Source organism: Lagenorhynchus albirostris, chromosome 1 (genome assembly GCF_949774975.1).
Source record: "Lagenorhynchus albirostris chromosome 1, mLagAlb1.1, whole genome shotgun sequence".
Lineage (NCBI taxonomy): Eukaryota > Metazoa > Chordata > Mammalia > Artiodactyla > Delphinidae > Lagenorhynchus > Lagenorhynchus albirostris.
In genome coordinates, this window is record NC_083095.1 from 116,141,060 (window position 1) to 116,666,316 (window position 525,257).

A 525,257-nucleotide genomic window follows, 5' to 3' on the forward strand; every position below is an offset into this window, starting at 1 on the left:
ACATCTACTCATTGTTCCTTGTTCTAACCTTTGGAGCCACACAGAGCAAGTTTAATCCCCTTTTCACATGACAGCCCTTCTGGTATTTACATTTGATGACAGTTTATCCTGTTTTTAGCCCTCTTCCCCTCCTCCTGTACCCAGTGCCTTGTCTTAGCTTCTTGGTCCTGAAATCATCCTGGCCTTTTTTTTTTTTTTTTGCCGGACGCGGGCCTCTCACTGTTGTGGCCTCTCCCGTTGCGGAGCACAGGCTCCGGACGCGCAGGCTCAGCGGCCATGGCTCACGGGCCCAGCCGCTCCGCGGCATGTTGGATCTTCCCGGACCGGGGCACGAACCCGTGTCCCCTGCATCGGCAGGCAGACTCTCAACCACTGCACCACCAGGGAAGCTCTGGCCACGCTTTACTTAAAGTAGGTTCTTGCTGATCAGCCCCAAGCAGAGGGAGCTTCCTGAATCACCAGGGAGGGGTGTCGGATGACACCCCTCAGCTGGGTTCATTTGGCTATAGAGCCACTGCTGGGCTTGCGGCCTGTTTGTCCTCAGGACTCCCTGCATATTCCCCCAAGGCTCTGTGCTTGGATGAAAAGACACACTTCTGAAATAGTGAGGGGAGTTGTTCTTGAGTTCAGGGGTGTCTCCAGTATGGTTAGCTGCCCTGCCCTCCTGAGTCTGGATATGTAATTTTCAGAGGTCATGGTGGTCTTTGACAGTCATGTCACAATGAACTTGCTCTCAACTATGATCCCCAAGTCTTTTTTTTTTTTTCTTTAAACAACAAGGTTTGCTTCTGTGCCTCACCCATCCTGTCGTCAAATAGTCGGTTTCTTCAGGGCCTTCAGTTCTCCCTATTGAACTTCATTTGTTAGGCTTGACCCACGTCGCTCCAGTCTGCTGGTCTGCTCGGCTCCGTAACGCTCCCACAGTTCACTGTGCTTCCTGGGCTCGTGGGGCTCCTGTGGTTCAGGGCACAGGCCCTAGGGTGAGAGAGACATGGGTGTAATTGGGGCAAGAGCATAGTGAAGAATCTTCTGCGGCAGTTGACAGAGCAGATGAGTGGTGTCTCAAGGAATCCAAGGGCAGGAGGCAGCAGAGGAAAGCAGAACTGGGGAAGCTGAAAAAACAAACAAAAAACTCCTCTCATCCCTGCTTTTCTCTGAATATTAATTTTTTTTTTTCTTTTCTGGGGCTTGACTTTCCCTGTCCACTTATGTGGTAGGCAGAATAATGCCCACCCACCCCTCCCCACCAAAATATGTCCACATCCTAATTCTGGAACCTGTGAATGTGTCGCCTTACACGGAGAATGGAGGGTGACTAAGGACCTTGAGACGGAGATTCTCCTGGATCATCCAGGTGGGCCCAGTGATATCCCAGGGTCCTTCTAAGGGAAAGAGTAGGAAACAGAGAAGGAGGTGTGATGATGGGAACAAAGTCAGAAGATGCTACCCTGCTGGCTTTGAAGATGAAGTAAGGGGCCGAGAGCTAAGAAATGCAGGCAGCCTCTCACTGGAAAAGCCAAGGGAAGGGATTTTTCCTTAAAGCCTCCAGGAAGGAATGCAGCCCTGTTGACACCTTGATTTTAGCCCAGTGAGATTTACCTCCATTACAGTAAACATAAATATGTGTTTTAAGCCAGGAGGGTCCATGTGCCTCTTTGACGTCACGTCTTCTCCGGGCCACCCCCTCTCTTGCGGTAACCAGCTTGCCAGCACCTCTCGAGCCCCACCCTGGAAGCAGCGTGGCTTGTTCCTGCCTTCCCATTGCCCTCATCTCTTGTCTGTCTCAGGGCCCAGCATGGGCCCTCCATGGGGGGTGGTCTCGGAAATGTCTGTGGAACCAAAGATCCCGGGAGAAACCTGATGGTGCCTTTCAGAAATCCAGCTGTGTGACTGTAGTTCCTTGGCCTCCCAGCTTAGCAGCCCTGCCAGAAAAGGGATAAGGCCAGTGCCTCATGGTTTTTTCCCAGTGAACCCTGAGCAGGCTTAGAGGTGGCTTCCTCTGTCCTAAATGTTCTTCCACCACGCTTGGAATCTGCTCTAGAGCCTCTGTGTGGTGAATCCCCCTGCTTTCAGAGACTGAACTATTGCTGTTTTTATAATCTTCAAGAGGTTGGATGAAAAAAGAAACCCACAGAAATATGGTTTTGATGCTTTCTACTTCTTTATTGTACTGCATTTGAAAAAGTGCTTCCATGTTCACGGTCTCAGTGAAGCCTCATGGTGGCCCCATGAAGTGGCCAACTTCTTTTCAGTTTAAGCTTTTTTTTTTCTTTTTTTTTTGGTGAGGGTGCAGAGTGGTGGCATCCAGACTCTTTACATTGTTGAGCTGGAAACCCACCATCCCTTTTTATGGGTCAGAGTTCAGGTTGGTGACATGCCCAGTCTCTCTGCATATGTGGGCAGAAGATGTTTCTGGTTTCTACTTCCAGGGCTGTTGGAACCACAGCTCACCACCTCTTTGTAGTCGTCAAGAACATTCTCGTTTTCTCCTTAGAAATCTGCTCTCTCTTCTCACTAAGCCAGCACCCTCACCTGACTTCCTCTGTCCCTCCTCTCTACATGGCCTCCTTGCCACCTGGGCCTGTTGGCCAGCCATCTTTTTTCTGGCTTGAATTGGAGATCAGCACCTGCTCTCAGAGGCACCTGCTATCAGGGTGTTCTAGGACCTTGTCTCATGTCTGTGGCCCAGGCGCCCACGGAGATGCTCTGTCACAGCCTGCTGGGTGCTGTCCTGGCAGCCGCATCCTCAGCCTTCTTTCTCCTCATAATCCTCTGCGGGTGGTCTCCAACCTACAAACCGCATGATTTCCAAAAGTTTATTTTGCAATTAGTTAATTGTTTGGAGCTAGCATGTATCTACCTGGGCATCCAGTGTCATAAATGGTGGCTAGGTCCCAGGCCCCCACCTGACATCTGTTGCATACCACCATTTCTATGCGTAAACTGATTCCAAGGTCAAACTCTGCACTAGTCACTCGGAATTGAAGTGTCCTTTTCTCCTGGTGGTCTCAGGTTGTTTGCGGGAGGGGTGGAGAGGGGAGTCTCCATCCGTTCATTCATTCATTTATTTCATAAACATTTACACTATGTCAGGCATGCTGTGGGGCACTGGGGGCAAAATGGTGAGAAAACCAGTACAGCCCCTGTTCTCATGGATCTTACAGTCTGAGGAAGACACACGTTAATCAAAAATTTTTAAAAATCATAGAAATGTGGAAATAGAGCTGCTGTGAGGGAGTGGTGCCTGGGAGGGTCTGCGGGGGTGTCTCCCGGGTATTTGGTGGGCCTGGGGGTTGGATGGATGTCCTTGGGTGGCACACACTGTCTTCAGCTGGGTGGCTTGGGACCTTGGCAGCACTAGGTTCAGATCAAAGCAGGGGTGGTGATAGCCTGGGCCCCAGCAGGCTGCAGTCCAGGGTGTCTGTGACGTCCGGGACACTGTTGGGGTCACGAGCATCTGTAAGAGAAGAGTAGCTGGGGAGCGAAGGAGACTTCTGGCTCTCGGGTCAGGGAGCTGGGTTCTTAGGTGGTGCTTATTAAGGAATGTTTGAAGTGGAGCTTTAATTTGGTCTCTTCTTATATTCAACCCAAATAACACCCCAGTCCACGCTTCCTGTCACTGTGGTTTCCTATGGCCAAGCAAGTTTAATTAATACCTTTCTCCCTATAATTGCTTCCATCTCATCTTGTATTTTTCACTACTCCTTTCTTGCTCTCAACCCCTTTGTAATTCCCTTTTATCCTCATGTTTGGTTTTTCCCGTTCTGCTCTGCGACTAAATCAGCTCTTCTGTTTTTCATCCAATTGACGTTTCTCTCTTGGAGAATGATATTCTCTGAGACGGAGGAGGGAAGGGGCAGAGCTGGGTCTTACATAAGCAGCATTGGTATACATGTTCTGTTTAACGCTCCCACTTCAGCTCTGCTCAGAGGTTATCTTCTCTGGGGAAGGTACATCTTCCGTGTGTGCCCAGCTTGCCAGTTGTTCCTTCTTCCTTACACAACACATGGTCTGCACGTTTGTTAGTCATTTAGCTCTTCTCTAGCTTGTGGGAAACTGTCCGCAGCTCAAAAATTTTCACCACGTAAATCACATTCACAGCCCAGCTGGTGCAGGACTCTGAGGTCAGGAACTTGCTGGATGCCTCTTCGGGTGACGTGGTGCTCTGCGTTCACTGGGTCCTGGAAGATTGTTTGCCCTGTTTTTCTGGCAGGGGGGTGATCCAGGAGGGGTATGTTGAGAGCTAACCAGGATGGTGTGCCCGGTGACCTGTTGAAGGACCTGAGTATCTCCATTCTGGGCACCCAGCAGGCCAGAGGTGGAGGGCAAGTCAGGAATCACAAGTGCTGGCTCTGGAGTGACCACACCAACCACAGCCATGTGTATGACTGGTGGTTTAAAAAAAAAAAATTACTTAAACTTTTTATCTTAGAGTAGTTTTAGATTTATGAGAAAATTATAAAGATAGTACAGAGAGTTTCCATATACTCCCCACCCAGTTTCTTCTGTTAACCTCATACATTTGGTTTGTCACAATTAAAGAACAGATATTGATGAATTATTATTAACTAGAGTTCATACTGTATTCAGATTTGCTTAGTTTTTATCTAATGTCCTTTTCTTGTTCCAGGATCCCACCCAAGATACCATACTGCATTCAGTTGTCATGTCTTCTTAGGCTATGACACTTTCTGAGACTTTCCTTGTTTTCGATGACTTTGACAGTTTTGAGGAGTACTTGTCAGGTGTTTTATAGGATGTTACTCTATTAGAATTTGTCTTATGTTGTTTTCATGATTACACTGGGGTTAGGGGTTTTGGAAGACCACAGAGGTTCAGGGCCGTTTCCATCACTGTACATACTGTCAATGCAAATTATCACTTTTTTTTTAATGTATATTTATTTTTGGCTGCGTTGGGTCTTCGTTTCTGTGCAAGGGCTTTCTCTAGTTGTTGAAAGTGGGGGCCACTCCTCGTCGCGGTGCGCGGGCCTCTCACTATCGTGGCGTCTCTTGTTGTGGAGCACAGGCTCCAGACGCGCAGGCTCAGCGGCCATGGCTCACGCGCCCAGCTGCTCCGCGGCATGTGGGATCTTCCCAGACCAGGGCTGGAACCCGTGTCCCCTGCATCGGCAGGCGGACTCTCAACCACTGCGCCACCCGGGAAGCCCCAAATTATCACTATTGATGTTGATCTTGATAAAGTGTGGACCTGGCTGTGGTCATGGTTATCAAGTTTCTGCACTGTAAAATTATTCTTTTTTCTCCTTTCCATACTGTTCTCTTTGGAAGGAAGTTACTATGTGTAACCTACACAAAGGGAGTAAGGAGTTATGTTCCCCTTCCTTTAGGGCAGAATATCTAAATCAGTTATTTGGAATTCTGCGTGGGAGATCTGGTCTTCCCCATTAATGTATTTATTCCATCATTTGCTTGTATCAGTATGTGCTCAAGGATATCAATTTTTATACTTTGATTTTTTTTTTTTTTTTAAATTGTGGCCATGCCTTGCGGCTTGTGGGATCTCAGTTCCCCGATCAGGGATTGAACCCGGGTCACGGCAGTGAAGTGCCGAATCTAACCATTAGACCACCAGGGAACTCCCTAATGTTTTTACTTTGGATTTTAATCCAATACTACTTTATTTTGTTGCTCAGCGTGTTCCAGCTTTGGCCACTGGGAGCTCCATGTCTCTCTGACATTCCTCCATCATTGTTTTTGTTTTTGTTTTTGTTAAAGTACTTCCTTACTTTTTGACACCACAAGATGCTCTAGGCTCATCTTATATATTTCCTGCCCCAGTCCTAGAATCAGCCATTTCTCCAAGGCATTCTAGTTCCTTTTTGGGGAGAATTTATTGGTATCAGAAACCAAGATGTGGGCCCTAGGTGTACTTAGTGTAACTGGGATGTTACTGCTCCTAAGCCCTCTTGGCTGACAGAGCAAGGAAAAACGTATATATTGTGTATAAACATACTTATAAATATGTAACCTTCTGTCTCTAAGCTAAACATGAGTTTATCCTGATATCTCCAGTTCTTATCTCTTATCACCTGGATCATTCTAGCCTTCTCCCCTTGCATATCTATACCCCACCCCCCCAAAATGAGAAACAAGGCTCCCACCATTTGCCATCCATTTACTTGTTCAATTCTGGTCTATATGTTTAGTGGTTTTAGAATTGTTAACCCATCCCTCTGTGGGAAGCAACTTTATCGACAACAGTAAAATACGTATGGTTCCTTTTGCTTTTGGTCTTGCTTTTGGTCTCCACTCATTTTCAGAGTTTCTTTTTTTTTTTCCCTCACACACTTCAGTGAGGTGGTTTCATATATTTGTAATACAGTTAGATTCTTTTAATCTAATGGCTCTTTAAAAGAGAGAACTGGGAAGATGAAGACTCAGGGACCTGAATAAGAAAAAGCTCATGAACAATTCATCTTCTTAAATCTATCAAATATTTGGTGGCTCCATGCCGCTGGATGACAGGGTTCTTGTAATCTTTTCTCCCTCTGCTTGCTTTTATTCCTACCCACTTGGTATGGACTGAATGTTTATGACCCCACCAAAATCAAATGTTAAAGTCCTAACCCTTAACGTGATGATATTTGGAGATGGGGCTTCTGGGAGATAATTAGGATTAGATGAGGTCATGAGGGTGGGGTCCTCATTATGGGATTAGTGGCTTTAAGAGAAGAGGAAGAGAGAGAGATCTCTCTCTCCTCTCTCTCTCTCTCTCTCTCTCTCTCTCTCTCTCTCTCTCACACACACACACACACACACACACACACACACACACACACACACACACACACACACACACACACACACGCTGAGGTAACACCGTATGAGGACCTAGTGAGAAGTCCTCCTACTGTAAGTCAGGAAGAAAGCTCTCACCAGGAATTGAATTGGCCAGCACCTTGATCTTGGACTTTCCAACCTCCAAAACTGGGAGAAATTTCTGCTAAGCCCACTAGTCTACGTTTTTTTGTTATGGCAGCCTGAGTAGACCAACACGCCATTATATGTAGAAACAGAATAGGCATCCCCGGGCTCTTGAGGGGCTCTTTCTTTCTTTTTTTTTCCTTTTGGCCGAACTGTGTGGCATGTGGGATCTTAGTTCCCTGACTAGGGATTGAACCCGTGCCCCCTGCAGTGGAAGCTCAGAGTCTTAACCACTGGACCGCCAAGGAAGTCCCCTGAGGGGCTCTTTCTTAAATGAAGTTCCCCCGATTCCCTTTCTACCTTTAAACAGCAAAGGAACCCCTCTTTCTTCCAGTGCATCTGGGGTCAGAGATGGGTCCAGGTAATGTTCTTAATGGTGCATTTAGATGTGAGGGCTCCAGGGTAAGGCCTGTCTGTTGGAGTTGTCTGAGGATATCTGATGGGACACTTTTGGCAAGAACAAGCATTAGGATCAAAGGAATGCTTCTCGGGAAAGATTATAATCACCTACTTGGAGGAAAGCATAACCCCTTTTCCCAAACATACTGAGCCCATGTGAGAGGAGGGCCTGGTTTTAAAAGCAGGAAGCACACTGAGAAGGGTCTTAGTATGCACTCATGGATGGTTCAGAGCTGGAATCCAATCCCAGCTGTCCAGCGCCGTTGGCTCTACTGCATCGTGTGCTCCTTTGGAGACTAGGGCCACTAGCAGGTCCTGCCTGAGATCGTGAATGTGGAAGCACTTTGTTCATAACATTGCAGTGAGTGATTGTTGAAATTTCTAAGTTAAAAGCTTCAGCTTGCTTGAGGCAGATTTTTCCCTGGGATGCTAAATGTGGGTTTTTAGCTCTTTTAGACAGGTCATTGTATCTTTGCCCTAGAACTCTCTAATCACTTCATACAAATAGAGAAGTCATAGGAACTGTCACTAGCATAGGACACAGAAAGAATCCTGAAGCTCGGGAGAAACGTATGATCCTCTGTTTTTTATTTTATTTATTTTTTTGCGGTACGCGGGCCTCCCACTGTTGCGGCCTCTCCCTCTGCGGAGCACAGGCTCCGGATGCGCAGCCCCAGTGGCCACGTCCCATGGGCCCAGCCGCTCCGTGTCACGTGGGATCCTCCCGGACTGGGGCACGAACCCGTGTTCCCCGCGTCGGCAGGCGGACTCCCAACCACTGCGCCACCCGGGAAGCCCGCCCCTCTATTTTTTAAAAAACACCCTTAACTTCCAGGGAGGGACTTCCTTCCATTGTCTCCCGGTTGTGTTTCTTCCTTTTCATTTTTTCCTCTTTTTTTTGTAGTGCTTTATTTTTTCCCCCATGTCCAGGATTAAAAAAACAATTACTGTCATTGCCTGTTTTGTTTCACAACTTGGCACCTACAGGCTCCGGATGCGCAGGCTCAGCGGCCATGGCTCACGGGCCCACCTGCTCCACGGCATGTGGGATCTTCCTGGACTGGGGCACGAACCCATGTTCCCTGCATTGGCAGGCGGACTCTCAACCACTGCGCCACCAGGGAAGCCCTGGCACCTGTTTTGATACGAGTGTCTGCTTCCTGCCACCCTCAGGACAGTTAAAGGGTAGGGGGTAAATTTATCTAGGGCTTGACACCATGATTTCCACTGCTGTGACCCAGAGAGGCTCCCATTGGAGAGATCAAATTACACTTTGGTTTTTAATACAAAACCATTCTAAATTGAGCCCCTTTGGAGAAAACTAAGATGTTTAAATACTTTCTCTTTTTGCTCTTTTTTTCTGTGTGATCATCAGTTAACCACCCAAATTAAAGTGTACGTGTTAATGTTCTACATTTAGGCTAATGTCTGGAGGTTAGTTTTGGACATGACCATTCAGAGTAGGTTCATGTTCGATATACAAGCATTTAGAAGAGTACTTGGTAAATAGTCTGAGTATTTATATATATATATTTTAATCTAAAAGTTTTTTGGCTGTGTCGCGTGGCATGGGGGATCTTAGTTCCCTGACCAGGGATTGAATCTGTGCCCCCTGCATTGGAAGCACCGAGTCCTAACCACTGGACTGCCAGGGAAGTCCCCATAGTCTGAGTATTTAAGAGTTAATTACATCATCATTAAAGAACTGCTCCATGGGCTGGGCTTCCCTGGAGGCGCAGTGGTTGAGAGTCCGCCTGCCGATGCAGGGGACACGGATTCGTGCCCCGGTCCGAGAGGATCCCACATGCAGCGGAGCGGCTGGGCCCGTGAGCCATGGCCGCTGAGCCTGCGCGTCCGGAACCTGTGCTCCGCAACGGGAGAGGCCACAGCAGTGAGAGGCCTGCGTACCGCCAAAAAAAAAAAAGAAAAGAAAAGAACTGCTCCATGTTGCATGTTGTGGGGCAGTAAGACGAAGAAGGGGCTTTGGGACCTAACATCAGTATTGGGTGTAGGTGGAGGAAAGTAAGCTGGAGTTGCTGCTGTGTGTTACTGGCTTGGGAGAAGTGATGATGGACATGGGAAAGATCCCTGAGCAGAGATTTGGGTCTAAAAGTTTGGAGCTAGGGAGCTTTGAAAGTGGCTCATCCAATGGAAGTTAGGGGTATGTTAAATGGTCTCTGAAAGCCTCTCTACCTTTAGAATGTGATTCTGTGTAGCTTCCCCCCTACCTGGAGTAGAAGTAGGATGGGCTGGGGGTGAGCTTTGATAGCTTAAGGGGTTGTGTAGAGGAGAGGGAAAAGTAGTGACTTTGTTTTTCTGTGTTGGTTTCTTTTCTCAATGTCTTTTCTGGCATTCTCAGGGCGAGAGGAATTTCCATATGCTTCTGCATTTGGTGTTCATTAAACGCAGACCATACCTCTTTAGCTGCTCTTGGCACACCCTTAGAGGTTCAGCTGCAACTCAGGATAATAGGCGACTGCCAGAGGGAGGGAAAAAAGTCACATTCCATAAAATTAGGTAAGGTCTGGCTTAGAATTCTTTGAGCATAAATGCCAGGTTATGCGTTTTTTATTTGCACCCCTGCCTCCTGCCCCGGCTGCAAACACATCCTTGGGGAGATGAAATCAACACAGCAGAGATTTCATCCTGGGGTGAAAGGGAGAGTTGCGGGGGGGGGGGGGAGCAAGGGAGGCATTTCCGTTTTCCATGACTGCCTTTTATTTTTGTATTTTAATTTCTGTGGTAATTAACACTCCTTGAAAGAGTTGTCCTTACTCCATTCTCTAGTTAGCCCACTCTGGTTGGGCTCCCGTGCCTTCCACTCCAAAGTTCTTGTCGAGGTCATCTTTGATCTCCATCGGGGTCGCCCTCTGCTTGTTAGCAGTGTTCGGCTTATCTGAGCACTCCTTGCTTCTTTAAACACCAGCCTCTCTTGGCTCCCAGGCCACCACACTCTCCTGGTCTCTCTCCTCCGTTTTCTTTGCCTGCTCCTTCCCTTCTTCTTGACTTCTGCCAGGGCCTAGACCCTCCTGTGGATCTTGTTAAGTGCAGATGATGATTCAACGGGTCTGGGGTGGGGCCTGAGATTTTGCATTTCTAACAAGCTCCCAGGTGATGCTGTTACTGCTGGTCCACAGGGCGCGCTGTGCAGCCAGGCTCTGAGCTCTGTCCCCGTCTTCTCTACCTGCGTTACTTCCTAGCTGAGCTCAACCAGCCCCTGGCTTTGAATTATGTCTTGAGTCTTACTGGTGACTTCTCACCCACTTGGGTTAAGACCCAGAGTCTTACTGAGGCCCACAGATCCCCAAGGTTTAGCTCCTGCTGACTGCTCTGCCCTCCCCTCCCTCCCCTGCATGTCTCCACCTGTGTTCTGGCCAAGATGGCGTTCGTGCTGATTCTCGCACGAGCCCGGCACATCCCTTCCTCCGTGGCTCTGACTTGCCGTTCTCTTTGCCTGGCTGTCACGTGACTTACAGGGATCTCTTCCTCTCTTTCAAATCAAATGTTCCCTTCTCAGAGAGGCCTTCCTTGGCCACTGTATCTCAGATGGACCTTCACCACCACCACCTTGCCCTCTCCTCATCCTGCTCCGTTTTCTTTGTGGCACGCATCACTGTGAATTACTTGCTATCTCTCTCCCCCCACAGAGTGTAGGTCTGTGGGGGGACTTTGTCTCTTCACGGAACTGCTGTAGGAGAGGGTCTAGCATAGCAGTAGGCTCTCAGTAGGAACTCATTAGTGATTAAATAAAATATTAGTATCAGCATATCCTGAATGGGCTGGATGACCACTGGTCACTACCACCCATTCCAATGCCATGTTTATAATGGTTTAGGTTTCAGGTCATATTATAGTATTTTAAATGTCATGAGCTCTTGGAGTGGACACATAAGTGAGGCCATCATACCACGCGAAGAGCCGGTGTTTTGGGGGCAGCCTGCACAAAGGAAGGTTTCTGCCCTGCAGTGGAGGCTGTCTTCCTGTTCACAGTGCATATGGTGATTTTAGTTTCGGCAAAATTTATATGATCCTGCATTTTAAATTCATGTTGTGAAGTTGAATTGTACTGGTTTTTTAAATCGTATTTGTATTTAAGGTGCAGATTTGTTTTGATTTTATGGTATCATAAGAACTATAATAGTTGTATATATATAATAATTTTATATTTGTTCACATTTAGTGAACAAAAAGGTTCTTTCAGCACTTTTTTCTTTAAAGGCACCTTGCTGCCCACTGAGGAGAATTCTGGGGAGGCAGATTACACTGGGGAACAAAATCCCTGGTGTCATCAAACTTTGGGATAATAACTGTCTTGAACAACAGACAACCTGAATTGACATGTGGGAATCTGCTAGGTTTCTATTTTAGAAGGCTTATTTTAATTTTATTTTTTAATATTTTGGACGACTACACAGTATCATCTTTTTTTTTTTTTTTTTTGTTGCGGTATGCGGGCCTCTCACTGCTGTGGACTCTCCCGTTGCGGAGCACAGGCTCCGGACGCGCAGGCTCAGTGGCCATGGCTCACGGGCCCAGCTGCTCCGCGGCATGTGGGATCTTCCCGGACCGGGGCACGAACCCGTGTCCCCTGCATCGGCAGGCGGACTCTCAGCCACTGCGCCACCAGGGAAGCCCTCATCTTCTTTTAATTTTAATAGTCACACTATATGATATTCAGTAGGTGTCTCTGGACAATTCCAGGTGTCTGTCATTTACATCGTAGTCTTTCTGGGTCTCATGGAAACAACTGACTGATATATTTATGAGATTGGGTGGTTTGTGAATTGATGCCCTCAGGGACGCCTGGGACCCCTCCCAGGGACTCTGGATCTTGTAATCATTTGGCCAGGTTTGCTCATGATGCCAACTCCCTCAGTCTCTTCCCTGATGAGGACAAACATGGACAGATTTTCCTAGTTTGATCATTTTTCGAGTGACCAAGAAGAGATACCTTGCAGAGGGTGTAACATATCTTCCAGGGGAGGATGTTTAGCTTTGGAATTCACTTTGCAGAAATCCTCTTTGAGGAGGTTCCAGGAATGGGGCTTGTCACAGCTGTCATTGTTGGAATTCCACAGTGTTCCTTTACTCCCCTTAGGAGATGCTTGATAACCCCAGGACCTATTTTCTACTTTTGGAACACACACATCCTGTGAACGTGGCCGCTGGCGGTGGGAAGAAAAGCCCCAGTGATGCTGACAATCAGAGTCTAGTGTTTTAAACAGTGATACATATTCCAGTTGGAGGTAGTAGGCATGCTAGAAGGATGGGCATGGGGATTTGTTATGGAAACCCTTGACTGTTTTGTTTTAATTGTTCAAATTTTAAAAAGGGATTCCGAACCACGTGCATCGCGCATGGTTTTATTAGTGCATCCATTCATTTACGTACTCAGCGCCTGCTACATGTGGGACGCTGTTCCGGGTGCTGGGAATGTGGCGAAGAGGAAGACCTCTCTGAGGAGTGACCCGTCTGCTGCGCTCTGACAGACAGGGGGCTGTTTTGCTAGCGTGCCAGTGCAGCGGGACATGGTGACGTGTTTTGGTCCATAGCCATCCAGTGACCACATCAGGATAAGTACCAGATACTGTGGGCGGGCAGGAACGTGAAATGTGGTCCCTGCTCAAGAAAGAGCTCAGGTCTCCGGGACGGAAGGTCTGGGGCTAAATCCCGATGCTGCCCCCGAGCCAGGTGTTGAGACCGTGGGGGCAATCTTTCACCTCTCTAACCGGGAGCAAGTAGACTCCCTCACAGGTGGGGCTGCAAGGATCCAACCGGACAAGATGATACAAGGCAAGCACCCTGCACTTGCCTGGCACCGTGCGGGGGTGATGTGCATGCCTGACTCAGAACTGGCTGAAAAAACTTGAGACGTCGTTTTGGGGACAAAACCCCTCTACAAAAGAGCTGGCATTGGCGAGCCTTGCTGAGCTGCACAGCGCTGACTGTGTGCCGGAGGCGTTAGAAACTTCTGGAGTGGGTGAGCCTGCAAGAAAGACAGGCTCTTTAGCTGAAGGGAGATAGTTTTTTACTGATGGAAAGAAATTGAAAATGAAGGTGGTAAAAACAAAAAACAAACAAAAAGAACAGTGTGAGGACAGAAGCTTCTTTTGGCCGGGTGCCTGCAAAAATGTGCCCTTCTTCTTGGTGGCCTGAGAGCATTGTGTTCATGTGAGTAATGTGAACCTGAGCTTAAGGTATGTGTTTGAAGAGCTTGTCAGTGCTCAGAGTTGACTGTAGTTTAATGAGTGACAGGACTGAGAAGTCAGAGAACTACCCCGGAGTTTTGGAGGCGATTTAGTTCTTAGACATTTGGGCTTCAGTGTAGGTGGGTTTAGGTGAGTATCAGAGCATATGTCAGGGATGGCAAATGGATTTATATTGTGTCTACACTGATCGATGGGCAGTGACTGCACAGGTGTGGTGTTGAGGAGGCTTCTGAAGTTAGATTTGGACATAAAAATGCAGTGAAGACCCTGCGTTGATACGTTTTAGGCTCAGGCTCCATATGGAAACTATAGCACAAACGTCATGGATCTGTTGTGTCTGGTTAAGAACTTTTCTGTGGACCTGGCAACGTAAAGACATTCATTTACTCAGTCAACAACTATTTATCAAATTTCCACTCTGGACACAGCTCTGTATTTTAGATTCTCAGCCCTCTGGTTTCTTAATTAGTTAATAAATTATTTCAGGATGCTGGTGCTTAATGCTGTTTGGTTAACCAATGGGGTTTTTAGCCTCTGCCTCAGAAGTATTTAAAAACATTTTATGATCAAAGTCAGATTTCTTGTGGCCATAAATGCCACATGGCATTTTTTTTCACACATTTAGCGTACGAACTATAATTTAATTTTCCCAAGCACCTTATGAAGTCATCATTAATAATCTGACTTTAGAGATAGGAAAACTCTCAGAGAAGTTAAGCCAGAGCTGGAATTTGATCCGAGTGCAGCATTAGACACGTTTCTGGCCCGTGTACCTGGGTGTTCTCTCCATTACTGGTCTTCAGAATTGCAAACTTTTGTGTCTTAGCTCTGCATTGGTGGGAGAACTTTTAGAAATCATTTCAGGGTCAAGAGGTGAAGGCCGAATAACATTTCTGAAACATTTTTTGGACATGAATTCTAATTTTTTTTTTTTTAGAGACCTTGTGGCATACGAAATATCAATCACTGAAATTTAAAGGTAAAGCGGGGAATATAAAAGAGGAGTGGGATCAAAACTGACAGAAGTGGAGCAGAGACTGACGTGGTAGGAGACCATCCATGGGGACAGGAGAGGGACACACTTGAAAGACGGGGTGAGGATCCCAGGGAGGCCAGCTTGGTGCCTGCACTCCAATCTGAGCATAGTCAGGGTCCTTAGTCCCCGGCCCCGTGACCCCCTGATCCTCAAACTCCTGGTTGATTCTCCAAGGTCTCCAACCCTAGTATAAAAGGAACTTTCCTGCTGGCTTTTCTTTTCTCTTTGCCACCCTCCTTTTTGTGCAAGGTTTTGGACAAGTTTTGGGAGTTTTGGGAGAAGCTACACCACTCAATATTACAAATTTAACTTTTTTCCCCCCAAGTAGGAAAGTTTTGGTCATCATGCTCATTTAAAGAGATTCAAACCATACTGAACCGTGTAAAGTAGACAGCAACTCTGCTGTCATTTTCAGGCCTCAAAGTTTATCTTTGCAATTGTTTTCCCAGGGAATTCTGAAGGCCTGGCTGTATGTGAGACATTTCCTTTGAAATCTTAAAACTTGGGTCAGTTTCCTTTTTTTTTTTTCCCCTACAGAATGGATGGATGGATAGATAGGAGCAAAGAAATAGGAAGAAAATAAAGCTCAGTTTAGGTAACGCTGCCTCTTTCAGTCATGTTTGGGAATACGTTGAAAAATCAGTACACATTTTGCTGGTGTTGTATGTTCCACACTCTGATTTTTCACTTTTATGTAGTTGAGGGTCTAATGCGGATATTCCAGCACAAAATTCATGCCTTCCCACTAGTCCTACAAGCAAGTCCTTTAGGAGTGAACGTTTTGTTCACTCTTCAGAGGTGTCGTATGTATCATCGTTCCCTCTGAACGAGGTAGTCACCATACCCCACCCAGGGGAAATTACTTTTTGGTTTGTGGCTCACTTCTTATTTCCTGGAATCAAGCTCAGGACTACACCAAGCCTCATCAGCTCCCCATCCCTGCTTTAGATGCTCTCTTAAATGACTTGTGTGATCAAATAGAATTATTCATTCCAAGCAAACGTCCATACACAGAGTCCCTGCCCCATGCCAGGGGCTGTGCTGGGTGCTTGGGCCTGGCCGGTGGGGACTGCTGTCTCCAGTAAGAAGGACAAAGCATGGTGGGAAGGTTTCTCATTGTCTGGCTGCATGTCATGCATTCTCTGGTGGCGCAGTGGTTGAGAGTCCGCCTGCCGATGCAGGGGACACGGGTTCGTGCCCCGGTCCGGGAAGATCCCACATGCCGCAGGAGCTATGAGGGCCTCTGGAATGGCTGGTGAATATGCTTTCAGGGCTGGAGGTGCCACTGGGAATTAGAGTGGTGAGGTGGGAGGTGTGGCCTGGCATTGTGACTAATCTCCAGACTCAGCTGATAACATGTGATGGCCCAGAGAGGAAATGTTTCTATCTGGCATATGTTCATAGTTCTTACAAGTGCTAAGCTCTTTGTCCTCATGCACAAACACACTCATTGATCTCGCTAACTAAAGCAATTATCATCATTTAGCAGTCTTTCCCAAAAGCATTATTTCCACTCCAAAACACCTCTTTTATTTGCCAAGTGCCACAATGTTACATCCTGGCAATTGGTCAGCATTTACTGCCAAATTATGTAAGACCTCGGTTGGGCTTAGTCCCCGATTGAACAAGTGTGCCCGTGGAGTGCATTAGGATGGTGCCGTGGCCTGGTGGCTGAAGACAGAGAACAGCTGTCCTTAAATCCATTCATTAGTTCAGTGTTTACACTGTGACTGGGAAGGAAACCCACATTTGCTTATGACACCAGCGCTCAGCTGAGAAATGTCATTCCGTGAAAATACTGGATTGAGGTTCGTTGTCAAGGAAATGTAAACTGTGGACATTTCATGAAATTCACATATGTGGATTAATTTGCAAACAGGGAGCTAAGAATGTAATAAACCAAGGTGGCCTTACTGAATGATTGAAATGTAATTAGTGTTGACTGTAGTAGCAGCAACTAATGAAAAGGACTATAAAACCCTAGAGAAGAATTTTATTAATAAATATTAGGAGAAATATTTTCATAGAAAAGTCAGCGTCAGTGTAAGAGATTATGGGTGAGTAAAATGACCTCATTTACTAAATATCATTTAAAAAAAAGCATCACAGTGAATAAATTTGTACAGAAGCTCTTCTGTTAAAAATGATATTTATGGGCTTCCCTGGTGGCGCAGTGGTTGAGAGTCCGCCTGCCGATGCAGGGGAGATGGGTTCGCGCCCCAGTCCGGGAAGATCCCACATGCCGCGGAGCGGCTGGGCCCCGTGAGCCATGGCCGTTGAGCCTGCGCGTCCGGAGCCTGTGCTCCGCAACGGGAGAGGCCACAGCAGTGAGAGGCCCGCGTACCGCAAAAAAAAAGATATTTGTTATAAATTTTAATGCGTACGGACTCTGCTAGAGATGCAGAATAAAACATGCCAGTGCTGCTTGCAAACGAGGGATCAAGACACACCCGGACGTTGTGGTCTTGAAGGCCTTTATATGTTGTTTCGTCTAAGGCACGTTTGCTGTTCTTATTCTAGGATTGAAGTGTTTTATAAATATTATTAGTCTTGTCCAACTAGAGAAACTAGGTATCTCCTTTTCAAAAATCCCACTCAGAAGACAGTAGAGGAATAAAAATTAAATCTCCAAAGACAAAGAACGGCAGTGGAGACTTAGCGGAGGAGAGCGCTGAAGCAGATGTAGTGGTAATAAGCGGGGTGAGAGATGCTTCAACCTGAGGTGCTTGCAGTATACAAGTGACGTGATTTTCCTGCAGAGCTGCTGAGCAGCTCAGAAGTGGGAAGGCATCAGTTACTGTGGAAGTCAGGGTGAGGGGCCAACTTCTAGGGAATTATTTAGGTGCCTTGAGAACTGGAGTAGTTAGACCTCCAGCGTCTCCTCTGTGCCCTGGATATCTGGACACCTACCTGCCCCTGCCCTCTCCCCACCCAGCAGCAGACTGGAGTTCTCTTCTCTGGGGAAACGGAACTGGAATGATGTTGGAAGCAGGTGTGGGTGACTGAAAACATGGACTGAATTTGAGTTGCGACCTCCCTTCTCTTCCCCTGCCCCGTCCCGTAGACCAGCAGCCAGCCCCACAGCAGCCTCAGTAGTGGATTGGAGGATTCTTTTCTTGGGAAATCAAACAGCTCTAGAGAAGAATGCTCCCAGACACTGAAATGTGCGGGTCCCTCAGTGGAAAGCTTGGCACTCTTCGCCCCACATAACTTGAAGCTTACCAGCTAATAACTCCTTTCCATAGATACAGAGCCTCCAATCTGCTTTTACTACTTCCCTCTTAAATAGGATCAGGCAGCCAAAGATCCAAGTCATATTAGGAAGGTTTTCAACATGAAAGACAGGGACCCAAACAAACCAGAAAAGAGAAACCTTGCGGAAGATGGAGATGTTGCGGACAGCAGAGAAATTGCATTTTTCTGAAAAAAAGTTATAGTATAATATCCTCAGATAGAGAAGCTGTTTTCATGTCCAAAATAGAACTTAAAAAGAAAAACAATTAGAGAAGAATAAAGGAGAAGTAGAAATTAAAAATTAAATACATCCTCAAATTTTTAAAATTCAAGTATCTCTCAAAAATTAGAACAAAAACAATGGAGTTGAGGTAGTAGATGAGAAGAGAAATATGAAAAATTGAAATTCAGTCTAGAAGATTCAACATTACTAATATGTTAGATGCAAACACCAAGAACAAAATAAAATGGTTTTCTAAACATTATCACAGAAGTAATGCAAGGACATTTCATAGAACTAAAGGGAATTTCCAAATTGAAGGAATATATTAAGTGCTCATGTTTTATAAAAGTGGCCAATTTAATAAAATCCTCACTGGGAAATGTCATCGTGAAATTTCAGAACACCAAGGACAAGGAAAAGGTCCTAAAAACTTTCAGAGAAAAATAAACAGGGCGTACACAGAGGACAGGATATCATAATAGCACCAGAATTCTTAATAGCATCCCTGGAAGTTAGAAGATAACAGAGTAATACTTTAAATTCTGAGGGAAAGTTACTTCTAACCTGGATGCTAAATACAGCTAGACTATCATTCAAAAGTAAGCGTAGAATGAAGACATTTTTCAAAATACAAGGACTCAAAATTTTTCTCCCTCGGACCTTTTCTTTAAAAGTTATTGGACCCGTGTTCCCTCAGACCAATTGGGTATATTAAGAAAGAGGAAGACACCAAACTTGGGGAAACAATATAGCACAAAGGGAAGACAGCAACCAGACCCTAATATAGGGCTGGAGGGTGGAAGTTTGCAAGGGAGGTCACCACGGGAAAAGACCACCAGATTACCTGATATTTTGATCATCTGGAAATAAATACTGGTAAGCGTCTAACAGATGTCGTATAGCTGATGAAGAGATTTAAGGGTAGGTATATAGAAAGCAAGACAAGCTAAAAATAGCAGTTACTGCCTCTAGAAAAGTTAAAGTTATGGAAGAGAGGAAAGATGGCCAGAGTCTACAGTCTAGCACTTCAGTGAACAGTATTTATATATTCACAATAATGTAAACACAGCTGGCTCTTGATTTTATTCTTGGGAAGCTAGCAGAATGAGAAATTCATATGTATGTGTGCGTCATGTACCACAGGTAAAAATGATAAATTGCAGCTCGGCATATCACTCAGCAGCATGGAGGTAAGTACTAGAAGAAACAGCTGCAATTTGCAGTTGGTTTCCTCTGAGGCATGTGATCAGGATTGGGGATGGGAAGCTGGAGAGTACAGGTTTTCACCTTATCTTGTTTTATTCTGATTAAAAGTTAAATTATTTTAAAATGTTAGTATAATGCTGATGCAAGTGAAAGTAGACATGATGAAATCAGTCACTGGAATCCGTGAGATGATGAATATTGCAGATGACTATCTCTCCGAGTTGTTCCTATCTGTAAAATGGGAGGTGATGATGTCTAACATGATTTACATTTAAAAGAATAGTCACCAAGCAAACTGATAGCACCAAGCTAGTAGTAGGAGATGAATGTATCCAGGAAGGCCCAAGACAAATTAGACAAAATAAGTGAGGATGTGCTATAACTGAACTAAATAATCGGTAAGGGCATATTAATGGATGTATTTTGAATGCCATCCCTTAAAGCAGAAACTACATCCAGCACCCATTAAACATGGACAAAAATTATCTGTATATTTGCCCACAACAGAAACCTCAATACATTGAAAAAGAAAGAAATAACAGTGACTTCATTTCTTTCTTTCTCTCTCTTTTTTTTGGGCCGCACCACGCAGCTTGCGGGATCTTAGTTCCCTGACCAGGGATTGAACCCATGCCCTCAGCAGTGAAAGTGCAGAGTCCTAACCACTGGACCGCCAGGGAATTCCTGTGACTTCATTTTCTGAGCATAATACAATGCAAATAGAAATTAACAACATACAGAAATAAAGACCCTCCAAGCCAAAACAGCATAGCAAACATACCGGATATGCAAAAACTTTCTCAAAAACAACTCTTGAGTCAAAGAAATCAAAACCACATATTGAAACGATCTAGAAAATAATAATAGAAACATTTCTGTGGTGGAAACTACTGGCTGCCTTCCCAATGTCCATTCTCTTCTCTCTTTTTACAAACAGAACATTGATTTTGAGTGTCAATGACCAGCTCAAAAAAACCCGTTATTTCCCAACCCTTTCTTGTAGGTGGGGGCGGCCATAAGATTAAGTTCTCACCAATAAGATGCAAGGGATTATTGGTGGGTGGGGCTTCCAAGAAAGCTCCTTAAAAAGAAGGTTGCCCCATGTGGTATATGTGATGCTGGATCAGCTATCTTGTAATCATAAGGTGTCTATTACATGCTAAAAGTAGATGAGTAGAAAGATAAAAGAGGTGTTCCTCAAAAATATCCTGGCATCCATTCCAGCTCTGGACTTCCTATCTCTGGGGGAAAAATACCCTAACTCTTAAATTGCTATTTTGGGTCTGTTTGTTAGGAACTAACGCAATTCCTAACTGAGAGTCACATATCACAATTTATGGACTGTAATAAAAGAATGAAAATAAACAAATGAAGCATGCAAGAAATTGGAAACATGACATGGATGGACCTACAGACTGTCATACCAAGTGAAGTAAGTCAGAAAGAGAAAAACAAATATAGTATATTAACGCATATATGTGGAATCTAGAAAAAGGTATGGATGTAACCGGTTTGCAAGGCAGAAATAGAGACACAGATGTAGAAAAAAACGTATGGACACCAAGGGGGAAAGTGTGTGTAGGGGGTGGTGGGATGAACTGGGAGATTGGGATTGACATATATACACTAATATGTATAAAATAGATAACTAATAAGAAACTGGTGTATAAAAATTCTTTTAAAAATTCAAAAATTCAAAAAAAAGAAATTGGAAACAGAATAAAGGGAAGCAGAAGGAAATAATCAAACTAGACCTCAATAAATTAGAAAATTTAAAAAAAAGATAAATCTAAGAGCTAGTTCTTTAGGGGAACAACAATTTAAAAACATATGTAGACATATTTTACCTGCATAACCAAGAAATAGGTGAAGAAAGCACAGATAAAACTAGATAATGAGAAATAGAAATAGAGGAGATGAAATGATGTGTACGTTGCAAAATTCTGTGCAAATAAATCTGAAAATGTGGATCAAATAGATGATTTTCTTGGAAAATACGCTACCAGATTGACTCCAGAATAGAAGGGAAACTCAAGAAGTCTGCTAAGAGTGAAAGAAATGAGACAGCTGTTTTCTGTGACCAGTTGTTTCTGTTCTTCCTGCACCTCTGTGGCTATTGGAGCTTTTCACAGTGACAGAAGTGAATTTCTGCTGAGAGAACCTCGGGGTGTGGGGTGGCCTGGACAGCCTGCTTGGTGATATGTATGCAATCTCTGACAGGGTGGCCACACACCAGAACGGGTGAAGGCAGTGATTCTTGGTATTAGGACCCATCACAAAATAAACAGCCCCGAGTCTTCAGGTTTTTCATAAAAATTTTCAGGTCCTTATGTTACTTGAACTGTTTTTTTTTTTTATGATTTTTTTTTCAATTTAAAAAAAATTATTTATTTTTGTCTGTGTTGAGTCTTAGTTGCAGCGCGGCTTTCTCTAGTTGCGGTGAGCATGGGCTACTGTTCATTGCGGTGCATGTGCTTCTCACTGCGGTGGCTTCTTTTGTTGCGGAGCACGGGCTCTAGGCGTGCGGGCTTCAGTAGTTGTGGCGGGTGGGCTCAGTAGTTGTGGCTCGCGGGCTCTAGAGCACAGGCTCAGTAGTTGTGGTGCCCGGGCTTAGTTACTCCACGGCATGTGGGATCTTCCCTGACCAGGGATCGAACCCGTGTCCCCTGCCTTGGCAGGTGGATTCTTAACCACTGCGCCACCAGGGAAGTCCCAACTTGAAGTTTTTGGTTAAAAAAAAAATTGAAAACTATTTTTAATCACTTACTCTCATTGTCAGTCTCACAAACAACTGCTTCCTTAAAGTAAAAATGTTTTAAACACCGTAGCCAAATAAATAATGATAAAGATTTCAAAGCAGTGTTGTGCATAAAGAAGCTTGAAAGGGTTTTGACAAGAAAATTAACAGTTTAGAAAAAAAGAAAAATGGTGAGCATCAGAACGCCTTAGCTCTTAATTAGTTTCTTGGAAAAGTACCTTGTTCTCAAATGCTGGTATACTGGAACATCCTATTGGTTAAAAATAAATAGCATAAAGTGTGAGGAAATGAACTAAGGAGAAAACATGGCAACCAGCACAGCCCGTCAGCTAGAAACAGAATAATTAAGCTCTACCAAAGGCATCAGGTCATTTGGCCAGTCATCTACCCTAAGGCCAGGGTTCAAGCTCAGTGTTGACAAGCACCACGGTCACGTGGGCCCACAGGCATCCAGAAAGGCCTGTTTGGACGAGCATTTGGTTCTGAAGTGTCCTTGCTCTTTAAAGTGTTTGGTTTTCCCTGAACTTTGAAGTCTACCCTCATAATCTTCATTGAAACAGATATAATTTTAACTTAATGTCCTCTTTTTACCCCAATTTTCCCTGGTAGTGAACAACGGGGAGCCATGGAGCTGTATTTCGGTGAATATCAACACGTGCAGCAGGAATACGGTGTACATCTGAGACTCGCAAGTGACGAAACCAAAAAATCAAGGAATTCCCAGCCCGCTAAGGCAGGCTCCTACGGTGTCAGTATTCGGGTCCAGGGGATCGATGGCCACCCCTACATAGTCCTCAATAACACAGAGCGGTGTCTGGCAGGCACGTCTTTTTCTGAAAATGGGCCATCATTTCCGTCTCCAGTGACAAGTAACCTGCCTCTCCATTCCAGCAATGGATCTGTGCTCGAGGAGAACAGTGCAGAAGAACTGCAGCTGCCCGAAAACCCATATGCCCCACCTGGCCCAGGAAGAAACCTGAAACAGCCCTCTCTCTTCGAGGGCAAGAATGGCGTTCTAGATCACACAGGGGAAGCGATGAAGCCGTCCCCCGTGCTGAACTTCCAGAGGCATCCAGAGCTTTTACAGTCCTATGATCCCGAAAAGAACGAGTTGAACTTACAAAATCACCAGCCTCCTGCGAGTAATTGGCTAAAAGCTTTCGCAGAAGAAGGGGCCAACAATAAGAAGGCTTGGACTTGCTCGTCCAAACCTAGCCATTCCCAGCCGCCCAGACCCCCCTCGGAAGACCCGGCCAGATCCAGTGTGACGGCCATTCGACTGTGCAGCTCCGTGGTCATCGATGACCCCAAGAAGCAGACCTCGGTGTGCGTGAATGTTCAGAGCTGCAGCAAGGAGGGGCTGGCGGAGGAGGCCCTTGCCCCTAGCGGGAGGCCCCTACCCACCCACAGCGCGCACACGCACCCGGAAGCCAAGAAAACCAGGCCCGACGTGCTTCCCTTCCGGCGCCAGGACTCAGCCGGGCCCGTGCTGGACGGAGCCCGGTCCCGGAGGTCATCCTCATCGTCCACAACTCCCACTTCGGCCAACTCTTTGTACAGATTTTTACTCGATGACCAAGAATGTGCCATCCATGCCGACAATGTCAATCGTCATGAGAACAGAAGGTATATCCCCTTCTTGCCCGGAACTGGACGGGATATTGATACGGGGTCGATTCCTGGCGTGGATCAGTTAATTGAAAAATTTGACCAAAAACCTGGGCTGCAGAGAAGAGGCAGGTCTGGGAAGCGAAACAGGATCAACCCAGAAGACAGGAAAAGGTCCCGAAGCGTGGATAGTGCATTTCCTTTCGGTCTCCAAGGGAACTCGGAGTACCTGACCGAATTCAGCAGAAACCTGGGCAAGTCCAGCGAACACCTGCTGCGGCCGTCGCAGGTGTGCCCGCAGAGGGCACAGGCGCAGGAGCACGGGGGGAGGCAGGGCGGAGGGCGCGCCTTCGCCAGGCTGCAGGGAGCCCAGCCCAGGCCGCCCCCGCAGAACAAAGATGGGAAAGTTCCAGAAAACAAAGGGGGTCAGGAAAGTCCGACTGGGCGCACATCCTCCCTCCCGGCACAGACTAAGAAGGGGGAGGAAATCAAAACAGCCACCGCTACGCTGATGTTACAGAATCGGGCGCTAGCAACTTCCCCGGACTCAGGTACCAAGAGGATTTCTGTGAAGACATTTACTTCCACCTCAAATACTCAGGTAATACTGGTGGGAGTCTTTTTGTTCCTTCTCAGTGGTCTATCAATACATCCTGGCTGGAGGAATACATATCTTCCATCCTGAGTCAGTAATTGCACCATCTTGAATCAGTAATATTTTTTTAGAGTTTTCCCCCTAGCAGTAGGTTATGACCTGCTGCTAATCGCTTGGTTTTCTAAGTAAATTGAAGTACCACTAGATTCCTGTTGTATTCTTGTTTGTAAAGTAACTTGTCAAACACTATAGAGAGGCTCGATTTTTCTTTTCGTGTATGTGTAAAATCTGAAAGTATGCAGAATTTGTTTCCAAAGCAAGAGGCTCCGTACTTACGTTTATTTAGATGTATTAATTTTCCTCATGACATTGAGTGACTGGATTAATCTCTGTCCTGAGAAATTAGGTTAATCCTAATTTAGGTTTATCCTGAAGTGATGGAATTTATTTATGTGGTCCAGTTAGTGTTTTGGTAGTAACAGTAAAAAAATAATGGTAATGATAAAAATGATACTAAGGTTGGTAAGTGCCAGGCACTCTGTTATGTATTATAGGATCGCACCAACCTTATGAAGGTAGGTACTATTAACTTCTATTTACAGGTGAGAAAATTGAGGTGAGAAAAAGTTAAGTAACTTGCCCAAGCTACTAAGTGGTGGAACCAGTTGTAATGAGCATCCTTACCCGAGGAATCCTTTCTGGGAGGCAGGAATGTGTTTGGAAGCTTCTGCTGTGGGGTTTTGCCTTCTTCTTGGAAGCAGCATCCTGTGATCTAATAACAAACATTGTGTTCCAGGCCACACCGGATCTGTTAAAAGGCCAGCAAGAACTCACTCAGCAAACCAATGAGGAGACGGCCAAGCAGATACTTTACAATTACCTCAAAGAAGGGTTAGTGATTTTCCTTCAAGGAACAAAGTATTGTCCTTCCTGGTGGGCGTCTTAATTTTCTTTTCTGAGACCTTGTGTTTTACCCTCCCTTCCTGCCCTGTGTGAGCCATTTCGGGGTGCAGACTCCATGGCTGGAGTTGTCATAACAGCATTTAAGTCTTGGGTGGAGGAGGGTGAAGAGCAGGGGAAGGAAGTGTGGGGAAGAACATCCTACTTTAAAAGTTAAAAATGAATATGTTTTAAAAATGATTGTTTACTGTTTCAGAAACAAATTCAAAGGTAGGAGGAGTGTCTACTATTCAGTTTTAAACTCAGTGTTGTCGCCTTGAGTTTGTATGCACACAGGGGTAATCAGTCGTCCCTTATTAGAAGTTACAAATAAAAACACCTCCTCCCCTCCCCAGAGTTGACGTTGGCCAGGAGCCCCTGCTTCCATTATTTTTAAAGCATGTATGAGTCATTTAAAAGCAGTGCTTTCCACTTACTTATCTGGGGGGATGAGTTTGAATAATCTGGTTCTCAGTCCTTACTTAGATACCAACTGAGCTGGAATTCTAGGCCAGGAATTTGAAGTTTCTGTTTCAGTTCTCTCATCAGATATGATTAAAAAGAAGAAAAGCTTTATAGTCTGACATGACTGAAAGTCACTTGGCAAATACTCATTGGTATCAGAACACTTCACAGTTTTATATTGTGCCTTACAATTTTCTGTCAGTAATATAGAGCTGACAGAATCATTCAAAATATAAGATAGGGGCTCTTCTGAAAAAAGAAAAAGTAAAGAGATTCTTCTAGCTAAGAACTTTTATTAGTGTCTTTCTGTGAAGGGTTTTACCATGAAAAGATTAAGGTAGGAGAACTTCTAACATTTAAAATTCTTTCTCTACATTCTTTTATTTTTTTGGCCCATGATTTATTGAGAGACTGGTGGGACAGACTTTAGCGGGAGGCATCTTTTTAAGGAAACTTAAAAATTTTTTTCCCTGCGCTTCCTGGTGGTGCCAGTGGTTAAGAATCCTCCTGCCAATGCAGGGGACACGGGTTCGAGTCCTGGTCCGGGAAGATCCCACATGCTGTGGAGCAACTAAGCCCGAGCGCCACAACTACTGAGCCTGCGCTCTAGAGCCCGTGAGCCACAACTACTGAGCCCATGTGCCACAACTACTGAAGCCCGTGCGCCTAAGAGCCCGTGCTTCGCAACAAGAGAAGCCACCGCAATGAGAAGCCGGCGCTCCAAAACGAAGAGGAGCCCCCGCTCACTGCAGCTAGAGAAAGCCCGTGCGCAGCAGCAAAGATCCAACGCAGCCAAAAATAAATAAATAAATAAAATAAATTTTAAAAAAAAGAAAGAAAATAAGGGGAGAGATCCCCCTCCGTTTAAAAAAATTTTTTTTTCTCTAAGTGCCAGGTATGTGTGATGGAAGGTAGTCCTTAATAGAACTTTATCTGGCCGTTACCTATGAAAGTCTAGACAAAGGGCAGCTGTGTTAACAACCTTGGCTTGGGGGATTATTTTTTTAAACAAAGGCTAAAACAAGTTAAGATCACGGTGGATCATTCCTAGTGTGACACACATACAGGAGAGATTCCTTGTTGGAGTGAATATATGTCATTTGAATCAGGCAAGCAACAAATGACTAAATTTTTATTGGATGTTATCTCCAAGCTTATGTAGAATGTGCTTGTGTCTCTTTCACATGTTTGGAAATGGGAACCCCTCTCCCAAATCGGGTGGTAACATTGAACAATTTGGAGAAAAATACACCATCTATCCTGCTCTCCTCACATTGGTTGTGTCTGCAGCCTTAATTAATTCACGCCTCTTGTGATTTATCTTCTTAAAGGGCTTGCTGCTTGTGTGTCGTGGCACATAAAAGAGTCTGAGGCCAACGGGTGTGCCCTCATTGTGTTTTTTTCCAGAAGCACCGATAATGATGATGCTACTAAGAGGAAGGTCAACCTGGTCTTTGAGAAGATCCAGACTTTGAAGTCTCGAGCAGCAGGGAGCACACAAGGAAATAATCAAGTAAGGCGAAGCGTTGTATTTTGTAGCAGGCATTTCACATGGAACCTGGCAAACAAATGGCTTTCTTCAGTCTGTACTTTTGGTTACAGTAGTTAGTGGGAAGTCTCCTGAGTAGTAAGCAGTACCGAAGGTGGAACAGCATGTTTTAAATATTGCTAATTTGCACCCGGCCTTTTTTCTAGAAAGTTTTTTTTTTTTTTTTTCTTTTTGCGGTACGCGGGCCTCTCACTACTGTGGCCTCTCCCACTGCGGAGCCCAGGCTCCGGACGCGCAGGCCCAGCGGCCACGGCCCACGGGCGCAGCCGCCCTGCGGCATGTGGGATCCCCCCGGACCGGGGCACGAACCCGCGTCCCCTGCATCGGCAGGCGGACTCTCGACTACTGCGCCACCAGGGAAGCCCTTCTTTATTATTATTATTTTTTAGAAAGTTTTTAAGAAATTTTATTTTTAAAAAATCTATAGAATATAACAGGATGAAACAATAGGTAGTAAAATTTAGAAAGGGAAAAGAAGAATAGGACGAATGAAATGAAGCATGGGATGGAGAACCCTAGTGCTATCGTAGGCAGGTTTGAAAAGTATGAACGGGCTTGGACCCAGGTTCTCAAACTTCAGAGAATAAGAAATAAGAGAATCAAACTAGAGAATACGGAAGAGAGACTGGTGGGCTGACCAGCATGGGCCGAAGGGAAAGGAAGGAGTGGAGTGGGGCTAAATTCTTTTTAAAAAAACTGCCTGTTTCATTTATTGTACTGAATTTTAGTTAGGACTTGGAGATTTTTTTTTAAAGGAGGACTCATCCCCTATTTGATGAACGTGTACTATATGGTAGACATACCTTGTGCCATGAAAGGAAGCAGCATTTAAGAGGGACGACTAAAATCTTGTCTCTCAATTCTATGCCACCTTGAATGCCGCATTTCTTGCTTGGGCATCTTTCCTTTTCCCTTTTGGGGGGAATTCTGCACTGGAAGGAAAGAAGATACCCAGAGGCAGGTAACAGGGAGTTGGTCTATATCTTCTTTTTTAACTTTGGAAACGTATGAATAAAGGATATTTATAGGCATCAACTACCCTTTTTTCTCTACTGTTCCGTATTCCCCTTGCACTCAGTTAACCCATGACTCCTGCTCTGGCATCAAATAAAAACATTTTTCAATTTATCCGTAGAAATAATATTTAAAATATATCAACATATTTTATTAGATATCTTTTTATAGAGATGTATTTTATTATATATTATGTATTGATATTATAAATATATAAAATATTTTTATGTATGCACACACACATAGTTCCCACTGGAGAACCTTTAAATTATACACCTTGCTTATAGGCAGGTTTCAGGAACTCTACACAGTTTTTTAAATTGGGTTAGGATTTTTTTGCTAAAGGTCTTAAATCCAAATCATCACCATTGCTGTTGCTTTGCATTAACCTGCATATTCTCCTGGAGAATGCATCCTTTGGTCTTGATGTTAATATTGTCATTGCGGTTCCATACTAGGGTATCCAGCCTAAACTGGGGAAGTTGGGGTAGCCCTTCTGGAGTCGATAACACTAACGATGTCTCAAAAGATCATAGAATTCTCCCAGAGAGGGGAAGCAGGGCGTTCTAGGTAGAGGGAACAGAACAAAAAACATAAAATATGAAGAGGTGTGTGCTTCCCGTATTTAGGAGACTAGAGGTAATTTAGTGTAGCTGGAGAAGAGAGCTAGGATATGGGGACCACGCACCAGGTAGGCAGGACCTTGTAGATCATGTCAATTTTCATTTCAGGCCCAAGGTGATAGGCTTCCCTTGATAGACTTTAAACAGCAATGAGGAGTGTCGTATTTATAAAAATTCATTTCTTTGTAGTTTTTGGAGAGAGGTAAGATTAGAGGACGGGAGACCAGTTAAGCAGCTGCTGCTTCTTAATCAAGCCAGAGATAATGAGACGATGAACTTAGGTTCTTAAGACTTGTGGCTGTGATCACAGTGCCGTGACTGCTTAATTGCCCACATTTTTCCACTCCCCTTCTCTCTCACTTTATGAATCTGATTATTTGCTGGTAAAGGTTTTGGAGTTTTATATTTTGGTGTCAGTTAAATGATTTCGTGCAAGAGAACCCTCTCCCTTAATGGGCTAAGACCACATTGGAAAGCCACGAAGCAGGCAGTTTTTGTTTGGCAAAGAACAATCTACAATTTCCCTCCTTGGGTTAGATTTACATTTCTAAGATAGATTGTTCTCATTTTGCCTAAGAAAATTGGAAGTGCTGTGTTTCTGTTGACGGTTGGTTTCTGGTCTTCTTCATAGGAGTAGATGAGGAAGTACCTCCTTCTAAGTTCATGCGTGACTCACACCTGGATTCAGGTGCATGAGAGCCAAGACACTGCCTTTTCTGGTTTTGATTTCTGCTTTACCTTTTCCCCTCCCTTTTAGTTGGAGTTTTCTAACCACTTTGCTGTAGGATTTTAGCCGAATCCTTTTGAGAGTGTCATCCTGTTGTTAATGTTCATGCAAGAAAAAAATAAAGCATCTTGAACACTTAACTTAGGATATTTTTGCAATTAATTGTAGGCTTCTAATTCTTCATCTGAAGTCAAAGATCTCTTGGAACAGAAAAACAAGTTGACCACAGAAGTGGCTGAACTTCAGAGACAGCTTCAACTAGAAGTCAAGGTATCTGATTTATCTTGATGCTGTTTTATTCTGTTCCGTCTTGATTGATAAAGAATATTTTAAGTACCTTGGGTTGCCCAAGTGAAGTGAAAACAAATTTTTTCCCCAAAAGAAACATTCTTCCCATCGCTGAGCAAATTCCTGTATATTTAGTTCCTGCTGCCCAAAGAACTTTTTTTTTAAGTAAACAAAGGACATAGAGAATGTTGGCTTTGACAGAGTAATAGAAATGCTGTTGGATTCAGACAGGCATATTGGAAACTAAATGTATATAAAACATCTGGACTAAGTAATAGAAAGAGCAGAATGTGATTTGGCTGTGTTTGTGTTTCTCTTTTAGAAGTATTACAATTCATTAAGTGTTTAGTGTTCTTTCTAGTTGCGAACTCCCATGCCTTTATTACATAGTTCTATCAAGTTGTTTAATAATCTAAGTGCAGAGACATGGAGTCCATCAGAGATTAGAAGGAGGCTTCCGTGGGATGACATTAATGTACGGTGGAGGTACTTTAACATCACATGTTCTTATTAGAATCAGCAGAACATCAAAGAAGAGAGAGACAGAGTGAAAGCAAACTTAGAAGCACTCCAAAGTCAACATGAAAGCAAGGTAGAAGAGAATGCCGAGCTGCAGCGGCGGCTGGAGGGAAGTGAAGGGGAGCTCCGGAGACACCTGGAGGAGTAAGTTCTGGCCCAGAGCCTGTGCCCTTCCTGGTTTCCTGCACCAATGGAGCCAGACACTTTTTTTTTAATTAATTAATTAATTTTTGGCTGGATTGGGTCTTCATTGCTGCGCGCGGGCTTTCTCTAGTTGCGGCGTGCGGGCTTCTCATTGCGGTGGCTTCTCTTGTTGTGGAGCACAGGCTCTAGGTGCGCGGGCTTCAGTAGTTGAGGCTCGCAGGCTCTAGAGCTCAGGCTCAGTAGTTATGGTGCATGGGCTTATTTGCTCCGAGGCGTGTGTGATCTTGCTGGACCAGGGCTCGAACCCGTGTCCCCTGCATTGGCAGGTGGATTCTTAAGCACTGCGCCACCAGGGAAGCCCAAGCCATATCCTTTCTGTCCGTTTAATTCTGCCTAACCTTACAAATCTTTATAGGGCTGCTGACCCTTCCTTTTCTCCCTCTTATTCTTATAAAATTATAAAACTGGTGACGTGTAGACTGGTAAGCAGAATGAATTTAATAATTTAAAAATTCTTTGTGTACCTCAAAGGATATTTGTAAAGTTTCAGCCGTTAGAGTAGATCTCAGAGCAGTCAAGTGAGAAGCAAGGAATGCTGAGTGGTGATATCTAAGGACAGATCTCAAAGAGCCTGGGCCCAGCCTCTAAAAAGCATGTGTCACATGACCTCCACAGTCTCCCACGTTCTGAATTTTGTCCTGGATGGTGCTGACCAATTTTTTTTTTTTTTTTGGCGGTACGTGGGCCTCTCACTGCTACGGCCTCTCCCGTTGCGGAGCACAGGCTCCGGATGCGCAGGCTCAGCGGCCATGGCTCACGGGCCCAGCCGCTCCGCGGCACGCGGGATCCTCCCAGACCGGGGCACGAACCCAGGTCCCCTGCATCGGCAGGCGGACTCCCAACCACTGCGCCACCAGGGAAGCCCAGTGCTGACCAATTTTGTGACCAGTGCTTATATACTTCTTTTGGGTCTTCAGAGAAGGAAAGACAAGCCCAAGATGGCCCTGCCGTCATGTTGTGTTAAAATCTGTGACAAGAGGATTTGAAACGAAGGTGTGAAAATGGATGGTGCCATGAAGCCCACTGGCTTCATGACAGAAGCCTTAAGTGAGAGGTTAAGCAGGAGTGAAATCTAGAGGGAAATTCAAGAAAAACAGGACATTATATCATAAAAGCATTTGATTACCTTTGCCATTTTTATGGTGTAGTGTTTGCTTTTGAAACATTCTTAGAGGTTAATTTCAGAAAAGAGGTTGGTAAGAAAAAAATCAAAATTTAGAGTGTAGTAAAGACTTTACAAAATAAAAGGTAGAATAGTTGTGAGTTCCATTTAGAGCAGAGGTTGGCAAACTTTTTCTGTCAGATAGTAAATGCTTTAGGGTTTATGGGCCATATGGTCTTTGTTGGAACTGTTCAATTCTACCATTGTATTGTGCAAATGACCATATACAATACATAAATGAATGAGCATGGCTGTGTTCCAGTAAAACTTTATTTACAAAAGCAGGCAGTGGGCCAGATTGGCTCATGGGCCATAATTTGCTAACTCTTCTGGTCTAGAGTACTGGGGATGGGGTGGAGTAGGCTGGTAGGGAGTGGGGTGGCTTTAATGAAAACATTTATCATAAAAGTTGTGCTCTTTTTCCTGATTCCTTATCTTCTATGTCCAAATTCTAGTACCCCGTGATCTCCTTCTGGGGAGGAAATGTCACTGTATAACCTTTCCCATTACATTGGTTTGAGTTCTCACTTGTCTTCTTGTTGGGCAAATTAGACTGTAGACATGAGTTCTTACCGGTGCCTTTCTGGTTTGTGATTTTCTGTTCAGTGCAGAACAGAAAATGGGAGGCTCCTTGGGGATTTAGGTGACTCTGCTTGATGAACTGAAGCTCTGAAAGCAGACTGGATGAAAATAAGCAGAGGCCAGGAGAAACTCTCTCATGGGCTTCCTTTCCTGCCAGGCTGTTCCAGGTGAAGATGGAACGAGAACAGCACCAGACTGAGATCAGGGATCTCCAGGACCAGCTCTCAGAAATGCATGATGAATTGGACAGTGCTAAACAATCCGAGGACAGGGAGAAGGGGGCTCTGATTGAGGTAAGCGGGGCTGGGGTCAGGTGACAAGAGAGGCCCCGTCTGCCTGGACAGTATGGGATGGGTGGGGGAACTGGGAGCCATACTCTGTTGTGTGTTTGTTCTCCCTGTCCCTGTGTTCCCTTCTGTGAGAGCATCATATGCAATAGTTTGTCTTAGGAAAATTTTCAGCTGTACAGAAAAATAGAATAATGTGTTAACTGCCGTAGAGTCCCAGTCCAAATCCAACAGTTATCAACATGTTGCCCTATTTACTTCACTTTTTTCTTTTCCCCATCCATTCATTTTTCTTTTTTTTCATTCATCTATCTATTCATCTTTTTTTTAAAGTTAATTTTCATTGGAGTATCGTTGCTTTATGTCTATTCATCTTTGCTGAACCATTTCAGAGTAATTTATAGATAAAACCACGTCTCACCCCTAAATTTTTCAGCATGCATTTGAATAATTAGGGAATTTTCTTATAACCACAATACTATTATCACATCTGCAAAGTTAATTCCTGTGTTGTATTATATACAATATATGGTCTTTATTCATCATTTGCCAGCTGTCCCTCAAGAGTATTTGCTAGTTGTTTTTCCCCCAAGCCAGAATCCAGTCAGGAAGCCCACACTGCTTTCATTATTCTCTCTCTCAGAGTTCACTTTTCTTGGTATAGCCTCTGTTGTCCCTGCATCCCCTACTCCTTGCTCTTTTTCTCCCATCCCACTTCTGTTTTTTTGTTTGTTTGTTTGTTTGTTTTTGCGGTACGCGGGCCTCTCACTGCGGTGGCCTCTCCCGTTGCGGAGCACAGGCTCCAGACGCGCAGGCTCAGCGGCCATGGCTCATGGGCCCAGCCGCTCCGCGGTATGTGGGATCTTCCCGGACTGGGGCACGAACCTGTGTCCCCTGCGTTGGCAGGCGGACTCTCAACCATTGCACCACCAGGGAAGCCCTCCCATCCCACTTCTGAAGAGCCCAGACAAGTGCTCCCCATTCTGGATTTTCTGATTGTTTCCTTATGATGTCCATTAACTTGATCCACCCTCCCCTGTGTTTCTAGTAAATTTGAGTTTAGATCTAAACACCAATTAAATTTTGAGCAAAGATACTTTGTAAGTAATGCTATTATGAAAAAACATTTAAAAGACATTAGTATTATATTAATGCCCACACACCACTTATCACAGGTTAAGTTTTTATTTGTTTAAACCCCCCATAAGACTGTAAGTTCCAAGAGGGCAGAGTTGGTGATGGTTGGCTTAGCACTATATCCTCAGCAGTTATTCCAGTGGCTAGGACATATAGTGCTCAGGAAATATTTGGTGGACAGCTGGATGGATGCATTTTGAATGAGTGAGTGAGTGAGTAAATGAATGAATCTACTTGCTCTATACACAGGCCGCCAATCTGGCTTCTGCCCATATCAGTCTATCCCCTATTGATATTATCAATCTGTGAGCCAGTGAATAAGGTTGATTCCTTCTTCTGCTTCCATTTGTTAATTATTACGGTTTTTTTCAGAGACAATTATTATCTCTTCTCTGAATTAGATTACCATCCTGTTGAGGTGTTAGATACACATGTGTGAAATGATTAGAGAGTAAGAATAGGTTTTGAACGTCTACATTTTTTTCTGGGGAATGAATCTAATTGAGGATCAGAAGAAGAGCTGTGCTGTGTAGATATTTTGATATTTGCTATAGCTTTTTTTTCTTAACATCTTTATTGGAGTATAATTGCTTTACAATGTTGTGTTAGTTTCTGCTGTATAACAAAGTGAATCTTTGCTATAACTTTAGCATCACCTGTGTCTTTGGCTTAGTTTTGAAGTTTAGTTCAGTTTAGCTAGCTTATAAAAGCTTTGGTTTGTAGGAACAGCCCAACAAGTAAATGATACACAATTTAGAACAAAGCCAGAACAAACAAACACAAAACCCATGAGAAAATAAAGGTAACTTGTTAGTATTTAACTTTCACTCTCTACTGCTTTTCCCCTAAGGGCTTGGATCTCATCTTGGTCCTTTTCTTGGGGTTAAAAGCTGCTGTCTCGTAATTCCTTGTAGCTTCCTCTGTCTCAGCTGTCCATTGTTTTTAATTTTATTTAATTTTATTTATTTTATTTTTACATCTTTCTTGGGGTATAATTGCTTTACAGTGGTGTGTTAGTTTTCTGCTTTATAACAAAGTGAATCAGTTATACATATACATATGTTCCCATATCTCTTCTCTCTTGCGTCTTCCTCCCTCCCACCCTCCCTATCCCACCCCTCTAGGTGGTCACAGAGCACTGACCTGATCTCCCTGTGCTATGTGGCTGCTTCCCACTAGCTATCTACCTTACATTTGGTAGTGTATATATGTCCATGCCTCTCTCGCGCTTTGTCACAGCTTACCCTTCCCCCTCCCCATATCCTCAAGTCCATTCTCTAGTAGGTCTGTGTCCTTATTCCTGTCTTACCCCTAATCATTGTTTTTTCTCACCCTCTTCCATGTTTACTTTTGAAGTCCTTGCCCTGGAGGCATTGTTGTTCCTGATCTTTAGGATTTAGCATCTCTCTTCCCCTGGACTTGGCAGGAGTGGAGAGGAGAGTGGAGCGTTTGTGGCCGCAGGGCAGAGGCCTTCTCATGAATTCATTTTCATGTGGGCAGGAGGGGGTCATTTTCTCTCCCCTCCCATGTGACTATCTCTTTGTCTCTGTTGAGACCACTTTCTCCTGAGAAAGCCTCAGGCCTGCTCCTTACCACCTGGTATTTCTTTTCATCCAAAGATTCCTTAAAAACCACTGCAGTTGTGGTAATCTTCTGCTTCTCCTGGCTCTGTCTTCTTCTCAGGGCTCAGGGTTACCAAGACAAGGTACATTAGGATGGGGCTTTGAAGATACGTGTATCTATCACTGAAGTGTTAAGAAAATCACATAAGATGAAATTTTAAAATGGGGGGTGAGCGGCTTCCCTGGTGGTCCAGTGGTTAAGACTTCACCTTCCAAAGCAGGGGGTGCAGGTTCGATCCCTGGTCGGGGAGCTAAGATCCCCCATGCCTTTCGGGCAAAAAACCAGAACATAAAACAGAAGCAATATTGTAACAAATTCAATAAAGATTTTAAAAAAAATTGGGGGGGGCGGAAATGCACATATTTTCCTAATACCTTAACAAATGTTTTTTTCCTACATTTTTTTTTTTCTTTTTTTTTTTTGCGGTACGCGGGCCGCTCACTGCCGTGGCCTCTCCTGTTGCGGAGCACAGGTCCTGGATGCGCAGGCTCAGCGGCCATGGCTCATGGGTCCAGCCGCTCCGTGGCATGTGGGATCTTCCCGGACCAGGGCACGAACCCGTGTCCCCTGCATCGGCAGGCGGACTCTCAACCACTGCGCCACCAGGGAAGCCCTTTTTTCCTACATTTTTATTTGTTTCCCTATTCATTGACAGATTTCATCTAAAATGTAGGAACAAATATAGCGTGTCTACAGTTTTGATACCTGCTTTTAAAAGTTAATATGTCAGAAATATTTTTCTTTATGATACTTTATAGTCTTCATATTTCATTTTTAAGAAGATACCCCACAATATGCTTAACCATCCTCCAATATTTAAGTTGTTTCTTTTTTTTTAAAATTATGAGAAAATATGTTGAATTTTTTATATGTATCCTTTTACTTCTTTAGAAAAATTTCCTAAGGAGAGAAATGTCACTGAACAGGTTATGACTTTTGATAAAAATGTAGCTTCAGGGCTTCCCTGGTGGTGCAGTGGTTGAGAGTCTGCCTGCCGATGCGGGGGACACGGGTTCGTGCCCCGGTCCGGGAGGATCCCACATGCCGCGGAGCGGCTGGGCCCGTGAGCCATGGCCGCTGAGCCTGTGCGTCCGGAGCCTGTGCTCCGCAACGGGAGAGGCCACAACAGTGAGAGGCCCACGTACCGGAAAAAAAAAAAAAAAGTAACTTCAGAAACATTTAAATAGAAGGTAAGACTTTCCCATAGTCTATGATTCCTTGTGTGGACACCTCACTGATTCTAAAAGGGAAAGATATTATCTTAACTATCAGGAAGTCTCTTAAGTTCTGAATTTTCCTGGTAACTAAAACCTAAAATTGTTAGTTGTCCTTTCCCCAGGTATTTTCTGTCCTTTTAGATTCTCTGTTTTAGTGCATTTGAGCTTGCTCTGATTTGCTATTTCTTTTACTAGCCAGCTCATTGAAGAGCATATCATCTTTGCTTCTTCCCACATTTCATGCCTAGCATAGTGCCAGGCAACAGAGCAAATGAATAAATAAATTTCAATATTTAAATTAATTTTAGGGACTTCCCTGGTAGTCCAGAGGTTAAGACTCTGTGCTTCCAATGCAAGGGGCACAGGTTCGATCCCTAGTCGGGGAACTAAGATCCCACATGCTGTGCAGTGTGGCCAAAGGAGAAAAGAAAAAAAAAAAGATAAATTATTTTTAAAATGCCACCACTAAAAAAAAAAGGGAATAATTCTGAAATGAACTGTAGCTTCTTTGCCTCTTTGAACACAGTATAGTGAGCATATATTAACTGAACATAACTAGCTTTTTGACTTATAGTGGTAACTGGGATATGAGCTTCAGCTTTGGTGATGTGTTTTCAGGCAGAGGCTAATAATGAGAGACTCAGGAAAGGGAAACAGCGTACATCTTTTCTTAAAAATGTTCCTGGTGTTGCCGGTTTTCTGGTTATTTGCCTCTTTCCTGTAATGGAAGCTATATCATCTATTGCTGCCTTTTGGCAAGAAAAGTTAGGACACAATTAGCTTCTCTATGCCAAAGTGGGTTTCTCTCCCTCTGGAAAATTGTCCTCACTCTTTTTATCAGTTTGCTTTGACGTGTCAGCAACATTTAAAAAACGATCTGTGGTTTCTATATCACTAATAAAATAAACCCCATCTCCTCGTCACTTTCAGTTTATTCTTCATATCTTAATAAAAAGTGGCCTGGGGGAATCTGATAACAGATTATAGTTGTAGCCAAGTTTTCCATGGCACTTGGCTTAGAACAGACTCTTAAACACAATGAACATTAAACACTTCTGCTTTTTAATGTTTGCAAAAGCTTGAAGGCCCTAAATTTTGTGAGGCCTGCATAATGCATAAGATTTCTCATGAAATATCTTTTAATACTTCACATTCTGTTCAATAACATTGGGCCCCTATATGGAGTCAGTAAAGTAACATTAAGAGAGAATAAAATCATTAAAAAAAAAAGAAAGAAGGAAGGAAAAAAGGAAGAAATAGTAGAAAATATCCTGTGTTTTTAGGAGAAGCCAAATAATTGAACACGAATAGGATGACTGTTATTTCTTAGTTAAACAACTGATGGTTCCGAATTTCTTTTTTAACTCAATATACAAAAATAATTATAGGTCAAGTTTTCAGTCACTTCTTTGTCCATAAATACGTTTCCCTCTGTTCTTGGAGTGATGGGTAAACATGCGACATCTCTCTAAGCCTCATGATGGTGGGTTTTTCTAATTACCAAAGATTGTCTTTGATGGGAGCCTGTAGTGTTGACAGATGGGCCAACAGAATCTCGTGGTGTTTTATCCCTGACATTTACCAAGATACAAGTACTTAGATCAGTAAACTATTCTGGTTTTAAAATCCTATTGGTCTGGGGATAGGCTGTGCTCAGAAATGACATCTCTAGAATAATTATAAGCTTATTGTGTTGTGATGTTACTGAACATTATACACATTTTACTAAAGAAGCAACAGAAAAAATCATGTTTCTCATCAACTGTGTTACACTTTTTAGGCCATCCTTCTGGGGAAAAAAATAATTCTTTGGCAGCTATAGTTTTGATAAAAGACCTTTACTTTTCCTTTCAATGAGTGTGGGCCAGAGATAGGGACTCTGTAGAACTTCTGGGAAGCTTTTATGCAAAAGAGAGTCTAGATCAGTTTTGTTTTCTCATTTTGACATGGAATACCTGTGAGTAGGTGGTGTGTGAAGTGAAACTTTCTGTGGGTAGATGAGCTGCTACTCGGGACATTCTGGTCTGTGTCTTTTGGTGCCCCTGCTGTCAGGACAGCCACTGGCTGCTGCTAGTAACAGCTGGGGCCCAGAGCATGCTTCCTTTTCTTCTCAACTTTCCTTCTTGTCTTTTCAGGTTCTGGGCAGGTTTCTTTGCTCCTGTTTAAAAAGGTGGACCTCCTTACAAGCACTTGAGCAGAACTCAATACACCGTTCATTTGCATCTGAGAGACTGAGTAACTGCCCGCTCCTCAGACTTTCTTGAGTGTGTAGTTTTGTCATCAGGCCTGCAGAGGCTGTGTAGTGAAGAGAACGGGCATTGGTATCCAATCTGGGTCCCAGTCTTCGCTCTGCGTGACTTAGGCATCTTAGCGTCTCGGAGCTCCAGTTTTTTGTTTTTTAAATAATAATATTCATCTCCTATGATTTTTTTTTTTTTTCCCCCGGTACACGGGCCTCTCACTGTTGTGGCCTCTCCTGTTGCGGAGCACAGGCTCCCGACGCGCAGGCTCAGTGGCCATGGCTCACAGGCCCAGCTGCTCTGCAGCATGTGGGATCTTCTCGGACCGGGGCACGAACCCGTGTCCCCTGTATCGGCAGGCGGACTCTCAACCACTGCGCCACCAGGGACGCCCTCTCCTATGATTTTTAGAAATGCTTAGCGTAATTCTTATTATGTAGTAAGTACCAAACACAGTCAATTTTTTTAGCCTACCCTGTACCCACCCCCAAATACACATCCATACTAGGTCTGTATCTCTTGTACTTTCATGTGTGCAGCTAGCCTGGATGTGTATAGGTTTTGAAAGTACTGATTCTGAGTGCCCAGAGTTTTCCTTTGTTTGCTTTGATTGGAGTCTACAGAGAGGCATGTGCATCTCTAATAGACGTTCACGTGTATTTTATATGTTTTCTCTCACTTCTTTGGCTTGATATAATTGGCAGTGAAGCCACCGAGGTGATGAAGTGAAGTTTTTGAAATCTCCCGTCCCTTTCAGTCTCTACCCTGGAAAGCTTCAAGTGCTACTCAGTGATACGGTGAGGTATAATCTGATTGGATTTGTGCAACAGAGTCCACTTAAGCAACAGCCCCAGACACAGATAACAGCATGTTGGTGTAGAATGGACCATAAAAACAGGTTCTTGACATGCATTGGTGGCAGTACACAAAAGGCAACACAAAACACAGATATATCCTGGAAAAGATAAGTGTGGGAAGAGGAACTGACTTATTGTTAAAACAATTGAGAAATGTGTGAAAATAAGAGCAGGAAACGGGGGTAGGCTCGCAAGGGCAATTGTGAAGAAGCTGGCAGGAGGCTCCGGGAAGGCCTAGAGGGATAGCCAATAGCAACAGTGATGGAGGGGGGGGGTTTGCGGGTGTTTCTAATATCCCTAAGGAGGGACTGGACAGTGGGAAGCACAGGGCATCTCCTTTGACAAATATCAGGACGGGGGTATATTTTCATAAAATTTACTTATGTGTTCTGTGTTTGGTGCTTTGGAAGAGCCAGAGTTGCTCTAGTTGCCTAGACGAGTCTCTGTAAGTTTCTTCTAAGCTTCTTAGTGCTTGCTGGCTAGATTCTTGAAGGACTAATTCTTAGTCTGTGCAATGCAGCTCTGTCCTGGGATTGCAGAGGCTCCCCTGGTTTAATGGATGTGCATGCCTAGAGTAAAGGAAAGAGATTCCATTGTCAGTTATTCTTAACTTGTTACAGGTAGTTTCATCCGCTCATCAGTGACCCACTTCTTAAATGGAAAGTAGTGTATCATCTCTGAGGCCTCGGGTCCCAGGTGGCAACCATGCCTTCAGTTTGCCAGGAGCTCCAAGAGGACAGGAGGCGTATTTACTTAGAAGCTGCCAGTGAAAGAATAGACGAGTTTAGAATTCTGACATCTCCAGACTCCTGCTGTACTGCCCATGTTAATTTATTTATGTCCAGAACAGGCCCACTCCCAATATCATTGATCCATGCATCAGAAATATAAATCAGATCTATGTCCTTTTTTCAAGGAGCTGATAATCTAGCAAGAGAGATAGGAAAATAAAATCTAGATACAAGGACTGCATGGTAAAAGTATTAAGTGCTATGAGAAGCACAGCCTAAGTGCGGTGGGTATTCACGAAGGGGATTCAAGGAAGACTTCTTGGAGGAGGTCATACAGTATCTGAGTCTTGAGAGGTTTTCCGAAAGGCAGAGAGACATGGAACCGAGAGGGACGAAGGACATCCCAGACAGGATGCTGTGTGGGTGATGGCATAGAGGCTACAGGTGAGAAACTGGAGCTTGGGAGCCGTTGGGCAGCTCTTGCAAACCACCTGGGCTGGAGTTGATGAGAGCCTCAACCAGAGAGGTGAGGGAAAGGGTCTAAGATGTTACAGAACTAACTTTTTGGTTGTGAGGGACAAGGACGAGAGAGATCAAAGTCGCTGCCAGGCTCCTGAGCAGGCACTGCCGTTCCAAAGAAGAGGAGAGGAAGGGACTTGAAAAATTCATTGAGAGGGCTTCCCTGGTGGCGCAGTGGTTGAGAGTCCACCTGCCGATGCAGGGGACACGGGTTCATGCCCCGGTCCGGGAAGATCCCACATGCTGCGGAGCGGCTAGGCCTGTGAGCCATGGCCGCTGAGCCTGCGCTCCGCAACGGGAGAGGCCACAACAGTGAGAGGCCCGCGTACCGCAAAAAAAAAACCAAAAAAAAAAAAAAGCACTGAGAAACATAAGCCTCCGGAATCATAGGTGCCCAAGGGACATCCAGATGGATGAGTCTCGCAGGTCTGGACTCAGATAAGGGTTGGAGGTAAAGGTTTGGGGGGTTATTTATATAGAATTTAAAATTGAGGGGAAAAAAAAACCTAGATGAGCTTGCCAAAAAAGAATGAAGAATGCAAAGGCACATTCTTGGGGATCATTTTAGCTTTTTAATAAGAGGGAGAGAAAAACCAGAAAAGATTGTCTCAGAAAAAGTGGCCTGAGGGAAGAAAACAGGAGCATGCAGTGTCTTTGAACTGCAAGGCAGAAGAGAATTCTAAGGGGACAGGTGAAGAGGATCAAAGAGGGATTGAGAAAAGTGAGGACTGAGAAAAGGCCATTGGATGTGGAGATTAAGAGGTCAGTACAACCTTGGAGGGGACAGGCTTAGCAGACTAGGAACAAAAGCCATTTGCAAGAGAGTAAGGAGTGACAGGGTGGTCAAGGAGTAGAGGCAGTGAGCAGAAATTATACTTTCAAAAGTTTGGTGGAGGGCTTCCCTGGTGGCGCAGTGGTTGAGAGTCCGCCTGCCGATGCAGGGGACGTGGGTTCATGCCTCGGTCCGGGAAGATCCCACATGCCGCGGAGTGGCTGGGCCCGTGAGCCATGGCCGCTGAGCCTGCGCGTCTGGAGCCTGTGCTCCGCAACGGGAGAGGCCACAACAGTGAGAGGCCTGCGTACCACAAAAAAAAAAAAAAAAAAGTTTGGTGGAAAACGTTGTTTTTTCGTTTGTTTGTTTTTGCCCTTGACTCAGGATCCTTGTGCCTTGAGGAAAAGGACATAGATTGAAGGAAACAGAAAGGAGCAAAATGACAGGAAAAAAAGACAGCTGATGAGTAGAGACTTGGAGCAGGGTGGCAGGGGAGAAAGCTTGTTGTCTGTGAAGTGGCTTTGGGTGGGGAGGAACCCTGGCATCCAGAGAGGAGCTGGGTGGTCAAGCCCAAGTCCTGGCTGAGTACAAAGTAGGGGTGTCCGCCGGGGAGGGTGAGCCTCAGCTTGAGGGGAGCTGAGCAGGTCTGACTAGAGATGGTGACCTGGAGGGAGTGCCCAGCCTTGGCAGGACACCCTTGGCTTTAGGTGATGCGATTCATAGCGGAACTTGCTGCCCCGGTTTTGTGACTTTGCTCGTGAACAGTGAGGTTATGAGGCAGTGAAGGCGGAGAACGTGTGAATATCGTGCCTGCTCAGCATGGGGCAGGGGCATCCCCAGGACTCGGGTTGTGGCTTAAGGGTTTGAGTACACGCGGGCTTCTGGGGGTGAAGTAAGCGAGGCCAGCAAGTCAGCATTCCCCCCACGAAGCAATGGCTCCTGAAGGCCGCCAGCAAGGGCTACAGACCATCGCACCGAAGGGACGTGAGACGGAAAAAGCAGACCTGGCCCCTCAGAGCATCGAAAATGAAATCAGTTTCCCTTTTGTCCCTCAAATTAAATCTCAGAAAAGCTAAGACAGTCGAATCGAGGGGAATGGTGGACTCTGAGGAAGGGAAGGGGAGAGGAGGAGAGGGGCTAAAGCAGCGTGTAGTGTACAGGAGGAGAGAGTGCGGAGGACAAGCAAGGAAGGGTAGGGCCGTGTGTGCCGGTGACCGAGGGGGAGGTGCAGGGTGGCTCGCATCCTCACCTCCCCGCCTGCGTTTCCTCCCTCCAGGAGCTTCTGCAGGCAAAGCAGGACCTTCAGCATCTACTCATCGCCAAAGAGGAGCAGGAAGACCTCTTGAGAAAGCGGGAGCGCGAACTCACCGCCCTGAAGGGAGCCCTGAAAGAAGAGGTTTCCAGTCACGACCAGGAGATGGACAGGCTGAAGGAGCAGTACGACGCCGAGCTGCGGGCCCTGCGGGAGAGCGTAGAGGAGGCCACCAAGGTGGGTCCCGGCCAGAGTGCGGAGGGGGTGTCCGTTGCTTGCCTTCCTTTTCGTGACAGGGTGAAACTCAGTTTCATCAGATGATTGATCCAGACCTTGTTCACAGACGATAAACTCAGCAGTTCTGTTGGTCACCGTTTTAAGTTTGTAAACTTAAAAATTGTTAAGGACCCTGCTTAGAAGCTCTTACATGCAGTGAGGTTTAGAAAGCCCAGGAGTGAACCCCTCCAGGGTTCCTAAAGGTCGCTGGCCTAGGGCATTGCGTGACTTTGCTAATGGGGTAGGGTTGCAGACGGGACCCAGATTTCTGGAATCCTTCACCCCTGCCCCCGGCCTGTTCCTTCCAACTTGTGAAGCCTTTTGTTAGACAATTCAGGTTCTTTTCTCAGCAAAGTTACAAGAGGGTTAATGGGCTGAATTGCCCAAACCCTTGCAAGATAATTTTTCTCTTAATTGAATTCTTGGCTCCTGCAGATAGATTCTAAATTATGTTGAGGTCTCTGGTGCGGGCCTCACGTGGGCTGTTAAAGAAAAGGGGGAAATGAAGGGGAAAATGTTGTGAAATATCATGCCATCTTTAGGGAAAGAGGGGAATTACAGGGTATAAGTTGTTTAGAGTCTTTGCAATATACAGGTTAAAGATGATGAAGAAAGAACTCTTGATATTGTTTGTTTATTCTGTGACGATTACAGTGACAGCTCAGAGCTGGTAGGCCCTCTCTCCTGTGCTGCATAGTGACTCACTGATTTTCAGTTACAGCATGGTAATTGCAAATGACAAGTGAAAGATGGGTTTGTTGTCTAACAATAAAACATTTGGGAAATACTCTGCTTGGGGTTATTATAACAGACAGTTAAAAAAAAAAGTTGATTTGCCTATCTTAGTTTTTTTAAGGTTTGGTTTAGTTTGGGGGAGAAAAGCGAAACTGATTTAATTTTCGTTGCTTTACAGGGACATGTCTCTTTTTTCCGTCTGATTTCCTTTCTGTGCAGGAGCCTGGTGTCCTTTCTCTTGGCCTTTATGTGCTGTTGCTTCATGGGGGACATGCCAACAGGCTGCTGAGTAAAATAATTTTCCTTTGGACCCATCATGTCTTTATCATCTTCAGACCTTATGTGAAAGGTTGAGTTAACATGGTTTATTCTTTGAAGGGTAGTTGAGGATGGTGTTTGGCATGTTTATAGTAATTTGATGGTAAGGAAAATTAAACTTATGCCACACACGGGATGCAGGAGATTTTATTGGAAGTTTCTAGGTCCTCTGCTGTCACATGTTACAAGTGGGGAAGGGAATCATGGTAGGCGAAAGAGGATCTTTGTTGTATGGAAATGAGATAATCTGTGAAGACTTAGGCTACTGCATTTTTGTTGTTGTTTTTAAATTTTATTTATTTTTGGCTGCGTTGCATTTTCGTTGCTGCGCACAGGCTTTTCTCTAGTTGCGACGAGGGGGGCTACTCTTCATTGTGAGGTGTGGGCTTCTCATTGTGGTGGCTTCTCGTTGCAGAGCACGGGCTCTAGGCGCGTGGGCTTCAGTAGTTGTGGCATGCAGGCTCAGTAGTTTTGGCGCACGGGCTTAGTTGCTCCATGGCATGTGGGATCTTCCCGGACCAGGGCTCGAACCCGTGTGCCCTGCATTGGCAGGTGGTTTCTTAACCACTGTGCCACCTGCGAAGCTTGGCTAATGCATTTTGAGATCTCCTGACATTTATGCATTGCTTCAAATTAGACAAAAAAGAATCACATAGACCAGCGACAAGCCATTTGTAGTCGACAGTGTGTGCCCTTTGTCGCCTTGTGGCTGTCCCTAGCACAGTGTCTGACACAGTCACATCTGTGCCGCATCTGCTGAGTGCAAGTAAGCGGAGGATCAGTTCCCCTCTTAACTGGATTTTCAGTGCCTGGTGTGTGGTTCCTGTTGAATTTTCTCCAGTGATGACATGGGAGATCTTTTAGGAAACTCTATTTCTCTGCCTTGTTTTTGTTTTTTTTGTTTGTTTGTTTGTTTTTTGCGGTACACGGGCCTCTCACTGTTGTGGCCTCTCCCGTTGCAGAGCACAGGCTCCAGACGCGCAGGCCCAGCAGCCGTGGCTCACGGGCCCAGCCGCTCCGCGGCATGTGGGATCTTTCCGGACCGGGGCACGAACCCGTGTCCCCTGCATCGGCAGGTGGACTCAACCACTGCGCCACCAGGGAAGACCCTCTGCCTTGCTTTTGCATTTCCCTGCAGTTTCTTAAAGAGGATCCTGATTGTTTTTTTTTTATACCTTGTTAGCTTTTGCTTCTGAAGGTGTTTTCCAAACAAATGTGGCAGAATCATATTTAATGGAAAAAAATTATGTCAATGTAATGGACAGATGCTGCCTTTTTTTTTTTTTTTTTTCCGGTACGTGGGCCTCTCACTGTTGTGGCCTCTCCCGTTGCGGAGCACAGGCTCCGGACGCGCAGGCTCAACAGCCATGGCTCACGGGCCCAGCCGCTCCGTGGCATGTGGAATCTTCCCAGACCGGGGCACGAACCCGTGTCCTCTGCATCGGCAGGCAGACTCTCAACCACTGCACCACCAGGGAAGCCCTAAATATAATTTTTTAATTTAGTAAAGAGTTTCTTAAATTTTACACTGGCCTTTATTTTTTTTTAATTTTAAAAATTTTTTCATAAGAGATATATTTTCCAAAGTTCTTTTTTTAAAAAATTAATTAAATAATTTTTGGCTGCACTGGGTCTTCATTGCTACATGCGGGCTTTCTCTAGTTGTGGTGAGTGGGGGCTACTCTTCGTTGTGGTGCACGGGCTTCTCATTGCGGTGGCTTCTCGTTGTGGAGCACGGGCTCTAGGCACGGGGGCTTCAGTAGTTGTGGCAAACGGGCTCAGTAGTTGTGGTGCACGGGCTCAGTAGTTTTGGCGCACGGGCTCAGTAGTTGTGGCGCACGGGCTTAGTTGCTCTGTGGCATGTGAGATCTTCCCGGACCAGAGCTCGAACCCGTGTCCCCTGCACTGGCAGGCGGATTCTTAACCACTGCGCCACTAGGGAAGTCCTGTACACTGGCCTTTAGCCTTTTCCTGCCTCAGGGGAGGGACTCACCCACCACTGTGACTAAAAGCTGACATTTCTTTAAGGAACTGCTTTATATTAAAAAGTTTATTTAAAAAGTTTATTTCCTTGGTAAGTCTTTTGAGGCAGCCCAACCTCTTAGCATCAGTTTTTCTAATTTTTGCTACTGAATCAGGGCCAAAAATCCCTACAGTGCTATTTTATCATTGTCAAATAGCAAATATTTCATTCTGGCCTGAGCTTGAGCACTAAAAGTTTTAAATTACTAGAACATTTGGTGAAAACTGTCACATTATATTAAGAATGTTTTATAGGTATTCCAAACAGATACTCTGTAAAAGTGGTTTTCATAGACCCAGACAGCCACACCTTTTAAAGAACAGATTGATTGCTCAACAGAGGAGAATTCATGAGCGCCCTGATGGTGTGGGGTGTCCTCGTGCAGCAGAATGAACGTCACTTCCCCTCAGAGCGGTGGTAGTTCAGGGCATTAAGTGAGCTGCTTCAGTTCCCTCCCCACAGAAGGAGGGGTCTTTACATTGTTAGAAAGAGGATTCTGTCTATCCCACAGTCTTTGAAAAGACTGTGTGATAGATAGAACGTTGTTCCATAACATACTTTTTTTCTATGTTATGTTCTTTTATACTCTTTCCAGTTTTGAAAAGGAAATGTCCTCTTTCTCCTTGGGTCTGTGGCAGTGGCTGGGATCCACGTGCAGAAATGGACAGTCAGTGGGGATGTGCATGACTGTCATCTGGGAGTGAAATGAAGACCGTCCATAGCTGTTAGCGTCTTCTTTTCATCCCTACTCCTCCCTGTCCCCAGTTCTTGAGCAAGAGAGAAGTGTAGATGGTGGTCAGCATTTTCAGATTTCTCAGAGAGTAGGCCCAGCTCAAATTCCAGCTCCTCTAAGAGCTTGCTTCTTGGACTTGACAGTTTCCAGGGGCCTGGTATTGCTGATTACAGAGTAGGAAAGAGTAAATGCCCCAAGTGAAGCTATAGGAGATGGCTTGTGCTGGTGGAAACCAGGAAAGATTTCATGGAGGGAGCTGTGAGAGGTGAGTGGTATTTGGACATGTGAGCATGGAGGCTGAGGACAGTTGGGGTACCGAGTACAGCATAAGCAACACCTTGTTAGGTGGGAAGGTGAGATGTGTGTTTGGGCTGGAGCCTTATGGAGCAATAGAAGAGAGGAGAAGGCAGGCTTAGGATAGGGGGAAGAAGAGGAGGACACAGATGCAGAGACCTGAAGAGAAGCAGCCAGGATCAGTAACAGAAAAGCAAGGGGAAAAGCGTTGTATTTGGCCTAATTAGTGAAACATTTGAGAAACTTGTAAAAGCAGCCCGTTTTTATATTACATACTTATACGTTGAGTCTGTGTGGTTTTATATTGTTCTGCTCTTTATAGTGTAAATTCTTTCTCACGTTACAGCCACATTTTGTATTCTCTATAACCCTTAGAGAAATTTTATTCAAATTCAGTGATGTTGAAACTTTTCTTTTCCCCTCCAAAACTGTTCTTAGATTATGCCCTTATGTGTGTGTTTCACCTGATAATTTGGAAATGTCGCTCAGTCTTGTAAAAATGAATACGTGCTCTCGTGCTCCTTTCTCATAGCATCTGTAGATTGTTCCTTCCCTCTCGGCTACCAATCTGTGAACAATTTCTTTTCAAAGCATAAGGTCGGCAGAGGGTCAGATGGTAAAACCAGTGCTAATCTCAGGATCAATGGAATTGCCTTCCTTAAGAGAAGGCTAATTCAGTGTGAAATCTCATTTCTGTCTTCTCCGGTGGAGGCACGTTAGCCGGGGAAACTGTAAAAAAATCCTTATTTCCTCAGCTCTTTAACTTCACGTAATCAAGTTACTCTGAATGACAGCTGTTGAGAGCGGGGGAAGCGGCAGGTCTGTAATCCAGTGCCCATAGGAAAATGTCCCTTTTCTGCAGATTCGAGTGTGCCTAGAGTGGCTCAGATCCCTCCGTCGGCAAAAGTAACATGGGAAACATTCAAGGTTAAAAAAGTTCTACTTTTCATTTTTTTCTCCTCTCTAGTTTTTTCCCCCCAGAGCTGGCTCTTCATAATTACATCACTCTTCTGCATTCTGTACTAATTAAAATGTGCCTGAATAAAGAGGCCTGGTGTGGCATCCTAGGGTGTTCGTTTTGAACCTTCCCTCAAAGCCCCAGACATGCCCCATCCCTGCTGTGTCTCTGATCCCAGGTGCATGGGTCCTGGTAAATCTCTTATGGGCCTTGGTGAACAGTAAATGGGACATCCCAACAGTTCACTCCTGGTGTTTGATTGGAGCTGCCAAAGTCGCTTGCTGTGGGTGTAGAAGACGGAGTAAGAGTCCCTGACATGCCCCTTCATTTTCCATCAGACATTTGAGTGTGTTTTACCACTGCCAGTCACTGAGGATACAAGGCAGGCAAACCATGGTTTCTAGCTTGGAAGATCTTTTGTAGCCTTGTGGGGAGAAATGTGCAAATAAGATGAGAATGAAGTTCTAGGTGCTGTGGTTGAGGCACATGCAGGGCAGGAGATCAGGAAGGGCTTCTGGCGTCCGAGGGCAGCGTTCAGGAGAGAACCAGCACATCTGTTCTGTAACTCGACGCCCTACGTGTCTTTTGCGTACCAAATACTCGAGAATTAGACATGAAAATGATAATTCCTTTCCAAGACCTCTCTGAGAGTTTCTGAACATTATCCCATCTTGAACCTGCTGGCTTTGTACCCAACTCCTCTTAATAAACTCAGAGTTAACATCTAGAATTGCTAGAAAGTTTTAAATAGTCTAAATGCAAGACAAAGAAAGAACGTTGACCTGAGGGATGAGTTAAAGTAGACTTCATTTATTTAAAAAATCAATTAGGTCCCAGTTATAGGGAAGGTTTCTGGAGGGTAGGACCTCATGAAGTGAAGTATTTATGGGGAAGGCCTCTTTCCCGCTAGGATGACAGCCTCCAGGGAGCTCTCCTTCGGGTCTCTCGCCTAACTTCAAGGGAGCAGATTTAGCTGTGTGTGTGGAGTGTCACAGTGCAGGAGAAAGGATCCTCACACAGAGAGTCCAGCCTTCGGCAGGTTTGTTTTTTTTTTTAACGTCTTTATTGGAGTGTAATTGCTTTACAATGGTGTGTTAGTTTCTGCTTTATAACAAAGTGAATCAGTTATACATATACCTATGGTCCCATATCTCTTCCCTCTTGCGTCTCCCTCCCTCCCACCCTCCCTATCCCACCCCTCCAGGCGGTCACAAAGCACCGAGCTGATCTCCCTGTGCTATGCGGCTGCTTCCCACTAGCTGTCTACCTTACATTTGGTAGTGTATTTATGTCCATGCCTCTCTCTCGCTTTGTTTTAATGACACTCCCTTGAGGCCTCATAAGTGTCGGTTGAGTAGGAGGGCGTTTTCCTGTAGCTCCTGAGAGAGAGGAGGTGGCAGCACGGCTTTCAGGTTGCCCAAAGGCACTCGGATGACCCAGAAAATCACAGTGAATTCACATGCAGTGAGAAGAGAAAGTGTGGAAATTTGGTGGAGAAGGAGTACAAAAGCCTTGTCCTGGCCTCAGGAGGAATGGCAGAACAGCCTGGTCTGCGAGTCACACTGTCTGTGCCGCATCTGACATAGGCTTTAAGCCCGCCTGTGGGAGGGGGGACAGCTCTTGCCCGTTTCCCACCTGTATGAGGAATGCCCAGAGGACGAGGCATAAATAACGCAGAAGATTGGGCGACCACTAGTCAGCATCAACGCCTCACCGTTGGGAATGGATGGTTGATACAGTATTTGGACTCTCTGTCAATAAGTAGTTCATTCATAGTCATTCATTAATTGGGCAAGTATCCATTCCAGCATTTCATGTGGGCCAGGCACTGTGCTGGGTTGTGGGGATAAAATGGGCAAGAAGGGTGAGACGGACAGAGTTCAGCCAGTCATGTGTGTAAATGTGTAATTCAGTTGTGATAAGCGCTTTGAAATGGAGGGAGGGATGGGAAGCTTCCTCAAGCAAAATGAGGATGGAGATCTGAAGGATGAATGGGAATTAACTAGGGTTAAAAAAACTCACAGAATGTTCCAGGCAGAGGAAACAGCATGTGCACAGGGCTTGGTGGAAGGAGGGGTGCAGTCTGTTCAAGGTGTTGAATGAAGGCCAGTGAGGCTGGGCTGTGAAGGACAACGGGAAGTCTGGAGTGAGAGGAAGTGGAGAGCAGAGTAGGGACCAGCTCATGCAGCCTGTGTGCGTCTTAAGGATTTTGTTCTGTGTGTGTGTGTGTGTGTGTGTGTGTGTGTGTGTGTGTGTGTGTAACACAAACAGAGCAGATTCCTTCTGTGGCAAAGAGTCTGCTCTGATCTTTACAAGTAAGGACGTTGCCCTGGGATGACGTATTCATGCTGCCACTTTAGATGGAGGCATGCGCTCTCTGGGGTCTCTTCAGCAATCTATTTCCATTTTTAATGAGGCCTCTCTCTCTGCTGAAGGGCAGAGGGGAAGGGAGTTGGGGTCATGGAGGGTCCCATTTTCTTGAAAAAATTAAAAACTTTTTTATTGAAGTATAGTTGATTTACAATGTTGTGCTGATTTCTGCTGCACAGCAAAGTGACTCAGTTATACACATACATATATTCTTTTTTTATATTCTTTTCCATTATGGTTTATCCCAGGAGATTGGATATAGTTCCCTGTGCTATACAGTAGGACCTTATTGTTTATCCATTCTAAACGTAATAGTTTGCATCTACTAACCCCAAACTCCCAGTCCATCCCTTCCCTTCCCCCCTCCCCCTTGGCAGCCACAAGTCTGTTCTCTATGTCTGTGAGTCTGTTTCTGTTTCATACATAGGTTCATTTCTGCCATATTTTAGGTTCCACATATAGGTGATATCATATGGTATGTTGTCTTTCTCTGTCTGACTTACTTTACTTAGTATGATAATCTCTAGTTGCATCCATGTTGCTGCAAATGGCATTATTTTGTTCTTTTTTTATGGCTGAGGGGGGTCCCATTTTGTTTGTGACATTTTGCTCTTTGCTGATCATTGGTTCCCTGAATTAGTAAACTGTGTCTGTGAGTGAGTCGGTGAGGGGAGGGTGGATAGGGATCATGGATGAAGGGGAAAGCATGGTCTGTTGGTGGTGAGGTTTGTAGGAGGAAAGTTTTGTTTTCTAACAAGGCTGTTACAGTGTCTTAGTGCTAGAAATACCTTTAGACACTTATAGAAGTAGAGAGAATAACCTAGTAAGGTGCTTGCCTGTCTCCCCAAATAGAACAAATGTTCTGAGATCTCCGAACCATCCATGGACACCACCCACTGAGTGGTGTATAACTGAGTCCAAAAGTGTGAGCGAGGCAGGAGTGGTGGTCACTCACTGAGGGCCAGGAACCAGGTGCATTTCCAGGTGTGGATATGCCCACAGAACTGGGCAGTGTAAGCAGACGGGCTATTTTAAATAGCCAAGGATGATTGCAGTCACTCTAATATTGCAAATAGTTGAATCTTTAACGTGTGAAAGGAAAACTGCATGAATTTTGTTATCAGAAATCCTACTCAGTCTGTGTTGTATTTTTTCTGATCTGCTGTATTCTTTCTGACCCTCTGAATCCTGCCTGATGAATATTTTTCTAAAGACTTGCCAAGATCACTAAGTAGATTTCTACTTGGTGGGAAAACTTGGCAGTATTATTTGATCACTAAGTAGATTTCTACTTGGTGGGAAAACTTGGCAGTATTATTTGATCACTCTAAGCAGAAAATGGAGGATGTCATAAGCTCTAAGTCCGTTAGATAAGAAGTAGTGTGGAAACAGAAATATTTATAAGGTCAAAGTAAGTCAGGGCTTATAGGGCTTTTATGGTAGCCAGCCTCTGAGATGACCTGCTCCCCTGCCCAGTGATCTATGCTTCCTGGGAATCTTTCTCCTTTGTAGGCCCTTCCCAGGTTGGATAGGGCTGCTCTGTGTGACCAGTAGAGAATGGTGGAGTGTGACTTCCAAGGCTAGATAAAAGACATCATTTTAGCTTCTTCCTTGCTTCCTCTTCAATTGCTTGCTCTGGGGAAAGCCAACTGCCATGTTATGAGGGCCCTCAAGTAGCCTGTGGAAAGTCCCATGTGATGAAGGACTGAGGCCTCCTGTCAGTAGCCATTTGAATGCACCATCTCAGAAGTGGATCCTCCAGCCTCACTCAGGCCTTCAGATGACTGCAGCCTTGGCCAACATCTTGGGCCAATCTCATCAGAGACCCTGAGCCAGAACTACCAAAGTCACTTCTAGATTCCTTACCTTCAGAAACTCTGTGAGATAATAAATATTTACTATTACTTTTGGCTGCTGAGTTTTGGGGTAGTTTGTTATGCAGTAATAGCTGACTAATACAGCATTTTGACAAAGCCATCTCTCTTATGCCGCATTTCCTTATAGCCCCTGACTCCAGCAGAGCCATAGCATCCTGCCATACCCTTGGTCTAGTCCTTGTTTTGCTGGACTATACCTGTTAGGTGATATGTCATTCTCCCCATTTTGAAGGAGGGACCATCTTATCCTTTGTATCACCAGCACCTTGCAGAGTGCTCAGTAAGTGTTCTCTTTCTGCATGAATCAGAATGTGCAAAGGTTAAAAAGAACACAAACACAGTTTGAGAGGGAAGGGTTCTAAATTTGGCTTTGCTTTTATTGACTTCATAGAAGACTCCTAGTCCTTCCTGGTTTTTGTTTCCTTTGTTTTAAATGGATACTATTTTTATTATCAAAAACAAAGCAGAAATGAGGGCATATGCATATATGCTTGTGCATGTATAGACTATCTGAGGAGGGATGCAGAGCGATAGTGATTGCCTCTGGGGACAAGTAGGGGGAAGGGGTGAGAGGAAAACTTTTTAAAAACAGCGTATAAAACCTTTTATACTACCTCAATCTACCCCATGTACAGTGAAATAAGGGTACTGATCTGTGCCTTCCCTAGGCAGGCTCAGAGGAAACCATGAGTTCAGTGGTGCATGTTTACTTTTTGTCCTTGGGGGCCCCTATCTCAGCTTTGGCCTTCACCTTCCATCTGCTACCCAGGTCTGCGTGTCTGTGTCCATGGCATCACTTCCATCCTCAGATCTTTTTTCCCACGGCCGCCATCCTGGTTCAGCCCTCGTTATCTTCAGCTTGGATGGTTTCAGCAGCCGTCTCCCTGCTTCTTCTCCTGGTTTGGCCCCTTCAGACCATACCCGCCCTGTTGTGGGTTGGCTACCCTCTAGTCCGCCCCCCACTCCCAGCAAGTCCTGATGGCTTCCCTCCAGTTACAGTTACAGCCCTGCATGAGCTGCCTCCCACCTGCCTTTTCAGCTCTGGTCCTCACTGTTCATGATGACCCCAGTGTCAGCCACACAGCGCAGTTCCCCATTCCTTGGTAGAGATGTGTGCCCTGTCCCCACACGCTTGCCACCTCTGGGCCTTTGCTTTGTAGTCCCCTTCCATCGCGAGTCCAGTGTGGTACCGTAGACAGGGTAGAGGCTTGCGTCAGAAGATGTGGGCCTTGTCTCCACTGCGTACTGGCAGGGAGATCCTTTTGTGGGGTACTGTATTTCATTTTATGGAGTAATGCTGCACATAATTTTTTTTACAGTTGAATTTCTGGGGAGTTCCCTGGCTGTCCGGCGGTTAGGACTTTGCACTTCCACTGTAGGGGGCACGGGTTTGATCCCTGGTCAGGGAACTAGGATCCTGCATGCCGTGCAGTGCGGCAAAAAAAAAAAAAAAAAAAAAAAAAAATTGAATTTCTGTGCACCACTTGGCAAAATACCAGTTCTTCCTCTTCCTCCCAATTCCTGCAGCCCCCTTGTATGTTCTTTGGGAGACAATCTGCACTGGTGGTTGTCAGCCAGGAGTGATTCTGCCCACTGTCTTTGGGGAACCGGTGGTTGTCAGCCAGGAGTGATTCTGCCCACTGTCTCTGGGGGAACTGGCGGTGTCTGCAGACATTTTTGGTTGTTGTAACTGGGGGGATGCTACTGGCACGTAGTGGGTGGAGGCCAAGGGTGCTGCCACGTGTCCTACAATGCGCGGGACAGTTTCCCAGCCCCCGCCATGTATTTCTGTTGAGAAACTGGAATCTATGTATACAAGTGTGTGTATATGTTTATGTGTGTGTATTCTTTTCTTTTTATACAATGACTGCTGCATGACCTTAAGCATAGTTGGCAAGCAGAATATTGTTGGCAAACCTCATCTGTGATCCCCCATATCCTCTTCTCTCAGTTGGGAAAATAATACTAACAGCGCCTGTCTCCCAGGATTGTACATATTCTGGTCTCAGGCTGTGTCTTCTGACTTGCTGTCCTGTGTCCTCCTCCTAGACTTCTCCCTGTGTCCCCTGGGCAGTCCCTCTGCTTTCTTTCCTCTGTCTCTCTGCTCAGATTAGCTGTCTAATCTCTAAAGTCCTTCAGTACCCCCTGTGCCTTGGTCTCTGCGGTTAAAATCCTGCCTGTCCTTCAGGGCTGAGCTCACATGTCCTCTTCTTCGTGTGGTCCAGCAGCTGCTGTCCTTTCTCTTTGAGATCCCCAGAGCCTTTGCCCCTCCTGTAGCGTTTTTTGTGGTTTGCTTTGCCTATAGTTGTTGATTCACTCAGCTCATGCACATGGTACGAAGCCTGGGGCTTCAGAGATGGACAGGATGGTCTCTGCTGCTGTCCCGAGACAAAGTTGATGCCGCCAGTTTGGCACGTGAAACGATGGCATCCAGGTTTGGAGAGGCTTTTATACAGCATGTAAAGCAGAAATACACAAAGGAATGATTTTGTTCCAATTAGGCCAGGAAAAGTTCCTCAGAGGGAATGAGGCTTGAACTGAGTCTTGGGAGCAGTGAGAGTAGTGAGGTGATTTCGGGCATTCAGCTGGAGGGAATGTCATAAGCTGGAGCATGGGACCTTGGGATTGTTCTCTCCTGAGACTTTAGGGGTAGCCATTTTCCTTATTCATTTTTGTACCATCCATAGTTTTACCCTAGGCAGTTAATAGATTTGTTTGTGTGTTCATGTACCTATTCATTCAAATATTTTTGAGTGCTTTCCATATTTTAGGTACTGAATGGATACAATGGGTTTAGCATGTTAGTGGCAGATGCATTGCAGTGGAAACCGTTAGAGTAGTAGGTGGCCTCTGCAGATGTGGTTTAGTGAGTTTGGAGCTACAGATTAAGTCATGTGTTCGTGGTGAGCACATGTTAGGACTCTGGAAATGTGTGTAAGAACAGTCAGCGGCAGATGTAATGGAAAGCTCCTCCTGCCCCAGTGATCACTAGGGAATAGAACTTGTGTGAGCCAGCGTTATTAGGTTGGTTTCATGAAAGACAAAATAAAGGGCAAGGTGTTTGTTCTACAGGGTGATTGCAGCAGTTTTCACAGTAAAGGATAAAGCAGTGTTGTTTTGTCAGCAGTAAGTAGGAGTTGGGTGGGAGAGGGGACAAGGGAGAGGACTGTTCTTTTCCTAGGACATTCCAAAGTCATGGATGAATCTTGCCCTTGGGGACTTACAGACAAAGGGGAGAAGATGGCCAAGTGTGCATATTTCTCCTTTTAACACTTACCCTCTTTTTCTTTGTTAAATTTCTGCACATGTGTCTCAAGTGTGTGGTCCAGAGAGAAGAAATACTGGCTGTGTCTGGTTTTAGGGAAACTCTAAGTCCACTTACAGTTAGAAAAATGGGGTGGGCTGCATGTGCTTCAGAGACTTGCTGGAACAAGGCTGGGGATAAATAAATATAAATAAATATATAAATATATAAATAAATATAAATAAATGACAGAGCCCAGAAGAGGTGTCAGTAGAGAGGACATGAAAGTATCTGGGCAGATATGGCATAGGAGGATGTGAAAGCCTTGTCTTTTCCATCCCTGAATTGTCCAAGAACCTAAAGATGTCTGTTCTGCACCAGGGAAAATGTTGGCTAGATGACAACGTAGGGAAGACTTAGAAGCCTGCAAATTTAGTTGGAAAACCCTGAGTTCTTCATGGCTTTGGAGCAAGAGCTCTGCAAGAGCAATAAGCTCTGGAAAGTGGGCAGTGGGGTTGTTCTGGAGAGTCCACATGGAGAGGCTTTTGAGCCAGTTGGGTTTATACATATGACCCTGAACTTGAGTCCAGCGTGTGCCAAGCCCCAAGGAGGGGTATGGTGTTTGAATCCCTTGTGCTTTCTGATCTACAGGGTCCTCTCTGCCTGGTGAGGCATTTTTCTATCATGGCTCTAAGCCTGTGACCTTGTCTGAGAAGATTCCCACCGCTTCTTCCATACTTGGTTTCTGAGACCTCAGGAAGCCAAGCACCTACCCTGCCTGCTGGGCTTCCTTCTCCCATTCCTGTTGTGGACAGTCCCTTGGAGTGCCAACTCACTGCCATTTCCCATACCTGTCTTAGAGACCCTCAAGGCAGAAGCAGACGCCTGTGCTGTGTACCGTGAACTTCCTGCTGCTGAACTGGGGAGAAAACGTGGCTGGGAGGCGGTGAACTCTGCAGCTGACTCAGGCCCAGTGGAGAACCAGGGTTAATAATTTACTGTACCTCTCTGCAGCCACCGATGTTGACCTTGACAAAACTCTGGTAGAAATTAGTCAGAGCCTGGCGTGGCATTTAACTAACAGGATAATATGACAGGGAAATAACTTCTTGTTGAGAGGTTAGTCCTGTCTCTGAGTTTACAGTTGGCATTCGCGTGCATCCGGTCCTGTTTGCATCCGGAGTGGAGAACTGTTTGCTCACCGTATTCACAGTGTTCATGAGACAGACATGTCACCCAAGGTCAGGGGGCCTGGCCTTATGTGGAGCTGCTCAATGTGGCAGGAGGACAAAAGCCACATTGAGGGAGAAGGCCTGTAGGAGAGGCAGTAGAACAAATCTGGGCTTAGTGGGTGTGGCAGGTGAAGAGGGCTCCCTACCTCACCCCCAGGCCTTCTATCTTAAATTCATAGCCCCTTTTCTTGAGCAGTTCGGAATCTTTTACCTCTGGTGCTGGGAGAAGGTTAGACTGATTAAACTTCCTAGTGTAAAGTCAACAGCACTGCTGCTTCTAGAAGGTTCTTCAGTTTGGGGAAGTGGGGGCCTCTCCCTGTAGAATCTGTTCTCTCCCTTCCCTGAAATGAAACCAGCCTCAGGGAAATGGAGATAGCTAGATTAAAAGCCCTAGTTAACTATTGGATAAGCCTAGGCTGCTAAGAAATACGTGGTAACCCAAAGGTGGACTCTCCTTACGGGCGAGTTACCTAAATGCTGTGTTAGGTGTGCAGTGGGCTTGGGCTGTTGCTCTCGGAAGTGGGAACGCAGTCATTTCCCTGTCAAGAGCCGCAGAGTGCTGTGGACGTCTAGCTGCCGTCCTCCTCCCTCGGCCCTGTAGGAAAGTGCAGTGATTTCGTTAGAGATGGTTCCAGCAAAGGGTTTCTAGGTTTCTACTTTTCTAGTACATCGGCATTTTTATCCAGCCATCAAATACATGCTCTCTAAGTAGATGTGTACTTTTGGGGAAAACAGCTGGCCCAAGATGGGAGTGTGTGGGGAATGAGACCCAAAAGCAGAGCAAGCCAGCAAAAGGAGAGGTGGAAGAGGAAGGGCAAGAGCTAGAAGAGAGGGCTGGGGCTGGAGACCAGTGCCCAGCTGCAGAGGAAATCGGCATGAGAAGCAGGCAAGGAGGACAGTCGTAGTTGGAAGTGTGGCGGGCGTGGTGAGGTGCAGTGAAGGCGGGACAGAGAAAAGATGCACAGGTGGGGGGCGGTAGGATAGGAAGTGGGGAAGCTGGAAGCATCCAGAGATGAAAGACAGAGGAGTCTGGAGTTTGAGCCACAGATGCAGAGGGTAAGGGGAGGAAGGATGGTTCCGAGAGGCACAAGAGCGGGCCAGCAGAGGATGGAGGAGAAGCTGTGAGCTATGTGTTATGCCAGGTGGGAGTTCTGCTCCAGGGGTGTTGGCTCTCAGTTTTCCCAGATAAAGAGAAGCCAGTGTTGGTTTTATGGCGATATTAGAAATGCATGGTTACTAAATAAATGACTTTTTAAATAAAATATGAAGTGTGAGAAGCTAGAAGAGGATAGACAAACTTTTGTCACCTGAGATATGGCATCTTTATGCCTCCTGTTTCTAGGGACTCTCTGTCAATAGCATTGAGCATAGGTATGAAAATATGCATTGGATTTAATGTTTAAAAGAGCTGCAAATGTCATTTGTTAGTCTGTGGAAAGTAGGACCATAGTCCCATAAATTGTAGCTGTCTCTTCTGGTCTTTGGGCAGGAGTTTGAAGAGACTCTTGGAAAGATATCAAAAGAAGAATTTAAATGACTTAGGTCCCATCCATGAGAATGAAACCAGTACTCATTTAAAAACATTGTCTACTCTAGCTGAGAATTTATACAACCTTTTAAAGAGGAGACAGACACAGTCTAGGTTCCCAGTGACCCATCTGTGAGCTTGTGGCATGGCTTCTTGGGTCTAGGACCTTGTTGCTCCTACCAGCTGGCTTGGGGCCATCTTCCTCTTGAAACCAACTTTCTTTGATACGTCATTGGAGATTTCCTACTGTTCCCTCCAAATCACTCCTTGATGAACAGTACTTTAAAAGCCTTCTGTTTATATCGAGACATTGTCATATTGATCAATAGTATGTTATTAGTTCTAAAATAGTTTTTTGGTAGAGTCCTTGGGGTTTTCTACATAGACAGCCGTGTCATCTGCAAATAGGGATACTTTTATTTTTTTCCTTTTGGATCTATATGCATTTTACTTCTTTTTCCTGCCTGACTATGCTGGGTAGAACTGCCAGCACTATGTTGAATAGGAGTGGTGAGGGTGGGCATCTTTACCTTGCTCCCAATTTTAGGAGGCAAGCATTCACTCTTCTACCATTAATTATAATGTTAGTTATATAGTTGTAGATGATCTTTATCAAGTTGAGGATGTTTCCCTGTAGTCATAGTTTTCTGGGATTTTTGTTGTTGTTGTTTGTTTGATTTTGAATCATGAACAGGTGTTGAATTTTAGTAAATGCCTTTTTTCTGCCTCTGTTGATATGATCATGTGATTTTTCTTCTGATTTTCAAATATTGAACCAGCCTTGTATCCCTGAAATTAACTCCACTTGGTCCTAGAGTATAATTCTTTTTATATGTTGTTGAATTCGATTTGTTAATACTTCGTTAAGCATTTTTGTGTCTGTATTCAAGAGAGAGATTTGTTCTTTCTTTCTTTTTTGGTACTGTCTTTTCTGGTTTTGGTATCAGGGTGATATTCACTTCATCAAATGAACTGAGAGGTATTTCTTACTCTTCTGTTTTCTGGAAGAGATTGTGTAGAATTCATGTTTATTCTTCTGTAAACATTTGGTAGAATTCTCCAGTGAGACTATCAAGGCCTGGAAATTTCATTTTTGAGTTTTAAAATTTTGAATTCAGTTTCCTTAATAGTTATGAGACTATTCAAATTATCTATTTCATATTAGGTATGTTGTGGTAGTTTGCACTTTTTGAAGAATTGGTCCATTTCATCTAAGCATCAAATTTATGTGTGTAGAGTTGTTTGTAGTATTCCTTCATCATCTTATAGATGCTTGCAGGGGCTGTAGTGATAATCCTCTATTTCATTCTTGATATTGGTAATTTGTATTTTATCTTTTTTTCTTTGTCAGTTTTGCCAGAGGTTTGTCAATCTTATTGATCTTTTAAAAGAATCAGCTTTTTGTTTCATTGATTTTTTTCCCTATTGTTCTTATGTTTTCAATTTCATTGATTTGTTTTTACCTTTATTATTTTCTTCCTTTTGCTTGCTTTGAGTTTATAATACTCTTCCTTTTCCAGGTTTGATTGTTTTCTTTGTTTCTTTGGTTTTTTGGGGAACACTCCAGATTTATTTAGCGTGTCCTCATTTCCTGCATTGTACACGGGTTGGTTTTTTCCAGGTTCTTAAGGTGGCAGCTTATATTATTGAATTCAGACTTCTCCTCTTTTCTAATGTGACTGTTTACTGCTATGAAATTCTTTTGCAGCACTGATTTAGCTGTGTCCCAAGAATTTTGATACGTTGTATTTTAATTCTCATTCAGGTCAATGTATTCTTTTTTGTTTTCCTTGAGGCTTTTTTTGTTTTGTTTTTTTTTTGACCCATAGATTATATAGCAGTATGTTTAATTTCTAAGTGTTTGGATATTTCCTGTTATCTTTCTTTTATTGATTTCTAATTGGATTCCACTGTGGTCAGAGAACACACTCTATAATTTCAGTTCTTTTAAATATGTTGAGGTTTGTTTTATGGCTCAGAATATAGTTTGTCTTGGTAAATATTCCCTGAGTTCTTGAAAAGAATGTATATTTTATTAGAAGAGGATTTTAAAATGGTAAATACAGATCAATCTCATGGATAAAAATAAATGATTTTTTCTTGGGCAGTAGAAAGATTGTTCCTAGTTGGACAAGATATTTAACCATCCCCAACCTTAGCTATATCATCTACAAAATGAGAATGCATCCTTTTTAGTGGTTTACAAATCCAATTATATTTGCATGTTAAAAGTAAGTGGTTGAGGATAAGGGAAGTATCACATTATTTGCACTGAGGGTTTTGTCCCATTCAAATAGTAATTTTGTGGATTTCTTTTCCTGTTTTATGGTTGTTTTAGTAAAAAGAAGTGATAGAAAAGGCTTGCTTTAAAATAATTTGGACAACGCATAAGAGCATAAGGTAGGAGAAGATATAAATATATGTTTTGGAGCATAGTTTTGACAGCACATGTTTTTCCTCTCTCACGGTGTATTTGGAGCATCCTTTTAGGTGGATGTGTATAGGACATCCCCATATTCTTTAATGGCAGCAGCACAGCCCCCTGGACAATGGTTTAATAGAGGTTTAGCCACCTGCTCTCTCTTCTGGTGCCCCAGCCTCACTGAGCTCTCCTAAGAGTCTAGCATTCTCCTTCTAGAGAAATCAAAGGGCCTGCCAAGGTAACTTGGCAAACCAGGCCAGAGTCAGGAGAGCCCGGAATTCAAATTCATGAGCAGCTGAGTCAGGGGACTGGAATCAGAAGTGAGGGTGAGTCAGGACCAGGGCCCAGGCTACTTAGACAGGCCGAAGTGGTGACCTTGTTGAATCAGCTGCTTTCCTGATTCTCTGGGGTTGGGTTCGGCTCAACTGTGCTGAAGTCTGAAACTTTGTCTCCTACAGGACTTGGCCACCAGACATGGCCAAGGAAGTTGGCCTGGGTCAAGTTTCTCCACCTCTCCTGTACTAAGTTACCTGTCAGAAATATGTAAAGCAAACTGTAGAGTCCCATGACTCTGTTTCTCTCTGTGGAAATGGGAATGATACATTGCAAAGGGTCAGGGAGAAGGTAGTGAAGGGAGAGAAGAGGAAGGGGAATAACGAATAGTGATGAAGAGGGAGGCACAGTCTTGAAAAGCAAGACAGGCGTTGGGCTCTTCTGGAAGAAGTAAACTGTTCTTGTCACCACATCTAGTGGATCCTACCTCTCTAGTAAATCTGCCCACTCCTCTGTCCCACTGCTGCCATCTAAGTCCTTAAACTGGAGTCCCTGCTCACAGCCATGGTTTGATTGAATGGGTGAGAACAGGTTGTTAAGAGTGACCTTCAGATATTTACGCCAACTGATGGGATGAATATTGGAGGCATTGAGAGATCCAGAGGAGGTCCAGGTCTTGGCAGAGTGGTGAGTGGATGAGGACAATTTTATTTACATAAAATCTGACTGTCTTGGGCTTCCCTGGTGGCGCAGTGGTTGAGAGTCCACCTGCCGATGCAGGGGACACGGGTTCGTGCCCCGGTCCGGGAGGATCCCTGCATGCCGCAGAGCGGCTGGGCCCGTGAGCCATGGCCGCTGAGCCTGCGCGTCCGGAGCCTGTGCTCCACAGTGGGAGAGGCCACAACAGTGAGAGGCCCACGTACCGCAAATGAAAAAAAAAAAAAAATCTGACTGTGTTGCATTTGAGGGGTGTTTGTTATATCCAAGGAGAGGTCTCTGGCGCAAGAGAGAGGCTGGGCTGGAGCTACCAATTTTGGTTGACCCCAGTGGGCATTTGCAATAGTTAAATGATCCTAAGGAGGAGGCTATTTGAATTCTGCCCTAATTTTTTTTTAATTCTTAAAAAAATTATTTTTATTTTAAAAAAATTTTTAATTTTTTATTATTTAAATATTATTTATTATTTAAATATTTTTATTATTTAAATTTTTTATTATTATTTTATTTATTTTTTTTACAGTAGATCCTTGTTGGTTATCTATTTTAAGTATAGTACTGTGTACATGTCAGTCCCAAACTCCTAATCTGTCCCTTTCCCCTGCTAACCATAAGTTTATTCTCTAAGTTCATTCTGTGGATCTGTTTCTGTTTTGTAAATAAGTTCATTTATGTCATTTTTTTTTAAGATTCCACATATAAGTGATATCATATAATATTTGTCTTTCTGTGTCTGACTTACTTCACTTAATCTGATAATCTCCAGGTCCATCCATGTTGCTACAAATGGCATTATTTCATTCTTTTTTTATGGCTGAGTAATATTCCATTGTATATATGTACCACATCTTCTTTATCCATTCAGCTGTCGATGGACATTTAGGTTGCTTCCATGTCTTGACTATTGTAAATAGTGCTGCAATGAACATTGGGGTACATGTATCCTTTTTTATGTTCCCATTGAAAGGATGTGTTCTAGAACTTCTGACTGACATTACAGCAGTTGTAGGCCTGGCCCTGCCAGCCATGCTTGAGGTACTGTGGAGATAGCTCACTTCTTTGGTGTTATTTTTCCCAATCCAGTTCAACTTGCATTCCTGATCAACGCAGGCTTTTAGTGGAAGGAAGCTTTTTAGTGGGCACACAGGCTTAAAAGTCTTTCTATCAGCACATTCACACTAAATTCTAATTGCACAGCAGGTAGAAAAGACTAAGATCAGATACTCTACTGTATGTGTGTATTTTGGGGAAAAGGAGCTGACTTTGCAAATTCATATTTATTGTAAAGATCAAGACCACTTCTCCTTGGGGAATGAGTTTTTCCAAGATGGTAAATGGGTTCCAAAACGTCAACTTTTTTCCTTTCTCTTCCTGAGTTTATAACCTTCTTTGCTTGTTTTACCTCGAGCCAACATTACTTATTTTCAGGTATGCAGAGCCAAGAAAAAGTTATTAAAGAGGAGAGTTGGTTTATTTTTGTTTATCTGGGCAAAAGTGATAATGGGAACATGTGGACTACTGGGTTAGAATATATATTTTTTCCCACAGTATTTTTAGGAAATCTGAGCGTTTGGTGTTCTCTGATATTGGTAATAATGTGTCACTGGCTGTTACCAGATAAATCTATATACTTGGATTTTCTTTTCATTCACGTTGTTTTGTTTATTTATTTATTTATTTATTTATTTATTTTGCGGTACGCTGTCCTCTCAGTGCTGTGGCCTCTCCCGTTGCGGAGCACAGGCTCCGGACGCGCAGGCTCAGCAGCCATGGCTCACGGGCCCAGCCGCTCCGCGGCATGTGGGATCCTCCCGGACCGGGGCACGAACCCATGTCCCCTGCATCGGCAGGCGGACTTTCAACCACTGCGCCAACCAGGGAAGCCTACGTTGTTTTCTTTTTTCAAAAAGGACTGAGGTTGAGGCCGATATCTATATGGGACTGGATGATTAGAGCTGTCTTCAGTTGCTAGCTTTGTAGATAGTGCCGTTATTGAGAATCTTGCCTTTCCTGCCTCTTTACTTCTCATATAACGTGCAGATCTAGAATTAGAGGTCATGTCTTCTGCCCAGATGAAATAGAGTTGGGTACAAGTTCAGACACTACCAGGTATGCTAGGTGGGAGAAAAAAAAGCTTTAAGATAGCCTTTCTCAAAAAATGTCTCCAGTACTCTGTAATCTTTGGATGTAGCTTCAGAGCATATGAAATGAATAAGTTTGCTCTGGGCAGATGTTTTCATTTATTTAGGGTAGGATCTCTGCATCTTATAGTACTCTATGTTTAATTGTCTGAAGAATTGACAAACTCATTTTTAAGATGGTTGCACCACTTTACATTCCCACCAGCAATGTACATCCTCCTCATCACTTGTTGCTATTTATCTTCTTGAGTATAGCCATCCTAGTGGTGTGAAATGGTTTTTCCTGTGGTTTTGATTTGCATTTCCCTGATGGCTAATGATATTAAGCATCTTTTCATGTGCTTATTGGCCCTTTGTATATTTTCTTTGGAGAACTATCTATTCAGCTCCTTCGCTCATTTTTTAAATTGCGTTGTCTTTTGATTGTGTTGTAACAGTTTTTCATATAGTCTAGATACCAGTCTCTTATCACATATATATTTTGCAAAATGTTTCTCCCATTCTGTGGCTTGCCCTTTTGCTTTCTTGATGCTGTCCTTGGAAGCACGTGCTGTCCAGGAGTTTATGTATTTTTTTCGTTATGTGTGTCATATCTAAGAAACCATTGCCCAAACCAGCATTATGATGACTTATTTTTCTAAGAATTCAATAGTTTTAGTTTCATAGTTTTTATAGTTTTATCTGTTAAATTTAACTCTGTGATCCATTGTGAGTTAATTCTTGACTATGGTGTGAGGTAGAGGTCCAATGTCATTCTTTTGCATTTAGATAGCAGTTGTCCCAGGACCATTTCTTTTTTTTTTAATTAATTTTATTGATGTATTGTTGATTTACAATGTTGTGTTAATTTCTGCTGTACCGCAAAGGGAATCAGTATACACACATTGTTTTTCATATTCTTTTCCATTATGGTTTATCACAGAATATTGAATATAGTTCCCTGTGCTATACAGTAGGACCTTGTTGTTTATCCATTCTATATATAATAGTTTGCATCTGCTAATGCCAAACTCCAATCACCAGCACCATTTCTTGAAGAGACGTTTCTTGCCCCATTGAATGGTCTTAGCACTGTTCTGTCTCTGTTCAGGTGTGCTTTCCAAGCCCCTTACCATCCAAGTTCCCCAGACTTCAAGTTTGGTAGTGAGGCCTGGACATTAGGGAATTAGAATGCTTACCCTCAAGAGACGATTCAAAGCAGAAGGGACTGAGATACTGCTACCTGCGAAGTTCAAGTTAGGGTTACTGCTATCCCAAGTGGGTGAGAGATTGAGAGGAAAATGAGATTGGTTGCAGAAAATAAAGATGGTGTCATCTTCCCTGAATGTGTGGAGGTAGCATAAACACATTTTGACCCTGCTCTGCATGCAACCTTACTGAGGTCACTTGACCACCTGAAGAGATTTAGAGACTGGGCTTTCACACACGGGCAACAACAGATACTTGAATAGTGAGAAAAAGGAAATGAGTTTAAGCAATAGAAATCAGGGGTTCCTCATAATGGCTCTGTTACTGAAAAGCTATGTGACCTCAGGCACCCTCTTTCAACCACACCCTCAGCTGTCTCCTCCATCAAAGCAGGGCTGGATTAACAACCTCTCGGATCCTCTCTTACGTTAAAGTTCTGCGTTCTGTGATGCTTGTGTATTGAAGATGTTGTCAGCATGGTCAGACTTTGCTATTTAATAACCATGTTATAAAAATATACCTGGGGCTTCCCTGGTGGCGCAGTGGTTGAGAGTCCGCCTGCCGATGCAGGGGACACGGGTTTGTGCCCTGGTCCGGGAAGATCCCACATGCCGCGGAGTGGTTAGGCCCGTGAGCCATGGCCACTGAGCCTGCGTGTCTGGAGCCTGTGCTCCGCAATGGGAGAGGCCACAACAGTGAGAGGCCCGCGTACCAAAAAAAAAAAAAAAATATATATATATATATATATATATATATATATATATATATATATACACCTGGAAGTGCCAGAAAGTAAGGAAACACTCAAAAGAAATACACACATGCACACACATTGCAATTGAGAGAGCTTCCAGTGGCCAAAGCTGGAACAATTTGAGCAATAAAATAAAGGAGTATTGGATTAACCCGAAATATAAAATAAACAACTGTGGGTCCATACTGATACAAACAAATGATTGAATAAATAAACAAAAGGGAAGTATAGACAAGTCTCTCTTACAGAAGAATTCCAAATAATTGATAAAGGTAGTTTGCTTTCAAGGAGGTAGAATTTAACTCCCCAGTTTTTAAGTGTGGGCTGCACGCAGTGACTTCCTTCCACAGAGTACAGTTTGGAAAGAGGGGAAGAAATGAGTAACTGTTTTTGGGTCCATGGAGAAACCTGACAAACCCTACTTCAGCCAGGGGATCGAGGTCAGCATCGTCAGTGATTAATCACACGGATAGCATAGACCCTTGATATGACATCATGAGAAAGGCACATTACCTCTGTGGTCTTCTTCCCCAAAACCCACAGCCCCAGTCTAATCGTGAGGAAAAATATCAGAAAAACCCCAATAGAGGGACATTCAACAAAATGCCTGACAAGTTCTCTTCAACCTGTCAAGGTCTTCAAAACCAAGGAAAGTCACAGCCAAGAGGAACCTGAGGAGACAGGGTGACTAAATATAATGTGATATCCAAGCTGGGATTCTGGAACAGAAAAAGGGCATTAAAAACTAAGGAAAACTGGGGCTCCCCAGGTGGTGCAGTGGTTAAGAATCCGCCTGCCAAGGCAGGGGACACAGGTTCGAGCCCTGGTCCGGGAAGATCCCACATGCTGCAGAGCAACTAAGCCCGTGCGCCACAACTACTGAGCCTGCGCTCTAGAGCCCGTGCTCTGTAACGAGAGAAGCCACTGCAATGAGACACACGCACACCGCAACAAAGAGTAGCCCCCGCTCACCACAACTAGAGAAAGCCCGTGCACAGCAACGAAGACCCAACGCAGCTCAAAATAAATAAATAATAAATAAATTTAAAAAAATAAACTAAGGAAAACTAAATGACGTATGAACTTTTGTTAATAATGATGTATCAGTATTGGCTTTTTAATTATGACAAATCTACAATACTAATGTAGGATGCAATAAGAGAGGAAACTGAACGTGAAGTATATGGGAACTTTGTATTAGCTTAGCAAGTTTTCTATAATCTAAAATTGTTCTAAAATTTTATTTACAAAAAAACCTATCTGGTGAAATCTTCTGACACCCAATTCGGTACGTCTTCTGTGAAGTAAGTCATCTCCGTTCAACCTCCTTCCAATGCCACCACTTTCTCCACTGCACACCACATGCACCTCTGTTACATCAGTTGCATATCGCACTGCAAGTAATTTATTCTCTTGTCTGTCATACTAGATTGTGAGCTCCTCATTCATATTTATGCACAGCCTCTGGCTTGCAGGAGACACTGGCATGTTTGTTGACTGATAAAATGAAGGAATGAGCGTAGGAACAAGTATTTCATGAGTCTCCTGCATGCATGACCTTTTGTTATCATGGTCACTGTACTCAAAGATGCCCACATTGTGACTCAGAGGCTGGATAGGAACTGGATGATGATGCCATGATGCCGGAAGAGAAAGAAATGCCTTTCCTCTCTACTTTGGAGAACAGTATAAGGTTCACAGTGAAATTCTGTCAGTAAAAGTGCTCTAAAAATGTGTTTATCCCAAGTGGGATTCACATGGTACAGATGGGACCAACTTCCCCGCTCCCTACCCCTCCAGCTTCACTCCCAGGTATTTCTAGTAAGAGACCTTATTTCTTCACTGAAGCTTTTACTCTTTGAAATCCTCAGTTATAATGACTATTCTGCAGGAGCCCACTTTATCAGCTGAAGTCTTAGCTTTCTCAGACTGATGAATGTAGAACCTGGGAAAGCGGGCAGTAAGACAGGTACCTCTTTTCTAAATCTTTTAATACAATTTTTAAAGGTTTCTTTCCATGTATAGTTATTACAAAGCATTGGCTCTATTCCCCATATTATACAATACATCCTTGAGCCCATCTTACATCCAATAGTCTGTACCTCCCACTCGCCCACCCCTATATTCCCCTTCCCACCCTCCCCATTGGTAGCAATTAGTTTGTTGTCTATATCTGTGAGTCTGCTTCTTTTTTGCTGTATTCACTAGTTTGTTGTATTTTTTAGATTCCATATAGAAGTGATGTCATACAGTGTTTGTCTTAAAAGACAAGAGTCTGACAGAGTCTACTTATTTCACTCGGCATTATGCCCTCCAGGTTCATCCATGTTGCTGCAAATGGCAAAATTTCATTCTTTTTTCATGGCTGAGTAGTATTCCATTGTACCTCTTATCGTGGAAGTTAGAGGACCTGACCCTCTCAGTGGCCCCAGAAAGTGAGACTCAAAAGATGAGATGGGCCTAACTTGATTTACTCCCTTGGAGGCATCATATGCATTTCAGGATTATACTCCACTCCCACATGATAGCACAGGGCAAAGGTGAAGGGCTGCTAGGTTCTCATTTGGAGGGGAAATTTCCAGGTGCAGTAGGTGTGCAACTTTGTTTATACCTTGACATTTTTCACAGGATGAATCTGAGGTTGCTTACAAAAGCACATACAATAAAAAAAATATATATATAAGTATTTAAAAATCATGGGAAATATAAATTCAAGTAGAGTTAATATTGGGAGTAGCAGGGACAATAGACAGTGCAATCACATAGTCCAAAGATCATGAAAGCAAATTAAAAAGGTGGCCCTGAGATTTTTGGCTGTCAAAGTGAAAAAAGAAATGTGATTGGTGTCACAATATTTGTTGTCCATAAGGGGAAAAAAAACATTTCCTCAGAGGAAGTAAAGCTTCTTTTGACATATAATTTTGAAAATTACACCCAAGTTTCCTTCCTAGCTTCGGGATTATAGGGACTCAACTAGCAGAGAGAGGAGGTAGATGCTAAGATTCAGACATGCCCACATGTGTGCTTCCCTCAGGCTCACAGATGACTGAGAGAGCAACAGGTCATTGCCCTGGAGTCATTCATTCATTCATTTATTGCTGCATTGGGTCTTCGTTGTTGCGCGCGGGCTTTCTCTAGTTGCGGCGAGGGGGGCTACTCTTCGTTGTGGTGCGTGGGCTTCTCATTGCAGTGGCTTCTCTTGTTGCAGAGCATGGGCTCTAGGCGCACGGGCTTCAGTAGTTGTGGCTGGTGGGCTCTAGAGCACAGGCTCAGTAGTTGTGGCACACAGGCTTAGTTGCTCCGTGGTATGTGGGATCTTCCTGGACCAGGGCTCGAACCTGTGTCCCCTGCATTGGCAGGCAGATTCTTAACTGCTGCGCCACCAGAGAAGTCCCTGCCCTGGAGTCTTGAATAGCCCCTTGGGTATGGGCATTTCATTTCCAAATTTTACGTCCTTATTGAGAATTATGGGAGCACATATGTCCTCCTGCATTGGTGGGAAAAGGGGACTAGTCAAGCAGCCCTATATAGATAATGAGTATTTATGATTCTGAGGTCTGGTTTGACCTCAGGAATAAACAAGGTGAGGACAGTAAGTATATTGGTCTGGAACTAATGCTTTTAATGATGAGTTCATGGTTTTAAATTTGCAATGAATAAAATTTGCATGTGATAAAGTTCAGTCACATTGATTCTCTTGACCTTCTGTAGAAATATTAAAAGTTCAAATAAGAGCTGAAGAAAGAGATGGTCTCTGGAAGTCAGAAAAATCTCAGGATTTTTCAAATCACGCTTTCTTCCTTTTGACAGGGTTGCTAGGCTGGGAGACGGAGGTTACAGACAGATTTGGAAGGAGTTTTCCAGTGATGGATGGCAGGACTCTTGGCCCAGTCCTGTTAACTTGTTTTCCATGAAAAAGACACAGAAAACATACTTATCAAGTCTGTAGGTGACCCGCAGCAGGCAGGGAGAGCCCAAGTGCTAGATGATAGACCCCAAGATTCAACATGGTCCCAACAGGCAGGAACACTGGTTTAAAAATCAACTTGAGGGCTTCCCTGGTGGCGCAGTGGTTGAGAGTCCGCCTGCCGATGCAGGGGACACGGGTTCGTGCCCCGGTCTGGGAAGATCCCACATGCCGCGGAGCGGCTGGGCGCGTGAGCCATGGCTGCTGAGCCTGCGCGTCTAGAGCCTGTGCTCCGCAATGGGAGAGGCCACAACAGTGAGAGGCCCACGTACTGCAAAAAAAAAAAAAAAAGAAAAAAATCAACTTGATTCAACTGAAGAGAGATAAATGACATCTTTTTTCTTTTTCTTTCATATGTATGGAATGCAGAATCCAAGGCTTGGTGGGACTTTTTGATGACCCTAAAGTTCACAGATATACTCATGTACATAAGTCAAGATGCTGTCAAACTTTATTAAAAAAAATTTCTTTTACGTTGAAGTATAGTTGATTTACAATGTTGTGTTTCTGGTGTACAGCAGAGTGATTCAGTTATGCACATATATTGTTTTTCATATTCTTTTCCCGTATGGTTTGTTAGAAGGTATTGAATATAGTTCTCTGTGCTATACAGTAGGATCTTGTTGTTTATCTATTTTATATCTGCTAATCCCCAACTCCTAATTTATCCCTCCCCCACCCCTTTCCCCTTTGGTAACCATAAGTTTGTTTTCTATGACTGTGAGTCTGTTTCTGTTTTGTAAATCAGTCTGTTTGTGCCATATTTTAGATTCCACATATAAATGATATCATATGGTATTTGTCTTTCTCTTTCTGCTTACTTCACTTAGTATGATAATCTCCAGGTCCATCCATGTTGCCGCAAATGGTATTATTTCATTCTTTTGGCTGAGTAATATTCCATTGTATATAAGTACTACGTCTTCTTTATCCATTCATCTGTCAGTGGACATGCATGTTGCTTCCATGTCTTGGCTGTTATCAGTAGTGCTGCTTTGAACATTGGAGTAGCATGCTGTCAAACTTTAGAATCCTCTGAAGTACCATTTAATGGAGTCAGGGAGATTGCAAATTCTTAAATTCTATTCTTCTCATCTTCTGTGGTTATAATAGCCACTTTAACTTTCCCTACTCAGGGTTTTTCAACAAATAGCAAGTATTTATTGAGCTCCAACTGTATATATTGACACTGGTCAAGGTACTATAGCTAAGAAGGTAAATGAGACATGATCTTGATTCCAACAAACCCAGGCTTCTCTCCTAGTCATGTGAGGGTGCTGGATGAAGTCATATGCCACTGTTGTACTCCACAGTACTCAGAAAGACAAACAATAATCACCCAGAGAGATATGCCTGAACACTGATTGGGGATATCAACCTGGAAACACATAGAAAATCGGTCTTGCAAGGCAAGAAAATGTAGGGGCCAAAGACCACCATTTGTATATGCCTGTGCTCTTGCCATTTCAAAATGTTACATTTGTAGGCTCATCTAGTGACTCGTTTTACAGGCGTAGCCGTTCTGTGTTTTTTTGTAACTGGATAGTGTGCGAGTGAGTAGAAGGGGTTGGGAAGGACCTGTGTTCCAAATTGGAGGCCAGAAAGCTTTATCGATGATGGAAATACAGAGATTTCTCTTGCTTCTCCTCATCTCTAGCTCTCTGCTGTAGCTCTGTTGAAATCCAGGGCGTGAAAGAGCCCACCTCTGCCACTGGCCTGTCTCTTGGTTCTTTTTTCCCCTCTGCACCTGGATTCGGCACTTAACACCCTTCCCTTGTGAACAGCTTATAATAAACTGCTCATATACGATTAGGCCATTAAAAATAGAAAATGAAAAAGCATTAGGAAGGATGGATTTTATTTTGGGAAAGGACCCAATCCCATGAACTTTCTGTTCTTTCTGTTTGGGGGGGAATGGGCCTGATTCTTCATCTTAGACTAATTGCAAACTGGTGCATGTTACATTTTCCATCCCAGAACAACTGGATTGTGTCTTTCTCTGTTCATTCGTGAGCCTCATCCTCTTGTGAGAGTGCACAGTATTCAGCTGGTATCCCACCCAGCAGATTTCAGCCAAGGGTGTTCCCTGGAAGCTTGAGTGTCTGGGCATGAGCTCAGGCACTGGCAAGTTTGCCATCCCTCTAAATATCTCCATGTGCTCCTTGTATAATACTGACTGTAGAGCCAGAAGGTAGCTCCTCTTCTCTGGACGCAGTAGCTTTCTCTTTGCTCTTTTCTTAGGGGTTTATTGCCCATTCCTTGTCTGACAGGAGTTGTGAAGAGGGTTGTCATCACTGCAAAACTCCTCGAAGGCAAGGTCTTATTTTATTTTTCTTTATATTTTTCCAGGGGCTTTGTAGTCTAGAGGATCTGTTCATATGGCTTGGTGATACCCTGGGGGCCATTAAACTCTGGACTTTTCCTATAGTTTCTACAGGAAGTTTTTCCTTAGAGGTCACTGAAATAGCTTGCCTGTGTGACCCTGAAACAAGCTGTCAGCAACTGTTTAACACTATGTCATCAGTATTCTTCTTGCTTTCTCCGTCAGCTCATTAACCACCAAGCCTTCTTTGTGTTGGCCTCATTGCCAGCTTCCTCGTGGACTGTAAGATGCAGTGACTCTGAGACTTCTACCAGTTCTCAGACCTTGAGGATGCTTTGACCTGTCTTGATAGAAGGCCTCCCTTCTATGTCAAGAATTCCTCATGCCTATTACCTGGTGGTTTCTTGAAAATCAAACATCATAAAACATGAATTTCTGGTTTTATTACCTGTGGTGACTCTGAAAGACAGCCTTACTTTGCCCTTTTGACCTAGGAACACCACCAGGGAGAGAAGGAAAGGATGATGGTAAGCGTCAGCCCTAGAGACTATCAGCTTGTCTAAGAAAATACAGAGGTGTCCACCCTCCTGTTTTGGGGTTCTGTATATTAAATTATTGATAAACAATTTTTTTTTTTTTTTTTTGCGGTACACGGGCCTCTCACTGTTGTGGCCTCTCCCGTTGCGGAGCACAGGCTCCGGACGCGCAGGCTCAGCGGCCATGGCTCACGGGCCCAGCCGCTCCGCGGCACGTGGGATCCTCCCGGACCAGGGCATGAACCCGCGGCCCCTGCATCGGCAGGCGGACTCCCAACCACTGCGCCACCAGGGAAGCCCATTGATAAACAATTTTGAGGAATTGCTTATAAACACCAAATAAGAGAGTTAAGTGAATCCACATTCGCTTAACTCTTGGGAAGTGTTTAACGTGATTTGGCTCATGACTCGCGTTATTTTCCCTGGTGTAGATTGACTTTAATAAAGCATTAGTGTCCCAGTTCAATTTAACTTTGGTTGATGCCATGGGAAGGGTGAGGATATGAAGGCAGCTGTGTTCATATGGAGGCATAACTTTGGAAGCACATAAAGTGACTAGTTGACAAGAAAAATGAAAGCATATTTCTAGAAAGCCAAGAACGTCTTAGCAATCCAGATAAATGTTGCTTGTAAAAACAAAACTGATAACCAGGACTGACTGTGGAATGAAGCCTCATGAACTCTGGGGAGTGGAGATAAGATAAATGAGTCAAAGACAAGAGGAGGAAAGTGTGTGTTTTCACGGAAAATATTCACAGGGTTGTTCTGAAGTGCAGCTGGAAGTGCTCACGAAGGCAACAAATACATTAAATAAAAACAAACCCAGAGCACCGTGTTTCCTTCTTTGTGGGCTCTTAAAACCAAAATGTGACTGCTTCCAGCAGAACTGTTCTAGTTATCAAGAAGCTTGTCTACTGGCCAGATTGAGAGTTGTGCTCAACCTGATACTTGGGTTGTGTACAGCCTTCCACTCCCTAGCAGGTCTCTTTTGTGAAGGAATTATCAAGACCCGCAAGAAAGAGGTTGGCGGCCCGTGCTCCGGAGCTGGATAGACCCTCTTTGAAGCCGGGCCTGCGATTGGGGGCGTGGCACTTAAGGAGTCTGAGCCCCGGTTTCCCTGTCAGTAAAATGGGGACGATGACAGAGCTTTGGAGCCCCGGTGGGGGTGAGACGGGATGGCTGGCAGCACAGTCTCGGCACAGGGAGGAGAGAAGAGTGAGGAATCAGGCCGGAGGACCGCTCTGGGGGGACGGGATGCACCTTCTCTCCGCGAGCAGCATGGCAGCAGTCGCAACGGGGCTCAGATTAGCGCTCGCAGCCCGTCCTGTCGGGTTGAGTGTTGACGAGGGTGGCAGTGGAAACAGAAGGTCAGGGAGTGAGATTCCCGGCGGCCGCAGGTCCCCGTGGGTGCCTGGCACATCTGGTGACTTAAAACAAAGGGCGCCGATGACTGGTCAGGCCGACAGGAAAGAAGGTCTTGGGCAAGAGGCCTCTTTGTTTGCTCCTGTGTGCGCGAGCCTGGTCTGCCCCCGGCAGGTGGGCGGAGCTAGCTGTTCGTTTTGTGGAACAAAGAACAGGCCTGGTTAGATTGGGGGGTGGAAAGTGGAGGGACGTGGTGGCTCTGGACAGGATTCCTCTTGGTTAAAACAGACTCTCTGAGAAGTGTCTGGCGTGTGTCTCCCTGTTGCAGATGCCGAGTGGAATAAAGGCACACACAGACACACACACCACAGACACACACACACACGCACGCACGCACGCACGCGCGTGCGCGTGCGCGCGCGCTTCAGCTTTGGTCCAGCAAAGTCAAAGTCCCAGAAAAGGGTCCTGAGCGACCTGACCGTCTTCGTCGGGGCTCCTTATTTGGCATTCCTAGGAGTGTTGTTGAGGACAGTGGCTAACCACAGATTGGGTTTAACGAGAGGCCTGCGGTTTCCAGAAATTGGGCAGTTCTGCAGGAACGGAGGGTTAGGGTGTAGGCTAGGCACAGGGGCAGGCCCCACAGGATCTGGAAGTAGTGGCTTTCATCTCAAGGCCACGGTGAGCTGAGCCCTGAGGATCCCCTCCCGGAAGGCAGCAGAGCTGATATACAGGGAGGTGCTCACTTCTCCCACCAGCGGACACTTCTGTGCCCCTGGTGCACTACCTCTCGTGCTAGATATTCGCCCTTCCCTTGAGGATCGCAGATTGGGGTGGTCTAGAGGTAAAGCAGACCTCTAGATATACCTCTATAAAGGTATATCTCCATTGTGGAATATATTGTATTATACTTTCTTTTTTCACATAGGTTGCTCATACTTTAGGTTGATTGTTTCAACAGTGTGTGTATGTGTGTGTGTATTTGAGTATTTACTTTAGGCCAGGCACTGTCTTAAACCTAGTGAGCAAAAATGGACACATGCTCCTTGCCTTCCGAAAGCTTACAGTCTAGTGGAAGAGAATATAAGGGAAAAAGTCATATAAGTAAATACAAAGTGTACCAAGGCTCATGGAAGAGAGGGGCTGGGATTTAACTTAGTCTGCAAGGTCAGGGACCATTTCCTTGAGGAGGTGGTAATTGGGATGAGCAAGAGCTAATGATGTGGAGAGGCAGAGTCTTTCAGGCAGATGTGCAAAGGTCCTGGGGTAGAGGGAACATGATATAGGAGGAAACGTGGAAAGAAAAGGCCAGTGGAAGGATGGGTTGAGTGAGGCAAAGTGTGGTATGTGATGGGGTTGGGAAGGTAGGTAGACCATGTAAGCCCTGTGAACCGAGTTCAGAAGGTTTGTTGTTCGTTTTTGCCTTTATCCTCAAGAGCACAGGAAAGCCATAGAAATATTTAAGCAAGGGATGACATGACCCGATTTGGGATTCACAATACTCTCTGCTGCCCCATTGTGTGGGGAATGGTTTGGAGAGGGCAGAAGAGGGGATGTGGGGAGACCAGCGAGGAGGCTTTTGCTGTTGTCCAGGAAGAAATGATGGCAGCTTGGACGGCCGTGGTGACAGTGGAGATGGAGAATGGAGGGTAGATCTGAGATAAATTGGGAACTCGGGGTAAAGTTAAATGGCTTTTCCTATTATAGGACCTCTCAGAGCCTTTAATATGTGGGCCAAATGTAGATTATGATTCTCTAAGAAAAGACTCAACCGTAAGAATTGCTTAGAATTATATGAACACAACGTTATTTTTTTAAAAGATCTTCCACAGTACTTTTGTTTTCTAGAATACTTTCTGGGAAATGCTATATTATATAATTCTTTTTTGGAGGGTACTTTCCACAGAGGGTTCTGGATACTATACAAAGGCCTGTAATTGGAAATGAACATGACAGACGGTATAAAAAGAAAGCTGGGGCTTCCCTGGTGGCGCAGTGGTTGAGAGTCCGCCTCCCCATGCAGGGGACGCGGGTTCGTGCCCCGGTCCAGGAAGATCCCACATGCCGCGGAGCGGCTGGGCCCGTGAGCCATGGCTGCTGAGCCTGCACGTCCGGAGCCTGTGCTCCACAATGGGAGAGGCCACAACAGTGAGAGGCCCGCATACCGCAAAAAAAAAAAAAAAAAAAAAAAAAAAAAAGCTGTTGGCTGCAAACTTTGAAGACTTGGGCAAAATCAGATTGAATACTAGAGTGAAGTCAATTTAGAAAGGTTTTGGAGGCCGGGCTAGGAGTTTCAATTCAGTTTGCTATGTGTTGGGCGTCATTCTGGACTCTGAGCTGAGATGGGTCATGATGGAAGTGTCATCTTGGCAAGATCGTTCTGGAGGACATGCAGCGAATGAGTCTAGTGGTGAGGTGTGCATCAGAACTGGGTGTCCTCGTTTTCTAGAACTGAGTAGTAGTTGAGCCTCTGGACTTGGGTGGCGGAGCAGGAATGGGGAAATGCATCTTTCAGGTTGAGATGGAAATGTAAGATGTTTTTTTGTTTCACATCCTGTCCCCTTGGCAGGTGGCCACTGTCAGCAGTAGAAGGCTAAAAGAGAGTCTCTTCTGTGTTTTTCTGAGGCCTGATAAGCACAAGGTCTCCCTTGGAGCCTTTGGGTTCCCAGGCGGAGCTGGAAGAGATTGTGTGTGTTCAGAATTGCGTTGTCGTTGTCAGGGAGCAGGAGAGGTATTACTTAGGTTAATAGATAATGTCTAATGAGGTGGTTAACTTTAAGTCCGTCAAGTTCTCGCCACAGCTCAGATTCCACCGTGTGACTCTGAGCAAGTCCTTTAACCTCTCCAGGCCCTGGTTTGCTCATCTGGAAAATGCGTGGCTAGAACCTGTGTCAGGCTTCTCGTAAGCTAATAATTCCAGCTGTCTCAGGGAACTGAAAATTCATTAATTAGGACAACCATTTATCAGGTTAAGTAAGACCTTTTGCCTTCAGAGAACTAGAGTTTTGTGAAAAATTTGGATTGAAAATGGGGCCTTCGTAAAAAAAAAAAAAAAAATGTGAGGAGTGTCCAATTCACACATTCCTTCGAGATTCAGGCATCTTTTCTGAGGCAGAGATGCAGCAAAGTGAGGCAGACTTCAGGCAGGACAGACCTCTTAATAACGCAAAGGTAAACAGCACCCTAATGAGGGAATCTGCTAGCTGCGGACTCAATTTAGGAAAGGAGGGTGCTAAAAATGTATTTTTAGGTAGGGTGTTTGGAAGTTGAAAGAGCTTTCTCATGGAGACATTGTTATAAATTGAGGTTCGGTTCTCAGGCCAGATAACAAAAGTTGATCTAGCTCATGACAAAGTGGAAATCGTGTGTGCTGATGATAAAAAAGTATCAAGTAAATGTGCCATGGAAAGTGTGTGCATTTGGTGACTATCATGGGATATGTTCAAGTATATTTAGACACTTCAAAACGTATTGAGCCAATGAATTCACTAAACTTGAATTGTGAGTGTACTGTGTGCCGGGCACTGGCTGGGCTGGGGCCCAGAGTGAGGTGCAGGCCCTGCCTGTGAAGAGCCGACTGGCTGGTGGTCAGTCTGCTGGGCTCTCAAGTCAGGATGCCTGGGATTGTACCTGGCTCTGCTGCTTGCTGGCCCTGAGACCGAAGCAAGTTACTTAACTGCTTCGTGTCTCCTTTTCCTCACTTATAAACAAAGGGTTGAACAGAATCTCTCTTGGGAGGGATGGGGAGGGGGTAACTTAAGAACTGAGATGCCCATAGGGTGGGCACAATGCCAGGCCTAGAGCGAGCCACTCAGTAGATGTTATTATGCCTGCCTGGCCCAGAGCCTTGTCCTGTGGGATGCAACCGCAGCTCACCTGGTGCCAGTGGGGAATTGGGTCTAGTTCCCCAGGCGTAGCCCTGGAATGGGATTGGGCTATCATGGGAGAGAAGTGTGGGAGGAAAAAGGTGTGATCTTTTTTTCCCCAGAAGAGTTAAGGTACAGCTCACCAGCAGAAAGAATGGGGTTGAGGCAACAGGGTGAGCTCCAAATGCATGAGAGCCAGAGGGATGTTGGGGGTGCCCTGGTGGGCAGAAGTGGAAAGGGGCTGGCATCTGAAGAAAGGATGGGAACAGGAGGACCCCAGCAGTGACACCCTTCCTGTCATCATTGGTCCCTACAGTATCACTCACAGGGCGGGTCCTGAGAAGGGTCTGATGCATGTTGATCTCGAGGTGGCCAAAGTTTTCTTTAGCTTGTGGACTTGAGTTCAGGAACCAGGTTTCCTCTTGGGTCTCAATCCATCTGCGAGGGATCTATTTTATTTGCTGGGAGACTTTGTCTTGGGAGCCAGGGGTACTTGGTAATCAAGATGACAGCTGGCGAGGCTCTTCAGGGAGTATCGTTTCGGTTTGGGGCCCCACACTTTGAAAGAGTACTTGATACTGCACCCCAGTGGGTGAAGAAGGACCTTGGAAAGTTTAGCCTAAAGACCAAAAGACAAGGTAAGATGGTGTGAAGGAGGTATGAGGGCGTCAAGCGCTTGAGAGGCTGTCCTTTGCAGCAAGGACTGTGCCCTTCTTGGTTGGTCCCAGTGACATTGTAGGAATGCAGTTATCAGCTCAGCGTGAAGGAGACGTTTCCATGGCTGAGAGCTGAGAGAAAATGGAAAGGCTTGTTTTGAGAGGTAGTGGGTTTCCAGCCCCAGGAAGCGGAGGCTGGATGTCTGCTTATCTATCAAAGATATGGTGAGGGTGGAGAGAGATGGGGGGCGGGGATATTGGAGATTCAGATTGGGGTTTGAACCAGAGAAACTTGGTGTACCAAACAGCGCTGACATTCTACCACTTTATAAGATATGAATGAGTGAATGAATATACAGGTCTGTTTGAACTTATCTGGCGAAATAGAAACGTTGGTAGGCCAGAGAGAGAAAATAACCTTTATCTGCTGTGCGGGCGCCATATTCTCGATTATAGAGATGGGCCATTGGGCTCGTGACCCTTTCTTTAGGCCGTGATTACTGTTCATGTTTCAGTTGTGAACAGGTTTAACACTCTGGTGGGGATTCGAACTCTTCACGAATGGCTCTGTGCCTCGTTCAACTTGTGTATTTATTGAGTGTAGACAATTGATGCTGAGTGCTTAAATACAATTAATAAGTTAAGTTTATTTCCTTCTCCCCTGACATTGGATGGCTCAGAGAGGTTGTGACTTGCCTCAGGCCGAACAGTTAGTGAGGGGCTGCCCTGGAACTGGGTCACTTGCCCGTCCTACCTCCATCGTTCCTTCAGTGGGGGCCACTGTCAGTTGGGATGTCCCAATGCCAGTGATAGTATTTCATTAAGCTACCACCTAAGGACACACAGTTCAGGATGCTTTCAGTGTTTGGCCAGGGCCTGGGGCAAATGGCAGATTTCCCTAGATGTGAGGTGGATTAGTCCTCAGAGCCTCTCTGGAATGCGCTGTCAAAGCTGGGCTTGGGAGGAGCCTCCCGGCTCTCTGGATCCTCGATAGTAGGTCAGTAGGGGCCCTGGCGAGGACCTCCCCTCACTCCTGCAGAGCTGGCCCCAGGGATGGGCCAGATCTCTGCAAATAATATCCAGGGGGGCCTCGCAAACTGATGGATCACCCAGGCTGGTGTGCGTACCTCGGGGGTCAAGTTGGTGTGCTGAGTCGTCAGAGTCCCTGTGCAGAGCAGTGCTTGTGGTCCAGTAAATGGCAGCCTGTGACTTGGCTGGGGATGGGAGAGTAGGCTTCTGGTCAGATGGGGCGTGGAGGGCAGCCTGGAACCCAGGGTGGAGGGGCAGTCCCTCAGGACTGGGCCCTCCGTGTGCGTGGGCTTAGAGTAGGGGGGATGGTGGGTATCTCACTTCCTGAGCAGCATCGTGCTGGCGGCTCCCACAGACGCTCTCACAAGAGCCCTTGCAGCCACCCTGAGAGTGGGCACAGCATTACCTCCCCATTTGCAGAGTGGGAAGCAGAGGCTCTAGTTCCACAGCTGGTAAGCGACCAAAGCAGGGTGAAGATAATGGCGAAGGTCACTACAGTCACCGCTGTATCTTTAGCGCACACCATCTGCCTGGCCACGCGCTGCACACTTTACATCCACTACCTTTAACTCCCCCGGCCCGACCCCCCACCCATGTCTCTGCGTGGTGAGATAATTGCTATTTCAAAGTTGAGGGGATTGAAGCTCAGTAAAGGGTAATTGACCGCCTTGGAGTCATGCGGCTAGTAGGTGGCTGAGTCTAGATTTGAACCCAAGACTGCCTGACTCTGGAGGCCATGCTCTTTCCTTGTTATAGCCCCACTGGCTCTTTGGGATGAAGCAGTGGGAGGAGCGGATGGTGACACTAAGTGGCTCTCAGAGCTTGTACCTGGATATGACACATGTTACTTGCACTCACATTTCATTGGCCAAAGCGAGTCATATGGCCACACCTGACTTCAGGGAGACAGGCAAGCATAATCGTACATGTGCCTGGAGGGGAGAAGTACCAGTGACCACCATGGTGATTAATGGGGCCTCAATGACAGGTGCCCAAAATGGCCTTTTAAAAAAAAAAAACAATGGGACTTGGCCCTCGAGCAGTCCTGGGGTAGGTCTTTGATCAGACTTGGTGATTCCATCCTTCCCCTCTGTCTCTCCCAGCTCTTCTGAAAGGATAGGTGACATTCGTTTCTCCCTTTATTCAGAAACGGAGGGACTGAGTGAGAGTCCTGCCAGCAGCCGTGGTTGGGAAACCGTCCAAGGGGACGGAGGCCAAAGAGTCACCATGCCTCCTTCAGGGCCTCTGTCTAGAAGGAAATCTGCAATGTATGTTCTATAACTTCTGGGTGGTACCTACTAATTCCTTCTTGGACACCGTTTGCTGTTTATAGAGTGACTAGTGTTTTGACACTTGGCAGTATCATCCTTCATTTTTCTTGACCCATGCAGTGAATGGACGTAACACCACCCTTTTTTATTTTTTTTGCGGTACACGGGCCTCTCACTGTTGTGGCCTCTCCCGTTGCGGAGCACAGGCTCCGGACGCGCAGGCTTAGCGGCCATGGCTCACGGGCCCAGCCGCACCGCGGCATGTGGGATCCTCCCGGACCGGGGCACGAACCCGCGTCCCCTGCATCGGCAGGCGGACCCTCAACCACTGCACCACCAGGGAAGCCCTACCACCCCTGTTTTTAAAAAACCAAACTGTGATTCTGAGAAATTGTGACTTGGACATGACCTCAGAGTGTGCGGGTGACCATCCCTGGATTAGGACATTACTATTTCTGGCTCTGTTCCCTTTGCCTGGCAGTTAGAGCTAGCTGCTGACCCCAGCAGACTGGCCTGCAAGGAGGGGGCTGGAGACCATTCATGGGCTTTTGCAAGAGACCAGTCTGCTCAACTCTGTCCCAGGGAACAGCCTACATCTTTGAAGGAGGAAATAGATAAAGGTCACCCTTGTTGTATGTCTTAACCCTGGAGATGGTGGGAACCAGCCTTAAAAGCTTGGTGAGGGTATTGGTCCAGCCTCTTCCATCCCAAACATGAGGTCAGTCCAGATTTTCTTTCTCCAGCCCCGGTTATCATTGTTCCTGCAGCCATGGAGGCAGGGGGATGAAGGGAAAAGTTGACAATTTTCTGTATGGAAATTGGTCTCATTTGGGGGTGCAAAGGGGCGCTAATGGAAATGGTCATGAGATTAAGAGTTCTTGGTCTGAGAATTCCTCTTTAAATTTTTTAAATGGAATGATTTCTGCAACTTAGTGTTGATCGTTTCAGCATTTATGGAAATATGGTAGCAATAAAATGGGAAAGTTGAAGGATCAGCCTTTGTAAATAAGATTTCTGAGAAGGAAACAGCGGAGACGTGTGGACTCACTTAAGGCCTGTTGGCTTCCAGGTTGAGCCTTGGTTTATCTTGGAGGCATCCCCACAGCTCCCCAGTAGGCAGTGCTGTGGAGAACCTGCTTGTTTATCTTCTGTCTTCAGAAATCCTGTTCAACCTGTTGGACGTGTGTGTGCCGACAGCAAGCTGATTTTAACGGTTTGTGAAGTTGTTTGTTCTGTGTCCGACCCCTGCCTTTTTCCTGCCCCCTCCCCCCAGTATTTTTCTGGTGACGCAGAGCTCTGGACTCATGACATTGTCCGGGTGGTGTCCTTTCTGCCAGCCGGCGGCTCCTTGAAGGGCTGACTGCACCGTGGGGGGATGTCGGGTTCTATAAACAAAACTTTTACATGCTGGTCACAAGATTAGCATAGGCTATGGGCCCTCATGGTGAGGGAAATGGCATCTCACAGCTGTGATGTGAGGCTTTTTTAATCTCCTGGACACTGAGATGAGACCCAGGGACACGGGGGAAATTTTTGTAAGGATTTTTAAGGAATGGAGTAAAAAAATAAATAAGTAAAGGCAGAAGCATAAGTAAAAGTCTGTAACCCAGGGCTCTGTTTCAGAGAAGCTCTTGAAATGCTGTTTTCATGGTACAAGAGTGTGTATGCCCCCCCCCACCCCCGTTTAAATCTGGGTGAGTGTATGGACATAGCTGAAGCCTCTAGCTGGCAAGCGTGGAGCTTCCTTTTCCCTTCTCTGGCTGACTGTGGGAAGTCTCCCCTGAAGTTGCTGCCTCACTCAGAAGAAGCTGGTAGCAAGTAGCAGAGATCAGAGACAGGAGTTGGAGAGCTGGGTGCAAGTCCTGGTTTGTGACTTTGGGCTACATGACCTTATATGTAGCTGTCATCCATTGTCGTCATCTTATGGTGTGCCTGAAACATTGCTACGTGCTCAGCATAACGTCTCCATTCATTATTAGAACAATGGGGAAAACCAAGCTGTAGAGGCAAACAAGCAAGGCCAGTTCAGGTCGGCCAACTCTAAGGCCTGAACGCTTGTTTTGTTTTGTTTTGTTTTTAGAGATAATAGTCGCAGAATGTAAAATTCACTGTTTCCACCATTTTATAAAGTGTACAATTCACTGGTGTTTATATATTCTCAAGGTTGGGCAACCACCACCACTATCCAAGTTCAAAACATGTCCACCACCCCCAAACAAAGCCCCTTACAGCCAAACTCCCCCCTTTCCCATTCCCCTGGCAACCACGAGTCTACTTCCTTTCTCTGTGGCTCTGCCTATCGTAGGTGTTTCGTCACTGGAATCACCGTATGTTAAGGCCTGAACTATTACTGAGCGTGTTGCCTCTTGGGGAAATGGCTTGACCCATTTGTGTGCAGGGTATTTTTATTCCCATGTTGGGTATCTCTGTAGGTTTGTTGTGTGGCTTAAATGATAACCTTTGTCAAATGGATTCTGTGAGCAAGCGCGAGGCATTTTATTAGCACAGTTTTTATCTTGAACCTATGTGTGAATTACAGGCCACTCTGAGAGTAAATCTTTGCTGGTTTCTTAACCATTTAAAGGGAAATGTTTTGACTTACTTCACAAGGACATTGTGAAGAAACCAATGATATTTTTAGCCTATATATAATCACCCAGTTACTATAGGAAAAACTGGATAATTGAATATGATTAAAAGGGAGTATCTTTTAGGTGGTTTTGTAAGCCGGAAAATCACCACCAGGGCAATGAAAAAAACAGGATGTAAACAAAATCTTTATAAAGCATGATAACTTTCCAACTCGGTGAGTTCTGGCAAGTTGGTGACTGTGGAGAGAGAACGAACTAGTAAAGCCCTGCTCCGTGGCAGGAAGTTGGTCTTTAGATGTGGTCCTCCGCTCTAGATACCATGGCAGGGACACTGGTAAAAAACCATCTGAGTTTAGCTGACCGCATTTGAAAATGAAATTTAAGTATGATGTTATAGAGGTATAAAACCTCTGGAATTCTTAGTTTAATGGTTGCCTAATACTGCCCAGTTTCTTCAAGTTCATTCTCAATCCCAGACATCCCAGACTTCGGAGCTGGCAGGGACATTGAAATTAGCTAGACTGACCATTCCATGTTACAGAGGAGGAGACTGAGGACAGATGGAAGTTAAGTGACTTGCTTGAAGTCGTCACATAGTAACTTATTAGCAGAGTAGTCTAGTCCAGAATCCACATCTTCTAACAAAAGGAAATTGAATACATCCACTATTCTGGCTTTGGAATCAACTCTTCCTCGAAAATATTTAGGGTTTTGGTAATGAGTGGACTCTCCTTCTTTACTATTCCCTTTGCCACATCTATTCCCATCTTCCTCACACACTACTCCGTTGCCACAAACAAACAGCTTATCAGTGAGACAACTGCATGACCAGTTCAGTTCTGAACTACAGATATGTTGGGAAAAAATGGTGTTGGCATTTGGGAAATACAGTGAGAGAATTTTTGGAAACTCTGATGTAGCTCTTAGAGTAGGGATTTTAAAATGATGTTTTTCAATGGCTCAACCCCACTTTCACCAAAAAATGGTAAGTAGGCAGTCAAAAAACAGGAAGGAGAAACCCATTACTTTACATTATTACAGGCATCTCAGCTTTTTGAAACTCTCATATCTCTCTTGGGGTGGTGGTGGTTTCTGACCCATTTAGAGCAAGTAATACCTATTATGCTTTCTTTAAGGATGTGAATTGAGTTCAGAGGGGTCACGGGTTTGCATAGGTCATAGTGTGAGCTGACTGCACAGCCTGCAGCGGCACCCAAGCTGCCTGACACCCCATCCCAGGCACTGGAGTCATGTCAAGAAGCATAAGGGACTTGGAGAGTGGGGACCTGAGCTGTGAATGAATGTCTGCGGGAGGGCCCTGAGGTCGGAGCAGCCTCTCCTCAGTCTGGACCTCAGTCCTCACAGTGGGACCCACAGACCGGCGTCACTGGCACCAGCTGGGAGCTTGTTAGAAATACAGAGCCCCGGCCTTTCTTCTTCCTGAGTCAGAATGAGCATTTAAGAGATCCCCAGGTGAATCCTGTGCTCATTAAAATGTAAGAAGTCCTGGCTCAGAGGCCTCATGCCAGTGAAATTCCTAGTTAACTAGGGAAAGAGCAGTTTATGACTAAAATAGATGCTATTTCTTTTCCTCCATAGTTTACTGTTGCTCAAGTAAGGGGTAAGCTGAAACCGTAATACAGGGGACCTGGTTCTCCACACATTCAGAGTGAGAAAGGGACTCATCATCTGTGACCCCGGTCCTCACTGTGGGCAAGAAAGTGATGTCCGCAGCCATGCTGTGGAAAGGTGGTGACCTCCCAGCAGATGACCTGGCGTCGGGAACCCTTCGGGCACCCATCAGCTGAGCTCCTGCAGCCTCACTCGCTGGAGGGTGGGAGTAGCTGGTGACATGGAACCAACGAGCCAGCATTCCATTCTCTGGCCTCCTGGCCTCCACGCCTCAGCTGTTTTCCCTCACTCAGCAAAAAAGCGAGACAGAAAAGAAACAAAAACTGGCTGTGGAAAGAGGCCCTGTTAATTAGTAAAGCCTGATGTCTTATGTGTTGGGTCTGCATTAGGACAAGCCAGGAGGGCCTCGTCCTGTGCGGTTACTTTTCATCCGTCAGGAGTGAGCCTGTCCGAGGTGTGTGCTCTGTGCTCAGGGGAAGTGCATCAGTACCTTTGGGTGAGGAAAAACAACCTAGACGTGGCCATTTGTGGCGCTGTTGGGGAGTTGTGTGCTTATCATGGATAGAAGTTTCCCCTGGCCCCAGGCGACAGTGTGAACATTTCCAAGTGTGGACGTTAACGAATGAAAACGTGCCAGCTTGTAAGCAAGTCATTATTTGCAGTGAATGGTGGTACCAGGCGAAGACTGGGGTTTTGCTTTTTCTTTTGTGATAACAATTATGTATTCCTCCTCCAACCCCCCTTTTATATCAGTAATTGGAGCATATGGTTAAAAGTCAACTATTTCAGAAGTAGTGGAAATTTAGCAATTCAGCACGTTGAAACATGCTGTTTGTCTGTTTTGGAAGAATTTTCTTACTTGCCATCAGTTTGCCAGACCATCCTTGATTGGGAAATGAGGCTGAATTTTTAATGAATTAGCCAACCGAGAAACGTGACTTGCCCTTAAAATAAGGGGTCATGTAATTTGGACAGAACAGTTGCCCTGGAAAGACTGTTAAAGATCTTGTTTCTCTCCTTTGAGAAATCTAGGCTTGATATTGAGCTGGTAAAAATGAGCAACTTATAGTCTAAAGCCAGGTTTGAGGATTTAGAACCGTAGTAGGTAAGTCGGGCAAAGTCCTGACCTTGTGAGAACTACGCCTGGGTTTCCTTGGCTTGGTCATTAATAGCAATATCGGCCACGAGAGTCATGGCCTCGTTTAACTAGATATTTACAATGGGGTGGGTAGGTAACTTCTCCCCTCTTTTACAAATGAGCAAACCAAGGCTCTATGAGGCCAGGCCCAGTGAAAGGGCCCAGAAAGAGGCACAGCCTGGATCTGAGTCTAATCTGGTGGATTAACTGCAGCATCCTCTGCTCCTTCCTCTACACTCCTAGATGCACATTTTTAGAATTAAAACTGAGAATTCCATTCTTGAGGTGATTTATGTCTTTTGTCCAGGCTGAGATAATGTGTACATGTGCTGGGTGTGTGGGGAGGAGAGTGCTTGCCAAAGCTACAGGGTAGAAATGGCCCATCTTCCTGGAACACCAAGGACAGTATCTGGATATAAAAAGAGACATGGGGTGGAATGAAAGTTACAAGTGTCAACTGCAAAGCGTACATGCATTTTTGATGGAGAAACCCAAGCCTTGGAAGCAGTTCTTTGAGGTCACTTGCGTGTCTCTAACCACCCCGCATTGGACTTCTCTGCCTTTAAGGTTGCTTGGGTGGAAAATTTGGAGAAGCACTCATGTAAGTGCAAGTCCCGGGCCATCTGGGCCTTTTCCACCCTCCCAGCTGTATGTGGTGAAAAGGAATGTCTTAACTATGTAAACCAGCGTGGGAGAGTTGGTGCTCTGCTCTGTTTGTACAGCTGCTCCCCGGCTCCCGCTCTGCTATCTTTCATGGCCCAGAGGTATCCGTGAATATGCTGGGGAAGGGTTTCTGGAGCCCGGAGGAGGTGAGAACTGGGTAGGGGAGATGGTTGTCTTCCAAGTGCCTGTGCCCCTTGGTAGTCAGTCTTTTCAACAAAAATGTATATTTATTTAAACATTTTTAATACTTCTTGAATTTCATAGTTCACCGTTTAAATCCTCACAAGAGGGTTTGCAGTGGAATACCTCTCTCTGCTTCTTTCCATAGCCCCAATTCCCTTCTTCACAGCCAGCCAGTGTTACCACTTTCCTGTGTAACCAAGTAAATACAGGTGAAGAAATGATCTCAGGGCAATTTTAAGGGATGGTCCAATCTTGAAAAACAAGAGAATGTAGCACATCTGCTACTTTTGCCTTTGTGGTGATGACCTAGGGTAGTGTTTCCGACCTTTTGGAGTGGAATTTGGAATTGATCTTTGTTAACTATTTCTGACTGATTGTATGAATGAATAATAGGTAAGATATTAAAAGACACATCCACGTGATCTTTTTTACAAATAGATATTACATAGGGGGTATGATCTGGCTAAATGAATCGTTAGGAACTGTGTGCCCTTTGGTTTTTATTTATGATGGAACATCCTCCCTAGTCTTGCTGTGACGTACAGCACTTAAGATCAAAACATCACAGAAATGAAGTACCAGCAATTAATTAAGTGAGGGCAGCAGTGTTTGTCCCCAGTGACCTGTCAGAGTAGATCTTTACCAGCTCTGGTCCTCCTAGAGTTCTCCTGCTTCTGCCACAGTCATGAGATACAAACTTAAGCATTTGGAAAAGGTGGTGCATAGTTCAAAGTTCAGAGCTGGAAGAGTTTTGGAGTCCCGCTAGACCAGTTTTCTTTGCTGGCAAGTCATGGAGAAGAACTTGCCTTGAACAAAGGGATGTGATTTTTATTCTTTTAGGTTCCAGCACTGCTGCAAGTGAATCAGGTACGGTTTCAGGAAGAGCAAGGTTATCCTATGGGCTTTACCTGACATAGTAGACTGGGGACGTGGGATGTGGTGGTGACGGGAACAGGGGAGCCGCTCTGGAAAGGTTTGCCGATGGAGGCTTAAGTTAAATTTATTTGTAAACATAATGTGGTTTACCACACTATGAAGACACAGAGCAAATGTATTATCGTTTTACAAATAGTCAAAACAGGACTAAGTGTCTCAACACATACAAGCTCCCATAGAGGCACACTCAGCCTGTGAAATTGAGAGCTGGGATTGGAGCAGACCCTGCCACTGGCAGCTGAGTGGTAACCTGTGTGATCCATCCTCCTAAGACAGATGGACTCAGAATGTGCCCTGCAACTTCCAAACAGAGAAAATACCAAGTTCTAAACATCAAAACACAGCACAGCGTCCTTTATCTAGCATGTCAGGGTGCCAGGTAGGCCCACATCCAGCTTAAACCAGATCTGGTTTTCAGTATCCTTGCTCTTCCTGAGATTTCTGGGTGAATGAAAGATCACTGACTGCACGTGGAAGTGTTCTTCGCTTTACCAGAAGATTTAGGCAAATGTCTTTAGTCTCTTGTTCTCACCAGTACCTCGGTGGACCTCAGCTCCTCCATTCCCTCCGTCCGACTCAGCCTCTGGGTTTCCTTTGTTCCTCTTTTAAAAATCAGCTGTATTGAGATACTTAACATACAATTCAACTATTGAAAGTGCAAAACCAATGGTTTTTAGTATGTTCACAGAGTTCTTCAACCATCGCTACAGTTAATTTTAGAATATTTTCATCACCTCAAAAAGAAACCCTGTACTTTTTTTTCAAATTATGTATATAATTATATATATATATCAATGTTTATTTATAAAACAGGATCATACTCTTCATACTATTTAACTTTTTATGTATCACATCATGACTTTTAAAAAATTTTTGTTGAAATAGTTGATTTACAATGTTGTGTTAGTTTCAGGTATACAGCAAAGTGATTCTGTTATATTCTTTTCCAGATTCTTTTCCATTATAGGTTGTTAAGAGAGATTGGGTATAGTTCCCTGTGCTATACAGTAGGTCCTCGTTGGTTATCTGTTTTGTATATAGTAGTGTGTATATTTTAATGCCAAACCCTGAACCTTTAGCTGTCATCTCCCAACTTCTCATTCCCCTCAGCCCTACGCAACCACGAATCTATTTTCCATCTCTATATATTTGCCTATTGTAGACATTTTATATAAATGTCAATATGTGGCCTTTTATGAATGACTTCTATCACTTAGCATAATGTTTTCAAGCTTCATCCATGTTGTAGCATGTATCAGTACTTCATTCCTTTTTAGGGCCAAATAATAGTCCATTGTATGGACAGACCACATTTTGTTTACCCGTTCACCAGTTGATGAGCATTTGGGTTGTTTCCACTTTTTGGCTACCTTGAATAATACTGCTGTGGAGTTTTTGCACAAGTTTTTGTGTGGCCATATGTTTTCATTTCTCTTAGGTACATACTTAGGAGTGGAATTCCTGTCTTATGATAACTCTGTTTAAACTTTTGAGGAACTTTCAAAATGTTTTCCAAAGTGGCTGCACCATTTTGCATTCTCACCAGCAGTGTGTGAGGGTTCTGATTTCTCTACATCCTCCCCAACACTATTATCTGTCTTTTTGATTATAGCCGTCCTGGTGGGTGTGAAGTGGCTTGTTATGGTTTTGATTTGCATTTCCCTAATAACTAATGATGTTGAGCATCTTCTCATGTGCTTGTTGGACTTTTGTGTATCTTCTTTGAAAGATGTCTATTCAGATCCTTTGCCCATTAAAAAAACCTGGGTTATCTTTTTATTATTGAGTTGAAGAATTCTTTATATATTCTAGATATGAGTCCTTTATGAGATATATGATTTGTAAATATTTTCTCTCATTCTTTGGGTTGTCTTTTCACCTTGTTGGTATCAGGAGCACAAAAGTTCTTGATTTTGATGAAGTCTAATTTATCTATTTTTTCTTTTGTCACTTATGCTTTTGGTATTGTATCTAAGAAGCCTTGCGTAACTCAAGCTCACAATATTTGCTCCAGTGTTTTCTTTTAGAAGAGATTTATAGTTGTAGATCTTACATTTAGGTCTATGATCCATTTTGAGTTAATTTTTGTGTGTGATACAAAGAAAGGCTCTAATTTCATTCTTTTGCATTTGGATATCCAGTAGTCCCAGCACCATTTTGTTGAAGACTGTTCCTTTCCCCCTTGAATTATCTTGGCTCCCTTGTTGAGAATTAATTGACTGTAAATATTGGATTTATTTTTAGACACCCAGTTCTATGCCATTGAACTACGTGTGTATCCTTATTTGAGTACCACTTGATAACTATAGCTTTGTAGTCTCTTATCTCTTAATGGGAAAGTTAGGGCAGGAACGGACAATCTGGACTTTTCTCTTGCTTTCCCTGGTCTGACCAGTTACTGGATTCTTGAGATCCCTCCTCAGGTTTTCAACCACACTTCATATCTCCTCAGTCATCTTGCTGGTTTCGGTAGGAGATGATATGTCCAAACAGTAATAGAGAAATCCCAGCTGTTGGGCACCATAGTGTTCTCCTAGAAATGCCCGCCAACCTTGTTCTGACTCAGTAGCTTGACTCTGATGAGCTTTCCCAGATGGATAGAATTAACTGGAACATTTGGGTTGTGAAAAGATGCTCTGGTTTCTGAAACTCTCAGATTGGTTAAGTTCAGGATAACACAGCTTCCTGTACTATTACAAGATTTAAAGATCTTTCTGAAAGGCCATGCAAGCAAGTGATTTCGGCAGATAGCTCTCCCAAGTGGGCTGTGTCGTAGCCTTCGAAGCCAGATCTTGCCTTCCCTGGGCCTTCCTTTCCTTGAAGGCATCTGCAGCACTGTTTTGTGAGCGCTGGGTTTACTGGTTTTGACATCTTTGTCATAGTGGAGAAATAGAAGATGAGAGGTCTGCTGGGAGAGGTGGAATTCTGGACAAGGCCACTTACCATCACTTCTAATATGCCGAGTCAAAAATAAAACGCCTACGTGACATCTGGAGTTAACAATAATCATCCTGTAATTGTTCCCATTCCTTTCTCTTACGGATTGTGTGCCGCACATGCTCATTTTCAGATGGTAGTACCTAGAGCTCGCACCGTGAACTGTACCATAATTTAAGCAAATTTTAATTTCCATTTTGTGTTAGACATTAAAAAAAAAACCCTGTAAGCAGAAATTGCCCTTCATCAAGAGCTTCTACTAAGAGGCCCTGCACGTGGTGAGGGGTCAGGAAAGCGAACTCATCAGTGGTTATAAGAACAGGTTCTGGATTCGATCTGCCCGAATGCATTTTCTCCTACCTGAACTTGGACGAGTTCTTCAGTCTACCCAAGCGCCAGTTTCTTTGTCTTTAAAATGGTGATAAGGATAGTATCCACCTCCTAGAGTTGTTAAAAGGTTGAAATTTCATGTCAAGGACTTGACACAGGCAAGGGTCGGCACAACTTTTCTGTAAAGAGCCAGATAGCAAATGTTTTAGGCTTTGGCCACAAGTCCTGACACAGCTTTTGTAGCACAAAAGTGGCTGTGGACGGGGTGCCCCCGAATGGGCATGGCGGTGTTCCAGTAACACTTTATTTTTAGTAACAGGCTGTCGTGCGCTGATCCCTGCCTTAGCAGGATGCCCGGCACGTAGTGGGTTTTAATAAATGCCAGCCATCCACGAAGTTGGGAGCTGCGCCTTGACCCTGGTTCCCATGCTCACCTGTTCTGTGTCTTTAACAGAACATCGAGGTCCTGGCCAGTCGGAGCAGCACCGCAGAGCAAACCCAGGTCGGGCCTGAGATGCGCGCCAAGGCTCTGCAGGAAGAGAACGAGAAGCTGCGGGAAAGCATCCATGAGCTGGAGCGCACTGTCGCTCGGCTTCAGAGGCAGGTTGCTGACCTGCAAGGTGACGAGGCCAAAGCGAAGGAAATGCTCAAGAAGTACCAGGTGAGGCTCGCTGGACCCCGAGCCCAGGCTTGGCGGTGCCGGATCCTTCTTTCCTATGTGACGAAAAACACAGCGACTGGAGAAGCAGAAAGGGATTTATTATCATAATGGAGTAGGAAAGGTCAGGGCAAGCGTGATCATCTCCTCTCTGTAACCCATCGCTTCTGTTCCTCTCTGCATGGCCCTAATGGGAGATGGGCTTCTAGAGCGGCCTAGAACGGGGCTGACGGAGTCAGGGTGGGAGGTACAGGCACGGGAGTCCCCGTTTGCCCAGACATCAGACGTGCTCAACCTCTTGACACTGAGCAGAGGCCTCCGGACACCCAAAAAGGCCATCTGAACACTACCGTCGGGCCCATTCTCACTCGTGACTGTTTATTCTTTTTTTAACAGTTGGTTGACGGTTTCTGAAGTCACGCACGTCTTAACAAACCAATTACCTGGTTTACCAGATCTCTAGAAGTGGGAGGCTGTTAGCAAGAGACACGTACTGACGGCTGTGAGAGATGGCAGCTGACGATAAAAAGGGACAGGAGAAATGTAAAGGGGAGGTGTATTCTCACAGAGCTTCCCCAGATGGTCATCCATCAGTATCACCTGAAAGGCTTTTCTAAAACTGTGTGCTTGAGTCCATTGAACATCTGTTGTTTCTGAAGCTCCAGTGCTAAGGGCGGATATTTGTATTTTCCCAAAAATCATCTCAGATGATTGATGGGGTTGTTCACCTCTGGTTAAGTATGGAGCTGCAGACAGGCACACACATCTGTACGGCTGTTGTGTCCTGTCGTGGGCCCTTGACAGGTGCACTGTGACTGCAGCCTCTGCTGGCTGTGTCTGTGGATGTCCCCTGCATGCCTTTCACGCCACCAGGTCAGCTTCCTAGGCATAGCACACATCTGCGTGTACACTGACCCCGTGTTTCATTGTAGGGAGAAACTCGGCAATTAGAGGAGGCCCTCGTGCATGCAAGAAAAGAAGAAAAAGAAGCAGCGTCAGCCAGAAGGGCCCTGGAGAGTGAGCTGGAAGATGCTCAGGTAAACTCTGAGGGCTGTTGTCTTTAATCCCCCACAGAGGAAGTTCGAGAAGCAAACTCGGAGGGACATGTACAGATCGCCACTGGTCCTGTCCTTCCAGGCAGCTCCTTTCATAATAATAACCGTCCTGGACTTCAGACTGTCTATCTAGACCAGTGGTTCTTAACTGGGGGACATTTGGCCATGTCTGGAGATGGTTGATTGTCACAACTGGGGAGATCCTACTGGCGTCTAGCGGGTGGAGGCCAGGGATGCTGCTAAACCTGCTACAGTGCACAGGAGAGTCCCCACAGCAGTGAGTTACCCAAATGTCAGTAGTGCCAAGGTTGAGAGATCCTGCTCTAGACATTAAAGAGCCTGACAGCTTTCCAAAGATAAAACATGAATTGTGTGAGGAAGGCCGCCAGAATTGGTCCCCAAGGCAGTGTAGCGTCAGCTCTGCGGCAGAAGCCAATTTCCTTTCTCCTCTGAGCCAATAGACTCCTCAGAGTGCAGTCCTCCAAGATGGCTATTAAAAAGAGCAGGAGAAAGTCATTTCCTTGAAACTAGATAGCTGTCTCTATTCAAAATAGGCAGGTTCCTGGAAAATTAGGTTTTCCCATTTGAAGGTTAGAAAGCCTGAAGTACATCCTTTAAAAAAAAAGTCTGCACGGAGGTTCTAAATAGACTTTGCACAGTGACCTCAGCGTGATCCAGGTGTGTCCCTCCTTCTACCTGCTCTGGGGTTTTAAAGAACCAGCAGCATCAAGCATCCCTCAGGCGAGCTTACGAGGAGGTAAAAGCCGGTGCTTCTGAGCAGTTGTCCTAGAGGAGGCTGTTAAAGTTTTCCCTTAGGACTTGCTTGTCTGTAAGGATAGGTCGGGGAGGGGCATGTGGAAAGTGTCAGGAGATAGCTCAGGATTCATAGTTAAAAATGCCTAATTGCAGCTTTCCTTTCATATACAGCTTCAACTCCTTGGGGCTAGAGGAGGGGAACCTGCTTGCACTAGGGTTCACTCAGGTCAGCCGCGACTCAGGAGCTCTCACCCCCGAATCTGCACCTTCTCTCTTGCTTTGGACATAGACCTTGTTTTTGCATGCAGTAAAGCCCTGTCTTTTCCTCATTTTGGTGTCTGACTGTCCTCGCTTTGCATTTCTTTTTCTTTTTCTTTAAATCTAGGTCTTTGTTATTAACTCTTGTTTGGTTGATTTTGTGTGGATGGCAGTTTCACTGTGCTGCTGTTTAAGGCTTGTGATGGCTACAGCCGAGCAGCCAAAGTGCAGGGTTTAAATCTCCGAGCTAGTTGGGCACAGAAAGAGAGGAAAAAACATTTGTACTCTTCAGGGGCAAAAGCGTGCGCCTTTGTGTCACGTCCACACCAGGCACTGGGTGCAGCTATTACAGGCTCTGTCTTTATCATCTTTTGGTCAAACCAGAAAGTTTCACACAGAAGGAAGTGGTTCAGCAGCTGTGAATCTGCAACTCAAAGCTAATTCAGCGGAGACAACAGATGATGGCCTCAAGGTCTAAAGATCTTAATGTAATCGCCACCCACCCCCCATCTCTGGCTCACCATCCTTGCCTTGGAAATTATCCCTGACCTGTTACTTTTTGTTCAGGCCTGTTTTCCCAGCGGTGCTGAGATGGGGAGGGTGCTTCGTGCAGTGCGTAGCTGTGCTAGCCACTGGCAACATAATCCAGCAAGAATTTTAAGAGGCTCCAACAGTCTCACCATCATTATCTCAATTATCTGGTCTCAAAAGCAGTGCTATGAGGGACTTCCCTGGCGGTCCAGTGGTTAAGACTTCGCCTTCCAATGCAGGGAGTGTGGGTTTGATCCCCATTCGGGGAGCTAAGATCACACATGCCTTGCAGTCAAAAAACCAAAACATAGAACAGAAGCAGTGTTGCAACACATTCAATAAAGACTTTAAAAATGGTTCACATCAAAAAAAAATCTTCAAACAAAAAACAAAAAAAGTCGTGCTGTGAAAAGTGCACCATCACTGAAAAATACTTTGCTTTTTCTCCGTTTGGGAACCAGACGGTCATTCCTTTAGTTCGATAACTTTTTCTGCATGCTTCTCCCAAAGCTGGCAACCGAAGGGAGCTTAACCCTTAGAGTAAGAGGAGAGAGTAGCCGGGGTTTTTTCCCCCTCACATAAGCATTTTACATTTCAAAATCTTTGTGCCTTTAGCAATCTGTTGCATCTTCGTGGATGATAAATGTATTTCTTTACATAGTGGCTGAAGACCATGTGAACTTAGGTCTGATTTATTATGACTCAGACAGAGACAGAGGTTCTTAAAGGGGATGCCGTTCTTGGTTTGCTTCAGCCCTACCACTTGGTTGAGGATTGTGCACCGCTGTGTAGATCTACTTGAACTGCATTCATGGCAAAGACATCTCTGATTCCCTTGAGAACTGGCTTCTGCAGATGGGGAAGCCATAGTTCTTTCCTTCAGGGAGGGATAATGATATATTCCTCTGTATGCCTGCACCTCCCACCCTGTGTATTGAGGCGAGAGAAGAAGAAAGCCCCCATGCTTGTGTGGCACGGGCTCTGAGGAGACTGACTTCCTTCTGATCAAACCTCTCATTCCTTTCAGCACTTTGGCTCACCTGCCACTTGGTTATCGTTAATACCGGGACCTTGCTCAACCATATAGTGAAAGGCTTTGCATCCACTGAGATAATGGTCCCCAAGCTCAAGGGCACTCACTATACGTCCACCAACCTTGTGTTTTGGACTTTCCGACCTGATACATTTTCCTCAGATTTTTGTCCCAGTGTTAGTCAATGGCCTTGTCTGGCTGGTCTTGGAAATACGGTCACTGTAGCTATAGAGCATTTCACACCTAACTCCTAAATGCAAAGTTGCCAAGTTGGCTGCTTTTCCTGTGAATTTGGGACATACTTTCTCAGCGTGGACATATTGGAACATATTTCTTGAATCACTGAAGAGGCAGAGCATTGTTTAAACAGCATTTCTAAACTTTAGAGTATGTTAGAATTATCTGAGGAACTTTCAGATGCAAATGTGTGGGCTCCACTCTAAGAAAAATTGTGATTCCATCAGAACAGGCTAGATTTTGCATTTTATGTAAGCAGTCCACCACCCTTGCCCGGTGATTCTGATATAAGAAATCTTTAGATCACTTTTGGGGATAGGTGTTAATTCTCAACCACTGAGTTTTTATCATATGCCTAAGAGTGAATCTGGACTGTGAGGCATACTGAGATAGAAAATCTATTTCTTGCCTTTACAGATCTTACTACCCTGCAATAGAGGCGAGCATGCAAGAAATGTTTTAAAAATAATTTAGCGAAATTACTATTCTAGGCAAATGTGTATGTTGGGACAGGGGGTGTTGGCCAGGCCCCAGGCTCAGAGTGGAGGAGTCTGGGGTGTCTCCAGTGACACAGGAGAGCAGAGCCAGTGTGGAGGGGTGGTAGGGGAGCCCTCCCCGAGCCAAGGGTGAAACAGAAGTGCACTCACCACGTGGAGGTTGAATGGAGCCGAGGCTGGCTTGTCTGCTGGGCTGGGGCCCCTGGGATTGGGATCCAGAAGGAAGAAAAAGAGAGGCTGGGGGATCTGCAGGGGCAGGGGTTGAGCTGGATCCTGGCGGTTCTATGGGAAGGTGTTGATGTCCTTCTGTATTTGTTTTTGTTCAAGAATTGACATGTTGGGATACATGTTCCTGAGAGCTTTCTCCCACATGAAGGAACCAACCATACCTTGCTTACCTTACCCTGTGTGCTGCTTTTTGCCCCCAACACCACTAAATCAACCACAGACACAAGTCCCAGGGGTTGACCCTCCCTCTGGTGTGTGTCCGGCTGGACCATGGTGAGACTCACTCCTGCTAATTGCCCCCCCACTGAACTCCCGATTACCTTTCTTTTACCACCCTCTTTCCCCAGCTGCTTTTGTTGACATTGGGTCCCTGCAGCAATCAACTTCAGCAGCCCGGCTCTGCTGGCTGTTTCTTTGAGCGCAGCCCTCCACAGGTGGCTTTTTGGCCCCAGGCCATGTGGCTGGCCAGCAGAGCTGTTCCAAAGCTTTGCAAATCAGGAGTGCCTGAAGTGCTTTGTGAGTGTTTTCAAAACGCCTGAGTTACTGCACGTGACAGCAGCTTGTAAACTGTTAAGCACTGTACAAATACAACCATTGTCCTTATACAGCCTCTGCAGGGACACAAGACTGAGTAGGTCCTAAGCAGTACTTGTACTAACCCACATTCAGCCCTCAGTGCCTGATAACATTTTTCTTATGATCTAGCTCCTGTTTGGGTCATGCTCCCCCATTCTGAGCTGTGCCCCTTCATGATATCCTTATGCCAAAGGCCTTAACACTCAGCCGTTTAAAGAAGCCACTATAATCTTCCAAAGATATTTTAGGATTTTCTTTTTTTTTCTTTTTAGAGTTGCATGATTTTTACGTAAAGGACATCAGTCTGTATAATGTTGTGAGATGAGAGCCTCAGAGGAACCCAGGGGAAACATCGCACCCAAGATGGTACATTTTTTAAGAAGTACTAGTATTTGGTGCTGATTCACTAAATAACCACTCGTTTGTACTTTTCCTGACTAGTGTTTCTTCCGTTTAGTACCTTCTGTCCATCAGGTTCATCAGCTTGTGGACTGCCAAATTCCTTTCCTTCTATGTGTAGTCCAACCCCTGGATTCTGTTGATTATAACTCCCCCTACCCAAGTGGACTCTTGGCCCATGGGATAATGTTCTTTTTTCTTACAGATTCATTTTTAGCTCTTTTAATTGTGAGAATCATCTGCATAGCAGAGAAAATGCTCGAACATTAGGTGCAGTGCTATCTATCACAGGATGTCAATTGCCACATGGGTTTAAGTTTGTCTAATGTATAACTTTACCTCAGTTTTCAAGCATGAGTTCTGTCAGGTTTTTGGACACTATCCTGGATCACCACCTGCAGCAGCCTTGGCCGTTTTCTGTAATACATCCTTCGTCTGCCCTTCATTCCTGCGTATGTCTCTGGTTAAATCAACTTTGCGTCTTGGTCCCTGGATTGCAGAGCCGACAATGTCCTTGTGTCTCTGTGATGGCTTTATTTTGATTCTTTTTGTTATCACTGATGTAGCAGGTCTGATTGCTTTGTGGTGTGGCTGTGAAACTCCCTCTGCCACCTGTTTCTGTGGCTGACCTGGTAGGTAGGTGATAGCACTGTCCTTTCCCTGCCATCTGCAGAGAAATCTGAGTCAGGCCACCCAGGAGCAGAGGCAGTTGTCTGAGAAGCTAAAAGACGAGACGAAGCAGAAGGAGCAGTTAAGGAGACTGAAGGGTGAAATGGAGAACGAGAGATGGCACCTTGACAAGACCATCGAGAAACTGCAGAAGGAGGTGAGGGGTAGGAAGAGGGGAGGGAGAGGAGGAGGGAGAGGGCGTGTGACCCAGCCCCCCCTCCCGTAAGGGCCTGATAGAGCTGAGGAGACCTGCAGTGTGTCTCAGCACACATGTGTCAGGGATTTGCAGCTCCCGGGAAGCAGCTCTTCCGACTTGTTGATAATCCCAGTCACAGGGGAACTGGTTTAGAAAATGCCCTCTGGATCCTGGGCCCAGCTCCTCTCAACAGCTGCCCGAAGAAGCCTGGCACGTCACTGCAGACTTCACAGATGTTACCTGAATCAAAACCTCTGTCTTTGTGCGTCATCTGTGTACTTGCACGTCTCTTTCTTGTGCAGGAATATGAAAGGCAGTTTTGAAGCCCAGTAGTTGCTGCTCCTCTGCCCTAAAACACCCAGAAGGGAAAAGGCACAGAGCTGATGGAGCCACCCTGAGTAGCTGCCATTGTTTTGAGACCTACTGTGTGCCAGTCATTTACCAGCTATTTTTCTTTTTTCTTTTTTACATCTTTATTGGAGTATAACTGCTCTACAGTGGCGTGTTAGTTTCTGCTTTATAACAAAGTGAATCAGTTATACATACACATATGTTCCCATATCTCTTCCGTCTTGCATCTCCCTCCCTCCCACCCTCCCTATCCCACCCCTCTAGGTGGTCACAGAGCACCGAGCTGATCTCCCTGTGCCATGCGGCTGCTTCCCACTAGCTATCTACCTTACGTTTGGTAGTGTATATATGTCCATGCCTTTCTGTCACTTTGTCACAGCTTACCCTTCCCCCTCCCATATCCTCAAGTCCATTCTCTAGTAGGTCTGTGTCTTTATTCCTGTCTTACCCCTAGGTTCTTCATGACATTTTTTTCCCTTAAATTCCATATATATGCGTTAGCATACGGTATTTGTCTTTCTCTTTCTGACTTACTTCACTCTGTATGACAGACTCTAGGTCCATCCACCTCACTACAAATAACTCAATTTCATTTCTTTTTATGGCTGAGTAATATTCCATTGTATATATGTGCCACATCTTCTTTATCCATTCATCTGATGATGGACACTTAGGTTGCTTCCATCTGCTGGCTATTGTAAATAGAGCTGCAGTGAATATCGTGGTACATGACTCTTTTTGAATTATGGTTTTCTCAGGGTATATGCCCAGCAGTGTGATTGCTACCAGCTATTTTGTATCTAACTAGAATTCCGTCTCTATGTATCGTTTTAATCTTGACAACAGCCCTGCAAGGTAAAGATTATGGTTTCAGTATTTTTAAGGAGTACACTGCAGAGGCCCAGAGAGAGTAGGTAATGCCCCAGCCATGTAGCTGGTAAGCGGCAGAGCGAGGATGTGACCCAAGACCGTGGATCTAGCTCCAGAGGATGTGCTTGTTCACACCTCCATGTTGCTTCCAAGTTAGAGGAGACTAATCCTGGGCAGATCGCGACCAGGTGCTTTGCAGTCTTTGGGGTGGGGTGCTCCAGAAGAAAGCAGAGGAGACGTGTTGAGCTGGGACGCACACCTAGCTCCCTGGCCCCAGATGGAGCATTACAGGGTGGGCTCTCACCCATGTCACTTCTTCCAGATGGCTGACATTGTTGAGGTGTCCCGCGCATCAACGCTGGAGCTCCAGAACCAGCTGGATGAATACAAGGAGAAAAATCGCAGGGAACTTGCAGAAATGCAAAGGCAGTTGAAGGAGAAAACTCTAGAGGCAGAGAAGTCCCGTCTGACTGCCGTGAAAATGCAGGATGAGGTAATGCCTGGCCAGAGCAGTTCCTGGTTTACCCGTGTTCAGAATATCCTTCGAGACTGCTTTGAAACTCTTCTAGGAGAGGCTTGGGGTAGATCCTTAAGACAGCGTGTGTGCTTGCTTCTCGGGATGGTTACTTCGGGGCAGATGGCATTCCAAGACACAGAGGACCCAGGGCCTCTGAGGTTACGTGGACACAGCTTTAGTTGGACCATTTTCGTGATTAATCCAAGATCTGCCTAAAAAGCTTAGCTGCCGTTGGTGGAGCACCAGTAGTGTGCCCAGCTGTGTCTAAGTGATTTAGATGTATCATTGTTTTCATTTAATCTTAGAACAGGGATTATAATAACTAATTTTCCTTTTTTTGGCCATTCGTTTAAAATTATACATATAGAGACTTTCATTGCCGTGGGAGTGGTGGGTAAGAGTTTCAGAACAACGATAATGGGGACAAACAGAAATCTTCAGGAATTTATGAGTAGTGAAATTATTAAAACATATTCTTGGTTTTATATTTAAGAATAATAGGGCAGAGTAACCCAAATGTTAGCTTCCTTCAGTCTGGACTTCTGAAGAACTGGGTGTAATAAAGGGAATGTTTTTGATTATTTTAATGGAAAGCTGAAGACTCTAAAATGCAAGTACAGCGTAAGCTGATTTCTGCTCTGTCTCTTGCCAGCTGCATGACATTGAGCAAGTTACCCCAATTTTCTGAGCATCTGTTTCTCCCTCTTTAAAAGTATACAAAATAATAATGATTTAGTCATTAAATGAGGTAACGTGAGACTATATGGCAGAGGGTCTATATATCCTGGACACTGATATTAGTTTTTTGGTTTTTTTAATTCTAAAGCTTGCTTTTTTTTTCATAAGCAGTGCCAAGAGCACTAAGATTCCACAGGAAAACAAATTTTTCTTCAGAAAACAAACTTTTATTATCTTTGATGATCAAAGGAAGGTCGCCCATGAGTCAGCGCTGAAACTGTGTGAAAGAACAATGGATATTTATTACAGGCTTCTAGAATACTTCTGAAAGGACCCTGGTAACAGGTCCCCTCTGGTTTAGGGTCTTAGGATACAGGACTCCTAGTAAGAACTGAAACTAGCCTATCGACAGCACAGTTCTCTGGCCTTGAAGAAGAATCATTTCTACAGCAATTGGGTGGGAGGATCCTGATACTTGCCAGAATGCAAACGAACACCTGGTATCCTGTTTTGATTTCAGAAAATCAGTGTCACGGTGACCCCTGTAAAGTGCTTTCCCTTGGTTTTTGTGTAATTATTACTCTGCTAGAATCTTCGGGTAGGAAGGAACCTTAGAGACCCTCTAGTTAGATAAGGAAACTGAGATCCAGAGAGATTAGTTAAGGCCAGATAGAGACCAGTGTTGTTTGTAAAAGGGCAGTAATTCCAAAAAGGATTCCTTATGATGAAAACAGAGACGGCACTTCCTAGATTTTTCTCAGCGGTCTAGCCCTGTGAGGCACTATTTCCATTTGCATGGCAGAAACAGACACCTCATCAGTCTAGAAGGAAACTGCACTCAGACACCACCCTAAGTCAGGATGGTGAAGTCATGGAGTCATTTAAAACAAAAATGAATTAGTAAGCCAAGGTCACTTGGGATCCTTGAGAAACTCAAGCTCAACTCTGTTCACCACCCTCCACCACATTTTGGTTGAGCTGAGTTAAAGCTCTCAGTAAATAAAAATGCTGCAAGGGTCCATCCACCCTAAGTGCTGTAGTACTGCCTCCTTTGCTTTGAGAGAAATAGGCATTTTACCTATTCTGCCTTTGGCATAGAGCTAGAAAAGTTCTGATGAAGGTCATCGTTAGAGAATTAAGACTTAGAGTTCACTGTTCAGTTTATTTTCTAAATCCCACTTAGCAAAGAGCAGCTTCAACTACTTAAAGGTAGCACTAGTAGGTTCAGAAGTTATTTACTTACTCATGATTCCAGACGCTGTACTATTCTCTTGTGCATATCCTTAATGAATACTCTTGTATGATAGAGCCCTCGATAGATGTTAGGAGGGATCTACTGGGCATCGGAAGGTAGGAATGTGCTGGGCATTGGGGAAGGAAGGGTGAGCTGTACCATTACCTGTCAGTCTTTCTGACTCTAAAACCCATGTTCTTTTGGGGGTATTATCTCATTTGAGTCTCATGACAGCTTTTTAAGGTACGTTTTATATTTATCCCAATATTGCAAATCAGGAAACTGAAGCACAGAGAATTTTTTTTAAAGACTTTTTTTTGGAGAGATTTTTTTTCACGCTCTGGAGTACCTCTGTATCCAAAGAATGTCTCGTCATCCTTTTTCCATGGGATGATTTTCACTTTGTGCTTTCACTCAGTCACCACCAAAACCAGACTAGGTCTTTATCTGGAGATGTCTTCTTTAAGACTGCTGTTTTCATAGAAATTTCAGGTGTTCCTATCAGCCTCCAGAAGAGGAACACAGTTCCTAGTCTTCCCTCTGGGCTTCCTAAAGTAGCCTAACCTATTGGGTCCCCAAAAAGAGTATCTTTGAGACTCCCCCAACTTTTCCGTGAAGATCACCCCCAAAGGCTGGTACTCTTTCATGAAGTTTGCCACTTGCTATCATATACTCCCTGAAGGAAATTAACCCTTGGTGTATTCAATTCCTATGACTGTGCTTTCACCTGCTACCCTGTACCACCTCCAGGAGGGAAGGAAGTTGAGAACCAAACAGACAGCCTCAGGTTTCACCGAATCAGTCCACAGAGATGTTTAAGGAGTACCTTCTGTGTGCTGAGTTGCCTAGTTCCCTTGGGGAGATTCCAGAGGAGTGGAAAACACAGACAACCCCTTGCGAATCAAAGCTGTCGGTTGCACTTTCTTCAAACTATTAGTTCAGTGCCACCTTGTGGAGGAACAAAACACTGGAAAATTTGACAACATAACATATTCTTCTGGAGAGTAGTGGTTTTCACTTAATTTACATGTTTATACTAATAGATTTTGTGCCTGCAGGTTGCTTTGGGGTCATGATTTTAGCTTTTATCTCCCCCCAGCTTTAAACCTCTGTTGAGAGGAGCCTGATACGGGTGGGTGATAGATTACACTCTGGGAGGCTCTTACTTAGTTCAAGCGCTTTCGGGTATCTTCAGCCATGACCTACAACAATATTTGCTTGTACTACTCTGATACTTTTTTCTGTTATATTTAACACTGGCCAATATCTACTGAATTGAATTTATAACCCAATGGGTTGCTCTCTGTAGCTGGAAAAGCGACTTCTTTTTACAAAAGAGGAAACTGAGGCCCAGAAGAAGGTGGCGCTTGCTCACGGGCTTCTGAACCCCAGTGGAGTGTGGGGGCCGCCCAATCCTCTTCAGGGTCAGCCTGCACGTTGACGAGATCTCTGTGCTCCTGACTTGCCGGGATAAGCACCCTAGCCCCTCTTCATTCCAGACGCGTCTGTTGGAGGAAGAGTTACGGGACTACCAGAGAGCTCAGGAGGAAGCGCTCACGAAAAGGCAGCTTCTGGAGCAGACGCTTAAGGACCTGGAGTACGAGCTGGAAGCCAAGAGTCACCTCAAGGATGACCGAAGCCGACTCCTCAAGCAGTTGGAGGTTTGTGGGCGGCGCGGGTGTGGGACTCGAGGGAAGCAGACTTTCCGCTCACGCCTCAGCCTTTGGGCAGTCTTTGGCTTTTTTTCTCTTGAACAGCAAGACAGTAAAGTCATTTCTTGATTTGAGGAAGAAGGTAGTAGTTTGTAGACTCATAAGATGTCAGAGCTGGAAGGAATGATGGAAATAGACCGTGCTCAAGGCCAGGGGGAGAGAGCTGGAATTTAAAATCAGTGGAATTCCTGATTCAACTTCACAGATCAATAGAAATAACTTTTAAAACCTCCAGGGGACTTAGTAGCAGTTGATATCCAGGGAGTGATGTTTCAACCATTAAAGATTTTATTAGATGGGCCCTTTTAGAGGCTTAGAATTACCTGGTTAGGGTGTCATGCCCCCCCCCACCCACCCACCGCTAGATTGCCGTGTGTTTTGCTGATGTCCTGGTTCTAATCTCATTAGGGGAGGTCATTTTAAGTCAAGCTAAGGTCAACCCAGGTAACTAGGAAGTGATTATTCTAGGACCCAAACAATCTGGTTAAACACAAGCTAAAGCCTCGTCAGGCAGCGACGTGAGAACCTTTGGCGTAATGACCCTTGGCCTGACCCCCTGAAGTCTCCTGCTGGGTTCTGTACAGTACAGATTATAGGCAAGAAGAGAGCCCTGCGAAGAGGTGCTTTTAGGCACACGTTAGGTTGCCAGATCATCTCCTTCTAGAATATTCTGACTAAAAAGAACATTTCCTTTGACTAACTCAAGGTGTAGAAGCCATGGCATAGCTAAGCTTCATTTGCCCCTGTGCAGTATCTGAGCTATTTCTCCATTAATTATAAAATGAACAGCTCTCAAGACCCCACCCCTGTGCGGCACACCCGAGGGTGTTTCCTCCCTAAGAGGCGGCTGGCAGGACTGTCTTGTTGGGACTCATATCTTGCTTGTTCCTTTACTAACACTTAACAGATGAATTCTCAGACTCAGGAGCTCTCTCAATAAAGGCGATTGTCTGGAAACTTAGAAACTCAGGTGACTGTCGTATGTAAATGCGGTACTTGTGGATCTCTGGTGATTCTGAGTGACACTGGTCTTGGAGGGGTCAGCAACCACTGAACAAACAAGGAGGTTTGGTGCAGGACCCAGCTGTTTTGAGTTGGTTTTGGGGACTTTGGACTCCTGGGAGAGAGCTTTCTGGGTTCTCTGTAGATTTCACTCACAACAGGGAAGGCATTCACAGACATTTAGTCATTCACGAGTTCTGTTTTATTTTTGGTGCATACGGAGGCTTGTCAGCCAACTTTGACAATCGCAGAGACAATATTTATGTACAGATGCTGCAGGCTCACAGAGACTCGTAATGCTGATTGCTTTTAGTGTGTCTGGCTCATGGCTCTGACTTAATCCAGACATATGACACGTTGGCTGGTGGCAGGAGAAACACATGTACAAACCCCACAGGCCCCCAGTTCGAGGTGGGGTGGTTTGTGTTCAGAGCCTCTTTTTTTTTTTTTCCTTTGGTACACAAAGCTACTTTGAAGTACTTTCCTCTTAACACTCAGTGATGTTAAATTAGGAAGGCTGAGGAAGATAGAAGTTACTCTTCTTCTGTGAATATTCGGTTTAGCAGAATGGGCTGGCTGTCTTTATGTTACTCTGATGGGGATTTGGGAGTGCACGGTGCTAAGTATATGAGGTTCCCTAGCAGAAAAAGGCAGATGCAAAAGGTTGTTCTAGACTCTATTCCTGGGAGGGTCTTGGAAGCCCTGAGCAGGAGAGAGGAAGAACATTGTCCTGAGTTTAGAGTATTTAGAGGAGTGTGCCTTGGACGATATCTTGGTTTCCACATTGTTTTTTAACAGATACCTGTTAAGCTTAGGTAGATATTTGTAAAATTACTGATTCATAAGGAAAAAAAAAAGGCTTGAAGGAAACATGCTAAAATATCCTCAGTGCTTGTTAGGGTTTGGGGTAAATATTGTTTTCTCCTTTTATGTACTTTCTAGATGCACAATTATATTTTACATTATAAAACCAATAAAACCCAGTTTTAAAAAGATGTACTTTGCACAGTATGAGAAAAAGACACATCTTTCCTCCAAACTCTAATTCATGGTGTTCAGCTCTGATTTGCCCTTGGGGTTGTCCTTCCACAGCGCAGTCCTTGCTCCTAAAAACTTGGTCAGTGCAAGTTAAATAGGCTGTGTTTGTGACTTCTTTCTTAGGACAAGGTGTCTCAACTGGAGATGGAGCTGGAAGAAGAAAGAAACAACTCGGATTCGCTGTCTGAGAGGATCACTCGGGGCAGGGAACAGGTACTGTTCTGTAGTTGAGTGGTGAGTGGATCACCCTGCATGAAACAGGAAATGTGAGAGGTTAAGCCTGAGGATTCAGCTGGAGGAGGGAGAGAAAGTCCCTGGCTGATGGAAAGGATGGAAGGTGGGGTCAGTCACTAAGAGGGAGGTGTAATATATAACATGGAGCATATAGAGTGGAAGTTTCCAGAGTGGTTATGTATAACAATGTATTAGTCACAATAGGCAAAGTGCTTTTAGAGCTGAGGCTCTAAGAATCATTAGTTTAACAAGCAATCATGAAATTTGCTAGCTACCACTGTATTCGTGCCATGGGAAGTAAATGATATGATGCAGTCTTCTCCGTTAAGAACTTTGCCAGCAGGGCTTCCCTGGTGGCGCAGTGGTTGAGAGTCCGCCTGCCGATGCAGGGGACACGGGTTCGTGCCCCGGTCCGGGAAGATCCCACATGCCGCGGAGCGGCTGGGCCCGTGAGCCATGGCCGCTGAGCCTGCGTGTCCGGAGCCTGTGCTCCGCAACGGGAGAGGCCACAACAGTGAGAGGCCTGCGTACCGCAAAAAAAAAAGAACTTTGCCAGCAAATTAGCAATACATACACCTCTGAGGCATCCACAGTACAGTAACAGTACCTTGCAAGTGAGTGCTTTTCGCAGTTTTCAAATGACAGGAGTTTCACTTATATCTGATCCTTATAGGAACACTGGGAGGCAGCCAGGGATCGTTCACTGTCCTCACATTGTACGTAATGGAACTAATTTCCCAAACCACACTTGGGATAATCCCAAGGTTCTGAGGGTTTGTTTCCATGTTTTAATTAAAAAAAAAAAAGTTCAGAGTGCCTGAGTCATATCCTGGAGATGGGGTGTCACATCACTAGAAAGTGGTAGCACCATTAGCTGGTTACCGTGTCCCCATTGCATGCCCAAACCATCTGACAGATAAAAATGTGGAAATATTATGGGACAAGGATTCAGAACATTCAGTGGTGGTTTTACAGAGAGTTTGTAGTCACTAATCTGAGCCTTTTATTTACATGATACCTTTGGATACCTATAGAAACCTCTGATGGGATGTACTTTCAATGACAACTTATTTTTACGCCCAGCTCCTGAAAATGGTGCCAGTAAAACTGTACATTTAATAGACATTTACAAAGCTCTTCACCTTTTGATTTGCTTTGGGCACTTTCTTAAGTAAACAATGCAAACAAAACCTAAGAGCCTTGGATGGTACTGAGTATAATTTAGGAAATTATCTGTGTGAAGGATTTAAATAAAAAGTCTGAAATACAAATTAATACAAAATTACTATGGAATCTTCCCACTTTCCTCTGCTCACCCTTCTCCTTACTCATATGTGCCACCTTTCCCACACTTTGGGATGACCAAGAACTGGAGCTTCCAGCGCTTAGGGACAATGCCGTTCTAGGCTGGTAGCCCCTGTTCAAAGCTGAAGGTGAATCACTGGCTTCTCTTCCATCTGCCTTTGCTTCCCTATTGACAGCTTCTTTGCAAACAGGTCGGATTCTGGTGCTCCTTTGCTCCCGAGAGTGAAGGAAATTCCAAGCAGAGGCTCCATCCACCCTCCCACTGCACTTGGGTTCTGCCCACATATTTCAGTCCTGTTTATGGTGCTAGTATCATTCCTCTGGAGGGGTGGCAGCCCACCTGACCTGAGCTGCAAAAGTTTAGAGAAGGACCTTCATGGAAACCTGAAGTTCGGGTGGAGAGCCCAACCTTGACGTTTGAGACCTAATAGTTCTTAGTAAAGTCTGCATTTTCTAAGTTCTCCTGCTGGTATAGAAGCTGCTTTGTTAGGAATTCCTGCCGGCCTGGCTAAGGCGCCCCCTTACCACAGGGCTTTTCAGGATCTGCTAAGCGTTGGTGATGATGCGAGAAGTGGCCCTGAATTTGTTTTGCTAATGCTTCTTGCAACTTAGGCAAGGAGGAGTGGTGGGGAAGTATGTCATCCTATCCATAACCAGGCAGTTAAAACAGCCTTCCAGACCCGAAGCAAAACACAGACAAACTGAACCAGAGATGGTTGCCTCCGTTGAGTCTGCTGATGGCCCAACACAAAGGAGGCCCGTCACTTAGGTCTGTTTGCTTTGGGCCTCTTCTCTCTTCTCTCAGCAGGATTTGTGGGTAATAGAACTGCTCTCTGTGATCTGCTCAAGGTTGAAAATATTTTCACTGAGCTGAGAACCTAAAGTAAGCCCGGGGAGGAAGTAGTAGAGGGGACGTAGTTGTTCTCTGGAGAAGAATCCCTTGTCCAGCCTCCTGCACCGACCCCACGTAGCTCCAGGGAAGTCTCCACCCCTCTGAGCGCAGCCTCTAAGATCTATGCAAAGGAGGCTGTTTGTCCAGGAGATTTCTGAAGTCTTTTCTGAATTCTCACACTGAAATGCTGTGAGAAGGTCTTATAAAATTAAGTGTCTGAGTCGCCCTTTAACTCTGTCATTCCCTCCCTGTGTCTGAGTTTATGTGCCTGAAAAGATGGGTTTCACCAATGTCTCTAGCCTTTTTGCTCTATTTGTTCTATTTTCCTCGTCACTTTTCTTTGTTCTCACTGCACTCTCTGGGGTAGGGAGGGTAAAGCCTGGTGTCTGTTAAAAGTGGAGAAATTGAGCATCGTGTTCAAACTGAGGTAGGAATTACGAAAACAATAAAACAAAACAAACCGCTGAGATGAAGTGGGGTCTCCTGATGGAGTGCTCTCTTCTGGCATGAGGTGCCTTTGGATTTTTGAGCAAGGGTAGAGAAATGGGTTTGTCAAATATACCCACCTTACAGGAAAGCATTTACTTCTCACTCAAAGTCAAGGTCAATCGGAGACTCGCTTCTTGCCTCTTAAAGTAAAGGTTCAAGAAAGGGCTCTGAGTGTAGACAGGTGGGCCTTGATTCTGAAGTTGTTTCAGTTCATTTAGGTTAACTTCTAGGGATGTACCGGCTGCCTTCCTGCCCGAATCAGAGAAATGGGAAGCTTCTAAACCTAAGACCCCTTCTCCGCCCCCTCACATGCTGCCCTGTGACACCTCCTCACGGGAGATGTCTCTTAAGGAGCAGGAAATGGTGCCTGTCTGTCCTCTCCAACCTGATTTGTAGCATCCGGTCTGGATGTGCTGCAAACTGCTCTGAAGAGGGAAGGCATGGGGAACTTTATGTTTTGGATCTTGGTCTCTTTAAATTAAAAAGTCAAAGGTTGCAGCTCTTCTCTCTACTTAATCTCTGCATGCTCACAAGCTCCCTGTCTAAATCTTTTTTTTTTTTTGGCACCCTCTGAACATCTCCCATTCATTCTCCTAGTCTGAGTGACAGGGCTTAGGTGGGAAAACAGAGAAAGAGGTTTTCCGGTAATTTTAGTGAATGGCCTACACCATTTACAGAATCTTAGATGTGGCGAGGACCTCCAGGTTCATTTCCCCAGACCTTCTGTGCAGTGGATGAGAGAGCCGAGGCCCAGAATCACCTGTGATCCAGCCAGGGTGCACGGCTGACCAAGGCAGGCACTGTGGTTGGCTTGAGGAGCAGAGGCTTCCCTAAACAATGGATAACTATCAACAAAAAGCAGTGGGTACTAAATGCCAAGTGAAAGAGTCAGGCAGCTAAGGAGGGAAAGACCATGATAGCGAGGGTGACAGTGGGAGTTCTTAGGGGAAGGCTGGCCCGGAGCTGGCTTTGCAGAAAGGGTAAGATTTAGACAAAGTAAGGAATGGGAAGGGAATCCTAGATATGGTGGAGGGTGTGAACAGGGATTGGGAGGTAGGGTCTATTTAGCATTTTCCGGAGCAACGAATGGACTGCTGTGCTTGGTTAGGTTTCTGGTGTCCGTGAGGGAATAACGGGAGAGGCAGGTTAAGGGATTTTGAAAGGACTGTACCCTGAAGGCAGTGGGGAGCCTTGGAAGGTCGTCGAGCAGAACAGTGAAGCGTACACAGTGTTCTCGAAGGGGATGGGAGTAAGGGCAGGAGAAAGGGGGCCTGAGTGAAGCCTCAGCTGGGCTGTTTCCAGGGACAGAGGACAGGAGAGGCGGTTGTGAGATCAAACATTCTATCCTTTTCGTGTGTTCGTTTCCACTTTCTCGTGCTTAACATCTGATGCTCAGTAAATGCTGGCAACGTTCTTTGTAAGTTCCCAGCCCTTCTAAGGCCTTCCTTTTAGATACACGTTCAGGATATTCTTTTTTTTTTTTTGATTGATTTTTATTGGAGAAGAGTTGCTTTACAGTGTTGTGTTAGTTTCTGCTGTACAGCAAAGTGAACCAGCTCTATGTATACATATATCCCCTCTTTCTTGGACTTCCTTCCCATTTAGGTCACCACAGAGCCCTGAGTAGAGTTCCCTGTGCTGTACAGTAGGTTCTCATTCGTTATCTGTTTTGTACATAGTAGTGTGTATATGTCAATCCCAGTCACCCAATTCATCCCACCCCCCAGGATATTTTAAAGTTGAAGGAAATTTGAATGAAATAGTGGGTGCTATACTGGCTTTGGGTCTGTTTAAATCCGGAGAAATCCTTTTTCCTCTCCTTCCTCTAAAGCCCTGTTTCCCTTTACGATATTTGCCGTCCTTCCTGAGGGTTCTCCGGGTGCTGGGCGCTGTGCCCGTGCCTTGCATGCTTCCTCTTGTTGTTTTCAGGGCTCACGAGGCTAACTGGCTCCTTAGGGTCTCGAGGCTTGTAAGAAGTGTGGAGCCAAAGCCCATCACCTCCCACCTGTTCCCATCATCCCAGCGTCGGACAGTGAGGGTGGTAAAAACACCCCAAATGTTTGGGTCTCTGTGCCCAAGTTTAAAAATAATGCCACAGTGTCTCTTAATATGAGTGAGGGTTTATTTTCACCTGATCCTCTCCTGACCCTCGTCCTGAGTCCAGGATTCAGATGGCCCAGCTTGGTGTTGCAAATGTGTCCCACAGGCCGATGTTCTAGCTCCTTGGGCACTGCTGCGTGACTGCTGGTGGCTGAGTGCCTACAGTTAACAGTAGATCTGGGCCGAGATGGAGAGGTGTTCTCTTGGCCACGGAGGCCAGGATAACCCAGCCCAGTGGAAGGACCATTTGTTCAACCCAGGCAGCCAGCAGGCAAGAGGAGAGCTGCCCTGTTGCCTTGGCAACTGCAGGGTAAATCCCAGTGGATAAAGTTGCAGGCTTCTGCAGTCATTTTCAGGAGCTGCTCCCGAGTGGCTGGCTCACACCTGCTCCTCAGTCTGCACCAGGGGGATGCAACCACCAGAATACGGGCCTGGGAAATAAGGCTGCTTTGCAGCCAGCACGTGAAAGATCAGAAGGGGATTTCTTTCTTTCTTTTTGTTTTTTCTTCTTTAATTAAAATGATCCTGGTCTCAGAACTGCCTCCTATTGTAAAGACTACTCAAAAACCCAATGTGTACAGTGGGTTAATAATAATTTTCCTTTCTTGTGACTGAGTATCGCTTTTAGTACTAGCCAAGAGTGTGTGCTCACCAACCCCTTTACAGCCCCACGGTAAACACAGGTGATGGGGTTAAATATTATTATTAGCGATCATAAATATCTCTGGCTTTTCATTAACCCAGAAGGCAGCTGCTTCTAATCCCGAGAGCTGGCTCAGGTGACGGGTGCCTCTGACATAAACCCACTGGAATCTGATACTGTTATTTCCGATCAACGTGCTCAGGGTTTAGCATTCTTTCAATCCAGCTGTGATAACTGTTGCCTTCGGCTCCCCTTCTGTTTTTAATTCGACTGGAAAGTTTTTGTTTGGTCTACTTGGTATAGTTGAAGGGTAAACAGCAACGTAAAGCGCTAAGCTTACATAAAGAAATGTTTTCTCAGCCTCAGATTTACTTCCCTGGTCCAAAGGAGGAAGCTGGCTAAGCCAGAGGCCATTTCTCTCTCTCTCTCTTTTTTTTTTTTTTTGTCCCCAATGTGGGCTCAGGGTGAGAAAAGTCTGATGTGGGATATTCACGAGTCACGGGGCCATTCCTGGAGGTCACAGTATTGAGGAACTCGACGGAAACACGTGTGGTTTACGGTGAAACCCACCCTTGGGCGTATTGTCCGTAACACCACGTGGTATTCCTTGTGTACGGCTCCGCGTGGTGTTTTTTAAAAATTTGTTCATTTCACACTTAATTTATTTTTTAAGTTTTTATTGTATATTGGAGTAGAGTTGATTAACAGTGTTGTGTTAGTTTCAGGTGTACAGCTGGTGTATTTATTTTAGAATTCAGGGTCTGGCTCTCCTTTTTTGAAGACCTGAAGGAAGCCTATCATGTTTGCCAAAAAGACTGAGGGAAAATTGACTGTCCGGTGACAGTAACCGTTAAGTTTTATGGTCTCACATTTGTTCCTTCCTGTTCTTCACTCTGATTTATTTTACACTTGCATTTTAATAGCCATCTTTGGAGGGGATGTGGGGGGGTATAAATAATTACTGTTTTGCTTTGTTTTTCCTTTGGAGACTCGCATTTGCCTGGGGCGCTCCTGGGAGGTCTTGAACCTGCAGGGACCTCCGGGATGCTGTTTCCTGAGTGCCCCTCTGTACTGGGAGGCTCATTTCCTGGCAGGATCCACAATTTCCAGCCAGTAGCCCCGAGGGAGCAACACCTTGGCCGATGGCCGCTTCTTTAAGTTTGTCCTGAACCCCAGCCTGGGCCCAGTGCCGTGGACCCCTTGGCGATCTTTAAATCCCTCCACAGCGCTTCTCTGCCTCATGCCACTGGAGGTGCTTCTTCCTTTTAGGCTCCGAAGGTCCCCCCAGAACTCCTACTTCTCGGTTTTGCCCTTCACTGAGGGACCTGGGTGGTTGGCAGAGGAGGGAACGGCCGCCAGTCCTGAACCTCCCACCTGGGAGGTGGGGGTGGTAACGTCTGCCTCAGAGAGTCCTGGGAGAATTAACAGGCTCAGACGTGGACACTCATAGTCACTCCGCACCTGTCGCCAGGGGCTCTTGGTTCTCTGTTTCCCTCCTCCTTCCTCAGGCCTGGAGCACAGCTGTGGAAGTCACTGCCTGCCTCCTCACGCAGTTGCTGAACAGCTGCCAGAGCCCCTGGACTCTGCCCCCACGGCCTTTTATTGCCTTCTGGTGGATTTTGGCCTCACCACCCGCCCCCCCCTGCCACCAGCAACTAAACTTCTCTCTTTCTCTCTTCCTCTCTCTCGACAAGCCTCCAGGTCTTCCTTATCCCTTAACTTTTGGGGAAATAATCTCCCTTCCCTTCTCTTTCCCTTCCTGTTGCCTCCTGGGTCTCCGAGCTACAGGAGCCTTACCCCCACCCCCGAACCCTGGCTTACCGTCCCTCTCCTGGGCTCTCTCCCGCTCCCGTGCTGCCCCCAGCGTGGGCCTGCATCCCTCCCTGAACAGTCTCCTGTCACACTCCCGTACCGCTACAGTCCATCACCTGTAACTGTTTCCTCCTCAGTGATTCTCCCCCTCGGTCTGCTAACAGCTGTGGGCATCTGTCTTGCAAACCCCTTACTTGAGCTCTCCTCAGCCCTCGGCTCAGAGCTGTCATCTGTCACGCTACGGTTCTAGAGAAGAGGGGCTTCCCTGTCTCTCCCTTCTCTGCTGAGCCTCCCAGAGCCATCTTCCTGGCCAACCTAGACGCATCTTCCTCTGTCCTCGCCCTTCTGGGCCTTTGCAGCAGGTCAGTGTCCTGCTTTTCTCCATACCTCCCCTAACGAAGTGGAGCGGGGCGGCCTTCCCAGGGCACGGTTCTCCTCATTCTTCATGCACTTCTCCTCGGTGAGCTCATTTGTCCTGTGGCTTCAGCTGGCATCACCCAGTCTCCACACCTGTATCTGCAAACTCCCCTGGACTCTAGGGGTACCTAGGGATGTTAATAGTACCCACCTCATCAGGTGGTGGTGAGGATGAAATGAGATAACGCTCTAAAAATGCTGCAGACTTACTTTTGTTAAGTGCAATGCAGACGTTCGCTGTGGTTACAATATTGTAACGGGCCCTGTGTGACTGCTCCCTGTCTGCCTCGCCACCTGAGCTCTTAACCCGTCCCCTTGCCTCCCTGCGTGTCCACCTCAGTGCTCTTGATTCTTCCAGCGCTCCCTTCCTCTTTCGTAGCTCCTGCCTTTTCTCATTAGTGGTCCCTGGCTAGGAGAGCTGCACTTCCTCTCCCACCCCGTCCCCACCCTACCTGACTCTGACCTCCCTCTCAGCTCTCAGCTCTCAGCTCTCAGCTCTCAGCTCAGCGTCTCTTGCTCTGGAGAATTTCCTCGACCCTCCCAGTCTGGGCTGTGACCACTGCCGTGCACCCCATGCCAGCATGCTGTCCTTCCCCGTTGCAGTGACACTGGCCACAGGGACAGGGCTTGTTCATTTGTCCCCCACGAGCCTATAATGAGGTCAGGTACTGTCACGCTGTCCAGCCTAGGGCTGTGATAATACAGTCTGAACGAATGCATGGGCCCACCCCATCATTCCAAGACCACCCGTCCCCCGGCACTCAAACATACGTGTTCACAAACACACACTCGCTGTCACCCTGACCGAGTGGGTCTTTTCTGGGGACGCCCCTAAAGGTCTGGAGACGTGGAATGGCTACTGTAGCTGAAAGCTGGAGACCGGGGCCTTAGAAGGAGGGCTGCACAGCGCCGCACGGCAGGCGGGAGGCACCGAATGTGCTTTCACTGCGTTGTAGGCCAGCTCCAAGGGCCTACAGGCCGCCTTGTTCAGCTTCCTTGTTTAGAAACGAGGAGTCCACATCCCAGAGGTGAGGCGACCAAGGTCACATGCAGGTGGATGCAGAGCCAGGAAGAGAAGCTGGGCCATCGCTCCCTGTGTAATTGCTTCCCTTCGCGGTGAAAGTCTAGCCGTGTCCTCAGTGAGGTCCTGGCCTCTGCCCAGCGGGCGTGAACAGAACAGTTTCCCCCAAGAGGCACATCGTGGTCCCGTGGCCCAGCCGTGCTGACGACCTCTGTAGGGGTGTTGGCTGATTCACAGCCGTGCTCGGAGTGGGGCTGTGAGGCTGCATTCATTACCCGTGGACCTGGTGCTCCTAGAGCAGTTAGAGGAATTGTCCAGGGCCCTCTTTGCAGCATGTGATTCTCGAGGGCCCGGGGCCAGGCGGGGGCTTGGAGCCGAGGGAGGAGTTCTATGTGCTCTGCCTGCTGACCTGTGCACGGCTGGCATGTTTTCCCCTGCTGCGTACAAGGATGCCCTAAGGAGACCAGCTGCCTCCCGGATCTTGGTTTTTACGTGACAGCTGTACGTAGACCCTAAGTCTGTTCGAAGCCTTTTCACTGAGTTAGTCTAGAGAGCCAGAGCAGGTGAGGTAGTGGGCCATGAGTAGGCACGGCCTCTGTTCTGATCCTTCTTCCTCCCGAGATGTGGATAACTGCCCCGGACCTCAGTGTACTCTGCTGTAAACTTCGGAACCTCTGTGACTTAGAAGCCTGCCAGTCAGAAGTGCAAAAATGTGAACTTTTTTTTTGGGCCACACAGGTTCACCCTCCCCTGTGGGCAGGGTCTCGGCTTCCTCCTGTGGTACTGAGCTCTCCACGTCCCAGTCCTGCCCGTCGCCAGCCTCGTTCCTTACCACTCCTTGTCACCCACTCTGGGCCAGCCGCACCGCTCTGCTTGTCATTCCGTGCATACGCTGTGGTCGGGACAGTGGGAGACGCAAGCCTAGCCTGTCGTGGTGGTGGCGTCTCCTCTCATTATTCCTCAGGTCTTGCACTCCAGGTGGATGGCAGGGAAGGCGGGGTGAGCTTGTTTCACTCACGAGGGTGCTTGTACAGGACTTGGATTTGTGAAAATCAAAATCAAGGCTGGTCAGGGTGAGACTGTTACATGTGCTCCCCAGGCATCCAGGGACTCCAGTGTGCACACCTCTTACCTCTGTGGGACCCGGCCTTAAGAAGCAACAGGCAGTTTTATTTTCCTGGCTCACCTTCTTAGTTCTCTGGGCTTCTTCAGGTTGCCCTCTGCTGGACGGTCCTGGGAACAGGGTCTGGGGCCTCTGCCTCTGAAGCGCATTTCACTGTTGCTGCGGCCCCCTGGGGATGGGGAATGGAGACACCGATAGGCAGACGACAGGGTTTCTTTCCAGATGCCGCTCAGCTAGGCTCATTTCCTATGAATATAGAAGAAATCCTCGGTGAGGCTTAGCCTTTGGCAGGACACCTGGAGTGTTCTTGCTGACTTCTGTTTTTGGCATAAGAAGGGAGAAATCTAGCAGCATCTGAGATATGCTGACTGCAGAAGGCTTTGCTGAAGTTCGAACTTGTAATGCAGCAGCCAGCAGCTCCGGGGAATACTAGCTTCCCCTGTTGCTTCTTGTGTAGATCCCTGGCAAGTTGGGTGACTGACTCATCCCCGTTTGCCTGGGACTTCCTCAGTTTTAGCGTTCAGAGTCACATGGCCTGAGCACATCCTCAGTCCCGGGCAGGCCGGGATGGTTGGTCGTGGTCCAAGTTGATTAACTTCTCCAAGCCCTGATGTCCTCAGCAGAGATGATATTACCTGCGTCATAGGCTTGTTGTGGGGATGTCGTAGGATAGCACAGGCGGAGTGCTGAGCAGGTGTAGCAGTTCCCTAGGGCTGCTGTAACAAAGTATCAGTACCAGAAACTAGGTGGCCTAGAACAACAAAAATGTGTTGTCTCAAGCTCTGGAGGCCAAAAGCCTGAAAGCAAAGTGTCAGCAGGGTCGTGCTCCCTCCAGACCTGTAGGAGAATCCTTCCTCGCTTCTTCCTAGCTTCTGGTAGTTTGCCGGCAACCTTTGGTGCTCCTTCACTTGTAGATGCCTCACTCCAGTCCTCCGGCTTCACGTGGCATTCTCCCTGTGTCTCTGTCTTGCCTCTGTGCATGTCTGTCTCTGCATTCAAACTTCCCCTTTTTATAAAGACCCCCGTCATACTGGATTCAAGCCCTCCCTAATGACCTCAGTTTAACTTGATTACCTCTGTGAAGATCCTTTTTCCAGATAAGGTCACATCTGAGGTTCTAGGGGTTAGGACTTTAATATATCTTTTTGGAGGGGACAGGATTCGACCCATAACGGCAGGGTTAACTTTGACTATCACTGGTATTTGTATCATTATTGTTGCAATCATTGAGAACTCAAGAATATCTAAGGGACAGCTCCAGTATTCAAGAGGAGAAGGCAGGAGGCCCCCGTCATAAAGAGGAGCTGACTTGGTTGTTGGAATTCATACCTGCGAACCATTTCAGCACAAAGGCTATAGGAACACCCCCTCTAACCTCTGGGCTTTTGCACTGTGTGGTGTAGATGGAGCAGATGCGGAACGAGCTACTTCAGGAGCGAGCCGTGAAGCAAGACTTAGAGTGTGACAAGATTTCCCTGGAGAGACAGGTGAGGGCAGCTGGCCCCATGAACCGCCCCCCACCCCGCCCCACCGTGGCTTTGGACTCGAGCCCCTTAGTTGAGCCTTCTTTGCACAGCACCCCCAAGAACTCTGCAGAGTAACTCACCTGAGAGGTACAGGTGTTTCTAAGGCCTTTTCCAGAGAGGTTATTCCCACAATATTAAGTGTGCTTGTGAGTTTAGCAGCTGGGGAGAGGTAGAATTGCAAGTGTTGTTTCTAGATCCTAAAGAGGGCTAAATTCGAATGAAAGGAGAATAATAAAGAACCAGTGTCCTCAGATGCAGGAGTTGCTAACAAACCTTAACTTGAATCGCTATTTCTTTTACGTGCCATTCATGTTAGTTCTTCACTGAATATGATGTATGATATTGCTGAAGGAGCCTATTTCTCCTGTCCCGCCCCAGTAGGTTTATTTATTTATTTATTTTGGCCGTGCCGCACAGCACGTGGGATCTTAGTTCCCCGACCAGGGCTCAAACCCACACCCCCTGCAATGGAAGCGTAGAGTCTTAACCACTGGGCCTCCAGGGAAGTCCCCCGCCCCAATAGGTTTATAAAAGGCCAAGGTCAACCTCATTTGTCTGACATCCAGTAGTCTTAGGATATGCAAAGATTTCACTTAGGCTTATAAGCAATGTGATAGAATCTCTTCTTTTGGCTTGCCAGGACATGAGTGCAAAGCTTTTCCCTGGATACATCCCCAGGTCTCCTGGGGCCACACATCCTAAGGTGGAAAGCAGGCTTACCCCAGTCACCGACCAAACACTGCCCTGCCCTGTGTTCTGCTCTGCTCTGCACAGAGGGTGCGGCAGACACAGCCCCTCACGGCCTCCCTGTCTGATTCCAGAACAAGGACTTAAAGAGCCGGATTATCCACCTGGAAGGTTCCTACAGGTCCAGCAAAGAGGGGCTGGTGGTGCAGCTGGAGGCCAGGATCGCAGAGCTGGAGGACCGTCTGGAGAGCGAGGAGAGGTGAGCTGGGCCCAGCCGTGGTGCAGAGGCCCTGGTGGGCAGTGGGCATCACATTACAAAGTGCTTTCACACTTGTATTTCTTCCTATCCTCGAAAGCCTGTGAGGAAGGCAGAGCAAGTACAACCTTGCTGGAAAATTGTTCCCATTGTATAGATGAGAAAACTGAGACCCACCAAAGTAAATGACTTGAGGAAGGTAGCCTGGCAGAATATTGATGTAGCAGGACTAAAACTTGGGACTCCCCACTGCTCAGTTCTTAGCTGCTCCTTTCCCCATGCCTTAAATAGGACAGGCTGCCTTATAAGCTACTGAGTTTGAGCTGGAATAGAGGTAAGGTGGCTGTCTCTGCTCTGGGGGGCCAGGTATATTCAAGCAGAGACTGAGTGGCCAGCTGTCAGAGATGGGCATGTGGGTGGAAGGGACACAGGATCAGATGACTACATGTGATTCTCTACATCTTGTTCTCAGACCACAGCCTGAGGGCCAGTACCGGGTTAAGCTTGACCAGCCTCAGTTCTGTTCTGTTCTTTTCTTTTTTTTAATTTTTATTTTTGGCTGCATTGGGTCTCTGCTGCTGCGTGCGGGCTTTCTCTAATTGCGGCGAGCGGGGGCCGCTCGTCGCAGTGGCCTCTCTTATTGCGGAGCAGGGGCTCTAGGCACACGGGCTTCAGCAGTTGTGGCATGCAGGTTCGGTAGTCGTGGCTTGCGGGCTCTAGAGTGAGGGCTCAGTAGTTGTGGCTCATGGGCTCTAGAGCATGGGCTCAGTAGTTGTGGCTCACGGCTCCAGAGCACGGGCTCAGTAGTTGTGGTGCACGGGCTTAGCTGCTCCGTGGCATGTGGGATCCTCCCGGACCAGGGCTTGAACCCGCTTCACCTGCCTTGGCAGGCGGATTCTTAACCACTGCACCACCAGGGAGGTCCCCAGCTTCAGTTCTTACTCATGGCCCCTCACCTTCCTGGAAGCAGTGTGGGTGTGTGTGCATAGAGCACTTTACGTTATCCATTTTCAGTAAGACTTTTGGGACTGGGCCTTTTTGCTCCAGGGCAGCCTGGAGTAAACTCCAAATATTCACAGCCTGGCAGTCTGTGACCCACTGCCTTACCAAGTAAAGCCCAGGGCAGGTCTGGCTCCGGCTCAGCCTCTCGCTGGCTCCGCAGCCTTGGGCAAAGTCCCTCCCCCTCTCAGAGCCCCTGTTTCCTCATCTGTCCAACGAGCAGCGCTGTCCTGCTGTACACTTGTGAGTCTCTCTGACCCTGCGTCCACCAGACAGCCCTGGGCTGGCCTCCCGGGCGGCTGGGATGAGACGGTCCTCTGTTCTGCTTCCCCCACTCTTCCAGGGACCGGGCCAGCCTCCAGGTCAGCAACCGCCGGCTGGAGCGGAAGGTGAAAGAGCTAGTGATGCAGGTAGACGATGAGCACCTGTCGCTGACTGATCAGAAGGACCAGGTGCGGGACGCTCTGCGAGCACTTTTGAGATTTAATGTCTCGGGCTGGGGAAGCGAGAGGGAGGGGAGGCCTCAGCGGGCAGGCAAGGGGTGAAGTTGAGTGGACTGAGTCCGCCCTTTCCACTCCACCCCTTACGTCATGGAATGGGGCCTTTAGAGCCCACTTTAGTAGGGGATTTCAGCAAACTTCAGACCCTGAACTTGGCTTTTAAAAAGTAGAATTTTCGGTCTTAGAGCCTCATCTCCACTTTCCCGTGAGGCTGGTTGCCCCCTTTGCCGTACCTTGGTTGCTGGGAGAGAAGGGGGCTGGACCACTGGCCTCTCTGTGCTGGGCTGGGCGACCCGCCGGCTCACGGCCTGCCTTCCCCCTGCAGCTGAGCTTGCGCTTGAAAGCAATGAAGCGACAGGTGGAGGAGGCTGAGGAGGAAATAGACAGACTGGAAAGTTCTAAGAAGAAGCTGCAGAGGGAGCTGGAGGAACAGATGGACGTGAATGAGCATCTGCAGGGGCAGCTAAATTCCATGAAGAAGGACTTAAGGTGGGCAAGTGCGGCGACCCCCCCCGGGGCCGTGATGGCCCTGACGTTGGAGGGGAGCCTGATGCTTTCAGAGCGCTCCCACTCCTTTGTCTCAAGCTGATCCCTTGTTGTCACCTTTGGGGTCATCCCACCCTAGGGGTGAGAGCGGCTGTATCCACTCCGGTCGCCCCACGTGATCAGTAGGGTGTCACATGTGTCATCCTCATACCATTGCCCTGGTGTCGGCCGGGCAGGTATCGTCCCTGTCGTCCTGAGGCTCAGAGCAGGTCAGACTAGCTCACACCACCGTGTAGGGAGCAGCTCCTGGACCAGCCCTTAGGGACTCCTGGGTTAGGGAGAAATGAGGTAAAGTTGTGGCTTGTGTTCTCAGGAGGACGAGGATGTCCCAAACCTGGTCTCCGGAGAGAGCTGCTGTCTCGAGCTCCCCTGCCACGGCCCCAAGGATGGGGGATTAGGTGCGGGGTTGCTTTCCCTGCCTCAGGGTCACTGCCTGGGGTATTGGAGTGAGGGGGTGAGTTTAAGTTCACACCCATTCGTGGAGCTGGGCCTTTCTTGGAGGCCGACTGTGACCTGGGGCTTTTTGCTGGCTGCCCAGGTAGTTCTCTTATAAATGCCCAGAAGACTGGAGCCTGTTGAGAATCCTGTAAACAGGGCATGTCTATCGAGAACCCGGCCCCAGGCTGGCATTAGGGGGCACCAGAAATCTCAAGAATCAAGATGCAATATTAAAATAAAAATTAATGCAAACAACCCATGGTGAACAAGATGATAAAATTTTAAGTTAAGATGGGATTTATGGCAGCACCCTGCTGAGCCATGTTGGAGCTTGAGGCAGAAGGAAAGATCAGTGCTGTTGACCTTGCCCCAGCCCTGCCCAGCCCACCCTGTCAGCAGCAGCCTCCCGTGCTCTCAGGTGGGCAGTTTGCTCCCTGTTGCTGTAGGAACTGGCAGGTGCAGACGAGTTAAGTTCCTGTGCTTATATACCACTTGCTGGGGTGCAGAGACAGGCGTCTAGAGCCCCTTGGCCTCCAGATCGGAGGTGAGCCCCGGTCCAGGGCCAGGAAACACGCCACCTGTTGTTCTGCAGACTTAAGAAGCTGCCAAGCAAAGTGCTGGATGACGTGGACGGCGACGACGATGATGACGACCTCAGCACAGATGGGGGGAGCCTCTATGAGGCGCCGCTGAGCTACACCTTCGCCAAGGACGGCACCGCCGCCAGCCAGATCTGAGCCCACTTCCAGGGGCCTGCAGCCGCCCGCGGCGGGAGGAGAGGAAGGGAGCGCCATCACCTCCTCTTCGCGGACCAGATAATTCCTCCCTGTGACGTCATGTCCTCCTAGGATCTCTGTGGCAGCACAGCTCTGGTAGCTTAGACAGCAGCTACTGCAGGGTATGCGTTGAGACGCCTGCAGCCGCTTGGCAGGATGGAGCCCCCGTTCTGCACAGCTGTCTGCAGCACCATCTGCATGGCTGCCCTCCACCCCCACCATCAAGAAAAAGGGTCCAAATGCTAGTTCCTAGTTAGTAGCCATTGTGAAGGGGAGGGGAGGATATGGAGGCTGTACATATTTTAAATCAGACCTTCTCACAGACTGCTGCTGTCCCATTTTGGAATGTTGCAGAGGCTTCGTGGGGTGGCTTGTTTTGTAAAGTTCACACATCTCTATTGAGTATTATTTTTAAAAATACAAAGCGACTAGATTTTTAAGTATAACTGAGTCAGAGGCAAGAGGGAGAAAGTAAAGACCACTCTGGGCATCAGAGTTGGAAAAAGGAATTGTTGTGGTGAGAAGGTAGAGTTAAGCCTAAGAAGAGAAGTGCAGGTGGTCTTGGTAAAGAACTTGTTGACGGAGGGAGGGAAAGTCAGAGGTCACTTGTATCCGTGGTCCTTGGTTGCTTATTTTATCTAGAATTTTGTTAAAATTTTTGAACCATGCTGAGACCAATACCAGTCACCAGCTGCCATTTCTTTTGCACAGGTGGAGTGGGCAGACATGTACGTACGGTTTTTGACAAATGATGTTGGTTTCGGGGGCCGGGGGTGGAGCCCTCCTGTCGTGTCTTTTCGGTCCTTTCCTCCCGCCTCCAAACTACACTCTCTCCGTCCCTGGACGGGGTGGTTGCCAGGTGGGGACCGCGAGGGTTTGGGAGCAAGGTTCGTGGACTTAGGCTTGAGGAAGAGGCAGGTGATGTGTGCAGTAAGGTCACGGGGACGGGAAGAAGGGAGAGGAGATAAGCAGGCATGTGTGAGCGTGGGTGGGAAGGAGGAAGTGGAAGAGGAAGAAGTTCTTGAAAGCTGGGGGGATGTGTAGGCAAGAGGCAGATTGAACAGGATCTCAGGTTTATGTCAGGAAAGGGAGGAAGGAAGCAGCAGTCAGACAGAGGCATTTCTGTGCAAACTGGAAGAATCCTGACTTCTGGGACAGAGGGACAGTGGCTGGCACCAGGCAGGAGGTAACTGGGGCTGGGTGAGGTCTGGGCAAGGCCACGTTGCTGGGATGGAATTTCAGGGAGGCACTGGGAGGATGCTGGGTATCCCGGCACTTCCTCTTCGCCTTCCTGGTGTCCCCTCCACTGTGATGGTCCCTAGGCACGCACAGAGGCCAGGTCCAATCGCAGCTGGTCAGGGCCGTGGCCAGGGAGGGAACCCTTCGAGTTGTGTGCATGTGAGTGAGTGTTCAGCTGCCTCGCAGTGTCCCCACACATCCTGGTAGGTAAGAGGCCTGTGACCCCAGCGCTCCATGACAGTTGCCGCAGGGAGCAGGGAATCTCAGTGCCCTACCTGCCCCAGGTCACAGAGCGCACCCAGCAGGATTCAGAGCGATCAGCCCCATCTGTGGGTAGGTGTCGTTGCCCCCCCGCCACCGTGGGTGAAGCCCCCAGAGCAGAAGAGCCGACCCCTCTTCTACCTCTGCTGGGTGGAGTGCTGCTTGCCTCTGCTTACCTATCTGGAGTATGGAGAGATTCCTCCCTTTAGCCGTTCATTCATTTATCATATATTTATTGGACATCCATGATATCCCAGTCTTTGGCACTGGGGACACAGCAGTAAATAAAGTAGATCAAAATCCCTCCCTTCCTGGAGCACTGTTGGGGAGAGGGGGGGTGATAGACAACACACACCAATGAACACGGAGGCTGAGCCCCTTCAGACCCAGCCCCGGAGCCCCTCTGTCCTCTTGGGGAGGCAGCAAGCCTGTGATTGGTCGGCTGGCTCACTGGAACCCACAGGGGTTCTTCGACTCTCATATGCTGTTGAGTTCCCCGCTGCTTCCACCGCCATTAGGTATTTGCCAAGAAGCCTGCCCAGCAACGCGTCCGCCCGCTCATCACTACAGATCAGAGATGGGAAAAGTTGGGGGCCCAAGAACTTTGGGAGCGAGCCAGCACCTGTCTTGGTTTGTGAGAAAGTTTCTGCCTCTCGTTCTGGCCAGTTCCTTCTGGTAGCCATGAGGCAGGCTGCGAGAAACAAACTGCCTGTGAAACGAGAACAGAGCTCACCATTCAGAAGATCTGCATCTTTACCCTAAAATTGGGACGTTAAAAATGTCAACAAATGCACCCTCCTGCGCCGTAATGGGGCTGGCAGTGAACTGGATGCATGCGGTGCACCAGGATGGGAGGAACATGAGCCTGGGAGCTGAGAGGAGAGATGTTTTCAAGTCCCAGCTCATCTTACCGTGGTGACCTTGACAGGGGTGACCTTGAGAGGCCTGCATTCAGAGGGGCAGATGACGCGGAATGATTGAGGACCAGGGCTCAAGGTCCTTGCCAGCTCTGACACGCTGTCATTCTTTGATTTTATTATGTGCACATATATATTTTTTTCTGTTTGTCGCTTTAAGAACTAACCCTACTCGAGAGTATTTTCTTTAGCTAGTTTAAAAAGAAAAAAAGTATTTAATAAACAAGTATGTGGCCAAATGCAGTGCTGAAGAGACAATCATCATATAGCTTTATCATTTTTTTTCCTGCCTCTGAGTGTCATCCGACAATGCCGATTAGTCTTATTTTGTTGGGTTTCTGCTTTCGGGTATGGTTTGATCGCCTAGGTTCGTCGCCGGGAAGAGACATTCTTAGGCAGCTACCTCCATGTAAGTGAACTCCTGGAGAAAGCAAGTTTGCCTTTCAATAAACGGTATCACCCAGCAGGAATCTTGACTCCCGTTATTTCGACTCCCTTGTTTTCTCCAGAGCTTGGCTCCGTGTCTGCCAAGAAACAGCCCAGGTGAATGGCTGGAAGCTACCCAAGGTAGGGGAACTTGGGGCGTTCCAGGCTGGGATCCGTGTCTGAAATAGAAGGGTGGGGAGGGGGTGAGTGGGGCGCACTGAGAGGATTAATGCCCCTGCATGGTTGTGATGTTCTGAGAAATCCAGACTGCCCATTTCCAGAAAATGGCCAAAGGGGAAGTGTGTTGATAACTGAGAATAAACAGGCACCCCCTGTGTTCTCCTTGTTCCAAAACTGAAATGGGTTCTCTGGCAATCACGGTTAGCACATAATCTCACTTGATCTGCAGCAGGCTGACAGCAGGTACCCTGGTCCATTTTATGTGAAACAGGAGTCACTTCCATGTGGAAGGGACCTACGCTGTTCATGGTCTTCAGTGCCATTCTCTGCCCTGTCTTCTGGAGGCCGATCCCCAAAGGCCCTGGGTTCCCCCCATGACCGATGACGACTCTGGTCGGGGTCAGCTTGTGGGAGCAGGTGGAGGTCAGCATTTTTCTGTTGTCACCCCTCTTTTGTGCAGCGTTTCCAGCGGTGATGCAGCCGGACAGGACTGCACAGGATGCTCAGGACTTGGGCGACCATACCTCCTCCTTGTGTCTCTGGTTCTAAAGGTGGTCAGGGCGGCCTGCTGCTGTTCCTCTGCGCCCCTCGGCAACCCTGGTGGGTTCCCCCGACACTGCCGCCCTCCAGGGCATTTATTTCTTCATGAAGCCCTTTTGGCTGCCGCAGGTGGCTGCTGCTTCCTGCCCGTAGCTCTGACCACCTGCCCCCTCAACGCCCCCAGTGATGTAAACATCTGGACCATCCAGCTATCCTGCAGCCCTTGACTCCCTTTATTCTGACTAAACAGAGCCTCTCAAATGTAGATGAGATTTTCTAATTTTAATAAGTCCTCAAAGTCTTTGCATAAATTGTTTGCTTTTTTTTTTTTAAAAGAAAGGTCCGGATTTTTGGGGTGTAATTTTATCATTTGTAAGTAAAAGACACCCTTTTGGTCCTAGTTGCTTTTGAAACTGTATTTAAGCCTCTTTGGCCCCTGGGCCAGGGTCTTTGTGGTGAGCATAAGAGATCCTGAGAGGTGACCTGTCCCCTGCACCTGTGGGAGGGAAAGTGACTCAGGAGCTCAGAGCCAAAGGGAAAAAGTCCTTCCAGGCCCGCAGCTAGCTCCTTCCCCCACATTCTCGACACTCTTCCTTCTTTGAACTTGTGGATGGTTTCAGCGATCCTGTCTTTGTAGGAAGATAGTCATCAGTCAGAAAGTTCTCTGTTCTAAACTTTCAAATGACAGGAGAAAATGACTCGACAGCAAGTTCCTATCGGCAGCTGAACAGCCTCAAGTCCAGCAATTCCGGGCTTTGTGGAGGGATCAGCAGGACTTGGTCCTGCTCTCAGACCTGCACTGAAAGTCATCGTGGATGTTCACGTGTATGACCTGAGACCCAGCCTGTCTCCATCTGCAGAGCAAGATATGAGTGTGTGCCCCGTGCCGGGTTTGGTGAAGCTGGAAAGGGTGCGGTGCCCTTCCAAGAGACATTCAACAGTGACACCTATTCTGTGGCGGGAGCTCTGCAAGTTTCCTACCGTGAGGAATCTCACTTGGTCTCACAACAGTTGTCAACAACGCCCCAGGGATGGGGCACGTGATTCCAGAGATCTTCTGGGTAAACAAAATTAAACAGTTTTACAAGAAAGGCAGAAATGTTGGCAGGTAAGGAATCTGAGGCTTGGGGAGGCTGGGCATTTTCCCATAGGTCACATGTGGAGTAAGTAGCCAGCCCAAGAGCCTAACCTGCCAGCACGGGCCAGGTGCTGTTGCAGATACAAGGTTTAAGGCCCTGTCTAGGACCTTTATAAGCTTACAGTGTGATTACAAAAGTGATTATCAAGCTAAATTAGATACAAATATTAAATCTTTCGTATATTTGTGGCACACCAAATTTCTCTGCCCTTGGGCTTTGCTAACCCTCTGTCTATAGCCAGTGCCACAGGTTTCCCTTGGTTTTCCACGTACAATTCTATAGCTAAGTGTGTTGAGCACTTACTGCTGTATATTGGGCATTGTTGTAAACCCTCACTTGTATCTACTCACTTGATTCCTCTGACCACCCCCTGAGCAGGTGCTCGTGACAGAGGCAGAGGGAGTTACTAACCTTCCCCAGGGCACATGGCAGCCCATGGAAGAGCCAGGACTGGAGTCTGGGTCTGTGTCTGGAGTTCACACTCGGAGCTGAGGAGCTCTGCTGCCTCCCGCCACACCCACTGCCCCGGAGGACGACGGTCTTCCATTCGATCCTGTGTCAGGGCCTCCCAAGTCCTCCTGGTTCTTCGTCCTCCAGCTCTCCCCTTCGTTTGTGAGTGTCTGTGCAACCCAACAGCCTGCTGCTTGCCTCCACTCTGAGTGCTTTAATCAAAGGCACAGAGAAATCAAAGTTAACTTCTGAAGCCACAGACTTGAACTGCAAGGAGGTGCTGAGAGTTGCCAAGGTTTAGAAGGTATGGGGAACGGTCATACTGTGCTAGCTGAGACTGTGAGGGAATGGAAGCTGAATAACCAGAGGAAGCAGGGCAATAAAGAGAAGGGAAACTGAAAAGAGAAGCAGAGACACTGATAGAAAGAGTGGTTGAGTTTTAGAGCTTTCTTGTTTTCTGACAACTCTCAGTTGATCCATGAGTATCCTTTGGAATGTTTTCTTGAGTTAACTTGAGTAGATCTCTAGTCTTTTCAAGCATATAGGTATTTTGGGGGCCATATTATGAATTACTTTCGATGCTAGGGCAACACGTTTTTAATTCTCTAGGCCTGGGGTACCTAGTAACTATTTCTGAGATGGAGAATGGTGTCATTAGAAGTGTGTTAAATGAAGATTAATCTAGAAGGAGTATGTAGGAGAGATGGAGAACCGTTTGCTACTGTGATCTTTGGATCTCTCGTTTTGCCATTGATGCCACCTTGGTGCTGTGCTAACCTGACTTATCTGGGCCTGATCTCGTGGGGTGATCTTCGGGCCACCCCACCATCTCCCTGTGTGGAAGGTGGACTTGGGCAACATCAGCAAGTCCCTGGGTTTGGGTGAGTCTCAGGGAACATTTACCTTCCCAACCCCCAGGAGACTTTGGGATGAGAACCTTCTAGAATGGTATGTAACCATAATAATCTTCTTGTGTAATGCACCTTTCATATTAGTCTTACACTCAAAACTGCACTTGCACCCTGAAATCAGTAAGTTGTCCTCACTGGGACACCATTGACTGTGGTCACTAATAAAAGCCCTCACCCCAGAGTAGCTCGTTCAAGAGTAGGGGGTGGTCGGGCTGCAGTCTGGAGACCCTGGACAGCGGTGGGCTGCCTTGTGGAGGTGGCACGTGTTTCTGCTAAGCTGGGTGGGCCTGGGCTCTAGAGCCCTGCCAGTGGGCAGGGTCCGACCTTTGTGCAGGGAGGGAGAAGTTCTGCGGGGCAGAGCCAGCTTCAGGCCTGAGAGCTGTGTGCAGGTCATCTTGAAGGAAGGGGACCCCTCTGCCCAGCCAAGGCCCAGGAGTGGAAGGACTCAGCTGTGAAAGCTGGCTCCCCGCCTCCTTAACTTGGGGTGTCAGGGTGGGGTTATGTATGCCGGATGGGAGAGGTGATAGGTACCTGCCTCGCCATCCACGTACCAGACGGAGGGCATTCCTTCTGAGCCCTACCCAGGGACTGCATGAAGACCAGTAGGTTTTGCCCTGTGGATGGACCTTATCTGGGGGCAGTGGGAAAGATCCCTCAGCAGGGGAGCAGCTGCACTTGGGCAGACTCCTGTGCGCTAGGGATCTTTATCTGATTTCATCTGCATCCTGCGAGGTAGGTAGTGTTACCCCCTTTCACACGTTAGGGAACAGGTACAGAACGAGCCGTCATCTGTCTTAAGTCACCAGCTAGTCAACAGTGGGGCTGGGATGAAGTCCCCTGTCTGCTGCTCTTACAGTCAGTTTCCCCGTACCTTGGCCCTTCTCCCTTGCTGCCCCTCTAGAACAGCTCCCACTGACCCCCTCAGCTGAGGACGGTTAGGCGCTTGGGCTGAGAGGTTCGTCGGCGGTCACGGGCCTCTGGGTCACAAGTTTGCACTTGGACTCTGAGGCCTGCCAGGAGGGACGGCAGCCAGCCCGCCTGTTCCTCTCTGCAAGCCCCCTCCCGCTGGCTGCAGGCCGCCAGCCTAGCTAACCTTGTTCCAACTGCCTCTGGCCTCTGGCCCTTCCAGGACAGGCTTGTTTCCTGGAAGGGACTCGGAGAGTAAGATAAACCAGGTGTCTCTAGTTAAATGCCCTCCTGCCTTTGAAAGGGCCAGGCTGGTAAGCCTTCCAGTCCAGCTCCTTGATTTGCCTGGTCCATCTCTGGGATTGGCCGCCTTGCCTTTCATCAGGAGCCAGTCGTTCCCGGCCTGTCACTGGGAGTGAGTATGGCGTTCTTTGGAGATGGGCACAGTGCTCCCTACAGAGCTAGACAAGGAAACAGGATCTGAAAAAGATGGGTGACGGGGTCCCTCCGGGGCTCCTGGCACCTCCAGAAGGAGACAGTCCGTGTCCCTGTCCACTCTCTCTGGGCAGATGTATCCTGGCGTTTAGATAACGAAGAACTAGAACTAGATAACAAACTAGAACTAGAACTAGATAACGAAGAACTAGAACAGAACAGGCCTCCCCTCGACTTGCCTGCCGGCTTCTCCTGTGACCCAGGTATTGTTCCTGATTCACACATGGCTTCCTAAACCAGCTTCATTTTCTGAAACAATTCACTCTACCACCACCTCCCCTTCATGGAAATTAAAAACAAAATTTTTTTTTGGTCTGTGTCGTTGCTGCTGGATTCTAAAATCCTTCCAGTCTAGCCCCATGGAAAGGTTAGGTGTGCCCAGTATAACCAGGTTGGTCCACCCCTGTGATGGGCAGAGGCGTGCAGGCAGGAAGCATCGAGCTCTCCCTCCTGGTCATCACATGGTCTGCACGTCAGAGGACTGCCACTGTATGTCCAGAGCTGCTTCCCAGATGTTAAGAGGCCAGGTGTGGAGTTAGTCCCTGTGACTTTGCTACCAACCTCAGCAACAAAGATATTTAGGGAGCATCAAATATGGGGAGGCCAGAAATTGGCAAGGTAATGCAGCATGGCACTGGGTCTTAGAATTTCCATTTGAAGACTTCTGGTTCATTTTGTTGAGAAATTTGTGTTCCCACCACCAAGAATTAATAGTGGTTCATATTTGGTCATATCTGCTTCACATTTTTAAATAAGAGAAAGAAAAGTTTCCCCCTTTGTCTCTCCTTCCCTGCCTCATTCCCTTTTCTCCTTCCCAAAGGCAACCACTGTTCAGAGGATCCGCCGGTTTGTTGCATTAGCATCTGGGATAAATGAATGACTGGAGGTGAGACTATAAGAGAATTGTTTTAAATGCTCTACGGGAAGTCAGGACCTTAATTGCTGCACTGGGGAGGGATGAGACCCCACAAGGGGGACATGATTGCCTAATGGTTTGAAGACTAAGCTGTTTCTAAAGGTGAACCCAGACAGAGGCAGAGCCGTGGCTTGGCTGGGTTGGGATGTCCAGGCTTGGGTGCCCTGAGCTTACCTTCCCTCCACGGTGGAGAAGAGACCTTATGCTGCCACAGAGATATTCTTTCCCCTTCCTTACCCAGCATACTGCTGCCTTTTGTCCCTCAAATATGCTGAACAAATATTGAATAGTATTGATCTGAGGGAACACCTAGTTCTTTGCCTGTTTGGAAAGGGGCATTTTGAGTTGCCTGTGGTGCTCGCATATCTAACTCCAGGCTCACAAAGACCAGAGTCTCACTGGCTTCCTCCCTTGGAGAACAAAGAGCACAGCATCCTCCATCGTCTCTGGGAACGCCCAGCTCTGGCCTGGAATTGCCGTTGTTCCATGGCTGCTGCCTTTATGGGCCCTTGTGCTTGCAACCTGGATGGTCACATGGGTGAGGAGGGATGCTATGCACCTCATTCAGGGCCAGCTGGGTGCTAGTGGCCATGTTTGTTTAGCCATGTTCTATTTGGACCCTTGATGATCAAAATGTGAACATCATTTGGTAAACTTTCCTTTTTTTTTTTTTTTTCTTCTTTTTGGATTTTATTTTAAAAGAGTTCAGTGACATGGATCTTATTTCATGAGATGCAGTAAGGTACAAGTCATGGAAATTTTGAAGTTTGGGTAAACTTTCCTTTTACCTTCAACATTCCAGGAGCTGGAATCCTTACACACCAGGAGTAGCTCTTTGAACGTTTGTCAATAGAGGCGTGCCTTATGGTGTTTGTTCTTCCTTACGTATACATTTCCTAGCCAGAAGTGTCTAAAAATAGGATCATACCTCAGTTTGCCAAGAGGCCTCACCCATGCTCCTGCTTGGCAGGTAGAGGGATTGAAAGATGTCCCTTCTTTCTTTACATATTTATTTTTCCATATAAAATAGAGTAACCGTATTAACAAAAAATTGGAAAATAACCCCGCCAGCCTAATGCAGCCATCCTGAGCATTTTAGCACATTTCCTTCCAGTCTTTTTCCAATGCATTTTTTTATACTTTAAAAAAAATTTTATTCTATTTATTTTTGGCTGCATTGGGTCTTCATTGCTACGTGCGGGCTTTCTCTAGTTGCGGTGAGCAGGGGCTACTCTTCATTGCGATGCGTGGGCTTCTCATTGCAGTGGCTTCTCTTGTTGTGGAGCACGGGCTCTAGGCACGCAGGCTTCAGTAGTTGTGGCACGTGGGCTCAGTAGTTGTGGTTCAAGGGCTCTAGAGCACAGGCTCAGTAGTTGTGGCGCACGGGCTTAGTTGCTCCGTGGCATGTGAGATCTTCCCAGACCAGGGCCCGAACCCGTGTCCCCTGCATTAGCAGGAGGATTCTTAACCACTGCGCCAACAGGGAAGCCCCCTATGCATTTTTTGTTTTGAACATTAGGGTACGTGTATCTTCTTTTTTTAAAAATATATGTATATTTATTTATTTGGTTGCACCAGCTCTTAGTTGCAACAGGCAGCCTCCTTAGTTGCGGCACGTGTGCTCCTTAGTTGCAGCCAGTGGGCTCCTTAGTTGCGGCAGGTGGGCTCCTTAGTTGTGGCATGTGCACTCTTAGTTGTGGCATGTGCACTCTTAGTTGCGGCATGTGGGATCTACTTCCCTGACCAGGGATCGAACCCGGGCTCCCTGCATTGGGAGCACGAAGTTTTACCCACTAGACCACCAGGGAAGTCCCTCCTATGCTTTTGTTTAAGCATAACTATACCCACAGTATTGATGTGAGTTTATATATGCTTTGCTGTCACTTAACATTAGAATAAGCATTTTTTCTGATAATAGATAACCTTTATCTCTTTAAAAGTGCTGCATAACGACGAATTGCATGAATCGCATCAGTTAATTACCATCCCTGTATTATTGGATGTCTAGGATTCTAAATTTTGCCTTCCTACAGTGAATATTTTCTACCTGTAGTTTTTTCCGTATTCAAATTATTTGCTTTGGCTAGATAATCAGAACTGGAATTACTGGGGTATCAAGTGAAAAAGAAATCTTTATGTCTCTATAAATGTTGCCAAAGTGCTTTTCAGAAGGGTTTACCAATTTGCATAGACCAACAATATACAGATGTGGCCGTCCCTCCGGGTCCCCCACCCCTCACTTTTGCTAATTAACCTCTCTAAGTAATAGAATAACTTCTTTCATCAGGTTAGTCTCCTTTTGTATTGTCAATGGGTTTATTTTATAAGATGTCCTTCTGTGACTTGTCTATTCTTATCCTTTTAGTTGTCATCTATTAATTGTTTTTTAAGTGGCAGATGATAAAAATGAAAACAGTATAATAGAGTAAAACCGTGAAAAATAAGTAAAAAATAAGTAAAACAGTAAAAAATAAGTCCTCCATCCTTAACCCCAATCTCTCCACTCTCTACCCAGAGGCAAACACTCCTTCTTGTTTATTTTATTTCTTTCAAGTCAGCTTTTCAATGTTTCATCCAGAATTTATGTGTGTCCCACCGGACACATTCACAGAAAATTAAATGAAAGCAACTTGAGGGTATTTATAAAAGGCGATGAGGAGAGTGTGAGCCCTGGGAACACCCCTGCCCCAGGCTGACTCTTTCCCCCCAGTAAAGGAGACCTGCCTCTGGACTGCTCACCCAAGGGTTACATCCAGGATGTGGGACTCATGGGTCAGTGAGGTGATCCTGAAAGAAGGCTGCCCACCAAGTTGGGGGTTTTCTCAGTGACTCTAGTGTCAGATACATGAGGGAGCTTCAACATAAGAGGCCAAGGTCTGTCTGAAGAGGCCTAGGCATTCCAGAGGGAGCCAGGCACCCGAATCCCTATGCCTGCACACTCCTAGGACTTTACGCGCTCAAGCCCCAGGCCACGGCTGTGTCAGCCCCAGACTACTGCGTGGACTGTCCTTTCCCACTTGCCCGCTGAGGCCTCACTCTCTCCTCTTCTCTATTTTGGCGATCATCCTCTGCTTCTTACACGTTTCTCTCTGAGGATCCTGATTCCTTACCCTCTGACTGCCCCCCCGCCCCGGCTTTCAGGTCCTCTTCCAAGGGCACTCTCTGCCCCAGCTCGTGTCAGGCCCACTGGGTGTCTCTCCTCTAGCAGGTCCACATGGTCAACACCGTAAATATAGGAACTTATTGGGGAGGGCAGCGAGGATGGGGACCATTGGGCAAGTGGCCCAGGAGGAGAGAAATGACAGGGTCAACTCCATCTTCCTAAGATGGCAACAGGAGATGTGAACCAAAGGCTCAGGGTCTGCTGGAGGCTGGGTTCCCAATCAGGTATTAGTGGTGGCTGCTGCAGTGTAGTTTTCTCAGGGCTCCTGGGTTCTCAGGTGGGCTTCTTAAGGGGCTAAGAGGCTGATGGGATGGAAGGCTTCACGGGGCTACCTGCTGTGAGTCCCAGCAGGACCACCGTGGTGGCCAGCAGGGGGCCTTGGGGCAACTTCTGGCTGTGATGTGGCAGATTAGTGGGTGCTGGGTATCCAGGGCCCCGCCCACCAGTGGTGGAGTCCCAAAGAGGACTTTGGACAACAGCAATGTTTTGTCTTCCCAGCCTCGCCCAGGTCACCTGGTCAACTGGGGCTCCACAGTTACCTTTATGTCGCAATGTTTGCATCGTACTGATTTGAATTCCAGCATTTCTTGTGAGCTACTGTTTTGTGAGGGGCCAGAGTTTTTCACTTGCACCTTTCAAAGAGCGTTTGCCGGGCTTCCCTGGTGGCGCAGTGCTTGAGAGTCCGCCTGCCGATGCAGGGGACACGGGTTCGTGCCCCGGTCCTGGAAGATCCCACATGCCGCGGAGCGGCTGGGCCCGTGAGCCATGGCCGCTGAGCCTGCGCGTCCGGAGCCTGTGCTCCGCAACGGGAGAGGCCACAACAGTGAGAGGCCCGTGTACAGCAAAAAAAAAAAAAAAAGCGTTTGCCGTACACCTACTGTGTACTGGTCAACGTTAAGATAAGTAGGGCTCAGTCCCTGGACTTAAAGGAATAAAAAATGTCCACTAAGAACTAAAAAGCAGTAGGGTCTAAAGCACTAAAAAAGAGGTATAGATGAAGTGCGTTGGTGGTTCATGATGGGACAGGTCCTTACTGGCTGGGCTAATTAAGGAAGGCTTCATGGAGGAAATGGCATCTGAGAGTGCGTTAAAAATGGGTGCAATATTTTAGGGCATTTTTTAATAAGATTTTAATCTTACAGATGGACGTGTCTTTAGTGGAAAGAACAAAGTGAACACTTGGATGCAGGCAAGATTCAGAGAATCAGTCAGTTCATTAGAATCTAGGATAAATGAAGTGGAGGAGTGATTGGAGGTGAGGCTGGAAAAGAGGTCTGGGACCATATTTTTGGAGGACTTCAAATGCCACTCCCAGAAATAGGAAAGCAGTGGATGTTTATAATCAGATTTTGGACAGAGAACAGAGGAGTTGGGTTTTATGCCTCCTTGTCCTTTCTGAGTAGGACATGAATAATTTTTTTAAAGTGGCTGGTGAACCTTGTTCTTATAGAAGTTATGACACTTGATCATTAATAAGGAAAATTAGCTACTCCCATTGGAAAAAAATCTCTTTATTATCTGTTTCATGCGTCTCAGGGTGCAAATCACTACTTAGTCTAAGCCAGTGCTTCTCAAACTTAAGTGTGCATCAGAATCAACTGGAGGGGGGGCTTGTGAAAACACAGACTGCTGCCCTCACTCCCAGAATTTCCGGGACAGCCAAGAATTTGTTGCTGATGCTGCTGGTCCGGGGACCACACGGAGACCCTCCCGATTAAACTTCCTACCTGACCTTTCTCAATAGATCCACCGGGTGGCAGCAGAGAGCACCACAGTCCGCGCACCGGCCAAAGCTGGAGTCCTCAGGCCGGGGCTGCTCGGGGCTGCTTCCCTGAGCCATCGATGCAGGCCTTAGCTACTGAATAGCCACACAAAACAGCCGTGACACCCAGCTGTCCAACACGCAAGGACGCCTTGTAGAAGGGAGTGCTTGGTGACTTGGATCTCGTTCCTTCTCCAGGGTGTCCCCACCCCAAACACTCTCCTCCAGGCCCTCAGATCTCTCTTCAGCTAGTCCCTCCCTGAGGAGTGGAGTGTATGTGATAACGTTCAAAGTTGCTTCCACAAAGCTTCTGAGGATGAGGTGACCTAGAGCTTGGAAAGGGAACCGTGGGGTCCAGAATGGAGGGGTTAGGCTGCGGCCGCGGGGTCCACCTGATGTCCTCAAATCAGGGACGCGCGGCCCGCTGTGTCGGCAGAGAACAGCCCTGACCCAGACACAAGGCTGGAGGTAGCCAGGTGCCGTCCTGGGTGAGACGCGTTCCACCGCGCCTCCGGGTGTCTAATAAGTCTGCAGGTTTTTCGGTTAATCTGTGAATCACTGAGAAAGAATCCACCCTGTTCTGGTCAGAGGTGACAAATGGAGTGAACTGTAATCAACAAAGGGCAAAGGGTCAATTATGCCTTCTGCTAATGGCTCCTTAGTTTCCCTCTGAAGGTTTTCCTCTGGTTCTTTAGAGTCTAGTCTGCTTACGATATTTATTCTCCTTTGTTTTATACTTGCTAGCTAGCTATTTTTATCCTGGTTAATATACTTATTATCAATAGTATTCCATAATGTGTTAAAGCATTATTCTAGTGTTTTTGAACATTTTTGAACATCTAATGTTTTGAACATCATGAATATCTTTTAAAATCACTATATATTTTTCTATCATGTATAGAAAATACATTTTACTTAATTCTTGTAGGCATTATTTTCTTTGGTATTTGGCATTATTTTCTTGGAGTGATATCCCCAAACAGGACTTATTGTGTCAAATGCCTTTTTCGCATGCAAGTGGAATTTTTATTAACTTTTTCATTTATGCAAATAATTTATGCTCTTTATTTTAAAATACAGATAGGTAAGTGATAATAATATGAATATGAATGAGAAGGATGGGGGGGGAGAAGGAGAGTCACCCTTGGTTTCACTATCTAGAAATCACTTAATATTTTTGTGTATATTTGCCTAGGCCTTTTCTCTATATACAGGTTTATTTTTATAAAGTGTGGAATCATACTTTTTGTACTGTTATATAACCTGCTAGAGATATCATAAATGTATACAAATCAGTAGTCTGTTGTAGGACATTTAAGTTGCTTCTTTTTTGTTTGCTGTCATAGGTGATACTGCTATTAATTCATTAAACAAATATTCACTGAGCTCCCACATATGCCAGGTGTTTTGCTAGAAGCTGTGTCTACAGGGGTAAAATTGTCAGCAGAAGACAGGATTGGTGGGGAAGAGACCCAGCTGAAAGGCTCCTGTCATCAGGCTGGGTTTTCTCCATTCTGTTTCCTCACATGGCTGAGAGGGACTCAGCGCTATGACAGCAGCCACTGGCTGGGTGCGGTTCTGTCTCTTCCATCAGCGCCAGTGTTTCCTGGTTTCTCTTCCTGCCCACACACCTGCCAGGGTGGGGCCTCATGGAGTTGTCCTCCTTCCTTCCTGAAACAGCCAACCAAAGCCAGAGGGGTAGCCTGGGAGCTGGTCCCACACCTCCGATTCTGTTGTTCCTTCTATGCAGTATGTTCAATGATCATGAGAGTGACTAGACATATTCATTGTCAGTTATTAAAGAAAAATGACACTGGCTGCTTCACTGTGGAAAAGTCTCCCATGGAGGCTGCTCCATCCTGCTAGATCCCTACCCTTTCTTGCATGCTATTTGCTGATACATATTTGGTGTATTGGGAGGGAGGCTAAGACCTTTTTTTTTTTTTTGCGGTACGCGGGCCTCTCACTGTTGTGGCCTCTCCCGCTGCGGAGCACAGGCTCCGGACGCACAGGCTCAGCGGCCATGGCTCACGGGCCCAGCTGCTCCGCGGCATGTGGGATCCTCCCGGATCAGGGCACGAACCCGTGTCCCCTGCATCAGCAGGTGGACTCTCAACCACTGGGCCACCAGGGAAGCCCAAAAGGCCTTTTTAAGTTTACATTTTCATTACCCCTAAAAGAAGCCCCATACCTATTAGTAGTCACTCCTTGTCGGCCCTGGCAACCACTCATGAGCTTCCTGTTTCTGTGGATTTGCCTGTTTGGGACATTTTATATAAATGGAAGCATAGAGTATGTAGCGTTTTGTGTCTGATTCAGTTTAACATGGTGTATTCAAGGTTCGTCCACGTGGTAGCAAGTATCAGGACTTCATTCTTTTTTATGGCTGATACTATTCCATTGTGTGAATATACCACATTTTGTTTGTACACTGGTCAGTTGACTGGCATTTGAGTTGTGTCTGTTTGGCTATTATGAGTAATGCTGCTATGGACATTAGTGTATAGGTTTTGTTTGAACATAAGTTTTCAATTCTCTTTGGTGGAATTCTCTCTAGGAGTGGAATTCCTGGGTCATAACGTATCTCTGTGTTTAACCTTTTGAGGAACTGTCAAGCTGTTTGCCAGAGGCTGCGTAATTTTACAATCACACCAGCCTTGGAGGAGGGTTTCATGCGTTTTTCTTTGCAGTGACCATGACAATCTCTAAAATCCAGGCAAGTGACAAGCCACCTGGCCCAGTGGCTCCCCAGCTCACAATGCCACGTGCAGGAAGTTTTCAACTTGGCTGTGATCCTCTTATCTTTCTGCAAGACAGGTTGACGTGCGTCCTAGGTCTTCATGTGTCACGATTGCATATGTTCTTTAGACAGTTGTCTCTCGTGACTCATATTTTCCCTTCTGGTACCTGACTTTTGTTGGTGTTGGTAACCTATGAGGCCAGTGACTTCAGTGCAGAGGCTCTATCACACTTTAACCTAGAATTCCATTGCTTTGGACCAATAATAACACTTTCTTCATACAGTCCTTTGTAATTAACAAAGCCCTTTCCTTCAGGGCCTTGGGCTCTACTTTCAAAGGTGTTGGCCTTATTAAAGCACAGTAATCCCTGCTAAGGTGTGTTAATGGCCAGCAAGATGTTGACCTTTCATCGGGGACTCACTGTGTCCTCCTGTTTGTCCAGTACAAATGAGTCCGTAATGGTGAGAATAGAGTAGCTGTGGGGGCCCTTTCAAACCCAGCCCTGGAGGACTCCCCCTCTACGCGTGGGTTATAACCTTCGCATTGCTGTAGGAAGGTAGTGCCACGTTCAAGCCAAATTTTTCTAGATTTTTCCTCATACACAAAGATCCTTGATGAAAAAGCTAAGATGGGTGGCAGGATTTCAAGGAATTTTTCTTTCTGCTTATGTTATTTGAATTTTCCAAAACATTGAACATGTAATAACTGAAACTTTTAAAGAAAGCAAAAGAGGGGTGTGAGGCCCAGGGTCTGGATGCCTCTGGAGTTGACAGTTCTTCCACAAGGACAGTTCCTATTTATGAGCACTCCTTCCTTCCTGTCCATAAGCTGGACCTCCATGGCTGAGAACATTCTCACAGCCATGGTTTCTTTAAAAGGAGAGCTTTTGCAGAAGACTTGTCAAATATTTTTTCGTTAACTATAAATTACATACAACTCTTTTCCCCTAACAGCAGCACCAATGTACACGTTAATTCCCTCTGAAAATGGTCAGGCATGATTACTCCTCAGAAAGGCCACGTTTCTGTCTCTCTCACTCCCCAAAGTTTCTATATTCCCAAGTATTCTCAGTAGGAACTTTTCATTTTTTCACCTCACCCTGGATAAAAAAGATCGCAGATTCTATGGGTGAACCCCCTTCAAACAACTCCTATGACAGCTGTGTGTTTCCAAAGGCTGAGCAGTCTAGAATCCTAGTTCCTGAAGGCCCTGTGGGTAATCTAAAGGCTGGGTGTTCCTTGTTTCAATTCAAATTTATTTTCTAGCTTGAATGCAAATACACATTTGCAGTACTATCCTAACACCACTTACTAGTGCAGTCCATCTGTATGTTTCCTATCCTAGCATTATATCACTCAGAGAGTTCTAATATTCCAACAAGCTACCAGCCTGGAAATAAAGCAATTCAAATTCCCAGGAACGGTGGGCTGCCATATTACCATTGTTCTATTTCCCTGTGGTACTTATTCATCAGAGATTATTTTATAAGATGATCTCTTATAATTTCGGAGGTCATTTCATCCAGTTCTGTTTCCAAAAAGGACTGTATCTAAAATGACCCAGGATGTGGCTGTCTACCATATTCTTATATTATGAGTGTGGAAAGATGACATGTTTGACAAATAATTACTTCCAGGATCTAATTTTTATGAATTTAGGAAGTTGTACGTGATCTAACCTGAATATTTTTTTTGCTGTGTTGCATGCCATTTTCTCAGGGTGGATCTGGTAACTGAAAAGAGTAAACTCTATGCACTGAGTACATTTTATGTACCAGAAACCATACATCATGCTTTACAAACATTACCTTATTTTATTTTTAAAGCAGCTCCGTGAGGTATGTATTACTGGCAGCCTTTTCCAGATGAGGAAGAAGAGGCCTAGAAGCATGAAGCAGCTCGCCCAGGTGACCCAGTGAGACTTCTGGTTAAATGTGGCAGGTTGAATGCACTAGTTTACCACTACTCCTTCCTGAAATTCTGCTAAAACATCACATTCAAGAGATTTTTTTAATGGCTGTAGAACAACCGCAATAAGAAGAGGACAGTAAACAATAGCAATAAAATCTGCAGAGCTGAAACGAGATGGACATGTGTCAGTTTAACAGACCAGAGAATGGTATGTTGTAGCAGACAGTGAAAGAAGCTTGAAGTATGAAGAATCCTCTGAAAATGGTACAGATGGGGCTAATTATAGGATTTGTCGAAAATTTGCACAGATCCTCTTTCATCCTAGCAGAAGACTAGACATTGGTTCCCTGGAGCTGCTGGCTTTGGGCAGTTGCACAGCTGAGGAGAGGGCACTACGCTACACTGGGGATTGAGCTATAATCTATATGCTGAATGATGAGACCACCGGCCCCTCCACCACCCTGCTCCAAGAGCACTGGCAGCCAGGTTGATACCTTCCAGGCAGGAGGCTGTAGGATTCCTTTCTGGGGAAGATGACCAGCTCAGGACATAGAACTTAAAGATGCTGAGGGTTAAGAGTCCCCACTGGAAGTGCCCCATCAAAACAACAGGAGCTTGGGAAGAGACAGGCAGTCTAGCTAGCAGAAGGAAACAACCCTTGGGCAACAACATCAAGGTCCTATGATCAGTTGATCACCAGAGAATACATACTCAAGCACAGGAGTTTGTAATAAGGGAATATTCAGAAAACAGAAATAATCCTTGGACTTCAGAGTTTAAGAGCAGAAAGAAAAAGAGAAGATGAAGTTAAGGAAATCACCCAGAAAGTAGAACAATAACAACATACAAGAGATGGAAAATAGACATAATAAAATGATAGGATCCTTCCAGACAGTCTAACATCTGAATAATAGGAATTCCATAGAGATGGAGCAGAGATTATAGAGGGGAGAAAAGTGTCAAAGACATGATTTGAGAAATTTCCCCATATCTGAAAGACACGAATGTACAGACAGAAAAGGTCCACAGAGCACCAAGCACAATGCATGAATATAGATCCACACGAGGCATGTAGTGGTGAAATTTCAGACCACTAGGGGCAAAGAGGAGACCCTATAATCTTCCGGGGGGGGGGGAAGGGGATATTAGGAATGAGACTAGTGTCGGACTTCTTAAGAAAAACAAAATATAAACTAGAAAATCTGGACTAATGCCTTCAAAATTCAGAGAGAGAATTACTTCTCCATACCTAGAATTCTGTACATATCCAAAACACCAAGACAACTTCAGAAATGCCAGATCCTCAGAGGGCAGAAGCAGAAGCAAGAAGAACTACAATCCTGCAGCCTGTGGAACAAAAACCACATTCACAGAAAGGTAGACAGGATGAAAAGGCAGAGGGCTATGTACCAGATGAAGGAACAAGATAAAACCCCAGAAAAACAACTAAATGAAGTGGAGATAGGCAACCTTCCAGAAAAAGAATTCAGAATAATGATAGTGAAGATGATCCAGGACCTCGGAAAAAGAATGGAGGCAAAGATCAAGAAGATGCAAGAAATGTTTAACAAAGACCTAGAAGAATTAAAGAACAAACAAACAGAGGTGAACAGTACAATAACTGAAGTGAAAACTACACTAGAAGGAGTCAATAGCAGAATAACTGAGGCAGAAGAACGGATAAGTGACCTGGAAGACAGAATGGTGGAACTCAGTGTCATGGAACAGAATAAAGATAAAAGAAGGAAAAGAAATGAAGACAGACTAAGAGACCTCTGGGACAACATTGAACACAACAACATTCACGTTATAGGGGTCCCAGAAGGAGAAGAGAGAGAGAGAGGACCCAAGAAAATATTTGTAGAGATTATAGTCGAAAACTTCTCTAACATGGGAAAGGAAATAGCCACCCAAGTCCAGGAAGTGGAGAGAGTCCCAGGCAGGATAAACCCAAGGAGGAACACGCTGAGACACATAGTAATCAAATTGACAAAAATTAAAGACAAAGAAAAATTATTGAAAGCAACAAGGGAAAAACGACAAATAACATACAAGGGAACTCCCATAAGGTTAACAGCTGATTTCTCAGCAGAAACTCTACAAGCCAGAAGGGAGTGGCCTGTTGTATTTAAAGTGATGAAGAACCTACAACCAAGATTACTCTACCCAGCAAGGATCTCATTCAGACTCGATGAAGAAATCAAAAGCTTTAGAACTTCTCTAAGTGGGGAACACAAGAGAAGAAAAGGACCTACAAAAACAAACCCATAACAATTAAGAAAATGGTAATAGGAGCATACATATGGATAATTTCCTTAAACGTGAATGGATTCAACGCTCCAACCAAAAGACACAGGCTCGCTGAATGGATGCAAAAACAAGACCCATCTATATGCTGTCTACAAGAGACCTACTTCAGACCTAGGGACACAAACAGACTGAAAGTGAGGGGATGGAAAAAGATATTCCATGCAAATGGAAATCAAAAGAAAGCTGGAGTAGCAATACTCGTATCAGATAAAATAGCCTTTAAAATAAAGAATGTTACAAGAGACAAGGAAGTACGCTACATAATGATCAAGGGCTCAATCCAAGAAGAAGATATAACAGTTATATATGCACCCACCATAGGAGCACCTTAATACGTAAGGCAAATGCTAACAGCCATAAAAGAGGAAATCGACAGTAACACAATAATGGGGACTTCAACACCTCACTTATGCCAATGGACAGATCATCCAAACAGAAAATTAATAAGGAAACACAAGCTTTAAATAACACAAAAGACCAGATAGATTTAATTGATGTTCATAGGACATTCCATCCAAAAACAGCAGATTACACTTTCTTCTCAAGTGTGCACGGAACATTCTCCAGGATAGATCACATCTCGGGTCACAAATCAAGCCTTAGTAAATTTAAGAAAATTGAAATCATATCAAGCATCTTTTTTGGCCACAACACTATGAGATTAGAAATCAATTACAGGGAAAAAAACGTAAAAAACACAAACACATGGAGGCTAAACAATACGTTACTAAATAACCAAGAGATCACTGAAGAAATCAAAGAGGAAATCAAAAAATACCTATAGACAAATTACAATGAAAACATGATGATCCAAAACCTATGGGATACAGCAAAAGCAGTTCTAAGAGGGAAGGTTATAGCAATACAAGCCTACCTCAAAAAACAAGAAAAATCTCAAACAATCTAAAAAAAAAAAAAAGCCAAATCTTGAAAAATTTAATTCCTTTTTACCCTTGGTGTTTCCAAAATTGGAAGATTATCCTAGGAAGAGGAAGACTTAAAGTAAGCTGGTGATCCATCCCAGGAAACATACCTGGAGAATCGCCCAGGACAAAGGTAAGAGGAGACCCAGAGTGGCGCTGTGGGACTGGCCTGGAGAACCACCAGTCCAGGCAGGTGCAGGAGTATGGAGGGCTCTTCCAGGAAGTCGGGTGCGAGCTGTCTCCAGAAAAAGATGCCATTGGTACAGGACCAAATGAATTTTATCGTACTGAGAGACTGCTACTTTTGCAGGAAAGTTAGTGATGAGTTAGTAATAAGTACATAAAAAGTTAAATGAAGAAAAGTGGCAATTGTTAACTCCAGGAAAAACACAAAGTTGTCTAAGAAAGAAGGTATTACTATATATAGTGCACTTTATGGTCTAATAATCACATGGCCATAGGGTGTAAGCACTGAATATTGATTTAACCAAAATTATAATATGGCTCTATTTGGAGAGTGGAGGAGGGCAAGTGGGCAGGGAGACTGAAGAGACCAAAAGCTCTTTCCATTTGGAAAACCAATAGATCTAAAATTTAAACAGAATCTAGATATAGCCATGTAAGTGTCGTGTTTGAATATACAGAGATAAATATCAGAGTAAGTAGCTAAAAGCAGCTGTGTCTAGAGAGTGGGAATCAGGGTGTAGAAGATGGAGCAGGAGAATCCTCATTTTCGTTAAAAAGCTTGTAGAACCACTGGACTTTCAAAACCATGGATATGTATAACTTTAAATTCTTTTTAATGAAGTCAACAGCAAGTAGTTGCAGAATCACTATCTGAACCCGATTCTGTCTGAAGCCAATCCCAATTTTTCCTCTCAAGATAAATTCTTTGTACTTATTGGCCTCTGGACTTTGATTTTCTTTAGAGTTTGTTTGTACAATTGATCCAATAATCTACAAAATCCAGGAGCATATGGGCTGGGGTAATCCCACGGGGATTACCGTAAGTGACAAGGAGAACTTGTTTTGGGGTAGGAGGGATGTCTCACAGAGCCAGAGGGCAGGGAACTTGAAGCAGGAACTGGGGCACCACAGGGAACCCTGAAAGTTCTTTCTCTCCTTTGCTTCTATATGCTCCCCTGCCTGTGTCTGCTTTGTTTATCTGATTCCCAGTTCACAGGCGAGGAAATAGTCCCTCATAGCCTCTCAGTCTGCACCTGAGGGGAGCGCTTGGGAGGGGATGAGATAAACCCAATTTGAATGCCAAGTTCTGGAAAGTCAGAAGGGAGGCCCCAGTGGGAAATACATGCTCTTTTAGGAGCTTGAAAGGGGTCATCTAATGAATGGCGTTTAGGGCCCTGGACCCTGTCTGCCCCAAGCGGCCTGCTGGTCCTGGGATGTCCCTGCAGATCTCAGGCATCAGCAGGCAGCCATGCCCTGCATGGGTGGCTGGACTGGGGGAGCTGTAGGGATGTCTGCAGAGAAGTCATTTACTTGTGTTGGAACAAACACAGGGCTTAAGCAGCAGAAATGGCACTGACTTGGGGATGAGGAAGGCATCCCAATTCAAGCTCCTTCTTTGATTAGCTGTATAGCCACTAGCCCCAATGGGCTATTGAGAGCTTGAAGTGTAGCTAGTCTGAGAGCTTGAAATATGCTCTGAGTGTAAAATGCACACTGGAATTTGAAGACTTAGTATCCCCATAATACAAAATATCTCATTACTATTTTATTCTTATTAATGGTAATGTTAATATTAATGTTGAAATGGATAATATTTGGGGTATATTGGCTTCAATAAAATATATTATTAAAATGAATTTCACCTTCCTTTTACGTTTTAAAAATGTGACTCTTAGAAAAATTAAAAATTACTAAGATGGCTCACGTTATATTTCTATTGGACATCACCAATCTAGACTCTAGACCTAACACATTGCCTTTATTGAAAAGAACAAAATCACTCAGGCTTGGCATCACTCTAGAAAGCTGCGGAGAGGTGTTTGTGCAATCCTGATGCCTTAGCTTCCATTTAGTGTTAAACAGCACCTTGTTTTTCAGGGTCCCAAACCCTGGTAAAATCCACAGCTGTCCCCTCTCTACTCTGCCTGTGACAAACCAGCCCTAACCACAGGAGACAAGGTGAGGACAGTGTTCCTGACAGAAGACTCATGTACCCTTAGGGGCCTGCAGAAGTTCTCAGGGGACCTGAAGGCCATTCCACTACTCTGGAAAGCCTGACGGAAAGCAATTCTACAGCTTCCCAAGTACTGATGCCTTGGCCAAGGAGATCAGTGTTTCTTGGCTCGAGGCTTCTAGCAACCCAGCCAGGCAAGGTTGATGGTCTCAGCTATCAGAAGCTCCACCTGGCAATTAATTGTAAGTCTCTCTGACTTACGAAAATGCTGAAAAGTTAATTATTCATTAAGATGTAATGGGATAGACGAAGTTTTTCCAAATGTACTAAGAGAATGATACCCCTGGTGCCCCTGGTGATGGAAAGTTTAGGAAGCTCTGACAGAAGTCATTGTGTCCTTCAGGGTCCTGATTCTTGCATGTTTTGTTTCCACATTTGGTTGGTAAGTGATGGAATTTCCCTTAACTTTCCTCCAGGGATATGTCCTTGGCACGTACATCCCTCTGAAATTCATAGAATTTTGAGATTTGGGCGACTTCAGTTATTTCTCCATCTGGAATGATGAGCAACCTATCATCACTGTCAAAGCCCCACGACCAACCCCCATGATCAGCCCTCCTTACACCTCACCTTGGAATGTACCAAGCTTTAAATTATCTCATCACCAAGAACTAAGAGTGGTCACCACAAATTCCACAAATTCCTGCAGCTCTGCACGCCACTGGCATACCCACAGAACCAGTTCTCCATGCTCCTTGGGACCACGGGCACCTGGGCCCTCCCAGTGCGCTACCATCCCACTCTCCTCGACCTCCACCCTTGGGGAAGGCGGCATTGATCAGGAATTAAGTGCGTGTGCTCAGGGGCAGGCTGCCCGGGCTGTGTCTCCACACCTTCCTTACAGCTTGTGAAACTGGGGGTAAGTTATTTCATCTTTCCGGAACTCATTTCCTTATCTGTAAGCTAGGGTTTATGAGAGCACCTACCTCACTGGGAAGGATGTGATATTTAATTATGTACGTGCATCTAAGTACATGTATATGTGATGAGATAATGTGGGTAAAGCTCTCTGTAGTGCTTGGTTCATGGTTGCTCTCAGCAACCGTTAGCTCTGCTTAGTTGTTATCGGCTCTGTCTTTTCACCTGCTTTCTCCCCCGGCCACCTGGGCTGCTCAGAGAAAGCTTGAGAATCAGACTGCTTGTCTCTGCTACAGAGTCACTATACTCCCCCACTGGGCCTCCCCATGGCCTGGCCATCAGTGTGTGTGTGTGTAAAAGTTTTATCCACAAATATGTGTGTCAGTGTGTCCCTTTTGGTAACAGCTTTATTGAGATATGACTCGCATACCATATAATTTACCCCTTTGAAGTGTGCAATTCAATGATTTTTAGTATTGCTGCACACAAGCTTTCTCTAGTTGCGGCGAGCGGGGGCTACTCTTCATTGCGGTGCACGGGCTTCTCACTGCAGTGGCATCTCTTGCTGCGGAGCACGGGCTCTAGGTGCGCGGGCTTCAGTAGTTGTGGCTCGCGGGCTCTAGAGCGCAGGCTCAGTAGTTGTGGCGCACGGGCTTAGCTGCTCCATGGCATGTGGGATCTTCCCGGACCAGGGCTCGAACCCGTGTCCCCTGCATTGGCAGGTGGATTCTTAACCACTGTAGCACAAGGGAAGTCCCCACCTGACTTTTATAACTGGAAGGTTTGTACTTTTTGACCCTCTTCACCCATTTTGCCCATCCCCCCAACCTTTTCCTCTGGCAACCACCCATCTGTTCTCTGTATCTATGAGCTTGGTTTTTGTTTTATTAGATTTCACATATGAGCAAGATAATTTGTCCTTCTCTAACTTATTTCACTTAACATAATGCCCTCAAGGTCCATCCATGTTTTGCAAATGGCAAGATTTTATTCTTGTGGTTGAATAATATTCCGTTGTGTGTGTGCATATGTATATGTGTGTGTGTGTATATATGTATATATATATACACACACACACACACACACATATATATGTTTATGTCACATCTTCTTTATTCATCGGATGATAGACACTTAGGGTGTTTCCATGTCTTGGCTATTGTAAATAATACTGCTATGAACATGGGGGTGCATTTATCTTTTCTTTCTTTTTTCTAAAATTAATTTATTTAATTAATTTATCTCTTCAAGTTAGTGTTTTCATTTTCTTTGGATAAATACCCAGAAGTGGTATTGCTGGATCATATGGTAGTTCTTTTTAATTTCTTTTGAGGAACCTCCATACTGTTTTCCATAGTGGACACACCTTTTTTTCTCTTTAGATCTGCCTATTCTGAACATTTCATGTAAACGGGACCATACAATATGTGGTCCTTTGAGAAGAGGTTTTTTAAATCAGCATAATATTTCCAAGATTCATCCATGTTGTAGCATCTATTAGCACTTCATTTCTTTTTATGGCCAAATAGTATTCCATTGCATGACTATACCACATTGGGTTTATTCATTTATCAGTTGGTGGCCGTTTGAGTTGTTTCACTTTTTGGCTACTGTGAATAATGATGCTACGAGCATTTGTGCATACATCTGTGAATGGCTACAGTTTTCATTTCCCTTGTGTATGTACCTAGGAGTGGAATTGCTTGGTCTTATGTTAGGTCTCTGTTTAACTTTCTGAGGAGCTGCCAAACTGTTTTCTGAAGTGGTTGCACCATTTTACCATTCCTATCAGCAGTGTAGGAGTGTCCCAATTTCTCCATATCCTTGCCAACACTTGTTATTATCTGTCTGTTTGATTATAGCCGTCCTAGTATATGTGAAGTGGTATCTTATTATGGTTTTTATTTGCATTTCCTTGATGGCTAATGATGTTAAGTAGCCTGGCAATCATTTTAACCAATGTTTGCTTATTATCTCTTAGATTGTCATTGTGGGTGTTCCAATCACTTCCCAAACTTCACAAGGTCCTAATTCCTCTCATCTCTAGAGATTCCATCTCTTCTGCTATTCTCGAACATCTTCATGCACTGATTCATTCTCCAACAAATAGTTACAGTAAGTCCCCTACCTACGAATGAGTTCCATTTCGAGAGTGTGTTCGTAAGTCCACTCTGTTCTTAAGTCCAACAAAGTTAGCCTAGGTACCCAACTAACACAATCAGCTATATAACACTGTACTGTAGTAGGTTTATAATACTTTTCACACACATAATACATAAAAAACAAACAAAAATAAAGAAAACATTTTTAGTCTTATAGTACAATATCACTCACTCCTGACATTGATGGTACAGGTTCTAGTTCCTCGCTGGATTCAATTCTGTCTACCCTCTTGCTTCTGGACATCCTGGGCTTGAGAAACAGATACTGTATTACTGTACTCTATACAGTACTGTAAAGTACACAAAAGCACAACCTCTCGTAGAGGATGCATGCACGTGACAATGTACTCCAGGCCCGTGAACTAACTTACGTGATTGGACATGTGAACGCGTGTTCACGTCTTTGAAAGTTCGCAACTTGAAGGTTCATATGTAGGGGACTTACTGTGTTGAGCTTCTTTTATGTGGCACGTACCGATGGCTGGGGATATACAACTGAGGGGCCACTTACAGTCTGATGGCAACATGTCATCATGGAACTCCTCTGCTTAAAATGCTTCAGTGACATTTAAAAATTGGGGGTAAAATTTAATAGCAAAATTCGTGGCAACCAGGGTTCTGTGTATATATGAGTGTTAGGCCAGCCCAGCTACCCTCCCCGCCATTCTCGCTGCCTCACATCTTCTGCTACTGTCTTAGGCTCCAAATGAATAATACTTTCATGCAGCCTGGTCCCTGTTCTCCACTGCCCCTTCTAGACTGTAAGCTTCTGCAGGAGGGGATGATTCTAACGCATCCTTGCATTTCCCACAGCACTAGGACAATACTTGGCACCTTGAAAGTACTCAATACAATACCACACGATGTACTTGATACATTTATCATTGAATTATTAAATGAATAGACGGCTAAATAAGCGAATGAATGAAAATATGTGGTTCTGCTAGGTAGTACAATTTACTTTAGTTTTTAGTTGGCTGAAGTTGGGCTCTATTCTTCTTTTTTTCTTTTCTTTTTTTTCTTTTCTTTTTTCAGTACGCGGGCCTCTCACTGTTGTGGCCTCTCCCGTTGCGGAGCACAGGCTCCGGACGCGCAGGCTCAGCGGCCATGGCTCATGGGCCCAGCCGCTCCACGGCATGTGGGATCTTCCCGGACCGGGGCACGAACCCGTGTCCCCTTCATTGGCAGGCGGACCCTCAACCACTGCACCACCAGGGAAGCCCTGCACTCTATTCTAATCCTCATTTTAAACTAGCCTGAATGATATGCCAGGCCTGCTGAACTGAGGGCAGCTTTATTTTAGTCAAATATTTATAACAAATAGTGATGCTCTAAGGGGTTTTAAGTCATGGCGTGTTCAGATTTGTTTGTACCCTGTAGGGTTTTAAGAAAAATGAAATAAAATGACATAACACAAAATAAAATACCCACATTGCGAACATAAACAAGTTGAACAGAGTCACGTTTGGGGGCCTGTGTGGAAATTTGCAAGGAAAGCTGGAGAGTTAAAAGTGTCCAGGCACGGCGCACCTTCCCCTTCACCCTCATACAGGCAGGACAAAGGTCTCTCTTCTCTTAGGACAGGGACATGTTTCTTTCTTGGATGGTTTTGTTGAGGGAGAGGATGGAGGGGGAGGAAGTGGCCTTCTCCTGGGGTATCCAGCTGGGTCTAGCCCTGTGGGAGACAGGATGCGGGCCAGTCAGGCCCTCCAGCCCCCTCTGTCAGGCTGTTTCCTATTTTCAGAGGTCTATAGGGTGGCCCTTGTGAGGCAACAGTAATGAACACATTGTCCTGAAATGTAAACTGGGGAGGGAGGAAATGCCTGGCATTGGTGATATGTCTGTCTGCTTATTTGCCGAGAATGTTGTTTGGGGGAGATAACGTATACGGTGGAGACAGTGTTTTCAGAGATGTTTGTGAAGATGACGTCCTGATGAAGGACTAAGACGATGACATCTGAAGCAGGACGCATGTCTTGCAGCCCTCCTGAGCTTGCCCTGGGTCCTCCCTGCAGCTCCTTCCTCCATTTTCAGGGTCCTCCTAGTGGCCCGTGCTCTGACCACCACACCCCCCAGCTTCTGGCCTCGTTTCCCCCGCACACCTCCCCCAGGAGGCCCTCTCATGCTCACAGCTGCCTGCAGCTCCTCCTCTCCATTCCCTTCCTAAAACTGAATAATGAGACCTTTGCTAATAGGCAGTAGAAAAGGCTCCCGGAGACAGCCGTCTCTGCTCCTCTCCTTTATTAAGTACTTTCCATGTGCCAGTTGTTTTACTTATATCATTCATTTAATCCTAACCACCTAAAAGGCAGCGATAATGGCCATTTCTCCCAGTTTACAGGTTGGGAAACTGAGGCTCAGGGAAGGAAATTGATTACCCTCACAATGGGTAGCCCTGGGATTTGAGCTCATAGTCTGATGCAGAGACCTCACTCTTAGTCAATATATTCTGTTTCCTTCCAGCTCCCTGCCAGGCATCACGTGACTGTCTGGTGCAACAGAGGTGCATAAGGCAGCCGTAGCCTTGAGGAATAGGGCTGCAAAGAATGCTGAATCACTGGGAGAAGCACTGCAGCAGCAGTGATGGAGGGGCGAAGCTGGGGAGGTAAGGAAGGGGCGAGAGGAGCATGAGCAAAGGCACTGTGGTGGATGCTGCAGGCTGCTGAGCACCGCTCTCTCACTCCCCCAGCGGCCGGGAGCAATGGATGCTGATGGCTCAACGGCCTTGCCCTTGGCTGGAGCGAGCTGCCTTGCCCAATATTAGGCTCCCTCCCCAGGGGAAGCCTGAATCCAGGGATTGGTCATTAGGTGAGTACAAAGGGCCGGCCCCCTTGCCTCAGTTGAGCACAACACTGAAGGGCCAACCCAGCTGCAGAGGGTCAGCCCCACAGGCTCAGCTGAGGCCTCTCAGGTCAGCCCCTTCCTCTGCCATTCCTGGTCCCATCGCTCCAGGAGAGGTATGTACCCCCAAAACCCTTCTGCACAGAAGCCTTCCTCAGAGCGTGTGTCCCAGGGAGCCCAAGACATGTGGAGGCATGGAAGTGTAGAGGTACCTGCCGTGTTCCAGAAAGCATGGAAAGCCGTGTTCCAAGGCTGCTGGGCTCTAGGATGTGGAGGGTGTAGGACTCCTGTGCAGGCGTCTCCTCCTGCATTGTGATCTGAACATCCAGTGATGGACATGTATCTACCTTTTTTCAGGAATCTAGCCTGCAACTCTGCCCAGTGCCCCAGAGGCCTGACCCATTATAAGATTAAACTGCTTACAACTTTGGGGAAACGGCAGTTTAGAACCCCAATACGTAACAACAAAGAAGTGTTTGGGATCGTTTTATTGATGCTTTTGGAACGTCAAAGCTAAAAAGCAGCCTTAGAGCACATCCAGTCCCAAAACCCTCCATTATCACAGGGAAATGAAGCCCCAGAGAGGTGATGTGACTTCAGGTGAACGCAGATAGGGTCAGGGCCACCACCGGAACCCAGGTCTCTTGGCCTCCAGTCCATTGGTCTCTCCACCTCTCCTCGGGTAGGTCTATACCTCATACCTAATAAGAACTTAAACATGAGCCCTTGAAGACTCACTCAAGGGCTCTACTAACAGTGACTTGTCCATGGGAGGGCAAACTGCGCTTGAAGAAGACGGCCACCCAGCTTCCCCCAAGGGCCCCAGCAGTCCTTCCACAAGGCTCCCCACAGTGAGGCTGCGTTGCCGGTGCCAGGCCTGTCAAGGCTCGGTGTTGTTCCAGACCCTTCTGTACTTCCCTACTCCCTATCAGGTCAGATCCAGCTGCTTTTCTCCAACCATGGTCAAGGTAAACGTGGAAGCCGTAGAGCACCGTCGGGGGCGCTCTACCTATCAGGCACCTGCTCAGTGTTTAGTGCCGGCTTCTCTTCACCTCTTCACTCCTGGCGTTGGATGGGTCCCTCCCTTCTCCGGTGAAAGGGTTATTGGATAAGCTCACTTCCAGCTGGGGCACTTGTTACAGCGTTAACAGTCCTAAGCCTCAGGACATTAACCTCTGATGAATGGATGACTCCAGACCCAGCACCGTATTGGAGACAGCAGGGCTCAGCTTTCACTGTCCTGTCTTGAACGGTGACTTTGCCCTCCGACCTGCCTCTCGGGGCTGGACAATTATTTACCCATGTAATCGGGCTCTGTGTGAACTTGTCTTGCCAGATAAGGCAGCTTTCTGAAAAAGTTGCCTTAGATAGAGCAGGGTCTCTCCAGCTGAGTTTTGTGTTTTGCTAGTGTCCTGTGGGCTGCTTGTATTAGTTATGCCATGGGCAGGGAGCGTCCTGTGGTCAGTTAAGCTGGAGAAGCACTGCACAGTTAGTTATCTTTGGAAGATGCTCCAGCTACTTGAGGGCAATAAGTCCTATCTTAAATCTGCCTACTTTCATTTAACCTGTATCTGCCTGGTTTCCCTTGTCTGCAGAAACTTTTAAAAATGGTCAGTTAAGCTGGAGAAGCACTGCACAGTTAGTTATCAGTTAAGCTGGAGAAGCACTGCACAGTTAGTTATCTTTGGAAGATGCTGTGGTCAGTTAAGCTGGAGAAGCACTGCACAGTTAGTTATCTTTGGAAGATGCTCCAGCTACTTGAGGGCAATAAGTCCTATCTTAAATCTGCCTACTTTCATTTAACCTGTATCTGCCTGGTTTCCCTTGTCTGCAGAAACTTTTAAAAATGGAATACCTTTTAACCTCCTTGAGGGGACTCAATCTCACCTCTTTCTGAGCTCAGTTTCTCTCATCCATCCTGTGTTTTACAACTGGGTTTTCCTGTCTGGGTCATTCTTCTGGCGTCACTGTTGTGTATCTCCGCAATGTCCCTTCTGCACACTGGGGTGTGGCAGTGCTCCCTGTTTCTGGTCCTGGTTTGCCTGGGACTAATGGGGTTTCCTGAGACATGGGACTTCCAGTACTAAAGCCAAGAAAATCCCAGGCAAACTGGGACATGTTGGTCATCTGTACTGAGCTCTGCTTCTTGCCTGTAGCCCCGCAGCTCTCTGGCAGCCACCTTGGTCCCAGGCCTCTTCTGGGATTCCCTGTTGCTGGGCTCAGTCTACCTGGGGCTGCAACCACAAGTTGCTTACGTGCCTAGCCTCTCCTCTTTCAACTAAACCCAGTGTCCTCATCAGCGCCTACAGCCGGGGTAAGTTCCCTTGCTGCCCCTGTAGCAAACCCTGTCTGACCCCGTCTTATCCACCCTGAATGGACTTGAAAACCCACAGCACCATGATACTCACTCCCCAGGCTCCTGGCTCTGACCATCACAGGGGTAGCTGAGTGGCTCTCAGGAAGGGTCATGGTGATGTGACCCAGCTGAGAGAGCTGATGAGGTAGGGGCTGCCCTGACATTCTGTGTGGAAGGCAGAGAACCAGTGTGTCCGGGGGAGAGATGCTGCTGCCTCCCAGGCCCTCCGCTCCCCTCTGCTCCTCTGCCAGTTGCAGGGTTTCAGGGGGGCGGGGGTGTTGGCATTGTGTTCGTCTCTGGGCCACAGATGCCTGCTCTGATGAGTGAGTAGTCTCTGCCATGAGGGGCTCACTCACACTGGAGGAGAGTGACATGGGGACTAGTGAGTGCAAGCCAGTGTTAAGGTGTGTCACAGCATAACTGATGGAGTGATTAACTTCTCCCTTGTTTTTACTCCTGTAACTGTTTTTCCATGTCCCCCGGTCTTTCCCCAAGCCTTTCTACTGCCCTGCTGCAAGGCCTTTTGTGTAGGTCCAAATCAGGATTGCTTTTGTTCCTTAAAGTCCTGACGTACTGGAAGATTGGTGACATTTGCTCTTGAAGGGGAGGGGGAGGAGATGACTTGCAGGGGGCAGGCTGAAGTGTAACCACATCAGGGAAGGTTTGGACCCAGACGTAGATGTTCTTCCAGGTCTGTGAGCAGTGGATCCCAACAGCACCCCTCTCCAGAGGGGCTGGGATCTGGAATGGACTGATCTGAACATGCTGCAGCCCTGGGGACCATGGCAAAAAACCACTCGCTCACTGTAGAATGATCTACTGAATGTGTGCTCTGTGCCAGGCACTGTTGTAGACACTGGGATTAGAGGAATGAACAGAACAGGTGAAAACCCCTGCCCTCGTAGACCTTGGATCTTAGTTAGGGGAGGTAGACACAAACCGAGTGCTCAAGACTTGGGCTTTTATCTGAAGAGCTGTGAAGCCATTGGAAGGGTTTACCCAGAGGAGTGTGGGTTTAAAAGGATGACAGTGGCCTCCGTGTTGTGGATGGACTGACTAGAGGGGGGCGGAGGCGAAAGACCAGTTAGGAAGCTCTTTCAAGGATCCAGAGGAGAGGCAATAGTCGCTTAAATGTTGCTGATGAAAAGGGTTTAGGTTTTGGAGATGCTTTGACGGGAAAGCCAGATAGATAAAATGTAAGCTATGAGATGAAAAGGAGAAATCATAGATGACTCCAGGGATTTTGGCCTGAACACCTAGAAGAGCAGAGTCCTCATTAACTGAACTGGGGAGGGCTGTGGCCGGAATGGGGTTTTTGGGGGGAGGGACTTTGCACAGAAATAACCTGTGCCCCCTGATTCCAGGCAAGGCCACACCAGCCCATATGGCTGTGTGTAGATTAGAAATGGCATCCCTTCCTCTGGCAGACACAGCTCAGTGCTGGGGGCACAGCTTGTCAAGGGGACAGTCCCTCTTATAGCCTGAAGTCCTGTTGCCATGAACAATCTTCACAATCACATACAGATGCCCTGCCTGGAGTGACTAGTGGTGTATCAGAAAGACCCCCACCGGCAGGATGGGGACAGATGGGTACCTGGGGCAGTGTAAACTGAACTTAGAGAAGTAACTGTTCATATCCCTATGTCATGTTTTATAGTAAATTGTATACTTGCCTCAGCAGCTGCAGTGAGAGAAGGCCTGTTTGCATGAGTTCATTAGAGGTCTAAAGGCAGAAAATAATGTTAAGGACTATTGTTGGTCTTCTTAGGATTAAAAAATAATGAACGCTGTTTCGTTGTGAAGTTATATGGTCCTCTTTTGTTACATGCTAAGAGCAGATAAGTTCTCTATATCAATCTCTCTTAATAGAGCAAAGCAAATATAGGGAAAGAATCGCTTTTATTGTTTTCCAAATGTCTTACATTAGCAGTGGTATGGAACTCTCAACATACTAGCTTTGAAGAAGTTGTTCGAAATCTAAAGGAGGGTTCCGTCCTCTATACACTCAGCATTACCCCACACGTGACCGGGCAATCCATAGTTTTCTTCAGAAGGGACTTCACGACATACTGTAGTCATACCGTTTATATGTTATACTCTCATTCAAGCCTCATAATGACTCTAAGAGGTGGTACTATTATCTCCCGTTTCACAGGAGAGGAGGTTAAGCCTTGGAGAGTGGAGGTGACGCACCCAGGACCCGTCAGCTAACATGTGGCAGAGCCTGAACTCTTGTTAGTTTGGCTCCAGAGTCCCCCTATGTTAAACACTGTTCCTCAGACTGACTTCCCTGATGCAACACCTAGAATTCCACAATCCCAGGGCCACACGTTTCTCGAATTTGAAGGGACTAACTGCATCTACTCTATGCCCCCTTCCTTACCTGATGCCTGAGTTCTCGCTAGTCATCCTTGATGAGATGTCTTCACCCTGGTCCTTGCACAAATGCCGGCTGATGGCATAAGAAGAAGTTTGGGAAGCTTATTAGAATGTGAATTTCTGGGCATCGTCCCAGATCCACTAAATCAGAGTGTCAGGGCCCAGAAGTATATTGTTACCATGACCCCAGGTGGCTCTAGCGTGCAGCCGGGCTTGGGGAGCCCGCCAGAGCCACACTCTAGTGATGGGGAGTGCCCCGTCTGCCTCACAAGTTGGTCCTGCCCATCATTTCCACCCTTAGCAATTTCTTTCCTTGATCCCCTCTCCTTGGCTAGCTCTGGCTATTAAAGTATTTCTTAGATTGCATTGAACTCCATCTCCCTGTAGCTCTCACTGGGCCCCATTCTACGTTCTGGGTTACACAGAACAAGTTTAACCACTCTGCCACAGTGCCAGCCTTTCAAGAATTGAAGTCACCAAACAACCCTCCCCCCTAACCCCGACCGTAGTCTTTTCTTCTCTAGGGACAATATTCCCAGTTCTGCCACCTGAATCTCATTATTTAGTGTCAAGTTCTTCTATCATCTGTGTCGTGTTCTTCTGAAATCATCTGGATGGTCCTTGTTCCTTTAGGCCATGGCACCAGAGCTGAAGGCCACTTCCCAGGCATCGTCCAGCACCTCCCAGCGAGGACTTTTGCCTTTCTGGTTCCAGACCCTGCCTTCCTCCGAAGTCATCTTGAAATTAGAGGACACGTGCTGGGTCATAGAGAGGTGGGCTTCTGTGGAGCTACTGGCCCAGCTGAGTTCCACGGATAGCCTTAGTACTATCTGTGGATACTAAGCCTGGTCCCCTGTGTCCTCTGTTGGTGTTGCTGTTGATTTTGGATGCAAGGTAAGGACCGTAGATGTATTCTTGCTGCATTCCATCTTGTCAGATTCTGCTCCTTGCTCCAGCCTCTTGAATTTGGGGATCCTGCCTCTTGCATCCGTAGTTGGAGTGTTCCTTCCTCTGACCCTTTCAGACTCTCTGTACTCACAGTGTTTTGTACCAGACTCTCTGGGCCATACAGTGGTTTAAGGTTATTGCTGTTCCAGAGGTCTTTGCTCTGAGCAGTGATGTTATCGTCTACCCCTCGGTATCTGTATCCATATTTTATGTAGATATAGTGGACACAGCTGGTGCGCGCCCAAATATTCTCAGCCGTCTTTTACCAGCTGTGTGTGTCTGTTTCCCAGCTTGCGTGTAGCTTTTTGTGTGGTTTTGTTTGTTTACGGTACGCGGACCTCTCACTGTTGTGGCCTCTTCCGTTGCGGAGCACAGGCTCCGGATGCACAGGCTCAGCGGCCATGGCTCACGGGCGCAGCCGCTCCGTGGCATGTGGGATCTTCCGGGACCGGGGCACGAACCCGTGTCCCCTGCATCGGCAGGTGGACTCTCAACCACTGCGCCACCAGGGAAGCCCTGCGTGTAGCTCTGATGCTAATAGTCTGTGTTTATTAGGGACATAGAGGTTCTTTGCCCCTATGGAGTGCCACAGTGCCTGTGAGCTATATACTTCCTCTACCCCGTTCGAGAAAATGACAGACTAGTGTAGGAGTACGAAAGCCCAGCTCTTTTGTCTGGAGGCAGGACTCACTCTGAGGCGCAACTGACATTCCAGAGCTGCCGGTGGGATCAGGCTGGATCTGGAACTTTACCTAAGATGGTGCCCTTGCTGACTTCTTCCCCTTTCTGAGTTCCCACTCCCTTCCTGGTTTCTCCTGGGGGCACTTCCTCAATAATCCCCTGCACATGGATCCTTGGTTCAAAGTCTGCTTTTGGGAAAACTCATTCCCCACCCAAGATGGTGGTCATAGCATAAATAGATGTATCAGCCATTCTACATGAGTATACATAGAAACATTTCAGGGCTTTTTTTTTTTTTTTTTTTTTTTTTTTTTGCGGTACGCGGGCCTCTCACTGTTGTGGCCTCTCCCGTTGCGGAGCACAGGCTCCGGATGCGCAGGCTCAGCGGCCATGGCTTACGGGCCCAGCCGCTCCGCGGCATGTGGGATCTTCCGGGACCGGGGCACGAACCCGTGTCCCCTGCATCGGCAGGCGGACTCTCAACCACTGCGCCACCAGGGAAGCCCAGGGCTTTTTCATTTAAAAAAAAAAAAAAGGAAAAAAAATTCCTTTTTGTAGATTAGTGATTTTATTTTTGGTACAGATTCAAATGCAGGTATTACTTATATGTTAACAAAACGTAAGGGGTGACAAAAGGAGACGCTCTTTGTACCGTATGCTCAGGAAGGCCCCTAATTCCTTTAACATTTCTCACCTGACTTACTCTGTCCCTTCTGTGATTTTTTCTTTTTTTTGACATTGGGTGGAGCCTGCTTCCTCTTAAAGACAGTCACCAGGATGTCTTCCTGAAAAAATAAATACACAAGGTTTCCACCTCTGCATCTGCAAGTTTTCTACTACAAGCCCATTTGGCTACTTGGAAAAGCCAGGAGGCTGCCTTCCTCTGGGTGTCCAGACTTTTTGTGTAACTCACAACAAAGCCCCAGAGCTAAGAAAGGGAATCACTTATCCTTTATCCATCCATTTTCTTTACTGATTCTCCTCCCCTACGCACTAGGATAACGTACAATTCACAAAAATCCTCCAACTTTCGGTTGGTCACTCAGTTTTGTTGATTTTCTGCCTTTCGAATCCATCCCCTCCTTTCCTTTCCACCACCGCCGGCTCCTCTAGTTCAGAGCCTCTTTGTCTCTTATCAATACTTTTCCCACAGACCCCAAAGCACTCGCCCTGCGGTCTCTGCCTCCATCCATACTCTTCTCTCTGCTGCCCATCCTGTCACTGCCCTGCTCGCAAACCTTCACTAGCTCCCCATCACCTGCAGATCGATTCTCAACTTTCTTCAAGGCCCCAGCCTGCTTTGTCTCCAGCCATTCCGTCTTGTTCTGAGATTTAAGCTAGAGAGGCCAACACACGTTTCCCGGACCCTCTGACCTCACTGTTTCCTTTGACTCCCAGTCTAGAATGCCCTGACCTTTCCCTCCTCATTTTGTAGTGCCAGCTTCCATGCCGCCTTCCCAGAGGAGCCCTCCGTCTCTCTGCAGCTCAGCGCCTTGGATTCCCTTGTCCTCTGCCCACGAGAGTGCTTTGGACACACTTCAAGTCTGGCTCCTCTCCCAGTATAGGAGGTGAGCTGTCAAGGACACAGACTCTGGAGCCATCTTGACTCGGGGTGACGCTCAGCTCCACCACTTACCAGCGTTGGTATCATGAGCAAGTTACTTCACCTCCCTGCGATGTGATTTCGTCATCTGCAAAATAGGGGACATAATAGCACCTTCCTCACTGAGTTGCTGGAGAGGTTAAGTGAGATGATGTATTTTAAGCCTCTGAGCACAGTGCTGTATAAGTGTTTGCTAGCATTGTACTTTGCTAAGTTCACATCCCTCTTCCCAAACTGATGTTGAGCTCCCAGAAAGTAGGGTCTGTCTTACTCCTCTCTGTGTCCCCAGTGCCTTGTACGTAGTAGGTGCTTGGTACCTATTTGTTCAATGAATTGACTTATTATTAGCCTGCCAGTTGCACATTCATCCATGAGTTAACACAGTAAGCACAGGATCGTCTTCAACGAGTTGTATTCCCCAGAGTGGGTCAGCAGCAGCTTCCAGCCCCTGCGTCTAGACAGGTTTATAAATTCTGCGTATCTGGGTGACTTGGCTGGGGTATTGGGTTCCTCTCAGTCTGCTTTCCTTATCTCTAGGCCCTGTTCTCTGCTTCTCAGACACCCGGTGAATATGGGGTGTTTCTTGTTCTACTTTATCCAGAGGAGCTTTGTAATCCAATACCCTTGTCCTTGGGTTGGAACTGCGTCCTTTCTGTATTGTGAAAGTTTGGTCTCTGTTTGGCATTCAGAACGGGAATATGCCAGGACTTTGGGATGTTGTGACACCTGAATGGAAGGGGGAAAAAAAGAGAAGCCTCAGAGACATAAGAGTGCAGAGGGCAAAAATACCAGCAAGCCAGGCATCGCTTGGGCTCACTTCTTCTGTGTCCTGCTCAGTGATTCCATTCCTGATTGGTTCTGCCAAGAAATAAAGGTAGTCTTTGCCACTCAGGACTTTGCTGGAGAAATGGGTCCCATCATAAGCTCCTCAACGAAAGATGCCGATAGAGAGTCTGGAGAGGGTTTTGTAGAGAGTAACCCGGACCGTTCAGAAAGCAGAAGCTGGAACATGTGAGAAAGAAGTCCAGGCGCTGGGATGGGAGAAGGAGGTGCAATCTAGTGACTGCTTTCAAGAAAATGGAGGGTGTGGATACAGACATCTAGAATTTTCTACAGACCTGTGCTTCAGCAGAGAAATTTAGGACAGCTTTTAGGCATATGTGGCTATTACTGTGGATGGGAATGGGTGGCGGCTGAGAGTTCTAACATCTTTTCCCTCCAGCCTGGTGGCACTCCTCTGTCAGCAGTGCTCAGGGAGGGCCCAGAGTTGGCTGGGGCAGTGCTGAAAGGGAACAAGCAGGGAGGCTGTCCCTACCAGAGCCCCGTCCCTCTCCCCACTCCCCACCCCCCCACATCTGCCCTCTTCCTGTTCACAGTTCTAGACCAGGAGGACTTCTGGCGGGGGCAGAAGTGCTTGGCCTTTGACTCCTCTTTCAAAAAGGGTCAATCCTTCCTTTTGATCTCCTCCCAGAACCCTTCATAGAAGTCCTAGTTCCTAGACTGTGACTTCATTTTTTCCTTTCTCTGCCAGATCTACCTTTTCATTGGTTTTTCCATCCCTACTTGTCTTCCTATTTTCCTCCTTCTTCTCCTTTTCCACTTTCTGGGGGGCTCCCACTCCCCTCTCTCTTGCAGTTCCTTAGGTGTTGGCCTGGCATGGGGGGGGTGCGCTGTGTCATAAGCCAAAGCCTGGCATCTGCCCACATGCACCACCTGCAGCCCTTAGTGACAGCCTGCGTGGGGAACTTTCCTGGCTGGGACAGTCCTGGGGCTCAGCTGGCAAACTGCTTGGAGACCCCCGCCTACCTTAGAAGCTGGGTTAGCAAGGGTCTTAGTTTTAGTTTTGCTTGGCGGTGAGTGAGTTGAAGTATTGCTCTGTAATATCATTTCTTTTTTTTTCCCTTTCTTTCTTTATTTGGCCATGCTGTGTGTTTAGTGGGATCTTCGTTTCCCGGACCGAGGATTGAACCCGGGCCGTGGCAATGAAAGCGCCCAGTACTAATCACCGGACGGCCAGGGCACTCCCTGTAATATCATTTCTTCATTCATTCAACATTACTGTGCACTTGAAGCATGCCAATTACTCTGTAATATCATTTCTTCACTCATTCAGTATTTACTGTGCACTTACAACATGCCAATTACTGTTCTAGCCACTGGGCAGGCAGGAATGTAAACAAGATCCAGTTCCCACCAAGAGCTCACAAGCTAACGTGTAGTCTGCTGCTTTTGTAATGAAATGTAATAGAGTATAAAAAAGGATTAACAATATGAAAAACACTTGGATAATGGAGAAATGAATCCATGCCCCACCCTTCCTCTCAAATGCTGACTCCATCTTGAGTGATCACTTGGGTGTTTGCCGTAATATAAACAAACATCGATGATGCCAGGTTATTTTGACTCAGAACAGCAGCCCATTTCCTAGAAAGGAGAACCTCAAGGCAACATAACAGCAATAATCATTAGCCTCTTTCTCCTGAGGTAATCATGCAGGTATCTCTAACCCATATTGGCTTTCAGTAACTGTGTTTTGACAACTTTTTGTTTTTTATTTTTTATTGAAGTGCTGTACACTGAAACTAACACAACATTGACCACGTTTTATTGAAAGGCAGACCCATCTTTTAGTCACATAAAACCCTCCCAAGAAAAGGGGCCTTCATGGAAATAACGTGGGAGAAGACCTCTCATGAATGATCTCTTTTTAGAAGGGTGGGTGGATAGGAAGATGCAGGAGGATTATAGTTAAAAAAAAAAAAAGTAGACCTGGAGTTAGAAGATTAGAGGTCTAGTCCCAGCTGTTCACCAGTTAACCTAATGCCCTTAGGTCTCAGTTCCCTCATTTGTAAAATGGGATAATAACAGTATCCACGTTTTTGGTCATGGTGAGACTTTGATGAGAAAAGGCATATGAAGCAAGTATTATAGAATGCAGACATAGCTGGGATGATGATGATGACCGAGATGTTAAAACACAGGCTGTGTGACATTGGGAAAGTCACTTAGATACTCTGGCTTCAGTTTCCTCATCTTCAGAAGGAGCAAATCCCATAGGATCAGTTGGAATTCTGTTCAGCAACAGTTCTTACGTTTCTTGAGTATCTTCTGTGTTGGTGCCACACTGAGAATTCAGAGCAGGATGAGGCTGGGTCCTCACTCTCCAGAAGCTCACCATGGGGGAAGGGGACAGACACACACACTGATGACTCTTCTTTTGAGAAGACATGGTCTCAAAAAGCATAGAGGTTCATGGGTGTAAGTGTTCAGGGCAGGAGGGTCCTGGAGAGCTTGGTAGGGAGGGAGTGTTTGGGCTTTGAAGGGTGAGTACAGAGGGATTGTCTTCCCCTGTTGAGAAACATTTATCCTCAGGATAAAGGCCAAACTCTTCAGCTAAGCACAGCAGGTTCTTCATGATCTGGCCCAGCACCCTTCTGCTGCTTGTCTACCATTTGCCCCTTGCACTGTGGTATTTTCAGTTTCTAAAAAATCTACCAAACCTTCTCTTGCCTTCCACCATCTTTGCACTTGGCAGTTCTTTTGGCCTTCTCCCTCTGCTGGGGGGGCAGCAGAGTTGATGAGCAAGGCACTAGGGTCAGACTGTACGGTCCATCTTAGCTTTGCCACTTTTCAGACAGTGGGACCCCTGCCTTGTAACTTAATCTCTTGGTGAGTCAATGTCCTCTTCTGAAAAATGGGGATACAGGACAATAACAGTGCCTACCTCAGAGGGTGGTTGTGAGGATTAAATGAGGTAATAAATGGAAAGTACTTGCAGCCGGGGTCACAGGAACCATTACATAATTATGAGCAGTTGTGATGAATATTCAATGCCTGGATTGCTTCTACTTGTATTTGGTCTTAGGTTAGTCATCACCTCCTCTGGGAAGACTTTTCCCACACAGGCTAACCCCTAAGGCCACGTTTTGAGCTCCCAAGGGTATCACCTCTTCTACCAAAGCACCGACACCAGTCATCTTTCGGTATCCCCACCAGATTGCAAACTCCATAGGATAGGAGCCCGTGGATTGTGTTGGCTGCTGGAAGGGACGCCTGGTAGGCACTCAGTCCCGCCCCGGGACTGACCCTGGGAGGGCGCAGAGCCGTGGGGGAAGGTAGGTGACCAACACGGGCTGGGTCTGCGCCCTAGGGAGAAAATGCAGCTTGACGAGTCAGGCGAGTGCGGGACCCCGCCCCGGCTCCTCCCCCAGCCGGGCCTCAGCCCCGCCCCCGCGCTGCCCCTGCCGGCGCTACTGGCCTGCGCGGTCTCCACCCTCCCCGCCTCCAGCGGGGCGGGCCCCGGGCTTATTACACTTGCGAGAAGCACCGCGCCGAGCCCGCCACCAACGCCGCTGAGGGATGCTGCGCTCCACGTCCACAGTCACCCTGCTCTCGAGCAGCGGCTCCAGCGCTCCCGGGGCGCCCAACAGGAGGGTGAGTAGCTGCTGTCCCGCTTCCTGTCCAGGCCGCCCGGCTGTCTGGGGATGGAGACGCACGGAAACCGGTCCCTTGGCCCTGACACCCCACCTGGATTCAATTTTAGGTCCTGTCTCAGCTCTGAACGAGACCTTTCTTTTGTACGTGCCAGAGGCGCCGCACTGGCTCAAAGGGCTTAGGGGACTTTAGGGAATTCCCAGAGATTTCCTCCCCTTCCTGCCTCGCCTATCAAGCCAAGTGTATTGGCACCAGTTTAAAAAGCAAGAGAAACTTTCTGCATTGTCCCTATCTTGAGACTCAAAGGTAATGAATGTCTTTAACACCCAAACTTTCCTCCTTCCAGTGATGAAAAGAAAGGGCCACTTGTCCCCACTCGTGATAGAGTAACACTGATTTGGAGTGCGCTTAATCTAGGTAGGCTTCATTTTTACCCATACAAAGTAGAAATTAGCTGCTGGCCACCTAGGAGCCCAGTTGTGGGACTTGGGTTTATGCAAACTGCTTTCTTCTTTCTGATTTAAGTATTAGCACAGTGGGCACCATCTTCACCTAGGTTGCCCTTTGGAAGTGATGTTTCTTTGCCATCTTTGTTGCATCTTTTCTCATCTCTCCAGATGCTCTGTGAAAGAAATGCTAGCCACATCGTTCCCATTTCATATCTCTTCCAAGACTCGTACCTCAGAGCATACTGCCAGGGCTTTCGTTTGTGCCTTTTTGGTTCATCTGTTCATTATGATGTTCAGTGCTCATCATTTGGGTGAGTACTTTTCTGTGGTTGAGACTTCTCTCATCATATTTCCCCTAGGTTTAGCTAAACAAGTAGGCAAGTCCAAGCCAGGGCCCCCTTTGTGACTCCTGTTTTCTAGTCTTGTAGACGTGCTTGTTTGATTTTGTGTACCTCAACCAAGAGACTAGCAGTCGTCTTCAATGCTGTTTTTCTTTAGCTCTGGAAGAAAGACTCTGTGTTACTCCTGGGTCTGGGCCAGGTGATGGGTTCAGATATGTGCACGTGCACCACTTAGGGCTGAACTCTGGTTGTCCAATCATTAGCTTCATAAATAAAGATCCCCATTAGGTCCAAGTGGGTTTCCAACCACAGTCCCAGCCTTACACCAAGATGGGTGTTTGCCTTTTTTTTGGGAAATCCTTCTCAGTTGGAACATAATTATGACTGAGAAAGAATGAAGTCACTGAAAAGCTAGCCCTGAGCCTGGACAGCGTCATACATGGGACCAGATTGCATAAAATTCTCTAGGTCCCCCTCCAGAGTGGGTACTAGTTGGGTGGCTAGAGTGATAATGGGTGGATGAAATGTGACTAATATAGTAGGTAACTTTTCTGAAGATTTTTTTTCTCAAATATTTACTTTCAAGTATTTGTTTAGTTGTAAGTGCTGTGGTGTCTGGCACAATGAACACACTACTGAGAAGGCTTTGCTCTTTGAGTAAGACAACTGAAATACTTTGGTCTGAAGGGGTCTGCAACCTGAATCAGACCCTGTAGGGCTGCTCTTAGCACATGGGTAGGTTCTGCAAAGAAGATATCTAAAGTTTCTAGGGTCCCCTTTATGACTTCCAACTCTGCTCAGGATTTGCAAATGGCACAAGTACTGTGTGTATGTATGTGTAAACTATGATCTTTGATTAATTGATTTATTAAACAAGGTTTATAGATCTGTGTGATGCAGGGCTAGATATTGGGGTCCACTCCAACTGTGGGAGCAGACATTGTCACAGACTACCATATGCAAAGTGATGGTTGTAATAGTGGGGTAGAGTGTTGACAAGCTTGTGTAGAAGCTAAAAGAAAAGGTTCTTGAAGCATCTGAGGAAGGCCTCCCTCTGTAGGAGACGTGTGTTTAGTCTTGCAGGATGAGTGGGACTTTGTAAGGCAATTGACATCGTTGAGATACTGAAAAAAGGAAATATGATTCTTCTAAATGGAACTCTTGGCATATACCGTATAACAGTGGTGTATTGGACCTGCTTTAGGGCAAAACACTTATTTTTTTGGAAAAACAAGAACAGAATGCCTTGAAAATAAAATTGTAGACCAAACAAGTGAAAAGCAAAAAAGTGTTCCCTAAGTTGAAAGTTTTTCAATAAACTCTGTATCGTTCTGTCTTTCCTCTCAGATATTGGACAAATGATGGTCTTGAACAGTAACAAGTTAGCCATTAAAATAACATTTCTGTTTCATCCAAAGAGCTTACCAAATTAGGGACTGCAGGGGAACCAGGATGTGTTGATCCAGGCATTCAAGCCAACCAGAAATGGCGCTGACAGCTGACACTGAGCAGGGAGTTCTCTGAGTCAGCCACCAGGGTGGTATGGCCAGACCAGACTGTCACTAGTTATCCTTTGTTCAGTAGCTGCCACCTACAATTTGTACTTCCTTCTTATCTGAAATCTCTCAAGGGAAAAAAAAAAAAAAAAACAGGTGGGAGAGGAATTTCTGTCAGCTGATAAACAAAGCTCTGAGAGGCATTTATGGATGCCAACCAGCAGGGGTTATAAAATTAAAAAAAAAAATCTGCCTTCTAACCAGTTGTGCACTAAAAATAGTTTTATCTGTGGCAACAGCAGGAAGATAAATTGGCTGGAGGATAACCATAGACAGGTTGATGACCTTGGAGAATAAACGTTTTTTAAAATATTGACATCGCTTTGTGATTTGGAAAGGAATTTTGTAAATGCAGTTAATCCCACTGAAGGAGACTTTGCAGTGAAAGGTCAGTTGTGTGGCCAGGTTGCGTGCTTTGGGGGAAAGGCACGTGTTGCTTTGTGCAGCCAGCTGTATTTGGTTGAGCTGTTCAGCGAGGGTGGTGTGAGATGATAGACTTGTCAAGGGTTCCCCCAGCACCATGCTCTGTCGATAATAAGAGACTGTTGGCTACCGTTACTGGTATCGTGGTCCCTCAGTGGCACATAAAAAACAAAACCCAACCCAAGAAGGCCACAGGGATAGGACTGTCTCGTGGCCTGCTCTTGCCAGTATTTCTTTGTATTTGGCGAAGGCTTCCTCCGTTCAAAACTGGAATGGTCTGCTCAGTCATTACTTCCTCACTCTCCTGGGTCCCATTTCTGTCTGATAGGCTCAAAAGAAAGAATTCTCCTTAGCTGGCCGGTGAACAGGTCAGACAGGTGTTTACCTCACTTCCTTTTCCTTTCCCAGAAACATCTATGTGCATAACTTCTGTATCATCCTATGGGGCTCTGAGGAAGGGACACTGGGCATTGTGGGACCTCAGCGTCTGGTGGAAGGAAGCTGGCTGCAGCATCCCCCAGGGAGGGGATGGGCAGGGGGCCCGCTGTACTCAGAAAACAGTTGGCTGCTCCCCTGGGACCTCCTGAACCCAGTTGAGGGGTTTTAGCCAAAAAGCCTCTGCCACTAAGAATTGATAGTTGTAGGCTCGGGAAAAAAATGTCCCGACTTCTCTGCTTTGGTTCACCCATCTCGCTGTGTCAGATGTAGGATGAAGGGGACCCGAGTTCTGGGGATCCTTAAGGAAACCTGAGACCCGGAGGCTGGGTGTCACCACTGAGCTTCTGGTCACTTAGGAAACCGTTTCAGGTCAGCCTCAAAAATCGTAGAATTGAGTGCAGGGAGCTGTGGATCCCGGGCCAACTAACTAGAGACCAAGTTGAAATGTTTCGATCTAAAATATAATACTTTCAGTGATAACGTGTGTTACGGTCTTCTTGCTTCCTGCAGCCGTCTCTCTCAGCCGAAAACTGTCCTGATAGATATCCCCCAGCACACAGAATAGTAGCACAGAGGTATTTACCTCTTTCCCTCCTTAGAAGAGTGATATTTCCTAAATGTTAGTCACCCTGTTGACTGTTCTTTGTCTTTTAAGGCCAGAGTGATCCCTCTAAAATGCAGTTACCTAGCTCCTCTACTTCAAGACCCCCCTCAGTCTTGTACCCCCAGGAACAAGCACAAACCCCCTTAGTTTAGTACCCAGGGCCTTCTGATCTGGCCTTTGCCCTCCCCTTCCCCCTCCTCTTGCATACTCTTTGCAGATGTCCCAAATTACTTGCTCTTCCCCAAGCTTTTGATGCTGTTCCTCGCCTCTGACAAAGGGTCAGCTCCTGCAGGAAGTCTGCTCTGAACCCCCTCTTCCGTGTTCCCCTAGAGGCCTGTGCACCCCATCATTGCTCCTACCTATGATTAACTACTTGAGAAGGTTTCAGGACCCTGCCTCCCCAAGCCTGGTGTAATAGGTGCTTAAAAAGAAGAGTGTCACCAGGGTCCTCAAACAGCCACACTTAACTCTGAGCTGGCAAATGGGAAAACAGGAAGAGAAGCTTGGGATGAAGCCAGCCCGTGACCTCTGGCCCACCTGGGCAGGAAGCAGGTGCCCTGTGGATGGGAGTGTCGGCCCAGGTGAGGAGTTTGACAGCTCTGGGAAGGCCTCCAAATATTCCAGGTGCTTCATCCTGTTGTACTGTCAGAGTTTCATTCCTTTGGTTAAGTGAGTGGTTCTCTACTCTGGTAATGCATGGAATTCCGAGAAGCTTAGAATGCCTCTGCCCAGGCCCCAGCCCAGACCGTCTAAATGAGAACATTGGAAAGTAGAGAATAACATCAGCATTGTTTGGGCAGCTCCCCGGGTGATTCTAACGTGTGGCCGAGGATCCAGGGTTGCTCTCCCAGACAGCTTTCTTGGAAATGCAGACAGTCCTGGGCCTGTGTTCTGAAAAGTCCCTTTGCCCTGGTGGAAGGGCAAGGTGTGTGTGTGTGGGGGGGGGGGGTCAGGGGGGAGGAGTCATAACACGCCAGGTCACACTGGTGTCTGTGTGTGTTCGTACCTGTGTTTTTCTCTCTGGGTCTTGGCATTCGGGGCACATGGTGAGCCTGGTACAGATGAGCCAGTCAGAGCAGGAAGGAGAAGTCACCATCCTCCTACTTATGAATTTTGTCTGGAGTCAGCCCTGACACAGAAAAGGGGGTTCCAGGACACTTCATACCGCCTGGAAGAAGCGTCCAAGTATGTAGGTCAAGGGTTGGCAAGCTACAACCCCATAGTCAGATCCAGCCCTCGACCTGTTTTGTATACTCTGAGCTAGAAATGGTTGTTACAGGGCTTGCAGACCCTCAGTGTTTACTATCTGGCCCTTTACAGAACAAGTTTGCCCCATCCTGATGTAGATAATCAGGCCTGCAAGTTCAGGGCCAAAGCCTACTTCAAAGGAAGAGGCCTGCTTCAGACGGGGCAGGCCCTGTTCCACCTGTGTATTCCAGAGATTTTATGCTTGTGCTTAGCAGAGGGATTGTGGCGTCCGTCCTCCCAGCTACAACCTTAGTGGCCACACCTTCTGTTGTTAGGCGGAGCTGGGCAGGGACCCACCGTCACAAAGTGGACTAGGCCTGAGGGAAGTGTAAATGCACTTGGCTCATTTCCTTAGGGAAATCCATGTTTGTAAACTGATGAGCAAACCCGGCACCTCGCTAGGTCATCTTCACCCCTTTTTAATTGAGAGGGACAGTTTTCCCTCAGGTGAGCCCAGGTACTTGAAGCTGAGAGCATGATGGTACGTGGATCCCAGAATCCCCCCTCCATGGGGACCAGCTTTCTGCCTCCACAAAGGGGGTCAGAAACAAGTCCCCAGAGGCCCGGCTTTGCTCCTGGTTGCCCTGATTGCAGACAAGGGCTCGGTTGTGTATCTTCTTGTGGAAGAGGCTTGAATGCTCGCTGCCTCTGCCTTGCTATTCCTCCCATGGGGGTTGGTTTTTGAAGAAAGTGGAAGGCTCTCTGGGGAGTTTCAGGTGCATTCTCCTTACCGTGTTTTAGTTCAACCTAAAAAGAAACCCACACTGATATTTACTGAGCAGGGCCTATTACGTGTTGATACTATGCTGAGCGCTCTAAGGGCTACAGAAGCAATTAAGGTACAAAGCCTACATGGGAGCCCTGTTTCCCCCTCTCCAGTCCATGTTGTTGGGTGTGGAACATAATAGGAGGTACTCAATAATTGCTATTGAATCACTGAACCCTTCCTCCAGAAATTTAAATGGCTCCCCAATGTCTTCCATTAGAGGCCTTGCTTTGCCATCAGGCATTTGTAGCTTGTCAGAGTTTGGTCCCTACCTGTTTGTCCATTTTCCTCCCCCACTGTTGCTCAGGCTGCAGGCCCATTTACCATTTTCAGAACATGCCAATGTCTATGCCTTTGGCCAGCCTGGAATGAATGCCTTGCCTGGTAATTGTCTGTTGTTATTCTGATGATGGATTCTCCCAACCTCACTGACCCAAGCAGTCCTTTCTCTCCTTCTATACCCAGCTCAAATGTCATCTCTAGGAGCCTTCCGACGTACTCCCACCTCCAGTTAAGATGATTGTTCTCCTTCCTGTATTCCCAGGGTAAAAAAGACGACTTACAGAGTACTTGATATGTACCAGAAACTGTTCTAAGCCCTTTTCATTAGTTTCTTCATTAGTTTATTTAATCCTCGCCACAGGTTCAACAGAGTGGTTCTGCAGTATTGTTAGCTGTGTTTTACAACTAAAGTAACTGAAGCAATAAAGATTAAGTAGCTTTCCAAAGGTTTCGTAGCTAGTAGGTGTCAGAACCAAAATTGGAACCCAGAAGTGCAGTTGCATCGTGCCTTAACCACAAACTACCCTGTCTCTCCCGATATTATATTGGTTATACCAAGTGCTGTTGATTGCCCTTTGCGGCTGTGTTTCTGCATTATGAGCCTCTATGGGCATGGCTATTTCTTTTCCATATCAGTACCCTCATAGCCCTTAAAAGTATTTTACAAGTAGTGGGTGCTCAGTACTTGAAGTACACTAAGTCCATTTCCTGCTTTTGATGCACTGGAAGGGACCCTTTCTTGTAGGGATGGCTGGTCCAGCAGTAGTGTTCAAGGTAAGTAAGATTCAGCTCTCCTCGAAGTTCAGAACACAGGGCTGAGCCAGCTGCCGTGGGAACCCCTGGGAATAAACTACCTTACCTGCCTCTCAGGTACTGTCCAGCCTGGGCTGCTCTGGGTATTATGTACCTGAGTATCAGGAAACCATGAAGGTCAGCAACCTCAAATGCTCAGAGAGATAAGCACCACTGCCTTGCCCTTACTCAGTGGGACATTTTCCCACGGGGAGATTCCTGAGAGTGAATGACTAAAGGGAGGTAAACTACTGGGTCAACCCATCGGATGCATTCAGGGGTTACTTCGTGCTTCTGTAAAGAAATTCAGAGTACTTTTTAGACCTTTGGGATGTTCTCTTTGCTGCTCCTGAAGCAGTCCTGTGGGTCTAGGAAGGATTGATCTCTCTCTCTCTGTGTGTGTGTGTGTGTGTGTCTGATATAGTTGCTCTCAATCTTTATTATTGCTATGACTACTATGATTTTTAATTTAAAAACTTACACATACTTGGAACAGGTGTAGACATTGCAGAAATCCCACTTTCCAAAGATCACCACCACTACCACCAGCAGCAGCTGGCTGTGTTTCCTTAAAGACATTTTCCCCCCACAAATCTGTACAAATTATCAGATTGTATTTAAAAAACAAACATGGGGTTATTGTTAACATTTTTCCCCCAGCACCTTTCTTTTTTTCACATGACAGTACATTTGACCATCTTATTAGGAAGGGTCTGATCCTGTTCCAAGCTGGGTTGGAATTGCATCTGTATAGTCAGTCCATCTGTGGACTAGCACTGATTACAGAATGCAAGCACCACGTGGAATCCATGCCTTACTGCTTCCATAAAAGCACTTCTAATGACAAGAGTAAACACTCTGCACAAGGGCCTGGGTGTAGCCGCAAGCACCTGCTGCACCTGCTGCACCTGCCAGATAGCTTTGAAGTCAAATGTTTATCTTACATGTTCATTTTATTTTAATTCATTATCTATCACCAGGTAAAACTGATAGTTTAGAGACATGCATTCTCTTTATCCTGCGTCTTTGCGTACCGTAGGGTATACGTGGCTCGGGGAGACTTACAGGAAGTGTGTTGAGGAATATCAGAGTTCTGAGTAGACAAAGAATTGTCTCAGTCACGGGGAAGGGACTTCTCATTTTGAGTGATTGGACCCATGAGGTCCCTTCTGGGCCTTGTCTTTTCTTCAGGTTTTTGGTGTATTCTGAAAATTATTGCCATTAGGGATTACCCCTGTAGGGCAATCAGCCTAAAAAAAGGTATCACTTGCAGTACTAATACCCATTAGATCCGTTGACCAAATTGCTTAGTATTATAGAAAGCAGAGCCGGGAAGCCAGTTAAGCCTATATCATTTTGGAGCTTGTAGGATGATGATAATATCTAGATAATAATAAAAATATCTAACACTGATAGAGGCTTACTGTGTGCCAGGCATCTTCCTTTACCTGCTTTTTACCCTTGAGATTCAGAGAGATTAAATAGTTTGCTCATAATCAACACAGCCTAGTAGGTGTTGGAACCTGTGTATGTGCGTGTGCACCTGTGTAGGTATGTACATGTGTGCGCATACTGTGTGTGTGTGTGGGGGGGTGTGTGATGTGGTGCAGGAGAAGAGCCCTTCCTTTTCTCTGCAGAATTGTGCTGTGGCTCAGATCCTGCCTACCAGACAAGATTATTGAGCATCACAGACTTGGATTACCTGCCTGGTGTGGGTTACGCTCTGATGTGTGTGCAAATGCCAGCTGTTTTCAACCAGTCCAAGTGGCCTGCAGTCAAAGTGTTACCTTTCTCTGGAGGCCCTCGAATTCCCATCAGTGTCGTGGATGGTCAGCTAAGAGAGCTACGTGCCGGGACGGCTTGGTTCCTCGTTGGCCAGCATGACTGGCGATGAGCTTTGAAGGTTTATTGCAAAGTTGGCCATGTGTCAGGCCACGTCTCACCCTGGGGTCACTGGACTCAGAGCTTGCCCAGAGGAGAGTGAGGATGAAGAAGGATCTTGAAACCAAATCACATGGCTGAAAGAACTGGGGTGGTTCAGTGCAGAAGAAAGGAGGTTCAGGCCTGTGAAGAGTCAAAGGGAATTCTGTGGCAGTCCCCGAGGGCACCCTGGGTCCATTAGGTAGGAGTTCTGAGGAAGAACTTGTAAGTTCATTATCAGGAAGCTAGAGGTGTCAGGTAGCAAAATGGGGTACCTCAGAGGGAGGCAGTGGTGTGTGTGGAAGCGCTGATGTGTCCCAAATGTGCTCTCACCTGTACATGGAAAATGTCCTTCAGGCTGGGTGTCCCCCTGCCAGGAGCACTGTTGGGTTAGGGGGTTCCTTCATAGGCTGGCAGGTTGGCATTCAAAGGTCTTTTACAATCATATCCAACCCTGGGCTTCTTGGATGCAGGGTACTTTTGCCCAGAAGCTGCCCTGAGGACCAGTGCAGATCTGTGACCCTGCAAACCAGGTTGCGGGGTGTATTAGTTTGCTAAAGTTGCTGCAAAAAGGTACCACAAGCCAGGTGACTTAAGCAGCAGCAATGTATTGTCTCATGGTTGTGGAGACCGGAAGTCCAAAATCAAGGTGTCAGCAGGATTGGTTCCTTAGGGGGGCTGTGAGGGAAGGGTCTGTTCCAGGCCCTTCTCCTTCGCATGCTCACATGGTGTTCTTCTTGTATGCGTGTCTGTCTCCCAATTTCCCCGTTATATAAGGACACCAGTTATTTGGGATTAGGACACACCCTGATGACCTCATTTTAACTTCTGTAACCTCTATAAAAACTATTTGCAAATAAAGTCACGTTCTGAGGTGCTAGGGGTTAGGACTTCAACATAATACATTTTAGGGGGACACAATTCAACCCATAACAGGGACAAGCAGTGCTCTCACGAGTGCAGTTGGCTGTGGGCTGGGCACTCTGGGTGCTGCTTTGGCCCTCTGGGGTTTTGTTGTTGTTTTAATGGTAGGATCACTTCTCTCTGGAAAATGTCACAGTAGGACCAGACTGTGACAATAGGATGAAATAAACATCATGTGGCATTAAGTACACTGTCATTGTTGTGCAACCATCACCACCGTCCATCTCCAGAATCTTTTCATCTTTTGGAACTGAAACCCCATACCCATTAAAGGATAACTCAGCCCCTGGCAACCGCCATTCTGCTCTCTGTCTCTATGAATTTGACTACTCTAGGGACCTCATGTAAGTGGAAGCATATTGGATTTGTCCTTTTGTGCCTGCCTTATTTCACTGAGCATAACGTCCTCAAGTTTCCTCCATGTTGTAGCGTGTGTCAGATTTCTCTTCCTTTACAAGGCTGTATAATATTCTGTTCTATGTACGTACCACATTTTATTCATTCATGCATTGATGGACATTTGGGATGTTTCTACCTTTTGGCTGTTGTGAATAATGCTGCTGTGAACATGGGTATATCGACTTTTAAAAAAATGTTGTGATTGAACATGTACATGTCTGTTATAGGAAAAGCCAACACAGAGTCAAGTAGAAAGCACCCTCCTACCCCATCACCACTGTGTATAGTTTGGCCTCTATCCTTCTAGCTGTATTTTGGCCTATGGATGTGAAATCAGATCGTTCTGTACTGTCACGGAACATGAGCCATTTAAAAAAAATGTTTGAACTCTGCGAAACTATTCAGTAGTTTCCCAAACAAGGAAAACATAAAACATAAGCAGTGAGGTGATGAGTGCCTGTGATGGGCCAGGCAAAGGCTGGTCTTACCGCAGCGTCCCCTGTGAGATTGGTACCGTCATCACCATTGCTAAGTAGGGGAAAGAGGCTCTGAGAAGCCTCAGGTCATCTGGCTGCTGCAATTGCAAATGCAGGTTCGTAACAGGCCTCTTCTCTCGTCTCTCTTAGGCAAATGTCTGCAGACTACGGCTGACCGTACCTCCTGAGAGTCCAGTGTCTGAGTCAAGTGGAAAGAAGGTTGAAAGAAGAGAGAAGGTAAGCCATCTCTGAAGCGAAGCCCTGACTGGTTCCCATCTTTGTACTCTTTTTCATTTTAACCCCTTTTCCTGCCATCCTCCATCCAGGCTATTCACAGAGCCTGCATGTCAGCAGCTGTGTGATGAAAGGCCCTCTTGCACTTGCCCCCCATCTGCCATCTTCCCAGAAGTCAGGCTGCTTTGCTGCCTCCTGTCCGTGCTCTTGCTTCTTGGTGAATGTAGGCTCTGTGTGGCCTTGAGGCTCCAGGAGTGCTGGCCTTAGTGACGGGTGCTGTGGCTGGGAACATGTTTCTCCTGAAAGAGCCTCATCCCGTGGAGTCAAAGGGCCCATTGTGAGCTGCCCCTGAGCCTTTCTCTGTGGCTGGAGCTGGAGGCCCAGCTCACATGGTGGAGGGGTTGCCTGGAGAGGAGCAGCCCAGCAGCAGCTCTGCCGCGGCAAGGGCACCCGGCTGCAGGGAGGAGTTGCGCAGGCGTTTTTGAGCCAGCTGCTGTTGCTACATGCTGGGCCACAAAGATAGCTCTGACCTTGGCCTTGCTTTGAGAAACTCGTAGTTTTGCAGGTGAGACAGACGTGTAAGTAAACTAAGATGACGTGATCGTTCGAGTGTTAGGCTCCAGAAGTGTAAGCAGGGCTCTGGGAACATGGAGAGTTGGGCCATATCAAAGGACCCAGAAGCCTGTTTGAAAGGGCTCTCACTGGTTAAAATGGAAACATTTCAACATTAAAAAGAATGAATGACAGTGGTGAGCTGTGGCACATTGAATAATAAAAAAAACCTCATGGATTTATAGTAATAATCAGAGAGAGAGATTCAGAGAGAGATTATAAAAGGGAAAGCTGTTCTTTATATGACATCGGCTGATAAATTTAGAAAATCTCTGCTTTGTAACCCCCAGGTCAGGTCATCAATGAATGCAAATACTAATTGGTGGAAGATTACTGTGGAGCAGTATATTCACGTGAGCTCAAGAGTATTAGTACCTCACTGATCACTTACTGACTCTAAAGGTACAATATGCCACAAGGTGGTAGCCAGTAGCTCTACCAGGTGATCCGATTCAGCATTTCCAGTAGTGGGCAGCCTGGTATTATGTGACTTCTGATGTGATACAATTCAGAAGTAAACAATGTTACCAGTAATATTCATGCCAAACTTGTTTAATTGAATCTAGTAATAAGGACACAGAAAAATCCAAAATGTGGGACTGTCTACAAAAAATTAGCCAGGCTCCCTTAATAAATTCAGTGTTATTTAAGAAAAATGAGAATCTATTGGAGATAAAAGGGACTAGAGAGACTTAATATCATTATAACGAATTAAACCTTAATTAAATCCTGGATCCAAAAAAAAATCTATAAAAGATATATTGGGATAACTATACAGTTTTGAATATGAACCCGTATATTACATATTATTGAATGAATAGTACCTTTCTTACTTGTGGTAATGGTACATTGGTTACGTAGTTCATTCTTCCAACTTCTCTGTACCTTTGAGCATTCTCCAAAGAAAAAGCTTGCGGGTAAAATCTCATAACCAAAGAGAGCGGGAGTGGTCAGGCTTCGGTGGCCTGTGTTGCTGGGGGAAGGGGGTCCCCTTCTGCCCTCATCAATCCCCTCCCTGTCCTTCCTTTCAAAGCTGATAGATTGGTCAGAGAAGTGGCCCTGGGCTGTGCCTAGGGGTTCATGGGCAGCTTAGCACATGGGGAATCAGAACGAGTGCTGGCTGGAGAAAGGGGCCCAGGCTGGGGTGAGTGACAGGACAAGGGCCCCATAGGTATGGTAGACACAGTGGGAAATTTGGTCTTTGGGAGTTATACCCGAGCCGCACGCCTGAGGAGATGTTTGTGAGGGGCTTCTGGGCGCTGACATTGGGACAGTGGATGATGTGAGGCACCGGAGGGCATGTCCCTGCACAAGAATAGTCAGGTATTCCCGAAGAAAGAGGCAATGTGTTCTATGTCACAGGTGCATTGGTAACCACGTTGTGTACCGATTTGCCTATTGGTCTTGAACGGTGCTTTTCAAACTTTTAAAAGCAATTAGACCCTCCTTTTTTTTTCTTTGTTTTTTTTTTGATCAAAACGTCATCCTGAACCAGGATGTAATCCAGGTGAAAGTGGTGCTGGTGGGGGACAAAGTCCTTCCAGTCTCCCTGCACCCTACACCTTCCTGCCTGGGAACTCAAGGGGCGTGCGGAGAAATGCTGGGGGAGAGGATGCGCCAGGATGCTTCTTAGACTGGGGAGACCGGGTGTGCAGGCTGAGTGCCCATCTTTTCTCACTGCAGAAGAACTGGGGTAGAGAGGAGGAGGGTGCAGCTGGCTGTTACCCCAGAACAGAAGTCCTTGGGTGGTGGCCGCACTTGAAGGTCCTGGTGGTAACTGTGAGGCTGTTCTGGGTGATTTCGTCACCATGTCCTAGCCAGGTGCCTGGTCTTGAGTCATTGGGAGCCAGAGGCAGGCACCAGCAAGGAGGCCCTGGGCTGCCAGCTCCTCTGATGTGCCTTCGGTGTGGCTGCCCCTCTCTGTGACATCATACGTAGCCCACAAAACTGCAAGATGCCGGGAACACTGGTGAAGTGACTTTGGTTCCTTTGGAGGGGTCTGCGGCGTGCAAAGGCGGGGTTTGGAGCTCGCTCGGATGTAGAAGCTGTAAATGGCCCAGTGGGTTGCTGATAAAGTGAAACTTCTCAGAGGGTTTCCAGGGCCCTGTTAGAGCTTCAGCCGGCTGAGGGCGGGACTGGGCCTTGTTCTTTTTCACAGTCATGGAGGTTGCTTAGTGTCTTTTGAGGACCTAAGGATGCCATGGGGCAGCTGGCCACACACAGACACCACTGCCAGCTGGGCCATTCTGTCTACTGGCCCCAGATCATCAGGAAGAGGAATTACAGTGGAGCAGGGGGAAGGGTGTAGCAGGTGGTACAGGTTGCCCAGCTTCAGGAAGGGGTGTTTGGAGGCTTCTGGAGGTAATTACAACAGAGGCAGCGTCTCTCTCTGGAGTCATGGGTTCCTTGGGTGGATGTGGACGGCTTCCTGCTCCTAAGGCAGAGGCGCAGCTGCCTGCTTCTCTTTGTCTTTCTCTTAAGGAAGATCCCACCTGCCCCGAGACTGCTTTCCCCAGTCCACGGATGGCTCCCAGACACTTTGTTTCTCTGCTGTTAGTTTCCTCATCTTTCAAGTAGGCACATTGAAGTCTAGCTGCAGAGAGTAACTGAGCTAGTATATGCAAAGGTCCCACCACAGCGTCTGGCCTGTAACACTGATTAGAGAGGCGATGACTTAATGCCAAATTGCTTCCCCTTTTTTGTCAAACCCAGTGGCCCTGGTTCTTCGCTTTTCTCCCCTGTGCCCCGTGGAGAAGTCATTCTCCTTCCTGAAACTGCATCTCCTCCCGCCTTTTGGGCTGTGCCTGCTGCGTCTTTTCTGGCGTTATTATGTCCTCCTCTGAGCATCCCTCTGCCAGTACACCCGGGCCTTGCCTCCTCTCTCTGCACAAACCTTACCTCAGAGAACTCCTCCATACACAGGTTGGCCGCTTTCGGGAGGACGCACACCCTGTACATCAGCTTTGCTCTCCCGAGTCCTGTCCTGCTGGTGGCTGAGTTGGTGTTCATTGTTCTCTGCATGGTGTTACTTTTATGGACAGATATTTTATTGCTGTATGACCATCATTTTAGTATTTAACAGTATGAAATCTGGATCATTTATGAGTCTCTGCCCAGCCACACTCAGTTTATCCACGTCTCCTCACCCTTCAAGACCCTACTGAAGGCCCGCTTCCCCACGACCTTCCTGGACTGCCTGTGCTTGGGTGATTATCCGCTCTCTTGAGCTACAGGACACCCAGGCTACCCTCTCCCTTGGCACCTAGCCATCTGCTGCTAAGCACTCCACATATGTATACATACATATTCCTGCCACATCCGTGTACAACTTGTCCATATATACACACACTTAGAAATGTGCAGTCTTTTCATTTTGCCCATAGTTGGCGTTTAGCGCGTGACTGTGGATTATGGTGATTCAGTTTTGTGTTAGTTTCCTTGGGCTGCCATAAAAAAGTTGCCCAAACTGGGGGGCTTAAACAGCAGAAATTTATGGCGTCCCAGTCTTGGAGGCTGAAAGTCCGGGATCACGGTATCCGCAGGGCTCTGCTCTCTCTGAGGGCTCCAGGGAAGAATGCTTCCTTGCCTCTTTCAGCTTCTGGCGGCTGTTGGCAATCCCTGGCTGTGGCAGCATCACTCCAGCTTTACATGCTGTTCTCCTTGTGTGTGTTTGTCTCTGAATCCAATTTGTCCTCTTTTTGTAAGGACACTAGTCATATAGGATTAGGTCTTAACTCCAGTGACCCCTTCTTAACTTGACCCTGTCTCCAAATAAGGCCAAACTCTGAGGTACTGGGGAAGGGGGCTCCAACGTGCTCTCTATTTGCAGGACACTGTTCAACCCATGATAAGTTTCTTAGTGGAATATTATCACCTTAAATTGTATTAACAACTCGGGCAAATGAGCAATGGACTTTTATTTGTATATTAAACGTCATTAATTATATGGAAGAGGAAATGCTGATTAGTTTGTAGGCACAAATTTCGTGTTGAGGGATTGATGACATGTTTATTAAATTGTTGAACATTAAAATTAAAATTGGTAGTAGATAATTGTGGGTTTTCTTGCAATATGCGGGCCTCTCACTGTTGTGGCCTCTCCCGTTGCGGAGCACAGGCTCTGTACGTGCAGGCTCAGCGGCCATGGCTCACGGGCCCAGCCGCTCCGTGGCACGTGGGATCTTCCCGGACCGGGGCACGAACCCGCGTCCCCTGCATCGGCAGGCGGACTCCCAACCACTGCGCCACCAGGGAAGCCCGGTAGTAGATAATTTTGAAATTAAACCCCTATCATTTTCAAAGAACTTTGTGAATGTACGTATCCATATTCCTATCCAAATCTATGTGCAAATATTCTTATGCACACACAGATACACACATACACAGAGAAGTAAGAGATAGAACCAACACCAGTGTTGAATCAGGATCTCACTGCATAGTTGAATTTTAGAGAATACGATCTGAGCTCTGCCTATTCGGAGGCTGTGCGATGGTGAGGTGTTTCCAAAGTGACAGAGTAGCTTGAAGTGTATAATATTTTAATTAGCTATTAGCATTCTTCTGTCATAGATGTCCTTTAGTGACTTGTGTTTTTAAAGAAGTTGTTTCTCTCTCGATCTTGGAGAACCCTGAGTGAGAGAGAGCGGATATATGTGTACGTATGAAAAGTCGGGGGCTTTCCTAGCCCAGTAAAATGATTCAAAGGAAACCCTTGCCATTCGGTTTTATAGTCCTTGTTCCCTTAAAAGCCCCGGATGAATAAGCCTGCTGCGTTCTCATCCTTGGTGTGACTGTTTATACAGCATCACGGGCTGTTGCCAGATGAGGGAGTGTGCTGCTGTGATTCAGATGGGGCTGGAGCTGCCCTGGTGATAGCGTGTAGGACTCTATGTGCCTCTCAGAGATAGCAGCCCCTGGAGGGCAAAGAGGCCTGGGTTCTAGTGCTGGCTGCCTGATCACTCGAGGTCGTGGTCGGGCCACTCAAGTCATCTCCAGGGACCTCAAATTCCTCTTCTAGCAAATGGAAATGTTAGCCTGGAGCTAGCATTTCCCCACATTTCTTTAGTTCTGGAACTCTTTATTCAAATGAATATGTACGACACCACCATCTGTAGAACGGTGAAAAGTGCAGTGCCTGTGGTTTAACATAAGGTCAGGGCTGCGTCGGCTGCCCCAGCAGTGCTGCCGCCCCACAACCTCATTGGACACTGAGGAGGGGCCAGGCGATGGCGCACCAAGCTCTTGAATTTTCCTAGCAGAGAAACCAAGGCCAGTTCAGGGGTGAGCGTTTCACTGTCATAGTAAATCTGGTGACTGTGATGGGAATAGCAAAAGGATCCAAGAGGAGAGAGGTGGACAGACAGGCGGAAGCATCCAGACAGATGTGGAGAATTTAGTAGGAAATCAGATGCTCGGAAATGTCATGCCCCCACCGCTAACAGTAGAATCTGTCAGTTATCTGCTAGTGTGCCCAGCGGTGCACTAGATGATTTATGTATATTATTCCATGTATTCCTTAAAACAAGCTTCTGAAACTCGTGGTATTATCCCCCTTTTACTGTTCAGGACCCTGAAACAGTGAAGTTAAGTCACTTGCCCAGGGCCACACAGCTAGTAGTGGTAGTAGTTCTGTCTCGGATCTGTGCCCCGGCCGTGTCATCATGGTGATGTCAACTTGCACACTTCCTCCTCTCAGGAAAGTCTGTTGTATCAGTCGAGGTAACTTACCTAAGCTGTGTACTGTACCCCTGGGTTCCAGAAAAGAACTGATCCTCCCACCTCCCTGAAGATATTCTCCTCCTTCTCTTTTTCCTGGAGTGTTTAGGCCTAAGCAGCTATTGCCTGCTTAGAATGGAGTAATATCTTTACGATACTACTTAGAGATATCTTTACAGAGAGAGTATATCTTTAGAGTAATATAAAGAGTAATATCTCTAAGATATTAGTATAGAGTATAGAGTAATATCTTTAAGAGGTTACTCTTATAAGGATACTGTCATTAGAACTACATTCTCTCTTGTGGGATTTCTGCTTGGCTAGAATTTTTCTTTCCCTTCTCATTTTTTTTTTTTTCTGTACGCGGGCCTGTCACTGTTGTGGCCTCTCCCGTTGCGGAGCACAGGCTCCGGATGCGTAGGCTCAGCGGCCATGGCTCATGGGCCCAGCCGCTCCGCGGCATGTGGGATCTTCCCGGACTGGGGCACGAACCCGTGTCCCCTGCATCGGCAGGCAGACTCTCAACCACTGTGCCACCAGGGAAGCCCTCTTCTCATCTTTAAGCATTCAAAGTGATCCATCTTTTTCCAAGCATGAGTTTATGTAGGCAGTGGTCTCTATTCGATCTGTGAGAGAGTCAGAAATAACAAGTATCTCAATAAGCCAAAGGTCTCCATTTCTCTGAGGGGACAGGGCCGCCCATCCCCTCCCTATTTCCCTCCCAGGCTGTGGAAGAGCCCCTTAGGCTCAGCTGTAGTGTTCATTGTTGTCACAATCGGGCAAAACAAAGTCAAGCATGAGTAATGACCAGGAACCGTAATTTGCTATGATGGACACACAGGTTAGACAGGTCAGAGCACATTCCTGAAAGTCACCTCCTCTGCCTACAAGATGGATAGGATGCCCGGAGGCTCAGCACTTAGAGTCCCCAGGTCAGCTGCCACCTTCTGGCTGCAGGAAGAGGTCCCAAACAAAAAGTTTTGGAAATAACTTGGCTTATAGCTTTCAAGTCAGTCAATCCATGTTACGGTCCATCTACGTCATATTGGCAGCTGGACGTGTGACCAGCTGCCTGTCCTAGCCTCTGGGGTCAGGGGCTGACTGTGGCGTTCTACCACCATCAATTTGGATTTTTGGAAAATTGTGCTTTCTGGTATTATTCTCTAAGAACCCTTCTTGACCATGGGATTTTCTTCCTTTGCACAGATCAGTGTCTAGGATGACCACACACTCCAAATATTCTGGCCTAAGCACAGTTCCAAATATTCTCTCTCTCTTCTTGCCTTCAAAATGGACTTATCGAGCATCTATTTACACTAAGTGTCGGGGATATAGCGGTGACTACGGCAGATACAGTCACTGCCTCTATAGAGCTTATCTCATTGTAAGATCTTATATTCTGACTTAGGGTTTGGAAAATATGGTCATCTGTCACTGGATTCGTACCCCAGCTCTCCCTCAGCAGTAAAACCCTTGCAAGCAGGAGTTGAGGCTGGGTTACTTTTCTGTAGTTTTTCTTTTCTAAGGCACTTGCCACCAAGTGTGTCTTTAGGGAAAACAGCCGTAGCATGAGCCTGTAATGTAAGTAAGTATTAAGCTGTGCATACATCCCAGGGAACAGTTTCACAGAGACATTCTCTGTATAGTTGACTGATGGTGCCTGTTGTTAATTCTGCGGCATTGCACCGAGGGGTTTGGGATGCTCTTTCAGCTGATCGTTTCCTTTTCCCTTCTTCGGCGATAACTTTTTCATTCGGTGCATTTATTAGGGCTTTTGTTTGCAAGGCGATTTTACCTCCTGTTGTTTCATGCCCAGGAGGCTTTTCATAGGCCTAGTGTACATTTCTGAAAATGTGATTTTTATTATTACAGAGCAGCATTATAAAGAAGTGTTAAAAACTTTTAATTCTGGAGAATTTCAAACATAAACAAAAGGAGAATAATGGACCCTTCACCCAGCTGACGACCCTCAGCCCATAGTCAGTCCTGCCCCGTCTCCACCCCCGTCCACTTCCTCCACCCTGTATCCCAGATATCATAAATAGTTCAAGCATATTTCTCTAAAAGATAAAGATTATCTCTTAATATAATCACAATGCTATTATCATGCCTAAAAATTAACATTTATCTTATGGGGAGAGTAAAGGACACGAGAGCAGAAAAATTTAGCTACAAACACAGTGCCAAACATGTCAGCTCTTTTCATTTTCTTCTGGGTCCTCCAGTTTTTGACCAAAATCATACTGACCTTTCATAAAAATGATAGCAGTCTCAGCTCCTTTGCAATATTTTCTGGATATAGATTTTGATTGAGACAAATATCATCTCCCTGTCCCTCCATCTAAGAGGAACAAAGGATGTTCTCTTCAGGGGACCATATTTACATATTCTGGGTAATTCCCCAGAACCTCTTCCAGCTTCTAAAGCCCCCTATTCATTCAGCAAATATTCACTGGGAAACTCCTTAAGTGGTGATCACTGTTAGATGCCAGGGATTATGGTGGAAAAGACAAACAAGACTTTAGACTTTTGGGAACTTCCAGTTGGTAGGGGAGCAGGCCTCACATATAGTAACGATGCTGATAGTCACCCCGTTGCGACTGTGGGAAGTGTTGTGGCGCCCTGACGGTCTGAAGGGTCAGTGCAGATGACCTTGAGGGAAGGACGTTTCAGCCCAGCGGTGGGCTCTGCAGGCAGAGGGAATAGCCTGTGTAAATGCCTGAGGCAAGAAGGAGGTTGGCTGGGCTTCCCTGGTGGCGCAGTGGTTGGGAGTCCGCCTGCCGATGCAGGGGACGCGGGTTCGTGCCCCGGTCCGGGAAGATCCCACATGCCGCGGAGCGGCCGGGCCCGTGAGCCATGGCCGCTGAGCCTGCGCGTCCGGAGCCTGTGCTCCTCAATGGGAGAGGCCACAGCGGTGAGAGGCCCGCATACCGCCAAAAAAAAAAAAGAAGGAGGTTGGCTGATAAAGGAACAGAGAGGAGGTGGTGGGGGCCAGGGAGATGGATGCCAGGAGGCTGGAGAAGAGCCTCCCATCCCGGCCCGTCTCCTCCCAATGGCCCTGGACCTGAGGGCCCGGCTCTTGGCTCCCGTAGCCCTGAGGTCTATGGGCCGCAGGGACATGTGTGTTCCAATTCCTCTCCTCTTAGCTATCCTGAAGGCTTTCTGATTAAGGAAGGGGCCTAGATTTGGAAAGACATGCACAGGCACTTGAATGCTACCACCTTGGAAGAAAGAGTAATGTTTACACAGTAGGGTTACTGTGAGGATTAAATATTGTATAATAAAATGGCTAGGCAACAAATATTTTCCCCTTCTCTTTCTCCATAACCATCCGTTCCCTTTCCGCATCACAGCCCAGCAGCTCCTCATGCTGCCTCAGGAATCCTGTGCTTGTGGGACGGCCCACGCTGGTGGCCCTGCCTCTGAGCAGAGTCCTGTGCTGGGCCCTTCCCTGTGGGTCTGTCATTTAGACCCTGACCTTGTAATAAGTTTTTAGTTTTCATGTTTTGAAAATTAAAATAAAAATGATCAATTCAAATATAATGCCTGTTATTTCAAACTAGTTAAAATAGAATACAGAAGAGCATAAAGGGAAGAGTGAAATCCCCCTTTTCACTGAGGAAACTATCATTAACGGTGTGGAGTCCATCTTTCTAGGTGTTTTATATACTCAGACACACACTTCTAAAACAAAAAAATGGGAATATGAAATTTACTCTTTTTTACTTAACAGAACTTTGGTATCTTTCCATGTGCATAATTTTCAGATCCACGACCTCCAGGGTGGTGTTTCACAGACTGTGTTGTCCTTGGCATGTTTGTATTTGCCTCCGTCAGTGATGGACCTCATCTCCCAGCGTGGGCAGGGAGGCAGAGTCCTCTGTATCCGGCCACCTGAGCATTTTCCTGTAAGCCAGTCCACCTGCCGACATCAGCTTGTTTTTCAGGAACTGGGTGGAGTTGGTGACAGAAAGAGCATGCTTTTGTTTCCTGGTGTGTGGGCAGTTTCATTAGAGCTTTTCCTCTTCCTAATTAAATGTGTAGTAAAGCAGGGATATCTAATCCCAGCTTTGCACTCCACTGAGAGCCATTTAACCCCCCACTCACCTAAACTTAGATACCAACTTCAAGAGTTGCCTCAGTGCCCGTGGGACCCAGGTATGAGGGGCTCAAGTGGAAGCACTTTCCAGAAGCAAATGCAGAGTGTCCCACTCCTCATATTTTCTCTCTTAACAGGTTTGTACAGAAGAGTGGGAAGCAATGGCTGTTTTGTTTTCTTAATTTTTTTTAAAAAAGCTCACATTGTAAACAAACCATACACAAGGGTCTAAAGAAAAAATTGAAGTCATCCTCTCCTCCAGCATCCCTGCCCCTCCCCACTGTCCCCTCCTTAGAGGTCGTTAATGATTAATAATTTGTCTGGTAACTTTGCTTTACTTTTACAAACTTTGACTGAATGGGAATATAAAGTACTTACTATTCTGCTGCAAATGAATGATTTTAAAATGCAAATTATAGTTTTATATGTCAAAGATGTTTCGCAAGTGCATAGAAAGAATTTATGCAAAGGTGTTTTTTTTTTTTTTTTTTTTTTTTTTTTTGCGGTACGTGGGCCTCTCACTGTTGTGGCCTCTCCCGTTGCAGAGCACAGGCTCCGGACGCGCAGGCTCAGTGGCCGTGGCTCACGGGCCCAGCCGCTCTGCGGCATGTGGGATCTTCCCAGACCGGGGCACGAACCTGTGTCCCCCGCATCGGCAGGTGGACTCTCAACCACTGCGCCACCAGGGAAGCCCGCAAAGGTGGTTTTAAAATTAGTGAAAGAACAGAGTTGCCATAATGGAATTCAGCCTTCTGTGGCATTGTCCCAAGGAAGATTAGATGTAGGCTGGTTTTTCTCTGAAGTCTCACTGTCTCATCTTGAGTTTTTCCTGTCCCTTCCCTTCCATATTGTGAAGGCCTACTCTGTGCCTCTACATGTAACAAAGCCTGCACTGTGGGAAGGTGTACTTAGTGTCACACAGAATTGGGCTTGAATCTAGATGTGTGACCATAAGGGAGAGACTTAACCTCTCTGAACTTCAGTTTTCTCAGCTATAAAGTTGAGAGGATATTCACCATGTCACGGTGTCGTTGTGAAGATTAAATGTATAAGGAACATTTCTAGCTTATAGTAGGTGCTCAACAAATCTTAGTTTCTCTTCCTCCTGCTTCTTGAGCCTTCAGTCTGTGAAGATGTGTTAGGACTTGGACATGTTCCCCACTTCCCAAAGGTATTTGCACTTTAGCACTGATCAGAGCTTTAACTGAGTGAGTTAAGGAGCAGAAGATTCTTTTGGGGTGAAGTTATGCCACCTCTGCCTGCCTTTCCAGAAATATTTCATGAATGGTCACAACAGGTGTCCCTACCCCCTTTCCTCAGAACTGGCTCCAGGGTCAGCCCTAACCTCAGAGGACAATCTGGCTGCCAGATGGCTGCCAAAATTCTTCCCTTGCGTATCTCAACCTCATGCATTTCAGGCCACACAGTTAATGATGAGGACGAAGTCATACAGAGGAACTGGTATAAAGAGAAAAACAGTATTACCAAGAATGCGAGATTTTAGACACTCTTGTTATCAGGGATGGCGTAAGTCCGCCCGGCGCCTTTGTGAGAATTAAATAAAGGCACCTTCTCTGGGAAGATGGGGCCTGGCATATGTACTACAAGGTAAAGGAACAGAGCTTTGGTAGAAATTAGGGAAAGGTGCTATTCCTCGAGGGTAAAGGCAGGCTCAGCCCACGCCAGGTGTGACTTGGCAAGCAGAGACCAGGCTGGATTTCTACTGGCCGCTCTCCCCACTGCCAGGCCCCCTAGTGCTGGGTACAACCTGCATAACCATATACAGTGGGCCCGCGATGACAGCTGTCTCTACGAGGCCTAAAGAGTCATTATTCTTTCTCTCTTTCTATCCTCTTTTAGTATCGTGACCTGAGCAATGGCGAACCCACCATGAAACTCCCTCAGGGTGTTGTCTATGGTGTGGTACGAAGATCAGATCAAAACCAGCAGAAAGAAATGGTGGTGTATGGGTGGACCACCAATCAGCTGAAAGAAGAGATGAACTACATCAAAGACGTGAGTTGTTGAAGGATTTTTTTTTTTTTCTGGTTTATACACTTCTTGTAGCATGTAAGAGGGTGGAGTTATTGTAGCATGTAAGAGGGTGGATATGAATGTAATGAGGCATTTTGAAACGATTCTAAGTGTTATCATTGTGGATGGAAATGTGGCCACAGATCTTCATGGTAATAGGTAAAGCGCAGATGTAACTCTGCAGTGACGTATAGAGTGAATTTCTAGACGTTACTAAGTAGGGCTACTCAGGAGACCAAGTGGCTTCTTTCTTCCACGTATGATAAGTAGGCTCTTAAGTAGTTTTGCTTATTACACTGAACACTCCTAATGTACGAGTTTGGACAACTGTATTAATTTGGATGCTTTTTGCTGCAAACAGAAAAGCCAACTTGAAAAGGAATTTGTCTCATGTGGGGGTAACTCTAGGGGTAGGTGGGCTCTACGCAGGCCTCTCCAAGCTCCAGGTCTACTTCTCTGAGTTTCCCTGGGTTCTTTTCTCCTTCAGCCTCATGCTCATGGCAACATCTAAAAATATGATGATGTCTGGAGGAGGAAAAGAGGACAGTCATCTCTGGTTACTTTATAGAGACCCTCCATTAGACTTCCCCTTGTTTCTCATTGGCCAGGACCCAGGTCACATGCCCGTTCCCAAATCCATCACTGGCAAGGGGAATAGGATGACTATTGCTGGTTCAGACCAGTCAGTTAGGTTGAAATGGATGGTGGGAAGTCAACCACGATAGACAGTGTCCAACCCAGGTCAATTAATAAAATTTTTTTGTAATTAATATTACATTTTTTTTTTTTTTTTGCCATGCTGCACGGCTTGCAGGATCTTAGTTCCCTGACCAGGGACTGAATATTACGTTTCTTTTAAACTATATGGTCTATTGAGAAATTTTGGAAAATGTAAATATGTATGAAGAAGAAAAGAAAATCATCCGTAATTCTACGATTCAACCAGAACAGTTGTTAACATTTTGGAGCATTTCCTTGTAATTTTTTCATTTCTTTTTTATCTATCTATATCTATCAACTTACCTACCTGTCCCTCCCTCCCTCCCTCCCTCCCTCCCTCCATCCATCCATCATTTCCATTCCTTTTTGGTCCACCCCGTGTCTCCCTAGATTGACCAGTGCCTTTGTGACCCAAACCAGAGTGATTAGATAGAGAGGCAATGAGCTGCACCAAAACACTGGCCTGTAGACTAGAAAGTGAGAAGCAGGGGCAGCGTGGGCAATAGGGTCCCCATGGATCTTGGTTCAAGGTCTGGCTCTTTGGCCCAGACAAACTTCTGCCCTGTCTGGCCTTCAGTTTTCTCATGTATAGATTGTGAGGTCTGGGAAGGGACCCTTCAGGTCAAAACGAGTTCTTCGTGCCTCATTTTATTTGGTTGTGTTTGCGAATAAGACACAAAACACATGTTGTCGGCTTTTGTTTGAGTTTTTGAGAAGAACATCTCTTCTCAAATATCAAAAATAATGTGCATTTCTTAATGTGTCTCGAAAGATTTGGATACTTGTATAATTTTAAGGAATAAAAGAGACAATACATGCTTAGCAGAGAAAATGAAGGAAAGGAGCCATACTCATACACAAACACGCAGAAGATGTGTGACAGCCACCAGCCTCAGAGCCCCAGTCATCCAACCCCCAAAGATCAGTTTTAACCATTCACCGTATCCCATTCCTCATCTTCCCGGGTGGGAACAGCTTGCACCTTCCTAGTTTCCTGTATTTTCCTCACTGAAATGCCCCAAATAACACGGCACCACTTCAGAGGTAAACCTCCTAAGCAGATTGGAGAGTTGCCCAAGACAAGATAGTAGGTTCAGGCTGTCAGGTGCCCAGGTCACAGGGGAGTCACTGACCTGAATTTCCCAACCGCCACTGTGATCTGCAACTTAAAATTAATTTCCGGGTAAACACCTTCTATAGCTGGTTTCAGACCTGTCACTCGCTCCTCATTCCTGAGTGTATTTATGGGTTTGTGTGCCCTCCCTTGCTTGTGGGTGACTCTGGCTTAGTTGGCTTCCTGCAGTATTTGCCAGTGGGAGCAACACCCAGCTCCACCCACTTCCCAATGGTGAGCAGCCGAAGAGCTAACTCAGGGCCACAGATGAGGGCCATTCTGCCTGCCCAGAATGAAAAGTTGGGCTTTTGGCTCATTTCCCCAAAGTGTTTGTAGTCAGTGACAAGAAAGCAGTCTTTATTACTAGAATTCATCTGGGGAGGGCGTGGTGTCTTGACTTGCCCTCTCTTTCCTGCCCTGGAATCTCCACCAATATCCAGTCACTCCTAATAAACATGCAGTCAGTCAGTTTAAAACAACGTGCTAGTTGTGCAAGTACAGCTTCAAAATTAGGTCTGCTCGTGCTGTGCCCTACACGCCCGTCAAACCAAACTGCTGCCTTTGAGCCTTTCCTGTGATAGAAGTTCCAGAGCATTCTGGAGAGGGCTCCTTGAGGCTTCCTGTTCTATTCGAAGATCCCTGAGTTCTTCATCCTCCTAGGGGCGCCAGAAGAAGGGGGAAGACAGAGACTATTTGTTAGGTTTTTTGTTTTTATTGAAAATATATTTAAGGTCCCGTTACTCCTCTGGAAGAGTGGTACTGTAGAGAAATTTAAAGAGTTTGTATAAACAGGTGTTTGGGGGATCAACTGACTTTTCTTATATTTAGTGCCTTGTGTATTGTTGGTGATTACTGAGGAACTGAATTTCACATTTACAGGCTCTCTAAGCTCATACTTTCCTGACTCATATTCCAAACATTTATTTGTTCTTTGGCAGTCAGGGCAGAGATAGGGAAAATTAGAGGTGGCTTTTGCTTTTAGGTTTTTTGGTCCTCCTAGCCATGTGTTTAGAAAGTCAACTTGTTCAACATTTTCTACTTGTAAAAACATGTGATAGGAAAAGGGGAGAATCTGGCCTGAATATGGTTTTAAGGGTGGTAGGTGAATTTCAGTAAACGAATCTTTCTTTAGAGCATGTTATTTGTATAATTAATAGTTATCAATAATTATATATAATCACAATATGCATTTATTATTATTATTATAGCTTGATCTCTAACTAGCATCTTTGTGGGCTGCAGGTAAGAGCCACTTTGGAAAATGTAAGGAAGCGAATGTATGGAGACTATGATGAAATGAGACAGAAGATTCGACAGCTCACCCAGGAACTGTCAGTAAGTAAAATGTGGAGGGATGCTAGAGCTTAGAACTCCCTCTCAGTTGCTAGTGCCTGAAGATATTTGAGTTTATGTTGTTCCTTATGATGGAGTCATATTTTAAATGAACTGAGGGAATTTTATCACAGAATTAAGTTTATTATTTACAGGAAAATTTTTGTGGCGAGAGTAATCTTTACATTCAAAGCATTCCCTCCAAAATCAGGAATAAGATGAGGAAGCCAGCTACCACTACTATTATTTAACATTGTACTGGAGACCCTAGCCAATGGAATTAAACAAGAGAAATAAATTAAACATGAGAGAAATAAATAAACAGTTTATAGAGGTTTAAAAACTGGACAGGTAGATGTAAAACTACCACTGTTTACAAACTGTATGGTAATATACCCAGAAAGCTGAAGTGAACCAATAAAAAAACTACTATAAACAATAAAAGAATTCTGTAAGGCAGCAGGGTAAAAGATTAATGGACACATGTTAGGTTTCAATATACAAAAAACAACCAGTTAGAGGAAATAACAACAACAAAAACTACCAGGTATCTGGAAGTAGACTTTAGCAAGTAGAAAGATATGCCACGTACTTAGAAAGGAAGATTCAACATCAGAAGATGTTAATACCATTCAAGTTAATATACAAATTTAATATAACCCAATAAAAATACCAACAGATTTTTATGTTGCTTTTCATAACTGGACTAGGTGGTTCCATGGTATACAGAAAATAAATATGAAGAGTTGAAATTCTGGGGAAAAAAAGGCCATGAAGGAGACTATCCCTCTTAATATTACAAGAAATTGAGAAAGCCTCAGTGATTAAAACAGTATATAGTACTGGTACATAAATGAATAGACATCAATGAGAAAAAGCCCAGAAATGTACCCGAATATATGATAAATGTGGCATCTGAAATGAAGGGAGGAAAATGGACCAGTCAGTATATGCTTATACCTGGACAGACTTATACCTGGGTAAATTCTGAATAGATCAAAGATGCTAAAAAGTGAAACTTGCAAGTGCCAGAAGAAAATATGTGTGAATTCTTTTATACACTTGGGGTGGGGAAGGCAGTTTCTTACTATGACATGCAATCCCAAAATCACAAAAGGAAAAGTTGATAATTTTGACTGCATTAAACTGACGACTAGTGCTGACAAAAACACCAAAGTCAAATGACAAGCTGGGAAAAATGGTTTGCCTTCATATTATAGATAATAGGCTAATATCCTGAGTATTTAAAGAGCGCCCATGAATCAAGAGGAAAAAGGCCACAACTCATAAAAATAGGTGAAATATTTGTGACAGTTTATAGTAAAGGAAAGATGAAGAGCTCTTAAATGTATGACGAGATGCTTGGCCTCATTCTCAATAAGAGAAATTCAGATTAAAATGGTCCTGAGATGCTATTTTCACCTAACAGACTGGCAAAACTGCAAAAGCGGGACAAGATGCTGTATTAGCCATGCTGTGGAGGAACAGGAAGATTGCTGCTTAGAATGTCGTTTGCATTACTCTTAGGGAGGACAATTTGCAGTATCTACCCAAATTACAAATGCCTACATCCTTTGACTCAGCAAGCTTCTTTCTAAGAATTTATTCTGTGGATCAAATCTCACATATGTGAGATGACGTATATGTGAACTTAGTAGTTAAGCATTGTTTGTAATAGTAAAAAGATTGGAAGCCTACACGTCCATTAAGAAGGAGAAAGTAAAATAAATTCCATCTCTGTAATACACAGAGTTGTAAAAAAAAAAGAATGAAAAGAATGAATAAGCTCTTCAAAAAGAGATACAGAAAAATTTCAAAGATATAGAGTAAGTGGTAAAAAAGGCAAGACATAGGAAAATACGAAAATATCATATGTAGTGTGCTACCATTTATGTAAACCAGGAGGGGAAAATAAATATATCTAGACTGTTCTGTGTGTGTACACAAAGTTACTAGAAGGATCATCAAGAAAGTAATTAACAGTGATTCCTTCTTGAGGTGCAGAGTGGGCGAGGTGGTAATTGAGCAAATAGGACAGGAGTGAAAGGGAGATTTATTTTAGTGTATACCTTTTCTACTTTTAAAATGTTTGAACTCTATGAATGTATTACCTACTAAAAATTAAAGAAAAAATAAGCTTCCTCTGGTTTAACCTAGCTAACGCATACGGGAGAAAACATTTTAAAAAATATTTGTGATTAATAACCTTGAAGAAAAAAAATTCGTTTTGTGTGACATACTTGCCATAAAAGTTAACATCTGCAGAAAACAGAAATACAGATCAGTGGCACAGGATAGAAAGCCCAGAGATAAACCCACACACCTATGGTCAACTAATCTATGACAAAGGAGGCAAGGATATATACAATGGAGAGAAGACAGCCTCTTCAATAAGTGGTGCTGGGAAAACTGGACAGCTATATGTAAAAGAATGAAATTAGAACACTCCCTAACACCATACACAAAAAGAAACTCAAAATGGATTAAAGACCTAAATGTAAGACTGGACACTATAAAACTCTTAGAGGAAAACATAGGAAGAACACTCTCTGACATAAATCACAGCAAGATCTTTTTTGACCGACCTCCTAGAGAAATGGAAATAAAAACAAAAATAAACAAATGGGACCTAATGAAACTTAAAAGCTTTTGCACAGCAAAGGAAACTATAAACAAGACAAAAAGACAACCCTCAGAATGAGAGGAAATATTTGCAAACAAATCAACGGACAAAGGATTAATCTCTGAAATATATAAACAGCTCATGAAGCTCAATATTAAAAAAACAAACAACCCAATCAAAAGATGGAACCACCATATGACCCAGTCATCCCACTACTGGGCATATACCCAGAGGAAACCATAATTCAAAAAGACACATGCACCCCAATGTTCATTGCAGCACTATTTACAGTAGCCAGGACATGGAAGCAACCTAAATGTCTATTGACAGACGAATGGATAAAGAAGATGTGGTACATATATACAATGGAATATTACTCAACCATAAAAAGGAATGAAATTGGGTCATTTGTAGAGACGTGGATGGACCTAGAGACTGTCATACAGAGTGAAGTAAGTCAGAAAGAGAAAAATATTGTATATTAACATATATGTGGAATCTAGAAAAATGGTACAGATGAACTGGTTTGCAAGGCATAAATAGAGACACAGATGTAGAGAACAAACGTATGGACACCAAGGAGGGAAAGCGGCAGGGAGGAGGGTGATGGTGTGATGAATTGGGAGATTGGGATTGACATGTATACACTAATATGTATAAAATAGATAACTAATAAGAACCTACTTGTAAAAAACGAATAAATAAAATTCAAAAAAAAAGTTAACATCTGCAGGAAAGAAGCACAGTTGCCACAGTTGTGTATGAGTCTAGTGTATGTCTGGTCTGTGAAATTAGCTGCTTAAGTAAGACCTACTGCCTTGATTACAGCGGAGGGGGGGGGTATACAAACATATCCACCTAGCCCATGCTCACTGACACGTAGGAAGAGATTTGTGAAATTCTCACATACCTATGGAAATTCACTCTGCCATCCACTGACACTAATGACTGTAATTAAAGCCAAAGGATTGGATTTGCAATAGATGCAAAAACAGATCTCTGCCCCTTGCTTTCCATTGCCACCTCCTACACACCCTGTTTTCTCATGCTAGACTGTTGCAGGAGCTCAGTCTCTACCCTCAGTCTCCTCCTCCTCCAGGCCACACCACGGACTGTAGCCAGGTTAAGATGCTAACTTACTGCTGTATGAACACACCGTGAGCAGCAACGTACCTCCTGGGCCTGGGCTGCTGTTTCAGCTCTCTCTCCCACCCCAAGGGTGCACCTCTCACTCTCTCATGCCTGGCTGCTTCCTGTGGCTCCCACAGGCCACACGGGGTCTACCCTTGAGCCTTCCCAGAAACCTTACCCCTGGTTCTACTGCCTCCCAGCCTTTTTTTTCTGGCTGCACTACGAGGCTCGTGGGATCTTAGTTCCCCGACCAGGGATTGAACCCGGGCCCTCGGCAGTGAGAGAGTGGAGTCCCAACCACTGGACTGCCAGGGAAGTCCTCTCCCGGCCTTTCTATATCCAGCCCTTCTTTAAGGCCTAGTTTAAGACTGGCCTCTGTTGAATCTCTCTCAAACGTGTTAAATACACGTCCAACAAAGACAGCACAACAACGGCAGCAGCCACAAAACAACTCTTGAGAACTGGTTGAGCCCAAAGTATATTCCTTCCATGGTGAGTAGAAATAAGCAAGATGGGACTTGCCTGGTGGTGCAGTGGTTGAGAATACGCCTGCCATTGCAGGCGACGTGGGTTCGAGCCCTGGTCCAGGAAGATCCCACATGCCGCGGACCAACTAAGCCCGCGTGCCACAACTACTGAAGCCCGCGTGCCTAGAGCCCGTGCTCTGCAACAAGAGAAGCCACTGCAATGAGACGCCCGCACACCGCAACGAAGAGTGGCCCCCACTCGCCGCAACTAGAGCAAGCCCGCGCGTAGCAACGAAAACCCAACGCAGCCAAAAACAAATAAATAAATTTAAAAAAAAAAGGCAAGATGGCACAAGAAGGTGTTCAACTGCATTCTAGGTTCTAAAAGTAGCTGTTACACTTCGTAGCTATTTGCATACAACTCCCTTAACTTCTCTGATCCTGTTTCCTCCCTATGAAAGAGAATGTTCTGGCTGCCGCAAAGTGTTGCGAGGACTAAGTGAAGCCCTGTGGGGGAATGTGTGAATATTATCCGAAGGAAAAGTAGTCTTGTCTTTCTACTCTCTGGGTCATGCAGCTGATGACTTTTTAATTTAAAGCTGTACTTGAAATATCACTGACCCAGATGTGGCTACCATCAGGGGAATGTTCCAGCCTAACTGAAGGTTGTCTTGAGTGTGTGCATTGGTTGTGTGTAGCTGAAGGTTGTCTTGAGTGTGTGTGCATTGGTTGTGTGTAGCTGAAGGTTGTCATGAGTGTGTGTGCATGGGTTGTGCGTAAATGAAGGTTGTCATGAGTGTGTGTGCATGGGCTGTGTGTAACTGAAGGTTGTCATGAGTGTGTGTGCATGGGCTGTGCGTAACTGAAGGTTGTCATGAGTGTGTGTGCATGGGTTGTGTGTAGCTGAAGGTTGTCATGAGTGTGTGTGCATGGGTTGTGTGTAGCTGAAGGTTGTCATGAGTGTGTGTGCATTGGTTGTGTGTAGCTGAAGGTTGTCATGAGTGTGTGTGCATGGGCTGTGTGTAACTGAAGGTTGTCATGAGTGTGTGTGCATGGGCTGTGTGTAGCTGAAGGTTGTCATGAGTGTGTGTGCATTGGTTGTGTGTAACTGAAGGTTGTCATGAGTGTGTGTGCATGGGCTGTGTATAACTGTCTCCTCAATCTGTCCAGGTTTCACAGGCTCAGCAGGATTATCAGCAGAATTACATCCAAACCCAGTCGTCAGCCCTGGACAGTTTTAATACGATGAACTCGGCTTTGGTGTCGGACTCCATCGGCCTGCAGGTATTCATCTGCTCCCGATTCGCCTGGGTCTCCTCTGTTCCAGTGCAGGAGAGCTTAGCCAAGGGTGGGCCCTGTGTCTTTGTAGAAAAGTAAGTCACAGAATGTCTTCAGCTCGTTATTTGCAATCCTCTACACACAGCCGCAGTAGAGGCCAGGCCAGGGAGATGGTGAAGGAAGGAAGCTGATGGAAATGCTTCCAAGCTGAGACTCTCAACCTTGGAGTTGCAGTTGTTTTTGCGCTTATTAAAATGGGGGGTTAGATACTGAGTTCAGTGCTAGAGATGTCACTTGTTCCACTAGACACCCAAGTGGTTCTAAGTGTCAGTGCCTAAAACAGCACATCAGCCCACTCCCTTAAGCCCCAGTGTTACGAGAAGTTCCACCAACCACAGGAAAGCCAGACTTAAGCAAAGGAAATCTGTGTTCATTCATGACAGGTAACTCCCAGAGGCTGTTAGGTACTTTTTCCTAATTTAGAAATTATTATTGTTACTATTGTTTGGCCGCGAGGCATGTGGGATCTTAGTTCCCCAGTCAGGGATCGAACCTGCACCCCCTGCGTTGGAAGCACGGAGTCTTACCCACTGGACCGCCAGGGAAGTCCCTAGAAATTATTTTGCTTTGAAAGAAATCATGTGCCTTCCAAAGAATATCTCGTAGTACCAGGCAGGGAAGCCAAAAGAGTCAGGATCCCACATTTGTGCAAATGTGTGTGGTCACCACACGTCAAGGGGGTTTTTCTCTTGATTAGTTTCATTTGCTAGGAGTTAACCCCTCATATGCTGCCCATTTTTAATCTTCCGACTGAGCCCGCCCCCGCACCGCGTAACATGCAAATTAACTTGAAAATGTTCAGAGTAAAGCATTATATTCACCAGTAGCAGCTTCCCTTAGCTTTAGTTTCCAAACGTGCAAATAATAATGTCTGTCCCCTTCCAACTTTATTTGACTCTTATCTCTTTACCTTCCTCTTGAAAGTTCACACAAGCTATTTCACATCCTTTCTGGTTCTCTATAAATAATTCGCTAGATAAGCAAACAAATTTTCATGTTGGGATTATCCACTTCCCTTAGGATCTAGTATTCTCTACTAACAGCTGTTCGGGCAGTAGTGCCAACAGCAAAGCTAGGCCACGGTCACGCAGTGGGCCTGGGTGGGCCCCGTGTTTGGATTTGTCTGGGAGGCCCATTTCTGGTGGGGCCTCTGAGTCCCACCCTTTTCCTGGCTCTCCCATAGTACCTGGCAGCTTTCCCCTGGCCTCAGGCCAAGCCCTACTTTGGGTCTGGTTTATTCAGGAGCCTTTATTTTCCCTTCCTCCTGCTATGAAGGGGGCTCACCCAGGCTCCCTTTCCTTCCCTCTCAGACATGTCACTACCGTCCAACCAGCAAATGCTGTATCTCACCTGAGTTCAGATCTGGTTGGTATCTGGGTTTTCTTCCCCATCATACTTCTGATTTGCCACCCCACTGTTGATTAAAAAAAAAACCCCATACAACCTAAAAGTTCAGAGTTCTGTTTTATTCGGGGACCTTACTGCTTCCTATAGCCTGGGAATCAGCCTCTCGGACAGCTCTGATGAACTGCTCCAAAGGGGTGAGGGAGGAACCAGGATAGATAGGAGTTTCGCTTAAAAGAAATGTAGCCAAACATCAGAAGATGACTGTTAATCACAAAAAAACCAGACATCTTCAGTTAATGTTTTTAGTGCTTTTCTGTGTATAAGAAGATGTAAGAGTCTGGGCTCATTGAAATTATTTCTTTGGTTTGCATCTTAACTATCTAGGGCTAGTATCCTGCTTTTTTCCATCTTGAATCCCCCTCAGGGCACACTGTTGTGGGGGCTGCGGTGGCTGATGACCTGATGGTGGGCAACAGTCATTGTTGACTGGAATGGCAGGCAGCATTTTTGTCCACACCACTGACACGCCAGGCATTTACTTCAGAGGTCAACTGTTAGAACAGGGTCCCCCCTAACCCAGGGACCCTGACTAATTTCTAGTTACAGTCTAGTCTCTTATTCCAGGGTAGACAGAGGAGCCTTATAATGAAAAGATTAAAAACTGTTGTTTAAAAAAAAACAAAAAAAGAGGGGGGTGGAGGCTGGGGAAGAGGGAGGAGCAGAGGAAAGAAACACATCATCTCATGGCCAGGAAACTCAACTGAGTCTGAAAATAGTTGCCTTCTTATTTCTTCCATCGTCTAGTCTACCCCATTTTCATTATTACTGACGAGACCAGATCCTTGGTTTGATTTTATAGAATGTCAAAGCTGGAAGGCACTATTGAGATGATCTCCAACCCCCTTGTTTTATGGATAAACAAACGGAGGTCAACAGAAATGACTTGAACAAAGTGTGTAGCTAGTCCAGGGCTACAGCCCTGGTCTCTTGGTCCAGATATAGGTTCTGAGCACAAGACCGGTCTCTGTAAAGCCAGTGGGACTTGGAGAGAGGGTTGTTGGCCAGATGGTTTCTAAGGCTCCTTGCGTCTCCAATGCTCTGTGATTCCAACTTTCAAAAGGCTTCTGTATTTTCTTTAATATCTATTTACCACCATTGAAAATCCTTTCTACTGATTTGAATAGGTTTAGGCATGAGGCTTATTCTCCAAAGTGGAGGCTAAGGGGTGGAGGAGCTTCAGAGCCTGGTCATCTACAAAGAGGACACAGGTATTAGGACGTGTGTTCAACACCAGAGTTTCCAGATCTTCTAATATAAAGTTGTAGGTGACTTCAGGAGGTGGTAGAAGGTGCCCATAAACCTGTGTCCGTTGGTAGAAATTCTGGGGTTGTGGAAGCCATTTCTCTGTCAGGAGAGTTAAGGAAGTGACCTGAAGCATGAAATAGCAACGATATTAATTTAAGCATTCCTGCTCCAGTGGGCAGCCTGGAGCAATAAGCAACAGGCTTCTGACACTTGGCAGGCACTTGTGGGAGTCACAGACTCGGCTCCCTGCCCGCCCCTCCCTTCATCACCACCCTTCTCTGCCTGAGCGAGGGAGGTGAAGCATTTGCAGGCATTACAGGATCCTCAGCCCTGTTGTCACTGTCCTGGCAGCTCGTCTAGAAGTACAGAAGTAAACAACCTGTTTAAGAAAAAAGGGGAATATCTCCATTTTATAAAACACGTATTTTGTTTTCTGATTTCAGTTTGGGAATATGGAAAATATAGAAGATACGAAGAAGAAAATTAATACCATCTATAATCCTATCCCATAGTGAAAATCATTATTTGGATTTTGGTGACTCCTTCTAGTTTTTTTTTTTTTTTCTAGGCTTGAATACATTTGGACAGATGCTCATGCATTATTTTTTTCAGAATGGGATTCTTCTGTACCTACTGTTTTCAAACCCAATTTTTTTCCACGTGAAATGACGTATTATGAACATTTTTCCTTGGAAAAGTGTTTTAATCCATTTCCATCCATCCTAAGCAGTGGCAAGCGGTGTTAGCAGCAGCCATGGCATGTTATGGGGGAAAGCTGGCTGGCCCACCCAGGTACAGGGCGGCAGCCCTCCTGACCACCAGGGCGCTCTAACACCAGGGTCCCAGGCTTGCAGCTCCTGTGGGCCGATGTCTCCCTCAGCCATTAATGACAAAGGGATGTCCCGGTGTATGACTCTGGCCATGTTTCCTCACACCGCTAGATCTGGTTTTTATTTTCATCCTGACAGAAAACCCTTGTGGATGTTACCTTGGAGAATAGCAACATTAAGGCTCAAATCAGAAATCTGCAGCAGACGTATGAAGCCTCCATGGACAAGCTGCGGGAAAAGCAGAGGCAGTTAGAGGTAGCACAGGTTGAAAACCAGCTGCTGAAAATGAAGGTAAAGTACAGGAATGTAGATTTCCTGCTAACCTTTCTCTCTTCTTCTTTTCTCTCTTCTCCCATCGCCAACTCTCCCATTTCCCTTTCTCTCTTCTCTTCTCTTCTCTGTTGGGCTTCCCCACCCTTTTTGTGGCCAACCCCACAGGATTTGACTTGAAGGGACTGAGGGGGTTTCTGTGTTCACAGCTGCCAGTGCAGATTGGGGGTACCTTGTATATACCCCTATTGGGCTCTCCTGCCTTGGTCCCAGTGGCCTCAAGGGCTACTGAGACCTCATCGTGGCACTGCTCTTATGTACTGAGAGGACACTTGGGCTGCCCACAGGTCCGGGACTTCAGAAGCTTCACTGTTTAGATTCTCTCTGAGGTTCCAAGGCCTCATCGTCTGGTTTGACAATGAAGAGCTGAAGGTCCGCTAGGAAGAAAATGGGTGGGTGACCAAGGACTCTGAGCAGTGTCCCTCCTGCACCCCAGGTTGTTCTTATTTCTCAGCTCAGCTTCTAAGGCCCTGGAGATGTTAGTGCTCCTTCCAGCTTTGAAACTTCCAGGAACCGACCCACGAATGGCCCACAGAAGTCACGCAACAAATTATTTCCCGAATGAATTTGTTTTTATTTAAGCCTGTGCTTTTCCGATTGTGTTCAACACAGCCTTAGTCTATTCTAGGGGAGAGCGTGTTATGGGTAGTGTCCCATGTGATTTATTGCTCAAACCAGAGTATGTTCAGGAGTGAGAGGAGGTGCTATTAAGAATTTAGTTAGGGGAACAAACTGGGCCACGTGGTCCCCCACCTATGGGCTGCCTCAGGGACAGCTGATGGGGAGTACAGGCCACCACACTGTGTAGCCTCTGTGATGGCCGCCCCACAGGCTGTGCCGTCACCACCCACTTGGCCAAACACCACCACCTGGGAAGGGGGAGGGACCAGAGAGCTACCCAGTCGGTCAGCTCCTTTTTGCTTTCACTTCAAACAGGGAGGCTCTTCTACTTTTTCATATATCGTATTTCTGCGTAAGAGGTACTTGGGAAAAAAAGGCGTTTGTTGCTGAAAAATTCTGAAATGACTGGAGTCTTTTCCTCAATGTAGGATCTCTGTGCAGTCATTCATTCCACAAATACGTACTGAGTATCTACTCTCTGCACCTGTGCTCTTCATCCATGTCTGTTCCAGAGGTGCTGTGGTGTCAGGGAGACCAAACCTCTAAATCCAGTCCGCAATTGCCTGTTGCAGAGACTAATGCTTTGCTTTACCCAACCCCACACCCCCCAAATTACAAAAGTGACAGGACTCAGAGTATTTCTTGTGACCTGGATGCAGCGTAAACAGGACGTGAGGGACAGAGCCCCTTCTAGAAGTGGAGATGGAGTGCAGGGCACGCTGGGTCTCTTTCAGCTAATGATAATCTCTCTTCGGGATTTCCCGTTTTGTGCTTTCTTGGTACCAAAACTTGCCTAGAGATGAGAGGGGAGATTGAGAGGGCGTCAAGAGAGACTTTTGTCCAGTCTTTGGAGTAAACATCACGTAGCCTAGCCGGGTTGTAGTACACCTTACTTATCCAGAGGTCACCTACCCAGCTAACTCAGCTCTCTTAAACAAGCAGTAAGCTGGAAGGAAGGGACGCAAACAAACCTTCAGAGGCATAAAATCAGTGGCCTGAAGTTCACAGGTGGGGGCAGGGCCAGGGAAGAAAGGAAACACCAGCCACTCCCAACAGAAGCCTGCTTGCCCACGCCCCTACTTTTTCTCATCTCCTGTGCAAGCCCCCAGGAGCCCCCAGCTAAGGTCCCCCAAACCAGATGGGAATGTTTCCAAACACAACATTTGGAAAAGCACAAAGGTATGGAAAGGATGAGTCCAGATTTCTTATATGAGCTTCAGTGTTTGCTAGAGCCTGATGGGCCAGTGCAGCTAATGGGACGGCTTCAACTCCATGCGGGCAGCTTCTCTTCAAAGGCCTTCCTGCTTTCCTGACTTAAAAAATGTTTTAAAGTAATGTATGCACCTGGGGAGAAAAGTCAAACAATATGAAAGGTAACACAGAGTGCGTGGCCTGCACCATTTTACATTCCTACCGGCCACGTAAGAGGATTCCAGTTTCTCTCCATCCTTGCCAACACTGGTTACTCTCTCTTATTGATTATAGTCCTCCTCGTAGGTGTGAAGCTCATTGTAGTTTTGCATTTCCCTGATAACTAATGATGTTAAGCATCATTTCTTGTGCTTGTTGGTCATTTGGATATCTTCTCTGGAGTGTCTATCAGATCCTTTGCCCATTTTAAAATTGGGTTATTTATATTTTATTATTGAGTTGTAAAAATTCTTCATATATTCCAGATACAAGTTATTAGATCAATAATTTACAAATATTTCCCCCCACTCTGGGTGTTACCTTTTCAATTTCTTGATGCTATCTTTTGAAGCACAGGAGTTTTTAATATTGAATATTGATGAAGTCTTATTTATCTCTTTTTCATCCGTTATGCTTTTGGTGTCATATCTAATTTTAATCAAAGGTCACAAAGATTTGCCTTATGGTTTTCTTCTAAGCGTTTTATAGTTTTGGCTTTCGCATTTAAGCCTTTAATCCATTTGGAGTTAATTTTTGTATATGGTGTATTAGGGATCCAACTTCATTTTTTTGTATGTGACAGATCCCATCATCCCAGCACCATTTGTTGAAAGGTCTGTTCTTGTCCCAGTGAATGATCTTGGTAGATAATCGTTTAAATTTTAATATTTATAACAGATAAATTATTTACTTGGTTTCAAAGTTAAATCTACAAAACAAAGAAATAGAACATCAATATCTGTAATCTCCTCTTTTCTCTTTAACTCCCTCCTTCCTCCTATAGCAAACCTTTTTACTTTTTAATTTTGTAGGACTCTGACCCAACTCTAATAACGTAGTGGTCTTATTTTCAGCCTACAGTAGAATACTGAAGAATTTAAAAAGCATATCTTTCTGAGGCCAATCAGAGTGTGGATATATTAACTAGAGAAAAAGGTTTGTTAAAACTGATAGAATAAAAGATGATAGGGCTTCCCTGGTGGTGCAGTGGTTGAGATTCCGCCTGCCGATGCAGGGGACACGGGTTCGTACCCCGGTCCAGGAAGATCCCACGTGCCGCGGAGCGGCTGGGCCCGTGAGCCATGGCCGCTGAGCCTGCGCGTCCAGAGCCTGTACTCCACAATGGGAAAGGCCACAACAGTGAGAGGCCCGCATACCGCAAAATAAAATAAAATAAAATAAAATTTCGGGAGCAAAAGAACATTAGACAGGAAGAGTCATTGAAGAAAGGCAAGTAAGACAGTGGAGCATGATACATTTTAGAGAATTCAGTTTAAAAATGGCTAAATTTGGGGGGCAAAGTTGACACTTAGAGAGGTACGTTTCTGCCTTTTGAAAAATTCACTCCTGTGGAGCACCTTTTCCAGATAATATCAAGTAAATTAGTGTAAGGGGCCACTTTAATTTTCTCTGCACCTGCTCACCCCTTTTCCTTCTTCCTTCTACCTCTTTCCCCGTTAGTTCCTGCTGCCTCCGTCTCCTGCAGAGCCCTGGGGCATGGGTCCACTCCCCCGTGAGTCCGCACTTGATACCTACAGAGTGAAAGGTGTGGATTCCCCCTGAGCCCACCAGAGTTGTAGCTCTGAACTGAGTCTCTCTGCAGGTGGAATCCTCCCAAGAAGCCAACGCAGAGGTGATGAGAGAGATGACCAGGAAGCTGTACAGCCAGTACGAAGAAAGGCTGCACGAAGAGCAGCAGAGGCACAGTGCTGAGAGAGAGGCGCTCCTGGTGTGTTATGTGCTACCTGCTGATGGGATAGCAGAGAGTTTGGGGTGCATTGTTGTTGGTGAGCTTTACATGGTAGGGTTTGTGCTTAGAGGTGAGTTAGTGGACTCTAACGTGGGTGACGGGTCAAGGAATTTATTATTTGCCGATTCACTGCTCTCCCTTCTCCCTCCCTTCCTTTACTCACCACCTTCCCTGCTTGGAATAGTCCTCAGTCACCACTTTCTCTAGCTGGTCTGACCGTTTGCCAGCATCCGAGCAGATGCTGGGCTTACCTGCAGCCACGCCCTTTCTCACTCCATTTGCTCTTCCTTGCCCGTCCTCGATCCTACCTACGCTCCCTGAAAGCCCCGAAGATGCCAGCATCTCCACGAATGAAGTCTTTCCCAGTCACACACCTGCAAGTGTCCTCTGTCCTTGGGAAACCCACACTTTCTCTGCTCTTTGCCATGGTATTCTCTTGTCCCTCTTATTGGAGCTGAGCTGTATATCTCACATCTTGGCTTGTCTAAAAGAGCATAAATTCCTTGAAGGCAAGGACTCCATTCTGCCTCATCTTGTGTCCTCACAGGCTTAATACATGTGCTGACTGATTGACTGAGTTGGTGGTTTGCAATATGGGAGAAAGATCTGGGCATTCTGCATTCAATTCCAGATCCAGCCCTAATTCCGTTTAGGTTGTGTGACACTCTGAGCACCTAGTCAGGGGATAAATAACATTTGTAGGCTCTTTTTAGACATAAAGAGTCAAGGGGAAAAAAAGGAGAAAAAATAAGTAGGCCCATTAAAAATCCATGCAATGTGTCTTTATTCACGGGTGAGAACCAGAATCATGGAATTTGAGTTCATGATCTGTGAGGCACTTCTAGGCCCCCAGGTCATGCTTTTAAAGAGACATGATGATTTAGCCAGGCCTGAGCTGTTTGGACTCTGATTGGAGGCTCCTCCACGCTCTGCTGAGGAGAGTGCATTTCTTTTGCAGGAAGAAACCAATAGTTTTCTGAAAGCCATTGAAGAAGCCAATAAAAAGATGCAAGTGGCAGAGATCAGCCTAGAGGAGAAGGACCAGAGGATCGGGGAGCTGGACAGGCTGATTGAGCGCATGGAGAAGGTAACACAGCTTGGGGCCCGGGGCCCCCTCACCCAGCCTCCCTTGCGGTGCAGCAGTTCCCCTGCAGGCCTGCCCCAAAGTGTGAGAAGCCCTCACCACTTGATCCCTCTCGTCCCTGCAATTTGTGAGTTGAAAAAACCAAAGAGAAAACTGTGGAAGAAAGTATAAGGAAGTCCCACAAAGTTCTAATTTTTCCCATGGTGAAAATTTTGATGCTTCAAAAAACATTACGTACAAAATTATTTACAGAAACTAATATTTTAGCAGCCCTGCTTTGCTGGGGCCCCAAGCATGAACTTAGATTACTTGTTGAGCAGGCGAGCCCTATTTCGACGTTACAGCAACACCCCAAGCCCTGCCTGGGTCTGACGGGTTGGCTTTTCTCTGACACTCTGTGTGGGAGCGGGGGACACTGCCTTTCTCTGTGGGTTTGTGAGGGAGGCCTGCAGAAGGCAGGAGCTCTGCCCGGATAATGAGCCAGTCTAGAGAAAGGGAAGAGGGAGCCTGGAAGTTAGGCAGGAAGTGGAGAAACGGGAAGGAGGGGTGGGAGAGAGGAAAGAGAAAAAAGAGAGAGAAAGGGCGGGTGACCTTTAGCAGGTGACGGCTTGCTGCTGGGGGAGGGGGGTAGTTGAAGGCTGGGGCTGTGGCTGCTTCCTGGAAAGTGGCTCTCTCGTGGCATGGGTTTGCAGAACACCCCTGACCGGCCAAGACCTCACCCATCAGCATCCCGTAACTCACTCACGCTGGATGCTGAGAATCCCAGGCTGACGATGGCGGGAGGGGGAGTGACAGTGTGAGCAGGGTCAACAGCTGGGCCCCCGGGTGATTCTGAGAAGAGGGCCAACCCGTGGTGTCTGCGGCACGATTCCCTCCACCGTCCCCTGTCAAGGGAGGCGTAACCAGCTTGGGAACAGCCTTAAATGCAATACTGTGGAGCTGCGGGGCTGGTGGGGGGCTCCTGTTTTGGGTAACATCTTTTTTGGGGAGGGACTTGGGCAAATAGAGAGTCAATTACAATTTCGCCTCCACCCTCTGGGAAAGCAGAATCCCATGTGGTATTGAAGAGCGGGTAAGTGGCATAGTTAGGGCTAACGTCAGCATTGGCTGGAGGTGGCAGTCATAATGATTGGGCAACGAGGGCATTTTCTAGAACGTGGGGGAGCTATCTCCCACATCCCCACTCTCCTACAACAGCAGGCGGTGCTGGTTAAAGCACACACTCTCCCTGGGTGACAGATTGTCCTGCAGCAAGCAGAAGCCAGGTGAGCGGGCAGCACAGGGAGATGTACAGACAGACTGTCCGTGTGCTGGTTAAGAATATGGGTTTTAGGATCAGGCAGACCTAGGGTTTGAGTCTTGCCTCTCTTTCTCATTGTGGGAAGTTACTTGACTTTTCCAAATTCAGTTTCCTCTTCTGGAAAATGCTGACAATAGTAATTCTTATTCTTAGGCCTTCTGTGAGGAGTACACGAGAAAAATCCGTGCCAAGTGCTCAGCGCGGTGCCTGGCATATATAAAGTCGGGGCTCACCAATGTGTGGCTCTGATTTTTATGTTGTTACTTGCATAAAGGTCTGCCCCTGGTGTCAGCTTCTTTTTCAGCTGGACCTGTTCTATAGCTGAGCGTCTTTATACCCTTGCGATTCTGAAAGTTCCTAGCTTTTTCCCACTGATGTGCACGTGCAGCCCGGGTGAGGGCCATATGGCTGGGGGCCAGGCTGGTGTTGGTAAGGCCAGCCGTCCCTGCCAGCGTTTGTGTGACACAAAATGTTCCCCACATCCTCTTGGCTTTTTCTTTAGTGATTGAAAATCTATTGTCCTTCCTCTTAATCTTTCCCATTTAAGCTAGCGAAATGCTTGCTTTATTTAGCTAAGATTAGATTACCCATTTACTGTTTTTCCCCCTTCAGGGATAAACCTGGGACAGCAGGAACTGTGCCAAATCTCTGTCACACAGGATGTGAACAGCATGCCCCCAGAGTTTGTATTCCTGTTCTCACCTATTTTTGGATTTTTCTTGAGGACAAACCATGTCCTTTTGAATGGCTTCTGTGCTGTATCCCTTAGTTTACTGTTCTCAGCATTGCGTCCCAAACACCTTTTTTTCCTGATCGGTAGAAGTCTTGTAAGGAGTGTGTTCTATCAGAGACCCTTCTGCAGAATAGATAATATTCTATGCCTTGATCTCAGTGGTGTTCTCACCAGGTAATCTGTATACAAATGTATTGATTGTGCAATACTGAAGATTTGTTGTACCTCAATTTAGAAAAAAATCGAATTTTAAAGTATGCTGTAAGTTAGGCCTTGCCCTACTTTAAGACAGCTTTCTGGGGAGTCTGAGGGAAAGCTCGCTTGTTAAAGAGTCATCATTATTTCAGGGCTAATGTAAACTTCCAGCCAGTGGCAGAACCCGTGGGGACAGTAAGAATGTGCATTCGCTGTAGAGATTTAAAAGCAGTAATAAAACCCCACTGAAAAGTCGGTCTTCCTTCATTATTCTAAGGACATGGATGATAACACACCCTTCCTCCCGTGGTGTACTGCTCCCCAGCTCTGGTCTGCCCTCGGTCTGCCACTGCTTACAGCTTCAGAAGTTGAGGGGGCTACAGTTTCAAGGATCTGCTTTGAGTATTTGGTGGAAAAGACGTTTGGAATGTGTATAAGTAGCCAGAGCTTGTTGGGGAGAACGTCTGAGGTTAAAGATGAGGCACGGCCATACTTAGAGAAGGACCTAAAGTAAAATAGTCTCCTCCCAATTAATGAGCAGAATTTGATAAACTTCATTGTAAGGAAATTTATTATACTCCCATCTGTAACATTTCTAGGGCAATTTTGGTTGTGGTGGGCACTACATTTTTATTAATATTTTCCACTTTGTTCAAAGAAATGTGTCCAGATTTTATATTACTTTTTAAAAAAAATATTTGTTTGTTTGGCTGCGTTGGGTCTTAGTTGCGGCACGCGGGATATTCATTGCAGCGTGCGGGATCTTTTGTTGCGGGGCGCCGGCTTCTCTCTAGTTGTGGCACATGGGCAGTAGAGCACGCGGGCTTAGTTGCCCCGCAGCATGTGGGATTTTAGTTCTCCGACCAGGGATCGAACCTGCATCCCATGCATTGGAAGGCGGATTCTTAACCTCTGGACCACCAGGGAAGTCCCTTATATTACTTATTTTAGGTAAACTTCTAAATTTATACACACACACACACACACACACACACAGAGAGAGAGCAAAATGTACACATCTTAAGTGCACAGCTTGATACATGAATGGGTTTCCTATTGAAACTGTAACAGTTTACCACAGTTAGAGGCCTAAAGCATCATGGATTTATCGTTTTTAGTTCTGGAGGTCAGAAGTCCTAAAATCAAGGTGTTGGCAGGGCTGGCTTCCTTTTGGGAGCTCTAGAGGAGAATCCATTTCCTAGCCTTTGTTCCCTTCTAGAGACTGACTATATTCCTTGGCTCATGGCCCCATCCTCCAGCTTCAAAGCCAGCGTTGTAGCATCTCCTAGTCTTTGTCTGTTTCTGACTCTAACCCTACTTCTTCCTTCTAATACGAGCCCAACTAGATAATCCAGGATAACCTCCCCATTTTCAAGACCATTAACTTAATCACGGCTGCAAAGTTCCTTTATCCATGTAAGGCAACATATTCACAAATTTCAGAGATTAGGATGTGGACACCGTTGGGGGACTGTTACTCTGATTTTCACAATGTAGTTTTACAAGTGAACACACCCGTGTACACACCATCCCAGTTAACTTATAGGATATTACAGGATTCCAGACCCTCTTGATGATTCAGAAAATAATCCCAAGAAATTTGTAGTATCACAGGCCACTGATTTAGAGTATTGATTAACATTATTTAGAACCATAAATTTTCACAAGACATCTGAGCCTGGGCTGACGAAATGCTTTAAAAAATAAATAAATAAATCTTGGGGCTTCTCTGGTGGCACAGTGGTTGAGAGTCCGCCTGCCGATGCAGGGGACACGGGTTCGTGCCCCGGTCCAGGAAGATCCCACATGCTGCGGAGCGGCTGGGCCCGTGAGAGGCCCGCGTACCGCAAAAAAAAAAAAAAAAAAAAAAAAAAAAAAAAAAATCTCGAATGGCTTTATCCAGGATATTCATCTGTAAATACACACCAGTGAATTTGACATTTTGAGCTTTGTTTGGACCCTGGCAAGTGGGTGTATAAAACCCATGGGTGTCACATAGACTTGAATTCACTAGTGCTGGAGTTGCTTGCTGTACATTCTCCAGCCAACTTGGGATCCATAGATTAAATATTAGCGTCTGTCTGTTTTAGGAACGCCATCAACTTCAACTCCAGCTCCTGGAGCATGAAACAGAAATGTCAACGGAAATTACCAATTCTGACAAAGAAAGGTAAGATGTAATGCCCTTTATCTTTTTATTTTATTTATTTAAAAAAAATTTTTTTTTTTGCAGTACGCAGTTCTCTCACTGCTGTGGCCTCTCCCGTTGCGGAGCACAGGCTCTGGACGCGCAGGCTCAGCGGCCATGGCTCACGGGCCCAGCCGCTCCGCGGCATGTGGGATCCTCCCGGACCAGGGCACGAACCCGCGTCCCCCGCATCGGCAGGCGGACCCCCAACCACTGCGCCACCTGGGAAGCCCTGCCCTTTATCTTGTAATGGATTTAGATGGTGGACATGCTGTGTTTTTGTGGGCTCACTTGGTCCTTGCATTGTCATTCGTTTGGTCATCACCCATTGCAGACTGATACATGCAAAACACTGGACTGGGAGCTTCCAACGTGGAGCTTCCAGCCACATCTTACAACCCAGGGCTGGTTGTTAGTGCAGTGGAACACGTCAAAGCCTGTCACAAGTACCAGAGTTCAGTCTATAAATGTTCTCCATAACCTTGAGCTCCACAGGATGCACCTTGTTGTTGAGAAAACTCAAGAGTGACTAATATGGCAATGGCCATGGAAACTTAATTTCACAATGTCTTTGTGTCCAAACATTCCTCAATGAAACCTTGCCTTGTCCTCTGGCTATGAGTGTATAAAGCCCTGCATGGGAAATGCAGGAGCAGTCCACGGCATCTTCTGGAAACCAGAAGGCAGCGAGGCCACGCACGGCCCTCTAGTGAAGGAAAACAAGGTTGGGATGCTTTGAGCAAGTTACTTAACAACCCTCAGATTCTTTGCTTCTCTGTAAAATGGGAATTCTGTTTTCAAGTGGGGAGAGTTGTAATGATGTGAAGAGTGCCCATCTCATTGGCGTATTATTGTGAGGGAACTGCTGGGTGTACTGCCTGCCACGTAGTATGTGCTGAAAAGATACCTGTTCTCCTTCCTCTTGTGCAACTTCAGAGTTTTCAGAGTTATAGGGATCTTCCCTAGTCTTTAACATAGTGCTGAGGAGGGACCTGGCAGAGATGGGAAGTGGTAAGCAGACCACCAGACCCTTCATCCGTGCTCCAGTCCAGGGGCCCCAAAGGACTGTAGAGTCCATCTGCTGGTTCCTTTGGTTTATTTGAACCAAGTAAAGTCTTGGTTAAAGAGGATAATTTGTGCTTTTTTTTTTTAAAGTATGAAATGTTTTATGAGGTGGTCTGCTCTGTTTTGATGGAGAGAGGGTCTTGCAGCATCTTTCCCATTTTCTCAAAATAAATGATGTATGGAACAATTGTAATTCCTGACTTTCCAGGACTCTGCCACTTGATTTCAGATATTTTGTTGTGTTGCTAGATTCTTCTCCTTCTCTGTTTTCCTAATCGTGGTAATTACTGGATGTTCCAATGCTGTATTAACCCAAAAAGAAAAAGCCTCTCATATCTGTAAGTGGTGCAAAAGAATTCTCTCTCAGCCCCTGGAAAGTGTAGTAACTGTCCTTATACAGGATAAAACTTGCAAGTGGGAACTTGAAAAATGGTCCTATCTTCCTTATACAGTGGGGTGGTCGATTGGTAGTTAATAAACTAGGATACACACAAAGCAGGAAGAGTGCATCTTCTTCTGGGCAATATTCCCTTCAAGCGGTGACTCTGGGTGCTGCCCTTGTTGCTTTGCTTGAGGATTCACTTGCTCTTTCTTCTATTTGTATTAGGTATCAGCGCCTGGAGGAGGCATCGGCCAGCCTCCGGGAGCGGATCCGACACCTGGATGACATGGTGCATTGCCAGCAGAAGAAAGTCAAGCAGATGGTTGAGGAGGTAAGCCCCTGTGAAAGGGCTTGGGCCTGGGATTGCTTCCTGTGGTGGGAACGCTTCAGCCCTAGAGCCAGATACGACTCTCAGCTCCATCTTCTGTGGCTCACAGTGAACTAGCTCAGGCCACTGCCATCTTGGCCCAGAGGAGAAGGTCCTCATATGTCCCCTGTGGACTGGTGATGATCCCTCTAAAAGAGGGCCGTCCCCAGATGAAAGGGTTACAGTTAAGAAAGCTGGAAGGTGCGGTTCATAAGCTCACTCACCTACACAGGACAGCAGTACCCTTTATGGGTGCCTGCAGCTCAGGGACCAAAGGGTGTGACAAGAACAGTTCACTTCAGCTCAGGCCTCTGCACCCCGGGACCTGCCTGCCTGTCCCCTGCTTCTGCTCTTGTCCTTTCTCCACGTCTGGTGTGTCTCTGTCATTCCCTTTCCCTGTCTGTCCCTTCTTCTTCGTTTTTTCTCTCTTCTACTATCCTTTTTCTCCTTAGCTGTCTATGTAACGTGAAAGCAAGTTTTAGGCTTACTGTATGCTGGACATAGTTTACTATCCTGTTTTTCTAAAAGAAAAAAACAGGTAAGTTGAACTTTTATGTTTCTCTAAGAGGAAAAGAGTTTCTTTTAACTTGTGTCACTGTACCTGTCTCTCTCCTGGTGATGCTGCATAGGAGAAAGTCCATGCTGTGTACAGCTCATCACATATTAGTGTATTTTTCTTGCTCGATTAAAAAATCAGATGGAAATAAGAACAGTTAGTACTAACAAGGTGATAAGTATTCCCTAGGGACTAATTCTCTAACTTGCAAAGAAAAGGTTTCAATTTAATTAAATATTTGGTTGGCAGTGGAAAAACTGGAAAAAAAATTTATAATGTTGGCGCTATGAGTGGAGTTAAGGTCAGGCAATTGTGAGGATGGGCAGGGACACCTTTTTTTTTTATTGTGTGTAGGATAAACGTACACATTAGATAAAATCTGCTCCCAAACGAGAAACCCAGTCACACAGTGTGATTGGCCCGTGTGTCGGTCTCAGGGCTCAGTAGAATAAGAGAATGGGGAACAAAGGCTCAGATGAGGAAACCCTGCATGCACTTTCACAGTTCCTTGGCACTGCCAGGCAGGAACAGTGCCAGCAACAGGGATGGGTAGGTCTTGCCGTATATCAGCATTGGGTAGTTGTCAGGAGTGTGTTTCCCAAGGAAAAGCATTGCTTTGTCACATTTAGCATCTCTGGAACCATGGCTGTTAGATCATAGCTTTTCTGCTTCTGAACTTCACACACATGAAGTCTGGGGCAAGGCTGTCCCTCATTTCCCCGTGGCGCTCCTTGGCTGTGGTGCACTCCATTTCTCCTGCCTCACTGTAGGGTGCTGTCTGCGTTGTTTCCCTGTCGAATATTAGAGAACCAGTGAACAAAACCTCATATGCCTTGGCTTCTGATTGAGTTATCATCTGTAAGCGTTTAATGATGGGTCTTTTTTAAAAGACATTTTCAAGTAGTTTAGAATTCTGTTTTCTAAGTGACTTCCGGACTCTAATAGACATACCAATTTGAAAGTAGGGGAATATTTATATATGAAAATAGGGAAGCATATAAAGATCACTGTCCATGCCTTGCTTTACTACCTGTGATTTAATATCTCCTAAATAGAGCTTCTCTAAGTGCTGACGATGTGGTCTGAAAGACCCAGCCATGGGCATGAAATGACAGGCTGAAATTTAGGATGGCGCCGTCAGAATGAGCACCACCTAGGGGCCAGCTGAGTTTCAACAGTTAGATAGAGACAGAGGAAGAGAGCTTTAATTCTAAATTTAAACTAACAACTACTTAAATCAGGTGGTAAGGATTAATGTATTTGTCCAGTACACTGTATTAACTCATACAACAAAAGGATGGTTTAAAATTTCAATTTCTGTAGCCATTTATGTGAATACTTGTTTTGAAAAGTTAGAACCATGGAAGAGGGACAAATGAGCACATTGAGATGTTCAGGATCAGGCTGGAAAGGAGTTGAGAACTACAGCAATCCAGGGAGTGGTTGAAGCACTCAGGCAAGACATGGGCAAAAGGGGAGACGTGAGAGGTGAATTCACATCTTAAAAAACGGCCATGGAGAAGGTGGAATATATTTTTGTTTGTGTTGCAGTGCAAAGCCAGGCTGGAGCCACTGGGCGGCAAATTTCAGCTTTCTGTTCAGCATAAAGGAAACATTTCTAGTATTGGCTGTCCTGGGAAGTGTATGTAGCCTTTAATCACGGGTGCATTTTATGAGGAGAGAAGTCGGGATAGAAGCTCCTTATATAAAGAATTCTCTATTGTTTACTAGGCTGTGCCTGTTGTTAGGATCTCAGCCTTTTCATTGCTTTGCATAATGAGTGAAAGCAGCAAAGACATATTAAATTGGTTCAAGTCATTTGGACCAAAGTTTGAAAAATCCAGACAGCTGAATTAGTCATGTGTGGCATCTTGAACTCTGACTTGAGAAGTGTCTTTCTATCTGTGAAGTCCAGCCACCCAGATATTGAGACAAATTTGACCTGGAAATAAAGGCAACCTTTACGTGTCACCAATGTTAGGGACAGTTTTCCTTCCCTCACATTAGGTCTGAAAGCTTGTCCCTGTGATGGCTTCACACTCAACAGGGGCAGGAATCTAGTTCCCATCCATTGTTGCTGTCATCTGAATCACAGTGTCTGTGAATGAAGTTAGTTTATTAAAATGATGGGCTTCTTTTTTTAGCTCAAAACATCCAGGTATTATTACTGAGGTTCTTGGAATCCTTAAACGTTAAGCAGCATATTTACTTCCACCTCAGTGGAGTGTAATTTCTAATAATAATAATAATGATGACGATATATTGAATAAAAATTAACCAGCGTAGGTGTTGCAGTCCTTAGCTCAATAATGACTTTTCATTGTGTGGGACAGTATATTTCAGTAGGGATTTGTGCATGTAAGAAGGGGGCAGGATGGGCCCTTTTGAAATGAAGGATTACGTATCTTATGGGGTCAAGTTCATTGAGAAAAGATACAAAGCGTCCTGCGTGAAGTGTGGGAGCACATACCCCCACTTGGCTAGATCTTTGTACCAAATTAAGTCTCCTTTTGTGGTGTTAGACAGGGATTGGTCATCTCCCTCCCATCACTAGTTCTTCTGACTGGTTCTGGATCTGAAAGAAAAAAAAAACCACACACACACACAAGCCCAAATATGCCCCTTTTAGACTTTCAAGCGTTTGCCAGAAAATACAGAGGGACTGAAAAAAATAGCATTCATGAGGAAACTCACTCATCCATCCATTTACCAGTTACCCACCGGCATTTTCTCTGTGGTGGGGCTGGGTACCCAGTGGGGAGCAGGGTAGATGTGGTCCTGCCCTCAAGGATCTTATCATCTGGTGTTAGCTGAGTTCCAGTCGTCCTTGCCCTTGGGCTTCGTTCTTCTGTTGACAAGCCATCTGGAATCCCGCTGAGTTCTTTAGCTTGCCGTTAAAGGAACCAGGAGATCAGGGAGGAGCACAAGGCTGGGCGGAACCTGCAGCCAGAGCAGTGAACACGTGACACATCTTTAAACATCTTCAGTCAACAGGACGTTGACACCTCTTTACCTGCTCTCATCAAGGCCCGGTGCCCCGCCAACCAAAGCAGCTTTTGCCCAGGGGAAAATTATCTGGAGGAAAGCAATTTTAAAAATTTAAATTCTCTCCATCCCAAGAATCTTCCCTTTTAAATGGATCGGCCATTTGTTAGCACACAATTTATTTTAAAAGTCTTGTGTGGTGTGCTGAAATGTACAGTGCAAAAGCACATGTTTGCCCAATACCCTGTGTTTAGAGGATTCAGAGTGATCTCCATCACTGATAATTAGCCACATGGGGGAAGGGGAAAGGAGCTGTGGCACCGAGCCCACCACGCTAACCTGCTCAATTGAACTGTTTCCAGATCATGTCCCACGAGCTCTTCTCCAGATTTAGTCTCTGGCTCTTTGGAAGATGACAAAATGGTAGCTTGCTCTGGGTCGGAAGCAGTTCCTTTTATCGTTCGTGGTTCGAAGAACACTTGTACTCTCTCTGCTGGGAAGAGGTGGCGTGTGTGTGTGATGAGCTGATGAACAGGACACGAAGGACATGACATTGAAAAGGAAATGTGGCCACGTAGGGCTGTTATTTGTGGAAACACCCACATTCTGGAACTTCAGCTTCTACAGCCTGACACTGCAGAGTCAAGAGAACTCAAAGATCCATAGAGTGGATTCCTAGACATCAAAGAGGGAACTGTGATGAAGAATAGTACTAAAAAATAATTTAGAAAGTGCCAGGTGGAGGCTGGTCTTGGAGGATGAAGCCTTATTCATGGAAAAGGTGCCAAGGACACCTGCCAAGGAGGTGGGAAGCGGGCTCGAAGGACTCCAGTGCCCCAGGAGGAAGTGCTCCCCACCTGCTCACACCCCAGAAAAGACAGAATAAGCCAGGTGTCTCCGTAGTTTGATTATATTTGTATGTAGGAGGTGGCCCTGAGGATGTCCTTTCTGAATGAAGATCAACGGCACTAATCAACTTAGCACTCTTCTTGTTTAAGAAACATTTGGTTTGCTTCTGTCATCACGCATAGACAGTTCAACTCACTTCATGAAAAGGAGAAGTATATCTGATGAAAAGAAAAATGGGGACTTCCCTGGTGGCGCAGTGGTTAAGCATTCGCCTGCCAATGCAGGGGATGGGTTTGATCCCTGATCTTGGAAGATCCCACATGCCACGGAGCAACTAAGCCCGCGCACCACAACTACTGAGCCTGTGCTCTAGATCTCATGAGCCACAACTACTGAAGCCCGCGTGCCTAGAGCCCGTGCTCCGCAACAAGAAGCCACCACAATGAGAAGCCCACGCACCGCAACGAAGAGTAGCTCCTGCTCGCTGCAACCAGCGAAAGCCTGCGTGCAGTAAAATAAATAAATTAATTAATTTAAAAAATGTATTTGGCTGAAATATACTGAGGTGAAATATACTTTATACATGCTTTATTTTCATAGAGGGCTTCGTGAGACAGCCACAGGCCCTGGTATCTCATCAAAACTAAACGGTGTTGCTGAGAATTGTAGTAGCAGCAGTGGTAGTAATAGTCAGTGGGTGGTATTAGCCTAATAATAATGAAGTGAGTTCATTAAGGGGGGGGTGTCACTTAGACGTTGGGTAGTTTTCCGCTCCGTCCTCTTTTCCGTGGCAAAGTGGGCAGGTAAACGCTTTCTTGTCAATAGTTGTCTTTGGTCTTTAATTTAGATGCTTCTGCCCAGCTGAAGCAAGTAGGTAGTGACGGGAAAGGAAGCAGACGAATAACTTCCCACATGCGTATGAACCGTTGATGCAGTTTACCTCCACTGTGTTCTGTCTGAATGCAGATCCCCAGATACTCTTGCTGGGTTTCCAGACTTCCCCTAGGGAGCTTTGAGTCAGATCTGAGAATCGCTAATCTAGATGTCACTCTAGTGTAGGGACCTACACTGTTTCTAGGGATACCTTTACTGCCCTCGTGTTTTTCAGTCTGTGGTGGAAAAGTTACTGGCATTTGCTCTAGTGGAGTAGACTCACTACCCAGCTTCAAAAATAGAAGTAATATCAGACAAGGGGATGTAATGACTTTTAGAGGAAGCGGGGCACCCACTTGGGCCTCTCTCCCAGGATTGTGTGCTCTCCCCCCTGCCCTTGGAGTTCCTTCTCTCTTTTGGGGCACAGATAGTACCCTGAGGCTAGGTAGACCTTATGTTCTGGGGCAGAGAGTGAGTGAGGTGCCAAGGCTGTCTGCAGGACCGTGAGAGTGCCTCCCCCTCGCCCCCCAAATGCTGTGCCCTAGACGACCCCTGCACCTCCCCCTAGGCCTGATGCTGGGTCCTGGGCTAATCGGGGATCTCCTTAGATCCGGGTCCCCTGCCTGAGAGGACCTCCCTCCACCTGCTCCTCCCTGCCTTTGCCTGTGTCCCTAAATTCACCCCTTCCTGCCAGGACTGTGATATGGTATGAACTTGACTTCCTGCATCAAACATGAGTTAGGTGCTCAAACCCTGCCCCACACTCACCCTGCACTACCACCCCATTCCCTGACCCCTAACTGGATCCTAAGCCTTGGGCTCTTAGTAAGGCTGTGATTCTGTCTCAGGGCCACTCACACCCCCACCCAGAGGAGATGCTACTGAAAAGTTGAGGCCAAATTTATTTATAGTAATCGAAAATGTTACAGTTTCCAGTTCTGGTGTTTAACACTGTATTAGCCACTTTTTCATTTTAAAATCTCAGCTGCTTTATCTAAAGCATGAAGTTTTTAGAAGGTAACCAGAAAGCTCACATGGTGTAAACCTTTTTTGTATGCATTATAGAAGTATTGCAGGTTCATTGTGTGACATGTATTGATTAATGTATTCACGATTCAAATTGTCCTTTCAAGGGAGAAGGTCTTTTCTTTGCAAATGTCATCGAACCCACTTTCTGTCTGTTGGAATTGTTTCTCATTGGCTCTGAAATGTTTCTCAGACCTGGGTGCTCGCGTTCTGCCCATAGTAGTCTGTGTGCCTGTGCTCCTCATCCAACTCCTAGCTAGTGGATGTTTCTCATGTTGCCAGGTGTGCCTCATGTGTTGTAGGTGTGCATCTACACCTCCCATCCCACGTTAACCCTCTGTGGGAGGTATTATTAGCACCATTTTTTACTACTGGAAACTGAGACTTAAGAGTCTTAAAAAATAAGTAGCGAGTGGTCTCTCCACAAGTGATGATGGTGCTAGGTCCACACCCAGATTTTTGACTCCAAAGCCAGCCTTGTTCTTTGCTTCTTACTTTTTTATAATTGGAAAAAAATTTAAAATATAGAAACTTAAAGAGAATGATAAGAAATCAAACCCATGTATTCTCTTCTGGAATTGACAGATGTTAGCATTTTGGCGTATTTCATATTTTTTCTAAATAAAACATGAGAAGTTCTCATTTTACTCCTCCCGGTTTGGATCTTTTCCCTTCTTACCCTCCACCCCATCCTGCCCTAACACCTCCTCCGGAGGCAATTTGGCCTCTATCCAGACCATGTTTCTATGCTTTTACTACACATACATGTATTTATTGTTGGCATATAGCTTGGTTTCTGTGTTTAAAAAAGTATGTAAAATTTTATTTATAATATATAAATAAATTCTATTGTATTTATTTTGCAACCTACTCTTTTCCCCGGTTTTGTTTTTGGAGTTGTTACATATAGATCAGAATTATTCGTTTTGATGGCCGTCTAATATTCCATTAGATGAATATATTGTAATGTACCCTACTGATAGACATTTAGCTTGCTTCCAATTTTTTATTCTTTTGCAAACAATGCCACACATGTGTCTGTGCTTATCTAGGGAATGTACTCAGAGGAGGAATCGCCAGGGTCTGGGGTTGGCACAGTTTCTTCTCTGCTAGGTATTTCCCTTTTGCTCTCCAAAGTGTACGTAGACTTCCACCCGTCATGTATGAGGGCAGATTTCTCCACATTCTCATCACCTCTTGGTGCTGTTGGACTATAATTTTAGCCAGTTGTGAAATAGTATCTCTTTGTCTTAGTTTTAACTTGCGTCAGCCTGGTGACTGCTCATTACAACTGCAGACATTGAGCATAAACTTCTCACCAGTCAGGCTCCCATTCTTATGAACTGTTTGGTCATATCTTTTGTTCGTTTTTCTGTTTGTTTTTCTTTTTTTCCCTGCTGATTTTTAGGAACTCTGTATACTGCCAATATTAGTCGTTTGTCAAAAAGTATTTGAATGCGGTTATCTTCTCCCTGTCAGTCATTTTCGTTTGTTAGTTTATGGTGTTTTGTATAATATACACATTTTAAATTTTGGTAGAAAGTTATCAATCTTTCTGTGCTGTGTTGTGTGTCTTGTTTGTCTGTCATAAGCTTTAGAGTTTTGTTTTGCATCTTTAGGTCTGTAATTACACCCCTCCCCCACATTCTTACCCATCGTTCTCTTCCTTACTCTGTTTTTCTCCATAGCACTTATCATCTTGTAATATATCCTACACTTATCTGTTTTGTTTATTTATGTGTTATCTGTTTCCCTCCACTAGAATGTAAGCTCCCTGAGGGCAGTGGCTTTTGTCTGTTTTGTTCATGGCTATATCCCTAACACCTGGAATAGTCACAGGCATATAGCAGGTGCTCAATAAATATTTGTTGAACAAATAAAGAATAATCCACATGGAATGTGTTTCTTGTGTATATAGTATGAATAGAGCTGTCACCCTTTGTTGCCCTCATGGAAAGCTGGTTTCTCTAACACCATTTATTGGATAGTCCATCCTTCCCCCACTGATTCTTTTCATTCAACCTTTATCAAGCTGGAGTTGTTTCTCTCATGCCACTGTCTTTATATATTTCTGTTCCCCTGCCTCTGTGCTGAAGTCTGCAGAAAAGCCAGTCTTCACACACACAAGTGGGAGTGGGGGTGATGAAGGGCTAGGTTCCACTTACGGAGAGTTTTTCTCTGATGGGTCAATCGGTAAACATTTAAGAAGCAAGTTTTATGAACCAAATGTAAAAATGGACCTGAGTCCTCAAAGCCCTCAAAGGACTTTCTGGTTGACGTTAAAACTCGTTATAACTCGAGGCAGAATATAAGGGTTAAGCAAGACAATTAGCTGTGTGCTGGGAACACACAAGCTGGAGAACATAGTGGTTAAGTTTGTAGGCTTCAAGTAAATTCAATCTTTGTATCCTGCATCTGCTCCTGACTGGGCTTTGTATCTTGAGCAACTTATTGATCTTCTCCAACATTTAGTTTCCTTATCAAAAAAATGGCAATGATGATAATAGTACCTGCTTCAGGGGTTGTTGATTGACTGAAAGAATGTACGCTAAGGGTGTATGTAGCTCAGTGCCTGTAAATGTTCACTAATTCTAGTGTGCGTGGAGTCTTTAGGGAGGAGGTGAAATTTGACTGGGTCTTGCAGCATGGGTTAGATTTTTCTGGGCAGGGATTGAGTAGGTGGAAAAGGACGTGCCAGACAAGATACAGAATAAATAAAAAACAAAAGCATGGAAGCCAGAAAGTATAGGGTGAGTTCAGGGAGCATTATTCTAGTTTGACTGGATTGTAGGAGGGAGTAATGATGAAGAGACTGGAAATGTAGGTTGGGCCTAATTGCTGTGATTACCAGCAACAAGCCAAGAAAATGTCCTTTATTACTAAGCTCCTAATTCCTCGATGGCTCCCCATTGCCTGATCAGATCTGAGCCTCAGAGGGATGTCTCTGGCAGGGCGTGCTTGGCAAACAGGAGAGGAGAGGGGCAGGGAGGGCAGCTAGGGGGCTCCCAGGAGAGTCCTGGTCAGTACAGTTGAGGGTCCATGTCCCAGGGCACCTGAACTTCAGGAACATTGTGTGTGTGTGTGTGTGTGTGTGTGTGTGTGTGTGTGTGTGTGTGTGTGTGTGTGTGTGTGTGTGTGTGTGTGTGTGTGTGTGTGTAATTAAAGCCTCCTTTATTTTTTTGTTTTCTCTTAAAATTGACAAGACTAGTATAAGCATCTTAAAAAAAATTTTTTTTTATTGGCGTATAGTTGACTTACAAAGTTGTGTTAGTCTCAGGTGTACAGCAAAATGAATCAGTTATACATGTACATATATCCACTCTTTTTTAGATTCTTTTCCCATATAGGTCATTACAGAGTACTGAGTAGAGTTCCCTGTGCTATACAGTAGGTCCTTATTAGTTATCTGCTTTATATATAGTAGTGTGTATATGTCAATAGGAACATTTATTTAAACTACTTTTTTTTTTTGCAGTATGCGGGCCTCTCACTGTTGTGGCCTCTCCCGCCGCGGAGCACAGGCTCCAGACGCGCAGGCTCATCGGCCATGGCTCACGGGCCCAGCCGCTCCGCGGCATGTGGGATTCTCCCGGACCGGGGCATGAACCCGTGTCCCCTGCATCGGCAGGCAGACTCTCAACCACTGCGCCACCAGGGAAGCCCCCATTTTTTTTTATCATCAGCTTTGTGCCAGGTGTGGAGCTGGGTGCTTTCATATACATGCCTACCTCAGAAATACTGCGGGTTGGGTTCCACACCACTGCAATAAAGCAAATATTGCAGTAAAGTGAATCACATGAACTTTTTTGTTTCCCAGTGCATATAAAAGTTATACTGTAGTCTATTAAGTGTGCGATAGCATTATGTATAAAAAGACAATGTGACACCTAATTAAAAATACTTTGTTCGGGACTTCCCTGGTGGCGCAGTGGTTAAGAATCCGCTGGCCAATGCAGGGTACACGGGTTCGAACCCTGGTCTGGGAAGATCCCACATGCCGCGGAGCAACTAAGCCCACAAGCCACAACTACTGAAGCCTGCGTGCCTAGAGCCCGTGCTCCGCAACAAGAGAAGCCACTGCAATGAGAAGCCGGCGCGCACCAACAAAGACCCAATGCAGCCAAAAATAAATAAATAAATTTAAAAAAAATAAAAAGGGCTTCCCTGGTGGCGCAGTGGTTGAGAGTCCGCCTGCCTATGCAGGGGACACGGGTTCGTGCCCCAGTCCGGGAAGATCCCACATGCCGCGGAGCGGCTGGGCCCGTGAGCCATGGCCGCTGAGTCTGCGCGTCCGGAGCCTGTGCTCCGCAATGGGAGAGGCCATAACAGTGAGAGGCCTGCGTACCGCAAAAAAAAAAAAAAAAAAAAAGAAAAAACTTTGTTGCTGAAAAATGATCACTAATCATCATCTGAACCTTCAGTGAGTTGTAATCTTTTTGCTGGTGGAGGATTTAAAATATTGCAAGAATTACCAGAGTGTGACACAGAGATACAAAGCGAGCAAATGCTGTTGGGAAAGTGGTGCCGACAGACTTGCTCAGTGCAGGGTTGCCACAGACCTTCAGTTTGTGAAAAATGCGATGTGTAAAGCACCATAAAATGAAGTGCAGTAAGATGAGTGATGCCTGTACCTCCTCTAGTTGTTTAGCCTGAAACAGTTCTCTCCCTGGATATTCCTGCTCAGTGTGTGGTCGTCTGTCCCTGATACTGTACCCATCCACGGAAGCACAGGGATAGAGAAGCTCAGAGGACCCTCTTTGCCACTTCTCCATCCCACCTTCCCATAAGGTCACAGAGGAGGAAAGAATAGCCTGAAGACTTAGGGCTCCAGCAAATCCTTTGTTAAGGAAGGTATCACCTGCCAGTATTCTTCCCAGCCTGGCCTAATTTCTAGGCAGCATTGCCGCGATAGGTTGTCGTCATAGGGAAGATAGACCTCTGGACATCAGGCTGGTGTGAACGGAAGAGCCTGGGCCTTGTCATCAAAGAGAAGTGGGTTTAGATCTCGGCCCTGCCAGAATCGAGCTCTAGGGTGACCACCTGTCCTGGTTTGCCTGCGAATGAGAAGGTTCCTGACTCATGAGACTAGAACCTAGAAAGTTCCGGGCAAGCTGGAATGAGCTGGTTACCTCTTTAGCCCCGTGGTCTGAACCTTTCCCTCACCCCGTCGGCAGACGGCAGGTGCATCCTATCTCTTGGTAGGTGGGGAGACCTAACATCATTCTGCCTGCTTCCTTATTGCGCTAATGTGTGTTTCTCCATTTACTGCCTCACTGGGATGTTGATTCCCTGAAAGTGGAGACCAGGTCTTCCTGGCTCACTGCTGTGCTCCCGGAATCTAGCACTGGGCCCGATGCAGAGGGGATCACAGCTGATTGTTAAGGAATGAACAGACAATGAAACTGTAGGAACCCCAGTTCCCTCGTCTGTGGGGATAACGACTCTTAGGGTTGTTTCTGAGGATAATGAGCTAAGCCAGCAAAAGCCCTGGTACTCGGTACACCCCTTTTTCTTCCTTCCCAGTGAATGCACACAGATTGGAACGCCAGTTTATCCATCCTTCCCTGGCGTTCACATGGCCCAGTCATGTCCAGGCACCCAGGGTGCTATTTCTTCTTAAACAGAAGTTGGGTTATCTTTAATATAAGATAGAAATCAAACCACATTAGATTATTTTACCTCAGAAGCCAGTTTCAACCGATCCTTTTGAATAGTATAGTTCTATTATTATATATTACTTCAAACTTAATAGAAAAAAATTGATTAAAATGTGTGCCCTGTTCATATCTGGCCTGGCTGAATGCCACAAGACACATTAATTGAAAATGAATTTCTACAAACCCAATCAAGCATCATGAAGATGAAAAATGTACCTTTTCCCCTCCATTCCTTCATTGATTTTTCATTTTCCCCACTCAGAGCTTCATTTAGCAATTTTTCAGTTTCGTTTTGTTGTGGCCTTAATTCATCCCCTTCACTCCCCCCAAAATGAGATAATGTACCATTTTCCTTGTCCTTTTTAAACTGTTCTTTCGTGCTGCATTAGTGCAGGGCAGATCCTGTTCTTGTCATACATCCCTGTGCTTTATTATTTTTTAGGAAAAGAGGGTAACCTTTTTAAAATTCTTACCATGGTGGTTTTTATCAAAGGGAATGCACCTTAAAAATACATAACTATGAAATTAGTGTTACAACACTTCTAAAATGAATTAAGAGAAACTGCAGCAAAAATAAAAAACCTTTTCAGAGGAAGAGTATTAGATATCAATTATTCTCATTTTTCAGGGTGAGGTATTTGGGGATCAAACACGAGTCCTGTTTTGTTGAGGGAAATGGAGAAAGCTATTTGCCAGATCACAAGAGGCTGAATTGAAAACAAGGCTGGGTCAGGACAAGAGGGAGCAAAGGGAGGTGACTAAAACCCCAGGTGAGTTCTAGAAGGTTCTTGCCTGTCTTGTGCCAACCGTGCCCCAGTCTGTTCGCCGAGTCCCTGGATCTCTAGTGGTTTTGATAACAATAATGGGGATCTTCAAGCTATCTTCCTGTCAAATTTTCAAATAATCGAACAGCAATACTTTTCCCATGAAAAGTTGAGAAGGGCTCACATTCAAGTATCCTACTGCTTTACCCTGAGCTAGAATTCAGAACCCTGGTTATCTCATTTTGATTAGAAGCTTTGATTGGTAATCAGCCATCTTCGGTACATTTTCAATGGGAAAATGAATTATTTCTTTATCAATGCAGTTTAAAGTAGAAAGTGTTTTTAAATGAGGGCCCATTAGTAGGAGTAACAAAGTGGGGTGTTGGTGACAGAGGTTTGGAAAACTTATTAATGTGTCGAGTTTCATGATAGGCACATACACACACACCCTGATTTTGAATAAAAGTACCTGTGGACTTTAATTGGTTATTCTTAAAATTAGAATGAAAACAAAATAAAACAGATTTCAAAGAAAATGAACATAAACTTAGTTTGGATTTAAAAAATTGAATTCCCTTTTCCTTACAAGATTTTAAACAATTTAATTCAATGTGATCATCAGTTGTAACATACCTTCTAATATCATGCCCTGTTCCATTGTGTCTCCTGTTTTACATAAGGCATTTTCCGATACATGTATATCATCATTTGCCAGCTGGTAAGAGAAAACACCCCAAAGCACAATTTCTTAAAAAAAACCGTATCAAGTGCTATCTAGTATTTAATACTTATTTGCTGCTGCATTTCTTATATTCATTCATTTCTCTCCACATCCCCAACCTCAATATTGAGTTATGTTTCATGAGTCTTGCACAATTGGGTACTATTCACATCCTTCTAATTATAGGGCTGTATCACATTCTGACATCTAACATGAAATGACCCTACATGTCTGTCACCAATGGAAAAAAATTCCAGGAAGCTGAAAAGCCTTGCAACCTCCTGGGTTGCTGTGACTCCATAACAGGACCTTACTAAATTTTTGTACAATTTCATTTTGGTCTGGTTGACATACAAGGTCTTTTTGAAAGAAATTGGGAGGGATCCTTTCACTATAGGAATCTGTTTCCAAAGAAGTTTATAAAAATGTGTGGATTGATAGGGGTGATTTCACCTCCTCGGAGGACTACTCTTTCATATAAGATAATTGATGCACTAAACATCTGTTCCATGTGGGTTTGCTGTCTGGTGCAAGGGAAAGATGTAAACAAAGAGTGGTAGTGACAATGATGGGTTCTACTAGGGGTTTGCGCGAAGGGCTGAAATGGAACAGAGGAGAGAGACACAAAGCCAGCCTGGAGGACTTGGGAAGAGCTGGCCTGGGAGGTGACTGTTGAGTACTTCCTGACAGAAGATTTCCTGGTGGAAAAAGGAATGGAGGGTGGGAGGGCATGCCTGGTGAAGGCACCAGCCTGTGCAGAGGCCTGGTAGCAGGACCATCGTATGTCCACAGCACGCTGAGTATGGAGTGGCTTGTAAGTAGGGTTCATTGTGGGACAGAGCAGGCACGAAATGAAACTGGGGAGATAAATTGGGACCACAGCAGAGGTGCCTCATGTCCACGCTAGGGAGTTGGAACATTAGAAGCTTGTTTTGTTTTGTTTGTACTTTTTTCTTTTATTGAGGTATAGTTGATTTACAATGTTGTGTTAGGTTCAGGTGTACAGCGAAGTGATTTGGTTATATATAATCGATTCTTTTCCATTATAGGTTATTACAAGATATTGAGTATAGTTCCCTGTGCTATACAGTAGGTCCTTGTTGGTTATCTCTTTTATATATAGTAGTGTGTATATGTGAATCCCAAACTCCTAATTTATCCCCCACCCCAGAAGCTTGGGAGGGTTTTTAAGTAAGAGGGTGATATATGCAGCATCTCTGGGGTAGAGCCTAGAAGTCGATGACTCCATCCAGGTGACTCCAGTGTGTGGGTCTGGTTAAGAGGGATCGCTTAGCTCGAACCATCTATGCAGGTAACTCAGTTGTGGCTGATGTGAAGAAAAGCCGGTTCCAGTTTTAAGAAACCAGATGACCCCCCCACCGCCCACCTTAAATATCAAGCTGGCCTGTAGTCTTAGAAACCTAGCATCCTGCATTATCAGTTAGGCTGTAAGACATATACACAGTTTGAATTACAAAAAAAAAATCATGCTAACGAAGACAAAATTAGACATCAGTTCAATGAGTTAACATCAGTTAAAAGGTTCTAGATTTTACCAAGATGGGTTTCTTCCCTTTGTTCTCTACGGGGGTTTACTGTTTGATATTTAAATTTAACTGTTACAAGAAGATTACATTCTTGGGTAGCTACATTTTCCAGACCTCATCTAAGTTCTCATTTCTTAATGCCTTGACTTGAGCCTGGTAACTTGGGTCATTTACCACCACCTGGTGACAGCTAGATTTAAATGCAGATTCTTGGAGTGTACATAAACCTCTTGAAGGTCAAATTTACAAACTTACATAGAGCATGGACTTGAGGATATGGGGAGGGGGAAGGGTAAGCTGGGACGAAGTGAGAGAGTGGCATGGACATATATACACTACCAAACGTAAAATAGCTAGCTAGTGGGAAGCAGCTGCATAGCACAGGGAGATCAGCTAGGTGGTTTGTGACCACCTAGAGGGGTGGGATAGGGAGGGTGGGAGGGAGGGAGACGCAAGAGGGAAGAGATATGGGAACATTTGTATATGTATAACGGATTCACTTTGTTATAAAGCAGAAACTAACACACCATTGTAAAGCAATTATACTCCAACAAAGATGTTAAAAAAAAAAAAGAAAAGAAAAAAAAGCGAGAGCAAAGGTGCCAAATGGATTTTACTTGCATACCGGCTGCATAGCTCCTTGGATTTTGGGTGCCCCCGATTTTGGGAGTTGCTTTGGAGGTTATGTGTTTAGCAAGTCTGTCTTGGTTCATCTAGGCCTCCAAGAGTCTGTTCCAGACAAATATGCCCCTGGAGTCTAAGGGGTGGATTGTTTAGACATAATGGATGGACGGATTCTTTGATTCGTCCATTCAATGTCTGAGAATATGAAGATGATCAAGGTCTTTATTCTCAAGCTGACAGTCTAGGCAGGGAGAAATACCAGTAATAACATAGTAGTAGCTAATTTTTGAGTGTTTATCATGCTAGGTGCTATAGGAGACGATATTTCAAGGCTCTTTGAAGTTAGCAGTCAGAAATAACAGCATTTTCCACACAAATGTGTGATTTAGATGTTGTGGAAAAGAACCAAAGGCTTGGGAGTCAGACAATACCTAGAATATTAGCAAACCCAGAGGCGTGAGAGCCTGCTTATTTTAGAAACTGGGTGTCGCACTTGGGAGAAGGCATGGGATGTGCTCCAGGAGCAGACCTCAGGGGGGAGTAACTTGGGGTTCAAAGTTGGCACCCTTTCTAGGGCATGAGGGGCCAGCCATGAACTGACTGCCAACCTAAGCATCCTTTTTCTCTAATCCAAGCAAGTCAGCTCTGGCCACAGAATGTACTGTACAAGATGCTTCTAGGAGAAATGCTCAAGGATGAAAGCAAATGAGTGTGCACAGCATTCATTTTTAGTGCAAAAGCACAATCGCTTCTTGAAGCATCAGTTGCTGAAAAATGCAATCCTTGTTGTCAGAAGCTTCAGATCCCCTACATCCTTCCCTCGACCTATTCTTTTTCTCCAGAATGAGATGCCTCCTCACGCTAGCATTAGCCCAGAGTTCTCCCCTCAGCTGTCTCTCCAGATGGTATCTCTGCTTTGCATTTCTTTCTTTTTAAAACTAAAATCTAGGGACAAAGGTGAGCAGAATCATCTTGGTCTCCTCCTGTGAGCTGTTCATTAGGGTGCCCTTAACCCACACCTCTTGCTTCTCTTGACTCACAAAGCACTCTGATTACTTCAGAGATAGTGAAACTAGTGTGCGTGAAGTCACTTTTTGTGTTATTTGATGAAGTACTACCCCTGACCTTCTTGGAATAGTTTAGTTCATTTCAGTACACACTTTACCTATCATTTAAAGATTTTTAAAAGCTTTAAAAATTTCTAACACTATAAGAAGGAATGAAAAAGGGACACTGTAAGGATGATTTTTGCAAATTATTCCTACAAAAATGAAGGAAATTTAAACAAAACAAACTTTTGTTTTGCTCATAATCCTACCCCAACCCCGGAACGATTTTGTTTATCTAACTTTTTTTCCAGCTTTTACTTTCATCATTGTAAACTCTTGTTTTTCTATCCCTTGAGGCTTTTTGTAAACACTTTTCCATTTTGTAATATATTTGTTTTTAGTGTTTGTGTAATATATTCCATCCAAGTGATATTCCATAATTTATCACCCATTCCTTTAGTGCTGGACATTAAGGTTATTTCCATTTTCTCTCTATTATAAATAATTGGAGCAAGAACATCTTTGTATATATAGCTTTCTTCCTACATCTGAATTATATCCTTAGGATAAATTCCCAGGAGTGGGATTAGTAGGTCAAAGGGTATGAACAGCTTTATGGCTCTTCATATTTATTGCTACATTGCCCAAAGGGTCATTCTAATTTACAGCACCACCTGCAACACATGAGAGTAGCTATCCCTCCCAGCCCTTCCAACACTGATTTCTTCAGTCAGTAGTTTGGGGCAAATTTGATAGGTACGAAAGGATAACTAGTGACTGTTTTTAATTGTTAATTTAAAAAATAATTATCAATTTTCTTCTTAAGTATGTTTATTGTATTCTATTTCATATAGTTTGCTTTTCATGTCGGAGAATTATATTTTTTGACACCAGGTGGAATTTAAAATATTTTATCATGAAAATGTCACATTCTCTCAGAACAAAGGGCGTAATGATGAATCATTACTTAGATTCAACAAGCAGCAACATTTGGCCACATCTGCCTTATCTACACCTTCTTTTCCTTTTGTTTTTTCCTTTGTGCAGTTATTTTAAAGCAAATCCCAGACATTCTGCATGTTTCCTGTATACTTCATTAAGCATCAATAAAACGTGGACTTTTTCTTCTGTAATCATAATGCTTATTGCCACACCTAACAAAATTAATGATAATTCCTTGGTCCCACTTACTACTAGTCTGTAATAACATTTTCCAACATGTCTTTAAAATTGTCTCTTAACTGATATTTTGTTCCAGTCAGCATACAGAGAGGTCCACTGTATTTGGTTGTTAGGTTTCTGAAAACCTTTAATCTAGAGCATATGCTCTGTTTACTCCCCCGGTACCCCCACCTCAAATTTACCCCCAGCCAGTGACTTATTGCAGGAACTAAGTCAGTTGTCCTATAAACGTTCCCGCATTCTGAATTTGACTTTTTGTTTCCTTAATAGCGCAATTAGATTCCGTTTCAACTTTGTTTTGTCCGGGGAGGCAAGAATACTTCAAGGGTGGTGCTGTGTGATTCATTTCATACTGCTCTGGGGGCACACAATGTCTGGTGATCCCACTTTGGGTGATGCTAAGGCTGATCGTGGATCAGGTGGTGACAGCCCACAACAAAGTCGTAAAGTCCCTCGCGGGCTTTGCCCCCCACTGTCTCATCTGTCCGTGAAGCTTGCTTGAGTCAGTTATTTCCTAGGGGATCGCACAATGGTGATTTTTGAATTCTCTCATTCCTTCCCCACTTATTAACTGGCATTCTTCTGCAGAGTAAAACTTCTTTCTTCATAAACTGGGGCTTTTTAGTAATCTCAACGTGCAGTTTGTAGAAGTAAGGCAGGATAAATGCTTTTTTCTTTTATCCAAATTGCCAAGCTTCTAAGTAAGGAGTTGGTTCCACTGTCATTTCCGAGGAGTTGTCATTGCTGCTTTGTTTTTGGTTTTCTTTTTTAAGAATAATAAAATACTCAGGGTTTTAAAAAATATATATTCCATGTGTTTTACTCATTATTCTTTTTGATGCTCACATTGTCCCATCTTTGCCCCAAGGGAGACCCTTCATGTCCTTGTTTTCAGGTAGAATAAGGTGTCTTAGGCTCATCTAGTATATTTTTTAAAAAATAAAAGATTATGAATTCATACTGACACTTTCATTTCAAATCTAACAAAACTTTTTTTTTCTTTGATTTTGTACTTGTATTTCTTTTTCTTACACTAAAAATCTTGTTCCAAATGTTATTATACTACAGTCTATCAAATAGTTTAAAAATATAATACCAATATTACTACTAAAATTTTCCCAGTGAGTGCAATTGTTTATCTTTAGAACACATTCCACTAAAAACATCCAGTCAAATTACCTTGTCCTAACAACACTTGAATTAATTCGTTTAACCAATTTGGTATATGGTTAAGTTCTTTCTGTTCTGTTTCTTTTCAAATTTTAGGATTCACTTTTTTCCCCTTTTTGGTTTTTATTTTTTGAATCTGTAAAATGTGCTTTCAAAATTGAACTTATGTAACAAGGTATTATCACAAAAGTCTTTGTTCTGTCTCCTCCATCTAATTTCCTCCCTCTCCCTGTTGGTAAATATTAAGATTTGTTTGATCTTTGCAGTGTTTCATTTTGCAAATATATATTCATTCATATGTCTTCACCAGTTTTACACCAAAACCAGCATACCATCTACTTCTTACAATATATCGTATCAGGGTTTTAGAGATCTTCATTTTTTCTTGAAGGTTACATAGGCATCCATTGTTAAGATGAACCATAGTTTATTTATCAGGCACTTATTGATGGAGTTCTGTTTTTGTGTGTGTGTTTTCTAAAAACAAAAATCCTGTGTCCAAGTCATTTCATATTTTGGCTAATGATTCTTTGGGATCTATTCCTAGAAGTGGAGTTGCTGGGTCAAAGGTTAAATGTAATTGTACACTTCTTTTTTAAAAAAATTAATTAATTAATTTTTGGCTGCCATTAGGTCTCCGTTGCTGCACGTGGGCTTTTTCTAGTTGCAGTGAGCGGGGGCTACTCTTCGTTGTGGTGCATGGGCTTCTCACTGCAGTGGCTTCTCTGGTTGCAGAGCACGGGCTTTAGGCACGCGGGCTCAGTAGTTGTGGCTCACGGGCTGTGTAGTTGTGGCTCACGGGCTCTAGAGCACAGGCTCAGTAGTTGTGGCGCACGGGCTTAGTTGCTCTGCGGCATGTGGGATCTTCCCGGACCAGGGCTGGAACCCATGTTCCCTGCGTTGGCAGGCAGATTCTTAACCACTATGCCACCAGGGAAGTCCCTACTTGTACTTCTTTTAGTTATTTGCTAGAGTCCCTTCTATACGAATTGTGTCATTTTGCACAGAGAGGGATTTTTTAAAAAAGATTTTGCAGTTGCTCAAATGTCATATGAAAGGTTGTTGTAAAATTAGTGCATTCTTCAAAATCACATGTTATTTATCGAACCTACACACTGTTCCCACTATTGCCCAAGACATGGCCTGGTAGAGAGCACCCTGGTTCCTGCTTTTAGGGAACCTACGATGTGTCTGTGGAGACATGATATGTGAATGAAAAACAAAGTCAGAGTAGTCCAAGATAGATATAGTATAAAAACAAAGGTGAAAACCCAGCTCAAGTCTCTGTCTTTCAGAAGCCTTCCCTGCTTAACCCAGGCCACGTGAGTCCTCAGTCCTCTGAATTTCATTATTACTTTCAGTGACAGTGACCTTTTTCCCAGAGCAAAACTTTTGACACGTGGTTGAACAAATATGAATATACGAACAGGAACAACAGAGCAGAATGTATGAAATGCAGGCTGCTGCATAAATTCAAGTGAAATAATTTTTTTATGTAGAGTTATGTCTGCATTTCCCAAAGCATCGGTGGGATGTTACTAAGGGTTACATGGCAAAATCAGTGCAGAAATGTTAGGCTAAACAGACCTAATGAAACAACTCCACAACCATGTATGATGTCCCAAGCATACCTGGGCACAGAACCCCCCCGCTCTGCCTCCGTGAAGCACCTCATGTTCATACTGTTCCACGGAACACAAAAGAACCAATGTGTAGTTTCTATTTGAATGAAAACCAAAGGCTTCTCTTCCAGTTGATTAACTTGTACAAATTCTGCATTTTTTGATAACAATTTCCAATTTGTTTCTTTCTAGATTGAATCACTAAAGAAAAAGGTGCAGCAGAAACAGCTCTTAATATTGCAGCTTTTAGAAAAGATATCGTTCTTAGAAGGAGAGGTAAGAAGCTGTGTTTCTTTAAGCTGGGGTCTTCCCTATCATTAAATTTTATGTTGCTGAGCCTACCACCAACACTTAATTAAAAATATGGCTATTTCCTGGCCTTATAAAATTGATTGAAGGTTAACTGCCAACACTGAAAATGAGGTTCTGACAGCTAGTTTTTCTTTACCATCTGACTCTCCTCATTCCCCCTTGCTGCTCACCTCTGCTTTTTGGCTCCCATTTTTCTTATTCAGGAATTTCTTGGCAAGTCTGATAAGCTGTTGATGAACACTGATAACTCCCCACATCTGTGTTGTATGTTATAATTTGCCAAGTATTTTCACATACATTTCTCAGTGATCCTCTCAACAACTTTAAGCAAGGCAAGACAAGGATTATTATCTCCATGTTAACCAAAAAAAAAGAAAAAGAAAAAAGGCACAGAGAAGGCAGGTGGCTTTTCTCAAGGTCACACAACTTAATACCAGAGCCAGGCTGAGAGACGGACTCCTCATTCCAGGTGACTTAATTTCACCTGGAACTTTTAAGATATTTAGTATTCCTGACTTTCTGGTCTTTTGAAAGGCATTTTGGGGATTTTGTGGAGGTTCTAGGGAAGGAAATTATGAAGTTGGAAGAATCTTAAAAGCTTAGGTGTTACTAGAAGGGGAAGCCTTCTGTTTTCTCTGAAGACTATTTATTAAGAACTTGGCATTGAGCCTCTTCCTTTTGAGCCTCCGTGAATCTCTCCTTGTCTGTGCCCCACTTGTAGTCCCTCCCGGGTGAGAGACAGCCCAGGAGAGAATAATCAAATAAGAAGACAGGAAAGTAATGACAGTAATTAAGCTCCTAGTGTGTGTTGGGCACTTTTACTTTGCATATCTTTTGTATAACCTAGAGGTTAAGAGTGGAATCAGACTTGCCCAAATTTGAATGCTAGATCTGCTTATTAGCTGACTGACCCTAGGTAAGTTTCTTAGAATTAGAAATTGAGGATGAAAACTGTACCTACGTGTGTGTTCGTGCGATGAGAGTGCATACAAAGTGCCTGACGTGCCTAAGCACCCCATCATTTTCTCTTTATTAAGAGCGATGCCCTATGAGTTAGATTATGTTTCCTCCATTTTGTAGCTGGAGAAACTGAGGTTCAGGGATGTTAAGGAATCTGCCCAAGGTGACTGTTAGAAATGGGTAAGCCTGAGCTCTTAACCACCATGTTTGTAGGGATGGGGAGCAGTGTCATTATTTACTCTGTGTGGTGGTGGGGCTGCCTATAAAAGTCGTAAGCAGAAGTCCCTTGTGGCCCATGGGGACCTGGCAGCAGACTCAAAGCCCAGGAATCTCAGTGTCCTGACAGCTGAGTAAGTGGACACTTGTCTTGTCCCACTGTTTTCCCCTCTGCAGTCACTGAGTCCACCTCCAGCTTTACGAATGGACATTTCTGTTTCTAAGACTGCCCTCTGAAATTACAGCTCTCTGTGGGAGGAATCATACTTTCCCAATGAGAGTCAGAGAGTGAGTGTCCTGGTGAAAGTCATGGGTCCCAAGAGTCTGGTTCCAAGAGGGAGAAAAGAGACGCCAACAGGAGAGGCAGCAGGTTACCCAAGACAGTGCCCACCCCTCTCCCCTTCCCCTGGCTGTGCTACTCAGGCCTCCTGGGAGATTAGGAAATGTCCAAGGGGTACTCTGCATTGAGAAGAGCCTTCCTTACACATACGTGTGCTTTGTTTAATCTCAATTTATTAAATTCCTTTCTTCTCTTAGTTTAGGTTGCCCAGACTCTGAGATGTGGATACGAGTCCACTAGTTTATTTGGGAGGTGATCCCAGGAAGCCCCAGTGGGAGAGGGGAGAAATGAGTCAGGGAAAGGTCGAAGGCCAATAATGGGTGCCTTACAGAGGTTACCACTGTGGAAAGCTGCTGCTCCCTTGCCCTGGGCATCTCTGGAAGATGATGTGCACTGGCCTCTGAGTTACCCTTACCAAAAGGTCAGAAAGCTAGGGCATTTATCCATTAACTCCCATCAGTAGCTGGTGAGGGCGGCTCCTGGGGGTGTGTGGCAATTCTGCCCTGCTCTGGGCAGAGGCCCCAGGGAAAGAGTCACAAGTGGCATGCCAGGAAATGGTGAGTGTCCAGAGCATATGGGTGTGTCTGGCTGTGTCTGCTATGTATATCCAATAAGCCATTCAAAAATGGTTTGAAAACCATCATTCCTTGAGCATTTAAACATTGATTATAAATTTGGTTGATTAAACTATTTAAATTCTACTACAAATTTAGAATGACTAATTCCTTTTGATCATCCACCTTAAACAGCAGATAAAACGTAGACAAAATGTCAAGATTTGATAATACATTTACACTTTAACTTATTCTAAAATATTAAGTATCTTGGGTTTAATTTATTTCTTCATTGTTTGTGTTCTTGGTTTTTAGTATCTTCCGAAGGCCAATTTCCCTTAGTTAACATCATTTTGACAGTTTCCAGACAAATGCAGTGATCTTTTAGATTCAAAGGACATGGAATACCTTCTCCGAATAGCTAAGGCTAGAGGATGCCAATTCTTGGACGGACACAATTCTTGCTTTACAATATAGGACTAGGTAGCTTCAAGGTGATTCAAACTCAGGACCCCTAATCATTGGGATGCATTGACCTATCTTTAGCACTATTAAAAAGTATGCATTCCTTATTAATATTTTACCGTTCTTTGTCAGACTAGGTAGAGATTTCACCTCCTAGGAGATGAGGTTGAGTTTGGGTACTTGGTTTTCCTCTTCAGGCTGTGTGAGTAGTTTATGATGTTACAAACACACTGCTGACTGACTCCTTGCTAACTGTGTGTGACCACTGATGCCAGTGAATGTCTGCCCCTCTTTCCACCTGCTTGTTGTATGACCACCAATGCCAAGCAGCCCTTCCCAGGGCCCTCAAATCCTGGGACGACCTGACTTAAAGTTCCTTTTGTTATTCTTTACTACTCAACACAGAAATCTTATAAACAAACATGTAATTAACACTCTATAAAAGAAACGACATCATCTTATATATTAATGCTTCCTAGTTTTAAAAGTTGATGACAAGTTGTAACATATTGTCATCTTTGTTCGCTATTAAAACTATCTTTCTCTACACTTTATATTAACTTTCCTTTTGGGTGACATCATGAACACAAGGCATTTCTCAGACTCACCTTGCTCCCACAATAATTTTTTCCTTCTCCTCCTAGTTTTTTTTTTTTATCTTTATTGGAGTATAATTGCTTTACAATGGTGTGTTAGTTTCTGCTTTATAACAAAGTGAATCAGTTATACATATACATATGTTCCCATATCTCTTCCCTCTTGCGTCTCCCACCCTCCCTATCCCACCCCTCCAGGCGGTCACAAAGCACCGAGCTGATCTCCCTGTGCTATGTGGCTGCTTCCCACTAGCTATCTACCTTACGTTTGGTAGTGTATATATGTCCATGTCTCTCTGTCGCTTTGTCACAGCTTACCCTTCCCCCTCCCCATATCCTCAAGTCCATTCTCTAGTAGGTCTGTGTCTTTATTCCTGTCTTACTCCTAGGTTCTTCATGACATTTTTTGTCTTAAATTCCATATATATGTTAGCATACGGTATTTGTCTCTCTCTTTCTGACTTACTTCACTCTGTATGACAGACTCTGGTCTATCCACCTCATAACAAATAGCTCAATTTCGTTTCTTTTTATGGCTGAGTAATATTCCATTGTATATATGTGCCACATCTTCTTTATCCATTCATCCCATGATGGACACTTAGGTTGTTTCCATCTCCGGGCTATTGTAACTAGAGCTGCAATGAACATTTTGGTACATGACTCTTTTTGAATTATGGTTTTCTCAGGGTATATGCCCAGTAGTGGGATTGCTGGGTCATATGGTAGTTCTATTTGTAGTTTTTTAAGGAACTTCCATACTGTTCTCCATAGTGGCTGTACCAATTCACATTCCCACCAGCAGTGCAAGAGTGTTCCCTTTTCTCCACACCCTCTCCAGCATTTACTGTTTGTAGATTTTTTGATGATGGCCATTCTGACTGGTGTGAGATGATATCTCACTGTAGTTTTGATTTGCATTTCTCTAATGATTAATGATGTTGAGCATTCTTTCATGTGTTTGTTGGCAGTCTGTATATCTTCTTTGGAGAAAAGTCTATTTAGGTCTTCTGCCCATTTTTGAATTGGGAGTATCACAGCTCAGCTGCGGAGAGTTCTGCATTACCTCCCTCACCTGTGTAGCAGGGTTCCTGATGTTTGTAGAGTCATTCTTGCTGTATGGCAACAACAGGCATTTCACATTGTCCTCATTTTTGTCCTGTCCCTAGATATGATACTGGCTTGTCTCCGAGGAGCCCTGGGTTGTTTTAGTGGAGAGGTGTACGGCAGGCTATCTGGGCATGAGTGTTGGTGGTAGGCTAAAGTGCTGTGCCTACTGTTAGGCCCATTTTATTTGTTTTGTTAATTTATTTTTTATTGAAGTATAGCTGAATTACAGTTTTGTGTTAATTACTGCTGTACAGCAAAGTGACTCAGTTATACACATATATATACATTCTTTTTCATATTCTTTTCCATTATGGTTTATCACAGAATACTGAAAATAGTTTCCTGTGCTATACAGTACAACCTTGTTGTTTAAGGCCCATTTTAGTACTGACGGAACTGGGGAAAATGTTTCTTTTTACGATTATGAGGTTGCATTGACATTTTCCAAATTTATCTAATTGTTTTGTTTTACAATACACGGTTCTGTTGGCCACAAAGAATTTCTATTATGTTGACCTATTCTAAAACCAGGACTTTTTATACCTTGACATTCCATCCCCTGCCTTAAACCATAATGATGCCAGTGGTGGTGTTTCAGGTATCTCTGAAAAGTTTTGATGGACAGAGCTGGTAACCTCCTATATCCCATCTTATTAATAAAGTAGCTACCCTCTGTTAAGGGCCTAACTGCAGACTCTGGAGCTAGACTGCCTGAGTTCCAATGTCGGCTCTGTCACTTACTAGTTATGTGGTCTGGAGCAAGTTACTTAACTGCTCTGTGTCTTAGTTTGCTAAGGGAGTCCTCTCCACAGAGTTGTTATGAAGACTAAATTAGTTAACACTAAGTGATTAGAAAAGTACATGGCTCACAATAAATGCCATGTCTTTACTGTTTCTTCAATGGCTAGGTCCCAGGAACTCCTTTCATTGTTAATGATATATATATTTCCTCTTTGTCCTTCTCGTCCTCCTCCTTCTTTTAAATAGAGAATGTAGGTGATTTTGGTCCCTGAAATCATCATTTGTACTTACCAATGCTAAAACTCATTCTATTTTGCTACTCCCACCTCCATCAGATCCCTAGAAGTTTGTGCTAGCCTGGCCCCATCAGACTACGTTTTCATCAACTGATTCAAAAATCTGTCTGATGTGAAAATATGCCCATTCTATTTTTTTTCCCAAATAACTTTTTATTCACTCATCTCTTGAAGAACTATCCCATCCCCTATTTCCAATATAGAAAATTTTATTAAAATAAAATTATGAGTGTCTATCTTCATAAGGTTGATCAGCTTTCTAAATCTGAACAGATTCCATTTCATTTTTCTCTGCTGAAAATTCTCAACTTACAGCTCGAGGAGTCTTGGTTTTGTCCATCTTGCATTTAATGTGTGTTGTGTTGCACATAAACCTCTCAGTGTGTCTGCTGTGCATTCCTGGGTCAGTTATGAATTTTCCGTGTAATGCTAGGGCGGCAGCACCAGGCACCATGTACGAGTTTTCCTGGACATGCATTCTTGTTTAGTGCATGTGTTACAGCCCCGGCTGCTCCCTCCCCTGGGCCTGAGGGAGCTGGGGGAGGAGGCAGCTGCCATTCATTTGACATAATTTCCCCAAAATGCCAAGAGGTGCCATACCAGGTCCTTCTTTTCGGGAAGGCGCACAGCCTCCCAAGCCCCCGGGTGGTCTGTATTTCACAGCTCAACACAAGGTGGTGGTATTTGAAAGGAAAACCCTGGAACCTGATTCTCGGTCCTGGAAGCAATCTCTTCCCCAGCACAGGCCAGGCGGCCAGCTGAGGCTGCTCTTTAGTCATAGTCGGCAAGACTCAGAGTGGAGTGTCCTTGCTTTCCTGTATCAAGGCCTGTCCTTTTTTTAAGTATTTCTGTCGTCCCTCTCTAATTTCCTCCTAGTGCCCATATTCAGGCTCTCATCATCTTTTTTTCTGTCTTGTCAACCTTGTATTAATTCATGTAAATAAAGCTGCATCTTTTTAAAGCGTGCGGTGACAAATGTGAACTAGACATACTGTGGTGATCATTTTGCAGTGTGTACAGATACCAAGTCATTACGTTGTACAGCTGAAACTAATATAATGTCAATTAAACCTAAATTTTAAAAAGTATATAATTTAATGAATTTTGACAGTTGTATATACCTGTGAAACCACCACTGCAGTCAAGGTATAGAACATTTCCATCATTCCCCAAAGACCTCTCTCTGTTTCCCTTTTGCAGTCCATCTCTCCATTCACCCCCAGGCAACCAAGGATCTTTTTTGGACTTGCTTGCATTTTGTATAAATGGAATGTTCTTTTGTGTCTAGCTAGCTTCTTTCACTCAGCATAAGGATTTGAGATATATCCATGTTATATGCATTCTTTTTTGTGGCAGAATATTTTTTATTGTATTAAGATTCCACAGTTTATTTCTCTATTCTCCTGTTGATACACATTTGGGTTGTTTCCAGTTTGGGGCGATTGTGAATAAAGCTGCTGTGAACATTACAAGTCATTATGTGGACATATGGTTTATTCCTGTTGGGTAAATTCCTAGTAATGGAATGGCTGGGATGTATGGTAGATATAGGTTTAACTTTTTTTTTTTTTTTTTTTGCGGTACGCGGGCCTCTCACTGCTGTGGCCTCTCCCGTTGCGGAGCACAGGCTCCAGACGCGCAGGCTCAGCGGCCATGGATCACGGGCCCAGCCGCTCCGCGGCATGTGGGATCTTCCCGGACCGGGGCACGAACCCGTGTCCCCTGCATCGGCAGGCGGACTCTCAACCACTGCGCCACCAGGGAAGCCCTGTCAGTCTTTTTAATGTAGCCATTCTAGAGGGTGTGTGGTGGTATCTCATTGTGGTTTTTATTTGCATTTCCATGGTCACTAGCGATGCTGAGTGTGTTTTAAATGCTTACTGGCCATTTGTATATATTCTTTTTTGAAGTGTCTGTTCAAATCTTTGGCCCATTATTTTACTGAGTTTTTACTTTTCTTATTTACTGAGTTGCTAAGAGTTCTTTATGTATTCTGGATACCAGTTCTTTGTCAGATATATGTACTGTGAATATTTTCTCCCATTTCATGACCTGCTTTTTCATTTTCTTTTCAATTTAGATCTAAGATCCATTTGGAGTTAATTTTTGTGTTTTGTGTGAAGTAAGGATTGATATTCTTTTTTTCACCATAGCTATCCAACTGTTTCCTTTTAATGTCTCCTTAATTTCTGATATTGATCATTTGTCCCCTTTCCCCCTTCTTTGATCAGTCTAGCTAGAGTGTTATCAATTTGTTTTAAAAAAATTAAAATAGCTTTTGGCTTTGTTGATATTCTCTATTATCTGTTTTATTGAGTTTTGCTCTGATATTTATATTCCCTGCCTTCTAATTATTTTGGTATTACTTTGCTCTTCTTTTTCTAGCTTCTTGAGGTAGACCTTAGGTCACTGATTTTAGTCCTTTCTTTTTAAATATAAGCCTTTAAAGCTCTAACTGTCCCTCTGAGCTCTGCTTCAGCTGCAACCTACAAGTTTTGATATGCTGTATTCAGCATATCAAAATGTTTTCTAATTTCCTCTGAGATTCTTCTTTGACTTACGGATTATTTAGAAGTGTGTTGTTTAACTTCCAAATATTTGAGGTGTTCTTAAGTATCTTATTGATTTTGATTTCTAATTTGCCGTGGTCCTAGAACATACTTTGTATGGTTTTCATTCTGTTAAATTTATTGAGAATTGTTTTATGGCTCAGCATATGGTGTCTCTTGGTTGAATATTGTAAAAAAAAAAAAAAAGAAAGTCTTCTCTTTTTTTGTGTTCTATAAATACTAATAAGATTTAGGTCATTGATAATATTGTTTAAATTATTTATGATTTTACTGGTTTTTGTATAATTGTTCTATTGCTGAGAGAGGGGTATTAAAATCCCTTGCTATGGCTTTAGACTGTCTCTTTCTTTGTTTAATTTTGCTATTTTTTTACTTCATATATTCTGAAGCTTTGTTATTAGGTACATAATTTTTGATTGTTGTGTTTTGGAGATGAATTGATCTCATTATTATGAAATGGTGGTCACTACCTTCGTTCATACTCTTTGTCTTGAAGTCTATTTCATCTGGTATTAATATTACCCTTTCTGCCCTCTTACGTTTACTGTTTGTATGGTATATCTTTTTCCATCCACTTATTTTTAACTGATCTGTGTCTATTTAAGGTAAATATTCAATACATCTCCTACTGACAATATATAGTTAGGTCTTGGTTTTTTTTTATATATTCTGATATTCTGTCTTATATTGAAGTATACTGTCCATTGACAATTATTATTGATATGGCTCAATTTATTTAGGTCTGCCATTTTATTATTATTATTTGATTACTTTTTATTTTATTTCATTATTTTATTTTTGGCTGCGTTGGGTCTTTGTTGCTGTGCGATGGCTTCTCTTGTTGCAGAGCACAGGCTCTAGGCGCACGAGCTTCAGTAGTTGTGGCTTGCAGGCTCTAGAGCGCAGGCTCAGTAGTTGTGGTGCATGGGCTTAGTTGCTCGGCGGCATGTGGGATCTTCCCGGACCAGGGCTCGAACCCCTGTCCCCTGCATTGGCAGGTGGATTCTTAACCACTGTGCCACAAGGGAAGTCCCTATTATTTGTTTTCTATTTAGTCCCTCTGGTTTGTTTTCTTGGTCTTGTTCCCCTCTCTTGCATTCTTTTGGATTATTCCAGTATTTTTTAGAATTCCATTTTAATTGGCATTTTCTGTGTCTTTAATATTTTAGTGGTTGCTCTAGGTATTACAATATACTTCATTATGTGTTCACAGTTCACTTAGAGGTAATATTGTACCATTTCATGAAAAATGTAGAAGTCTTTTAATGATAAGGTCCATCTACCCCTTCCCCTGCTGTTAGAGTTATCTCATGTATTGTATCTTATATATACTATAAACCCACAGTACATTGTTATAGTTTTTAACAGTCATAGGTATTTTAGAGAAATTAAGAGAAAATAATCATCTTTTATGTTTACTCATATAGTATTTATTTCTGATGTTCTTTACTCGTTTCTGAAAATCTGAGTTTCTTTCTAGTATCTCTCTTCAGCCCAAAGAACTTTTATTTAGCATTTTGTATAGAGCAGGCCAGCTGGGGACAAATTCACTTAGTTTTTCTTATTTTAAAGTAAGGCCTCTAGTTCACCTTCATTACTAAAATATATAGAGTTCTAGTTTGACAGTTTCTTTTAGTACTCCCTTTTGGCTTTTGTAGTTTTTGATGAGCAACTTTTGGTAATTCAAATTATCGTTCCCCTATATGTAACAGGATGGCTTTCAAGGTTTTTCTTTGTGTTTTTCAGTAGTTTGACTCTGATTTGCCAAGGTATGCTTCTCTTTGAATTTATTCTGTCTGGGTTTGCTGAGATTCTTGAATTTGTATACTTATGTCTTTCACCAAATATGGGAAAATTTCAGGCATTATTTCTTTTCTCCCCCCGCCCCCTCAAAAAGTATCTGGAGATGTAAGTGCTTTTCTTTCTTTCTTTTTTCCTAGCCATTATTTCTTTGAATATTTTTTTCTCAAGTTTCTCCCTTCTTTCCTTCTGTGATTCCAGCATCTCTATGTTAGGCTTTTAGAAATTGTCCCACAGTTCCATGAAGTTCCATTTATTATTTTCAACATTTTCTTTATCTTATTTTGATTGATTTCTATTAATGTGTCTCTGTGTCCTCAAGTTTACTACTGACTCCTTCCTTTGTCATATCTATTCTTTTCTTAAGTCAATCTAGTGACTTTTAAATTTCAGGCATTGTATTTTTCTGTTCTAAAGTTACCATTTGTTTTATATTTTCTATTTCTTTCTGGTTTTTTTTACTCCTTCATCAGTGATGTAAAGGAAAATAGGCTTGTGATTGTTTTAAAAGGTAAAGAGTCTGGTTAGACTCAATTGCACCCTGCCATAATGTAGTGGGTGATGGCTTAGATCTCAGTTCAGTTCTTTAAGCCTTGGCTGCATACTTCTTTTACTTTGCCCCACACATACGTGATTCAGGGGTCTGCCAGAGACTCGAACTGAGTTTATATACAGAATTCAGAACTTCAGTCTTCTCTGACCCTTCCTTTTTGGCTTCCCCCTTACTCTTGGTAACCATGGTTATTCTTCTATCCTGTAGACTCCTACTGGTTTTCTTCTACCAGAAAGATGATTTTTCTATTGAATTTTTACTGTGTCTGTGCTGCCAGCACCATGACTGTACTGCCCTTGGGCAAAGCTGCAAACAAAAACAAATGAATCACAGAGAACCCATTCAGTGCTTGTCATCTGCTCCAAGCTTTACCTCCCCTCTAAAACTTGCCCATCCTTGTTGAGTCTTTAAAGACCTCAGCAGTTATCTTTTGTCCAAGGTTGATAGCTGTTCTTTGAAGGAGGATCTATTCATTAAGCGCTTACTCCTATATACTTGAAGTGCAGCTCTCACTCTACCTGGAAAATTGCAATGACCTCCTTGATTGATCTTCCTTGCCTATAGTTTTATTTCCTTCCAATATAATTTCCACTCAGAGCCCAAGTGTTTGAAATAAAATCTTGACCTTGGTCTTATAGGATTGGGTGTGGAGTCTTGGTAATGGCATACATAGTCCTTTATAACCAACTCCTGCCCTCCTGTATACTGCAGTCAGGTGCCTGTTCTCAATCTGGTATGTTTCCATAATTCTGGATTACTTACCCTTTTGTTTCCCTTACTCTCTTCCCCTTGCATAATTCCAGGAAATCTTCACAGACAATTCAGTCCTTTCCCCCATTTTGAGTTAGGCATTCCCTCTGAATCACCCCATAATATTCTCTAGGTCCCTCTGGCATGGGACTTGTGACTTTGTTCTGTGATTTTCTGCTTAGGTGTCTCTACCTGCAAAAGACTGAGCTCCTCAAAGGCTGCAAATCACGACCTATTTCTTTAACTGCCAACATCCTCCCCCTACCTGATTTTACATGCTACCTGATACATACTCAGGGTTTTATTGTTTTTTTGTTTTTAACTGATAGTATTACATTTTTAAGCGTATAAGTTTTTGTATCAGTGCTTCAGTGGATAGCTGATGCGTACACAGAGTTCCTCTGGAATAGAACAAAGGAATTGGGGCTACAAGTACACTATTCACTGTATACCAGTTGGGGCACGCTTGCTAACCTTGTCTTTTATGCCCCCTAACTATAGGAACTCAGCCCAGCATTTTAAGAAATCCTCATGATTAAAGTCTACATTAAGAAAGGATAAAACAGTAGGATTGCTGAAGCTTGTTAATAGGCAGGCCTCTTCTGCCTTTCTCTTTCCATATGAATGGAAGAGTTCAAATATTTTCAGTGAAGCTGTGTGTGTGTGTCTGTGTGTGTGTGTGTAAATGGTGAGGAACCCCTGGCAGTTAGCCAGCACCATTCTCCCATACTGAGCACCAGGTGACAGATGCAGAGCCCACAGATCTGTCATGGCTTTGTTAGCTGCTAGGGAACCTGGAATGCATTCTCTTCCTTTATACTGTTTCCCATTTATCAGAAGGGATTCCTAGACCTTTACATCCTGCAGAACATGAGTTTGTACCAGAGCTGCTGCTTTGCACCTTGGTATCAGACATTTAGAGCAGGAGCTCTTTCAAAACAAATGAGCTTCTGTTTCCAAAGAACTTCTCAACTTTCATGTGTTGTCTAGTGTCTTGGAATACAGTAGTGCCTTAGCTTCAGCTCCAACTTAAAAAGAAAAGACAAATGCTTAATTTGTTTCTAGTTATGCAAATAAAATGCTCATTTTAAAAGTATATATACATTTATTCAATAAATATTTATCTTGCATCTCCTACATACCACGCATGCTCTGATAATACAGCCAGAAAGATAGTTACGGTCACTGCCTCATGAAAATTTAGTCTAGTATTACAGAAAATATATAGAATAACTTAAAAAAAAATCCAAAAATCTCTGAATTTTTTTAAATGTGTCTTTTTGGCCTTTGGATTTTAAGCACCAGCACTTCATCTATTTTTTTAAATTTAATTAATTAACTTAGTTTTGGTTGCATTAGGTCTTTGTTGCTGCATGCGGGCTACTCTCTGTTGTGGTGTGTGGGCTTCTCACTGTGGTGGCTTCTCTTGTTGTGGAGCACGGGCTCTAGGCGCGTGGGCTTCAGCAGTTGTGACATGCAGGCTCTAGAGCGCAGGCTCACTAGTTGTGGTGCACGGGCTTAGCTGCTCCGTGGCATGTGGGACCTTCCCGGACCAGGGCTCGAACCCGTGTCGCCTGCATTGGCAGACAGATTCTTAACCACTGTGCCACGAGGGAAGTCCAACACTTCATCTATTTTCATTTCAAAACCCTCAACACCCTTGCTCCCTTGTCCTTCATTTCCCCATGGGGCAAATTTCCAATTCCTGAGCATCTAATCATCAACCTATGTAATGTTTGGCTCTGGCCTGAAAAGAAACTATTTAGAATGCTAATTTTAATCCCAAGGAACTTGTTCTACTTTATATGTTTGAGATTCTGAATTCTCCACACCTATGAAATACTAATTATTAAGTTACAGAGGTATTTCCCAGTAAATTAATACTTACTCATTTTATAGTTTAATGAGGGAGTATTAAAACATGAGCTGTACCTTATTTATAATTGCAGAAAAAGTGATAAACATCTAAATGCCATCAATAAGAGACTAGTTAAATAAATAATGTAGATCCATACAATGGAATGCTATGAACCCGTTAAAATAATTTGTTAACATAAAAAGAAAACTAATAAACATGGAAAGAGTCACAACCAATTGCTGAGTGGGGAAAAGCAGCAAATAATGGTATAGAGTAGGATCTTTTGTTTGTTTCCATTTAGGTAAAATTGGATACATATGTATGTCTATGCACTCTATCTGTAAGGATTCAATCAATGTATTTCTTCAATTCCTACTGTGTAAGAGGCGCTTAATAAATACATTGTGATAGATGTCTGTGTCTAGGGGGAAATCCAGATAATACATATAAATTGTATCATACGTATTTGTGGGGGAACGTAATTGCTTTACTGAAAGTACTTTTTTCCTCATCTCTAGAATAATGAACTACAAAGCAGGTTGGACTACTTAATAGAAACCCAGCCCAAGACTGAAGTGGAAACCAGAGAGGTTGGAGTGGGCTGTGATCTTCTACCCAGGTATTTAAGAATTTCCTGGTTTTCCAACTCAGATTCCCCTTTGACTTAAGAAAATACTTTCCTGGGCTGTTATTCCCAGAATTGCATTCTTTCTCTCAAAAGTACTTCTGCAAAGAAAAGTCGTGGCTGCTGAGGGTCTGACTGGCTTCTGCAGAGTGGGGAGATTGTGCAGGGCACAAGGGGTGGAGAAGGAGAGACCTGGGGAAGCCACTTCAGAGAGAGATGGGCCCTATCAGTGAATGCATGCATCTGGTCCTTCATTTATTCATTCATTTGCTCATTCAACAAATATCTGTTGAGTACCTTCCCTGTGCCAGACAGTGATGATAGAGAGAGGAATGAGATTAGGTTCCTGCCCCAGAGTGCAGTCTGCAAGAGAAGTCAGACATGCAGGCAGACATTTTCAATGGTGTGCTTTAGTAACAGAGGAGGGAGGCTCTAAACCTTGAACAAGATCTGTCTGTTCCCCAGTACTGTAACAGAGTGTTGTCAAGCATTGGACCAGATTCAGAAATACATGATCCGCTTCAGTCATGAGCAGATAAACAGTAACTATAACCTGGTTTGTTCAGTTGCATTTCAGAGCTAGAGGACAGAGCCATGTGTTATTAAGCTGCTCACAAGCCCAGTACCTGGGTCTCTCCATAGTCAGATCAGCGAGACCCAGTAACCAACCCACTGTCTCTAGGTGCTCAAAACTGTGCTTGGCCCAAAGAGGACAGAAAACAAGTTTATAACAAGGACACTGATGGTACATAGCTTGTGACTGAGGTAACCAAAGTCACAAAGTGCCTCATACGCTGTGCGTGGGAAGGTGTATTTTTATGTGACTAGGGGCATTTGTGTGTGTGTGTCATGTTAGACAGTAGGTCAGAAAAATGTAGGCTCCGGGCCTTGAATGGTTACATGGGTGGGAAACAGGGATGAGCTGATCGCCAGACTGGGCTGTAGAAGACCTGGTTCTCATCCTTGAGGTTAGTAGTCGCAGGATGTGTTCAGGCTGGTCTCTCTTTGCTGAGGCCTCTGTTTCCCAATCTGTTAAGTCACTTGACTAGGTAACTTCTCAGCCCTAATCAGCTCTAACATTGAGGAACAATGTCTCATCTCCTTCCCTATTTTATTCATTACTGATGTCTTTTTTGTTCATTAAAATGAGCCACTTGCCATTCTCAAAGTATTTACCAAAAGCAGGATTAAGCTTTTTTTTTTTTGACATTATTCTCATTTATGTTGCTTGCTTTTTGGTAAAAACAAGGCTATTTTATCATTCTGATGTCATTAACAGAAAATGTTTATTTAAAAAAAGAAAGAAAAAGAATGTGTAAATAGACTCCAGGTCTCATCAATGCAGGGGACAAAGTAATTGATAAAAATAGGACCCAAAAGAATGACTGATCATGTCCAGGCACAACTTTTAAAATATAAATAGTTTGGCTATTTTCCTCCTTTTTTATTCTTCAAGAACCAAGTGGTTTAGTTCCCTCTAATTGCCCACATAATAAATCTTATTTGGTTAAGACGGGTACAAAACTACGTCTGAAACCAATAAATTGTTGTATTCTAATTCCCACATTTTGGCTTAAAGCAAGGTTTTCAATTTGTATGCCGAGGGATAGCCTGAAGCAAACTTTTACGGCTAAGTTATGAAACCACAAAGTGGTTTTCATAATGGAAGTGCTGACAGACCCTTAACTTATGGCCACGCTGAACTTGGAAGCCACTTTAGTATCTAAAAGCAGCTTTTCCATAAATGTAACATTTGGTTTCCCCCAGGATCCATCTTAGCACTTTAACTACCTGGGTCAATCAGCAGAGGAAATGAAAAACTACGTATCCACATTTCCGAAAAGGCAAAGTAATATTTCATTCGTTTCCTCACAAATATTTATGAAGTGCCTACTATGTGACAGACGCTGTGCACCTCTGGGTGGCGAGGAGCACAGCATCTTGAGAGGTGATTCAGGGCAGTGGTTTTCCACCTGTGCTTTTTGGAACTGCGTGCTCTGTGCTAGGGCTCCGGGAGGGGCCTCCAGGGCTGAGGAGGTGAGCAAGGACCTGGCCTGTGGGGACCTTTCCCCCTCAAAAAAAAAAACCTGACAAACTCAGCTTTTAGTGTGTTTTATATGTTAGATTCCAAGTAAGATTTTGCTTGAATAAAAGAGCTCTGTGGTCAAAATCAAATTAGAACCCCCTGACCTAGTTTAATCTCCCTGTTTTATAGACACCAAAATTGAGGCCCAGAGAGAGAAAGGGATTCACTAGAAGCCACACAGCCAGGATTTGAACCATACCTTTGGAGTCCTGGTATGGTACATCTGTAGTTTTAAAATACTCAATAGAGAGCTGCTAAATTGTGTCACGTCTGTTCTAATACAATTCCTGGTCCTCACCTGGACTTCAGACTTGCATCTAACTAATAAGAAGATTCCATGGTGTTTTCCAGAATATTTTAAAAACAGGCTCCAGAAAAGTAATGAATTAAGCCTCAGTTATGCAGATGAGTTTTGTTCTTACTCCCCTGTTCTCCTGCAGAGAACTTGGCAGTGCAGTCCAGTTGGGAAGGCTGTGGGTTCCCTGCCCAGTCAGCTGCTGGGCAAGTTACTCAGTCTCTCTTAAACCTCTGTGATTTCATCCTTAAAATGGGAATGAAGATGACAATATCAAATCTTATAGGGTTGTGAAGAGGATTAAATGAAAACACATATATAAAGCATTTAGCATGGTAACTGGACCAAAGTTAGGAACTTAATAAATAATAGCTAGTATCCCTATTATCCAAATCAAAACTCTGATTTTACATGTAAGACACTGGATCAAGTATTTTTTAAAAATTTTATTGGAGTATAGTTGATTTACAATGTTGTGTTAATTTCAGGTGTACAGCAAGGTGATTCAGTTATATATACATATATTCATTCTTTTTCAGATTCTCTTCTCATACAGGTTATCACATAATATTGAGTAGAGTACCCTGTGCTATATAGTAGGTCCTTGTTGGTTATCTGTCTTACATATAGTAGTGTGTGTATGTTCATCCCAAGATCCTGATTTATCCCTTCTGCCCCTTTTGGTAACCGTAAGTTTTCAATATCTGTAAGTCTGTTTCTGTTTTGTAAATAAGTTCATCTGTATCATTTTTAAAAATTAGATTCCACATGAGTGATATCATATATTTGTCCTTCTCTGACTCTGACTTCACTTAGTATGAAAATCTCTAGGTCCATCCATGTTGCTGCAAATGGCATAGGTTCATTCTTTTTATGGCTGAGTAATATTCCATTGTATATATGTACCACACCTTCTTTATCCATTCCTCTGTTGATGAACATTTACGTTGCTTCCATGTCTTGGCTGTTGTAAATAGTGCTGCAATGAACACTGGGGTGCACGTATCTTTTTGAATTATAGTTTTCTCCAGATATATGCCCAGGAGTGGGATTGCTGGGTCATATGGTAGTCCTATTTTTAGTTTTGTAAGGAATGTCCATACTGTTTTCTATAGTGGTTGTACCAATTTACATTCCCACCAACACAGTGTAGGAGGATTTCCTTTCCTCCACACTCTCTTCAGCATTTATTGTTTGTACACTTTGATGATGGCCATTCTGACTGGTGTGAAATGTCACTGTAGTTTTGATTTGCATTTCTCTGACAATTAGTGATCACATGAGTGATCTTTTCATGTGCTTTTTGGCCATCTGTATGTCTTCTTTGGAGAAATGTCTATTTAGGTCTTCTCGTTTTTTGATTGGCTTGTTTTTTTTGACATAGAGTTGCATGAGCCGTTTGTATATTTTGGAGATTAATCCCTTGTCGGTTGCTTTGTTTGCAAATATTTTCTCCCATTCTGTGGGTTGTCTTTTCATTTTGTTCATGGTTTCCTTTGCTGTGCAGAAGCTTTTAAGTTTAAGTTGGTCTCATTTGTTTATTTTTTTAAATTTTCATCACTCTAGGAGGTAGATCCAAAAAGATATTGCTGTGATTTATGATTTATGTCAGAGAGTGTTCTGCCTGTGTTTTCCTCTAAGAGTTTTATAGTGTCCAGCCTTACATTTAGGTCTTTGATCCATTTTGGGTTTATTTTTGTGTATGGTGTTAGAGAATGTGCTAATTTCATTCTTTTACATGTAGCTGCCCAGTTTTCCCAGCACCACTTACTGAAGAGAGTGTCTTTTTCTCCACTATACATTCTTGCTTCCTTTTCATAGGTTAGTTGACCATAGGTGTGTGGGTTTATTTCTAGGCTTTCTATCCTGTTCCAGACACTGTATCAAATATAAGTAAATTTGAGTGTGCTATGACATTAACTTATTTATTTTGGTGGCTGTTAAGTGATTTCATTAAATGGATTGATAGCTTAATCAAGTGGATAGTGCTTCAGTATGTATCGAGCTCTTCAGTTAAACTATTAGTGGTCTGGAACCCTCTGGACACTCTGGAAGCCCCAGTGATTGATGAGGTCTCTGTCAGCTGTGACATCAGAGGCATCCCAGTGTGTTCCAGGCACTGGGCACAAAGCCCAGTACTGCTGTAAAGCAGTATGGCACCTACGACCCATTTCTCCATATACCTGCAAGTCTTACATGCTATGCTACTGCTAATAGCATTTGACTTACAATTAGAGCTGCTCTATTTTTATGTGCTCCTGAAAAAATTTGAAATCAGCCTTTTCTTATAGAGCCATTAAGCCCCTTGTATTACCCTGTCCCCTTCCCTAACCACTTTCCCTGTCCCTGCCAGCACTGTGCACTCCTGTGGACAAGAACCCTAGGCTCCCATCCCCTACTCTAGCATTTTCCTGATGCTCAATAAACATTCACTGGCAGAATGAATGACAGGTCCACACCAAGTGAGAAAGGACTTTAAAGAGGCAATTCTTGCTTACGTTTTGCTTCTTGTTTATTCTCTCTCTCCTCACTAGAAGGTAAGCTCCATGAGGGCAGGGATTTACATCTATGTCACTAACTGCAGTCTTCCTGGGACTGACTTAAGAGCAGGGCCTCACACCAGGCAGGCCCTCAATCAATATTTGTTGAATGGAGCCATCTCTCTGTAGCATTTGATGTTTCTTCCTAAGTAGAAGAATATCTGCTTCCTGTGGGACTCTCCTCTCCTGGTTCCTTCCCTACTTCCCTGGTCTGTCCTCCATCATCTTGGATGGCTCCTCTTTCTGCTCCCAGATCCCCACCATGGGTGCTCCTAAGGGTTCTATCTTGGCTACACTCGTTCCTGCAAAGATGGCATCCAGTCTCATGGAGTTACCTCTTTCTTCCCTGTGGCTGCGCTGTCAGGTAGTTCAGACCTCTCTCTTGCATACAAGTCCTCATTCCTGGACGCCTGCTGGGCCCACTTGATCTTCATACCCACCCTATCCATAGCTGAATACATCGTTTTTTCCCATCGAAGTCAGATCCTCTAGTTGTGGTTAAGAGCGGTGGCTTGGAAATTAGACCTGGGCCTGGGTCCTGGATCTGCCTCTTGCTATATCTATAGCTTTGGACAAATCTCTAACCCCTTTGAATCTATTTCCTTACCAAGAATGGGAAGATAGATTTTGACAGTAATTCCTCCTTAAACTTGCTGAGATGATTAAGATACAGGCATAAATTGCCCAGTGTAGTGACCACGTTTGCATATTTCTGTTGATGCCGCCACCACTGCTCCTGTTGCCTAAGCTCAGTATTCTGCAGTCACCTTTGAGCCATGAGTTGCTTTGTCCTGGAATCACTCACTCGTACGGGGCTGGCTTTTCCCTTCGTGACTTGCTTCACACCTCTCCACTCCCACTGCACCAGCCTCCTGGAGACCAGTGTTCTAAGCTACTCAGTCCCATCCCTGCCTCCAGTTTCTTCTCAAATTCTCCCCCTCCTTCATCTCATCTTTGTGTTGCATAGATTTCTGGAAAGCAAGGAGAGAGGGAAGAGGTGCGAAGGCACTCAACCATGATTTCAGGGGCTTTGAAACACCTATTTAAAAGAGAAACTCGAGTTTGATTTGGAAAGTTCAATATATATTAATCAAAGCCATTGAGAGCAATTTTAGGTCAGCTAGCCTTCATTTAAAGAGAAAAGTGGAAAACAAAATATTGAACACCAAAAAAAAAAAAGATTTCTTTCTCTCGCCCCTTAGTGAAACTCAGTTTCCAGCGAACTCATAAATTATGTCTTAATAGGTACAATTTAATGAAAAATATTCCTTGTTGTCTTAAGTGCCCAGTGCATAGTAAGGGCTTTAAAATGCCTACGTTTTCATATTTCTGTTGTAAAACCCAAAACACAAAGTAGCTTTCTGTCAAAGCTTTATTTGCTGCCTCTGCTATTGTTTCCCCCAAGGGAACTGCCCCTTTATGGATTAATAAAAGGTTAACAATAGCCTTAATGTGGCTAGGAAATGGCTGAATTTTCATTCTGGGGTTGAAATTATTTGTGTTCTTAAAAACCCATTGTTTCCTAGTGCTCAACTAAATAAAATACCTCACTTCTTTTTGAAAGGGAGGATATGAGAGCCTGTTTTTGAAACCAGAGGGTTCATCTTTATCAATATTTCTGAATTTTATGGGCTTTCAGGATAGTGTCACCAGAGACTGTTTCTGTTCTGTGGCATCTGCACAGGAGTTGGCACAGATTGCCATCTGGCTCCTGCCCCTGGCACTCCACTAAATTAACTGGTCAGGCCCCTGAAGAGCCCTGAATTGACAAATCTTGCGGATTCCTCTGTGCCAGGTGAAGGTGACACTGACTCCTTGAAATCTGTCGTCCTCTGGTTCCCTGTGTCATCCATCTGTGTAGTGATTGATAGTTCTGTGCCTGGCCTGAGTGAGCTGCTGAGGTCATGACGATAAGCAAGATATGGTTTTCACACTTCATGAAATTATAACTAGCAGAGAATGTATATAGACCAGTGGGTGCAATGAGATGCTTCCAGTAGTGTGTCACAAGCCTCTGTGACAGTCATTTTCAAGGGGAGGAAAGCATGGAAGAAATATTGAATCTCTTGGGGAGAGACATGTGAAGTTTAACATTCCCCCCAAGCTTCTAATACACCCTATTAAGAAGTTGTCTCCCAACCATAGTTGAAAATCACTTCAGGGTAATGGGAGGTATTACTGATGGGAAAGTTTAGCAAAAGTGAACCTTGTGTAAGCAGAAAATTGAGAAGTGCTGCTCAAGGAAACAGAGCACACAGAAAGGAATGATTGATAGTTTCTATCACTGCTGCAGGGAATTGGGGAGACTGTCACAGAGGAGGTGATGTTTGGTTTGAATCTTGGAATATAGGCAGGAATTCATCAGATCAACTTGATGAGGGAAGCATTCAAGGCAGAGGGGACAGGTGAGGATGGCAGAGCTGAGAAGCAGTGTGTAAATGAGAGCTGTGTTTCTTAGCAAGGCCAGGCAGGAGATATAACAGTAGAAGGTGGAGGCCTTTACACCCTGCAGAGGAGTTTAGACTCCATCCAGGAAGCAAGGGGGAGACTTTGGAAAGTTTTAAGAACAGTAATATGGACTTCCCTGGTGGCACAGTGGTTAAGAATCTGCCTGCCAATGCAGGAGACACGGGTTCGAGCCCTGGTCCGGGAAGATCCCACATGCCATGGAGCAGCTAAACCTGTGCGCCACAACTACTGCGCCTGTGCTCTAGAGCCCATGAGCCACAACTACTGAAGCCCACGTGCCTAGAGCCCATGCTCCACAAGAGAAGCCACCGCAATGAGAAGCCCACGCACCGCAACGAAGAGTAGCCCCCGCTCACCACAGCTAGAGAAGGCCTGCGTGTAGCAACGAAGACCAACGCAGCCAAAAATAATAAATTTGTTAAAAGAAAAGAGAACAGTAATATGCTCCGATTGTCCTTTTAGGAAAACATCTGTGACTGCAAAATGGATATGGGCTAAACCTGCAAGTAATGTAAATCATTTCTGCCCATTATAGTCAAGTGGCCTACCAAACTGTAAGGGAGGCTAGGAAAGGTAGTTATGTGTCTAGGCAGAAAAAGAAATGGGATATTTTCTCCATCTTAGTCACCAAATCCCATTAATTCTGCCTCCCAAATATCATCTCAACCTTTCCGTGCTTCTTCATCTACAGTGCTACTTTCAGAGTTTGAGTTCTCATGGTCTCTCTCACCTCCTAAATAGCAAAACTCTCCTAATTCACCTCCTGCCTCCAGACTAACGCCTCTGCAATCAACCAACCCTCAGCGGTGCCAAGGGATCTTGCTAGAATAAAAACAGGAACATATCCTGCCCCTCCTTAAAAACCTTTAGTGGCTCGTTGTCCCCTTCTGAACCCCTTAGCAGGGCACACAGGGCCCTGCTTCCCCACCCCAACCTCATCTTCTGCCACTTCATCATGAACTCTTTGCTTCAGTCCTGCCAAGCGTGTCTCCTTTCCACACCATGGCCTCTGTGTTCACCCTTCTTTGCCTTTGCCCGTACTGTCCATCTGCCTGGAATTCCCATCTCCTCCTCACCCACCTGAGGAATGCCTAGGCATCCTTCAGGAGTCACCTTCCCTGGGCCAATTTCCTCCCAGTGAAGCTAACTTGTTCTGCTATCACTTTGCCCATATGTTCGCTCTTGTATTGCTCAGGGTCCTGGCAGAAAGGGAAACAGAAGAGACTTTAAATGAAGGGACTGTAAAAATTTGAGGGCTGCTTTTAGGGAAATAAAAAATGGACACTGGCTTGCTCTGGAGCTATTTCCAGCCTGGGCCTGAAGAGGTGGGGAGAGAAAGCTGGTAGGAGAGATGAAGGGGTGAGCTGGAGCATGGCCTTTGCTAAAGGAATGTAGCCAACTACCAAGCTGCAGACTGATGAGAGGGAACAGATGTCCTGGCCTCCCTGTCCTCCATTCTCTCATCCCTTGATCTCCCAATTGGTCCAAACCAACCGGAAGGTAAAGGCTGAGGGAGCCCACTGATGCTGACCTTCAGGTAAGCTTCCCAGGGCACAGGGTGGGGTGGAGAAAGGGGGATGGATCTGAACAGGCAAATGCAGAGTATCCAGTATAGCTTTTTATGTCTTTATGTATTACCTAACACATTGCAACTATTTAAATACATATCTTTCCTGCCTAATTGTGAGTTCCTTGAATGCATTTTTTTTTAATTTTTCTGAATCATGGATACCTAGTATAACCTTTAAAAGTTGCTAAAAATAATGGCTGGCTCCAGGTAGGGGGATCAATATGGTGGAGGAAACTCACCTTCTCCCACAAAAACACTATAAATACATCTACAAGTGGAACGAGTCACAAACATCTACTAAATAATGAAAGAAGACCTCAGACTTCTGAAAGGGCTAGAAAACCTCCACATAACCAGGTAGGACAAAAGGAAAAAGGAAAAGAAAGCACTGGGATGGGGCCTGCGTCCAGGAAGGCAGCTGTGAAGAAGGAAAGGTTCCCACACCTGTTCCTCACAGCAGGGGGACCAGCCTGGATGGGCGGGGGGAGCTTCAGAGCCTAGGAGGAGAGCACAGTAACAAGTTTGTGGGAGGCAAAAGAGAGAGTAACCTGCACAGAAGGTTGGCACTGCCACCCTGTGCTCCCCAGCCTGAGACACTTGTCGGTCAGTGTGGGCAGGGGCTGGGTGCTATAGCTCAGGCTCTGGAGGTCAGACCCAGGGAGAGGACCAGGGTTGGCTGTGTAGAAACAGCCTGAAGAGGCTGGACTGTGGCAACTGAGGGTGTATTCGGAAGAAGCCTGGGCCTGCCAGAGGCAAAGTGCCATTATTGGGGGACACATAGGGAGAGGGTGGGACCACCACAAGAGCTTCTTTCCCTGTCAGCACTCCCAGGCAACAGGACACTACCTATAGGAGCTCCAGGGGCAGGCCATAATGATCAAGGGACCAATCCAAGAGGAAGACGTAATTGTAAATATATATGCACCCAACACAGGAGCACCTCAATATATAAGGCAAGAATCTCAATATAGAAGGGAAATACAGCCATAAAAGGAGAAATCGACAGTACCACACTAATAGTAGGGGACTTTAACACCCAACTTTCATCAGTGGACAGATCATCCAGACAGAAAATCAATAAGGAAACACAAGCTTTAAATGCCACAACAGACTAGATAGACTTAATTGATATTTATAGGACATCCATCCAAAAGCAGCAGAATATACTTTCTTAAGTGCACATGGAACATTCTCTGGGACTGATCACATGCTGGGCCACAAAGCGAGCCTCAGTAAATTTAAGAAAATTGAAATCATATCAAGCATCTTTTCTGACCACAACACTATGAGATTAGAAATGAATTACAGGGAAAAAAAGGTAAAAACACAAACACATGAAGGCTAAACAATATGTTACTAAACAACCAATGGATCACTGAAGAAATAAAAAATACCTACAGACAAATTACAATGAAAACACGACTATCCAAAACCTATGGGATGCAGCAAAAGGAGTTCTAAGAGGGAAGTTTATAGCAACACAATCTTCTTAACTTAGGAAATAAGAAAATTCTCAAACAACCTAACCTTACACCTAAAGCAACTACAGAAAGAAGAAAACCCAAAGTTAGTAGAAGGAAAGAAATCATAAAGATCAGAGCAGAAATAAATAGAGATGAAGAAAACAATAGAAAAGATCAATGAAACTAAAAGCTGGTTCTTTGAAAAGATAAACAAAATTGATAAACCTTTAGCCAGAGTCATCAAGTAAAAAAGGGAGAGGGCTCAAATCAATAAAATTAGAAATGAAAAAGAAGACACCATGGAAAGGATACAAAGAGATCATAAGAGACATACAGAGGATCATAAGAGACTACTACAAACAGCTATACGTCAATAAAATGGACACCCTAGAAAAAATGGACAAGTTCTTAGAAACATACAACGTTCCAAAACTGAACCAAGAAGAAACAGAAAATACAGACCAGTCACAAGTACTGAAATTATGGCTTCACAGGTGAATTCCATCAAATATTTAGAGAAGAGCTAACACCTACCTTCTGAAACTCTTCCAAAAAACTGTAGAGGAAGGAACACTGCCAAGTTCATTCTATGAGGCCACCATCACCCTGAAACCAGACAAAAAAAGAAAATTATAGGGCAATTATCACTGATGAACATAAATGCAAAAATCAACAAAAATACTAGTAAGCCGAACCCAACAACACATTAAAAGGATCATACACCATGATCAGGTGGGGTTTATCCCAGTGATGCAAGGATTCCTCAATATCCGCAAATCAATCAGTGTGATACACATTAACAAAATGAAGAATAAAAACCATATGATCATTTCAATAGATGCAGAAAAAGCTTTTGACAAAATTCAACACCCATTTACGATAAAAACTTTCCAGAAACTGGGCATAGAGGGAACCTACCTCAACATAGTAAAGGCCATATATGACAAACCCAGGGCTAACATCATTCTCAATGGTGCAAAGTTCCCTCTGAGATCAGGAACAAAGCAAGGATGTCCACTCTTGCCACTTTTATTCAGTATGGTTTTGGAAGTCCTAGCCATGGCAGTCAAAGAAGAAAAAGAAAGAAAAGGAATCCAAGTTGGAAAAGAAGTAAAACTGTCATTGTCTGCAGATGACATGATACTATATATAGAAAATTGTAAAGATGCCACCAGAAAACTACTAGAGATCATCAATGAATTTGGTAAAGTTGCAGGATACAAAATTAATACACAGAAATCTCTTGCATTCCTATACACTAACAACAAAAGAGCGGAAAGAGAAATTAACACATTATTGACCAGGGGATTTTTTTTTTTTTTTTTTTTTTTGCAGTACGTGGGCCTCTCACTGTTGTGGCCTCTGCTGTTGCAGAGCACAGGCTCCGGATGCGCAGGCTCAGCGGCCATGGCTCACGGGCCCAGCCGCTCCGCAGCATGTGGGATCTTCCCAGACTGGGACACGAACCCATGTCCCCTGCATCGGCAGGCGGACTCTCAACCACTGCGCCACCAGGGAAGCCCGGATTTTTGTAGAAACTAACACCTGTGGCCGTAATATGCCTCCAGTCAAAAATGTGTTAAGGAAACAATCTCATTTACCATAGTATCGAAAAAGAGAAAAAAACTGAAATAAACCTGCCTGAGGAGAACAAAGACCTGTACTCTTAAAACTGTAAGATGCTGATGAAAGAAATAGAAGATGACACAAACACATAGAAAGACATACCATGTTCTTGGATTGGAAGAATCAATATTATCAAAATGACTATACTACCCAAGGCAACCTACAGATTCAATGCAATCCCTATCAAATTTCCAATGGCATTTTTCACAGAGTTAGATCAAAATATTTTTAAATTTGTATGGAAATACAAAAGACTCCAAATAGCCAAAGCAATCCTGAGAAAGAAAAATGGAGCTGGAGGAATCAGGCTCCTTGACTTCAGACTATACTACAAAGCTACAGTAATCAAAACAGTATGGTACTGGTGCAAAGCAGAAATATAGATCAATGGAACAGGACAGAAAGCCCAGAAATAAGCCCACGCACATACGGTCAACGTATGACAAAGCAGGCAAGAATATACAATGGATTCAATAAGTGGTGCTGGGAGAACTGGACAGCTACATGTGAAGGAATGAAATTAGATCATTCTTTAACACCATACACAAAAATAAACTCAAAATGGATCAAAGACTTAAATGTAAGGCCGGACACTATAAAACTCTTAGGGGAAAACATAGGCAACACTCTTTGAACATAAATCGCAGCAATAACTTTTTGGATCCACCTCCTAGGGAACATATATCTCAACATAATAAAAGCCATTTATGACAAACCCACAGCCAATATAATACTCAACAGTGAAAAGCAAAAAGCCTTCCTACTAAATTCAGGAACAAGAAAAGGATGCCCACTCTCACCACTTCTATTCAACATAGTATTGGAAGTCCTAGCCACAGCAATCAGACAAGGAAAAAAAAAGGTATCCAAATTGGAAGAGGTGAAATTGTCACTGTTTGCAGATGACATGATACTATATATATAAAACCCTAAGGACTCCACACAAAAATCACTAGATCAAATAAATGAATTAAGCAAAGTAGCAAAATACAAGATTAACATCCAAAAATCAGTTGCATTTCTTTACACTAACAATGAAATATCAGAAAGGGAATGTAAAAAAAAATACCTTTTAAAATACCACCAAAAAAAATACTTCAGAGTAAACCTGACCAAGGAGGTGAAAGACTTACACGCTATCAACTACAAAACATTAATGAATTAAAAAGGATCCAAAGAAATGGAAAGATACCCCATACTCTTGGATTGGAAGAATTAATATTGTTAAAATGGCAATACTACCCAAAGCGATCTACAGATTTAATGCGATCCCTATCAAAATACCCATGACATTTTTCACAGAACTAGAACAATCAAAACTTTATATGGAACCATAGAAGACCCAGAATTGCCAAAGCAATCCTGAGGGAAAAAACAAAAGGAGGCATACCTCTCCCAGAGTTCAAACAATACTACAGAGCCACAGTAATCAAAACAATGTGGTATTGGTACAAAAACAGACATATGGATCAATGGACCAGAATAGAGAGCCCAGAAATAAACCTAGACACCTACAGGCAATTAATCTTCAACAAAGGAGACAAGAATATAAAATAGTAATAAGTCTCTTTAACATGTGGTGCTGGGAAAGTTGGACAGCTGCATGTAAGTCCGTGAAGTTAGAACACACCCTCACACCACGCAAAAAATAAACTCAAAATGGCTTAAAGACTTAAACATAAAACATGACACCATAAAACTTCTAGAACTTGACACCATAACACTTCTAAAACTTCTAGAATTTATTCTCTGACATAAATCATACCAATGTTTTCCTAGGTCAGTCTCCCAAGGCAACAGAAATAAAAATAAACAAACGGGACCATATCAAACTTACAAGCTTTTGCACAGCAAAGGAACCCATATAAAAATGAAAAGACAACCTACAGAATGGGAGAAAATATTTACAAATGATGCAATAGACAAGGGCTTAGTCTCCAAAATATACAAACTGCTTCTACAACTCAACAACAAAAACACAAACAACCCAATCGAAAAATGGGCCAAAGACCTTAATAGACATTTCTCCAAAGAAGACGTATGGATGGCCAGTAGACACATGAAAAGATGCTCAACATCACTAATTATTAGAGAAATGCAATTCAAAACTACAATGAGGTACCAACTCACACCAGTCAGAATGGCAGTCATTAAAAAGTCTACAAATAAATGCTGGAGAGGATGTAGACAAAAGGGAACCCTCCTACACTGCTGGTGGGAATGTAAGTTGGTACAGCCACTATGGAAAACAGTATGGAGATTCCTCAGAAAACTAAAAATAGAATTACCTTGTCATCTAGCAGTCCCACTCCTGGGAATGTACCCAAACAAAACTATAATTCAGAAAGATACATGCGCCCCTATGTTCACAGCAGCACTGTTGACAATAGCTAAAACATGGAAACAACCTAATGTCCACCAACAGATGAATGGATAAAGAAGATGTGGTACATATATACAATGGAGTACTACTCAGCCATAAAAAAGAACGAAATAATGCCATTTGCATCAACTTGGATGCAACTAGAGATTATCATACTAAGTAAGTCAGAAAGGGAAAGACAAATACCATATAATATCACTGATATGTGGAATCTAAAATATGGCACAAATGAACCTATCTACAAAACAGAAACAGGCTCGCAGACACAGAGAACAGACTTGTGGTTGCCAAGGGGGAGGGCATTGGGGGAGGGAAGGACTGGGAGTTTGGGATTAACAGATGTAAACTATTATAGATAGGATGGATAAACAAGGTCCTAATGTATATAACACAGGGAAGTATATCCAATCTCCTATTATAAACCATAATGGAAAAGAATATAAAAAAAGAATGCCTGTATGTGTACAACTGAGTCACTTTTGCTGAACAGCAGAGATTGGCATCATATTGTAAATCAACTACACTTAAATAAAAAAATAAAATTAAAAAATAAAAACAAAAATAAACAAATGAGACCGAATTAAACTTAAAAGCTTCTGCACAGCAAAGGAAACCATAAATTAAACGAAAAGACAACCCACAAAATGGGAGAAAATATTTGCAAACAAAGTGACTGACAGGGATTAATTTCCAAAATATACAAACAGCTCATGCAGCTCTATGTGAAAAAACAACAACAACAAAAACCAAACAACCCAATCCAAAAATGGGCAGAAGACCTAAATAGACATTTCTCCGAAGGAGACATACAGATGGCCAAAAAGCACATGAAAAGATGCTCAACATCACTAATTATCAGAGATATGCAAATCAAAACTACAGTAAGGTATCACCTACCACCGGTCAGAATGGCCATCATCAAAAAGTCTACAAACAGTTAAGTGCTGGAGAGGGTGTGGAGAAAAGGGAACCCTCCTACACTGTTGGTGGGAATGTAAATTGGTACAACCACTATGGAGAACAGTATGGAGGTTCCTTAAAAAACTAAAAATAGAACTACCATATGATCCAGCAATCCCATTCCTTGGCATATATCTGGAGAAAGACACAATTAGAAAATATTCATGCACCCCAATGTTCATTACAGCACTATTTACAACAGCCTAGACATGGAAGCAACCTAAATGGCCATTGACAGAGGAATGGATAAAGAAGATGTGGTACATATATACAATGGAATATTACTCAGCCATAAAAAAGAATAAAATAATGCCATTTGCAGCAACATGGATGAACCTAGAGATTATCACACTAAGTGAAGTAAGTCAGACTGAGAAAAACAAATATCATATGGTATGACTCATGTGGAATCTATTTTTTGAAAATGATACAGATGAACTTATTTACAAAACAGAAACAGACTTACAGGTATTGAAAACTTATGGTTATCAAAGGGGAAATGTGGGCAGGAGGGATAAATCAGGAGTTTGGGATTAATATACATACACTACTATATATAAGATAAATAACCAACAAGGACCTACTGTATAGCCCAGAGAACTGTACTCAATATTCTGTGATAACCTATATGAGAAAAGAATCTGAAAAAGAATGAATATATGTATATCTGAATCACTCTGCTGTACACCTGAAACTAACACAACATTGCAAATCAACTACACTCCAATAAAACTTTTTAAAGAAATTGCTAAAAATAATGGTCCCTCATATTTTTCTTTTTTAAGTAAGTTTTACTGAGATGTAATCCACATAGCATAGAATTCATCCTTTTAGAATGTGCAATTCAATAGTTTTTAGTATATTTACAAAGTTGTGCAACCAGCATCACTTATCTAATTTTAGAAAATTTCCCTCACCCCAGAAAGAAACCCTGTACCCCTTAGCAGTCAAACTCCATCCCCTCCTTCTCCTAGGCCCTGGCAACCACTAATGTACTTTTTTTTTTATTGGAGTATAATTGCTTACAATGGTGTGTTAGTTTCTGCTTTATAACAAAGTGCATCAGCTATACATATACATATATCCCCATATCGCCTCCCTCTTGCGTCTCCCTCCCACCCTCCTTATCCCACCCCTCTAGGTGGTCACAAAGCACCGAGCTGATCTCCCTGTGCTATGTGGCTGCTTCCCACTAGCTATCTATTTTACACTTGGTAGTGTATATATGTCCACGCCACTCTCTAACTTCGTCCCACCTTACCTTTCCCCCTCCCCGTGTCCTCAAGTCCATTCTCTACATCTGCGTTTTTATTCCTGTCCTGCCTCTAGGTTCTTCAGAATCTTTTTTTTTTTTGATTCTATATATATATGTTAGCATATGGTATTTGTTTTTCTGACTTACTTCACTCTGTATGACAGACTCTGGGTCTATCCACCTCACTACAAATAACTCAATTTTGTTTCTTTTTATGGCTGAGTAATATTCCATTGTATATATGTGCCACATCTTCTTTATCCATTCATCTGTCAGTGGACACTTAGGTTGCTTCCATGTCCTGGTTATTGTAAATAGAGCTGCAGTGAACATTGTGGTACATGACTCTTTTTGAATTATGGTTTTCTCTCCCTCCCTCATAATATTTAAATGAAATATTCAACTACATTACTGCAGTCTATTTTTAAGTGTTGAAAAGGATTTCCTAGAGTTATCTTACCACGTGAAGCATATGGTAAGTTTTGTTTCATATTCCTGACTGCATTTTCTCATTTCTCAGCCAAACAGGTAGGACTCGTGAGATCGCAGTGGCTTCCAGGAATTATACCCCATACACACGAGTCCTGGAGTTAACCATGAAGAAAACTCTGACTTAAGCACTTGGAGACGTGCACTTTTCACTGATGGACAAAGGCCCTGGAACCCTGCGGCTTGAAGTCTGGAAAGGGTGACTGTTGCTTCGTCCTATACACTGTTTAAGCTGCAGTGGAAACTGCTGAGGTTCTGATCCACTTCTTAAACATGAAGGAAAGTGGAGGGGGAGGGGGAAGGCAGGAGAGAGAGGTTTCAAGGTCATATTTCAAACACCCAACCAGTGTATGTACCCTGCTGTACTGGGCCGTCATTAGCTTTCCATGCGGACACTGAGTCCTATCAGGAGAATTTCCTCACTATTTTCTGTTTTACTAGACTTCGGCTGGGAGGAAATAAGGCATTACCTTGAAATTTCATGTTACTTATTGCCAGGATCATTTGTCACAGCATGAAGGTTTTATTTACCCGTAGAAGTATTAGAGGCGGTGTTTCTCTGCTACAGGGAAGCCTGTCCGCAGGAGTGCAGGCACATGGGGAAATGTGACGCTGGGAAGGAAGGGGCAGGTGCCAAGGACCTGTGCAGGGGTGTGGGAGCCTCGGCTGCAGCCGGTCCTCATGTGGGCAGACACGCTTCATTCTGACGTGCTAACCCCTTGGTTTACTTTGTGCCTTATGCCTTTAAGGGGCCAGCTGAAATCACTGTATTTATTCAACCTGTGATTTATTTTTTCTTTCTTTCTCACTTTAACTGAAAGAGAATTTTATATGTTGTGGAAATTTAATCACTTAATGTTTTTGATATTAATTGGTGTTTTTGTTAAAGGAATGAGTGATTTGTTCAAGCATGCTCTACTTTGATATTATAACCTATGTCACATGTTTAATAAATGCCATATATTTTGTTCTACTGATGCTATCATTGTGTGCCATCCATGACTGTGTAGAAGGGGTAGAGAACAGAATCGGGTTTTGGACTGTCCAGGTCAGGGCACCATAATCTTTCAATCAGTACAGTCCTTAGAATCATTTATAAACCATAAGAGAAGGTAGGTAGGTGTGTGTGTGTGTGTGTGTGTGTGTGTGTGTGTGTGTGTGTGTGTGTGTGTGTGTGTGTGTGTGTGTGTGTGTGTGTGTGTGTGTGTGTGTCTTTAAACGCTGAAATTTATCTAGTTAACCTACCTTCTAGAAACACTAAGATGCATTCATGTTTATAAAATTAAAAAAATCATTTTTACTTAAAAAAAAAAAATCATGCTCCCTTGTGCCCAAACTCTCTACCCCTTACTCCCCCGTTTAAAAAAAAAGCCAAAGAAAGAAAGCAAAGCAACTCAGTTGAGTAAATCACCACAAGTCAGGACAGTGTCAAGAGGAAAACGCATATTTTGAAACCAAATTTTTATTTAAATTGTGGTTGTGGGACCTTGGGCATGTCATCAAAGCTCTCTGAATATCAACTTCATGTTCTAAAAACTTGGGATAATCACACCTACCCGGTGCTCGCTTCGGCAGCACATATACTAAAATTGGACCAATGCAGAGAAGATTAGCATGGCCCCTGAGCAAGGATGACATGCAAATTCACGAAGCACTCCATATTTTTTCCACAAAGTAAACTTAAAATGGCTTTAGGACTTAAACATAAGACATGACACCATAAAACTTCTAGACGTGAACACAGGCAAAACATTCTCCAACATAAATCGTACCAATGTTTTCTTAGATCAGTCTCCCAAGGCAATAGAAATAAAAATAAACAAATGGGACCTAACCAAACTTACAAGCTTTTGCACAGCAAAGGAAACCATAAAAAAAACCCAAAAAGACAACTTACAGTATGGGAGAAAATATTTGCAAACAATGTGACCATTAAGGGCTTAATTTCCAAAATACACAAACAGCTCATACAACTCAATAACAAAAAAACAAACAACCCAATCCAAAAATGGGCAGAAGACCTAAATAGACATTTCTCCAAAGAAGAAACAAAGATAACCAATAGGCACTTGAAAAGATGCTCAACATCACCAATTATTAGAGAAATGCAAATCAAAACTACAATGAGGTACCAACTCACACCAGTCAGAATAGCCATCGTTAAAAATTCTACAAGTAACAAATGCTGGAGAGGGTGTGGAGAAAGGGAACCCTCCTACATTGTTGGTGGGAATGAAAGTTGCTGCAGCCACTATGGAAAATGGTGTGGAGATTCCTCAGAAAACTAAAAATAGAGTTACCATATGATCCAGCAATCCTATTCCTGGCCATATATCTGGACAAAACTATAATTCAAAAAGAAACATGCACCTCTATGTTCATAGCAGCACTATTCACAATAGCCAAAACATGGAAACGACCTAGGTGTCTATCAATAGATGGATAAAGAAGATACGGTACATATATACAATGGATTACTACTACTCAGTCATAAAAAAGAATGAAATAATGCCATTTGCAGCAACACGGATGCAACTGGAGATTATCATACTGAGTGAAGTAAGTTAGAAAGAGAAAGACAAATACCATATGATATCACTTACATGTGGAATCTAAAACATGACACAAATGAACCTATGAAACAGAATCTCGGACATAGAGAAGAGACTGGTGGTTGCCAAGGGGGAGGGCGTTGGGGGAGGGATGGAGTGGCAGGTTGGGGTTAGCAGATGTAAGCTTTTATACATAGAATGCACAAACAACAAGGTCCTACTGTATAGCACAGAGAACTATATTCAATATCCTACGATAAACCATAATGGAAAAGAATATATATATCTATAACTGAATCACTTTGCTGTATAGCAGTAATTAACACAACACTGTAAATCAACTACACTTCAACTCAAAAAAGGAAAATCACGCCTGATAGGCCAACGTGAGTGCCAACTGAGGTAGGTCACGCAGAGGCCTGGCCTGGGGATGGACGCAGAGGAGGGTGCTGCCATTCTGAGGTGTGTTTTAAAGCACTGTTGACTCCTGGCTACCTTCACTCTTTGAGCTGCTCTAGCATGAGAAACCGTTTCCTAGCGCAGCCCCAAGGAGGAGCATTTCAGGAAAAGGCAGGCCTTGGGACCAGGAGGTAGGGAAGCAGGACTCAGAGTGGCAGAAGGTATGGCAACCCCTGGGCCCTGGAGAAGCTGGTGTGGAAACAGATTCTAAATGAAACATGGCATAAAGAATGTCGGTTTTAATACAACAAAGACTGTTCTGCAAGCACTCCACATCACCGCCCCCGTCCCGTTTTTTCTTTTCTTAAAACAGTCAAAAAAAGGAAAAAAATTAGTGATTTTAAATTCAAAGGATGCCAGGGATCATTCCATAGCATTAAAGGTGTCCCTGGGCCCTTTATACTTTTATATATACCTTCAACATGTGGAGAATTTTAAAGATTATTTGAACTATTTAAAAAGACCACTGAAGAGACTTCCTCAGTGGTACAGACTTGAAACTGAAAAAAACCAGAGCTGATCCTTCTCAACCCTTTGTCAAAATTAGTGACACTCAACCCACCATCTGAAAGAGTGCCGTTTGTTCTTCAAGCTCCTCATAAGCACGGGTATCGTGTAGAACTAGGGGAATGATCTCTAATATTACACAGCAAATTTATCTAACTGAAATGAAAAACAGCAGTGTGTTAAGTTTTTTTTTAAAAAATGTATTCCTATGATAATGCCTCAATTAATATTCTCATTCCAATCCTTCCAGACTTTCTTAAACACACCCCCCTCCCCCATTCATTTTGTTTTAGCACACATAGGACCCTATACTGAGAAGCAGAATCGTGGTATTCAGGAACGTGGGCTCTGGAGACTGTTTCAGCTTAGTCACTAGTGTGTGGCTTGAGCACAGAACCTCTTTGAGTCCCTGTAAAATGGGATCAGTGACAGTTCTTTCTCAACTGTCACTGTGTGCAGATTAAATGAGCTAATATCTGTCGAGTTCTTAGAATAGTGCTTGGCACATAGTAAGCACTTAGTAAGTGCTACCTATTGTCACTACATACTTTTGTAACCACATATATAATCACTTACATATCATTCTATATAGATACAGATGTATAGAGCTACACCACTATTTCTTACAGCTAGCTGGATTCCAGTTTATTGAGGTACTATGGTTTACTTGACCTATCCCCTGATGTTGGAATTTTGGAGGCTGTCTTTACTCTTTTTAAAGCAATCCTCTGCTGAACCGTCTTGTACACGTCTTTGTACACTTGCCTAGGATAAATTCCTAGAAGAGGAATCGCTGGGTCACAAGTTAGGCACATTTAAGTCTTTTCATGTACGTGGTTCCAACTTGGCCTCTGGAAATTGGAGTCCACTGAAAGCTCTCACCAACAGTATGAGGATGTTCTTTCCTGACTCCGTTGCCAACACTGGGAGTGAGAAATGAAGGTGTGTATAAAATTGCCTGCTTTACGCAGGCACGCCCCCCCAAACAGGCAGTGAATAAAGTTCCTTCAGGATATTGCCTTTGGATACCTGAGCTGGGGACCGTGCAGGTGTGAGATGCAGGCCTTTAAGTGTCCTCAGGGCCCAGAGAGTACCGGGCAGCCGAATGGAAATAGGACTGGGCTTACTTAGAAGAAGCTGGTGTCCCAGTCAGAAGCAAGAGTCAGCCATTGGGACAAAAAATTCAGGCCACGTGCCTGACATGGGGTTTGAGTCTGGGTGGCACATGCCCCAGAGGGTTCCTTTCAGGGCTAGCTGGGAAGAGAGGAACATTTGGGAAGTCTCTGGAGTTTGGTGATGTGACACGGTCTCCCCGACAGAGGGTGCACCAACCAAGACTGGACCTGAGCTGGTCCACGTGTCTGTCTACTCTGGGCACCCTCTTTCTCCCCACCAAATGCCATTGGCCTGCTCCAGGAGTTCTAGGGTGGTCCCCAAGACAGAGGGTGGGGTGAGGGGTGTGACAGGAAGGGCAGGATTCCTTCCTGTCCTACTTCAGGCCACATCAGACCATAGTGATCTCCCTGACATCCAGACTCAGAGGCCAGTTCAGTTCAAGCAGTGCATGCCAGGTGCTGGGGACACACAGATGTGTACCCTCAATACCCTCATCCTCATCGAAAATTATTCCCAGTGAGTCTGTCTCCTCCTAGTCTTTGATGTCTCTGAATCCCAGGGGTACTTTTTTCCTGCTCCCCTCTTTTCTACTCTCACATCAAAAGACTGACCATCGTGTCCATTTCCTTTCTCTTCATCCATGTAAGCTCCTTAGGGGCAGTTTCCTATAAAGGAGGGGACTCATTCCACACCTCAATAAGCATGGAGAAATCTACAAATGAAAAGTATCCAGAAGGAGGCTTCGCTGGGGGAAGTAAAGGAGACCAAGAGTTACGGACCTAGGCACAGCATGCAAGCAGTCAATCTTCATAGCAGTTCTGTGTAGAAAATGTCACTACCACCATTTTGTGGTTAAGGAAATGGAAACTCAAAGAGAGATGAAAATTGCCTGAAACCACCCAGGCCCGTCTGATTCCAGAACAGGGGTGGGAAGCCTGGAGTCGGTATTGCCACTAAATTGCAATACTCCCTTGGGCGGGTCACCTCTGCTCTCAGGTGCAGGGCTCCCATGAGCAGCTCTGCCTAGGAAGGAAATGGAATTCCACCCGCCCCCACCCCCCCGCCCCGCCGAGGCCTGCTGTGATGATCATGCGAAGCAGCATGGGAAAAGTTTCCAGCACTGCGCCAGAGACATGCCTACAATCGATACCAACAACTGACCCCTGCTATTGGTACTAGTCACTACTGTGAAGGAGGTGTTGCACATGAATATTTTTAAACCCAAGGATTTCCTCTTATTGGACACACATTAGAGACAATGAATAATGCTTACTTGTGAGTAGGATTGTGCAGAAGGAAAGTAGGGCAAAAAAAAAAAATTGTGTCTGGATAAACATAAGATTAAATAAACCATAGACTCCTTTTCCTTATATGGAAATTTGAGAATAACTCACTTGACTTTGTCAGAGGAGGACAAGCCCCAAAGAAAGACTGGAGATATGTTTCTGGAAAGAGAGACCAGAGGCAAAGAGACCACAGGGAGACGGCTGCAAAGTTTGGAGGTAATTTGTTAGGCAGGATTAGATTACTAATACATGGTATGAAGTATAAATCAAAGAGGTTTTTGCATATGGATGTCCAATTAATTGTTTTAGCACCATTTGTTGAAAAGACTACCCATTTTCCACTGAATTGCCCTTGTACCATTGTTGGAAATCAACTGCCCATACATGCATAGGTCTATTTCTATACACTCTGTTATACTGATCTAGTTGTCTATCTTAACACCAGTCCCACACTCTCTTGATTACCGTAGCTTTATCTTAAGCCCTTGAAGTCAGGTAGTATAGGCTTTTCAACTCTGTTCTTTTTCAAAGTTGTTTTGGCTATTCTAGGACCTTTGAATTTCCATATGAATTTTACAGTCTGTCAGTTTCTACCTATGGGCTGCTGGAATTCTGACTGACACTGCACTGAATAGATAGATCCCCAAGGAGAAAACCAAGACCCACTGCTGAGTATCAGGCCAGCTTGCAGCTGGTGGGACTAGGTGAGCTCCTGAATGCTGGGGCTGCTTCTCTCTTCTTCAGTTGGGAAGGTACCAGGTAAAAACTTCCATAATGTATTCAGATGAAGGTATAGTATAATCTTTGTGGAATTCTGAACAAAATATTATAAGAAACATTAATTTGTGCCCAAAGGCCATAAAACTGATGTAATTTGAATGCAATAAAATATAAATAAATGGCAAACAGTTCTTAGGGGTTTTCTCTTAATTTTTCAACACATACTTTTGAGTTTTAACATACAGCATTTACAGCATTCACCTTCCTGAATTAGGGGTGTGGGGGGCTGAGAAATAATTAGTAGGCAATTTTTTGGCCCTGGGACTTCTCTTGTAAATGTTTTCTTTGGCAGCCATTCTCTTGAGAACAGGAAGTTACTCTCTTGTTACAGATTTAAGACTTTTCTGAGCCAAATAACAGAAAGCTGGATTAGTTCTGAAATGAAGGGGGAAAAAAACAACTCTTGGCTCTTGCTGGAGATTAATGACATCTTGCAAATATTTTAATTCTCCCTTTTACCCTCTAACTTGCCACCTCCTAAACAATGCATGTTCAGCCTGAAAAATCTTAACTGGTCACTTTGTGGCCCAACCCTAAAATAAAATATCTTTATGGTACCCACAAATTTATTTAAACATTTTTGGAGGGCTGGGGGAAGGAAATAAGGGCTGTCTCAAGTTGACCTTTTTTATCACAAAATCCCAATACGGAATTTAAAACAGAAAATGTAGTTGTAAAGATGCTAATGTTTCTACAGTAATCATAAAGATTCATAATTTTCTTTGACCTTTTAAAATGGCTTTTGCTATAGATAAAAATGTTCAATCAAGCTTTGTAAACAAACTCTATATATTATTAGAGATGCTTGCAAACAATTTCTTAGCAATTGTTCAAAATAACAAGATTATATCCTTTGACTAGAGCATTTATTAGTCTGACTACAAATCATGCTAACTGGTTTTTTCCAGAAAAGGTTCAGTTCTTTTGAATTAATATCCACTTTTTACACTTGATTCTAGCAAAAACAAACCGCGCCCCCCAAAACCAAACTTGCAATATCAATGAAGTTTACAATCTGTGGGGACATTAACTCTATGAATCACCTGACAACCATTTGTAGGGATTCCTTTTTTGGGGGGGGGCGGGAGGGCTGCACCGCACAACATGCAGGATCTTAGTTCCCTGATCAGGGATCGAACCCGTGCCCCCTGCAATGGAAGCGTGGAGTCCTAACCATTGGACTGCCAAGGAATTCCCTGTAGAGATTCTTAAAACACAGAAGGCCTTAGGAAAACAGATTTAGAGGTAAAGAACACCTTCCTATAACAAGTGATCTAGGAAGTGATTGAGAAGTTTCCATGGTATCACAGTCATCCTTCAGTATCAAGAGAAGGTGGGGGAATTGGTTCCAGGCCCCATATTCCCACAAATACCAAAATCCACAGATGCTCAAGCCTGTTATATAAAATGGTGTAGTATTTGCATAAACTTATGCACATTTTCTCGTATAATTTAAATCATCTCTAGATTATTTACATACCTAATACAATGTAAATGCTTTGTAAATAGTTTCCCACTCACAGGCAAATTCAAGTTTTGCTTTTCGGAACTTTCCAGAATTGTTTTTTCTTTTTCTGAATATTTTGGTTCCAAGGTTTGTTGAATCCGTGGATGTGGAACCCACATATATGGATGACTGACTGTAATTGCAGCCTCTCAAAAAAAAAAAAGAGTTGGCCCACATTTTTCATTTATACTTGCATCACACACCCAAATGTCCTGGTGCCCAGGAAGTTTGCATCAAGGTGGCAAGGGTCAAAAAAAAAGGTGGCAAGGGTCTGTGGTAGGATAATGGGGGTGAGTGGCTGGTGGCAGGAAGAGGCAAGAAGGGTGCTCACCAGGATTATAAGTACATGTCCATCTTAAAGTCACTCAAATTCATTATTTTGAAAAACTCTGTGCTGCTGAGCAAATTCATCTGTAGATTGGATGTGGCCAAAGACCCGGAATCTGCAACCCTTTATTTACATTATCTAATGTTTTTCTTTCTGTGCATTATAAAGAAAATACTTATTCCTTCAAACCACCTTTTTCTCCAGTCAGCTTGAAGTGATGTTCCTCCCACATCATTCATTACCCTTTGTCTGTCTTCTGCTATTTTGACAACTTCAGGTTTTTTTAACCTTATAAACAATCTTAAATTACTCAGAGCTGTCATCCATTAGATATAAAAATTAAATTAAGCCCAAGAATTCTAGGTGATGGAAAACATGATCCAGTCCCACAAGATACGGGCAACCACAGGAGTCCAGCAAAGGTTGATAATACCCTAAACTTCATCAATGTTGGATGACTATTTATTTAAAGGGAGCTACCTGCTTCCTGGTTTACTGCATACCAAATATTTCTTCAACATTTATGAACTTAAATAGATGCAGATGTTGTCAAAGAATAACATCAGTCATCCTCGAATACTATAATTTAAGCACTGAAATGCACCTTGGAGTTTGTCTGGTTCAATACCCTCATTTTAAATGGGAGAAAACTGAGGCCTGGGGAAATTAACTGGCCACAAAGTTAGCGGTACACAAACCCTCTCCTCCCAAAATCATGGCTGGAGATTGACAAATTTCACCACCACCCCTTCACTTCTCTGGTCTGGATCACCTTTACTCTCTATATACTATGCTTGACTATTCTCTCCTCCAAATTTTGGAGAAGAAAATCAAGGATGACATTTTTTTCCTTGGTCATTCTCCCAACTCTATATTATATGGGCATCCTTTGCTCCTTTTCTCCTATTCCCCCTAGCTGAAGCTTTTCAGAGCTAGCTGTGTTCTTTTTCATGCAAGCCAGAAAATTAAAGGTGACCAGATACTTGATTCCGGCCAGGTCTCATGAGAGGAGAAGGGTGGTCAGTTTTCTCTAAGTCCATTTTGCTGCCGATCACCAGTTTCTTTATTTTATGGCCTCTGATGTACATCAGATTCCAAAGAGTGAGACATACAGTGTGCCAGCATTGTGGTAGAGACCTGGTTCTACTTTCCCTCCACTAACAGCACAACTCTCAAATCCCTCTCCCATGAAACTTGAAAGGAAATTATTAAATTTCACCCTTTAGTGACTTTGCAAATTACCTCCCTTAAACAATGTACAGGATATTTTATGAAGAATCTTAGACATTCTCAATGTACAGGGAACTATATTCAATATCCAATATGATAAACCATAATGGAAAAGAATATGGAAAAGTATATATAACTGAATCACTTTGCTGTACAGCAGAAATTAACACAACATTGTAGATCAACTATCCTTCAATAAAATGTAAAAAAAGAAAAAAAAAAGATTGTCTCCTAATGGGAGAGGGAGGAGGAGGAGCCTCAGCTACAGGGTCTGTATATTCTGTACCACACAGCAGTACATGTGAGCTTTCAAGGACTTTTTTTTTCTGATTTGTGAGTTTATTCATATGAAAAATCATAGAAAGGTGTTATTCAATCACCATTAGTCACATATCTAACCATTAATCTTCATTAATGTTGCTAATTACAAAGTAAATCACCTGAACTTTAGAGAATCAAACATTTAATTTTTTTTCCTGAATTCTCTCTTCACATGCTAACAAAAATATCATAAACCACTGTGATGGCCTGAAATGGGAAATTTGTCACCAAACAACACTCAACCATGTGAAACTCTGAAGAGATAAGAATTCTTTCCCTTTGACTTGAACCTTATTTGGCTGGAATTTTCTCACCAGAGTCTTCCTATTTTTTTTCCATGGGCAACTGCCCCCTTGATTAATCCCATTTCCCTCAGTCTTAGTTTTTCCAAGCAGCTGAGCAAACAAAGATGCAGGCAGCCATTTTAACGTACTTCCTCCCTCAAGCCCTCTGGGATGGGCCAGTCTGTTCATCCTGTTCATAAACCAATGGCCTGAATGTGCTTGGAGAAAGCAGCAAAGATCTTCTGTCAGGATTAATTTTAATAGCCCACAGTCTGTCACTGGGGAATCACAGCCCTGGTAATTGGCTTTAAATTACTATTTGCTGATAAAGAGGGAGATATGAGCTGAAAATTTGGTTCCTCATTTCAAACAGTTTGGATAACTAATGCAAGAATTTACTTTTAGTGTGGAGTGCATGCACTTTACAGCCTAAACCCTTGGGTAGCTGAAGAAAACCTTTTGTTGCAGTGGGATCACACTGAAATACAAAGAGGAGAAATGTGACATTTTATAGAAGTATAGAATTTTAGAACTGGAAGGGAAATGAATCTGTGAATTCTGCAGATGGCTTCACAGGCGAATTCTATCAAACATTTAGAGAGGAGCTAACACCTATCCTTCTCAAACTATTCCAAAATATAGCAGAGGGAGGAACACTCCGAAATTTGTTCTACGAGGCCACCATCACCCTGATACCAAAACCAGACAAAGATATCACAAAAAAAGAAAATTACAGACCAATATCACTGATGAACATAGATGCAAAAATCCTCAACAAAATACTAGCCAACAGAATCCAAAAACGCATCAAAAGGAACATACACCATGATCAAGTGGGATTTGTCCTAGGAATGCAAGGATTCTTCAATATACACAAATCAATGTGATACACAATATTAACAAATTAAGGAATAAAAACGATATGATCATCTCAATAGATGCAGGAAAAGCTTCTGACAAAATTCAACACCCATTTATGATAAAAAACTACCCAGAAAATGGGCACAGAGGGAACCTACCTCAACATAATAAAGCCCATATATGACAAACCAACAGCTAATATCATTCTCAATGGTGAAAAACTGAAAGCATTTCCACTAAGATCATGAACAATATAAGGATGTCCACTCTCGCCACTGTTATTCGACGTAGTTTTGGAAGTCCTAGCCACGGCAATCAGAAGAAAAAGAAATAAAATGAATACAAACTGGAAAAGAAGAAGTAAAACTGTCACTGTTTGCAGATGACATGATACTATACATAGAAAATCTTAAAGATGCCACCAGAAAACTACTAGAGCTAATCAATGAATTTGGTAAACTTGCAGGATACAAAATTAATGCACAGAAATCTCTTGTATTCCTATACACTAACAACGATAGATCAGAAAGAGAAATTAAGGAAACAATCCTATTCACCATCGCAACAAAAAGAATAAAATACCTAGGAATAAACCTACCTAAAGAGGCAAAAGACCTGTACTCAGAAAACAATAAAACACCCATGAAAGAAATCAAAGATGACATAAACACATGGAGAAATACACCATGTTCTTGGATTGGAAGAATCAGTATTGTGAAGATGACTATACTACCCAAAGCAATCTACAGATTCAATGCAATCCCTATCAAATTACTTATGGCATTCATCACAGAATTAGAAAAAACAATTTTACAGTTTGTATGGAAACACGAAAGATCTCAAAGAGCCAAAGCAATCTTGAGAAACAAAAACGGAGCTGGAGGAATCAGGATCCCCGACTCCAAACTATACTACAAAGCTATAGTAATCAAGACAGTATGGTACCAGCACAAAAACAGAAAAATAGATCAATGGTACAGTAATAGAAAGCCCAGAGATAAACCCACGCACATGTAGTCACCTAATTTATGACAAAGGAGGCAAGAACATACAATGGAGAAAAGACAGCCTGTTCAATAAGTGGTGCTAGGAAAACTGGACAGCTACATTTAAAAGAATGAAATTAGAACACTCCCTAACACCATACACAAAAATAAACTCAAAGTGGATTAAAGGTGTAAATGTTAAGACTGGACACTATAAAACTCTTAGAGGAAAACATAGTAAAAACACTCTTTGACATAAACCACAGCAGGATCTTTTTTGACTCACCTCCTAGAGTAATGAAAATAAAAACAAAATTAAACAAATAGGACCTAATTAAACTTAAAAACTTTTGCACAGTGAAGGAAACCATAAACAAGACCCTCAGAATGGGAGAAAATATTTGCAAAGGAAGCAACAAAGGATTAATCTCCAAAATATACAAATAGCTCATTGAGCTCAATATCAAAAAAACAACCCAATCAAAAACTGGGCAGAAGATTTAAATAGACATCTCTCCAAGGAGGACATAAGGTGGCCAAGGGGCATACGAAAGGATGCTCAACATCACTAATTATTAGAGAAATACAAATCAAAACTACACTGAGGTATCACCTCACACCAGTCAGAATGGCCATCATCAAAAAGTCTACAAACAATAAATGCTGGAGAGGGTGTGGAGAAAAGCGAACCCTCCTGCGCTGTTGGTGGGAATGTAGATTGATACAGCCACTATGGAGAACAGTGTGGAGGTTCCTTAAACACTAAAAATAGAACTACCATACGACCCAGCAATCCCACTACTGGGCATATACCCTGAGAAAACCATAATTCAAAAGGACACATGTACCCCAATGTTCACTGCAGCACTATTTACAATAGCCAGGTCATGAAAACAACCTGAATGTCCAACGACAGATGAATGGATAAAGAAGATGTGGTACAGAGGATCGGTGCCAACTGGCACTCACCAGCCCGAGAGGCTTCTCTGCTCCCCCGCCGGGGCTGGCGGGGCTGGGAGTTGAGGCTCAGGCTTCAGTCGGAGCGCAAGGAGAGGACTGGGGTTGGCGGCGTGAACACAGCCTGCAGGGGGTTAGTGTGCCACGGCTGGCCGGGAGGGAGTCCGGGGAAAAGTCTGGACCTGCCAAAGAGGCAAGAGACTTTTTCTTCCCTCTTTGTTTCCTGGTGCGCGAGGAGAGGGGATTAAGAACGCTTCTTAAAAGGAGCTCCAGAGACGGGTGCGAGCCGCGGCTAAAAGCGCGGACCCCAGAGACAGGCATGAGACACTAAGGCTGCTGCTGCCTCCACCAAGGGGCCTGTGTGAAAGCACAGGTCACTATCCATGCCCCCCTTCCGGGGAGCCTGTGCAGCCCGCCACTGCCAGGGTCCCGGGATCCAGGGACAACTCCCCCGGGAGAACGCACGGCGCGCCTCAGGCTGGTGCAACGTCACGCCGGCCTCTGCCACCGCAGACTCGCCCTGCACTCCGTGCCCCTCCCTCCCCCCCGGCCTGAGTGAGCCAGAGCCCCCGAATAAGCAGCTCCCTTAACCCCGTCGTGTCTGAGCAAAGAACAGACGCCCTCCGGCGACCTACACGCAGAGGCGGGGCCAAATCCAAAGCTGAGCACCTGAGAGCTGTGAGAACAAAGAAGACAAAGGGAAATCTCTCCCAGCAGCCTCAGAAGCAGATTAAAGCTCCACAATCAGTTTCATGTACCCTGCATCTGTGGAATACATGAACAGACAACGAATCATCCCAAATTAAGGAGGTGGACTTTGAGAGCAACATTTATGATGTTTTCCCCTTTTCCTTTTTATCTGTGTGGATGAAAGGCTCTTGATGCTGCAGCCAGGAGTCAGTGCTGTGCCTCTGAGGTGGGAGAGCCAACTTCAGGACACTGGTCCACAAGAGACCTCCCAGCTCCACATAATATCAAATGGCAAAAATCTCCCAGAGATCTCCATCTCAACACCAGCACCCAGCTTCACTCAACGACCAGCAAGCTACAATGCTGAACATCCTATGCCAAACAACTAGCAAGACAGGAACACAACCCCACCCATTAGCAAACAGGCTGCCTAAAATCATAATAAGTCCACAGACACCCCAAAACACACCACCAGACGTGGACCTGCCCACCAGAAAGACAAGATCCAGCCTCATCTACCAGAACACAGGCACTAGTCCCCTCCACAAGGAAGCCTACACAACCCACTGAACAAACCTTAGCCACTGGGGACAGACACCAAAAACAATGGGAACAATGAACCTGCAGCCTGCAAAAAGGAGACCCCAAACACAGTAAGATAAGCAAAATGAGAAGACAGATAAACACACAGCAGATGAAGGAGCAAGATAAAAACCCACCAGACCTAACAAATGAAGAGGAAATAGGCAGTCTACCTGAAAAAGAATTCAGAATAATGATAGTAAAGATAATCCAAAATCTTGGAAATAGAATAGACAAAATGCAAGAAACATTTAACAAGGACCTAGAGAACTAAAGATGAAACAAACAACGATGAACAACACAATAAATGAAATTAAAAATACTCTAGATGTGATCAATAGCAGAATAACTGAGGCAGAAGAACGGATAAGTGACCTGGAAGATAAAATAGTGGAAATAACTACTGCAGAGCAGAATAAAGAATGAAAAGAACTGAGGACAGTCTCAGAGACCTCTGGGACAACATCAAATGCACCAACATTCGAATTATAGGGTTTCCAGAAGAAGAAGAGAAAAAGAAAGGGACTGAGAAAATATTTGAAGAGATTATAGTTGAAAACTTCCCTAATATGGGAAAGGAAATAGTTGATGAAGTCCAGGAAGCACAGAGAGTCCCATACAGGATAAATCCAAGGAGAAATACACCAAGACACATATTAATCAAACTGTCAAAAATTAAATACAAAGAAAACATATTAAAAGCAGCAAGGGAAAAACAACAAAACACACAAGAGAATCCCCATAAGGTTAACAGCTGATCTTTCAGCAGAAACTCAGCAAGCCAGAAGGGACTGGCAGGACATATTTAAAGTGATGAAGGAGAAAAACCTGCAGCCAAGATTACTCTACCCAGCACGGATCTCATTCAGATTTGATGGAGAAATTAAAACCTTTACAAACAAGCAAAAGCTGAGAGAGTTCAGCACCACCAAACCAACTCTACAACAACTGCTAAAGGAACTTCTCTAGGCAAGAAACACAAGAGAAGTAAAGGACCTACAATAACGAACCCAAAACAATTAAGAAAATGGGAATAGGAACATACATATCGATAATTACCTTAAATGTAAATGGACTGAATGCTCCCACCAAAACACACAGATTGGCTGAATGGATACAAAAACAAGACCCATATATATGCTGTCTACAAGAGACCCACTTCAGACCTAGAGACACATACAGACTGAAAGTAATGGGATGGAAAAAGTTATTTCATGCAAATGGAAACCAAAAGAAAGCCGGACTAGCAATTCTCATATCAGACAAAATAGACTTTAAAATAAAGACTATTAGAAGAGACAAAGAAGGACACTACATAATGATCAAGGGATTGATCCAAGAAGAAGATATAACAATTGTAAATATTTATGCACCCAACATTGGAGCACCTCAATACATAAGGCAAATACTAACAGCCATAAAAGGGGAAATTGACAGTAACACATTCATAGTAGGGGACTTTAACACCCCACTTTCACCAACGGACAGATCATCCAAAATGAAAATAAATAAGGAAACACAAGTTTTAAATAATACATTAAACAAGATGGACTTAATTGATATTAATAGGACATTCCATCCAAAAACAACAGAATACACATTTTTCTCTAGTGCTCATGGAACATTCTGCAGGATAGATCATATCTTGGGTCACAAATCAAGCCTTGGTAAATTTAAGAAAATTGAAATTGTATCAAGTATCTTTTCCGACAACAACGCTATGAGACTAGATATCAATTACAGAAAAAGATCTGTAAAAATACAAACACATGGAGGCTAAACGATATACTACTTAATAACGAAGTGATCACTGAAGAAATCAAAGAAGAAATTAAAAAATACCTAGAAACAAATGACAATGGAGACATGATGATCCAAAATCTATGGGATGCAGCAAAAGCAGCTGTAAGAGGGCAGTTTATAGCAATACAATCCTACCTTAAGAAACCGGAAACATCTCAAATAAACAACCTAACCTTGCGCCTAAAGCAATTAGAGAAAGAAGAACCAAAAAAACCCAAGTTAGCAGAAGGAAAGAAATCATAAAAATCAGATTAAAAATAAATGAAAAAGAAACGAAGGAAATAATAGCAAAGATCAATAAAACTAAAAGCTGGTTGTTTGAGAAGATAAACAAAATTGATAAACCATTAGCCAGACTCATCAAGAAAACAAGGGAGAAGACTCAAATCAATAGAATTACAAATGAAAAAGGAGAAGTAACAACTGACACTGCAGAAATACAGAAGATCACGACAAATTACTACAAGCAACTCTATGCCAATAAAATGGACAATCTGGAAGAAATGGACAAATTCTTAGAAATGCACAACCTGCCAAGACTGAATCAGGAAGAAATAGAAAATAAGAACAGACCAATCACAAGCACTGAAATTGAAACTGTGATTCAAAATCTTCCAACAAACAAAAGCCCAAGGCCAGATGGCTTCACAGGCGAATTCTTTCAAACATTTAGAGAAGCGCTAACACCCATCCTTCTCAAACTCTTCCAAAATATAGCAGAGGGAGGAACACTCCCAAACTCATTCTACGAGGCCACCATCACCCTGATACCAAAACCAGACAAGGATGTTACAAAGAAAGAAAACTACATGCCAATATCACTGATGAACATAGATGCAAAAATCCTCAACAAAATACTAGCAAACAGAATCCAACAGCACATTAAACGGATCATACACCATGATCAAGATGGGTTTATTCCAGGAATGCAAGGATTCTTCAATTTACGCAAATCAATCAACGTGATACACTATATTAACAAATTGAAGGAGAAAAACCATGCGATCATCTCAATAGATGCAGAGAAAGCTTTCGACAAAATTCAACACCCATTTATGACAAAAACCCTGCAGAGAGTAGGCATATACGGAACTTTCCTCAACATAATAAAGGCCATATATGACAAACCCACAGCCGACATCGTCCTCAATGGTGAAAAACTGAAAGCATCTCCACTAAGATCAGGAACCAGACAAGGTTGCCCACTCTCACCACTCTTATTCAACATAGTTTTGGAAGTTTTAGCCACAGCAATCAGAGAAGAAAAGGAAATAAAAGGAATCCAAATCGGAAAAGAAGAAGTAAAGCTGTCACTGTTTGCAGATGACATGATACTATACATAGAGAATCCTAAAGATGCTACCAGAAAACTACTAGAGCTAATCAATGAATTTTGTAAAGTTGCAGGATACAAAATTAATGCACAGAAATCTCTGGCATTCCTATACACTAATGATGAAATATCTGAAAGTGAAATCAAGAAAACACTCCCATTTACCAGTGCAACAAAAAGAATAAAATATCTAGGATTAAACCTACCTAAGGAGACAAAAGACCTGTATGCAGAAAATTATAAGACACTGATGAAAGAAATTAAAGATAATACAAATAGATGGAGAGATATACCATGTTCTTGGATTGGAAGAATCAACATTGTGAAAATGACTCTACTATCCAAAGCAATCTACAGATTCAATGCAATCCCTATCAAACTACCACTGGCATTTTTCACAGAACTAGAACAAAAAATTTCACAATTTGTATGGAAACACATAAGACCCCGAATAGCCAAAGCAATCTTGAGAACGAAAAACGGAGCTGGAGGAATCAGGCTCCCTGACTTCAGACTATACTACAAAGCTATAGTAATCAAGACAGTATAGTACTGGCACAAAAACAGAAAGATAGATCAATGGAACAGGACTGAAAACCCAGAGATAAACCCACGCACATATGGTCACCTTATCTTTGATAAAGGAGGCAGGAATGTACAGTGGAGAAAGGACAGCTTCTTCAATAAGTGGTGCTGGGAAAACTGGACAGCTACATGTAAAAGTATGAGATTAGATCACTCCCTAACACCATATACAAAAATAAGCTCAAAATGGATTAAAGACCTAAATGTAAGGCCAGAAACTATCAAACTCTTAGAGGAAAACATAGGCAGGATATTCTATGACATAAATCACAGCAAGATCCTTTTTGACCCACCTCCTAGAGAAATGGAAATAAAAACAAAAATAGACAAATGGGACCTAATGAAACTTCAAAGTTTTTGCACAGCAAAGGAAACCATAAACAAGACCAAAAGACAACCCTCAGAATGGGAGAAAATATTTGCAAATGAAGCAACTGAAAAAGAATTAATCTCTAAAATTTATAAGCAGCTCATGCAGCTCAATAACAAAAAAACAAACAACCCAATCCAAAAATGGGCAGAAGACCTAAATAGACATTTCTCCAAAGAAGACATACAGATGGCCAACAAACACATGAAAGAATGCTCAACATCACTAATCATTAGAGAAATGCAAATCAAAACTACAATGAGATATTATCTCACACTGGTTAGAATGGCCATCATCAAAAAATCTAGAAACAATAAATGCTGGAGAGGGTGTGGAGAAAAGGAACACTCTTGCACTGCTGGTGGGAATGTGAATTGGTACAGCCACTATGGAGAACAGTATGGAAGTTCCTTAAAAAACTACAAATAGAACTACCATATGACCCAGCAATCCCACTACTGGGCATATACCCTGAGAAAACCATAATTCAAAAAGAGTCATGTACCAAAATGTTCATTGCAGCTCTAGTTACAATAGCCCGGAGATGGAAACAACCTAAGTGTCCATCATCGGATGAATGGATAAAGAAGATGTGGCAGACATATAAACAACGGAGTATTACTCAGCCATAAAAAGAAATGAAATTGAGCTATTTGTTATGAGGTGGATAGACATAGAGTCTGTCATACAGAGTGAAGTAAGTCAGAAGGAGAAAGACAAATACCGTATGCTAACACATATATATGGAATTTAAGAAAAAAAATGTCATGAAGAACCTAGGGTAAGACAGGAATAAAGACACAGACCTACTAGAGAATGGACTTGAGGATATGGGGAGGGGGAAGGGTAAGCTGTGACAAAGCGAGAGAAAGGCATGGACATATATATACACGCTACCAAACGTAACGTAGATAGCTAGTGGGAAGCAGCAGCATAGCACAGGGAGATCAGCTCGGTGCTTTGTGACCGCCTGGAGGGGTGGGATAGGGAGGGTTGGAGGGAGGGAGACACAAGAGGGAAAAGATATGGGAACATATGCATATGTATAACTGATTCACTTTGTTATAAAGCAGAAACTAACACAATTGTAAAGCAATTATGCTCCAATAAAGATGTAAAAAAAAAAAGATGTGGTACATATATACAATGGAATATTAGCCATAAAAAGGAACGAAACTGGGTCATTTGTAGAGATTGTGGATGAACCTAGAGTCTGTCACAGAATGAAGTAAGCCAGAAAGAGAAAAATATCGTATGTTAACGCATATATGTGGAATCTAGAAAAATGGTACAGATGAACATATTTGCAGGGCACGAATAGAGATGCAGACATAGAGAACAGACATGTGCACACGGTGGGGGGGGAAGGGGAGGGTGGGACGAAGTGGGTAATTAGGATTGACATATATACACTACCATGTGTACAACAGATAGCTAATGGGAGCATGCTATAAAGCACAGGAAGCTCAGCTCAGTGTTCTGTGACGACCGAGATGGGGGGGGGAGGGAGGTCTGAGAGGGAGGGGATATATGTATACATATAGCTGATTCACTTCGTTGTACAGCAGAAACTAACACAACATTGTAAAGCAATTATACTTAAATAAAATACTTTTTAAATAAAATTTAAAAATCTTTCAGTTAAAAAGATAAAAAGCACAGAAAGTAAAAAAAAAAAAAGAATTTACTTTTAATGTGGAGTACATGCACTTTACAGCCTAAACCCTTGGGTCGCTGAGGAAAACCTTTTGTTGCGGTGGGATCACAGAGAAATACAAAGAGAGGAAATGTGACATTTTGTAGAAGTATAGAGCTGGAAGGGAAATAAATTTGTGAATTCCTCAGCATAGAGCTTCCTATGAGGCTTTCTGTTTCTGATATCTGTGCAGAGAAATGGATTCCCCTTATTGCCCCTTCCACTTTTTTCTCTCCCTCTCTACCAAGTCCTTTCTCTTTCCTTTTTTTTTTTTTCACTGTTTTTCTCATACCCAATCCCAATTGCCTGTTCCTTCCCCTACTTTCTGTTCCGAACTGGCCAGGCTCCTGTCAGTTATTTGTGAAATTCTGTGCTGAAGGACAGAAAGATGAGGCAGCTGGCAAGACTGGTCCATGGAGAAAGCACTTTGGGGGACTGACTGGAAGAGGAGGGTTGGTAAATGGTACACAGGTGTCAGCCATCGTTCAATTAAGTCTTGGGTTTACCACTCTTGATTAATTTTTCATTAGCTATGGTTGCTATGGACTTGACTCAAAGTTCAGCATGTTCCATTTCCACATGGATGCTTAAGAAAAACCACATTCTCACACACACACACGAAAATAGAATTTGTTTCATAGTTGTTTATGACCCTTGGTTTTCATCTCTTCTCCATGTGCTCAGCATGTACCAGGGCAGAGCAAAAGTGAGCCTTCCCTCTCCTCAGTCAGCTCTCTCACCCTGAAGGCCAGTCATCAATCAAGCCTTGATTTTCCTAACATTGATGAGATTGGGCTCTGTATTAGTCAGGGTTCATCAGAGTAAAAGATCCAATAGTGTGTGTTTTTTTGTGTATTTACAATTCTATCAGCCATTATGAGAGAGAGAGAGAGACAGAGAGAGAGAGACAGAGAGACAGAGAGAGAGAGAGGGAGGGAGAGAGAGAGGGAGGGAGAGAGAGGGAGAGAGGGAGAGAGAGAGAGAGAGACAGAGAGACAGAGAGAAACAGAGAGGGAGGGAGAGGGAGGGAGAGGGAGGGAGAGGGAGGGAGAGGGAGGGAGGGGGAGGGAGGGAGAGGGAGGGAGAGGGAGGGAGAGGGAGGGAGAGGGAGGGAGAGGGAGGGGGAGGGGAGGGAGGGATTCATTTTAAGGAACTGGCTCAGGTAATTATCACTGCAGGGCAGACCAGCAGGTTAGAGGCCCAGGAACTTGCAGTTCAAGTCTGAAGGCTATCTGCTGGCAGAATTCCTTCTTGCTCGCGGGAGGTCAATCTTTGTTCTCTTAAGGGCTTCAGCTGATCAGCTGAGTCCCATGCATATTATAGGAGGCGATCTGATTTACTACTCTAAGTCCACCGATTTGAATATTAATCTCAGCAAAAAAACCACTTTCACAGAAACATCTAGAATAAAGTTGGAACAAATTTCTTCACTTGCTAAGCCTCTTGGTTAGTGATTAGAGAACTAGACAGTTGGTGCACCCGTTGTTAGGAATTCGGATTTGTATTATAACTTTAAGTCCTAAGTTATGTTGTGTAAAAGATTCTGTCCCGTACCACTGAAAATATTTTCACAGTAATTATGGTTAACGTTTATATTAAAAGCTTAAGATCTGTATATATAGAAGGGTATTTCATTAAGAAGGGGAATATGGGGGAAACGCAGAGAGAAAAATTGAGAGGGAGATTCTATTAGTTAGTACCTGCTATATGCAATAGGGGAGATAGAAAAGCACAAATATAGCTCCTTGACAGAATTCCCTGACTTCACAAGTTTGTCAGGAAAGAAATCACCATGCACAATACAACTGGAGAAGCATAATATGTTCTAAGCACTACAGTTATGCTCAGAGAGCAATCTGGGTTGGAATAATCTAAGAAGGTTCAGGGAGAAGGTGAGACTTGAGCTAAGATTTATAATGAGCTAGGGGAAAAGGGACAGCCTTCCACAAAACGAAAACAGCTGGCGGCAAAATTCTGAGGCTTGAGAGAAAGCATCCTTCCTTTGAGGGCACCTGTGGCCCAGGATCAGATGGGGGAATAAAGGCCTTCAGCTGCAGTCCAGGGACAGGGTAAGAAAGGCTTTGGGGGAGCTTGTCAGGGGACTGCTATCTGACAAGGGCCTTACTCAAGTACTTCTCATTTAGCTTGGGATGGAGCAGGTTACTGAAATTCTGGGCTTCAAAGCAGGGTTTATGTTGAGAATTTTGATACACTAAACTGATCAGAATGGACTAGATTGCAAGGATACAGAAATGGCTTCAGCTGTGCTCCCTCAAGTCGCTTCAGATTTTATCTAGCCTTCTGTCTGGGAGGGAATTGCTTGTTTATTATAGCACCATACAAAGGACAGAGAAAATGTAAATTTTCCATATCAAAGAAGGGGGAGACTGGTGTTGGAGGTTATAGGGTCTTTCAAACCTCCCAGTGGATATCTATTATGACTATAGCATGCTTCCCACTATTTTCTTTGGGACACAGCTCTCCTTGCTGAACTATAAAGAGAAGGTAAGAGCCAGGTGTGATGCTTATTATACTGCTTTCTTCAACAGCCTAAAAAACTTTCTCACAATTTGGAAGAAGGAGATTTTCAAACTGGTGTGGTAGAAGGAGCACCTAGGCATTTGTGTCTAAAATCTGATGTTCTCACTTAATAGTTTTGTGCCCTGGGAAAACTTCAGTTTTTGTGCCTTTGTTTTTCTATAGGCAAAATAGGGAACTGTGAAAGAAAGGTTCTCCACTGGCTTGTACAGCATCTCCCACCCCCATCACCTCTTGTGGGGCTTTGCAATCCTGTGTGTGTGTCGGGGAGGGTTGCGTTTTAATCGTGTGTGTGTGCGTGTGCGTGTGCGCGCGTCGGGGAGGGGTGCGTTTTGTATTCTTATGAGGAGTGCCAAAGCAACTAGTGGGCAGAAGCCAGACACCAAGTATCCTGCAATGCCTGAGGCAGTCCGCAAACGAAGAAAAGTCCTGCTCCAAAAGCCACAGAACCCCATTAAGAAACGCTCATGGTCCCTAAGGGTCCTTCCAACTTTAACATTTGAGGACTTCACTAAGCCTTGCACTTGGACGGCCACGCCAAAGGCCAGGGCCTCCCGTGCCCGGCACATCCCCCAACCTCACCAACTGCTAACCAAATCATCACTCAGGCTTCCACATGTATTTCACTTCTCGGAGATACCTTCCCTGGTGCCTGTTGCCGTCTTATAACTCTATTGTTTGACTGTTACTTGATTAATGTCTGCCCCCCTCCCCGACTCGGTCAACTCCTTAAGGGCAGGGCCCGGAGCACTCACCTAATACTTTCTGAACATAACAGGCGGAGAGCGGATGCACAGGGGAAGAACAAGCGACTCGAAAGCGCGCCTCGCCGGCGTCTGACGTCACTCGGCAACTTCCGTTCCTTCCCACCCCCTCCGGCCACCCCTCCTCCCTGTCCGTGTTTGTTTCCGGCGTTTCAATAAAGCTCGATTCGGCTAGAAGAAGACTGTTCTTCCGGGAAAATGGCGACTCCCGCTCGTTCGCCGGAGTCCCCGCCGGCCGCGGATCCGCCGCCAGCATCAGGGGCTGCCGAGGACGCCGAGTGCCCGCCGCCTCGCCAGCCTCAGCCCCCGCAGAATGTTCTCGCTGCCCCGCGGCTTCGAGCCCCAAGCTCCCGAGGACTTGGGGCAGCGGAGTTTGTCGGAGCTGCGGGAAATGTTGAAGCGCCAGGAGAGACTTTTGCGCAACGTGTAAGCTTGGGTCCCGCCGAGTCACCGCCGGGCTCCTAGGGTTCAAGCTCCCTGGGACGCATCCCTCCCCGCCCCCACCCCGATCCCGTCCCTGGAAGGTGACCTTGCTTCAGTCAGGTCCCTTCCAGGCCCACGGGCGAGTGGCCGGCCTACAATCGCAGAGCCGACCGCTTCCAGCCAGGCGCGGGGCGCCTGGGGGGATGGCTTCCTAGCGTTTCAGCTCGTCATCAGCTCCTCGTTGGTTTTACCCAGCTCCTGTGTCGGTTCTCCGAAGGGGGGGATCTGTATCCCAAATCCTTTCTCCTTCCCTCCTCCCCAGTAGTGCCCCAAACATCTAGTCAATTTCATCTGTAGATCCTTATTTTTACAGGAACTGTAGGAAATGGAAAGAGTGGGATAAAAGAGTTGTTTTATTAGGCAAAGAAAGTTTGATTCCCATTCAGCTGGTAGACTTAATAGGTTTTAGCAGAGGATCGGTATAATGAAAATGATTTTTTAGGAAGCTGATTTTAGCAGGTCGGTGCAGGATAGTTTGAAGGAATAAGAGGCAGAAGAGAGTAGGAGGATATTTTCAGAGAGGTTCCCAGTAGGGGAGTTGTAAGAAACTAGAAGGGTAGTTGTGGGATTGGAAAAACTTCATCAGGTGTAGGATAATTTGAATATGTAGTCGACAGAAATGGCTGAAGTTTCCAGCCTGTATGGAACACCATTAATAAAAATAGGAAAGTTGGGGGAGGGGAATAGGTCTGAGATTGATTTACCAGAGCTGAGTTGATGGAAGAGTTAATTATATCTGATTAAAAGCTGGAGAAGTGGTCAGGAGGCTCGAGAGAGAGAGAGAAGGTTGGGAAAACATGGGCATCGCAACTGGAGACGGATGTTAAGTTAGAATTGGGGGAATGAATGTAGTGTCATAAAGAATAGGGGGCCTGAGATCTAACCCTCCCTTCCCATTTTATTGTATGGCTGAAGAAAAGGAAATCAGAAAAGGAACTTCTGCCACTTAGCAAAAGGGGCAAATGATCACTTGGGGGGCTTCTTACAACTATTTTGACTTGGTGAGAATGGGATTTTAGTCTACAGTGGTGAGTTAACTTTTGGTCTTAGGACCCCTTTTACTCTTAAGACAGCATCCTGAAGAGCTCTTGTGTGTCATATCTACTCATATTTATCATTGTCTTAGGAATTACAAGTGAGAATCTTTAAAACACAAGAATACACAAGCACACATATTCTATTAGCCATGAGAGCAATGATATCATCCATATCATGTGGCCTCTGGCAAACTCCCCTGTACTCATGGTAAGAAAATGAGAGTGAAAATGCCAAATAGTATCTTAGTGTTATTATTAAAATAGTTTTGATCTTGCAGGTCCATCCACCTCCCCTCCCCATGAAGGTCTTGGAGATCACACTTTTAAAAACTGATGATTTGGGGGATGTCTTTTATTAGTATCATGCTTAAAATACTTCTGCAGAAATTCTAATTAGATGAGACAAATGAGGCATATTCCCTATTCTTCCTGCAGCCCCTTCTTTTTGGGGGGTATTTGGATAATGATTCTCTTATTTCATTCCTGTTTTGGGGCAGTTGGAAATTGGATTTTTGACTTAAAGATTGATTCTTCTCCCTTTGAGAATAATGCTTTTTTGTCTCTATATCTCAAGTTTAAAAACACGGCTGTCTCTAATGTATACCTGTTCTTTTCCTTTTGCCAGAAAATTCATTTGCAAATTGCCCGACAAAGGTAAAAAGATCTTAGACTCCGTCGCCAAACTGAAAGCTGCCATTGCAGAACGTGAAGAAGTTAGAGGAAGAAGTGAACTCTTTCATCCCGTTAGTGTAGACTGTAAGGAGAGGCAAAAAGCGATTACAGTTGTTGATGGGGACACAGATAAGGCCCGGAATTCTGACCAGATACTTGATACTTCATCACCAGTTCCTGGCTGTTCCTCTGTAGCTAACATCACATCATCTCAGACAATCTCACAACAACAGGGACTGGCACGTCCGACTCTCGGAGGCGATGCTGAGGCCCCTGAGGCTGAACACACAGTGAGCGAACGCCCAGCTTCCAGCATCAGAACTGCCACGCCTTCCTCATCTGCAGCTAGTGAGCCCCTCACTCAGCATCGTGCTTCAAGTCAAGTGGAGGATCATCCTAGCAGCTCGGACGACCTGTTTATTGATAGATTACAAAGGATCACCATTGCAGACCCCGCTGAACACCACTCAGAAGAAAACCAGAGTCCTGAGAACTTGGCCGGCCTTTGCAGTGGGCTGCAGAAGAAGCCTCATTACATGGAAGTGCTAGAAATGAGAGCCAAAAACCCCATGCCCCTACAGCATAAATTTAAAACCAATGTGTAAGTACCATCAGAAGCAGGCTTGTCACAGGAGCATAATGTCTGTTAAACTCAAAAAACTGGGAGAATGCTTTAAGGTCAGTGGACTTGGTGTGAGACCTACTTGTACTTGGGAATGAGGGTATTGTGGAAACAGGGAAACTAGCCTGGCTGGAGTGGAGGATTCATGTTGAAAAATGCTTTAGTTTTTTTAGCCAAATAATTGAAAAGGTCTTCAATGACAGATGGAGTGTTAAATTTCAGGAGACTTCAGCAATGTCTCATATTAAACATGGAGTTAGAGAATTTATTACAGTTTTTTCCAGAACCATTTTCTGGTATGTAGTTCCCCCTTTGACTAGCCTGTAAGCTAAGGGGAAAACAATTGCAGGAGCTGATAGCCTTTCTCAGTAAAAAATATTTGTGTGCTCACTGTATGTAAGCAGCAGATGCTGTGGCCGTACAAGAGTAAAGATTCTGCTCCTTATGGAGTTTACGACCTAGAAGGACTCGCGGCTTACACACTTGGAAGAACGTTAAACTGTATAATAATTTCAGGAGGAAGGGAGCTGAGAAGGGGTTAAAAAAACTGAAAACAGATTTGGGCAGGAGGGGCAAATGAACCCTGCTTCTAAGGTCCTTGTCATAGTTTTGTGTCCGAAATCTTCAGAAAAACAAAAGCTCTTTGCAAAGAGTATTATTTATTTATATGCAAATATAACATTCAAATCAGGGAGTAGATTTATAAGAATGTAACATCAGATACAAAGTCTAACCACTACTGCCTTTCTTTGAAAAACTGAAAGCCTATATAGGTAAAAATACTTAAAACCAATTTTTTTGTTATAGAGACTTTAAAGTTTAGTCCTATCTTACCATTCATTTTTATAACCTCAAAACTATTTCTTCTGCATAGAAAACCAGAATTATGTTACATTAATTTTTAGTTAGGAATAAAAAGTAATCATTGATTATTTGGTCATCTTGTGCGTGGTGAGGTATCTTTCCTCACTTCTAGGGAGGCAGAAGACCAGAAGCATCATCTAGTCAATATATACAACAGAGAAGACAATACACTGATCCTGGTTCTGTTTTATGGTCATTTAGCTGGAAGTGGGAGGAGAGTAAGGGAGTATCAGTGGAGGGTTCCCAAGGGAAGTTTATGAGAGACAGAGACAGAAGTGCAGTTATCAACAGGCTGGGCCTTGGTAAGTCAGGCTGTAGACAAATGGAGGTTGGGAGGTGGGATAAGGGTGTCCTTTGGCTTCTTTTCTACTCTTCCTTTGGCCTCCTACATGCTCCTCTGGATGCTGGAGGCCGCCCATCATCTACTTCTAGTCCAAGTCTTCCCAGAACTTCAGATTTGTGTAGCTGTGAAACCCGACCATGTGGGGGTGATCTGTGGCACCTTAGGTTTACCAGGTACAAAGTAGAACTCATTTCTTCCCAAACTACTTTCTCCCATATTCCCTAAGTCAGTAGTGCCACTACCTTCTTTCTTTCCCTCCTTTTCATATCTGCTAGCCATGGAACCTGACAGTATATTTCCTTGACCTTCAACTCTAATCATTGTTATGTTCATCCTTTCTCCTGTCAAAGTGAAGACTCTCATTGCTCTCTTAGGCTATAGATGTGGTCTGTCCTGGCCTAGTTTTAACGCTGCCAGTCCATCCTCTCCACTGCTGCCATAGTGCAGTTTGTAAAATGTAAACCTGAACCTGTTACATAGAATAGAAGTCTTCTCTGTGTACTGGACCCAGCCTACTCCGCCAGCTGTATCTTGCTGCCTTTTCCATTTTCTCCACTTCCAGTGCTTCCTGTGTGCTGCAGCCCTGTCACTCCTCACTCCCTGCTGGGATGCCATCAGGGATCCCATAATTTACATGCCGAATTCTTATTATTCTGAGACTCCTCAAATTGCACACTTTTTTTTTTTTTTTTGCGGTACACGGGCCTCTCACTGTTGTGGCCTCTCCTGTGCGGAGCACAGGCTCTGGACGTGCAGGCTCAGTGGCCATGGCTCACAGGCCCAGCCGCTCCGCGGCATGTGAGATCTTCCCGGAGTGGGGCATGAACCCGTGTCCCCTGCATTGGCAGGCGGACTCTCAAGCACTGCGCCACCAGGGAAGCCCTAATTGCACTCTTTTGAAGTGCTTCTGACAACCACCCTGTCTCCTATTACAACTGGCCGTTGCCGCCTTTTTGTTCCAGTGTACCATGTGTGGGCCTATTTTATGGCACCTGTGATATTATACTACACTGAAACTGTTTACAAGTTTATTTCCCTCTGCTGGACAGTAAGTCCCTTTGCAAATGTATTTGGGGTTTTTTTTTTGTTTTTTTTCTTTTGCGTTATGCGGGCCTCACACTGCTGTGGCCTCTCCCGTTGCGGAGCACAGGCTCCGGACATGCAGGCTCAGCGGCCATGGCTCACGAGCCCAGCCGCTCCGCAGCATGTGGGATCTTCCCGGACCGGGGCACGAACCCGTGTCCCCTGCATCGGCAGGCGGACTCTCAACCACTGCGCCACCAGGGAAGCCCCTGCAAATGTTTTTGAATGAAGAAAATGAAAACAGACTTCAGCTCAAGTATAAGCTGAAGAGAGAAGGGAAAGGCAAAGAGTCTATCTAAACCTATTATCTGTTAGAGCCACACGTTGTCAAATTACTTGCCAAAAAGGTGCCAATTTAAATATTTCTGTTTTTGAGGTAAATATGTTAAAAAAAAAAGTTTTATTTACACATGTAAATAGTGGTAAAGGGCTTACTATTACTTTTGTAGAAGAATTAATTGCCAAGGTTAAAGGCCACATTTGTGTGTATGAATGTTGCAAATATGTGTCTATGAAAAGGAAGTAGTCTGGTGGTGTAACATAAGTGTTGCTTCCTTCAGCTTACCTTCACATCAACGTGATTCGTTGAGTCCTTGTCAGAGGAGGGGGTCTCCTGTCTCCTCAGAAGAGAGACGGCACAGGGACAGGAAGCATCTCGATGACATCACAGCAGCCCGGCTTCTGCCACTCCACCACATGCCTACACAGCTGCTCTCCACAGAAGAGTCGCTGGCACTTCAGAAACAGCAGAAACAGAGTTATGAGGTATTTAGGATATGACTTGTTTCTTTTCTGCATGTTGGACGCTGCTTGAGTAAGTCAGAATTTACTCCAGGTTGTTCAGGGAGAGCGGGATTTAGTAGAAGGGATTAGGTGCTAGAGACATGGTTAGCGTCCCATCAGGTCTCAGATGTGTGCCTCTAGCTTGCAGAGTCTCAAGTTTGCTGGAACTGCAGGGAACAGCTACCTGTGACATCAAGGTGGTATTTTCCAGGAAATATGGGGAGACTACTGCAAAATTCCACATCTCTGAAAGCCCAGGCTATAGGTAGCAGTAGTATCTCTTCTTGGTCTTCCACCTTAAAAAACCTATGTGAGAGCTTGTCAGTGGTGGAATCTAATTGGAACCCTGCTAAGAGAATCAAGGAAGTGTGGTTTCCAAGCCCCTTCAATACAGGGAGAGCAGGAGAGGGATGGGGAGGTAGTGGTGTGTTAGGAACAGACAGTTGGGGTCGGATACACAGGCCTGCAGGCCCTTGTAAAGACTGAAGCATCTTCTACTTTTGGTCACTTAATTTTGGATAGCACTTTCTTCAAAGATCTGTGTGTTCTGCATGGAACTTTAAATATGTATGTTGACAGTCTGGGTATAAAATAATGGGATGGGAGAAAATTAAGTGTGAGGACCATTGGGAGGAAAGAAAGGGTCTGATATACTTAGATAGTAATAATTAGAGCCTCCAGGAAAATAGCAGCCAAACCTAGTTTTGCTTAGGTAGATTTTAATGGGGTACCATATGTCACTTACTACAAAATTAGGTTGTTATTCTGCCTTGGCTTTCCATAAAAGCTCCGTTGGCATGGATTGGGATTTTCAAGGCACTCCTTTTTAAAAGCCAGTTTTCTTCCTCTCAGTGCATTCAAGTTATTGCCTGGTTGTAACTAAGCATTGAGGAATTATTTTTTAAGTTGTCTACTTGATCCTAAATGCCTGTCCGAAGTTATTTTTAGGTTGAATTAAACCATTCAGTTTGGAATTGGTTTCCTTGGTAGTACTAGTTCCACTTCAGTCCCACCTACCTGTGCTATCCGTGGCCTTAGGGGAGGGACATAAACAAGTTCCAGTGGTTTGGGGGGCAGTCTGAGAAAAGTGAAGAGCCAGAGTAGGAATGAGCATTGCCACCTGCCATCAGTCAGTGACGGTGTCTTTGCATGTATAGAAGCACACTGCCAATGTCTAAGACTTACTTAGACTTTTTACTGCATAGTACTTTTCATGGGAGTTAATTTGGAGAGGGATAATCAGTTTTTAGTATTCTTTGATTTTCACTGTGGCATCGAAATGTAACTCTCAAGCCTGGAAGCCATGATTTAATCTAGGAAAGAAGATTCTTCCAGTTGGAGGATCAGTACAGCATTAGTGATTTTTGACATTTGATAGCTCAGATTGTTCTTCAGGGTTGTATATACACATGCACGTGCCCACATATTTGAAAATGTTTTCATGTTTATAACTGTCGTAGTGCTAAGCTGATTCCTCAGTTTCTCATGTAGAGGTGGATATTTCAGTGCACATGGTTTATCAGTGGAAGTCTGTCATCACCACTATAGCAGGCTAGTAGTAGCTCTCCCCAGCCCTGCCATGTAGTGTCTGTGGTAGACACAGAGTGCGGTAGAGAACACTGACTGGGCTGGAATGCCCCTTTATTTCCGGTTGTGTTCCAATGACTTCCCATTGAAAAATTGTAGGGAAAAGGTGTGAGTGTATAATTTTTGCTTCATTTTTTGTTTTAAAGGAGATGCAAGCCAAGCTCGCAGCACAAAAATTAGCTGAAAGACTGAATATTAAAATGCAGAGCTATAATCCAGAAGGGGAGTCTTTGAGGAAGTACCAAGAAGTAAGGGATGAAGGCGATGATCAGTCCTCCGATGACGAATTCTGAAGATGGGCATTTGGATCTTCTCCTAAATCTCTGCCTGTTGAGATCTCATTATCTTACATCAAACTTTCTAACAAGTATCAAGATCAGTGTCAGACATGGTTGAGAGAAAGTTTTGTCAAGTTACAACAAGGAAGCTATAAAAATAGCCCACTTTCAGAAGTTAACTTTCATGTGCTTGAAAAGTTTAATATTTGAATATTGTGTTTAATCACATTATATTAAACTTTTGCAGTATGTCGTGTGTTGGTCTGATATTTTAGCATATAGTAGAGCACATTTTTTTCTCTAAGCCAAATGAAAGCAGGTGATTAACTGCTTTTTTCTTTATACTTACCTCTACCAAATAGCATTTATTACATGTCTTTCAGTGAATTATTTAGTTGTCCCAGGCATCACCTAAAATGAATTACAAAAATATAGTTCTCTCCTTTTTTGAGTAATGAAGGGAGCAATCTAGAGAATTTTGTGCATGTTGCATGGGGCTGTTACAGGATTGGATGTGAAATACCAAGGAAGACACTCATAGAAAATGCTTAAAACGTTTGTTTCCTTCTGTCTTCCCTTAGGAAAAATGTTTTCTTTCTTCTGATTAGGAATAAGGGGTACTTTTAGTTGATGCTGGAGGGTGGATGGTCTTTCTAGGTGACCAGATTTGTCTGGAGTAACATGAGGAACAGGAAGAGTCTAAGATGACTGATGTACGTGAAGGGAGTAGCTGTTCATAGGCCTGGCCTGACTTGACTTCATTGTTCTAACAGATGATAGGTTCAGTTTGATAAGAAAACCAAAAATTTTTTTAAAGCTACCATTGGTTTGTTATCAATATGTTGCTTTTCCGCCCCCCCATGATGAGGGTTATGTACACTGCAGAAACCTCAATCTCATATATATGCAATTTTAAAGGACGATGGTTGTCTCCAGAGAAATTAACACGTTATCAAAGTTTTCTTTGTCTAATATGTTGGCGCCTTTAAACACTGTTGAAAGAATAAAATATTAATTAGAGCAACTTCAAAATGCTAATAGTGATGTTTTACTGGTGCTTAATTAAATGTAACTTAACTTTAAAGGAGACTTTGTTTATGCAATTTGATCAAGAATACATTTAGGCAGATGTACATGTGATAGGAAGGGCTCAGTTCTATGTCATGTCCTTCCAGGAACGGCTACTGTTTTCCATCTCCCTTTTGCCCTCCTCCCAACAAAAAGCAAATGTAGAAATACGCTGAGCAAACAATTCCATTATTTTTAGTTTTTAAAACTAATTGTAAATGATTTCACATCCTAAAGTTATTTGATGCTCCTTCTTTATAGAATGAATACATGTTATTTCTGGAAAGCTGGATCATGGGAGGGCTCACATGCACATACACACAGTCCCCCTGTAGTCCTACCACTGAGAGGGGGCCTCTGTTAACATTTGGGTACGTGTACATACGCATACCTTTCTATGCATAGCTATACAATTCTATTTTCAATAATACAATCATACACTGGTTAACAGTCTGCTCTATACACTGTAAACATTTTCACATATTAAATATTTTGCATTTTAGATAGCTGCAGGATATTCCATTTTATGGGTGTACTATAACTTTTAAAATCAACTTGTTGGTAAGTGAGGAAAACTGAGGAATAGTAGTAGGTTTCCATATCTAGCAAGGGAAGGAATCAGGCCTCAAACTCAAGCCATCATCCAACCCCAAAGCCAATGCTCTTCACCAATGAATGTTTATCCTGAGAACGACCCCCAGAAGACAAAATGATATCAACAAACTGACTGGAGAGGAACCAAGATGGCGGAGTAGAAGGATGTGCTCTCACTCCCTCTTGCAAGAACACCAAAATCACAACTAGCTGCTGGACAATCATCGACAGGAAGACACTGGAACTCACCGAAAAAGATACCCCACATCCAAAGACAAAGGAGAAGCCACAATGAGATGGTAGGAGGGGCGCAATCACAGTAAAATCAAATCCCATAACTGCTGGGTGGTTGACTCACAGACTGGAGAACACTTATACCACAGAAGTCCACCCACTGGAGTGAAGGTTCTGAGCCCCACATCAGCCTTCCCAACATGGGGGTCTGGCAACGGGGGGAGGAATTCCTAGATAATCAGACTTTGAAGCCTAGTGGGAATTGACTGCAGGACTTCGACAGGACTGGGGTAACAGAGAATCCACTCTTGGAGGGCACTCACAAAGTAGTGTGCACATCGGGACCCAGAGGAAGGAGCAATGACCCCATAGGAGACTGAACCAGACCTACCTGCTAGTGTTGGAGGGTCTCCTGCAGAGGCAGGGGTGGGGGCGCTGTGGCTCACTGTGGGGACAAGGACACTGGCAGCAGAAGTTCTGGGAAGTACTTGGCGTGAGCCCTCCGAGAGTCTGTCATTAGCCCCACCAAAGAGCCCAGGTAGGCTCCAGTGTTGGGGTGCCTCAGGCCAAACAACCAACAGGGAGGGAACCCAGCCCCACCCATCAGCAGACAAGCAGATTAAAGTTTTACTGAGCTCTGCCCACCAGAGCAACACCCAGCTCTACCTACCACCAGTCCCTCCCATCAGGAAGCTTGCACAAGCCTCTTAGATAGCCTCATCCACCAGAGGGCAGACAGCAGAAACAAGAAGAACTACAATCCTGCAGCCTGTGGACAAAAACCACATTCACAGAAAGATAGACAAGATGAAAAGGCAGAGGGCTATGTACCAGATGAAGGAACAAGATAAAACCCCAGAAAAACAACTAAATGAAGTGGAGATAGGCAACCTTCCAGAAAAAGAATTCAAAATAATGATAGTGAAGATGATCCAGGACCTTGGAAAAAGAATGGAGGCAAAGATTGAGAAGATGCAAGAAATGTTTAACAAAGACCTAGAAGAATTAAAGAACAAACAAACAGAGATGAACAATACAATAACTGAAATGAAAACTACACTAGAAGGAATCAATAGCAGAATAACTGAGGCATTAGAACGGATAAGTGACCTGGAATACAGAATAGTGGAATTCACTGCCACAGAATAGAATAAAGAAAAAAGAATGAAAAGAAATGAAGACAGCCTAAGAGACCTCTGGGACAACATTAAACGCAACAACGTTCACATTATAGGGGTCCCAGAAGGAGAAGAGAGAGAGAAAGGACCTGAGAAAATATTTGAAGAGATTATAGTCGAAAACTTCCCTAACATGGGAAAGGAAATAGCCACCCAAGTCCAGGAAGCGCAGAGAGTCCCAGGCAGGATAAACCCAAGGAGAAACATGCCAAGACACATAGTTATCAAATTGGCAAAAATTAAAGACAAAAATTATTGAAAGCAGCAAGGGAAAAAACGACAAATAACATACAAGGGAACTCCCATAAGGTTAACAGCTGATTTCTCAGCAGAAACTCTACAAGCCAGAAGGGAGTGGCCTGTTGTATTTAAAGTGATGAAAGGGAAGAACCTACAACCAAGATTACTCTACCTGGCAAGGACCTCATTCAGATTCGATGGAGAAATCAAAAGCTTTACAGACAAGCAAAAGCTAAGAGAATTCAGCACCACCAAACCAGCTCTACAACAAATGCTAAAGGAACTTCTCTAAGTGGGGAACACAAGAGAAGAAAAGGATCTACAAAAACAAACCCCAAACAATTAAGAAAATGGTCATAGGAACACACATATTGATAATTACCCTAAACGTGAATGGATTAAATGCTCAAAACAAAAGACACAGGCTTGCTGAATGGATATAAAAACAAGACCCATCTATATGCTGTCTATAAGAGACCCACTTCAGACCTAGGGACACATACAGACTGAAAGTGAGGGGATGGAAAAAGATATTCCATGCAGATGGAAATCAAAAGAAAACTGGAGTAGCTATACTCATATCAGATAAAATAGACTTTACAATAAAAAATGGTACAAGAGACAAGGAAGGACACTACATAATGATCAAGGGATCAATCCAAGAAGAAGATATAACAGTTATAAATATATATACATCCACCATAGTAGCACCTCAATACATAAGGCAAATGCTAACAGCCATAAAAGAGGAAATCGACAGTAACACAATAATAGTGAGGGACTTTAACACCTCACTTACACCAATGGACAGATAATCCAAAATGAAAATAAATAAGGAAACAGAGCTTTAAATGACACAATAGACCAGATAAATTTAATTGATATTTATAGGACATTCCATCCAAAACCAGCAGATTACACTTTCTTCTCAAGTGCGTATGGAACACTCTCCAGGATAGATCACATCTTGGGTCACAAATAAAGCCTCAGTAAATTTAAGAAAGTTGAAATCATATCAAGCATCTTTTCTGGCCACAACGCTATGAGATTAGAAATGAAATACAGGGAGAAGAACATAAAAAACACAAACACATGGAGGCTAAACAATACATTACTAAATAACCAAGAGATCACTGAAGAAATCAAAGAGGAAATCAAAAAATACCTAGAGACAAAAGACAATGAAAACACGATGATCCAAAACCTATGGGATGCAGCAAAAGCAGTTCTAAGAGGCAAGTTTATAGCTATACAAGCCTACCTCAAAACACAAGAAAAATCTTAAGTAAACAATCTAACCTTACACCTAAAGGAAGTAGAGAAAGAAGAACAAACAAAATCCAGAGTTGGCAGAAGGAAAAAAATCATAAAGATCAGAGCAGAAATAAATGAAATAGAAACAAAGAAAACAATAACAAAGATCAATAAAACTAAAAGCTGGTTCTTTGAGAAGATAAACAAAGTTGATAAACCATTAGCTAGACTGATCAACAAAAAGAGGGAGAGGACTCAAATCAATAAAATTAGAAATGAAAAAGGAGAAGTTACAACAGACACCACAGAAATACAAAGCATCTTAAGAGACTACTACAAGCAACTCTATGCCAATGCCAATAAAATGGACAACCTTGAAGAAATGGACAAATTCTTAGGTATAAACTTCCAAGACTGAACCAGGAAGAAACAGAAAATATGAACAGACCAATCACAAGTAATGAAATTGAAACTGTGATTAAAAATCTTCCAACAAATAAAAGTCCAGGACCAGATGGCTTCCCAGATGAATTCTATCAAACATTTAGAGAAGCGCTAACACCCACCCTTCTCAAACTCTTCCAAAAAAATTGCAGAGGAAGGAACACTCCCAAACTTCTTCTATGAGGCCACCATCACCCTGATACCAAAACCAGACAAAGATACTACAAAAAAAGAAAATTACAGACCAATATCACTGATGAATATAGATGCAAAAATCCTCAACAAAATACAAACAGAATCCAACAACACATTAAAAGGATCATACACCATGATCAAGTGGGATTTATCCCAGGGATGCAAGGATTCTTCAATATATGCAAATCAATCGATGCAATACACCACATTAACAAAGTGAAGAATAAAAACCATATGATTGGGCTTCCCTGGTGGCGCAGTGGTTGAGAGTCTGCCTGCCGATGCAGGGGACACGAGTTTGTGCCCCGGTCTGGTAAGATCCCACATGCCGCAGAGCGGCTGGGCCCGTGAACCATGGCCGCTGAGCCTGCGCATCCGGAGCCTGTGCTCCACAACGGGAGAGGCCACAACAGTGAGAGGCCCGCGTACCGCAAAACAAACAAACAAAAAAACCCCATATGATCATCTCAATAGATGCAGAAAAAGCTTTTGACAAAATTCAACGCCCATTTATGATAAAAACTCTCCAGAAAGTGGGCAGAGAGGGAACCTACCTCAACATAATAAAGGCCATATATGACAAACCCATAGCAAACAACATTCTCAATGGTGAAAAACTGAAAGCATTTCCTCTAAGATCAGGAACGAGACAAGGATGTCCCCTCTCACCACTATTATTCAACATAGTTTTGGAAGTCCTAGCCACGGCAATCAGAAAAGAAAAAGAAATAAAATGAATACAAATTGGAAAAGAGGAAGTAAAACTGTCACTGTTTGCAGATGACATGATACTATACATAGAGAATCCTAAAAATGCCACCAGAAAATTACTAGAGCTAATCAATGAATCTGGTAAAGTTGCAGGATACAAAATTAATGCACAGAAATCTCTTGCATTCCTATACACTAATGATAAAAAATCTGAAAGAGAAATTATGGAAACACTCCCAATTGCCATTGCAACAAAAAGAATAAAATACCTAGGAATAAACCTACCTAGGGAGACAAAAGACCTGTATGCAGAAAACTATAAGACACTGATGAAAGAAATTAAAGATGATACCAACAGATGGAGAGATACACCATGTTCTTGGATTGGAAGAATCAATATTGTGAAAATGACTATACTACCCAAAGCAATCTACAGATTCAATGCAATCCCTATCAAATTATCAATGGCATTTTTTACGGAACTAGAACAAATCATCTTAAAATTTGTATGGAGACACAGAAGACCCCGAATAGCCAAAGCAGTCTTGAGGGAAAAAAACGGAGCTGGAGGAATCAGACTCCCTGACTTCAGACTATACTACAAAGCTACACTAACCAAGACAATATGGTACTGGCACAAAAACAGAAACATAGATCAATGGAACAAGATAGAAAGCCCAGAAATAAACCCACGCACATATGGTCAACTAATCTGTGACAAAGTTGGCAAAGATATACGATGGAGAAAAGACAGTCTCTTCAATAAGTGGTGCAGGGAAAACTGGACAGCTACACGTAAAAGAATGAAATTAGAACACTCCCTAACACCATACACAAAAATAAACTCAAAATGGATTTGAGACTGAAATGTAAGACGAGACACTGTAAAACTCTTAGAGGACAACGTAGGAAGAACACTCTCTGAGATAAATCACAGCAAGATCTTTTTTGATCCACCTCCTAGAGTAATGGAAATAAAAACAAAAATAAACAAATAGGACCTAATGAAACTTCAAAGCTTTTGCAAAGCAAAGGAAACCATAAACAAGATGAAAAGACAACCCTCAGAATGGGAGAAAATATTCACAAACGAATCAACGGACAAAGGATTAATCTCCAAAATATATAAACAGCTCTTGCAGCTCAATATTAAAGAAACAAACAACCCAATCCAAAAATGGCAGAAGACCTAAATAGACATTTCTCCAAAGATGACATACAGATGGCCAAGAGGCACATGAAAAGCTGCTCAACACCATTAATTATTAGAGAAATGCAAATCAAAACTACAATGAGGTATCACCTCACACCAGTTAGAATGGGCATCATCAGAAAATCTACAAACAACAAATGCTGGAGAGGGTGTGGAGAAAAGGGAACCCTCTTGCACTGTTGGTGGGAATGTAAATTGATACAGCCACTATGGAGAATAGTATGGAAGTTCCTTAAAAAACTAAAAGTAGAATTACCATATGATCCAGCAATCCCACTAGTGGGCATATACCCAGAGAAAACCATAATTCAAAAAGACACATGCACCCCAATGTTCACTATGCAGCACTATTTACAATAGCCAGGTCATGGAAGCAACCTAAATGCCCATTGACAGATGAATGGATAAAGAAGTTGTGGTACATATGTACAATGGAATATTACTCAGCCATAGAAAAGAACGAAATTGAGTTATTTGTTGAGAGGTGGATGGATCTATAGACTGTCATACAGAGTGAAGTAAGTCATAAAGAGAAAAACAAGTATCGTATATTAACGCATGTATGTGGAACCTAGAAAAATGGTACAGATGAACCAGTATGCAGGGCAGAAATTGAGACACAGATGTAGAGAACAAACGTATGGACACCAAGGGGGGAAAACCGTAGTGGGGTGGGGATGGTGGTGTTGTGCTGAATTGGGTGATTGGGATTGACATGTATACACTGATGTGTATAAAATTGATGAGTAATAAGAACCTGCAGTATAAGAAAACAAAAACAAACAAACAAAAAAATTAATACTAAACTTTCTTTGGCTTATTTGTACGGAAATATGTTAATATTAATGTTTCAGACATTACATGAAATTTCTAAAAATCTTGTATGTTCTGGTATAATGTTATAAGTCATAATTCTTGTTATTACTTTAAAATGTAAATTTCAGAAATAACTAAAAAATAAAATCAACTTGTTTTACAATTTGTTAATTATAATGTAACCTGAAAACAGTGATGAGATCAACATGTTAAAATATAATTACATCTGTATAAAAGTGATTTATTTCCAAAAGGTACCTTTCTAGAAGTGAATTGCTAGGTGAAAGTATAAGTTTTTGAGACTTGATATCCATTACCCCCCACAAAGACTGTTTCCTTTGACATTACCACTAGCAATATATCAAACTCCCAGAATTGCAAATTGCTATTTTAAGATATTTGCCAATAATTGCAGAAAAGGACTACCTTTAAAATGTGTGTTTCTTTGATAACAAACGAAGGTTGAGAGTTTTTTCACGTTTATTGACCATTTACATTCATTGTTTTGACCATTGCTTAGTCATATCTTTCCTATATTCTCTTGGAGAGTTTGCCATTTTTATTGGTTTATATGTTTTTTTATGAATTAAGATGTCCATTTGTTTTCATGTGTTACTGTTTTCATGTGTTACTTGCCTTTTAATACAGTTGATGGTGTTTCTGTGTAGAAGTTGTTTTCTTTAGGAGTCTACCTTTGCAGGTGTGCTAGAGCCTGCCTTCCCTACCCCAAGGATGGTTACAGATTTATCCTTATTTTCTTTTAGTACTTTAAAAAATTTCACTTTTATACTTATTTTTAACTCAGAAGGAAATTTTTAATCCATCTCAAATTTGTTTGGGAATATTGTATGAGATGAGATTTAATTTTAAAAAAATTTTCACTGTACTGGTATAGAATATTAAATTCCTCTGTTTTTTGTGTCTTGGACCTATTTCTGGCCCTTCTAGTTTTCCACACTATTTTAATAATTATGGCTCTAATCACTGTTAATATTTCGTAGTACAAGTTCTCTCTCATTCTTTTAAATTTTGTGAAATATACAGAAAAGTACATAAAACAGATATGTACATAAAACAGATATGCAGTTTAATGGGTGAAGCCAACAGCTATGTAATCACAAACCAGATGCAGAAAAGCCACTGCCAGCACTCCAAAATCTCCCTGTGTGTCCCCTCTAGCCTTGCCTTTGTCTCCCAGAGGTAACTACTATTCTGACTTTATGGCAATACTCCCCTTTTAGAAAATAGTTTTACCAGTTATGTGTGCAACAATATGATTAGTTTGTTTTGCCTACTTTTGACATATAAAAATGGAATCACACTGTATGTTGTGTCTGGTACCTTTCACTCAACATTGCTTATATAATTCACATCACGTGTTGGTGTGATTTATTCATTTTCATTACTGTATGATGTGCCATTTCCTTAGTACCACTTTATTTTACTGCGACGGACACTTCTATAGTGATTTCAGTTTTTGGCTATTATAAGCAATGCTGCAACGAGCATCTTTGTGTGCATAAACACATTTCTGTAGAGCATTTACCTAGGAGTTTAATTGCTGGATTATGAGGTAGGCATATCTTTAACATTTAATATCCCTCTCTTTTTCCCCTGCTGTGTATGAGGCCAGTTCACCAACACTTGATATTGCCAGACTTTAACTTTGGCCAGTGTGATGTTGAGACATTCATTGTGGTTTTATTTTGCATTTCTCTAATTAGAAACAAATTTGAGCATCTGCCTATGTTCACTGGTCACTGCAATTCTTCTTTTGAAAAGTGCCCATTCAAAACTTGTCTCTGTTGTGTTCATGTCAGCTGTCTTATACTCATTGATTTGCATATATTCTTGGTACTAATCATTATTGAGTTACATCTGTTGTAAATACCTTCTCCTCTGATTATTTTTCATTCTCATCATGGTTTTTTGATGAATAAAAATTCTTCATTTTAATGGCAAATCTATTCATCTTTTATGTTTAGTATCTTTTGTATCTTTTTTTTAAGGAATATTTTCCTATCTTTAAGTCATGAAAATATTATCTTTTAAAATCTTTTCATTTAAAAAATGCTTTATAATTTTCCATTCTTACTATGTTATGTTTTGATTCCCCCTGGGATGTATTTGTGACTGTGTGAGGAAGGGTCTTTTGTATAGCTGCTGGTCCTGGCACTATGCAGTGCCCTTCTGCCATTCATCAAGCATCTGTATAAGCCTCTGGTCCTTTCTGGGTCCTCTCTGTTTCTCCATTCCATTAATCTATTTGGGCTAATATTACACTACTTTATTTATGATAGCTTTATGATAATGCTGGAGTAAAGCCTGCCATCCTATTCAAGAGTGTGTTGGCTATTTTTGGCCCTTTGCATTTTTAAATTTAAATAAATTTTAGAATCAGCTTGCCATGTTCCACAAAATAAAACAACATATATATGTCTATGTCTCTCTCTCTCTCTCTCTCTCTCTATATATATATATGTGTGTGTGTGTGTGTGTTTATATATATATATATGTCTCTCTATATAAATATGTCTCTCTATATATATGTCTATATATATATATATCCTTGGTAGTACAAATCTCCATTTTCAAAAAACTGCTTGATATTCTGATATTAATTAACTTTTTATTTCTGTATTTTGAGACTTAGGAGATTTGGACACTTGCCATTTACAAACTAACTTACTCTTTCAACTAGGATGACTATTATTAGTCTATACAAATTAAATAGAAAATTCACAATGCTGTTTTAGTGTAGATAACTGAAGTATTGTGTAGTTTTGATTGAGAAGAGTTAGCAAGTAAGAAAGAATTTTTAAAAAAATATTAAAGTTGTGTTTAGACAGGAAAAATAGACTGAATCTGCAGTCATGAACTCTTACCTTCAATTTTCAAGGGATTATGTTAAGAGAAGAAAGTAAAGTGCTAAAATCTGGGGCTTTACCGGATCTGTGGAAGAGGTTCTGAGGATTAATCTCATTACATAATAGTTATCTATAAGGTAATTTTCATTTTCATAGGACCTGGCTCTAATCCACATCGCATTCTCTGGGGAGCCAGGAGCTGTGAGTCAAGGTGTAGGTAGATAGCTTGTGGGATTATCCCTGTTTCCTGTAACAGGGATTGAAGTCATTTGCTCAAGGGCACTAAGAGCAACGAAGAAAAGAACCCAGCACTTGAGATTTCTGGGCGCTGGACCCATGGATACCACAAATCAAGGTCTCGTGTGGGCTTTAAAAAGTGCTACCACCAAGCAAGAGCTCACGTTACTCTGGCGGTATTTGTCCTGTCTCTATGACTTACGCTGCAAAAGAGTTTTTTTTCTTCTGATAAGTTTTGTACCTGGAATGTTTTATTTTTCAGCATCTTACAACTGTGTGACCATTTTGGCCACTGCTGGTATCTTGACCCCTCCCTCCTCACTTGGTACCGTAGTTGACTGCATAAATATTTTTAGGAGAAGAGATGCCAGTGAAAGTGACATCCGGTATCACGGGCTTTCTTCAGAGGACCCAGTAAATCTTGCGGTTGACAATTTGCAGGCTTTGTGACAATTTATAACACTAAAAGGAAGTAAAATTGTTAGAAAAAAAATGATTCTGTCTTTGTGTAGGAAAAGTTGAGAGTGCCTATGCTAAATAAATGAAAGGGTTCCACATCCCGCTTTTATGAGGAGCATATAGAGTCATCTACAAAATATGGCAAATTGTGTTATTGATTAGCTCTTTGACAGGGAGGGGAAACTTAAAGCTATTATTTTAATTTCTGGCTAAAGTGAGGAAGCTTTGATACAGGACCGATGAAATAAACCTCATGTTGGATAATACTGAACTAGAGCCAGACCACAAATCAGAAGCGATTCTGAAAGCACAGCATAAAAGCCTGAACAATTAAATATGATCTATTACGTCCCAGATGATTTTAGAAAACTTGGAATTAAAAAAAGGCAAAAAAGAGGGTAAGCCACTGGAATAGCATTAGATTATTAGATTTAGGATTTAAATGCCACTATTTCCTTTGAATCCAGTGGGAAGTTCTATACTCTCCTGACTCTTTAGTCTGTAAGATGGGGTCAGTGACCCCTTATCTAACGTATGGGGTATGTTTTGAGAGAACAAAATTTCAAAGTGTGGTCTTTATAGAACACTTTGAGGTCTAAAAGAGATTCTATATGAAAACCTTATTGTAACGATGGTAACAATTATGATTGAAGTAGTTTAGGAGGTACCTTTTGGCATCTGAAGTAAAATGTTTTAAAATCACCACCAGATGAAGCTTTTAATTTAGTGTTAAAATTAACTGAAAACAATAGAGACTCCCTAAAAAAAAGCTATTTTGACAAGGGGAAATTAGGACATTGAACTAAGGAGAGACCCAGCTTTGTATGGAAAAACTTCACATTATTAAAGCAAAAGAATGAGAGTTGTAAATCGGGTCCTTGGAGCATACAGAAAAGCTCTTTGAAAGATGGAGACTCAGCTTGGTACTTATAAACTCTGTCTGAAAATATTGCTAGTAAATACATCAGTTCTCTTAATCAGTACCACATATATTTGTATTGAGTTAAACAGCTGTTCTATATATATATATATATTTGTTTGTTTGTTTTGTTTTGTTTTTTTGGCCACGCCATGCAGCATGTGGGATCTTAGTTCCTCAATCAGAGATCGAACCCGTACCCCCTGAAGTGGCAATGTGGAGTCTTAACCACTGGACTGCCAGGGAAGTCCCTTGATTACTTAGATTTTTAATAAAGATTTCTTCTCCCCTTCAGCTACATTTAGCAGGGTCAAACTGAAGCACATTAGGAAACTGTAACTGGCAATAGAGGGCAAATCTTACCTCAAATTAGCATCTTTAGTTCTTAGGGAAGGAAGGAAGATTAGGTATTATTTTTCCAAATCTTATACATGGGGAAATTGAGGCACAGAGAAGCATGGAGAAGGTTGTGCAGCTGCTTCTGACAGAGCCAACTCTTTCTGCCCCATCCATGCTCTTGGCCTATTGTGGATTCTACTTATAATTAATTCCTTAGCACATTTGTATAAAATTATAGAAAAAGCACAGTGCCAGAAATCTATTTTCTAAAACTACAGAAATGTTAAATTTCCTTAGGTAGTCTTAACTATGGTGACTAGGGTCAATGACTACAATTTTCTTGAAATAAAAGTGGATAATGTATAAAAAATAAACTAAAAATAGATAATGTACTTCTCATTATTTATATGTGTGACCCTATTTTTCCTTTTCACTGCCTGACTTGGTCTGTTTTGAATGTCTCCACTCTCATACTCCTCTTCCTCTGGTGGTCAGAAGGTTGACTGTCACTGGCTCATCAAACCTCTCACCAGCCCTCTGTGAGATCTGTTTTGTACCACCTTCTGAAACTATAATGAAACGCCTGTGACTAGAGCAGGGGGCCAGCTAAATTTAGTAGGTACTGGATAATGATGGACAGGGGTACAGTATGGTGTTCATGGTTCGGGGTCTTTTCCCTCCTCCAATCTATGGCTGCCATGATTTCCTCGGGGGAAAAAAAAACCTGTCAGATTTCTATGTTAGAATACATATTATCTTGAAGATAGCAAAACATCAATAAACTCATTAATTAATCTCTCAGTGGATGTCCATTTATTAGATGACTTTTTCTTGGAGAAGAATAGGGCTTAAGGGAATGGGAGACAAGTTTTGAGGGAGGGAAGAGAGGAAATGGAAAATGTAGGAGAAGGACAAGGATGAGAAAGAGGCCTGGATGGACCCTGAACAGTCAAGGGGCAGCAAGGAAGCATTACTTGGAAGAGTGGTCTGTCTCACTGTCTTCAGCTCCTCTCCTCCCATTTTGTCTTGAACCCACTCCCATCAAGTGTTTGCTCCCAAAGTTCTCCCAAAAAAGCTTTTGTCAAGGCCACCAGGGGCCTTCATGTTGCCAACTCAGCACAAGTCACGAAACATTGAAATGTCCAGGGTTCTCTCCTTGAACCTCTTCTCCACCTTTGCTCGCTCCTTTGGTGACCTCATCCCACCTGTGGTTTTACATCCTGTTGATACATCATGACTCCCAAGCTCTTATCTCCAGCTCTGAATTGCAGACTCATAATCAGCTGCAACAAGAGTGCTCTGGGCAAGTCCTGGACCCTCAGACTAGGGATCAGAGTATGCTGGTGGTGGTGGTGGCAGCTTTGCTATTAACACAATGAATATTCTTGGCCAAGTCACTTAACTTTTTGGGACTTGAGTGTTCCAGTTTCTAAAATGAGGGAGTTGGAACAGGTTAGCAACTCCCAAAATGTTATGTCTTATAACACAAATCTTGAGGAAAATGGGATCTGGTTGTCCAGTGAGCTACCGTGCCCTGTTGCCTGATTGTTGCTGGGGGCTCCTACTTCCTGTCCCTGCTTCTGCCCTTGTCCACGTCACAGAGGTGTCACAACACAGCAGCCAGCATGAGTTTTTAAAGTCATTATCAGATCAAGTCATTTTTCTGCCCCAAGCCCTCTGGTGGCTCCCAGCTCACTCAGAATAAAAGCAAAATTCCTTTTGATGACCTACACAATCCCACATGACCCTGCGCTCGGTATCTGACAGGGGCACCCAGGCACCCGGGCCTCCTTGCTGTTGCCCTAATGTGTGCAGAGTGCTCCCACCTAAGGGCCTTTGCACAGCTGTTCTCTCGGCCTTGAATGTTCTTCCCTGAGACACCAGTGGGCCTGGCTCCTCATTTCCTACAAGTATCTACCCAAATGTCTCCTGATCACGGATGCCAATGGATATAAAATAACCTCCCTTAGCTGCTTTATTTTTCTCCATAGAATTGTATGTTTTCCTGTTTGTTTGCGGCCTGACTTCCCCCACTAGAGTATGAGGTTAGGGATTTTTGTTTTGTTTATTGCTACCTCCCCAGGGGCCTAAAACAATGCCAGACATCATGGGCACTCAGTAATATCTTGATAACCGAATGAGAGAGTGAATGAATGAAGTGAGAGGAGAAAATGAGTAGATGGAGGAGGAAGGGGGGCTTGAGAGCCGCCCTCTGCACGAGCCTGAGGGCCCCCTCACTCCCGTGTGTGATCATGATGCCAACACCCTGGGGCCACGTGCTGTTTAGGACAGGGCTTCACATCTGTGGTCTCTCTTGCTTCTCCTACGTATGCTGGGAAGGAGGTATTATCATTCCAGCATTTTCCAGGGAAGAAAACGAAGGGTCAGCGAGGGAGTGGCTTTCTCAAGGTCATGCACCATTAAGACCTGCATCTGTTTCTCTCCAAGTCAAGTGCCCTTTTTAATTTCCCATGCTGCCTTGCCTATTTGCTCTGTTTGCTTGAATTCCAGGCAGCCAGTGCCTGGCTTTCCTGGGGGGCTGGCGAGGATGGGGCGGGGGAATAAGCAAGATGATGTCACCAAGCCTAACATCGCTAGGGTGGACAGCAATGCTTGGTCTCGACAGCAGTGCTGTGACAGGCTGTGTCTTTCACAGATATTTTCCTTAATGAGAAGAGATGACAGGGGAGACAGAGGGCCAAAAGCATGAGCACAATCCAGGCGATAGCTCTTCTCTGGCTCATTCCCGTCCAGGTCTTGGATTCTACATTCTACAGCCACCACCTCCCCAGAGGGCTGCCCGGCACTTAGACACCAGCCTGAGCCAGCCGCTCAGACCCGCCAGGTACTCCCAGGGTAACATTACTTAACGGCTCTAAGCCTCTTCATCTGAAAAGGGGGAATAATAAGAATAGCGCCACCATCATAGGCCTGTGGTGAAGATGAGATAGTCCTAAGTTTACAGCGTTAGCTGTTTTTCTTCCTGCATCCAGCCGGTTCCTCTGAGGAGAGCTGTGTTCCACACCCCACCCGTGGAGTCACTGCTTCGTAGAAGAGAACAGAAGAGCCAGGCTGCCCACCTGGAGCCCACCCATGGGGCACGACTTGGCTCTCTGTCCCCAGAAGTGATCCTAATTTCACACATCACAGAGGCAGCAGCATCCAAAGAGAAAGGACTAGACTTCCCTTCAGTGATGGAGGTTGTTCTGGTACATCGTGGTTCCTAAGGTTGGGAGCCAGGATGGAGGAATTGGTTTCCAGGAAGAGACCAGGGATGATCTATTACCTGTGGAGATCCTTACAGACATGCCTAGTGGGCCGCTGGAAAAGCAAGCCTAACCCTCGAGAGATAGGTTGGGACTGGAGACCAAGGATGAGGCCCCTCCATATAGAGAAGGTGGTTGGAGACCACAGATTCGATGCCCAGGAAGAGCACAGAGCAGGAAGAGAAAGGACCAGTGACACAACCCTGGGAAGAACAACAGAGGGTGGGCAGAGGCAGCCTCAAAGTGGACACAAATTCTGCCCTCACGGATCTTGTAGAGCTGACACACGCATAAATAATTCTTATCCAAAGTATACAGGGCTAAGTGACTAAGAAAGACCAAGGACCTTTCAGGCATGGGGGCCAGAAAGACTGTGAAGGAGGGAATTTGAACTAGGCTTTGACCCATGGGTGGGGTGTGGACTGGTGGGTTGGGGAGACAGTTAGATGCAGCATTAGCAAAGGCCAGGAGGCAAGAGAATTCAGAACGTCTGGGAAACTGTGCGAAGGTGGTTAATATCTGGCCAGAGGAATTCATGGGATAATGCAGAGCTGGATTTGAGTTCAAAAGCATTTAAAAAAAAATATGAGTCACAGATTGAAGTTTGGGGAGACTTTGAAATGAACACTATTGCTGCAGATGCTGAGATGGAGGTTAGCGCGCAGGACATCGATTAGGGAGCCTCCTGAAAGAAGTACCTGTATAAGGGAAGAGAAGGATGCAGGGTCAGGTGTGGGAGAAGCTGGCAGGTGCTGAGATCTCACCTCACCAAAGCCCTCAGTTGACCTCCCAGGGAGCTGGGAGCTTGGATGGCCCTGCAGAGCAGTTTCCCTATCTGGGATCTAGAGGGTTGAGTAGTGGCCACAAAACGATATATCCAAGTTCTATCCCTCGGGACCTGTGACCTGATTTACAAATGCAATTAAGAATCTTGAGATGAGGTCATCCTGCATTTAGGGTGAGCCCCAAATCCAATGGCCAGCATCCTCATAAGAGAAAAGAGGGGGAGATTCAGCACTCAGACATACAGGGGAGAAGGCCAGGTGAAAACAGAGTCAGAAGTTGGAGTGATGCATCTACAAGCCAAGGAGTGCCGCAGATCGCCTGCAGCCAGCAGAAGCGAGGAGAGAGACCTGGAACAGACTCCCTCAGAGCCTGCAGCAGGAGCCAGCCTGCTGACACCACCTTGATTTCAGGAGTCCTGCCTCCAGAACTGTGAGAGAATAAACTTCCACTGTTTTAAGTCACCTAGTTTGTAGTAATTTGTCACAGCAGCCCTAGGTAACGAATACGGGAGGCCAGAGCTTTTTACCATGTACGATCAGTCACTGGATGTGGGCTGGAAGGAAGCCCACTGGAAGGAAGCCTGGCCCTGGGTGAGCCACTTTGCTGCAGCAGGGGCAGTCCCCTTAGAGGCCCTTGTCTGAAAAGCACTCCCAGCAGCCCGGGGAATATGTTCTTCATTCCTGAAAAACTATCTGGACAATGCATTATAGCAGCTGCTGCTCTGTCCTTCAGTCTTCCCATCTATATAATAGGAATAACAATAAGACCTATCTCATAAGGTTGCTGGGATACAAAATTAGATGACGGTACTAGCAGCTAACGTTTACTGAGCACTTACTGTATATATGCCAAGCACGCATATTCATGAGTTTATACTTGTATGTTGCCCAGCATATTGTAAGCAGCCAGGAAACAAGTAACTATTATTATAGGGGGTGTGTTCAAGGTCGCATAGCTGTCAAATCAGAACCTAGAACACCCCTTGGTCTGGAAAAGGTCCCCTCTCTGCATATGCCTAATCCAGTCTTCTTTTCATGACACAGATAGTATTTTTACGCAGTGAAACAAAATCTGTGCTTCACAAAAGAAATGTTATTTTGCCTTGTCATCTGAAGGGAAGAGCTCTGAGTGGTCTGAAATTCATTCACACTCTCACAGGCTGACTCCGTGTGACCAAAGACATTAATTTGCTAGACAGGCTGGGGCAGGAGGGGCAGCTGGGGCTGGGTACAGGTCCCCGCTGCCTACAGCTAATTGGCTCCACAGGCCCCACTCCCAGCATCTGCTGACAAGGCATTCCTGAGATGTGGGGAGAGGCCAGACACTATCGTTTTAAAGAGGACAAAGTGAAGGACAGAGAGATTAGCCGATTTGCCCTCTTAATTATGTGGTGAGCTAGAGAAGGAGCCAAGAATTGAATCCAGATTTCTCAAGTCCCAGATGGGCTTTTTCATCAGGGGGTCCTGCCACATTCCTTCCCGTGGAACTGCCCCCTCTCTGCATCCCAGAAACACATACCTGGGTTGAGTTCAGGGGTGTGTGTCTCTGTGTGTTACTGCTTGCTCCCTTTGCACTATACTGATTTTTAAGAATAAAGATAAAACTTCCTACCCTAATATTGGCCCCTTAATTGAGAATAGCACAGATGATATGCAGATTGCTTACATGCCCTTAACCACATCTATTTTTCAAGAATTTTGGCTTGGCATGTCCAGCGCCCAAATGGAAGAGCTCCTGAGACTGGACCCATGCATTTTTCCAGAAGAATTTGCATACAGAAGCACTGTGCAAATTATTCATGTTAAAAGGACTTTTTTCCTTCATTTAAAAATCTGAGATAAAATTCACATTGACACAATCTGGGACGCGGAAGAGACACTGGCCATCCAGAAATTTCCATAAGCAACCCTCCTCACTCAGAGGGCCCTTTTTAAGAACAATACTGTGGACTTCTACCGCTAGAGGGCTCGGCCTGAATTATGCACTGAGAAATGTTCCAAGTACAGTCCTTACCCATTTCCAGATTTTCAGGCCAAGTTAGCTTCCCAAGAAGGTAACTTGCCACAGATTATTGTTACTATTCACTTTGGGTACATCATATACACATCCCTTTTATGTGCCCCCGTTCCTCAACTAAATTCTATATTTTAATAGCATGGGCAACACAAGACACAAAACTAGCTTGCTAACTTTGATCTAAGTGGTTACTGATCACACTGTTTTGGTAACTCTTTTTGTGAAATCACAGAGGCAAACTGCACTCCAAGAGGCCCCTTGGAGACCATCCTGCCTGGCCTCCTCTGGCAGCCCCTTTGTTCTTGCCTTGACCTTCTTTGGAAATAGACAGTTTTCTCTTCTGGTGCTGCTGGGCAGAGGGGTGTTTCGCCATTCTTTCCTTCAAAGAGCTGAGAAGCTCTTTAAGACAACAGCTAGTTGGTTTGTCCCATTAGTCATTCCTTCCTTCCTTCATTTATTCAGCCGATGTTTACTAACACCTATTACCTACTAGGCACTGACAGACTATAGGACTAATTTTTTGTCCTCTTGTAATTAACAGTCTAGTGGGGAATACTAACAATTACCTATGTGGGAAGTGTGATGGAAGGGTGCTATGGAAGCATGAAGTCTACTCACCCTCCCTCCAGAAAAAGTGTTAACTGCTCCCTTTATGCTCGTCCACTCAAAAGAGACCACATCTTGCTTAAATTATTGTAGTACATCACCAGGTAATGTGCTGCATTATCTCAGCTTTGGGGTTTATAATAAGGGTGTTCTCTTTGGGCTCCAATTAAAGCAAAAATAAATGTATTAGCAGGACAGCAATAAAAGAGCTCTGAGGAAGAGTCCTAGGCTGTCACATCAAGATAAATTGGGTGGCAGGGATAGCGGAGATGGGGAGGTGAGGGTGGGAGGGGAGAGAGTTCCTCCTTCGCTATTAATAAATTGAGTGCTTGGTCAAGTCACTTAACTGCTAGGGATTTGAACTGTCCAGTTTCTAAAATGAAATCATTGGACCTGGGTAGTCTTTTAAAAATGTGTCTCTTAAAACAGAAATCCTCAGAAAAAGGCAATTTGGTGATCAAATGAGTTTGGGAAATGCTGCATCATCTCTCCCTCCTTGCTCACTACCCCATGGGAATTCAAAATCACCTTAGCATATTAAAGTTTTTGATAGGTCCTAGAGTAAAAAGCCTGTTTAACCTTATTTAACTCAGCATTTCCCAAATGTATTTACCCAGAGATCCAATTTTATGTAATACCTATTAATAAAGAAATGTTAGACTAGTTGTTCATTGAAAAGCCAACGAACATTTATTGAGTGCCTACTTTGTGTTAGGAAGTTACCTCTCTGGTTGTATTACATGAGTTCATGAATCTCATGATTTAATCAAATAAACAGTGTAAATGGCGATTTTTCCACAGAAAAGACCTTCTAATTAATCTGTCTGCAGTTCTCAGGAGTGATTTCCTACCTTCCAGAGGGCACTGTTTAATATCATTAGTAATTTTTCACACCAGTGCCAAATATTTTCTCCATGTTGAATTGGAGGTCAAATCAAATTTAATTCTTTTAAATTAATATAGTGAACAGCCGTGGGTAAGTAGTGTTAACCTCATGCTGGTCTTAACTGTCCACTGGATCCTACCAGAGGCTTGAACGAGGCTTCAGATGCACAAGATTTTTTTGGAATGCTCACATAGACTTCGTTTACTCATGCCTCCTTTCTTTGGGTTCTAGGTGCTTTAACAATTTGGGTAAAATTCGGTTAGTTTTGGGAAGGAGGAACTTGTAGAAGTTGTTTCTTTTGTACAGCTGATGAAAAACAAAATCCCCATCTGATCAGCTCAAAAATAGACTCATTTTGTCTTCTGCCACTTTCACATGAAGGGAAAGGCCATCATTATGTCTTTAAAATGTTCTCCCAGGTGTCTTTTTCTGAAGAAACTGTAGGAAGTGAGTTTTGACAGAGAGTCTGTTTTCCTTTATTTTCAAGTCATCTTACTTTAGGTTTTCAAAAGACAGGGTATGAGAGACCGAAGGAGAGGAACGGAATGCACATGGTTCATGGTGAGAAATCCCATTGCTTGTTCTAATTTTGCCTTATCTAACATTAGGAAAAAAAGAATAGGCAGGAAGTTGAAATCTGCAAGTTAGGCATTCTAAAATCTGGATTCTGTATTATTTTTTATTCTCTGAAATTGACTCTATGCTGCTGATTGTAATGCCAAAATGATAGCTGCTGATAAATATTATCTTTGTGGAGACATGGGGCATCATCATATGTCAAGACAGCCGACTAATTTTTAATGCAAGCCCAGCAGATTTTTGTGGATATGGGCCAGGAATTTTAATGAAAGAAAACATCAAAGATGCAGAAGAAATGAGAATATTAGTCAAGGAAGATACACAGCGATGATCTCTGATAACCCCTGTTATTGACATTAGAACTCTGTGGGAGCAACTTAAATAAACATCTGGACACTGAGTTTAGACATTTTCAGTGACAAACCCCAGACAGATCTTTTCGACTTGCAATAATAAATATTTCAGAGGCTATATGAATCAACTGAAAATCCTGTTTTCAATTATTCTAGTTTTATAAATAGAGCATGGTTAATTATTCAAGTATAGAATTTCTTTTGAAGATTAGGTGAATTTTATATTTCCTTTGTCCATGTTATACTTCAGTTTTATTATTCATATCAAATTTATGTCTGTGTGTTCAAAAATAATATAGTTAGCTTGCCAGATACTATTAAATCAGAATCCAGCTGAGCTCGATTTTTTTTATTATTTTATTTTCAGGAAAGACTCTTTTATGGCCCTCAACACTGCTGTTCTGTGGACTTGTGCAGCATGTCCAGCTCCAGAGAAGACACCAGTGGTAGTAAAAGGGGAAGAGGGACGCCCTAGGTCTCTTGACCAAAGCTCTTTGATTCTTTGGAGTTATTTGGTCATGAGTTAGTCAGGAAGGCACCAGAAGCATGCTGGTAATGCTTCAAGAGAACCGAACTTGATGAAAAAATTGACTGAAGTAAAAACAGCTAAGGAGTCCATGACCAAAGCTACTGGAATAGTCCTATTGATTGCTGTGGTACATTTTATAATATGAATACAGGCTTTCCTCTAAAAGTTGAAAATAAAAAAGAGAAATGTGATGAAGTGCATATATTACCTCTAGAGCCTAAACTCTCATGTATTAAAATTTAGCATCTGCGGTGGACAGCCCTCAATACTTACGACCCACTCTGGCATGAAGAGTGTGACATGGAGAGGGTCATCTTGGTTAAAGCCTGGCTTCATGGCTATTGGAAGCTTGTTACATGGCACTTACCAGGGTGTATTTGTGAAGTTGTTATGTATATACTTGTTCCTTCCCAACCCGACCAGACTGCAAACTCGTAGACTGCGACTAGCTCATCCCCGAGTCTGGCACCGAGGGTGCCTTTTAAGCAACCTAAATGTCCATCAACAGATGAATGGATAAAGAAGATGTGGCACATATATACCATGGAATATCACTCAGCCATAAAAAGAAATGAAATTGAGGTATTTGTAGTGAGGTGGATGGACCAAGAGTCTGTCATACACAGTGAAGTAAGTCAGAAAGAGAAAAACAAATACTGTATGCTAACGCATATATATGGAATCTAAAAAAAAAAATTGGTACTGATGGACCACATAGACATAGAGCATGGACTTGAGGACACGGGGAGGGGGAGGGGGAAGCTGGGGCGAAGTGAGAGTAGCAGCGACATATATACACTACCAAATGTAAAATAGTTAGCTAGTGGGAAGCAGCAGCATAGCACAGGGAGATCAGCTCAGTGCTTTGAGATGATCTAGAGGGGTGGGATAGGGAGGGTAGGAGGGAGGCTCAAGAGGGAGGGGACATGGGGATATATGTATGCATATGGCTGATTCACTTTGTTGTACAACAGAAACTAACACAGTATTGTGAAGCAATTATACTCCAATAAAGATCTATAAAAAAATGCTTTGAATAAAGAGGTCCTAGTTCTGCTTCTGGTTATTTTGGGAGGAGAAAGTTTTAGGCAAGCCACGGTATCTCCATTGTCCAGTTTTAAGTCTAGGATGTGATAACAGCAACCCAAGTTCACTGAGTTCTTATTCAATACAAAGTAATGTATGAGGAGCTACATTAAATACATGTGTATAATATAAAAAGTCAAATAGAACTACAAGGTCTATGATGAAAAACAGCAATCCCCTTCCCAACCCTATCTCATTCCTAAAGCTGCTACTTTAGTTGCTTCTCAGTTATTTCTCTCCAGATTTCTAAATAGGATGCTTATGATGTTATTGTTTAATTTTTAAAATACACACTATCTAGTGATTAAAGGGTGTGGTTTAGCTCCTATACCCGTCCATGCTCTCACATTGTGCTCTTCTCATCCTCCCAATTTTTGTTTAAATATTCAGTGTTTACATTTTAATGAATGTAAACAGTATTTTCTATCGACAATACTTCCAAAGTATTCTAAGATTCCATGCCCTTTGTTATATGACTTGAATTTGCTTTGGAATTCATACTCACTTTGTTTGCTTGACTTCCTAGTTGTGCCTAGAAAAGGAAGTCTCAAACTTTCCAACAGAAGCATTAAGCTCCTCTCTATATTGTCAAACAAATCAAATAAACTTCAGTTCGCTTTCACTTGGAGGCTTCCCTGCTAGAGCCCCCTGTCCTGCTCCACTGTGGACTGACTTGTCTCTTGGTCTGCCAGAACCTGTCATCCTGAGCCTTCCCTTCTCTCTCATCCTGGAATTCCCTTTAACTCACTCTTGTATGTAATCTGTTTTCTGGATCCCATGTCTTTGTCTTTCCTGTTTTTTTCTCAAGCTTTGATAACTCATATTCCATCCAATATGGAAGAGGCAGAAAGGCAGGCTTTGATACCTTTCAAGTCTGATGGTTTTATTCTACTCTCACTTTTTTTTTTTAACATCTTTATTGGAGTATAATTGCTTTACATTGTTGTGTTAGTTGCTGCTGTATAACAAAGTGAATCAGCTATACATATACATATACCCTCATATCCCCTCCCTTCTGCGTCTCCCTCCTACCCTCCCTATCCCGTCCCTCTAGGTGGTCACAAAGCACACTCTTCATTCATAGTTTGGCTGGGTATAGAATTCTAAGCAGGAAATCATTTTCCCTTAGGTTTTGAAGGCATTAATGACTCTACTGCTTTTTCTTTTTTTTTTTTTTTTTTTCTGTACGTGGGCCTCTCACTGCTGTGGCCTCTCCTATTGCGGAGCACAGGCTCCGGACGCACAGGCTCAGCGGCCACGGCTCATGGGCCCAGCTGCTCCGCGGCATGTGGGATCTTCCCTGACCGGGGCATGAACCCGTGTCCCTTACATCGGCAGGCGGACTCTCAACCACTGCACCACCAGTGAAGCCCTCTACTGCTTTTTAGTTTCATTCTGATCCCAAATTCTTTGTATATGACTTTTCACTCTTGCTCTCTCTCTCTTCTTCTCTCAACATTTAGGCTACTTAAAATCCCTAGGATATTGAAATTCCATAATGATGAGTTTGGACATCCCCCCCCACCTTTGTTTTTTTTTGTGCAGGTATGGGAAGGGTTGCTACTGGTTGGATTTGTTCAATACAGAAAAGTATTTCTTGGTTTCTGAGAAATCTTCATTGTAGAACTATTAGATATTGGATCTCTTGGAGAATTGTTATGTTCTTATTCATATTCATTACAGTTTTCTTTTTTGTTTTATTCTGCTCCTTGAATTATCTGTTTCTTTCAAGTGTCATTTTTCCCCCTATTTGGCTTTTGATTTATCATGTTAGAGACTCTCTTCTGATCTCGGTTTTCTAGTGAGTTACTAAAAAGCTGAGGGGAGGATCTGCGTGTGGGCCTAGAGTGATGGGGACACCCAGCCTTTCTTTGGGAGATCTCTAAATGTCAGCACTTGTCTATCATTCTCTCATGCTGGCCAAGTTCTTTCGAAAGTCTCCTGCCTTTGCGGTGTGCCCCTGGCTGCCAGTATTCAGGGGAGAGTACTGGACTCTCACTGCTCAAGCTGCCATCTTTCACTCCATCGCCTTATTTTTAATTAATTGCCTCCCCCCACTTTCACTGTGCATCCACGAGTGTCCTTCAGTGCACACCGAGTGTCTTTGAGTCTATCCCTCTCTGGTTTCTGTCTCTAGAGGGGTGACCACCACACGCAAGGGTTGGAGGAAGGAGTCTGGGGGTCTGTCTACCCGCTCTGCACACCATTATTGAGTCCTCCGGTTTTTAGCCCAGCTCTCAGACTGACTTGCAGAGAATCCTGCTACCTCCATTTCTGAAAATTCCTGGGGTTTGGTGGTGTAAATTGGCTTGCTTTTTTTTTCCCCTTAAATTTATTTATTTGTTATTTATTTTTGGCCGTGTTGGGTCTTCTTTGCTGTGCGCTGGCTTTCTCTAGTTGCGGCAAGTGGGGGCTACTCTTCATTGCGGTGCACAGGCTTCTCATTGCGGTGGCTTCTCTTGTTGTGGAGCACGGGTTCTAGACGCGCGGGCTCAGTAGTTGTGGCACGTGGCTCTAGAGTGCAGGCTCAGTAGTTGTGGCGCACAGGCTTAGTTGCTCCACAGCATGTGGGGTCTTCCCGGACCAGGACTCAAACCCGTGTCCCCTACATTGGCAGGCGGATTCTCAACCACTGTGTCACCAAGGAAGTCCCTTGGCTTGCTTTTTATTGGTTTCTCCCCATCTGCAGAGAGTTACAAACCAGCTTTCCCTACTCTAGTAGGTGAGTGGCTGTGTGGGTTGGTATAGTTTTTACTGTTATGCTACCATTTCAGTCAGGCTTCAGAATAGAATGGATTTAAATGCATGCACTCAAACTGCAATGTTTAACTGGAAGTCGCAGCAGTCTATACAATAACCTTACAATGTACAAAGAGTTATTATCCCTGCCTTACACAGGGTGAAACAGGCGTAGTTTAGGTCATAGCCAGGAAGTCATAGAGTTGGATCTTAAAGCCAGCTCTGTCTGACCCTCTGCCTCAGAGGACAGGACATAGTAGTCTCCAAAGAAGTGGTTCTCAACCCTGTTTGACATTAGAACCACCCAGGGAGCTTTAAAAAATGTTAATACCTAGGCCACACTGAAACCAATTAAATCAGAGTCTCTCAGGATGGACTCAGGCACTGATGGTTTTTAAGAGCTCTCCCGGGACATTCTAATGTGCGTCCTTGGATTGAGAACCACTGTTCTGAATTCTCCTCCAGCTCCAGAATTCTTTCTACCACTTTCCTTTTAGAGCAGAGGATTTCCCTGCAGTGGGACAGTCTGGACCTCCCTATAAAGCTCCTCAGGTCCCTGCCTTCATTACCCTCCATCCCTTCCTCCCCGTTCACTTTGTCACCAGCTCCATTCAGATACGGTTGCCACGTTTAGCAAATAAAAAAACCCAGGACACCCAGCTAAATTTGAATTTCAGATAAACAACAAAATTTTTTAGCCTAATGTTTCATGTTTGTGGCATACTTATACTAATAAGTTATTTGTTGATTCTTTGAAATTCAAATTTAATGGAAGATCCTGCATTTCATCTGGCAACCCTTTAGAGCTCATTTACAGAACACTCAGTGTTGGCAGAACCTTCTGTCTGGAAGCAGGCAGCCTTCAAGCCTTCTCTGTCCCCCAGGCTCCCTTGGCATTGCCAGCCCACCCCTCCCCACCTCACCTGCCATAGTAGAACTCAGCGGCTGGACAGAACCTCACACACCCATCTCATCTCGTCCTCCTTTTATAAATACCACACTCATATTTCTCAATGACTTCTTCCAGTTTATCTTCCTCACGTTTTCCTCTGTGACTCCACAGCATTTTGTTTGAGACCAACGAACAGATGAATTTATGAGTTCATTCTGTGTGTTGTGAGACGTTGCATGTCTGTTTCCTCGATTTGTCCTTGAAAGCATCTTCAGGCCGGAGCCCTTGTCTTGTTCACATTCCAGTCCCCTCAGCACTTATGTCTCTTGGGTGTGGTAGCAGGCACAGAGGCACTTAGGAAGCTGGGCAGTTGCAGTCCTCCTTGCCCCCTCCTCCTTTAGGCTTCCAGCTATCTTTGCTTTGGCAAATCTCTTCCCTGAGAGCCAGGCTCTAGGGCATACAGTTTAAGGAGGCACTCACTCTCAGGGTCTTTCAAGTACTGCCCCTGAACTGGCATGACCCCGAGAGTGAGTGCCTCCTTAAATTGTACACCACAGTGCCTCAGCCTCACTTGCCTCCCCCCTAGTCTGGCCCTACCTCTTGGGGAAGGAAGAAGCACTTACTGCCTGGCCCCAAAAGAAAACAGGCCTCGGATCACCCAAGTAACAGAGTGCGTTTCCCAACCCCAGCTGCTAGATGTGTTCTCCCTTGCCTCATCTACTACATGTGGAGGCTGGGACCAGGCCTATGGTTGGGTCTGTGGGGCCACCAGCACATTCTGAGAGCAAAACACACAGTCTAGGTATGCAGAAGAGTCCCCCAAACTTTGAGATCTACAGGCAAATATTTAGGAAATATGTAGTAAAAATGAGAATCAGTTCCTGTCCTCAGGAGTTCATGGTGTGTTAAGTATCCTAACTTAAATTTATATACTGTTAATAAAATAGAATCTTCCAAAAAGAAAAAATCAATCACAAAACTTTCTGCATTATCTGTAGCAGAAAAAAGGTCTTGGAGGCTACTAACCAGCTGTGTTATCCCAGAAGTCACTTAACCTCATGGATCTTTGTTTCTTTGTTTGCAAGGTGATGGGGATCAGATGAGACAATCTCTAGACCCCTCTGTATGTTAAAACTTCCATGATTTCTCTTATCTTCATATTTCATTCCCTACTAAACTGGCACTTAACTCCTACCAAGTGACAAAAATATTTCTATTTTGGAGACCTTTCTTGATTTATCACGTATTTTAATCTAGTTCCATAATCTGGCAATGCTTTGTCTAAAACCTGTATTATAATTTTTAAAATGCTATTTGTCCTTTATAACTCTTTTTCATGTCCCATAAAAATGATGGATAGGGGAAAGTAGATAAAGCTACAGATCAATCTTAGATTCTGATAATCTAATAAATGCTTTGCGCACCAATCTTGCAGTTTATGACCTCTTGCCAATTGATTTATGGCCTTGTAGTAAATTTTCTCTCCCACTTATCCAATATTTATTGGAACATCTTGTTCTTAACAGACAAAATACTGTATAAAACATCTGTCAAAACAAACGGCAATTCACTTTAATATCTTTTACTTCCAAATCTACTTCTGTGATTCTTTCCAGCATCCAGATTGCAAAACAACAAGCCATGCTATGCACAACCTTTGAGCAAGGTTTCAGGGAAATGGAATATACTTGAAAAATTAAAACAAACGTTCATCTGAAAGGCGTGAAAAATCCTTATTTACTCCACATTAGGGGCTGGACCCTGGCCAGACTGTTGCTGGCTCACCCAGTGGTTCCCAATCTTTTGATCAGGAATAGCTCTGTTATTTTCCCTCAGAGACCCCACGATTTCAAATATTTCATCAGAAACAAACTTTATCTCCTTGGTGGGGACTAGCTTAATTATCAGCCCAAAGATATTAACCACCAGCTTCCCTAGTTAGTCTGTGATAATCCACGTTCACTCACAGAGTTGACAGAATTCCAGCCAGAAACAAAGGGAAAAAAATGTTTGCACAATTTCTTTGGACATTTTGCAAAACTGAAATACTCTCAGGGTGTCTCCCTTCTACTGTCTTTGAAGGAACCACTAAGTAAAATATAAACTGATACGTTTTCCACTCAGATCCTCGTTTTCCTACTATCAAGTCTAATGAGGAAAAAAGAGCCTAATTCTCTAAGAATTGCAGTAGCGAGAGGGAACCTCGGGTTCTTTGAAGCAGAGACACATGCGCCTGTGCTTCTTGTAGTGTTTCCTTCGTGTCTGGGTGAGAAGTGCTCTGATCAGGGTCCTCAACCCCTCATCTGGACTTGCAGACCCCCGAGCTCTACTCTGAAGGTCAGTTTATGGATGGTTCATGTATGTGGCTTAGTGAGCCCCAAGTTGCAATGTTGCCACAGTTTAAATTTCTCCAGAATTCAAGGTTCCAATTTTGTTGTTCTTCCTGCTAAATGCTCCCCAAATGTAACATGGATCGATGACATATTGAAAGCATATGTATGTTTACCTCCATATTGATGTCATTTCCTATAACACCAAGAATTATATGTGAAGTGCAGGGAGGTGGGGTGTGAGGGGGGGAATCTGACAGGCAGAAGCAAAGGCCAAATGTAGTCCAGGAGAGGACTCTGTAGTGTTTTTGATGCTAAAGTTGAAAACTGAAATATATTCTTGTCTTAAGGGGGGAAAAGAAAGCGTCACATAGATGGACATCAAGTGTACTTGAACCATTTTCTTTTCCATCCTGAATCACAGGACATTTTGGAAATGGCCTTAACTGTAGATTTTCATATTAACTGTCACTGGGGTGGCTATTTTTCCTCTGAGATTAACCCTTCAATCATGATATTCCCATATTCACAGGGAGCAGAGATAGAACAGATAACTCTAGTCAACAGAATGTCTTGTTCCCCAGTTCTCTTACATGCATTGCTGACAGCCAAAGGGAAAAGAGGGGGAGATGCAGGTTAGAATAATAGGGGTAGAGTTTTACAAATAGTTGTTTTTTGTCATCCCTGGCCTGGGTGCTCCCAGCTCCTCTGCAGACAGAATGCATTTTAAGTTCTATTTTTAGAACTCTGCCACTAAAGGCCAAATACAGCTTTTTTTGTTTGTTTGTTTTTGTTTTTTTTTGCGGAACGCGGGCCTCTCACTGTTGTGGCCTCTCCCGTTGCGGAGCACAGGCTCCAGACGCACATGCCCAGCAGCCATGGCTCACGGGCCCAGCCGCTGCGCAGCATGTGGGATCTTCCCAGACCGGGGCACGAACCCATGTCCCCTGCATTGGCAGGCAGACTCTCAACCATTGCGCCACCAGGGAAGCCCCAAATACAGTTTTTTAAAGCTTGAAAATTGCCCTTGGGGATTTAACGTTTAAATGTTAGCCCTAAGTTTTTCTAATACTGAGAAAAACTCCAGTGAAAGGAGGTGGACCTGCAAGACCCTTTGTTTGCCCCCTACAGTCCCCAAACCTCTCCGAGAGGTGCCAACTTCCAGAACAGGACTGGAGCAAAACTGTGAGGAAGCAATGTGAGCAGGGAGGCCCTGGGGTTACTACTCACTGTGTCCCCGTGTCCCCTGCCTTCTTGGGTAAAGCACAGATGCCGCAAAGGTCACCCACCCCCGGCCTGCCTGTCTGTCCCAGCAGTGCCCCTTGCTGACCCGCTTCCCATGGGCCCAGGGTCCTGCCCCCAGAGAGCATGGGCTCCTAGATCAGAAGTCCCAGATGGGTACTGGCTGGCTGCAGGACCTTGGGCAAGTTACTCAGTCTTTCTGTATCTCAGTCTTCTAACTTGTAAGATGGGTTTTGTGAAGATGAAATAATATGATGCATACAAAGCACTTGGTGCAGTGACCAGCACTATTAGGGGCACAGGAAATATTGGCTCTTCGTATTAGTGTGATTAACAACATTTGGGTGGAAGTGACCAGGTATGATAGTGCCTCAACACTTTCCCCTGCATCTCCACATCCAAATGCCTTAGGCCAGAGTATGCAGACCCCTGGATCTTGACTTAATGCCACCGTATAAGGCTGCTTGTGGCCAGAGTATGTGACCATGAAGGAGGCCTGAGCCATCCTTGGCAGCCAGAGCTGGAAAGGCGGGGAGATGGTGGTGACATTCACCAAAGCCCTCCCCTGAAGGTTCCCAGAGCTCTGGCTGGGCGCCTAGTCTGGGGATGCCGCAGGGAGTGAGCAGAGCTGGTTCCTGTCCTCAAGGAGCTTCCAGTTAGGCAGGATACAGAGTAGCTAACAGATCATAGCCTTGAAGGTGTCCAGAAGTTTCCCTTTTATTCTACCAGCTACATGCACTGCCCTTCCCATGATGCTCACTCCCTGCCTAGCTCCACCCCGCCCCCACCTGCTGGAAGTTTGGACCGTTTCTCCCTATTCCTACATGACGCCTCTCTGCTGTGGGTCCCCATTACACTCAGGCTATGGTCCTTGTCTGTACAGAGCCACTTGCCAAGTGGATCAGCCCAGCTGCACGGTACGAAGGGCAGAGCGAGAATTGTCTTTGCCTGGCAGATTCTTAATATGGTCTGTCAGTCTGTAACCTTCAGGTAGGGCCCAACGGGCTCAGCTCCTAGGGAAGCTCCATTTCCCTAATATTCCTACTAACAAACAGTAGTTTCAAAACTTCACATAACATTGATAGAACTTTCAGTATGTAAGAAGCACTACGCTGAGCACTTGATATATATTATCTCATTCACTCGTCTTATCAACTTTTGAAATCAGTGCTATAATTATCCTGATTTTATAGATGAGGAAACCGAGGCTTACCCAGGCTAAAGAGCATGGCCAGATCCCAGAGTTTGCCAGGTGCAGAGCTGGGGCTGAATTCTGTTTCACATTCTTTCTTTTCTGTTCCATGTGGCTTCTGCTGGGGGCCCAGGCACTTCTTGCCATTTCTGGTGCTCAAGTTCTGTCCCATTCAAAGCTTTATCTCTTTGTCTGACATTCAAGTCCTTCCACGGTTGAGGACCAGCTAGCCCCCTGCAGTCACCTGTCCTCTCCCCCTCAGTCACCCCAGACTGCTCTCTACCCTTGCACCGCCAGCCAGAGGTCCGTGCCCCCCTGCCAAAGACCCCTGCAGCCTCCAGGGCCTGGCTTGAATGGTGCTGTCTCTGCCATGATCTCCACGACCTCACCTCCCTGATTCTCTGGCAACACTTCAAAGATCTTGCCTCTCCATCTGAAAGCTCAGCTCTGCAAGCACTTGCCCAGCTGTTTATCTTCCTATAACTCCTAGCACTGAGCAGTGCACACTGAAGGCGCTGGGTGTGTGTGTACAATCTTGCCTCTGCCCAAGGCCGCGTTCCCCATGACACAGATGAGGTAAAAAGGCTTAACCACATGTAGGCTGTTGATTTGGCATTTTGAATTATTACTGCTAGGTTGCTTGTCTGTTGTCACCATGTTGACCAGTCAATAAATAAACAATAAGAAAGGGCTGGAAAGCCGTGGCATGATGGTGCTTTGGAAAAATGATGAGATGTGCAGCATCTGTCTGCTCTGTTGCTTGTTTTACCTCTTCTTCAAGGTGTGCCTTCGCAAGCCCAGTGACCTGTCACTTGCCCTTGGGCATGGTATCAAAACCTACTTGCAGAGCCTTCACTCACCCCCAGGAGTGACCAACTGAAACTGTTCTTCCTGGGAGGTGACCTTTTTGAACTGGAACCCGAGCCTTAAGGTAAGGAATCGATGGAGGGATTGTAGGCATCCTCAGGCAAGGGGAAATTGCTTAGCCCCCTGAAGTTACAATGAGGCTACCAGAGTTTGTCCTCATGTGGACATTTTTGTTATTCCCTAAGGGATACTTTTTTTTTGCAGAAAGATCTCAGGGTGGGAAGCTTGGGGCCCCGCTGGCTGGGGGAGTTCCTGTGCCAACTGACAAGTATGTCTGTCAGCTCCCAAAGAAAGGGACGCCCCATAACCTGACCTTGTTCTTCTCCTCTTACCTCCAGGGCTGCTCCTCCGTGGGCGCCTCTCCTTCCCCTCGCCCTCCAACAATGGCTGCTTTCAGTCCCTGCCCTTCTCTTCGCCATGCCCTTCTTTACTGACTCATCCATTCTCATGCTTTCATTAGCACCTCTTTGCAGATGATGTGCAAGTCAACCTTTCCAGCCATGACCCTTTCCTGTGCCCCAGACTGCATTTCCAATTGCTGACAGGACATCTCCACTCACACCCTGAAGCCCCCCAGCCTCAGTGTGTCCAAAGCGCACCTCTCTACCTGCTCACCCCATTCAAGACGTGCAGGTGCCTCACCATGTGCCCATTTCAGTCGGGGCTCCTGCCAGACTTTCTAGAGTTTCTGACTAGAAACTTCGGAGTTAGTTATCAAAAGTCTATTAAATGCCTGTTGTGTGACAGGCAGCACGCTTAAGCTTGAGGTAGAGGGATGAATAAAAGTCACCGAGAGATCTTAAGGCACTCAGTCTAGGGAAGGGAGAGACGCATCAACAGTTCCAGGCAATCACTAGAAGACAGAGGTGTGCAGGATGCTCTGCACGGAAATATTCAACTGATGTTTCTTTGTGAGGAGCCTCTCAGTCTTGGCTGGTCTTGACTTTCCTCCCCATCCCTACTGCCATCCTCTTGGTTCAATCCCACATCATTCACACCCAGAGTACTGTAACCGCCTTCTCTCTGTCTCCTTAATTGTGAATTTCTCTCCATCACCAGCTAATTTCCCCAAACTACGAATGTCACCAGTTATGCCAATTCTCAAGAAAAAGAAGTCCACCCTGGGGCCCCATCCTTTCCCTGTAGCCTGATTTCGACACAGTGATTGGTGTGTGGGCTCTTGAGTCATGCTCACTGGACTGGAATTTCAGCTCTGCCAGTTAATTGCTGTGGACCTCTGGCAAACTGCTTAACCTTCCCATGTCTCAGTTTCCTCATCTGTAAAATAGGGATAATAATAATACTTACCTTATAGAGTTATAAGGAGAGAATGAGTTAATATAGGCAAAAACTGCAGCAAGCACTGAGTGGTAGCTGCTATTATTACTCCTTTCTACTGCTTCCAAGTCATAAGGGCCCTTTGCTCTGCAGAGGCCTCCTCATGGACCTTGGGGACTTGGTCTCTGTTTCCCATGATGACACCCCTACCTGAGACACCAGGCTTCTCCGGTTATGCCGCTCCTGCCCATCTATGAGACCCAGCTCAGTTCCCTGAAGCTGCAGGTAATGTCCCCAGCTTCTGGGGACTTCTGTCACCTGGGCTTGGATCACACATATAAGAAAGGCCCTTAAAAACAGTTCTTTGTAGACTCCCCCTAAATATACTACCCTTCCCTCAAACAAGCAGGTTAAAATGGGCAGCATGTAACATGAAAACACAGTCACCTCCTGCATGGATTAGGGAACAACCTCCTAGCTGCCATTTGCACCCTCTCGGATCAGGGGCTGACAACCCTTTCTGGTATAGCATCAAATACCACCTATTTTAGGCACTGTGGGCCATGTGCCTACAGCTCAACCCTCAAACCCTCAGCTCTGCTGTTGTCCTGAGAAAGCAGCCAGAGCCAATAGGTGGTTGTGTTCAGATAAAACTTTCTTGATAAGAGCAGGGGCTGGGCCCGATTTGGCAGCGGGCTATAGTTTGGCAACCCTGCTCCAGATGAGAGCCCGTCTGCTGGACAAACTGCGCAGCAAGCCTCCCAGGATCTTCCTCCCAGGAACAGATTATTTCCTTCTTGTCTGGTCCCTAGTCAGCCTCAGCGAGTGTTGAAGTGGCCTGGGGTGCTAAGGGGAGCACGGCTCCTCCTCTGACAGCTCTGTTCCTGAGATCAGCCAGAGCAAGGGAGGAAGGGGCCCAGGGGGTGCTGAAGACATTTCGGCAAAAGGAAGGCAGAGGTTCTTCGCATCCCCTTCTTCCTCCCTAACCCGCGGTCCGTTCACGCTGCTCTCAGCCCTAGTCCCAGAGGTCGATAAATTCACATTTTATAACCACCACAGACAGATTTTTATTATTAAGAAAGGAAATTAAAAGTCTCTTAAGTGTAGACAATATGGAGTCCACTACACAAACTGACAATAGCCAGGAAATTGGAAACTTAGGGCTCCAAGCTCCCCCGCTGACAGGCCTTTGCTTTGGCCTGTCATCTCTCTGGGCTGGCCTGGGGTGGCTTCAGGGCGTGGTGGTGTCAGCGGTCCCAGAGCTTCTCTGTGGGCTGAGCCGCTTTGCCCAGTATTGCTTTGGCATTTGTGAGGGTCCCTCTGCCCCAGACCCCTTCTCCCCTTTGCCCTCCTAGATGGTTAGCAGGGAAGGCAATCAACTCCCCAGAGTTAAGTCCCAAGCGCTAAACTCTTGTTACCCTCTCTTAATGGAATCTTTCTTTAAGGGAGACAGAAACACCTCTCCAGGGACTGCCCTGCTTATATTTCCACCACCCTTGGGGTTGTCACCAGGGGATTAATTATAATTTAAATCTATGGGTACTTGAGAGAAGGTGAACTATTTGCCCTCCCCTAGCACCTGACGTTTGGAACACTGGACAATGAAAGGTGGCTTTGTTTATTTATTGAGCTATTATGGCTTAATGTTAAAAGGGCTTCCTGACAAGGACTGAAAAAAAAAAACACCTCCCGTTGGGGATTAAATTTTTAAGCACAAATTGCTTTGTTACCGGTCACTGTTTGAGAAAAAACTCAGTGAAAGCTTGATATTGCATACGTTTTTCTATATCTCACTGGGTATGCCGAAAGTAAATGCCTTCTCCAGTATTTCCGACATCTGGTCTCAATATTCGCAAGTCTTTGTTTCATGTACTTTTGATAGACAACATTTTTTTTCTGTGTGTGTAAAGCATTTTGTTATTAGACTCTATGAAATGTTGATATTAATCTGAGCTGCCCTGATCTTCATGGAACATAGGCCTGTCTGAAACTTTCCCTGGGTGCATCTTTGGGAGAGTATTTTGGGGATTATGCAATATATTTTGACATCCTTCCAAGGACATCTGACTTTGTTTGGTAGAAACACTGTGTGTGCTTTTAACCCAGAGGCCCCCTGGGCAGGGTTGCTGCTCACTTCAAATCTCCACAACCAGCATATTGGGTGCTGTTACATAGGAACATTGGCAGGTTAAGGTGAGAGGTCAGGATTTGCCTCCTCCAATTAGTGTTCTTGGAACCAAAGCAATTGAAGGACTTTGTGAATAGAGCGGTGAATTGTATTTTGAAGGGGTCTTCAACCCTTTCTAGATTGTAATGGACTTAAAAGCTGAGGTCTATTTCCCGAGAGTCCATTTTCTAGTAGGCCGGCTCATGCCGAGCTTGGAAGACAAGTTGCTCCCTAGACTTGGCCAGGCCTGTTTGCAAATGGGCAAAAATGACCTGGTCATATGCAGAGTGATGCCCACTGTCACCGTCAGCAGCTTTAAGGAAAAAAAAATGTGCTCATGAAAGTAAAATTTAGGTTGATGAAAATGTAGGGTGGTGGTGCCATTTCCGTGGAAGAACTCGGGCTGAGGACATGTGGTGGACTGAGGCAAGGTGACCTGGCAGCCATCAGCATCTCAGACCTGGACATTCTGGGACCTGGTTAAGGTCACAGCAAGTTAGCGTTAAGAGCAGTACTAGATCATGGGTCCAGGGCTGAGCGTCCCCACTTACAAATCACCACAGGATGGAATAGAGACTCAGCTTCCCTGATTGGAAATGCTGATTTCCGTTTACATGTATTTCATGTATTTTTCTTTTTCTTTTAAATTTGTAAAGTGTTAGTAAAACTTTCTAACATGGACCCCATAGACTAGTGGAGAGGAACTAAAACCTGGACATTAAGAACCTTAGGGATATAGTGATGTGTGGACATTTGCAGAATGGCCACCCACGTGCCCCTCCTCAATCCTCTTTCCATAGCACCTGCTTTACCCCAAGAGAATGCCATAGGCTTTTATAACACTGAAAAAAACCTCATACAATTCTACTTTGAACTAAACTTCATTACTGAGTGGTTGATTCACAGGTGTTCTCTTAAGTTCACTGAAGAAGAAAATTAAATAGAAATGCATTGTCCAGTCTAATAAATTAAGATAGAATTAGAAACCTTGGATGAGAAAAATCCCAGAGCATTCCAGCCAAAGGTTAGTGGTGCCTCAAAAGAGAAAAAGATCTTTTAATCCCCAGGATGAACATTCAGTTTGGCAATCAAGTTATAAAGACTTATAAAGTTACCGGGTGCTCTCAGAGTCACAGTGGCCTGCCCCATTTGTTTAAATTCTACGTATTGATGGAAGGATCTCCAAGACCTATTGTTCAGAGAAAAGAGCAAGGTGGAAAACAGTGTGCATAGCATGCTATATATGGTGACAAAATTAAGAATATCTGTATCTGTGTTAAGTATAGAATGTATCTCTAAGGATATACAAAAGCTGGCAAGATTGCATTCAGGAAGGTAAGACGGATGGTTAGGCCCAGAGCAGGACTTGCTTTTCACTGTGGAGCCTTTTGTATCTTTTGAAACACAGATGATGTACATGCATTACCTGTTACTCCCAAAATAGTTAATGCCAATAAATGAAAAAATAACTCCTTACTGAGCCCTCTATCTACTCTCTATAGTCTTTTGAAACCCAACTTTTCAGAAGAAAACTTGCCAACACAATTTATAGAAACAAGTATTTTTACCCCAGCTGCTCTCTGTCCCACTGGCAGGCCAACGGACAAAATCCCCCAATACCATGACTTTTAATAAAGTAGTAAAATCCGTCAACCCTTTACCCCCTCCCCCTTTTATTTCAGCAATCATGCCCCAGAAAATTGAACAGGATGCGAGATATCCAAAACAGTTTTGCATTTAGACTGACGGCTTCTAATGTTTACAAACAGATGCCTCTAAGTGTGGAAAGATGTGCCTGATTGTTTGGGATCCACCTGCAGAGGGATAAGCTTATTTCCAAAGAGGGTACTCAGAGGTGGGGTAAGGTATATGGTGAATGATAAAACGAATAAAAGCGACTCTAAAAATGTCACATGGGGGAAGGAAATGAGAGTAAAGAGGAAATGGGCCCCTACAATCCCTTAATATTCCAAATATAATTGCCATCTGACTCAGACTGTCTCAAAGGTTATTGTGTATAGGTCATTTTTTAGTGGCATATCTTTGTCATTAACAAAATAATAATTTGGAGGGGCAGCCTATAATGATTTCACCACAGAGTTTAAGTAGCTAGGTTATTGTCTCACTTTCTTCTATAGATCCATAGAGATCTCCTGGGAATGAAGCGGAACAAAAATATTTCCTACGGGGGCATACCTGGTGGCGCAGTGGTTGAGAGTCGGCCTGCCTCTGCAGGGGAAACGGGTTCGTGTCCCGGTCTGGGAAGATCCCACATGCCGCGGAGCGGCTGGGCCCGTGAGCCATGGCCGCTAAGCCTGCGCGTCCGGAGCCTGTGCGCCGCAACAGTGAGAGCCGCGTACTGCAAAAAAAAAAAAAAAAAAAATTTCCTACGGTTGGGAGTTTTAGGGTCTGGTTTAGATCTACAGTGGATCTCTTAAGGGACAGGAAGTACAGACCAGGGCAAACGGATGGAGCCACTGTCCATTTCTGTCTGCCACTGGATAGCTGTGTAGTTTTAGATAAGCCACGCACTGTTTTTGAATTTTAGTTTTCACATCCGTAACAATGGGGTTAAGAATACTAACCTGGAAGGGCTGTTATGAGGACTAACTGTGAAAATTGGTATCAGCACCTGTGTGTGTTCAGCACTTAGCTTGGTTCCTTTCCCTTTGCAGAGATCCCTGAGAACCACTATCCCCACAATGGCTGTAGCCCTGTTCTCTTTTTACAAGCTGCCTGGGAAGGTGTTCCAGGATTCTGACCTTTCATAGAAATCGATGAGTGCTTGCTCAAAGGCCCCTGATGTGCTACAGATGACATTACCTGTTGGAGACAGAGCTTTCTCAGGAGGAGCTTGAATTTCCTTTACTTGGAGCAATGCTATTTCACAGTCCCTCAGTAGATGTCAGCAGTACAGCAAACATCCCTGTGCCACAGGGGAAGCAGGTTGGTTTTCAAAACATTAAGAAATAAAAACCAACGCTCGCCTTTGCAATTCCTTTCAGAAGTCCCAGAATCAAAAAGGTGAGATCTACTGGCCTCACGGTAGATTCTTGAGAGGTTTACCAAGGGCACATTTGCATTTTAAAGGCAACCTTTTATTCCCTCTAATGCAAACATCATCCCAGAGATGGGTAGGGATTATAGCAACCTTTCTAGAATTTTCTGCAAGTTTATCTTACATTTACCCTCCAGGCAAGAGTGAAATAATAGAACATGTCCAATATTTTGCTTCTGCCTGTGAAGTAAATCAAAACCGTGGGAATGTTTTCCCCTAACTTAATTTACTGCTGTCTCCTTGAATATATCTTTCATTGTATTCAATTAACCCTCTGATTGAGACCACAGAAAACGACAATGAGGTCGAAGAGTAAGACAGCGTTTTCCGTAAAAAGGGGATGATTGGAGTTTGTGGCCAAGTAATAGTTGGATGTGGATATTGACCCAGGGTTTTGCTTATGACATTTAATCTATAAACTGACTCTCCTTCCCTCTCCCTTCTGCATTCCTGCCTGACCCACCCCCAGGTGTGACATGAGCTAGATCAGTACTGCAAAGATGTGGGAATGTCTCTACTACTTACATACCCTTTTCTCCCTCACAGTATGTAATTTTGCTGCCAAACTTGACTTCACACTAGGTTGGTTCTTGGATTTTATGTTTCCCTTGCTTCTGCTCCTCACAGCTTTCTCCTGAGCTTCATTCAGTCTGCAGTGGTTTCCTGCCATTCCTATCACAGTCTACGTTTTGGTTGGTGGGAACAGATCATGCCCAAGGTCTGAGAACTCACAGCGACTGTCTTTAGGTAGTGAGCTACTTGTCATTTAGGAGTATTTGTTCAGTGGTTCTCAATCATCCAGCACATTGGGATCATCTGAGAAGGAAATAACTAGGGTGACCAACTGTCCCAGTTTTCCAGGGACTGTCCCAGCACTCTAAGTCTCAGGCCCCAGGGAACCCTTTTGTTCTGGGCAAATTGAGATGCTTGGTCATTTGGCTAATTCTAGGTTCCATTCCCAGAGATTCTGGTTTAAGTGAGCATTAGGAGTTTAAAAAACTTCCCAGGTGACTCTAATGTGCAGCCAAGGTTTAGAACCATTGACCTTGAGACCAAATGAGCATGGTCAGAACTGCTATAGAAGGGGCTCCTGGGTAAGCTGTGGGAAGAGGTGGCTTTGCAGGTTTTCTGTAACTGTCAGAGCCTTGACCTGGGATGTGGCCTCGTTTCTAACACGAGCCACTTGACTCTTGTATAGGAAGGCCTAGGGCGGCGAATAGGGAGAGGCAAGTGGGGCATTAGCCTTGTGCACAAGATTTAGGGGGGCACCCAAACCACAGTAATCAACATAAATAATATTTGAATATTTCAAGAACTAAGTTAATGCAAATGATTCACACTGAACAAAATATTAAAGCTTTAAATAAAGACAAGAACAGTATCAGTGCCATGTGGAGCCATATTGGAGCCTAAGGCAAAAGGAAAATCAGGACTTCTTTTCCTGTTTTTGTTTCAAAGTTTGATATTTTATTCCTCATGGATTTTTTCATTAATTTTGATTTTTTGATGTTGCATTTAAGTATTATATGTCTTGATGACTGACTTTGTTTTGGTGTCCCCTTAAATTTTGCCCAAGGAGGATGCCTCTCACTTGCCTTACCCTGGCCCTGGCCCTGGGATGGACGCACTTCTGGGTTCATTTATACCAAAGAGGGGCCCTGGGGCTTCTCAGAGGCCCAGTGGGTTCCCAGATGGGCAGTTGTTGCCTCACTCCACCGGCTTCAGAGGGAAGTAGGCTTCCTAGGAGGAGAGTGGGGACGGGTGGGTCTGAATGGAATTCACAAGGACCTCGGAAGGAGAGCTGGACCTGTGGGCCTCAGCACACAAGCCAGGGCAGAGTGGATTAGCGATTGAAGGAAATGCTAGGTTACTAGTAGGTTTCAGCTGATTTAAACTCCTACAGCTTTTTTGGTTAGAAACCAAAAACAAACTGTGTTTCTTCATGTGCAGGATTAAAATTAAGCAAAAACAGAACTTTTTTTTTTTTTTTTGTAAGTGGAATGGAAAACAGACAGTGCAAAAACCTGTCTTAGGCAGGCTTTGGGGGAAGTGGGAGACGGAGGGATAATCCTGTCCAGAGTTGGACAGTTACCCAGCTGGCATGCTTCTGGGCCCAGGGCCAGGGCTGGCAGTGCCAAGGGCAGGAAAGAAAGGCTTAGTCGGCCCATGGTGCTTGGGCTTCCTTGGACCAAGAGACCCTGCAGTGAAGGCCTCCTCCTTCCCTTGAGCCCTCCTGCTAGCTTGGATCAGGAACTGCGAAAAGCATACGTGCAGATTTTTTTTTTTTTTACTAAAAAGGTAGGAGTGGACCAAAATGTCATTATTTATGCAACATGGTTTAATGGAACAGGGTGAGATTTGAATTTAGAAGATCTGATTCCAATCCCAGTCCTACCCTGGCCAGCTGTGGGACCTTGGGCACGTCACTGAGCCCCCTAGAGAATTATTCCAAGCCTGTAAATTAGGGAGAACAGAATTTACCCTGCTGGCCCTAAACATACTCATGAGACTTGCCTGGCTTAATATTGGTCAAGGCACTGTGTAAGGTATGAAGTCTCCACAGATAAAAGGCATGATTGTAGTTGTGGTCGTTATGTAATTTACTCCCTTCTCACAGTCTATACTCTTACCATTTAGCTTGCTCACCTAATTAATTAATTAATTCAATATATATCTTAGAGCCTGCCATGTGCAAGGCTCCATGCTGTGAAGCAGATAAAGCATTTTCCCACCAAGGGTCTAGTAGGAGACAGGACAAATATACAGAAAACTATAAGGCAGATAGAAAGGGACACATGTGAGAGAGGCAAGCAGGGAGGAGCTGCTCCTTCTGGCTGGGGGAATCCCAGAGGGTCATGTATGGAGGTAACACAGGGATGAGGAATAAAAAAGGTTAGACTTTTGCAGAGTGAGCTGGGGGAAAGGGAAGGCATTGCAGTGGAAGGCTCAGAGGCCAGGAATTTGTTGGGATGTGTACGGAGAAAACAGAGGTTATTTCTTTAGCTGGACTGTGGGGTATATGAAGGGAATAGTGGGCAAAGTTTACAAAAATGTAAGGTGCCAAATTGGTGGGGGTGGGGCTTTGATCTAGGGGAAGGAGGATGGACTTTATCATTTGGGGAGCTTTGTCCCTGACAGTGTTTGAGCATGGAAGTGGCACAATCGGATGTACGATGAAACTGGCTGTGGGTAGAACACAGGCCCTCTGATGCCTCGTCCAAGCCCTGGATACCATAGTTTCCCTTCCTTTTCCTTATGGGACTCACTGGCAGATGTTGACGGACGAGTAGCCAGTGAAGGCAGCCAACCAGCCTCAGGTAAGATCCTTTATCATGCCTCCTCAGGGTCTTAGAACTCAGAATTCGAACAATTTGGTAAGCTTTCGTTGAGTACCCTTTCTGTTCCAGGCACGGGGGGGTCAGGGCTCGAGATTTAGTTGTGAACAAGATTCAGTTACTATCTCCAAGTCCAGTGGGAGAAAGAGTTGAGTGTTGGCGGCTGCAGTACAGGGTGGTGACTGCCACCACAGTGTGGGAGCATGGCTGGTCCCTAACTAGAGCTCAGGGATGCAGATGGAGGGGGAAGGTCAGGAAGGACTTGAAAGAAAAGGATGACTAAGCTGAGATCTAGAGGCTGAGCAGAGTTACCCAGGTAAGGTAGTGGGGAAGGCAAGGGCAGGCTGAGTGGAAGGACCAGCAGTGTCATCCAGGCGGTGAGAGGGCAGGCCATGTGGCGACCTGCATGACACTGCGTGGAGATGGAGCCCAGCATCCAGGAACTGAGGCTGTGCCCTGTAGTCAGGCCAAGATCAAGTTTTTCCTGAGGGCATGGGGCCTGCTGGCAAGTTTAAGCCTGGGAGAGACTTGGACAGACTTGCCTTTTGAAAAGGGGACTCTGGACAGGATGTGGATAGCTCAGGTTTTGGGAAGTGGCTGGAGCAGGTGGAGTTTTCCAGGCCAGAGACAATGGTGGTCAGAACTGGGGCAGGAATGCTAGAACTGGATTCCAAGCAGGACCAACGGGACTTGGTTTGGGGTTGGGAGTGAGGCAGAGGGAAAAGCAAGAGATTGACTCCTCAATTTCATCGTCCACCTCTGCACTAAAATATTTTCTCTGAAGATTTTAGATCAGTTTAAAATTAACCCACTGTTCTAAACCTACTACTAAGTCTTCTGAATGCACCGACATCACCTGACCCCCGCATTGTGGTTTTGCTATCTGACAGCCCTGCTGTTGGACACTCCCACACTTCGATGTTAGCACTGCAAAGGGACAGCGCAGAGCAGTATCCATCCTCCTCCTCGTGCAGATGAAGCTGAAGCCCTTCCAGTACAAGAGGCATGTTTAAAGCCACAGACCTCAAGGCGGGTGAAAATGAGGGCCGGGCCCAGAGGTTTTCACTCACCAGGGCGTGGGGACGCCTTAGCTTCCCTCGGCCTCCTGCACGGCTGTCGGTGTGAGGCCAACCTCCCTCTCCCTGTCCCAAGGTGTGTCTATCTGCATCAGAAGCTAATTTCAGGGCATCCTCCTGCAGCTCTCAGCAATGCTGACAGCTTCTCCCAGCGCACGAAACCACAGAGCAGCCAACACCCACCTCGGCTCTGCTCTGTCCTGCACAGTGTTCCTGGGTCAGACGTGACTGGGAGATGCTGTGCGCCATCCATCTCCTTCTGGGAGATTCACGAGATGTGTGGCGTACTAAAGCATCCTAGAAGATGCTGATTTAGCTCTGTTTAACCCAGTTTCTCCCCCAATTTATTTATCCATAGAATTGTTTTTAAATCACATGAAACTATTAGCTTCCCAGGGAAGTGGAGTTCCACAGCACACCTGGGGAAATAAATGGTCTCCAGGTGATGAACTGTGCAGCCAGGTTGAAGTCTTGCTACTCAAAGTGTGGTCCATGGACCAGCAGCAGCAGCATCTGAGAGCTGGTTACAAATGCAGAATTACAAGTCCCACCTCCGACCTACTGAATCTAAGGCTACATTTTATAAATTCCCCAGGTGACTCATAGGCACATTTAAGTTTGAGGGATACTGTTCTAAGTCACAGTGCTGGATGTTGGCTGGACATTGGAATCAAATGGAAAGCTTTCAAAAAATCCTGTTGTCTAGCAGTCAACCTCTGTGATTCTAGGGATTAGGGCCTGGGACATGGATTTTCTTTTTTTTTATTGTGGTAAGCTGTATGTAAATTTACCATTTTAACCATTTTTAATTGTACAATTCAGTGGCACTAAGTATATTTACATTGTTGTGTAACCATTATCAATTTCCACAACTTTTGCATCAGCCCAAACAGAATTCTGTACCCATTAAACAATATGGGAAATGGAATTTTAAATGCAGCTGATTCTAAATGTAGTCAAGTTTGAAAGAGAACCACTCGTCTAGATGACCTGCTTGCTACATTTGGAATGTTCCACAAAGGCTGGGAGCCCTTCTAGGGTGAAGCCAGGCTTTGGACCCTCACAGACCCTTGTTCAAATATAGACTCTGGAGTTTGACAAGTCAGCCTCTCTCAGGAGGTCTGTTCCCTATACATGAACAGGCAATAATGTATGCCCCATAGCATTGTGGTAATGATTGTCTGAGAGCCTGAGTAAAGCATCTGGCCCAGAACCTGGCCTGTACATGCCAGTGAAGAGTCATAACTATTTTGCTCTGACCTGGAGAGACAGTTCAGTGTCATGTGAGGAGCATAGGTTTTGGAGCCAGAGAACCTGAGAAATGATGGCTTCACCACTTATGATGTCCCATGGACAGGTTATTTTATCACCATAAACCTGTCTTCTTACTTGTAAAGTGAGGATAGTACTATTTACCTCATAGAATTGTGAGAATTAAATGAGATATCATATATACAGTAGGAGCCGCCCGATAAATGGTGGCAATTGTTTACATATGTGAGATGTACATTGTATCATTTGTCATCCAAGGATGAAGGAAGCAGAGACTTTAAGCATTAAAATAGGTTTTAAGAGATGACAAAAAATTAGTAAAACACTGAAGTTTTGAATGTCTCCTTTTACTGCAGGGTAATTGAGGAAGCAATTGTGGGTTAGTTATCAGGGCCCCTGGGGTTCAAATATCAGAGCTCTTATTAGCTGTTGGTTTTCAGGCAAGTCAAACTCTCAGGGACTCAGTTTTCTCATACGAAAAAAAGAAGAACTTAAAAATGATATATGTCCATCAATACTTGCATGAATTTGAATGAAGTTTTCCCAGGTCTCATGTCTTTCAAGGACCTATCAAAGCTTTGTTCATTTCATCCTCTGCTATTTTGTTAAACCACCAAGCTGCCAGGGGCTAGGTGAAAAACCCCTCCTCTGTCCCTCCCCTCCTTCAACTGGGGCCTCTTCCATTGCCTGAAGGACCCAACATGTGGATAACAGCGTTAGTAATCATCCTCTTGTTCCCACAGATATCATTAAATAAAAAATTCTTTTCAGCACCCTCTCCACTTATCTGAACTCTCCACCAAGGAAAGATCTTTGCTAAACCAGGATCAATTTTGTTTGGGTTAAGATGATTCTGGTAATATATACACAGTCTGATCCTCCAGGAGGAAATGTCAGCATGTTACTGATACTATTCAAAATATATACTGTCACATGGATTTTCCAATTCATAATAGTCTGTGTCAGTTTATCAAATTGCTGTGTGGCACATGGGATTGTATTTGCACTCCTTATGCGTGTTTTTACTGTATTGTAGTCAGGATGAATTATACTTGAAGATTTGTAGATACCTTTTGTTCTTGATGATCTAGCTTTGATTTATCATCAAAATGACTTTGGTTATGTGATTAAACCAAATGTTATTGTCTCTTTTTTTCCATGGGTATTTTGGAATGCATAAGGCTGATGAATACTGGTGATTTAAGGTTGAGCACCAGGATAAAAATTTCTATTTTGTAGCAGATATTCCTTTTATAACACATCAGTGAAAAATAAAAGGCATGGAGTCACATTACCAAAAACAGTTCAAAATTGCTGAATATAGGATATGTGTGTGGGGGGAGGTAAACTGGAGAGGGGCCACAGGGATGAGGTCATGAAAGGCCTGAAATCCTATGCCAAATATTGGTATTTTATTCTGTGGATCAGGGGCCACAAATTTGAATACCTACTCTGACCAGGCCACAGTGAATGAAGCAAGAGAGTGAAGTTGTCCAGTATAAGAAATGGCATCTTTGATTATACTCTTTCAAATCTGACATAATTTGCTTATAAAATATGTAGGAAAAAATTTTGTCACTAAAAAGAATGATGCATTCTCATGTTTTTCTTTACATGTGGCCCCTTTAAACTCTTTATCTGTTCTACTCTTGATAGAGGTAAAGAGAACTATTTCTTCACTCTATGAAAAACAATAGTGTACATGGGATCATATATGGCAAGTCACTGTCACTTCAGTGTCAGGGAGACTATAGGGAGTGGTAGGGACTGTGGCTGACTGCACTATCCAGTCCCTCCGTAAAGGGGATCTGCCTCTCTTGAGCTCCACTTGAGGTTGTTGTTCTGGGGGAACAGAACCTCTATGTGGGTAAGACTGAATTTTTGAGAAATGTCAGAAATTCACTTTCTGTGAAATCTCTCATTTTTAATGTTGGCCCCAAAACAAATGAAAAAATGTGCATGCAGAACACACGTGCACATAACACACATCTGTACAATGGATGCCGTGTGGGAACTGCCAGTTTAGACCACTGCCAACAACCAAAGAGCCTTAAAGATGTAAGTGATGTGATCCATTTCCATTTTAGGAAGATTTATATCCAACAGCATGTTACTACAAAGGGTGCTAATTTGTTAAAGTAGTCTCATTGGCCTCTTTTTTAAAAAACATGTGTTTAACGAACACCCATATAGGGTTAACTATATCCAGAAACTGTTTTAAATGCTTTGCAAACATGTATTCCTTCTAATTGAGTACCTGATCTACACTATTACTATCCCCATTTGATGAGAACTGAGGCACAAAGTCACAGAGCTAGTAAGGGGCAGAGCTGGGTTTTCAACTCAGACAGTCTGGTTCCAGAATGTGGTGTTTAAATACTCTGCCATGTTGCCTTTTAACAATAACTAAAACTTATTAATATGCATTCAGAAGATTATGTGTGTGTGTATGAGTGGGGACAGCAAGTATAACTTTTTGACACCACCGTATTCTGATTATGATTGAGGAAAGCATGGAGAAAAAGCAATCTTTATTGGTTAAAAAGAATTGCTAAAGGATGAGCAATTTCTCTGTAGAAAATCCAATTTATTTGACAAAAAAAGTAATAATATATTCTGTAAGGACTCTGAAAGGCAGGAGAATGAAAACCCTAAAGATTTTCCCCAGATTTGGCACACTCTATAGAGAGTCCCTTACTGGGTTTTACTGCCATATGGTGTAGCGGTGGGAGCGGTTAGTGGAAACTGACCCTCTCTTTGATGACTGCAGGGAAGGGTATCCTGACCACCCACTGGATATGAGGTCTCTCTCGCTTCAGCACTCGCCCTGCCCAGCACCGATTCAGACCTCCTCCTGCTGTTGATGCCCTGGGCAGACGGAATGTCCACTTTCCTTGAGGCCACAGAGCAAGAAACTGAGGAGACAAACATGGGCTCCACCAGACTAAGGAAACATGACAGCTGAATGTGACGTGTGACCTCTGATTAGATCCTGGACCACAAAAAGGCAATTAGTGGGATAACTGATGAAATTTGAATGAGGTCTGTAGTGTAGATAGTAAGTCTTGCAGCAACGTTACTTTTCTGATTTGATCTTTGTACTGTGGTTAGGTAAGATATTAACATTTGGGGAATCTGGATGATGGGTATATGGAAATTCTTTGTACTATGTTTGCAAACTTTTGGAAGTCAAATTATTTTAAATGGAAAAGTTTAAAAAGTAAAATAACGGACTCCTACGAGGGGTGGGTAGACTCTTGTTCTTCTCCCGAGTATGTGGTAGACACTGGCTGTGCACAGGTAACAGGTCCACTGCAGCTGGGCCATGAACCCCACCTGGAGAACCCCATGTGCTGTTGTCCTGATTTTCCCAAAGGGCTTTGGTTTACATCCACACTATCCATGGAACTGGTTTTGCTCTCATTTAATCTACATGTTGATGAAGGCTGTTAGGAGGACCCACCCTTGGATGGCGTGATAGGGCCGGAGGAATTCAGGCACAGGGAGGACTTTGCTGCTGGACATGAAAGCTCAGGTGGTCTGGGTCAAAATCAAAGTTTATCTGGCTTGGTTGGCTCATGGAGTGAAGATTCCATCATTAAAAAACCCAGTTACCACAGCCAGATTACGAATTCACAAAGAATTCAAATACAAGGAAATACACTTAACACTAAACAAATAAACTAGTCACATTCCAAGCTTTAACGATTCAGAAGGCCTTTGAGATTTTGCAGGATCAACATATTAATAATAGGCATCAGTGGGTATCAATGATACACAGAAGTCTTGACTCTTATCCTTCTCTCGAAGGAACAGAGTGTCTGAATTCCTTCTGACCATCTTTCTGTTCTCTTTCATTTGGAAACATCTCATGAAGTAAACATTCCATTTCGGGACTTTCAGTTTATGTATGTTAAGGGCCATAATGATAATCACAAAGGGGATATTAATGCTCCAAAACAGTAGTGGCCTCAAACCTTATCTTGATTTACTGCTTTTTATAATTAAGTACTTGCATACACTAATTTTCTGTACATTATTAGGACCATAGATTGGAGATCAAAAGAGCAGTAAATGCCCCAAGCAGAAGAGGAGGAAAAGATTAAACGTAAGACTTCTCCCCATGCTGGGAGAAGCCCCTGGTTAAACTTCACGTGGGAGGAAGACAAGAAGGGCTGAGTCAGGTATAATGCCCTCCTGACACAGAGGGATGAGGTCTCTGGGAAACACAATCCAATCAGTGTTCTGGGGTCTGGTTCAATCAGGTTTGTATCTCCTCCTGGACAAGAGTGAGGAGAATATGGGGAGAGGGATAGAGGGAGCTCCTTCTGTTTTATAATCTTACAACTTCCAGTATGTATTTTTGCTTTTACTCCCCAGCTGAGTGCCTGTTCTGTATTTCCATTATTTGCAATATGGCTGCTCCTGATAATTTTTCAAGTTGGGCCACAGCTCATGGGTTTAGTGGGATCGGCTGCCCTAATGCTAGATGAGATGGGTGTCTTTGGTCCTATTGCCTATGGTTCAGGGGTGCAGGTCACCTGCACTCTAATTACTTTAGAAAATGTTCGAGTCCACCTTCATCTCTTCCTGGGAAAAGTACTCCCAGCTTCTTGCTTTGAAGGCTTTTCTTAGGAGAATCCCCTCTGGACAGTGGATTTCCTCCTTATTATTCATTATAGTCCTTTCAAACTGAATTAAATCATCCTGCCTTTGGATTTTTGTTTGTTCAGGGAACTTTATTTTACCAAACTATTCTCTGGCCTTTACGGGGTATTTTTTTCCCTCTAGAGTGAAACTGGGGCACCCTTGGAGCTTACATGTAATACAACCTCTCTCCCAGGCCTCACCAGTCTGGGTAAAAATTGTCACATTCATGTCAATAACTCTGAGTTCCTGTTCCTGCTCCCCCACATGCTCACAGGCGGCCTCCAGCCTTGTACAAAGCTTCTCCAAATATTTCTGTGACTTAACAAAGAGAAAGCCCCCATGGGCCACAAACTAGCCAGCTGTCTGTAGTCACCAAATGGCACTTGCCCTGGTCTTCCCTCTGCTGCCCCTCAGTCTCTGCTGCCGTTGGCAATGCCAGCTTCTGCACCCAGAGAGGTTCTGCTCCCCAGCTGCCCTACAGGGGGTTTGTGTGCCCAAGCTGAGCGAGAAGAGAAGTTTCCCCTGCGCCATGCTGCATTTTCACCTGGGCCTCAAAGTGTCCCTGCTTTTGCTAAATCTCACACAGTTCCTCCTGACACCAGCTTCTTCTTCCTTCTAGAATCCCCAACTCCTTTTTCCCTCTGGAGTCCCAAGAGCCCTGGTACGGAATGGGCCCCATGTGACAACCGTCCTTGTTCTCACCTCTTTCTCTTGGTACCCCCTGCAACCAACAGCAGAACCCTCCTGCACCTTCCCCAGCCTCAGACGGGGAATCTCCACTCACTCAGTAACATCCAGGATCCCCTGCCTCACCAGTGCCGCTGAGGGCAAACCTTGGGATTCCCACTTGGACAATCTAGAAAACTCTGCTTTATATCAGTGAGAGATTCCCTTAAACGTAGAGCGATTCTTGAGCTGAATTTTAAGAAGCAGTGAAATAACATTTTAATTGACTTGGAAACTAAAGATCTAATAAAATGAAGGTTTTCTTCATTTTTGGAACTCACTAAAAGTTCTTTCAGTTAATTGTATTCTTTTTATGATCCTTTTATTGTTTTGCCTTGGGTAAGATATCATAAGTAACATAAAACATATCAAGTAACATAAAACTTGCCATTTCAACCATTTAGAAGTATGTAGTTCAGTGACATTAAGTACATTCACATTGTTGTGCAACCATCACCACCATCCATCTCCAGAACTTTCTTTTATTTTTCCAAACTGAAACTACATACCCATTACAAAATAAGTCCCCCTCCCCACTCCCCCAGTACCTGGCAACCACCACTGTGCTGTCTTTATAAATTTGACTACCCTGGGTGCTTCATGTAAGTGGAATCATACAATATTTATTCTTTTGGGACTGGCCTATTTCACCTAGCATAATGTCTTCAAGATTCATCCATGTTGTAGCGTGTCAATATTTCCTTCTTTTTAAAGGCTGTATGACATTCCATTGTACATATACACCAGGTTTTGTTTATCCATTCATCTATCCGTGGACATTTGGGTTGCTTCCACCTTTTGGCTGTCGTGAATCACATTTGTAATGTTAAATTTTCTAGTAGCCACATTTAAAAAGTCCCCAAAAGATCAGATGAAATAAAAAAATTTTATTATCCTAACATATTCAAAACTTTATCATTTCAACATATAATCAGTATAAAGCATTTGCTAATAAGATATGCTAAATTCTTTTTTTATATGATGTCTTGGACATGTGGGCCATTCCTGAGCACTGATTTCTCGGTGCTCCTTTTGAGTGAAGTTGTTTCCTTAGGGAAAATGCCTTAAAATTAGTGGATTCTTACTAGATACCTCACTATAACATAAATGCTCCCATCAATTGATTTCTAGAATTGTAGATGAGAACCATGTGGGTTTGGAGGGAGGTTCCTGTCCTTCCCGTCAGGGCAAAGTTCTGAGGATTTCAGGTCAGAATTTTGAAGAGGCTCCGGTTTCTCTGTCAGTCCCTGTTCTATCTGGGAGGATGATTCAGAGTACAGGTCCTGGAGAGGCCCTGAGGAAAGTCAAGCTCATCTCTGTGCAGATGTCTTTCCACTACTATCAGCCAACTCAAGATCCGGCCCCTCTTTTCTCTGCCCAACTAGGCAGCACCCCCAGAGTTTGCCACCTCTGGGCCTTTCTTCTACTATTTTCCTTGTCCAGCATGTTTTCCTGTCTTTCCAGAGCTTCCCTCATATGAACTTGTGGATTTTTTTTAAATGTTTATTTATTTATTTGGCTGCGCCAGGTCTTAGTTGCAGCACGCGGATCTTTGTTGTCACATGCATGCGGGTTCTTTAGTTGTGGCATGCGGGATCTTTTATTTATTTATTTTTTTAGTTGCAGCATGTGGGATCTAGTTCTCTGACCAGGGATTGAACCTGGGCCCCCTGCACTGGAGCATGGAGTCTCAGCCACTGGACCACCAGGGAAGTCTCGTGCTTGTGGAATTTGGCTTGTCAGACTTTTTCTTTTGCCTCAGTCCTTTGGCTACAGCCCTAAAAAGTTAAGACAGAAAGATGAGGAAAAGAGATTTTGTTTGATTCTGTGTTGAAAAATATAACTTTTATATCCTGTAGCAAATCATGTTCTTCTGACCACTTTCCCCTCCCAGTCCACTCTCTTTAGCCGTGGATCTAGGACATTTCTAACATGCAATCCCGAATCTCTATCTGATAGGTGGTCGGTATACAAACAGAACATAGTCCTTGGACATTGAGGCCCTTTTAAAGCATCTTCACATGCAAGGAAAAATAATTCCTGCATTGAAACCTATCTGCTAACTCATTCAGTTCTCTGAAGGCATTTTTATCAAACACATTTTGTAGGGAAGGACCCCAGCTTTGAGATGAAGTCATTAGCTCATGGTTATGCAGTACACACATGCCAGAACCAGGGCTGGTGAGAGTCAGTGTAGTCACAGTTCTGCAGTCCGGCCAAGGCTTGGTGAGTGGAGCACAGGCCCTCACTTGCTCTTCCCTCCGGGCACAAGCCTACACGACCCTCTGCTCTCCTCCTGGCCTTCTGTCTAGATCCTGTGCTCTTTCTCATTACAGCAGTGTCTTTCCACTACATGGGTAAATTACATGAGAGAGGGACATGGGGAGAAGTGGTTGTTCTTTTTGTTTAAGGCCAGCCTTCTACGTAGGCAATAGAGGTGTTGGTTCTCTCATGTGATCTGAAGGACACAGGAAATCTTCCAGACCTGCTTGCAATTCTACCATGAAGTCTAGGGTTTGATTAAGGGCCCACTTTTGACTTTGGGCTCTGCTCCTTTCAGGTGTGCAGGTATTAAGTAGGTCTCTTCATCCTTGCAGTGATTTACCCTCTGTGTCTATGAATTTGCCTATTCTATTTATTTCAGATAAATGGAATTATAGGATATGTGGTCCACTGTGTCTGGCTTCTTTCACTTTGCATGATGTTTTCAGGGTTCATTCAGGTTGAGGCACTGATCACTGGTTTTTAAACTTCTTTTTGAGAAGCAAAATGCTCTGAACAGAAATTGTGGGTGGAACCTCAGTATGTAACACAGGTAGAAGCAGAGGTACTCTGATGGAAGCAAGGCGAATTTCCTGCCTTCTTGGGAGCACTCAGCCTAGTGTCAGTCCTGAGTACCTCTGCAGAACCTAGGACATCACAGAAGGCAGTCTCAAAGGCTTGGCACTAGATCCACTCTCAAATGCTTTTAGGTGCAAAGACCTTTCTCTAAGGGTTTACTTCAAGAATGCAAATCACCCTACCAGTCATTTTCACCTGAATTAGTTCATAACACCCCTCTCTGAAACAACAGAGAGGGGAGAAAATTGAGCAAATGGGAGTTTGATGGGAGAAAAGAACAAATGTTTTGGAGCTCTGACACTACCTTGGAGAAGCAGTGGGAAGAAGAGGGGCTCTGGATATCCTGGGGAGGAGTCGGGGGGCACCTGGGAAGTAAAGCCCACATAGGAAAGAAGGGACTAAAGACAGCATAGGAGGCTGCTTTGTAATATTGCTGTGGCTGTGCTCCCGCCCCCCGCCCCCCCATCCTCCCTCACTGATCGCTTTTTCTGAGAAATGTCCTTTTCTCTGAGGCCAAAAGAGGATTGTACGGTCTGCAGCTGATCGGAGCTCTTCTTTCCCTGGAACATGATTGCCTTTCTGGGCAATGAAAAAAGTCCATGTAAATCTCTGTCCAAAGGCAATTATCTGAGATGTGAAATAGTAAAGACTGCCAACGGAAACTGCAGGTCATTTGAATGTGGCCTGGTATGTGGGATGCCTCAGACAGCTTTTCTGGCTCTTCCCTCCGTCCTCATGAGAAACTTCAGGCAGCTGCAGCAGCCTGCTCAGCTGTCGTGCACCCCAGCGCTCGCCCTGAAGGGAGGGAGTTTCTTCTGAGTTGGTGCAGCCATCTTGACCATGCAGTGAAGCCTTCATGGTCTTAGGACCTTCATTCCCAACCTGGTGCCTCTAGAAGGTGAGGCTCTAGAAGGTGAGAGGAGTCCTGGCAATCCAGAGACCCAAGGCTGACCAAGGAGACCCAGGTTTTAACCTAGGCTCTGTTGTCTTTTTTTTAAGGCAAGTTATAATATGCAAGTCATGTTGTATTCATGGGCCTTAGTTTTTTCATTTGTAAAATGATTGATAGATTTCCACCTTGTTCCAAAAAGTCCTTAAGGCAACACTTCCGTAAAATTAAAAAGTTAGACTAGGGAGTTCCCTGGTGGCACAGTGGTTAAGAATCCACCTGCCAATGCAGGGGACACAGGTTCGAGCCCTGGTCTGGGAAGAACCCACATGCCAAGAGCAACTAAGCCCACGTGCCACAGCTACTGAGCCTGAGCTCTAGAGCTCACAAGCCACAACTACTGAGCCTGTGTGCCACAACTACTGAAGACTGCGCGCCTAGAGACCGTGCTCCGCAACAAGAGAAGCCACCGTAATGAGAAGCCTGAGCACTGCAACAAAGAGTAGCCCCTGCTCGCTGCAACTAGAGAAAGCTGGCATGCAGCAACAAAGACCCAACGCAGCCATAAATAAATAAATAAATTTATATAAAAAAATTAAAAAGTTAAACTAGATGATTTCTAAGTTCTTTCTTTGTTCTACAGTTTCTAAAGACTCTTCTGCAAGGTGGTTGCTGGTTTACAATTTAGAGGCTTTTAAATATTTCAACAGTTTTTCCAGCTTACTTGAATAGCTATCTTGTCACTAGTCATCTTTTCACCTTATTTATGCAATGGGTCAAGCTTCCTACTGATAAATTTAAATCCTCTTTAAAAAGCTTACCAGGGCTTCCCTGGTGGCGCAGTGGTTGAGTGCAGGGGACACGGGTTCGTGCCCCGGTCTGGGAGGATCCCACATGCCGCGGAGCGGCTGGGCCCGTGAGCCATGGCCGCTGAGCCTGCGCGTCCAGAGCCTGTGCTCCGCAACGGGAGAGGCCGCAACAGTGAGAGGCCCACGTACCACAAAAAACCCCACAAAAAAACAACAAAAAAAAGCTTACCAGATGGAGAGGCTGTTCTACATGAAATAATTAAGGGATGTGAGAACCAAATACAATGTGTGCTCCTTAATGGGATCTTGGATCAAGAAAAAACAAAGCCAACAACCTACAATGGACATTTGGGGAACAATTGAGGTTTGAGACCCAGAGCTCCCCCAGCCTTCCCCAGAGTGCCTTCTTTGCCCTCCTCCCTCCCTTCCAGCCCTCACTCATCCTCCACTGACAGTCCTTCCCCAGATACTCTGGCCCACTCAGCTCTCTCTCTCCCTTGGCTGCTGTACCTCCACTGAGAGTTCCACTGAGCTCTCCCTTCACACTTCCCCTCAACCAGAAGCATGCCTGAGAACTGATGGGTATTGCTTGATCTGAACACGTGTGTGCCACTGGAAGCTGTTAGAGGCCAGGGGTCCTGGCTTCTGTGCTGTCCCTGGCCAACACATTCAATAAATTGTTGTGCTATTGAACTTGGAAAAGGTATTCAAATTCAAACTTTACTGTGATGATGATGATGATGATGATTGTTAAAGGCAAAGTTTCATATTCTGGGCCTCTTGCTCATTATTCAGAGGTGAAGGAGACATGGGCAAGATCAGCCTGGATCCTGACAAAACCCAGCCTCCCCCAAGCTCAGAGCCCCGTGTTTATTTTACAACAATTAGAGGCATACGGGCTCCTTCCGAGACAGGTTAATCTATCAGGCCAACTTGTGCAGAGCCTCTGCTCAGATGTGCCTGGTGCGAGGTCCTTGAGCACAGCTTAAAAAATTACCTTGGTAACAGGATGTGGGGAGGCACTTTCCCTGTTTCTCTAGGAACGGTTAGCAGGCCCCCAAACTGGGGCGGAGAGATGTGACCACTCCCATTTGGAAGGAACCTTAAGAACTGGTTTTATTTTATTTTTTAAAATTTATTTATTTGTTTATTTTTATTTTTGGCTGCTTTGGGTCTTCGTTGCGGCACGTGGGTTTTCTCTAGTTGTGGTGAGCAGGGGCTACTCTTCATTGTTGTGCACGGGCTTCTCATTGCGGGAACTTCTCTTGCTGTGGAGCATGGGCTCTAGGGGCGTGGGCTTCAGTAGTTGTGGCACGCGGTCTGTAGAGCACAGGCTCAGTAGTTGTGGCACACGGGCTTAGTTGCTCCGCGGCATGTGGGATCTTCCCGGGCCAGGGCTAGAACCCATATTCCCTACATTGGCAGGTGGATTCTTAACCACTGCGCCACCAGGGAAGTCCCAAGAACTGGTCTTAAACTGCCCTTCAGGGCCAACCTATCACCCTAAAGTAGCCTCTCTTCTCCCCACCTTCAATCAGAGCTAGAGAAGGAAGAGGGTTCTTTGGAACCATAACCGTGCTCACCAGCTTAGTGGGATGCTGTGTTTGCACCCCCTTCCCCTGCTCTCCTGGGCTCTGAAACAAAATGTGAGGGGCTGCAAAAAAATCCCATCGAAAGATGAGCTCTGCCTGCAAGAGGAGACAGGCATCCTGCTACCGGGTGGATGCCTGCTTAGGTAACAGGTTTGTCCATTAGGGATCATTTGTCAATGTCTGGAGACATTTTTGTTTGTCAGAAGTGGGAAGATGCTACAGTTATCTAGTGGGTAGAAGCCAGGGACACTGCTAAACATCCTACCATGCACAGAAACAGTACCCACAACCAAGAATTATGTGGTCCCGAACATCAGTAGTGCCACTGTTGAGAAACCCTGGTATTAAAACAGCTACTGATCAAAAGAGAAGAGATGTCATTATTCCTGGGGACACCCCAACAATTGCATTATATCCTCATGTCCTCTATCATGAACTAGCACACCTACTGCCATTCTATACTACGTGTTTGTGTACCTTTATGCAAAATGTTTGGGCTGCACCCCACATCCCTAGGGACCTACATGCTCTTATTTTTGCCCCAGGTGTTATAGCCTATTAACTGGGTGATCCCACACAGGCACTTCTGAAAGGGAAGCTCACTATTAAAAATTTTTTTTCCAATTGCTACACGAGAATCATCTGGGGAGCTTTCAAAGCTCCCAGTATAGCAGCTGCATCCCATGTCAATTAAATCAGAATCTCTTTGGGTGGAACCCAGGCGGCTGCATTTTTTTTAAACTCCCACAGTGATTCCAACGTGCAGCCAAGTTTGAGAACCACTGCTCTACATAAGCCTTAGCTTGTGGTGTGTGTGAGCAGGTGAGCCCTTCGTCCTATTACTATTGGAGAACAGGGCCTGGTGGCTCAGCTCTGGCACCGGCCAAGGTGCCAGCGTGCTGATATTTGGAAGGTTGCTTTGCGTCGCCCATTTCACATATTAGCTGTTCAATAATGGCTGGATCTATTACTTAACTCCAGTAAATACATATATATTACTAATTACTAATGCATTTCTATATAGGTAGGTATATTTTATATATCCCTGTTTAAATATCACTCCCTCCTCACTTAGGATTGGGAAGTTGTCGCTTGTCCTCAGAGTCTATAGGTTAGCCTTTGGAAACTGGCTTTTGAGTCATCTGGTAAATCCCATGGAAGGTCATGATTTTGAGCATCACACTGGCTTTTGCTATATCAGCTGACCTCTTCCCCTGGTCTTATGGGGGTTCCCTGGGCTCCCAAGCCTGTGATGTCACTGCCTTAATCGCTATTACCACTACCTGACTCTTTCTTTCATCTCTGCTTCTTCCTCTTTGCATTGTCCTTTTACAACAGACTCAGACTCTTTAAGGCCCAAATCAATAATTGGCTGCTGTGAATGCTGGGGCATTGGGAGGTTTTTTACAAAACTGATTTTCAAATTAAGTCATGTTATGAAAATAATACGTACGTTAAAAAGCATAATAAAAGGAATACCTATAGGCTTGCCTACCCCCAACCCAAGAACTAGATTACTGCCCATACCTGGTGCACACCACTTCTGTTCATCCCTATGCTTTGCCACCAGAGTCAGCAATAACCTGAGTTTTGTTTATAATTGTCTTCCCTTTTGGAAAAAAAAAGATTCCTCAAGGATGTATGAATTCCTGAACAATACATTATTCAGTTTTGCTTGTGTTTGGTCTGTTTAAAGTAGTAGCATACTGGATATAATCTTTTAGGACTTGCTTTTTTTCTTTTTCTTTTTTTTGCTGAGGTTCATCCTTATGGCACATAAGAGGAGTTCACTCATTTTCAGTGCTGGATAATATTTCATTGTGTAACTGTATACAATTTGTTTATCCATTTGACTGTTGATGGACATCTGTGGGGTTTGACTTTTTTGGCATAGTGAACAGTGCACCTAACATTCTTTTACACACCTGCTATGTATACATGAGCAAGAGTTTCTCTAGATCTGGGCTTCTCAAACTTTAATAGGCATATGGCTCACCTGGGGATCTTGTTAAAATGCAAATTCTGGTTTAGTCTAAGTGGGGAGGGCTCACCGTGATGCCAGTGCTGTGAGTCCACTGACTACACTTTTAGTGGCAAGACCCTGGGATGGAATTGGCCGAATTTACTGGAGGATGCCACATAGACTCCTAAAGTGGTGGTACCATTTACATTCCCACCAGCCACCAGCCATGCATTTAGATACATATCTTCTTCAGAACTTGCTATTTTTGCTCTTGAGGTCTGAATTTGCATTTTCTTGACTACTAATTAGGTTGAGAAATCCTTTATATGTTTATTGGCCATCCATATGTATCTCTTCTTCTGTGAAATGCCTATTCATTTCTTCTATCCATTATTCCTTTAGGTTGTTTGCCTTCTTATTAATCTGTAGGAGTTCTAACCCTTCTTATTCAAATCCTTCATTGGCTGTATGTGTTGCAAATACTCTCAATTTGTTTCTTCTTTTACCTTCCTTTATTGTATTCTTTGATGAATGGAAATTCTTAATTTTAATATGGTTGAATTTATCTTTTATATAGTTTGTGTCTTAAAAAAGCCTTTAATTCAAAGAGTTTAGTAGGTAGTATTATACCAGTGTTAGTTCTGGTAACGTATTATGGTCAAGTAAGATATTAACTTTAAAGGAAGCTGAGTGAAGAATATAATGGGACTCTTTGTAACATTTTTGAAACTCTTCTGTAAGTCTAAATTATTTCAAAATAATTTTTTTCTCAAGTCCATTACTGTTGGAAGGTTATAAAGATGCTCTCCTATATCTGATTCCACAAGTTTTGCCTTTCACATTTAGGTCCTTAGTTCTTCTGGAATTGACTTTGTGTTTGGCATGAGGTATTTAATTTAATTCCATGTAGCCCCACAAGGGTCATCAATTGTCTCACCATCCTTTTTGAATACTGTCTTCTTTCCCTAGTGCTCTGCAATACCATCTTGGTCATAGACCAAGTACACATAGAAGAGTGGGTCTGTACGGACGTTCAAGCTATAAAGAAAGCAGAGAATGACTTCTGGGAAGTATGCTCCTAGGAAGACTGTACCATACTCTCTCCAAACTCACATGTCCTTTTCTCCAGGATAGTTCCTCTCTGTGCAGCAGGATCAAGGGGAATGTTCACCCTTGGTTTGCAGCTCATTCAGGGTTCTCAGTCACATCCTGCTTAATTTCATGTTTTTGACATTTAGGCTTTGTCAGACCTGTCTTATTCACATTATGTCTCTTAAATCACACACTATTCAACGTAGGAAGGAACCTGCAGTGAAGTTTTCCAGCCTTTTCAGTTTATAGTTGAGAAAACTGAAGTGGCCTAAGCACTGTATCCAAGATCAGACACGTGGCTGATGGAAGAGCTGAGATGAGACTCAATCTCTCAGCTCCTCCTTGTCACTCAGATTTCACCCCGCCTCCTGTTTCTCATTCCAGTTCACAGCAACACTGTCCACCCAACCATTCAAGCTAGAACTCTGAGGTACTCCTGGCTTGTCCCTCCTTGCCTCCCTGCTCTGTCATGACATTCTGGTGATCGTGCCTCTGAAGTATTTTTCAAATTTATTTTCTCACATTCATTCCCACATCCATAGCCCTGCTCCATACCTTTGTCAATGCTCCACTGGATTTCAAGAGCCCCCTTGTTTCTTGTCATTCCCCTCTATAATCCTTTCACTTGCTAGACTGCTCTTAAAATTCTAAATTCGAAAGCACCTGGTTGTTTAAGCACCCTGCTGCTTTGCTTACAGTCCTGCGTCTCCTTGCCAAGGGATGAAATTATGACTTTTATCATTTGCTCCCAATTTACCTCCTCAGGTTCATTTCTTATCACCTTTCTTCTCCCCTCCAGGTGCCAGAGCTGTATCCACACTGAACTATTATGTGCTCCTGAGAAATGCCATATGTGTCTGGGCCTCATACTTAGCCCACGTTCCCTTTGCCTGCAGCACCTTTACACTTTTCTCTACATATTGCAATTGCATTCACCCCTCAAGACTTGGAAAAGTACTGTCTCCACCATGAAGCCCTCCTGCATGCCTTACTTGCAGCTAATCAGTCTCAGCATTTTACATGATCTTACGAACCCTCTGTTATGACAATGGGCTTGTTCATGTTCTGCATTCATTCCCAGTCCTTGAGCCCCTTGAGGTCTGTAACCATATTTTAATCATCTCTGTACCTCAAGGATCTGGCCCATGGTAGAGGCACAATATATTATTATTGATCCAATCAAAAACTAGTTATTTAAGGACAATGCTTAGGAAATGTTTACATTATTACATTCTTATTCTGCCAACACATCCTTATACTGGCATCACTCATGTGTTAGTCAGGACTCTTCTGGTAGCAAGTACAGAAATTCTATTCGCACAAACTTAAGTAAAATATTAATCAAGTATTGGTTCACATAATCTGCTGTGGACAGTGCAAGGCAAGAGTTGGTTTTCCAGGCAGCTGGAAACAGGTATTCAAGTGTGTTCAGAGCTCTACTCCAGACTCTGGTCTTTGGGTTTCTCTGCACAAGGGCTTTATTCTCACCCATGGGTTTTCTGTCAGGGAAGCTCTGGACCAGAATTAACAGCAACGTGATAGAGAAAATAGCTTCTCTCTTAAGTCCAGTATGAAGCATTCTGAATTCTAGTTGGCTGAGCTTGGGTCAAATACCTGCCGTAACGTTCTGGGGAAGTCAAGTCAGCTAAGGGAATGAACAAACATGGCTAAAATTGGGGAGAGGAGAAGATCTCACCAAAGATGGAAGGAATAACACTGACAGGTTATATGGCTGGACAATCCCCTCCCCTTAAATTTGTGTCCATGTAGAGGACAGAAGACAGAAAATGACTTTGTTTTGTTCAGTTTTAGTGTTTGGACAAGAAAAGAGCCTAGTATTTGCACACTCAGCTGAAATACTTGGCGAAATGAGTATGTCTCGTCCTAATGAAGTTATTCCATCTTTTGGGCAATGTCTTCATGTTTGACAAGTACCAGGGACTTTAATTGAAAATTACTTTGGGAATCTTGCCAGACATTGCAAATTGAAAATATGAAAACCCTTCTCCTGGGTCAGGAGTGTAACAAGCCCCATGTCAAATGTCATTACCCCACGTGCATTCTAGGACTGTGCAGGTGGGAAACTAAGTGTTGATTGCATATTTTAGCCCAAGAATAATTTCCTGAATGGCAATTTGTTCCTTTATTTGATGAAACCGAGGTTTTCAACAGCAGTAAAATGCAATCTTTCCAGAGTGTATTTCCGTGGGTTATGAAGATTGATTATGCTGCTTAGTGAGAGATTCATTATTTGGTTATTTAGACCATGATTTATTAAAAAAAAAAAAAAGTAAAAAGGTAATGATTTCCAGTTAGGAAGGTTTGCCCTGTGAGCAGTGGTATTTAGCTCAGCATTGCTTCTAATTGATGGTGCTGGGACCGGGGAGGGGGAGCCAGGAGACAGGCCTGTTTTAAGCCAAGCCATTGGCACTTTCTTGGACCTCAAAGGGCCCCCCTAATTTCTCTGGATCTCAGGACTGCACGACCCCCACTGCCCTAAGCCTGAGGGGACTGGAATTTTGATTGTGCCCTAGAATAAGGGGGTGTGGGCAGGGCAAAAGCACGGCTGGAGGCAAAGCTGAGGCCCTAGACTACACCGAGCCTAGGAAACACTCAGGCAAAGTCAAAAAGGGAAAAGAGCTGTGAGGAAGTGAAGTGGGCAAAGGATCAAGGCAGTAAAGCGTGAAGAAGTGTGAAGGAGAGACAGAGAACGGAGAATCATATAAAAGAGTTCAGACCCAGGTGGAAACCTATGAGAAGTGGCGTGAAAACAGATCAAAGGGAGAATGGAGTCCTCTCACGGCTTGTAGGGGTGCTCAGCTCCACAACTTGTCCAGCTCTGTCCAGGCAGACTCCCTCACAGAACTTTCCAGCTGCTGCAACCCTAAACACTCTCTTTTCAGGAAAACAAACCAAACCAACAAACAAATCTGTTTCCAGTTGTGATGATCAAAAAAAAAAAAAAAAAGTGGGGGAGAGGGGGACTCTGGGAGGAATACTGTTCAGATCCAGGAGGAGCCTTGGAGAAAAGAGGAAGGCCAAGATTGTCTACTCTCCTGTACCCGGAATCGTGTCCTTCCCTATGGCTGTCACAGTTCAGACCCCTGCCTTCCAGAAGCCTCCTCTTGAGAAGCAGCCCACAGTGGTGAGAATGAAGTGGTAGACAGGAAACCTTTGTTTCTGAATGGGAACCAGCTCTAGATCCTAGAAAAAGTGCCCCCCAAAATCTCAGAGCAAGAGGCAAGATGGTGACAACCCTAAATATTCATTGTTGAACTCTAAGTGGCTGGGACGTGACAGTCAACATCTCCTTCAAACCTTGTGAAAACCCCTCAGGGCAGGTTTTATTGCTGCTACTTTTTTTGTTTTAAAGGCAGGTATTATCAGCTCTCTTCTGCAGAGGGGAAACTGAGGCTCCAGAGAACTGGCTATCTTGTCCAAGGCCTCTACTCTGGGAGGGGATGAGCCAGGTTGACTCTAAAGCCCCAAGTCTTTTATTCACACCTGTCCGTCTTCCATCTGGTCCATGGGCCAACTGGAGCCAGTGACCAACCAATTAGTACACATGTGAACACAGCCCCTAGGCTTGTGTCAGACTTGATAATCACTTAAACTAAGGCCACTCACGTCCATCAATTCAGTGCGCTTTATGGCCCCATGAGAGGCAGACCAGGCATCCCAGGGCAGATGAGGAGGAGGTGCTTTAGGCAGAAGGAGCATGGGAAAACCTTCTAATTGGGGTTTCTTGAATTTGGTAACCCAGCATCACTGGCCACCCTATCTCATGAAAGTTAGCCTTCTGTTTTGAGCTCAACTCTTGAGCCTCTGACCCTGCCCCAGGTCAAAGAACAGGGGTACCATTTGAGGAGCCTTTCCAGGCTGCAGGGGAGCAAATAACACCATCACTGGGATCAAGGAGGGGTGAAAATGGCACATTCAGTGGAGCCCTGCCAAGGACAACTCATTTGAACCTCAAAGGAATCCACTGGGAAAAGCACAGTCACTGGGGGAACAGAACATCCTTTGTTGTTCCTTTGAGATGGTCCCAACCCAGTTTCCACAAAGTCATGCTTTGAATTCCTTCAGCATTCTTACATTTCCTTATAATTTTGTTTCCAGGGAAATCCTAAGCTCTCAACATCCAGGGATCTCATTTCCAAAGATACAACTGCAAAGTCCATTCAAGTGGTTCTTTAAAAAAAATAATAATTCATTTTTTAAAAGTACTGCACTGTATTGACAAATTTCACAATTAGCTGTTTTGCCATATGTTTCTCTTAAGAATTGCATTAATGAATTTCTTTTCAAGTCCATATGGGACGGGCAGATTGTTTTTTGGTGTTTTCCACATGTCATAGTTAAAGAAAATTTGATGAGGCTTCCTTTGGATCCAAGAAAAGCGGAGTGGGTTTTTATACTGCATTTCCAACTGACAAAGGCAACACTTGGCACTGAATACCAAGAGGAGGCCGGGCAGTAGCAACAAGACTTTGCTGTGCATTCAGTCTAGTTGGGTTTCACTGAGCTGTAAGTGAGAAACTCATATTTCAAAACATAATCAGAAAGAAGGGCCAGAGTAAGAGAGAATGCACAGTATCCAAAGACGCGAGGTTCTTTTTTTAATGACCTATGTTAGCTGAGTTATTATCAACTTCTGAAGGTCAGGACTGTGCCTTTTTTTGTCCTTGTGTTCCCAAGACCTAGGACCAGGGTCTTCTTTTGTGGCTGTACAAACTACACCCTACACAAAGCTTCTTGGCCGAGGGGTGAGAGTGCTACAGTGTAGCTGCTCTTGGCTTCCCGAACCAAGAATCCTGGGCTTTCCTTCTCCGTCCTAATTCATCCATTCTGGCTTGGTGGAAGCTCTGCCTAGCACAGCACTGTCCGACACTTCAATTATAAAACAAAAAGCCACACTGGCTGATCTTATGTAAGCCATAAAAACTCTGTCTCAGTTTCCTCATCTATGAAGTGCTACAAATGCCTAGTTTGAAGGACAATTGTGAGGCTGAGATAAAAACAGAAAACACTTTGTGAAGTCCTACATGACTATATTATTCTTTTGGTGGTACAGAGCCTGCCAGGCTTCTATCATATCAATACCCCCCCCCAACTCACTCATCCATACCTTCTTAGAATTTACAGCTCCACATTTACACGGCAAAATTTTTGGTTCTCAGTGAAAAAAGAACCATTCCCAATGCACCTTTCAGTCGCATTAACCAAACCCATAGAACATTGGTTATTATTTTCTCTCCTAAGTGGAAATCTTAAGAGTAGGCTCTCTGAAATAATTGCTCTTTTGCAATATTAGAAATATTTCAATAGTGACAGCTTGGAAATGCTTTAACTTTTAAATACTTAAACCAAATAATAAATAAACCCTTGTGATGAATGTTTCCAGAAGGGACGATTAACATTATCCTTACAGCTGTTCATGATATAATCAAAATGAAAAACATGCACGAGAAAAATAGCAAGCCCATGCTGACTTCACATCGCTTTTTTTTGCAAGCAGCTCTAATGTGAAGACATCCTCGGTAAGACTTAACCAACAATATTTCATCTGATCATCATTTAGCCAAACCACAACGATACTCCCGAGGCCTCTTCAGTTTCACTGACAGCATCTGTCATTTCAGTTACTACAAATGTGAGCTCTTGCAATGATGCTAGCAGGGTGCTCTGTGGCCTAAAAGGAAAATAAACGTCTCTTTTCCAAATTTTTAACATTTTATTTTTGAGGAAGGACTCAATAGTAGCTCAAGAAGAGAGGTTTGTTATCATTGTTGTTATTTTGTTTGTTGGCGGGGGGCTTTAAGAAAAATAAAACAAAAACATGGATCTGGACAAATGCATATGTTCCTGATTCAACTGTGTACCTGAGCTTCTAAAGAGCAAGAATTCCTGTTTCCATCAAAGGTACATTTAAAGAACAGAAAAGTCAAACTATGACTTAGAAAATCTATAATCTTACTAGTCAATAATTTATTGGCAGAATTCCACAGTAACTTATAATTTTACGAGAGTAATAATAATTACTGTATGTGCCAGACGCTGTGCCAGGTGGCCTTAACTACCTTATCTGACTTAGTCTTTGTGGCAACCTTTGTAACAAAAAAGGTATGATAGCTTTCATTTTGAAATGGAGGAAACTGAAGGTCAGTTTGGTTGCTAGAATGCTGGGCTCCAGCCCAGGTTGCCCTCCCTGGAAATTCATTTGCCACCTCTGAGCTGTTGAAGGGATGGGTGAAGAGGTGGTCACTCAGAGCTGTCAAGAGCATCTTAGGTTGTGAGGAAGAATTCCACTTCTTGGTTGCTTTCGCCCCTTGCCCTTTGCTCTCTTCTGAAATGGGTCCTTGAGTAGTGTAGGGGAGGGGAGTGCTCTCCTGAAGACCTGGCAGTTGGGTCTCATCTTCCCAGGTTCATCAAAATGGCATCTGTCCTGGATTGACGTATCCTCTCCCCAGGAGTCTGCCCATTGCCTTGCTCTGACTAGCTAACAAATTCCTGATAATCCGGGAATGTCCCAAGCAGTGTTAATGAAGGGCAGTGGGGCTTTGATTTTGGACAAATGCTCCGTGATGGATGGGCTCGGGCTGACACACTTTCCCCACTGGGGCTCAGAAGTGACAGAGGAGGGCAGGTCAGAGGTGCCAGCTCCAGGCAGGTGGGGAGACCAGACTGTTAGCTTCTGCCCGGCACTTTCACGTGGCAGGGGAGGCTGCCTCTGTTGCACTCCCTCATGTACTATTCATCAAGGGGCATGTGGAGCCCCCTGGGGGCCTTTCCTCATATCCAGGAAAGACAGCTCATTCTTGGGGGTATGACAGGAACTGAGTTTGGGTACCACCACCTGAGCTGCAAATTTTCTTATTTATGTAAGAGAAAATGTTCCCACATTATTCTAGTCCACTCTGATGTCAAAGGTGAGGCTGGGCTTAAGTCAATAGGGATCTGAAATGAAAGCAGTTGTGGTGAAAAGCCCAAGAAATATAGCACTCAGGGTAGCTGGGCTCTGCAGGCTATAATTTATGCTATTTTCTGCTTCTAGAATTTATCCAAAAATTTCAGCTTTTAGGAAGCTTCCTATTGAATAATGAATTATCTGAATTTTGAAAACTCTAAATTCTCTTCATTGTGGGGCTCAGTCTAAACTATATTTAGAACCCCACTTAGATGTCACAGTCTCCAGGAAGCCTTCCTGGACCCCCAATTCTGGTTTAGTTCGTGACTACGAGCTTCCACAGCAACCTGTTCTTTCTCTTAGACGTCTATATCATGATTGTTCTTTTCATCTCCACTGCCTCACTTGAGGGGGGCGGGCACCAGGTCTTGTGTACATTTTTGCACTATATCACTACAATACAACATACAGAATGATGAGGGTCGGAACACAGACCCAGAAAACTACTCAAGCTGCTCCGAGGAGGGCAGTTCATATAAAAAAAAAAAAATCATACAGCCTTCACCATGGGACAGATTGCTCTTAGGATGTTTACAGATTGATGATACCATGAAATCTGTATTGATGAGGGCTTTTCTTTCCTTAAGTTGTACTTTTTACACTTAAAGTTCATTGAGCTCTACTCTCATAGCGTTAGTCTTCAGCATCTGGCTTGTTTGTGGTGAAAGTCAGTAATGTTGGGTCTTTTTGAGCACGAAATCCATTAAATAACCACAGTGAACATACTAAACCATCATAATGTGGCTTTTCTGAAGCACAGAAATTTTATTTGGTGGGATCCTCCACCATGGTCTTATCAGTTGAATGGCTTTCATCAGTTGGTTATGAACAAGCTGGGTTCATGGAGGCACCTGGTCACCAGGCAGAGCTCAGACCACAGATGACAACTTGAATCTCCTACATCCCGATCAGCGTTCCTTTCCCATTGGTAACAAAAGGTCCCCTTTGTTTCAGAATCCACCCATGTATTTGTCACCCCAGGGTGTGTATGGCTACGTGCTGACCACGCAGGAGCTAAGGGTGAGGAGGGGTTGAGCCAAAGACAGAGTCCTCCAAAGCTAAAGGTTGGAGCACCAGGATAGGAGATGTAGCCAAGCGTGAGAAGAAGGGTCCCAGGCTGGTGGGAGAACTCAGCAAGCCACTCCATCCCTCAAGAACACGAGTGTTATAAGGTCTCTGCAGGGCCTTCTAGCTTGTACATCTCATAGTGTCAAAGGCTATAAACTCAGTCTTTGAACACACTGAAAAGAATGAGCCAAGATTTGGAGTTTGTCATCCAGTTCTTTTGTTGTCACCCTGTTAGTGTGACATAAGGCAGAGCCCTGGTGAACAGGGTCCATTTTTCCCTCTGTATTTATTTAGATGTCCATGTTGGAGAAGGGGACCTCCTGGTCTTTTTTTTTTCACTTCATATAAAACATTTTTACTTCATACATGGCATTATTTAATTTTTCCTATTATAAAGATCCTGAAATATAAATATATACTTAATACATAAAACAGTAAAATCCATGTACATTTTAAGCAGAGGAACCTACTATTGATTTCTTACATTTTTATACTTTTCCTGTGCAAATACACATATATGAATATGTATTTGTAATATAAAAACTGAATAAATCCCCATGTTTTGTTCATATGATTTTGAAACGTGCTGTTTTCACTTAAATGTAATTTGCAAATATCTTTTCAATAAATTCTGGTCTACTGTAAATTTTAATGGCTGCATCGTGGTGTAACTGATTTACCCAACCCCTCTATGTCTAAATGTCCAACAATATTTTGCTATAACAAACAACAATGTGATAAACATTCCCACAAAGTCATCTGGAGGCCTCAGAGTCTGGGCTTAGAGCAATGGCTGTGGCTGATAAAGGAAGAGGCAGGAAACAGAAGCTGGGAGCTGCAGCATCCCTGTGAGGCCTTGAGGAAACAGTCAGTTCTGAGACCAGACTATGAGTTTGAGTTAGCACTGGAGAGGCCCTAATTAGTGTTTGAACTGCTCTTATGTCCAGCAATTCTGAGGAGTGGGATGGTCCAAAACTAGGGCATACTTCCTGGAACTGTGTCTCTCCATCGGGCTAAATCCACAGAAGCTTCTAAAGCAGGGGTCCCCAACCCCTAGGCTGTGGACAAGCAAGGGTCCGAGGCCTGTTAGGAACTGGGCCGCACAGCAGGTGAGCGGTGGGTGAGCGAGTGAACTTTCATCTGCTGCTCCCCACTGCTCGCATTACCGCCTGAACCAACACCCCCCATGGAAAAACTGTCTTCCCCGAAACCGGTCCCTGGTGCCGAAAAGGTTGGGGACTACTGTTCTAAAGAACAGACGTTTCACCCAATCGCAAATTGACTGTAGTTGTACCTTGAAAATCCGTTGCACTGTAGCACAACTGTTTATTCACGTGTGGAGTCTGTTGGAGCCTTTAGTTCATCCTGGAGCAGCCACAGAGAGTGAGGGGTGTGGAGGGCAGGAGACCCCAGAGACTTGAGAGGGTTGGCCTCTACAGCAGCAGTCCCCAACCTTTCTGGCACCAGGGACCGGTTTCGGGGAAGACAATTTTTCCATGGACCGAGGGTGGGGGGTCGGGGGGGGATGGTTTCGGGATGATTCAAGTGCATTACATTTATTGTGCACTTTATTTCTATTATTATTACATTGTAACATGTAATGAGATAATTATACAACTCACCACCACCACTGATCTGACAGGAGGTGGAGCTCAGGCGATAATGCGAGCCATGGGGAGTGGCTGTAAATACAGATGAAGCTTCAACTGCTCGCCTGCTGCTCACCTCCTGCTGTGTGGCCCAGTTCCTAACAAGTCATGGACCACTACCAGTCCGTGGCCCAGGGGTTGGGGACCCCTGCTCTAGAAGAGAAGCTGCTGGTGGTGGGTGGTGCTGAATGGACTAAGGAAAGGAAACTGGCATTCGTGGAATGTTCTGGCAGTTTCATGTCCATCCTCTTACTGAATTCTTATATCAGCTCTGGTTTATCCTGTTTATGGATGAGGACATAGAAGTGAGAGAGAAATTGGGTCACTTTTCCAAGTACAGCTCATGGTGACAGAGCTGAGATTTATTTCAACCCTTGTCTTTCTGGCACTTTCTATCAACCAGGCCAAGAAGTTTGAGAATTGCCCACACCCACACTGAAGTGTAAACTAATTAATATCCTCTTTGAGAGTGATGAGTTATTAACAGCATGCGTAAGAAAGCTGAACATAAATGACAGCAGTGTGAGCACCACATCAAGCTGTATCTCATGTGATTGGACCTTGACTTCCAAGCTGCCACTCTGCCTTTAGACCAGAAGCCTTTGTGGGTGTCTCAAGAGTATGGCCAATGAACGTGGCAGGGCTGGGACCTGGCTCCTGTGGGGCTCTTACTCTCTCTGTGCTCAGCCAACTCACAACTACCAGATCCTCTCTGGGCTGGGCCTGGGGAGGCACTATGAGAGTACAGAACAGCTAGAACTTTCCTCACGTTGCCACTAGTCCATCTCCTGATGTGGCTAATGGTCATGCTCCAGCCAGCCATGAGGGCCATGAGGTCCCTGAGGGTGGGGCTGCCCTGTGGGCAAGGGGCTTCTACTGTTGTGCCCGCTCAACTTTCCCTGTTACCCTAGTCCAGGGGTCAGCAACCTTTTTTAAAATTTTGGTAGAGGGCCAGATAGTAAATAATTTAGGCTCTGTGGGCCATATGTCTCTGTCACGATTACTCAACTCTGATGAGGTGTGAAAGCAGCCATAGACAACACATCAAACGAGCCTGGCTGTGTTTCAATAATACTATACTTAGCCTGTGGGCTGTGGTTTGCCAACACTTGCCTTAGCCCAACACGTTTAACAAAGCCCCCACATCTTCATTTCCTTCTTCAAGATAATGCTTCAAAACACAAGTTTTCCCCAGTTTGCTGGCCACTAGGCACAAAGGGTATGCACACGGAAGGCCACTAGCATTTCTTCCCCTCATATCAGTGACTCAAAGTTATATTCCACCAAATCACCGTGTCACTGATCGTGGAGCCAGTTTTTTTGTGATACCTTTTCTTTGGCTGCTGTTCACCTCTGATGATCAAAGGTGTCCTGAAGAATGACCCTCTTATGTAAAGGAACAAGCCCATCACATACTCTTGACACAGTGGTCTGGACTGAGGGCTAGCTGATCCCACCTAAAGGAAAACCCGCCAACTCCAAGATCACATTTTGTGTTCCCAGTTTTTTTCTAGTTAGACACACAGGAAAGCCCAGGGTCACTTACTCCCAGGGTGTCTATTTCCTAGAAGAGCAGAGAGGATGTTGGACTAAGACACAGGAGCCTTGGGTTTTAACCTCAGCTCTGTCCCTATCCAGCTGCCTTCCCTCTGGCAGACTCCTGCCCATTCTGAGCTCAGTTTTCTGTTCTGTCAAAAATCATCTTCACCACACATGAAGGAATGAAGCTGGACACTTAGCTTACACCATATACAAAAATTAACATGGAATGGATCAAAAATATAAGAGATGAAACTATAAAACTCTTAGAATAAACAGGAAAAACTTCATAAAATTGGATTTGGCAATGATTTCTTGGATATAACACCAAAAACATAAGCAACAAAAGAAAAAAATAGATAAATTGAACTTGAAAAAAAGTTCTGTGCATCAAAAGACAGCTAACAGTGAAAAGGCAACCCATGGAATAGGAAAAAAAATATCTGCAAACCATGTATCTGATGAGGAATTAAGATCCAGAATATATAAAGAACTCCTACAACTCAACAACAAAACCCTCCAAAATCTAATTTAAAAATGGGCAAAGGACTTCAACAGGCATTTCTCCAAAGAAGGTATACAAATGGCCCGTAAGCACATGAAAAGATGCTCAACATCACTGATCATTAGAGAAATGCAAATCAAGACTCTAATGAGATAGCTACAACCTCACACCGATTAGAATGGCTACTATTAAAAAAAACAGCGTTGGTGAGGATGTGGAGAAACTGGAATGCTTGTACAATGTTGGTGTGAATGTACAATGTTGCAGCTACTTTTGAAAACAGGATGGTGGCCTCAAAAAACTAAACACAGATTATCATATGACCCAGCAAATCACTTGTGGGTATATACCGAAAAGAATTAGAAGCAGGTTCTTGAAAAGATATCTGTACACCCATGTTCATAGCAACATTATTCATGATAGCCCAAAGGTAGAAACAACCCAAGTATCCACTGATAGATGAATGGATAAACAAAATGTGGTATATACATACAATGGAATATTATTCAACCTTAAAGGAAATTCTGACACATGCTACAACATTGATGAACCTGAGGACACTGTGCTAAGTAAAATAAACTAGTCACAAGAAGACAAATACTGTATGATTCCACTTGTATGAAGAACGCAAGAGTAGTCAGATTCATAGAGACAGAAAGTAAAATGGTGGTTTCCAGGGGCTGGGGTGGTGGTGAGGGAATGGGGAGTTATAATTTAATGGATATTGAGTTTCAGCTTTGCAAGCTGAAAAGAGTTTTGGAGATTATGATGATGATGTTTGCACAACACTGTGAATGTAAATACCACCGAATTGTACACTTAAAGATGGTTAAGATGGTAAATTTTATGTTATATTTTACCACAATTAAAATTTTTTAGAAAGCTAAAAAAAGGCATCTTGAGATGACTGCAACTGTGTCTTCTGCTCTAAAGTTCTGTATTTCACTGTGCACATGGAAAGCAGTCTTTGAGGATACAGCTGCTGATGTAAAGCAGGGGGTTGGCCTCTCCACTCCTAACCACAGTCCCTTCTATCCTACAGCTCTTCACAAAGACAACTTATTTTCACATACTTGGTCTTTCAAACCTTACAACAGTGCTGCAAAATCGGCAGGGTGTTATTATTGTGCCTCTGTTACAGAGGAAGAAAGCGAGGCTCAGGGGTTTCAGTGACATGTCCAGGGCATAGAGTTAACACACGGATATGCAGGACTGAGCCAAGCTCTCCCCATTACTTTCCTTGGGAGCCTCAAGGGAGGGCTCTCGAAGCTCTTGTTGACACCATACTCAGCAGCATGCCTGGGAGGGGAGCCCTGTTGGCAGCTTTAGTTTTCTCCCCAGACACCTTGTTTCTCTTGCCTAGTGGTTCTCTCGCGTAGGTGAGCAAGACAACCTGGGGGAGAGCTTGGCTCAGGTTGGGGGGGAACTGCGTAGATCTTTGAGGAGGTGATGTTTTACTTGTAACCTAGAGAGAGGTGACAGGTGTAGAGCAAATGGAGAAGGCACCAGGCAGGGGACCGCAACTGCAGGTGCCCTCCTGCTGCACAGAGCTTGGCAAGGGAAGGTGGTAAAGGGGTGAGGGTGCGTGTGGAGAGGGGAGCAGTGGCCAGCTCAAGGGGAACCTTGATGGCCATTTTATACTGAATTGGATTGGATTTTATTCTGGAAGCCACGGGAACTTGTAAAGAGTTTTAGGACCATGTGGGGTAAGGTGGCGCCACTACGGAGGCCCCCAGTATCCCAAACGTCAGAGGAAGCTGGGGACAGTTCCCCTTAGCTGCTTCGCACATCGACACAGCGTGGCCTATCACCTCCACAAAAATTCCTACTACCCATATGGAAAAAATCTAGACAACATGTTCTAGGAGTTATAGGATGCATACATTTTTCAATGCTTCTTTTAGGGACCATAAACCTTCAGTTTTATGATGACTTAATATTGATGTTAAGCCATAAACAGAGCTGGGACAGTTTGATTAAAAAAGTAACAACTTCTTGCCAAACAGGTAACCTTTTCTTCCCTTCTCCCCTTCTCTCCCCTTCCCCTCCCTCTCCTTCTTTTTATTTTACAAGTGGGCTTAAATCTACTGCCTGGAGCAAAGGAGCTGCCTCTCCCTTGGATACCAGCAGCTTCCCTATGTCCTTTGGAGTCAAGTCTGAAGTCAGGGACAGACCCCAATTTAACAGTGGCCTTGGCCTTGGCCTCTACGAAGGCACTTCATGTTGGAGGGAACAAAGTCATTGTAGATGCCTTGGCAAAGTGCCCTGGATGGGAAAAAAAACATGCAAAAAAACCCCCAGCCAACAAGTAATCATCGCCCCCTCCCCCCACCTCCCCAGTAACTCTTTAGGAACATAATTTTTATAGGGCCAACCACAGGAAGGCAGGAAGGCCCATGGTGCAAGAACTTGGGGAGAGAAAAGATGATGAAAAATAACTTCCAGAAAAAAGGATCTCACATTTTGAATAGGAATGGTATTTAAAAGAAAAACAAAGCCCAAATCCCAAACATCCCATCCAACAGGAAATCATCATCAGTGTTTAGAAATTCCAGGGAGTACACCTGGGGACAGCTGAAGAATTGGCACAAGGACATCAGCTGTATTGAGGAGTGAAGGGTGGGTTGGCCAGTTTCCCAAACAGGGGGGTGTGCTCAGTGTCCTGACACTCCCCTGACACCCAGGGAGGGCAGAGAAGTCACTGGTGGGCAGGAGGAGCCTGGTAAGGTGGTGCAGACATCTGTCACTTTTGCTCCATGACCTTCTGTCATCAGGAGATACTTATTATACACATGCTAGGTGCCAGGCACCCTTCTAGGCACTGGGGATACATAGTGAGAAAGACAGCTTGAGTTCCCACCCTCAAGTAGGGCCTACCCACTTCTTTGGGAACAGTGGTTCCTGACTGGGGAGTTTCCTTAGATTGTTAATCAGAGTGACCTCCCCTACCCTGGCAGACTGGCAGGAGAACTACCCAATCTAGTTCATCATATGTGCTCTCCCTGAAATTTCCATCATGAGCAGAGTGACAAAAAATACTGGGGGAAACATAGTTGGAGTAGATTTGTCCACGTTCTGCAGAGAAACTCCTACAGTGGCTGCCACCTGGGCCCTCAGAGCTGCCATGGCACCTGCCCCTTCAGCCTTCCCCTAGATTCTGTGAGCTGCTGCATAGCCACCAGATAAATACCAGCTCTGCATAGGTTACCCAGCGTTGGCATCTGTTGCTCGCAACCAATGATCCTCAATTATCAGAAAGTGGACAAGAGGAAGGAGATGGAGACAGATGACTGCCTTTGCAATTTAGATCAAAACTTAGAACTACTAGGTCTAAATCTTTATTACCAGCATTACCTTGTTTTACTACCTAAGATCCTCTAGCCTAAATGATTGAAATACTCTTCTTCTGGTCTCCTTGCTTCCTCTCCAGAATGATTATCCTAACACGTTTCCCCACTTCTCCAGAACCATCAGTCTCCTTAGCCTGCCAGGCAAGGCCTGCCAAAATCTGGTCCCAGCTTGCCTTTGCAGCCTGCTGCCAACATTTTAACGTATTCACCGTGCAGGCTAACTAGTCCCCTAGCACTCCATGCAATGGCCGGCCTCAGTGCCTTTGCTCAAGCTCTTCCCTCAAACAGGAATGTCTCTCCATGTTTCTGTGCTCTTTGTAAATTCTATTTCATCATAAAAACCTCACTTGAAATGTTATTTCTGATGTAAGGCCATTCCTGAATGCCTAGAAGAAATTAATCATGCCTCCCTCTGTGTTCCTACAACCCTTTCTTGTACTGCTACTGTTTCCCTCTGTCTTGACCCCAAGTTAGTTGTATACGTATCTGTATGTCTCTCTAGACTTGAAGAGGGCCTGTGTCTCTGGTCTCCCAAAGCTTAGTACTGTGCCAGGCTAAACAGACAAGTTTGCAGAATTAATTAGATTTAATTATTAGTCATAGGCCTCTAAGGGTTATTAAGTTAAAATTGATCTGAACAAAACCATAATTTGAAAAGACACATGTACCCCAATGTTTACTGCAGTACTATTTACAATAGCCAGGACATGGAAGCAACCTATATGTCCATTGACAGAGGAATGGATACAGCAGATGTGGTATATATATACAATGGAATATTACTCAGCCATAAAAAAGAATGAAATAATGCTATTTGCAGTGACATGGATGAACCTAGAAATTGTCATACTGAATAAGTCAGAGAAAGACAAATATTATATGATATTGCTTATATGTGGAATCTAAAAAAATGGTACAAATGAACTTATTTACAAAACAGAAATAGAATCACAGATGTAGAAAAAAATCTGGTTGCCAAGGGGGAAGGGGCAGGAAGGGATAAACTGGGAGATTGGGATTGACATATACACACTACTATATATAAAATAGGTAACTAATAAGGACCTAACTGTATAGCACAGGGAACTCTACTCAATACTCTGTAATGATCTACATGGGAATAGAATGTAAAAAAGAGTAGATGTATGTATATGTATAACTGATTCACTTTGCTGTACAGCAGAAGCTAACACAACATTGCAAATCAACCATACTCCAGTAAAAATTAACTTTAAAAAAGTTAACCTTACTGGAAGAAGGACAATCCAAAGCAAATATAGATGTTTTGCATTAAAAAAAAAAATTGATCTTGGGCTTCCCTGGTGGCGCAGTAGTTGAGAGTCCACCTGCCGATGCAGGGGACACGGGTTCGTGCCCCGGTCTGGGAAGATCCCATGTGCCGCGGAGCGGCTGGGCCGGTGAGCCATGGCCGCTGAGCCTGTGCGTCCAGAGCCTGTGCTCTGCAACAGGAGAGGCCACAACAGTGAGAGGCCCGTGTACCGCAAAAAAAAAAAATTGATCTGAACATCGAGTCAGGTTCTGACCACGCACAGAGAAACCAATCCTCCCTACTACTGTCTCTTTCCTAGCTTTGCCTCTCGGCTATCATTTCACCACTCTGTGGCTTTCCTCATTGGACAACTGCTTTTTCTCCTTCTAGCTAGACTGTAACCGTCTAGTTCCCATGGCATACGCAGTCCCCAGCACGATGCTTAGCACATGCCAGGAGCTGAGTAAGTTATGGCTGAATGAATGAAGACATGGACGCACTTGATCCTTATTTACTCTGAGATGAATTCTGACTCAGACTCATCCTCAATATTTGTGATTCTGGATGCAACAATAGAAAGAAATCCCATATACCAAATGTCTGAATATTCAAAAGTTACAAAGTATGCTAAAAAGCTGTTTTTATAAAATATGTTATCCTTCTACTTTAACAAATATGTCTCTGTGACTTTTCCACATTCTGCATGGGGATGAGATAGCACAGGAAAGGCTGGTTCTCAGCCTGCTTGCTTCCTTCCCCATCCTGGCTCTGCTTCATACTTTAAGGCCCACGCATCCCAGCGGCATCCACATTGCCCATCAGTTTCTGCCCTTGGCTGGCCCTTGCATCTCGGGTGCACATGTTGCTGGGATTGCCTGGCCTCAGAGGATAGATCCAGGGATGAGGCCCTCAAAGGCCTGGAAACAGGCTCAGAGACTTTTAGGGTCTCGATCGCCAGGGCATAGTCTAGAAAGGGAGGTGTGAACTCTAGCTGGGTAAGTCCCTACCGCTTGCATACTTCTCACTTTATGGGGAGAAGAATGGCCAGACAAGGGCCAGGGTGCACCAGGGGAGGGACCCCTCAAGCCTAGGTCTAAAGTATTGCTCTGATTTTATTCTTCTTAGGAGGACTCCCCATAAAGGAATCAAGTCCCTACTCTATAGAGGATGCTTCTGCACTGGTTTTTCTTTGGAGTTTGCAAATTCATTGTCAGCCCACAAACAGCCAGAGCAGTGGGGCACCTGGACACGTCTGGGTGAGAGCGAAGCCTGGTGCTCCACAGCAGCAATCCTCTCTCAGGGCGGTGGTGGGAACCCCTTGCAGACCACAGGCGTGCTTGGTTATGAAGGTCTAGAAGCTTCTGTCCCTTAATGAGATTTCTGCCATTAAGTAAGGGTGCTTCGAAATCCCCTTGGATAGACCCAGGTGGGCGGGGGGCCCTAAGGGTGAAGGTGATGCTGCTGTTCTCCCAGCCAAGCAAAACCAGCGACTGGAGCTTTAAAGGAAGGAGATTTTCTGCTCGAATGCTTTCAAATGGGCTCCTGCAGACAGCTGTGGCCAAGCTTTTGAAATATTTCTAGCCTCTGTTTTCCTGCTGTGAAGTCTTTCGAGAAACAGTTCAGGAGCTAGGAGCTGTTTGCTATTCTGGGGCAGTGGGTGTGCAGATGAAAGGGCAGATGGGCTGGAGAGGAATAATTCCCCAAGTGCCCATAAAATTTTTGATCTTTGGCCCCTGCTGTAAAGTGATTCTGGGAATGCCGGTCAGACGGGAGAGCTGAGCTCTGTGGACCTGGGGCTTCCCGTGACCTCCGTCTGGGCACCTGGGACACAGTCTTTGTCACCCAGGGCACTGAGATAGGGACTCTCACGGCTCCTGGAGGCTCCAGAGGCCTGTTGGAAATGAGGAGAATCTCAGGCCAGATGACACTGAGAGCTGGGGAGGTCTGATGAGATAGGTGGAACCCTGTCTAGGTAGTTGATTCAAAGAAGTACATATTCCACCAAGGAAATTAAAATTTTCCTGTGAATGTGTTTTGGCTGATGGTCCAATTCTCTCAGGCTCAGGTAGGCCAAGGCTGTATGGTAACTTAACCAAGAGGCAAGCGACCTTGCATTAGCCCTGGATCTATCCCCACCTGGCTGGGGGACTGGCCAAATTAAGTGTCCTCCCTGCCTTAGTTTCCTTTGCAGATCAAAGACATGAAGTTACCTTCTCAGGAGTGGTAGAGTCCAAGGGGCAGCCTTGGAAATGTCTTCATGTATTCCTTACATTCAATGGGTTTCCTGATTGCCATCTTTCTTCAGATGACAGTATCTATCATTTAACCTGGGTTGGGAGTTTGAGCTTTGGAGTCACATTAGATCTAAATTCAGTCCCAGCTTAGTCTTAGATAACGATATAACCTTGGGTGTGTGTTGGTTACCTCTTTGAGCTTCAATTTCCTTATCTGCAAAATGGGATGGTATCACTTACTTCTCCAGTTGTTTGGAGAATTAAATGAGATAATCGCCTTGGATACTGGTTCAGGCATAACATTCTCCTCCTCAGAGCAGCATTGCCTTTGGGGTTGGCAAGTCTGGGCAGCTCACCGAGGACCCCATAGGAGTGAGCTTACTTGATTCTGACTGGGCCTTACAGGGATCATTACTGAAGTGGGAATAGCTCTCTTCAGACAGAGTGTTTTATTTTCCTGGTGGGAACTCTGTGGTCAGTACTGGATGAAAAGAAAGGCACATGGCCTAAAGGCAGGGTTTTCTGAAGTAGGCTCCACTGTGATCCAGGTGAAGGCCTCCTGTCCAGAAGGTGTGGTAAGAAGCAAAGTAACGAGGTTAAAAGGCTCATCCAGAACAGGAGGCTCTTTGGTTCAACAGAAAGAGTTCCCAATTTGGAGTCAATTGGGCTGGGACTCTGTTTAATATGACAGTGTGTCCCTGGTCCTCAGTAACATAACTGTCATTCAGCTGGGACTAAATAAATGCATGCTTAATGAACGGATGAGGGAAGGAATGGGGACTAAGCTTGTTTCCTTGCTCTGAGACCTGGAGCCTCAATTTCCTCACTGGTAAAATGTGGATAATAATATTTACCACTCAGGTTTGTTAAGAGGATTCAAGGTGACACATGCATTTTCATCTGTAAAGTGCTATCTACCTATGAATGATAATAACAGTATCATTAGGTATTAGAACTGACAGTTGTAGGAAATAAGAGAGTGTGAACATGGAAACTGAGGTGGATGTCAGGCAGGGTGAACATATTGTAATCATTGCCTTGAAAGCAATGCCATTTTTATGATGACCAACCAACCCACCAGAAAAGGGCTCCCAACTGTATCTCAACTTAACATGGGCATCGATTCTTTGGATTTATTTTCTTGCCCTCAATTTTTAGAAAAAAGAGGTGAATCATAATAAAATCACTTATCAAGTATTTATTATCTGAGTTTTACCTACAATATAGTAACTCCACCCTTTGACTCTCATTCTATACAATAAAGATATTGAGATTCACACTCATTAGCAACATCCTCAATCATAAAGGAAATATTCAAGCTTCTTTCACAAAATTTATGTTCCAAGACAAGACGTTTAGCGGTTTTGTTCTGAGTGAGGTATGTGCAAATCTTCTGTTCGTAACAGCACTGCTTTACTTCTTTTTGTTGCAGCACTCCCATGTTTAGCCCAATAGTTATAATGTGCTAGAGGCTGGAATTGCATCATGAACAAGACACAGGTCTTGCCCTCAAGAAGGTTATGGCCTACTGAGGTAGACAGACAAACGATAGGCAGTTACAATAGTAATAATTGCTCACATAAGAATTGCTTTGCTGCTTTTCGATAATCATTGAAAGGAAATTCTTTGTGTTTCTAAGTTATTTCATAGCTAGCCCAATCGATGGGGCCATAGTCAGTATAGAAGATGAGAAAAAGTAACACTGAGCTCCCATTTCGTGCATACGTGAATGTTTTACACATATCACTTGAGGCATCACCAGCACCCCTCCCCCATCCCTCTACTCCTGAGGGTCAGGTAGTATATGCCCTTTATGCTGCAGGGGTAATTGAGACAGAAAAGTTAGGTAGTTAGCACAGGGTCTTATAATGATTACGAGAGGTCTGTCATGCATTCAAATCTTGCTCTTTCAACTGTACCACTTACATTTGAATAATGTGCCCAAGTAAATAAAAGCAATTTTCACCCACCCCTTAAATGCTTCTGGGAATTCCAGAGGACTAGAGTGAGAATGTTCTGAGTGAGGCACTCGGGGTGGGTCCAAGTCTGGGGCAGGGTCTGGCAGCCATGCTTAGGCTTTTATCAAAATGAGCCAACAGTGCTACCTTCCAAGCATCAGGAGAAGAAAAAGATTCTCAAGGAAAAGTCTGAGAAGGACTTGGAGCAACAGAGAGCACCTGGAGCCTGCTAGTCTTCCAGCTGAAGAGAAGGATGAGGATCTTCTGTCTGAATAATCTTTCCTGCTGGTTCTTTCAGAAGGCCTAACATGGTACCATTTTAATTCACAGTGTGTAGGTTTGGTTTGTGTGGCTATTTAATTTTTGGCCTAAGAATTTCACAAGTTGTAAAATTCCCTGGATGTCCATTTATGGGATTACCTTTGCTGAATCATAATTCAGCAACCATTTATCACTTATGAGACTTGTAGAACCTGCCCAGAAACTTACAGAATTTATTCTGCAAAGTGTCACGCTACTCCACTTACATGTCTGTTGCAAGTCATCTGCTTACCAACATATTAAGAAATTCCCCTTAGGAAACAGCAGTGGTCTCAGGCCAACACACGAAGGCCAGCTACTGCTGGAACACCCTTTGTTCCTACCTACTTGCACACCATTGTCTGATATTGCTGCAGCCATCCTTGTGTTAGTTACTGTGGGACTTCTCTCCTCAAGCTTTATGAAAACCTTCACCTATTCTTCCTTGAATGACACATCTCTGTCTTGTCTATCATGCGAACAGTTCTGCCAATTCAAATGTTGACTATGGTAATAAACAGTAAAATGATTAAAAAAAAACATGAAGTGAATGTTCTATGGGGTCTTGGCAGTAGGGAGAAGTGGTTAATGGCATATTTGGCTTCAACAGTCCTGGTCTGAGTTGCAAATATGCCTTTTTATCTTTGTGAGTTTGAGCGAATTCCTCATCTGAAAAGTGGCAATAATAATAACCTACCTTATAGTGGGAATAATAATAACCTACCTTATATTATAATAATAATACTGTATTAAATCAGATCATGTCTAAAAGTGCTTACTAAGCATAAGTCCTGGCAGTGACTATTAGCTCTCTTTTCGTATTCTTCAGACATTTCCAAAGATAGAGTGTGATGCCAGGAGCTCAACTGGAAAGGCTCAATGCAGAGTGGACTTAAACATTAGATTGGTGAACTCTGAAGGGTTCAATACACCACATTGACAGGCCTATGCCTGTGTCTTTTGGAAGTTTTAGGACCCTTGCAGGCCATCTTTAGGCTTTCTTAGTTTGTATCTCATAGTGCCTAGCGGAAGGTGCTACTAGTAATTGAATGGTTAAGAGCTTATAGTACCAATAAAGCACTTTACTGGAAGTACAAGCCCCCCCACCCCAGTATCACAGTTTATTAGGAGTCCCAGTTCTTTAGCACCTTATAATACCACCAACAAGGTGGTCTGGCTGGGTATCCAAGGGGGATGTCCCTTGAGTGTGAAGTGAGTTCTCCACTCTTTCTCTTCGCACTAGACCCTCACCCAGCAGAAACCAACATCCTGACTCCAAAAGGATCCTTGCAGACGTTGACTTTCCTTATTCCCCCAGTCAGTTCTGGTCTTGGTGGCTCTTCCCATCCAAGCTGTGCTTGGGCTGTGCATGGACTAACAAGGGACCACTATCCATCCCATCAGTTCTGAGACAACTGGGATGCCACTAGAGAGCCAATTAATTAAAAGCATGTCTTGAATGCAAGTATATCCAATCAGTTGTTCTACATTTGAAAAAATAAAGTAGGTTTTGTTATTGTAGTTAGGTAAAATCAGGTTTTCAATCTTATTCTAATATTTTTGTCCTCCCTCCATTGACATATACACTTTATTATTTTTAGAGGGTAGCATGTCTAAACAGAAGTTATTACTTAGAATGATTTTGATTAACAGAAACAATGTAATACTGGCTTAAACAATTAGGAAATTTGCTATCACACAGAATTAGAATTCAGGAGTAGGGTGAATTCCAGGATTGATTCTGCAGCTCAGTGATGTCACTGAGGAGCCCAGTTCTCTGAGCATCTTAGCATCACCAACCTCTACATGCTGGCTTTGCTCCCCTTAGGTGCTCCCCTCAACCGGAATATTCAAAGGAAGGCAGTATTCAAAGGAAAAGAAAGATACTGTTTTTCTTGTGTCCATATGTTTATACCTCAACAGCTAGCAGACTTCCCCTCACATGTTATTGGCCAGGATTGGGTCATGCCCATTCCCAAACAAATCCCTAGCAAGGGGAATGGAATGACCATAATCAGCCCTAACGAATAATTAGGGGTGGAATGGGTGTTGGGTCAGAAGTCATAGGCACTATTTTAAACATGCAATTTCAGGTTGGTGCCCACTCCAGTACCATGAATGCAACAGGTTCTTAGCACACAATTGACAGTAATGGCATAAAAGATTTAGATTTTACCCTTCAAACTTGTTTAATTCTGCTGCTGCATTGAGGTTTCCTAACACCATAGTCTAGCTAAGCACAAGCACAGACAAATTTTAAGGACTCTACACTGTCTGCAAACTCATGATGCCTATCTATGCTATTGCACAAAAGAAGGAACTCAGGAGTGGCCCAAAGCCCTGCTCTGCGGTTTGGCAGGTCCACTGAGGCTCTCGTTCACATCCCTTCCTGAAGTCAGAATGGATGATTAGTGTAGAGCTGGCTCTCTTGATCCAGCTCATGCAGAGAGAGGAATTCCCAAGTTGCATTACTCTGGGCAGGCCTTTCTGCTTTCCATGGCGTTGCTTGCCCACTGATTAGCTGTGAGTATCGAATGAGGCCAAGACAGTATCACCGCGGTCATTGGAATAATAAAATCAAGTTGTTCCATCATTTCACTTTTCCTTCGAGGGGGGAAAAAGTTGGGAACACAAGGCCCATCAAGACCTTTCCTGTTTCTGATGTCTCTATCACAGACTTGGCTCGAAAGGTTAAATGTTTTGGATTACAAAATGTACATTATATGGGGGTCTTCCTATAAATCAACAAGGCAGGTATGTTAAACACAGAAAAATATCTACAGCTGTTCTCTTACTCATCCTGCTTGTTATTTAACTCAGCCTGGGCCCTAAGGAACATTTTTAGTTGTACTGTCAACAGTTTCAAAACAAAGAAGAAACTGCAACTGGCAAATGAGGAACCCAGCTGGTCCTCTGTTTAGGCTCCCACTGCATATACTTTAATCCTGACACCTGCAAGCTATTTAATCAGGATTTACAATTGAACATGAAGGATGAGGGGTCCGCAGGGCTGTGTTCTTCGTGTTTGGATTGCAAATGATGGAGAAAAACTTTGTTATCGGATGTTGTAGTTATTTGAAGTTGTGTGCCCTCTAACCCACGGGGAACTCAGCATCATTTATCACTCCCCAGAAAAAACTCAGCTCAGGCAGACGCTGCCCCTCACAGCCTAACATTCTATTTTTGCTTCTCCTGTATTCTAGAGTAAACAAACTTGGAATTTATGAACAATGAGAAAAATAATTTCCAGAGAGCAGATGGCAAGAGAAAGTTCTAAGAGAAATAATGAAAGCACAATCTGGAATTAGACATAAAGCAACATGTAGATAAGGGTATTTGCCTACAATCTGGCCAAGGCCTGCAGCATACAGAGAGTTCTCTACTTACAAATGTATCTCACTTCATGGAAAAGAGCACAGTCTTGAGCCAGAGCGAAAGTAGGGCCATTTCGCCCAACACATCAGATAGAATTTAAAGTTGCTTGTAAATGCACAACGTTCCTGTACAAATAAAGAGAATGCACTAATTCTGGACTTAGAAAAATTGCCTTGGGACTAGCCCTTTAGAATGGAAACTTCCTGTTAGTTGAGGAGCTTCTGAAATAGTGTGACTGAACGGAGCGTAGAGAAACAGCTATGATCACTACTTATTGAGTCCCCAGTGGCCTGAATGCTTTGGAGGGTGACAAAGAAGCAGAAAACATGGGCCCTGCCCTCATCCAGCTTCCAGTCTACTTGAGGAGAGAAAAAGACACCAGTTGAAACAATAACAGGATAGACTAATGTGTAATAAAAGGAATTTCAGAGAAGGGATGACCACTGTCCCCTGGAGTAGTTAAAGAAAACTTTCTGAAGAACTTGGAGCTTGAGTTAAACATACAAGTGGTTGAGGCAGTGGTTCTCAATATATTTTAGCACAAAGAGCCCCAAATGACAGTCCCTGGACGTTTACATTTAGAATCTATTCATTGAGAAATACTTAACAAAAAACTATGAATTCATTACCATTGAAAAATGTGTTTGTATTTTTCACCATAGCAGTATTTACATGCATTTGAAAAACAGTACAAATTGGTGTGATATATTCATGCAGTCAGTATATAAGATATGGTTTCCATATGACTTCATATCTCTGAAGTATCCAGGTTAGTAAACACTGGCTTAGACTAATATGTTTGAGTGCTTATGAAACTGTCCTCAGAGCAAATGCCTAATAAAATTGGGTCCTGTTGATGCCTTCAGAAATACTTTGGGAGCTGTGGCCAAAGAGCACTCGGGCTTGGTTGTGGCTTTAGTGGCAACCCTCCTTCAACATCTCTACCAGCAATTTAGCACCCTGAGTGATTCCTTTCTCCTCATCTCCCTGTGGCAATGTGCCCAGGTTTGTGCGTGGCATAAATTTACAGGAATCTAGCATCAAGGTTAGAGATGATGGGCCACATTATTTATTGCCTTCTACTGGACCTGCACCAGCTTACACAGAAAATTTCTCGAATGTCAAGAAACTATGTGTCTTTTAAAGACCAGAGAACTAGATTTAATGGTATCTCTCAGAAATTCCTCATCCCAATGAATTAAGAAGACACTTTTCTTAGTGCTCAAGTATCATCCACTTGCTTTTTTGGGTAAACATTCAAAATGTAGGAAAACATAAACTCAGCCAGTATTCTGTTGTGATCATTTTGGCACGTATCCTAGTTTTAAAAAAAAAAAAATGCATGCATGTATATATATGCATCAATATTTTTACAAAACTGGAATCATTCTGTACACACCATTTTGTAATCTGATTTTTTGCAGTTAATATATTGTGTTTAGTTCCCTTGTCCACATACATTTTCTAAATCCGGATTTTTTTTTAATTTTTGAATTTTATTTATTTTTATACAGCAGGTTCTTATTAGTTATCTATTTTATACATATTAGCATGTATATGTCAATCCCAATCTTCCAATTCATCCCACCACCACCACCCCTGCCCGCTTCTCCCCCTTGGTGTCCATGTTTGTTCTCTACATCTGTGCTAAATCCTGATTTTTAATGACTGCATAATATTTGATCACATGACTTTTCCATCCATTATTTAATCAATCCTTTTTTTGTTACACATTTAGGTTGTTTCCATCTTTTCTAAACCTTAAACAATGTGGTGGTGAATATATCTATAAAAATCTTTATGCTCATTGCAAAGAAAATATAATTTCAATTTCATCAAGTATCTTGAATTTTATAGTTTAGTCCCAGATTTTACTATCGCATTTTGGCTTTCTACCAGTTTCAGATTCCGTTTAGGTTCTCTGCATTTAGCCACTGGTCAAAGTCCCAGGATACAAAGTAGTGAGGTGGCTTCTTCCCAGATGAGTCAGGAGAATCAGAGAAGTACAAGCCAGAATTCTCATCCTACTCTTTCAGGAAGCTGAAGAGATAGAGCACCACACAACACTTAAGTGGTTGGTGGGAGAGGAATTTGGATGTAGAAATTCCCTGCTTGGTCAGCAAGGAAAGCTCAGGGCAGGACACAGTATGTAAACTCACGCTTAGAGGAGGAAGCTTGGACTCAGCTCACCATTGAAGGCTACCTTCCTATCCAGTGGCAGTGGGACTGGAGCCCAAAGATTTGATGGTGCTTTTCTTACTTTCTCATCTTTCTTGTATAGTTTTCCTTACCACAGAGCTGACATTTTAGGGTAGGCATTATTCAAGAAAAAACTATTCGTGACACTTGTTAAAGACAGTAAGGAAGACTTTATTCAATGGGGGCTACTACAATGGGGTTGTGCAGTTGGGAGAAAGATGGGGCTCAACTCAGAACACAACAAGGGAAAGTGGGGATTTAGAGCCAAGGAACAGGGCTGAGAGTCAGTGGATAAAAAATTGCTAAGATATACGTTAGTTCTTTGCTAAACTGACCTAACAAGATTTTTGCTGAAGGCAGATGAGGGTGATAAAGATATTGAAGCGGGGGATGAGGAATTTGGACAGATATTGAAGATCATCAGACCAAGAGTGGGAGATTTATACTAAACTAACTTTAGCAAGATTCTTGTTATGGAATAAGCAGGCCAAGGACAGAGCCCAAGGTCGGAGCCTAGTCTGAAAGAGGACTCAGGAGCTTGATTCAAGTTTGGTCAAAGAGGGTCTTTGTCAGCATCTGTTTTTTCTGAAGTGTCTATCCTCTCATTGTGATGTTTTTTAGTTTTTCCCTCATGAAAATAATAAATGTGAACTGAAATTTTGCAAGAATTTTCCATTTGATGCTTTTCAGTTCCCATTTCTCTGTTTCCCTGCTCTGCTGTCTCCTCTCCTCACCCCGCCACTTCTTCCCATCCTTCCACCTCCTAATCCTGTGCCCTCGCACCTGCACCCCCAGCCCCTTACACCCCTCACCCATTTCCCTTTCCTCACACATCTTTAAGCACAGACTTGGTGGAGTCATTTACTCACTCTATCACAGTGCTTCCTTCTCTGGCATCTCTGCGGTGAATGGAAGCATTAGTACCTGATCAGCTCATGGATCTCAAAGACTCTGCCATCCCTGTGGCATCTCCCCCCTTCATCTTACATACCTGACCTGTTAACTTATTCTCAGCTTCTAATTTAGAATAGGTTTATTATTCTCACTGCATTATATGGTCAGATGTAATACGACAATTTGTTTATAAAAGGGCACTTTGAGAGTACAATGAGGTACTACTATTAATTACATCAGGACCAGAGCATAAGTAGAGACTATCCCCAGTAAACCCAGATATATGATTAATTTTGCCCTTACTTTCATTCCCAGTCTCTGCAAGTTCTCTGTCAAAGAGTCAAGAACAAATTATAATCCTAAGAATTTGAAATACAAAATTTTGGAATTTTGATTAATCAGTAAAAGAGGTTGGGCTAAATCAGTCTAGCATTGTGGGGTCAATGAAGAAAGGTTTGGTCAAACAAACAGCATATACAGACTTGGAGGAGAAAAATCTGGGTACCATGGTTATACAGTAACTTAAGCAGATGGCCAAAGGACTTTCAGCCTTCAATGCCTTATTATCATCCTTTACGTTTATTAATTTTATTTTCTATTTACACTCCATATTTTTTCCTCTCTTTGGTTGGTCTGTTACCCATCAAACAGATTTGGTTTTATAATAATTCACCTCAACTACTATGGCTATTGAGGTATATTTATGGAAACTGGCCGTTGATGGATAGGAATTATTTAGGGCCATTCAACATAAGTGGGACTATGGTAGCCCAATTTGAGACAATTAAAATTAAAAAAAACATAACTATTTTCAAGAAGATACTACCTTCTAATATCTTCCTTTTATAAAAAGCTTCCCATACTTCTAGCATCTTCTAAAATACTTGTTATTTTACTCTTTTCTCTTTTAGCTTGATATTTACATGCTGACAACTCCTTCAAAATATTCACCCAGCCCATAAGTAGGAAACCTAGATACGTCAAAGATTGTAGAAGAAATGGAAAAATGTTGCTAAGTAATTACCTCCCCAAAGTATACCGGACTGACAATTGGTCAAAATCTAAGGATAAAAAGAAGAGAAAACTCAAATTCTTGCTGAGAAAAGTAAATATGAAAACACTTGAAAATTCATTTAAAAAATCATAATTCTAAAGTAAAAATCTGACAAAGATTAAAAAATTTATAGTCCAATTTCCCATATTATTAAACATGCAAAAATCCTACCTAATAGTACTACAAGAATAATATACAGAATGTTTATTATGTTACCCAGGAATTCATGGATGATTTGCAACAGGGAAATCCAGGAATGTAAATTATACAGTAATAGGTCAATGACTAAAGTCACATTACTATCTCAATATGATCAAAAGACGTAAGGCTGAATATCCTTTCTGTTTAAACTTGCAATAAACTTGGTATAGAATGATATGGAATACAACTTTAAAATTATAGACACACACATACACACACACCCCTCTCTTCCAAATCAATAGCCATGCTATTGATGAAACACTAGAGACAATCTCATTAAAATAGATATGATACTATCACAACCATTTTAATATCCATAACATTATCAAAGTTCTAGGCAATACTGTAAGTCTTTTTATTTTATTTTAATTTAATTTTTTTTTTTTTTGGCTGCACCACGTGGCATGTGGGATCTTAGTTTCCTGACCAGGGATCGAACCCATGTCCCCTGCAATGGGAAGTGTGGAGTCTTAACCACTGGACCACCAGGTAAGTCTCAATACTGTAAGTCTTAAAACAGAAAAAAAAATAAGTATTGTTATTTGCAAATAATGTGATTTATTTAGACCGGAGTGGGCGAATTATGTACCAAAGGCCAAATCTAGCCTGGACTGCTTTTGTAAATAAAGTTTTATTGTAATATAACCATGCCTTCTCATTTACATGTTGTCTAGTGGTTGCCTGTGAACTACACCAGCAGAGTTGGATAGTTTTGACAGAGACAATATGACTCATCTAGACCTTTACAGAAAAAATCTTGAGTACCCTCCAAAATCAATTAAGAAATCATTATGGTGGCCAGATATTAAAATATACCAAAGATAGTTATGTAATATATCAAGAATAAGTTGTATAAAAGAAAAAATCTCATAAAATTAACATGTTTAAACATATATAATAGGCAGGCTGTATATGAAGAAAATCACCCAGTTTTAATGAAGATCATAAAAGAATATGTAATTAATTGTAGAACATAGTATGGTCTTGAATTGGCAGATTGAATAGCATATAAATCATTATTCTTCCCATATTATAAGTTTAATGCGATTTCAATAAGAACTGCAATTTGAGGGGGGAACCAAAGTGATTCTTAATGTTCAAGAATTGCCAAAAAAAAAAAAAAAAAACTAGCTACCAGATAAGTGAACCCTCAAATATATAATCCCAGATATAATAGGAGTTCATTTCTCATTCACATAAAGTCAAAACTGGGCATTTCAGATGGGCCAGCAGCTATCTTCCAGAGAGAGAGATTCAGAGGCCCAGGCTCCTTCTACCTGTAGATCCTCCTTCTCACCACAGGGCTTCCAGGGTTGTCTTGGGGATCCTTTCAATTCTAGGCAGTCGAGAAGGGGAAAGATCTTGGAGAATTGCTCTCATGAGGTTTTATTTTTATAGGCCATTCTGGAGGTGCCACACGTCTCTTCCCTCACCTTCTATCAGTCAATGGTAACTACTAACTGCAAGGGAGCATGGGAAATGTAGTCTAGTTGTCTACCCAGAAGTAATTAAAAAAAAAAAAAGAGTTTGGTGAGCACTTTGCAAAGTTTGCCATAGTACCAGATGGGGAAATCCAGAAACAGACCACAGCATACGTCAGAATTTATAATGTGTTAAGTATGGCATTTCAAATCAGTGAGGAAATTATAGTCAATTAACAGAGCTAGGACAATTATTGATTATATATTTACCCCACACTACACAATAAAATAAATTCCAGATGTACTACATTTAAGTATATACATATATACATATGAAACCCTTAAAAAACTAGAGTAAATATAGTTTGTTTGATATTTTGGTGGGAAAGACCTTTTTAAGCATAAAAAGAAAGAAACCATAAAGGAAAATTGATAGTTGGAGTACTTAAATTAGTAACTGTTCTATGTTGAGATTAGAAAAAAGTATAAAGGTCAAGTGGCAAAAGGAAGAAAATATTTCTACTTGAAAGCCAAAACATTAATACCCTTAATAAGTCCCTAATGTCGATGTGAAAAAGATGAATTTAACTGAAAAACAGGAGATGAGATGTAGATGGCTAGTAAACATATAAAAAATAAAACTCAGTAACAAGGATAGCTTAGAAGTCAAATGACCTTACAAGGCCTCTGAGCCCCAGTTTCTCCATCTATGAAATTAGAATGATAGAAACTATTCTTGGGGTTTGTGTTTAATTAAATGAGATAATGCATGCAAAGCGTGCAGTAAACACTTAGAATAATTTTAAAAAAGGCAGTGACTCATATTTGTTCAGTGTTCATGATGTATTTTTAAGTGAAAAAGATTCAAGATGTATATTCAGTATGATGTCATTAAAATATATACGCACACATACACAGAGGAAAGAAACACTAGGATTTTAGCAAGGATTGTCTCTCTTGGCTGTGGCCTTAGGAATAAGTGTTATTTTCTTCTTCATACATTTCTTCATTTTCTAAAATTCCCACAATAAGCATGTATTGTTATTTTTATAATTTAAAAAATTAAGTGCTAATCTTTAAATAATTATTGAATGACCCCAAATGGTTTCTTGAATTTGTCTGGAACTGATTAGTTTCTAAAACCAGAATCCATTTTCAAAACCACTATCCAGAGCCCTGAGCAAGGGAAAAATCACCAAATAAACTTTGCTTCAGTTTCTTCACAACAACAGAATCTCTTTCTTGCTTGTCCAAATGAAGTGTGAAATCAGTACCCAGGAAGGATTCAGAATGTTAACTGAAGCACTCGGAAAAAACGGACTTGTAACAGACTGAAGTTCAGATAGGGCAAAATGATGGAACTAAGGGTATGGCTGGGCCCCTAGGACCACTGGTGTGGGCACCTCTCTCAGCTCAGTCCTGGTGCTCCTCCTGGGCACTGTGTCCAGGTTCTGCTACTTTAGTTCCCTTCCTTATCCTTCGTTTTCCTTTGTGGGTGCCCCCTGCTCACTGCTCCTGTTTCTTGCGAAAGTTACTTAACCTGCGTTTCAGTCTCCTCAACTGCAAAATGGGGTGAATAATACCTTCCTAATGGGATTGTTTTATATAAAGCACTTAGTATAATGCCTGACACATAGCAGGTGCTCAATAAAATTGACATTGTTATTATTCTCCAAGTGGACATAGTGCTCATTCTTAAAATGTCACCATATAGAATCATATATTCACCTTTTCTACCTTGTTTCTGGAGTGGGAAGTGAAAAAGGGGCTCTGGAGTTTGGCTGAATCTCACCTTTGCCCACACCTGAATAAGTCATTTCTATTATAGCTTCAATGAAACAAGTTTTCATTGCACATTATTATAGTTTGTCCCTGAAAAAAACAAGCTAGTAGCATATCATTAAGAAGGTGGTCCAGTGGTTAAGACTCCATGCTTCCAATGGAGGGGGCCCACCCAGGTTCGATCCCTGGTCAGGGAACTAGATCCCGCAAGCTGCAACTAAAATTTATCTTGCGTGCCATGACTAAAAAAAAAAAAAAAGTCTACTTGCTGTAGACTCATGTTGTTCTAGAAATGCTCTCCTGGCTTTCCGGTGCCCCAGGGAGTGACTTCTCTGATGCTCTTGAGAGTAGGCTCCCTCCAGAGGGCCATGCATTCTGCTGTTCCTCTAAAGCTGGCCCTTGGGTGGCTGGAAGGACAGAGGTGAGCGGAGCCTGGCCCAGTTCCTAGCTCTCTGTGATGGATGGTAGTCTGCCCATGCATGGAGTTTCCTTCTCAGACCCACATGGCTTGCCACTGCTTCATCCTCCAACCTGGACGTTACCAGCAATAAAGGTAGTCTACTGGTCCTGCATTTTACTTTCAGCTTATTCAGAACTTGAGTTGGGAAGAGAAGTGCTCTTTATTAGGAGGCCTTCTCCATGATCCCAACAGATCTGATGTGAAAAAAAGCAGCTGGGCTCATCAAATCATCTCTCCAACACACAGAGACTGAACTTGGAAGTACTTTTAGTTACCCAACAGAAAACTCTCCTTCAAGTATAAAAGGTGACATGGATAAGCGATTTCATGAGTTGAAAAACTGGAAACTACCTACACTTTTATCAATAGGAGATGGATAAATGAAATGTGTTTTTATTTACTTTTACTCTATTTATTTACTGGATGGAATATATGCAGTGGTTAAAAGGGTTGAACTAGGTTTGTATGTTTTAATATGGATATATATTAAAATCATGATGTCGAATCAAAAAGGAAAGTCATCCCATGTGATAATACTTATGTAAATGAAAACACACATGCACAGAATACCATGTATTATTTGTGGGTGTATGTGAGAGAGAGAGAACTAAACACTTTACATCAGAACTGATGGTGAGTGATAGTGATTGGTTCCGGAGAGGGAGAGAAGAAGTAGGATTTGGCTGGCCCAAAAGAATTTTATCTGTAATATTTTACTTTTCAAAAGAGAGTTTAAGCATATGTTGTGTAATTTTGATAAGACATACACATAGGGAAAAAGTTAGGATGCAAATATGATAACATGCCAATTCGTGTTAACCCTGTGTGGGGAAATACATATGTTGTATTATTCATTGTACTTTTCTGCAAATAAACCTTTTCCAAAACAAAAAGAATCAAGTAAGAGTGTTGCTCTTGCAGGAATCTTCCAGAGCTAGGAAGCACAGAGGCCGGACAGTGTCAGGCGTGACACCTGGGAGACTGTCCTGTGGTGGGAGGAGAGGCCAGGCCAGATGGAGGCCACATTCAAGCTGGTCAGAAGAGAGCTGAGTAAGCCAGTGCACAGAGGGAGGAGCACAGCAGAGGGAACGGGACCAGAGAAAGACCATGTGGCCCACAGGAGACGGGAGGGTGTGGTCAGGCCTGGAGTGTTCTCTATTCCTGACCTAGTTAGCTTATTTTAATAATATGGATAGAAATATAGCTATCACCAGACAAAAGGGGATTTAAGTGCAACCAAACAAGTTGCACTGAGCTGCTGTTTACTTAAAAGCTGCTATTCTCTTAAAAGAATACTCAAGGTCCCACATTAACTCATGTCTGAGATATTTCTGAGAATGAACGAACCCTGAGAATGCTGAACTGATGTGGCCACAAATGCTGCGGCACTGATGGGCTCTCCTTCCTCCTGGTCTACTTTTTTGGGGTCACCATACGAAAGTATTATTATTGATAGTACTTTTTAAGAATAAAATTTAAAATTTTTTAAGTTTTAGATTTGCAGGAAAATGGCAAAGACAGAATAGAGAGTTCCCATACACCTCACACTCAGTTTCCCCTAGTATTAACATCATATGTATGAATGGTCCAATTGCTACAATCAAAGAGCCAATACTGATGCACCACTATGAACCAAAGTCCAGAGTTTATTCAAATCTTAGTTTTGAACATCCTTTTTTCTGTTGCAGGATCCCATCTGAGATACCACATTATAATTACTTGTCCTATCTCCTCAAGCCCCTCTTGGCTGTGACAATTTCTCAGTTTCCTTGTCTTCATTGCCCTTGACGGTTTTGAAGAGGATCAGTCAGGTATTCTGCAAGATGCCCATCTACTGGGATTTGTCTCATGTTCTTCTTCATGATTAGACTGGGGTTATATGTTCTTGACAGGAAGACCACAGAGCAAACATGACCTCTCATCCCATCCTATCCACATGCCTTGTCACTTTTGATGTGGGGCCCTGCTCACCCACGAGTGGCACATTAAAAAAAAAAATGCTTTTCTTCAGGCACTCTCTTGACCCCAGGAGTGACTCTTATGGAGGTTAGGAGTCATCTCAAAGTGCAGAGCACACCTGGCAGGCTGCCTTACTCCCCCTTGCAGAGCTTGGTCTGTGCCCCAGATTTGCAAGTCTCCTCAGACAGAAGCTAGGACCTGGGTATTCTTTGAGCTCCCAGCTCTGGGGGCTCCAAGCAAGAAATGAGACACTTCACAGGTTTAGTGTCAGTTCCTGAAGCACAGAGAAAACCACTAGTGGACACCAGATTCTCCTTTCCCAAGCAGTGGGGAGGCGTATCTTGAGAGCAAGAGTATTTACATTAATAAATATTTAAAGAAAAGAACAGACCATTTCCTCTAGCTGATAAAGGCCCAAGGAAATGTTTGGGCCCTTGTTACTTCGCAGCAACCGTTTATTTTTTTTTAATTAAAAAAATTTTTTTCTTTGGATTCATTTCCCAGTCACCTTATTGATTGAGAACGTAACAATGAGAACAAAAAGAAAAAACAAAATAAAACAAAAGAGGTGAAGTGAACATGCACAGTAATTTCACAAAGTGTTTATTTGCATATACAAATAATTGTTAAAAAAAAGTGCATACTGAGCAAGGCAGGCAAAATTAGCTAAGGTAATGTTAGAGTCCTGTATTTGTAATTTTCATTCAGAGCACAAGGGTAATTATAAACCATGCCAGTGTTTCTGGATAAAATAAACTACAGTCAAGTAATATTTAGGTCAGTCTAATTTTTTCATTCTCAGGCAAAAAAAAAGAAAAAAGAAAAAATCAGTACATATCTTGTGAAAGAGGAGGAAAAAGCCACTGATCTAGGGAAGAATAGAAAAGCTTTAATAAGGCTCATGTTGACGGGCAATGTATCCAGTTAGGCATCCTTCTGTAGAAGCCATAGGTCAGCAAAGGGATGGAAAGTCTCACTAAACAGAGCAGTCCATCCCTCCTAGTCTAAGGTTTTCCTCTAGTGCCACTTATCTCTAGCCTTTTACCAAGCTGAGGTTTAAAACTGCAGCAACCCTTTAATACATCCCAGTTGACTCCCTATCACAGAGCCTGCAACTGCTATTTCAAAGTTTTTTCAGCTTTCATGCACCATCAGCCATACACAGAGTGATCTCTTAACCTCAGGTAACTGTATGCTTCCTGTCTTATTGGGGGGATGAAAGCCAGGCGTCCTCAGCTCCCACCACCTTGGCATCCTCCTGTACTTACCTGCTTCTCCCTTCTTTCTGTGCCAGGAATGAAGGCCAGTCCGTACCCCTCTGACCAACCCCACGGATATGTTCATCTCCTTCCATCTACCCCTTCCCACTGCCTCTTCTTATTCAGCTCACCACACTCTAATTTAGTACCTCCTCCCCCAAACTGGTGCCCTCTCAAACTGCCATCTACCCTTCTCCTTTCTTTAAAGGACCCTTAATGATTTGACCCTTAAGACTGACTCATCCATCCTCACCTCTGCATTTCCTACCTCTAAACTCCAGCCAGGTCAAACCACTGGTAGTTCCCTGCAAGTGTCAGTCTGTCTCTTCTGAGCCTCTGAACCTGCTGTGTCCAAGGACTGAAATACTGTCTCTCCCTGCACCCCTCCACCCTACGTCATTGCCTGACCAACACCCTACTTTCTGTCTCACACCCTGGCCACCTCAGCTTTTAGAGAACTTCCTCCAGGAAATCTTCCCTGACTCCCAGAAACCAAAATAGAGCCAATTCATGTACTCTCAGAGCACCCTGTAACCCTGTCTTAGCATTTATCTCAAAGTATTGAAACTGCCTTTTTATTCTGTTATCCCTCACTGGATTATAGGCTCTTTGGGGGAGCAGAGTACATCTTGGTCATCAGTATATTCCTCAGATACTGGACCTGACAAATACTGAGCTTAAAAATAGCTGTTGAGGGACTTCCCTGGTGGCGCAGTGGTTAAGAATCCGCCTGCCAATGCAGGGGACACTAGTTCACCGCAATGAGAAGCCCGTGCACTGCAAAGAAGAGTAGCTCCCACTCACCGCAACTAGAGAAAGCCCGCGGGCAGCAACGAAGACCCAACACAGCCAAAAATAAATAACAAAAAATCTTTTAAAAATAGCTGTTGAATTAAAAGCAGTCTAGCCAGCTGCTTCTACCTTAAACTCTTGAGTTCCTATCATTCATTACACTTCCGTGACCCACACTCCAAACCCCTTTACTTGCTTTCTGTGTTAGTCACCTTGTGAGATGTTCTTCTAAATAACTTGCTAAATATTGATATAACAGCCAAGAGTCCCTTCTCAGTTCTTGGTCTACTCACCCTGTCTGCAGGCTGTAACACTGGTCCAGTTTTTCCTTTCTTGTAATTGTCTCCTCCCTTTTATTTCTGGAATATTGTGCTCTCCTGGTTCCCCTCCACTTCTGTGACTTCTTTCTCAGAACCCATCATGCTCTTCTCTTCCTTCCCAAATCACCTCTGTTGTCTTCTCTCCTACCCTTGCTTCTCGTCCTTGCTTCCCTGTTTCTATGAACAGCAGCATCCTCTAGAGCACAGAGGTGGAAACCTCGGCATCACCTTCAACTTACAATTCAATTTACGAGATATTCCAATTTGGAGCAGCCAAGTTCAGTAACTCCTGCTTCCCAAATATCGCTATGTACCTATGACCTTTGCTCTAGTTCAGGTTCTCACCTCTTCTTGCTTGAATTACTGCCTGGACTTACTGATGATTGTCATCACCTCTGAAGTGGTCCTACGTCTGACCCGATTTCAGCACTTCCTATCTAACCTTTTCTTTACATTGTTCTGACTGTGATACATTATTGCTTAGAATGTCCAGTTACTATCTGTTGCCTCTGGAATAAAGCATAAACTTTAAAGTAAGAGTTCAAGGCCTTTCTCAAATTGCACAACTAACCTTCCCAGCCTCATCTCCCAACACAGGACCACTTCTTGTACTTGAACTACTCCCTGTTCTCCCCTGCCTAGCTGCCCTTGCTTTCACATGGACTGCCCCTTGCCCACCATTCACTTCTTCATGTGGAAATTTTACCAAGTTTTCATGCTTTGTATAAACATCTTCTCCTATCAAGTCTTCTCTAGTCTCTCACCTTTGTGCTCTGTTTTAGTCAGCATATCACCATGCTCTGCTGCCTTAACCAATAAACCCTGAAACTCAGGGGCTCAACCCAGTTATCGCACACTCATATCACAGTCTGACGTAAGTCAAGCAGCTCTCCTTGGTAGCTCTTCTCCAACAGTGACTCAGGGATTCCAGTTGATTCCATCTGTCAACTCTGCCATCTCAGAACTGTCAGCTATCAATGGTGAGGAGGAGAAAGGATCTGGAGAATGCACACCCACACTTAACTGTCTCAGGATGGAAGCAACCCATCACTCCACTCACATTTCCCCTGGGGAGAGCTTAATCGTAAGGTTCCAAATGACCTACAGGGGAGTCTGGGAAATACAGGGAAGAACGTGGACATTTGGTCAGCACTGCTCTGCTATAGGCTCCCCCAGCAAGGATGACTACCCAGTTTGCCGAGCACTACCTGGGTTTTAGCACTGGCAAGTCTTGCATCCAGGAAAACCCTCAGTCCTAGGCAAACTGAGAAGGTTGGTCACCCTTCCACCAGCCCTTGGCTTGTTTCTTTGTACAACCATGTCATACTTGTTTGTTTCTACTTCATCTAGATCTGGATTACAGAATTCCTGAGAGAGGGGACTGGATCACATAGATCTTTTCCATCCTCACAAGGTCTGTACTGAGTAGATAACCATAAATTTGCATAGAGCTTTAAAATGTCTTTGGTTTTTGAGTATATCGGTAACATATATTCATTATTAAAAAACAGGGGCTTCCCTGGTGGCGCAGTGGTTGGGAGTCTGTCTGCCAATGCAGGGGACGCGGGTTCGTGCCCCAGTCTGGAAAGATCCCACATGCCGCGGAGTGGCTGGGCCCGTGAGCCATGGCCGCTGAGCCTGCGCATCCGGAGCCTGTGCTCCGCAACGGGAGAGGCCACAGCAGTGAGAGGCCCGCGTACCGCAAAACAAAAACAAAAACAGGTGAGAAAAAAAGGGAGAAAACCATTTTAAAAGTTACCTTAATTACTAGCCCTCCTCAGAAATTACCATGTAGTGTTTGGAGAACACAAACACACACTCACCCAAGTGAATGTGCACACATGCTTGTGTGTGTGTATATATAAAATAATTGTAAAAGAAAACTGGGTCATGTTTCACGTGCTGTTCTGTAAGTTCTTTTTCTTACTGAACAATATATCTCATAAATGTCTATGGAATTAAACTGAAAATGGTATAATTAAATGACTCACATTTATTGGGCTCACATTATAATATACCTGGGAATGCTGGTATGATTAGCTGTATCATGTTCTATAACTTGGCATGCTAACCATTTTGTGTAATTGACTGGTTGTACTTCCTTTTTTGAACTAAATGCAAGTGATGTAAATTGTTCCAGAATGTTGCAAAAGATGGGCAGCTACGCAGTTCATTATACAAAGGAAACATAACCTTGGTACCAAAAACTGATCAACATAGCGTTACAACAAGAAAGAAAGAAAAACTACAGGCCAAGTTCTTTTAGGAATATAGGTCTTAAACGAAATACAAGAGAAGACTGTAATATGATAATAATAATAAAAATAAAAACAACAGCTTATCCTTATACAGATCTTTCTATGCGCCAGTAACTGGTCTGAGTGCTTCACATACAGTGATTCAGGAATCAGCCTAACACCCTGTGAGGTGCCTTTCTTTTTAAACACAGGTGAAGAAACAGGTACAGATAGTGTAACTTGTCCATGGTTACCCTACTAGTAACACTAACACCACATAGAGCTTTTGTTCCAGCAATGCATGGATAGGTCGTTATAAGGAAATCTGATATAATAGAGTACAACAGGTTTGACAAGGAAAACAAGATCATCTCGACAGACTAAAAAAGGCATTCAAGAATAAGTGATGCCTCTTAATAAAACTATTACAAAAGTAGGAGCAGAATGGTATCTATTGAGTATATATTTCAAATCAACGTATTTCTGTTAAAAAATCAGATTCAAAGTATGGATTCCTCACTTCTACCTACTAGCAACCAAAAATACAAGTCACTTAGGGATACTTTATAGGACGTATGAAAGTGTTCTCCTTTTGACAAAAAGAGTATTTGTTCTTTGAAAAATTTAAGAAAAAAAGCCTAGAAAGTTACAATGAAAATGAAAACTTCCCATAAACCTGTGTTCTGAGACAAACTCCAGCATTTTTGTGTACATATACTCCCTCCTTACTGAATTAGGATCACACAATTACACTATTTTGAAACTTGTTTTCTTTCAACATTTACTATGAACAATGTCCTTTGTCACTCCTCTGTTACACATGAATTTGAATAGCTGCATAGTATTCAACCAAGAGTATATATCATAGTTCAACCTCTGCTGTTGGACACCTTGGAGGTTTCCTTTTTTTTTGGCTGTTATTAATACGAGGCAATTAACATCCTTGTCCCTAAACCCTCCTTCACAGCCCTGAAATTTAATTTAGGTGTCAAATTCCTAGAAAGGAGTTTCAAAATTGACTCACCTGCTAAGTTACCTTCCTAGAATATTTCCCAGAATGCATATGAGATGTGTGTGGTGTGTATGAAGAAACTGCAAAACTCTAGAGTTGGGATTATTTTGAATACATCCATTTATTAGTAGTAGTAATTGACTAACTGTTGAACAAATCGATTCAATAATTCCACTGAACTACCGGTAGATGGGAATGTGAAGGAAATGGCACTCTCCTACATTACTGGTAGAAGTATTGATTAGTGCAGATATTCTAGGAATGTAATGCATTGCACTCCTGAGTAGGATGAATATATGCCAAGAAGCTGTCGGTTCTTCCCAAAATAATTTACAAATTTAATGCAATGCCAACAAGGAAGTCTTAGAATTTGCCTAAATGATTCTAAAAGGTATCTGGAAGAATGAGCAAGAGAAAATATCAGATGTTGTCAAAGGAGAACAAGGAGAGGGGGCTCTCATCACGTTTGTTGAAAGCAGCGATAGTTAAAGCAATAGCTGTGCAAACCCAAGCACTTTCCCTTCTCATCTGTGCTAAGCGTTTCTTCCACTCACGTTCACTGATGGGAAAAGGTTTTCTTACGAGCTGATAAAACTGTGTTGAACTCAAGGTTGTAGCGACCACTCCATTCCCTAACTTTAATTAAATAAGAGCAGAGAGAAATCCAAGTGTAAGTTTGTTATTTTCCACAAGGCCTTGCTTTCCATGGGGAAGGGCCCTCAACTGTAACTAGATATGCTATAATTGGGCCTAATTGCCTCTCTCCTATCTCATAGCTTATTTAATATGATAAAAACAGCTATGTTTACATTGTACGTTTAACTTTTTAACGAACTTTCTAGTACACTGGCAGGACTGGGAGGCACAACTATAGCTCCAGATGGAGACTGTGAAACTATGAGAATTCTTGTGATTGCAGAAGGGGGGGATTCGGGTACTCTGGCTGGTGTTGGCTGCATTAGAGCCTGCTGATTTGAAGATGGGAAAACGGAGCTGTTTGTGTCCCCAAACCCAGATTTTTAAAATACCAGGGATTAGACTCCAGCCCTGGCTGCTCTTGTTTAAAACATGGTCCTCTGAGATCAGATGAGATCGGACGCGTTCAGGGTGGTATAGCCATAGCACATATATACAATGGAATATTACTCAGCCATAAAAAGAAACGAAATTGAGCTATTTGTAATGAGGTGGATGGACCTAGAGTCTGTCATACGGAGTGAAGTAAGTCAGAAAGAGAAAGACAAATACCGTATGCTAACACCTATATATGGAATTTAAGAAAAAAAAAATGTCACAAAGAACCTAGGGGTAACACAGACACAGACCTACTAGAGAATGGACTTGAGGATATGGGGAGGGGGAGGGGTAAGCTGTGACAAAGCGAGAGAGTGGCATGGACATATATACACTACCAAACGTAAAATAGATAGCTAGTGGGAAGCAGCCGCATAGCACAGGGAGATCAGCTCGGTGCTTTGTGACCACCTAGAGGGGTGGGATAGGGAGGGTGGGAGGGAGACGCAAGAGGGAGGAGATATGGGGATATATGTGTACATATAGCTGATTCACTTTATTATAAAGCAGAAACTAACACACCATTGTAAAGCAATTATACTCCAATAAAGATGTAAAAACAAAAAAACATGGTCCTCTGAGAACACGTGGTCACTCTCTATAAAAACATAAGTTCAAAAAAAAAAAAGGTTCTGATGAACCTAAGGGCAGGACAGGAATAAAGACACAGACGTAGAGAATGGACTTGAGGACATGGAGAGGGGGAAGGGTAAGCTGCGACGAAGTGAGAGAGTGGCATGAACATGTATGCACTACCAAATGTAAAATAGCTAGCTAGTGGGAAGCAGCCACATAGGACAGGGAGATCAGCTGGGTGCTCTGTGACCACCTAGAGGGGTGGGATAGGGAGGGTGGGAGGGAGACGCAAGAGGGAGGAGATATGGGGATATATGTGTACATATAGCTGATTCACTTTGTTATACAGCAGAAACTAACACACCATTGTAAAGCAATTATACTCCAATAAAGATGTTAAAACAAAAAACACAAGTTCATTTCCTTAAACCCATCTGTGGGAAACTTTCCCATATCGTGTTGTTCCACAGGCCTTTCCATTTAAAGAATGTGAAAGAAGAACAGCAACAACACATAACATATTTAGAGAAAGAGAGAGAGAGACCCACCCACCCTCCCACTCAGATGCTCACATATAGTCAAATCAACCAGTTGGCATTGACACCCAAGCCCTCTGAGTTCAAAGCAAGAGCCACCTCAGAGTTCCCACCATCTGAAGAGGACCTTGACTTTTTCCTTTGAAGTGTTTTCTTTGAAGGTCAAGGTAAAGGGGCCATGTTGACCCAAGAAATTGCTAATCTATAGAAGGATGTGGCCTCTGCTCCATCACACATTTGTAATGTTCACATGAGGTTAACAAAACAAATGGTTTTGACTGTAATGCATGAGCTCAGGCCAGCCTTTCTTCTCAAATTGTCCCCATCACAGCAACATTCCTTCAGGATAAGGTGAGACCCAGGAGAACAAAGAATGCACCAGGGTCTCAGACCAGTTACTGAATTAATTTCAAGTGTCTTAAATCTGTGGTCATCCGGTCAGAACGGGTGTCCTGCAATTGGCTGCTATTTGCCAAGATGATGGAGACTGGGCTTGGAAGACCTGGATCTAAGTCCCAACTCCCGTGTCCCTTATTAAGCAGTGTCATCCCTGACAAGTCTCTTCAGTTTTTCTTCTTGACCTGCCTCATATTAATTCCTGAAAATTTTAAGACAAGCTGGAAAAAAAAAAAAACTAAAATTTCCTAAGAGACTTCGAATATAGCACCCAGAAGTAGGTAGGACTTACAAGCTGAATTCTAAGAGGTAGCTAGCTATCTTGGCATGCAAGAGAAACTCCATTGCTGAGATGGGCTGAGCCTGGGCAGAATTTTGCTAGTGAAAGGGACTGACTGGGTAGCAAGTAGAGTTCAATAAACTCACACTCCAAAAACCATCTCAATAATGCAACAAGCATAGCTATACTATGTATACCAGATGTATCATTTATTTTGGTATCTCTGGTATCTGGCACTGGCCTAGGCATATAATACTAGCTGAATTCAATTCATCAGGAAATTCAGCATATTCTCTCCACACTCATCCCTAGCCTTATCCACAGAGACATTTGGTCTATATTGTGAGTACACTAAAAATGGTATGTATCACAAACTGAATCTAAAAGCATTTCTCCATCTGGAGAAAATGAGTTGTTTGGTAGAGTCAAAAAAACTGGGAATATCAGATAACTAAGAAACTGATCAAATATTTTGTTTTGAGGTTGATGCAGGTAACATACCTCCTCCAAGCCCACCTCCTCTCTAATAAGGTCACTCATGGGATTTAGAATGGATGTTGCATATGCCAGCCACCAAATGGCCTGCCTCAGAGCCCCAAAGTGTCCTATGTTTGGATAAAGTCACTCCAGCCTCTCTGGTGATGTTTATCTCGAGTCTTAATTCAAGGGGCTTCTTCTATCACTTTTTTCCCCCCAAGGAAATACCACCCAGAGAGCTGAGATCAACAACAGAGTGTGTAAGGTGGGTGGGGATAGGCTGTATTAGTTTAACAAGGTAAAAGAACAGGCATGCTTGGAGCTAGAAGAGTGATTTTGGTTACCCCAGGTTAGGATTTTACATATAAATACGTATATAAGTACATACATAAGTACACACACACACACATATATATACCCACATATAAGTCCATCTAATCTATTATATATCAATGGTCAGGTGTTCCTATATCTGGGTTACTCATAGGGTATAAATTACATTTTAATAGCTATGTTGGTGCTGGGCCAAAAAGGAGCCAATTTTCTCCATATTCATGGCATTTTACATCTTTCCAAAGTACTAAGATCACTGAATCTTCATTAAAACCTTTTAAGGTAGAGAGGGTAAAACACCATTTTTTCCTATGTGAAGGTAACCTGTATTCCCAGGTCACACTGGAAGACTGAATATCTCCTTATCCAAGACTTGAACCGGCCCCACTCCGCAGCCCCTCAGTGGTCTGGATCATAGAGGTGGGTCAAGAATGCCCTTTGTACCATTCCTCCAGAAGTTCTCCTAAGTGGGCAGTAGGCTGGTCACCCTGCAGCCCTTCATGGGAATGAAGGTCCCTATGTGCATACTCTTAGGAAACCTGTCAGGAGAAGGTTGCTGCAATCCAAGTGCAGACACTGGGTGTGCCAGTGATGTGTCCACCATTTGGTCGCCTCAAAAGATGTTGGTTCAGCTGCTTTGGGAGGGATGGGAATGATATTTGGGGATGCAGACCCAGAGGCCCAGATTGTTGCTGAGGCATGACTTGATGGTTGTGATTAATTGGTGAGATTGAGGCGGAACAGTTTTGTAGGCGTTAAAGGGACTCATGTCTTAGAGAAACAGGAGGGCTGATAGTCAGCAGTTCCTCAAACTTTCAGAACAAAATAAGTGATGCCAAAAATTGCTTTATGTTCGATTCCTTTTCAGTCTATTTTCCACACTGCTACCAGAAGCAAACCAGACATTCTCTGTATGACCTTGGTCAGAACGCTTCAATGGGGCAGAATGTTAACAGGAGTTTTCTTTGGTAGTAGAATACTGGATGCTTTTTTCCCCCCTTCTTTTCATTTCTCTCTTTATTTCACATTGCTCATAGAAAACAAGTGTTCCTTTAGAACACTTTAAATGTATTGTTAAAGAAATCCTATATATGTTTCTTTGCCCTTAGGATAAAGTATGAATTTATCCCTGATGGCACAACCTTCCATTTACGGTTCCTGCCTTCCCACTGAGTGTGTGTCCACCACTGACCTTCAGATGCACGCGACCCTCTAGTCAGCTGGAACTGTTCCCTACCTCTCCACCACCCTCATTCCCCCCTTTGTGCCCTTACCCACATTGTGCTGCATGGAGGTCTTAATGCTCCTTTGTCTCCCTGGCTAATACCTTTCTCATCCTTCGAGACTCAGCCCAAGTATCAGTTCCTGGATCTTTACCTATTCTGGTCCCACCCTCACCCCCAGCATGTGTTCCCATGATCAAACACACAGTCCTGAACAGCTGCTAGAAATTCCTTGTACCCAGAGCAAAAAGGAAAACAGCATTTGAAAAACTCAGGGTCGTTGGGAATACCAAATGAGAATCTAAATTTGATTTCTGGCTTATGTCCAGGATTGGCTCACAATATAACTTCCTGATAGGAAAGAGAAAAAGTAAATTCGTTGTTTATTGAATAGATATTATAAGTATAATCCCTTAGAGTTATATAGGGATGAGAGTTTAGAAAATGCTTTTGTACTATGTTTTATTTGATTTACAATCAATGTTCTGAGCTGTGCATGCTAAAACTGTACTACCCACCCGAAGGGATAAGGATACTAGTTACAGAGGTCAGGTAACTTGTCCATGGCCCCACATCTAGTTAGAGTGACAGCCAGGATGTGGGTTTCGAGGTATGGCTCGATCATTGCCTTTAAGATAAGCCACGGTGTTGGAAGGCACCTTAATGCACACTGAGTCAAGACTCCATCTAGTATGTGAATCTCCTCTGCTCTTCTCCCACCCTGCGCCTTCCCCAACACACACCTTTCCACCCAGCTCCTGTGTACCATGCCCAGACAAAGGGGGCTTACTACATCCTCTTCCATCTTTCAGCAACTTTGAGAAGCTGCAACTATTACTGAATTCTTCAAGCCAAGTACTATGCTCAGTGTTTTACAAATAAAAAACCCTATGTGATAGCTATTACTACTTCTATTTTACAGAAATCTGATATACAGAAAAGGTGAAGTGTCTCGTTTTTGGTCATAGAGTGGTTAGTAACAACACTGGGATTCAAGCCCATTTGTCTGATAGCCACGATATTACATTTAGCCAAAATCAGACTTCCTATAGCTTGTAGGCATTCACTTTATTTCCTGGTGTCCCTTAAAAAGAGTATGAACTGTTTTATATGAGAGTGCCTTCAATGTTCCCAGGCAGATACTGATTCCCTCAGAATCTCCTCCTCTCAGGCCAGATACGACCAGCAACAGTCTCCAACAGCCAGTTGCTCTCCTTGCAGCTTTACTAGAAGACCAAGTGAAAAGGTCTCACACACAAGGAGAGTGTTATCCATCAGTGAGAGGGGTACCAGGCAAGGTCCTGCAGATCTGACCAATGTAGATACTGCATCAGATCAAGAGAGCAAGGGAGGTCTTGGAGTCAAACAACCTTTGAGCTTGAAGATTCAATAAGAATCACAGGAGTCTGACCTTATTTGCTAGGGAGGAAACAAATCTACAGATACTAAGGAAACTGCTCAAGATCACACGGCTAGCCAGTGATAGAGCTGGTTCTTTGGACCCAAGTTCAGGGTACTTTTTACTAGACCACCTTGCTCTCACTCTTTTCCATCTTCTCTCTCAACATATATGTATCTTACAATAGGACTGAAGTTACTTGTAAAGATAAACTTCAGATTTTAACTAATGAAAGATTTTTCTATGGCTATAGAACAGTAGACTCATGCTTGATTAATAGAACAGTAACCAAACATTTTCATTGAATTTGGGCTCCGAAGTTTTCCTAAAAGAAACCTGAAAAGATATGCCAACTAATAATTGCAAAAGACTTAGCTGATAAGGGACTGTTTTCCAAAATATACAAAGAACTCTTAAAACTCAACAATAAGAAAACAAATGACTCGATCAGAAAAGTAGCCAGAGACCTTGACACTTCAAAGAAGATGTACATATGACAAATAAGCATATGAAAAGATGTTCCATATCATACGTCATCAGGAAAAAGATGTGCCAACTAAAGAAGCTAATGAATTAACAATAAATATTACTTTACATGCGGCCCCTCATTCCCTCTGCTCATTTTGGGACTAGTAATCTCTAAACATGCATCAACCCATGTGCCAATTCTTCCCATTCCCTGGGGATACTCTCCCACGTTGTCCACTACAATTTTTTTTTTTTTTTTTTTTTTGCGGTACGCGGGTCTCTCACTGTTGTGGCCTCTCCCGTTGTGGAGCGCAGGCTCTAGACGCTCAGGCCCAGCGGCCATGGCTCACGGGCCCAGCCGCTCCGCGGCATGTGGGATCTTCCCGGACCGGGGCACGAACCCGTGTCCCCTGCATTGGCAGGTGGACTCTCAACCACTGCGCCACCAGGGAAGCCCTGTCCACTACTTTTCAATTTGAATTCAAGCCTTGGACTGTAATCTGGTTAGCAACAGGTAAGATTGTATTATTTCATACTATTCTTTTTAGAAAATTATAATAATGAAAATGATATTTAAGACATGGAGAGAGCACTCAACTTAGGAAAGGAACGAACATCCAGAAGGAAAATAACAGAAGGCCCTAGTGATGTTAAATGTAAAGATAAACTAAAAGACTAACCTTTTTGGAATTAACAAAATAGCAAATAGAATTTATAATACATTAAGATATTAATATACCACAATCTAGTTATCTCAAGAACACAGGAAGAGTCCACATAAGAAAATGTACTAATTTGACATATTAATTTTAAAACATGCTCCCCAGTTGCTTAAATTCAAAATTCAAAGACAGTTTAAACATGATTAGAAATCTATTTCCCTAAAATGATGAAGAGTATCAATTCCAAAAGGACTAATGAGCATTATATTAGAGATATGAAAAATATTTTTGGAAATATTAAGGAATTTCCCTTTTGGATCCTATTCCCCTGGGGGCGTTCCACCTCCCAAACCAGAAGGTAGATATATGACTTATATACCTGGACATAAAAATGCTTCAAAGTCTTTTTCTTTCCTTTTGGTATAAGAAGGAACACAGTCTGGATGACTGTTCTCAGAATTCTCCCACAGAATGACAGCTGGGCCATGGGGCTGATGTTCTTTGACAGGATATGACAGAGGGTAAGTAAAAGCTTACGTTTCCAACTCAAGGGTGTGGAAGGAAGAAGAAAGAGCAAAGAAGGGAGACAGTTTGATAGTGTGGAAGGTTAGAGACACGTGCTCCAACCTCCTCTCTTTGGGGCTTCGAAGGCTGGGATAAGAAAAGCAGGGATTGGGTGGTGTGAGGGGACACTGAGAACTCTTGTTTAGGCCTCTGGGGGCAGCCACCTACAGGTGGTTCCTTTACCAACAAAGGGGAGGGTACCCTGGTCCAGCACCCTCCGAGAGATGCTAGAATCTCTCTTAGGGAAGAATCTGGAAGGAAGGGAGTGGAATTGAGAGCCAGGGATCCTGCCAGGGACCCCTGTGGGGAGAAGCCTGATGACTGCAGTAGAGCTAAAGGAAGCACATGCAACTCAAGGTCTATAGGCTCCGAGGCTGATGGCTGTGGGGTCACCAGACTCTGACCAAGCCAACGAGACCAGCCACGGCCCTCACCGGCCAATAGCTGCAAGATCAGCAGTGACCAGGCAGAAGAGGGGCACCTCAGTAGAGACTGGTGAGGATCTAAGGATACTACACACATCTGAGGACTTCTTTTTCACCTTCACGACACCTAGGCAGCCGCCTACAAGATCGGTGATTGTGCAGTGTGGTAGGTTAACAGCATATCTAATCACTACAGCAACATAAGTCATAGGGTGATCAAACCATGTCCTTAGATTCATGATCTGAATATTCATCTTGTTATCATTGACTGGCTAAAGAGCTAAACTTCAAAATAAAAAGTTGTAAATAAAAGAATATTCAATTGCTCTAAGTTTTGAAGACAAATAAATTTGAAAGGACTGAAAACTCCCCACAGGCAATCTACGAGCTTCTGCCTAGTAACATAAAGGTGGAGCCTAAAAAACAGTCTTAAGAGTGTAATACATAGAGGATCCTTCTTGACAAAAATAAATTTTCTATATACAACATTCATAACATTGTGTCTAGTGGTAAGATGTTAGTTATTCCCATTAAAGAAATCATGTGGATGCTTGCTTTTTATTATTTAACTTTGTTTTAAAAGTTGTGGGTAATACAATATAATATTAAATAAAAAGAGATGTAGTGATAGTAAATAAGATACAACTACTGTTATTCGCCAGTAAGATGATACCCTTCAAAACACAAGAGAATCAGCAGAAAACCATTTAGAGTGGTGGGTTCCAAGATTTATATACAAACTGGAATCAACTGGGGAATGTCACAAGCTCCCAAAGCTCAAGCATCACCATACAGAATGGGGTTTAATTGGTCTGGGGTGTGGCCTGGGCTCTGGAATTTTTAAAGACCTGCAGGTGATTCTAACATACAGACAAGTTTGGTAATAACTGCTTTATAATTAATAAGCAAGCCCAGTAAATAGGCTGCATTGAGAAATATACAAAAATAAATAGCTTTCCTATCCCAGAAATAGAAAAAAGGATCCCACTTATAATAGCAGCAAACATGGAAGATACCTGAGAATTGTTTTAGCAAGAAAAATGTGCAGAATAAATTATAACATTGCACTGGGAGACATAAAAGCAGTCTTGAAGAAATTGAGAGACATAATGTGTTCCCAGATTAATTAATAGGTATAATGAAGTTTCCAGGAGGATTAGGGAGAGAGGAATTAACAAATGGAATCTTAATTTTAAAATTTGAGTAAATGTGTTTTTAAAAAGCTAAAAAATTTTGAAAAATAAGAGAATATCTGCCTACTAGGTGTTAAAGTGGATTTGTAAATGGTTTAATTCTGGTCCAAGCATAAAAAGATTAATGGAAGAGAACACAGTTCAGAAAGAGACCCTAGAATATCTGGGAGTTTATATATGCTGAATACAGTATGACAAATCAGTGGAGAAGGAAATATGATTAAATAAGTGGTGTCATGAGAACTGATGAGCTACTCAAGAAAAATTTACTGTTGAATTTTTCTACTCCTCTCCAAAATAAATGCTCAATAAATTAAGGAATTTAATATTAAAAAATAAAGTCAGGGGGACTTCCCTGGTGGCACAGTGGTTAAGAATCCACCTGCCAATGCAGGGGACACGGGTTCGAGCCCTGGTCCAGGAAGATCCCACATGCCGCGGAGCAACTAAGCCCGTGCGCCACAACTACTGACCCTGCGCTCTAGAGCCTGCGAGACACAACTACTGAGCCTGAGAGCCACAACTACTGAAGCCCGCATGCATAGAGCCCATGCTCCACAACAAGAGAAGCTACCACAATGAGAAGGCTGCGTACCGCAACGAAGAGTAGCCCCTGCTCGCCACAACTAGAGAAAGCCTGCACACAGCAACAGAAACCCAATGCAGCCAAAAATAAATAAATTAATTAATTTATTAAAAAATAAAAATAAAGTCAGAAAATCAGAAGAAAATATAGGTAAATATTATTGATATGATTGGAAGATTTTTAGGCCCAAAAGTAATGGGGAAAAAAATTGAAAGACTTAGAAATAATTTATTACATACAAATTCAAAAATCAGTATGTAGGAAGAAATAAAACTAAAAGGACAAACTGGAAGAAAACATTTGCAGCAAATGACAAAGAATTAATATCCTTAATTCATAAAGACCTCTTAAAGTCTCAAAATGAAAATCAAAAGAGAAACACTCTTAAAAATGTATATAGGTAATGAAAATAGTTTTAGCTTCACTAATAACCCAAGAAATACAGATTCCAACAATGAGGTACCATTTACTTACGGAGTTGGCAAGATTAAGAAAAAATTATACTCATTGCAGGGGAGGGTTTTGTGAGACAGCCAGCTAAATCCTGATGGGTTGATCTTATCCTTCTGGAAGGCAAATTGGCAATACGTACCCAGAATCTTAAGATATTTCTTTTCTCTGACACATAATCCTACATCCAATACTCTATCCTCTGCATATAGGAGAGGATTTACATCCAAGAATAGTCTGAAAGACATTATTTGTAATAAACTGGGACCAACCTAAATGGCCAGCACTGGAGAAATAATCATGATACATCCATATGGTGGAATGGTGTGCAGCATACACATTACTTTTGTAATCAGACAAAAATATTTAACACATAACTTAAAAAAATAAGAGACAAAAACATGCTAAAACTTAAGTAGTGGTGCGTTGTGTAGTTTTTCTAATTTTTAATGGTTTTTAACACAAATATTTGATTTTATAAACAAATGTTAGTTTTATAATCAAGAATAAAAAGAAAAAAGACCAATCACTAATACTGTGAAAAACCCCTACTTATAAAGGCATCAGAATCAACAGATTGATGGGAAAAGGACAAAATAATTTACATAAAAGGAAGTTAACATTGTACATATTAAAAGTTGTTCATATTCAACTTTGCTAGTAATAAAACAAGTTCAAACTACACCAAGTCAAGGCACCAATTTCATGACTAAATTTAAATTAAAAACAAAATAATTTTCAACATTGAACAGGTTAGAGTGTAATTACAGTCTCAAAGAGCCAGGTTAGTGTAAATTAATCCAAACAGCTATATAAAAGCAGTTTGGTTCTACACAAGAGTGGTAATAATGTTCACATTCTTTGAAAAATTGAATTTCATACTAGAATGCTTCTAAGGAAATAAATCAACAGGGAAAAGAAATTATTCAATAGGGAAAAGAAAGGTAAAGTTATCTACTGCAATTTTACTTAAAATATTAAAACATTGAATTGGAATATATAGTCAAGAGCAAGATCCATCATGGTACGACCTGATAGACTCTTGTAATGCTATGAAAAGAAAAATGTAGATAGCTATCTCAAGTGGGAAATATATACAGAAGGCAAACTTGTATGTAGACTTATAGCATTAAAAACTAGAAATTAGGAAGGAGGGTAAGAATGTGTTAGGGTGGTGAAATTGAGTGCTTTTTTTTTTGTAATTTAATCTTGATATAACATTGTCTTTACCAATGCACAGAAGTCAGAGGGAAAAAGTATTACAGGGATCAAGGGGAACATGATATTTATACGTAATTATCTATACACTTAACCAATTGGTGACAGGGACCTTCTTTTGTATACACGTGTCAAGAAGGTATTATCCTCATTTTCTTAAATGAGTAGAACAGCATCCTTAAGAGGCAAAGAACTTGTTTGATGTTACAGTCTTAAATTCTGGAATGAAGACTTCATTTCACTTCAGACTCCACTATGCCACCTGCCTCTAAATGTGTACACACTACTGGCTGTTAACCTTTGTGTCACAGACCTCTTTAAGCATGATGATAATTATGAACCATCTTCCCCAGAAAAACCTCACATGACACACAATAATTTGCATACTCACCACCTTCTAAGTGTAGGATCATCAAATACCATGGTTTATGCCTATTGTTCTGGAGTAATTACTAACAGAGCCACCTTTCACTCTCTGAGTTGTTCTGATTGGGACTATAAATTATATGGTTATCTTTAAGTTATAGGCCAGACATTTTTTCCTTTGTTCTCTTTTCCACAATCTCACTGGTTTACCCTAAAATGTCACCACTAGTGTGACTTCTTTAAATAAAGCAAACAAAATGGATTATTTTCTCCACCTACACAGTGTGAGCAGGACACTCGTGCCCCAATGACTGACCATCTACCATCAATGGACACCTCAACTTGTACCATGCAAGTAGCTCACCTTGGGAAGTTGAAAGCAGAGCCCTGAAAAAACTGGACAGCAGGCAGTGGGTAGGTTTTGGTTGGGTAAGGGAAAGTTCTGGGCATATGTGCAACCTCTGGTCAGGATTCACTAGCTGCTGCCAGTGGGACCCTGAATGCCTGGTGAAGGTTAGGAGAAGGTGAGTCCTAAGGTGACAGGGCAAGCAATATGGTGCTTAGAGAAGGTCACCCACCAAAAGGTAAAGTCTTTACAGATACCTCAATCATGCTCCATGACCATGCTTAGTCTCTCTTCAAAGCTGTCTCTTTAAGATAAAGATATTTGCCATGGGCGGCCACACACACACAAAAAAGATAAAGACATTTAAGCAAACACCAAAGCTAGCACCATGGTCCACTGAAGTGGGAGGGGGTCTGGAACATCAAACAGAGAGGATCTGGTCCCTGAAAGGCCAGCACTGAGCATCCTCAAGCTTCCTGGGTTGACGGCAGATGGGTCCAACATCTCCCCTCCACAAGGAGTCCCCAGGAAGTGTGGCTGCTGAGATTCCCACACAGGAACAAGAGAGATAAGCACCTTGTTCCTCACAACTCTGCTCTCAAATGCTAAATACCAGTGGCAACAGCAGAGAACAGGGCTTCAAGGAGATCTGTAGAACCAGACCTAAACCATTTGTCCACATCAGAAAAAGCAGAATAAACAGATTAGATACTGGCTTTAGAGGAATCGTGGCCATTGCTGGGAGGCCTCCTTGTCCTTCAGGCTGGCTTCAGAAAGATGTTGTTGAGACGAGCTTTTTCCTCAAAGCTCAAAGGAAATTGGGGGAAATCATGAAGGATATTAATGAGAAGCACTGTCCTCAGTGAGGATGCAGAAGATCATAATGGGAAAGCACATGGTGATGAAAGGCTCTGACTTCCCTGTGATTCAGTTTATCCAAATCAAATCTTCTTGACCCGGGGTCTGTGGCCTCACATGAGAGAAAAAAAATCCTTATTTTCCTTAACTTTTCCATGGAAGCTACCATTTCCTTTCATTATTAATATGGGTAAACAGCCACAGAAGCAGAAGCAGTACCTGTGAGTTTATCACTAATTGAAATCATAGCTATTTTCATACCATGTTCTGGTTGTTACAAATATTTCTAAATGTCATTTATGCTCATTAATTCTTGGGGATTATAGTTTCTAGGTCTGCCGCTAGATTTTTTTTTTCATTGCATGAAGGCTACCCATGCAATACTCTCAGAAATTTGTCTTTCCAGAATGAAAAAATATTTTAGTAACTCTACTCCAATATTGTTGATTTCCTTTGTCATGCTACATATTTTATTTTATATATTTAAGAACATTATTCTGAGATGGAGTTCATGGGCTTCACCATGCTTCCAAAGAGGTTCATGGCCTAAGTAGTGAGGAACCCCTGGAAAGTAAAAATATCAGGCTACTCAGTTGTTTAGTGTGTATTGCCCTTGTGGCAGTTATCAATTCAGAATAGAAATATTGCAAAAGTAATTGTGGAAAAAATGACTAAGCCATTTCCCATTAGGCAGTGTTCAACAGATGCCTCCAGTGATTGTATTTGGCAATATTCTAGCTTCATTTAGATTCTTATTTTAAGAATTCCTTTCCTTGCTGCAATGTGAATTCTTTTACTTTTCTCCATAGGGCTCATGTTTTCAGACAGCTGTGTATCTTATAGTCCCAAGAAATATGATGCTTCCACTTCCAGTCCATGGACCTGATCAACATCTTAGACTTGGGGTTGTTCATTTTTTCCCAGACTGCTCCCTCTACTCCACCCCCCATAGGAAGTGGATACTGCATGAGGATTACTTATATTTTCAAAGTGACTGCACAAGATGATGAGCAAATACAGTAGACTCAGACTTTCAGAGTTATAAGGAACATGGAAGGATTGTGGAAACACAGGTGATAATACTAATCAAATAATGGAGAGAATACAGGCTACTGTGCTTTATATAAATTACTTCCCTATAGTTTACTTGTATCTCCTGACTTAATTTACAGAACTTCTAGAGGCAGTTATTAATATACATATTTTACCAATGCAGAAAGTGAGGCACAAAGAGGTAAAGTAAGGACGTTCAGAGAATAGCAACAAAGTCAAAATTTGAATTCATGCCATTTTTCACACCTCATGCCCTTAACCATGCTAATTTGCCTGCGTTAGATTTGGCAGTCTTTCCCAATGTCTGATATGTATAAAAGCAATGTAGAATTGAAATATATTGTTTATGTAATGCTATGGTTAAAAAAGTTACTAAAGAAATAGAAGCCCAAGCTTAGAAAACTATCATGTTACTACTGCCCATTTAAAAAGAACTGACTACAGGTATACCTTAAATGCTGAACGCTGTGCTCAAATAAACTTGACAAAGGAAGGCGGAGTCTTAGGGACAGAAGTTAGATTCAGATTAAAAGTTAGAAGTGTCTGTTATCTTAAAAGCTTCCGAAGGTAAAAAAGAAGAGACACACCTCTTAAATACAATACAGGTCACCCAATTCAACCAAAAAACTAAAAACTATGAGGTTTATCTTCTTTCACACTCCACCTTCAGACAAACCATCTATTGGATAAAACAGTGGTTTAGGAAATTCCTGTTCCATTGAAGTCCATACTTTCCAAATAGGTTTAATTAAATCACAGGGCATATAAACATAATTCAGTTTAAAGTAGATGAAGATTTTGTAATTTCCAACAGTGAAATTTTTGTTGTCTTCCCCCCAAAATCTATAAGGATATTCAAATTTGGGTAATTGTATATGGTGAGATTGCTATTATGTCTAGTTTAGGAGTTGCTCTCCCAGAGGTTTTTTTTTTTTTTGCGGTACGCGGGCCTCTCACTGTTGTGACCTCTCCCGTTGCGGAGCACAGGCTCCGGACGCGCAGGCTCAGCGGCCATGGCTCACGGGCCCAGCCGCTCCGAGGCATGTGGGATCCTCCCGGACCGGGGCACGAACCCGTGTCCCCTGCATCGGCAGGTGGACTCTCAACCACTGTGCCACCAGGGAAGCCCCTCCCAGAGGTTTTTAAATTGGTTGGTTTTCTCTGAGCTAGACTGCAGAGACGAGGGGTAGTACCCAAATACATCTCTTTCCCCAGGCCCTTGCCTTGTATGTGGTTGCTTCTTAGCTCTTGTGTGTTTTAATTGAACAGTGACAGATGGATATGAGTGCTCCATGTTTGAAGGTCACTGTAGCCTGTATATCTTACACTGGGCATCAGGTGGGACATCCTTGTCCCTAGGTGTGCCAGTTCCCCTTCTTTCCTTTCTTTCCGTCTCCTCCTACCCCTGGGCAGGGACTGTATCTAAATTTGCCTTTGTTTGCCCAGTCCTAGCATGGTGCCTGGACTGGATCAGGAGTGAGGTGCATTGCAGAGTTCCCTGTAGCACACACTGGAAGGAATAAGGCAAAATGCATTTGACCCGTTCATCGCAGGGTCCAGAGTTAAGGTCACAATGGAAAGCTAACGCTACCCAGTGCATAGCACAACAAACAACAAAAAACCCTAAAACTTTCTTAGTGGATCTTTTATGTCTGGACTTAGTAAATTAAAAGATAAAATGAGAATATATGAAGTCATACTGTTGCTTGTATTATGTACAACTGACTCGGTCACTTAAGCTTCATACTGACCAGCATACACAGCCCTGACTACAGTATGATTCTGACGTCATCTTGGCTCCTTCACGTTAGATTATTGGTGAGACCTTATCAAGAAGTGACTGGGGGACTTCCCTGGTGGTCCAGTGGTTAAGAATCTGTGCTTCTACTACAGGGGTGAGGGTTCGATCCCTATTCAGGGAACTAAGGTCCCTCATGCCTCAGGGCACCGCCAAAAAAAAAAAGAAGTGACTGGGAGGGTGTTTTTCCTCGTTCTGGTTCTATTCTTCTTTATTTAGGGATAATTTCCTCATGATTTGCTCATCTAAACCCTGCTAAGTTTTTCATTTCAATTGCCCCTAGTACTAAAGTGTCTTAATTAGAAGGCAGTCAAGACCTCAGCCTTTCCACCCAGAGTCTTCAGCTGCATTTCTTTGTATGGCTTTGACTCAGCTTTTCACATTTCAGTGTTTGTTCAAAGTGCACATTTGAGGGCTTTAGTTCCAGAAACTCTACTTTAGTGTGTTTTTGTAGGTGGCCTATGACTTACACTTTGGGTAACATCACTCTAGCTATGGCTATTTCTAATTTAGTACTGCAATTATCTATGCAATAACAAAATGAAGTTCCCTCTCCTCCCATATATCCTGAAAAAATTTCCCGCCATAGCTGTTTTTACCTGGGATAAAGCTTCTTCCATGCCAATCAGCAGTGACAAGACTGGTAGAAGTATTAGTCTGCTTGGGCTGCCACAACGAAATACCATAGACTGGGTGGCTTAAACAGAAATTTATTTTCTCACAGTTGTGCAGGCTGGAAAGTCCAAGATCAAGGTGCCAGCCGATTTCGTTCCTGGTGAGAGCTCTTCCTGGCTCACATATGGCCACCCTCTTGCTGTCTTTCACAAGGGGGAGGGGAGAGAGAGAGAGAGGGCTCTCTGGTGTCTCCTCTTACAAGGACACCAATCCTACTGGGTCAAGACTCCACCCTTACGTCGTCATTTACCTTAATTACTTCCTTACTTTAAATGCATAGGACGGGGGTAGTGTTTCAATATGAATTTGGGGAGGGAGGACACAGCTCAGTTCATTGCAGTAGACCACCTTGAATTTTTGTGGAAATAGAATCTTCACATCATGGAGTTACCTGACAAAAGTTTCCCCTAGAACTGAACAACAAAACCAGATTCAGATCTTACTGAAGCAACCTGACAGTAGTGAGAGAGATGCCCACTAATTGTGGGGCTACAATAAATTGAGACAAAAACTTCTTGGACCACTCTTCCTCTATGCATATGACCTGTGGGCAGCAAAAGCAGCTTTGACCATGGCATTCCCCTCGCAAACACTTATTGAGGACTGATTTAGGACAAGATGTGCAAAGAGCCATAGGGAAGCAAAGAAGAACATAACCATCCTTGCCGTTGAGAAAGCTTAACTGACACCTATTAGGGGAATATATACATTATATATATCATACATACATACACACACACAAATTACTCTGCTAAGTAACTCACAGTTGTGCAATGCTGTGGAAACAATCATTTCTGGGAAGATCAGGGACAGCTCCATAGATGAGGCATTGAGTGGAATGTTGAAGAATCAGGGTTGGATTTTGACAGGTGGAGACTGAGCAGTCCCTTTTGTGGAGAGGAAAGGAAAAAGGGAAGGGGTTTCTAGAGAAGAATAAAGCTTGAGTAAAGGCTAACGTTGGCTACATAATTTTTTCCCGGGTCCAGTGCAAAATGAATATGTGGGCCTCTTATTGAAAAAGCAGAAAGGTGCCATTTAAGATACTCAAAATATAAAACCTCTTCGTTTCTTCCACAGCTTCAACTTGGCACAGTGTCTTTTATTTGCTATTTAGTGTTGTCCTAAGTAAAGGAAATTAAAATTAGCATGAATTTTATAGTTCGAATTTATACTGCACAGTGTCAGGTTAAAATGTAAGTATCGGAGGGGAAGATGGCGAAAGTAAGACGCGGAGATCACCTTCCTCCCCACAGATACACCAGAAATACATCTACACGTGGAACAGCTCCTACAGAACACCTACTGAACGCTGGCAGAAGACCTCAGACCTCCCAAAAGACAAGAAACTCCCCACGTACCTGGGTAGGGCAAAAGAAAAAAGAAAAAACAGTGACAAAGAATAGGGACGGGACCTGCACCGGTGCGAGGGAGCTGTGAAGGAGGTAAGGTTTCCACACACTAGGAAGCCCCTTCGCGGGCAGAGACTGCGGGTGGCGGAGGGGGGGAGCTTCGGAGCCGCAGAGGAGAGCACAACAACAGGGGTGCGGAGGGCAAAGCGAAGAGATTCCCGCACAGAGGATCGGTGCCGACCAGCACTCACCAGCCAGAGAGGCTTGTCTGCTCACCCGCCGAGCTGAGGCTCAGGCTTCGGTCGGAGCGCAGGGAGAGGACTGAGGGTGGCGGCGTGAACACAGCCTGAAGGGGTTAGTGCACCACGGGTAGCTGGGAGGGAGTCCAGGGAAAAGTCTGGACCTGCCAAACAGGCAAGAGACTTTCTCTTCCCTTTTTGTTTCCTGGTGCGCGAGGAGAGGGGTTTAAGAGCGCGGCTTAAAGGAACTCCAGAGACGGGCGCGAGCCACGGCTAAAATCGTGGACCCCAGAGACAGGCATGAGACGCTAAGGCTGCTGCTGCCGCCACCAAGAAGCCTGTGTGCAAGCACAGGTCACTATCCACACCCCCCTTCCGGGGAGCCTGTGAAGCGCGCCACTGCCTGGGTCCCGGGATCCAGGGAAACTTCCCCGGGAGAACGCATGGCGCGCCTCAGGCCGGTGCAACGTCATGCCGGCCTCTGCCGCCGCAGGCTCCCCCCGCACTCCGTATCCTTCTCTCCCCCCAGCCTAAGTGAGCCAGAGACCCCGAAGCAGCTGCTCCTTTAACCCCGTCCTGTCTGAGCGAAGAACAGACACCCTCCAGTGACATAAACGCAGAGGAGGGGCCAAATCCAAAGCTAAGCCCCGGGAGCTGTGAGAACAAAGAAGAGAAAGGGAAATCTCTCCCAGCAGCCTCAGAAGCAGCGGATTAAAGCTCCACAATCAACTTGATGTACCCTGCATCTGTGGAATACATGAATAGACAACGAATCATCCCAAATTGAGGAGGTGGACTTTGAGAGCAACATTTATTATTTTTTCCCCTTTTTGTGAGTGTGTATGTGTATGCTTCTGTGTGAGATTTTGTCTGTATGGCGTTGCTTTCACCATTTGTCCTAGGGTTCTATCCGTCCGCTTTTTTCTTAAAAAAATTTTTTTTATTAATAATTATTTTTTATTTTAATTATTTTATTTTATCTTTATTTTATTTTATCTACTTTCTTTCTTTTTTCTTCTTTCTTTCTTTCTCTCTTCCCTGCTTTCTTTCCTTCCTTCCTTCCTCTCTCCCTCCCTCCTTTCTTTCGTTCCTTCTTTCTTTCCTTCCTTCCTTTCTTTCTTTCTTTCTTCCTTCCCTCCTTCCTTCCTTCCTTCCTTCCTACTTTTTCTCCCTTTTATTCTGAGCCGTGTGGATGAAAGGCTCTTGGTGCTGCAGCCAGGAGTCACTGCTGTGCCTCTGAGGTGGGAGAGCCAACGTCAGGACACTGGTCCACAAGAGACCTCTCAGCTCCACATAATATCGAACGGCAAAAATCTCCCAGAGATCTCCATCTCAACACCAGCACCCAGCTTCACTCAACGACCAGCAAGCTACAGTGCTGGACACCCTATGCCAAACAACTAGCAAGACAGGAACACAACACCACCCATTAGCAGAGAGGCTGCCTAAAATCATAGTAAGTCCACAAACACCCCAAAACACACCAACAGACGTGGACCTGCCCACCAGAAAGACAAGATCCAGCCTCATCCACCAGAACACAGGCACTAGTCCCCTCCACAAGGAAGCCTACACAACCCACTGAACCAACTTTAGCCACTGCGGACACCAAAAACAACAGGAACTACGAACCTGCAGCCTGCAAAAAGGAGACCCCAAACACAATAAGATAAGCAAAATGAGAAGACAGAAAAACACACAGCAGATGAAGGAGCAAGATAAAAACCAACCAGACCTAACAAATGAAGAGGAAATGGGCAGTCTACCTGAAAAAGAATTCAGAATGATGACAGTAAAGATGATCCAAAATCTTGGAAATAGAATAGACAAAATGCAAGAAACATTTAACAAGGACCTAAAAGAACTAAAGATGAAACAAGCAACAATGAACAACACAATAAATGAAATTAAAAATACTCTAGATGGGATCGATAGCAAAATAACAGAGGCAGAAGAACGGGTAAGTGACCTGGAAGATAAAATAGTGGAAATTACTGCAGAGCAGAATAAAGAAAAAGGAATGAAAAGAACTGAGGACAGTCTCAGAGACCTCTGGGACAACATTAAACGCACAAACATTCGAATTATAGGGTTTCCAGAAGAAGAAGAGAAAAAGAAAGGGACTGAGAAAATATTTGAAGAGATTATAGTTGAAAACTGCCCTAATATGGGAAAGGAGATAGTTGATCAAGTCCAGGAAGCACAGAGAGTCCCATACAGGATAAATCCAAGGAGAAATACGCAAAAACACATATTAATCAAACTGTCAAAAATTATACAAAGAAAACATATTAAAAGCAGCAAGGGAAAAACAACAAATAACACACAAGGGAATCCCCATAAGGTTAACAGCTGATCTTTCAGCAGAAACTCTGCAAGCCAGAAGAGAGTGGCAGGACATATTTAAAGTGATGAAGGAGAAAAACCTACAACCAAGATTATTCTACCCAGAAAGGACCTCATTCAGATTCGATGGAGAAATTAAAACCTTTACAGACAAGCAAAAACTGAGAGAGTTCAGCACCACCAAACCAGCTTTACAACAAATGCTAAAGGAACTTCTCTAGGCAAGAAACATTAGAGAAAGAAAAGACTTACAATAACGAACCCAAAACAATTAAGAAAATGGGAATAGGAACATACATATTGATAATTACCTTAAAGGTAAATGGACTAAATGCTCCCACCAAAAGACACAGATTGGCTGAATGGATACAAAAACAAGACCCATATATATGCTGTCTACAAAAGACCCATTTCAGACCTAGAGACACAAACAGACTGAAAGTAAGGGGATGGAAAAAGATATTCCATGCAAGTGGAAACCAAAAGAAAGCTGGAGTAGCAATTCTCATATCAGACAAAATAGACTTTAAAATAAAGACTATTAGAAGAGACAAAGAAGGACACTACATAATGATCAAGGGATTGATCCAAGAGGAAGATATAACAATTGTAAATGTTTATGCACCCAACACAGGAGCACCTCAATACATGAGGCAAATACGAACAGCCATAAAAGGGGAAATGGACAGTAACACATTCATAGTAGGGGACTTCGACACCCCACTTTCACCAATGGACAGATCATCCAAAATGAAAATAAATAAGGAAACACAAGCTTTAAATGATACATTAAACAAAATGGACTTAATTGATATTTATAGGACATTCCATCCAAAAACAACAGAATACACATTTTTCTCAAGTGCTCATGGAACATCCTCCAGGATAGATCATATCTTGGGTCACAAATCAAGCCTTGGTAAATTTAAGAAAATTGAAATTGTATCAAGTATCTTTTCAGACCACAACGCTATGAAACTAGATATCAATTACAGGAAAAGATCTGTAAAAGATACAAACACATGGAGGTTAAACAATACACTACGTAATAACAAAGTGATCACTGAAGAAATCAAAGAGGAAATCAAAAACTAACTAGAAACAAATGACAATGGAGACACAATGACCCAAAACCTATGGGATGCAGCGAAAGCAGTTGAAAGAGGGCAGTTTATAGCAATACAATCCAACCAAAAGAAACAGGAAACATCTCGAATAAACAACCTAACCTTGCACCTAAAGCAATTAGAGAAAGAAGAACAAAAAAACCCCAAAGTTAGCAGAAGGAAAGAAATCATAAAAATCAGATCAGTAATAAATGAAAAAGAAATGAAGGAAACGATAGCAAAGATCAATAAAACTAAAAGCTGGTTCTTTGAGAAGATAAACAAAATTGATAAACCATTAGCCAAACTCATCAAGAAAACAAGGGAGAAGACTCAAATCAATAGAATTAGAAATGAAAAAGGAGAAATAACAACTGACACTGCAGAAATACAAAAGATCATGAGAGATTACTACAAGCAACTCTATGCCAATAAAATGGACAATCTGGAAGAAATGGACAAATTCTTAGAAATGCACAACCTGCCAAGACTGAATCAGGAAGAAACATCAAATATGAACAGACCAGTCACAAGCACTGAAATTGAAACTGTGATTAAAAATCTTCCAACAAACAAAAGCCCAGGACCAGATGGCTTCACAGGCGAATTCTATCAAACATTTAGAGAAGAGCTAACAGCTATGCTTCCCAAACTCTTCCAAAATATAGCAGAGGGAGGAACACTCCCAAACTCATTCTACGAGGCCACCATCACCCTGATACCAAAACCAGACAAGGATGTTACAAAGAAAGAAAACTACATGTCAATATCACTGATGAACATAGATGCAAAAATCCTCAACAAAATACTAGCAAACAGAATCCAACAGCACATTACAAGGATCATACACCATGATCAAGATGGGTTTATTCCAGGAATGCAAGGATTCTTCAATATACGCAAATCAATCAACGTAATACACCATATTATGAAACTGAAGGAGAAAAACCATATGATCATCTCAATAGATGCAGAGAAAGCTTTCGACAAAATTCAACACCCATTTATGATAAAAACCCTCCAGAAAGTAGGCACAGAGGGAACTTTCCTCAACATAATAAAGGCCATATAAGACAAAATCACAGATAACATCGTCCTCAATGATGAAAAACTGAAAGCATTTCCAATAAGAGCAGGAACAAGACAAGGTTGCCCACTTTCACCACTCTTATTCAACATAGCTTTGGAAGTTTTAGCCACAGCAATCAGAGAAGAAAAGCAAATAAAAGGAATCCAAATGGGAAAAGAAGACGTAAAAAGCTGTCACTGTTTGCAGATGACATGATACTATACATAGAGAATCCTAAAGATGCTACCAGAAAACTACTAGAGCTAATCAATGAATTTGGTAAAGTAGCAGGATACAAAATTAATGCACAGAAATCTCTGGCATTCCTATACACGAGTGATGAAAAATCTGAAAGTGAAATCAAGAAAACACTCCCATTTACCACTGCAAGAAAAAGAATAAAATATCTAGGAATAAACCTACCTAAGGAGACAAAAGACCTGTATGCAGAAAATTATAAGACACTGATGAAAGAAATTAAAGATGATACAAATAGATGGAGAGATATACCATGTTCTTGGATTGGAAGAATCAACATTGTGAAAATGACTCTACTACCCAAAGCAATCTACAGATTCAATGCAGTCCCTATCAAACTATGACTGGCATTTTTCACAGAACTAGAACAAAAAATTTCACTATTTGTATGGAAACAAAAAGACCCCGAATAGCCAAAGCAATCTTGAGAACGAAAAACTGAGCTGGAGGAATCAGGCTCCCTGACTTTAGACTATACTACAAAGCTACAATAATCAAAACAGTATGGTACAGGCACAAAAACAGAAAGATAGATCAATAGAACAGGATAGACAACCCAGAGATAAACCCACACACATATGGCCACCTTATCGTTGATAAACGAGGCAGGAATGTACAGTGGAGAAAGGACAGCCTCTTCAATAAGTGGTGCTGGGAAAACTGGACAGGTGCATGTAAAAGTATGAGATTAGAACACTCCCTAACACCATACACAAAAATAAGCTCAAAATGGATTAAAGACCTAAATGTAAGGCCAGAAACTATCAAACTCTTAGAGGAAAACATAGGCAGAACACTCTATGACATAAATCACAGCAAGATGCTTTCTGACCCACCTCCCAGAGAAATGGAAATAAAAACAAAAATAAACAAATGGGACCTAATGAAACTTCGAAGCTTTTGCACAGCAAAGGAAACCATAAACAAGACCAAAAGACAACCCTCAGAATGGGAGAAAATATTTGCAAATGAAGCAACTGACAAAGGATTAATCTCCAAAATATACACGCAGCTCATGCAGTTCAATATCAAAAAAAGAAACAACCCAATCCAAAAATGGGCAGAAGACCTAAATAGACATTTCTCCAAAGAAGGTATGCAGGTTGCCAACAAACACAGGAAAGAATGCTCAACTTCTTTAATCATTAGAGAAATGCAAATCAAAACTACAAAGAGATATCATCTCACACCAGTCAGAATGGTCATCATCAAAAAATCTAGGAACAATAAATGCTGGAGAGGGTGTGAAGAAAAGGGAACACTCTTGCACTGCTGGTGGGAATGTGAATTGGTACAGCCACTATGGAGAAGAGTATGGAGGTTCCTTATAAAACTACAACTAGAACTACCATATGACCCAGCAATCCCACTACTGGGCACATACCCTGAGAAAACTGTAATTCAAAAAGAGTCATGTACCAAAATGTTCATTGCAGCTCTATTTACAATAGCCTGGAGATGGAAACAACCTAAGTGTCCATCATCAGATGAATGGATAAAGAAGATGTGGCACTTATATACAACAGAATATTACTCAGCCATAAAAAGAAATGAAATTGAGCTATGTGATGAGGTGGATGGACCTAGAGTCTGTCATACAGAGTGAAGTAAGTCAGAAAGAGAAAGACAAATACCATATGCTAACACATATATATGTAATTTAAGAAAAAAAATGTCATGAAGAACCTAGGGGTAAGACAGGAATAAAGAGACAGACCTACTAGAGAATGGACTTTAGGATATGGGGAGGGGGAAGGCTAAGCTGTGACAAAGCGAGAGAGTGGCATTGACATATATACACTACCAAATATATACACTACATATATACACTACCAAAACCTAGAGAAATAAATTGGGCCAGACATATATACACTACCAAATGTAAAACAGATAGCTAGTGGGAAGCAGCCGCATAGCACAAGATCAGCTCAGTGCTTTGTGACCACCTAGAGGGGTGGGATAGGGAGGGTGGGAGGGAGACGCAAGAGGGAAGAGATGTGGGAACATATGTATATGTATAACTGATTCACTTTGTTATACAGCAGAAACTAACACACTCTTGTAAAGCAATTATACTCCAATAAAGATGTAAAATAAATAAATAAATAAAATAAAATTTAGTAACTCATTAGAGTACTAAATACACATTTGATACTGATACTCATTTGATACTAAGTACTCATTTGATACTGATTCTTTAAAAATTATAATAAATGGTATATTATCTTATAAAAATAAAATAAAATGTAAGTATCAGAGCATTAACTCATATGCAGAAGCATCAAAATAAGAATTCTCTAATTTCGTGGCTTGCACGTGGGTATGTATTTCGCTCTTACCATAACAATGAAAACACCGCACAGAATGTACGTAGCTGGTTTTATTTCACTTCTTGACAACCGCACTGTCTACTATCACTGTCTCCACTTCAGCTTCCTGATGAGTGAGGAAGGTTTGGAAGGAAAAGGAATTATGGGCTGCCCTATCTTTCCTTTTCCTTCTGTGTCATGATTTTCAGCATAAGCAGTTGGCTAATCTAGGGAACAAGAATATGATAGGATTCCTCAATCATTTGTGTTTTTTAGAACAGTTTGTCTTCTGTGTTTGAAGCAAGTTTTGGTTATTGGGGCTATCAGCACACTGCTTAATCAGTCATAGGGTAGCACATTTACCACGGAACTCCCACTCTGCACTCACTGTGGGGACAGATTTCCATACTGGGAGGTGAGGGCACCACTATGCAAACAGTTAGGAAATCAACGGGTGCAGATGTGCACGTTAATGTATCTCCTCTGCTTGTCTGCATGCTCCATCCACCCACTGGACTTCACCCAATAGATACAACTCAAAAGATATTTAAGAGTTTAAAAATGGCAACAGCAGATCATTAAACCAAGCTCAAGGTCCTTCTGAGCATGGGTCAATGTGTGACTGCACAGGTCACACACCCAGGAAGCTGGCCCTGACAGACGCATGTAGAAAAGTAGATTTCTGGTTTAGGGGAAGTTGATGAATCTTGTTTGTCTTGAACATAAGGCATAAGCAGAAAAACCTAGAGAAATAAATTGGGCCAGATCCTAGAGAGCCCTGAAGGCCAAAGCCAGCAGTTTGGGCTTTATTTTGTATGCAGTGATGAGGACGGAGGTTTTGAGTGGAAAAGTGACATTATCTAGAGTGGGCTTTAAGGAAAGGAAGCTGGCAGCAACTTTTAAAGTGCAACAGGGAAGGTAATATTGTGAAGTTGGGAAGGCAACATTGTGAAGTTGGGAAGGCACCGGCCCTGAAGTCATTCTAACAGTGCAGATGAGGACCAGAATAAAGGCTGTGGCTGGGAGTCAGTAGAGGGGCTCCAGACAAAGACACACTTTGAAATTCAATTTAGAGCTGTTCTTTCTGCACTCCTTGTCTGGTTTTGTTTTCAAACTTAAAAGTTTATTTTAAAAATAAGACTTACTTCTCCCTTTGGAATTCTGAAGTATCACATGTCTGTGAAAAAATTACTTCGGTTTCAGAAATTTACTTTGAAGCTTAAGGCTGTCAATCAATTTACGAGCTATGCCCAGAGTCCTTGCGACTCTCAATGCTGCCCTTCCTGGAAACAGTGCTAAGAACGTCCCAATGCCTGGTGAGATGCTAGAAAACCAAGCTTTATGTAAGTATCAATAGGATTTAAAAGTTTTCCACCTTAAATAAATTCCTTTTGTCTATTTCGGACTGTACGGAAGTGATGTAGTGAGGGTAAAATTAAAATCTAACTGAAAACATCCTTTCTGGAATTAGAGGATTAAGCTCTACCTTCAACCAGTCTTATCAGACCTTTGGAGGTGAGCCTGTGAAAAGGGATTCATGGCAGCCCACAGGAGCAGAGTTATGTTCTGGTGAGCTGTGTGTAAGGTAGTTAGATGAAATTTGGCCTGGCCCTGATCTAACTCCCAGTCCCAGATAGGGTAGAGCCACATCTGTATTTATTTATGGTGTCAAAAAGGCACATGCAAGGGAGGAGTTGGGCAGGGCTTTCTACTTCACACCTTGTTGGGAATATTCCTTGACAATTGGTGGGTATAAACAAAAAGTGGTGTGTGGCCATCAAATGCTTTGCTTGGTTTTGCCCCATTAACTCAAAACGTTTACTGAGGCCCAAGTACCAGAGACTTTTCAAAATAAAAAGGATTTCTTATTTTGGCAGAAGGAAATTTTGCCTTGGCTTTGAGGAACAGAAGTTTTAAAATATTTCATCCATGACTCCAAACAAGGGCAACGTGCTTGATGCAAAGTTGTAAAACGCTTCTCACAACAAATCCTGAGTCTGAAGACACTGTAACTGTCTCAATACCTTTGTCTCTCTGAAGCCCTTGATTACACTATCTCATTTCCTTTCTCTTGTGTTCAAGGACGATCCCAGTGGTTCTGATTTCTTTGTTGCACAACGGCACGACTACAAACAGTTGCTGGGCCACCAGCCCTTTCTACAGAGGTGGGCTTCTTTTTGTGGTAGGATTGCTTAGTGCTTCAGCTGACAGACTCTCTAGACTTAAAGAGGGCATATGTCAATGTCTGGGCATGAGAAGTGTCCAGAGGAGCATAGTCAGGGCTCACTGCAGCATCTTGCAGGACCTGGAAGTCCTCAGGGCTGGCACTGTGTGACAGTGCATTTATCTTGGTAAAGCAAGGATTCTCAACAAGAGTCAATTTTGCCCCGAGGGGACATTTGAAAATGCCCATAGGTATTTTTGATTGTCAAGACTGGTGTTGAGGGCCATGCTACTGGCATTTAGAGAGTGGAGGCTAGGGATTCTGCTAAACCTCCCACAATTCATAGGACAGCCCCCACAAAAAAAGGAGGTATTGGCCAGTGTCCTTGTCCCCGCAGTGAGCCACAGCCACTCCCCGCCTCTGCATGAGACTCTCCAACACTAGCAGGTATGCTTAAGGTATAAGAAGAGGGTGCAGGGGAATATGGCGTAAGAGTAAGACGTGGAGATCACCTTCCTCCCCACAGATACATCAGAAATACATCTACATGTGGAACAGCTCCTACAGAACACCTACTGAACGCTAGTAGAAGACCTCAGACCTCCCAAAAGACAAGAAACTCCCCACGTACCTGGGTAGGGCAAAAGAAAAAAGAATAAACAGACACAAAAGAATAGGGACAGGACCTGAACCAGTGCGAGGGAGCTGTGAAGGAGGAAAGCTTTCCACACACTAGGAAGCCCCTTTGAGGGCGGAGACTGCAGATGGCGGAGGGGGGAAGCTTCGGAGCCGCAGAGGAGAGCACAACAACAGGGGTGCAGAGGGCAAAGAGGAGAGATTCCCGCACAGAGGATCGGTGCCGACCAGCACTCACCAGCCAGAGAGGCTTGTCTGCTCACCCGCCGAGCTGAGGCTCGGGCTTCGGTCGGAGTGCAGGGCGAGGACTGGGGTTGGCGGCATGAACACAGCCTGAAGGGGGCTAGTGCACCACGGCTAGCCGGGAGGGAGTCCGGAGAACAGTCTGGGCCTCCTGAAGAGGCAAGAGACTTTTTCTTCCCTCTTTGTTTCCTGGTGCGTGAGGAGAGGGGATTAAGAGCGCTGCTTAAAGGAGCTTCAGAGACGGATGCAAGCTGCCGCTAACAGCGCGGACCCGAGACACAGGCATGAGACACTAAGGCGGCTGCTGCTGCCGCCAAGAAGCCTGTGTGCGAACACAGGTCACTATCCACACCTCCCTTCCGGGGAGCCTATGCAGCCCGCCACTGCCAGGGTCCCGGGATCCAGGGACAACTTCCCCAGAAGAACGCACGGCGCGCCTCGGGCTGGTGCAACGTCATGCTGGCCTCGGCCACCGCAGGCTCGCCCCACATCCGCACCCCAACCTCCCCCAGGCCTGAGTGAGCCAGAGCCCCTGAACGAGTGGCTCCTTTAACCCCGTCCTGTCTGAACGAAGAACAGACGCCCCCCAGCGACCTATACGCGGAGGTGGGGCCAAATCCAAAACTGAGCCCCAGGAGCTGTGCAAAAAAGAAGAGAAAGGGAAATCTCTCCCAGCAGCCTCAGGAGCAGTGAAGCGCCACAATCAACTTCATGTACCCTGCATCTGTGGAATACACGAATAGACAATGAATCATCTCAAATTGAGGAGGTGGACTTTGAGAGCAACATTTATGATTTTTTCCCTTTTGTCTTTTTGTGAGCGTGTATGTGTATGCTTCTGTGTGAGATTTTGTCTGTATGGCTTGCTTTCACCATTTGTCCTAGGGTTCTATCCGTCCGTTTATTTTTTTTTACTTAAAAAAATTATTTTTTCTTAATAATTATTATTTTCATAACTTTATTTTCTTATTTTATTTTAATCCCTTTCTTCCTTTCTTTCTTTCTTTTCTTTCTCTCTCTCTCCCTCCCTCCCCCGCCCTCTCGCTCTCTTTTTCTTTCTTTCTTTCTACTTTTTTTCCCTTTTATTCTGAGCCATGTGGATGAAAGGCTCTTGGTGCTGCAGCCAGGAGTCACTGCTGTGCCTCTGAGGTGGGAGAGCCAACTTCAGGACACTGGTCCACAAGAGACCTCCCAGCTCCACGTAATATCAAACGGTGAAAATCTCCAAGGGATCTCCATCGCAATACCAACACCCAGCTTCACTCAACAACCAGCAAGCTACAGTGCTGGACACCCTATGAGAAACAACTAGAAAGACAGGAACACAACCCCACCCATTAGCAAACAGGCTGCCTAAAATCATAATAAGGCCACAGACACCCCAAAACACACCAACAGACGTGGACCTGCCCACCAGAAAGACAAGATCCAGCCTCATCCACCAGAACACAGGCACTAGTCCCCTCCACAAGGAAGCCTACACAACCCTCTGAACCAACTTTAGCCACTGCGGACAGACACCAACAACAACAGGAACTACGAACCTGCAGCCTGCAAAAAGGAGACGCCAAACACAGTAAGATAAGCAAAATGAGAAGACAGAAAAACACACAGTAGATGAAGGAGCAAGATAAAAACCAACCAGACCTAACAAATGAAGAGGAAATAGGCAGTCTATCTGAAAAAGAATTCAGAATAATGATAGTAAAGATGATCCAAAATCTTGGAAATAGAATAGACAAAATGCAAGAAACATTTAACAAGGACCTAGAAGCACTAAAGATGAAACAAAAACAGATGAACAACACAATAAGTGAAATTAAAAATACTCTAGAAAGGTTCAATGGCAGAATAACTGAGGCAGAAGAATGGATAAGTGACTTGGAAGATAAAACAGTGGAAATAACTACTGCAGAGCAGAATAAAGAAAAAAGAATGAGGGCTTCCCTGGTGGCGCAGTGGTTGAGAGTCTGCCGGCCAATGCAGGGGACACGGGTTCATGCCCTGGTCCGAGAGGATCCCACATGCCGCGGAGCAGCTGGGCCCGTGAGCCTTGGCCACTGGGCCTGCGTGTCTGGAGCCTGTGCTCCACAACGGGAGAGGCCACAACAGTGAGAGGCCCACATACCGCAAAAAAAAAAAAAAAAAAGAAAAAAGAATGAAAAGAACTGAGGACAGTCTCAGAGACCTCTGGGACATTAAACGTACCAACAATTGAATTATAGGGTTTCCAGAAGAAGAGAAAAACAAAGGGACTGAGAAAATATTTGAAGAGATTATAGTTGAAAACTGCCCTAATATGGGAAAGGAAATAATCAAGTCCAGGAAGCACAGAGTCCCATACAGGATAAACCCAAGGAGAAATACGCAAAGACACATACTAAGCAAACTGTCAAAATTTAAATACAAAGAAAACATATTAAAAGCAGCAAAGGAAAAACAACAAATAATATACAAGGGAATCCCCATAAGGTTAACAGCTGATCTTTCAGCAGAAACTCTGCAAGCCAGAACGGACTGGCAGGACATATTTAAAGTGATGAAGGAGAAAAACCTGCAACCAAAATTACTCTATCCAGCAAAGCTCTCATTCAGATTTGATGGAGAAATTAAAACCTTTACAGACAAGCAAAAGCTGAGACAGTTCAGCACCACCAAACCAGCTTTACAACAAATGCTAAAGGAACTTCTCTAGGCAAGAAACATTAGAGAAAGAAAAGACCTACAATAACGAACCCAAAACAATTAAGAAAATGGGAATAGGAACATACATATTGATAATTACCTTAAAGGTAAATGGACTAAATGCTCCCACCAAGAGACACAGATTGGCTGAATGGATACAAAAACAAGACCCATATATATGCTGTCTACAAAAGACCCATTTCAGACCTAGAGACACAAACAGACTGAAAGTAAGGGGATGGAAAAAGATATTCCATGCAAGTGGAAACCAAAAGAAAGCTGGAGTAGCAATTCTCATATCAGACAAAATAGACTTTAAAATAAAGACTATTAGAAGAGACAAAGAAGGACACTACATAATGATCAAGGGATTGATCCAAGAGGAAGATATAACAATTGTAAATGTTTATGCACCCAACACAGGAGCACCTCAATACATGAGGCAAATTCTAACAGCCATAAAAGGGGAAATGGACAGTAACACATTCATAGTAGGGGACTTCGACACCCCACTTTCACCAATGGACAGATCATCCAAAATGAAAATAAATAAGGAAACACAAGCTTTAAATGATACATTAAACAAGATGGACTTAATTGATATTTATAGGACATTCCATCCAAAAACAAAAGAATACACATTTTTCTCAAGTGCTCATGGAACATCCTCCAGGATAGATCATATCTTGGGTCACAAGTCAATCCTTGGTAAATTTAAGAAAACTGAAATTGTATCAAGTATCTTTTCCAACCACAATGCTATGAGACTAGATATCAATTACAGGAAGAGATCTGTAAAAAATACAAACACATGGAGGCTAAACAATACACTACTTAATAACGAAGTGATCACTGAAGAAATCAAAGAGGAAATCAAAAACTAACTAGAAACAAATGACAATGGAGACACAATGACCCAAAACCTATGGGATGGAGCAAAAGCAGTTGTAAGAGGGAAGTTTACAGCAATACAGTCCTACCTTAAGAAACAGGAAACATTTCGAATAAACAACCTAACCTTGCACCTAAAGCAATTAGAGGAAGAAGAACAAAAAACCCCCAAAGTTAGCAGAAGGAAAGAAATCATAAAAATCAGATCAGTAATAAATGAAAAAGAAATGAAGGAAACGATAGCAAAGATCAATAAAACTAAAAGCTGGTTCTTTGAGAAGATAAACAAAATTGATAAACCATTAGCCAGACTCATCAAGAAAACAAAGGAGAAGACTCAAATCAATAGAATTAGAAATGAAAAAGGAGAAATAACAACTGACACTGCAGAAATACAAAAGATCATGAGAGATTACTACAAGCAACTCTATGCCAATAAAATGGACAATCTGGAAGAAATGGACAAATTCTTAGAAATGCACAATCTGCCAAGACTGAATCAGGAAGAAACATCAAATATGAACAGACCAGTCACAAGCACTGAAATTGAAACTGTGATTAAAAATCTTCCAACAAACAAAAGCCCAGGACCAGATGGCTTCACAGGCGAATTCTATCAAACATTTAGAGAAGAGCTAACAGCTATGCTTCCCAAACTCTTCCAAAATATAGCAGAGGGAGGAACACTCCCAAACTCATTCTACAAGGCCACCATCACCCTGATACCAAAACCAGACAAGGATGTTACAAAGAAAGAAAACTACATGTCAATATCACTGATGAACATAGATGCAAAAATCCTCAACAAAATACTAGCAAACAGAATCCAACAGCACATTAAACGGATCATACACCATGATCAAGTGGGGTTTATTCCAGGAATGCAAGGATTCTTCAATATACGCAAATCAATCAATGTGATACACCACATTAACAAACTGAAGGAGAAAAAACATACAGTCATCTCAATAGATGCAGAGAAAGCTTCTGACAAAATTCAACACCCATTTATGATAAAAACCCTGCAGAAAGTAGGCATAGAGGGAACTTTCCTCAACATAATTAAGGCCATATATGACAAACCCACAGCCAACATCGTCCTCAATGGTGAAAAACTGAAAGCATTTCTACTAAGATCAGGAACAAGACAAGGTTGCCCACTCTCACCACTCTTATTCAACATAGTTTTAGAAGTTTTAGCCACAGCAATCAGAGAAGAAAAGGAAATAAAAGGAATCCAAATGGGAAAAGAAGACGTAAAAAGCTGTCACTGTTTGCAGATGACATGATACTTATACATAGAGAATCCTAAAGATGCTACCAGAAAACTACTAGAGCTAATCAATGAATTTGGTAAAGTAGCAGGATACAAAATTAATGCACAGAAAGCTCTGGCATTCCTATACACTAGTGATGAAAAATCTGAAAGTGAAATCAAGAAAACACTCCCATTTACCACTGCAAGAAAAAGAATAAAATATCTAGGATTAAACCTACCTAAGGAGACAAAAGACCTGTATGCAGAAAATTATAAGACACTAATGAAAGAAATTAATGATACAAATAGATGGAGAGATATACCATGTTCTTAGATAGGAAGAATCAACATTGTGAACATAACTCTACTACCCAAAGCAATCTACAGATTCAATGCAGTCCCTATCAAACTACCACTGGCATTTTTCACAGAACTAGAACAAAAAATTTCACTATTTGTATGGAAACAAAAAAGACCCCGAATAGCCAAAGCAATCTTGAGAACGAAAAACTGAGCTGGAGGAATCAGGCTCCCTGACTTCAGACTATACTACAAAGCTACAATAATCAAAACAGTATGGTACTGGCACAAAAACAGAAAGATAGATCAATAGAACAGGATAGACAACCCAGAGATAAACCCACACACATATGGCCACCTTATCTTTGATAAACGAGGCAGGAATGTACAATGGAGAAAGGACAGCCTCTTCAATAAGTGGTGCTGAAAACTGGACAGGTGCATGTAAAAGTATGAGATTAGAACACTCCCTAACACCATACACAAAAATAAGCTCAAAATGGATTAAAGACCTAAATGTAAGGCCAGAAACTATCAAACTCTTAGAGGAAAACATAGGCAGAACACTCTATGACATAAATCACAGCAAGATGCTTTCTGACCCACCTCCCAGAGAAATGGAAATAAAAACAAAAATAAACAAATGGGACCTAATGAAACTTCGAAGCTTTTGCACAGCAAAGGAAACCATAAACAAGACCAAAAGACAACCCTCAGAATGGGAGAAAATATTTGCAAATGAAGCAACTGACAAAGGATTAATCTCCAAAATTTGCAAGCAGCTCATGCAGCTCAATAACAAAAAAACAAACAACCCAATCCAAAAATGGGCAGAAGACCTAAATAGACATTTCTCCAAAGAAGATATACAGACTGCCAACAAACACATGAAAGAATGCTCAACATCATTAATCATTAGAGAAATGCAAATCAAAACTACAATGAGATATCATCTCCCACCAGTCAGAATGGCCATCATCAAAAAATCTAGAAACAATAAATGCTGGAGAGGGTGTGAAGAAAAGGGAACACTCTTGCACTGCTGGTGGGAATGTGAATTGGTACAGCCACTATGGAGAAGAGTATGGAGGTTCCTTAAAAAACTACAACTAGAACTACCATATGACCCAGCAATCCCACTACTGGGCATATACCCTGAGAAAACCATAATTCAAAAAGAGTCATGTACCAAAATGTTCATTGCAGCTCTATTTACAATAGCCAGGAGATGGAAACAACCTAAGTGTCCATCATCGGATGAATGGATAAAGAAGATGTGGCACGTATATACAATGGAATATTACTCAGCCATAAAAAGAAACGAAATTGAGTTATTTGTAGTGAGTTGGATGGACCTAGAGTCTGTCATACAGAGTAAAGTAAGTCAGAAAGAGAAAGACAAATACTGTATGCTAACACATATATATGGAATCTAAGAAAAAAAAAATGTCACTAAGAACCTGGGGTAAGACAGGAATAACTACCACTGGCATTTTTCACAGAACTAGAACAAAAATTTTCACTATTTGTATGGAAACAAAAAGTTGTATGTTTGATACTTAGAGATATTTCACAGTGACTTTCCCAAAAGTGAATGAAAATGTCATGAAATCTCTTTAAACAATTTTTTACTCTAAAGTACTATTTGTCTTTTATTTTTAAACACAAGAAATACATTTTAGCGTAGAAAGTATAAAAACAGATCCCCTCTTTCCTTGCTCCTCTTTCTTATTCATACCCCGGAAGCATAACCACAGTGAAGAGGCTGGTATATAATATACTATATATCAACCTAGATATCTTCTCCTGCCTATGCCAACATACAGTTTGTTGTTTCTCTTGTGAATCATAAAATCAGGATCACACTATATATGTTTTTCCACACTTTTTTCACATATATCCTGAACATCATTCTATGCCAATACATATAAATCTTACTTTATTACTTTATCAGCATATGACTGGTTAATTTCTGAATCACTCATAAAACCTGATTAAAAATAATGGTGATTCCAGGACCACCTCTGGCTAATCTGTGTTTTCATTCTAGGTGAAGATCTCCTGGCCTGCTGCCCATAATGTATCATTATTGTTCTTATGAAAGAGCAGAAATATCCTTCAAGTATTTCCTTCAACCATCAAACCTTCAGGGCAAAAGGAAGGACCTGGATGAACTGCTCAGCAGATACAGGTACAATGTCGTGGAAATACATTCCTAGGTCCAATGAGACCCAGTGAAATAAAGCAGCCAATTTCTCCCATGCATCCCCTCCCCCAAACCTGCAATCAGCAATAATTTTGGAGAAATAAAGCAAATGGATCGCTACATTCCTACATGTCTATTACACTTGACTATTCTTTGCAGGAGCTACTCAGGACCAAATGTTTGGAAAGGAAGTTGGCTGGCCACAGTGCTTTGTTTTGTTTTGTTTTAAAAAAAGGTTGTTCTGCTGCAGCTGCAAAATACAAAAAGAAAAATCCAACCCCCTCCCTTCCCCAGCCAAATACCTTTTTGGGAAAATTCTTCCAATTTTTTTTTTTGAGAAGTTCTTGCACATTACACATTTGTGCTTATACATGCTGAATCTCTTGATAATTTGCTGCGGCCTTTTAAATTCTTTTTTTTTTTTTTTAAGAATTTAGAAAAAAAAAATTGAGAGATGTATTGTCTCGCAAATGAGTAGGTCCTCCAAGTCAGGATTAACTGCTGAATTCCTTGGCTTCTCTGTAGCCCTAACTGAGCTCTCAAGACAGCCTGTTTTCTTAGGGGTTAGCCCCTTGTGGGCCACCAGGCAACATTAATATTAAGACAAAGTGCTTTCCACAATCTGCCTCAGTGTTTGTGTTCAACATAAGAAACTTTGGCCTTCCCTCAGTCTGTATCACTGCTGGCCTCTATCTGAGCAAATAGTAGCAAGCACAGAATTACAGGGTAATTTATTCTACTTAGCATGGCACTGCCAACACTTGGGTCCTTCCAAATCTGCCTCTCTACCCTCATCTACGACACTCAGAGAATACTGGGCCAATGCGAAAATCCCTTCCATCATCGTAGCATTGGACCTCCTCTGTCTGCAATGCCCTTTCCTTCTTCCCTGCCACCTGGCAAAGTCATTCTTGTCCTTCCAGGCCCAGCTCAAGGGCCATCTTCTAACTTTACTTGCCTCCGTAGGCAGATTAAGCCTCCACAATTAGAGGGCATTTTGTTCTTACTCTTACCACACGGATAGTGCAATTTTATCAATATCATTATCAATAATATTACCACCACTATAATAAAAAACAACCAGCTTCATGTATTCACTAGCTACCAGAAACTGAGCTAACGGCTTATAAGGGGTCATTTAAATCTCTGATTTTGTCTCATTTTACAGAGGAAGAAATTAATGTTCAGATATATTAAGTTGCTCAAATGCACACACCAAGCAAGTGTCAAGAGTCAAGCCCCAGCCAGTCTTGAGTCCAGAGCCTGTGGTCTGCACCCCTGGGCTATGCAGTGCATTCATGTCTGTTACCTTCTTTGTTGGGGTGGAAACTTTCAGGGAAAGTTCAGTTTCATCTACATTTATGTTTGTTGTTCCAGCTATAGCAGGCCCTCAACACCGCAGCACTTTTCTACTCAAGTGGGTTTCACTCAGATATTGAAGGCTGATGAGCAAAGGGGTTCAGAATGCTGGTTGACAGGTGAGCTGAAACCTCTGATATTGCCAGCAGCCCTCGTGACTGACTATTGTCTGGCCCATAGATGTGTGCGTGTGTGTGCGGGGTGGTGGTGCAGTAGGGCGAGGAGGAGGGCCCACTGCATTGGGTGCAGCCAGGTAGGGATAGAGATAAGCCTGAGGACACACAGAGGTGGGGTGATAGTGAGTAAAGGCAAGTCTACCCAACCTCTGAGCATCTACCATGAGCCAGTCTCCTGATTTTTCTTTACATGCCTTCCCATTCAGTCACCTGTTTCCCATCTTCAAATGGAAAATGGAAACTTAGAGGGGGCTAATTTGTCCAAAGTTACATGGTTAGTAAGTGGCCAAAATTTCTCTCCAGGCGTGGGGCCCAAGCCCCTACCATTGGGATAAAGTATGCTCATTTTAGTCTCAGGTCTAACACCACTGTACTGTCCCTTCCTAGGGCCACGGTTCTAAGTACAATGTTGTGTCTCATGGAAAAGGAGAACACCAGATTAATAAGGTACAGCAATATTTAATGCAACACTTAGCAATGGGTGGGGAAGGAATGCCTTGTCCTGGCTGGGGGTTGCCTCTGAACTCTACCTAACACACTTAACCACTTAATGCAAGGAAAATGCCCAACAGCTGTAGCCAGTTCTCTACAGGACACTGGAAGTCTGTGGTTGAATGCTGTGGCTATGCTCTGCAAATGGTGACCAGGGTGGGGAGTAGACTGTGTGGAGAACAAGCATTCTTTGAAGTACATAGAATCCATGCAGCCCTTTGATGGGGCATGGGGAACCCCCAGGGGTGAGAAGAATGGTTGGTTGTATCACTTCTCAGCCTCACCTCCCACTGCTTTGAAGGTCTAACCCACCCCTCACGTTTGCAGGACTCACATACCAGGTGTCTAAATATTTAAAAGTTATCAATCAAACCAACAAATTGTTAAAATATGTTCTATCCTCCTACCTGGACACATCTAACTCTGTAACAGTGTGGAAGGTCAGGCTGGAATTTACAGTTCTCAGGCTGCTGGGGTTCTTTGCTAGAACAAGGTAGTACAGGGAGCGGTGGGCTGCTTCTACCACAGAAAGACATGGATGCACATACTCCAACCCACACATTCAGATTTTGTCCAGACACCTCAGAAGATAGCTGTCCTGTGGCCACTCTGAGCCTAGGATTTCACCATTTGAGCAGGCCATTCTGGGTGCCAGGTACCTAGAATGATGCCTAGATGGGGCTTGTCATCTCCTGGCCCTGTGGGCAGGGGTGAGACTGGAATGGAGCCAGAGCCAGGCCACCTAAAGTAACAGGGCCTGGCCTAGGGTCTCTCTTCCCTGTCTGTGTCTACTCTAAAGCAATGAACGCTGATTTTTTTTGAAGTTGCATTTGTTAATAGAAGCCGAGGGCAGATCCCTGGCCTGTCTTGATCAGTGTAGCCCTCCAAGTCAGCACAGTGCTTAGTACACAGCAGGTGTTCAATACATCGTGATTGAATGAACTGCCATCACAGAAGCCAAGATGGATTTTAAGTCACTGGTTGTTAGAATACCAGTCACTATGCACTTTTGGATGCTTTCTGAAGTGAAGTGGGATTGGTGTAGCTATGGATTCTTACTCCCTGTGTCGTGTTTCTATCCCTCCTATTCCCCACATTTGGGCAATTCAAAATACTAAAGATAAATAATGATATAAAAACACCTGCATTCTTTGAAAACTTGTGTTGGAAACATTGGGAAAAAATTGCCTTCATGTTTGGGCAGAGAAATTAAATTTCTGCATTAAGGCTTCCTATATTCAATCCTTCCCCAGCTGGAAGGAAACAAAGGAATCATGCCTGGACTACTTCACATGTGTACAACTGTCATCAACCCATTGTTTCCTCCAGAGTAGAATTTTCTTCGAGTGCTAGACCTTCCATTTCATTTGGGGTCATTATCTTGTGCCCTTATTTCTGGAATAACAGTTGCCCAGTACTGCATGTGTACAAATGAAATGGAGCCTACATTTGTTCCATTCCAATTATGACACCATTCTTTTTATGTCATGTAGGACTTAATAGGACTTAATTTGGTCCTATTGAAGTTGCCATGACCCATCCTGTGTGCCTAGAATTGCATTTCCCTTAATAATTACAAGTTTGATTGGATTTCAACAAAGTATATGGTTGAAACAATGCATAGACTTCATTTTGGAAGATGCCACACCAATGAATTTAGTTGTCCACCTTTTCTATTCTATTTTCAGGCCAAATGTCTCTAGTCTTTTCCATTTCCTAGCCTTTCTTTGTCAAGGTTCATGTAAAATAATCAAGGTTTTGGCAAATGATGGCATGGTAATCCAAACCACAAGCTTTGGGTGATAATCTGGGCTTGCAGGCAGCATGTCTGAAGTGTGTGTTGGTGGGGGTGGGGGGTGGAGGGATGGGGTGTGTACAGTCTTCTAGGACTGAAACAACCTGTGGAATCTGATGCTATTTCCAGGGAAATAGTGTCAGAGTCGAGTTAAACTGTAGGACATCCATCAGTGTCAAAATTGTTGGTGATGGGAGAAAACCTTCTCTCCACACATTGGAGTTGGGTGCAGAACCCTGAAGAAATGAGTCAAATAATGTTAAATGATGAAAGGAAATCTCTTTTCTTGACATCAGTTCTGAATGTGCAAGAGACTTGAACCCTCTAGGTAAAACTGAGTCCCCCTGCTGAGCTTATGATTAACCTCTATATCCAAAACTTTATTCTCTTTCTTGTCCTGTCTCTGTCCCCTCAGGATTGAGGAGTATCAAAGAAAAGGGGGATCGAAGCTGAGCAGGACCTTGTGGGGCCCTCCCAGGTACAAATCCTTTCTGTGTCCCATTTCTTATTTGTAGGAAATAGGCTTCATTTAATGTCCTGTTTCTCATTTGCAGGAAATAGGCTTGACCTTCCCGGAGTTCCAAAGGGCACATTCAAAAAGTTGAATATCAGGGAAGGGAGGGAATGCAGGGAGTGCAGAAACAAAGGAGGGGTTGTCAAGAAACAATAGTGCAGCAAGGAGCAAGTCCTGGTTCCTCAAGCGATATACGTAACAATCTTTGAGTTCTTCCGAAGGAACTACAGCTCCCATCCAGGTTGAAGATGGTAACTTCAGGCTGAGTGCAGGATTCCTGGAACACCACCTTGTTACCTCACCACCAACCAATCAGAAGAAAGTCTGCACACAGTGGAAGATAAAGACTCTAACCCCCCTCCCCAAATGATTCTTCCTTTAAAAACTTTCATGGTTGAGCAGAATCTTTGGAGTTGGTTCTTGGACATGAGTTCACCTTCTCCCCAGGTTGCTAGCCTCCTGTACAAAGCAACCTTTCCTTTCCAACAAACACTTGTCTCTAGTATTGGCTTTCAAGCGGCAAGCAGCCAAATCTGGGTTCAGTAACAAAACAAAAGAAAAGAAAGAAAGTATAAATAGTGCTGGAAGATGGAAATGAGTATCACCAGACACTGGATTTCTAGACAATAGTGAAGGTGGAATAATGTTAATGGCAGTGGAGAAAAGAGAGTCAGTATCCTAAAACAGTTACAGGAGAAAGCTCCTGTACACGTAAAGGTGGCTTTTTCCAAGCCTGGACAAACACAAACACAGAAAGAACAGTTCCACAGATCAGTACCAGGGGTGGTATAATTAAGGAGATAGAGGGCTGCCAGTAACAAACTCTTCATGCTCTGTCTTCACTCTAACAAACCCCCTCCCCTACTGTTCAGAGGGGTTGGCTGGGCTAAGTAGAGAAAACAGTTCTTTAAGCAAGTATATTCATGTATGAGCTCAGCTTGGAGAGAAGGTATGGTTCTTAGTGTGGACCCTATAAGCAGAGGATAAAGACAAACAGTAAAGCCAAGCCCAGGATGACTGGAAAAGTGTGTGTCTGTGTATTCTGTGTGTGTATGGAGCATAAAATAGGTATCCACTAGGGGTAAAATATTCTTAAGGATTTTTAGAAAACTCCCCTATTCAGTTTGCAACATAACTCCCTTCTGTTTCCCCAAACTTAAGGAAATGCTCCATATTTTTGAACTGGAATTTGTGTTTCTGGAGGAGGGAGGTGATGATGTTAGCCTCAAGTAGCAGTAAGACAAGAACAGGATAGATCAAAGGGAACAGAACTTAATTATCTTCAGGATATGTGCAAATGCATCACAGCCATAAAAAACAGAGAGGAACCATAAAATAACTCAGAAACTAAAAAAAAAAAAAAAAAGCTACCCAAAGTAAATTAAGTTAAAAGCCTAATGTGGATGTGGCTGAAGAAAGAATAATTTGAAAGATAAGGTCAAGATAAGGTCCTGGAACAGAGTACAAAAATTCTGAGATGATGTCAGAACGCCAAGGATTCAAGAGAAAACCTTCAACACTTTAAGTAGATAAAGTTTTTAAAGAAAAATGAAGAAGTTAAATAAGGAAAGAAAGAGTAAAACTATGAAAAAAGAAATTTAAAAATCTCAAGATCAGGAGTACACCCCCCCCAAACACAGACAACATGTGGTCATACTGACGACAGTGCAGCAAAAGTAGAAATTTAAAAAATAAAGCGAAAAAAATAACACTTGAATTTTAAAACTCTAGATAATTACTGGGTTAAATAAGATACCAAACTGAAATTAGATTGAAGACTGCAGTAAACGTAAACAAGGCTGGGTCTTTTGAGTAAGTCAGAAAATACATCCAGCAAAGTGTTGAAGAGCAGAAATGGTAACAAAGACTCATAAGTGCTAGTGGGGAGGTGAAGGGGATTGTTTTAAAAGATGTGATATCTTGTATAATTTCTATTCAAATATTTGAGGTCTGGAAAAAGTGATCATCCATGAGAAAAATTACTGAAACTGGTTTGAGAAGGTATCGAAGTAGTGTTAAATATATTACCCTCAGTGTTCAGACTTAGCCTTAAGAGTGATTTCTGTGAAGCCTTTGAAGAGTGTTTCCTTGTCAGGTCATTTAACTGTTCCATGGCATTAAAACAGATACACACACAAATACAGCTTCTGAAACTGAACAGAACTCTGTGGGGCCCCCCTGGGGTCCCAAGAGCCTTTCTGCAACCCCCTTTTCTTTCTGTGTCCCCCTTTTCTTTCTGTGTCCCCTGTTTCTTATTTGTAGAGAAAGGCTTCTGCCTCTTAGACCTTTCCTGAGTTCCAAAGGGCAGATTTTACCAATTCGGGAAGTGAGGGAATGCAGAAACAAAGGAAAAGCAGTCAAGAAATAATAATACAGTGATAAAACATAGTTCTAGTTCCTCCTCAAGGATTATAAACAGTATCTTTGAGTGCTTCTACAGGAACTAAGGCCCCTATGCAGCTGGAGGATGGTAACTTCAGGCTGAGTGCAGGATTCCTGGAGTACCATCCAGTCAGAAGTCCCACACCCTGCAGGCTTCACCCCAAATTTTGTCTTTAAAAAAAAAAAACAAAAAACAACTCTTCCAAGAACCATCTGGGAGTTCAGGTCTTTTGAGCATGAGCTACCTGTTCTTGCTTGGCCTTGTAATACGCCTTTCTCTCCTCCAAACTACAACGTTTAGGTTTATTTGGCCTCGCTGCGCGTCAGGCACACAAGGTTGTGTTCGGCAGCACTTCCAACTCATATTGCGCCCCTACTGTAGTATCAAAATAGACCCATAAACAATGTAACATATAAACCATTTTCAAAAATTAAGTTTCTGGCAAATACAACCTAATTGAATGTTAAGAAAAATACATCATAACCGAGTAGGTTTTATCCTGGAAATGTAAGAACTCTCCAAAATTAGCAAGGCTGATCCAAAATGACCATTCCATTGATGGTTTTAAAGCAGCAACTGATGCTCTCAATACATGGTGAAATGGCATTTGGTGATATTCAACCATTGCTAATTAAAAAAAGAAATTAGACTAGGAAATCTGGACCTAGTCCAACATTTGTTTTATAAGAGGAGGAAACTACAATCTTCTTTCCAGCTAGACATCTGGAAATCAAAAAGGCTGGTTTTTTTTTTTCCTTTTTAAAGTTTTTAAGAAGTTCTTTCTTACAAACTTTAAAAAATAGGAAAATAAAAAAACCAACAGGTTTTTGTGAGACTGAACTCAAGTAATACTCTGGCCCAATAACAACATGTTCACAGCCATCTTGGCCTTCAGAAGTGTCAGGTTAATTGAAGAGTCATATTTCTAAACAGTTTTCATCAAATGGGAATTTCTAATTTTATTTAAAAAGTACCCATCTCTGGTATCCCAGTCAAAATAACATTAGATGAAGCATTCAAGATTTACACATGATTTAAGAGTACATTTTAAGACCATCACTTGTAGGAAGTTCAGGGCCCAGCCAGTTATTCTATTTTTAACTTTGAGACATGCTGTTCTATACAACTGGTAATTCTACTTCTCACTCTTACTTTTGGGAGTGTTGTGGGCCATAGAACATCAATCAACTATTAGCAGATTTTGAAAGATGGCTTCAGTGTTGATTCAGTATCTCTTTGGTATAATACTACCACTACATTCTATTTGATAAACCTAGGGGTATTACCTCAACTACTTAATCATTGTGGCAAGGGCAGAGACCAGCCAGTACAGATGCCCACCCCATCAGAATGGGTACCCAGTAATCTGTACTGATGCAAACCAGCTGAGGGGCAAACCTGATCATCAAGCCTAGATGGATCTCTACAGGCCATGATTTACATGTTGTCTGTGGAACGACTGAATACTTGGTTTGAACTACGGTCTCTTGGATTCATTTATTCTCACAGCTTCAATAAAAAGCTTCACACTTAAAACTCCATTCCTCATTGCCCTGTTTTGCTTTTAACAGTTGTACCATTTCCAACACATATCCTCACCTTTTTTTCTCCTGACTTCACTGTTCATAACACCATCATTATTCTCAGTCATTTAAGCTTGAAATCTATGAGTAAGTATCTATTGGTGATAGGAGATGGCCAATGTCAGGATAACTGACTTGGGTAGTCCCCAGCAAGTTGCAGAGCCAGGTAGATGGAGCACCTGTATCAACTATGTCTAACAATAGGCAGCAGGGCAAAGGACAGACAGAACATACTGTCAGGCAGCAAGGAGCCAAGGGTCAATGAGCAAGACCCAAGGAGGAAGAGTCATATAAAACTTTTAGCCCCGGAAGTCCTAGGTAGGTGCTCAAGGAAGGCAATCAGGTCGCTGAGTGCAGTGTAGGGCTTGGACGCAGGGATCCAAGAGAATGACCTGGCTATCAGAACTTGCAAAAAGAAGTTTAAAGGAGAAACATCAATGCTACAGTGTAGTGTACCTTTGGAGGCTGGGCCAAAGAATGGGTCCTCACACAACACAGGCTTGCTAAAGCCCATGTTCTTCAGAGGTGACTCTACTATCCAGAGCTGCACTTGGATGGCAACATGTGGAAACTTACAGAATCTAGAGGGGCTAAAGAAGGGAAAGATAAAGGGATCTGTAATTCATGGACTGGGCTTCCCCACTTCTGACTGGATATTCCTGTGCCTAATGCTTCACTGCTAAGTAACACCTATAGATTGTGTGATCTCTGTTGTAGGGTAAAATTATATATCAATGACTGTTCCAAGAGTTGCATCCACTCATGCCCAGAGGTTTTAGAATAAGTAATCTCAGAAAAGCCTAAATAGGCTGGTGTCTTTTGTTGCTCACAGAACTCAGTGTTCAGGAAGGAATTTTTATCATAGATGGGGAGAAGGCAGAAAGAATGGTTAGAAATAGACTCTCACCAGATGGCCAGATTTTGTTCCTCTCACTTTCTGATTTGCCAATATCAAGCAAGCCTCAAGGCTCAGGAAAGCCATCTTGAATCTTTACGTGCACATAGTCCATGGGAGGCAGTGGACTGGAGGGATGAGGTAGGCACCTCGTGACAAAGCCAGTTATTTGAAATAGGAGTAAAGGGCTTTGATCCAGCTAGAAGAGCTTCCATTTGTGGTTCTGCAAGCAGGAGTCCTCACTTAGAAGTGCTGCATGGCTGCTGTCAAGCTGTATTTTATGGAATAAACGGTGGGTCTACTGTTTCGTGTGGATACCCCTAATATTAGAAAGCCAGGTCAGTGACAAAGCATGTGTGGATGGGTGGAGGCTAAGTACTAAGAAGTTGTGGGTCAGATCTGAGCTGTAAGATGATAGCTGCATTATTAAAACTGTGGGAAGCACAGAGGCTTGGGGGTTCCCTGAGGACAGGTCCTTCATCTGCCTTGGTCTCTGCATTTCCACCACCCAACACACTACCTGGCACACAGCAGTGCTTAGTAAATATTTGTTGCATTAATGAGCACAGACCTACATTTAAATCTTGGCTCTGCTACTTACTAGCTGTATGTTCTTGACATGTCGTTAAGTCTCTGAGACTCAATTTTATCTTTACCATTAAAAATGGAATATTGTATACACAAAATTGCATAATAGGTGCTCAGTACATGGTTGTTACTATTGTTTATGACAGAGGTATGTGACTTTGGGCAATTGACTTAAACTTTTTTTGGCCTCAATTTCCTCATCTAAAAAAAAGATAATATAGCACCTTTCTCACACAGTTATGACAAGGGTTATACTGAGATAATATATGTAAAGCACTTAGTGCTGGGCATATGGAAAGTACTATTTAAATATTTCCTGGTTCTTAATTTCAATTTGGTTTTTAAGCTTTTTGTTTTGAAATAAGAGTTCACTTATACCCTTCACTCAGCTTTCTCTAATATTGACATCTTATATAACCACAGTACAATGATGAAAACATGGAAATTACTACTAGTTACTAACAGTTACTAGTTACTGTTTAATACAAAACTATTAAGTAATCCTGAGACCTCATTTGTATTTCAGTTTTCCCACTGATGTCTTTTCCTTTCTGGTCTAATCCAGGATCTGACATTGCAGTTTGTTTTCATGTCTTCATCTCCTCCAATGTCTAACAGTTTTTTCAGTCTTTCATGTCAGTTTGATGACTACTAGCTAGTCATTTATTACAATGTCCTTCAATCTGGATTAGTCTTATGATTCCTCAGGATTTAGGCTGAGATTATGTATACTGGCAAAGATAGCACAGAAGTGATATTGGGTTCTTCTCAGTGCATCATACCAGGAGGTAAAGAAAACTGACATGTCCTGTAACTGGTAAGATTAACTTTGATCACTTGGTAAAGGTGGTATCCAGGTTTCTCCATTATAAACCTACAGCTTTTCCCTTTATGATTAGTGTCATATAGGGTGTTACTCTGAGACATATCCTGTTTCTTATCAAGCTTTCACCCACTGATTTGAGCAATTATTGATGGTTCTTGCCAGTAATAACTACTGTGGTGTTCTCCTAATGGTGATGTTGTATTTCCATTATTCCTTCTTTTATTAGTTGGAATTATACTGTAACAAGAGATGTTTCTTATCCCTTATCCATTCAATTCTTTATATCACTTGGATCCATGATTACATTATGTATTTTGTCCAGATGGGCCCAGTTTTGGCTATTAGGAGTTCCTTCAAGTTGACTCAAGTGTTTAGACATGCAGGCATAACTTTCTGAACTGTGTTTGCCCTGTATGGTATCGAAATATTTAAGCTCATGTTGTATTTTTCTGCCCTAGCCCCAGAATCAACCAATTCTGCAAGGAGTCTTGCCTTCTTTTATTGGAGAATGGTATTTAGAAACCAAGATCTGGGTGCTAGGTGTGCTTGTTGCTACTGGGGTGTCATTACTTCTACATAGTTCTATGTGTATATATACACCCACATACAGATATAAAAATTTCTTTTAGTTGTAATTAGTTAAGAGATTATTTTCTTAGATATTTTGTGAAGAGACACAGACCACAAACCATCAACTTACTTATGATTCTACTTACTTACTTATTGGTTCAGTAGGTACCATAATATGAGAGTACTGTCTGACTCAACAGAATTAACTCTCGACTTGAGAAAAAGGAAACGAAAAGGCTTTGCTCCCTCTAGCGGTAAAACTGAGTAACTGGTATTTCACAGCCTTCAGACAAGAATTGAATATATCAATGGAGATAGTGGAGAGACAAGCAATTTGTTAGACATATTGACCAACAGGGGAACATATGTGATCAGACAGAATTAGGATGTGACTATCCTATTGCAGGAATGAACCTAAAGGGAGTAATTTATAGCTAATACTCAGCTGGGTTGTTGAGACCATAATATAACCAACATTTTACAAGAGGCATTCACATAAATCATCCCACTGGATCCTCAATTGTGTGAGGCAGGTACAGCAGACTTATTATCCTCACTTTTCAAATAAAGAACCAGTGTCAAAGAGCTTAAATTGTATGTTTTAAAAAGAAATTGTTTCAGACAGAGCTGGAACTTGGATTTAATTTGTACAGCAAGGAAGCGTTGGTCTGTTTTGTCATTGCTAGCCCTTTGCTCTTTCTGCTAACAGATTTTAAAATGTTAAAATATTTCATTACAATTGAAAAAAAATACAAAAGACGCTATCCCAAAAACATGGCCCCATAATTTAAAGAGGAAAGAAGGGAAGGAAAGAACACATCTTCCACATTTTGACTCTTGCAAACATTTTCAGCAGTTCATAAAAGGGAGAAAAAGACAATCCTAACTATCACTGAAGTTCTTTATCAAGTTAACACCTAGTTAAAAACAGGTAATGGAAGCTTTATAAATACGAAATCCAGACTCTCAATAAACATCTTACCACCAGATGTGGACTGAGATATGCAACAGTCTGGGAAGCTGGCCACCATAAACCCTCTGAGAGCCATTGAGGAGTCATATAACCATCTCTAACCATGTGATCCCTGGTCTTTGTACTATTACCCTTCCTTTGGTGGAAGAGAGATATCACCATAAATCTACTCCTAACTAGAAAAATGCATTTTCTCGTTTTCATCTACACGGATTTGAAAATAGGGAAGAGAGTGATCAATACACTCATTTTTCTGCAATCATCTGGGAGACCAAAATGGCCTTTGGGATGATGTATGACACAATGTGAATCCCTAAAAGCTTCTGGTCTCTGAGGGTTATTATGGAGACAACCATGGGAAGTAATAAAGCTGTGTCGGGTATTTAAAGTGAGGGACTTCATCTTGTCTCTCCTGGTACTTCCCTTCCTTTTTCTATTCCTAAAGTGCTGAATGGACAATATGAAAGAAAGACATGCCGATTTCAAGCTTTCAGGAACCCCATTTGGTCAGTTGACTCTAGAAAGATAAAACCTATCAAGTATTTCACGAAAGTTGTTGTTAGGTCAGCTTTCAAACTGATGCCAGAATCAAACCTTGGGATGTGTCATTTTTTTTCAAGTAACAATGCAGGAATAAGAAAAAGACTCCCCTTCCTATCCACTGGGACTAACAGAATTCTAAGGAGAGCTGCATTATTTGAACCTGAGAGAGCTGGCTGATTGCGTGCAGTTCAATAGAGCTGCTTACATCTCTGATGTACTGTGAAATGTAATTGCTAAATCTGGCTTGAAAAATAAAAATGAGCAAAATGTGCTGTGAAACAGAATTCCCAAGTCTAGTTGGGAAAACAAACAAACAAAAAAACGTGTGAAAACATACCCATCAGATACTCTTTGAGGTCAAGGCTGTAAAGGGAACCCACAGGTTCTATAAACTTCTTCTCATTGTCCCTTTCCCCTTGTCTTCTGCCAGTCAGTGAGGAGACAAAGAGCAGGCTCATGTCAACATCTGGCTAGTATCTAGGCATGAGCCATAGTGCTGTCCTCTCACACACAGGTGCTGTCACGTGATGTCTGGCTACAACATAGCACAGCCCAAAGGACATGCTGGGAAGGGGGTGGGTATACCCTGTGTTCTGGTCTATCACACCCATGGGCACCAAACCCACCATTCCACTACTTCATGTAGAGGAATCTTCATTTCCAGCTAGTTCTATGCAGCAGGGAACACAGAGACCATGACAATCATCCCTGCCTGCCCATCCCCTGGAGGCTGGGGAAAAGCAGGAGGAGGAGGGAAGGTATCTTCAGTACGCAGCTCTTTGGAGCCTGCTGACCTATCACAGAGAGTTTAACTTCTGGGGCTAAACCATGTAAAAGCCAATGTGAATGGGATGAAGTGAGTCCCTATGGGAGTGATCCACCTTATAAAATACCCGGTGACTATGCTGAGGTGCCACATAGCAGTTCAGACCATCACCATGTGGACCTTGCTTACACCCCTCCAGCCACCTTGCTCACCATCCCACAGCACCAGTGCTCCACCCTCACAAGCCCTCTCTTCCTGTTAAGTTTTGGGCATGCTGTTCCCTCAGCGTAGAAAATGCGGGTCAGGTTGCTACCCAAGCACTTAGACTGTTCAGGTGTTACTCCTACAGGAAGTGTCTGAATTCCTCATGCTCTTCTTCACCGACTCCTTGCCCAGCCGAGTGTGCTTTTCCTTCTGTTCCCAGAGCTCGTGCAACTGCTATGGGGGTACAGTGCTCATCAACACCATCTGGTTCCCTCCCCGCTCACAGTGTAAGCTCCTCAAGTCCAGATCATTCATCTTTGTTTCCCAGTGCTAATCTCAGCATTTGGGACTCAGAATTAAACCTGTGCTGATTGCATCAAAGAATTGAGGAAGTATGAGAAAGTCTTGTAGTCTGAAATGCAACTGAAGAAGTTCTCATCCAGTCCAATGCTTCCCAAAGTGTGGTCAGTGGAACATATGCCGCTTGGGTGTGCTCTGCTCCCCCTCCCCTCCCTGGAAGAGAGAAATTTAAAGGGGTATTCTATGATCAAATAACTTTGAGAAATGCTGCACGTACTGTTTTATGAGCTAACCCTCAACTGTTGATGGTCAAGTACAAGAAAATTTCAAACAGGAGCTTCCATTACAGTAGTGGATCTCAAAGTGTGCCCCCAAACCAGAGGCAGCAGCATCTGAGAACTTTCTAGAAATGTAAAGTTCAGCCCCACCCCTTTCCTACTGATTCAGATATTGGGGGCACGGGTGTAGCAATCTGCTTTAACAAGCCCTTCAGGTGATTCTGATGCACACTCTGAAGTGTGAGGACCACTGCACTGGAGATGTCCTCCTGGTTCTTGGTTCAGGGAGAAGAGAGGTTTATCTGACGGGTCAATCTGGAAAAGAATGACTCAGCCCTTTCTCAGTTTCTGCCATCAAATCTGCCGTCTGCAACAATGGTGCATTCTGATCTGTCCCATTGGCAGGCTGTAAGTGGGCCAGAATTTTCTGTGGGGAAGGCCTGTGGTTTTCCAGTGCTGCTTGTGACTAGGTGAGTATCCAATCCAGAGATGGAGTGGGAGCAGGGCTTTGCCCACAAATCAAAAGTCTCACCTTCCAAAAAATCTTGATTAGAAGATAGCATTTTGATTGGGGTTTACCTGTCTCCTGTGTCTTATTTCTTAATTGGTTCAGAACTTAGGTGGGGAAGAAGGGGTTTTTACAAGGGTGCCACGTAGCACAGCACAGAAACTAACGTGTGTAGGGCTCCTGGGGTTGTGTAATGCAGCAGTCCCATTATTTGTTAGCCCCATAAAACCACAACTTTGTTAGCTGTTTAGAGTAGGATTCTGAGACCAGGTCTGGGCTCACTGGGAAGGAGTGTTGAGATCAGGTAATAAAGTCTACACAGGTGTGGGAGGTAAGTGGAGGCACGTGGGTCTAATAACGGCCATTCCAGGGTAGGTTGTTATCAGAACAAACAGTTCCAAAACCAAGGAAAGAGTTCTGAAGACACTGCACTTTGCTACTCTCCCCTCTTTACCAAGCAACCCTCTAATACACGACTTGTGCGCCTAAGTGGGCTAACCTACTAGGAAGGAGTACCCTGAGCCGAGGACCAGGGACAGGTAACGCACTAGACCATTCTCCTGTAGAAAGCAATCAACTGGCCTCTGGGTTTCTCTGTAAGTCTCTTGTGTTTAGTTAGTAATGGGTTCATCTGCTGGAGCCCCACCACCTCCAGAACTCCGAGAAAGCAGTTTACATACTGGGAAACTGAACCAAGGTTCTGGCCGCTGTGAGCCTCACTTGGGGTAGCCCGAGGCGCCCAGAGAGGTCTTTCATCACAATGGGTGGCTGGTTCGAATGGACCTTTTCTCAACTCACACTTTCCATTTCAAAAGGCAAAGCATTCGAGGCAAAAGAGATAGAAGAGGAGGAGTTATCTTGGGAATTTGATCCTTGTGGTCATTTCTCAGACAAAAATGTTCCATTTATCCCTTTCTTCAGGAGCAGAAATTTGGTACCCATGTCACCTAGATTACTTAGCGTTTGAAAAGAAAATTGTTTCGCGTGTCTGTGAGAAAGACAATATTTATTTTCCTTCAATGCCTGCTTCCCGAGTTTTTATTACTATAACCAATGAGGTCCTTGCATGTAGTTTTGTAATGGAAAGCCCACAGCGTTTCTCGCTTTTTTGGTGAAATTACTTTTCTAAAGTTACTTAAGAGCTGCCAATCTTGAAAAGTAGAACCTTGGAGTTAATTTTGAACGACCCCAACTAGTTTAGGTAGAAGAAACCTGAGAAGTATGAGTACTATCAGAGTTTTCACATCTAATCTCCTACATATCCCTACAGCTAATCAACAGACTACTGCTACCTGAAAGAGTGAACGTTTTGGAAGAAACTAGGAAAGCTTTTGTGAACTTGACAAAAGGATGTCAGAACATTTCAAACTTTTCTCAGAACAGAAAGTAAAGACGTAGACCCTTCCTGCCTTTTTCTTCTCTTCCCAGTGAGACCTAAGTACTGATCTTGAGTTAGAAAAGGTGCTGAAAATGATATCCTTCAACTGACCTTCAAGATAGGACTTAATCTAACCAGGTTAGTTTTGCCCAACGCTCAGCAAGCCAAAATGCTGAGACACCAAGGTTTAAAGCAAAGAAATTTTCTGCAAGACAGCCTAAGCAAGGGGCTGGGGGCTATTTATGGGGTTAAGAAGCAGGGTGATCTGAGGCATGGGCCGTGTGGGTAAAGGTGACTGGGAAAAGATGGTGGTAATTGTAGTTTTGTGCAGGTGTAACTAAACTACAGGCCTCGTTCACATGTGGAGGCACACAGCATGATCTGAGGGCAGAGTTTTTGGCCACTGACATCAACAGGTCACTGAGCAGACAAGATCTCTATGCGCATGCCCAGTTGGAGGGCTGGTGGTCGTATCCTGTCTTACCAGGCTCAGCTCAAACGAGACACAGCTGACTCCGTGTTTCTGGAAAACCACTTGGGCAAACATTGCTTAGGCTACATGCCCTTGGAGGACATGCAAGTCTTTTGTAGCAACAACTGAAATGGGCTTGATTAGTGAAGGCAGGTTACAGGTGAAATGGATTTAACTAATGTTGATCCATGGTTTCAGGACCATGTTTAACAGCAGGGGCTGTGGACCCAGATGCCACTGTTTATTAGCTATGTGACACTGAGCAAGTCACTTCACCTCTCAGAGCCTCAGTGAGCTTATACATAAAGTGGGGATCATAACAGCGCTCAGCTTACAGTCCTGTAGAGAGGAATGAGATAATTCATGTCAAGGGTTTAGCAAAGTCATGGGCATACGGTGAGTGCTCAGTCAACATTAACTGCTATTACCAATACTGGGTGGGAGCAACCAGCCCCTCTGTTGGGACTGGAACCATTCTAATTGGTTGGCTTTTTTTTTAATTGAGGTATAACTGATAAGTAAAATTGTATATATTTAAAGTGTACAATGTGATGATTTAATATATGTATATATCGTGAAATGATTACAAGTTAACACATTCATAACCTCACAGTTACCTTTTTTTTTGTAAGAATGCTTAAGATCTACTCTCTTAGTAAGCATACAATACAGCATGATTAACTATAGTCACCATGCTGTACATTAGACCCTCAGAATTTATTCAATTTATACTAAAAGTTTGTATCATTTGACCAATATCTCCCGCTTTCTTCCACCCTCTAGCCCCTGGCAACCACCATTCTACTCACTGTTTCTATGAGTCCTTTTTAAATTTTATTTTATTTTAGATTCCACATGTAAGTCATACCATACAGTATTTGTCTTTCTATGCCTGACTTATTTTACTTATCATAATGCCCTCCAGGTTCATACGAGTTGTCACAAATGGCAGGATTTTCTTCTTTCTGAATAATATTCCTGTGTGTGTGTGTGTGTGTGTGTGTGTATGTGTGTGTATACATATTCTTTATCCATTCATCCACTGATGGACACTTGGGTTGTTTCCATATCTTGGTTATTGTGACTAATGCTGCAATGAACATGGGAGTGCAGATATCTCTTCAATACACTGATTTTTCCTTCCTTTGGATATATTCCCAGAAGTGGCATTGCTGAAACATAGGGTTGTTCTATTTTTAATTTTTTAAAAAACCTCCATACTGTTTTCCATAATGGCCGTATCAATATACATTCCCACCAACAGTGTATAGTATAAGTGTTCTCTTCACATTCTTGCTAACGTGGCCTCTCCCGTTGCGGAGCACAGCCTCCAGACGCGCAGGCTCAGCAGCCATAGCTCACAGGCCCAGCTGCTCCGCGGCATGTGGGATCTTCCCGGACCGGGGCACGGACCCGCATCCCCTGCATCGGCAGGTGGACTCTCAACCACTGCACGACCAGGTGAATCCCCCATCTCTTGTCGTCTTGATAACAGCCACCCTAACAAGTGTGAGGTGATATCTCATTGTGGTTTTAATTTGCATTTCCCTAATTATTAGTGATGTTGAGCGTCTTTCCATGTACCTGATGGTCATCTGTATGACTAATTTAGAAAAATGTCTATTCAGATCTTCTGCCCTTTTTTTTTTTTTTGCGGTACACGGGCCTCCCACTGCTGTGGCCTCTCCTGTTACGGAGCACAGGCTCCGGACATACAGGCCCAGCCGCCATGGCTCACGGGCCCAGCCACTCCGTGGCATGTGGGATCCTCCCGAACCGGGGCACGAACCCGTGTCCCCTGCATCGGCAGGCGGACTCTCAACCACTGCGCCACCAGGGAAGCCCCTGCCCATTTTTTAATTGGATTGGGTTTTTTTTTTTTGCTACTGAGTTTTGTGAATTCTTATATACTTTAGATATTAACTCCTTGTCAGACATATGATTTGCAAACATTTTCTCTCATTCCATTTTGCTGTTTCCTTTGCTGTGAAAACTTTTTAGTTTGATGTAGTCCCACTTGTTTGTTTTGCTTTTTTTGCCTTTGTTTTGGTGTCATAAATCATTTCTATGACAGTGTCAAGGAGCTTTTTTTCCTATGTTTTCTTCTATGACATATAGTTAAGACTTTAATCCATTTTGAGTTAATTTTTTTGAGTGGTGTAATGAAAGGGGGTCCAGTTTCATTTTTTGCATATGGGTATCCAGTTTTCCCAACATCATTTATTGAAGACAGTATCCTTTACCAATCGTATGTTCTTGGCACCCTTGTCAAAAATTAGTTGACTGTATATGAGCGGGTTTATTTCTATTTTCTATTTTATTCCATTGGCCTATGTATCTGTTTTTATGCCAGTACCATACTGTTTTGATTACTATAGCTTTGTAGTATAGTTTGAAATCAGGAAGTGTGATCCTTCCAGCCTTGTACTTCTTAGGATTGCTTTGTCAATTTTGTTTATTTTTTCAAAAAACTAACTCTTGGTTTTGTTGTTTCCCATTGTTTTTCTAGTCTCTGTTTCATTCATTTCTGTTCTGATCTTTGTTATATCTTTTCCTCTACTAACTTTGGGCTTAGTTTGTTCTTCTTCTAGTTCCTTGAGGTATAAATTTAGTTAATTTCAATCTTTCTTTTTTCTTAACGTAGGAGGTTATTCCTAATAAACTTCCCTCTTAGAACTGCTTTTATGGCATCCCATAAGTTTTTAAACATTGTTTTTCCATTTTCATTAGTTTAAAGATTTTTAAAATTTCCCCTCTGATTTCTTCCCTTTTGGTACTTTTGTAAGATGCAACAAAAATTGATTATAAAAGAAAAAACCCAATAAAGGCATACAAAATGCAAGCCTTAATATTTCCCCAACATTGTGGAGATTTGAAAACATACAGAAAAGCTGAAAGAACTGCACAGTGAATCCATGTGTACCCACCAGCTAGATCCTACCACTGACATTTTGTTATATTTGTTTTTTCACTTATCTATTTATTCCTCTGTCCATTCATTAATACAAATTATGTTTTGATACGTTCAAAGTAAGTTGCAGACATTAGTAACCTTTACCCCTAGATAGTTCAGTATGCATATCATGAACTAGGTTTTAATATTTGTTTGTGGGGTTTTTTTGAGGTAAAATTTACATATAGTAAAATGTGCTTATCTTAAATGTACCATTCAAAGAGTCTTAAGACATGCACATAACTGTGTAACACAAAACAATATCAAGATACAGAACATGTACATCATCCCAGAAACTTCTCTTGTGCCTCTACAGAATATGTACATCATCCCAGAAACTTCTCTTGTGCCTCTTCCCAGTCAGTTTCCACAATGTGTCAGCTATAAGTCCTAATTTCTTATTACTATATTCAACAAGAATAAAATTACAATGTGAAATGCTATTAAAGTTTCTAAATACATACTCTCAATTTTTGAACCTACCTCCTCATGCATAGGTAATAAGCAGCTCATGACTCAGCCCAGCCCATGGACTGTTGTGTAAATAGCCCTTTACTAAAATGCAGGGTTTGCTGCTGAGGGCCCTGTGACCAAAAGTCCGAAGGCCACTTGCTTGGAAGCCACCAATACAAGAGCCTCCTCCAGAGGCACATCCTCTGACTTTCTCTATTTACTCTCTGTACTCTTGTCATATTCACCTCCAGAGGGAGGGAGGGAGAGACTAGAAAGCATATAGTGGGGGAGGGTATGTAGGGAAAATGAGGGAAGCTCTCTTCTTCATTACCCCTGCTTTTTGGCTACGCCACAGTGGGACCAAATAGGGATCCCAAGGTGAGCATACCAAGTGCTAGGAGTGAACGAGTGATCTGTTGGGGAAATGTTGCTGGCTTCTTCCGTTTCCAGCCTCCTCATGCATTAGCCCACAGGTAAGGGGAGGTGGGACAGAGATGCAGATGGCAGCAGCCTCCTCAAACTCTGTAAGAAACTAGGCTGTGGCAGATGAATCCCCACTACAAGCCATTCTAGGAGAACTCATCCTCCTTTCTCCCTGGATGGAATGGGGGCCTCCCTCAGACAATGATGTATTTGGTTACTTCTTTTTGAAATGAGTTCACAGTGTTTGGGAAACGCTCACAGACCCCCCCGCCCCCAGATTTCATATGTGGCTTTGAGCATCATAGTTCTCAGGGTAGAAGGTTGGGTTTGAAGACCAGTTTTTTTTGGAGGCAGCACTGCCCCTCAGTTCAGGTTGGCTTCCATGGCACACTCTGTCATTCCAGAAATATTGATTGAGTAGGTGCTGTGTGAAATGCACCCACTGTAGGCTACAAGAGCCTTCCCTCATCTGTGGCACCTGCCCGGAGAGCCTTCAATCTGGGTGGGGAGGGAAAACATGAATACCTAGTATAATAGTGAAACCTAATACTTATTATATCCTTACTGTATGACATTTTACAAAGGAGGAAACCAAGGCACAGAGAGGTTAAGTAATTATCCAAGTTCCCACAACTCAATAGTGAGATCAGAATTTAAGTGGGACCAATAAGCAAGAAGTAAAAACCCAAAAGTCTGGCTGAAGAACTCATATTCATAACCAGCATACCATACTGCCCCCCTAATAACTGCTAACTTCATGGGCAATTAATATGTGCATGTATGCTATGTATAAGATCCTCTTTGGGGACTTCCCTGGCAGTCCAGTGGTTAAGACTCCATGCTTCCAATACAGGGGTGCGGGTTTGATCCCTGGTCAGGGAACTAAATCCCACGTGCCACGTGGTATGGCAAAAAGAAAAAAAATGATCCTCTTTGAAGTGCTTTGCATGTATAAACTTAGGATTTGATGGATGTCCCAAGGAACATCTAAGAGAAATCTGGAAATTCCAAAGAGAAAATCATTTTCAGAGAATGTTCCATATTTTTTTTCATGGCTGTTTTACATGTTAAGGTCTAATTTGGAATCCAAACTTTTCATAAGGTGTTTCTGATTAAATCCATATAAAACCAAAAATTTGAATCCTGGAATAAAAGTGACTATACAAAGCTCTAAAGGATAGACATGCAGATGTTCTCCCTGACAGTTTCAGAAGCAGTACAGACATATGAAAGCCCAATTGTGCTATGAACTTAAGATCAAGCAGGCATCTTTAGAATTTCTGATTTGGAGCTTTCTGGACCAATGTTAGGAAGAGGAACAAAAAGAGAACAATTTGGAGTTCTGTCTGTGAGCTCTTAGGCAAATTGTTTAAGCTCTCTAGGACTCAGTTTCTTATGTATACAATGTAGGATCAGTCCAGGTCACTAGTATCAGCTTCATTACACGACACCCTTACAAGTGTCTTCCACTGGAAGAGAAAGAGCAGAACTGCATGCTGGGATTTGCATATAACTCATAGCCTATCTTGTCCATGTAGCAGCCTGTAAAACATAGCAGCCTGGGAACACCCCATGTGTCAAGCAAGTAAATGTCATCCATCCTTGTTGTGTGTTGCCAAGGGCAGGAAGTTGGCAATGGCTAGGCTGGATATTTCCAGGGTGTTTTTCAGGGCTAAGTTTTGCAGCCCCAGTGTTTCTGCTCCTATGTCTGACACGACACCCTGCCTTAGTCTGCTGTCAACTCCACCTGGAAAGGGCTCCTCCCTCAAAAATCACATCAAAAATTCAGCCACCAGTCCTTGCTTAGCTGTCACAGAGACAGCACTTTTATTTTGGAAAACAAGGGTGTGAACTGGGAGGGAAGCTACATCTTCTGGACAAATCATTCCTCTAAGTTTACAGAGAAAGCTGCTAAGAAGGTCAGTAAGCTGACTTTGTAATTTTGTTGTTTGCTTTTTTTTCCTGTTAATAGATCTCTGATGTCTAAGAGCATAATAGGACCTTTCCATCCTTTCCTTCCTTTCCCCATCCTCTGTCCTTCCCTTCATAGAAACACTGTCAAGACCAGCATCTGAGAAGCAAGAGGAGGGTGTGCAGCATGAAGGTAGTGTCATGCTCAGTGGCTAAAGATGCAGCAGGGTACATGGAGGCAGCAGGCAAAGGAGGCTGCTACAATGGTTGGGAGATTGGCTACACTGAGCACGTAGCCAATTGGCTACACTGAGCAAATCAATATGTTGAGAAAAATGAGAGTCAGATCTCACACTGTCAAACAACCAGAACCAGACCAGGAACTGCTGGCAGAACCACTGCACTTCCACCACTATGAGAAGGCAGTGACCACTAAAACGGGTGAAGCCTCCAACATGTAAATGGCACTGCCATGTATGTAAGTCCCTCTGTCTCATATCCTGGGTGTCAGCCTGGGATGACCACAGGGCACAAGATGACCACAGGGCACATTTCCTGCAATGCTTGGAACTGTCTCCACTTCCCTCTCCCCTGTTCTCTGTCCTTCTCCCAGGGTAGTGAAGTGAGACCTGGCTACACTGTGATCTCTACCCTGGGATTCTGAATCATGACTTAACTAATAACTAAAACCTCACTGGCAAAGTGAAAAATAAAATATATCAAAGAATATCTAAATAAATGGAGGGACAACACCATGTTCCTGGATTAGAAGGCTAAATGTAGTAAAGATGTCAATTCTCCCTAAATTGATATTCAGGCTTAATGTAATTCCTATCGAAATGTCAGGACGATTTTTTTGTAGACATAGATATTATTCTCTTTTAAAAAATATTTATTCATTTGGTTGTGCTGGGTCTTAGTTGTGGCGGGTGAGCTCCTTAGTTGTGGCTAGCCGGCTCCTTAGTTGTGGCATGCAGGTTCCTTAGTTGTGGCATGTAAACTCTTGGTTGCGGCATGCATGTGGGATCTAGTTCCCTGGCGAGGGGTCAAACCCAGGCCCCCTGCATTGGGAGCGCAGAGTCTTAACCACTGTGCCACTTGGGAAGTCCTGATGATATTATTCTAAAATTCAAATGTTCATCAACAGATGCATAGATAAAGAAGATGTGGGGGCTTCCCTGGTGGCGCAGTGGTTGAGAGTCTGCCTGCCGATGCAGGGGACACGGGTTCGTGCCCCGGTACGGGAAGATCCCATATGCCACGGAGCGGCTGGGTCCGCGAGCCATGGCCGCTGAGCCTTCGCAGCCAGAGCCTGTGCTCCACAACAAGAGAGGGCAAAACAGTGAGAGGCCCGCGTACCACGAAAAAAAAAAAAAAGAAGATGTGGTATATTTATACAATGAAATATTAACTCAGCCATAAAAAAGAATGAAATAATGCCATTTGCAGCAACATGGATGGACCTAGACATTATCATACTAAGTAAAGTACGCCAGACAAAGAAAGACAAATATCATGTGATACTGCTTATATGTGGAATCTAAAAAAAAAAAAGGTACAAATGAACTTATATACAAAACAGATATAGACCCATAGACATAGAAAACAAACTTATGATTACCAAAGGGGAAAGGGAGGGAGGGATAAATTAGGAGTTTGGGTTTAACATATACACACTACTACATATCAAACAGATAACCAACAAGGACCTACTGTATAGCACAGGGAACTATATTTGATATTTTGTAATGACCTATAAGGGAAAAGAATGTGAAAAAAATAGATATATATGTATGTATGGCTGAATCATTTTGCTTTACACCTGAAACTAACACAACATTGTAAATCAACTATATTTCACTAAAAAAAAAATAAAATTTATATGAAATTTCAAGGAATACAGAATTGCTACAACAATTCTGAAAAAGAAAAAGAAAGTGGAATCAACCTACCCAATGTTAAGACTTATATGGTTATAATAATTAAGATGTGGTATTGGTAGAGGGATAGACACAAAGATCAATGAAACAGAACATAAGGCCCAGAAAGAGACACAAACAAATATGCCAACTATGGTACAAAGGCAATTCAATGGAATAAGGATAGTCTTTTCAACAAAAAGTGTCAGAGCATTTGGACATCCATGAGAGGAAAAATCCTCAACCTAAACTTCATAACTTATACAAACTCAAAATGGATCATGAACTTGGACTTAGATATAAAATGTAAAACTATAAAACTTTTAGAAAAGAACATAGGAGACCATCTTTGGCATCTAGAGCTAGGCAAGGAATTCTTAGACTTGACACAAAAAGCACAATCTATAACAGGAAAAATTGATAAACTGAACTTCATCAAAATTTAAAACTTTTACTCTCTGAAGGACCAGAAGAGGATGAACAGACAATCTACAGAGAGAAATATTTGCAAACCACATGTCTCATAAAAGAACAGAATCTAGAATATGTAAGGAACTCTCAAAATTCAACAGTAAAAAACAAATAATCCATTTAGAAAATGGGCAAAAGACATTATAAGACATTTCACAGAGGATATACTGATGGCAAATAAGCACATAAAAAGATTTTCAACATCACTGAACACTTGGGAAGTGCAAATCGCGATAATCAGATATCACTACACACCGATCAGAATAGCAAAAATAAATATCATATGATGTTGTTTATATGTGGAATCTAAAAGCAAAAAAAGATACAAATGAACTTATTTCCAAAACAGAAAGGGAACTCACATGGAAAACAAATTTATGGTTACCAAAGGGGAAAGGGAGGTAGGGACAGGGATAAATTAGGAGGTTGGAATTAACATATACACACTACTATATATAAAATAGATAGCCAACAAGAACCTACTGTATAGCACAGAGAACTATACTCAATAGTTTGTAATAACCTATATGGGAAAAGAATCTGAAAAAGAATATATATAAAATATATAATATGGGGACTTCCCTGGTGGTCCAGTGGTTAAGGATCTGTGCTCTCAATGCAGGGGGCCCGGGTTCGATCCCTGGTCAGGGAACTAGATCCCACATCCTGCAACTAAAAAAAAAAACTAAGAGTTCGCATGCTGCAACTAAGAGCCCACATGCTACAACTGAAAGATCCCACATGTGCAATGAAGATCCCGCATGCCGCAACTAAGACCCAGGGCAGCCAAATAAATAAATAAATAAAATACTAAAAAAATAAAATATACAATATATAATATTATATACATATGAATCGCTGTGCTGTACACCTGCAACTAACACGATACTGTGAATCAACTATATACTTCAATTAAAAAAAAGATTTAAAACATCACAAGATCATCAATTCAGCATTTTGCTCTGTAAAGGCAAGTTAAAGAGGACTCTAAGTATCTGTATTGAAATAATCTGTATTAGAATAAAGAAAATTTATATTAAAAAAATAGTGACAGCACCAAAATGCTGGAGAGGATATGGAGAAACTGGATCACTCGTATATTAATGGTAGAAATGTAGAACGGTATACCCACTCTGTAAAAGAGTTCGGCAGTTTCTTAAGGAAAAACAAACTAACCTTGCAACTATCATACAATCTGACTATTGCACTGTTTGGCATTTACCCCATAGAAATGAAAACATATGTTCACACAAAAACTTGTATACAAATGTTCATAACAGCTTTATTTCTAATAGCCAGGAAATGGAAACAACACAGATGTCCTTCAATGGGTGAATGGTTAAACAAAGTGGTATATCTACACCAAGAATACTACTTGGCAATAAAAAGGAATGAACTATTGATACACACAAAGACTTGGATGAATCACCAAAGAATTATGATGAATGAAGAAAGCCAGTCCTCAAAGGTTACATACTGTATGATTCTGTTCATATAACATACTTGAAATAACCAAATTATAGAAATGGAGAACAGATTAGTGGTTGTCAGGAGTTAAGGAGAAGGTGGGAGTGGAAGCAAAGTGATTACGGCTATAAAAGGCCACATGAAGAATCCTTGTGATGATGAAACCGCCTGTATCTTGACTGTATCCTTGTTGAAATACTGTACTACAATTTTGTAAGGCATTACCATTGGGGGAAATTAGGTAAAGCGTAGACGGGATCTGTCTGTATTATTTCTTACAACTGTATATGCATCTATAATTATCTCAAAATAAAAATTTTAATTAAAAAAAATTAAGAACCAGAAAAGGGCATCTTGGCGAGGTAGAAAAAGCCCCAGATGAGGAGGTAGAAATCTGGGTCTGGTCCCAGCTCTGTTGCAAACTCACTTTGTGGCTTTGAGTCATGTAGCATCTGTGAGTCTCAAAGTCCTCCACAGTAAAAATGAGACTGAAGTTGGCCTTATTCAATGTAGTAGTTTGCTAGGGCCGCTGTTAATAAAATAGCACAAACCAGGTGGCTTAAGTGACAGTAATTTATTGTCTCATAGTTCTGGAGGCCAGAAGTCCAAAATCAGTGTGTTAGCAGGGTTGGTTTATTTCTGAGGGCTGTGTGGAAAGGATCTGTTTCAGTCCCCTCTCCTTGGCTTGTAGATGGCAGTCTTCGCTCTGTGTCTCTTTACACTGTCTCCCCTCTATGTGTCTCTGTGTTTACATTTCCTGTTTTTATAAAGACACCAGTCATATTGGATTAGGGCCCACCTTGATGACTTTGCTTCAACTTGACTACCTCTGTAAAGACCTTATCCCCGGGCTTCCCTGGTGGCGCAGTGGTTGAGAGTCTGCTTGCTGATGCAGGGGACACGGGTTCGTGCCCCGGTTCGGGAAGATCCCACATGCCGCGGAGTGGCTGGGCCCGTGAGCCATGGCCGCTGAGCCTGTGCGTCCGGAGCCTGTGCTCCGCAACGGGAGAGGCCACAACAGTGAGAGGCCCACGTACCGCAAAAAAAAAAAAAAAAAAAAAAAGACCTTATCCCCAAATTAAGTCACATTCTGAGATAAATGGGGGCTAGGACTTCAACATTTGATTTTTGAGGATGGGGGACACAATTCAACCCAGAATACTTAACATCATAGATGTGCTATGATAATCAGATGAAATAACTATGAGAAAGCCCTTGTAAGAGGTTCTATGTAAACCTAAGATTTTAAAAATCATTAAGAACATTATAAGAAAATGGCATTCAAGCAGCAACTTGGTGGACAAACACTGACTCAAAAGCCAGGACACAGCTTAAGTTACAAAACAAGCTCAGGCCAAGTCCTTTAGCATGGTTCCTGTTTTCTCTTTTTGGAATACGAAGAGATTAGATTCATGTTTCTACTGTGACTTTGGTCTAATATTCTGTTGGTTCTAACTTCATTGTTTTAAAATAACTTTCTAATTAAAGAAATTAATGTTCATTATAGAACAGTTGGAAATATAAAGGCATAAGTACAAAAAATTAGCCATAATCTTATAACTGAGTAAGAACCTCAGTGTTAAAATTTTGGTATTTTTCCTTCTTGTTTTTTTTCCCCCAAGCATGTACATATGTATGTATGTATGTATGTATGTATGTATATATATAAAACACTCATCTTATACATGTCATATATATTACATATGTAATGAGTGATATATATAATACACATATATATAATTTTCATTATACACATATTATTTTTACACATTAGAGCTCACAGTATCTACACAATTCTGGCTTTTTTCACCTGATATTATAGTGTACGTATTTTCCTACATCATTATAATTCTTCAAATATGCAATCCCTATTGGTTATATAATATTCCATTGAATGGAAGATCTGTATTTTATTTTTTAAACATCTTTATTAGAGTATAATTGCTTTACAATGGTGTGTTAGTCTGTGCTTTATAACAAAGTGAATCAGTTATACATATACATATGTCCCCATATCTCTTCCCTCTTGCAAGATCTGTATTTTATTTAACCAAATTCTTAGTTCCTTCTGTTGGACATCCGTGCCTCTCTGTGTTCAGAAAGGAATTGTTGCAGATTTGTGTTATTTGCCTCAAACACAATTTCAGGCTTTACCCAACGCCTGCCCAAACGCCTTCCTTCACAGAAACTTGCGATTGAGGTGTGATGCTAGAGAAGCAACCCTCCAGCCTGGCGCTTTGGGGCTGTGGCTCCAGCTCCCTGCTTAGAGCTCCGAGGCCCCACCTGCTGGGGGAGGGAGGAGTCTTGCACTTGGGTTGAACGAATTCACGTTTTTCAGGGCAATACAGCAGCTGGGAGAAGGCAGAGACCTCAGGAAAGAGAATGTCCACGGAAAGGGGGAGGAAGGTGAATGGCAGAGAGAGCAGAGGAAATGCTCTGCACCGGCAATGTCCCGTCAGGACTCTCAGTTTTCACCTCCAGTTTTCCCAGAGCATCCCTGCCTACCTTCTGCTCCTCAGCACTTCCTTGGGTATGGCTGGCGCTGGGCCATCTACATGAAAAAGCACAATAAAAACAAAATCTTCAGCAGATGCGGCAGCCCAAAGAGGATCTTATATTCAAGACCACAGACCGTGGCTCCAACTCAGCAGATGCAGTAGCGAGGTGCACAGATGTGGAGAGAGACCATAGCCCAACTCGTAAAAAACACTGTAGAAATCATCTGTTTCAGATGGACTTTCTGGGCTCTCACAGGATGTGACAGGCCAGCCCAGAATGCAGCTGTGGGGCTTTCTTTAGGATAAGGATGGTCAGCGCTATGTGATAGAGGAGCTGAGATGTTTGGTTTATTTTTTAAAACTCTACCTATTTCTGGCACTAATACAACTTATTAATATTTCTAGTCTTTTTTTATGTTCTATCTTTCTGGGAAATAAATCCCCTTGGAACCTAATGTGCCCCAATTTTGGCATAAATCAGAAAAAAGAAACTGTTAGATTTTGCTGACAGTCTTTCTTAGTGGAGTGGGCAGAATGTTAGCCTGAGGGTGAAGAAATCACTTCCAGCCTTGAGTCTGTCACACATTAGATGTGTGATTTTGAACAAATTATGTATGTGATTTTAAATAAATGATTTAACCCTTCTGGATCTCAGTTTCCTCAAATCTAACATGAAAGAATTGTATTATTGATGGTTTGCTAAATTTTTGACAATGGTGAACCCTTTGTTCAAAGGAAATCTTACATGGAAAGACCCAAGGCTGATATTTAAAATACTTACCAACCAGCAGTGTATGGACTCCTCCATTGAGAACACCTACCAACCACAGCCCTGTAGTGGAGAACTGAGAGGCCCCTGCCTTGCCTGACATTAACCCTTTAGTTCTGTGATTATAGGGGTGGATCTCAGGGAACAGGGCACATGGATCAGGCAGCAGGATGCACTCAGGGATCGCAGGACACCAACTGTTTACCAACAGTTATGTTCATAGCCCTATTAGTCACAATAGCCAAAACTGGAAACAAACCAAGTACCCATCAAATGCTGAATGGATAAAGAAAATCTGGTGTATTTATATGATGGAATCTTATGTGGCCATATAAGGGAATGAAGTAGTGATAAATGCTATGGCATGATGAACCTTGAAAACATTATGGTAAATAAAAGAAGCCAGACATAAAAGGCCAGATATTGTATGATTCCATTTATATGAAATGTCTAGAACAGGAAAATCCATAGAGACAGAAAGTAAATTAATGGTTGCCAGGGGCTAGGTGGGTGGAAGAGAATGGGGGATAATTCTTAACGTCATGGGATTTCTTTCTGGGATGATGAAAACATTCTGAAATTAGATAGTGTTGATGGTGGCACAACTCTGTAAATAACCACTGAATCATACACTATAAAAAAAGGTGAATATTATGGTATGTAAATTACAGCTCAATAAAACTTATTTTAAAAGGTATTATGAAAAGCTGTGTGCTCATATATTTTAAAATTTACTAAAATACGTAGGTACCCAAGAAAACACAAAATGCCAATATCAGCACAAGAAAAAGAATAGGAAATTTGAGTTGACTAGTAATCAGAGAGATTAAAACAGGAGTTAATATCTCTTCTTCCCCAGAAATCCAGGCCAAGATGGTTCTACAGGTGAGTTCTATCAAACTCTTAAGAAACAGTCAATTCTAATCTTAAATAGATTATACCAGAAAACAAAAACAGAAAAATCTGTCCCACTAATTTTATGAGATCAGTATTGATTACTAAACCAGATAAAAATAATAGAAGAGAAGGAAATTATAGGCTCATTTCACTTCTGAAAATTAATGTGAAGATCAAAACAAAATTTTAGCTTACCAAATCAGATACTGAATTATAAAAAAATTCATCATGATTAAGTAGTTCATCCAAAACCTGTGAGGATGGTTTAACATCAGAAATTTTATGAATGTAATTTTCCTTGTTAATAGAATAAGCAACAATAAGCAATAAGTTAATGATATCTCAAGCTACCAGAAAACTCATTGATCTATTTATGATTTTTTAAAAACTTGCTTAGAACCTAGAGTAGAGAGCGAGCTGCCTTAATTTAATAAAGGTGATATACAAAACTTTACAGCACGTGTTATACTTAATGGACAAATTTGAGATGCTTTTCCCAGTTATGGGGGCAGGGGAGAGGGGCTGTCTCTGAAGAACCCCCAAAGTTGTCCCCACAGGAACCACTGAGACTAGAGAGCCCTACTTCTAGGTCCCCCCAGTGTCAGACAAGTAAGAACTTTCCAGTCACTTTTTTCCACTCTCTCCCACACTTTGATCCTAGAGGGGTCAGAAACCCTGATTAACAAGGCTGAGGCAGGATCACAGCTCAGGAACTCAAACTCAGCACGTTGGACCAATTCAGCAGCCGCGGCTCCAGGCCCAAGCTGTGAATGTGCAGAAGCCAAAACTGTGGATGAAGTGTAAAGTTTAATTTTTCACCGGATTAAAAATATGAATTATTGAGCTGAGACTGCCTTTTTTTTTTTTTTTTTGCGGTACACGGGCCTCTCATTGTTGTGGCCTTTCCCGTTGTGGAGCGCAGGCTCAGCAGCCATGGCTCACGGGCCCAGCCGCTCCGCGGCATGTGGGATCTTCCCGGACCAGGGCACGAACGCGTGTCCCCTGCATCAGCAGGCGGACTCTCAACCACTGTGCCACCAGGGAAGCCCCTGAGACTGCTTTTATTACCTGAGAGGGACCACAAAACTCAAGAGACTTGTCCTAGATTTGATCCAGGAGCAGAGAAGGACTAGTCCCAGAGAATACACTTAAAGAAGTAAAGGGAACCAAAAATAAAGATGCTTTATGATTACATACATTACATACATACATCACCCCCATGCCATGATTATTGGAGGTAATCATTAGATTATTTGTCACCATATTCCTGGGAGGTAGATGTTGTTGTGAGAATAATATTAAACCCACAGAGGGTGAAACCCTAGCTTGTAGAAGTTAAAGGATTTGTACAAATTCACAGAGCAGACAAGTGTCAGAGCTGCAGATTAGGTCTTGGATTTCTGACTCAACAGCCTTACTTGTGAACAGGACATTTAAAACTCCAGACTTGAAGCAGCATCAAATTTCTCCCGCTCCATATCAGGATCTGCTCCATATAGAACTTTCTTTGTAAAATACCTCCTGGTGGACCTCTATTGAATCTCTATTTAAATGACCCCAAGCAAAACATTCCTATCCCACTTTGCATCCTTTCCCCCACCATTCTGTGGCACCAAAAGGAGGGCAGTGTCCTCCCCTCTCAGCCTTCTGCTCTGGCTTGGCCCTGCATCCGAAGACACTCAGCTTCTTATCTGGGGATCCATCAGCCCTGTGCAGACCCAGTGTAAAAGTGCCCTAAACTCCAGGGGATACAAAGCCCTTTTGCAAGGATCACACTGAAGCCCTCTCTCAGCAGGCGGATGCAAAGGAGCGAGACCCCTCCCTCCATTCCAACTCCTACTACAAGATGGCAACAGCTGTAAGAGATTAGATCCCCTTACAAGTCCATGCTCCATCCCTATTCCTGCAACTTGTTTATTATACTCTTCTTATTTTGATCTTGTATCTGGTCAACTTGCTGAAATATCTTATTAGCGCTAGTAGCTTTTTTCTCCTCTTGATTATATTAGTTTCCCCAGGAATTTCATATTATCTGCAAATAATGATACTGTTATCTCTTCACTTTCAATCCTCTTACTTTTTTTCTTATTTGTTCATTTCTTACACATTGACCAGGTTCTCCAATATTGTGTAAACTATCAACATTCTTGACAGGTTCCCAACCTTAAAGGAACATCCTCCATGCAGTCTTTCTGTACCCAGGGCCCCCTTCACAGACTGTACATGACCTCTGCAGTCACACAGGGCCCCAGGCTTGGTTTAATGCTTTGCTGTCACCATCTTGAAATTATGAAAATTTTTTAACGAGGGGGTCCACATTTTCATGTTGCATTGGGCACTGCAAATTACCTAGCTGGTCCTGGTGATGGTTATGTAACAAACTCTACAACAGTAAAGAGTCTGCAAAGTACAATTTCTCTTCATGGGTATTGTCTTATCTGGCTAGAAAAGTGTCCTATTGTTGGCATGCCTGAGCTATATTTTCATTCTTGCTAGGTGGAGCTCTGTATAAATAAGTTGTTTTGTCTTCAAAAAAAAAAAAAAAAGTCAGCTTAAGTAAGTTTTAAGTGACTTTGTGGCCGAGCCTAAAACACAGTAGGGCCATGAGAAATCAGTTGTTCTTATTATGTCAGAAATCAAGTCATTCCAATTTGGATTATCAGAAGAGGACAACCGAGATGGTGAACATGGAAATCATTACAAGAAACTATTGGTCAGATTCCCTTCTTGAGCCTGAAGACCTCGCTGACATTCACTAAGGGATTAATCATTTTTCGTTTCTCTGGGAAGCAGATGGGCCTAACCCATCCTTAGGGCCATCACACTGGGCTCTGTGTGCCTTTTCCTGTGCCATGTTCATAATATTCCTGTGAAAACTACTCCTGGTGCAGGAATTATGCTCACTTCAGTGAAAGAATGTGGAGAGGCACCAGCCCCTAATTCAATGAGGTATGACAATGTGAGCCCCACAGAAAGGATTGAAAGGGGTCAGAATTACCCCTCTCACTCCCGCCCACAAATTGGTTCCCAGGCCCAGCCTTGGAGCTTGGCTGTAGGTCCTGGACCAGCCCCTCTGGGTCCTGACTTTGTTTTAAGGAGCTGAGACAGCTGGGGGGTTCATGTGTCCTTGGTTGATCAAAGTATTCTCACCTTTGGTGGAGGGCTGGAAGCTGGAGCACTGTCTCCAGTAAGAAATGAGGGAAAATAAAAATCAAACAAAAAACTCTGACCCACCTATAAGATCAATTTAAGGTCTCACCCAAATAGAGTAGTTATTTCTACATCTGGCAGGTTCTAGAATACAAACGCTGTCCCATTGAGGGGGACTGAGGAAGGGGATATGCTTGTCCAGAAACAAACACTCAGGGGGACATGAAGTTACGAGGGGACTACACAAATCTGTGACCTGCCGAGGGCAGAACCAGGCTAAGGGGGTGCAGTGGTAGCGAGTCGGCTTCAGCTCAATATAGGAAACAACTTTCTACCTGGAGCCTGCCTTAAGCCCAGCTACTCACATAGTACAGCAAAGGAGTTGGAGGCCTTAACATTTTTAAAAATTGAAATATAACAAATATTCAGAAAAGTGCACACGTAAGTGAACAGCTCTTTGAAATTTTACATTCTCCCCACACCTATGTAATTAGCACTGAGATCACTACCAGTTCCCCAGCAAGCCCTTTCAGTCAATACTCTCTTCCCAGGGTCGCCATTATCCCAACTTCTAACAGCATCTACAGGTTTTACCTGTTTTGGACTTTATATAATTGGACTGAGAAATCTGGATGCTTTTTTGTGCCTGGCTTCTTTGGCCCATTACTGTGTTTGTGAGATTCAGCCATATTGTTGCTGGTGGTTGCAGGTGATTTATCCTTAGTATGTGAATCTAGAATTATTTATATGACAAGTCTTCTTGTTTAATGGGCATCTGGGTAGTTTCCAATTTGGGACTATTGCTAAAGAATGCTGCTCTGAATATTTTGGTATGTGTCTTTTGGTGAGCATATACATACTTACACCTCTTTGGCAGGAGTGGACTTGCTGGGTTGTAGGGTATGTGTTTTAGTCGATACTATCAACAGATGCCAAAGTGTCCGTACCAATCTAAACTCCCACCAGAAGTGTAGGAGAATTTCAAGGTTCTGTCACCCCTGAAATGCTTCTCTCATCTGTCCCATCATAGACGTCTGAAATGTTGCCATTAGAGGTGTATCCCTGGCAGGGAGAGCCCATGCTCTTCTTACAAGTCACTTATACTGAGTCTCTCACTCAGGAAACTGAGAGATTTTAACAAGAGTCAAGATCAATGCAGGAAAACATTGTGCACTTAACGGCAGAAAGGAGACTAGGGACAGCAGAAAGATCCATGAGTCTGCCTCCTGTCCCTGCACCTCTGCTGTGGCCCTGAGGTGTCTTTCTGGCCATCAGGTCTATGCCTGGCCTCAGCAGTCATCCTGTGAAAACCACGCATGTGACATTTGTCCCAAAGGTTTTGCTCCATCACTGAGCAGAGGCCTAGTCTCCCTCGTTCCCTGGGGAGGAAGAGAGAGCAGCGTTGGTGTCCCCATGCCCCCAGAAGCAGTAGAGTCACCAATCTGTGCAGCCCCTCAGTTCCCTCTGCTTCTCTGACCTGGTCCACAGCCCCATAGCCTGTGCTCCCTTCCCCAACCCCCAAACTGGCCTCCTTCTCTACTTTTCTCCAAAACAGGAATTATTTTGCACATTTTCTTCCCAAGTCCAAAAATAGGAAAGAGAAGGGAACAACTAATCTGGTCCAGCTGCTGATTTTGTTACTTAAAGATTTTTTTTTTTTTTTACAGTAATTCTCTCTCTGGTTTTCCCTCACATCTGCACACCCTTCTCCACCCTCCCACCCCTCCATATACAGCCTTTACAAAACCACCCTCCCTAGAGTCCAGGGAATGTTTCTTCCTCAGCTGCCTGTAACTGGTATCCACCTAACTGAGGGGGCTCCTCCTTAGTAGTGCCAAGTGCCCCATGCTGGGGTTTCCACTTCTCGCCTTGTGCACATTCTGATTGAATCACTGCTGCCATCTGTGAGTTACAGCACATCTCACCCCAGGTTGCATCCTAGCCTTCTGGCATCACATTCTTGCTTTTTGAGAAGTCTGGAGGGTAAGCAGATGTGACAAGAACCCCCAAATATACAGCCAAAGTGAGCAGGCAAGCTGTGAAGTAACTCACATTGCTTTGTGAATTACCATATGCTAAACTAAATTCATGCGTTCACTCATTTATCCCACCCGCAATTCGTGGGTACCTAACTTAGGGCAACCTTGGTGTGAGATGCTGGGGTGGATGCAGACATGTACCTGCCACATGACTCGCACCGAGGAAGTTTATGCTGGAGGCTGGTAATAAGGGCATTTTAGGACTTAACACACAATGGGACTCTCTGAAAGTGAAAAGCACTTGGGGCACTGGCTTTGATCAAAGTGATTTCAGCGAGATCACCGTGGGACTGGAGGCACTCACTCCCCCAGCATTCCCAAGGACCCCTTTTCCAGTGTAGTTCCCTACCTGCAGCCAAATTCGTAAACAGAAAGGAGCGGAGGTTTCTGGTCCTAGCAGTGCCTCCCCCAGCTTCTGCAGCAGCCAGCGCAGCCTCACTTTCCATCCCTCCGCTCCTGCTTCCCTCCATGGCAGAGGTAGAGGTGGGGCCATCCCCCACGTTACAGTCTCCAATCTCTGCTCCTTAAGGGATTCCACTGCTAGATTTGTGGCATCTCAAGTCAAATACAGAAATTTGGAGGAGGCTGTAAATAGAATCTTTGTCCTCAGATCTTCCAGGGGTCTACAATTTAAAATGCCATGTTTTGTCTAAGAATGTGGATCTTTTTCATGCAATTTTTGAAATTTCTTTTAGGAAGCAGTTATAAAGTCATGCTTGGCTAAGTAGTCCTGAGAAGGAATCATCCTATCCAGATCCAGGTTAGATTTCCCTGGAAAGCCTGTGGAGAGGGATTTTCTTTAAGAAAACAGAGGCAGATTATCTTATTTTTGGCTGAAGAGAATCTAGTGACAGAATTTTTCACATTCTTATTACAGAGACACCCTATGCAGCTTTCTGTTCCCCGCCCCCCAAGTTTCTGCTCCAGGACTGGGAGGAGAAAGGAACTCAGAAAAGGAAATTGCATCTACAGGGAATTACTACGGCAACAAGTATTGGAAGAGGGTAGGTAGTATATGCTTTATTTATCTGTGTATTTTCAACCATCACACCATCAGCACTCAGTTTGATGTTTGTCTGATGAATTCATGAATGGATGAGTGAATAAATGAAAATAGATTATTGTGCTTGGAATAAGAGAAGCAACAAGAAGCATAAATCCCTAAAAAAGTCTATTTTGATGACATCCCCAAAGCAAATGGGGGACAGAAGTGTGTGCCGTAATTCCTTGGGTAGGTCACTGACCTGAGTGTCTCCATATCTCTACAAACTGGTGAGGCTGGCTGGGGCGGAGGCACATTGGTGCTAGCATGTGGGCTCTGGCCTCTTTGTAGCATACACAGCTGGTGATTCTGAGCTTTTACAGGGGAAACCTGTTTTCTTTACCTGCCCAGCATCCATTCCCCCTTCTATTGCTAGGAGCTCATCAATTTTTCTTTGATGGATTCACCTGTCATTCACTCGCAATCCATATGGTTCAGGTGAGACTTACCACACCTCCCATATCCAGTGATGGCCACATGACTTAGACATGTCCAACTGAAGTCACAATGATTGATTTAGAGATGCAAACGTGACCCAGTTGGGCTCAATAAGGGTTAGTTCTAGTACTTTTGCTGGAACTATAGGAGGCATGGCTGTTACCCTGTTGCCATTGCTAGGTTGGGAGAGTGTCAGCCTGATGCTGCTGGTGACCAGATTTGCCACTAAGTGGGAAGAGCCTGACATGAACTAATAAATTTTCTTTCTGTATTAAGTAGGATTAGGTCGATAGTCTGTCTCTTGCACTGAAAGAGCCATGACTCGGACTTTCTTTCTGTGCTCTGAGGCCTTGAAACCACCCATGGGGTCTTCCGGCCCTTGGTCAGGCATTTTGCCCACTCTCTGCTGTCTATTTTGGGTGATGAGGAGGTACCTGGTTCACAAGTTTGGGTTAGAACATTTTCAGCAAGGCTGCCACCTTGTGTTTGGGCTTCCTGAAAGATCTCAGCTGAGCCTTTCTTTGTGCTCAGCACACTGTCCTTCCGGACAGTGCATCAGCATTCTGAGAATGCAGCCCACTTTCCCTGGCAGGGTTGAGTTACCAGGTTGGCCTCAGCTGCTCCAGGAGTCAGCGGCTGGACTGCATTGTCATGGGGACCCTTGAGATGGTACCTTCATGCCTGGGTACCTGGCCTGGACCAACACTGTTCAAAGTGTCTGTCCACAAACTATTGGTTACTTGTCCACGATGAGGTAAGAAGCTTGCATTACAATACTTGTCAATGCATTGTTTACTCCATAAAGAAATTCTTGCTACAAAATATTTTAATAATATAATTGTTTCACATGACTGTACAAGCTCCTTGAGGGCCAGTAATGCAACAGTTCATGAACTGACAGTGGTCTGCAGTGCTGAGTAACACTGGCCTAAACAACCCTCAGTTGCCACAGTCATACAGGACGGTTGGTCGCAAATGCAGTTAAATTCCTAGGTATGATCCCCTTTGACAGGGGAGCCTTGCCATCTTCTGAGAATGATGGATCTACTGGAGTGGTTCTCAGTCTTGGTGGTACATTGGAATCACCTGGGAAACTTGCAAAAGGCGGATTTCACCCCCAGGCATTTTGATTTGATTGGGCAGGGGAGCGGCCTCGGGCATTTGGGAGTTTCGAAGTTGTCCCAGTGACTCTAACATGCAGCCAAGGTTGAGGACTGTGGCTCTAGCTCTAGATTAGTGGCTGCTCAACGTTAATGTGTGTAAGAATCATTTAAAGAGCTTGTGTGAAATGTACTGCTGAGCACCAGTGCCAAAGATTGATTCAGCAGGATCTTGGAAATTGCTTTTTTAAAACAAGTAGCCCAAGAAATTTTGATATAGAGGGACCATAACACTTTGAAGAGCACTGCTTTAGATGATTTTCTGGATAGGTTAGATCCAGGTAGGCTGGAATATGCAAAGATTTGAAGAGAATTTCAGTGGTTGAAATGTTGAAGCCATACCAGGTAAATCTGTTTCCTTTCCTTTCAGAGGATCTCAACTATGTGGAAATGTCACAGCAAAGATGTGGGGAATGAGTAATTAATAGTGTCCAGTGAAATCCAGGAATCAGTGGATAACCTTAATTGTCTTGCAACTTGTCAATGTAATATTATGAATACTCTGCCCGATTTCATGTGGATGTCTCTGCCTCTGAGCTCTCAAACCATCTTTCTCTGCTTTAGCCTAAAAGGAAATGCCATAACTATAGGTCCAAGACAGCCTAGGCCAGGCTTAGAAGCGGCCAGGTCCAATCACAATGGCATCATGATGGAGTAGGCATTCCCAATTAGACTTTGTACATAAGCAGAGCTATTTTACTAGTTAAATGACATTATAAGGACAAGAGGTGGAAGACATCTTTGATCAGGATGCGGTTGTATATCCCTGCAAAGGCTCCCATCTTGAGCCAGGCTTTGTTCAGTTGGTCTAGGAGGTTGAAAGTCAGAGAGAGAGAAAATGAATCTCAGTGGTGAACATACTGAGGTCAAGATTGTCTTCAAAGACGAAGCACCCACATTCTTCCTATTGATGGAGAGCACCTGGGTCCTAGTAATTCACCTCCTTGAGTTAGTACCTATGTGGTTGTGGGTGGCTGCAAATTCAGGCCCAGAATGAGGATACTGTTCATGTTTAGAGGGACATGGGCCCTGGGGACCAGTCCTGTAAACATTAGCCCACTCCTCTAAAACACCTTAAGTCTGAATACTTGTTCAGGATTCTCAAAAAAGGGAGAATTGTGAACATTAACAAAAGGTCTTTTCAGCGATTTCTGAAATGATTTTCTTAAATGATCTTGAGGTCCTAAGTCAACTAAAACTTAGTTGAGTTAAATTCAATATATAATTTCTTTCTATGGGAAGCTCTTCTTCCTCCTGAAAGCTGGCTATGTATAATTTGGAAATTCTAATGATTCTGATATCCCATGGATATGTTCTGATTACCCAGGACAAACCCATTTAACTTCTATTGTCCTTGTATAATTATTAAAGGTGTTCTCTTTCTATCAAAAGGGTCCCCATTTGGGTGACAAATTATATGGTGATTTTTTTTATTAGTAAATCAATGAATGTACGTTTTGTCTTTTTTTTTTTTTAAAGTTTGTAATCACTGAAGTGAGGAATCCATGTTAAGAAATGGAAGTGGGACCCAGGACCAGATGGCTTCACAGGCGAATTCTATCAAACATTTAGAGAAGAACTATCACCTATCCTTCTCAGAGTCTTCCAAAATATAGCAGAGGGAGGAACACTCCCAAACTCATTCTACGAGGCCACCATCACCCTGATACCAAAACCAGACAAGGATGTCACAAAGAAAGAAAACTACAGGCCAATATCACTGATGAACATAGATGCAAAGATCCTCAACAAAATACTAGCAAACAGAATCCAACAGCACATTAAACGGATCATACAACATGATCAAGTGGGGTTTATTCGAGGAATGCAAGGATTCTTCAATATACGCAAATCAATCAACGTGATACACCATATTAACAAATTGAAGGAGAAAAACCATATGATCATCTCAATAGATGCAGAGAAAGCTTTTGACAAAATTCAACACCCATTTATGATAAAAACCCTGCAGAAAGTAGGCATAGAGGGAACTTTCCTCAACATAATAAAGGCCATGTATGACAAACCCACAGCCAACATCGTCCTCAATGGTGAAAAACTGAAAGCATTTCCACTAAGATCAGGAACAAGACAAGGTTGCCCACTCTCACCACTCTTATTCAACATAGTTTTGGAAGTTTTAGCCACAGCAATCAGAGAAGAAAAGGAAATAAAAGGAATCCAAATCGGAAAAGAAGAAGTAAAGCTGTCACTGTTTGCAGATGACATGATACTATACATAGAGAATCCTAAAGATGCTACCAGAAAACTACTAGAGCTAATCAATGAATTTGGTAAAGTAGCAGGATACAAAATTAATGCACAGAAATCTCTGGCATTCCTATACACTAAGGATGAAAAATCTGAAAGTGAAATCAAGAAAACACTCCCATTTACCATTGCAACAAAAAGAATAAAATACCTAGGAATAAACCTACCTAAGGAGACAAAAGACCTGTATGCAGAAAATTATAAGACACTGATGAAAGAAATTAAAGATGATACAAATAGATGGAGAGATATACAATGTTCTTGGATTGGAAGAATCTACATTGTGAAAATGACTCTACTACCCAAAGCAATCTACAGATTCAATGCAATCCCTATGAAACTACCACTGGCATTTTTCACAGAACTAGAACAAAAAATTTCACTATTTGTATGGAAACAAAAAAGACCCCGAATAGCCAAAGCAATCTTGAGAACGAAAAATGGAGCTGGAGGAATCAGGCTCCCTGACTTTAGACTATACTACAAAGCTACAGTAATCAAGACAGTATGGTACTGGAACAAAAACAGAAATATAGATCAATGGAACAGGATAGAAAGCCCAGAGATAAACCCACGCACATATGGTCACCTTATCTTTGACAAAGGAGGCAGAAATGTACAGTGGAGAAAGGACAGCCTATTCAATAAGTGGTGCTGGGAAAACTGGACAGCTACATGTAAAAGTATGAGATTAGAACACTCCCTAACACCATACACAAAAATAAGCTCAAAATGGATTAAAGACCTAAATGTAAGGCCAGAAACTATCAAACTCTTAGAGGAAAACATAGGCAGAACACTCTATGACATATATCACAGCAAGGTCCTTTTTGACCCACCTCCTAGAGAAATGGAAATAAAAACAAAAGTAAACAAATGGGACCTAATGAAACTTCAAAGCTTTTGCACAGCAAAGGAAACCATAAACAAGACCAAAAGACAACCCTCAGAATGGGAGAAAATATTTGCAAATGAAGCAACTGACAAAGGATTAATCTCCAAAATTTATAAGCAGCTCATGCAGCTTAATAACAAAAAAACAAACAACCCAATCCAAAAATGGGCAGAAGACCTAAATAGACATTTCTCCAAAGAAGATATACAGAGTGCCAACAAACACATGAAAGAATGCTCAACATCACTAATCATTAGAGAAATGCAAATCAAAACTACAATGAGATATCATCTCACACCAGTCAGAATGGCCATCATCAAAAAATCTAGAATCAATAAATGCTGGAGAGGGTGTGGAGAAAAGGGAACACTCTTGCACTGCTGGTGGGAATGTAAATTGATACAGCCACTGTGGAGAACAGTATGGAGGTTCCTTAAAAAGCTACAAATAGAACTACCATATGACCCAGCAATCCCACTACTGGGCATATACCCTGAGAAAACCATAATTCAAAAAGAGACATGTACCAAAATGTTCATTGCAGCTCTATTTACAATAGCCCGGAGACGGAAACAACCTAAGTGCCCGTCATCGGATGAATGGATAAAGAAGATGTGGCACATATATACAATGGAATATTACTCAGCCATAAAAAGAAACGAAATTGAGCTATTTGTAATGAGGTGGATAGACCTAGAGTCTGTCATACAGAGTGAAGTAAGTCAGAAAGAGAGAGACAAATACCGTATGCTAACACATATATATGGAATTTAAGAAAAAAAAATGTCATGAAAAACCTAGGGGTAAAGCAGGAATAAAGACGCAGACCTCTTAGAGAACGGACTTGAGGTTATGGGGAGGGGGAAGGGTGAGCTGTGACAGGGCGAGAGAGAGTCATGGGCATATACACACTAACAAACGCAGTAAGGTAGATAGCTAGTGGGAAGCAGCCGCATGGCACAGGGATATTGGCTCGGTGCTTTGTGACAGCCTGGAGGGGTGGGATGGGGAGGGTGGGAGGGAGGGAGACGCAACAGGGAAGACATATGGGAACATATGTTTATGTATGACTGATTCACTTTGTTATAAAGCAGAAACTAACACACCATTGTAAAGCAATTATACCCCAATAAAGATGTAAAAAAATAAAAAAAAAATAAAAAAAAAAAGCTACAAATAGAACTACCATATGACCCAGCAATTCCACTACTGGGCATATACCCTGAGGAAACCATAATTCAAAAAGAGTCATGTACCAAAATGTTCATTGCAGCTCTATTTACAATAGCCCAGAGATGGAAACAACCTAAGTGTCCATCATCGGATGAATGGATAAAGAAGATGTGGCACATATATACAATGGAATATTACTCAGCCATAAAAAGAGACAAAATTGAGCTATTTGTAATGAGGTGGATAGACCTAGAGTCTGTCATACAGAGTGAAGTAAGTCAGAAAGAGAGAGACAAATACCGTATGCTAACACATATATATGGAATTTAAGAAAAAAAAATGTCATGAAAAACCTAGGGTGAAACAGGAATAAAGACACAGACTTTACTAGAGAATGGACTTGAGGCTATGGGGAGGGGGAAGGGTAAACGGTGACAAAGCGATAAAGAGGCATGGACATATATACACTACCAAACGTAAGGTAGATAGCTAGTGGGAAGCAGCCGCATAGCACAGGGAGATCAGCTCGGTGCTTGGTGACCACCTGGACGGGTGGGATAGGGAGGGTGGGAGGGAGGGAGATGCAAGCGGGAAGAGATATGGGAATATATGTATATATATAACTGATTCATTTTGTTGTGAAGCTGAAACTAACATACCATTGTAAAGCAATTGTACTCCAATAAAGATGTTAAAAAAAAAAAGAAATGGAAGTGGGAGAGATATTTGTTTAAAAATAACTATTACAACATTTGAAAAGTTTTCTAAGATGAATTCAGCAGGAATCCAACAATAATTTTAGAAGTCTCTCAGGAAGCTAAGACTTTTTGATGGAAACTATTGACTTTTCTCTGCCTCAATGCCCTTTCACTTGCGGAATCCACACTTGCTCAGGGCCATCAGATAAAATTGTAACTGGATTTTCTTTTAAAAAAAAAAAAACCAGAGTTGTTTTTGAATCTTATAATGAGCATCCACTACGCTAGCTAAGACAAAAGAGAAGAGACTCAAATCCCTTGTTCCAGGGAGGATCCTCAGGAAATGAGGAGATATAAACAAAATGTTCTGCCATGAAACTACTGTCCCTCGAGCAGTGCCTGATCCAAATAAAATTAAATAAGTAAATAAATAAATAAATAATGTATGTCTTCAGCATTAAGTGGATCAACCAGCAGAGTTGCCAGTGCCCGCCACCCAGCCTCATCTCTCTAGCTCATCAGTGGGCTCAGTTTCCAGCTCATTTCTAGGTCAACCACATCCAACATAGGGAATGATGACTATGTTGGCAATCTTCCATATCAGTGGTGCTTTAAAATTCTCTCCTCTGGTGCTCTAGGTGCCACTGAGAGGTGAGGAAATGTGGCTGATCCATCACATCATTATCATCTTCATCATGAATATAGCTTCCACTTATTTGAGTGTCCACCATATGACTAGTACTGTTTCAAACACTCTATGGGAAGGAACTTTTTACAACCTTATGAGGAGATACTATTGTAATCTCCATGTGGCAGATAAAGAAACTGAGGCAGATAGGTTAAGTGCCTTGCCCAAGTTTACACAGGTAGCAAGATGTAGAGCCAGGATTCAAAATGAGGAAATTTGATTCCAGAGCCTGTGTTCCTACCCCCACAGAATTTCTCCTTCTCTTTCTCTACTCCCACTCTAATATGAATGACAATCTGGATGGCAAATAGCTACTTCTCCTGACACTGTTTCCCTCTCTGGCTACTTCTCTCCTTCCCTTTACAGCAAAATTCCTCAGATTTCTCAAATTATATGACTATAGTTGCTATCTCTGATTTCTCTCCTGCCATTCCTTCTTGAATCCCCTCCAATCAGGCACTCACCCCACCACTCCACTAAAATTGTTCCGTTAAAGTAAACAATGATCTCTATGTTGATTGATCCAATGGGAATTCTCGGTTTTCATCTTCCTTGATGAGTCAGTAGCGAACAAGTTGTTTACTCCCAGCTCCCAAAACCTCTCTTCATCAGCTGCCAGGGCACCACATTTCCTTACCTCACTGGCCTTTCCTCTTCAGTCTCTAATGCTAGCACCTCCTGATCTCCCTGACATTCCAACATTGGTGTGTCTCTGGGCTCAGTTCCTGGAATTCCTCTCCTGTCTATCTATACTCTTCTTGATGATCTCATTCAATTTTACATGTTTCAATATCTATACTACAGCATTTATATCCCCAACGTACTTTTTCTCCGTTGAACTCAAGGCTCTACTATTAACTATATAATCCAAACTTCATATGACTGAAAGTGAGCTCCTGTATGAAGCTCAACAAAAACCCCAATTGAACTTATTTCACCTGCTGCCTTCTCCATCTCACTCATCACCACATCCACTGCCTACCCCCTCATCCAAACCCTCACCATCTCCTGGCTGTATTATTGTAATCGCTTATTAATTAGTCTCATACCCTTTTCAGTCTGTTCTCAACATAGCAACCAGAAAGATCCTGTTTAAATGTGAGTCAGATACTCTTCTGCTCAAAATAATGCAAGTCTCTCATTGCACAGAATGTGGCAGATTATATTCTCCAAAGAGAATTTATTCTGCAATTGTATTTCCTATCTCACATGCTCTTCTTATAATATGACTTTAGAGAAATGGGATTTGTTTTCTCTCCCGTGAATCTGGACAGGCTTATGACTATGGCAAAAGTGATAAAAGTAACTTTCAAGGCCAGATGAGCCTTTGAGTCTTCCCAGATTCAAAAGTGCGATAAACACTGTGGAAACATCACAGAACACAGACAAGCCATCCTCACTATGTCCTGTCCAAATTCCTAACCCACACATGCATCATAAAATGACTATTTTATGATACTAAGTTTTCGGTTGGCTTGTTACACACCAAAGATAACTAGAACATTGGGTAAAACCAAAGTTCTTGTAATAGCTACAAGGTCTCCCATGATCCGGCTTTGTTATGGCTCTGACCTCATCTCCTACACCCTTCCACTTCCACTCCAGGCATCCTGGCCTGCTTGCTATTTTTTATTACACCAAGCAGGTCCCTGCATCAGAGTCTTTATATTTGTTATTCTTACCGCCTAGAGGTTTCTGCCCCTCCCCCCTGTTATCTTCAGATTTAATCTCTCATCTCCTTCAAGTTTCCCTTTCAGTCTTCCCTGGTGTGACACCCAGGCTCCAGGATGGTGCCAGTGATGGCTGCCTCCTTGCATCATGCTGTGGCTAGTCCCCTCCCGCAATGAATAAGACTGGGTCATGTAACCACTAGGTTACGGCAGAAATGACAGAATGTGGCTTCCAAGGCTAGGTTACAAAAGACACTGTGGCTTACATCTTGCGCTCCTGGGTCACTCACTCTGAGGCAAGCCAGTTACCCCACTGAGAGGAGACACAATCAGTTCTATGGAGAGGCCCACATGGTAAGGAACTGAGGTCTCTTGCCAAAGCCAGCAAATAACTGACCCTCCTGCCAATAGCCATGACTGTCAGGTATCTTGGAAGTGGATTCTTCAGTCCATTCAAGCCTTCAGATGAGTGCAGCACAGCTGACATCTTGACTGCAACCTCATTAAAGGTTCCAACCCAGAACCTCCCAGCTAAGCTGCTAGTGAATTCATGACTCACAAAAACGGTGAAATAACAAATGTTTGCTGTTTTAAGCCATTAAATTCTGGGATAAATTGTTACTCAGAAAAAGATAACTAAAACAGCTCTGGCTACTGTATTTAACAATATAACCTCTCTCTTCCCAATGTTCTCTATCCCCCTTACCTGCTGTATTTTCTCCACTGTACTTATTACCATCTAATAAACCACATATTTTACTTATCTTAATTACTGACTCCCCTCCTACCCCTCACTATAATGTTAAGCTCTAAGAGGATAGACATTTTTTGCCTGTTTTATTCACTGCAAATCTCCAGTACCAGGCATATAGCCAGAACTCAATAAATATGTGTGAAAAGGATAAATCTCACATGCCACTCTGTGATCAATTAGTTATGGCTACCTGAAGCACTGTGTTAATAAAAGGATTGTCTCAACTTAGTAGGAAGAAGGCTGCAATCAATTAGTGATGACTACTGTTGGTGTGAATAGTAGTAGTAGCATCATGTTTGCAATGTATTTGCCTTCCCTGCTCTATCCCTGCATTTTTTTTTTCAGGCACAATTCATACCCAGTTAGCCTGTACCAATGATAACAAAGTTTATGTTTTGTCAAGGGCTTCAGATAAAGAAAATTGCTCTACAATTTAACATTCATAACATTAGGGAAAATATTTCTCTCCTAAGTCTCAATACAAATGCCAAGATTCAGTTTGCCTGCTGGATCCTGATTATTTTCTGGGGAGGCAAAGAATAACCTGTTACCATTATCTTTGAACAAACTCTACATAAAACATAGAATATAAACATTAAGAAATGAAAACTATATGACCTACTGTGGGGGAATTTTAAACTTGAAAACTGTCCAACAATGGAATTCAGAGTTTATGTAGGAGTTTGAGAGTAATTTTCAAAATGGGTAAAATATTCATGCAGCGCATGAGAATACCACCAGCTCTGTTATGAATCGGAGGACAGAATGCAACCCTCATGAAAACCAAATCTGCAACATTGCTCATGCACCTAGTGATCCTCTTTTAAAACATTACTCTCCTTTATTCATTCAAAAATATTTTCCAACCTCTTACTGTGTTCTTGATATTGCTTTAGGTAAAGAGAATTTAACAGACAGAGTCTCTTCCTCAAGTAGCATAATTTTCTGGCTGGCTCTGCTCACCCCAGTTAGACAGTCAGAACTCAACTGTCCAAGAGATTTCTATGTTTAGCATCAGTTCTTTGTTCCTTATCACATGGGATGCAAGACATTAGTGTAAGAGGACCCATGAAGTTTTTACTCAGCCTGTCCATTTTTAATTAGTTGTCCTCAGATACAGAACCTTTTTTCTTTCATGAAACAAGAGGCAGAATTTGAGTTCCATCTTCTAAGTCCAAGTATCACTTTCACAGGATTCTGGGTATTTTAAAGGTAATGACTGTCCAGGTTCCTCCTGGGGAGACTAGAGAAGTCTGGTGTGGGAAGGGTACCCAGAAGCATAGTGGGCACTAGGTCTGGGCAAGACCCATCAGTTGGACTGAACCTTGTAAGAATCACAGGCATGTGAAGGAGGTCTGGGTAGGGGTGTCGGTAATGCCATGGGTTCAGTTTTCAATTTATTTGCTGTAAGATAACTTTGTAAAATCCAAGATTACAGGCCTGTTAGGTAGTGAGAAATATGGCCAATCAATCAGTCATTCAGCAGTCCATCATTGTATTGGTGACAACTGACGTGCCCGGACTACAGAACAAGATAAAGGGGGCTGAAGATGGAGTTCTAGGGCACATCAACATTTCACATACATGATCTCATTTGACCCTCACCATAACCACTGTGGTAGACAGAATGGAGATTTTTAAAATCTTATTTTATAGATGATAAGAAGCTCTGAGAGATCGGGTTTTGCTCAAGATTTCATGGAGCAAAGTCAAGAATAGGCCTTGTGGGGCACCTTCTGCAACACCACTACTCTGTGGCATGGTCTTCCAGAGAGAAATAATGTATTAATATTAATCAAATTCTGTTGTTTCTGCATTTTTGATGATCACTCCGGCCATTCCGTCCTTATATATGGGAAAGGAAGAAAGGTTGCAACAATTGGATTTCCTTTATATGCTGCAGATGGAACATAGGACTAGAGTCTAAGCATCTTAGATGACTCCCATCACCCTGCCTGCGGCTGACTGCCTTCCATCTCCAAACACATCTCTTTTTTTCCCCACTAAAATCTGAGCCAAAGAAATGTAGCTGAAACTCTGATAATTTTTATATTTTTTGTAACACAGTAGTTTAGACAAAGATGAACAGATTTAAGCAAAACAAGCTAAAAGTAATTTCTTCTTTGCAAATGTCAAGCTTCACCTTTGTGTGCCTTGAAATTCTTTGGCAACACACTTAATTCTGGGGAATCTGAGTTTATTAGAGGAAAGTTAGGAGGAAGCAGGCCACCTACCCTCCTCCCAGCCTAGTGTTAGATTTAGCCATGAGTGTGCCTGCACTGACACAGTGATGGTTTGAATCTCTCCCTTGTCTACCTGGAGGGAGGAGTAGGGTGTTTGCTTGGCTCTGTTTTAGAGCAACAACCAAGCAGTGGAGAAGCAGATCTTGAGTTACAGTGCTTTTTGAGAAGAATAGTATGAGCTTATCCCATCCTCCCAACATCTGCTAATAAATCTCCAGGAACATCAAGGGAACAAGATTAGCCTTGGAATGTCCAGTGGGCTGGGTTTTCTTGACCAAGCATTACCCATGGGAGTGTGACTTTAAAAGAAATGTATCTCATGAGCAGAGTAATAAGAACTGCCCCTACCATTATATCAAGCAATTTATCTGGGTACCCTGCTTGGAATGTTACTACACTATCTCACTTAACATTTGCATTATACTAGTAGGAGGTATCATTTCCTCCATTTTACAGATGAAAAAACTGAGTCTCAGAGATATCGTATAACTTGCTAAGGATCACAAAGCCAGTAGGAGGTCGGGGAACGAGTGTCTGACTCCAACACCCAAAGTATGACACCTCCTCCACCCAGGCAGGGACTCTGTCCCTAGGCCCACAGCCCTTCGGTAGGGAGTTTATTTCAAATCTACCTGGCTGCTTTCTGGGTCACCCTTCCCTCCTGGATGGGGCTTACACAGCCCCTGATCACATGGCGGTGCAGTGAGGTTGGAGGGCTAGAAAATATGGAGGCAGGCTTGCCAGATTCAGCTAATAAAAATACAAGACACTCAATTAGGTTTGAATTTCAGGTAAGCAACAAATAATTTCTTTGTGTAAGTATGTCTCAAATATTGCATGGGACATACTTATACTAAAATTCTTGTGCGATTCATTTGAAATTCAAGTTTAACTGGGTGTTCTCTATTGTATCTGGAAGCGCCAGATGGGAGGGGGCCATTCCACCCTTCAACCAGCACAGTGATGGGCTCTGCTCTCCTTCCCAGGTTGGTTCTTCAGGCAAACTTCCCTTTCCCAAACTTCCCAAATCTCCAGAGACTCAGCCCGCTTTCCTCTCTTTTTACTGGTGCCCCTGCCCAATCCCAAAGGAAAAGTTACCTAGAGTCCTCATGGTTCCCAGCTTCCTTTTGCTGGTCCTCAAAATAAACATGCATGGGGCTTCCCTGGTGGCGCAGTGGTTGAGAGTCCACCTGCCGATGCAGGGGACACGGGTTCGTGCCCCGGTCCGGGAAGATCCCACATGCCGCAGAGCAGCTGGGCCCGTGAGCCATGGCCGCTGAGCCTGCGCGTCCGGAGCCTGTGCTCCGCAACGGGAGAGGCCACAACAGTGAGAGGCCCGCGTACCGCAAAAAAAAATAAACATGCATGCTCTCGCCTTTCTTTTTATGGGAGTTTCATCTAATCACTACAAGAACATGGAGAGCGGTGGTAACAGGAGTAATAAGCATGGAGAAATCGCAAAGCTCCCCAAATGATTACAAAGATCTCTTGGTGTTTATTCCCTCCTTTCTTGGCAGCAACCCTCACCAACTCCACCCTTCTTTCTTACCTGGTTCTAGAAGTCACCTCAGAGTGGTGCAGGAAGTCCCTCAGCCCCACAGCCTCCAGGCTGTGTCCTTTCATTTGAAGCATGAGGCTCATTCATCAATCATCTCCCTCCTCTACTGCTTAACCTAAAAAGTGCCCAATTGTTCCTTTGTCCCACATCACTGCATTGAATGACACTGTAGCCAGAGGACAGAGGCACCTATTGCACTGACTTGCCTTCATGCCTGAGCATCAGCTGTCTCAGGAAACAAACTTCTTTCTCTCTCTACCTTGCTGAGTCCTTCTCTTTAAATCCGGGGCAACTGCAAATATCTTCTGCCTTTAAACCCCTCATTCTCTATGCACCATCACATGAGCCTGAGACTCCCCGCACAGCCAGTATTACAACTGTTCCACTTCTGTTGATTTCTACTGCTCAGGCTCTACATTGCTGCCCAGCTGTCATCTCCGGGCAGCCCACTGGCTGATTCTGGACCACAGATTTGGGGGTGAGGTGTCAGGGGAAGATTGTACAATGTATTAAAAAATTAGCTGACGTTAAGTTTTTCTCATTCTCATGCTTCGGGTTTCTCTTTAAAAATCAAAAGACCCAGTGCCACCAGGCTCTCATTCCTGCACATTCCATGGTGCCTGCACAGCCTAGTTCCCCACCTCCCTCTTCTAGTTTCCTGCCAGGGCCCTGTCAGGATTGACAGCCCGTCCCGCAGCGGAGAATCACAGGCCTTCCTACACGAAAGGCAGACTATGAATGGACTCCTGTTAAACATATTATATAAGAGGTTGAGAACCAGGCAGATTATAGTATTTTTTTAAATGAGTAGTTAAAACAGTTCTACAGGAAGTAATTTATTTTTGCTTATGACTGTATATGCTAATTTGAGGAATATTGAAATATATGCATATGGTTATGTTGATGGTTCTTACAGGTTTAGAATTGATTTAATTTAGTATAAACTATATAGACATTGTAAAATTGTCTCATTAAATTTAAAGGAAAAGTTTATTGTTAAATAACTGTAAATCTGCGCATTGAATTTACCTCAAAGTACTTTTAATGTGGTTGCAAATGGACCTACAGTCTACCGAATGCTACAGAATCCAGTGTCTCTTCACTTTTGCCAATATATGAGTAACAGGCAAAAAACATGGACAAACGAACAGAATGTGGAACTTTATTCTCGGTCTGCTAAGACTCAGAAGAAAGGAACACGTTTACTAGCATCTAGATTAAAACACCACAAGTAAAGCTGATACTGGATCTCTTCAATACTCCCAGAAGCAGAAAAACATCTTGTGCTGACTTTTTTTTTTTTTTTTTTGCGGTACGCGGGCCTCTCACTGTTGTGGCCTCTTCCGTTGCGGAGCTCAGGCTCTGGACACGCAGGCTCAGCAGCCATGGCTCACGGGCCCAGCCGCTCCGCAGCATGCAGGACCCTCCCGGACCGGGGCACGAACCCGTGTTCCCTGTATCTGCAGGAGGACTCTCAACCACTGTGCTACCAGGGAAGCCCCCCCTTGTGCTGACTTTTGAGAAAAGTATTGCTTGTCCTCAGACTTCAGGAGCTGAATCAAAATCTGATACTGTTGATCATTTTACCTAAAAAGTTATCCTATTGAATAATTTAAGAAATAAATTTTCTTTCACACATTTGACAACCACTTTGGGAAATAAGGCTCCCTAATATATTTATCACAGAAATATATGCAAAATATTAACATGTCTGTCAAGCAATTATTACATTCATCACATTATAAAGTACAACTTAATGCAGAAAAATTTTTCTTTCTTATTTTTGTCAGAAAAATCAGAGAATTTTCCCCACTTAACCAAATTTGGCCCACATAATTAGAAGGAAATCACAGAACTATGTAGTCACAGATTTAAAAATTTCAAGGTACCTTGGTGCCATGGTGGATGCATTTTAATCTTTTTACATCATCAGAGTTAATTGGAGGAAATGCAGAACAATACTGGCTCACAGAGAGGGAGCTGGAAACGGGTTGCACCTGGGCAGAACATATGTCTAAATTTTGTCTGAATTTTGCACATGAAGAAACTGAGACCGAAGAGGGGAAATGATCAGGACAGTCTCATGGCTGGTGAGTAGAAGAGTGAGCAGGAGCCTGGGGCAAGGTCTCCTGGTTTAGTATTATTTCCAGCATTGCCTCCTTAGAAAGTGCATGATGACAGTGAGAGTCCTCTATACAAGAAGTCAGGAGGGTGTACTGTACACTTTAAATGATTTTCATTAAAATGATGAAATACACTATGTTTTTACTTAAAGAAAGAAAAATATGTCCATATATATGACTAGAAGAATATATACCCTGATGCTAACTGTGGTCAATATTAACACTAGAATATAAGCTCCACCAGAGCAGAGAGTTTTGTCTTTTGCCTCACTGCTGTCTCCATGGCACCCACAACAATTTGGGGCATAGTAGATGTTTGACAACTATGGTGGCCATCTCTGCTGGTTAGCCTAGGACAGCCCCATTTATGCCTACTGTCTTGGGGGCTGAGTTTTTAGTGCTCCTTTCCAAAATGTCACCCTAAATATTACTAAATATATAAACATATGTTAGAATAAGTAATTTATGAAGAATGGGATTATGGATTTGTTTTCATTTTCTTCTTTCGGTTTATCTGTATTTTCTAAATTTTGTATAGTGAACATGTATATTTGTGTAATAGGAAAAAAATACTTCTTTAAATTAAAAAAAAACTTGGCTCCATCACATCAGCTGCACTTGTTCAAATATTCAATTATATGAATCATTTCATTTCCTGATAATAGTGTAAATACTGTAATAAGCCTCCAGAACAGAATAAAAACACACACATATGATTTACATATACAATGTTAAAATACTCTGGAACACTAGAGCAAAACTGAAAACTACAATTTTTTAAAATTCAGATCACAGCAGAGTATGGTTTTCAAATTAAGCCATTTCTATTTTAAACTATTTGGGAACTGGGCCTCTGTAACTGATAAGAGGTTCTTTAAATGTGTTAATTTGTTTAGGTTCTGAAAAATAATTTTTTGTTAATTTTTCTCCAGGGGTGTTTTGTCTCTATACTGTATTAAAAATGCCCACTCATCTCCATTTGTATGAAAATGTGGGCATTTACAGGGTTAGCCAAAAGGTTCCTTTGGTTTTTAAGCAAAAATAAAAGACACGTTTTTCATTTTTACCAAGAACTTTATTGAACCGTGTATTCACCATTTTGTTCCACTACCTTCTGTCATTTTTCAGGCAACTTCATAATTCCATCTTCCCAACACTTTTTGTCTCTTTGAGCAAAGAACTGTTCCAGGTGCCTTTTACAGTCTTCCAGGGAATTGAAATTTTTTCCATTAATAGAATTTTGTAAGGACTGAAATAAATGGAAATCCGAAGGTGCAATGTCTGGTGAATACGGCGGATGAATGAGAACTTCCCAGCCAAGCTGTAACAGCTTTCGCCTGGTCATCAAAGAAACATGCGGTCTTGTGTTATCCTGATGGAAGATTATGCATTTTCTGTTGACTAATTCCGGATGCTCTTCATCGAGTGCTGCTTTCAGCTGGTCTAATTGGGAACAGTACTTGTTGGAATTAATCGTTTGGTTTTCCGGAAGGAGCTCATAATAGAAGACTCCCTTCCAGTCCCACCATATACACAACATCACCTTTTCTTTGGATGAAGACCGGCCTTTGGTGTGGTGGGTGGTGGTGGTTCATTTCGCTTGCCCCACGGTCTCTTCCATTTCACATTATTGTACAGTATCTGCTTTTCATTGCCCATCACAATTTGTTTTAAAAATGGAACGTTTTTGTTACGTTTCAGTAGAGAATCGCATGTGGAAATACAGTCAAGAAGGTTTTTTTTGCTTAATTTATGTGGAACCCAAACATCAAAGCGATTCACATAACCAAGCTGGTGCAAATGATTTTCAATGCTTGATTTGTGTATTTTGAGTATGTTGGCTACCTCCAGCGTGGTATAACCTTGATTGTTCTCAATTAATGTCTCAATTTGATCGCTATCAACTTCAACTGATCTACCCAACTGTGGAGCGTCGTCCAGCAAGAAATCTCCAGCACGAAATTTCACACACCACTTTTGACACGTTCAGTCAGTCACAGCACCTTCTCCATATGCTGCACAAATCTCTTTTTCTGCGTTTCAACCTTTCTTGAAATAATAAAGTATAATATGCGGAAAATGCTGCTTTTTTTCTTCCATCTTCAATATTAAAATGGCTACACAAAAATTCACCAATTTTGGTACATTTTTTAAAAATGCACAGCTGATATGACAGCTGTCACAATACAATCTAACAAAATTGTTTCAAATGAAGTTAAAGACAACTAAACACTATCAGAACCATCTTATGGAAAAAAGCAAACAAACCCAATATAAAAATGTACTGAATGGTTTTAAGAAAACTATGTTAACTCTTTCTTATTCTATTCAACTGAGAAAATAAATATTTTTTTAAACAATAAACTTCATTGCAGAAATACACTTTAAAATTTGGGTGGGGAATAGGAGAGAAAAAAGGGATGGTGAATGCTGAAGAAAATAAAAGAGGAAAAGAAGAGCCCACCCCACCCCTTTCAAATAGAGAAACTAAATGTAATGGGAGAGTGGGAGCTGCAGGTCTTCCCATAGCAAGAAAGACACCTCTGAGCACTGATGCCCACAGCACTCCTTCCTTCCTGACACTCCCACCTCCTGGCTTCCAGGGTACTGTATTCTTTGACTCTCCAACTCTTCACACTCGGCTTCTGTCCATTTCAGCAACCCTGGGGCTCAGTCCTTAGTACTCTGCCGTGGTTCCCTTCAAAGGCTCCTCCCTCACCGTGATGTTGGCCTCCCACTATATCAAGAAATTTCCATCTCATCCAGCAACACCCTAAGAGTGCCACATGTTCAGTGGCTTTCAGATTCCTTTCCTTGAGACACTCTGCCATCCCTGAAATATTAACAAACAAGCACCTACTATGTGCAAATCACCGTGGGAATGCATTTTAATTTTTTTACATCATCAGACTTAATTGGAAGAAATGCAGAACAATATTGGCTCACAGAGAGGGAGCTGGAAGTGGATCCCACCTGGGCAGAGCATATGTGCATGGGACCCATTTACTGCTTTCATCACTTGCCTTTGTGGACGGAGCCACATCTGGATCCCATTACAATTATGAAAGGTGCAGGCTTCATGCTTGCTCTAAAGCCCGGCTCTGATTTCACAACCAGCTTGGAGAAGCAGGAGGCAAGTAAATACTTCCTGTTCCATTTGTAATCAACATGCACTTGACATCAATAAACTAGAATAATTACATTATCATTATCATTACCATCATTATTATTGGACACAATTGAGGAGATATTAATAGAGGTTTCTGCAGGATCCCTTTGGGATAGATGGGACTAACATTGGAATAGAGAGTGAAGGGGGTGCCATTTGTTTCTTTCCTTAGCCAAAGAGATAAGACAATTCTTTAAATGCTCTCAAAAGACATGAAGATTTGACCAATAGTAATCGATTGCTTTCATTGTTTCTTCCATACAAAATGACAAGTTCCCTAGCCCTTGAATATTTTCTGAAACCCTAGAACATTAGAGGAGGAGGGGTCTTTAAAGATAGGCAAGTCTAGCCTTTCTCTCTCTTCCTCTCTTTAATTCATCTTATATTTGCTATCAAGCAAATGGAGGCTAACAAACTTGTCAGCACATTAGTTTGTGGAACTCAAACTGGAAGCCTAGCCCTGGCCTATTTCCTTGAGAAGGAGAGTTTAACCAGGGCACCTACGCTCTCAAAATGCAATTTCCTAACCAGGAATTAGACTTTCCAATGGCTCAAGATTCTTCACTTTGGCCCTTAGGCCTTCTATAGTCCATTATCTAATGTAATATAAATATTTGGAAAATAGCTACTTGGCCTCTCCCCTGAAGACAAAATTGGAAGGAATGAACTTTACAGCAGATTAGTTCTGCTGTAAACCCTCTGGGTGGTGTGGGTTGTTAGACATTGGCAAGCATTGTGGAGAGATTTTTTTCCTTTTAAAAAATCTCTATATTGGAGATTTATATATAGTTTATTCTTTTTAGGGGGTGGTTTCCTTATCAACAGATGAAGTCCAAGGGAGTAAGGATGGTGGTGGAGAGAGACAAGCAGATTATTTTGTGTTCTCCATTATTTTGTATATCACACCTATGTTCCTGCTGTGTTTCTGGAATTATTCATTTGAACAGTGAGTAAGTCACCTAGGCAATGAAACTATCGGGTACATTCTCACAAATGTGCATGTGTGTGTGTGTACACACACACACGCACACTACCTCCTTTATCTGCATCTTCATTACGTTTTACTCTATCACCAAAAATGTGCAAAGAGAAAAAAAACCACTCAGGATCTGTACACTCATAGCAGTCTCAGTGCATGGGTGGGAACCACTGGATGGGATCATCCCTGAATGTATCCCTAGCCCTTGGAGTCTCTGATTAATAAATACTGTTGACCCTGAAATTATTTTAATTATGATTTAAAAAACAAAATATAATTAATAAATAGGTATTTACCCACAGGTACCTCCTAAGTCACTGCAGCATTTTAAAAGGAATAAATCATGGGACATATCTTCACAGCAATCACCAATCATGTCAAAGGGACCCTTTTTAAAGGCAGCTTTTCTGTTCAGAAAAAGGGACAAAGGAGCCAGTGTAGAGTGGCTGTTCCAGAGAACTGGCTGGGCCAATGCAGAGAGGTGTCCTCCTCCAAATTTGGCTCTGGCTCATTCCCTTCAATTTGCTCACCTTTCTTGTATGAAATGACCTGATATTCCTCAACATCTTGATGATTTATTGTAAATAAGGGTTATTTATACGAAATCTTCCTGCAGGAATGGCAGGATTATGTAATGGCTTCCCAAGAGGCCCAGCTGAGCATTGCAACGCCCCTTCCTCCAATTCAGGGCAGAAAGAAGAAAATAAAACCTCATTTAACTGTTTATTCAACCAAAACAAACCTAACTCCAGGGCTTGCCAAGATTTACAGTGCCAGAGGCAAGGGGGCGAAAAACCAGCAAGGGAAAGGAGGAAAGAGATTCATAAAATGTGGGCAAGCCGGGGAAGAAAACAGCTCACGCGGCATGAGCTTCCTGCCCCCTCAGACCCTGTTTATGAAATCTGAGCTGCTGCACCCCTGGCACATGGAGCCAGAATACAGAACGGATGGAAAATGAGAAAACTTTAAGCCATTTCCTGACTTCTCCAGTGTGTTCTCACCTTTTACCAGTTGGGCCCCAGACGGGACAGGTGCGAACAACGTTTCCCTCACACTGTGTCCCCGTTCCCCAGTCCCTGTTCCTGGGAGTTCAGAGGGGCTGCATGCTGGAAGGGACCTCTAAAGGTCATCCAGTTAATCCTGCTGCCTTCAGACAACACTGCCTCACCATTAAAGACTGCATACTTTGTTTTGAAATATTCCGCAATCTCTGTTGGTCGTCTGTTTCAAGGTTGAACCACTCTATTTCCAAAATGTTTTCTACTTAGAAGTAAGAGAGAAGGGAGAGCTTTATGAAGAACAAACCCTGACTTATATCCTTCCTTCATGCTCTTCTGCCTATTCTCTTTTGCCCTATGTGACAGAAAGGGCAAGTACATTACTTTTATTGCACTGAGACTGGGGGATTAACATGGTTGGTCTGTATCACTGAACCTCTCTGGTTAGAACTCACAGATCACTGACGACTTAGCCCAAGTTCTCTTTACTTCATTACATCCACTGACCTCTAGGAACTTCTTCGGAGAGAGTAAGAGTCTCTGTTTAGCTGAGAAGAGAGACTTGCTGAGAGAGAGCAGAGCTTCAAGAACAACACTCCCTTCTCTGGAGCTTTATACCTGGATGGGTGAACTTCAGGAGAAGAGCAAGAGAAGGACAACTGGCTACTTTCCAGAAGGTGGTAGCTTCCTGGAACTCAGTCTAGAATTGTGAAGAAAAGAGGTGTTTGTCACTTGTGGAGGGCAACATTTTGTCACCTTGAAGGACTTGTTCCCAGAGCTCTTTTCTTAGAGTCATTATTCCAATTCTTAGTGGTGTAATTAAAAAGAACCTTAGCACGGCCATCCAGGAGAGAGGTTAGGAGCATGGATACTGAGGCCAGGTTCAGGGATTTGAAATGTTTCTGTACCTACCAGCCATGTGAACTTGGGCAAGCTATTCAACCTCTTTATGCTTCAGAGTAAGATGAGAATAATAATAGTGCCTTCCACATAGAGTTGTTGGGGGGATTAAGTTAATTAATACGTGTGAAGCCCTTAGATCAGTGCCTAGTACAAAGTAAATGATTTATTTCATGGATGAAGAAGCTGAATACCAGGTCTTTAAATGACTTCTTGAGGTCCCACTATTTTGGACCAGCATGATTGAAACCACAAACCAGGTCATGTGGTTCTCAGAACAATTCTCTTTCTACCTCATCAAGGTATTGAAAAGCGGATGGAAGGTTAAACTGCAGAAACAGTGAGTGTAGGGAACAAGTTCCAAAATATTAGTTGTGAAGGGATGCGAATTCCCGCTGTGGTGAAAAGATGTCCAAGAACCAAGAGAGGCTCTTTATTTAATTTTAAGATAGAAGATACCTGTCTGTGTTGATGGGATAAGAAGGTGGTGACAGTGAAGAGGGTGAGGTTGAATAAATAGGAGGAAATTTTAAAAAGAGGAAATAATACAGCAAGAACCTGGAGAAGATAGGAGGATGTGTGGTACACAACTCAAGTGGAGAAATTAACCTTGAATGTCAGAAGAACACTGCCTCCTCTGAGACAGAGGGAAAGAGGTGAAGGTGGTGGTGGATGCAGAGAGATCCTAGGTGGAAGTACAGACAGACTACCTGACAGCAGGGGTCAAAGTCACCTGCTGAGCGAGAGGGACAGGGCTTAGTATGAAGTTTGAGGAAGGCAGTAGGAATTTTTAGTGGCCACTGTGGGAGTGGGAAAGAGCATTACTAGGAGATGAGAAGTTTTGCAGAGCAGAGGGGAAGGCAATAAATGAGAAGTGACTTCCAGCCAAGGCCATGGGACTTTTTTTCTAGCATCTCTCAGAAGCTCAGGTTCAGGAACGGGAATCCAGGCCGACTGGGAAAACCCACAGTTGGAGGTTTGCAGGAAGCTGTGTAGAAGGATGAGGTACAGAAGTTGAAGTTCCTGGTAATAAGGATCTTGACTGAGGGGAGAAAGAAATAGAGCCAGGAAGAGACCGAATGATGGGGAGAAATGCAGAAATCAGGAAGCCAGATGCCAAGAACAAGTTGAAGAGTTGAAGGCCTGGAAGTGAGGATGCTGGGGTCAGACACTGAGACACAGGTTCGAGACTTTAGAGGTGGAGCAGTTCTAGGAGATGACCAAGTCTTCAGGATGGCCTTAGAAGTGGGTAGCTAGAGAGGAGCATAGTATGAGACCAAAGAATCACAGCCTATTCTTTGGGTAGGGAAACTGGGGCCCCTGCTCAGATCCCCACTTGGTGGTGGTGGAGCACATTATGTCCTGACTCTTTATTCGTCTTTTCTAACCATAATTCAAACTGAAAATTTCTATCATGAATGTTACCCTGAAGGTCCTATGAAATAAGCTGAGAGTTAACACAGCCACTGCAAGTACTATATTCCTGGATTAGCTCTGCCTAGGGCATTGACCCAGGCCCCATCCAGCCATACTAGATAGAGCATTTTCCATCCAACTCCATTTTCTGACAGAAGTACTGACAAAGTTTCTTTGCTTTCCCAAACTTTAATCAGGCTCCTGAACCTTCTCCCAGGTCCATCTGTGCACTTTCTTGTAAAATCCAGTAAGAACTGTGGTAAGTCAATAACCAGAACTGCTCACACTCTACATCTGATCAGGTTCCATATCCTCCACCCTCCCCCAGGTGTCTGACCACCCTGGCCGGTCTTCAGCAAGAATCCTGTTAGGTCAGTTTAGTAAGAATCCCCCTTACCCCTGATATTTCCTCTTAGTAATTTTTCCATCCAGAGACTCCCACCCTGTTCCTTGGCTATAAATTCCCACTTGCCTATGCAATATTCAGAATTGAGCCCAGTTCTAGTCTGAGGTCACTCATACCCTATTGCAATAGTCCTGAATAAAATCTGTTTTTACCACTTTAATTACTGTCCAGCTCTGGTTTTTCTTTGACAGCACTAAGCGATTTTGAGGAATCTTCTCGATGTCAATCTTGAAAGCTTAGATATGTGAATTAAACAGTCTTAGCATCTCCTAATGTCTATTACCTATAAATTAATGTCAAATTTTTGGAACCCAATTATGTTTTCGGCATGTACCACATCCTGGGATAGTGTGTCACATAAATTTATCATCCATTCATAAAGTAATAGTTGCTTACTTGCCCTGAATTTGTCCTTCTCAAGCATCAAAAGATAAAGTGTGTGGATTCTCCTACTTTATGATTCTAGAGACTGTTTTTCCCCAGCCTTCACCCTTTGTAGGACTGAGTTCTAATCTATTTGTCTGTTCATATCCAGTCCCACTCCCTTCATCATATGTCCTTCTCTGAGAGTCTTATTTGTCAGGATAGTGATGACTATTTGATTAGCTTTACAGCTTTCAAAGCACTGTCTCATAACTCATCTTATTTGAGCCCCACTGTTATCCTAAGAGTAAGAAAGAACATCCTTCCCATCACAAAGATCAGAGAGGGGTTGACTTGCCCAAGGACACACTTGACTTATGACTCCATATTCTGGGCTTTTTCCATACCAGAAGCACTAAGGAGCATGACTTTTCAGGTTCTAGGTTCAAATCTTCACCTGTCACTTTCTATGAACTTGGACAAATAATGTAATTTCTACAAGTCTGAATATCTTCATAATTAAAACCAGGATAGATGTCCTTATCCTGAAAGGCTGTTAAGTGGAATAAATGAGATAATATCTATGAGTGCTCAGTCTATCATAACCACAATTCCAAATCTTTTATGTTGTTCTTGAGAATAAAATTCCTGGTCCTTTTCCTGAATCATAACAGAGACCTTGACATTTATAATTTATAATTAGAGTTTGGAAAATTCTTCTGTTATTGCACTACTTAATACTTTGCCGAACTTAAGTTGGTGTTTGCTCACATGTCATTGAAACAGCCCCACAACAGCAGAATATACATTCTTTCTAAGTGCACGTGGAACATTTACCAAGATAGACTATATTCTGGGCCATGAATCAAGTTTCACTACATTTTAAAGGATTAAAGTCATACAAAGTTTATCCACCGACCACAATGAAATTAATGAGAAATAGCAAATAGATATTTGGAAAATCCCCAAATATTTAGAAGCTAAATAACAAACTTCTGAATAATACATAGGTCCACAGATCAAAGAAGAAATTAAAAGAGAAATTGGAAAGCATTTTGAACCAAATAACAATGAAAGTATAACATATCAAACTTCATGGGATATAGCTCAATCAATGCTTACAGGACAATTTGTATGCTAATATTATAAGCTGAATGCATATACTATTAGAAAATACGATCTCAAACAAATGATCTAAACTATTAAGAAGCTAAAAGAGGAAACAAATAATAATAAAGAGCAGAAATCAATTAAATAGAAAAGAGAAAAAACATAGAGAAAAATCAATAAAACAAAAACTGGTTCCTTAAGAAGATCAATGAAATTAATAAACATTTACCCAGATTGAAAATTAAAAAATTATAACACAATATAAAGAATGAAGAAATTAAGAATAATAGTATGAAGGAGGCCTCATCACTACAGGTATAAAAGACATTAAAAGGATAAGAAGATAAACTGAACAAACTCACACCAATATACTTGACAACTCTGATGAAATGGACAAATTCCTTGAAGAACACAAACAACTAAAGTTCACTCAAGAAGTACAGAACTTGAAAATCCCTATACATATGTTAGACAGAATCTGAAGTTATAAACTTTTCCATCACAAAAACAAACAAATATGTCAAGTCTCAAATGGATTTATTGCTGAATTCTACTAAATATTTAAGGATGAAATAATACAAATTCTATATATGTTTTTCAAGAAAATTGAAGAGGAGGGAATATTTTCCAATTTAATCTATTAGACCAGCATTCTTCTGATGTGAAAACTAGATAAAGACATTATAAAATTATAGACTAAACTCATAAACACAGACGTAAAACCCTTAACAAAACTTTAACAGATCAAATCCAAGAAAAAAAAAGATAACGTATCATGAAAAAAATGAGGTTTATTCCAAAAATGCAAGATAGGTCTAAAATTCAAAAATCAATGTAATTAACTATATTAACAGAGTAAAAAAGAAAAATGATATGATCATCTCAAAAGATGAAAAAAAAGACAAAATAAAAAATCCATTTATGATTAAAAAAAAAAAAAACTACCAGGAAACTAGGAATAGAAAGTAACTTCTTTCACCTGATGAAGGCCATCTATGGAAAAACTGACAGCTAACATCTTAATGGTGAAAAATGCTTTCCCCCTAAGATTAGGAACAAGGCACGTATATCTGCTTCTAATACCTCATTCAAATTGTCCTGGAGATGTAATAAGGCAAGGAAATAAATGAAAGGCATCCAGATATAAAGCTGTCTTTAAGATGACATAATCATTTATTTAGAAAATGCTAAGAAACTTTTTAAAAGCCAGAAGAGCTAATAAATGAGTTTTATAATAGTATAAAAAACATGAAATATTTAGGTATAAATCTTTCAAAATATGTGTAAAAGTTTGTACTACAAACATGCAAAAAAAGCTATAAAACATACCAAAAAAAAAGAACTACAAAGTACTGATGAAAGAAATCAAAGAAGATCTAAATAAATGGAGAGATGGAAATACCATGTTCATGGATTAGATGTTAATTCACTACAGAGAAATCTAGAGGTTCAATACAATTCTACTCAAAATCTATCTCAGTAAAAACACTTTTGTGAAAATCTAGTTCACAAAAAAAGTTCATTAAAAATTTTTATGGAAAGTCTAAGGTACAATTTCTAAAAAGAAGAACAAAGTTGGATACTCACACTACCTGATTTCAAGACTTTCCATAAAGATACAATAATCCATATAGTATGATACTGATGCAAGAATAGACACAGACCAATGGAACAGAATAGAGAAACCATAAATAGACCCACACATTACAGCAATTGATTTTTGTCAAAAGTGCAAAGGCGGGACTTCCCTGGTGATGCAGTGGTTAAGAATCTGCCTGCCAGTACAGGGGACACAGGTTTGATCCCTGGTCTGGGAAGATCCCACATGCCGTGGAACAACTGAGCCCATGAGCCACAACTACTGAGACTGTACTCTAGAGCCCATGAGCCACAACTATGGAGCCTATGAGCCACAACTACTGAAGCCTGTGCACCTAGAGCCCGTGCTCTGCAACAAAAGAAGCCACCACAATGAGAAGCCCGTGCACTGCAACGAAGAGGAGCCCCCACTTACCACAACTAGAGAAAGCCCACGCACAACAACTAAGACCCAAAGCAGCCAAAAATAAATAAATAAATGTCTTTAAAAAAAAAGGTGCAAAGGCAATTTAATGTTTTCAACAAAGGCAATTTCATGAAAAAATAAGGCAATTCAATGTTTTCAACAAATAGTACTGGACCAAAAAGATAGCCATATGGAAAAAAACTAAGCTAAAAACTCATACCTTTTAAAAGATAAAAAAATTAACTCAAAATTGATAAGACATAAATGTAACACTTAAAACTATAAAACTTTTAGAAGAAAATCTTTTCTAACTTTAATTTCCTCAAAACATAAGCAATAGCATGATTTACCTAAGAAAAAAACTGATACATTGAAAGACAGTGTCAGGAGAATGAAAATACAAGTCATGAATTGGGAGAAAATATTTGCAAATTGCATATCTGATAAAGCACTTGAATCCACATATATAAAGAACTCTTAAAAGTTAGTAAGAAAAGAAACAAAATAAAGGTTTACTCAGACACTTCACTAACAAAGAAATACAGGTGACAATAAGCACATTAAAAAAGATGCTGGGGCTTCCCTGGTGGCGCAGTGGTTGAGAGTCCGCCTGCCGATGCAGGGGACATGGGTTCGTGCCCGGGTCTGGGAGGATCCCACATGCCGCGGAGCGGCTGGGCCCGTGAGCCATGGCCGCTGAGCCTGCGCATCCGGAGCCTGTGCTCCGCAACGGGAGAGGCCACAACAGTGAGACGCCCACGTACCGCAAAAAAAAAAAAAAAGATGCTCAACATCATAAATCACTTTGGGAAATATTAATTAAAACAACAATGTGATACAATTATTCACATGTTAAAAAGACAAACAACAAAAAACCCCTTAAGTACCAAGCCTGAAATTCTCATACATTTCTCATAGGAATGCAAAATGGTATTGCCACTTTGAAAAACAGTTCAGCTATTTCTTTTAATGTTAAACATACACTTATGTTACCTAGTAATCTGGGTATTTAAATATCCTAGATATTTACCCAAGTGAAGTGATAGCTAATGTTCATACAATAACCTGTACACAAATGTTTACAGCCACTGTATATATAATTGGCAAAAACTGGAACCAAATGTCCTTCAACTGGTGAATGGGTAAACAAACTGTGGTACACCCATACATAGGAACACTACTCAGCAATAAAAAGGAATAAGCTACTAATGCACACAAACATGGATCTCAGATGCATCAAGCTTAGCCAGACTCAAATGCTACATATTGTATTATTCCATTTATAAGGCATTCTTACAAAGGCAAACTATAAGGACAGGGAACAGACCAGTGGTTGCCAGGAATTGGAGTGGGAGATGTTGACTACAACAGGAAATGGAGGGTTTTGTGGGGACTGGTTGATGGAACTGTTCTATATTTAAATTGTGGTGGTAGTTATCCAACTGTATTTACTTATCAAAACTTATAGAACTGTATACCAAAGAGAGTTAACTTATTATATGTGTATGTATATTATACCTTATTTTTAAAATAAAAAGAAAAAAAGAAAAAACCAATAAGATTCAGAGGTCAAGTTGACCAAGATCCATAATTAGTGAGTGGTGAAATTGGGATCTGAATCCAGTTCTGACTCCAAAGCTTGTGTTCATATCAACCATGGCAGAGACAGTGGCAGTCACGTACCCGATTTCTCAATCTTTCTTCTGTAATGATAGCTAAGGAGACTATGTGTATTCCACATGATCCACCACAAAACAATGGAACTTCCATGACTATCTGAAATATAAACTTTTGCATGTTAACCCATAGATGGTGGGGCTGTTTGTTACTACAGCATAAAGTATCCTGTTCTAACTGATACAACCACTATGTTGCACTCCCCAGTAGCTTTCTTTTGTAAGACCTGAGGGTCTGTGTAAGAATGTTAGGTTATAACCCTGGAACAACAGAGAGGAGAAAGTTGTTGAGGGTCTTGAATCCAAAATGTAGAAGTATAGACTCTATTGAGTAGGTGACTGGGTCTCCCACATAGCTGGACATCCTGGATTCAGTCTTAAAGAACTATGAAAGAGCAGTGGCCTGGCTGCAGAGCTCTGCTGACTCTGTGACTTGCCCCTCTATGGCTCTGCCCAGGAGCCATTTTCCTGGGTATTAAAAAGCTATGGCTCTCACTGGCAATCTCTCCAAAGGCTGAACCCCTTGGGCACCAAGAGCATCCAGAGCCTTCCTGTTTGGGATCTAGTGCCCTGGCTGGCTCCTGCACTTACAGGCAATGTTTTCCTGTTCAGGTTGCAATGTTCTGTGGAAAATGTGAAGCAGAAATTGTTGTGATAAGCCCGGAGCTGAGGGGCCTCTGGGGAGCAGCCCTAGTGAGCTGGGTCACCTCATTTTGTGAGGGCCAGCCCTGGGGGAGGCTCCACAGACTTAATTAAAGCCAGCAGGAGGCTGTTTGAAGCAAGAAGAGCAAAAGAGTGAGGGCAGCAAAGAGCAAGCTAAGCCAAACCCACCTCGTCCTGCTAGAAACCAACCTGGGAGCCCCATAGGCTGGAGCCCAGGTTAATACCAAGGCACAGGATGTGTGACGGGCACCACAAGGAGTGTTGTGAGCACCAGGGGGCAGGAGAGAGGGCTGGAGCAGGAAGGCAAGGTGGCTGACCTGAGGAGGCTGGGGGAAGATCACAGCTCTTTTTATAGAAACTGGTTCCCAGGGCTGAGCTGCTGGTGATCACCAGAGTAACCAGCTGGGGTATGGGGGTCGGAGGACACAGGAATCCCAAACAAAAGTGCTCATCAAAGTTTCAGGGAAATATTTTAAAGCCAGATCCTGCTGCCATACCTTCTTCTGGAAGGTGTGCTCACCTGTCCCAGCCCAGAGAAACCTCTTCCTCCTATGGAGGGTCTCCTTTTCTGCTGTTTATGGACCCCTGCGTGAATAAGTGTGGGCAGCAGGGGCTCCGGCTTCTATCCCTGTGTATCCCTAAGCATAGCTACTCTGGCCCCATCTACAGACCTGGCAGGGGCTGCCTCTGGCTTCCAGGGCTACCAGACCCATACCATGCTTTGGGCTGGAGAGAAATGGACTTCTTTTTTCCTTCTACAGCCATGTGGGCTCTGGGAATGCTTTTGAGAGGACTTGACTTCTAGACCAGATAATAAAGAGTGGACAACAAGCCTGAATATGAATTTGTACATTTACATAGCACTTTAGAGTTTGCAAAGCCCTTTCACATATCTTGTCTCATTTTCCCCCTGATTAATTGTGAGATCTTTAGAGCAGGAATTCTTATTCCCATGTTACAGATGAGGGAATAGAGACCCAGGAAAAATTAAATAACTCACCAGTCAGAGGGACAGACTCAAGAGCCTTTCCTATGGCTTAAACCAGGAAAGTTTTGGGGGTTTTTTTCTGTCATATATGAGACATTGGTAAAAGATTTCTCTTGCTAAAAAAAAAATAAAATAAATAGCTATAAAAATTTGAAGATCAATACTCTGTTTTTTCCAATGAGGAAACAGAGACCCAAAGAGGTAAAATGATTTTCCCAAGTACATGCTAAGTAAGGGTCCAAGGTGAGGCCAGAACCCATTTCTTCTGCTTCCAGGTCAGTTCCCTTTTTTTTTTAAACCCATATTATGGTTCTGGGCCAGAATTATGCAGTGTGTCTTTACTCTCTCCTAAAGTTTTCTTGCCAGGGTCCAGACAGACTATCAGAATTAAGGGCAGAAAGGAGCCTTAGTCCCTATCTGAGGAAAGGGGTGTTACACTTCACCAACGAGGACACCAAGGCCAGGCAGAGGTGACTTTTCCCACATCATACAGTAAGTTAGAGGCAGAAACGGGATGAACCCAGAGCCCCTGGGTCTCCAGGACCATGTTCTTCCACTATCTCCCCAGGTTGCCCTGACTTCCTACCTCAAGAAATTCCTGACTCTTTCCTCACTGATATCCAATTACCTCCTAGCTTCTCAGAACCAGGTGAGGGCTCTTTCCAACCCGCTCCACTCTTAATAGCAGTGATTTTCCCTCTCCATCCCTGCCCTAGCACTGGGTGCAAGATAACGTATTTAAGGCCATCTGTGACCAAGAGGGAAAGAGTCATAACCTACTGCAGAGTAGAAATGGTGGAGGTGAAGGAGGGACGTGTCCTTCTGTCCAGTTCCCTAATTCTGTAAAACTTTTCATGCCTTCTCCCTTGACAGCCCTTAATGTCACCATACTGCTGGCACAGGACTTCAAAGCAGCCTCCATGGGGGAGCTTCAGATCACCATTAAGGGAGAGTGGTGGTGGGTTCATACTCTCCTCCTGCCTTAGACACATCTGACTCCCGTCTCCAGCCCACCCTGTCTCTGAGGCGCTCATGCAGCTTTGCATTCCCAACACATACACACAGCACCAGGAACAATGCCGCACCAGCTATTTGTTTAATATTTATTATATATTACTCTAATATGTTATTGTATTTATTAATACATTATATTTATTGATACATTTGTTATATTTATATTATAGAATATTTATTATAAATATGTATTTATTAACACAGTATTATATGAATCAATATTATATATAATACATAATGTATAGTAATATATACAATATACTGTCATATGTTATATATAATACATGGTATTAACATATATAATATATAACATAAAATGTTATTTACTGCTAATTGATTCATTAATAATTAATACATCCCTGTATACTCAGGCAGGACTAAACCCTAAGGGAGACAGAGAAGGATCCTGAGCAATATATTTCATTAGTTACAAGAGTGAGAACTAAATCCCAAACGTATTTCCCCAGATGCTTTTCATATACCTTTGCATTACCTTTAAAGACTCCTTAGGACCCCCGTTCTCATTCGTTTCCATCTCCTGAACTCCTAGTTTTCTAAGACTGAATTGTACTAGCTTCACTGATGCTTCTGACATGCTCTAAAATTACTAAATGGTTATCAACAGGATGCTGTGTTCTGGCCAAACCAAATAGATGCCTGTTTGCTGGTCTGGGGTTAGCTGGAAACATGCAATCTTTGAGTCCTGCAAGATTCTAGATTTGGAAAATGCCCACAAGTGTCTGAGGGTGGGGAGGATGGATCCGTGGTGGTTTCTGCCCCTCGTGTCACCCCTTTCATGCGACTCAGTTTACTCATCTGCAACAGGATTGAGAGAGGCTGCTAGAGCAATTATCCCTCACAATGGGGCTGTGAGAAACAATTAAAGAAACATTGCAATGTGTCTGAATGAACAAATTCATATGAAAAACCACTTGAATGGGTCCCTGGGGAACAACAAACAGATTTTACAAGTTCACAGTTACTTAGCTAAGATCAGGTGATGATATTTTATTTGAGAAAAAAGAAAACCTTATGTGCTAGCAGAGATGCCCATGCTTGGGCTGAGTGAGGGCCATCTGGGAGGAGGGAAGGGGGTTGCCTGGTTCGGGGGCCTGGGAGGAATATTCACCGTTTCCGGTCACATGCTAGTGGAGTCTTCCCCATCACTTGGGTGCTGCCATCCACCTGCCTGGATGTCTGGCTCTCCCTGACATCCCCTTCCATGGCAGGCTTTCAGCTTTATGTCTTCTTCCTGGGTTTTCATTTTCTCAGCTTTTGTCTTGTTTCAGAAAATAATCAGATGAAAATGCCCCCCAAAAGCTCAATATTTAGCTGAGCCATATGGTAGGAACTGGTTAAAAGCATCTGTCTTCTTTACCTCCCATTTTCCATATTCTTCAGGAATAAGAGGGTCACATATCCTATTTGGCAAATCTATTTTTTATTTCTTCTCTTTTTTTCATGTTTATGTATTTTAATCTTTTTCTCTTTCTTTTCCTTCCTTTGCCTCTTTTCTTCTCTCTTTCCTTTTTTTTTTTTTAAAAATGAGTTCCAGGATTCTTAGTTCACCATGTAGCTGTAGATGTCTGTGAGGTGGCATGAGTGGCTTTATCAGGCCCAGCAGTTCAGAGGGAAATACTCATGATGCTTTGTCTCAAAACTCACACAGACTGCTCTGCTCTAGAACTGAAATATCATACCTTTATGCCTTTGGGAAACCTAAGGGGCCTTCTGGGCCCCAGTTCCCACACGGAGTAACAGCAGCTATGAGTCTGGGAGGATGCAGAGAAGCAAATCTACTCCCACAGCCTCACCCATACTGCGGTCCAGCTCCTCCTCCTTTGAGGTTGTTCAGTCCCAAGGGAAATTAGCTGAGGGTAGAAGACCCAAGGCAGGGCTGGCTATACAGTTACCACTGTATTTTTCTGGCTCATCACACAATTTCTCTGGGTCTTGCTTTATTTATAAATAAACAGGAGAGGCTTGTACTAAATCAGTGGATTTCAAAATTTTACCTCTTTTCTTTTTCTCAAAATCTTGCATAGGACCTCATTATAGGAAACAGGTAAAAGTGGGGCTACCCTGATTGAACGTGGATGGGAGGGCTTGGGCACTGAATTCAGGGTCCAGGCTGGGGGCCAGCGGAGGAGATGCCCACTGTGGATCCTTCCAGTCCCAGTACTTGATGATACTTGGGCCATTGCCCCTGACTCCAACTGATGATGCAGGAGAGAAGTAAGGAACCATAGTATCACCTTCTCTCCCTGGTGTCCCAGCATCCCTGCCTGCCTTCCCTAGTCCACAATGACTGGGTGAAAACAGGATCCTTTGGTTGTGGCCTGACATTAGGGAAAAATGTCCAGGCCCCTCCCCACCCCCTCTCCCACCCCCCACGGCCCACTGCTGCCTTCTTCCTCAGCCTCCCAGTTGCCGAGGCCCTGGCAGATGTGAAAGCTGACCTGGGACCTGGGACAAGGCCTTGGGGGGGGAGCTGGTGACTTCACAGAGGAGGAGATCAAAGGAGGCTGAGCTCATCTGACCCAGGCCGCAGAGTCAGGGCCAGGGATAGCTGTGAGAACAGAGGGAGGACACGGGAGCCCTCCAGGCAGGCAGGAAGGAGGCTCCTGATACTTCTCCGACGTCCAGGTGGTACCTGCTTTCCCTCACAGCCATTTCTTTTTTTTTAACTTTTTATTTTGTATTGGAGATATGTATGGCTGAATTGCTTTGCTGTGCACCTGAAACTGTCACAACATTGTTAATTGGCTATGCCCTCATGGCCATTTTGTGGCAGACAGTTGGAGAGTGTGTGTCGGGGGGCGGGGGTGGTCAGGAGAATTTCTGGTTGTTTTGTTCCTTTTAACTAATTCCTCATCCTTTACTTCTCTCCCACCTCTTCAGATTTTATAGGAATTTTTGGCTATTCAACACACCCTCTTTCCTGTCAGACGATATTTCATTTCTCACATTCCACCCCGGGGCCTAGGTTAGCACAGCCCGGCTGCCCCAGTTAACCTAGGTGAGATATTAAACCCCACCCACCCCGGGAGTCACCCATCATCATCCCTGAGCCGCGGGTCCACTCTGTAGTGAAAGGGAGGTGATAACAGTTCTCATGGTATTTTCAATTAAAAATTCCTGAAATGTTTCCAACATCAGCCAGCCAGAAAGGAGGGTGATAGAGAACAAATGGTGACAAGGAGAGAAAGAGAGAGGAGGAGAATGAGGGGGCAGAGGGTGGGGGAGGGGAACAAATATGTGAGGGGCCGGGAGTCAGCAAGGGAGCCAAGGAGGACTAGACCAGAAAAACGGAGGCAGGAAAGAAGACGAAGGGCCCAGATCAAGCTGCCAAAGTAGAACGGGAGGCCTAAGAAAGAAGCAGAACCTGCATGTGGAAAAACTGAAACCACCAAAAGATAAAGTGCTTTGGCTACAAGTCCAGAAACTGCAACCACGGTAGCTGGCACTTTGTTGGCATTCGTTAGCCAAGTTTTATGTAATGTTCTTAAGTATTCTTCCTTTGTTATTATTTTTTTACCATGTCCTATATTATGTTAACCAGGGGGCCCATCCCAAAAATGTGCCTGAGGCCACAGGAAAGGGAGCTACAGAGATCTAAACCTTTTCGGGAACAAGGACCCAAGGACATCCCCAAGTCTTTGGTTGTCTTTTGAGAAGTTACAGAGAACTCAGCCCTGCCTGACATCCAAGGCAGGTACTTGGCAAACTCATGTCGTTGAAACCGATGTGGTCCCCCATCCTGTTGGGGAGGGAGAGCCACAGACAAAGATAAATATGAGAGAGATGGGGAAAGGCCGTCATGTAACATTTCCAAACACACCACTTCAGAGAGTGTGCGGAGGAGGAAATGAGAACCGGTCATTTCAAAAGCAAAAAAGCAAAGTAAAAGCCCCACAGGCACCCAATCCACACAATCCTCCTATGCAGAGGGGAGTCACTAGATCTACAGGAACCGCCAACCCCAGGAATGCTCGAGAATCCTCTTGAGGAAACAGCCTCACTGTGGTTTTCTGAAGAGTGTGAATCCCCCTCCAGTGTCCCCCAGTCCAGGCAACGGTGCCACCCACAATCCAGTTGGCGCATATCAGAAACCCTGTCCCAGTCTACCTGGACTCCTCCCCCTCCCCCTCCATTATTATCCATCCCCACATCCTCGAAATTGTAAACATGGCTCAGGCCACCATCCCATCTCACCTGGGGTAGCTTCCCAATGGCCTCCCTGCAGCTGTGCTTGCTCCCTCTAATCCACTGTCCACCCTGTAGCCGGATGATCTAAAAAAAATGCTACTCTCATGGTAGCTTGCTTATAGCTTCTCACTGCCCTCGAATCAAGTCCAAGAGATTGAGCCCGGGCTACAACATCTGCTGGGATTGGTCTCTGCTATCTCTCTAGCTCCATGCTACAACTCTCCCCCTCTCCACTGCTGGACCCCCTGGCCTTCTTCCAGTCCTGTGAATGCACAAATTTCTTTTCTGTCACATGGCTTTAGCATCTGTAATCTGTATGTCAGGGTCTCTTCTTTCTGTGGTACAGGCATTATCCCTTAGAACCTGCTGAGGGAAGGGAAATATCAACAGAAGGGGGCCATATAGTCTCCCTGGCTTCCAGGGTCCTCTGCTGGTCTGTACTCTCTGCCCCTTTAGTAATTGCAGGATGTAACACAAAGTCCTTGGAAAACCCCAAGTAGCTCCCCCGTCTCCTTACCTCCAACACCACCATGTCTGTTCCCACTGACAGACTACATAGTAACTCCAAATTAGTCATTAGTAGTTGTTTTCCTGAAGGTTTAAAAGAGCATCCCTAAATGTACCCAGTGGAAGAACAGGGAGTTCTCACTTAGGCTAACTTGTCCCTTGGGCTGAAGTGAGGGTGTAAAGCCTCACATTAGTCTTTGAATAGACAATGGCCCTATTTCTCCACCCTTGCTATGCAACTTTGTACCCACTTTTGAGCTCCTCTCTGAACTATCCAAATCCAAAGCTGTTATGGACTGAATATCTGTGGCTCCCCAAAATTCATATGTTGAAGCCCTAACCTCCTATGGGGATAGTATTAGGAGGTGGGGGTCTTTGGGAGGTAATAGATGAGGTCATGAGGGTAGGGTCCCCATAATGGGATTAGTGCCCTTAGAAGAAGAGGAAAAGACACCAGAACTTCTCTTCCATGTGCACACACACCAAGAAAAGGCCATATGAAGACACAGTGAGAGGGTGGCTGTCTGTAACCCAGGAAGGGGGCCCTCACCTGACACTGAATCTGCCAGCCCCTTGATCTTGGACTTCTAGCCTCCAGAACTGTGAGAGATAAATACCTGTTGTGTAAGCCAGTCTATGGTATTTTGTTACAGCAGCCTAAGACATTCCTCAGAACACTTACCCCTCTCAAGGGGAAACCACTGTGCCTCTGGCTCAGGTGTTGGGAGATGCTAATGGGCCATTCCTCCTCCCAGGCTTCTCCTTGCCTGGAGAGGCAGAGTCCCAGTGATTGCTTCATCTGCACTTTGGTCTTTCTCCCCAGGGGATGCCCATCACTGGTTTCTTCCTGAATCACCTACAAGCATATGCCACTATGGAAACCAATTTTTTTCTGAGAATGACAGTCTAGTCTATGAAGAAAACCTAACTCTGACCTTGTGAAATAACACTTGCCTTTTTATGCCATATGTGTATTTGTCTCCTTTCTGAACTATGTTCATTACAAAAAGCCCCTCACCTCAACCTTCACCCCCACATTATCTGAGATTGCATTTCAGGATGGAGGGCACTATCTCCACACAGCTTCTCCCTGGAAAATGAGGGAGGGTCCATTTCAGTTCCTCTCCACAGGCATGCTTTTCCTTCAGACTGCAATGTTCCTTCCTCCCCAGTTCCATTATCTAAATGGCTTCTGATTGTCTTTCACTTCTCAGCTCAAAGTTCCTCAGGGAGTTCGCTCGCTCGCTCGTTCGTTCGTTCATTCATTCATTCATTCCTTACTTCCTAGCTCTGTACCAGACCCTGGACCAGATGTTGGAGATACAAAGATGAGCCAAGACAAGCATGTCCCTTATGGAGCTCATAGTTTTGTGGGAGCAGACAATCAAGTTTGAAGGCATAGAGTGCCACTGTGATAAGCTCCAGGAATGCATCACTGGACAAATTGGACCCATTTAGGGAGGGCAACAAGGGAGATGTATGAGCATTCCAAGCAGGGGAACAACCCATGGAAAGGTCGTTCATCAGGAGGGAGCAAAGCACGTATTATGGATTGAAAGAGGGCTGGGGTGGCTGAGGCAGAAAGTGTAGGCTGTTTTAGTACGAGTTTGGGGGAGGGAAAAGGACAGAATATCAGGACTTTGTAGGATATGCTCTGGAGTTTGTCTTGACTCTTAAGAGCAAAGAGACATTGAGATTTTCAGTGTTGGGAAGGGGGTGGCGGTGTGGAAGTGTAGATGAATAGAGGTGAGGGTAAGGGTGGCATGATCAGGTTTTCCTTTCAGAAGACCACCGTGGCTGCACTGTGTAGAATGGACTGCAGGGGCCCCAGGGTTGGGGGTAGACCCGGGGTACTACAGTGGTAAAGGGGTACTACAGTGGTAAAGGCAAGAGACAACAGTGCTAGTGGAGACAATGGCAGTGAAAATGGAGAGGGGTGCAAAATTCTGGAAGATACTTAGGAGCACAATCCAGGGGCTATGGTGTGGGATTGGTAATCGGGAGTGAGAGGGTATGAGGATGAGTCCTTGGTTACTGGCTTTCACACAGGCGTTGCGGGTGGGAGTTCTGTGTTCCCAGATGGAGAGGACTAAAATAAGACCTGGTTTGGGAGGGCAGATCATGAGTTCTATTATGCCCTCCCTGCACAAACCCACACAGCGCTCAGCAGTGTTGTCATTAATCACCATCTGGGTAGTTATGTGTTTACTGTATGAATTTTCTGGACAATTATTCATTCCACGAGGGTGGGACTAGAGTTGGTCTCATTCACCAGGAAATCCACAGGGCCTGACTTGCTGGCATTCAGCAAATGTTTGTTGAATAGATTAGTGACCATCTGCCTCGGTCCGTGTGCCATTTGAAACATTCGCCATTTCTGTAGCCTCCATGTATCCCAAACTGAATTTGTAACTAACCTTGCATGTTGGGAGTTGAAAAGCGCTGGGCTTGGAATCAAAAGATCTGGGTTGAAAACCTACTAGTTATGCGCTATGTTAGCCAAAGGTCTACAGATGAGTCAGAAATATTCAGAAACATGTTCCCTCTTGGGTAGAGCAACCTGGAAGCCAGGCCAGTCAGAATATAAACACAGCAAACTGAGAAGTGGTGATTATCATTCTGAAGGTGCTAGCTTTAATATACCTGTAATAGCTTATTTTACTTTATCATTTCACTTCATTTCATTTTTATTATTTTTAAATGGTGGGGTCCTAGAGGGGCCTCAGAGTAGATCCAGGGTCTCCAAGAAGGGACTGAGTTTCCCCCCAACAGTGGGGCTTCCCCAAAAGGAATTTCTCTAGGAGACATTTCTCTAAAAGACATTTGCCTTCCATCATTCTTTCCTTGGGAAGAAGTCAGAGGTCAGAGGGGTTAGGGTGTGAGCTCTGAGTCACGTGGGGGAAGGTGGGAGCACAGCCTCAGGAGTCCTGGTTCCAGACCCAACCTGCCATGTGGTGATGGAGAAGCTAGCCCCACCCCAGCCAGAGCCTGCATGTAGAGAATGAAGGCCTTGTACTAATTTAATGCTGATTCCCAGGGTGGCACTAGGTTTTGGGGGTGCTGCTGTAGAGGCAGGAGAGGTGGTAGCTTACAAGGCTAAAATCAAGGAGGTCAGAGTTGGTGGGATGAGGCTGCTGACCTGATACCAGGAGGCACAAGTTTAAATCTCCAGCCACCTGGGGTCATTCTGTCGGCTCATCAATAAGGCACCCCTGAACCCCAACCTAAAGTGGGCCCCCCATTATTTCCTATCATAGTGCCCTAATTTTGAAATAAACTATACAAATTGCACAACTTTAAACTAAATATTTGTGTGATTATGTTTCAAATGTGTCTCTGCCACCAGGCTATAAGTTCTATTAAAATGACCATTCTGTATGAACAGAACTTAGCACAGTGCCTGCCAGGCACAGAGTAAATGGAGATCTGTTGAATGAATGGATGGATGGATGGTTGAATAGATGAATGAATGAATGTATGGATGAATGGATGGATGGATGGATGGATGGATGGATGGATGGATGGATGGATGGAGGAGTGTGTGAGTGAGCGAATATGGAAACAGCAGTTCCCATGCTTCAACATTCCCTGTTGTACTGGGACTTCTGTCTTCTATTTTTGATAAGTTCACTCCTTCCCCAATGACTGCTCCCATCCCCCACCCTAGCAGAGTCCACGCCATTTTCCTTCGTCCCAGGAGAAGACCCAGATCTCTTCAGCTCACGTGCCAGGCTCACCAGTGGGACTCTTTTTACTACTTCTGTGCCTGCTGTCCTGGTAGTCTTTGCTTCTGTGATTAGAAGGGTTAGAAATTAGCCCAGTTCTGAAGATTACTTCACGGGGACTAACTGCCATCGAATTTCTGGTTTGCCAAGAGTTTGCCAATATCTCCAAGATGACTGTGGTCCTGACAATGACAGTAGCTCCATCATTATGTCCTTATTACTTGTCAGGCTGCGCTGAGCACTTCCACATCATCATTCATTCTCCCAGCCATCCTGTGACATAGATGCTATTCTTGCCTCCACTTCCCAGAGGAGGGCACTGAGGCACAGAGGGGGCCTGTCCATAGTCATGCAAGTAGCAACGGGCTGAGATGAATTTGGATTCAGGCAGTCTGAGTACAGAGACCATGCCTGTAGCCATACGATAATTTCCTGTTGTCCTAAAAGTGTGTTCCTTTCCGTTGAGTTCCGGCTCCAGCTGTGAGATTTCCATTCTAGGGTTCATATTGGGTCTCCAAGTAATGCCCAACTGCAAAGCGAGTGGGTGTGGAGAGGGCTGCTGTGTCCTGGGGAGAGGAAATATTTTGATTTTTGAGTGTCAATGGTGCATACAAGTTCTGCAGATTGTCCTCCTGGGGCTGCAGGCTGTGCTTTCAGGAAATGCTCAAGTATCCACTCTGGATGTGATCAGCCCAGGGAGGAGGGGCAGGTGCCCAACCTCTGAATGTCAAGTGTGGGCCCAGGATAGTGGTGATTCTCACACCTTGGCTTCCCAATAGAAGGATGCTGAAGCTCTGCTGCAACTCTTTCTCACTGCATTTATTTCAATTTTAAACAATAAGGATTTAAAAAATCAAATTTAGGAATTAAATCCAAAAGTGTGCCAAACAACAGACTATAACACACGGAGGACTGATGAGTATTTCATAAAGCACCATTTTAAAGTAACAGAAACGCTCCCAAATTAGTGCTTTTAACCCTTTTTTTTTAATTGCTTGGATTAAAATCAACTCTTAAACAAGCCTGGAACCAATATGCTGTTGTTTCTTCTGTTTGTATCAATCTTACAGCTGTTGCCTTGCTAGGATTAATTTGTCTCCGAGGGGTTTCAACACTATCCTCCCTAGTGTATTTTCAGAGCCCATAATGTCATGTAATCGGGACCATGTTATTTTTGTCTGAATCTCTGGGAGTGATGTAAGAGGAAAAAGGAAACCAGCTAACTCCCAACCATTTGACCAAAGGTTAAATTAGTCTTGGCCTTTCCCCAGCTGGACAGAATGCTGCTCAGTCAAACATTTATTCCACCCAGCAGAATGGAAGTCCTCTTCCTTTCTTCTTGAATTATTTTCCTTACAATATCCTTCCCCATCACGTCCCCAAGTAATATGCCAATACTCGTGTCCCCTTCCTGGGCCCCCACCATCTTTACGTTGTTCATTATGGATCACTGGCACAGAGTAGAAGTGTGTAGAAAAAGTCATACAAGATGAACAAAGATCCTGATGTGGGAACTGGAGGTATGTTTTTCTTAAGAAAGATTTCAAGCTGCTAAGTGGCTGCAAGGAGAACACACTGCTTGGCTCCTTGGTCTTGTCACCAATGCAGAGGCACAGTGTTGCCAGCATCTCTGGAACACCCTGATGGCTCTGATTGCAGCTTCTTCTGAAGCCAAGCAGGTCAAGCCAAAAACCCCACATGAGCCAGCAGATGGTCCTCTTATGAGACCCATAGACATGCTGACTTTCACTCCATCAAACTTATACTTCCTGTAAGTACAGGAAGCTCTCTCAGAGCCTGAGAGCAGGTCTTGAAAAACTAACATCTCTCCATTGGCACTAACTGTTTTGTATTTGAAGAAACTTCAGGGCATGAGTTGTGGCTATTGAATGATGTTAACAGGCCCAGTGAAATAGTCATGTTTCCTTTAGGTGTTTTTCTTTTGTCAGCAAGCCGATTTATCCAGTGGTAAACTAGTGTCTTCTGAAAAAAATGTCCCCCCTCCCAGGAGTGGGGGACATTTTGGTAGAGGAGAATGATCTGGGACTTCGGAGCTAGAAGAGCTGGAAAAGCAACAGCTGACATTCATTGAGACTTCACCAGGTCTGTGCCAAGCACTTTACGTGCATGATTTCCTTTGGCCTATGCAGTGATCCCAGGAGGCAGGTACTTTTGTTGTCCCCATTTTCCAAGAAGGAAATTGAGATTTTTAGAGTTTGGGTAACAGGCCTAACATCACAGAGGCAGGAGGTAAGAGCTCAGTCTGGGGGTGTCAGGACAGGTTTCCCAGGCTGCTCCCTATTGCTTCCCTGGGAGTGAGCTGTGGATGCGGCCTCAGCGTCTTCCTCCCTGAAATGGGAACAGTAAGACTTGTCTTTCCTACAGAGAGGGTGGTTATAAGACTCGAAGGAGGTATAGATGTGAAAAAAAATGTGGGCCTGTGAAACAATATGCAAATGTTTGTCATTTTATGGTGAAGTGAGGAGCACCAGGGACCCGCTGCCTCATGAGCCTCTGTTTGTAGCCTGAGCTCTTGTAATTTGTAGGATAGTTTGTGGGGATGGGGGTCTATGTGGACGGTAGTGGTGATATTTCAATTCTTAACGGATGAAGTGTAAAATCAAGTAGAAGCAAGAAAACAGGAAAGGGATCTAAGACAACAAGGGCAACTCAGTGTTGTGGAAAGAAGAGAGAAGACAAGATGTTGCAGTGTCAACCCTCAGGTCAGTTACTTTCCCTCTTGCCTCCTAGCCTGCAGTCCTCACCCAATCAAATTCTGTCAGATGCATCCCCCAAAGAGCTCTCACAACTCACTCCCATCGCCACTCACCTTGTCACAGCCTCTACCTGTTCTCTATGCCTCTAGTCTCATCCCTTTCCTCCACCCTGCCATCAGAAAACTTACCCTTCAACGGCTACACAGTTCTCTGAAGAATTGTGTCTAAATTCCGAGCATGAGTTACTGCCCTTTAGGACCCAGACACTGCTAGGACCTGCAGCCTCAGCCACATCTCACAGCCCTATATTCCAGCCACATGGAAGCACTGGCCATTGCCCATGCCTGACATTTCCTCTCTCAACCTTTGGGAGGTGGAAAAGGTGTGCTTCCCTTCCTTACCTAGAGAACTCCTATGCGAGGTCCAATTCATGAATTGTCCTTCTGTATATTCTGATTGGACTGTACTTGAATTATCCAACAGTACTGTAATAATTTAATACCTGTCATTCTCACTGAGGATTTCTTAGCTGTGGGAACTGTGTGTTAATCTCTAGAACTATAATCCCCAGTATTGGTGTCTGGCACATAGAAGGCACTTGAGAGAGGTTGTCTGAAAGGATGAATGAGCCTCTTAATTTGGAACTGGGCTTGAACGCAAGATGGGTCTTCCTCTTCTCTTTGTTCAGTTCACTGTCTGCGTTCTACAAATTTTCATGAGTTTTTCAACAACTGTAGAGACTGTATTCAGATCTTATGATGTGATATGGCTACTTCTGATTATTCCTGAGTTGGGGGAGTGGGTGGTAGGTAAATTATCTTAAAGCAAGTAAGCCAAAATGAAAGCTTTTTTTTTTAATTGGAAGAAGAAAAGATTTTGGTTCAGCACAAGGTTTGAACAAAATCTCTGCCAGCCAATTAATCCAGGAAAATGAACTCCCCACAACTCCCTTATCTGCTCTTCTCAGTGGTTTAACAGAAACAACTAGAATGTCATTGACGCCACCATGTTATCCAAAGGAGCAAGATTCAGAGCTGTTCTTCCCATCAAAAGGAAACTATATAAATTCTGCAAGCTGAGGCATGTTTCTGTTATTTTTTCATGAAAACCTATTCCAATTCAGTGGGTTAACCACAGCTGTTTTGGAGATACACTGTATTTAGGTGTATAGTCTCAAAGCCAAAATGTCAGAGACATTTTAATTAGTTGACTAAATATTAATTCATATATATATATTCTGTTCTGAATTTTCCCCATCAACCAGCATATATAATAACCTAAAAATAGATATAGATTTAACTTTTAATTTTTGCTAATCTGATTACAAATGAGAAATCCTGTGTGGCTAAAAGCAACAGCAACAACTTCAGCTAAATTAAAATGAATAATGTCCACTGAAAGCCTCTCTTTAGAAATATTTCTTGGGCTTAGCCAGAGTTCTAGATGAAACCAACTTATTTTCTAGGAAGTTGCTATAATGGGAACAGTAATCTGGTTCAGTGGTTCACAAGTACTAACCCAAGGATTAGTGTAAGGCAGGCGGCACATGGAGCTTGAAAGGAGATTTTCAAAAGTGTTATTTCCAGATCCCCCTAGATATTGGGTTGGCCAAAAAGTTTGTTTGGGTTTTTCCATAAGATGCTTGGAAAAACCCAAACGAACTTTTTGGTCAACCCAATAGATACTGATTTGGTGTGTCTGAGTTTCGGGGAGCCTGGAAACCTGTACTTTTGCAAAGCCCCAACTAATTTTGATGCGAAGTTGGGTTTGAGGTCCACTCCCATCCCATCCTTCACCCTGTATGGGTGTAATTTAAGATAGCATCTTGGTACTTCTTTAAGTGGCATCTCTGTCAGGACCTAAAATATGTGGCAGTGCCCTGCATGCTGGTGTTCTACAGCGAGAGCCACAGGCTAAATGAAAATGTGTTTGCCACTCAGAGAGCCAAATTTTGGTATTCTTGGGCAGTCAACAGCCTCTTCATATGTAAGTGATTTGTCACAGATTATTCTGGAGAAATTCTATTACGTAAGAGAAGTGAAATGGCCTAAGAAAAGCCACTCTTCAGCAGCCTCTGCTCTCACGAATTCTGAAGTTTTTCTCAGACCAGGGTGGGAAAGACCAAGTCTTTCAAGATAGACTGTCCTCTTCATCTGGTACGGATCTGGCCCATGCATCTAAATGCAAGGGCCTTTCCCCCCCGAGGTCAGCAGAAATCAGATACCTCAGCCTGTTCTCCCAGCTGTATATCAGAGGCCTGACTGAGGGATAAATGTTCTGGGAAAGCTCTTCAAGGATGAATGGGGATGTAGCTACCTTAGGACACCCAGTAATGGCTGGACTCTTTTATTTTGAAAGCTGGGTCAAGCAGAAACAGTGAGTTATTGGAAGATGGCTCATGTCCAAGGCAGCAGGTGCCCATTGGACATCAAATTGTTTCTTTCAATACAAACCATTAAGCACTCTACACTTCCTTATTTGTCATTAGATATGTATAATAGATTTTAAAGAATATATTTTTAAATTATTTATTTATTTATTTTTGGCCACACCACGCAGCTTGCGGGATCTTAGCTCCCCGACCAGGGATCAAACCCATGCCCCCTGCACTGGAAGTGTGGAGTCTTAACTACTGGACTGTGAGGGAGGTCCCTAAAGAATATTTTAATATTTAAATTATCTTGCTCACAAACATGGGAAAAAGAATTTTAAAAAATCACTCCAGCTGATTGTACCATTCCTATCTAGGCAAAGAAAGTAATTTAAGTTTGGAGAAGTAGCTGAATCCTCGTTTTCCTTTGTTATAAGTTGGAATGAATAGATATAGATTTGTATTTCTTAGTTTGCTTTTCCTTAGTTCCTTGATTTCTTGTTATAAAAGGAATTTCCCCAAAGGGAAGACAATTAACTAGGCAACAGCAGACAAAACTGCTGCTATTGAGAGAGAGAATTTTAAGTAGCATGAATCCAAGTGTTCAGGAGATTAGCACTAGTAGCAGAGATCATTTCAAAACCTCAACACATTTTACATATTTCACCCTAAACCCAGATACTTATTATCTCTAGAATTGTGTAGAGATGAATCCTAGAATCACTGGTTCTTCAAGGTGAAATGAACATAGTGAGGCCCTTATCCAGTCCTGTCTTTACAGATGAGGCACCAAAGCCCAGATCAATTGTGTCATCTCAGGCCATAGAGATGTCAGTGGCCATGCTGACTCTGAAACCTGGGATTGTGATAAACACCCAGGCCACAGCCCTTCCTTTTCCAACCTTGAACGGTTAAACCTGGGACGAGGGTTTAAGACCCTTGACCAAAGGAAACAATTGTGTGGCTAGTATGTGTTTCCTTAATGCTGACAACTGACTGTCATTGCACAGTCCTGTTTTCAGGATCTCCAGTTCCTCCCCAATCTCAAAAAATCAGCAATGTTAAAAGCAGCCCTTTCCCTGTACTATGTTCAAGGCCCTGTACTATGTTCAAGTGTCTGAATAACCAGCACATGTTCCATCTTTCTCTTTGGTAGATGTCAAGAACAGTGTCTATGAGGATTCATTCCCTCCATCTAGTCACCACCTTGTGCTCGACTTTTCCTTCAGATCAGACCAGTTCCTCTGCAGCAGAGAACAGCTCATGGTCCTACTGCTTCCCTCTGAGGAGACCCCAGTGGACTGCTGCACAGAGGGGCTGCAACAAAGTGTATGTAGGCAAAGTCTCTCATTTCTTCCTCCCTCCCTCCCTCCCTTCTTTCTTTTTCCCTCTTTCTTTCCTGTAATTCACCCCAGTCCCAGATATTTGAAACCTAGGGTGCACTGAATGAGTCTCACACCACATGTTAGTAGCTGGAGGTTTCCCTCACATTCTTCTTCACTTCACCCCATATCGGGCACATTGGTAGTACAGTCTACCTACCGCCAACAGCAGACCTTGCCATGTGAGTTTCTTTTCAGTTTCAGTAACTTTCACTGATAATTTGGAAAGCATTCTACTAACAGTGCATTTCCTATTTCTTTAAGGAATTGAGATTTGTAAGCATAACTTTCCCTCAAAGCTATTGGTACTATATCCTTTCCTTTCCCTTCTTAGCAATTTATTTGCCATGGCTGCTCTGATGGACAGACATTATCTTGGTATTAGGGTCTAAGCCTCAACAACAATGTGTAGGTTCTTCACCAACCCCAAAGAGAATTCACTTTATGAACAAGCTTTTAAAATATTAATTCTTGCTGGTGGCACTCACTGGTCACTATTACAAATCTGTCCGAGTTATTTCTTAGGGTGGAGATTTTAAAAAATCTTTTGGCATACAGAGGGACATTCACTGACATCCCCTGGCTTCATCAACAAGCACTGAAGTTAGAGGAGAGATGCTGGAAGTAAATCCTATGCATTGAGGAGTGTGCTCAACAACTGCTATAAGACACTCAGACACTGGAAAAGGAAGATATGCCACTAACAATCTCCTGAATGCATGTAAAATATGGTAGGTCCGTACTAGAAAAACAAAAATTCTCAGATGCTATTGTGAGAACCCCATCACCCAGAGTGGTCCAGGGGGCAGTGGGAGCCTGAAAGATGGCTAGGCTGAGGAGCCCACGCTCCATCCATCACCTTCAAAGCAGCAGCCTGGGTGGGAGTGCTTACCAGGGTGGGCTCCGCTGGGCAAACAAGTGTCCCATTTGCATTTCTTTGTTGCACTGTTTGCATTTTGCACTTCACCACTTGTCAGTACCCAAAGGTAGAAGTTCATTAAAATATCCTCCTCCCTCAGGAGATAGGGTTTCCCTTTTCCCATAGGAAAAGACTTCAGGGAAGTCCAAGGTGGTCCTTTTTCTTCAAGACAAAGGAACTTGGTGCTCAGAAGCTTCTCCTTTGTTTTCCGAGCCCCTTCCTCTTCTCATTTATATCTAAATTTCACGTCTCCTTGGACATATCTACCCCACTCTAATAAGCCTCCTTAGATTAACTTTGTGGGTTAGAGAGAGTTAAGCACTTGACTCTATTCACATAAACTTTTGTATGGACAGTGGGCCTGACCAGATGGAGTGGGATCAACCAACACTTCTCTGCAGATACACACCCTGCGTTTGAGAGCTGAGTATCGTTGTTCCCAGAGGCATCTTCTGGAGGCGCTGAGCACTGACTCCCACAGAGAGGAGTATTTTTCTTAATATTTCTGTCATCTCCAGCTACTTCTGGACCTATTGACAGTTGGCACCCTGTGAAGGGGCGCCCCCTCACATGGTTCACAGCATGTTTGGATGAGTTTTTGAAACTTTTCTTTAAAGGTTACTTGGCTCTATTTATCTACTTACGCTTATTTGCCACCCAAAACTAAGATAAAAGTGAAACAGTTGGAAATTATGATCACTGTTTCATAATGATATTTCTGACCTTTAATGAATCTTGGATTAAAATATTTCTTCGTAGGAAAGGTAACTACTTTTTCTTAAAAAGATACCAGTATGCAAATTCTGCCCATAAGGCAACAGGTTTGAAAATGGCTCTGTTAGAGACTATCTACACAAATATATGTTCTCATAGAGGATGTTTTAACATGTTTCTATCCCACCTCTGTAAAAACAACAAAAACTGTATTTCAAACCTTTTTCATTGCCTGGTTTTTAAAACTTAATTTTAAAGTTGCCATTTAATTTAGTAGAAAGTTAAATCCTCTCTAAAACTCTTGGGCAAACTACTTAAACTCTCTGAGTCTCAGTTTCCCCCTCTGTAATTTGGGGATAATAATGCTACTTGCCTCCCTGAGTCTTAGGGACCAAATCAGATAATATGTGAAAGTGCTTTGGAATACAAATATTCATTGTTAGTGATTTCCTTGGAGCACTGATTGGGAACAAGAGAACCATCATAACCAGGATGTGTTTTGTCTTTGCCCTCAAGCAAAATATTCATGCCATGAGTTAGCCTTTTACTGGGGCTGCACTTTTCCTAAGGAAGTCTGGTGAGATGTGTGTAAAGAAAAAGACATTAACTTTTTACAGGCACAGAAATGAAGCTGATTCTGAGTGCTTTTATGCCTTGGAGAATTTAACTTTGTATTATTAGAGCACTAAGCCTTGGAACCAGAATCTGAACCAGGAGCGTAATTGAATCTCTCTGGTCTTAGTTTCCTTATCTGTAGAATGGCATTAGGCTAAATGTGGGCCTTCCCATCTCCCATATGGAATGATTTTTGCTGACCCATTGTAGGAAGGAAGGTAATGACAGTAAAAGCTACATTACTGAGCCCCTTCTACATGCCAGCCACTAAGTTGTTCACATGTATTGTTTCATCTATCTGCACAACAACTGCCCTTGGCAAGTACTACTACTACGCTTATATCAAGAATGAGGAAACTAAGGCAGGAGAAGTTAGATGACTTGGCTAAGCTCAGACAGAGTAAGTGGTGGAGCCAAGGTATGCACAAGACAGTCTAAGTTCAGAGCTGGAAATGTTAACCATACACCATGTTGAGATAAATTCTTTCATACATATATACATATATATATATATATATATATATAAACTAATCTACAAACATATTCTTATAAGAAATTGAAACTTTCCTGATAGAGCTAAAGTGCCCTTTGACAACTCGCCCCTACCAACCGATGGCAGGCCTCTCCCTTGAGGTAGCCACTGATAAACATTTGGTGTGAATCTTTTTCAGTCTTTTTCTAGACATTTACAAAAATACAAGTGCACTATGGACATATATAGTATGTTTGTGTGTGTGTTTCAACCTACATGGTATCATGCTTTATGTATTATTCTGCAAGAAGCTTTCTTCACTTAACATTATATTTAAAAACACATTGTTTTCCCTCTTCCCAGCATGTGCAAAGGAGTCAGTAAGTGTAATTTATTTCATGGTAGAGCTACATAAAGTATACTTAACCAATACTGATGGCATCTCACTGTGAATCTGCACTGCTGGGATTACTAGTAAGAATGAGGATCTTTTCATATGATAACTGAACAGGACTTTATGTTTATTCTTCTATTATTTTTCTCTTGAAGAATATATTTATTCTTCAATAGTTTTCTATTGGCTTTTCTTTTTCTTATTGATTTCTAGGAGCTCTTTATATATTCTAAATACTGATAATTTGTCTGTTACATATATTGCAAATATTTTCTCCTAGTTTGTTGGGTACATGCTTTAAATCCTCATAGCACTGCAAACTATATATTACTCTCTCTTCAGTTTTACAGGAAAGGAACATGAGATGCAGAGGATAAGCATCTTGCCTCAAGTCATACACAGACAACAGAGTCAGAATTTGAAGCCTACCCGTCTTATTCCAGACTCAGTCTTACTATCACTCTTGACTTGTCTATTCTAACAGTTCCACTTGGCCAAATGCAAGGATTCTTATAACAGACAATGAATATAAACTCTTTAATTCAACTAGTAATTTCTCATCCATTTTCCATTAATGTCATTTGGTGTGACAATATGCAAGCAGGTCCAAGAAGTATAAATCAAACCACAAGCTTCTTAAGGCCGGAGCCAAATCTTGCTCACGGTGCTACACCAGAGCCCACTGCAGTGCCTGGTATGTGGACGTGCTGGGAATCCATGAGGTGAAAGTTTCTATCTCTAGCAGGCAGAGTTTTACTTGCCTGGTGTTGCCACCCATGGAAGGATTTGTGTTCTTCGGTGTCCATGGGGATGTCTTTCCACCAATGCATCCCTATCCTGAAGCTTGGGTTAAGAGCTGTGTGACTAGATCTTGCCCTGTAGTGGGTTCCCTCTTCCTGACCATTCACTGCTCCTCCTGGATTCCAGCAGAGCAGCTTTCAGTCCACTTGCCAGCCCAGTACGCTAGACCAGGGGCTAAAGATCACAGAGCAAAGGAGAAGTGGACCTTGAAATTGCATTTATCTTCAAGAGCCCCTCTTCCAGAATGTGCCCCATCCACCTCCTGCAAGGTCCATTTAGAATTTCAGAGAAGAGTGTGCAGTCATCCCTTCCATTTGTTGCCTTCAGTTCTTGGTCGCTTTCCCCTCCCTTTCTGAATCAGTCTTCAAGGCTCTGCCAGCACCTCACTGTTCTGCTTATGCACACTTAGAATCTATCCCTGTTTGGCAGACAGATATTTTCCCCTTGAGGTTGACTCCATGTACTTTGCGTTTTCTTTTGTGGCTTATATCCGCACTTTCTTTTCCCCTAGAAGTTACTGTCCCAGAGTCAGTATGAGGTTAAGTAAGATTCTGGGCTTTGGATATGCCTCTGAATCTCCTAGCTATGGGCCACTGGGCAAGTAAAAAATGCCTGCTATGTAATAGGCTACATGGTAAATCATAACGTTCTCACTCTCTGATCCCTACCCAGTAGTCATCCTTCTAAAATACTTTTGGAAGCAGGGAGGTATTAAAAAAACTAAAATGTCACCTTCTGCATATAACGTCCCCCCAAACTCACCCTAGCTCCTGCTCAAATCAAAGTTTACCACTTTCTTCCGCTGCCTTCCCATTGCAAATTTTCTTCTTCCTAGTACAGCACTTATGATATTACAGTGATTTATTTATTTCTCTGTCTCGCACATTAGACTGTGAGCTCCAGATGACCAACACTTCTCACTGGCTAGGTATTCCCAGCACCTAGTATACGCCTGAAACCGAGCACAGGGCAATCATCCTTCTGAAAGCATAAATAAATGACAGAAAGAAAGGGGAAGTCAAGGGAAGTGGGGATGGGTTCTGGGTGGGTGGCGGCGGGCAGTAAGTGTCAGCGAGCAGAGTGGGAACAATAACAAATGCGTGAGCTGGGGTTGGAGGAGGAGATGAGTGGGGGGATGTGGTGATGGAGATGTGTGGCTGGGCAGAGGCTGGGGGTTAGGGTCCCATCACTTCTGATACTCCACCCCAATGCCTGGAACTCTAGTTCATATACTGCTGCTCCTGAGTTCCTCTCAAATCTCACTGCCATCAACGAAACGGGACTCACGTACCTCCCTCTCAGGGCAGTGGTGAGACTGAAGTGGAACAACGCAATGTGAAGAAACTGCGCAGAGGAGAGGCGCCAGCACGTGCAGAGGAGGAAGCTGGCTCCAAGGGTGTGGCGTCAGTACACAGCCAGGACCAGAACCCAGGTGCCTGAACTGTTAGTCAGAGGTCCCTCCCACTGCAGAGGGCTGCCCCCATGGGAGCTCTAGAGTGAGGAACGTTGGATTTTAAGTAATGCGAAGGAATTCTTCGTATGCTCACACACAAAGCCCATACTCATGGCCAGCTCCAAGGCGAGCCAATTGGATGCTGAGAAACAGGAAACAACCAAGCTATGAAGTAAACTGATCCAAGTGTTGAAAAGATAATTTGTCCAAAAACAGACCCCTCGTGAAGCTTCACTGTGTTATTTATTAGCTAAGGGCAGGAGTATGTGGAAATGGAGGGTTGCTGGGACCACTGCTAGAAGAACCTTAAGGCCATTACTAACTCAAATATCAGGAACGAAGGCTCTTTACTCTCCAGGATTTCCATCTCCTTTTCTGGGAAGATTTTTCAGACATGAAATCAGTCAACTTTGGGAAAAAATTTCTGCATTTAAGTTCTTGATGTCACCAAAGACAGGGAAGGGAGGAGGGAAGAGAGGAGGGAAGGAGGCAGTGCCCCTGGTGGAGCTCTTATCTTCCCAGGGGCCTGGGGAGATGCATTTTTTTCACCTTGCCAGGCTCCCTTCTGAGGCAGCACCTGGGGGTCCCAGTCATTCATCCAGCAATTCAGAAGCCCAGCCAGGTGTCTAGCTCTGAGCGCAGGAGACCCTTCCTGGCAAGGTTCCATGCTAGGGGCAAAGTCAGTTCTCCCAGCTTCAGAAGTGGAGAGAGAATCTGGGGCTGGACACACCATAGCCCATCAGTCCCATACAGCAGTGGCCTTCAGCAAGGCAATGACAACAGCAAGCATAGGCCTTAAGACACGCCAAGCACAGATTCAAGGGCACCATACATCAGCGCTTCTGTCAGTTCCCAAATACTCCATGAGGATGACGTTTTAATGTCTGTGAGCTTTAGTGCCCCCATCTACAGTAGGGAAGCTCTAGAGGAGACACCCCAAATACCTATAATCAAGCCAGCTGTACCACAATCACTTGGGCTACATGTTAAAAGCACTGATGACATCTTTGGAAAGACACCAAGAAACTGATATCAGGTCTACTTCTGGAAAGAGGGATGGGGGATGAGAGCAGGGCATTGGAAGGAAGCTTTCCAGTATACAAATACTTTTTTTTTTTTGTCTTTTGAGTTTTGAATGTACCGCATGTAATTATTCAAAAATAATTAAAATAACTCACATTTAAAATAAGATGAACCACAAATATAGATTTCCAGGTCCTACCTGAGTCCAGAAGAAATGGGGCAGTGTTTTTAACCAATTCTCCAAAATGCCTCTGATGCCAGATTCAAGGACTCCTATCCTCGAGGATGACACTTCCCTCCTGACGAAGGACCCTGTTTTACAGATAAAACTGAGTTCTGAGAAGGTTAAGGATGAGGCCAAGTCACACTGTTGCTTAGAAACAGAACAGTAAGTAAAATCTAGGTTTCCAGGGCCCAGATCTTCAAACATGCTATCCCTTAACCCTCAATCCCACTAGGGCCCCCAGCATCTTCTCCTCTCAATTCTACTTTTCTACACAAGAAAGACTTTTCTTGTCTCAGATCCCTTGCCCTTCAAACCCTTCCTTCAAGCTAATCTGGTAAACTGAGTGATGATGTGTTTAGTGGGTAATAATGGGCAAATGCGCTCTATTAAAAGACACTCATGAACCCTTCTGGAAACATTTGCAATCAATGACTGCGTTTCACTTCTGTAAAGTAATATGGGGGATTCAGTATAACAATTTTTCTAAAATTCTATCCCAGGAGGCAGGGAAGAAAAAGCAACAGACTTAAGTTCCAAGACCTGGGTTGAAAGGTTTACCGTGTGGAAGTCATCTCTCTTTTTGGCTCATTTTCTATATCTGTAAAATGAGGGCAGTAGACTGAATAATTCAAAGGTCCCCTTTAATGCTTAAAATTCTATTATATAATCCCTGCCTAAATCTGTCTTTTCTGTTTAAATCTATATTTTCAACCATAGGCACTAGAAGATATAATTGTCCTTTTGGAAAAGAGTTCTCAGTAACTAAATACTTTGTAGCTCTGAGCACGAGTAGCATGGTTTTAGCCATTTCAGGATTAGGTGGGTGGCAAAGGGGACCATTCAGTGCAAATTCAGTCTTGATCACGAGAAAGAGGAATAGCTTGGGATTCGCTAAAAGAAACTGAAACCAAACAAAAGTTAAACATGGAAAATAGCCTATTAGAATAGGAGAAGACCCAGCACAGGAAGCCGCAGGACAGCATGGACACGCCTGATCTCTAGTGATTTCTGCTCCTGCTGAGGGAAGAAAGCCAGGTATACGTCTGAGAAAGAATGCTCAAGAAGAGATGCTCTATTTTTCATTCCCTTAGGTCCGCCTGCACCAGCTGGGATAAGGAGGCTTGATCTAAGGCTTCTCTCCTGCTAAAATGCAAGTGTCCTGAGAGTCAATACTCTAAGTCTTATCAGCCATATAATCACCCCAAATGCGTATGAATTTATCAAGTCTTTTTATGAGTAGGGCTTTTAAAATTGTGGTAAAATATACATAACATAAAATGTACCATTTTAACCATTTTGAAGTGTATAGTTTAGTGGCAATAAATACATTCATAATTGTGCAATCAATACCACCATCCATCTCCAGAACTTTTTCATCCTTTCCAGCTGAAACTCTGAACCCATTAAATAATAACTCCACATTTCCTCCTCCCCCACTGCCAGCAACTGCTATTCTACTTTCCATCTCTATGGATTTGACTATTCTGGTACCTCGTATTCGTGGAATCACGCAATCTTTGTCCTTTTGTGACTGGCTGATTTCACTTAGTACAATGTCTTTAAGGTTCATCCATATTGTAACATGTCAGAATGTCCTTCCTTTTTAAAGGCTGAATAATATTCCATTGTATGTATGTAGCACATTTTGTTTACCCATTCAAGGACACTCGGATTGCTTCTGTCTTTACTGTAAATAACACTACTGTGAACGTGGGTATCCAAATATCTGTTTGAGTCCCTGTTACGACCAGGTTTTGGCGGAGTGGGAGAACCAACTCCCTACTTCAGGGTTTCTCATAGCCTTCCCATGGCACAGGTCCCCCACCCTCATTGCTTTAGGTCTGTTCACACCCTGGCATCTATCACAGCAGATGGAGCCCCACACACCAGTGAGCCCTCGCTAGTTGGCAGCTGTGTCCAACACCCCCCCGGCTCTCCTTCCTAACCAGGAAGGGCCTGGAACAGCACAACTTGGTGGCTCTGTGGAACGTTTTCCTCACAAGCATGGACCTTCCTGCCTCTTCAGCTGAGGACACGGATTCGTGACTCAAACTCACGTATAAGAATATCTTCCGAAGTCTTAATGACCTTCAAAATAGGAAAAAATTTAATTGGAGGGTATGGGAACCTCTCTCCTAGAGTAGGACTTTAAAGGTTACCAAAACATTTCTGAACAATGTGTTGAATAGACAAGACTAAAACTGTGGTTGAGTTTCCTGAAAAGAATTCCTGACAAGCTTACTTATTACAAAGCCCTTGATGTCTCTGAGCGTTAAGTGGAAAAAAAAAAAAAAAGACAAGTGTTTCCAATATGGATGTGGCTTTGTGCATTAATTTATTTGTTATCTTTGAGAAGGAAAAGAAAAAAAAAGCCAAATCAGAATCCTGGGTCATCATGCCCCAAGCCCAGCCCTTGGGATTGAGTTCCCAGGGTGGTTTTATTTTCCCTAGGTTCTTTAAGGTTATTGATTCTTCTTGTGGGTAAGCCTTGTAACCAGTTTGTAAGAATAACAGTTTCTTGTGGGAATGAAACAGACAAACAGGCAGCAGAAGAATGTGTTCTGGGCATTTTTCAGGTTTGCTCTCCGTGGTCCTTTAGGCTTAGCTGATTTGATCTAGGTCCCTGCTTGGGACAGGGTTCCTGTTTCCAACATCTGGGCCTGAGCTCCTCTGAAAGGGCCAAGAACTTGCAGAGAGTCATACTTTGTAGCTTCAGGGAAGAGATCTTTCAGATTGTCACTCTTCCATAGGGGTTACCATCCCCTTCCTGAGAATCACTGCTGGGCTTCAATTTATATATTCAAACCAGACAAGTGATTCCCCTCCCAGGCAAAAAAGCCACCATGTTCCTTGAATTAGAGAACAATGACAACAACAATTATAATTTAATAATATTCTATTATTTTGTTACTATATATAATAAAATAATAACGTCAATACAGCTGACATTTATTCAGCACAAGGTGGTAAAACCCTCTTCTAGGTTAACACTGGCCTCTCTCAACCCTGTGCCTCTTCTTGCTACCTGTGCTTTTAAACAAACGGGAGCCATGATATCCTCTGTGTTAAGAAATCCTTAGATCTCGGTGACTCAGCAAAACTGACTGCATACCGATGTGATTTTAAATGGTGATTATCCTTCCAGCCTCCCAGTATTCACCAAGATTCCTAGTTCCAATCCCACCATCTAACACAGGTGTCCTCCTGCCTGGCTTCTGCACAAGAACCCAAAGCCCCAATGTGCTAGACCAAGGCCAAGGGAAAGTGAGATTTACACCTTCTTTGGGACTATAGCGCTAGTGAAAACTTACATATTTATTCATTTTTAATAGTTGCTAATTTTTTTTTTTTTTTTTTTGCGCTCTTACAATGGGAACTATTCAGCTCTTTACATGTAACTTTCTTTCTTTTTTTGTGGTACGCGGGCCTCTCACTGCTGCGGCCTCTCCCGTTGCGGAGCACAGGCTGCGGACGCGCAGGCTCAGCGGCCATGGCTCACGGGCCCAGCCGCTCCGCGGCATGTGGGATCTTCCCAGACCGGGGCACGAACCCGTGTCCCCTGCATCGGCAGGCGGACTCTCAACCACTGCGCCACCAGGGAAGCCCCTACATGTACTTTCTTGTTCCACTCTTACAACAACTGTGTGAGGTAGATAATTTTATCACCCCATTTTCCATGTCAGGAAACAGGGTTGGGATGGCTAACTGATTTTCCAAGGGCGCACAGCTGGTGAGCCGTGGAACACTTTAGGATTCTGCTCCTTTGGGCATTGGAGAAACTCTTCATGTTACTAACAGGCTTCCCTTTCCGGAATTAGTGTGTGAGATCTGAATTTAAAGACTAACACGAGGGCTTCCCTGGTGGCGCAGTGGTTGAGAGTCCGCCTGCCGATGCAGGGGACACAGGTTCGTGCCCCGGTCCGTGAGGATCCCACATGCCGCGCGGAGCGGCTGGGCCCGTGAGCCATGGCCGCTGAGCCTGAGCGTCCGGAGCCTGTGCTCCGCGACGGGAGAGGCCACAACAGTGAGGGGCCCGCGTACCGCAAAAAAAAAAAAAATACTGAAGAGCAGGACAAAAGACAGAGGAGGGACTTGTCACCATTAACCATTAACTTGTCACAATTAACCATTCCCAGGAAATAAAAATAGAGTTTGGGTAATAAAATAAAGCCTAACCTTTTTTCTTTTTCTTGGTGTTTAGTCTGGTTGCTCTTGCTTAGACGGGGCCGCGTGCAGAGGCCTCTCACCCGTCCCTTCACACCAGAGCTCCTGGTGCAAAACGGCGGCGCCCAGCACCTCAGCTCAGGAGCGTGAGCTGAAGCGTGAAGCGCGACGCGCAACACTGCAATTCAAGATGGCGGCGGCCGCGGCGGCGGCGGCGGTGGGGGCGGGCTGTGCGTAGAGACGCTGCCCCAGGAGCTGAGATCTGGAGCCCTGAACTGCGCCTGCGCCTGCGCCTGCGCCCCACCCCACCCTAGAACCCCACCCCCTCCCAGCTGATAGGATCCCTGTAAAGCAGCCCCAGCCCGCCCATGGCGTGTCGGGGGAGCGCTTGGACTCTAGAGTCGGAGCCCGCACCTTTCCCTTCTCTGATCAAAGAACAGAGTTCCCTTTGCTTCTAAACCGAACTCAGTCTCATTCTGTTGGTTCAGACAACACGGGGCAAGAAGATCCTTGTTGGGGACTGACTTAGGAGGGTCGGTAACAAAACCATGTAGTAAACGAAATTAGTCAACTCGAGCCGGCTTGGCAAATAACATATATTTCGTTTCACGAGAAGGAGGACAGGGACCTGCTCTTGAGAAACAAACCAAAAAAGCAGGGCTAAAAGACCTTGAAACCATTCAGAGGCGTTCTTGCTCCAGCAGTAATGGCGCCTGGGCCATGCTGGTTTCAAGTTCCTCCTTGCTACATAAATGGCCAAAGGAAACATTATCCAAGAGTTCCACATCAAAGCCTAAATGGCAGGCTGATTTTCCCTTTAATCTGTCCAATAACCAAATGAGGATTAGACAATGTACATGTTTAGGAAGAGGACTTCATGCCTTTCCAGAGTGGACTTCCCTGCATTCTCATTCCCAGCTGGTCCCCACTGAGGAGCGGTTGTTGTGTAAAACATTCACGGTGGCACAGACAGTCGGGCCAGAGCTTGGAGGTCTTGTAATCACGCTATAGAATGTCGGAACAATGTACTGAATATACACAACCAAAACCTGGGGAACAGTTGGAGCCGCATTCACCGCCTTACTCCCAGCTGGCTTGAAGAGTTCAGATGAGGTCCACCTTTGGGAAAGGAGGCCTCCTGGAAACCACAGGAAACCCATCCTAAAGAGTCAGGTTCTACATGATGGCCTCAACACTGGATGAGAAATGATGGATTCTGATGTCCTATGGACTGAGCAGCAAAGCAACAGAGTCATTTTGTTTGCACTTTTTGTAGCTGTTTAGAGTTGTATGTGTGCAGCATGACGTCTCAGACCAACAGAAGAGATACATCATCTGTGATGTTGTTTAATCCTCACACGACGTTGTGAGGTAGGCAGGGCAGGAATGATCATCTGGATCCTACAGAGGAGGAAGTGGAGGCCCATGAAAGTCAAGTGACTTACGCAAAGACACACAACTTGCAAATGGCCAATAAGGGACTTCAGGTGAGGACTTCTGATCACTTCCCTGACCCTCTGATGCTTTTCACTCTGCGATGTTGCTAATCGGCTATTTCTGTGTGCAGAGTTGTCACTCTGGATTACCAAGAGGACCTGGAAAAGGTTCTACATTATCCTTCCATAAATTGAATGTATGTGCCTGGCAAGGAGTTACAGCGAGATAGCAAAGCAAACTACCAACTCTTGGCTCTGAGTTGCCATATGAGACCATGAGCTTCACGAGGGCAGTAGCCATGCCTGGCCCGCTCTGTATCCCAGCACCTGTGTCAGCATCTGGCATAGTAAACATTTGTGGAGGTAGGGAAGGGGAGAGGACAGGAGGGAGGAAGGGAGGTTAATTTCTTAGGATCACTGGCCTGCGGTGTTGGCTCTTCTCTCACTAGATTATCAGATTCCCCTAAGACGAGTGATGATAGGACTTTGTAGAATGTGTATTTTCTGGTCTCATTTTGGCTGCATTCGTTTCTCACCGTGGTTTTGTTTTTTCCTTTACTCTTGCTTTTTAATTCACGTGATTTTGTTGTTTTCATTTTTTCTGTTATACTTTAAGCATTGTTGTTGCTGACTAAATATTTCTGGGATATTAGTCAACCAAAAAAAAAACAACAACAAAAAAACCCCTAGAAAAGTGAATAAATAGCTATATAAACACATGTAAGTAACAATGGGCATTTCTGTTCTATTTGTGCCCCTCCCCCTGCCAAGAATGCAGCCCATGTGACATTAACAAATTCTGTGGGGAGATTTTTTTTTTCCCAGCAGTCTTGCTATCCCTCCTCTTCATACCTTTCCAAATTCTACTCACTCTTTAACATCTATTACACGGACAGTTTCCTCCTCCCTGACCTCAGCTAGCTAAATACAGCTCTAGTTTCTTCTAACTGAATGTAGCATGTGCTACTTGTGAGCTCTGAGGAGCTCTGAGGCTGGCAGGAGCATGGGGCAGGGCAGTGCCATGGAACTCTCTGGCCGACCCCCATCTGACCAAGTTACGGCACGTGGTACCTGCTCTTGCTGGACCATCCCCTATCACAAAAGCATGCCTTGAAAAAAAAAAAATAAAAAAAAAAAAAAAAAAAAAGCATGCCTTGGCCTCCCTCACCTCTGTGCCTCTGCAGGTTACTCCTTTGAGCAGGATTGCCTTCTTCTTGCTCCCTTGCCTACTGAAATTACATTCCTTCCTCAAGCCTTGTTCAAAACCCACCTCTTCCATTCACTTGTCTCTGACTGTCCTCTTTTCTTGGGTGCCTTCCTGTTTTAACGACACACTCCAGTAGAGTCCTTGTTCCTTTCTGTTCTTTACTCCCTACATTGCAATATTTTTGTCTTTTATTATCTAAAATGTCATTAAAAAGAATGACACTGTCAATATGAATGCACTGAGGGTGTTTCGGAGGAAAAGGTACTGTCAATGACACTGTCAATATGAATGCACTGAGGGTGTTTCGGAGGAAAAGGTACAATGAAAATCTCAGGGGTTAACAAAAAGACTGTAATTATGTAGGGCTGATGACAAATCACCAATTGGTGTCTCTGTGTTGGTTTCATTAATGACACCTAAAATGCCCTCTCTCTTCATTTTCCTTTATGTCAGCATCATAAATGGATGAGGTCTGAGGGACTTTATGCTCTGAAGAACTATCAAATTATGCCTTACCTTATTCCGGATTCCTGCTATCTATAACATCTACTTGGCACCTAACAAAGGACTTTTACATGATTACTCTGTGTCCATCTTGTTCTCATTTTCTCTCCGATGCCCGAAATATTGAACACGAGGTAAATTCGCAGAAAGCCTACAGCCTACGTTTCAGAGTTCACCCCATGCCCCAGGGACGGCATTCTCCGACGCCCAGTTTGTTCCTCTGAGGAACAAGATACCAGCAGTCAGAGCAAGGAATCCCAGTCCAGAGCAACATGTCTCTCCCTGGGTCTCACTTCCTTTGTGTCTAAGTCATCAGTTTTTGTTTTTGCTTCGCTTGACCAGGACTTGGGTGGGGAAGCACGGTTGGAAGGAGGGGGTGTGCAGGTCTAAAGGGTGGAAACCGCTCTCCAAAAGCACAACCCTGAGAACACACAGAAAGCAAACAAGCTCTGGCTGGTCCTATAGTCACCATTTACAGCTTCCTTTCTACAGCTGCAAAAATATTACATCAGGTTGTCAGTTTTTGACTTTGTTCCACTTCGGTAAATAAAAATAAAGCTACCGATAGATGCCATTAGCAAATGTGAGCTCTCATCACGTGGTCCATGTTTGTGAGAACAGGCCTGAAGACTCCTCTACATGTTAGCTTTCACAGAGGCTCCTTTGGATGAAAATTGTCATTTCATATGT

At 43.5% G+C, this 525,257-nt stretch overlaps 3 protein-coding genes, 2 long non-coding RNA genes and 1 other non-coding gene across 19 annotated transcripts; 5 read left to right on the top strand and 1 right to left on the bottom strand.

The window, feature by feature from the left end:
* Positions 1 to 22,614: 22,614 nt before the first annotated feature.
* On the top strand, positions 22,615 to 124,561 carry CGNL1 (cingulin like 1). Of its 4 annotated transcripts, XM_060150709.1 has the most exons (18): positions 22,615 to 24,221; positions 25,012 to 25,106; positions 27,027 to 27,132; positions 29,701 to 29,802; positions 30,335 to 30,483; positions 32,445 to 32,580; positions 42,947 to 43,159; positions 91,877 to 92,083; positions 93,013 to 93,117; positions 98,324 to 98,476; positions 100,059 to 100,229; positions 103,665 to 103,826; positions 106,041 to 106,130; positions 117,357 to 117,440; positions 118,301 to 118,425; positions 119,765 to 119,873; positions 120,247 to 120,410; positions 121,498 to 124,561. In XM_060150709.1, the coding sequence occupies exons 1-18, from the start codon at positions 22,638 to 22,640 to the stop codon at positions 121,640 to 121,642; spliced, it is 3,900 nt and encodes a 1,299-aa protein (XP_060006692.1). In that variant the 5' UTR covers positions 22,615 to 22,637; the 3' UTR covers positions 121,643 to 124,561. The 4 variants fall into 4 exon arrangements, with proteins under 4 accessions (XP_060006692.1, XP_060006703.1, XP_060006710.1 ...); XM_060150720.1 differs by lacking the exon at positions 117,357 to 117,440; XM_060150727.1 differs by lacking the exons at positions 119,765 to 119,873; positions 120,247 to 120,410; positions 121,498 to 124,561 and adding an exon at positions 106,825 to 106,867 and having other exon boundaries at positions 118,301 to 118,423.
* A 1,909-nt stretch (positions 124,562 to 126,470) lies between these two features.
* MYZAP (myocardial zonula adherens protein) lies at positions 126,471 to 262,756 on the top strand. 5 transcript variants are annotated; one of them, XM_060150754.1, is made up of 16 exons: positions 142,754 to 143,003; positions 144,935 to 145,015; positions 145,720 to 145,929; positions 150,554 to 150,898; positions 174,101 to 174,187; positions 186,471 to 186,626; positions 189,721 to 189,813; positions 195,202 to 195,315; positions 198,990 to 199,142; positions 202,816 to 202,941; positions 203,921 to 204,049; positions 208,365 to 208,444; positions 210,135 to 210,240; positions 231,094 to 231,177; positions 244,541 to 244,641; positions 261,815 to 262,756. In XM_060150754.1, exons 6-16 carry the CDS (start codon positions 186,501 to 186,503, stop codon positions 261,909 to 261,911), a joined length of 1,209 nt encoding a protein of 402 aa, XP_060006737.1. In that variant the 5' UTR covers positions 142,754 to 143,003; positions 144,935 to 145,015; positions 145,720 to 145,929; positions 150,554 to 150,898; positions 174,101 to 174,187; positions 186,471 to 186,500; the 3' UTR covers positions 261,912 to 262,756. The 5 variants fall into 5 exon arrangements, with proteins under 5 accessions (XP_060006752.1, XP_060006737.1, XP_060006742.1 ...); XM_060150769.1 differs by lacking the exons at positions 142,754 to 143,003; positions 144,935 to 145,015; positions 145,720 to 145,929 and adding an exon at positions 126,471 to 126,995; XM_060150759.1 differs by lacking the exons at positions 142,754 to 143,003; positions 144,935 to 145,015 and having other exon boundaries at positions 145,672 to 145,929.
* On the bottom strand, positions 211,161 to 285,414 carry LOC132521289 (uncharacterized). 7 transcript variants are annotated; one of them, XR_009540804.1, is made up of 6 exons: positions 285,310 to 285,414; positions 255,605 to 255,676; positions 214,157 to 214,307; positions 213,554 to 213,772; positions 213,303 to 213,407; positions 211,161 to 212,930 (listed from the first exon to the last, which is right to left on the bottom strand). It is a non-coding gene; the product is annotated as an uncharacterized LOC132521289 (long non-coding RNA). The 7 variants fall into 7 exon arrangements; XR_009540802.1 differs by having other exon boundaries at positions 213,327 to 213,407; positions 214,157 to 214,310; XR_009540801.1 differs by having other exon boundaries at positions 211,161 to 211,623; positions 214,157 to 214,310.
* Positions 263,343 to 263,449, top strand: LOC132504467 (U6 spliceosomal RNA). Its single transcript, XR_009534896.1, has one exon. It is a non-coding gene; the product is annotated as a U6 spliceosomal RNA (small nuclear RNA).
* An 81-nt stretch (positions 285,415 to 285,495) lies between the features above and the next one.
* On the top strand, positions 285,496 to 294,154 carry POLR2M (RNA polymerase II subunit M). Its single transcript, XM_060150790.1, has 4 exons — positions 285,496 to 285,744; positions 287,464 to 288,111; positions 290,983 to 291,187; positions 292,939 to 294,154. The coding sequence occupies exons 1-4, from the start codon at positions 285,632 to 285,634 to the stop codon at positions 293,083 to 293,085; spliced, it is 1,113 nt and encodes a 370-aa protein (XP_060006773.1). The 5' UTR covers positions 285,496 to 285,631; the 3' UTR covers positions 293,086 to 294,154.
* A 212,643-nt stretch (positions 294,155 to 506,797) lies between these two features.
* LOC132531523 (uncharacterized) lies at positions 506,798 to 514,218 on the top strand. Its single transcript, XR_009544123.1, has 3 exons — positions 506,798 to 506,892; positions 510,487 to 510,586; positions 514,104 to 514,218. It is a non-coding gene; the product is annotated as an uncharacterized LOC132531523 (long non-coding RNA).
* Positions 514,219 to 525,257: the final 11,039 nt, after the last annotated feature.

Bases quoted from the DNA above. Each gene is read 5' to 3' on its own strand.
- CGNL1 (XM_060150709.1), top strand. From the start codon at position 22,638: ATGGAGCTGTATTTCGGTGAATATCAACACGTGCAGCAGGAATACGGT. The intron at 92,084-93,012 runs GTGAGGCTCGCT...GTTTCATTGTAG, and splicing joins AAATGCTCAAGAAGTACCAG to GGAGAAACTCGGCAATTAGA. The intron at 103,827-106,040 runs GTTTGTGGGCGG...CTTCTTTCTTAG, and splicing joins GACTCCTCAAGCAGTTGGAG to GACAAGGTGTCTCAACTGGA.
- MYZAP (XM_060150749.1), top strand. From the start codon at position 163,258: ATGCTGCGCTCCACGTCCACAGTCACCCTGCTCTCGAGCAGCGGCTCC. The intron at 208,445-210,134 runs GTAAGATGTAAT...TATTTGTATTAG, and splicing joins ACCAATTCTGACAAAGAAAG to GTATCAGCGCCTGGAGGAGG. The intron at 231,178-244,540 runs GTAAGAAGCTGT...CCTCATCTCTAG, and splicing joins TATCGTTCTTAGAAGGAGAG to AATAATGAACTACAAAGCAG.
- POLR2M (XM_060150790.1), top strand. From the start codon at position 285,632: ATGTTCTCGCTGCCCCGCGGCTTCGAGCCCCAAGCTCCCGAGGACTTG. The intron at 285,745-287,463 runs GTAAGCTTGGGT...TCCTTTTGCCAG, and splicing joins GAGAGACTTTTGCGCAACGT to AAAATTCATTTGCAAATTGC. The intron at 291,188-292,938 runs GTATTTAGGATA...TTTGTTTTAAAG, and splicing joins AGCAGAAACAGAGTTATGAG to GAGATGCAAGCCAAGCTCGC.